Source organism: Lissotriton vulgaris, chromosome 7, assembly GCF_964263255.1.
Source record: "Lissotriton vulgaris chromosome 7, aLisVul1.2, whole genome shotgun sequence".
NCBI classification, from domain to species: Eukaryota; Metazoa; Chordata; class Amphibia; order Caudata; family Salamandridae; genus Lissotriton; species Lissotriton vulgaris.
In genome coordinates this window covers 546,575,733-547,152,448 of record NC_141695.1, presented here as the reverse complement: position 1 = coordinate 547,152,448, position 576,716 = coordinate 546,575,733, and the positions used below count along the sequence as shown (strand labels likewise).

Sequence of the window (576,716 nt, the reverse complement as noted above, 5' to 3'; positions counted from 1 at the left end):
ACTGTTTATTGTTCTCTCGCTTTAGTAGAATGCTTCTACCAGCATTCCCCTACGAGCAGGTTACTTACCTTCAGAACTGATCTTTCTGGTGGATACCCTTACATAATTACAGATTACTCAGCTTGTGAATATTCCCCAGGCATCAGCCTGGATGCGCAAACTTTAAAGCAGTAGTCCTGGGTGCTGGTAGATGGTGTTGTGCAGCCCTGCAAAAACGTCATTCTCCTCTGGGAATGACAAAGGGAATCCCACATATAAGTGTCACCCATTCATGCTGATATTAGTTGCTTTCTTAGACTAGCCGTGCCCTCAGACTCAGAGTCTATCAGCAGATGGGAATGACCAGTGTGCAGACCTCTAGATTGGAACCTTTTCAGAAGAAAAAGAGCCCAACTCACAGAATAGGGAGGTAGGAGGGTCAGCGAGAAATCTGCTGTTAGATAGATTATCCACAAGAAACATTGTTACTGAAGGCAAGCACCTTGTTCTTCTGCTTGATAGTTCCAACTACAGATTCCTCACCATGTGACTAGATAAAATAGCAGTATCTCCACAGGTGTGAATCTGTGTGGATCTGTGAACTGGCTCAACCTGAAATGTCCTGCAGGACCACATGTCAAAATTGCTGATGTTATGGCGATGAGAAACACTACCGAAATGGTGATCAAAGCCGCATCGCTGAAGACAACGGAGCTGCCGCGTGAGTTCGTGTAATGGCGGCCCATGACTAACAGCTGGGACGGCGACACACTGCAGCTGCCTTGAATGGGGATCGGCCCAGACAACTACACCGCCGGATACCCAAGGTGACGAGAAGGCACCCGATCGGACTGCAGACAGAGGGGGCATTTACGGAAGTGATCCAGTAGTGGAGTGATCGCAGCAGGGGTCTTCCGCCGGGCGCGTCCTGTCACACAAGCGCCCGGTGCCAAGGTGAGCTACGGGCCGCAAAGCGCCGCACAACCTACCCGCCATTCAGGACACAGTACCCCCTTGCCTCCCTACGAGTCAAAACCACGCTAATTGCCCACAGTACTGTAGCGGTGCTCACCTCCCTAAAGTGTTGTGGTGCGAACTCGGAAGCCGCGGAGGAGGGAACTGAGCGCGAATTGGCAACGGGCTGCCCGTGCCTATACCGGGGTCATTGCACAATCCTACCACCTGAGAGGCGCCCAGGGGACGTCGTTCAGTGAACAGTGCCGCTTCATAGACTCTGGGGCACATCGCTGGTTGGCGCTTCATCCTTACGATCTCACAGCGCTACACCGGCGGCCAGATCCCCGACCAACCCTTTCCTTTTTACGGGCGAGCTCACGGGACATGCTTGCTGCGTGGCTCCTCCATCCCTATCAACAGCGCCAGGGCTACTGAGATCTATAATGTGTCACCCGTTTTCTCGCCCACCCTGCATACCTCGCCATAGATAGACTGGACTGCGGACTACGTTTCACTGCCGCGATAATTACAATCACAAACGATCACACAACAAAAGCAATACCTACGCAATGCCGGGCAACTGACGAGAAAACCACCAAACACAGGACATCCGAGAAGACAAACACAGATGCTAAGCAATCCAGGAAGCAACCGCACCTCAAGAAAGGCATAGAAGGCAACCATGCTGCATAGGACAAACAAGCAGCGGCGGGACTTCCGGCTTGCTTGCGGCCCGGCCGGACCAGATTCGGGGGCGTTCCCGGCTTTTGGCTGACGTAGCATGACGTAGCCAAAAGCCAAAAATTCTCGGGAACGCCCCCGAATCTGGTCCGGCCATGACGGACGCCTCTCTGTTCCAATGGCTAGCCTCCATTTATGGAGCTAGCCAATCGAACAGAGGGCGGGATTCCCGAGCAACATACTGTAATCATCAGATTTCTCCTGCGCAAAAGCTGCTTGCGCAGCTTTGCAGTCGAAACCTAAAAAGAATGGTTCAAGCACACACCCTTGCCTTACCCCCTTTCCAATGGGAAAACTATAACTAAGCTCACCCGTTCTGCCGTAACGAACCCTAGCCCGGGCCTCTAGATAGGATTGTTTTAAGAAATTAATTAATTGACTTTCCACCCCCATTTCCTCTAAGATTTTCCAAAGCTTTGGGTGATTGACACAATCAAACGCTGAGCTCAAGTCAGCAAAACACATATACAGACTCCCATTTTTTGATTGGACATATTTTCCTATATGATGCTCAGATTCAGGCTTTGTTCGATTGTGCCCGGACCAGTGCGAAATCCGTACTATAAATCTGAAATGATACCTGTATCCTCAGCCCACGTCTTCAATCTATTTAAGACCACATGCCCGGCGACCTTTACAAGGGAGTCCAACGATGAAAAGGGGCGGTAGCAAGCTGGGTCATTGCGATCACCTTTCTTAAAGATGGGAACAAGGGTGGACTCTGTCCAGGTCGAAGTAAAACCTTGAACACAGCATGCCCTTAGGACCAATGTTAAAAGTGGACCCCACAACTTAGGGCATGATTTGAAAAGGTCCATGGGTACACAATCTGAGCCCGGAGCTTTGTTCCCAACACTAGCGGTTATAGCCTCAATCACCTCATCCACCTCAAAATCGAGGCGGATGGGGAGATGGCTACAAGAGCCCAAACCAGGGCCCACATCAATGGGGGAACAGAGCCACTGCCATATAGTCTAGAAAAATGGGACACCTATTGATCCTCCCCAATTGTATTTTCAAAACGAGGGGAGTGTTTGGGGGCCAAGAACGGTGCATTCATGGCCTTCCAAAAGCCTTACATGTCCTTTAGGACGGAGGCTTGCCTAAGTGCCTGCCACAATTCAGTTCGAATGGCCTCTTTACGCACTTTAAGGGATGTTTTATATGCCAGCATTGCCCATTTTATTTCATCCCGATCTCTAGTCGGCTTATGCAAGGCTGATATCAGGGCAGCGTGCAACTTACTACACTGAGTGTCAAACCAACACGACCTGCTATTGGAGGTGCTTTTTGATTTTGTCATTAGGTTTGTTTCAATAGCCTTTGAGATTTTTCTAAAGGAATTACGGATATCTACATCCGCTGCCCTCTCATCTAGGCAGGTCTGAAACTCTAGATCATAATTGGCTAGAAGTGTCTTGGTTAATTGGAAGGTATCCACTCCCGCCCATCTAATGTAGTATCCGTTAGTCCTACTTATAGCAATGTCTCTTAGTGGCTCCATAGGTAAGTGTCCAAGGGATACCACCTTAGTCGGCAAGTCTAACATAAAAATGATCGCAAAATGATCACTAAAAGCTACTGTGTGGGTTTTAAAGTTAGAAATTCTATCTGCATATGTATTTGAAATTAGAAAAAAGTCTATAGTTGAGGACAACCCACAACCATTAAATGTACTACTAAAGAGAATAGGCGGTGAGCAAAAATCATTAACAAAGCCTAAATCCAAAGAATTTTTAACAGTATTTAGCATTTTTCCAATAAGTGAATGTGAGAAATGGGAGATGTCTATATCATTATCATGTGAGAGTCCACAATGTCCACCATACGCTTGACTACAAGGATTCACATTAAACTCACCTCCCCAAATTACACAAAGTTATTTAGATATATTCCTTTAGATCACCGACAAGTCCACCAAAAACTGTCTAATAACTTTGTTCATTTCTGTAACAGGAATATTGTTATAAAAATTAATAAGAATGATACAATACTGTTTATCAATGTACAATTTTAAAATTTGATAGAAAATATTGAATGCCACAATAGCCACCTTTCTGAGGTTCAACCTATGTGATATAAAAATACCCAGACCCTCCTTGCTCCTTCCATGCCTGGAAGGCACAGCCGGAGTTAGAAAGGTTTTAAACCCACTGATATGCAAAGTTTCAGTTATCCAAATTTCCAGAATACATAAAATATAAAAATCATAAATAAAATCCAGCCAATCCAGGTTACTTAGTTTAGTGTTTAAGCCTGCCACATTCCATGAGAGTATAGTCAAGTGGCTATCCCTGAAATCGACCCTAGCAAGATGTTTTGTGTAGCCACAATTTGAGATGTGGTTTGTGGTACAAAAATTGACATCACTCTTTAAATGCAGGTTTTTGTTGTTTCCATCTGGCATAAGTAGTCCCTGGTCACTATTATCAGGTGCAAAATTAATGTCGGTCATTTCCCTATTTGCCCAAGTGGCATCAATTGGCCCAATACATTGATCGATAGGGCGGATGGCTTGATTTTCAGTATGTTTATTAAGATTATAAATAAACTTCTTTGGGGCCACAGGTGCTACCTTTACAGTATTAAAAGTATCACTTTCACGCCCCCTTTGTAGTACAGAACTAGGGTTTAAGGTAAGTCAATCTATTTCTTCCAGGGATGGCAATATATCAAATCTATTTTGGACCGGTATACTAAACGGCTGATAAAAACTTGTAGTAATCGGTCTCTGTGTTAAGAGTTGATGGAAATCATTTCTGGGGGGGTAAAAATATCCTAGAAGCAGAACATTTATCTCATTATGTATCACAAAATCACAACCAAGTCTGCAAAGAATCTCCATACAAAGCTTGGTGATTTAAATGACAGAGCGATGCCTCCACTGTCAAAAAATAATCCCTAAATACGGGAAAGAACAAACCGTCACAAGTTCACGACTCTGTACACAAAAGGATCTGGTCATATTGTTCCTTGGACTTGCGACCGCAAAAGACTTTTTAAAATTAGTGATCTAAACTGCCCAGAAAAGCATAAGGGGCTTATTAAGATGTCAGGTGGACTTGTGTCCGCCCGACACTGTCATGGAAACGGGACCGACCAACATCCGGTCAGCTGTCCCGACCACATTATTGCAATGCATACTCACAGTTCCCTATGGGAGCATGGATTGCAGCCGTAAGCCGGCAGTAGCACAAGCTCCTATAGGGAAATGGGATATTGCGTTCATCCCTGCACTGCGTGGCAGGCACCTCATGGTGCCTACCACGCAGTGCAGGTATGAACAAAGGGGCACCATAGATGCCTCCTCTGCCCACAACCGGAGGCCGCATACAGAAGAGGGCCCTGCAAGGGCCCCCAAACACATTTTCTGAATGGCTTTCCATGTCGCAAAGCCCGGCTTGGAAAGCCTGTCGGAAACCTTGCATCATAATCCAGATTGCGTAAAACACTGTCCATATGAATTACGGACTGGTCTCTGACTGTCCGACGGGCTCAATTCGGCCGGAATGACCGGCCAATTTCACTTCTGACGGTCAGGATGGCCCTAAATGGCATTTCGTTTGACTGAACCTGTGTAGAAAGCCATGTTTCCGAATAACTCGGAAACATTTCCGACCAACCGATAACTATACAAGGTAGTCGGTAGGTCATTCAGAATCGGTTCTGACCAACATTTGGAGAGTGCGAGTCAGTTGGAGCCGGATCGTAGAGCTCTAAGGCCGCGTCTCTGAACGACCGATTACGATGTCGGATTCTGACAGCCGTTCCAACTCAGTCTGTCCGATACGGATCGGCTGTTGGAAAACGACTTTTGGGGGCCCATAGCAAGCCCCCTTCACCCGGAGGCCTCCAGTTGGAGCCCATGCGTTTACCCATGTGACCCATCTTCCAAACAATGCACAGTGTGGCAGGCATCATGGGGTGCCCGCCACAGGGTGCAAGGTTTTCCGCAACCACCACTTTTTTCAATGGGAGCCTGTGTTGTCGGCCGGAACACAGGCTCCCATTGAAGTCAATGGAAGTCCAACCGAACAGTGTTCGGAACCACTGTAATTGGTCGATCGGAAACGATTCCGACGAGGCCCTAAATTGTAATCAGGCAGTCGGAAGTGAAACCAACAATCTCAGTCAGAAAGCCTCTGACCTAAGGTCAGAGGCTTTCTGACCGAAATCGTAATCGACCCTTAAGTCTAATAACCTTGGCAAGCAAAAACTCATTATAGGCATCTAACAAAGCAAGGATTAAATGGTTGCCAAATTTAGGGAGCCCTAATATACTTGTCATCAAAGGTACTAGTGTTTACTTAATTATGTTTATATCTGTATTGGGTAATCTGTTTTACTGTAAAAGTTTTTGCTACTCTGGGTGTAGTTTGTATTTTTGCAGTTATTAACTTTCTTAGTTGCTGCTGCTTAGTGTTTCTGTTTTCATTTTAAATATGAGCATTTGTTGGATTGTTGGATTATTAATATATTTTAAATGGTAATTTTTTTTATTTTAAATATGTGTTGTAATAATTATTGTCTTGTAATGTTTGTTTATATAAACATGTTTATTTTTAATAGTACATTTACTGTAAATATGTATGGATATAAATGTGAATAATGGTATGGTTGTGGTTTTCCTGCATTATTAATTGCGTTGTGCGATTTGTTTATTTATAGTTTTTTAAAAAATTTATTAATTAAAAAAATGAGTTTTTAACTTTAAATGTTATTTTTCTTTATTGTTTGCCATATTATTAATTTGCTATTATGTGTTTCAATATTTCTGATATTGTTTATATGTTTAAGTATTAGACAATATATTGTGTTTTGATATTTGTGAGTTTGATATTGTTAAGTTTAGATAGTTTTACAGCTATATTTTTGTCATTGATATTTGTCCTTTTTTTGGGTTAAGTATACAATGCGATATTTTTGTAATCAATATTATTTTGATGATATTTTGGTAAGTCAATATTGTTTTTCATGACATTCCGCCATGGAACCATTTTAAACAAATCATTGAGATTTTAGCCAACCAATACTTTCAAAGGATCATCAAATGTAAACTTTAGCCAGGGACAATGGCAGCACTTAAATCAACTGAAAAAAACAGCAGCAGTGACATATCAACCAACTACAGAGACCTTCTTCATTGCTACATCATTTTCACTTTCTGAAGGCTCCATTTAATGATTCTATGAAAGTATTGGTTACTTGAAATCTTTTCGATTCGTGCCCACAACAATCTCAAATTTTTTTTTTCAGCATTCATTAAATGGCTTGATGAGGTTTCTATTTGACAGAAAAAGTCCTATTCTCTAATCATTGTCCTGGGGATGGTCTCATGAATTTCTTCCACTGAGGGACCAAAACATAGACAACTCAGCCACATTAGCTTTTTAAAAACGTGTATATAATAACGTATATACTCTTAATTCAGAGTATGTGTGATCTAGCTCAGTAGTACCCTACGGCAGACAAGGTCACTTGTAATTAACATATCAGATGGCTATGTGTCCCTGTTGGTAGATTTCTAATTAGGTGACCATCCAAAGAATTTGTATTCAACTGTAATTATATCATTGATTTTTTTGTTTTGAAAAAATACAGAAATGCCATGCATTATGATTTGCTGTTACTAGTGTTCAAAATAGCTGCTTTCTAGTTTATTAAATATACCAATATTTGTATCTCAATCCAAGCACAGAGTATGTTATTTTTTCAATGAATTCCTTGTCAATTGAATTGATTCCACTAATACGTTCACTTGAAATAACCTTGGATTGGATCAAAGTGACAAATCTAACTAAATTTAATTGTAAAGAATTTATAAATAAGTCCTTCTGGAGTTCTTTGTTGTATGCATCATTTACCAATCTCCCGAGGGAAGACTGTGCTGCCCTAATGTGTTTTAATTGCCAATAAACTCATGTACTTCAGACAGTATAATAAATATTGAAGAGTACCTCATCCACTTCTTTTTAAACAACTTTCTTGCTTTTAAAGCTTCATGACTCAAGAACTATGGGGCATATTATCAAGAACCTGCGTTTAAATTATCGCTGCTTTAGCGGCAGGAATCTGCTGTTAAAGCGGCGATAATGGGCTTGATAATATGCCCTTGTGAATTCCCATAGAAGCCTATGTTCTGGTGTGAACATGGGCTTCTATTGGAATTCTCAAGGGCATATTATCAAGCCCATTATCGCCGCTTTAGCAGCAGTTTCCTGCCGCTAAAGCGGCGATAATTTTAACGCCCTTCTTGATAATATGCCCTTCAGTCTGGTAGCATCCATGCAACTGTTTCAAATAGCTTGACACATTTCTTTTTCAAAACCTCAGATCTCTGGTAGAAATGGAGACCTCAGAATCTGAGCCCTGCTCAGCCTGGACACAACCAGATACAGAAGGAACACCACCCTCAAATGATTCTTTGTAGAAACGTACCAATGACATTGAATGATCTTTGAAATATACCAGACAGGCAACTTCAATCTCCACTTTCAAGACAGACCTCAAACAGCACTTTCCTAAAGACTGGACCCACCACCTGGAATATGTTTCTGTGAATGCTGATTGTAGAGTGACTTCCTCAATCTCAGTCAATACAGACACTGTTTCCTGTTTAGTACTTCATTTGACAGCATAGTGCATTGTGGGTGTTGTAGTCTTGTTCTGCTTCAACTGAACTAATTAGACTATCATATTTAAAAACAATAATTTGCTATTGTAGAGTTCAGGACTGGAGACCTGGAGAGAGGTGGTCACCCTAGCTGAATGTTTCTTTCACCTCTACCCTCCACTCAATATATGCTCAATATGTATATAAAAAGAAAGGCTAACGTGGCATTAACGTTAGGTGTTAAAATAAGATAAAAACTAGTGTTTAATAAACAAAAAACACTGAAATTCAGCTGTTATAACTAACTATCAATTGTGCCCCCGCCAAGCACTGCTAATGGCCTCACACATTACATCATGATATATTAAATTACATCATTGATGGCATCACTGATAACATTATATGCATATACACCATGGGGTTACTGTGCGCATACATGTGGGTACATAGCATGAAAATAGTATAAGCCCTGGAGGCAAGTGTGGTTGTGCAAGCTTCAAGTTTTATTACAAATCCCCAAAGTTTATGGTGCAATTAGTATCCCATGTTAAACTAGATAAAGGCTGAGTACTTTTGATCTGGGTTCCAGATGTGTGTTTCAAGTTAGGTTGTGACTTAAAGCTAAAACCTGTTGCAAGAAATCTATGACAAAGTCCAAAGCTTCTGTTGACAATACATTATCCATCAGTGTATATCTAGGCAGTGCCCATGTTCAATAGTTATAATACAGAGCTATAGACACATTGTATGTAGCAAGGATGTTTATAAGGTGTGGATATTTAGTTCCAAAACTTCGCTGAAGATTTTGAGGCACTGCAGATTTCTGAATAATATAGAATGTAGGGGCATCCTACTTACAGGTGGTTTATCTCACATAGGGGTTGTAAGCATGCCTGTAATGTTGTATGCCATAGTGTTATACAATTGGGATCTGAATAGGGAAGTCCTTTTCAAATCCAGAGGGTTGAGAGGTCCCTTCACCATTGAAATGGGGCATAGGAGGAAACGTCCTCCCTAATGTATTTACATTTCACATGCGAGTATCCCACCTAAAACCACAGGTGTGGTCATTAGAAGAACAGGGAGAGAGAGAGGGGAGAAAGGGGGAAGTAGATGGGGTGGTCATCCGGGGTGGCCATAGTAGCTCTGCTTAAAGAGTGCGGGGAAGGAAAAAAATTCCTTCTTTTATACATAACCCTCACACACTCTTGTAGTCTCATGCTTCTTAATTGTGTTCACGCTGACTCCTAAAGGTCAGGGTGGGCTCGACCGTATTCCAGGGAGCACTTATAAGAAGGGCAACCAGGGGGTTAAACTAAAGATTAAAAATCCCTCAATTCCTCCAAGGTATCCCTTTATTAGTGGAGAAGATGGGGAAAGCTTAAAAACAATATCTTGTGGCTAATGTGGACTTTTATGGTCCTATGACCCTGTATAATACCCAGCGATGAAGCATAACACTACTAGAATGTGTGAGGGTTATATATAAAAAATATTATTTTTTTTTCTTCCCGGCTCTAGTTGCACGGAGCTACTGAGGCCACCCCAAGTGACAACCCCACCTATCTTTCCCTTTTTCCCTCTCTCCCTCTGTTCTTCTAATGACCACACCCATTGTTTTAGGTGGGATACTCGCATTTTAAATGTGGCTGCCATTGTGCCCATCTCAGTAATATGGATAGTGTATTTTACCAAACTAAGGAGGGTTACCTATAGGGCCTGGCAGAAGGTGTCTTTGCAGTGGCAAAACCTTGAGTTAAAATTACGGGTCACGCAGGGCTTTAAGTGGGCCGGTGCTCCAGGGGTCTGAGCACCGGCAGTTTTTAAAAAGGGGCCTCGAAACGGGTCTCTATCAGGCTCTGTTTTGTGCGCTGGCACAGACGGTACGTTTTTTTCCGGACTGCAATGACAGCAGTTTGCTGTCACTCCAGTCCGGAAAAAAGTTCCATGGCGCAAAACAGCCCGATAGAGACCCATTTCGAGAGAGCAGGCACATCGATGTGCGCTGCCCACACTGCTCACTTCTCACTAGCAGAGAAGTTACGGCATGACGTCATGCCAGGTGAGGGTTGTGGGGGAAGGGAAATCCTTTTAAAGTCATTTTCTTTCTGGATTTCCCTTCTCTTTCTGAAACGCAAGAGCAGCAACATTCTGGTAGGTTCGCCAGGGCTTTAATTGGAAGCGTTTTCAATATTATATGTAACAAGCCATAGTTGCAGCTTATTTATCTTATGCAACTAATAACAATTGACAAAGCCAATAGTCCTTACTTGTTGTAGGTACGATGTTACTTGTTGTATCACATACCTGGATGCAATGGCAGAAACAGCAAAATACAAATCGGGCGGCACCCTATGCTAAACACAGATTTTTAGCATAAGTGTTTTACAGCCACGCCCCTAATTACACTGCTACGCCCCTTTGAGAGACCCCCCAGTGTTTTAATCCCACTTAAAGCCCTGGGGTCACGTCAAATCTTTACGAGGCTGATTCTTTTAAGCAGGTGTGGCCGGCACAGGTAACAGTGGTGGAGCAGTGGGGCGGGAGCAAGAGGCGGGACTTAAGTGGACAGACGACAGGCTAGGGAAAGTAAAATAAAAAAATAATAAAAGCATTTAATTTGCGCTCACTGCGTCGCCAACTCGGCTATGAGGCAAACACAAGGTAAGTGGTTTTATTTCCTTTTTTATTTTATATTCCCTATCCCATTGTCAGTACACTATCCCACCCCCACCCACCATGCCACTGCTCCTCCCCCGTTGCTGTTGCCTGTCTGCGTAGCGTCTGCTTTTAAGGTAAATAAAGTGCAAACTATTTTTAGCAGGTGTTCAGGGTTTAAAAAGGGGGTGACTACATTAATGTCCATGCAAACAAAACAGGTGATGGACCGAATGTGGATCAATGTCACACATTCACCCCAGTCCAAAGATCTGGGCCCAAATCCATCGTTTTTTTGCACTCCACACCACCCTAGGTTAGACAATGGCGATATGCAAATCAGCTCTGACCCTGTGCCCCATGGGAACAGTCCAGTCCGAACTACAAAAGCCATGTCCTTCCCAGAACGGAATCAAGCATCCGAGGACCGGACCGGTTTCGAGGTAACACCTCTCATCAGCCCGGCTAGCTTGACTCCAGTGGTGTGGAGTGCCTGGGACCCACGTCTGAGCATCCCCAGCGCACTTATGGCGGAATTTGCAAACAAAACAGGTGATGGACCGAATGTGGATCAATGTCACACATTCACCCCAGTCCAAAGATCTGGGCCCAAATCCATCGTTTTTTTGCACTCCACACCACCCTAGGTTAGACAATGGCGATATGCAAATCAGCTCTGACCCTGTGCCCCATGGGAACAGTCCAGTCCGAACTACAGTGTTTTAATCCCACTTAAAGCCCTGGGGTCACGTCAAATCTTTACGAGGCTGATTCTTTTAAGCAGGTGTGGCCGGCACAGGTAACAGTGGTGGAGCAGTGGGGCGGGAGCAGGAGGCAGGACTTAAGTGGACAGACGACAGGCTAGGGAAAGTAAAATAAAAAAATAATAAAAGCATTTAATTTGCGCTCACTGCGTCGCCAACTCGGCTATGAGGCAAACACAAGGTAAGTGGTTTTATTTCCTTTTTTATTTTATATTCCCTATCCCATTGTCAGTACACTATCCCACCCCCACCCACCATGCCACTGCTCCTCCCCCGTTGCTGTTGCCTGTCTGCGTAGCGTCTGCTTTTAAGGTAAATAAAGTGCTAACTATTTTTAGCAAGTGTTCAGGGTTTAAAAAGGGGGTGACTACATTAATGTCCATGGCAGCATTCTGTTAGTTAGGTGGGCGAATTACAGTAAGAAGAGAGTAACATCCACAAAATGTGGGTTACATGACTGATATGCCGAGTCCAGCATGTCAAATGTTATGTCCATTATCACATAATTGGTGATATAAAATCGGCCACATGCATAGTGTGGTGAACACCTTCAAGACCACAAACCCTATCGGACTCTGTCACAATGACTGGATGATGTCATCGGGGATGTCATCAATGCTGTCAGTTGAGCTGCCATCACTGATTTTGCAATGTTGCAATTTAGCATGTCATGGGTGATGTATTATGTGAGGTCATCAGCAGTGCCTCGCTGGGGCACAAGTTGTAGTTCGCTCAGTAACCTATAATTTGTAAATTGCCTTTTATTTTTAAACATGACTTCTTATCTCATTTGAACCCCTAACTATAGCGTCACTTTAGCCTTTGTCTTTTTCAGTGAATATATACATAGAGTAAACCCCCCTTCCATTGTAAGTTGGCTTCTTCCACGTTTACCATGTATCATTGCATCCTCTTGTATAGCAAGCCCATGAGCCATACCCTTTATGGCGGACTCGGAGGCTCTGTCCCCTGAAGAGCGGCGGCGAGCACCGGCCTCCACAGAGCCCTGCAGCGCGGCCAGCTTGCACATCCGCTCAGTTCCTTTGCCCGAAATAAGCTTGTTTCACCGTTTGTTGGCCACTAATGAAACGTTAAATGCTCCTTTTCTTTTTATTTCATGCACGCTGCTGTCTGAGAGACATCTACAAGCCTTTCCCGCTGGGAACAGTCTCGGCCTATTTCCACCTCTTGCCCGGCTTGAGGCGCAGCAGACCCCCCTCGCCATTCACCCCCAGGCTGCGAGATGCATTCTCCCTTTAGAAAGGCTCTATTTTTGTAACCTCCAAAGCTGCTCGCGCAAGCCCTGCCAGGTATGTTTGTGTGGGAGCCCCCGGCCTATTATGAGCTCTGCCTTGAAAACAAAACGGGCAAACAGTAGCGACTGGTGGAGCACTGTTTCCATTTTGGCTGTGCAAAGGCTTTCCTCATTTGGTCCCTTTGGAGCTCACAGAGGCATGAAATCCTCAGCAGTCTCTCTCCCCGGCGCCCCCCTTCCCCTATTTTAGTCCCCTTCTTAGAGGCAAATTGCTACAGAGAAACAGCGCAAATGTAAGGGGCAGGAACCCCCATCCCGAGCTCTGGAACAAGAAGCCCACAGTCCCAAGTGCATAATGTCACCTCCCGGCTCTGCAGGTACAGGGCGAGAAGTTTGAATGGAGCCTGAAGCCCAGAGCCTGCTGCTGGTTGGCTGCTTGGGGGAGAGCATTTTAAAGGGTAATTATTCCCCCTTCCTCCCACCAGACTCCCCAGCATCACTCCGCCATTGTGAAACCGAAATAGAGGGATAAGCCCAGGCTCCCCCGCGCGCCTGGCCACAGAAAGGTAAGCGCGCCTTGATCGCGATGCAAATATAGATAGATATATGTGTGCAGCCTGCTGCACCCTGAGCATGTGGGGGCTTAGACACTTCACCCCGAGCTTGGAAAGCTTGGGCAGCCGCAGAGGCATTCTGATGCTTTCTCTGGGATGAATTTGCAAAATGTTGTTTTAGGACGTATTCCTGAGTTATTAACGTTGGGGCAGATGATGGTTTAAGAGTGTATGATTTTATTTCATAGAACAAAAGTAGAGATTTTCATGAAATGCCCTCTCGAAATTGGTGATTCTCATCCGAAAATTGTGTCAGTGTCACGAGAATTGCTTTTGTGATCAGCCATTGCGCCTTCTTGTCCAAAGAGTGTTTTACACTATCTTTCACTGAACAACTTTCATCCTGTCTTTGAGGCGTGTGAGGAGAGTGAACATACCACCCTCAACCTCCTTGGAAATATTTTTAATATCTGCATTTGTAAAAGTGCCTTTGGTTCCGCCAAGCTGCTGTGAAGGGAGCTGGGTTTCTGCAACTTGTTTGGAAAGATAGTGTGTATCAGGACATGCAAATAACAAAAAAGGTGGGGCATAGCCAATGTATTACCAGGTTCAGAATATCAAAATAACATGTGGAATTGATATTTTCTCACCTCAAAAATATGTTTCTATCAGTTATTCCAAAAGCGCGTGACGCCCTGACTCAATCCTTAGTAATTAATTTGGCATTTTGAAATAGCAGGCGAGGTGGATAATAGCGGCATTCATCTCCCAGGGACTAATCTGAACCAAATCTGGAAGAAAGGCCTTTTAGGAAGGCAGAAAACCCCATTGGGCCGCCACTTTCAAAAGAGCTGTCACTCCACTGGAATAAATCGCCCCTGATTATTTCCAAACTGGGGGTCTTCCACACAACTTGCCTGAGACCAGGGGAACACAAAAGTAAAACCCATGTTTGCGCGCTCATTTTTTTTTTCTGCGCAAAGGATTGTCAAAAGGTGGGACTATGACAAAAAGCCATTTAGGGCTGATGCTGCTGTGTGAGTTGTTTATTAATGATAAATCTTCAAAACTTTCTTAAACTTAAAAAACAAGTTAATGGAACCCGAAGGCTGGGATACGGGCACATTTCTTGCATTCATATCATTCATGGAGTTGAAACAGATTTTGCTGGTCCTGAAATGATTTATTGCGACGTGTAGTCTTTTATTCTGCAATCCCCTGGTTCTATTGTGCTCCACAGAGAAACAGTTATCCTGCTTGCAAAGACTGCATTAAACTAAAAGCACCAGACAGTGAACGTTCACTAAACCGCAGATCTGCACAGAATCCTGCTAACATTCATGGAATAGTTGAACAATCAGATACAAACTACATTTTGACTCTTCCCTATTCATATATATGAAAATAATGTTTGCATCAAACCACAGCATGTGTGTTCAAATGCAAAACATGCGTTTGTTCTTAAAAGTTATTGTAAACATTTTTTAAACTGTTTTGCATAGACAGAACGGTTTAGAAAAGCACCCTCACTACACAAATTCTATTTTGCATAGAGTGCACCCACTGTGGTGTGGTTTAAAAACACAGAATGTTATAAACCTAGCTTGAACATTGACCCTGTATGTAGACTTGGGAAAACATGATGAAATCGTTTTTGAAAAACAGATATGAAAGAAAATGCAAGCATAAGAAGTTATTTTCCTAACTACATGGCCGTTTCTGCCCAAACAAACAGTTATTTATTAATAAACCTCATTGAAATAAATGATGCCTTTTTATTTAAAAATAAACACACATCTTTGCTTTGTCGTCCTACAAAGGAGGAAATCTGTGTAAAAACATAAAATGTGTTAAATAATTCAGGATTAGACAATAAACGCTGAAACCCCCACAAAAAGCTTCCTGACATGGAAGGATGGATCAATTTCAAACAATTGTCACAATAGAGTTTGCTTTTTTTCTCCTTTTTTGTAGAAAAGTTCAATGACATTCTGACACTGGCTTTTTTACGGTAGGGCATTGCACGTCTAAGCAGATGTTTTCCGAATCTCAGGAAACATCTCATTTCACTTCACAACACCTTTTTATATACCTGTATATTTATTTGCAAGGATGTCCCAGTAGAACAAAGTTTTCTTTATCACTTCTTACATGGTGCAGGAAGGAATCTGAAAAGTTATTTTGCTTTTTTTTCCAAAGTATTTGCTAGTTTTTAGAAGAAAGCAGAAAAGGAATAGAAATGCATGGAACGGAAACACAACAACTTAATTGTGCAATATGATATCTGGGGATCGGAGATTTCACAGACATCCCTACTTTTAGAATAGGCACAATTAATATGGCTCTTGAATGATTTTAATAAATACTTACATAAAACACAATGTCTGACACATCTCTACTAATTTTTTAAAAAACACAATTGAGGAAAACATAATACTATCGAAGTCGGGTAGTTTTCCTGTATTAATAATTTACCAAAACAAATACACAAGGATGCACTTTGGGTGAAAGCATGTCCAGTACAGCTGTACTTGCGATTTATTTTGGGGAAAGCTTGAGCATATGTCCTCTTTAGGAATGCAGAGTGCGGCTGCAGTGCACAGGGCTGGATACGCGTTATGCATTCCGTGTATGTCGTGAGGTGTCAACCTGCAGGGAGGGATCTGTCCTGGCCCCAAGAGCAAACATTTAAAACATGACATTGTTTGCTTTTATTTGGAGCCTCCAGCAAAAGATGCTTTACTTTATGGGTTATAAGAATGTGAGTGGATCGGTGCCCTGGAGGGGAGGTGGGAGGTCCGAAGGGCTCTCCCTGGATAGTCATACTTACTTACAAAGAGATCGGGTACTTAGCAGCCCCCAGGGGAAGGAAAGGAAGTGATGCTGAACGCTGGTACTGGCGGCTCAAGGCACTCTGATGCGGGTTCTGAGGGAGTAATACCTCCAGATTTAATGAGTCACATAGCTGTCAAGCGGGCGGCTCCATGTCATGCGTGACACCTTCACCAATGCAGGCTTTTGCTTTCTAAAAGAGCTCCGGAATTATGAAACACATAGTTTTAATGATAAAAGAAAGAATGCAAAGTGAGGCTTGTTTCACAGGATATCGGGTCACTTGGCCACCATGGTTGATGATCAGCCTGTGAAGCAAGCCTGGAGTATCTGTATGTGTTTACAGCTACTGTCCAGATGAGAGAGAGGGGATCACACTCACACACACGCAGACTTACCCTCACTCCAGCGGCCACTTCTTCCACCACCACCCTCTCCTCTTCTCCGCACAGCAGTCCAGGGTGGGGGGGTCATGAGCTATAATTGATGTAGCTCACCATAACAGGTCAATGTCCAGTTATCTTTTATTTAGTGCCATAACCATCATTTTTCTTCAATTTGTAATTTCCTTCCAACTTTTGCACTGAGTGGTGAACCTTTGCAATCAAATTCTTTAAATACCAACGTTTTGTTGCGCCAATCTTCATGCAGTTCTCTCTGCGGCAAAAGTAAGGAAGGGTGTTAATATTTTACATTTTCAATATTAATTCCTACCGGACAGTTTTCTCTCTAAACTAGCAAAAAACTCATGAATGGAATTAAACCAAATGAATATAATTATACCAAATTTGGAATGAAACTTGAACTTTTCTCAGAGGTTAATTTGGTGTAAATCAGTGCAGTGTTTTTTGAGTAAGTTGCATTACAAACAGGTGCTTGGCAGGCCTTGAAGAGTTAATGGAAAAAAGAGCTGTTTATATCTTTATCAATTCGCAGTCCTGTAGCAGATTAACCCCCAGATGCATCCACAACCCAATTTGCGATTCCTTAATAGCGAAAAATACCGATTCGCTATTAAGGAATTGCAAAATGGAATGCATCAAGAAATCACTTAAAAAATAGCGATTTCTTAAAATTCCTTAATTGCTACTCGAAAATTGCGAGTCGCAATTAAAGAATACCTCCCCATTCATTCCTATGGGCCTAGAGTCCCATAGAAATAAATTGGAAGACAATCTCAATTTGCGAATCGCAATTAGCGATTCGCAAATTGAGATTGCGATTTCAAGGGTTCAGGGGTGTCCAAAGGACACCCTGTTGCACCCCTGAAATTGATATGTGCACATATGTTGCGCACACACATGCCCTTAGGGCATATGTGTGCGTAACATGAATCTTTGAAAAATGCACTTTAGTGCATTTTTCAAAGTTTTTGCAAATTACTGTGAAGTTGTACTTCATGGTAATTTGCGTGCCCTATTAGCGATTTCGCTATTTTAAAAACTTTCATGCATTGCATTTAAGGAATCTCAATTTGAGATTCCTTAAATGCAATCAATCGCAATTTAGCGATTTTTAAAATTGCGATTTTTGCATTTGGGATGATGCATCCCAAATGCAAAAATACAGCTCGTAAAGGGCCAGATTCTCAGAATCTGGCCCTTTTCGAGCGAAATTTATTTTGATGAATCTAGAGCTAAGATCCCTTAACTCCTCAGAGGAAAATGAGTCTCAAATAAACAAAATTAAATTGGAAGAGAGCATCTTCACTGATTATTTGGAAGTTTTGATGATCTGGGTAATCTGAAAAGCTGGTGGCAAATGAAAAATGTTATTACTGAGGCCATTTCAGGATGTCAGACACTGAAACCTGTAGCATGAGAAAAAGGGACACAGAATATCTTATGGGGAAATGGGCTACATTTTCTAACTCCTGGACCTAAAGTAAAAAAAAAGTAAATCCAACAAAATTAAATTTCAGTGCATGGCAAAGACCCTGCACTGTGAGAACTGTGGACACTGGGGCTGAGGGCGTGTGCAGCGGAGGGTGGGTTGGTTGCCCGTGAAGAACTCAGTGCAGCTGTTGGCCTAAACTCAGGCCCTCAGGCAAACCCTTGCGATCAAGGTCAAAGTTCTTGCAAAAAGTTGGTTGCCCACGGATCGCTGGGCTCAGAATTTGGTCTTAAGGTGTTGCACTGCAGCCATCCTATATTGCACTTGGTTAAAAAAAATTGTGCACATGGCTTTGATCACTACCGTTCTCATCAGCAGGTGAAGAAGATACATTTTAGAGATATATGGACTGGTGCAAATCTAGTTAGATAAATAAAAGCCCACCATTCTTCTTGTAGGCTTTTGCCCATGCATCCATTGTAGGATGACACATCCACCTGGTTCTTATTGGAAGCTAATCACAGAACGTTCTGTTGGGTTCACCATTACACAGAATAGTGCACTTGGAAAATAAAAACAAAAAGGACATACCGGATAGGCTTAAAAATCAATATCAAAACAATTATTTTTATCACAAGATTTGCAAATTCTGTGTCAGATTTGTAAACCCAAGAACCTTTCTGGGTCCCACAGACATTCGTATGGTCTAAGGATTTGTAAATCCAGCAAAAAAAAGGTTACAAATCTGATGCAATACAGTTGCACTTGGCCAACACTGCTAGGCACTGCTGATGGCTGTACACAGTTGGGGAGGGCTGCAGTGAACAGTTGGAGATGTTATACAATTACAACACTCCAAAAATCACAGAAAAATCTAGGATTAGAGTGAGGTTATGGCTAATTTTGGTTATAATTCCTCAACCTATCATTAAAAAAACTCAGAAATTCACTGAAAACCCTGGTTGAAGTTCAGTTATGGTTTTGAATCAAATCCTAAAACCCACATAAATTCACGAGTTATGGGTAGGACCACAATCCATAACTCTTATAACAGTCATGCAAACCATAATTTGCACACAAAATGCAATGGTTATGACCTCACAATGTTAATACCAGTAAATAACAACACTTAAAGCAATATGTAATAAAAATAACAACACATACTCAATCCAATAAATAATACTACATTCATAGTCATCTATTTCAGAGTAATATGGTAAATGTGATATGTAAACTCATCTATAAGATTATTTATAGCATTTGTAATTGTAACTATTGCTTTAAGTGTGAGGCTATGAGCACTGCACGAATGTCTGTGTGTGTATATATATATATATATATATATATATATATATATATATATATATATATATATATATATATTGTTTCCAATGGACCGCTTAATTGTAAGAAATCAGAGGCCACTGCGGGGAACTGTTGGAGGAAACTTTAATAACAGGATGCAAAGCGTAATGCATTTCGGCATTTCGAGCCTTCTTCAGACGCTGTAGCAAACAGGAAATGCTACCAAACTCCTCCTTTTGTCCTCCTGTGGTCCTCCCCTAAACAAGGGAAAGTCAGCTGACCACGCGAAATCACTGGCAGCTGTAGTCAGAGTGCTATAGACCACAACTCCCATCATGCACCTGAGTGGTAAGTGCATTGACGAAGTTATTGCTTGGTGCACGCTGTAATACCTGGCAAAAGCGATGGGATAATGTTACTGTTGGTTGCGCTGTATTGAATGTCCAGTTCCTCCTCAGGTCCCCAACACTCTGCCTGAGTACATCAATGTCGGGTAGGGCTAAAAGCGTGGATTTTAGTGATCCCACCTTCTCTCAATGATGAGCTGCTCCTGGCAGTAGCCACTTGCCCACGCTGTTGTAAACGGCTGTTCTGCGGTCATCCGATACCTTGGGGATTTTGTCAAAAGCGTTGCCACTCGTGTCAGCAGATACCGCAGCACACTTGGAGAGTGGGGCCCCTTTGCACTGCCAACAAGCGCATAAAATTGTTTCCAATGGACCGCTTAATTGTAAGAGATCAGAGGCCACTGCGGGGAACTGTTGGCGGAAACTTTAATAACAGGATGCAAAGCGTAATGCATTTCGGCATTTCGAGCCTTCTTCAGACGCTGTAGCAAACAGGAAACGCTACCAAACTCCTCCTTTTGTCCTCCTGCGGTCCTCCCCTAAACAAGGGAATGTCAGCTGACCACACCAAATCACTGGCAGCTGTAGTCAGAGTGCTATAGACCACAACTCCCATCATGCACCTGAGTGGTAAGTGCATTGGCGAAGTTATTGCTTGGTGCACGCTGTAATACCTGGCAAAAGCGATGGGATAATGTTACTGTTGGTTGCGCTGTATTGAATGTCCAGTTCCTCCTCAGGTCCCCAACACTCTGCCTGAGTACACCAATGTCGGGTAGGGCTGAAAGCGTGGATTTTAGTGATCCCACCTTCTCTCAATGATGAGCTGCTCCTGGCAGTAGCCACTTGCCCACGCTGTTGTAAACGGCTGTCCTGCGGTCACCCGATACCTCTGGGATTTATATATATCCCACGAAAATGGCGTACCATTTAAGCACTCGGGTAAAGCAAAACACCAGGTTTACTGCAACGTTTTCAAGTATAAAAGGTTTATTAACTCCATAAACCTTAGGTGACGCGTTTCGCACTCCAAAGAGCGCTTGATCAAGCGCTCTTTGGAGCTCTTTGGAGTGCGAAACGAGTCACCTAAGGTTTATGGAGTTAATAAACCTTTTATACTTGAAAACGTTGCAGTAAACCTGGTGTTTTGCTCTACCCAAGTGCTCGAATGGTACGCCGTTTTCGTGGTATATTGATTACCGGCTGCTCCGCCGGCATCGAGCCACCCCAGATGAAGGCGAGGGATTTCCAGCAGGAGCGCTGTGTGATATATATATATATATATATATATATATTGTTGGACCTGGTGAAACCAGTCCACATAGGGTAGCCTGGCACAGAATGGGTAAGACTAAACTCCAAAGCAATTGTGCTGTGCTTGCATCACACTTCGCATATTAACTCAGCGCCCATCCACAAAAAGATGACACTACACCAGATTAGAAAAATACAGGTACCTTTTATAAAAGTTCTTGGAATTGTCTTCCACCTCTAGCAGTTTTTAAATTTAATACAGTACAATTTTCAATTATTGGATTTCATAAGCTTTTCAGTACATTAATTGATACTTCTTTGTCAACCCCTGTGGAAAGAATCACAGTAATAACATCTGCACCTTATCTCTTCCCCAATATTATCACAGTGTAAACAAGGAACAAGCAATAACCAATTACTTTTAGATTGAAAACAAATAGTACCTTACTCTCGGGGTTACAGGGTCATCCTTAGTTAGAGGAGACTGCTACTCAGCACATATCCCCAAAAGTTCTAAACTGGTAAGTTATTCCACACAGCTGAATGACTAAATAGAAACAGGCATTTTTAGTTATTTGTGACACTTAGCTCTATATCCCGATCTACAGCCCTCTTGAACTGTTAGGTTTCTACAATAACTCCCCAGGGCCTACAAGGATCAGTATAAACATAGGCCCCTCCAACAGTGAGGCTTTGACTCTGAGTAAGCCTTTCTACTCCGTCTCTCCTTAGTTGAGATTTATGACTTGCATACAGGATTCTCACCCTTTCCCAGTTTAGTCTCTACTCGGCAAAGAAACAAACTAGGATGACGAGTTCAGTCAGTGGGTAGCGTTGATCGATGTACAGTTCAGCAGGCTTGAGGAAATAACAGCCGGTGCTTCACTCCATCTAGGCCCTGATAGCTGCCACCATTGCAGGCCGTTTATCGATCTTCCCCGCCCACCAAACTCATTTCCCCAGCTTAATTTATGTGCCAGCCTGACAGGCAGTTCTTACTCGGGTCCATTCCGGTTTCACTGACGGGGAAAGTCTCCGCTCCGATCTGGTTCTGCTTGTCTCTCGCTCGCTGCTTTTCGGCCTTTCGGCCGCAGTGAACTCCCGTCAGCACTTCCGCACTTCTTTCCTCGACGGCTCCCCTCAGGCGAGTCTCCGCCCAGGTCCGGCCTTCACCAGTGAATCTCCGCCCTTTTTCCGACGTCGCAGCGCACTCGCCAGGCAGGGGTCGAGTCGTTCCCTCCGGCTCCCACTTCACTTCCACAGCAGTGGGCTCGCATCCCAGGCACTCGCAAGCCAGAGAGTAAGACGCTGAGTCGCCAGACACCGCACCACGCTCTCGGTGAGTTCAGCCTTCTACTTGGTGAAATTTAACTCTGTTTTTCCCTCACAATGCCCCGCACTGAACTTGACTTTGGGCAGGTCAGGTAAAGCTTCCCAGCTCCACGATGTAGAGCTTCTCACTCCATAACAAGGGTACGTCCGAATTGGCCACAGCTTTTGGACGCCCCTTCTTCTTAGATCCCCATAGCTTATGGGGCAATACAGAGTCATCTGACCAGAGGCACTCCACAGGTTGAAGGAGTTACACAGGAGAAATGTTGTAGGGTTCAGTCAACAGGCCGGGGTTCAGGTCAGTAGATGAGAGCAGCCGGCCCAAGGGGCGATCTAACTCCTACCAATGCGCCTACCTCCCCACACTGTAGCATCACTCCTAACCAGCTCCTACCCAAGCCTCCTGGTCACTTCAAAATGGCCGCTCTAGCTTTTGCCTTTTTATAGGCTGGACCCTGGCTACCAGAATCAGCTGGAAGGTTCCAGAACTTTCCTATGCAGTCCTATGGGTCAGAACCTCTGAGGTAAAAAATTTGGCAGTTACAAGCCACCATTTTGTGTCTCTGTTCTTCACCACTTCTAAGAAGAGCGTCAAGGCCACACAAAAAACTATATATATATATATATATATATATAGGGTCAAGGTAGCACCTACCCCCTAGGACAACAACAAGAATTCCAGTGGACATAAAAATAGAAAACTTTAGGAGGCAAAAAGGGAACAAAATAAATAAATAATAGGAGGGACCACCCAAAGGCCGACAGGTCTAATATATATATATATATATATATATATATATATATATATATATATAATTAAATCCAATGACGTCATCAACCTCCTTTTGGCGATGAAGAGACACACGAACACCGCATCCTGTGATTCAAGGTTATTTTTTTATTGTTTCTCATTTTCGTATGCAGTGCTCCCGCAACCTGCCATTATGCGTTTCGGCCAGCCAAGCTGGCCTTGATCACATGTCTATAGATAGATAGATAGATAGATAGATAGATAGTTATAGTTAACTGAAGTAACTAGAACTTGCAACATTGCAATGCACCGTGGTGTCATCAATTATGTCATATAAAATGTTGCATTGATGTTATTGATGATGTCATACAACATGTCCTGAGTGATGTAATGTATGAGGCCATAGGCAATGCATGGTGATGGTGCAGAATATAGTTATTTAAGTTAACTATAACAAGGGAATTTCAATGGTTTTTAGATTTTAAAATGTAAGATTTTACCTGAAATATTCACCTAACCATAACATCACTTTACTTTCATATTTGTAAGTGAATTTCTGAGGGTTTTCCTAATGTAAATTAGGATATTATTACCAAACCTAACTATGACGTCACTTTAACCTTTGTGTTTTTTACAGGAATTTCTAGGTTTTTTTAAAATGTAGAGTAATATTTTCTTACTAGGCCTACCAAGTGCTGCATTCATTCAGGCACTGCGCCCAACCCCCTGCACATGACCAAGGAACTGTTGCTGTCCCATGGTCTTGCATCACCCAAGGCCTGTATTATTTTTTGCTGTGCAGCGGTACCGCAGTACCACCACAAAATTGCAAGAGGCCATGCTAAGCTAAGCAGTAGTACCGCACTACCACCACATAGCCAAAAAAGAATTATTTTTAATGTGACCCTATCAGGGTTCCCTGTGGCCAGGGATTCAGGGATACTCCTACACTACTCAGTTATTCCCTGCTCCCTTATTCCTTATTTTTGTTTCTTTTTCAGGACACGGGGACCCAGTCCACAAGACCTAAAATGGGGGCCGAAACATTCTCTTCATGTTGAAGACAGACATTAGAGTATGTGTTTTGAGCTAGATATCTATGAATTTTGCACCTTTATTTCTCAAAAAATACTGAACAGATTTTCACCAAATTACAAAAAGCATGCTTTCTTGGTCAGTACTAAGATTTCTGCCAAATTTGGTGAAATTTTGTTCAGCTGTTTTGGCTGTAGCATTGTCTATGGGAAATTGCATGGGTAAATCGTGTTTTCGGGACCCTCCCTTTTTCAAGTCCCTTGCTTGACAGATCCCCTAGTAACTTTCCAGAAAGGTGCTGATGCTGATGAAGCTTTTTTATGGGATGTTTTGTGAAGATTCTTCAAACAGCGCCAAAGTTAATAGCAAACCAAAAAATCTATTTCCCGTAGAAAGCCTGTCCTAACTAGAACTTCATATTAGTAATCACCACTGTGTAATATATATACATCAAAATAGTTTACTAATCAGGTGCATCCCCAGTAATAATGTTAAAAGATAAGCTTTCTGTTCCAATGTTCCTATATTTTTTTTAATTCTCCCTTAAAATATATTAAACCTCAAAGCTCAATGGGTGAAATGGTCTAATAGCAATAACAGCAGAATGCATTAAGAAGCCATAATGGCTGTAATGACAATTAATTGCCCCTTGGTGAAAGACATATGGATGAGCACAGACAATGTCTAGAGGGAGCTATGAGCATAAGTTCCTGCAGCAAGACAATCCTGAATGGGCATTAATGTTGCCAAAAATTAATGAATCTTAAAAGAGCTAAGTAGTAACGAAAGTCAATGGGCCTAGATATTAATGAGTGTTTATGACCTCATGCTGTAGTTGATGATGATATTAATCTTTATTCGATTGTACAGAATAATCATACAAGATAGAAACACGTTAAAAAGAGCACAGCTATACCTAATATAAAGGAACACAAAAAACATGTAAAAACTTTTTTAGATAAATAAAAGAGACAACTCTCTTGGGTGAATTGTAGATTGTGCACAAATCCCTATTTCATAAACTCATACTTTCACATTCAACCACATGGTTCTGATGGCCCCCACACCCTACTAGTCAATCAACACATATATGATAAAAATGGCAAAGAATTACATAAAAAGGTTATTTTATTTGAAATTCGATTTCTAATTTTGCAGATAAAAATACTTCAAATACATGAATGCTAATGTTAAAAACAGTACCTCATAAAAAACAATATCAACAAACAGTATAAAAAAACAAGGAGATGATTATGAAATAGCACTTATAGGGTGGAAACGAATGCTGCAATATTCCATTATAGAATAGAAAGAATATAGTTGGCGCTTGGAGCCAAAGTGATCCCCGCCTACAAAATACGGAGGATATTGACTCATCAGGTCCACCCAGGGAAACATCCAGGTGGGCCTGCTATTGTTATTATGAGCTCGAGTATGACATATGTGAGAAGGATGTGTGTGAATGGGCAGACCCTGGTAGCCAATCACAAGCATTATGCATGAAAATGTTTCCGTGTCCTTTGGAAAAAGGCTTTTATAGTTTTTTAATTGTAATGAAGGATGTTTATTAGGACCAAATTGTGACTCAAAACATAACTACATTTGAGATATGGAAATGTATGCCAATGTTTGTATGCTTTATAACCTTCTTGGAACGTTCTTTTACTAGTTTTGATTTAGGATGTGAATTAGGATCTATCTTGGACTCCAAGGACAAATGACTTTGGGACAGGAATACCCCCAACATCTAGGGGCTATGGGCTGTGGGCACGAGAATACGAGAATAGGGATGGGTTTCACCCTTTAGGTTATAAAAATACATGATATGTAATAGAGTTAGATGAATATTGATGTTTATATGTCATTTTGAATATGTCATATTTATATGCATTTTTTATACTTATAGGGATTTATTCAAGGGAGACTGTATATCACATTTTCGGTCTTGAAGAAGGTGGTCACAATAAAAATAACACCACCGAAACGCGTCGACACAATTGTTTACAATATTGGGTTGTATCCAAGGAATGTGTGGGGACCTAATAGAATATTAAGGGCTGTAGATCCCTACATACTTGAGTAGACAAATTCCAGAGGAAACAACTTTATTATTGATGTGATCATTTGTTCACACAGAATTTTTGCTGTCTCTCCTAGTTTTTTTATACTGTTTGTTGATATTGTTTTTTATGAGGTACTGTTTTTAACATTAGCATTCATGTATTTGAAGTGTTTTTATCTGCAAAATTAGAAATCGAATTTCAAATAAAATAACCTTTTTATGTAATTCTTTGCCATTTTTATCATATATGTGTTGATTGACTGTTAGGGTCTGGGGGCCATCAGAACCATGTGGTTGAATGTGAAAGTATGAGTTTATGAAATAGGGATTTGTGCACAATCTACAATTCACCCAAGACTGTTGTCTGTTTTACTGACCTGTGGTACCCCCTCTCTTGGTTTCGTGGGGTCACTCCATTTGCATTTGGAATAAAACTTTTTTAGACACATACAATTCAATGAATCCTATTTAAAATATACATAGGCTCATAAAATCCAATTAAAATCAGAACCGTGGCCAAACATGTACGTCGTTAATACTACACACACATTTTTTTGTTCCAATGCAAGGTATCTTTTAAGTAGCCGATGACTGCCGTCATCGCCAGCTGATCCTGCAGTAGTTGTAAAAATAAAAAGGCAAGTCGATATTGAGTGAAGCCCATCACTTTTAAAAGTGGTTATAAATATCTTCTGTGAAGAAATTCCTAGTATTTACAAAATAAGACCAGATGTATTAGGGTATGAGGGGAACAGTCATTGCAAGGACAAATTAAAAGGGCATGGGGATCAAACTGCCCCGGAGGGAAGCAAATCATCGTACGGATAGTACCCAAGCGAAATTTGGTGAGTAAGGATCTATCAGTAGGGTGCTTAACTGTTGTGAGATAATTTTCTGAGCCGCTAACAGATTTCAGCATCAAGAAAGATCTGACAGGGTTTTTCGTCAGCACCCAAGCTTCCCTTTCCTCATTGGCCTTCTTTTTTTAAAAATCCATGAAGTCTCTACAATCGCCATTTTTGAGGAGGTGTGGCCTATCAAAGATATCCATGCGATCGAGAGACTAGGCAACCATTTTAATGTAATTAATCCACGTTATCTTAAGACCATACATGCATTCCATGCAGTCCTCTATCACACTCCTATTGAACCACAGGCTCTCATTAGACCAAACCGAGATCCATAATAACAGTGGAGCCAGTTTAACCTGGTCCTCCACATATTTTAAACCCAAATTCTCGCGAGTGACGAATAAGGAACTGTTTGGACCCATCCCCAGGAGCTTCCTACAAAATCAGTCCTCTTCCAGCTGAATTCCTTTACACTTACTGTACCCCCAAAAAGCAGCTCCATAGGTCAGGAATGGGAGGCACTTCATTTTAAATATTTGTAACTGGGGCAGGACAGGCTTGTTGCCCACTGACAAGGAAAATCTGAATAAGGCACAGCTTGGTGAATTTAGTACAAAGGCTAGAAATATCGGAGAGCCAATTGTTCTGGTGGTCAAAAGAAATCCCCATATAGGGAAATGTGGAAACCCTGGTAATGTGCTGCCATTTGATAACATTAGGCCTCGCCTTGCTGTCCTCCTCCCACAGACCATATAGTGCGTCTTAGAGATGTTGGTATCTCTGGGTCCAGGTCATCCATAAACTTCATGAACAGATCCACCAGGAGTTTTAGCCCATTAGCCGTTCAGGCCAACAACACAGCGTCGTCGGCATATAGCAAGGACGGGACTATACTTGTCTTGAAGACAAATCCGCTCCATTTTTGCTCAGACATGTGTTTAAACTGTTAATATATAATAAAAACAGTAGTGGGGCCAACACGCATCCCCGCCTAACCGCTCCTGGTAGGCCAAAAGGTTCAGTTGTTACCCCCTCAGTACCGAATCTAACACAAGCATTTACAACCATATGCAGAGCTCTAAGAAAGTTGACCAGGTCAACAGGCATCCCCAACTCCCCAAAGATGTCCCAGAGATTGGACCTGTTGATCCAGTCAAAGGTGCTGATAAGGTCCATAAATGCAAGGAAGAGAGATCCCTGCTTTGCTATGACATATTTCCCTATAATAAGGTTAAGGTTCAGGCATTGTTCTATAGTGCCCATCCCTTCTCTGAATCCATATTAGACAAGGCAGATGATGTCTTTAGCCCGAGCCCAGGCTTCCACTCGCTGAAGAACAATACTCCCTACAGCCGTTACCTCTGAACATAACAGAGAAATTGGTCTGTAGCAAGTGGGGTCCAGTCGATTCCCCTTCATAAAAACAGGGACTATGGTAGCTGATTTCAAAGTCGGTGGAAGACCAAGTTGTGTTGCAGCGTGAGAACATTAACCAACACGAAGGCCCAAAGATGAGGTAGGGGGATGGGGCAGCAAGGATCATTAGAAAAAGCCAAGCGGAAGAATGTTAATGCAGGCTTCCTTGATGGTCAGTGCAACAGAGATGTTGAGTAATCGCTTGGCCAAGTCGGGTGATCAACATTTAATTACAACGCAGTCCCCTACTAGGATTTTAGGCATAGGCCCAATCTAAACGACCCTCTTAACAAACAGAATATTGTTATAGTCCTTATAATTCAAGTCAACATTGTTTGCTAGCCAGTAGCAGACTTTGTTCTTCAGTTGGCCAAAATTTTCTGTAGCATTACCATTTAAACTCGGAACCCCTGCCAAGATGGCTGTGTAGGGACAACAATCCGGCAGCAGGTTCAAACAAGGGAGCTGTACATCTAATGTATCGCCTCTGCCCGCTGGCTCCCAAGGGACTGATTGGCTTACGCTAGTCCTTTTGAAACTGTCTACTACTCCAGGATTCCTTGCAGCTTGAGTAACTGTGGGAGCCAAAGGCTGGAGGAGCAACTGAGGTGGGTTGAAAGTGGAAATAGCTGCCCCATCTGTAGCTTGACCTCTGGGCAAAGAGTCTCGCAAGGTATCCTGCCCGTGAGTAGTGGGCAGGTCAGCCCAGTAGACCTCTCTCCCGAGGAGTAGATTGAACTCACAACATCCTTGAGTGGATCTAATCCGGCTACTAGTTTTGTGAGAGTTGTCTGTCCAATGAGAATAGTTTTTCAATTATAGGGGCAATGCTTAGCTGGATCACGACTTTGAGCTTGCCAACCAAGTCTGCCCAATCCGTGACTGCAAGGCTCAGTGGGACCGAACAATTAGCGCTGGAATAATTAATGGGCTGAGCAATAGGTAGATTTGAGAGTCCTTTTGCACCCCTTGCCTTGGGTGGTTGTTTGGTTTGCCTCTTCCTTTTAAGCTGGGGTGAACAAAGACTCTTCTTAGGGGTTACCACGGTGGGGTCGGAAGGAGGTAGGAGGTCGAGCCACTGGAGGTGGGCAGGAAGGGCTTTTGTTGGGCTGGGGTACTGAATGATCTTGTTGGGCAGGCTGCAAGACCTGCGTAACCATACCCCCTTAATATGGACCAGGCCCCGCCTCCAGTGATAATCTATGTTCCGTCAAGTCAATTTCTGTAGTGATGACCCCCATTGCGCTTGCCAGGAAGGAGTCCAGGGTGGTACTGTTAGTAAATTTGATGCTTGGCTCATGAGGTCCTGGGGTTTTACGCTTCCCCATTGTGGGCCTGTGAGTGAAGCTAGATTAAGGCTTGTCTTGCCCAAGGGACGAAGTTCTCAATTTAAAAAGAGTAAAAACCGTAGGTAGGAGACTCACTGCTGAGTTACAGGCATCCATATTCCACGAGGGGTGGGCCAGACCAGCCTCCTCCGGGCCATGAGGGGTGAAGACGAGCCCGCCCTTGGCCTGGGCTTTGCACAGGCGAGGCACGGGCACGCCCATGCACGTCCCGCAATGCGGGAAGCCTTGGCTCCTTTTCTGCGCCTCCGGGTGCGGAAGCGATGTCGCGTTGGCGGCGTTGACCCATGATGCTGCTGGGTGTGGTAGTCCTCCCCCGCCTCCTACAGCGATTCACAAGCTGCTTGCCCCATCATTTTGAGCCTTAATGGCCCTAATCAGTAATGAGCATCAATTGCAACATGTAGTAATGTACATAAAACGGTTGCAGTTTTTACTGAACTCTACCCTCACAAGGGTCAGAGTGATGTTTCCTTTCATATTCCCATGGCTTAACCAAGGATAAGGAGCAATTGCCTTTTTAGCATCCCCCTATCCAAGGACAGGAGAGAGTTCACCTTCTTCCCTAAACCTGCCACCTTGCCCCAGGACCTGCCCGTACCCTTTGTCCACATGGGCTTACAATTCCTAGCCCCTACCTTCCAGATGGCCTGGGTTATGACAACAGGCCCAGATAACAATTTGCCTAGTTATCTCGATCTTTCCCAAGGGTGAAGGTATTTGTTGCTCTCTGTGCTCCCTACCTTGCTTGCTCGAGGGGGGTTCCCTTCTTCCACTTACCCTGCCTTTTCCAGGGCAGGTGAATTTTGCGCCAGTTGCCTCCACCAGCATTTCTAATGGCAGGGAGAACATTCTTCACCAAGACCCTCCACCCACGTTTTATCTAACGGGGGGGCCACAAACCAGGCCTGCTAACAGCTGTCCCAGGTTCCTCTTGGAATTTGGTAATATGGAGAACTTGCATGGTCCTACTTCCGCCCTAAAAACAATGAACATGAGGAGACCCATAGCAGCTAGCAGGTACCCTGGTGCCATAATCACAACTGTTTACCACAAAAATGAATGTTGTCATGTGGAAATACACGCCCATATGATATACCATAGTAACCCTATGGGTGCATACTGTTGATTGTAGTGCAAATCAGGCTCATTGCAATGAACCTATGGAAATATGACTACATCCCTATAGTTTGAAATTATTGTTTGAAAAATGACTTCTGGAAAAAGGTGTCTTGTAAACTATTGTAAAACAATTATTATTTTACTACAAAATAACGTGCCATTTGTTCCCTAGAACTTGTAAAGTGTGTACGCTTAGGCAGAGTTGGTGCCCTGTGATAGTAGCACTTCATCTGTGGGGTTGCTTCTTTTGCTGTGGGTTCCGTCTCATCTTCACTTGCTACCCAACCGCTGCAGGCCAGTCAGTTCCATTTTTGGAGCAGCACTGCAAAAAGAAATGGGGAGAGGGGCGAGGGTGGTGGAGGGCGTAATTCAGCATCCTGGGCTAAGCAGACAGATTGTAGGTTAATGAAAATGGTGGCTTGGCCAGAAGGTAAGGTCGAAGGAAAGTAAGGAGAGACTGGCATAGTTGTCCAGGGTGGAAGGCTGCACCAGTAGTTAAGGTGTATGCGTTTAGTAGCATCGCGGGAGCAGAGAAAGGGCATTGGTTTCGTTCCAGAACAGTTGTGGGGGACCACTGGCATTTTCTGGTAACTAAAGTTGGATCCAGGGACAAGGTGTTGCTTGAGAACTACAGTCTTGAGCTTTTCCTTGAAAGTAATTAATATCCACATAGCATAGCATGAGAAGGTCTGGCAACTTGTCTCTAGTCTGGTGATACTGCTGCTGGGTGTTTTGGGCTCCCTTCCTGGCAGCTTTATCCTGGGCTCCAGACATGTGACCCACCCAGCAACCTCTCCCCACGTTCTTGCTAGTGCAAAATGTATAGTACGGTATCTGTATTCTGTTAAGGCATAGCAATAGAGGAAAACCAATGGGGCTTGCTCAGACGTTCAAGGATGATGAAATTAATCCACTTGAATTCACAATATATAAAAAATGCTACATAAGTGTCAAGTGGCTATTCTGTTTCTAACATATGCAATATTAATGGACAATATATCAACAGTATTATTATTATTATTATTATGATTATTATTATTATGATGCCTCAGCTAAAAACTCACTGTAAATTGCTACTTTTCCAGAGGCTTTCCAACCATGAACGTCGGTTTCAATTCCGACCGTCTGATTACAATACCGCCAGTTGGAACTGAAACCAGCCGGTCGTTCCGATTGGATTTTGACAAGCTCAAGGGGCCAGTCGGAAGCCAGGCCTTAATCCCTATGGACAGAGTATTCTGCCATTGGATTTACAATGCACAGTTTTCGACAGGCTTTCCATGCTGGGCTTTCAGACATGGAAAACCTGTCGGAAAGCGTGTTTGGAGTATGCGGCCTCCGTTTGGGGGCTGAAAGGGCATCATACCCTCTTGTTTATCCCTGCACCTTGTGGCAGGCTCCTTATGGTGCCTGTCACGAGGGGCAGGGATTAACACAATCTCCCATTTCTCTATGGGAGCATGTGTTACGGCCGGTTTATTGCTGGAACACAATCTCCCATAGAGAAATGGGTGTATGCGACGGAACCATACGCGGTTGCATCGTAATAGCGGTGTCGGGACCAGACACCGAAATAGTGTCAGGTGGACTCATGTCCACCCTACATCATAATCGAGCCCTTTGTGTCTCGAACTATCTATGCATAAATGGTGACAAAGGCTCTCATTACGAGTGGACCAATAAATTTCAATACATGCTTTAACTGCTGTTATAGCACATGTTGAATTATGCATTTTGTGTTAAAAAGAGCAACATTTGGGCAGGTTGCACCTGCCGATATTTAATGGAAGAAAAATGCTGGGTAAGTACCAGCACTTGCTGATCGGGTGCAGTCAGCACTAAAATATACATGTCATGCGCCAAAAACGTGTGATAGAAAAAAATAATCCCACCCGAACAGCTCAGTTTTTAGGAGGAGTGTGGCTCAATGGTTAGAGCGGCAGACCTTGATGCAGAGTTCTGGCCAGGGACTAGGGTTCGATTCCCGCCTCGGCGGGTCTCTGGCTCATAAATTCCGCTGACTGGATATTCTCGCCTCAGTGCCTATTCTAATCATGGGTCCCACGCTGCAACTCTGGGCAATAGCTTGCTTAGCCTCCACAACGGCCCCCTACAGCGCTGGGGATGCCTGGTTGCACCCCGGGGATGCCCAGGAGTGGACATTTCACGGGGAAAAGCCAGGACGGGTTCCCTAGCGGTATGAGTACAGCGCCAGGACACACTGCTTGCCGGGGTATCAGTGCGCTTTACAAATACGTCTACATTTACATTTACATTTACAATTATATAGCCCGTTAATTATGGTATGGGATAATGGCCATCACATGTGTTTCCCACCCCTCATGAAAGGCAGGTAATGATGGATTCGAACACAGAGCTTAGGGATTATTGCAGTTAAAAGCTAAGCATAAATGTTGGCTGATGTGCGAGCATCTCTTTGTATTGGATGGCAAAGAAACAACAGTTTCTCAAAGAAATGCTCTGACAAACGGCGGGTTTGATCTTGCTGAAGAAAGGGGAGTTGAATGTGAGTCTGATTGTATCATGGAGTTTAATGTGTTCCTGTGGAATGTTTGTGTTGCTGTCTGCTTCTGCAATGAGAGGCAGTCAGGCGTGAGTCAAAACACATACCTTCAAGGACTTTACTCTTGCAATATTGTGGTTCTCTTTCAGAAAGAGAGGCAGGTTGGGTTGGGCGGTCCTGATACTTCCCAAAAGACTGATGCCCTTGAAAAGACTTTGGAACTGAGGCAGTTTTCACAAGGCATGGTATATGCTGACCTCGCCCCAGCCCTCACTGCCTATCATAGGCAACGACCAGTTGTGCCATCCACAGCTTTTCTATGGGCAATTTCTTCCTCTGAGTAATGTTGAGATGGCAGTTGAATTAAATGTGTGTTTGTATTCTCTTTACTTGCACTTTAGAAGTACGTTGAAGCCTAATCAACTAACCACATTATAAAAAAAATTGGAAATCAATTCAGTCATCTTTCATAAATACCACCTCCATTGTATAAATGTCTGAACATTCCAGTGCTAAAATTATCTTAGCAAAACAGCTAGATAAACATGAAACTCTAGAAAGGAACAGTTCCCATAAAATGAATGGCTTCTAGAATTGGGCCACTTTAATAGTTCATGTTAGTTAGGTAATTGAGACCTAAATAGAGAAATGTTAAAGAGGGGCGTTCACTACACCTGAACACACACACACTTTTTCTTCCTAGTTAAAAGGTGTGTCCATGGCTGTCTTTGTATTAAGCACGTAGTTCAAGCTGAAATGATCGAATGTGCTCATGTATTGCTAACTTTTATCTTTCAAGGTGATGTATTGCTTCAAAAAACATAGAAACAACAAAAAAGGAGGGACACCGAAAAAAAACTAGAACACAGATCAATGTAAGTAAACAATGTTCATACTAATATAAATTCCACAAAATGATTATGAAGAAGAAATGCAAATCAATAGGACTTGGAGCCAACTCAGCTATGAAAGGGGCACTCTGCGGAGTAGCCGTGCGCAATATAAGTCAGATTCATCATCATCAAGAGAAGAATGACACACAAGCTGACAGCATACAAGGAGGTAATGTGGGTCTCACTGCGCCAGTGATGATTACTCCAGATAGGAGAGGGTAAGAGTAGTGGTGCAACGTTAGAAGCAAATACGACCTAGTATTGGCCAGTATACAGCTAAATCCTCTGGCAAAGTGCAGGCTTAGCCAATTTACCAGCCCCAGCCAGACAATCTGGCAGCCCCTTGACTCATAAACCTCTTATGCATTACTGGAGGATGGTGCATACAGAGCAACGATCAGTCCCATAAGACTACACGTTTCTTTGTTGTATTAGCAAGTTGAAACATTATTTTCACCATGGATGGAAATGCACAAGATATATACACTATCTAGTTACACTACATATATTCTATATAACAGATTTACTCAGCATTCATAATGGTGCCTAATAAGTAGAACCCAATGTCATTTCATTTAACTTAGAGGGTTATTTGGTCCACAGGTGCGGACAGCCTCAGCAGTTATTTGAGTGTATAATATAGTTTATAGAAGCTCCTGTCCTGTCGCAGGGTTTCCGTTCTCTCACAGAACTGTGCACAGAGACCTAGAACCTGGGTGAGTTAGGGTGACCCACTACTCACCTTTGTTTCAGAAATCCCCTTACCTAGCTAGCTACAGTGTCGCATTGGTAATAAATACTTCCCAATGTCTTAGACAATCCAGAACATGAACTTAGAATACCTCAGGTATCGTGGAACACATGAACACTCTTTCGTTATATTATCATTCCAAACCGAAACTGGGAGGCAATGAAAACACGTGCAAGTTTGAAATGTTTATTTTTCAATGCAGCATTCTCAAACGCAGTATCTTGTATAATATCAACATACATATTATAAAAATCAGAGTCAGCAGCATAGTCACTAATCCATAGTAAGCAAAAGGTGATAACATGTTATGATGCAAAATCTATAGTATTCTGTATCACCTATATTTCGCGCACCCTAATTAGCATATTATATTATATCTATGAAGGTCTCGTCTGGGTTGTTAGCAGGGCGGACCCATACCTCTAATTCTCAGTAGTAGGAGATCACATCAACAGCTACCAGCTCTCAGCGTGTTCAGCATCAAGTGTATTGATTCATTCCCTGTAACTGTATCTTGAACCTACGTAGAGCCATAATTTGGCACAAACATTATTGGTGTTATGACTAACGTGGTGCGAGGATCAGGCCTACAGCAACCTTGTGTTAGGTTATTCTGAGAGTGTGCAGTTCTCAGTGTGCAGACAGTTGTACCAAGTGTAACAAGCACGACTGATATCAGTGCAATAACATATTATTCTCAAATAAACACATCTTTCGTCTAGGTTAAAAGCTGCAATAACAATTAGGTGTCGTGTGCAAAACCGAAGCAGAAAGAAAATATGGCGTTTAAACATTTAATAAGCACATGCTAACTTAACACAATATATAGAAACGTAGTAACCATATGACACCCCCCCAATGATCCGAGGACGGTTAAAAAAGAAAAATATAAGCCAATACTCTATGAGAGGCAAGACATGAAAGCAGAGTTCAATGATATTGAGCCAAGCTAAATGTATGTAAATGTATGTAAAATTTAAAAACACAAAAATTAAGTATGAATGCCTATAAGTGGCCACACAAAACTAAAAAGTCGAACTTGAGGCCTAATTTCAATTAATCAGGTCTAGAACATATGAAAAAATCGAATGTTCATATTAAAAAAGGCACCATTCAGAATTACTAAAAAGTCACGTGCCAGATGGAAGTATTCAGAGTCATTCCTCATTGAATGAATATGCAAAATATGTAGCTACAGCTTCCAACATGAAATCACTGCCATCATCCGAAAACAGTTCAGCCATCCAATTAAGCAATGGGAATGAACATACGTGCTCCTCCAACACTGATTCCTCTAGCATCATCAGAGGACAACTCAGTGGGTTCTCGAGAACGCTCTGTGCCAGAAAGTCATGCGCCGCTGCGGATATGTCCCACTGACCCATTAGTCCATGCATCGCTGCTACAGCCATAACCCTTTCGCCAGAACAGACCAGCTCGTGAGCCACTACGGGGTACATCAGCTGATCAAAGTTGACGTCAGGAGAAGTCGGTGAACAGAGACACAAATCAATGGCCCAGTCGAAATCACAGCTCAGGCAATGAAACACAGGCTGGACACAGGTAAAATAGGAAAATCTGAAGGATAATCCAAAAGCCGTGCTTAAGGTCGCAAGCGGCAGGGATCCATAATAATCAAGCATCCGGTTGCGAAACTGCATCAGTAGTTGCTGTGCGTTTCCTTGCACAGGATGGGCATCCATGTTTTATAAAATAAAATATCACCAGAACGCCTGCCGCCAAAGCCAGCAAAACAGGAAATCCGCCAAACAGACTAGCGAATATAGAATGAAAGAACGCAGGGATAATACCAAATACTTTTTCAAATGTAGTCACGAGACCACTGCTAACCATTTTAAAAAAATGAGCCAGGCTTGTTGTGGAGGAGGCATTGAAGATTTGATGAACCAGCTCGCAAAAATGAAACGGCAAATCAGTACTTAAAAGTGCCTGTACTTCTGTGCGTGTGTTTGCTATGTGAAGGATATAAGTTTCACGGGCAGAGCTCAGGGCCACCTGTTTTTGAGACAAAAGGGCTCTTATACGGCCTAAACCATTGAACTCAGCTCTCAAGGTTGGTATTCTTGGCCAAATTAAAACTTCTGAATTCCCATGCGTGGGTGGATACAAGACATTCTTGCAGCAAACGACTCTTTCTGACACAGTAACCACATAAGCGATACCAGCCTCTAACCCACAACAAAACTCGTTATTCAACAGTAAATAACTACCGTTGGACAACAATGTGAACGTGGGAACAATTGCAGGAACTGGTGTCCCTTTCAAAACACAGGCCAAATTAGGTTTGTCCTGATTACAAGAACCATGCAACTGGATGTGTCTGCATATTAGTGAGCGGTCAGGCGACTGCGTGCATTCTTCACCATTCAGATTCACTTCATTTCCCTCCTTAAGGCATCTGTAAGTGTATGGTAAAGACCATGTCTCATGGAGGAAAGCACTGCCTAATGGTTCATATCGCCCGATGGCTATATATTTCATACAGTTTGTAAATTTATACAAGGCAAAAGGTAATGTTATAAGACCATGAATAAGCCACGTTGCAGCAGTCACTTCAGCCACAGAAAATGGCAAGGATTCTAATTTTTCAATATGTAACATAGAAAATGTTGCATCTCTCATAGACAGCATACGCTGTTTTTCAGTCAAATTAAACGGGGAAAATAATGATGAGATGTTCATAAAAGTCCATGGCACTCGACCAGACTTAAGAGTCTGTAGTGTCCACGCAAATTGCATCACAGAACGCAATTGATTCTGACCATGATATAACACGGATACTTCATCATGTACAATGTCAACAACAGAAGACACAATATTGTTTAACGTGTAAATTCGGGAAGAAAGCGTGTTAATGCTGTTATCAACAACTGCAAGCACCTTTTCTAAATTTGCTTGATCAATAGCTCGCAGGCGTTTAGCAGCCTCAACAGGGTAACTTTCCAAATTTCATTGTAAATCACATACAGCCATCGTTTAGATCTACCTTTAGCTGGGCCTTTTATAAAATCGTTCAAATCCACATTATCATTTAATAGAGACAGATGTATTTTAACTGCAGCTAAAGTGGAATGTTGTAACCAATTCTGACACAGCTTCCCCACAGAATAAGTCGTGACAGTATAGTCTTCTTCAAAACGAGGATCGAGTCTGACTTTTGTGAACCCCTTAGCCAAACCCAGAAAACGGCGTTGGCAAGAATCAGCACTTTTATGCCACATCAGCCAACCCTTCGAATCCAAACTGGATATGTTAAAGGACGAATTGTGTATTAGAGTTTGCAACTCATGAATGGACAAATCAGTAAAATTACCGCAACCTGTATATTCCTCTAAGTCTGGGATGGTCGGTGTATTCAATTTTTTAGAAGTAGCCAATCCAAAGCATGTTGTTTGGAAAACAGATGAATTTAAAAACAACATGTGATTCGGGATGAGACATGCACGGTGCAAAGCCTCAGTGCCTTGTACCTGCCAATCTTTGGTACCCCAAATCGATTTAAGGTCAATTGTTCCTTTCCAAAACTCATAGCCATCTACAGCTAACCTGTCTAGAAAGGACTTCGAATACAGCAATTTTGTATCGGTAAGTCTAACTTTGGACATGGATTTTTGTGTCATTTTAAAATAAAATGACTCGGGATTAGATTGATTAAAGTTTGTAAAATAGGTGTATTTTTTCAGAAATGTATTGGAACTACCCCCAAATGGAGTAGGGCAATGTTCCCATTGTGTATAATTAACAGCAACCCTCCTGGAATTTGTCTTATGTAAAAAATGATTACCATAATGTTGAAAACAAAACAAATCACCATAATTTATAGAATCTGTGTACAGATCCTCAGCATCGAAGGCAGCATAATACTTTAAATCAGAGAACAATGCTTCTACGGCCTGAATATCCCAATCATCAGAGCGTATATTCTGTTTAATTACATCTCCCATGTTTACTCTAAGCACATTTGGAACATTAATCACTTCAGTAGGCCCATGTATCTGAAACTTAACCGCATCCCACACAATCCCATCAAGGACAGGCCAAGCAGTAATGTTAACTGTATTTAAGTTTCGTTTCAGTCTGTGCGCTGAATGTGAAGAGGAAAGAGGGGCCAATGTTCCATTAAGGTACCGAATTCCTGTTCTTTCTTTGACGTAGTGACCATCAATCAGGCGGAAAAAATAAAACACAAAACCAATTGACATAAAAAGATAAAATGAAAATAGGATCAACCAAATGTATGCCCAAGGCGGAATTAAAAAATGTTTTTTGAACAATGTGGCATATCTGGCAATGTTTGTGGGTTTCTTTGAAGTTTCCGAAACAGAGTCAAAAGAGAATCTGGACTGTCCTGCCAAACGGGTCTGTAAATCAGGCATCGATAAATCAGCTGGATAAGTGTAGTTTAGCTCATCAATGTTAGTATCAGGAATAGTATTTAAGAAAGGACTGGATATGGCAGGCATCTCGAGGGACACCTCCTGTTCTGCACCAGATGTAATAGCCAGCACAGAGTGCCTCACCATGGAAGGACAGGATACAGCCAGTGTCATGCTATGAAGAATCGGCCACCCTGTGTGTCTTGACATTGTCAATAGAAATAAATCTGTTTTCCTTACGACCTGGAAGTGGTGGTAAAATGACTGTTCTTGTGCCCTTCACTCCAAGAACTCGAACCGGTGCTCGATATGAGGGACCAAACTCTTTCTTGTTATCGATCTTCTCTCGAACCAGTTCTCCAACTTGGGGTAGCCAGCCAACTACCGGGATCTGCAGCGCATCATCCGATGTGGAGGGCAAATGTTCCTTTGCAAGACTGTCTCTGGTCTTTTGTAGATTCTGTAAAACATTGCAATGTTCATCTACGTCAAAGGACGTGGCCTGGGCCTTGCTGTCCAGCCCATCGAGGTCAGGTACATACATCTTGATACCAAAGAGCATTTCGTATGGGGTCCGCCCACCCAGAGACCTTCTAGGGAGATTATTAAGCGCACGCTGCACGCCTATAAGGTGGGCTAACCAGTTTCTACCAGTGCCTATAACTCGAGCTGTCAAAGATTGCTTTAAGTCGTGGTTCATTCATTCAACTACACTATTACCCTCAGGTCTGTAGGGACTCGAAAATTTGACTTGGACCCCCATCGAAACCATAGCATCCTTATACGCCTTAGAGGCAAATGCCGGACCCTGATCCGAATGGAAGGTACCACAGGCAAAAATTCCCACAAAGACTCGCAAATCCTTAATGACAGTACGTGAATCAGCGCTCCGATGCGGCCATACCCACACAAAGCGTGTGCATGAATCAACTGCTACTAAGATGTACTTATATGCAGTATCAGAAGAAAATGGACCGCAGTGATCCAAATAAACACATCCAAGTGGTTTATTCGAGATATACAACTGTGTCTGAGGCGGACGCGCAGCAGTGGAAGGCTTAATCTGCTGGCAAATGTCACATTGAAGAACATATTCACGCGTCTGTTTGTACAGTCCCCGCCACCAGAATCTCTGTTGTAGCTGAGTTACAGTGGCCGAGACGCCCGCATGCGCAGACGCCACGCCTTCATGAGCCGCTGTAATCAAAGCAGCCCTGCGATCCGAGTTGGGAACTAGACGTTCGCCAACTTCAGGGATTTTCACATAAGGAACCTTATCGGGACTTAAGTGGTATGTGTATTTAGAAGGAAACCCCACAGGATATTTACTTCCCTTCTGTGTTGCAGCAACAGCTGCCAAGATGTCATCATCTATTTTGCTTTTGGACCTCGTAACTGCTGCAACCAAGTATTTTGATACTGCTGACTTCGCTGCTTCATCAGCAAGCGAGTTGCCAACAGCGTGGACCCCCACGCGCTGATGACCAAGAGTATGAATCACAAAGACGAGTGGCAACTTTTCTTTAAGTTCCGCTCCTCGGACCCAGATCGTTTTGTTTTATTGTGCTACCTTTGGAGTCACAAAAATCATTCTGAATCCAAAAGAACAAGTTTTCATTGTAAGACTGTACACAGTAGTAAGAATCACTTACTATTAAAGTCGTCACACTAGGATCTGCGTACTCTAATGCAAGCATCAGCGCACGAAGCTCTGCTAATTGTGCGGTGCAGTCCCCAAGCGTCTGCGTGTGCACGACACTGGACTTGAACTCATCGTTCACCATGGCACCGACCACAATGGCGCAAGCGGAAACGTAGGCATGTTTAGAGCCATGCGCAACCTGCGCCGAACCATCAGTGTAAATGATGCAATGGAAATCCTCCAACGGCCGCATTGCTAATGGAGCAGGATGAACAAATTCATACTGTAAATACTCCTGCGACCGCAAAGTGGCGTCAAAAATAAACGTGACATCCTGGGACGTCAAGGACGCAGCCCATTGAATCCACCGAGGGTGCAAAGCTTTGGAATTAGGTACACTGGCTTTCGTAACCGCCTCTAAGGCAGGACACGGGGTAACAACCAACATGCGTTTTCCTTGTGACAGGGCACGTTCCTTAAGAATCGCCATCTGCACAGCCGTTAAAACTTTTTCTACAGTGGAAAACCGCAGTTCAGCCGAAGTGTACAAGTGTGACTTGTAAGCAATAGGTACTGTATCTCCTTCATTAAAAGTCAGGTACGTGAAACCCACCGCCCCAGGGATAATTCTTATCACCAGGTTGGTCTGGTTATCACGAGTCTGTAAGTATTCAGAAGCGAGCAAATCAGCCTGCAAAGACTGCAGAATGGCCGAATGCTCAGGCAGCCAGCATGATTTGGAAAAAGATGGTTGTATCAAAGCATACAAAGGCTTGATACGCTGGGCATATTCCGGAATGTATGTCCTTCCGAAATTTAGAAAGCCCAGAAGAGATTGTAATTTTTTCAGTGTTGTCGGAGAGCACAATCGTGCACATTTCTCCAGGAAATGGGGTGCTAAACCCTTCCCTTCGTTGTTAAGCTCGTAACCTAGAAACAACACTGTGTACTCTGCAATGTGTGACTTTGCAAAGTTAAACTTGTAACCTACGTCAGCAAAGTTACAAATTATGCTATTTACTCGACACAGATGCTCCCAAAGATCGTCGTCTGTGAGATAAATGTCATCCACATACGAACAAGCAACTGGGTCGAAGCTCTCCAGCAGAGAGACTATGCGTGCGGAAAATACTCCAGGACTGTTCTTGTAGCCCATTGGGAGTCGTTTAAACATTTTTTGGACACCATTGCATGTAAAACTGGTCCATTGGGAACTTAGACGGTCTAATCTATGGGCATAAAAACCATTGGAAATGTCAAGCGTGGTTTTGAACCGTTTACGCTCAAGACTATTCACTAACGCAGAGCCATGCGTATTCTGTACTGCACAGTTACGGCAATGCGAGTTCAAATGCCTATAATCCAAAACCAAACGATATGAGCCGTCCGGCTTGTTCACAGTAAAAAGGGGGTTATTCATCGGTGACACACACGTTTCAATTACACCTTGATATTCCAATTGTTCAAGGATAGCTGCGACCGAAGCTTTCACTTCACGCCATATGGGATATTGAGGTTGAGGCTGTGGCTGTGACCGCAAAGGAATCTCGTGGCTTGGCGACAATTTATCCCAGCCACACTGATTGCGGTACACAGCCGGCGCAAGCGCCAGAGCCCACTCTTCTGCAAAAATGCAGCGCCTCCACCCTCGGCACAGTGTGCGCGAAGCTGGGTAGGATTACCTCCTCCCCTCGCGGAGCTGCGAGAACAAAAGGTGGGGGCCAGTCAGCCTCCGAAAGCAAAATGTCATACGTAGACGAGAGATTTTCCCAAAACACCCCTTTTACAGTTCGCTGCATGTCACCTTCAATTAACAGGACAATTTCAAAAAGTCGTTCAGGGGGAGCAACATGCGTATCAGCAGTTTCAATCACAACATAAGAATCAGTCGCTGTCACCTTCAACAGTGGACGGAGGGCCTCTCTCACTATGGTAATCTCGGCTGCGCTGTCCAGCAAGGTCAGAGCCCACGTCAGATTCCGAAGCCGCGTTCTCACTATCTGGGGCATAACGATGCGCGGTCAGGGCAGCGACTTTCTTCGTGGCAAACTGTGGTCTCTTGGGCGTAGAGCCCTCCTGCTGCTCTCCACCGTTTCGCGGGCGGGGCTGACCACGTCCTTGCTGGCCACCCCGGCCCCTGCCGCCCCCTCCTCCACCGGTTGACGGAGCCGATGAGTCCTGAAAGGAACGAGGAGAGCGTTGGTCAGAAGCCTGAAATCTTTCAGGCGATTTAATCATCGTGCGGTCGCGCAAATCATAAACTCGATCCGACTGCGCAGGCAACGGAGACGCAGGAGCAGAAACCTGTGTTTGTTGTTGTTGTTGCTTACCCTGATTCTGTTTTTTAGGCCAATTTTGCTTTTTGGACTTTTGTTGACCACTAGTTTCCGATGTCTGACCCTGGGGCTGTTTCTTCTCCTTATCCGGAGAAACTTTAACCCCTTTCGCATTGCGGCCAACCATTTTGTAAGCAGTCACAATGATCTTTGCCAACTGTCGGGGTCGGTCGGCCTCTTGAACCAACGCCAACGCATTAGCCACCTGAAAGTTCACTGCATCTCCCTTGACATTCGCAAGGATTAGACCGCAAACTACTTCAAAGGAGCCACACAGGCGCATGCCCAATTCAACAGCCGCCTCTGGTCCGTGTTCGTCTTGAACTCGTTTAAGGACCCCACCTAGATTGGTCACAGACGGGGAGCCATAGCACCTCGAATAGACCGCCGCAAAAGTTTTTCCCCAGGTCTCACAGTCAGCAAGGTCAGGAGCCAGATCTTTCGGCAAACTTAGTGTAAGAATCCGGTGTTTATCACCCGGACTCGTATTGGGAAACACAGCTTCCAGCTGGCCGAATTTCTCAGCAAGCCAGAAAGGAAAATCATCCTTTTCTTGGGGCTTCTTACCCATCACGGAATTGACCATGACCGGATTGATTTTCAGACCAGCATGTTCTGCACGAAGCTGTGCGCCTCTAGGGGCCGCGTCCTGAACATTACGGCTAGTGTAATGAACAAGTGCTCTAATCACTTCCACGGCGACTTCATGAAGCCGCCGCAGATCTGCCACGTTACAAGTGGTACGTCGGGGGTGAGGAGTAAATCCAGCCAAAGCGGGCCACGGAGTGCCCGGAATGGACAATGGACCTAACCTCGAAGCGGTCAAAGCGTGCGGTAGGGCGCCACCAAACCAAACTCCATGCTGCCAAGCGCCTATAGGAACTTCCAGTGCTCTGTACGGAGCGTACGCAGCCGGTACATCTGAAGCAGTGTATGAATGGAACACTCCAGAATTAGCGTCCACCGCCGGAAATGTCACCCACGAATAAAACAGTTCGTACGGGTAAGCATGTTCCGCACTCACCACCAGAACCACAGCCAAGCCTTCAAGAGGAACATCATACATCCGCAAATGGTCACGCACCGCAATGCGACTATGATGCGGGATGTCCACTGGTTGAGCCATGTCAGCACAGGAAAGAGAATATACAAATATTACTTTGTAGCACAACTGGGTAGTAATTCAAAGAAACCGTTTTAGATAGAATCAAGCTTGAAAAAGACCTATTTCAAAAATAGGTAGGTTTTTCCGACACTGCCGTTTTCCGGAAACGGGAATGTAGGCGTTAAGGTTTGAATGATATACTACTCGAGTGTCATGAAATAAGGCCAATCAACGTATGGGCGCCATGTCGCAGGGTTTCCGTTCTCTCACAGAACTGTGCACAGAGACCTAGAACCTGGGTGAGTTAGGGTGACCCACAACTCACCTTTGTTTCAGAAATCCCCTTACCTAGCTAGCTACAGTGTCGCATTGGTAATAAATACTTCCCAATGTCTTAGACAATCCAGAACATGAACTTAGAATACCTCAGGTATCGTGGAACACATGAACACTCTTTCGTTATATTATCATTCCAAACCGAAACTGGGAGGCAATGAAAACACGTGCAAGTTTGAAATGTTTATTTTTCAATGCAGCATTCTCAAACGCAGTATCTTGTATAATATCAACATACATATTATAAAAATCAGAGTCAGCAGCATAGTCACTAATCCATAGTAAGCAAAAGGTGATAACATGTTATGATGCAAAATCTATAGTATTCTGTATCACCTATATTTCGCGCACCCTAATTAGCATATTATATTATATCTATGAAGGTCTCGTCTGGGTTGTTAGCAGGGCGGACCCATACCTCTAATTCTCAGTAGTAGGAGATCACATCAACAGCTACCAGCTCTCAGCGTGTTCAGCATCAAGTGTATTGATTCATTCCCTGTAACTGTATCTTGAACCTACGTAGAGCCATAATTTGGCACAAACATTATTGGTGTTATGACTAACGTGGTGCGAGGATCAGGCCTACAGCAACCTTGTGTTAGGTTATTCTGAGAGTGTGCAGTTCTCAGTGTGCAGACAGTTGTACCAAGTGTACCAAGCACGACTGATATCAGTGCAATAACATATTATTCTCAAATAAACACATCTTTCGTCTAGGTTAAAAGCTGCAATAACAATTAGGTGTCGTGTGCAAAACCGAAGCAGAAAGAAAATATGGCGTTTAAACATTTAATAAGCACATGCTAACTTAACACAATATATAGAAACGTAGTAACCATATGACAGTCCCAAAAGCTTTCCCGTTTACAATGCCACATGGCCAATGTATCCTTAACCAGACAATCATATGCTAGAAAAAATGAAAATTACACATAGTAACGTTAGATGGCAGCTTAAAAAAGGAAAGAAAAAACACAAACTAGCAATTATCAATATGCAAACATATAAGGATAAAGGTTAGCTTTCCACCCAGCAGACAATCAAACAATTTGCGATACAAAACACCATGTCACTTAATCGAAGTTGTCCGGTACTCATGAAATAAATAAAGTGACAGTGTGTACTACCTAAAAACTTATGATCAGCATACAGGGGTAAGTATACAAACTACCAACAATAAAGTAAAATCAGAGTGGCGCAGGTCAAAAGGCAGAGTGCGATTTTCCAGTAACCAGCAGATGGCATCCAGACATTTCAAATAAGTGTGTCTGATGGGATACCATGGAACCAATAATATTGTCTCATAATCATAAAGTGCACACAATATAAGCAATCGTATAAGAACATTTGAGATACAGAATATTTGTCACAGATCGAAGTCTTACAGTACTTATGAAATAAATAAAGTGACATAGTGCACATTACCGAAAAGCAGATGAGCAGCATTCAAGGGCAAGTATACAAACCACCCATAATGAAGTGCCTTAATAATGACACAAGTAAAGTTGTAGAGTGTGTTTTTACTGTCAGAACAGGTGGCATAAAAACATCTCAAATGAGTGTATGTCGCAGACCATTGAACCAGTAATTTCATCTCATAATCATAAAGTGCACAAAACATCAGAATTCAACCATGTGACACATATTTCGACAAAGCAAATATAAAACTTACACTACCACTAAGCTCAAATATTAAAGTGCAATCAGACTCACTTACAGCAACGGCGCATGGAGGGAGTTCCTTGGGGCAGACAGGCGGGAAGGGGGAGGGGCAACGTGGGGGTAGTAAACACCGGAATATGGATGGATGCAGGTAAGTAAACAATTAAATTAATAAAACAATTTCGTAGCGCGCTCTGCATCACATTTTGCGATGCAGGGAATGCAACGAAATTCGTTTATTTAATTTAATTGCTTACTTACCTGCAATCATCCATATTCCGGTGTTTACCACCCCCCACCCTGCCCCTCCCCCGCCCCGCCTGTCTGCCCCACGGAACTCCCTCCAACAGCCGCTGCTGAAACTCAGTGCTTTAAATGGAAAAAAATAAGTGCAGGTACTCATCAAGTTAGGCTGTGCGCTAGGGGGCGGGCTAGGGGGTGAGGCTTGGGGGTGGAGCTAAAGGCAAACATTTGATAGGGTCCAGATTTTCTTGGCGTGCATAATAGAGATATTTTTGTTATCTTTTGAGTATGCGTGTTGCTATTGCAAGTACCAAAGGATACCTTTACTATTTAACATTTGTGCAGATTGTTGCCTCTGCACAAACGATACAAAGAGAATGTAGAATGTTGATACTATATACAGCTATGACTAATGTGGTAAGTTTGATTTTTTTTAATTAATAATTAAAATTGCAAACATTTCAATTCTGAATCTGTGAGACTGAAATAGACATTAGTAAGGTCTGGAAAGGGTAGTAGTCTTTGGAATGTCAAATAATCCCTTCCTGCCCTTTTCACAGGTAGACACTTGCACCCTTATTTCTTTCTGAAATCTTCACAGAATCTCTGTCTTCTCAAAGGTCTTTACTCTGCACTTCTGCATCCTTTCTTTCTTTCTTTCTTTCTTTATTTATATGCTTGTATAGCGGAAGACTCGACCCCCGTAGGGTATCTCCGCGCTTGGCTCGTCAGTATATTTCCAGAGCAGTGCCTTTAGACGTGCGGGAAAGGTTTATGCTGACAGAAACTGATGTGTTTTTAATGTCTTCCTAAAAGTTAAATGATTTGGGTTTTGTCTCAAATTGAGGGGTTTATTCCATAGTGTGGGGCCTATGTACGAGAGTGCTCGACCACCTTGCCTTGCCCTTTTGATAGATGGAATTTTTACCAAGGATTGATTGCTAGAGCGTAAAGAGCGCGCAGGTTTGTAAAACTTAAATTTTTCAGTCAGATATTGTGGCCCTAAGCCGTAGAGACATCTTTGTATAGTACAGCAAATTTTGAACCTCGTCCGTTGACGGATAGGCAGCCAGTGAAGTTTTTCCAGAAGCGGACGGGAGGGTGTTCTAAGTGGAACATTTAGGACCATTCGTGCTGCGGAGTCTGCGCCACTTGTAATCTGCTTAGCCTCCCATTCAATGTGCTCATTCACACCCACAAACGTGATCAATCCCAATCTACTGACCTGTAAACACACCATTATCTTTTGTCAATATTTTATCAGCTGCCTACCTCCTTTGCACACTTACCTTTATAATCATAACTATCAGCTCGCCCTGACGTTGTCCGGGGGCAATCAGGCTTCGCGCAGGCAGTCCGCCAAACTTTACCACTCCACCCCGCGCTCCAAACGGCCCGCTCCAGTCCGCCAAAGTTTCCGATCCTCCCCTTGCTTGACCCTCCGGGAGCAATCAGGCATCGCGCAGGCAGTCCGCCAAACTTTACCGCTCCTCCCCGCTCTCCAAACGGCCCGCTCCAGTCCGCCAAAGTTTATCGCTCCTCTCCTTGCTTGACCCTCCGGGAGCAATCAGGCATCGCGCAGGCAGTTCGCCAAAGTTTACCGCTCCTCCCCGCGCTTCTAAGTTAACCGCTCCTCCCCTTGCTTGACCTACCTCAGCCCGCTCCAGTCCGCCAAAGTTCACCGCTCCTCCGCGCGCTCCTGTCCGCCGCTCCTCAAAGCGCTCCTGATGATGTCAGCACGCACGTCGTTTGCGCACACGGCCGGCGTGACTTCTAAGGGACTACTTTTTTTTGGAATGTATATTTTTTAAGGAACTTATTTTTTTTGTGGTATATAGCCTATGTCACTCTGCAGACCCTGACAATTCCAATGATGTATTGGGTGTTTGGATTGGCGCTGTGGTTCCCGAGTTTACCCGCCTCAAAGGTTCACAGTTCTCGCTTTATAATAGTAGTATAGATTAAAATTGTCAAATATGGAACTATTGCTCTGTGCGCTCTGCTAAGAGGCCAAGGATTGAATGTGCACCTTTGTATCGCACTGGCAGGCACAATGAGAAGCTCACACTGCCTTCATCCTAAAGTCCATGGCTATTAAATGTTACCCTACCGTGAACATTAATGCACACCTTCCACCCACCCAGATCACAAAACCTCATTTGTAAGGCTGGATATATTACACCACCTACTGATGCAGACAGACCCGGGGCCAAGAAGTCATTAGAGGCAACTCCGAGATATCTCAAAAGACTTACAAACGGAAGTGATGGAAATGGGTGGGGACAGTCCTATAGGGAATTCACATAAATATGGCATGTACAACTTAATATACATGTTGGCCTCCTCGACAGTTCTGTTCATTATTCTTCCCTTTGTCCTGGCTAGAATTTGCCAGTCCTCTCTTTTCTGGGAACATGGGCGCAAAGCTAACAGGTTCAGTTGGGAAAGAAGGAAGGGAAAGCCATGGAGTACAACTCTCTTAACAGGAATTCCATTCATTTCTGCCACACTGCAGCGTCGCTGGTGACGCCACACGTCACATTTAAAGCAAAGGCTGCTCAGTGGAAAATTGTCATTAAGGAGTGCGGGTACACACTCATGTGACCGTTCTGCCCAAAGCCGGACAGGCCCAAGTGAGAATCGGTACTCACCTCAGGCCTGGAGTAGTTCCGGTACTCACAAGGCAAAGAATTAAAAGTGCGGTACTCAGTACCTGTGAGTACCGGCCCATTTAAAGCCCTGATCGTACTAAAACACATAATGTGCAGCCATACTCGGACTCAAATAAGTGTCTCAGAGCATTATTGGGGTTAAAACAGGTCAATAACATTTATGGATCGACCTCGTAGGGATGTATAGGAATAAAATTATTACAAATTACATTTAAAGCGGGTCAGGAAAAACCTGATTGATTAGCTCCAAATACTGCCAAATAGCCGTAAACCTCCTAATGCCCCCACCCGTTTTGCATATACCTTTTCAAACTTCTTTATCCTAAGCATTTTTTCCCACCAGGCTTGCAATGGTGGGACTAATAGTGTTATCCAATTTTGAAGAATCAATCATTTTGATTTGTGCTTTTATGGATATATATTTGTATCTGAATAAAGATTTTGATTGATTGATTGGAAGAATTAAAGAGCGAGCTATCAAAAATGCAATAGAAACAAACACCTGACACCATTTGCCAATGCTGGTGCTCTGACTTTGCTTGGAGATCAAAAAAAAGTCCTAAATATGCTTCCGGAACTATCTTAGCCTGGAGACCAAAACTGATCGTAGCAAATAACTTTTCCCAAAAATGCTCCACCTTCTTGCAGGTATACAAAATATGAAGCCTGTCCCCAGTGCCTTCCTGATGGCAGCGTAAACAATGATTCAAAACTTCAGATACATTTTATGAACGGCTTCGGGGAATAATACGCCATCTATCAAGAAAAGTAAGACCTTCTCTTAAAATTTGCCTGTCTTAAAGATTTATACGCGATCTCCGAAATATTCTGCCAATCGCTTTCAGAAACACGGTATTGGATTTTCAACCAGATTTTCTCTAAGAAGCTAGTCACTTGTCCCTAGGCCCCATGAACCTGTAGCAACCTATACCAGTTCCCAACTCCCAAGAGCCTAGATCTTACCAGTGCACGCATGGCAGGGTGGGCACCTTGACCTCCTTCCTATTTATTACAGATTATAAAAAAAATAATCTGCTGACAATTTAGAACAAAAATGAATGCACTGATCACCACACTGTGTGAGGAGTTCATGCCATGTGATGTGATTACCCCTTAAAATAAAATGCCCATACTCTTTAAAACCACAAGAGTTACAATACCTCATCTCAGCTTTAGATATAATCAACCCAAATTGGTAACACTCCTGCAACATAGGTTACATATAACCTGCTCGAATGTAATCCATTATGGACAGAGCTTTTCCTCCGGCTTCCCATCTCCTGAAGCGACTTGCACCTGGTTTTCTTTGGCAATTTTTCTATCTTAATAAAAGCTGGTAGAACAATTTCTGATTCCTGGACCATTATTTCTAAAAAATAAAAGATTAAATACCCCACTGCCTTCCAGCGATCTTGCCAAAATATCAAAAAGCGTATTTCACTCTAGGGGTTTTCCTGTTCCAAATATCTAAAGATCCTTACAATAGCTGTTACTAACTTTAACAGGAACATTTGAAAACAAAAATAAAAGTAAAGGTAAAATCGACATTTTAATAAGAGCATCCCTGCCAAGCACTGTCAGGGGGAGAAGTGACCATCTTTCTTGTAGCCCACGAATCTTCTTCAAGGTAGCCATGTAGTTTAACTGGAATAGCTGTCAATATGTATTTGTTCCATATATACCTAAATAGCATATTGGGCTATGAGGAATAGCTTGCTGCTGCAGGGAGACAGGCAAATCGCCCACAAATGCATTAAATAGCAGCAGCTTTTTTATTTTGATTGATTTTATATCTGCCAATCCTTGTTAATTCCTCAAACTCATCAAGCGCCCTATTTACGTTTGCATGATCAGGTTTCAAATATATAAAATTCTGGAATCTGCGAATAACTTTAGTTTAGACATACCCTTCACTGGTACACAGAGCACCTCATTACTCCGAATCCTAACAGCCAGGGGCTGAATAAAAAATATAAACAAAACTGGGCATAGGGGACACCCCTGAAGGGTGCCTTTATTAATTGCCACTCCTGGTTGGTCCCGGCATACACTAGTGCTAGCGCCATGAAACCTCCCGGTGAACGTGCGCCCTATAAGTAATTATTAACATAACATAACACTGTTCCCGCCAGGCTGAAATTAATGAATATCTTTGCCTGTGCGCCTCGGTATAAATTCTCAAGTATAGAAATAAATTGTACAGGAAAGTAAATCTTCCTTAATCTCTAAAACATCGCCTCCCAATTAACCAGATCGAATGCTTTTTTTGCATCGATCATTATTATTGCTGCACTAACCTAATTGCATGAGAAATAGACCTGTGCCTGTATTAAAAATGTGGTATTGGCTGCCATCAAACGATTAGAAACGAATCCACTCTGATCCGTATAAATTAAGGCTTGACCGGCGGGAATATTCCGAGTACCCATATTTTCATCAGCAGCCTATTGTCATCATTCAGCAGGCTGTGGTTGATAGGAATTCACATTACTGTTTTTTTATCTTATTGTAAGAAGAATGGGACATGAAGCTTTCAGGGAAGATAGAAGTGCGAATATGAGGGAGGAAGATAAAGGAACAGTTTCCAACAGCCTTTCTTGATCAAACATTGTTGTCCATCAGTGGCAGTTATTTGCCCTTTCCCAGAATTAAGGTCCTCCTGCTTCTTGTCTGGTTGTTAATTGTTGGGTTGACAAGGCAATTAACAGCCTTTAGCGGCCAGAGCAGAGGACGGTAATGTTTAATAAAGTCTTTCAATACCTTAGACTGGATCCTTACTGTCAACCAGATCTTCAAATGTTGTCTTTTCAAGATGACATGTTTGCAGGAGCTCTGTTAGTGTGTGTAACTGAGAACTGGAGCCATCTGTAATGGCACTCGATTAAAGGTAAAATGCCTGAACGTGTACTTGCATGGGGTGCATCACAAATGATGTGTACGTTTTTGGAGCCTCAAGAGGCTGGAAGGTTAGGTGGACCCTCTGGATTTCAAACCTGTGAACATAAGGTCAAACATATATTCCTACAGTGGTTGCATTAGTCCACTGAGCAACCAAGCAAGCCAAGAAAGGAGTTATTTTATCCACATCGAGCTATACACCAGAGTTATGATTTTGAAGTCCATTTAGTGTATAGTAGCTGCCAGTGTACCTGGATGGAAGGAGGTCTGCTTCAGATATCGCTAGAGAGCTAGAAGGGCAAACCTTGAAAGGCTCGGTCAGTCTTTCATCGTTGCAGGATCGAATACATGAGTAGACACAATTAGTGAAGGAAAAGAGACAGTGTATCCTGTGCCAAATGATAGCTAACTATTTAGATGGGCAGCCCTGATTTAAAATGGCTGGACTGTGCCTCTCAAAAGCTTGTGAGGCAGGTGGAATAGTTTACCATTATTCATGGGTCAAACATTATTGCTTCTTTTATATTTCATTATAGGTACATGTAATAATATAAATATATAAATAATTGTTCTTACTTTTAATATTACATTATTATTATTTCTATGTAATAAATATTATTGTTCTTAGTCTTTAAAAGTTATTTTGAGCAAATTTAATATTTTATTATCTGTATGTGTTCCTTAATTAATTGTAATGATTATTTTTATGTTTATATTTAGATTTTGCTTGCATTGTTTTATTTTTTATTGCAGTTTTACTGACTTTATATTAATAGTAGTACGTTGTTATTAACATAATGCTATAATTGGTAATTATGACATGTTTTACTTTTTTGGTACACAAACTACATCCCAGAAATTCGCCAATGAACCATAGAAAAATATATAAATGTAGATTACGTTTTGGTTCCAAAGCAGTACACCTACCTTAGAGCATAGACAAAAGGCAACCAGTTGAAAAAACACTGAAAATGACTAATTAAATTCTAATGCTAATCCTGCACCCTAACGCTAACCCCACACTCTAACCCTAAACACAAAACCTAATATATTCCCTACTCCTACAGCTAAACCTAAACCTTTACGATGCAGTACATTATCTATGATTAGCTATATTGGCTGGATTAGATGTTCTGTGCTTTAAATTAGATGCTTACTAAGATTACCACATTTGCACTTTTAAAATTATTCGTCTTAATTAATTCATGGATTTTACCTTATATTACTTAAAGTGCAGGTTTGAAAAGTCTCTATGCAAACAAAAACAAAAACCCCATCTACACCTTCTGGGGCCAAAAAACTCTCTGAATACTACTTCCAAAAATGTACTTATATATTTTTATATTTCTGAGATACAATACTTCCCCTTTACCCAGCAAACTGTGTTATTTGCCTCGGTTACGAATGATTTTCATACCCTTGAACAGGAAAGTTAGCAAACGTGTGTTTGTCCTGAAGTGACTGAGTCCTCGGTTAATCTTTGAGGTTACCTTGATATCATGTTCCAGCGCTGACGCTAACTAGGACTTCTGGCAAGCTGGGTCCATGCATGGGCTTGATCTCAGAGCTCTGGAAGGAACTGATGGAGAGATACAGGACCAGATGTACAAATGTTCCAGTGGGATCACAGATGTTGTATTTGCACAGTGTCTAGGGAGCAGACACAACAGTTTTTTGCACAATGCTAAATATAGAAACTAGGGACCAGATGTATCAAAGGGTTTTGCCCATTCTGTGTCAATGGGGAAATGTGTTGATACATATGGCCCTGGGTCCAGCACAAAAATGCTATTTGCACGGATTCGCAAAAATCCTACCTCAATAATATTCATGAATGGCGTCCAGTGCAGTGATGGAGGCCTGCAAGGGACAGCAGACCTCCGTCTCTGAATTCACATTCATAAAGTGCAGTTACTGAAGCACCAATCCCTTAGATGGACTGGGTCATAACAAAAGGTGTGGCATAATGTGAAGCGATATTGGGGGAGCAGACAGCAGTCAAGAGAGCCACTGTTTGCCTTCTCCAATGCTCTCTTTACCAGCACATTACATGCCCTTTTCCGTGCAGTTTCCAGTTTGCAAATGGATGCTATCTGATTCAGTCAGTAACTTGTCAGTGGTTTGCGACCACATTAACTGTTGAGAACCATTATCCCAATCGGTTAGATTTGCAAGCCATTTGTGATTCACAATCTCAACATATACCTTGCGAATTGGGTTTTTGCCCTAAAGTAGAGCTCCAATTTTCACATTGCAGCAGTGATAATAAAAAAATTAGAACATACATAGAGCAAACCGATCTCATAAGAATTGAATTGAGGCATTGCGTATGCTTATAAACTTTGCCTGTGTAAAATGGAATTGTGCCTTCAGTAACTATGTTAAGAAGCATTCCTTGGAGTAGCATGCACGGCACAGCGAAAGTTACCAAATCTCCATACTTTTTCAAATTATTGATATTGTGAAAAGGGTCAACGATATATATATATATATATATATATATATATATATATATATATATTTATATTTATATATATATATATATATTTTTTTTTTTTTTTGTGAATATTTGTTGTGGTGTGGGCAAAATTGTCCAGTGCACAGGATATATGTCAACTATAATACCATACACATGCTCAAATAATTATAAATGAAAAATCAGTGCACATCACACACTAATTCAGACTGAGAAGAAGTGCACTTCTTATCAGAAGTTGAATATGACATTTTAAAATTCTATTTGCCAGTAAATTGCTTACCCACTTAAGCAAAAGCCCTGCAGAAAGTAGAAATTAGACATTGTGTGTTGACCACAGTACCTGGGGGCATATTACCAAGGCAGGCGAAATAAAATTATTGCCGTTTTTGCGGCCGTTTCTGTCCGCAAAGCGGCGATAATTTCATCGCCCTATTAGCAAGCTGTCGCTAACATCAGTTAGCGACAGCTTTTAGGTAATAGCAAGAGGTTTGGGGCCCGCTTTGCATGTCAGCAATATTTATCGCTAATGACATGCAAAGTGGGCGTACCCAACCTGTTAGCGACTGAAAGCAGTCGCTAACATCGCTATCGCCTATTATCAACGCAGGCGTAGCGATTAAAATATTTGTGCTAAGCGCGAATATCGCCAAATCCCAACATCTGCTGAGACCACTTCTTAGCCTGTATTCCCAATGAGAGGTGGATATTCAGGTTAAGTCCCTATTAGCAGTAATAACTGAATATCGCTGAATTTCCAGCGATATTCACGCATTTCGCTGCTATCGCTGGATATTTTATCTATCGCTTTGAAGATAAACGTTGCTAATAGTACGTTATCTCTGCGATAAAATCCTGTGATGCGCGGCGATAAAAAAATTGTCTCTAAGCCTATTTAGCCATAAATATCGCTCGTTGTTGATAATATGCCCCTTAGTTTGTGGTTCCACAAATAGACACATGGCGCCCGAGGTACAGCTGGTCCCACAAGCAGAAGTCTTGAGGTAAACAATGAACCTCTGCGATCACCCGCAAAGACCCTTGTGACAGTGCAAGGTTTATGCCAAAGGTCTTCGGCAGCCAGAAAGGGCATTGAAATGCGTCAAGCTTCATGACGTAATATGCTTCACTTTGCTGCCAAAAATCGATTGTGAAATTGAACTTGCAAATAAAAACGCCTCTCTGCTCCTTGAGTCCCTTGTGTGAGTTGTATATTTACACTTGTTTGTCATTGAATGACTGACGGTACTTGGACTAACGTGTTTTTAATGGCTTTGATATGTTTGAATCTTTGAGGGCATAGAGTCTTTCCTTCCTGTTGCTTGTCGAGACGGAGCTTGTGTTCACAGTGCATTTCCACGAGAGGTGATGTTATGTCACAGTTAGACAAAGGATTATAGTTTACAGTAGGGTGGGGGATTGCTCTCACTTTCACATGAAAACTCTAAAGGGATTAAATGAGGAATTTGTGCGGCAGTGATGGTCCCCCACTGTCAACGGTGCTCTGTGGCGAGGGGGCAGCAGTGTTTGCTCAGCTGGCAGCCAGGCACCATGCTTTACTTAAGCTGTCACTGTGACTTTGCGTTAGTCTACGAGGGCTGAAAAATTTATAAAAACATGCTCATGGATTTACCTGGGTTAAAAATAAAAACTCAGTGCATTAGCTATCAACCGGCAGCCTGGCATGTTGGCAGATTTCTAATAGAGGGACATCCAAGGTGGTGGGGTACCACACCAGGGCATCAACCAATGGGGATCTGAAGATTTGTGCTTAGCAAATCATCGCCAGTTCAAGGTGAATGATGCATGATGATGTGGCGCCCAAGCAGTCCCCTTCTACGGGTGCCTCCTAGACTAAGGATGCAACCTGTTCCACTCACCAGCACATCATCAGAATAAGATGGCGGTGAAATCCGAGTGCTTGTGGGAGACCATGGCATTTGAAGGAGAGTAAGTCAATAGGTAAACCACAATTTCCAAAGACTCTGAGCCTTTCAGAGCCTCTGAACTCTCTACAACTCTTCGGTTTTCCAACAGGTCCGTCTACTTTTGTTGGAAGCGGTCATCGGTGAGTCAATGCACAAGCCGAAAAGGGTCAATGAAATAAACTGCCAACTTCGGCCCTGTCATCACAGCTCCCTTTGGTTATCTTAAACCTTTGAAGTGCAAACATGTCATCCCCTACACTCAGTCACCCTCTATGAACCTATGTTGGAACATCTCTTTCTATTAGCTATGCTGGCAGAGTACTAAACCCTAACATAGCCTGAAGATCCACAACCAGTAGCTCTTCGCTGGTGCTCAGTTCCATAGTCTCTTTCCCGGCCTTTGTCCCCCCCCCGCTCACCCCATCCCTCATTCCCAACAGGATCTCCATGTCTCACCCACCATTAAATATTCAAACTAAATTAGATGGGAATCCAAGCGGTTTGACCTGTGTCCCGCAGCGAATCCCCGCCTGAAAGGCATTTAATTATTTAAATATCACACACACAAAGCTCACCAGACAACTTTGTCCGGGTGAAACAATGGCCGCTGAATGGCATAGCGCAGAACGTGGGGGGGGTCTGACTGCGTTGGCGCAATTTATTTTGTCCTCGTGCTCTTTATTGGGCCCGATGAAAAGTGGGAGGAGGAGGGGGGCGAGGAGGCTGCTTCTCACATCATCCGGAGACTTTCAGCTCTCTGTGATGGAATGGAGCGGGTTGACCTCTCCAGAGCTTTATTTAGGGGCTGAACAATGTGTGTCTTGTCCAAACACCACTTGTTACCTCCATGCTCCCTGACCAGCCTTACAACGAATGAGTACAAACAACTCCCTCTGGCATTGGGGGAGTGTACAAGGCGAGGACAGACAACACAGCTAGATGTAAGAAGCTATGTTCTGTCTAACGCCCCTCAGATATTGACTACATACTGCCTTCCATGCTCATTTCAAATGCCCATTTCCCTGCAGATAAGGACCCACAGTCCGATTTCGTTTGCACAAACCCTTGAGCTATGCCGTAAATTAAAATTGGTCTCCCATGGTGATGTTTATAGCATTGTTTTGTGTACATATTAAACTGCACGTTTACCCAATGCTCCACAGTAGTACACGGAATACAGTGACGTGTAACAGAGCAGAATAATATGTTCCCGTTTGTCAAAATGTTTGTGTGATTCCTAAAATGACTAACTTCCGCAGACAACAAGAAGTCACGCACACATATTTAACAAAAACCCATTACATTTGAACCAGAGCTTTTTAGATATTCAGTATACTCTGCAAACCTTTAGCCGCATTTTTAGAATGGCGAAAAATGCGCTCAAAATATGTAGTTTAGGTAAAGTTCCTGAATTTTCTGCCGAAATCAAGAGTTTTCAAACGTGGAGAAAAGACTACCAAAACAGATGAAATTCTGCAGTATTGATTAGATTTCTGTAGAATTCTGGTAGATTAAGCGGCAGCAACAATTTAAACTTCCTGAAATGCACAGGGTGTTTGGCTAGGGTGATGGCAAGTGTTTCATTTGTTACCCAATACTGGGTCACTAAATGTCAAGGCATATTAGTACTAACACCAACTCATGTCTTCATCTTCCACCGCTCTACACTCTCTTTTTATTTAACCCTCGAAGATTCTGTTTCATTCCTACTTTCTCCCTTAGTCAATACCTTCTTATCTTTCTCTTTCTTCTTCTTTCCCATATTCTGTCTTTTGCTTTCTTGCTCTCAGGCAAAGTCTAATGATGTCCTATGGTGAAAAAAATTGTTCTGGTCCTCAAAAATAAAAGTGCTGGTGTCCATTCATTGCAGCCACCCGCACAAACTAAGCACTGTGCATCGGTCTCTGCCCCCTGTGGTCTTGCATGCTGGAGAAGTGTCTTCTGCCTTTGACAATGGAGACACAGGACAAGATAGTCTCATGGATGTAGCATTGTAGTAGAGAAAGAAATGGTGGCTAGAGAAACAGGTTATGACTAGCTTAAGAACATATGTGCGATGCAGCAAGGTAGGGATCAAGAAGTGAGCTGTAGGGTGAAGTGAAGTAGGGACAGGGAAGCAAGGAGTAATGCAGTGTTGTAGAAAGGTTTTGTGCCGGAGACGACAACATTCTCCTGCATGGGGTATCATGGGTAACAGTGGCTGCTGAAATTACAAAATGGCATTGAACAGTGATAGCACCAACATTCTGACAGTGGTGAAGTATCAGTACCTCATACATAATTGTTGATTCTGTGCTTTTTAAAACTCACCGGAAACCTCTTAGAACAGCGGGCTCACGCTGCAACGACCACCACTCCCCCTGATCGCCATTTCCCGAGAGCGAGGTGCGTCACCAGACACGCCCCCTCGGTTGGCCACGCCCCCTCGCCATATCTCTATATAGTGCGCGCCCACGCTGAGGCTTGACACTAACAAAGGACTCCTGAGGCGGAAGCCGGGAGAGGGTATTTTAGCATTTGTAAATAATTGTTGATTCTGTGCTTTTTAAAACTCACCGGAAACCTCTTAGAACAGCGGGCTCACGCTGCAACGACCACCACTCCCCCTGATCGCCATTTCCCGAGAGCGAGGTGCGTCACCAGACACGCCCCCTCGGTTGGACACGCCCCCTCGCCATATCTCTATATAGTGCGCGCCCACGCTGAGGCTTGACACTAACAAAGGACTCCTGAGGCGGAAGCCGGGAGAGGGTATTTTAGCATTTGTAAATAATTGTTGATTCTGTGCTTTTTAAAACTCACCGGAAACCTCTTAGAACAGCGGGCTCACGCTGCAACGACCACCACTCCCCCTGATCGCCATTTCCCGAGAGCGAGGTGCGTCACCAGACACGCCCCCTCGGTTGGACACGCCCCTTCCAACGCCCTGATCATTCTGCATAAACTATGTGCCTTGGTAGGAAGCGCAGCGGACGAGCGCAGCGGGCGCGACGATTGCGCGCCGAAGGCGCGCTTAAGGCAAGCTCGTCTGCGCTCGTCCGCAAGCGTCCGGGACCAGGGGCCAAGGACCCTGCGGGCCACTACACTTATACTTCTGCTGAACTACAGGTATTGCGCCCAATCGCCACGACGTGTCTACCTGTCCCCCATAACGCAGCGAAACGCATTTCTCACTTAGGCATAGGCAACCCTGCCACCCTCACGAATGCCCCTGCTCCTGAGTACTCTATGCGCACGACCACACCCTGCTCTACCTACACGTTCAGGTGTATATATCTCAACACCCGCTCCATGATTAAGCACCAATCTGATATATTTCTGCTACTTATGGACAAACAACCTGACATGCTGCTATTGACAGAGACTTGGCTCACTCCGGACTCACTACCGGATATTTTAGCTGCCCTACCTGCAGATTACTACATTCTATCAGCACTCCGCCCAGGCGGAAAAACTGGGGGAGGAGCAGCCATAATCGTCAATAAAAAGTTCCAACTCAGACAGCTCCCCTCTCTGCCTTTACCTAATACCGAAAACATAGTCGCCAAAATAGACACTCCCAATGGCTCACTTGTATTGGTCCTACTATATCGCCCTCCCCAAACCATGGCTACATTCCCTTCCACTCTAGCTCAGCTACTGGCACCATTGGTCACTAACCATCCTAAACTACTCCTGGTTGGGGATCTAAACTTCTGGTTCGACAACTTATCGTTGGACCCCCAGGCTGCAGAGATGAGCGAACTTTTCTGTGATCTCAACCTGACACAACACATCCACACTGAGACCCACCAGAAGGGCCACAGCCTCGACCAAATCTGGTCTCTGAACCTGCCCCTATCTGCATTAGACATAAAACCCTGCTGCTGGTCTGATCACCACAGCATAAGTTTCTCTTTCCAGCTAGATAAGACAACCCACTTCAAGCTACAATCCAGCAAAACCATTAGGAAATGGTCCTCTATGGATATGCCAGCCTTTCTCAACTTCTTGGGTAACTCCCCCCCCCTCGACAGCAACAATGTGGATGAGGCCGATAGCCGGCTCAATGAATGGCTTACTGCAGCGATTAACATCTATGCTCCCCCCACGCATCTCAGCTGTTCAAGGAGTCCGGACGCACACAAATGGTTTACACCCGAACTAAAAACACTGAAATTGGAAGTGAGGCAAAAGGAAAGAATCTGGCGCTCCCAGTACTGTCCACTGGCCAAGGCCACATACTGCTTAGCCAGGAAGACATACCAAAAAACTCTACAAAACCATAAAACAACCTACTATTCATCTAAAATCCTCAACTCCACCAACAAGTCAAAAGAAATTTTTAGGATTGTGAACGACCTTTGCAACGACGATAGAACTTCCCCCCCGGTAGTTCCCTCACTAGCGTTATGCAACTCCCTGAATGACTTTTTCCGTGATAAGATCTTAACGATTAAGCAGAACATCTCCACACTTCCATCATGCGCCCCAGTGGATGACATCTATTTCAATCCCTCAACTTTACACTCCTATCCCCTTATTGATTTGAAAACTTTCTTGACACTTCTGTCCAGAGTCAAATCAGGATCCCCTATGGATGTCTGCCCCCCCCATATCATGAAAGAAATTGGTCGAGCTATGCCCAACAGCATGATATCCCTACTCAACGACTCTCTCACTTCAGGGACAGTACCTAGCAGCTTCAAACAGGCCTTATTGATTCCCCTCACCAAGAAGCCTGGTATTGATCCGCTCGACCTCACGAACTATCGGCCCATATCTTTGCTGCCTTTTCTATCGAAAATGCTGGAGGCGCACGTCACCAACTGCCTCTCTAATTTCGTGGAGGAAACGGAATATCTCCAACCCAACCAAGCAGGCTTCCGGCCTGGTCACTCCACTGAGGCAGTAATATTGGCCGTCCAGAACACCTTGAGGTCCAACGCTGATAACAACCTTCATCAAGCCTTAGTACTTCTTGACTTGTCCGCGGCATTTGACACGGTTGACTATTCCATTCTGGTCAACCGTGTCGAACAGGCGGGTCTCAGAGACTCTGCCCTAGCCTGGTTAAAATCGTTCATCTCCGAACGTACCCAGTCGGTTCGCTTAGGCTCCTTTTCTGCCGCCAAGGTCAAGTCTTTCTGTGGGGTGCCCCAGGGCTCCTCACTATCCCCCTTGTTATTCAATCTGTACATGCGGCCCCTTCTCTTTGCCCTGAGTAAGCACAAAGTCACTGTATACAACTACGCAGATGACTTACAGCTCATCTTTGTTCTCAATTCCCCTAACGCGGTGGAGGACTTCCAAGCCACTATGACCCTAATCCAGAGTTGGATGTCCTCAAATCACCTCAAATTAAACCCAGGGAAAACTGAGTTGATTCTGCCCGGCAAGAGCGAAATCAGTTGGAGCCCTAACTTCTGGCCGTCGGACATGGGCCTTCCCCCTAAGAAATCTTCCACTGTAAAAAGCCTGGGGATAACCATCAACGAGGACCTCTCGCTAAAATCCCAAATTGGAACCGTGGTCTCCTCTGGATTTTTCCAACTGAGGAAAATCAGGAAAATCGCCCATTTCCTCACTCCCTCCGCCTTAATTCAGGTAGTCATGGCCCTAGTCCTCTCCCACATTGACTTTTCCAATAGCCTATACCTAGGCCTACCCGCAGGACAACTCAAAAGACTACAGTACCTGCAGAATCAGGCCGCTAGGCTGATCTGCAAAGTACCCAAATGGGAACCTATCAAACCAGGCCTAGAGAGCTTGCACTGGCTACCCGTGGCTCAAAGAGCCGAATTCAAAGCATTATCTTTAAGGCTCTGCAAGGCAAGGGACCTCTATTTATCAGACAGCTGATCGGTAGATATGTTCCCTCACGGAACCTAAGATCTGCCCACAAAGACCTTTTAGAAGTTCCTCGTTTTAAGAAAAAACGACAAGGCGGCAGCAGCTTCCACTTCCTAGCAGCCACCCTATGGAACTCTTTGCCACTAGCCCTCAGACAGAGTAAAGACCTCCTTGCCTTCAGAAAGGCTTTTAAGACTCACCTCTTCATAAAAGCTTACCCGAAATAACTCTTCCGGCAGACTCACCTCTTGTTATGTTTTTTATCTTACCAGCGCCAAGAAGCCCTCGGGCGTACGTGCGCTTTATAAATTTTTAATAACATAACATAACATAACATATTGAACACAGTGTTCAGTGGCGTAGGTAGGCCTTGTGCGGGGGGGGGGGGCGTTTCCTGTACTTGCTACCCGACAGGCACAGCAAAGGGGGGAGCTCGCTGTCCCCAAACTCATGCCGCCCGGGGCAGATCTCCCATTCCCCCATCCGCCCTTACAGACAGTGATGGTAGTGGGAGCAATACATGATTCAGGCAGTTTGGGGGGTGCCCCTCAATTAGTTTGATTTCCACCTCCTACATTTGCTGAAAAAGTATAGATTCTGAAAGGGGACGAAGAAAAAACGTCCAGTACCTTCACCATGTTCCAACAAGCCTGACGCTCATCAGGGGCTTGAGGAGTTTACCCTCCAGTAGAAAACTTTGAAAAACTGTCGGGCAACTGTGCATTTATACTAACAATTGGGTAAAATGCAAGGAATGTTAAAGACAGTTCAAAAGACCTAGAACTATGAGTTCACATGTCTCTTCATTTTTAAATAGTCTATAGCATTTTCGTTCATTCCACTCCCTTCCATTTTCCATTATGTGTCCTTGTTCTTAGTCATTCAATATAATGGTAATTTATTAAGGCTGAATAATAAGGTGGAATATTTACTACTTGTAAATAACATTACCCCAAGAAGAGGTATTTTCTATGTGTGACAAATTCCTCCTATTACAAGTTTTCACCTTTAGAATAAGGTATTACATGCAAAATCGGTATTTAACATACCAATGTTGCATGTTTGTTGTGCCTTTTACCAAATACATTTCAGCAGGTTTCATCTGATTGAAGTTAGCAGGGGAAAACTGTCAGACTGAGATAATTATCACACAACTCATAATCTGATCCTTTTATAAACTCTTGTTTCCACAACTGCCAACATTTAGCCTTTAACTTGTAATGAGGGCCACAAAAGTGACAGTGTGGAAAATGTAAAATGTACACAGAACTAATAATCTCAAGCTAGAGACAGCAGAGCTAGACAGGATATGTAGAGTCATGTAAAAGATCTACAACCACAATTCATACAGGCTCATAAGTTAAATAGCAGTCAAATACCATCCAAAACCATGCAGGCTCATGAGTCAAATAGCAGTCAAATACCACCACAAATTATACAGGCTCCTAGGTCAAATAGCAGACCATAGTGTAATAAAAAGTTTATTCAAAGCTGATATCTCCAACAGTCCAGAAATAAAAGGGATAGCATGAAGAAAAAAAACTTCTGCAAGAAGTCTGAAGAGCTCATAATGATTTGTAATCATTTTGTTCTGCAATATCAGCTTCTGGAAATATACACACTTTGCGACCAACTGTATGTTTTAATTTTGGATAAATAACCTCGATTTCCCAAGTACAAGTGTGCCACTTTCATTAAACCACACTATCTCGTCCTGAAATTCTGATTCCCAAATATCAGTGTCTCACACATGTTCAGCTTTTGCCCATCAACGGTGCTCACAGCGCCACTGGATTCAAGCTAGCCTGCCTGATGAGAGGTGATGCCTCGTTCTGTCCCAGGATGCTTGTTTATGGTCCAGGGAGGACCTGGCTTGACAGTTCGGACTAGACTGTTCATGAGGAGCAGGGTCAACACTGATTTGCAATTGGCTGGGTCCAAACTGAGGTGGAGTGGTGAGCAAAAGAACAATGGATTAAACCCAGTTCTTTGTGCCTGAGGGTGAATCTTTTCATTGTTTATGATTCGGTCAATCGTTTACCCTTTATGCATATCACCATCATATGAAAGGATTGTCTACTGCATGTCAAATATGTTTATTATCATTATGTTAGGGGTAGCCAAAATGTAGATTTTCCCCAACTTGATGGTCAAAAAATCTGTTATTAAACACTCTGAGGCTAATATTATTGCAGTCTTCTTTAAGTAGCATACCACAGCCACTTTAAAGAACTTAGAACATTGAAACAACAAAAATTCCAACCTAATTAAAGGCCAGAAAACTCATAACTCTTCCTTCTTTTTTCAAACCAATTTAAATTAAATAAGACAAATAAAACACTATTAAAACAAGAACAAGAAGTGTCCCAATCCATTGGATCCTCATCAGAGGAGAAAGAAAAATTGTCAACATTAGAGACCAATAGTAGAAAATCCAATTCAATAATCCTTTCCTTTTATTGTTTAGCACGACCTAAAAGATCAAGAAAAGACAAGTGAGCACAGGGGTGGGATTAGGGAGGGAATATTATTAGCCTCCGAGTCTTTAATAAAATCCATATTTTCTGACCATCAAGGTTGGGGAGAATCTATCGGAGGCTCTTCTAAAGGAGACTAAGCAGTGGAGAGTTGTCAGCTTGAAGGAAAGAGGAAAGTAATTTCAGAGAAAATGAATCATTTGTACCCAGACTATCTACAAGTTTCAAGACTTTAAAACCATCCCATAGGGAGTTGTACCTTGAAATCGGCAGTTTTGAAATCCTAATACTTCTCAACAGTCTCTTAATAAGTACCGTTTGACCTACAGAATAACCTTTAACCAAAACATGACCTGCAACAATAGCAGAGTGATGAACATTGATAGTTCTATAAGCTAGACCTCGTCCAAACATTTCTGATTAGCTATCTCAACTACATCTACCGAAAGGGGATAAAAATTCCTTGCAACACACCAGCAAACCCATTTCTCCCAAGCCAATCAATAGATTTTACGTGTTCCTGGTGCCCAAGATTCTTTAATGAGATTTGATGCCTCTTCTAAAAGTCCCAGCACTTCCCATATATTCCAGAAATTCTCCAAGCTATCATCTCAGTTCCCCTCCTAAAACTAGATTGTGACGCTCTCCTGAAGGACCTAGAAGAATTTCCGGGAATATCGGTAGTAAAACCGGATAATCCACTAGCATTTCTAACAACATAGGTACCACATTTGAGACTTCCAAAGGGGGTCACAAGAACCAGAGAAACTATCCATTTGTGGACCATTGCACCTACTCGAGTAATCATCGAAAAGGGGGGAAAAGCATATCTCTTCAGATTCCTCCAATCTTGCCTGAAAGCTTCCACGCCTGCAGATTCTGGATCCAGATGCAAACTGAAGAAAGTCTCTAGTTGGGTATTGAGTCTGTCTGCAAAGAGATCTACTTGGCAAGGACCCAAAATGTCCATTAGGGCTAGGAAGACTTCCCTGTTCAGACGCCAATTGCTCGAGTCCCTGTGATTCTGAGAAAACCAATCTGCCTCCAAATTGTTCAACCCAGGAATGTGTTCCACCTGAATTACAATATTCTGTTTCAGACAATAATCCCAAATTAATTTGGCCAATCTGCCAGATCCTTCGATTTCGGGCTTCCTAGGTTGTTGTCATATCTGATCGCTAAGACATTGTCCATTCTTAAGAGAATTGAACATCTGACAGAGTCCCCCGCAAAACTTTTTATAGCAAAAGAGCCTGCTAGGAGTCCCAAACAGTTTATACGTAGACTCCTTTCTTCTTCCTTCCAAAGCCCACTAGTAGAAACTGAGCCACAGTTCGCACCCCATCCTGACAAACTTGCAACTGATTCTATCACCAGGTCCAGGAGAGACCCAAAAATTGCTCTCCCATTCCATGCCTCCATATTTTTAGCCACCAATCTATTTCTTCCTTCGCTTTTTGTGTGTGTGTTATTTCCTCTGAATAACTCAAGCCATCTCTTAGGTGTTTGCTCTTCAGATGCTAGAGCACCCGATAATTCAAAGGACCAGGAAAAATGGCTTGGATCGTAGAGGACAGTAAGCTTATTACTCTTGCTAGCATTCAAAGAGATATTTTCCCCAAAGTTAGGACATTCCTTAATTCCTTTTTTATATGTTTTAATTTTTACAGTGGAAGTTTCAGTTGACCTTGGAGAGGGTCAATCATGAAACCTAGAAATTGAGTAACCTGGTTTGGAATTAGACACGACTTCTGTCTGTTTACCATAAAGCCTAGATCCTCTAAAAGGTTTATTGTCAAAGTAGTGTGATCTAACACTCTCGGTTTGACCTGATCAATTATGAGTATATCGTCTAGTTAGGAAATTAGACATACCCCTCGCTCCCTCAAAAAGGCTGCCACTGGCCTGAGGACCTTGGTGAAACACCAAGGACCCAAAGAGAGACTGAAGGGTAGGCATACAAATTCCCACATTTTTCCACCCTATCTGAAACAGAGATTTCTGGTGATCTTTGGAAATAGGTATTGTTAAATAAGCGTCTTGTAGATCTAATCTTGTCAGCCAATCTCCCGGCTGAATAATATCTTTTATTCGGTGAAGAACCTCCATTTTGAAGTGGTGGTACTCTACCCAATCTTTGAGACTTTTTAGATTTATAACTGGTCTCATACCTTTCTCTTTTTTCTGAGGCAGAAAAATATTGCTTATAAACCCTTTGGTGGACTCCAGTGATTCCCTGATGGCACCTTTCTCTAGAAGGTCTTGAACCTCTTTGTCTACTACTTTGGATAATTCTATGTCGAACCTTATGATCTCGAGAATATACTCTTGAATAGGGTCCTCCACAAAATCTATCTGGTATCCTATGAAAGTCTCCAACACCGAAGGGTCTTATGTTATTGCTAACCAATTTTTTGCAAATTGTGCTAACCTCCCGCCTATTTTCATAGGGATAACAGAAGGGTCCTGACTTACCTGAGCCTCTTGAGCGGCGATCGCCTTGTGAGCCTCTTCCTCTAAAGTTTTGTTGAGTAGGATAGAAGCCTGTATATGAATGAATGAATGAAGGAGGACTTTTAAAGCGCGAACTAAGCCCAAGGGCATCAAGACGCTAAATAGGAGTATTGGGGTTGGCATAGGTTGGGTCTAAATCCTCTTTGAAATGAGTTCCTCGAAATGGGCTGGCCTCAGCCGGGTAATCGACCTCTTGATCGCCCAGCCCGCCAAAAACTTGTCTGTCGAAGACCTTCTTGATGTCTCTCTGGGATTTTTATATGGAGCTAAAGGGTCCTCCGTATTTGGATATCTCCCTAATGAAGTCGTACCCAAAGAGTAGTCCATTAGCCTTCACCCCTCCTTCATTGGTGGCAAGTTCCACCAATTTCGGGTTGATTGTTAGGAGGATGCTTTTCCTTCTTTCAACACTTATTGCGGTATTAGCATTGTCTAGGAGGCATATTGCCCTTTGTATCCACTGTCTTAGCTCTTCCACATTTAGGGCTGGATTGCCAATAAAGGCTTCTTCGGTCATATAAAAATCTTTAGTCAAAGGGCCAGACAGGTCTAGTAGTCTGTCTTGGCACATACATAAGCCTTTGTCTAGTCCTTTCCTATTGTCCCTACCACCCTTAGCAATAAAGGCAATTATTTTCGGGTCCAAGTCAGGGGTTTGCATAATTTTATTGGCAAGCGATGGTCTGGGACATTCAGATCTGAGGCGTAGCCTCATGTTCTTTGGTATTTGTTTTCTCAGTCAGAATTGCATATAATTAGCTACATGCGCAACTGGAGACCATTCTTGAGATTAGGGGTGTTCCAGTAAAGATGGGTCACATAGAAGTCCCCGAAAGGGATCACTTAGCTCTTCAAAATCTTGACCCTCCAAAACAACCTTATTGATGTCCTTTTGTGGTAAGGTCTCAGATCCGTCAAAATCAGAGGAACAACTCAATTCAACCATAGCACAACCTTATGTTTCTTATGTTTACGAGCGTTAGTAAACTGTGTTTCTGATTCATTAGATGGACCCTTTCCACGGTCCCCCTGTGTGTCCTCGACACTACCAATATTCACGTGAACAGATAGTGTCTTAGAATCAGAAAGTTTACCCCTTTTATAACTTGGACAGGCTGGTTGTACATTTTTATGCTTTCTGTTAGCCATACCTCCATTCTTAGAAAATGGCATCGATCTCCAGCTCTAGCTTATTGTTGTGTTTTAACTCTCTAGGTGTTCACAATCAATAGGTTGCCAACCTGTTTTGTTTTTTTACCGTTCTGGCCCGTATCTTTAAATTCAGGCCGGTAAAAAAAAATAGAGGGAAAAGCTATGAAATCCAATGCTTTTCCTTTCTGAAAAATAAATCTGAAAGAGCGAACACATAAATAAATCCAATTAAAAAAGATTTTTGAGCTATCTAAATCATTTCAGAATGGTTATTAAAGCAAATCGAGGAATAGCTGCCATGTTACAAAAGTAACGCTGAAACTTTTATACACATTTTTTTCCATTTATCAGCACATGGCTGTTTTGGAGTAGCAAAAATATAGACACATGGCCGGCATGTTTTTGCTAAGAAAGGTGGCATCCCTATGCCTTTGGGTGAGAGCAAGCCCAGCAGGGCACTTGAGCTCTTGTCTTATTCTGCTGGCGATGCCATAGACTTCTAGACACTTGTTTCCCTTTCTGTTTTCATTTTGCTTACCCTTTTCTGTTTTTATTTTTATGATGTTGGTCTGCGGGGTTGTTAAGCCCCTATAATGTTTTGTTTACTCCTGGACTAGAGAGACACCTTCTCCCACCAATTGACGTTGATGTCATCTACCTTATGCCCCATATACAGGAAGCATCCAGTTCATAACGCTGGAAGCTGTCTTCTGCCTCAGTGTCCTGATAGGGAAACAGCCTTGATTCCTTATCAGAAACAGGGCCGGACTGGGAACCACAAACGGCCCTGGCAAAGTGCTCGGCCGACCCCCCCTCCCCACTGGGGGGCGTTGGAGGTGTCGCCGAGCTCTTTGCCGGGGCCGGTTTTCGGCCAATTTTGGCTGACTTGTATCCTTCACTGAGCACACTAGCATAACAACATTTTTCCATAATGCACTAAATGATAGAGCAAGTGAATTCCATCTGTTTCCGTCGTGTGCTATCCCCACCCACAAATACACCCACCTGTGCTGTTAGGTTCCCCACCCCTCCTAGATTTTCTGGAAAAGGACAGCAAATGTGATATTTTTGCTTGGGTATGGCTGAAGAGCAGTCTTTAAGGATTGTTTTTGCTTTATCTCCTGCATTCCATATATTGCATGAAAGCACAAGCTTTGGCACACAAAGGTTTTAACAGCGCTGACGGAAGGGCCATTGGCTGCACTAATTCAGCAGGTGTCTGGGATAGATGGTGTACATAGCATGCCCATAAATCTGCTGCCTGGGCTAGTACCGAAGACCAAATGGCTGTGTGAAAGGACATTAGGCCTTGGCAAGTGTTTCCCTTTACATTTAACATTCCTTATTCTTTTCTAAAATCTGAGTTTCTTGATTGAAAAGTATTTGAAAAATAAGTCATGTCACTTATAAAGATTGAAAACATTGAATTCAATGTACAGTTTTGAAATACTATGAGTCATTTTGAAATATTTCTTCTTGAACTTGTTTTTAAGCAATTCTTCACAAACAAGTATAGGCGAAGCCCAGAACTCTGCACATGCACTACACATCTGCGACCGATTGGCTTTGCCAATATATGTTTAAACCCATGTACTGTCAAAAAATAGAGCTATGGACATGGTGGCCAGGACTGAAAGCATAGTGAGACATACATAAGTTCTATATTTTTTCCACTTTTAAAAGGAATTCAAAAAGGAAGGCAGTTTGATGAGCAGGCCTAATTACAATCCTAGTGTATGGTTTATTCAAAATGTACATTTAAAATCTAAAGAAACAGCTACATTGATGACCTTACACCTAAGAAAATTAGGGGAACATTCATCAAGCTAAGGAATTGCGATTCCTTAATAGCAATTTTTAAAGAATCGCTATTCAGGAATCGTGATTTCTTATGCATGTAGGTTTCTCTAAAATATTAGCGATTCCTACACATTCCCTAATGGTGAATCGTAAAGTGTGATTCGCTATAAGGGAATGCTTACCCATTCATTCCTATGGGCCTGAAGGCCCATAGGAATGGATTTTATTTTAATTTTATTTGAAAGGTTTTATATAGCACTGGCAAGACACGGAGGCATCAGAGCACTTTACATGAGAATCAGACCATAGTTGCAGGTTACATTGTTACAACGGTTACACAGTTTTAGAGCATAGCAACATAGTTACATGTTCGGTCGAGACAAACAATAAGGACATACACGCGAGGGAAAAATCATGTAAGGGGAGATATTCAGGGGAGAGGGGGTAGGAGCAGGAGAAGGAGACAGAGAATGAAGGAGGGAAAGAGGAGGGGGAGGGAGCGAGACACAGCATGAAAGAAGAGGGGGAGGGTGACGGGGGCACAAACCTGTAGACGAGTAATAGCTGCGTCAAAGTCCAGAAAGCTGTGATCTCAGGGGAAGTGGTATCAATCCCCTATCTCCATTGCGAGAGGCTCCCTTTATGCAGTGGACTCTCTCAGAGGGGTCTCTGAGACTCCAAGGCCTACCTACTGGATCCTTCCCCAAAAAGGGGAGAGGGAGTGCTTTGGCAAGGGGCTCCATACCATACCTGAACTGTGAGTGGCTCCCTTGGCGCAGTGGACTCTCTCAGAGGGATCACTGAGACTCCAGAGTATACATATTGCATCTTTCCCCAACAAGGGGAGAAGGAGTGCTTAGTCAAAGCGCACAAGGGACAGGGGCCTAGGCGGCGTCGCAGGCAAGGGAAGAGATTCAGGGGAGCAGGAATAGGAGCAGAGGGAGTAGACAAAAAATGAAAGAAGGAAAGCGGTTGGGGAGGGTGAGAAACAGAGCATGAAAGAAGAGGGGAGGGGGAAGGGGCGGGTGAAGGGGTCACAAACTGGTAGATGAGTAAAAGCCGCGTCCAAGGTCCGGTAAGCTGTGAACCCAGGGGAAGTGGTATCATTCCCACATCTCCGCTGCGTGAGGCTCCCTTTACGCAGTTGACTCTCTCAGAGGGCCACCTACTGGAGCCTTCCCCAACAAGGGGAGAGGGAGGGCTTTGGCTAGGAGCACCATACCATACCTCAACTGTGCATGGCTCCCTAGACGCTGTGGACTCTCTCTGAGGGTTCACTGAGACTCCAGGGTAAGAATATTGGATCTTTCCCCAACGAAGGGAGAAGGAGTGCTTAGTCAAGGGAAACAAGGGATAGGGGGCTAGGAGGCGGGTCGGAACAGGTAGGTCAACAGAGGGGTAACAAACAGCAAAAGAAAAATCACATGGATTTGATGGATGGGAAAGCATTTGCAATTTGCGATTACCAAATAGGTAATCGCAATTTGCAGATGCAATTTCAAGTGTGCTAGGGGGCCATAAGGCCCCCCTGATGCATCCCCAAAAATGGTATGTGTGCACATGTGGCACACACACATGCCCTAAGGTCATGTGTATGCGTTACATGGCACTTCGAAAAATCCAATTTTACGCATTTTTCTAAGGAATTGTAAATTACCATCAATTCGAAGTTGATGGCAATTTGCGATTCCTTAATTCAAAGTCTCATTCTGAAAATGCTTCTTGTATTGCATGTAGGGAATTGCAAATTGTGATTCCCTAACTGCATTTGCAAAATAGGTAATGGCAAAAATTGCAATTACCTATTTTGCGAATGCATTTTGGGTTGATGCACCCCAAAAGGCTTTTTACCATTCACAAATGGGCCAATTCTGTGAATTTGCCTGTTTGCAACCGGTTAAAAGCTTGATTCATGTGCCCCTTGGTTTCCTATCCCAACTTTATGTTATGTTATGTTATCCACCATTTATAGCGTGCACGGATACTCGGAAGTGTCCCGGCGCGAGAACCTGTTCAGAGGGGAGCAGAGATGGAAGTCGCAGCTAGAGGACTAATCAAAAAGCAGGGTTTTTAGCTGCTTTTTGAACAGCCTAAAGTTGTGGATGTTCCTAAGCTCGAAAGGCAGACTGTTCCAGGCCATAGCTGCCCTAACAGAGAGGGATCTACCTCCCATTCTGACGAGGCGGTAGCGTGAGATAGCAGCAAGACATTGTCCCGTGGACCGGAGATGTCTAGATGGCCCGTAGAAATTAAAGCGCCTCCTAAGGTATAGAGGTCCTTATTTGTAGAGGGCACCGTGGGCAATAGTCAGTGCGTTAAACAGAATGCGCTGGTCAACCGGAAGCCAGTGAAAATCACGAAGAAAATGCTTAAAGCTGGAACTACCCAGAATACCCAGAAGCATTCTAGTGACAGCATTCTGAATGATCTGTAACTATTTTAGCTGGTATCGGGGGAGGCCCATGTAGAGAGAATTGGCATAGACTAGCGACGAAAGAATGAGAGCACGGGTCACCATTTCTTTGGCCGCTTTAGGCAATAGCGGCAGAAATTTCTTAAGGAGTTTCAAAGTGCCGAAACACACTCCTGCCAGTTTATTGATCTGTGTTCCCGAATCTGAGGTCCTCACAAAACCATACCCCCAGGTCTTTAACTGGGCTACCCATAGTTTGTGGCATAGGGTATCCCTCGGGCCACAGGTCATCCCTAAAGTTCTCTGGGATGTACCCGTAGAGGAGAACCTCAGACTTATCCTCGTTACATTTAAGTTGGGCCAGCGCTAACCATTTTAAAACTTCCGTCAGGCAGTTTTTAGCTGAGTCCACAGATACCTGCTCTTTTTTCCACTTTTTTAGAACTTGCTCATTGCAAATAAGATAGATCAGAGGTCCAATGCAGATACTGTCATGATTCAAGCTAAAAGCTATAGATTTTAATCTCATCAGATCCAACCATTCGCGCAGTTCTTCTGAGGTCAACAAAATAAGCACCAACAGTTATTGGGACAGGAATACTCCTGTGCATGGTAAAAGATATGTGTCCCTGCCCCGAGTGACCCAACAGCAATTGAATTTGGTATCCTTACTTTATACTGGCCTCCATACACACAAAATCCGGTGTGCACGCTCCTATCCTTGGACTTACCTTGACATTGCGGTACTGAACGTGGCACTGATGTCATGGAGAAGCACTATAAGTGTACCCTCGGCTGGGCACCAGAGTACTGGCTGTGTTCATGGCCATGTGCGGTGTATGGTGGTGACAGGGAGCCACGTTTTCAGTTAATAGTAGATGAAAAGGTTGCTTTACCTTTTCATGGATAAGATATTGATGACTACATTTGCCCCTGAGTAAAGTTCCACTCACGTATAATGGCTAGTCCCTGCCCTGACTTCCCTGTGTAAAAGTCGAATGTGTGTGCATGTATAGTGCATTGAGACGGGATTCAAAATTGTTTGCAAAAGTATTTATGCTGCTGCCAGTGGGATCCCTTTTGTAGATGCCCTGATCTGACATGGTACAAGAGGGGTATTGATAAACAACCACCAGACACTGGAAGTGTACTTCCTGCATTCCTCAGGAGAGGGGTGTAAGTCTAACTCTAGACACACGTGTGGAGAAACAGTGACAGAATTGCCTTGAGAAATTCTATGTGACCTTTGAAGCAAGGGGTTGCTGATTAGTCCTTCATCAGCACTACCCTTTGATTAATGGTGGGGCAATGGGGGTGAGTCAGCAGAGTGGGTGAGTCAGCAGAGGTTGCTGCTAGTGAAAGAGAGGTTTCTTGGTAGAGCATGTGTCCTTTTATTTGCTTTCAGTGGCCCATTCTGGCAGGCTGGTGAGGCACAGAGCTTCACACTAATTATAGTCTTAATCCCCTGGCTGGAACCAGCTACCTGCTGTGAGGAGCCATCACCCTCAGCAAAGAACCTGTCTATGTTGCAGAACAGAGGAAAAATGAACCATGAAAAGAAACCAAGACACATCAGTTTCTAAACCCCAGACAGTGGATCCACTTGTCCTGTCTGAAAATACCATGTGAAATTGAGCCCCAAATATCCCCACTTTGCTCTAGCACGAGCTGGTTTACAGTATGACGAGAAGAGCTGCTATTTCCCAAGACTGGTATCGCTGATTGCTTAGATGCAGGGGTTGCAGGGAGCGCCAAACATCAATGTGAATTGCGAGGTTGTACTAGGATCCTTCGTAGTGGGCCAGACTGTGCATGAAGGAGGGGAGATAGATGGCCGCTTAAAAGCTTAGAAAATATCCTCCTGTCCTTTACTGCCCACTGTTCCCTAGAAGGATTTAGCGACAAGCAGGTAGTTTAAGCGGGAAGCATCAGTTTCCCTTGCACTCTTATTTTGAGTTACTCCAGGATACTTCCTGCTGCACCCCTCCTTCTGCTAACACCTTACAACAAAGACCATGGCAGTGCCAGTCTGGGTGCAATATGCAAGAGCGCAGAAACTGTTCAGAGCTGGTCCCAGAGCAGGCTGTTGGCATACACAGATGCAGTCTGCAACGTTGGTGTAAAGATGGGCACACACTTTCAGCGTGGGACCTTCTATACCAGAATTTCAAGTCTCCACACTAGTAGAGAGGATAAAAACTCTGGACTCCTGGGTTGGGATAACCATTGATAGCATCTCTTGCCAGGTTCCAGAATAGAAACTTAGAAATCTTCGACCAAGACTGCTTTAAGAAATTTACTCTAGCTGGAACAGCTGTAGCCGGGCCCTGTGTCTACTATGCACAGAATATGTTCACTGGTCACATCCTGTGTGCATGATGCATAGTTGCACTGCATACAAGCATCCAGGGCACAGTGAAAGGATATTATTATATAATCCAAGAAAATCAATGAAAAATCTTTTAGACATGATACTCAACCATGCTCACACACGAATCTATTCTATTAAACTCACAAATTCCCTAAAAACTTATTACAGGAAAGGTTATGTTTACGATGTTAAAAAGTAAAACACCTGAAATTAGACATAGCTACAGAGCAACAATTCTCCCAATATGCTGCCCTACCCATAACAAAGGTCACACGCTTGACCAGAATCTTACAAATATACCTTTGGAGGTTGAGGCGCCTCTTCCTCTGGTATGGTCGGACCATTTTCCTATTGAGTTTAAGATACCCCAATTGGGAATGGATTTCCCGATGACAGCTTTGAAGAAAGCTACCAAATTCAGAGCTTTCCTTCAGATCAATTTTGTGTTTTTTAGGGGAATTGCTTGAATCTTCCACCCCCCAGTTGCACAGTAACGCCGAAAGTGATGCGTTGCTGCTTGATTCCTGGTTACTGCATAATGTCCATCAATTAGCCCCCTTGCAGTCACTATCATCTAGAACTTCAAAACGTTCAGCTCCCTGGAACAATCAACTGCTCAAAGATAGCAACATTTTATGCAAGAGATTGGAAAGGAAATGGCGAAAGAATTATGATCTGCATACCAAAAGAGAATATAAACAATAACTTAAAGGCCACTTTAATAAAGTCTATGAGGCCAAAAAAAACTATTTTACAAGCAAAATAGAATTTTATAAATCTAAAAGTAAAGAATTGTTTAAAATTGTAAAATCCTTTACTAACCCAGATTTGGGGACAAAGGCCACTTCTTCCACTGCTGACTGGCTGGTACTATTAGCAACTTTTTTTCATGAAAATATCAGAATGATTCAAGAAACTGAGATGGCTGAGAAGCTGGTGAATAGCCGCCTTTCCAACTTCCTGGAAGCCAATTCCCTCCTGGGCGACTCCCAAACGGGTTTTCGGCCCGGTCAGGGGACCGACACCGCCCTGCTGGCGGTCGTGGAGAATGCGAGGAGCCTGCTGGATTCGGGGGGATCAGTGGCAGTGATCCTCCTGGACCTCAGCGCTGCTTTTGACACCGTGGACCATCAGGTGCTTCTCCAACGGCTGTCGGGGGTGGGGGTCACGGGTTTGGCCCTCAAATGGTTCGCCTCCTTCCTGGAAGGTCGTACATTTGAGGTGAGGGAAGGCCAGGAAAAATCATCCTCTACCCCTCTCCAGTGTGGTGTGCCACAGGGCTCTTCATTGAGCCCTACCTTATTCAACGTTTACATGGCCCCCCTGGAGAGTGTGGTACGGCCGCTGGGTATTAAAATCATCAGTTACGCTGATGATACTCAGCTGGTGGTAGGCCTTTCCCAGTCGGTGTACCATCCCGACCGGCTGCACACGTGTCTTGAAAAGATCTACACGTGGATGTGCAGCTCAGCCCTAAAGTTAAATGGCTCCAAAACGGAACTGATGCTGCTGGGGAACTCCTCTCCATCTTTGTCCCCCAGCAGCTGGCCAGACTGTCTGGGACCGATGCCCCCCCCCCCAAGCAGGAGATCAAGAGCTTGGGGGTATGGCTGGAGCAGGACCTATTGTTTAAAACCCACGCCAAAAAGACTGCTGGCGTGTGCTTTGGCCTGCTCCGTTCAGCCCAGAAGATTCTGCCCTTGCTCCCAGTGGCCACTCGAAGGCTTCTCATCCAGGGACTTATCATCTCGCGGCTGGATTTCAGCAATGCGCTATTCCTGGGCGCACCCGAATCTACCCTGAACAGACTGCAGCAAGTGCAGAACGCGGCTGCCAGGCTTTTGACGGGTCACCCTAGGCGTCAATCTGCCCGCCCGGCGTTGAGGGCACTGCACTGGCTCCCTGTGAGGGACAGGGTGAAATTCAAGTCACTCTGCATCGCCCACAAAGTTCTGCACGGGGTAGGTCCACCCATTCTGGAGGAGATGGTCCAGCCCTACAAGGCCTCTCGTTCTCTTCGCTCTGACCACCAACATCTCCTTCAGGTTGGCAGGGTGAAAAAGGCAAGAACTGGTGGCAGAAGGTTTTCAATAAATGTGGCCTCCTTGTGAAACTCATTGCCCCTACAACTGCGCTCGGAAGCCAGTCTTCTCAGGTTCCATAAACTTCTAAAAACCTTTTTGTTCTCCGTTTAATCCCTGCATACTTTTAGTAGTGTTATGTTCTGATAAGCGCTGGGATGCCTATTGGTAACCAGGCGCTATACAAAACTCAGAATAATAATAATAATAATAATAACTCTGAGGGCAAATCCGCCCATGACGGGAAAAATATTATCTAGGCATGCTTTGGAGTCAGCGGTAGGAGCGCTTCTCTCCCTACAGCAATTTCCCCCGCTATCGCTGGAAACTTCCCTAGCTAGAATCAAAGGCCTGAAGTCCGGCTCCCCTTCCGACCCTCGTCCTGTAAAAGTGCTAGTGTCCATAGCTCAAGTTATTAATCCAGTGGTAAATAACGCCTGCAATGCTTCATTAGACTCTGGCCATAAGCCATCGAGGTGGAAGCAGGAAAAAATTCTGCCACTGATTAAAAAACAGACCTCGGACCCTAAAATGCCTGAAAGTTACAGGCCTATTTCTCTTCTCCCTGCCTTCTCTAAGGTGGTGGAGAAATATGTTAACTCTGTAATTACTGACTATGTGGAGACTAACAACCTTCTCTACAATAGTCAGTCCGGGTTCCGACTCAACTATAGCACTGAGTCTGCCCTCTTAGAAGTATCTGAATACATCAAGGAGACCCTGGATGGGGGTGAGAGGGCCATTCTGATCTTGTTGGAGTTCTTGGCGGCCTTCGATACCCTGCCTCATGCTAAACTATTGAACAGGATCTAGTCTCTTATAACGGAGGCTCTGTATTAAAGTGGCTAGCCTCATATTTGAAAGGTAGGGATCAGGAGGTTTGGTGTCCTCCCTTTGCAGCTAGAATCCCAAACTTGGAGGTGGGAGTCCCTCAGGACTCCATTCTGAGCCCTACATTATTCAATCTCTACATGTCCCCTTTAGTTGTCCTGGCGGAGACTTATGGAGCAAAAATCATCTCATATGCTGATGATACTCAGCTCCTCTTCTACTGTGATAAAGGGAAGAGCTTTGAGGGATCCACGATTAAAACTTTCCTCTCCAAAGTATTTGCATGGCTAAGATCCAGCCAGCTGAAATGCAATCCGGAAAAGTCGGAAATTATCTTCTTCGGCACTCAATCACCAGACGACTGGAGGCTCTGGTGGCCTGAAGATATGTTGCCCCCCCTCCTCGGCGCACAAAAAATTAAGAACTTAGGCATCTTGATTGATGATCGCTTATCGATAAAGGCCCAAGTCCAATCAGTGGTAGGAACGTGCTTTGGTCTCCTCAGGATGATGAGGAAATTCCTTCTTCTCCTGTCTCTTGAACACAGGAGATCCGTGGTTCAAGTACTAATCACTTCAAGACTGGACTATATGAATATACTCTATCTTGGCCTTCTAGAATATCTTCTCAAGCGTCTGCAGGTAGCACAGAATGCCGCAGCTAGAGCCATCCTCAGGCTAAAGGGAAGGATGCATATGTCTCCCTGCCCTAGAGAACTTCACTGGCTCCCGGTAAAGTACAGATTCCGATTTAAGGCAATGGTTCTATTCTTTAAAGCTTGCCATGGAACGGGGGCCAAGTACCTGTGCAGAAGGATATCTCACTATGTTCCTTCTAGAACGATGTGATCCTCTTCAATTAATCTAGCTAGGGTCCCCAGAATCTCTCGCGTTCAATTGGGTTTGTCGTGCCCAGGCCTGGATTCTTTTTTTTTTTTACAGAGTTTTATATAGCGCAAACTTGACCCAATATAAGGTATCAGAGCGCTTTACATAGCACCAGTTGCCTTGCATGAGGACACATTAATTTTTTTGTTAGGCACGTAGAGATAAAGTGATTTGCCCAGAATCACATGATGTTCAGCGTCATTGTCGAGACTCGAACCCGGTTCCCCAGATTCGAGGTCGACCGTCCTAGCCATTAGGCCATTCTGCACACCCCACCTCAGTGAGAGCGGTGACAGATCTTACCATTTTCATAGAGCGTCTCAATACCTTGCTTTTTAACCCCATCGCCGTGGGGCTAATTCCCACGAGGACCGGGGAAGGGGGGCCGCGAGCGGCGCCACGGTGCTGATGACGAGCTCGGCTCGTCATGCAGCACGGTGGCGCTGTGCTGATGACGAGCTGAGCTCGTCATGGCCACGCCCGCTTAATGGAACACCCAGCACAGCAGGGTAATTAACCCCATGTGGGCGTTCCGCAGAGGTCATGAGGAGTTCAGCTCGTCATCAGCACAGAGCCACCGTGTTGCATGACGAGCTGAGCTCGTCATCAGCACGCAAGAGGTTAACCAAAAACTGTGAGGACTCTTCCCGCGCTTTCAGGCCTACTTTTTGCGTCTCTCTTGTGCTTCTGTTACCATTAGGTGGGGTCTATGCCAGGGGGCCTTTTGATGCACCGGGACACTCTTCTGAGTATCTGTGCACTATATAAATGCCTTCAAATAAATTAAATAAATGAGCTTGCACATAGCATGACAAATAATGTTATTGATCATATTTTATGAGATCACATATCAGCTAACGCCCTCTGTGTTCTAGAAAAACAAAAAATGCTTGAATTAATCTTAAAAAGACTAAATTTGGAGGGGGTCAAGGGAATATATCTTAAGCATGAGGTATTACTCTAAGCCACATTCGAGTACATTGTTTTGGTCCCTTTTCCATTATAGACTGGGGCAAACCATGTGCAAATGAGCCTTGGACCTACTTCCATAGGAACAGTCCAGGACAACCGGTAGGCTGTGTCCCCCTAGAAGAGGAACAAACTCGGTCTCTGCACAACCTTTGCAGTAAGCAGGGCAATTGCTGTGGTTGTGTGCGTGCACTCAAAGACAGAGGTCAAATGTCAGGCTCTGTCTTTCGAGGGAGCTTAGTGTTTACTTTTCTTTCTGGGACTTCAAAGTGAGAGAACTAATGTGACAATCTTGCTGTGAAAGTAAAGGCTTTTTTTTCTAACACACAACAAAAAGGAAATGTCTGTAAAGGAACTGTGCTGCTAATATTTTAGAATATCACAGAATTAGGAAAGTACAAATGAAGCAATTTTTTTTCTAATTCTGAAGTGTGCTGGAAACAAATATTTGAATACGACCGAAACACATCAATACACATTTCCACACATTATCATTTGTGCGCAATAAAACTGCATATCTGTACAAATGTAACGATCATTTAAATTTAAAATGTGTTGTCAGTGATGACTGTGCCCTACCACACCATGCACACTCCAAACTATGCCACTCCACTCTACAACACCCCACTCTACAACACGCTACTCCACTCTCTGCCCCTCCAGTCTACACCACCCCATGCTGACACTCCACGTCACTCCACTTTATGTCCCTCCACTCAAAGACACTCTACAGCACTTCACTCTACTGTACGCCACTGCACTCTACTCTATGCCACTCCACTTCATTCTATTGCACTCCACTCAAAGCCCTGCCACTCTGCACCCCACCACCCTACAATCCTCCACTCCATTCCAATCTACCCCAATCCACTCCACTCCACATCTACCCCACTCTACTCCAATTTACCCCAATCAACCTACTCCAATCTTACCCAAGCTGCCTCGCTCCACTCCAATCTACTCCACACCACTACCATCTACCCATCTTTACTCTAATGTACCCCTCTCCACTTCAATCTACCCCATTCAACTACTTTCCAATCTACCCCACGATCTTCAATCTAGCCCACTCCACTCCACTCTACCTCACTCTACTCCACTGCAATCTACCCCACTCCACTCATTCAACTCTAAGCTACTCCACTCCAATCTACCCAATGCACAGCGCTCCAATCTATCCCAATCCATCCCATTCCACCCCAATCTACCCCTCTCTACTCTAATCTATCACAAACTACCCCACTCCAATCTACTTCGGTCTACTCGACTACGCTCCAATCTACCCCACTCTACCCCAAATCACCCCAAACCACACCCCTCCATTCTGCCTCACTCCAATCTACCCCAGTGCACTCTAATCTACCCCACTCAACTCCAGTCTCCCCAACTCCACTCCAACCTACCCCGCTTCACTCCGATATATCCCACTCCAATATACCCCACTACAATCTACCCCAGTCTACTCCACTACACTCCATCTACCCTTCTCCACTCTACTCCAATCAGCCCCAGTCCAATCCACCCAATCTACCCCACTCCACTCCAACCCAACACACTCGATTCCACTCCACACTAATCTACCCCACCTCACCCCACCACTCTACTGCAATCTAACACACTTCACTCTACTCCACTCTAGCCCAATCTACCCCACTCCAATTTACCCATTCTACCCCATGTCAATCCACCCAGCTCCACTCCACCACAATCTACACCACTCATCTCCAGTCCAATCTCCCCCACTCTACTCCACCCCACTTCAATCTGTACACCCCACTCCTGTTTATCGACTCCAGTAGGCTCGAATCTGCCCCTCTCCAAACTACCTAATCTACCCCACTCCAATCTATCCCACTGCACCCCAAACCACCCCACTCCACCCCAATCTAGTCCAATCTACCATAATCTACCCCACTCTACCCAAATCTACCCCACTCCATTTCAATCTACCCCACTTCACTCCAATCTATATCAATCAATCAGGAGTTTGTTATAGCGTGACTACTCACCCGTGAGGGTCTCAGGGCACTGGGCGCGGGGGCTAAAGGTACCAGTCCATCAAGGAGGGGGTCAGTCGATGGGCCAGGTCTTGAGGTTTCTCGCAAAGATGGGAAATGAACTTGTCTGTCTGAGGTGGAGCGGAAGGGTGTTCCAGGCTCTGGCCGCGAGGAAGGAGAAGGAGCAGCCTCCCGATCTGGTCTTTCTGGTGCGGGGTGACCACAGCGTAGGAGAGCTGGGCTGATCTTTGGGTCCTTTGGGGTGCATAGAATTTGAGTCGGCTGTTTAGGTATGCTGATCCGGTGTTGTGGAGTGCCTTGTGTGAGTGGGTGAGAATCTTGAAGGTGATTGTAGCCTCGATGGGGAGCCAGTGGAGTGCGCGCAGGTGCTGGGAGATGTGGCAGTGTCTTGGTAGGTTCAGGACAAGTCTTGCAACGGCATTCTGTGTGCTTTGTAGCTTGCGGTGAGGTTTTTGTTTATTCCGTTGTAGAGTGCGTTGCCATCGTCAAGTCTGCTGGTGACGAGGGCATGAGTGACAGTCTTTATGTGCTTAAGGGAGATCCATTTGAAGGTGTTACGTAGGAGGCGGAGGGTATGGAAGCAGGAGGATGCAACAGAGTTGATCTGGCGGTCCATTTTGAGCTCGGCGTCCAGGAGGATTCCAAGGTTGTGTGCGTGGTCCATGGGGGTGGGTGGGCGTCCGAGGGCGGGGGGCCAGCAGGTTTCGTTCCAGGCGTCGGGGTTTGGGCCCAAGATTAGTACTTCTGTTTTGAGGGTGTTGAGTTGTAGGCAGCTGCATTTCATCCATTGGCGTGGCTTCCATGCCTTCTTGAAAGTTGTGTCTGGCTGTGTTGGATTCGTTGGATAAGGAGAGGATGAGTTGGGAGTATCTGAGCGTGGGGCTGAGGGAGGACCCCTGGGAGACTCCGCGGGTGATAGGTGTAGGGTCCGAGAGGAAGGGGGAAGTCTGACCCGCTGCATTCTGCCAGAGAGGAAGGAGTGGATCCAGTCGAGGGCCTTGTCTCGAATCCCTGCGTTGTGAAGTTGTGAAGTCTGCGTATTAGGGTGCGGTGAGAGACTGTGTCGAACGCCGCTGAGAGGTCAAGGAGGATGAGGGCTACTGTTTCTCCTCTGTCTAGTAGGGAGCAGACTTCTGAAGCCAGGTTGGGAGGAGTCGAGGATGTTGTGCTCTTCGATGAAGGTGGCTAGTTGGCTGTTGATGGCTTTATCAATGACTTTCGCGAGGAATGAGAGCAGGGAGATGGGTCTGTAGTTCTTGAGGTCGGTGGGGTCTGCCGAGGGCTTCTTCAGGAGGGTGTTGATCTGGGTGTGTTACCAGTCATTGTGGAATGAGGCTTTCGTCAGGGAGAGGTTGATGGTGTGGCGGAGCATGGGTGTGATGGTGTCGGAGGCTCTGTTGAGGATGTGGTGGGGGCAGGGGTCCGTGAGGGCCCCAAAGTGGATTGACCTCCTTCAGTGTGTCTTCGGTGGTGAGGGCTGTCCAGTTCACCCCGCTCCACTCTACCCTAATCCACCCCACCCCACTCTACACTAATCTACCCCACTCCACTCCAATCTATTCCACTTCTTTCAAACCTACCCCACTCCACTCTAATCTACCCCACTCGACTTCAATCAACCCACTCTACCCCACTCCACTCCAATATACACCAATCTACCCCACTCCACTCCAAGCTACCCACTCTACCCCAATCCATGCCACTCCACCCCAATTTACTCCAATCTACCCCACTCCAGTTCAGGCTACCCCACTCGAATCCAATCTACCCCACTCCACCCCAATCTACCCCAATCTATTTTTATGTATTAATTTATTTATTGAAAGTGTGCTGTACAGCGCAAACTTGACCTGAAGGCACTTCACATAGTTGACAGAGAAACAGTTACCCGAGTTACATGTGGGTAAGTACAATTAAAGGAAATCACTATCTTAAGCACACGCAAGATAACACGTAATTAATGTAAATAGTAAAAGCACAATAATTCACTTGTTCTATGTCTTTATTTTCATAACTTCATATGCCCAGCCGACACGTGTTCCTTCGTAAGGGGGGTTCCCCACAACTTCTTCAGGGCTAAAAAATATAATAAAACAACTGTGTTGTATAGTACAGATAGAAGACCAAAATTAAACAATCCATATCTTGGTAATGCATGTTTCCAAGTTTAAATTCAAATAAAATTTGGTGTGCAATAGGCGGAAACCCATGCAAAAAACATTATCCATCTTCTCATTAGCATCATGTCTTATGCTTTTTCTCACTAACAATCCTCTAGATGTATATGCATGATAGTCTTATCCAATGTGAGTAACTAATCTCAGCATCAGGGACGTGGTGCAATACTGACAAAAATTTAAATGCAGCCCATCTATCCGATCTGCAAAAATCAAACCAAACTAGTGCCACACTGAGCCCTCTTAAAAATTACACACATACCTGTTTAATTTCAAGTGTCAGTTCTCAAATCCAACATTTAGTTGAAAGATACACGTCAAAATGTGAGTGCTTTACCAATCATTCATAAGCGTGCAGAATATTGTCAATAATATCCCATTATGTAGGAACTTCTCAAATCTCCAAGCCGGTACTAATTCCGTCCCAGCCATTCAATGTGAAGCGAACACTGAACCACCAACACCGGGCTGTGAAGGGTACTCGCTTACAGGCCGGTGTGGGACTTAAACTGGTGGTTCTGATGGAGGACAGTTAATGCTTTATATGTGAGGAAATTACAATGCTTCTTATACATTTTAGGTTTAATATGATGTGGATACATTGCACTGAGAATATATTGATTTAAAGAATTGACCATTCAACTAACACCATATAGTGAATGAGCGACATCAGAAACTGGTGAGAAATTGTCCTTAAGAGGAGTGGGTAGTTGTTGGTGGGAGAAGAGTTGGCTCAACTGGATCAGATGGACTGATTGTACTATGTATGATTTTATTAATGCATGGATTGCAGAGGATACACAGGCACCTATGCAGATATTGAACCACATACCAGTTACTGAGTCAGCTGCAGTCAGTGGGTGACTGGTCGGGTGGTACAGGTCGTGGGGGTGGTCACTGGGTCCTTCTCGCCTTCTCTGTTTTGGCGATGCCAGGGCTTGAGAGAGGTGATGGAAGGGCAATCCATTGGTCAACAGACACCGGGGAAGCCCTCCTCAGGCTCACAACACTCGGGTGACACCGAGGGCCAGTCATTCCATCCGGACCCGGCACACAGGCAGTCTAAATAAGAACATACCACAGTCCCTTGGGTGGACCAGGGTTGGTCCGGCATGCAGGAGGCAGCATTGGGCCTATCGCTTGATCTTCCGCAATTGTTGCTGTCCTCCTGCGCCTCTTGTCCCTTCCCTTTTCCCCTTTTTGCTCCATTTTTTTTCATTGTTTTAGTGATCCGGACGTTTTGGGGGGCTTGATATCCTCCCATTTGCTCTCTCACTGTCTCACTGCCACTGGGTCATCGTGGGTGGTTTACAGCATCAGGGGCTGGTCTAGCACTAAGGGCCGAAGAAGGCTGGTAGCAGAGAGTGGTGGCGGCGGAAACAACATGCCCACCTCGCTCTCTCCATCCCCTCCAGCAAGCTGCAGATGACCAGAGGAGGAGGTGAAGGAGCATCAGTGAGCCCCTGCAGCTAGTCAATGATCACAGCTCAGGCTGCCGTTCCTGCAAGAGCCAACGAGCTGCACTGGGATTGCAGGATGGCTGACATCAGGCACCCCGAGGGGAGAAACTCCGGGGCTTCTCCATCGCTTTCTTCGACATGCTGTGCTCTTTCCTTTGTCCTGTCTACTGTTTGGGCCTTCACTGTGCTGCTGTGTTGCCCTGGACGTTGCTCTTGACTCTGTTTGCAGCTGTTGTCAGCTGTGCAAGATCACAGGATTGTTGTATTTTGGTTCCAGAGGGTGGTGGCTCATGGCTGGAGCTTTTGTACTGCGGGGGTTTATGTTGAGCGGCTATCCCTAGCCCAGGGAGCTCCGATACTCCTTCCCACTCTACCCAATCCACGCCACTTCACCGCAATGCACTCAAATCTGCCCACTCTAATCTAACCCAATATACCCCATTCTACTCCACTCCACTTCAATCTACCCCACACCACTCCAATTTTGCCCACTTCACTTCAATGTACCCCACTCCACCCCAATCTAATCCCCTGCACTCCACTCCAATCTACCCAACTCCACTTCAATCCACCCTACTCCACCCCAATCCATGCCGCTCCCCCACAATCTACTCCAATCTACCCCACTCCACTGCAATCGACCCCACTCTACCCCAATTTACTGCATGCCTTTCTACTCTACCCCACTTCACTTCACCCTAATCTACCCCATTCCACCCCAATCTACCCCTTTACACCCAATCGACTCCATTTTACCCCACACCAATCTATCCCAGTCCCCCATTCCAATCTACCCCACTAAACGCCAATCTACCCCATTCAACTCTAAACTACCCCAATCTATCCCACTCCAACCCATTTCTCTCCAAAATAACCCAATCTCCCCCACTCCACTCCAATCTACCCCACCGTAATAACTTTAAGCCATGCTGAACAGCAGCCACACTGGTGTGCAATATGACTAAAACACATTGCCAAAGGCAACAGTTCTTGCATAGTCGAAACCTAACGCATTTGCCAATGCTTGTTTTATTTTGTTTAAGCATTCCATGATAGCCATGTGTTTTCCACCTTTCTCTCCCATATACTTTTCTGTCCCCTCCATGTTGCTCTCACTCATCCAAGAGCTTCTCTCCCCTCTTGCATTTGTGTTGCTCTCTCTGTTGGGTTCTTCTCACACTCATGCTCTTCGTTGCTCGCTTTCACCCATGTACTCTTCTCTGTGTTGTTTCTCCCACACCCACCATGTTTCTTCACCCCAATCTACTTCCAACCCGCTCCTGCTTCCACAAACCACCCATTCATTTATTTTTATTTTTATTTTTTTACAGTACTTTCACAATAGATTTTAGAAGATCGCTTTTGTCCTACTTATTTTTAATTTCTCGGATCAGTAAATAAAAAAAAGGGGTATTTTGAAGGTGCTGTATGCATGCTGAACACATGCACATTCCTACAGAATGTTGTGGCAGCTACATCATGACGTATTTATTTATTGATTTTGCCATGCTGCTATACATAATGGCTAATAAAGCACTGGCAGAGCCAATACCTCTTACCAGTAGTGGCTCCTGGAGGGAGTGCTGCGGCCGGTGGGTGTGGAGGAGCAGGGTGGGAGTAGTAAACTACGGTAAATGGCCAAACTGAGGTAAATAAGCTCCCGCAGCTGCCTGTTGCAGCTGAGCTCTGGAAAACCCGCCAGCACTGGCGGTGGAGCGCGCCTGCTTGCCTTGGCTCCCCAGACGTCTCCGGTGACAACCTGCGGAGGTACGTGGGACCGCCCTGAGTCAGATACGGAGCTGCGCAAAATGGCAAGCGGATGCAGCGACAGGATTGCGACCGACCAGCTCTGTAGGCCCTGCTTGTGTCAGCCGCTTTGCACATAGATGAAGTCCCCTCCAGTTGCGAGTTACCCTGGCTGCCGACCAGTGCTGAGTCCAGCGAGGCCGGCCCAATATACGCTGAGTGAGTCTGAAACCCTCTTTGGTATTTGGAGGTGGCCCGGGGATATCTTTAGAGGAGTTACATGCCTCTCTCCCTACGAGGCTGAATTATAAGTTGGAACTCCATTGGGGCAAAGAAGCTATAGGAGGGAGACAGGAGACCCGAGCTGAAACTGCACAGAGGAGGGGTGCCTGACCCCAACATGGCTGCCAAGAAGTTGAGACAAACAGATGAGTTATTTTTTAAGTGTTAGACCCACAGTTATTCTGTAGTAGTATATTGCCAAGAAGTCTCCTCTTGCCAGTTTGTGGACCCTACGAAGCGCTTGGAAGTAGGGATACACTTCCAGCTGGTAGAGTCAACAGAGTACACCGAGGCGGACGCTGGGTGGCATCATTTTTGGGCCTGCTGTCTAGCGCGGGCTGTCGGGTGGGGTGCAGAAGGTGGACCTGGCATGGCGCTTGGAAGAAATGAGTAGTGTGGTCCCAGGAGTGGAGGAGCAAGAGAAGGGATTCCTGCTAATGGCTACCAGGGAGGCGCAGATTCCATGCATCGGAGGGGCGGCTGAGCGCTGACCGTGGTGAGGGCCCCTTAGGCCACCCAAGAAGAACCCAAGGCAAGCAACGATACCGGGAGGACTGTGGCAGGACACCAGGGGTATTACAGCACTGACAGTCAAGTAGGATACGGGCGATCAGAGGGTTGCGGAGGAGGCCCTGTGTTGTGTTATGAACTTCCTATATCCTTTACTGGAAAACTTGTTTTCCATTGATGACAATCGGGGCTGCAGACTTTTCTGGCTGAATACATGAAGTGCAGCATACACAAGAGTAAATAATTGCAATGAATATGCGTTTTTGACTTTTCCAAGTGCATGGGGAATATCATGTGCAACTAAATAGCTCTGTGCAGCTGATGTCCTGGACGACCGGTTAAGAATTTGGGGAAGCGAGGAGGGGCTTGAAAATCAGAAGCCCCAGAAAAACCTGCAGAGAGCCAGTACCACACAGATCCTGGCCCAGGTGCCTGTGTAACACCTGCACTCAATTCACAGAACTAAGGGCTCCTCCTTCCTTGAGCATTAGGTACAGCATGCCATGGAATGAGAAATGGGACTGGTCCATCCCCAGCTGGTGGCGGACTTCTTGGAGTGGGTCCTTCCTCATGTATCCCCCACAGTGGCTCTCTTCGTTTGCCCCATCACTGCAGAGTGGGAGATGGCTACTTCCTCTATGGGCTTTCACGGAACAGCCAGCCTGAACTCCTTACCTGCTAAATTTGTAAACTCCAAGATTGTATGAGTACGACAGCTCCCATAGTGGACTCCAACCAGACCAAGCTCATTTCCCCCACCCACCACCCTCATCCGGCTCACCCATCAGGACATGGAAACTGTGAATCTTGCCAATGACCGTAGAGACGTAACTTTTTTGGGCCGATGCCCGGTGGAGCTACTTTGTTAGCTATAGAGGAGATGAGCTGTTGACTCCCCCTTCAGCTGTCACCTACCCAGACAGACATTGGACAAACTCAACATGCTCTACATGCGAAGAGCTTTGACGCTGGTCCGATTTTCCAATCATGGCTGTCCTTCGATACCCGCAACACGGAGCCACCATTTTGCTGTTTCTTGTCCTCTCCCTCGGTCCGTTGGACTTTATCCTGCAGACCTTCAGACATTGCTCCTCGGATGGACTTTTTTTAACCCCCCCCAGGAACCCGTCTCTCCTATCACTTATCTTATCTCCCCCCTCCCTCTCTCTACCCCCTTGGATGTCTTATTTCTCTGTTTACTCTGTAGATAAGTAATATACAATTGTTTTAAGCCTAATCGTTGTGTAAATAGAATCCTGAGTGAATTTACTATTTGCAAAGTTACAACTCTAACCACTAGTATATGTAGTAGTTCTTTGTACTTAATATTACTATTTTGTGATTCCTAGCTTTCCCGTTTGCATCTCTCCCCTGAGTGACTCTACAACGTATACATTTCCTTTCTGCTATCTGTATCTCTTCCTTGTGGGACTCTTCAACTCGCTGACTCTCTCGCTTTGTTCTCCCTAACCCCTGCCTTTCGTGGAACCTGTCTTCTGGATCGCTAATTTACCCTGGTATTAAATGTGTTTTCTTTCTGGGATTAGTGTGATTATTTTTTTTTTTTTGCCGTTTGTTCCCCCTCTGTTGACCTGCCAGTTCCAACCCGCCTCCTAGCCCTGTCCCGCGTTGCCCTTTGACTAAGCACTCCTTCTCCCCTTGTTGGGGAAAGATCCAACATTTATACTCTGGAGTCTCAGTGATCCATCTGAGAGAGCCAACAGTGCCAAGAGAGCCACTCACAGTTGAGGTATGGTATGGAGCCCCTTGCCAAAGCACTCCCTCTCCCCTTTTTGGGGAAGGATTCAGTAGATAGGCCTTGGAGTTTCAGCGACCCCTCTGAGAGAGTCCACTGCATAAAGGGAGCCTATCGCAACGGAGTTGGGGGAATGACACCACTTCCCCTGGGATCACAGCTTACTGGACTTTGGACGCAGCTATTACTTGTCTACCGGTTTGTGCCCCTGTCACCTCCCCCTCCTCTTTCATGCTATGTCTCTCATCCTCCCCCTCCTCTTTCCCTCCTTTGTTCTCAGTCTACTTCCCCTGCTCCTACCCCTCTCCCCTGAATCTCTCCTTTTGCCTGCTTTTTCCCTTACATATATGTCCTTCTTGTTTGTCTTGACCCAACATGTAACTATGTAGCTATGCTCTAAAACTGTGTAAACTTTGTAACAATGTAACCTTCAACTATGGTCTGATACTCATGTAAAGCGCTCTGATACCCTCGGGTCTAGCCAGCACTATATAAACCTTTCAAATAAAATAAATTAATAAAACTAATTTTGTTGTGCATGCTATATCGCATTTGGCAATGCAGCACGCGCAATGAAATTCGTTTTATTTATTTATTTGTTTGTTTACTTACCTCTGTTCGGCTGTATGCCATAGTTTACTACTCCCCCCCCACCCTGCTCCTACCCCGCCCCGCCTAAACGCCCCGCAGCACTCCCTCCAGGAGCCGCTACTGCCTCTTACAGACAAGACTTATCGGCTTTGCCAGTGCTCATTTCCTGGGGTACTGTGAATGAGGTAGACCATGACTGCTCAGCCATGTCACCCGAGACCCTGATGCAGAGGTCTAGCCCGGGACCAGGGTTCAATTCCCCGCCTCGGCGGGTCTTGGGCTCAAAATTCCACGGAACTGATAATTCTCGCCTCGGTGCCTATTCCAATCATGGGTCCCACTCTGCAACTCTGGGCAATAGCTTGCTTAATCTCCACAACGGCCCCCACAATGCTAAGGATGCCTGGCCTCCACCCTGAGGGTGCCCAGGAGTGGACGCCTCACAGGGAAAGCCAGGATGGGTTCTACAGCAGTATTCGTACAAGCGCCTTGAGACCCTTGCGGGTGAGTAGTGCGCTATACAAGTATCAATTTACATTTACATTTACAATCTGCCTCACTCCACTCCACCCCACTCTGCTCAGCCATGTCACATGATAGAGTGGGAGGGGTCAAGGATGCCCCACCTTCCAGCTCGTACCTAGTCACCGTCATCCTGGTCACTAGGAAGCACGTGCAGTCTCAGCTATGACCGAGGCCACTGGAATAATGTGATACTGTGGCTTCTGTGTTTATCACATAATTATGGATTTGTCACATTTGCCCCATAAATCTGAAATGTTGCCACAGACAGTAGTACCATAGGTACAAAAAACAATGAAACTACTGAAGTAAAACTTTTTTGCTGCATTTTGCCAGAGAATTTGCCTTTTCTTGGCGCATAATTTAGTCAACCTTGCCACAAAATGTAATGCTCCCCTGCCGCACAATTCCAGAGGCCCTGGCTAGCATACTGGTGGGTGCTCCCTGCAAATTTCGGGATCTGGACCTAGGTTCGACAACTCTCTGCCACCCAGGGATAGGTGTGTATCTGTGTACTAGGAATGTAGCCTGTTAAAGCTAGTCTATCCTATAGCCACTCCCCCTCCTCCGCCCCCTTCCATACACCTGGCCGCCGGCTCTCTGCCCCTCTCGTCTCGTACAACAAACACTTACCACGGACGTCCAGTGTTCAAACAATAAACACCGCCTGAAGACTCGAAGAAACAGGCCGGCGAGAATGCGCTGTCAGTTTGGCGTGCCTCTTCTGCGCCGCTGCAGGAATTAATCGCTGCTCCGCATTTTATCCAGGCGGACGGCGAGCCATTTAAAATATCAAAAACAAAATGTGGGTGGGTGGGTGGTTGAGGAAAAGGTGGGGGTCTGGTTGATCAGCTTACGGGAACGTAAAGAACCAGCCTTCCCCCTGAGTACCCCCCTTTCCCTCGGCACTCACTCAAGTAAGGGGATGAGGGGGGGTCCCAGCTGCGGTGGGAAAACAGGGTAAAACACCCAGCAGAGGATGTTATCTGGGAGGTGTGGCGTGAGGTGTCGAAAATGTCACATTTCCTTTCACCGGGGCGCGCGGCTCGCCCGGGGTCACTTTCATCCTCGGGGGCAGCAAATGGGCTTTTAATGGCACCAGCATGTGCTGAAGTGGAGCTCTGCCCTTATCTCCGATCAGCCCCCAGAGGACCCTTGAAGCCGACTCCGAGCACGCAGAGCCGCAGATTACAGAGCCCCTCTCGCGCGCTGTCCAAACAGCCGCGACACGGGAGCCCCGGGGGCTTTAACGCTCATTAATGCCCGGCGTGTTTATAGTGGCGGTGATTAACACAGCAACAGTGGCACGTCTGCACGGGAGCCACAATGAACCGCTTCCGCGAGTCCCCGTAAAGCAACCACCAGCGTTTACGGCTGACCAAAACTGCAGCTGTGCGATTAAAAAACAGGGACATTAGATACTATACGGAGAAAGCGAACACAAACCACGAAAAGTTTCTCCCCGAAAAGTTTCAAGTGGCAATTTTTGGTTTAATACAGATATGCGAAAAGACATCGCTGCGAGGCCAAATTGATAGTACAGCGATCTGCAATATTATTTATGACATATCTAGACAATCATATATCTTTTTTTAGATTTCTTATTGAGGCTATAAGTTACTTTGTTAAATATGCCCGCGATTTCGTTGGGTCACAGACTCTGAAGCGGCAGAAAGGAACAATAGTAGGCGCTACATGGAATACATATTGAATAAGTGAAAGATATTTGCACTTAAATTGAAGCAGTCTCGCTTTTTTGGTTGCGAGCAACAGCGAATTAATTTTTTTTCTGTTACATGTTGATGTCGGAATGTTTTATGCCTAGTTTTAAGCAGTTGTATGTGAGTTAAGAAAACGCAACCAAACTCGAACTACAATAAAGTCAACAACAACAAAAACCTCAGATCGTTTCTCGCCCTCGACTCTAAGCATTAAAAATCAATAACTTCTCACTTGAATTGTGACAAGCGCAACACATATTCTGCCAGCAACTTTATTGACTAAATCCCAGCGTTATAACATTGAAACCCTTCCTGGAAGAAAGATTTGACTTAAAAGAAATTTCACAAAATCACTTTTAAAAATTAAACTGATACCTCAACCTTTCCTTGAGTCAGCGCATTGGTAAAAGCTTACCTGCTGAAAGGAAACTAGGAGACATTTGATCCAATTTCCGGTGGAAAGCGTTAAAATGTGATCATACATATACATTTTTTTTATAATATAGTAAACTTTAATATGTTACTAAAAAATTGCCAAGTCTGCAGAACAGAAGATGACTGCCACAAAAATAAAAAAAATATCATGACATCTGTACTGCCCTCTCCCGTCCCTCTTCGTCACCCCTCTGCTTCTGTTTTTCACATAGATAGGCGGTATTCCTAAATTATTCTTAGACAAAATCCTCAGTGGGTGTACGGAGTAAGAGGCAATTGCCCGTAGAGAAGTTGAAAATGACTTTTTCATTCAGATCTTATTTTGTTTGCTGTACTTTCTTGTGGTCACTTAATAAATGGACTGTGTGTATGCAATGAAAGAGTTACCGTGGAAGGCCTGGGCCACGACATGTCATGCCCTATCTCTGATGCCACGTACAGGGTGGCCAGCACCCCTCCTCGCAGGGCGGGGACGGATCCATGGGGCGGGTGGGCGATGCATGGGATCCGCACCCCTACATGGCTGCGGAGGCTGCGCATTAATTCAGGGTCGGGGCGCGGCGTTGCTAATGGGCCGAGCAGGGGAATGAGGCCAGGAGCGCGCGTGCTGTGCTTTAAAGGGTGTAATATTCCGGTTATTGGGAGCGTCTCCTCGGGGCCTGTTTCTTGAGAGTGACCGACAAGAATGGGGATTCTGCGGGTTACCGCGGCGGCGGGCCCAGGTACGGGGTCCCTTTATCCACTGCCTCCGCGCGGGGGCTGGACAGGGGTCCCCAACACAGCTCGGCCGGTCTGGGAGGGGTTGTGTGTCTGCCCCGCTCCTCCCAGGGATGCGTGTGTGTGCGTGTTTGTCAGTGTGATGTCTGTGTATCTGTTCATGAGTCAACGTGATGGCGTATGCATGCCCGTGTGTGCGGTTGTTCGGTAGTATGCCTCATAAACATTACAGAGAGGCATGCGTCTGCCCTTAATATATGGAAGAGACTATATGGTTATAGGTGCCAGTGTGTTCTTCACTGGATAAATAAACATAACGTATATTTGATCTGGTGCATGCCTTTGTCACGCCTCGCTGAGTGTGTCTGTACCCGGTGTGCGTGCGTCTTTAGATCCGGCGAGGTGTGCGCCAAATGTTGTTGTGCGTGTTTCTGTTCGTTTGACTTCGTGATATATATGTGCACCTGTTGTATCTCTGTGTATTTAAGCAGCTGTCAATGTTTGCGGTGTGTTTCTATGAGGGATGTCTGCATGGTTTGGGACGGTATGTATTCGTCCGTGTGTTTGTGTGTGTCTTTGTGGTGTGCCTGCGTGCACCTGTGTTGTGCGTGGCACTTTGTCTATACTTGGGTGTTTTATGTGGTTTGTGCGCGTGCATGTCTGACTTTGTGGTGTCTGTGCTCATTCGTATCCGTGTGTTTTAATGTGACTGTCAATGTTTGGTGCGTGTGTGTTTTTCTGTGGTATGGGGTATTTCTGTGTGCGCGGCTGTGCGGCTTCAGGTTCTGAACTGAAACTGCCGTCTCCAAAACGTGTCTGAATCGCCTGCCCAGCGAGTGACACTGAGTGACGCACACCCTCATGAGTACAGCTCGGGCCCGCCAAACTCCACTTACCCCAATTGCCTACTCGCAGAAACCCACAGCCCGAGGGGGGGGGGGGGGGCTATGGGTGGAAATAAATCCCCAGGTCATTGACCCTGTCCTCCCCTCAAAATAGGCCCGCTCCAGGAAACAGTGAGAGCGCTCTGTCCAGCGCTTTGAAGAAAGTGCTGCTAACTGTTTTCAGAGGCACTACCAAAATGGACCGTTCTGCCCAATCACACAAAAACAAAAGAAGGGGCCCGTACACTGGCCAGACCTTTAAACTTTTGCATGTGTAGAAAACAAACAATTAACGGGAGAAGCCTAAAAACAAGTCCAGGGCAGTAAACAGCTGAAGAATACCTGAAATTAGACTGAAAATTAATTCGAATAATTGCAGGGAAACAGGAAGAGCATCGGCGGGAGGAAACCGCAATTTGTATTAGGTTGCATTTTCAAGCGCTCTAATCTTTCGAATCGATGTTTGCCTTTCCTCTAAAGTAGGAGCCACCTCTCTCACACGACGCCTCCGTGTATTCGCTCCTCTGACTGTACACGCGCCGCATCGCTTTATTTGTAATGGGAAATGCATCTGCTTTTGATGAAAGGCGCACCAATCGGAGATTTTTTTTTATTCGGGGGTTTCTACCTCCCACCTATTTCGTTGCTCCTCAAAATCGCTTCATCTGCACCGCAGGGTGGGCTCTCTGCGGGTTCAGCGCGTTGTATTTGACTTTTCTTTCGCCTCGGAACGAAAGCCAAGTGTCACACAGGTCTCGCCTTCTGCTGACATAAAGCACCCCAGAAAGCAATATACCCTCTCACGTGTAGAGGGGAAGCGGCCTCGGCACAAGGATATCCAGGGAAAGGCTCATAGTAGTAATAATAATGAAGGCAATACCTTGGTTTATAGGCGCCTCAGGGCGCTCTCTCGCCGTTTCTAAGCGCTGAGTGGACCGTGCTTTAATAGCTGAAACCCAGTTTAACTATTTCGCAACTGTAAAACTCTTTAGAGATTCCGAATAACGTAATGTTACAATCAATGCTCGAAGTGCGCTTTATCCGCTGTATGATCAAAGTCCATCGGATTTGTTCCAGGTCTCCTTTGCAGGCAGACGTTGCATGTTCGCCCAGCCTTGGGATACCGCCTAAGCGCATGTATGTGTGCGCGCGTCCCCACAGATATTCGCGAAGTGCACACTCGGATCCGCGGGGGAGAGCAGACTTGTTCGGTTGTGCCGCATTATTCCCTCGGCTTAGATCGTTTCTGGGCATTCAGGAAGCGCTCTAAAGAGGCGGAAGAGCGCTCTATGAGACCGCCGCCCTACAATGGGGGCGGTACAGAAGACGTGCCTTCCAAATAATGGCCGGACCCTGCTGATAACCCCATTCAGGGCCCTGACAATGGGAGAAAGGGGGGGGGGGTCCCCTGCAGAGAAGGGGCTAAGCGAAATTAAGGGGACCCTCCCTCCGCCCACCTGCTTAACGTCGGTTGAAGCAAATGCACCGCGTGTGAACCCCCCTATGAGACCCCCGCTGCGGAGCCAGAATACGGGTTGTTTTAAGGGGACTTGATCTGTGAATCCCAACCGCAAACCTATAAAATAAGGGGGTTCGGCTGCAGGTGCCACAGTGCGCCCTATAGGAATCAACATTAGGCAATTCACTCGTGGGACTTCGCCCCCACATGTTTTGACCGAAATTTCGGATTAGTACGAATTCCGCCAAGTTTAAGTTCTAAAGCTGAATGAAAGTTCCGACATTTATATAAAATGTAGGGTTTCAGAAAATGCGTTTCCTTTGTGAGAACAACGCAATCCTCGATTAACTGGTTATTATTAGTCGCTGTCGATTAATGTGAGGTCTGCTTTCTTCTCTTTGGATCCTTCTAATGCGCTGTAAAGCGCTTCGATACTCCTGTTGTGTCATGGTCCACGCTATATTAACAACTGTTATACATTTATTATATCAAAAAATACTTCTAGTGCCTGCGAGTGAAGATGCATGCACTCAACAACGCAGGACTTTGGGACGAGTTATCCTAATAAACAGACGACGTGCACACGGGCACTGCTGTATTCATCCCCATAGTCCACGATAGATAACTTGAGAACTCACCGCTGACTGCCTCACCGCTTCCATGGTGCAGTCACTCGGTCTCCACACTGTACTGGTCGTGCAGCACAGGGCCTAACCCGAGGCCCGGGGCAAAGACAAACGCGCGCCTCACCCTCACAGTCAGAGCTGACTGCAGCTCAGTGCGCGCGCGCTCCATCACTGAAGCATCAGCACCAGCTGTACCTGCGGGGTCCTGTCACTGAGCAGCAGGGTCGAAAGTACAGCCCCGGGGTAGCGCCATCTTGAGTTGGGATAATACTTGTAAGGGCGCTGTCACTTCCATGTTGCTAGGGATAGACAGTTTTATTGCGCATGTAATATCTCTCTCTCTTTGATTTTGTCTATCAGCCTCACCTGCACAATCTCTCAGCGTGCGTCTCTTATCTCTGCCTCTGTTTTCATGTGTCTCTCTTTTTGTTTGCCTTTCCCTTTCTCTGTTAGCATTCTGCCTATCTTGATCTCTATTGCTGCTTCACTGTTTCTCTCTCTTGCTCTGTCTCCCCTCTTTCCCTCACTTGCTTGTTATGTCTCCACCTGTCTGTCTGTTCATCGCTATGAGTCTGTGTAAGTTTTCCCTCTATTCTTTATTTCTTACTTCCTCTCTGTCGCACTGTCTTTCGCCATATTTCATTGTAATTGTATTTATATAGCGTTTAACACCCTTGACGAGGCATTTAGGCGCTTTCACCGGACAGCACGCAACCCCGGAACCCAGGGTTTGTGGTAAATCCAGTGGTGGTTGTTTATGACTGCGATTAGTTATATGCTCTCAAGGAGACCCCTCCACCCGTCATCGAGGAGCTACACACCTTCCCTCATGACTGCCTACTCTACTCCATCCACCATCCCATTCCGCTCCCTTTCCTGTCCATCTTTGCCTCCAGGTCTGCACTTCTTCTCTTGTCTCCAGCATCCTCCATCACTTCACATTGACTCTCTTCTCGTCTCTTGCGCACACGCCTCTCTTTGTCTTCATTTTCATCACTTCTTTGCTTTTCCTTCCTTTCTCCTCCTCCCTCTCCTTCCTTCCTACATCGCTTCTCCTTCGCTCTCACTTGTAAACTGTCGCTTACCCGTCCTCTCACCGTCCTGTCTGTCTCTCCTTCTTTTCCTACATTCTCTCTTTCCCCTTTTCCTCTTTCTTTTTCCCTCTTCATTACTCTCTTCCCTTTAGAGTCCATCTCTCTCCTTCGCCTCCACCCCTCTGGTTCTCTCCAACTTTATCGCCATCTCCCTCTTCCACCGTTTCTCTTCTCCCCTCCACCATTAATGTAAACACTTCCTTCTCTCATCAGTGCGTTTCCTTCGTCCCATCCCTTACGCCCATCTCCTCTCTATTCTTATTTCTCCCACACCCCTCTTTCACTCCATGCCCCTTCCCTTCTTCATCTCTCATTGCTTCTCTCTCTTTCTTTCTCTGTCCCCTTCCAAGCCTTATCCCTCACTCGTTTTTTCCCACTGGTGCTTCAACCCTCGTTTCCATCTCACCCCCTCACCTGACCTCTCTTCTCTCTCTCTCCACTTTCCTGTGCCTATTTCACTTCACCCTAACCCTCTAATTCCCAACTTCACTTTTTCCTTCCCTGCCTAATCACCCCTCCCTCTTTCTCCCTCTCCACTGCCCTGTTTCTCTCTCTCCTCCCCCACCTTTCCTCCTCGTCCTCTCTGTCTGTCTGGCTGTGCGTGTGCTCATCTCCTCTCTGACTTTCCCTTTTCTTCGCCCCTGCTTGTCTCGTCCTCCCCACCCATCGTCACTCTCCCTCAAGGCCCCCTTCCCTCTCCCTCGCGGCCGCCCACGGTCCGTGCCACTCATGCCCCCTTGCCTGGTCCCAGTGGCTGCGAGCTGCTGCCGTCTGTGCCCATGGCTGTCTGTCTCTCCGTCTCACTGACCTCACCCAGTCAGGGCTGAGCCCGTCACTCACAGGCTAGGCTGAGAGGAGGGCGCACACTTGCACTGGGCTCCCGTCTGCAGAGGACACGCACCCCCACACTCTGGGCTGGGGAGAAGGGGGAGGCAGCACTCTCACACCGGGCTCAGTCACTCCAAGAGACACGCTCCCAGTCAGGGCTGTCAGTCATCTTAGGGCGCGCGCTCAAACGGGGCTCTCTTCGGAGGTCACGCACTCACATGACGCTGCTCTCTGAAGACTCGCACTCATTCCGGGCTCTTTTTTTGCGGAGGCACACTCAAACTGGGCTACCTTCTGAGAACACGCACTCTCACTCACGGCTGACTTCTGAGAACACGCACTCTCGCTCCGGGCTGACTTCGGAGGACAAGCACTCTCTCTCCAGGCTGACGTTTGAGGGACACGCACTCTCGCTCCGGGCTGACTCCTGAGGACACGCACTCTAGCACAGGGCTGACGTTTGAGGTCACGCACTCCCGCTCCGGGCTGATATCTGGGTACACGCACTCTCACTCCCGGCTGACTTCGGAGGACACGCACTCTCACTCCCGGCTGACTTCTGAGGACACGCACTAGGACACGCACTCTCTCCAGGCTGACTTCTGAGGACACGCACTCTCGTTCCGGGCTGACGTTTGAGGTCACGCACTCTCTCCAGGCTGACTTCTGAGGACACGCAGTCTCACTCGGGCTGACATTTGAGCACCCACACTCCAACCCTGCTCCTTTCTGAGTACACTCAACCGGAGTCACTACAGGACACGCTGTCTCACTGAACCCCTTCTGAGGAAGAGCCATACGCGCCGGGGTCCCTTCTGAGGCGGGATGGGACTGCCCTGGGGTCTGTGAGGTTTACCTCTACCTGCAGCTGGGCGGAAGCACCAGAACTGTCCGTTTTGGGGGAATATTTGTGGACACCACCTTTCATCTGAAAGCGCAAATACACACAGGGAAGGTAAGTCGCTTTGTCTGCCGTCCGCTTTTTGTAGACGAGGTGAATGCAGCGTTGGGGTGTGCGTGCCACGTGCAGGGCAGCATCTGGGGCTTTGCGTGTGATGGTGCGTGTGCTTTTTCCCTTCGAATTCGCTCCATATCTTCGTGTGGGCGCGTGAGAAGAACAAACCTTGGAGACCCGCAGTGAGTGAGGGCTCCCAGAGCGCCATGTACCCCCCCCCCCCCCCCTTCCCCCCCCCCCCCCCCCCCCGGGGAGGAAGCATGGCGAGTTGGGATTAATTCGTGTCCCTGGATGAGAGGGGACATGGACGCGACATATTCTGGGTCTCTTGCCCTAATAATATCACATCTTTATAGGGGGTACCCGCAAAACACTAGGTTTTTTACCCAATGAAACATACCCTTTCAGAGGAGTGGTAAGGGTGGCATAGGCACGACAAACATTTCCCCGGAAATTACCCTTACTTGGTGGGGGAGGGGGGCGGGGTCTTGGAGAATGGTGCCACCTGTTGACACGCTTGGGGCATACTCGGGAGTTATTTCACTATAAATGACATTTTATTGGGTGTTGGCGAGTGGGGTCACCTGGTGACAGGAACGTGAGAAACTGAAATGTCCCAGGATTAACACTGTGTTCTCGGGTGGGGGTGGGGGAGAAGGGGTGGAGGGAAGGCGACTCACCTGGCGTACAGGATTACACCGTATCGGTGTTGGAACGAGTGTGCAGTTTTGACACCTGGTAACAGGATGCTGGAATCTCTGGCTTCCGTGTTGGCGGAATTAAACCTTTCATAATTCAATTCCCGGCTCCCACGCTTGAGCACACTGTGTGTGATCCTGGGCACACCCCTTTCTCTCTCTTGCCTTCTCTTTACCTCTCCCTCTCTGCACCTCAGTTCCCTGATTTGCCAGAGTGAGGATCACTTTAAAAGGCCGACCACCACCCATGAGCCAGATATAAAAGTGGGCAGTCACACGTACCCGGCTGGTCTGTGCCAGGAGTACCCACTGAAGCTAAGTGTGCCCACAGTCAGGGGGTCGGGCCGCCTGCGCATCAGGTCTGTTTGTGTAGACAAGTACTTATTTTTCGCTGCTGATAAAACAGCTATTTAAGCTATCCCAGGATTCCAGCCACACCTCGTGTTTTCATCTCGTTTTTGTTTTCATGTTCCATCTTTTGGTGCTAATTGCAAGCATGGTCTGAGTATCTTCCTTTTGGTGGAATGTCATTGAACGTCTCTAAGTTTTGCTTTTTTTTCATTTGGGGGTGAAAACCTTATATACATGCCGGCTGGGGGCGAGGAGAAATACCGGGTGAGGAATGTGTCTTTCATGCTCAGCTGCAGTGCATGCTTACTCGCCAATTGACTTTAGCCCTCATATTACCAAGATTACGGTACTAGGCGCCCCTCGCACCTAGTCCTATACCCTAATGCAAGTGAGCTACGTCACACCGAATATCACTAAACAAGGTGCAACGCGCCCCGGGCTTTTTTGAAAGATGTCTGTCAATGTTACATTAAAACTGACTTCCCCATGGATAGGTGCAGCTTTTGCTTGGAATCTCTGAAGCAAAAAAGTGGGCGTGGCTTCCACTGCTGTCCCACTTCTGCAGCCCGATAAAGGTGCGTGTGGTGTGCACATGAGCCCTCAATTGTAGGTTTTCCAATTACAATGCGTGTTTTCCCACTATTCGCCACAAGAGCGCCGAGATTGTTTTAATAATGTTTTGTTTGAGAAGATTTTAATAAAACTTGCTTTTTGGGGTTTCTCAGCAGCCGGATTCTCCAGTGGGCGCCGCGACGAGAGGACGACGGGCTCGCCATGTTCTGGAAGGTCTGGGAGGTGCTGCTGGTCCTGGGAGCGGTGTCCTGGATGGCGGAAGGGGTGCGAGGGGGTTATGGCATGAGTATGTTCTCGGTCCAGACGGCCCAGCCTGACCCTTGCTACGACGAGAACGGCAACCCCCGCCGCTGCATCCCGGACTTCGTCAACTCGGCCTTCGGCAAGGAAGTGCGCGTGTCCAGCGTCTGTGGCCGCCCCCCGGCCCGCTTCTGCGTGGTGACCGAGAAAGGCGACGAGCGCTCGAGGAACTGCCACCTCTGCAACGCCACAGACCCCCGCAAGGCCCACCCGGCCTCCTTCCTGACCGACCTCAACAACCCCCACAACCTGACCTGCTGGCAGTCGGAGAACTATGTCCAGTACCCGCAGAATGTCACGTTGACGCTATCCCTGGGCAAGAAGTTTGAGGTCACCTACGTCAGCCTGCAGTTCTGCTCGCCTAGGCCAGAATCCATGGCCATCTTCAAGTCAATGGACTATGGCAAGTCCTGGGTGCCCTTCCAGTTCTATTCGACACAATGCCGCAAGATGTTCAACAAACCCAACAAGGCGGCCATTACCAAGCAGAACGAGCAGGAGGCCATCTGTACTGACTCGCACACAGACATGCACCCGCTCTCTGGCGGCCTCATTGCCTTTAGCACGCTCGACGGGCGACCCACTGCCCATGACTTTGACAATTCACCTGTTCTGCAGGACTGGGTGACGGCCACGGACATTAAGGTGGTTTTCAGCCGTCTCCACACCTTTGGAGACGAGAATGAGGATGACTCTTCACTAGCCCGGGACTCATATTTCTACGCAGTCTCAGACCTGCAGGTGGGGGGCCGCTGCAAGTGCAATGGTCATGCCTCGCGATGCGTGAGGGACCGCGACGACAGCCTAGTGTGCGAGTGCAAACACAATACAGCGGGGCCTGAGTGTGACCGCTGTAAGCCCTTCCACTACGACCGGCCTTGGCAGAGGGCCACCGCCAGAGAGGCCAACGAGTGTGTTGGTGAGTACAAACTTGTGGTCATCCTACATAAGAATGGCCTCTTTGAGAGACTGGATAAACACAGATTCAATGATTTTGTATGATGCTGATTTTTGAGAGTATGGCAAGTATAGATTCAATGGGAATGTCATAATGTGCCAGGATGTTGGGTTCATTGAGAGCCTGGATCAGTACATAGTAATTGAAAATGTGATCGTTGTAAGGTAAAGTGAGATGAACCCAGGAGTATGGGTAAGTGGAGACAATGATGCTCTGGTAGTGACGGACACACATCTCTATGGGCGAGCACAGACTCAATGGCAGCACGGGGCAAGCACAGAATCACTGACATTGTGGGTGAATTTAGACTTCAAGTGTGTTTGTTAGGACATACTTCAAGGTTCGGGTTGAATAAACTCATTCAGTGTATCTACTGAGTGCACAGTGCACACTATTAGGGCGTGGGATGGGTGCTGAGACCAAGAGTGAGGGTGAGCACAGACTTACAGGTAGAGTAAGAGTACAGACTCATCAGTGGTAAGGAAGAGTACACACTTTGAGGGCACGAGGCAGCAAGCGCTCATATTCCAGTACTCACAGAGTTATTGAGAACAGACTAAACGTTTAGAGCAAGTGATGATTTACCAGCAGTGGGTGACAACTTAAGGGGCCTCTGAGGAGGGGGGTAAAGACCGATTTAGGGTGTGGGTAAGTAAAAAATCCAGCCCGGGTGTTGGTGACTACAGATTGTGAGGGAGTCGGAGAGTACAGACTCATTGAGGAATTGGTTGCGCACAGCCTCCTCAACAGAGTGGTAATGAGCAGATTCTCTGAAGGTGTGGTAGGGTAAAGCAAATTGCGGGTGTGAGAGGAGCAAACCCCATTGGGGTGTGAATTAGGTAAAGACCCAGGGACGGTTTTAGTGAGTACATACTTTACACATACATAACATTAAGGGTGTAAGTTAGTTCAGGGTTAGTGATGCTGAGCGTTGAGTTGGAGGGTCGGTTTAATGCAGGCTCAATGAGCACAAAGTAAATGCAACAGGACGGGAAGGAGATAAACCTAAACTATCAGGATAATAACTTTCTAATTAAATAGTGTCAGTATAGTCCTAAAAAATGGTGTAGTGTGAGATAGGGACATACCAATCTTTACAATTGTAATGTCAAATATAAGACAATTAGCCCACTGCCATTATGTACCAGTGCCATGGCCACCAATCATCATATCAACAGCATTTTCAAGATGAAACAGTCTTCATTATTTCATTCTTTAATTCAGCACTCAGCTTTTAATCTTTCAAAGAAGGCCCCCCCAGTCTGCCCCTGCCGTCGTAGCATTTATTGTGATATCTTTTCCAAAAACTGTTATAGCAAAAGCACGAAAAGCACTCTGGATCCTTCTTTAGATCAAAACCACAACTCTATCTGTTATACCTATAAAACTGTGGACTAACTTCCAATGCCACAATTTTAAGGTAGATTTTCAAAAGAGCAGTACAATGCAACATCAGTTTACGGGTGTGCTGCAGTTCGGCTTGCAGTAGTTATTTCAGATAAGTGCAGTCAAATTTGGACAACATTAAGATATTTGGATTTAGCCGAATACTTAACAAAAGGGCTTTTTTTGAAATTCAGTCAATTTAGATTGCATTCCTTAAATGTATGTTCAGAAAAATAATTAGTGATAGAAATTAATATTTCAGAACTTGAAAACAAAACACTCCCTACTCATAATTTGTTCTTTTTTGGGTCTGTTCTTTTAACTCAATAAACTGTAGTGAGGGACCATAGACCAGTGCATTGGAATGACAATCTATGAGTATACTTTTCACTGCTTTTATAGCATTTATTAATCAGCATTGGAACTTCATCAATTGAAAAACAACTACTTGTTACTCCACTAAACCCCCCAAAACCAATGCTTGTAAAATATGTTTTTGTGCAGAGCTAATTACAGAAGTCGTGTAATAGATGCATCATGACAAGTGCTGTCTATTTCAAGAATAAAATGGGCCAGTTAGACTTGTTGGCCCACTGATGGCACTCTGTACATATGTATAGCTGTTGTCAGTTACGGATACATCATTCCTAACACATATCTCCCAGATTATCTCTACAGCTTTATGTGCCCATTAAACGTGGGTACCATGTGGCACTTACCAGCATTCCTCTACAGCAGTTTCATGCAGAACCTCTGTAGCCGCCACATCTGCTGGGTGGAAGCATCCATGGCTAAACCATACACATCTTAGGCATTGAAGCTTCTCCTGAGAAGACATTGGTGGCATTTTGAGTTTGGCGGATGCAGGGCACCCCCCGAAAAGGGGGTGGATGATCTCCATCCGCCAAGCTCAAAATGGCCCATTAGCGCATTCTAAACTCCTCAAAGTCTGAGTTAATTTGAATGCGCTCTGCACAAGTATCTTTAAACAAACAATCCCCAAAATACAACAAAATCGTCATCAACATTACAAAAAAATGATCCCAGATAATTTTGTCAAAGCCACCAGTGCCTAGCTGCGCCCTTAAGTATCAATGTAGCACCCGATTAATTAGGTAGTTGCAGGATGCATTCGTTACAACAGGTGTTTTGGGGGGATTAATACCTGCTTGGCGAATAGTAAGTGGAAAGAATAGCAAAGATTGATGTGGAATGAAAAATAGATTATTGAAATTACCTTTATATTGCTTGATTCCAGAATTCATGAAATATACGGCCAAGATAAGGTTGGCACTTATCACCCTCCTGCACCTTACTGCCACACAGTAGAATCTCCATCAATATCCCACTATTAAGGGGCTACATTTTAAGACCCTTAGATTGATTTATCTAACCATATACAAAAGGATCCTTTGGTGGTCACACAATGCGAGTTCATAAATTTGAGACTTCCTCAAGAACGTCCCAGGTTGGGTGCAATGGAGTCCAAGGTCTGGATCGACCTTCCAAAATCACAGAGAGCACGTAGACACCTTCAGTTTTTTGTGTTTAACACATAACATGCATATTTACTTTCCTTGATTTAAGGGGGCAGCAGGGCACAGAACGATCACTTTAGATAGTAGCAATCTGACAATCCGACTCAGTGAAGAGTGAAAAAATACACACAATCTTACCTGAATAAAACAGAAAAATACATTTATGTTACAGAACAGATTTGACTTTCAGATGGTACAATTATGGTTGGTCAGGACAGGAGAGGTCTGACCAGGCCCGATCCATGTGAACGAGTCTATTCAGAGAAATCCCGATGTAAGAGAGGTCTGCTTTTCTCTCCTTCTGACTTTGAGACAGTCCTTCAGTTAGTATGTAGCTTCAGGTTACTTTCATCCTAGGCGTCTGCCTCCTAAACAGTATGAATTAGGATTTTGTGTGTAGTTGAGCATTTGTGTTTTGGTTTGTGGTGTGTAAACCCTTTCAGACACAGTTGTGGCCCTGTTGACAAGCAGCCCTTAGGCTTGATGTTAAATTGTGCAAAAGTTATTTTCCGCTCGTTCTTCTAGTAGTCAGGGGAAGTGGGGTTTACAAAAGTTTTTAAATTCTATGATGAGTCTGTGTAATGGAATGTGATTAACTCGCTTTTTATTTGCTCTTTTGGCACTTCCAAGTAAGCAGTATTATATTAATCCAGATTGATTAGCAATAGAATCAATGTGGTTAGTTTGAGGTGAAGTGTGAAGTGTCGGAGTGTGTTCATCAAGAAAGGGAGTTGGAAATGAATTAATACCATGATCTCGCTGACTTTATTTGGGGCTTGAGAGTCCAGACCTAATTTTTGTGGCTGAGAGAAAACTTAAAATGTGTCAGTGATTGTGTGTAGATGAGCTCATGTCCTAAGAGAAAGGCTTAATGATGATGAGTGAGAACGGGCTACTCTGGTGGGCACAGTGTCTAAAGGTCCAACAGCGGGTCAGGAGTACATATTTATTTATTTATTTTTGAGTTTTATATAGCGCTAGCTAGACCCAAAGGCATCCGAGCACTTTACATGATAATGTTGATAAGTTTACTTGAATTACATGTGAGGATTCATGTGAGTCAAAAAAGTGACAACAAAGGAGTCAAAAAAGTGACAACAAAGGAGTATTAAATAATACAACATAAGATAGTCAAAACAGTCATAAAAGTATATAACATTACAGTATTACAGCATTAGCAATGGGGATAGAGACAGATTAGAGACCGAGTGAGTCACGCGACTACATCAAGGGACACTATCGAAGACAGCGTGTCGAAGTAGCTGTTAAGTAGTTAAGATTTGTGGTCTCGTTTAACGCAAGAGAAGGAGGGGTTACAGCAAAGGTCATTGGGTAGTGAGTTCCAAATCCTAGGAGCATTTCCTGTGAAAGAGTGTGCCTGCAAGGGTTTCTTCTTAATCTTTGGAGGTAAGAGAAGAAGATGTAATGACAGCCTAGGCAAGTTCCTCTAGATGTGTGCTCCATCAGTTTATATGTGAAGAAAAGGTCAATATGAGTGTGGGTCAGACTAAAAATTAATTATTATAAGTGAGAACATTCTTGAGAGCAGATAGTTGATGTTGAATTAAGACTGAAAGAGCGTGTCCACATAGGCACCCTATTTTGATGCATACATAAGGGTTGTACATTTCTAAGAGCTCATCATTTTGGTAGATAAGGGAATTGTAGCACACAGAGATGATTGTGTTTCTGAATTTCGACCCCACCCCCCATAATTTCATGGTACAAGAACATCTAGGGGCAAAATATCAGATTTCCTATTTGTAACTCCAGATCCGGGTACCGAAAGATATATGTGCCAAAAAAGTACATATATGTGGAGTAAGGTATAGAAAATCTAGACTTGCTAACCAGTCAATATGTTTTTATTCAATAAGTTGTTCTTGATATTGTGTCCCCACAATATTTTGGGGTCGATATTCAGGTTGCGCACCGGTGGAGATAAAATGGCTGGTCCAAGATTATGAAGTCGAAATAAGTGAAATCTAGGCAGTCAAATACTACTCCTAGTACCTACATAGATTTCTGCAATTTTCAACATTCTCAAAGTCCTTAAGAGCACTCATAGGAAAACTACAGCTTCAAAGACTAGTATGTGCCTATCAGTCTGAACATGATGCCTGTGGATTAGGCTGGAGGATATGTGACCTTGAGTAGGCCTCTTTCTTCTCCATAATAAAAACTTTTTTTCCATGTGAAGAAATGCCTTCCCTCAATATATGTTGGTCCCAGACCTTTTCTCACCCAAACTGCAGAACTACATATGCCTTTTTACATGTTAATTTTACATGTTAATTTTACATGTTGGGAAATCCATTACAAATATTAAATCTGTGACATCGTTGGTGCGCAATCAACATTGGCGACTGCAGAAGATCCATCATTTCTGCAGTTAGATGTGCCAATTATAATGGCAAATATGTGCAGGTCCCAATCAGATTTCTGATTATGGACCTCTCTCAGTAAACCACATCAGTGTATTTGATTAAATAAGAGACTCAGTGGGGCGTGATTGTGTATGCCGGTCTGTGTGTGTGAGTATAAACTCAGTGAGTTTGCCTGTGGACCAGGACAGACACAATAAGTGTGTAGGATTTCTTTATAGGTAGGAGGAAGCTCTTCGTCATCAGATACCCTAAGACTGTGTTGCTGTGGTTTTCGGTTGCATGGTATGGGGCTGTTTAATGAATGGAGACAAAGGTTTAGGTAAGTTGAGCTACCATGAGGGCAAAGAGGTCATCTGTACTCATTTAGTAATAGGTTTACTGTGCTGAGTGGCATATAATGTACCTACAATCTAGTACTTTCATATTGTACTGAATGTGAATTAGCAAAGAAATCTGTGCAGTGAAATGTTATGTTATAAAATTTTATACAGCGCACAGCTACTCAGAAGAGTGTCTCAGTGCTAAAGACGAACAGCAACAGCTTATGAACCTAAACAGATTGTGTGAAAAGCCAGGTTTTCAATTTCTTTTTAAAAACGGGAGGGTCACAAATTTGGCGCAGATCCCTTGGGATGTCGTGATAAATCCTCTCTCTAAGGTAGCTGGCTCCTGAACCATGCAAGGCTGTATGCATTAAAACCATGACCTTATGGAAATAGTTTAGAGTACTTCAGTAGTGGCAATGAAAGGGGTATACACTTTAGTAACTGGAGAAATGTGTCAAGGGTGTATTGTAATTAAGGCTCCCTGTTTTCCGTTTTTATGGATTTTTACAGATCAATACAGACAGAAAACACTGTGTTTTCTGTCTGCATTTATTTTTAGAAGTGGATAAATACAGGAAAAGTGACTCTCCGAGCTGTCTCATGAATTATAGCCTAACAGTTGAGCAGATGGACAGCATGAGAAATAAAAAAAAAAGACATTTCTATAAATAACAGCATGTGGCAAATACATTTGTGAAATAATGCTAGTATTTACCAGTGGATGTATTGTTATGTAATATTTGGCAGCTTAAATAGCTAAAACACGACAGACATCAAAGTATGAGTGCACGTCTATCAGTTAAATAAATATAGAAATGTGCAGTTTTACAATTTCACTTATACGCAAAACACAAAATAAATGTGGATAAATACAGATAAAATGGCCCAAAAATAAATATGGATAAATACAGACAGAAATGTTTAAAAATAAATGCCACAAAACCAGGAGCCCTAATTGTGATTAATCTACACACCCTGGCCTTTAGCCCTGGGTATAGTGTTTTGAATCATCTGTGGATAGTCACGCTGTGGGCACATACAGAATCTATAAATACTGAATTTAGGTAGTGTGAGTTACTGAATCACTGTATGCTGTACCAAAGCTGCTATGGGTGCATTTTACTGAATAGATAGATAAACAATGTATCTGGCAGCTGGTATTTTCTTTAGTCGTGGGTTGGAGTATGTAGGTTGCGCTGTCTGAGTAGGACTTGTTCACTGGTTGAATAGACTATATTTCAGCAGTGGGCACTCTTTACATATATTCGCACTTTAGCAGTAGGTATACTGTGCTGACCGAGCACTCTGCAGTGAAGCAGAGGGAACATTGTATTGTACAGGTATGTTGCAGGTCAGCAGAGGGTATATTGTACTGAAAAGGGGTATTCTGTGGCTAAGTAGTAAGTGGTGGCTACTAAATGAGCACACTCTACTTTAGCAGTCAGCATACTGTGCCGAGAGGCTTCCTTCACTGGAGCAGTAGGCATGCTGCATTCAGTGGAGGAGTACTGTACATTTAGCAGTGTGGAAAGTGACCTGAGTCCATCCTAGGGCGACATAGTCAACCGTTACCAAAAATTTGAGTTTGTTATATCAACATTCTTTGTGAAGTTTCAGATTTCCATAATTCAGAATGCTTGCAAAGGTTTCGGTTTACTTTTACCTTCACTGGTGCAAAGATTTCCAGTGCATTGGAGGATAATTTTCACCCAAATCAAATCCAGCTAATATCGAAAATATATGCAATTTTTCTGCAGGCTTACCTTTCACAATATACATTGTTGCACGCAAATGTAAAGAAAGCGTAACACTTCACAACTTGCAAAACTCACCATAGAATTTTGTGGCGGTTTTGAGAAAACCCTTTGCGATTTCGCACCTCCCTACATGCTTTACATAAGTCACACTTATGGCAATACATTCGGACAGTACTCAATAAACTAGGTAATAATCGAAAACTAATTGAGAAAACTAGGGAGATTTCGGGGCCAGGGGAAGAGGTTCAGACCTGTGATTTCAAATGCTTCCTAAGAAGTGGGAATTCAGACATTACACTCAGCAGAGAAGTCGTCACTCAACTTCATAGAAAGCCCCTTTTGGTAGGTGTAAATTGAATTAGGCTCACTTTGCCACCCCCTTGAGATAAAACAATTTGTTATTTTCTTGCAAGAAACCAAGTCGAACCAACAAACACATGATTTTGAGAAACCCCAAAAAAGGGTGGATGGGCTGCTTGAATTAATCTCTATTACTGGTAATTACTCAGAGCCAATAATTGGAGCAGGCCAAGTAAGCTTAAAGTTTAATTGAATTAAGGTTATTAAGTCAATAAATTCCCATAATCTTATTTACAAGCCCCTTGCGCTGCCTGTGCTCTACTTTTTTTGACGCACCAGCAGCGCAGTGCGTTGGCCCTTATTTAGAAGGCCATGCAAAGCCTCCCTGCATGGCTTTTCATGGCCTTGTAAGTATGGCCCACTTTCATTACCACTTTGCGTGAAAGGGGCATGCCATGGGTGTTGCTGTGGGTGTACCCACGCAACACCCATGGATTCTGCCGCATTCCCAGATTTACAACATTTCGTAAACCTTGTTTTTTCCTCTTTCTATGCGTGTTAAATTCTGCATTCTTTTAAAATGACGCAGCGCGGTGCAGCAAAATGGCTTGCAGCGCTGCACTGGGTTATTTTGTTGTAAATGAGACCCCCAATTTATTATAACACAGTACTTGAGCATGCTACACAATTAAAATAATGAAATGGTAAAGCACAATGGCCTCAATTACGAGCACCTCGGAGACAGGTGCTGCTTGCACCTTTTAAATGCCAACATCCTGGGTTTTAGAATTGAATAGGTTCGATAATTAACACTTGTTATATGTCCCAAGCGTAATAACATACAGATTTTGGTGCGCTTGGCACCATAATATGCATGTCCCGGCATTCACCTGGCCTTTTCACTCTGTAAATATCGGCAGGCTTGACCTGCTGGTATTTACCTGGGGTGAAACATCAGGGGCCTCGAAAAATACCAACCCACTCGTAATTGTGTCAGCTGCGCAAACGTGGCTTTGCTCGGGTGTCATGATAAAGACCACGAGCACATGTTGACAATGTTGCTCAAAGCGCTAGAATGCTAAAAATAAATGAGGTTTCTCTGAAGCAGAGCAAAATAAAAAAAACACCATGTCAAGCACTCCCATCTCTTAATCTTGGGTTCTGACATGCTGTGTAGAACAGGTAGGATCTGAATGCAATTGGGCTGGGAAAGTTTGACGTATTTATGGCACCTTGTACATATTGATACCGTGGAGTGGTGCTTCTACTGGGTGCGGAGAAAGCCCTAAGGCTCGACTCCAGAATGGAGAACCACTACATTATTGAGGGCGCATTGGTGCTGAGTTGATCAAGTTGGTGGGCCAGCAGGCGATGTCCCTACATTAGACCTGGCACAAAATCTTCTCATACTGTGAGCCTGCACCACGGGAAGATCTTGCGGTAGGTGAAGGTGGTGGTGGGCATGGCTGCAGGGCCTTTAAATCAAAAGGTGTGGCAAGGTAGGGATCAGACTCTTTGTTCCGGCACTCCTCCCATTGCTTAATTTGAGCCGGTGGTTTCCGTTGCTTGGCACCAGCACTAAATTGTCAACACCGGCACTTGTGGCAGTCTACCACAAGGTGGCACCGTCTGGCTAATATAGAGATGACCACAACATCAGTTAATTATTAATTCAATATACTTTAAAAATTAGTATTACCTGCTGCCCAAGCCATTCTTATAGCTTTGGTAGGTCCTGAAATAGTCCAAATTGTCACACTTGTAGGAGTGTGATGGTTGTAGATGTGTTGTTACTATCATTTGTAGCATGGCTGGGGTAATGTGTGGTGTAAGCTACAGTGGCCTCATAGCGAGAGCCCTGGCACTTCTTTTTTTTTTTTTAATTAAGCACTGCCATCATCCCAGCTGCCGTAAGACCCACATCACTTGCAGACGCCGCTGAGTGGCATAGATCCCTTCTTTCCCCAACCACTCCTCCCTGTAATTAGAAGATGTAATCTAAGTTAAGGCAGATTTTATCTGGTGTTTAAGTTGTTTGCATTATTCTATGTCAAGCTCTTAATGTCATGCATGCGAGCTGCAGTTGTCTCTAACTCTCCTTGTCTTTTGTAGGTAGATGCAATGTTGCTTATGTTATGTCTGTTGTATTGGGTCGAGGTGCGTTCATGGTTCATGTGGACAATTCAGATCTCCTTGGCACCTCACATGAAGTTGGGTAGAGAAGCATTTGTGTCACGTGGATCTCAAAAGGGGTGCTTGCACCAATCATTAAGTATTCTGCAACTTTGTGGCGGGTATGGTCAGTCAGCTCTTCTTCCAGTCCTTTGCCCATCTTTCATGTACGTGTTGTCTTTACGGGACAGTAGTCCTTTGGAGATGTTTGAGGGATGTGGTCTGCGCTGGGGAATGGAAACATGGCCCGGTTGCCCAGACTAGCTCTCCGGTGGATGTAGGAGGTGCCCCAGGTAGGGTTGCTCTGGGGGTGAGCAGGCCTCCTGCTCGAGTCTAGAAAGCAAGGATTCGCATAAGAACAATTGTCCTGTTTCTGCTCTGAGGAGGGCCCTTGGAAGCCTAGGAAGCTCAGAGATGCCAGGGGGGTCGGGATGAAGGGCAAGCCAGAATGTTTTTATGCACAGGGAGGTAATAGGGCTGTTGGTAACTCAATGTCTAGCAAACTATGTATTGCAGCGAAAACTCAGTTAGAATCTGTAAATATGGTGCTACGCAGTGATGTTAGTTTTGGATTTATGTTTACATAGTAAATACATCCTGAGATCTTTAGATCTATAACCAAACAGCAAAGTCCCAGGCTGTCATTGGGAATGGTGGGGTAGTGAGGTGGGTGATGGGGATTAAAGGAGGCCATCGACTTGTCCCCTCCATATCAAAATCAAAATCAGGTACATTTGTATAGCGCAAACCTATCACTAAAAAAGTCTCATTGCGCTTGCAGACGGCCTCCTATTCCGAGATCTCCTCTGGAAAGTAAGGATTTACATGTAGAATTGTGTCTTCTCCACAACAAATTCCACGTTTTTGGAATTCACAACAGGTTTTCCTCCAGTTAATTTAGGGGACAATAGTGGGGCGCCTGTGTTTACAAGAAGCACTCCAAATTCCGATTCCCAAGAAAACAAGGGGTTGCTCAGGAATCAGAATTAGCCCTGCACTACTCCCAACTGCAATCAGGGCAGAAAAATGAAAAGCACACTAGTTCCGTGCGTGAGATCCATATTCACTAACGGGCCGGTGCATTAGATAGCCATTCTGTCATCCGATATGATGGAATATTTAGGAGGAGGGATGCCAGTGCAAACATGCCATTGCCCTAACCACATTCTGACCACGGTGGTAAGTACTAAGGGGAGGATATTGGACTTCATCAGTCAGATAAAAAAATATGACGAGATCATGTAACTTCAGCAGTGAGGATTCTGACTGAACTGTGGACATATTGTACTTAATGAGTAGACAGTGGGTATAAAGTACCAAGTTAATATACTATGCTTCTGGAATAGGCATAAAGTAACGAATCTGTATAATATACATAAGCAGTGGACCTCTTATGGCCTTTGAAAAACGATATGCAAATCCCAGAACAAATCAGTTCATTTACCTAATTGTATTGTATTGTATTGCAGCAAAGGTGGGGACTATTGTTAAGCCCAGTATATTATGCTAAAATTATTAAATAGGACTATTATGTGTTTTATCTGTACTTTAGCTGTTGTCTTTTTACGAAATGGGTACAGGCTCTTCTTGAGTCCATGTCATTGCAATGAAAGGCCAATCAGCATCAGTGGGGGACAAAGTGCTCTTCTGGGTATGCTGCACTTTAGCAGCGTATGAGCACAAGGACTCACCTTTACCCCCAATTGGGACCATAGTAGATCAATAAAATATGCAACAAGTGTCTAAAGGCCTACTTCAAAACCCGTCCCTGTAGCCAATGTTCCACCGGTACGTACTAATCCATATATATCAACATATCAGCTTTAAATGTATACACAAGCCCCTTTTTTTTATAGATTAATATATTTTTTTTAAGTCACAGCGTTTAGATATAATTCCTCCTAGTGCAGACGGCACAGTACTCCAAGAGTGTGCACCATGCAACTGAACATAAAGCACTGATACACCAAAGATCGATGCAACATTCCTATTTTTCTGGATGCCACCAACCTATTAACAGAGCTCCATATTGAACCCATCAAGGTGCAACCTAGAGTGTATCATTGACGCTTCGAACCTACTTTAACTTGACGGGTCACGTCAGGACATTTAGCAGTGGATTACTGTACCAAATTGAGTATAATGCACTTTAATAGTAGGACTGTAGTAATGAACGGTTCTACATACTAGATAGGTATTTGTCGCCAGCATTAAAAAGCAACACTGCTTAAGCATTGAGCATATTCCTCTAAATGGCATATCTTGTGCTAACACTGTCAGCTCTGAGAGTAGCGTACTCAATCGGTATATTGTGTGGTGTAGCAGTGGGCATTTTGCACCAAAGGTGTATATGTGTACTGTACTTTGACAGTGTGCATATTGTAATAAATGGGTATACTGAACTTAAATACCATATATACTCCAAGTGAGGGTCAGGAGTGTGAATGTGATTTATATCTACTGCGCAATATTATAAAGAACTATCAATAATTGTAGGAAAAAAGCAAAAAACGTATGTTGACATGCCCAAAATACAAAAGCAAAATATGTGTGAATTGTAAGCAGTGGCCGAAACTTTAAAGAATACAACAGTGTATGTATGTATTTATTTATTTATGTATTGATACTCTAATCTTATATCCCTCCAGGATAAGGCTAAGAAGGAGCCACCTATTCGGTGTGATAGATCACTATATAGGATTTAAAAAAAAGACAATGATGCAGACAACTAGGGCCATACTTCTACAGCCTCATTCTGATTGCTGCTGTAACTTTTATACCAGGCAGAAACGGTGTCTGCACCCAGTTTAAATAAAATGTTGCACCCAGGATGCCTTTGGTCCTAGGTTTTTTCAATTGTAATATCAAAAAAGTAATACCTGGATGCATGTACACAGCTAAAACAACTTGCAAACAGAAATATAATGCACAAAGCGTGCAAAGGTATTTACCAAACATTTCCTTATTGCATTGAACCAGGCTCAAAAATCAACCATTACCATGTGATACCAATGTTTCCCCTGGACTGCTTTTGAGCCCCATTTTTCCCCAGTACTTCAAATGAGACTGGTAATCATATAATACTTTATACCTTTCTAGGTAGGTCATCTTCCATAAAGTGCTTTTTGACCAATCCATAGAAATTAAATGCAAGATTAATTAGATATTTTAGGGTGTGGGAACCCTGTCCTCACACCGTAGTCTACCGAAGGTGGTTATCACATTTCTAACTACAGTAGGACTAGCCTGTAGGAATCAAACCATCTGTTCACCTGAATCTAATTGTATAAGTACTGGCCTGTAGGAATCAAGCAATTTCTTTAACTACATTTATTTGGAGGCTTGGCCTGTAGGAGTTGAATTCTCTTTTTATCTCAATCTAATTGTAGAAGCAAAAGCTTGTAGGCGCCAAGCACTTCGTCCGGAGGAAGACTGGCATGTAGGAGCATGTATGCATGTGGTATTTCTATAGCACTGAGCACTGTATAGGATCAAAGGAAGGCATCAAGTCAACAAGTGAAAGGAGAAGTACCTAGTTTGTGGACTATTAATTTATTGCGAGGTAGCGATTCTTTCAAGAAGTGCGTCTTCAACTCATTCCTAAATTGAAGTAGATTTGAGGCATCCATGATGCTTACAGGGATGTTGTTCCAGATCCTAGGCCTATAGAATTCTTTCTTTACCCAAATCTAAAGAGAGGAGAACTGGCCTGGAAATAGATTGGAGATGGCAGGTGCCCATAAAGCTGGAACAACTCACTCTTTGCCCTTTGAAGAAATGGCCTTTTGGAACTCCTCCAAGTGACCACAGTGGCTGTAGGAAGAGATGGGACCATCAGCTTCTCTGGTACACTGATTGAGTATGTGGGTCAGCATTGCCATCAACACACAGCAGTGCTCTCTCGTAGATGAAGGTAGGAAACCTCACTTCTTCTTCAATTCCAAAGAGGAAGCGTGCAAGGAGGAGGTGGAGAAAGCAGCACAAGAGCCAAAGTACAACCTCATATTCTGGTTTGAAGACTGGCTTAATAACACAGCTGTCTGTAAGAACTGTTTGTACAAATTAAACTAGCTTGGGATCGGGGGAGGGAGGGGGGTGTGGAAGGGTATCCCTACCCGGCCACCTTTATATATTTTTACACTTTTTTTCAGGACAGCGTACTGAGTTCCTGAGTTCTAAAATTGCTGCTATCACATCTTTATTGATGTGGTGGGTTTCAATCAGATTTAATTTCTAGATTTTAGCTGTAGATCTGTTGGCTCCACAGATTATCCATGGCGTAAAACATCCATATTTCTTACCTCTATTTCTTAAAAACTACAGAATAGAATTACACCAAATCACAAAATGAATGCTTTCTGGACAAGATCTTGCTTTATGTCAACTTTTGACTAGTTTGTGTATGGAAAGTTTCTGGATTATCCGTCAAGTCCGTCAAGCAGGGGCCAAGAAAAGAGGAGGTTCCCAAAATGCATTTTCCCCATTCATTTTTCCATAGGAAGTTTAGACACACAACTACAGTTGGTCCGGTTTTTCGGGACTGCAGTGACAGCAGGCAAGTCGATGTGCGCATGCTCACACTGCTCACTTCTCACTAGTGGAGAAGTTACGGCATGACGTCATGCCAGGTGAGCGTTGTAGGGGAAGTAAAATCCTTTAAAGAGAGTAATTTTCTCTCTGGATTTCCCTACTCTTGATGAAACTGAGGAACAGCAACATCGTCGTGGTGTCAGCAGGGCTTTAAGTGGAAACTTTTTCAGTAATATATACAAGCCGCAGTTGCTGCTTATTTATCTTATGCAGCTAACAACCCTCGACAAAGCCAATAGTCCTGACTTTTTGTGGGTATGATGTTACTTGTTGTATCATATATCTGGATGTAATGACCAAAACATCAAAATACAGATTATTAGCTTAGAATTTTTAGGCCAAGCCCTCAATCACATTGGCCACGCCCCTTTAAGAGACCCCGCCCTAGTTTTTTCATCCCACTTAAAGCCCTAGTTGCCGGTACCCATTAAGGGGTTTGAAAAACACCCCAGGACATTAGCAGCAGCCTCTGCAACCTTTAGTTTTCCTTTTTATGGGAAAGTCTGTTGGGGGTAGGGAGCAGGCTGCTTATCAGGTAGCTCTCCCCATGAGGCCCCACCCCCTTCTAGGCCACGCCTCTTCTCACACAGTGAAAAGTTTTGTACGTTGGAAGGTCTGCGGTCACAAACTGACGGATATCCTGTCCACTGTATTACAAGTGCCTTTAGATACGATATACTTGTAATACGGTGGACGGGATATTTGTCACATTAGTGATGGAGTGAGTACCTGTCCACCAAACTCTAAATCAGTGTCATACGAGTCAACACAATTGTAAAAAGCGCACACCTCCCTAGAGTTACTGCTGCCCTTTGCCTGGCAGATTACTAGATTAATTTCTCCCGCCCACCCGTCCCTTAAGGCAGTAGTTAGTGAGGTGGCTTGCGGAAATTAGACATTCGAACACTGATAGATTGACAGAATGGACGGGAGTCCGCCTTGCGCACTCCCTATGCCAGCACTGAGGGGAGAGAAGGTAAGCTCTCCACAGGGGGATGGAGACCACTGGCTGGGGAGGCTAGGGCGTCAGGTACGAGCCTCCTAGGCAGTCTGGTGGACGAGGGGTGGGGCCCTAGAATGGCGGACAAGGACCCGAGGGCTGGGGCCCACCACTCAGTGGCGCAGGTGCGCTGCACCTTGCGTGGGCATCTTACCTGGGGGGATGCGTGCCAGAGGGCCCCTTGGTGCTGGGGGAAGGAAGAAGAAATTATGAGTGAATAGAATTTTAATAAACACACAATACAAACTGCTGAAGATGTTTTGAATAATAATAATTGATAAATGTGCTCATATTTTGAATGTCTGAATTTTAATGTTTAATAATCTTTTGTCATGTTTATGAGATGCTAATAAACATGGCCTTTTTACACCCACCACTTCTCTTAAGGTGTTGATTCTATGGTGGGTGTGCGGGCGTGGGGCACGTGTGGGGGATCCGGGTCCTAATACGAGTCAACACAATTGTAAAAAGGCAAACGGGGTAATCAGCGCAATTGTTCATAAGTGCTGGAATACTCTGCGCTGCAACTCGACTACAAACCCTAACCGCACACCACTAGGGCCCAGAGTTCAGGTAGCAGTTCAAACTTCTTAAATCTGTACCCGGTCTCTTCAGCAACGCCAACTTCCGGGGTCCTACGGAGATAGTGAGGCCAGCACATACGTCACTCTACAAGGGTCGCAAATGAACCAGAGCACCAGCTGTTTCAGTTTCTATCCTCTTCTATTTTCCATTCCCACCACCTTTGGTCACAAACAACCCAAGTTTGCTCTTTCGTATTTTCCATGCCCCCTCCCGCCCCCTTCCACAATACGGATCTGGTTAATGTACAAGATGGAAACATGATTGCCGAGGCTTTTCAAATTAAATTGCGGCACTTCAAAGCAGGGAAGGGGAGCCATCGCGCTGGCAGGCGAGGGGTTGGGAGGCGATATTATTTTTATATTGGAAGCAGGTTGTCGGGGCGCGTTGGCCGATGCGCGGAGCACAGATTGGGCGGGTTCTTTGGGAGACTGCCACCTCATTGTGATTCGGCAGGAATGGGGTGTGAGAATGCTGTCCCCCTTTAAGGGGGAGCTAGGATCACCCAGCGCTTATATATATCCGATTATATTAACCAAAAACATGCCCACGGTCAAAGAAACGTCAGCTGTACAATTTTCTCTAACGTGAGCCAAAACATAATGCACTATATTAATATTTCGAAACCTGTCAGCAGGAAAAGGCAAGTTGTGCTCAGTGCCTCGTTTGTTCAAAATACTAATTAAAAAGAAAGAATTCGGGCCGGGGCCTCTGGTCTCTGCACCACCCACTCCCCCAGTCAGTGCCCTGCACTGCCTTTATTGATAGCTACGGCATGGCAGCTGGTGGTCCGGTGGCAGAGGGACCTTGGCGGCGGTGAGGGGCGAGGCCAGTTCAAAGAGCAACAGGTTACAGCATAATGTACATTATGTGACAAATGTGAATCAAAATTATGCTGCAGCACGAAAGCACGACGTGGGGAAGCGAATAGAGCCGAATCAGATACGGTTACTACGGTTGTTAATAGAGAATGACTGCCCCTCGCCCCCCCCCGCCCCCCAAGTAATTCTCACAAGAAAAAGCAAAACATTGAAACTGAATGCACTGCTCTGACTCAGCTCCCCTACCTAAGTAATACATTTTTGATAATACGGGCAGTTTTGGGTTTGTCCACTGTAATATTGGGGGACCCATCTATCAAACTACTTTTTTTTGTTATTGCAGTTTTATATAGCACGAACCCGACCCGAAGGTATCAGAGCACCTGTTGCATTACTGACGGACACATTCATTTTTAGGCACAGGGACATTAAATAATTTGCCCAGAATCACAGACTTCAACCTGGGTTCTTAGCTTCAAAGTCGGCTGCTCTAGCCGTTTAGCCACGTTTGTTCACTGGACCGTACCAAACATGTCATTCGGGGCAATACTTTCGAAATGTGGTAAGCTTTTATAGCAGCACAGAAAGTGCAGGACACGCCTCCTTTAGCACCTCTTCCCTTCAGCCGTTTGCAGTGCAGGCTAAGCACAGATCAGCAGCCTCCAGCAAGACCCTTTCTCCCCTTCTACCCCCCACGAGGCACGGGGAAGTGCAGGGCCCTACAACAGAAGTGGGCCCACTGATGCCAGCTCATTCTGCGAGGCAAGTTCACAGTCCTGAGCCTAACAAGAAGAATGGCTTTACAAGGTCCTGCATGCCCTGGTTAGTAAAGTCACACATTCCTCACTATGCAGCCACAGTCTACCAATCCAACTTCAAGGCAGCTAGGTGCCATCCCACCCCAGTGATGCACTTGATTTAGTGAGTCACATTCATGTGTTGAAGTCTAGCGCACTGCTAGGTGACAAACCGACTCACTGGTTTGTTAACCTGACCTTGTCTATGTGAATGAAAGACCTGACTGGGCGGTGTGGTGTGCTGTGGTACGTGTAGGTAGGGTCAGTGCTTAATTTGAGCCGGTGGTTTCAGATGCTTAGCACCGGCACTTAATCCTCAACACAGGAGGAACATTTTAGGACACATTCCCATTCATTTATGGTAGGCATGGGGAGATTAAATGATTTGCCCAGAATCACAGGATGCTGAGTCGATGCAGAGACTCAAACCTGGTTCCCCAGCCCCGAAGTAGGCAGATCTGGCTGTTATGCCACATCGTTTCCCTGCACTTTCATGGGTAGTAGGCGACACTAACATGAGAAATGGGCTTGTGTCAGCTGACTCCTAACAAGAGCCCCGGGCACTTTTTTTTTTTACAAATTAACCACTGGGTAGGGTAGCATCCTGGCTTGTCTCTGCAGCATGGGCTCCTGGACCACAGTATCAGGCAGGCATCAGCTGGTCCAGTCGCCTGGCCTGCGTCAGACCAAAGCACAGTATAGTGCAACAGCTCATGATCGGCCGGTAAAGCACTGCGTGCCCCAGATGTTGTGCGACTACTTCTCCACTCTCTACTCTCCTCTGACATGAGAGACACCTCTGCAGATGCCGTCAGTGCGCAGCTGAGCTCCCCCCCCTGCTACTGATACCACAAGCTGCTGGCACGTGCAGTTCCACAGGTGCGCAACATTGCAGAGGTACAGAACGGAGGTGTACGTGAGAAGCAGTGATCTAATCTGGCACTCCATGGCGCATAAGTAGGGGAAGCAGGAAACATGACGAGGGGCCCCAGGTAGTCCGGAAAACAGTGCCAGGGCGCTAAAAAAAGCACCATAAAGATCCATTTCGAGACAGCAGGCACATCGATGTGCGCCTGCTCAATTCTCACCAGTGGAGAACTTACGGCATGACGTCATGCCAGGCGAGGTTGTATGGGGAAGGGAAATCCTTTAAAGAGTAATCTTCTTTCTGGATTTCCCTTCTCTTTTTGAAACGCAAGAGCCGCAACATTCTGGCGGTGTCACCAGGGCTTTAAGTGGAAGCTTTTTCAATAATATATACAAGCCGTAGTTGCTGCTTATTTATATCATGCAACAAACAACCATTGACAAAGCCAATAGTTCTGACTTGTATGTATGATGTTACTTGCGTCACATAGCAGTATGCAGGGCCGGCGCTAGGCATGGGCAGCATGGGCGGCTGCCCAGGGCCCCCTGGTCTGGTCGCAGGAGGGGGGCCTCGCACCTTTAAAGACTTCGGTGTTTCGAGGCCCAGGGGGCCCCCTAAGAGTTTAAAGGTTCTACCCATTTCCCCTGCTGGCCCCTCTCACAGGGCCTAATCGCTGCAGCTGCGTGATGATGGCAGCGATTTGATAGGTACTTAAACTGCCCTTATGTGTGAAGTGCGCCCTGCCCCTGTATGAATGAAAAGCAGGATCTCCTGCAGGGCGCACAACAAATAATAGAATTACTTCCTGTCACGTGAAATCTGATCACCTAGGATGAGGGATCACTGGGAAAGGAAGCATAGAGGTGAGAAAAAGGGGGGGGGGAGCAGATAGGTGTGAGTATGACAGAGACCTGGGGTGCAGGCAAAAAAGCAGACACAACATTAACATGTGGTTGGAGCAAGGCTTTACGTGTCTTACACCCAGCAATTAATTAGAACGGAGATTGAAATGGGCCCCATATCTTTTCCTATATTCATGTACTAACTTGACCTGCAAAAAAACTGGTTTAGTGTCTGCACAATGAGGTATGACACGTTTACAGGGTCGGACTGACCTATAGAGCAATCAAATCCGGCTGTGCCCAACGGTCTAATCTGTCAGGTCAGTATGTAGGCTGTTTTTTTTATGTTTACAGGCCTGCTTTATGGTCATATGAGACTTTTTTTAATTTTGATTTTCATGATATTTTAAAACAAACTTTGCTTCGAGCAAACTCACATATATATGCAGTCTTCCATACCTTACACAATCGTAAACAGCATGTCTTTACAAATTAAAAACTGATATAATTTGCAAATACAGACATTTTTTTAGCTGTCTAATTCACTAATGGGGACCACTTTTATTTCGGTGCTGGGGCCTATTTCCTGTCTCAGTCTGACAATGTATGTTAGGGTAATACATGGCAACAAATTAGTTCCTGTTTGTGGTTCACGTGCTGCACTTAATTTTGCATTCCTTAAAAATCTTAGGTATTTTCAAAATGTGTGTTTCTGTCATTCGTTTCACAGCATATTACTCTTGTATGGTGCACACTTTGTATTGAGTTGCATCCAGGTCTTTATAACTGGCTACAATTGAGAGCTTTGTATTTGAGGCCGAAGGCAGTATAACTTTCTCACTGTGCCTACCTGGGGATCAAAAAAAGGTGTTCAGAATGCATGATCATTCAATACATGGCCTCTCTGCAGAGAACACAGAGCAACAGTACAATATTCAAATTGCAGGTGTGATTCTGTGCAAATGTGTGTGAAGGAGGCCCTCATTGGTCAAAACAGTGACAAGGTAAAAGAAAAATAATTTGTTGTTGTTACTCATTTATCCGAAACAGGTAACAACCATTGACAAAATCAATACTCCTGGTTGTTTTTAGGTGTATGTCAGTTGTGTTATACTTCTGTTTTCAATCACGGAAAGCCCAGAGAGGAAACAAAGTACTGGTCAGATTGTACTCTTTGTGGAATCACAGAAATTTAGATTACCCTGTTTAGGCTACACCCTTAATTATGTAGACCACACCCCTTTTAGAGAACCACTCATTTGTTTTTCAGCCAGCCTAAAGGCGTGGGCTGGCAGAAAGGGAGACAGGGAAGAGGAGAGATGGATGTAATGGGCAAAATCCATGCGGACAGGCTGGTAAAGAGATTAAGAGCTGAGGTGAAGAGCATTACATTCAAGGATGTAAGAGGAGAAGAATCCATGCAAAGTGGTAGGAGGCCGGGAAACTTGGGATCTTTGAAATGCAGAGGTACCTAACGTAACATTTAATAATTTGTTGTGTGCAAGGCATGCCTCACACTTCCGAGTGGTTTGGAGGTTTCACCCTCATCAAGAATACTTTTAAAAATGGCAGAAGATTGTATTATTGGCCCATTTTCTATAAATTCATAATCCCATTCAATAGAACAATAACAATTTTTAAATCATTTAATGTATTTCTATTTAATACAGATGTAAAATATAGGTACGCATTTTCTAAGTATTAATTTTTAACCGTTATACTCACATCCAAACTCAGTAAGTAGCTTCTTGCAAAAAGGCTTCAACAATGCCATATAATCAGTGATCTCTGAATAAACTGCACCTTTTATAAAATACAGCAGGTCATCTCTTAATGAGAATTCCTAAATTCAAATATTTCTCTCATGTATTGTTGGAGCTACACTAGTTTCCCATTAGAAAGGAAGTAGCCTTCAAGGCACTGTATACTGCTCACAACATAGGTCCTGAGTACCTTGGAGAAATGCATACGGTACACACCTAGGGGAGCTCTTCGATAAACCTCCTCGGGAAAAGTGGAAACACCTAAAATAAACAAAGAGACATGGAGTTCCTTGCAAACTCTGAAACAATTTAGAAAAAAATTAAAACCTGGCTTTTTTCAACTATGTTGCCAATTAGCTTACAGCTGCAGATGCCAGTGCTACACTGGCATGCGCTATAAACAATATCAATATAATTAATGGCCAATTGAAAGGAGTTCCTATGATGTCACTTCCTGTTAAGTTAACTCGTATGCAAATTATAGGGGCCTCGCATTTTCCTATTCTGCCCAGGGCCCCATGAACCCTAGGACCGGCCCTGGCTGTATGCAATAACAGAAACAGCAAAATACAAGTCGGGCGGCACACTATGCTAAACACACATTTTTAGCGTATGTTTTTTAAGGCGCGCCCTTAATTACATTGGCCACGCCCCTTTGAGAGACCCCCCCCCCCCCCCAGTTTTTTCATCCCACTTAAAGCCCTGGTTAGAAACAAACATCTCTGCCAATATTTATTCAACAAACATTTTGCAAAGCGAAAAAGAACATTTCACAAACAATAAATAATAATGAAAAGTTTCAAATTTGACATCCTAATTGGCCTCCACCGAAAGTAACTAGAGAGAATTAAACCCAGTGCTTACTTTGAGTCAATAGAAGCACGAGGGGACTCACTGGCACTTTTGGGGGATCAAGACTTATTTTTAATTTTCAGACTTTGATCCAGAAAAAGGGACAGGAAGGCTGCAAAGGGAGAGAGGAAGAGAAAGACAGAAAACAGTGAAAAGGATAAAGGAAGGTATGAAAAAGAATCTGCAAGAGTGAGATAAAGAGGCAGCAAGGGTGTTTCAGAGGAAGAATAAACCATGGGGTGGAATCAAGAATATATAACCACGGTATTTTGCAAACCAGCCATTCGGCCGTGGAGCTGACCGGCTTCTGAGAACAATTTGCGCCTCAACAATTATTCTTTTACAAACTAAGCACTGTTTAAATCCTTAGCATCCCTACCATTCCAATGCACCTTCTTTGTGCACTTATGATCTGAGGGGTACCAGATTTACTCAGATGTGAATTAAAATAATCATGCCAGAGTCATCCCCTGGAGGACTCCCTGGCACCTGATAAAGGGATCAGCTGAGCACCCGGCCCAACACTTGATCCCCTGGTGCAGACTGCATCCCTCACCTCACCAAAGGGCCGAACCAATGGAGCAAACTGCCAAATGGAGGCTAGAAACAGCCGAAGCAGTGCCCATCCGAAGCTCTCTAAGTAATGAAGAATCCATAAGTTCCTCCTTGAGGCCCTGGTGAAAATAGCCAGTCATTACATTATTTTTGATACAAGATGCTAAGGCCTCCGGAAACCTCACTACCAACTGTGAACCAACTCCACCCTAAATATGACAATACAGAACAGCTGCAACAATTGAGGCATACCACAATATTGAGCAAATAATTCAACATACCAATCAATCAATCAGGGAATTGTGAAGCGTGCTACATACCCGTAAGGGTTTCAAGGCAAAGGGTGGGGAGCTGGGGTGATGCAGCTCCGGTCAGTTGAAGAGCTAGGTCTTGAGGGTGTTCCTTAAGATGTGAAGAATGGGGGCGCGTCTGATGTTGATCGGGACCTCGTTCCAGGTCTTGGCCGCGATGTAGGAGAAGGCTCTTCCACCCGTTCTGTCTCTGCGGATGCACGGGGTTTCGGCGAGGTCGGCGAATCGGAGATTTCTCTTGGGTACGTGGAAGGAGATTCTTTTGTTGAGATATTGGGGTCCAGTGTTGAGGAGGCATTTGTAGGCATGGGTGAGTGTTTTGAAGGTTACTCTCTTCTCAACGGGGAGCCAGTGGAGGTCTCACAGGTGGTGGGTCATGTGTTGGTCTTGGGGGATGCCGAGGACGGGTCTGGCTGCAGTGTTCTGTATGGTATGGAGTTTGCAAAGCAGAGATTTGTTGATCCCGGTCTAGAGGGCATTTCTGTAGTACAGTCTGCTGGTTATGAGTGCGTGGGTGATGGTCTTTCTTGATTCGGGGGGATCCAATTGAAGGTCTTGCAAAGGATGAAGAGAGTTTTGCAGCAGGTAGAGGCAACGCCGTTGATCTTTCGGGTCTTGGTGAGGGATGAGTCGAGTATGATGCCGAGGTTCCAGGCCTGGTCTGTTGGGTTGGGGGGCTGCCGAGGGTGGTTGGCCATGCAGAGGGGGAGGGTCCGAGGACGAGCCCTTCTGTCTTCTCCGAGTTAAGCTTCAGGCAGCTGCTGCTCATCCAGGATGCAACGTCCTTCATTCCTTCCTGGAAGCTGCGTCTGGTGGTGAGAGGGTGCTTAGTGAGGGAGAGGATGAGCTGGGTGTTGTCGGCGTAGGATACTATGCTGAGTCCATGCTGTCTGACGATGGTGGCAAGGGGGGCCATGTAGATGTTGAAGAGCGTGGGGCTGAGCGATGATCCTTGGAAGGGTGGAAGTCTGATTCTTTGGATTCTGCGGTTGAGGAAGGAGCAGAGTCTGTCAAGGGCGGTTTCCTGTATGCTGGCATCGTGAAGTCTGGTGGTGAGAGTGCAGTGGGAGACCGGGTCGAAGGCTACCGAGAGGTCGAGTAGGATCAGGGCCGCGGTATGGCCTTGGTAGAGGAGTGTGCGGATGTCATCTGTGGTGATAAGTAGGGCAGTCTCGGTGCTGTGGTTGCTGTAGAATCTGGATTAGGAGGGGTAGAGGATGGAGTTCTCTTCGATTAATTTTATTAGTTGGACGTTGACGATCTCCTCAGTGACTTTAGCCGCCTCTCAATTGAAAGGTCCGAGTGGGTGGGAAAAACTAGAGTTGCCACTGGCAGCCATCATGGAAGAAGGTGGGGGTGGGTCAACGGCTAAAGAGGCTGACCAACCTTTGGACCTCCACTTCATACAGGAGGATGGGCCAGCCATCAGTCCCACACTATACTGTCTTAAGATGTGAGCTTTCAAAGGTAAATTAGATTCAGTGAGAATACACAGCTGTGGTGGGCTCGTGGAATTTACCTAAACAAGACTGCCAAATTGTGGGGTTCTGATATGCACAGCTTGATGATGTTTGATGTCATCAAACACATTAGTATCATACATTACACCAAATAGTACATACCACAGTGTGGCTAAAGATATCCCAAAGTAACATAGTTATTTACCAAGAGACAACCACCCACAAGAAGGGTCACAGCACAGACATATGCCTACCCAAAGGGGCACAACTTCATTCTCAACTTTAATTGAACTGGCACCTACAGAGTCTAATGTCACCATCAGGCCAGTACCTTGAAAGGTCCCGGCCAAAATGTCAAAGTACCCTCCCCAGCAAAGGCAAAACTACATAATAGAGTGGAACATATAAAAAGAGCAGCAGATATTCCCTAGTCAGATGCAGTTTAACAACAGCTCATGGGGCCCATGTATAGTGTTGTACGTCAAAGAAGCAATCCTGTCCTCAGAGACAACAAATATATGATACAAGACAACCAAACCCAATCACCCTTGAAATACTAACGAAACCAGCACACCTCTGACATATTTCTGAGACAGGGAAAACATGAACTTCAATCACCAAATGTTCAGTGGAAGTGACATAAAATGCCCTTGACCATGATGACATCACTTGATCTTTGAAACTAATCACATAACAAGACTTTTAAGCAACGGGTGATATCACTGTAGTATAAAAACCGAACTAGGATGCAACCATGATATTCCTCTACACAACCATTATAGACCAGTGGTGCAGTCATCATATGTCCATTTACAGGCTCAAGCATACAATAACAGCTTTATAAATCTGGGAACAGCTGTAAGTGTCAAGGTGCTGGTGTCACCGGTACAGGCAGCCCCATCATATATTCACGCAGAAGCATCATAGGCACAGGTACACCCACAAATTTCTAGGCAGAGGCTCAAATTCAGAATTACTATCACATATGTCCAATTTACCCGATATCCTTATCTATAGTCCTGTGTTGAGGTATCTCAAAGTGTCTCGTATGCACTACCATAGCCTTATATACTCAGGTATAGCATTCGCTTTAAGTATTGCCCCCAATACACAGTGCATCCAAATTGTTCAGTGCAGTCTCAAATGCCACAAAACCTAAACATGTCCATAGTGGGGGAAACATCGTTTACAACGCACGTTACAATGTGTGTCATTACAACAAATTTTTTACAACGCGAAGTTCATTACAACGCATGTCATTACATCGCATAATCCATTACAATGTATTCTCCAAAGTAACACCCAGCAGAGTTAGAATAGTAATTGCGTTGTAATGTATTATGCGTTGTAATGACATGCGTTGTAACATCTTGTGTTGTAATGGATTTTGCGATGTAAAAATGCGATGTAAAAATGCGATGGTAATGGCACGCTTTGTAAAGTGTCATATTCATATAGTGGGGGCAACAGAAAAGGCTTGGGTCCTGTCACTGGCTGGCCTGGACCACTCTAATACATTAAACAAAAGCAAAAGGCCAGACAGGTTTTTATTTAACCTGTCTGGCCTTTTGCTTTTGTTTAATATATTCATATAGTGGGCACTGAATGTATTGTGACACATTTCATGCAAGATAACTCATATTTATAGTACAAAAAGATCTTCATTTATTCACTGTGAAGCTAATACTCCTCAGAACTGGTTAACCAGCAGCCATTAGCCCAGGAGTAGGCCATAAACTTTAACGAAACCTTCATCTGGTAGCACAATACAAATCCCAAATATCTTCTCCAAAAGCGCTCTCCTTACGCAACATGGCACTAAACAAAAAGTTGACTCTCATTCCAAGAAGACGTCTGCCTTATAGGATACAGATAGGAAAAGCAAAGGCAGAATCAATGCCTCTATGGATTACTTATATGCAGATCGCTATCCACGGTCCTGAACATGCTCCCTAGGGCAGGGCTGGCGCTAGGCATGGGCAGTGTGGGCAGCTGCCCAGGGCCTCGCACTCAGCCTACCAGCATGGGGCCCCGCACTGATGCATGTCCTGTTGTTTCCCTGTCGTAACACTAAAAGAAAGGTGTCTCCTTGCAATTAGGGTCCATGGGAGGCCCCCCTCCCCGGGCCTAGGGGAGGGAGACGCTTCCTCTTGTCCCAATTGCAAGAAGACCATTCACAGGCACTGCGGGAGGCCCATTGTCAAGCATTTTTGCGCCCCCACAGTTTTAACTTTTAGCCCACAAGCAATTCTCACACCTTTTGGACTGAAGGTGTGAGAATTGCGTGTGGGCTAAAAGTTAAAACTGTGGGAGCGCAAAAATGCTCGACAATGGGCCTCCCGCAGTGTCTGTGAATGGGTCTCCTTGCAAGGAGACACTTATCTATATTAGAGGGGCCTCGCACATTCCCTTTTAGCCCAGGGCCTCGCTAGTCCTAGAACTGGCCCTGCCCTAGGGGAACACTGGACCTCTGAATAGTGCCTAATAGTATGTAAACAAACCTCCACCATTTCAACGGTTGATCCAGCTTCTCATGAGGTTCTCAGCATTCTTCAAAAGCTGTCTTGCTCTTATGTGTTCCTGCACAGGAGCCAGACTGTCATGTACAGTGTGTAAGCTGCATCATGCAACTTCTTAACCAACTCCTTGAATCTCCTCTGAACTTTTCTACAACTGTTAATGCCTCAGACCGCAAGAATGCAGTTGGCATTTCGCTGGACCGCATCGCCATACTGAAAAGGCCTACCAGCATTGGATGTGGTACTGTCTCTGGCTAAGTGCAGGTTTTATTCTACATGGACTGCCACGTGTCCTAACTCCATATCTTGTTCCCAGTCCCATGATATGAGAGGAGCTGTGGTTTGAGAAAAAACTGTAGATTATATGAAGTTTGGTCTACGGACCAATGTAACAAGGCAGATACTGTCAACAAAAGCCATGCGTGCAAAACGTTTCTGATGGTGGCTTGGCATGCGTGTTGACCTGCACCATCTCATTAAGGGGTACAGCACCTGTATCATGGCGGACAACTACCTGAAGATCCACACCGTGCCACTCATGTCTATGCAGAAGCCCAGCCTCGCGTGGCAGTGGTTAGTGCAGACGTTGTACATGAGTTTCAACTTTTCCCGAGATTCAGATACTTGCTGTAATGGTAGTTGATCAACACTAGAAAATAATGACATCCCTTTGGCTGGTTATGGAATTCAGCTTTTTATAGAATCTTTGCAAGAAAGTGGTTCCTTCCACTCTCCTGATGAACAATAAATCCGTATTTGTAAAGCGTGAACTACTCCCCCTTACGGGTCTCAAGGCGCTGGGGGCCGTCGGGGAGATTAAGTGAGCTATTGCCCAGAGTCTCATGGTGCTGAGCCGAGGATCGAACCGTGAGCCCTGTGCTCCGAAGTCAGCTGCCCTGGCACTGCACCTTACCTCTCCACCACTACAATGGGGTACAGTTTACAACAAAGATATGTCAGTGGTTTTGTGGCCGCATATTAATAGGGTTAGGAAACCGGGAAAACATTACAAGCTACCCTCATAAAAAGCTTAGTTACAAAATACATACATTGCAATCAGTAATATCTTGTAGGTGTACCATGAAGAGTCATGAAATGCCAGGATGAGGGCAGTGCCCACCTGAACAGAAATGCACAACATGGGAATGCGCCCGTATTTCTGTGGCTGTATGGAAATACAACAAGAAAACATAAGTGTGCAATGAAACTTCGAGTGGTGTTGCAGCGTGACAGCAACTTCTTGGAGGGAGTTCTTAGAGGCCAATTATCAGTTAGGAACTCCCTCAGAACTACCATTCATGCTGGCATCAGGAACTCCGAGGGGAAAGCGGGCATATTATTAAGGATTATAAACTATTGGGTAATAACTTGCAGAGATTGGTGTGTCTGTATCAGATTTTCCATAGTATTCCCCCATTCCGGCTTGAGTTGCACCTGGACCTTTCCCGTCAGTGACCAGTCCAAATGAAAAAACACCAGGGCTGCAATATTCCTGAGGATGTTGCAATCCCGATAGGGGTCACTAACTGCTGTTAGCGGCCCTACCAGGATTACCAGGCACTTGTAATCAGTCTCTAATTGAGACGTCAGGTTCCATCATGAATGTTATGGACCCCATCCGGTTCCTGCAGTGATGTCCTTGGCCAGGCTTAGTCGTAGGCCAGGCTGAGCCTAACACAGAACAAACCTAAAGCGGACACCGCCATTTCTTCAAAGGCAATGGGCGGTCGGTAAAACTCCTGGTTTCCTAAGAAGCTTGCACGCATGTGGGCTGAACCATACCCAGCTGTGAGGTGCAGGTGCCCAGGCCCACCGCCGGGGCCGGCAGCAGAATCCCTATTCACAGCCGCCAATCCAAGCTTCTCTCCCGCCAGTGTTGGTATAAGCGGCCCTCCCGGTGGACCTGTTCTGACCCTGGCCCGGGGAGCCGTCCCTGGCGTTGTGTAGATAAACTCCACATGGCATGAGCGCGCCGGTCATTTATAGGAAGGCGCATACGCTCCCTAAGTGTTTGTATTTAATAAACCCCCATGCCTGCGTTTTATAGGCCTTTCCCAATGCAGTGTTGTTCTTGCACAGTTTTACAGGGTAACTTGTATACTCTCTGCATCTTTATTGCCAAGTCCATGGGTGAGGTCAGCAAAGCCGCTACACTGAGATCTTTGTAGACATTTCTGCAACCTCTGTGTGCAGGGAAGGGTAAGGACAGGTCAAGTTCAATATTTTTTGTAGTTTAATAAATACAGGACAAATCAAAAACATCCATTTGAAAGTGTGAGGACAAGAACAAGATATTGAGAAAAGCACCCAGCAGAAAACTAAGTGATCAGCAAAGTTAGGGAGAGAAGGAAAGCCCAGATCAAGATGTTAGACATGGCTAGAAAGGCGTCTCGCCTGGAGATGGCAGTATGCCATTGGCCACATCTGAAGTATAGATGAGGCACAATTGGCAGCCATTTTGTGAGTGCACATGCCGTGTTTTTCCTAGGATGCCTTTCTGGTACATCAGAAGTTGTGGGCAAGATGACAGACTACCACCCTATGATAAGGATTCACACTAGTTATTAAAGCTATCCGCCAGTGCTGGCTAATTTGATTACAAGTATTGTATTTTATTGTAATTTTTTTTATTTATTTTAGCGATTTCTAAAGCGCCTGGTGACCCAAGGGCATCCCCGCGCTATGTAACTTGAAATCCTATTGAGAGGGAAGGCGGCCGAAGGGTGTTATTTGGGAAACAGATGGGTCTTAAGTTTTTTGCGGAAAGCAAGGTAGTTGGATTCCAGTCTGGAGCCGCTACTGCTCGAACAGCCAGGTCTTCAGCTTCTTCCTGAAGGAGAGGTGGTCTTGGGTCAGGCGCAGGTCGGTCGGGAGGGAGTTCCAGGTCTTGGCGGCCAGGTAGGAGAAGGACCTTCCTCCTGTAGTCGCTCTTCGGATGCGGGGGACGGCGGCGAGGGCGTGGTTGGCTGATCGGAGGTGGCGTTTGGGAGCGTAGAAGTTGACTCGGCTGTTGAGGTAGCTCGGGCCTTGGTCGTGTAGGGCTTTGTGTGCGTGGGTGAGGAGGCGGAAGGTGATTCTTTTGTTGACGGGGAGCCAGTGAAGGTCTCTCAGATGTCCGGAGATGTGGCTGGTTCGTGGGATGTCGAGGATGAGTCTGGCTGAGGCGTTCTGGATCCGCTGGAGTCTCTTCTGGAGCTTGGCGGTGGTACCGGCGTAGAGGGCGTTGCCGTAGTCCAGTCGGCTGGTGACGAGGGCCTGGGTGACGGTCTTCCTGGTCTCGGTGGGGATCCACCAGAAGATCTTCCGTAGCATGCGTAGGATGTTGAAGCATGCCGAGGAGACGTTGTTGACTTGCCTGGTCATGGAGAGGGAGGAGTCCAGGATGAAGCCCAGGTTGCGTGCATGGTCTGTCGGTTTGGGTGCGGTGCCCAGGGCGGGAGGCCACCAGGAGTCGTCCCAGGCGGAGGGAGAGGAGCCCAGGATGAGGACCTCCGTCTTGTCCGAGTTCAGTTTCAGGCGGCTGGTCGTCATCCACTCGGCTACCTCTTTCATCCCTTCGTGCAGGTTGGCTCTGGCGGCGGCGGGGTCGTTGGTCAGGGAGAGGATCAGCTGGGTGTCGTCGGCGTAGGAGATTATGCTGAGGTTGTGTTTGCGTACGATGGCCGCGAGGGGGCTCATGTAGACGTTGAAGAGGGTGGGGCTCAGAGATGATCCTTGGGGGACGCCGCAGATGACTTCGGTGGCCTCTGACTTGTACGGTGGTAGGCGGACTCTCTGTGTTCTCCCGTCGAGGAAGGAGATGATCCATTCCAGCGCCTTGTCCTGGATTCCGACGTTGCTGAGGCGCCGTACTAGGGTGCGGTGGCAGACCGTGTCGAATGCCGCGGAGAGGTCTAGGAGGATGAGGGCCGCTGTTTCTCCGTTGTCCATCAGGGCTCGGATGTCATCGGTGGCGGCGATGAGGGCGGTCTCGGTGCTGTGGTTGGCTCGGAAGCCGGACTGTGAGGGGTCGAGGGATCCGTTCGTCTCGAGGAAAGCGGCCATCTGCTTGTTGACGGTCTTCTCGATGACTTTGGCTGGAAACGGGAGGAGCGAGATGGGGCAGTAATTCTTGAGGTCGGTGGGGTCCGCTGTTGGTTTCTTGAGTAGAGCGCTGAGTTCGGCGTGTTTCCAGCTCTCGGGGAAGATGGTGGTGTCGAAGGATGTGTTGATGATGTCTCGCAGGTGGGGTGCGATGACAGCGTCGGCCTTGTTGAAGACGTGATGAGGGCAGGGGTCGGTCGGTGATCCGGAGTGGATGGAGTTCATCGTGCGGATGGTGTCTTCGGTGCTGATCGGGGTCCAGGCGTGGAGGGTGGTGGTGGGGGGTGGTTGTTCGGTCATGGTGTGCGTTGGTTGGTTGTTGAAGCTGTTGTGTATGTCCGCGATCTTGTTGTGGAAGTATGAAGCCAGGGAGTTGCAGAGGTCTTGCGATGGGGTGATGTCGTTGTTTCCTGCGCTGGGGTTGGAAAGCTCTTTCACGATGTTGAAGAGTTCCTTGCAGTTGTGTGCGTTGTTGTCCAACCGGTCCTTGAATGCTGTTTTCTTGGCGGCGCGGATCAGCTGGTGGTGTTTCCGGGTGGCAAGTTTGAAGGAGGTCCTGTTGTCCGGTGTCGGTTCCCTTCTCCAGACTTTCTCGAGGGCTCGGCAGTTGTGGATATCTATGAGGCAGTTAGTCAGATTTTCAGGATGGTCAATCAGCTGGGACAAGGAGACGACTAGTTGGGTGTCGTCAGCGTAACTCACCATTTTGATGTTAAATGGTGTTACCACGTCCTCGAGGGGGGCCATATAGACATTAAAAAGCGTCGGGCTTAGGGTTACCCCTGACGAGGAGTCAAAGCGCTTTTTCGACGTGGAGCACGCTACACCGGAACCCCTAAAGGATTAGTGTTGAGTTAGTATAGTGGAATATGAAATTAGTTTGAGCGGTGGATAGGTTAGTCAGTTATTTAGATTCAGAAGGATAGGAAAAAAGGTTTGCATTTATATAGCACTTGATACCCCTGATGGGGTGTTGAAGTGCTTTATTCGGCAAGTTGCACGCTACTCCAGAACCCATAAAGGATTAGTGGTGAATTAGTATAGTGATATATGATAGTAGTTTGAGTAGTAAATATTAGTCAGTTATTTCGATTTAGAAAGATAGAGGAGGGATATAAGAGGGAAAAAAGTTGAGCATTTATATAGCATTATATAGCGCTTGTTAACCCTAATGGGGTGTTGAAGCATTTTCTTGGCGAGTAGCAGGCTACTCCGGAGCCCATAAGGATTACTGGTGAATTAGCATAGTAAAAAAGGCAGCGTGTCGTGTGATTAAATATATCCAATTATTTCAGTTTTTTCATCAGTTATAGCATGTTACAGGATACATTCTACATATTTAAGGGACATCACCCTGTGAACGTAAAAAAGGGTTAAAACTTGAAGTCTAAAGCTTGTTATGCAAAACATACGCCAAAATTGTAGCATTATCACAGCCTAACGTCTCACCAAATCTAACTGGGGAGGGAGAGCTTTGCCTCGCCAAGCGTAACCAGAGAAAGCTAAGCCTCACCAAGCTGAACCAGAGATAGAGCATTCCCTCGCCAATCCTAACCAGAGAGAGAGTTTGCCTCGTCACACCTAACCAGAGAGAGAGCTTTGCCTCACCAAGCCTAACCAGAGAGAGAGCTTTGCCTCGCCAAGCCTAACCAGAGAGAGAGCTTTGCCTCGCCAAACCTAACCATAGAGAGCTTTGCCTCACCAAGCCTAACCAGAGAGTGAGCTTTGGCACTTCAAGCTTAACCAGAGAGAGAGCTTTGCCTTAGTAAGCTTAACCAGAGATAGACCTTTGCCTCTCCAAGCTTAACCAGAGAGAGCTTTGCCTCGCCAATCCTAACCAGTGAGAGAGCTTTGCCTCACCAAGCTTAACCAGAGAGAGTGTTTTGCCTCACCAAGCCTAACCAGAGATAGAGCTTTGCCTTAGCAAGCCTAACCAGAGAGAGAGCTTTGACTCGCCAAACCTAACCATAGAGTGAGCTTTGGCACTCCAAGCTTAACCAGAGAGAGAGCTTTGCCTTAGAAAGTTTAACCAGAGATAGACCTTTGCCTCTCAAAGCCTAACCAGAGAGAGCTTTGCCTCGCCAATCCTAACCAGTGAGAGAGCTTTGCCTCACCAAGCTTAACCAGAGAGAGTGCTTTGCCTCACCAAGCCTAACCAGAGATAGAGCTTTGCCTTAGCAAGCCTAACCAGAGAGAGAGCTTTGACTCGCCAAACCTAACCATAGAGTGAGCTTTGGCACTCCAAGCTTAACCAGAGAGAGAGCTTTGCCTTAGCAAGTTTAACCAGAGATAGACCTTTGCCTCTCAAAGCCTAACCAGAGAGAGCTTTGCCTCGCCAATCCTAACCAGTGAGAGAGCTTTGCCTCACCAAGCTTAACCTGAGAGAGTGCTTTGCCTCACCAAGCCTAACCAGAGATAGAGCTTTGCCTTAGCAAGCCTAACCAGAGAGAGAGCTTTGACTCGCCAAACCTAACCATAGAGTGAGCTTTGGCACTCCAAGCTTAACCAGAGAGAGAGCTTTGCCTTAGCAAGCTTAACCAGAGATAGACCTTTGCCTCTCAACGCCTAACCAGAGAGAGCTTTGCCTCGCCAATCCTAACCAGAGAGAGTTTTGCATATCCACGCCTTACCAGAGAGTTTTGCCTTGCCAAGCTTAACCACAGAGAGAGCTTTGCCTCGCCAAACCTAACCAGAGAGAGCTTTGCCTCGCCAAGCCTAACCAGAGAGTGAGCTTTGGCACTCCAAGCTTAACCAGAGAGAGAGCTTTGCCTCGCCAAACCCAACCAGAGAGAGCTTTGCCTCGCCAAGCTTAACCAGAGAGAGAGCTTTGGCACTCCAAGCTTAACCAGAGAGAGAGCTTTGCCTCGCCAAGCCTAACCAGAGAGAGAGATTTGCTGCGCCAAGCCTAACCAGAGAGAGAGCTTTGGCACTCCAAGCTTAACCAGAGAGAGAGCTTTGCCTCGCCAAACCTAACCAGAGAGAGCTTTGCCTCGCCAAGCCTAACTAGAGAGAGAGATTTGCTGCGCCAAGCAATTTAGCATCAAACGCTAGCTCCTCCCACCCCAACTTTTGTACACTCTGTTCATAGACAGTAGAAGCTGTACACACAAGACCACAAAAAAGAAAATGTTGTATAACATTACCAATAAGTACCTGGTGTGAACACTAAAAACGTGCATTGATGAAAGATACGAAAGTGGAGATTTCAAATGCTGAGGTAGCTTAATGGAGAATTCTCACTTTTCAGCACCAGGTGTGGAGATGAGGCTTTGTATGTTGGAGACAAGAGAACTCAAGCACTTTAGAAATACATCAGTAGTCAAAGTGACTGCAAACTACTCAACATGATAGTTTGCAAATATGCTATTAAATCATTATGAAAGTGCAAAATAAGTTCACAACCTTGTGATCATAAATCATCACATTCTAGCTTACATCCCCTTGTGCTAATTGAATAGATAATTGCTTCCATTTCATAAATTACAATTTTCCCATTTCTGAAAGCTATGCTCTGCTACTGGTTAATTAGACAGTTGATACGCTACAGGATAAAACACTAACTATCTGATAAAGGTGAGGTTGTACTGTGAAGGATCCGTTTGGCTTCTTATAGGTATTCCCCTAATCTAATCCAATCAGACAAAAGATGCTAAAAGAATCAGCATTTTTCCCACTTACAGACACTCCCCTTTGCTAGTTCATAATCAAATAAATACTGTACCGACACAGTCAGCCATATTATTACAAATATAATAAGTAGAACTTTATTGTTCAGTTAATTAAAACTTGCAATACAATATATAATCACAACATAAAAAGTAATCCAATAAATAACATAACATCCGTCTTCAATCCATTGGATTACTCAAGATTTACTTCATTAAAACTCAACCCACGTGGTAGGGAGTAGCCGGTTAACCTGAGTCCTATGACACATAATAATGATCCACATCTTTAAGCCACCGACTGTGGAATATAAACCTGCTAAATTTGCCCATTACATTCTGGAACAAGAGTGCAATATTATTCAGTATTACAGAGCATAAACCTTGCAGTTCCAATTTAATGGAATTTCATTTAAAATGTCCCAGCAGGTGATATTGTAACAATAAATGTCAAATTTGTGCAAAACAGTCCAACCAAAGTGCTACCTGCTTTTCATAAATGTCCTACTTCTTGTTAAAACTATTCTTAAATGGCAGAACCACAAATACAAATTTCCTAGTTTAACATGATCAGTCGTGCATAACTGTGAACAGATACAATTGAAGGTAAAACCAATTACATTTGCGTTTGATTAGGCTACCAATTATTGTCATTTTTTAAACACAATAAAAAATGGGCACATAGACTTCTCCTGCGCTCTACATGTACCACCGACAATTAACATTATAACTCAACCTTTGCTAGTTTTGACTCAGCAATAGACACGAACTTCAGGTAATTCCCACAAAATCTCAAATCCTCCCCTTGAAGGCAGACTTTAACACCTTGCCAACATGCATGTATACCATTACTAATAGAAAACTGTCTCAACAGTCCTTTACGCTCCGCCATTAGTGCTGGGCAGGTACAAACATTGTGACAAATGTCTTCCTTAAAATAGCTACAAAGTCAGACTCTTCCGACAATCTCTTCCAGATGGGTGAATTAAAATGAGTTTGCAGATCACCAAGTCAGTAATGCAGCAGCTTTAATTTTGGCTTAAGACCATTCGACCACCCTAAGTATGATTGAAATTTAAGGGGCCATGTGTGCCAATTATTACAGATATTATGGGGCACGTTTACAAGCCCCTATCACCACAGGAATTTCACTTTTAACAACCTTCCTGCGGCGATAGGGGCTTCGCTTTATTTACAAGGCGGCGTTAAGCCACTTAATAAGGCACCCTTTCACGCTATACTTAGCGTGAACGGGGTGGGCAATGGGTGTTGTGGTAGGCGCTCTGCCGCAACACCCATTGATTTTGATGCTGCCCCCTATTTACAAGGGTGGCGTAAATAGGAGGCACTACCAAAATTAAGACCAGGAAAAACCTGGTCTTAACTTGGCGAAACGAGGAGAAATGCTTTATTTCTCCTTGTTTTTGCTGTTTCTATATATGTGCTGCATTGTGCAGCTCGTATAGAAACAGCAAATCGCAATGAATGACTATATATGTGCAGGAAGATGTCCCTTCCAGCACATAAACAATCATTACAAATTGCCAGTTGTGATTATATATGTGCAAGATGGGTTCCCTTCCTGCCCACAAACAATTATTACCTCAATGCAGGCACTCTTGCACTATGGTGCAAAAGTGTCTTCGTTAGCTCTTGGAAGCTAACTTTAACACCAGCGCTAGGGAAAATACATGGATTCTTTGTAAATACGGCGCATTCCTGCGTTTTCAGAACGGCGGAGCGTGGCGTTAGCATTTTTTGCTAAACACCACTCTCCACCATTCCCTTGTACATATGTCCCTTAGTGTTTTCAGATCTGATAACAAGTGCTATAAAAAAAAGCCTGGCATGTTATTAGAGACATACTATTTCTCTATCTAATCAGAAAATATGTCCAAAAGATACTGTCATTTCTTAACCAATGCCACTTTGAGTTTGCTGACAAGATAACAGGAGATGTAAGATGATAACTGTGATGTTATGTTACATCTCGTCTTGCAATAGTAAATCAAATAAACATTGCTATAAGTCACAGTATTCTTTGTGATTGAAGATTTTGTCTACCTCTGGATTGTGTGTATCCTCTCTAATCAGATCAGAGATGTCATATTGAACAGTGTCCCTACCTCTTGATGATGCTCACATAATAATAAAAAAATATGTTATATGCAAAAAAAAGAAAAAATCTTTTCTCATACAAAGGTGTGTTTAAACTACGTACGACCTTTCTTGATATGTATTCTTGGTGGTAAGTATGTCTGTGCGTGAGTGTGTTGTTGTACTTCTGTTATTGTAAAATTCATGTTTTTTTTCATGTAGGTTCGTGTTTTATTTCTCTTCATGGTGGAGCTCGCGCAAAAAAATGCTGTATATAATGTAAATAGAAATATTACTAGCTGATCATGTACACTACTAAAATAATTTTTGTTACTAATGAAGAATACAATACTAAACACATTGATCTGATGTATGGTTTATTAGTTTCGGAAATGTACTGTCCCCTTTTGAAGTTATTGGAGAAGTTGTGTGTTTTCAGTTTGGTGTTACTCACGCTTTACCTGGTTTCTTATCCATAAAAGTTAATGTCAAGGACCCTCTTTTTTGATTGCACACATAATAATCAAAACGTGTGTCTTGGTAGAACGATGGGTATTCATTGTATCACATCTGCCGACAACAGGAAGCTTTGCCCTGGTGGTGAGCCACATTGGGCAGTAATCATTTCTTGATGCATTATGCACTCCCAGTGCACCCGGTATGGGGATATTTTCTCTCCAGACCTCATAAGACCCTTGAGCCAACAATCGGCTAGTAGATCAGTCCAAACCCTACCTCCTTACCCCGGAGTCACCTGGTTGCTGCGAGGTTGAATTCGACTTTATCAGTCTTTAGACTCAGCTTGGACACCCACCCTCTTAAAAACAATTGTGACTGAGGCCAAGTGGCACAGATTCTAGCTTTGGGTTCTGCTCCAAATAATCCTGCAATAATTAGTGGTGATATGGATCAGAAGAGTGTGTCTTGTACAATGTTTTTGGCTTCGAATGATGTCTCTTTGGCTTCAACGGTGCATTGGTAGTTGAACTTTCACGAACACTCTGCGACCGGCTGAGATTCTATTTAAGGCACTCGGATTAATCTGTTTTGTATGACTGTGTTGGAGGGAAGTGCTTCTCTCCCCACAGAAAGCACAAGATAATATCTCTTCCTTAAATGTGAACAACCCTTGAGGCTATATTTACCAGATGACTCAATGTTATCAGTGACACGGTTTGCTAGTCTTGGGCTTTTCTTCAATGGCCCAATGCATTCTAGTAGATGTAGCCTTGGCTCTTTCTTTCTGCACCAACCTGACTAACATACCTTAAAACAGTATTTTATTAATGGAAAGGTTAGTGCTAAAAAATGGTGGCTGCCCCCGCATCCCCCCCAAAAATCATGAGAAGTACAAGTGTCTGTGGTGAGTGAATGGGCGAGTCTTTGAACAACCCGACCTATATGCAATAGGGCAGTGCCATTGCATATACACATAGTACATAGTACCATTCTCGGCTGGAGTGGATTATTCAGTGGATCTGTTGTGGCGCTTCTCAGTTGAGCCTACATACTGTTTTTTGGAGCCTGTATATATCCTACTGTTTGTTGGGGAAGCTTACACTTCTGCTCATGTTTTACCTGCCTTGTATCTCATTGGCATCCAGTAAATACATGTCCGCTGTACACTGTTTTATCAAGGGGTAGTTCAGACTGCAAAGGGTGCGCAAGGTTTAAAGAGAAAACACAGGGTACAATAGGGAGAGTAGAGTGTAAGGCAGTGGCAGGGGGTCTGCAAGGTGACGTGAGGGGGCCCCCTTTCCCCAACTGCCTTGCTGCTTCTGAATGTTTTATTTTTTGCAGATGGCTTTGAGGTGAATGGTGTGGGATTCCCCTGTCCCCCCCCCCTCCCCCCGCACAGAGGGTGCTGCGGGGCCTCCGGTACGATTCTAATGTAAGGGCATGAGTGCAATGAGAAGCACAGCTGCGAGGAAAAGGCCAACAGGGGCGGCTCCTCTGTAATGGCGGTGGAGCATCGCCCCACAGCCCGCGCCAGCGGATGATATATAAAATGACAAAAACAGAGTTATTGTCATTTTATTTATGCTGCCTATCTGAGCCCGCAATAACTATTGGGTGGGCCGGGCCAGCCACAGAGAAGCAGTGAAGTGCACTCATGCATGCTTGGCATGCTTGCTTGGCAGGCTGTCCTACTCCGGCCAAACACACATGCCCACTTATGTTTCTCCAACCCGACTGTGTTACAGAGCAAGGTTGGAGAAAAGGCACAGGCTCCAATGCACCTTCTGAGCCGCAAACGAGGCTGCTCAGACCAATCCTGGCGCTGCTCTCTTGTGAGAGAGAGCAGCGTCTGGATTGGGTGTGCAGCCTGTGTCCTCAGGGCCAATCCCCTTCCAGCCTGACAGCGACGACATGAGCAGCGAGGCGGCCATCAGTGGGAGCGAAGCGACAAGTATGTTTTTAAAAATTTTTTTTTTATTATATCAACCCCTGCCCTTCTCCCACAGCCGTCCTACCACTTAAGATAGGGGCGGCCTCTACTTAAGGCAAAGACTGCACGTTGGAGAGCAGTGTATAAGGGGGATGCAGATGGCAAAAGAAGGAAGCGCAGGGTGAAAGATGGAGCGTGCACAATGTTCAAAGGGAAAACACAGAGAGCAGGGTGGAGGGAGGCTTTAGGGGGAGAAATATGGTTGGGTGAGCACAAAGTGGAAGGGCAAGCAGAGGTGTAAGGAGAGCACAGAGTGCGAGCAGGCTCCAAGGGTGAGCACAAGGGTTAATTTGGAGCATGGTGTGTGAGGGGTGGGTAGGCATGGTGTAGGGTAACGGGTTGTAAGGGGAGGGCAGAATACAGAGGAGAGGGCTGGGTGCAAGGCAAAGGGAAGGTACATTCGGGAGCAGGTGAAATGGAGAAGTGCAAGCTTCTTTACTATGATCAGCTTACACCACTTTGTTATGTTTACCCTCATCACCCAATTTTTACATATTTTATGTTTGCATAGTTCTATCACTGGATTTACCGTACTCTTCTTGCACTTTGGCACTGTATAGCACTGTAATGCCCTTGGGCTATGTTTGCGCTGTATACAACTGCAAAAATACATACACTAAGGGAGGGAAAGGAGAGAACATATTGTTCAAGAGGGAGCAGAGTGCACAAGAGCAAGGGCAGGAAATGCAACAACAGAGACACCAAAAGGACAAACCCCATGACTCCACACACAGAAGACAGTCCACACACCCGCCCCACCCCTCCCCCACCCCAATCACAGGTATCATTGTCCTGGCACATATACAGAGAGGACTTCAGAGGTTCAGTTCTTAAGATGGCATTTCTAGAAAACGCTGTGTAGGATAATATTTATAGACACAAATGGGTTCTTCAATAGTGCTGAATTAAATAGAACCTGGCTTCATTAATAAGCTCAGGTCTTGAATGAGCATTGGGCAGGTTCCCCGGAAGGTTGGAAGGGAGGGGCCGGTTTTGCAGCGGTGCTGCAATATCAGCCCCCAGTAACAAGATCAGCATTAGTTCACACTGACAGCCCCCCCCCCACACCTCCACTGGGGCTGGTCTGACAAAATTGCCAGGGCTGCTTTGTGTTCTCAGTACGGCCCGGTATACAGCTTTAGTGCCAAAGTAAGCAAGAGATGGAAGTCCTTTCGGCGGACTTTCTTCCTCCAGCCCGCTTCTGCACACCGCTAGCTGCTGCAGAGGGAGACGTCTTACCACTGGCAGCCCTCAACATTTTGAACAGGTGTGGCACCTAGGCTGGGATTTCAGAGCACTTGGAGGGCACACATTCAAAACCTTTTGGAAGAGGTTGCCACCTGTGTGCCTTTATAGAGCACAGTTACCTAGGATGTGGCTAGCCTGCGCCAAATAACAGTGACCGTATCAGAACTGACATTTTCACTGCTATACTTTCCTCTCAGTGAGCTAAGTAACTGCTCCAGAGATCAGTCTCTAACCGGCATGTAAGTCTTGGCTTCACTGCACATGTTCTCTGACTGGTGATCGCTTGTCCTACTCAACTCTGCTGCATCTGTACTGGAAGCAATGGGAGATTGCACTTGCTGCCTCCTCTGAGAGTGGGACGTTGGTTTTGCTACTGCCATCCTGTGCCAATGTGTGAGGAAACAACACTTTCCCCACCACTGCCTAATTTGTATGTGACGGGCAAAGCTTACATGGCTGCTGCGCTACCTATATTTCTAATCTGAAGGAGGGAGGTTTATACTATTTCTGCCCAAAATGTAGTGTGTGTCATATGAAGAAGGGGTATTTATACTGCTGATTGAAGGTGTCTCTACTGCTTATGATGTACAAAAGGCTCTATAAAGTGCATTTGCATAGCATGCCCTATGAACAGGAGCTTTTGAGGAATATTTTATGTGAGGAGCCTGTAGCCCTGAGGACTTTCCTGTTCCCAAAGAGGCACTATGTGAGCACAAATACATGTTGATGGCAAAGAGAAGATGAGTTTGCTATTCTACTCACAGTTTTTTTAATCTTGTGGCAAGGAGACCAGTAACACCATTTTAATAGAGGTTTTTGTCAAAACAGTCATATCATCTTCAGCCCCCTTCTCCCGCCTACCCCCCTCCACCCCCCTACCCACATCAATTGGTTCAACATTTCAATGTCTATCTTGCACCTTTGCACTGGCACAACCTGTGGACCATTCTGCCCGTACTCCCCAGTATCCTATGACTCCTCGATAGTTTTGCACAGTTCCTCCTCCCTCTCCCCCACTCATAGTCCCCAATCAAGACCATGGTATGTTCTCCATTTACTCCAAACTCGGGCAAATTTTTTTGGGCAACCCCGTGCCTTGTAGGTCACCCTTTCAGCCGCCATGTACAGATCTAGGCCCCTTCTCCACCCCTCTCTCCCTTGCGGCGTTGCCGACCCCCAGTATTTTGCCACATCTCTCTTTGCTACTACTAGGGCCAAAGTCAGGAAGATCAGCAGTGGACGGGTAAAGTCAATATCATTAGTCATACCAAGCAGGACTAATTTGGGGTCTGCCGGCAGCTAGGCTTCCAGTACCTCCCCCAGTTCTCCAAGGATCCCCCCCAGTATGTCTGTATCCGCGGACAGAGCCACATTGTGTGAAAGAAGTCTCCACCCTCACTACCGCATCGTAAGCAGTTCGTGTCCCCTATCCTCCCCATTTTGAACAGTCGTACCCTGTCATAATAGGTTTTATGGAGGACATTAAATTGGATCAAGCGGAGCCGGGATTTGATCGCCACTTCCCTGGGATGCAAGAGTACTATGTCCCAATCTATCTCATCCATATCACCCACTTCACTCTCCCATTTCCTTCTAAGTGCCCCCAGGTCTTCTGGCATGTTATTCATAAGTGTCCTGTACATAAGCGACACTGATCTCTCTGGCATGCGCTCCTGCAACAATCGACCTTCCAGAGGTGCATACTCAACCAGTGTGTCAACCTGGATGTCTTCTGCCCGCCACGCGTGTCTCAGTTGGGCATACTTAAGGTATTGCGTGGGTCGCAGGCCAAATTCCCCCCTAAGGGCGGGGAACGACTTCAGTGTACCTTTCGCTATTACATCACCTATTGTTGTAATCCCTATATTATCCCATCCTTTGAATCCCTGTAGTTTATTCAATTCCGGTAGCCACTCACAGTGCCACAATGGAGTCTGTCTCGTAGATTTTTTATCCCATCCGATCGTCCTATTCGCTCTGTTCCATAACATCAATGTGAGCCTAGTGGCAGGCAACAATCTTGCTGTCCCTCTACCCCCATATAAATAATAGAAGTAGGAGCGTGAAGCCAGTCATTGATGGCCACTAGGTGCTCTGCCCAGTAGTAGACTTCAGCGTTAGGGAGCGAGATCCTCCGCTGTATTGGTGTCTTTGTAAAGTTGTCATCGCCACTCTGGGCTGTTTCCCTAGCCATAGGTAAGAGCGAACTTCTGCGGTAATTTCACGGAACACCCGACGGGGCAGGGGGTAGTATTCATTCTGAAACGCGTAGAGGAACTTGGGCAAAGTCACCATTTTGATTAAAGCTGTGTGACCCAGGAGAGTTAGGGGTAGCAGCCGCCATCTGGTCGCATCCTCTGCAAAGGTGTGTGGTATTCGTCAAACATTTTTTACGTACGAGACCGACCTATCCAGGGTCATAAATACACCCAAATAGGTGAAACCCTCCGTAGTCGTCTGTAGTCTGTCTGGGAGGTGCGTCCACTGTTCCAACCCCCTGGGATCATAAAGCACCGACTTGTGTCAGTTGATCTTATAGCCAGCATATGTTCCATAACGTTCCAGCTCCGTGAAGAGTATTGGTAACGTCGTTTCCGGGCTCGTAATATAGTGGAGGACGTCGTCTGCATATAAGGATATTGTTTCCTCCGTTACATCCCTTGTCCCCAACTGGAAACCTCTAATACCCGGATGCTGTCGGATCTTTGCTGCTAACACCTCTATCGTGAGCGTGAAGAGCAGGGGTGACAGCGGGCAGCCCTGCCTGGTTACCCGCCTCACTGGAAAGTCCTCCAACAAAATCCCATTTACCTTAACTCTTGCTCTCGGGTCCGTATACAACAGCCTTATCCATTGCCGGAAGTTAGGGCCGAAACCCAGTTTCACTAAGACCCCCTCCAGGAATGGCCAATGTACCGCGTCGAATGCTTTCTCAGCGTCCAGCAAGAGGAACCAATGTGGGTCCCGCCTCTTACCGACCTCCTGCAGCCAGTTATGGGATCTCCTGAGGTTGAAACGTGTAGCCCTGCCTGGGAGGAATCCTGTTTGGTCCAAATTGACCAGATCCGGGATCACCCTTCTCAATCTAAGCGCCAGCACCGTCGCCAGCAGTTTGACCTCTACGTTCAGTAAAGAGATAGGGCGGTATGAGTCGCATTCTTCCGGAGGTTTACCTGCCTTAAATATTGGGATGATAGTGGCCATACGGAGATCGGGAGGGAGAGTCCCCTCCTGCCTCGCCTCTTCAAACAGCCCCAAAAGGTGTCAGGACAGGATGTCTGCCGTTTTTTTAAAGAATTCCGCAGGGAACCCATTCGGGCCCGGTGCCTTTCCTGCACGTAGCCGCGTCAGGGCTTGTTGAACCTCCTTTAGCTTAATGAGAGCTTCCAGATCGGCAACTTCCGGGTCCGCCAATACCGGTAGTTCAATGTGTTCCATATATTGTAGGGCATCTTCCTGGGTGCCCAGATTTCTTGCCTCATAGAACTCCCTATAGTGTGCGGCGAATGCCCCTGCTACCTGGGCGTCCAATCCAGTCATACTCCCCTGCGTGTCCCGCACTCGGTCTATCCATCTAGCGTCTCTCTCTCTCTCCTGCTCAACCATGCCAGGAGCTTGCCTGACTTGTCGCCTACATCATACAGGCGGTGGAGCGTCGCCAGTGCTTGGGTTTTGGCCTCTCCTGTCGCCAGGTCCCTGTACTGACGCTGTGCATCCGTTAGTTGACAGAGCGACCTTACGGCTTTCCCGTCCTGATACTCCCTCTCTAATCATACTATCTGGGCTTCCAGCGTCTCCAGTTGATGTCTAACCTCTTGTTTCGCCACTGCCAGTCTAGTTTGGGCTCTGTCTCTCATGACTGCCTTAAAGGCCTCCCACAGCACTACTTTGGAGGACACCGTGCCCTCATTTTCTGCTATACAGACCTTAACATCCGCCCGAATGCCCTTCATTATGGTCCGGTTCTGCAGATCCCATGCCGAAATTTGCCACACCCTCTGTCTCTGGGTCCTATTCCCCTCCTTGACTATGAGCGGGGAGTGGTCTGAGATCCCCCTTGCTTTGTACTCGGCCAAGTCGCCTCTTGTTATCCCTTGCCTAGCCAGGAAGACATAATCCAATCGTGAAAATACCTTATGTGCACTTGAATAGAAGGAGTAAGCTGTCTCTCCCGGATGCAGCCACCTCCACACATCCGTTAGTCCTATCGCATTAATCACACCAAAGACAGCGGTCTGGGTTCACCTCATCGCCCCTTGCTCCCGTCCTTTCGAGGGTCCGGGCCATCACATCATTAAAATCCCCACCCAGGATTTGTACTGTGTCCGACGTATGGAGTATAATCTCTGCTACACCCTTCCAGGTCGCTGCCTGCAATTTGGGAGGTGCATATACCGACACTATTTTGTATTCCTTTCTCCTCCACGTGCCCCTTACCCCCACATACATGCCCTGTGGATCCACCCACACCTGACCCACCTGAAATGGTTGCGTTTTCCTCATCAATATCGCCACTCCCCTAGAACCTTTGGTAAATCCTGCGTGTGCTAAAACCGTGTACTGTCCTCTCGCTAGGAAACCGAATTTGCTCCCCATAAGGTGTGTCTCTTGTAACAACACGATGTCCGGACCCAGCCGCTTAATGTATGCGTTCACCAGACCTCGCTTGATTCTGTTTCCTAGCCCATTCACATTCCATGTCATTATCGAGAGACCCTCCCTTTCCTGTCTCTCGTAATGTGTGTCTACCCGGCATCCCTCCAGGTCCTTATGTGCGTGGTGCCCTGGGCCCTCTCTAGTGGAGTGTCTGGCAGCGCGGTGAATGTGGCTTTCCTGATATCGACCTGAACCTTCCCCCTCCTTCCCTCCTCCCCTCTCACCTCCCTTCCCCCCCTCCTTCAAACTGGAAACATCCATAACTTCCCCCCAAGCCCCCTCCCCCCCCTTCAGTCTAAACTTCTGCAGAACCAAGACTTCTGGCGGAGAGGGTCTGTCGCCCTCCCTTGGGTCCCCCCCACTTAACCTACAATTGCACTTAACGTTGCGGGTGCATGTCCTGTTCCCGCCCGCTCAACCTGCAATGTTGTAAAACAGAACATATATATAAATAACAAACAATAAGTAAAGGGGTGTTTGTAACTTGCGTGCCCCCTCAACGATGAGCTGCTTTCTCAGGTATCAGTCCTGTCCCTCGTCAAGAGTGTGAGTCCTGTGTCCCATTGCCCAGTTCTTCTGCCAGGCCCGGAGTCCCCTGCTCTAGTTCTTTGATTGCATTCACCAGGGGATGTACGGAGCGACCCTCTTCCTCCTCACCTTCCGATGTTCGACCTCCCGAGTCATCTTCCTCTTCGGAGCGAACTTGTCTTGCCAGGCAACTGAACCTGGATCTAGGTGCTGCACTCCCTACTGAGGATGCCGAGTTTCGTCTTCTCCGTTCCGATGCGTTGGGACCCAGATACGGTGTCGTCTGCGTGCGTCGTCTGGTCCGCGGTTTTTTAGGTCTTTGTGTCTTTGGAGGGCTGCGTCTAAGGCTGGCGGCTGCCATCTCATTCCTTATCCTGTGTCCGTCGTCCGCCGCCCCATGAAGTATAGGACGCTCCTCCAGCAAGTGTCATGCCTCTTCCGGGCGGTTAAAGAAATGTGTTTTGCCTTCAAAGATCACTTTCAGTTTCGCCGGAAAGAGCAACATGTACCTTATGTGTAAGTCCCTCAACTTCGCTTTTACCGTATCATAGGAGAGTCTTTGTTTCTGTACCTCCTGGCTGTAGTCTGGGAAAATCATAATATTCGTATTTTCTAGGCGTATCTCCCCCAACTTCCTGGCCTCTCGGAGTATTAGATCACGGTCCGCAAAGTTTAGGAAACGTGCGATGACCGGTCTCGGCCTCGCTCCCTCCGCCGGCTTTGCCAGTAGCGCCCTGTGCGCCCGTTCTATTACAAAGCAGTTCGAGAATTGTGCCTGCAGGAACGTTTTCTTCAGCCAGGAATGCAGATAGGTCGCCATGTCCGTCCCTTCTATGCCTTCTCTAAAACCCACAAAACGAAGGTTGTTGCGTCTCGCCCTGTTTTCTGCATCATCCACCTTCCAGAGCAGTTGCCGATGTGATGCTTGAAGTTCCGCCATGTCCTTCCGGAGGGTGGTGAGTTAATCTTCTGCCTCGCTGATACGGGTCTCCGCCGTCGACACCCTCTCGGTCAGATTCCGGAAATCTTGACGCAGAAGCAGCACCTCGGATCCCACCTCGCCAATCGTGACCTCCAAGGCTGCCCTCGAGTCTCGAATATCCGACCTAGACACTTGTATTGCCTCCATAAGCAATACCCTGTCCGAACGTGCGTCAGGGGCCGCCGTAGTTGCCTCCTTCTGCGGACGGGCCGCGGCGTAATTATCCAGGGTCTCCTGTCTGGAGGGTTTAGCAACCGGGTCTCTCTTCCCCATCTCGCCCTCCTCTGGACTTTCCCCCCTCCAGACGGGTCACTCACGTACTCCCAACCGTCTGCTTGTCTTCCTGGGAGAGGGGGGGGGGTGGCTTCCCTCGTGCACCCCTGGTATGGCGGCACTACTGTATGTCAGTGATGCACAACACCTCTGCCTTGCCTTCTTAGCTCCTCTGTCTGGACCCCCTCCTTTTCCTACTGCATCGTCCCACCAGCGTCGTAGTTCGTCCTGTAGTCTAGTGACCTGGTGGCCACCTGTGTCGTGTGTGGTCAGGTAAGTTGCGGATGGTCTTCCTCTGCTGCACTCCGCACCTCCCCTGTGTTGCTGGACTCTCCGTACCACCTGGGCCCCCTTCTGTCGCCACCCTCTCTTGTGGCGCAGATGTCTCGCACCCCTCTGCCGCTTCCCTCCTCTGCCCTCTCCTGGTGTCTCTTCTTTGGTTCAGGCGACCGGCGTCGCAGTGAAGGCCCGGTCCTGTTCGCTAGGCCTTTTGCGCTACTCCCTCCGCTTCCAGTCTCTTCCTTCAGGTCAGGTACAGCGTGCGGGGGGCATCAGGTCCTTGCTCGACTGCACCAGGCCTCTCTACTTCAAGTGGCGTCAGATGTCCATGTCTCCCTCTGACTGGCCAGGACCAACTTTTCGGGGCTCGGCCCTCTTCGCGAGCACTCTCTGTACCTGTGCCCTTCCTGTGGGTCCCGGCTCCCGGATCGTCGCTCACCCCGCACCTCCGTACCCGGTGGAATCTGGCGGGTCCCGCCGGCTATCTCTAGCCGCCCGATATCACCCTCACTGGCGTACCCAGACTCACGGCGCTGCTCGACCACGGCCCCAGACGGGACCCAGATGCTCTCCGGGGCCCGCTCCTACGGGCCGGTTCCAACGTCTACGAGACAGCCGCGCCGGGGTCTATACTCGGTGCGGCAGTGCTCTGCGTCTTCTCTCCTGTCTCCCGCCGTCCGGCTCTTTCTTTGGCGGCTCCCGTGATCAGCGCACTATCTTGCTTGGCCCGTTTCAGTTTCGGCCGGCTGTCATCTTGGTGAAGTTGTCCCGCGCTGCTATGCCGGATTTCTCTTTTTATATATGTTGGTTTCTTGGTTTCTCCGTCCCTGCGGGCTCCTATACCTCTACGGACCCACCTCAGACGTTTCAGGGACCCAGGACTGTTTTGGATGTCGGATCGTAGAACAGCTCATCGGGAGCTACTCCGGAGCACGTCCTATCTGGCCATGCTGTTGGCCACTACCCCCAAAAAAGTGGTAACATACTTAGATAACTCCTTGATAAAAGAGTCTCCAAATAACATGCCTTGTGCTTTAACATCCGGGTCCAGGGTGGCAAGACTTGCCAGCTCGGGATCCAATATGAGAAGTAGTCCCTTTCTCAGTTTATGTATAATGGCAGAATTGACATTGCCAAAAAAGCAGAAAGTCCTCTGGATCCATAGGGAAAGTTCCCTAAGGATCCACTGTATCGTTTTCCAATTTAGCGGCTTCTGCCAAATCAAAAATCCAAGCTAACGGACCAACAAGAACAAGTAGTTTATCCTGGCAAATAGAACAGGCCTTGTCAACACCCTTATGCGGGTCCTTGCAAAATTTGGAAAAGAAAGTTAAAAGGGGAGGGTCAATAGAAGGAGTGGAGGTGATACTGGAGGACAGAGAAGGTCTAGGGCATTCGGATTTCAGTTTAGCCCTGGTTTGCTTGTCTAAGTGTAAGCGAAGTCTGGAAAAAATGTAATTGCCTACATGGTCAATAGGAAACCACTCTGTAGAGTTTGGATGATGGATAAGATCAGGGTTAAACATAGGGAGACCCTGATGATTTAGAATAGTTTGTGCCTCAAAGGGGTCATAGAATAATAATTTAGACTTTTGGCAGGAGAGGAGGAAAAGGGATCAAAGGCACCAAAATTGTCTGTGTCATCATGAGTGTCTTGGCGACCTAAGTCGTCATCAGTGTCTAAAGTTTGAGAGATAAAAATCTTTGACAACTTCACTTGTAAGTTTTTGGATTTATCTTTGCACTTGGATGGCGTCTAGACTTCCCCTCCTTGATCGGAGACCAGTGATGAGCTATGTCCTTGCCCAGGAGTGAGGAGACCTCACCTGTCGCAAGTGCACTTTTTGGAGAACTAGAAACAGAGTGCGCCTTCTTAAACATTGAAGATAAAATAGAGTTGGCTCTACTTTTTCTGCTATCCATTGCAGAATGGGCCATCAAAGTCTTTGACGTTATATTTGCCTCAGAATTTTATGACTTAGACATTTTGCTCATAGTAGCTGCCACAGAGGCGTTCATAAACTCATTTAAATCATTTTTAATTGGTCGCAATCCTCCTCAGCGCCCTAAAACAAAGGAGAACCATCTAACTCCATTGCAGATAATAGCACAAAGGTACAGCAGCAAAACCAGAGAATACATTATTAAAGTTGGAAAGAAATGGAAACTCTCCACCACATTCTCCCCTAAAGGCAGGAACAGTTACCGGCACAGCGTGAGGAAAGGGGCAGGAAGATAACATAGGCAGCACCCACAGGTTGTGGTGAGATGGGAGAGGAGCGGACCAAGGCGGGCTCTGGAAAGACTATCAAGAGAAGCGTTCACTTGAGAAAAGGTAACGTCCTGATGCAAAACAAGACTAGGACACAAATGAGGAAAGTGAATTGAAATGTGCAGAGAAAATGGCGGACCGAGTGCATGAAGGAAAAAGAGTGTAACAGCAAGCATGCGAGGCACGCAAGGGGGCAGAAGCAGCCACTATAGCTCAGCCGAAACCTATAGTGATAACAATATTGAAATAAAGTAAGTGAAACACCTAATGCATTAAAAGACGTACAAATAATTAAATAAGGTTCTTATCTTGACTGCAAGCAGCAAGAAAAGTAAAGCTGTTCGAAGTTAAGAGGACTGGTATACTGTTTACTACTCCACTATTGGTTTATCTTTGTTTGGTTGTTTCCCATTGGCCCGTTTCTCTTTTGCCTCATGGGACTTGTGGTTCCTATGTTCTTCTGGACTGCTGCTATTAATAAATGCAAGATAAGAGAAGGCATAATTGGAGCCTCCGGTCTTGCAATAAAATTGTGTTCAGACTACATGCTGTTCTAATTCTTGGCCTCTCTGCAGAGCGAACAGAGCAATGGTCCCATATGTGGCAATTATAATGACTGTTTTATGTGAAGGGGGTATACACAGCTGTTGAAATACTGACAGCGCCAAAGGAAAATAAAATGCTTTGCTTACAGGTGGAGTGAGTATGTGTGTATGAGAGACAGGGCGTGGTGTAGCGAAGGTGATCAAAGGAAATATATGCAGGAGGACAGAAAGAAGATTAATGAAGGGGAAGAAGATTACGCATGAGACATGAGGAAAGATGCTTTGAGAAAAACGGCACAAGTGTCTGACAGAGTGGGATCCCAGAGAAAAGTGGTGTGAAGGGGAAAACAGGAGAGTCTGAAATACTCTGAACACTATGCCTTCCACAGACCTCAGTAGCGTTAAATTCGGTCTCATATTTTCAGAATGGAAACATGTTCAATTAGAATTAGAATTGGAATTTAGATTTGTTACTCCTAACAAGATTTGCAAAGCCAATGTATTTGGCGTGTTATAGGAGTATGTCAATTTTGTGATATGTCTGAACGCAGAAAAGTCACAGAGAGGCAACCCACATTCTGGTTAGAGCCCGCTATGTGAATCCGTGATTTTGCTTACCATGTTTAAAACTGTGACCCTTAATTGAATAAGCCTTACCTCTCGGTAAGAATATACTTTGTTGGCCACGTCTCTTAGACTGACACCCCTCCACCACAAATCTTTTTCATCCCACGCAAAGCATTGGTCGCAGAGATCCCCCAAACAAAGCTCTGTGATGAATGGACCCTTGTGAAAAAGGAAACGATTTTCAACATGGTCGTTTTTGAAAACAGAACTCGGTGTTTTGTGTTTTTAAGTCGCAGCAGCCTCTACAATGAGAGCCCGAGCCTGTAACTTCGTAGTAAGATCAATTACTTTCAGACCTACCTCGTTGTTCCAGTTTCTGTTCCAGCTCTGGTGGCCTTTGCCCCGTCCCCTTTCACCACCCGATGCCTGATACAAAAGGGCATTAGCCACCCATGGATGACTCCATTCTTGGTCACTGGGAGGGTGAAGGGGCATCGTGGTTTCCTCCGCGCGCACACAGCAGTCGGCGGGGCCGGAGGTGCAGGTGAAAGAGGGCTTCTCTTGCTCACAGGAAATAATGGACCATTCTGAACCTGGCGGAAGTCATTCATGGCTGCGCGTTTCCCGGACCCTCATTGGGGTCCACTGGAGTTGGTCCATTCCAGAGCTAATTGCCGTCTTTGTGTCAGGGTGCCTCTGCCTTTCCACCATGTAAAGCCTCTAGGTTTTGTCCAGGCCCTCCACTCGGAGCTTCAAGATTCCCCCTCTTGCTTTCACGAGTCTGACTTCCTGTGCCTTTCAGTGCTCCGTTCTTTCCAGTCCATCTCCCACCAGTAACAGGCGGGAGTCGTTGTTGGTGAATAAGCAGCAGCCAAGGATGGTGGGGGGGGGGGGGGAAGGGGGGGTGGGGGGGGGGGGTTAGGGGGGGTAATAACAGATGAAAACTCCATGCAGACCCTGTAGAATTATCTCGCATGGACAACAACGGTGCCCCCAAAAGACCTGGGAGTGGCGAAAAAAATGAAGGTTTAGCTGTGTATATGAATGACTCTTCCCGAGCTCTGCCAACATCATCAGGGTCCTACTGTGACATGCATGACTTTTGTATCGGATGTTTCAACCTTTGAGAGGCAGGGCCCTTCCATACAGGACACTCCGCCAGTGGCACGGGCCACCGATTTTAATGTCTCTCCATTCACGCAGGTGATCTTTCAGAATGTTATTTCACAGGTGCGCATTTACCAGAAGGTTCTCGACCTCTGAAAGAACCGTCAAGTGCAGTTATCCCCACAGAAAGTGAGGCTGTTCCGATCTTCCACTTTAAAGACTGAAATACTTGGTATTCTCAAAGAACAGGGCAGGGGCATTGAATTTATGTTACCTTTCTCATATTTAAATGGATAGTACTCTTACAATGGGTGCTTATGACTTTGTGGGACCAGCTTTAAAACATTATAAGCAGAGATCTCTTAGGTTCAAGTCTGTTCCTGTCTGGATTTGGGCAATAGAGAGAACCAAAGGCAGCTGTCGATTCACTTGTCTAAGGTCTTCTCTCCCTCTGTGATGACATTTTTACCTGTTGCATTTTTAATTGTTTACATTCAATTTTTTTGCCTCTCATGTCTGTTAGTTGTTAATATAATTTGGTTAGCTTGCATTCCATGTTTGTGGCAGCCATGCAAATTGTTAGCATTCCCTTATCTGTTACTAATATAAGGGTTACAGTAATTGAATTTGCTTATGTCACGTCTTATTTTCGTCACGTCCTCAGAAGGCTGAAGATGGGAGGGAGCCAACGTTTTTGGTGTGATTTCTGGTCTCTTCATTTGCAAGTCAGCTCAGCTGGTTGAGGCCGCCTGCAGAGATCTGTGTGAGGCTTATGTGTCACAGCTTTCATTATTATCAGGGAGACTTTCACCACCATAAGGCTCAAGCTGATGTTGTGAATGCTGTGGGTGAGGCAGCCTGTTAGTAATAGGTGCGCAGAAGAAGTTTTTAGTGGGCATTTATTATCAGAAGTTGAAGTGAGCAGTGATTAACAGGATCTTTGTTCCACTGCTTTTGATTTTACTGTCAAATTTTCAGAGTTCTGGTACTCTCAGTTTTCGAGTTAAAAGCATAATTCTTTGTAACTAACAATTTTACACAAATGCCTCTTTGAAGTAAATTGTATCACTGGTGCCCCTGATGAGCGTGGAGGTATATAAAGTATACAATGTTTTACCTAAACCCTTCCATGCACACACCCAGCCCACCAGTCACACTTCGACCTAAATTTTAGGTGGGTTCTCCAACTGCTAAAGCATTACTGCTGCATTGTACCTTGTTTGATATATAAACTGAAAAGTCTAAAAAGTATTTATTGCAAAAATGAATAGTCTTTAAGTCACACATCAGACCGACAAAGGTATCCCCCAAAACCACAATGGAAACAAGCTTACAGAGGCACGGCAAAATGTACATATAAGCTTATGACAGACTTTTCTGTAACAATCGCATGCCTAAATTCTCACCAAGAATACCACCATGGGTATAGATTAGCTCATGAGAAACTGTGTAGATGGCCTTCATTATTAAAAAACAATGTACCCAGATTCGGCTTAGCCAGCTAGATTTTTGAAAAATCAAATCTTGGATTCCAAGGTGTATTCTTGTCTTGTCTCAGAGGTGGGTACATATGGCGAGCAGTTAGAATGAGCACAAAACATGGATATGCTCCAGCAATATGCATTTTGATCTTACAGTTGGAACATTGTTGGACATCATGCTTGGATCTATCTTGATTTATCATTCAGCTGAGAGTCTCTTAGTTCCTGTTAAAGGTTCAGCATTTGAGTAAGGGTTTTCCACTAATTGTTGGTACTTCATGTTGGTATTCACAGTGTAGTAGTGTATTATGGCCTGTACTCCATGTGTTACTGGATGTTATTATCTGCATTGAATGTGGTCAATCAAAGTCATCCATGAACAATTGTATTCAAGAGTTTCCTGTGTGTAAAATGGATGGACGAGCTCTGCTCTCAGGACTGGCTTCAGAAAGCCCATAATTTGGTGCATAAGAAGGGAGATAACCATTTTGGACTGGTGGAGGCCCAAGAGCTGTTCTGGAGTATAGTACTTAGAAGATGCTTGATTGACTTTCACTTTATCAGTTATTTTATCAATGTGGAAGGACATCAATTGAGCATTTAGAGATACAAAGAATTCTTTGGTCAGAACTAGGCGTTTATGTAATGTTTATTATGTGCATATAGTCTTGTGTAGTTCCAGAGAATTGGGATTCTAGTATTATATGCGGTTGTCATTTTCTTACACCTACCCAAAGCATGTAACTTTCGATCACAAGACTTATTTTGAAACAGAAACATCTGAGAAGAATTCTGAAGATGGATGCGTCCCATATCTTTCCCTCAGCCCAAGAGTCTATTTAGGTAGCTGAGCAGTGCTTGCAGTTGACGGTGGTGGTCTAACAAACCACACATACATTCTGTTGCTTTTGAAAGCACTATTGGTATTTTAAGAGGACACAACTATACCACTTTATGCATCCCTATCCAGAACCACTTGACTACCAAACCCGTGGAAAGCTAGCCCTTTCCCACTTTCCCAATCACAGTGACGAGAAAGCAAAAGGACCCATTGAAATTGACACTGTTTACATTGCAGAACTAATTGCCTGTTGCTTTTATGGAGTTCTGGGTCTCCTGTCCTTCTCTACCTTCTTTGATCCTTTCTATATCTCTTCTATCCATGCATATCAACTCCTTTCATTATACCTCCATTTATATAAGACATTTTGCTCGATGGGTGGGAAAGTGTGATAGCTCCAAAATAGTCAATGGATTGATAAGACCGCCACTTCTCCATGAGTTGTAGTGTAATATCCATGTATGTTTGATGTATTGATACTGTATTGCTGTCATGCTGTGGACTGCCGTTTGCTGTCTCATAAAATCAATAAATAAACTTGGACTTGAAAAAACAAGAAACACCACCTGTGGTTAAATGTGTATCATTGCCGGCTTGAATTAGAACACTTATGGTTGATTTACAAACAGTCACTAAGGATATTTACTTGGGTGTAAAACCCATAAATGGTGTCAATAGTCTTGCCATGGATGAAGATTACAGGCTACCAAAACTACTAAGGAAAGACTTGCTAGTGGTTGTAACCGCCTGCCTAAAACTACAGCAGGGGATTAGGGGCTGATACCTCTGGGCCTGCAATCAACCACTCGTCCGCACACACCTATCTCTCGGAAAATGGTCTTCACAGTTTGGATTTACTCAAGAGGCTTCATAAAATCATTTTAATAAAGCCTTCACTTTTGTTTCAAGTACAAAACTAGACTGTTATTTGAAGAGTTACCCCCTTTCTTTTAGCTTGTTAGTAATCAAGGTAAAATCATACCAGCGTGCATTACTTAGTTCAGGTGCTCATTTTCTTAGGTAGCTAAAGGCAACCACTGGATCACACCCTAACCGTCCAGTTCAAAAACCATAAGATAAAATATCACCTGGAACTTCTTACTTTACATTGTGTCTTACACATTATTAAACATAATTAAGTTAAGCAGAGTAGTAACACAATCAGCAAGGATACAAAGCTGAGGTTACTGATGGATTAAGGAACCTTTTAAGAACCCACTCGGCAGAGATCCTTTAACTCATGGCATGGTGGCACAGCGATGGAAAAGCTCGCTGTTGACATCTGCAATAATCTGGATGTCATAAGTTTGAATACTGGCAAAGCAATTTTTTGGCCTTATTAAGCCTGTGGCAAGCCAGATTACCAAAAGGATGTCTCTGCTTCCCTGGGGGAGGACCGCCCAACACATTGAGAAAGCCCCACTTGTTTGGTGGGGATCTCTCTGCTATGAAGGGAACCAGAGTAGCTCCTATCACAGCATTGAAATTTGCAGCACCAGCTTGGTAAACTTTTTTGTTCAGAAACAATAAAATCCCCAAGCAGCAGTGTATTTTCTCTGAACCAAAAGTAATTGTCCCCAACATGTAAAATGTAAAATCATGTCAAATGTTCCTTGCTTGTTTCCACCATTCTTTGCATGCTGGAAGGAATAATTAGTGATCATCATCTCTCCCTTGACTGATTGGGACAATCATCACTTCACCTAGAACCAGTGATCCCGAGCAGACAGACCACTGAGTCAGGGGCTACCAACTCCAAATAAATTGAGGGAATAGCAGGTTTTCCGAGGCAGAGAATTTCAGCTTTGCAGCATTCCACCCACGCCGCCAAACTCTACATCAGTCCCTTAACCTCAGTCTTTCTGCCGTCTGAGGTTGTTAAAATATTAATCATTACATTAAATAATACTATCATTTGGGCCTATATTTAGGTGTGTAAGGACCGATCACATTATTACATTACCATCCCACATGATCAAACTGAAAACATGCCGAATTTTGACATCCAAATAAAGTGCTGCCTCCCCCACCACCCCCGGAAAACAGGTTTTCAACCTTCTCGCAATAAGAATGGCAGGTGTTACTCTGCCAGTGCCATGCAGCAGCGGGCTCTGGAAATCTTGCCGCCCCCAGAGTTATAGAGAGGACACATGCCTTACACTTTACCTTCCAGCCCAACCCCGCATACTGAGGAGACATGCCTCAAACTTTACCTTCCAGCCCGACCCCATCGAGCACGGTGAACAGTAGAGGCGGTTAGATCCATTGAAGTACTTCTTTGCCCCATACTCAGTGGACAAAGTTAGAGGATATCACAGGCATTCTTTCTTCTTGGGACACTCTACAAGGGCTGCAAGTGGAACCGTGTTGTATTTTGGTCAGCCTTTGCTTATGGGTCAACTGTTTCTAGCGAGTTCATTTTAAGCCTATATGTATACAGGTTAAAGCAAAATTACAAATCCCAGAATGCAAAGCAGATACTTGCAGCAGTTTTCATACATGACACGCTTACATTTTGTATTACATTTTCAGATGCATTTGTATACTGCTTCATGCCCCTAGACGTCTAAGTATAGGAGGTTATGTGTAGCACGCTTCACCGCGGAGCAGTTCTTGTTTGCAGTGGTGTTGAAATTGTAAGGCGACCTATGTGGTAATCGTTTTGGTGTCCCCTTTGAGTGGCCTCAATGGAGTGCTTAACTTGTGCTGAGTCACTGTGCTTAGGCATGCAATGGAGAAGGAGAACTATGAGAAGCTACTGGCATTGTAAATGACAATGCCTTTTATTTATGTGTTTTGAAAACCTGCAAACCTTGCTAACGAGAAGCAAGGCTGGCAGTAAAAGATGTGCAGTTACTGCCAGCCTTGCTTAACGTAGGCAACGACTATAAGTACAAAGTGCATGTTTAACCACCGCTTGCAGGTTTTCAAAACACATAAATAAAAGGCATTGTCATTTACAATGCCAATAGCTCAAACTCTTGCAAATGCAAGACCTATTGCATTGCAAATGCTTGTTGTTCCTGTTCAGAGAGGCTATGGCCTAGCACCTCAGGCTGGACTAATCCTTTTGGGGATGGGCTGTGTCTGACTTGCATATAGTTGGTCCCTATGGTGAGGTACCAAATGTTTTAGTGTTAAATATTGATCTACACGTATATCTACCCAAACTACTTGCGCTTTATTAACAAGTTCAGTTGACGTGAATTTAGAACAGTAAATCTATACTTCCCTATGTTTGCTTTTCGGTATAGTGAAAGTTGATATTTAGCAATGAATGTATGTGTGCAGGTCGCTATTTCCGTGACCAGTAATTTAACATACAACTGTCCCTGTCTGTTACGGCACAGTGAGCTAAAATGATGGCATGGAATTGGCCCCTGAGTGAATAGCAGTAACTGAAATGATTATGAGCGTTCCATCCATCACCGCATAGAAAACCATCCTATGCTGTGAAAAGATGTCCTTTGCTGTTTAACTCTCTCATGCTGTGTTTACTCCACGGTGTCTGCTTCACACCTTGAATTCCACCAGGGATTTTACTAGAGCGGGGTTCCTATCGCTCCTGGCCTGTGGCAATGACCCCGTTGACCTGGATGGAGCCTCCCACAAGAGGTAAGTGTTTCCAGTGAATGTCCTGTTTTTGCCTAGAAGTCACGGCGGTGGGAATGGGACGCTAAGCTCTCTGCTCCTCTGAGCTCACGGATTCCAATCCTGTTAAAGAGAGGCTGCCTGCCTGCTGGCGCGCGCCATTGAAGTGCACCGGCGCAATGAAGCTCCCCGTCACGAGCCTGCGGTAGAAAAACGCCGAGTTGCTGAAACTGGAAGCGAGCGCCTTTCAGGATGCCAGGGCGGGAAGCCTCGCGCTGCAAAGGGGAGGGCGACACCTCTCTTCGAGTTCCACTGTACGAACCGCAGCCTGAGCCGTTTCATGCTCTATAAACTTTATTGAAAAATCAGTTAGTGTTTTTACTCCCCCATAAATCACTGCGAGGCCTTATTAAAGCTGCCCCAGGCTGAGTAATTCTGCTTGGCGAGGAAAGGTGACGCACAACTGCCCAACGGACGGAGACACACAGCCAGCCAACGGGAGGTGGTCCTTGGCTAATCAAATGTGACAAGCATCCACCGAGTGGGTAGCTACAGGCACAGCACAACTGGAGGGGGCACATACCTGGCCGTGTGATACCCAGCCAGGGAAAAGGGATACAAGAAACTAATGGAAGTTGACCCACGTTTAGTCAAAGGAATGTGCACCAAGGAATGTGCACCACATAAGTCAATGAAAAGCAGAAACATCGATGGCTGAAATTAACGCCTAACTAAACCATTTAATGGATGATAAAGACAGCCAGTGGAACATGGCAAGCAGAGAACCAATGGAAGGAGCCACAGATAATTAATGGAAGGAGATGCAGTGATCATGGAAAGTGACACATAGCTAAACAAGCATTGGCAAAGCCAGTAGACCATCACTTTTGGTTTTGTCAATGGGAAAAAACAAGCATTGGCAAAGCCAATAGGTCTCACCTATGCAAGAGCTATTGGCTTTGCCAATGTGTTTTAGCCATGTTGTACACCAGCATGGCTGCTGTTCAGCATGGCTAAAAATTAGAGGTGTAAAGGAAAGCGATGTGGAATGTCCTAGAGTGGAGTGTTATGGAGTGGCGTAAAGTGTTGTGGAGTGTTGCAGAGTAAAGTGTCATGAAGTGGAGTGCCATGAAGTTGCGTAGAGTGTTGTTGGTTGAATATTCTGAAGAGAGTAGAGCGTTGTAGAGTGCAAGGATGTAGAGTGTGTAGAGTTGAGTGGCATTGATGTGCAGTACAGTGTCAGAGTGGAGTAGAGTGTAATGGCATCGAGTTGGGTGGAGTGACGTACAGCAGAGTAGAGTGGTGCAGAGGGGAGTATAGTAACATGGAGTGGCATAGAGGGAGTGGCGTATAGCAGAGTACATTGTTGTAGAGTAGAGTGGAGTACTGGAGTAGAGTGTCTGGAGTGGCATAGAGTGAAGTGCCATAGAAGGGGCTTGAGTAGAGTGACGTAGAGTGGAGCTGTGTGTCGTAGAATAGAGTGGAGTGAAGTAGCATGGAATGCAGCAGAGGGAGTTGCATAGAGCGTCGTAGAGTTTAATGGAGTAGAGTCTCATAGTGGAGTATTGTGTAGAGTGGAGAGCCTAAGGGTGGAGTAGAGGGGCCTAGAATGAAGTGGCATAGAATGTAGTGGTGCAGGTTAGATTGGCGTAAAGTGCCTTGGTTTTGAGTAAAGTGCTGTACAGTGAGTTTTGGTAGATGGCAGTTACACAGAGTGCAGTGCGCGCGTATCAAGAGAGTGAGTGAGGACTAGAAAGCTAGTCCGAGTCCCCGTAGTTTATATGTGTTATCAAAAGAGACTAGCTTAAATATGACAAATATTGTTAGGACTCTGATTAGATTTGTCATGGGCACCTCGTTGGTGAGTTCATGAAGCCCTCACCCACCAACCTGGTTGGTGGCATGCTTCATCATCGGGCCCACCCAGTGATACCTAATGTGTCCCGGGTGTGCTGCGACGCCTGATTACAGCGGAGCTGGTATTTTACTGAGAGTGCAGTGTGAGGTGTAAAGTGAAGTGTGAGTTAAAACGGCTTGGTGAGGGTCCCAGTACCCGAGGGTAAATTACATTTTAATAACTGGGCCCCCGTCAGCTGTTATAAGGCTTGGGGATGTTTAAGGGAGGCGAGTTACTACCTCCCACATCCATCAGTTGGTCGACATGTTTCAGCCAGTGCCTTAAACTAAATCTGGCTTTCCTCAGGACCTTTTTAAAATAGAGTGTAGTGCAGGATAAAAAGGAGTGTATTGGCTGCAAAATCTAAGCGCATATATGAGAAGGGAATCCTCTCTCACACTTGGAGAAACACCTTAGTGAGTGTAACACATAGCCTGGATTACACTCCTTTTTATCCTGCACTACACTCTATTTTAAAAAGGTCCTGAGGAAAGCCAGATTTAGTTTAAGGCACTGGCTGATGGATGTAGGAGGTAGTAACTCGCCTCCCTTAAACATCTCCAAGCCTTATTTTAACCGCTGACGGGGGCCCAGTTATTAAAATGTAATTTACCCTCGGGTACTGGGACCCTCGCCAAGCCGTTTTAACTCACACTTCACTTTACACCTCACACTGCACTCTCAGTAAAATACCAGCTCCGCTGTAATCAGGCATCGCAGCGCACCCGGGACACATTAGGTGTCACTGGGTGGGCCCGATGATGAAGCATGCCACCAACCAGGTTGGTGGGTGAGGGCTTCATGAACTCACCAACGAGGTGCCCATGACAAATCTAATCAGAGTCCTAACAATATTGGTCATATTTAAGCTAGTCTGTTTTGATAACACACACAGAGTGCAGTGACATTGAGTGCAGTGATATAGAGTACAGTGGCATAGAGTGCACTTACATGGAATGCAGTGGCATAGAGTGGAGTGGCACAGGGTGGATTAGAGTGCAGTGGTGCAGAGTATATTGTTTCAGTGAAGTGAGTAGAGTGGTGCACGGTTGAGTGGAGTGGGCAGAGGAGTAGAGCTGAGTGCGGTGGCGTATATTTTAGTGGCACAGTGTGGATTGGGGTATAGTACAGTGGCATAGAGTGGAGTGATGCAGAGAAGAGTGGAATAGAGTGTACTGGCATACAATACATTTGTGTAGAGTGGTGCAGAGAAGAGTTCAGTGGCATAGAGTGCAGTGTTGCAGAGTGCACTGTTGCAGAGTAGAGTTTCATAGAGTAGAGGTGCAGGGTAGAGTACAGTGGTGCAGAGTAGAGAAGAGTGGTGCAGAGTGGAGTGCAGTGGTATGGAGTGCAGTGGAATAGAGTGGAGTGATGCAGATTAGATTGGTATAGAGATATATGGTGCATTTGCATAGAGTACAGTAGAACCACGTAGAGTAGAGTGGTGCAGAGGGCAATGGCATAGAGTGCAATGGTGTATAGTAGAGAGGTGTAGAGTTCAGTGGCAGAGAGTGAAGTGTTTCAGAGTGAAGTGGCATACAGTGAAGTGGTGCAGAGTAGAGTGGGATGATGCAGGGTGAGTGCAGCGGAACAGTAGAATGACCGAGAATGCAGTGTTGCAGAGTAGATTAGAGTATTTAGAGTGGATTGGTGTAAGAGTGCAGTGGCAGACAGTACAGTGGCATAGAGATGAATGATTCAGAGTATAGTAGCATAGGGTGTAGTGGCATATAGTGCGTTGGCGTAAAGTTCAGAAGAGTGTAATATGGTGCAGAGTAGAGTGTAGTGTCGTAGAGTGCACCGTTGCAGAGTGGAGTGTCGTAGAGTGGCGTGGCATAGAGTGGAGTGGTGTAGTGTAGAAAAGAGAGGTGCAGAGTAGACTAGAGTGGTGCAGAGTAGAGTGCAGTGGCATAGAATGGAGTGTTGCAGAGTAGTGTTGTATAGAGTATAGCGGTGAAGGGTGCATTTGCATAGAGTGCAGTAGAGCGGCATAGAGTAGAATGGTGCCGAGTAGAGTGCAGTGATGTACAGTTTAGTGATGTATAGTAGAGTGGCTTAGAGTTCAGTGGCAGAGAGTGAAGTGTTGCAGAGTAGAGTGGAATCGGGTGAAGTGAAGCAGGATAGAGTGAAGTGGCGTAAAATGGAGAGATGCAGAGTCTAGTGCAGCTGAGTGGTGAAGAGTGCAGTGGCATAGAGTGCTTTGGCAAAGAGTACAGCAGCATAGAGTTCAGTGGTGGAGAGCGCAGTGTTGCAGAGTAGAACGGCGTAGAGTGCTGTGCTGTATGGTAGAGTGGCATAGAGTGAATTGACGAGTAGAGGGATGTAGAGTAGAGTGGCGTATAGTGCAGTGACGTAGAGTGCAATTGCCTGGAGTGGCGTAAAGCGCATTGGTTTTGAGTGCAGTGGTGTAGAGTTCAGTGGAGGAGAGTACAGTGTTGCAGAGTAGAGTGTCGTAGAATGCAGTGGTGTATAGTATAGTGGCGTAGAGTTCAGTGGCAGAGATTGCAGTGTTGCAGAGAGAGTGGTGCAGTACAAGTTAGAGTGGAATGGTGTAGTGTAGAGCGCAGAGGTGTAAGGTGGAGTGATGCAGGGTAGAGTAGCGTAGAGTGTGGTGGTGTAAAGTGCATAGGCATAGAGTGTACTAGAGTGGTGCAGAGTAGATTGCAGTGGCATATAGTAAAGTGGCATAGAATTTAGTGGCAGAGAGTGCAGTGTTGCAGAGTGGAATGTTGTAGCGTGCAGTGGTGTTTAGTAGAGAGCATTGGCGTAGAGAGTAGTAGCATTGAGTACGGTGGTGCAGAGTACACTATAGTGGTGTGAAGTGCAATGGTGTAGACAGCAGTGGCATAGAGCACATTGGTTTTGAGCAAAGTGGTGTAGTGTGCAGTAGTGTAGAGTGTAGTTGTGTGGAGTAGATTTGAATGGCGTGGAGTGAAGCGGTGCAGCATAGATTGCAGTCGCGTAGAGTAGAGTGGGGTAGTGGCACAGAGTAGAGGGGCACAAAGTGGAGTAGAGTGGCGTTGAGTACAGTGGCATAGAGTAGATTATTCAGAGTAGAGTGAAGTGGTGTTAAGTGGTGTGGTGCACTATAGAGAGGAGTGGGGCAGGGAAGACTGTAGTGGCAAAGAGTAGAGTGGTGTAGAGTGCAGTGGTAGAGAGTAGATTAGAGTGGCCTAGGGTGGATTGGTGAAGAATGCACTTGTGTAGAGTGGGGTGATATAGGGTAGAGTACATTGGCATAGAATGCAGTGTTGCATAATATAGCGGAGTGGCACAGAGTAAACTGGAGTGGCCTAGACTGGAGTGGTGTTGAGTGCAGTGGCGAAGAGTAGAGTAGAGTGCATTGCTGTAGAGTACAGTGGTGCAGAGGAGAGAGGTATAGAGTGAAGTGGCGTAGAGTAGAGTGCAGTGGCATGGAGTGGTGCAGATTATACAGTAGAGTGACATAAAGTGGAGTATGCATGGTGTAGCAGTGCACTGCCATTACAGACAACACATCTTCAATTGAAATTACCATTACCTTTGCACAGACATACAGTTTTATTGATCAAAAAGTATACAGCGCACAACTAATGATGGGTGTGGAAATGTCATCTTCCAGTGTTTTGATTTGTTTTGATCGTATTAAACTATTTGTGCTTTCCAAATTCTAATATATTGTGAAATATCTGCACAGTTAATTTACAGACATTAAAATGTTGTTGTGTGCTAGAAAAAACATAACATCGTTCAGACTTCCTACAGCACACCCCCAGTAGCCAGCATGATTGTCACATAAATCCTCTCACTTTGGAGTCAGAGAAAAAAAGTAAATACCATGCAACCTTGGGGTGGAGGAAAAAATGCAAATGACACAATAACAGATCAATGGATGAGGATAGCTGGCCGAAAACCCCTCTAAGTAAGTGTATTTTACATATAATTGTAGTAAAATCAAAAGGTCTTGACTTACACAAGACCTAAAAATGGTTATTGCCGATGCTGAGCAGCATCTGCAAAAAAATCATTATGATGCATATGTCTATATTTATATATAAGCATCATAATGACATTGGGGGCATAATGTCACCATGCAGGCTGGCACCTGCATCATGATGCAGTGGCCATTTTCTTTTTGTTTTATTTACTGTTTCAAGGTCACAGACATCTGGATTAGAACCATATTTTTTTTAATGTGCCAAAGTGCATTATTCATAGAAAGTAGCAGCCCAGAAATTGAAGCTGCCTCACCCTCAGATAAACTAAAAAGAAAGATACCGAAAGGAGCGCAGCAGTGGAACAGCAAGGAGGTGGAGTGAGCAACAGGAGCATAGGAGGAGAGCAACAGAGGAGCTAGGTGTGGAAATTAGAAAAACAAAATACAAACCAAAAACCTGAGAATGATGGGAAAGGGTGAGAACAGCAATAGCCAAGCTGGGGAAGGGGAAGCCATAGGGAGATTGCAGGCAAGCTGCAGAAGGAGAAGGGGCTACAGGGAGTGCACAAGGGATGTGCCGACACAGGCTGCGAGGTAGGATTAACAAGCAGAATGCTGGATGGGGAATTTCAGGGAGGAAGCAGCACACAAGGGAGAAAGGAAAAAACACATGAACTCACATGGAGTACTGAAAGAAAAAAAATAACAGTAGTTCTCTGATTGTAATCAGTAAAAGGATGCAATTCACCCAATCAAAAAGACGGTAAAGCAGCTATACACCAAGAGAGGGGCAAAATCAAGAGGAAGGAAGGCCATAGGAAAAGAAGCAAGCAAATTAGATTTCTAAGAAAGCCAGCCAATGGAAAACAATGTGCTGGCCAATAGTCCACTGTAAGCATTGATATTGTCCACAACAGGTCTTTGACAACAGGTAGCTAAAAGCCGTCTGTAGGCCCCACATCAGCACTGAAGGAATGATATAGTCAGTCAGTAGAAGGTGAAGTACCTCAAACAAATCGATGATGAGGCACACATAAACAATGGAAGGAGAAAATAGGTAAATGAAGGCCACACGTAAAAGGGGTGATATAGCCAGTCATTACAAGGTGATTCATAGGTAACTGTGGCTCACACATTACAAACTAATAGAACAGGCTTGATAGCGAATCAATGGGAGGTAATACACAAGAAACCAATGGAAGGTGACCCATAGCATGAAAGGTAGGAGGTACACATAACCAACCAAGTCTCAGTGGACAGTGACTTACAGCAAACCAACGGAAGGTGACACACATAATCAATTTCAATTAATGAAAGTGACCGATAACTAATTAATAGAAATGGTGATTTATCCACTCATTGGGAAGTGACACACTGCAAATCAATCGAAGGTGATACGCATAATCAGTGAAAGAATTCACATAATTAGCCGAAGGCGGTACACAGCTAATCAATAAAGTTGCCACACAGCTACTTAGTGCAATATGGCTTACACTTATCAACGGGTGCAGATGTGCAACTAGGCAAATTAGGAGGACATTCACCCTAATCAGTGTAAGGTAAACCACAATTTTAAATAACTATATTAAATACTGCCAGACACAAAATGAACATAATTTCATTATTGCACACATATACAGAACACATCACAAGTTGCATTATCTCAATGAAATAATACGTTTTATTTTTGCTCAAATCAAAGAGAACCATTTTTTTCTTTTATCGGCAAAGATCTACTGCTTTTGCCATTTATCAAAGAAAAGTATTCCTACCATCCAGGTACACCTATATATTACTGAAATGAAATTCCAAAAGAATCATGGTGTGCTCCTGGGGCTAAAACTAACAAACATGTCAGCAGATTTCCATGAGAGGTATATTACTCTTTCTATGTGTGATGCAGAATGCAGCATACATAGAAAGAGTAGGTCTACCAGTTCTGGTAAATCTAGGAATGCATCAAAAACGAATTGGAGTTGCTTGATTTAATATTTTTTGACAACTGTAATTTTGTACATGGATTCCAGTATACCTGCTAATTGCCTTGTGGGAAAGTTTATGATCATCACAATAGGTCTGTGTGCGGTGACAAGCCAATGATAACAGCTATAGGTCTGACTGGTTCGCTAGGAAAAGATATTTCAGATGCCATAGGTCTGATATGTTCATTTAGTAGGCCTGATATGCAGATTGTGAAATTAATATGTATAAGTCAATAGGCATTTAAAGGTGGATTCATGTTTCTCTGCATTAAGGCCTGCAAATAGGTATTTTGTTACATGAAATCCCACAGGTTACATTTGGGGTGGGCTAAACCTATGGAAGAAGGTTTGTACTGTAATAATTCTTGCTAGAATTTTTCAGAAGGCCTGTCAGGCTTCGATAACTTCCAGGAAATTGCAAGAGACAAATCATTAAGTAATACATATAGCCATGTAAATACATATAGATCCATATAGATAGAAAGAGGACCTTTGGATAAGATCTCTTCTGCCATATGCCTGTCTGAGTGTCATTTACACTCTACTTACATCCACAACAGCATACTTATTGCTCAGGGTAATGGTTCAGTCCACATCAGTCATTGGCTCTCTTGCCTTGTGAATTAAGCCCTTTCCAGATAACATATGCACATCCACTTGAAATTAAGTGTGTGTCAGTGTCGGGACTGATTGGCCAGTCCTTTCGTTTTTCATTTTCTCCTTTCTCAGTTCCTTTTTCATTTCTTTCCTTCTCCTCTTTTTATTTAAATGTTTCTGAAGCGGATACTGTAGCTCCCCAGGCAGTGGTAATGTCTCACTTGTGGTGCTAACAACTTGCTTGCTAGCCTCACATTGCATTTGCAGGGAACCAAATGCCTTTTCGCCACTTCCTACCAAGCAGGTGACCAATATGGAATGCTGTTGTCCATAGTGTATCTTTGTTTTACCATTCCAAGATGGCCAACACATTGATTCTAACTGTGGCTACAATAACGATAGACTGTGTACAATACCTTTGCAAGGCAGACACCTGCTGCTATGTTTAGTTTTGTTATCGCAAGCATATGATCACTGTGTTTAGAATGCAGCATGTTTTCGTTTTTGTAATTGTATTTTTTTATGTATCTTGCATATGTTGTTGGGTTTATGTGTATTTTATTACGGTATAGAGGGTGAATGAAAGAAGGAGCCAGTGAATGGATTAATGGATGCATGAATGCAAAGATGACTGACAGAGTGCCTGTATAGCCTAACAACTGATTGACTTGGCCCACCGCATATAACCACCAGCACAGAGCAAGTACTGCTTTAAATTAAATGTGGAAGCAGTACCCCAACTTGAACATTTGTCCATTAGTGGAAGACGGGTGCTTTGTGAAGCACATCTAGGAAGGGTAGCCCCAAGCTGTGCCTAGCCTGGTAGGTATTGTCAGTTTAAGATCAGTTGCCTTTTCAGGGAATTGGCTGATGCACAAGCATGCATTTTACCTTACATCTACATTAACTGATACATTTGTGTCATGTACGGATTTAGGGCCTACCAGAGTGGTGCCTCCTTATCAAAAAGCTGTTCATTGCCTTATGGAAGATGATGAGAGAATGGAGGCTACCAAGCTCAGGAGGGAGTGAATTATGAGGTGTTGTGGCATGACCAGTGATCCAGTGATTGTTGTCTCTTGAAAAACAAGAACCAACATATTTTATCTGGGGAAAGTATTGGTAAAATTGTTCCTAAATTCTTAATGTGTCCATGAACAAAAAGCAGAGGCTTCTAACATTTTAGCTCTGGACTAGCGACAGCGGTCTCACCAGAATTACATTTTTAAATAAAACCATATTTATGGAAGGAGCTTTTTTGACAGAGGTTTGTTCCTCGGAACAACTCAAAACTCCTTAGAGAGGCTAGGAGCCTCTACAACAAAAAATCAAGAGTGCTAAGTCCGACTACTTCAGACACCAACTAGACCAAGCGACAAACCGCCCCAAGAAACTCTTCGAGTTGGTCAAACAGCAGTCCGTAGTAGGCCCCAACCACTCTGACTCTGGTGGCACCTCTCCCTCTGGCGACGAACTTGCTGCTTTCTTCACGGAGAAAGCAAGACTCATCTCCATTGACCTCGCCTCTAAGAGGGCTCTATTGCCTTCCTCCAGGGACATACCCTCCCATGACCTCCCAGTAAATCACAGATCTACCAGCCTGATCACCAAGAATAATGTGTCATGGTGCACCTTTACTCCATTTAGTGAAAAAGACATCTACAAGATCCTTCTGAATATCAACCCATCCAACCACTTCAGTGACCCGTTACCCCCAGCCATCTTCAAAGAAATCAAGAATGTATCATCCGGACCTGGACAAGGATTGTAAACGCATCGCTTTCACAAGGTACGATCCCGGAGAGCCGTAAAGGAGCTCAGGTATCCCCTATACTGAAAAAACCTAACGTTGACAAAGCAGATCTCAATAACTTCCGGCCTATATCCAACCTCCCCACCAAAGCGAAACTCATAGAAAAATGCGTACAATCCCAACTCTGTGCGCATATAGAGAATTTCCAACTTCCTGACCAACATCAATCAGGCTTTCGGAAGGGTCATAGCACAGAGTCGGCGCTCACTCACTTCATGGATGACCTGTTTAAAATGCTTGACCAAAATGAATCCTGCCTCCTGATCCTCCTTGACCTTTCTTCCGCATTTGACACGGTTAATCATGACAACCTCCTTGCCACTCTGAAAAATAGGATGGGTTTTTCTGGTCAGGTGCTGCAATGGTTCTCATCTTTCCTCCACCACAGATCTCAAAGGATCAAGGCAAACCACTCTCTCTCCCAGCCCTCTCCAGTTCTCATGGGGTCCTCCAAGTATCCCCATTAGCACCAATTCTATACTATCTGTTCCTGGAACCTTTAGCTAACTCTTTAAACTCTTCAAACACTCTCTTCCATATTTATGCAGATGATACGCAGCTCTATTTGAAAATCTCTTCCCCCGAAAACATTATCTCTCTCAACTCGACCCTAACGTCTACTCAAAATTGGTTAACTGAGAACCATCTTCTGCTCAACACCTCCAAAACGGAATTCCTGGTCATCTCCCCTCCGAACCACACCCCAAGCTTGACCTCTGGTTGAATCACCTCACTGCCTTCAACTGCACCCCTCTCATCATAGACTCAGCCAAATCACTTGCAGTCACCTTCGACAAGCACCTGAATATGAATAATCACATCAGTAAGGTATGCAAGGGTGCAAACCACTTGATGAGGAGACTCAGAAATATCAAACCATTCCTTTCACAAGATGAATCAAGCAGGTGGTGCAAGAGCTTGTCCTGCCTAGGCTGGACTACAGCAGTGTGACCCTTTGTGGCCTTTTCAAATACTCCCTGGCTCCACTAAGAGCATCACTGAATACAGCGGCTAGACTGGTTACAGGCACTAAGCGAAACAAGCACATTTCCCCAGTTCTAAAATCTCTCAAATGGTTACCTTATGACGCACGTATTCAGTTAAAAGTTGTTGTTCTGACGCACAAAGCCCTTCACTTCAATACTTCTAAGTACCTGGCGCAAAAACTAAAGCTCTCTTGTTGTGTAAGAGCCTCAAGAAGTGGCAAGACTTTCCTCTTGAAACCACTCATCTTTAGGAAAAAGAGAACTTGTCACATAGCCTTTTCCGGCACTGCCTCAAAGCTCTTCCATCGGAAGTACGCCGAATCTCTTCAACAACGGCATTCAAATTGGAAGTCAAGACATTTTTTATTAATAAATTCTTACCCAAAGTGTGCTTGGCGCACCTGCTCGAAGACAATCGCTCTTACTTCCATTGGACAATCATTTGTAATGGTTCTTTCCTATGTAACTGTCCCTGAATATGCTATCATTCCTGTTTTTTTTTACTCCTACCTGTTGTCGATTTTGCATTTATGCCCTTCCTCCCATCCTATTGTAAAGCGCTCTGATATCACTCTGGATATTGTTGGCGCTATATAAAACTTTATAAATAAATAAAATCATTTATATTTTGCTTCCACCCACCACAGAATACGGCTTAGGTAAAGGGGTCAGCTCTCTCCAGTCATTGGCTCCCTTAATTGTGAGTGATGGCATTTTACCTGTGCCGAAGTGCACATCCACCCAAAAGATAGTTCACCTCTGTGGGAGGCCAATTTGTCTTTGTCAATGTTTTACATTTCACATTTTAATGTTTAGCTTTGACAATATTTTGTAAGGGCTCGGCAGCTCACCAAACACTGCTTGTGGGGCTGTACTTTCCTATGGCCACTGCTTCCATTGGCAGCCATATGTGAGTGGTTTAACAATAATTATTATTGGATTTCATTTCCAAGATGGTCGATGCTTGGCTTCTAACAGTGTCAACAGTAAGCCAGTAATAAAGCACTGGCAAACCATTCTAAGATTACCAGCCAAGCTCACACATGCACAATCTACTTCAGCGGGAAGATGCCAAGCTGTATCGCCCAGCCTTGCGTTCATGAGTTAGGGATCACCAAGCATAGTTCCTCTTTTCTGTTTAGTTCCCAGGAAATTTCTGGGACGGGGCTATTACTAGCCAAGTACATTGGAGAGTAGAGTTACATTTCAAGCATGGCTTTAAGATACACCACATCTCGATCTGAAGAGATTATGTTAAGAATGGGATCAAAGTGACTTAGTTGTAATGGTAGGAGCCTGAGGTTTACAGGGCTACAATATGTTGAATCTTCGAAAGGCCGAGTCATGGTCTGATTAGGGCAGGATCATTGTATGAACAGGGAACCATAGGGAAGATAACATAATTAATGTTTTAATTGGACTACTTTTAAAATGGTCAGGTGCCATCTTCACTAGTGTGAAGAAACATGGGAAGTAAAGTAAACCGGGGAAGGAAATACATAAAATTGACTTACAGTTATGGTGGCCAGTAGGTCTGTCATGTGTTTCCTGCATGGCCCATTGTAGTTTTCCCTATGTTAGCCTAACTATGCACATTATAGGCCTCATTTTCTTTTGCACACGTTACTATATAAACACGCTGGCTTTTGTGTCACATTGTACTTTCACACAGAACATGCATATGTTTTTACGTTCTGTTCTTTTCCAAGGATTTGGTCTGAACATCATAGACAAGGTCAAACAACAATGTCCCTTGTTATTATTTCCGGCCAGGCACTAGCACCGAGACATAACACCGAATTCAGCAGTTGTTTATGTGCATGCATGTCTTGTCATATAGATGAGAAAAGGAGCCAAAACACACACATATAACAAGAGTTCTGAGACAAAATCACTACGTTTGTTGAGATGTAGAGCGTTCATCTGTGTATGCTAAGGTACTAGGTACGTAGAGCTGAGACAGTGATTAATTTGTGCCGGTGTTTACCCGTGCTCACCACCTCTATTTAAACCTAGATATAACACAGAAATCCAGGTGTTGTTTATGTGCACGCATGTCATATCATATAAAAAAGCACAGGAGACAAAAATACACACATGTAAGGAGAGTTCTGAGACAACATCACTGCATTTGCAGAGATGTAGAGCGTCCTTCTGTGTATGCTAAAGTACGAGGTCCACCACTAATCTCAGAGACCTTGTAATATAATCATTCAGCTTCAGTAGCAGGAGAGGGGGGCTTTAGGCTACTCTGTACTAAGTAATGACAGGACGTTTCATGTGTACAGTTTATTAGCCATGCTGACAGTACTGTTAGTATGCATTTGTTTTCTAATTGTGGTATGAATACTCCATTTCAGAGCACAATAGTTTAAATAAATATTCTAAACTTCTTTGTGTTTCCTGGTTATCTTACTGTGGACATACACAAGTGAGAGCGCGAAAGAGTGTGTCCTGTTAGTGGGATTCCTGAAAGGGCCAATTCACTTTTTTCTCTGGTAAGGTTAGGAGGGCAAGTGTGACACTGTGGCTGGGCAGAATCGGGCTCATGGATACTGAGGTGGTAGGGTGACTCAGTCCCCACATACTGATGCTCTATGGTCCCAAACAACATTCTGTTTCAGAGCAGAATCCCTACAACATGGCGCTGCTAACGTTTGGTCTGGTACTTACTTGTGGGAACCCACAGTAGTGCTTGACCACAATACATGTCCATGGTGTTAGGGATTTCTCCCCCACTGTCTTCAGGGAGTACCCAGTGCTGTTGGTATTTCAAGCTTGACAATTAAAAGGTTTACACCCTGATTGTGCTACACTTTGAATCCTTTTTGGTTTAGTTATGGCTCATCCTGTAGCTATTGCTGTTAATTGCCTCCAGGCGTAAACTAAGCATTTAATGCATCACTGAGTTCTTAATGCAGGAGCTGCTGTGATTTTTGTAATTGAAGTAGAAGCAGCATTCCGCTTTGAAATTTTTTATTCTTGGGTCACTTTCCCACCTGTGGATGCTAATGATACTTTCCATAAATAAACCATAGCCCCGGGTTCCTAATGCCTATTGACCATAAGAACTTGTTGAATTTCCTCTTACCATCTGGGAGCACCAGACTTGGTTCAATGGTGCCCTTTCCCACATGCTTGCCACTGTCAGAATGGGCCCCTTAAATAATGAAGGAGTCGCCTGGCCGGCACTATTAAGCTTTACCCCATATTCAGATTTGGCAAATATAAATCTAGTGCATACTTGCTCTTTATACAATGGTCTTCTTGTCTCATATAAACCCATGACCCAATTCATTGCACGTGCCTTGCTGTAGTGGTCCAGCTAGAGTTGCCCTGCAAGGACAACTTAAGGTGCCTGCAGCACATGTTATCAGTTTTATAATTTTTAATAGACCAACTTGAAGCTGTGTTTCTCTTACAGGACCACAATTCAAGCACTGAATCTTAACTAGGTGCTTACCCAATGGCCTGGTTCCCCCTCTAGCCAATTGCAATACCTGGGGGGCTATTTTTGCCATGTTTACACTCTTTGACATGGCACTCTCTCGATGACTGTTCTATCGAACCGTCCTCAAACAAATACAGGTAAGAATGGGACAGGTCCTGCCCCAATTTGGGGATGAAACATGTCGGGAATTTGTTAGCAGAGAAAGTCATCCATGAAGGCAGGGGATGCCCTAGAAAATGAGAACAGAACTGGGGTAAATGAAACACTTATAGGGGTAGTCCGTGCATGGCCCCCTCCACACTACTAGGAGGAGTCGCCCCGAGAACAGCTGCCTTTGATGACCACGCGAATGGGACTGGGTGGGAAAATCGGAGTTGACAGTGGAAAATGTAAATTGCTATGCTGTTTAACCTGTTTTGGCCTTGTCTGCTCTGGTATGCTTGCTGCCGTACAATTTGTTGTATTTTCAATAAAAAAGATTAAAAAAAAAAACAATAACACACATTGAACCCCCCCCCCCCAAAAAAAAACTTGTCAGGAATTTTCCAATTGTTTCAGAAATGATTCTTTCTAATGTCTAATATTAAAGGTGAAGCAGCGTCTTTGTCTATACATTAGTGACTTGCTGTGGTGGCGGTAGCTGACCGCCAACGTGAGGCGCCCGTCATTATTGCTAATGTATATACGTCTTTACGACATATTAGTTTGGGAACCAGATCTTCAGTAGCACAGCTTGGCAAGCCTAGTTCCAACAAGGATGCCAGACACACCTGTGAGTTTCCTAAGGAACCATGGGACACATCTAAACAACAACAGCAGAAAGGCTCTCCGCCCCAAAGTCCTCTGAAAGAAAATATGAATTTTGTGATCGCACTAAAATCAAGATACCTGATAGTTATCAGATTCCTGATCCCCGTTCTCCTCGATCATTTCAGGACTCGCCTGACCATCAGTACGACATAGGAGGGGGACCTGACCACAGACAAGAAGAGTATGTGAAACCAAAAAGGGAGACAGAATGCTCATCTGACGTGAAGATAAAGAAAGAGAATAGACCTCCTTCTTATAAAGCCATTTTTCAGGAAAAAAAAGTTGTGGCCTTAATAGCTAAATTTGCAGCAGATGGTGAGAACCCTCTTCCTGAACAGGAGTTGGGCAGTGACTCTCCTCGACAGTACAGCAGAAGTCACCATAGTACACCGGAATCTCCACCAATTTCTGAGAGCGAAAGCAACTGGATATTTATTACAGTTGAGACCGAGGACAGCTGCGTGGCCCCACTAGATCGACTATATCACTAGGATATTTAAATTGAAGGTGACATTAAACACACCATTAAAGCAAGCTTCTGGGACAACTTAACTACGTCTTATGACATTCTCTTGGCAGAGGTTGACTGGCCCCCACCTTTTGTTCCTGCATTCCCCAGGGTGAGGTTGTCATTCTCCCTTATTTCTTGCATATTGTCCCTGACAAAGTCCAACAAGCTTATACCTCTAAATCAATCTTCGCATTGGCTGTGACACTTTATCGTAACCATACTTGTTGGGATAAGGATTCTCCTTACCATGTTATTCCTATACAGTCCACACCTCAGGTACAGCCACGTTATCCTATTAAACAAGATTCTAAAGCACCCATTCTTTCCCAACTGGAGTACCAGGGAGTGTTTGAACCTGTATTTCTCACATGAATAATCCTCTTTTTCATGTTCTGAAACCAGATCATTTTTATTGTATTCTCTTAGATTACAGATATTTAAATAGCCATACATGCACGTTTGCATTGCAAAATACGAACAGTGCAGCACTTATGTGGTCCGTAAAAAATATAAAACCACTTTGGATATGTACAGCTATACATGACTCCTTATGGGCTATAAGAACACCCCAGGAGTTTTTGCTGCATGAATTGTATCCATTCTCCATGATCTCGACCCTAACATTCTGTCCTACATGGATGACATCTACTTAACAGACGAAAAATTGAGCCCTCAATTAGCAAGCATGGATTGTACAATATTGCGATTTGTGGAACTTGGTTACAAATTTAACTTAAAAAAATCTTACATAGCTTTTCTCAGTGTCCTTTTCTTAGATATGAACTTACAGATGAAGGAAAAAGCTATGCCCCTCACTTTCTGGGTAAGTGTGCACATTGCAACTGTTAGGTATACTTAAGAGGTTACAGTTCCTGCTGGGATTCTTGAAGTTTGGCAGAACATATATACCCGATTATGCACAACATATTAAACGACTTTACGCCTTAATAAGTCCTGATTTTACCACTTCCATTTAGATGTCAGAACACACTGAAACACTCAGATCTTTACAGTCTGATTTGCTTGAAACCCACCATTTCTAGCCTACCCATGTTTCGTCGCATTTGGAATCTTTCCGCGACTTCCTCAGGGTAGGGAAAGAATATAAGGGAAACGAAAAGACTTGTATATATCATGATGTAGAAGAATGTCTGCCCAACAATATAACGTATAACGGATAACGGATCCGTCTGACCCTGCCGCTATTAAACTTTCAGAGGCTATGGCCCCGCTGGGACTGATCCCTTATCTTCAGGGGCCTACGCATAACAAGGGGCACACTCTTGACCAGGTTTTCTCGTCATCCCCCCTTGAGGTGATAGAGATTATCCCAGTACTATGGTCAGACCATTTGCTTGCTAAATTTTCGATCAAAGGCACAGTTAAATCGGCTGTTGCTATGCCACAGCAGCAGGGTCGAATACATAGGGCTTACCATCGAGTGACCCCTGCGATGCTGGCTCAGGCCGCCTTGGATCACCCCTGCCCCCTCTCTGGCAACCTGGAGAAGGATCTGGAGTCCTTGCAAGTATGGCTTTCAGAAAGGCTAAACGATCTGGCCCCGGAATTGGCCCCCCGCCTGACTCCGAAACGGGTCTCCGCTCCTTGGTTCACCGCAGCACTGTCGGCTATGCGGCAGCAGTGTAAGGTGGCCGAAAGAGCCTGGCGGGCAAAATACGACACTGAGGCCAAGCTGACCTACAAGACGGCGGTCAAGGCCTATCACCGGGACATTCGCCTGGGAAAAAAAGCCTACCTGGCAGGGAGGATAGAAGCTGCCTCCAACTCCTGTAAGGAGATTTTCTCCATAGTGAGAGAATTTATATCTCCACGGTCCAATACCTCTGATGAGAGGCCTTCTGACTCCTGGGCTTCGGACCTTGCTAATTTTTTTACTAGCAAGATCAAACTTATACAGGATTCTTTTCCATCGGCTGTACCTGCGGGGCTGATTGACCCTGAGGCTAACTTGTCCCCTCCGGCCTCGCCAGGCTTGACGTTGGGCGTGTTTCCACCTATCTCTGCCCCTGCCTCTTTAGCACTCATGGGCAACCTCAAATCGGGCTCGCCCCTGGACCCGTGCCCCGCTAAATTTCTGGCGAAAGTTGCGGAGGTGATTAATCCGTTGGCGAACCCGCTATTGAATCTCTCGCTGAGCCAGGGAGTGGTTCCGCAGGCTTGGAAGCAGGCAATGGTTATTCCGCTGCTTAAGAAGCCTGGTCTGGACCCAAAGGTCCCAGTCAACTATAGGCCTATCTCTCTGTTGCCGGCTCTCACGAAAATTGTGGAAAAGCACGTTCAGACGGTGCTCTCCAATTTTCTAGAGACAAATGAGATGCTGCACGCCACCCAGTCGGGCTTTCGTCCAAATCTCAGCACAGAGACCGCGCTCCTCGAGGTCTCAGAAACCATTAAAGGGGTTTTGGACACTGGGGGCAAAGCCATGCTGGTGATGCTGGATTTGTCGGCGGCTTTCGACACCGTCCCCCACGATGGCCTTCTCGCAAGACTCTATGAGATAGGACTACGGGGGACGGTGCTCATCTGGTTTTCCTCCTTTCTAGCTGGCCGCCGGCAAACGGTCTGGGCCTCGCCAGATTCCGCCGTGATGCCGCCTCTGGGAGTCGGGGTCCCACAGGGCTCTATTTTGAGCCCGACCCTTTTTAACATCTTCATGACCCCTTTGGCGGCGTTGGCGGAGTCGTTTGGGGCCCAGATCATATCCTACGCAGACGACACCCAGCTCCTCTTCTCGTGCAAGAGAGGAGGAGACTTTGATGGGGAGAGTATCCGGGATTGCCTTGGGGCTGTTTTCCAATGGTTCCAACTGAACAGCCTCAAGTGCAATTCCGATAAGTCCGAGGTACTCTTCTTTGGGTGTGACACGGAGCCAGACTGGCAGGCTTGGTGGCCTATCAATATGTTCCCTCCGTCTTGTTCATCCCAAATTGCTAAGAACTTGGGGGTCAAGATGGACAAGGGGCTAACGTTGAAGTCCCAGATCCTGGGGGTGTCGGGCACCTGCTTCGGCCTCCTTAGGATGCTGCGGAGGTTTCTTCCCCTTTTGTCCGAGGAGCACAGGAAGCTGACTGTGCAGGCCCTGATAGGCTCTAGGCTAGATTATTCGAACGTTCTATACCTGGGCCTGCCAGAGTATCTGCTACAGCGGCTCCAAGTTGTGCAGAATGCTGCGGCGAGAGCTATTTTTGGCTTGAATAGACGCGCCAGTGCAGCGGGCTTGCTGCAGACTTTGCATTGGCTTCCAATCCGCAAACGGATCGCCTTTAAGGCTTTGACCCTGGCCTATAAGGCCCTCCATGGGGTGGGAGCAAAGTACCTCCAAAAGAGACTTGCCTTTTACCATCCGGCTCGTTCTCTGAGGTCGGAATCCCTGTTTTTGGCGGCTGTCCCACGAGTGAAGAGAGCCCGCCTGGGAGGTCGCTCCTTTGGACTACTGGCGCCACAGTTGTGGAACTCTCTGCCGCTCACACTCCGGGGAGCCACCAGCCTACTTGCTTTTAGAAAAGGTCTCAAAACCTGGTTGTTTACCCAGTAGGCCGCCTTGCTGTTGTGTGTCCTTTCTGCCTGTGGTCTTTTTCTTCTTTTAATTGTGTTATGTTATTGTGCTGTAGCCCTCCTTACTCAAAGCGCCGGGACACTCTTTTTGAGTAGCCGCGCGCTATACAAAAGTAAATATAACATAACATAACATAACATAACGTAACCCTCAGCATATTTCATGGGTGGATTAAAAAGTGGGAACCCAAAAAACATGTGTCGGCTGTTTTTTCTCGAAAATTAAAAGACTGAATGAATTCAAACCCACCAAGAGATCTTCTCTATGTTGTTGGCTTACATAATGTACTATATATGTCTACACTAACAAACTGTTATTCCAGATTTATTCATGTGTGCCTAGGTTTGTGTTCTATTTGTATATGGTGGGGTTGTTTCGCACACTGAATTGGGGGGGGGGGGGTTACAGGGCTTATCCTCTCTCCTAGTTGCACCATATAGTGACATCGTCTTCCTTTGAATCATTGCGTCCACTGTAGAAGAGCGCCTAGGAAATCCCGGGTTACTTAAAAACCCTTTCTCTGGACCAGTTTTATTGTTTTTGTTACTCCTGTATCAGCATTAGAAGCTGTCACAAAGCGAACGTTCCTTATGCTAAGGCCCTTCATCCTAGATGGATAGAATGGGCTACGTCTTTCACAGCTGTGGATGTACACTTTGTCTTTGACCCTTCTTTGCAAACACAAGAATTCTTGCAATATGAACATGTTTATCCTTTGCCTTCTTCGATTCTGCCTCTTGACCAATATAAGTCCATCATTTATACTGATTGTTCCGCACATTCTGCTGCATGCGCTATCGTTCTTGGCATTATCTCAGATTGCTTCTTTCACCCTCAAATTACGTGCACACAGTCTCTTGGGACTGCACTGCGCTGTTGGCTGAACTGAAGGCTTTACTACTTGCACTTAAACAAACAGATCCTAAATTCCCCACACTTATTGTGCGTGATCCGTATTATTGTGTACAATATTATAATGATAATTTACATTTTTGGTGACAAAATTACTTCAGAAATTCCAAGGGTAACACAGTCAAGCACAAACTACTTTGGGTTAAAGTGGCAGATCTTAATTATAGGTTGCCACAAACTCATACTATACATACATGAGTCATCAAAGTGTGGGAGCACCCATGGTAGGGAAGTCTCTGGATGATAAAGCAGCAAATCTGCAGTTGCCACAGCTAAAATTGCAGAGATTACAAACTCTAAGATTCGTATCGACAATGATATTTTGGTTGTCGTAAATGCTTTTAAAAGTTACACTCCCTTACCAAAGGGCTTTCCTTCTAAATATTCCTATAATTTAAATGCCTGGAATATTTGTAACTATTCCTGGCATTGCTGATCGCTTGATTTCCAACGCAGACCACCCACGATTTAATTGTAGCTGCACATGAAGGTATAGCTTCTGCGCATGCCAGTGCAGCTGCCACTATTTCACTCTAACAGCAAAGAATTTGGTGGCAAGTTTAATACCAACAAACCTAAAAGTATGTTTTATGTTCTGTGTCAACAGATTAAAAATTCTACTGCGTTTCATCCACTGCTGACACAATTCTTTATCTCTAAGCAGCCTTTCGGCTGCATTTATTTAGATCATTGCGATCCTCCCATTTCGGATACTGCATTCAAATTAATTTTGATTGCAGTTGATTCTTGCCATAGGTTCCTCTGGGTTTGTCCACAGTGCTCGGTTGACACTCAACTGCTATTAAAGACTTGCAAGTCTTCATCTGGACTTATTTATTTATTTATTTTATTTATTCGTGCAATTTGTATAGCGCGCAAATACCCGAAGGTGTCTCGGCACTGCAAAGACAATGGAGCATACTGTTGGAATGATGGTTGCTGGTTGAAAAGCCACATTTTCACTAACTTCCTGAACATAGGAAGGGAGGGGCAGGCCTTAATGTAAGAGGTAGGGTATTCCATAATTTTGCTACTGCAACTGAGAAGCGTCTGTCACCCCATGATGATTTCTGTGTGCGAGGAACAGTTAGGAGGCAAGCTGAGGAGGAGCGCAAGGATCTGTTAGGGATGTACAGGAATAATGATCTTTTCAGAAACTCAGGACCAGAGTTGTTGAGTGCCCTGTATGCAATGCAGAGAGCCTTAAATTTAATTTGGTTCCTGACCGACAACCAATGAATTTGGCGTATAATCGGTGAGATGGATTTAAATCTGGAGGTGCCGGACAGTATTGTGGCTGCTGAATTTTGGACCAATTGTAGCTTGTTCAAAACTTTCTACTGAGCGTTTAGGAGGAGGCGTTGCAATAATCGATCTTAGATAAGAGCAGTGTGCACATAAGGATTTTTCCTGCACTTAGAGGGAGGAAAGGGGGGAGTTTCCTAATCATTTTGAGGGTGAAAAAAGATGAAGACACCAGCGCATTTGCATGGTGTATAAAAGAGAGCTTATCATCAAACATCACTCCCAAATTCCTAACCTTAGTGACTGGTTGCGGAGGGGGGCCCATCTCACCTGGCCACCAAGTTGGGGACCAGCTGGGTGATAAACTACCAAAAGTCATTACCTCCGTTTTATCGGAGTTCAACTTCAGGCAGTTCCGTGACATCCAGGAACTGATGTCTCGCATCCCCTCTTGAAAGTTTGCTGCCACTTCTGGTCCATCATTGTGGACTGTCAACACGATCTGCCTGCTGTGCATTCAACTTAGGACCAAGGTCCGGCTTTCACTTCTAAAGCGTACTGTGATACAATTCGGTCCATTGGTGTGAATGTGCATATTTCTTCTCCATATGAACTGAAGGATAATTCTGTAGTGGAGAGAATGAACCATGAGTTAAAGCAGTTAAGGTATTAGGTTTAGGGCATGGTTGGTTGAGTCAACCATATGGAGTTTAACAAGCTTTAAATAACCTCCCTAAAAGATCTCTGGGATTAGTGGCGGAACCTGTACGAAGTGCTTTTTGGCATCAAGATGTATGTTCCATCTTTGGCATCAAGATGTATGTGCCAGACCCTGACGTTCCAGACGATGAGGCGGCTGCTGCACCCTTTGATGTAGATAACCACTGTGTTGTCTTACAGGACCTTCAAGAGTTCTGTGACGCTCAGTCATGCAAACACACCTGCACCTCATCCTTCACCTACTTACGTTCCTCTTCCAGTTTCAGGCTGGCTTCCGAAAATGGGAGGTCTGGTTCGAGAAAAGGTGCCCATCAAGATGGAATTGTGTCCGGCGTACCTGCTCCTGTTCCGGTCCTTGGTCTTCAAGGTACACAAACTGTGATATTACCACCAACCCCAGGATACATAGACATTGAACATGTCAAACTACATGTTGTGGCCAATACTTATAGTATGCCAGGGAATAGTAGTTATTTCTCGCAAGACTTCTCTTTACAGCCTGTGAGCACCACTGATGCTAATCCTCTCTGGCTGGGGGAGAGGGAGGCTGAGTCCTCCACCAACAACTTTCCTGATAAGATAGCTGTTTCTACATCACGTCTTTTACAACAGATATCTCTGATAATGATCCACCATTGGCAGATCCATCCGAGTTGGATTTTTCAAGTCCTACTGTGGAGTCTCAACCTCCTGTTTTCCAGCTGAGTACCTAGGGTAATATACGGATCAAGATGATTTTTCTTCTGACAGTTCTTCTGTCATACGTCCACTAAAAGCACGGATTTGTGTTTTATTTCATGATTAAAACATACTTATCTAGTCCCTCCTTGGATATATGCTTGGATCATACTTTCTCTGGTTTTCTTGTTCATGTGGATTGGATTTGTGACAGTTTTTTACCTACTAAATAATGGCCATTACCTGCCGACAGGGTGCTGGCCCCCCCATTCGTCATCGCATAAACTGATAGGAGACTTGTCCTTTGTTAATATTTGAGCCATTCCAGTGACTGATGGAATTGTTTGGGATAAAGCTCATTGCGACATATTCTGCCCAACGGAGATCCTGCAGATAACATATGTGTTCATAGTTGCTATGAATGATGTAATAGTACCTTCATTACACTGTCACTTTGACACTGTAAATTCTATGCTTTCTGAATTAGAGTAATATACTGTTTTTGAATTAGAGGATCTATATCTTAATTCTGCTAATTCTGCTGATATCTTCTGTTACCATCATTATGGACACTATTCTTTGAACAGAACAAATGGACAACGTCTTCATTTTAATTATACCTTCGAGAGAGTTCCAAAAAGCAAATGGACAAGTACACATATTTCACGGGATATAACACTTCAAACCCCACGTCATATTATATATATTAACCCCAACACTACCAAAGAATTAAATGCTTACTCAAACTAAGCTTATATATACCACTACGTTTTTCAATCAGTTGGCCTTTAAAGCCTATGATTACTGGAAGCACACTATTGATTTGAAGTCGATTTGGTGTATGAAGTCTTGGCAGGTTTAGGGCACGGAAAACTTTTTTCAAGCCTGTTTACTTCCCACTTAGATGATTTTCCTGAATGAAACAATCCAGCAGACTACTTGTTTGCGATTGGCAAAAATGATAGAAATGAATGCCTCAACTATTCCCTCGGTGGCCCGCTTTGATAGTTGGCAGAGTTAGCAAATTACCCTGGGAAACAATTAAATAACATGGTACATAATGATACATTTAATTATTCATGCTCGAGTCCTGGCGGGTGGTGTTTTGGCCATTGGATACATGGTTGATGGTTGTCATGATCTTTTTTATAATTCTAAGCCTGGGTAGAAATCAAGCAGACCTGGTCCCCGATACTCTCAGTCAACACATTCTGGTATTGTTACCACCTATTCCATTGGAAAGTTATGTCAACAATGGTTGGAACATTCCACACTTTCTGCAGTAATACAACATCTTTCTCTTTTGCCCAAGGACATTAATTTATCAGATTTTCTTTTAGGTCTCAAATCTCCACGTTCTGAAAGATTTAAATATGCTACCTATAAAAAAAATTGGGAATAATCCCAGATGGAAGCTGCTGCTCATTTAATACAAATTGACCAAGATAATGTGGAAAGAGTGCTGGCTTTTATTGATAATAGTATTAACACGTTGCAATCTCGTATTTACAATTCAAACAACATGTGTCTTCTGTTATTGATATTGTGCAGAAGGACATGTCAATGTTGTATCATGAGCAAAGTCAGCTCAGGTCTATTATGCAGTTTAGCTGGATGCTTCAGATGCTCAAAAAGGGCATTACTTCAATTGCAGCAATTTGTTTCTTCCTTTTAATTTAACATGCAAACAACAAATAATGGCCATAAAAGATGCGACCTACACATGGTGCATTTTGAAAAATGTAAGCAACTCCCATTCACTATAGCTGAGACGCCTTTGGTGGTGTGATTAATATATAGAGGTATTTCACAGCCTAACTCGACATTTCAATTCACAGCTTGCATGAAAATTGTTTCTGTACGTAGATATGAACCCCTAGGCAGCAGTTACATACATGAATTATGGTCACTCCCCTTTACTTATCACTGTGAACGTACCAACAAGAAATATTTTATTACTGGTGAAGAATGCAACTCTACTGTCGGACATTCACTTGTTTGTAAACACATTAAAATCCATGGCGCGTGTAATACTTCAGCCCCCAATTTGGCTTGTTATTAAAAAGTAATTCTGGTGCTGAATGCAGGCTGGAGTCCCCTATATTTTGTCAGTTTCCAAGTTAGTCACTTGTTGAAACAATGTCTTGTTTCCGCCTCCGGGTGGTGTTGTGGATAGCTCATTGTGGCCTTCCATTCCAACTTTGAAGGCAGATTTAAACAAACTGAGCAGACTCATAGCATTATTGTTTTAACAAGAAGTAGCTCTTACATCTGCTTGCGAGACCTTCAAATAGCAGGTGGCTAGAACGTCTAGTGAAATACAATCATTATCAAATACAAATCATTCCCTGAATTTGAGAACATTAGTGCATCAAATCTTTAATGCCTCTAATATGGCCGGCCTTGCCCACTTTTTTAAGGTTGTAGGCTCCAGCCTCGTAAGTTCTTTTCAGGCCATCTTTAGAATAATCCCGGCTTTATCCACTCCATTTTCTCTAGTGTGTTCGGAGGATTCCCATTGCTGTTATTCCTCATTTGTGATAGTCTCATCCTGTTCCTGTTTCTCCGTAATTGATGTTCCTTTTGCGAGCGCCCTGGAACTGGCATGGCATCCAACTCTACCATGAGCGTATGTTTCAGATCTTTGGAATGCTTTTACTACAAGAAGTGGATCTTGATTGGTCTTTGACATATTGGCCTACCTGGTTTACTGGTATGCAACCTGTGTTCCATTGTGTCTGATACCCCTTTGAATGGCCACTAGACATATGTCTGGCTTCGAATATTCCCTCTGCCTTGAACTTTGGATTTCTAATGAGTACTTTACCGACCCATTTAAAGAAACTGTCCTTTGGGATTGTGACTTCTTCACAATGCGAGGTTTGAGCCTATGGCATATGAGGAAACGTGTGCAACGGCGCATGGACCACAAGATACAGGTTCTATTAACCCGGATGCAGGTTGTCCGGTAACTGTCTCAGCATCAACTGAGACAGGAGAGCATGTTTGTTCTTTTGAGCTTGTGACTTGGGCTGTTGGCCAATCATCATGTGTGGGGTCGGAGTCCTTCATGGAGTCTTTGGCCTATGAAATGTCGAGTGACACTATGGATTCTTCCAAAACACCTTGATTTGATATTTTTCCAAGTTGACATTTCCTTCTAAATTAAGTTTTCAGTAGATTTCAATTCTGAAACAATGCTTTGAGTGTGTTTACTTTCTGATTACATTTATCTTATCTAGTATCCTCTCTAGTGCTATAAAATCCTGACCACAGGGAGGGTGTAACTGTGTTTTCCACACGGCCAATCGTAATTTTCCCTACGTTAGCCTAACTGTGCACGTTATAGGTCTGATTTTCTTTTGTACACGTTACTATATAAACACACCGACTTTTGTGCCACATTGTACTTTCACATGGAACCTGCATATGTTTTAGCATTCTGTTCTTTTCCCGGGATTTGGATGAACATCATAGTCAAGGTCAAACAACAATGTCCCTTGGTATTCTTTCCGGCCAGGCACTAGCACCGAGACATAACACAGAAATGCAGCTGTTGTTTATGTGCATGCTTGTCTTGTCATATAGATGAGCAGAGGAGCCAAAAACACACACATGTAACAAGAGTTCTGAGACAAGATCACTGCATTTGCTGAGATGTAGAGGGTCCATCTATGTATGCTAAGCTACGGGGTCTTTACGGCTGAGGCAGTGATTAATTTGTTTTGGTGTTTACCAGTGCTCACCACCTCTACTTAAACCTTAACACCAGCACTTATTTATGATAGTTTACCACAAAGTGGCGATATCTGCCCTTTTTTGATCCACGAACATGAGACGAGTGGTTAAAATTGCAAGATACCTTCGAAAAACAATAATACCAGCACATTCCAGGCCATTATTATCTCTTTTAGTGATATGGAATATTACAGGCTGCACATCTTTAGGAGTCTGATGGTTAGTAGGTAGCATTTGTACTACACTGCATGGTGCTGGAAAGGGCAATGGATGGCGCATACTGCAATGGCCACCTGAGAAATATTACAAATTAAGCATGACGATGAGATATTCAGAACTGTAATCTAAAAGAGCTCAGAGCATAACCAGGTTCTGGCCCCTAGACTATTCTGCTGCTAAAAAAGGAACTAAAATAAATAATTGTATTTATTAATTATTGGATCAATAGAAAGTACATTGTACAATATTTCTGTTGGTTAAACCATTGCAGTTGGTCATTATTGTACATTGTACCGAACCCAGGTGTCCATTAATCTTCTTGGGATACTGTAGGTACAGGCAAAAACGTGTTTAACACATCTCAGATCTAGTGGCCTCTCTTCTCAGCTTCACCAGAACAAGTGCCAAATGTATCCTTGTGATCAGAGGGCAATTAATACAATTAGAGGACCATGGGAAGCATTGGGGTCTGGGATTAATTAATGTGTCAGAACGGTCTATGTGTTCACAAAAGATAGATACCTTCCGTATGCCTATACTGGCCCACCCCGGGGATATTTTTAGAAGTTGCTGCGAAGGGCGACGTACTTTGTTCCTTGCAGGGGGCCAAAGGTCAAGATCTTTACAGGGGAATATCTCCAGCCCTGTTGGGCCGATTTCAATAATCTTGGGCTCATTTTTCTCCTGGTGGTGAGCCAGCAGGAACAGTTGCTGTAGGCCCCCTGGCCTCAAAAGGATACATTCTGCAGGGAGCTGGTTTCAGTGCCTCCTTGAGCCAGCCTGTTCTGTGCCTGACTCCAGATGCTCCCATCCTCCTGCTGGGGCATAGAAGTCAAGGACCCAACTGGTCCTCAGTGGGCTTAGGGGGGCCATCTTCACTGGCCCTGGAGAGACCAACCAGTCCAACGGTCAGCTGCAGGCAGAGTCCTCAGTGGCTTATTCTCCCAGATGGCCAGGTCCAAAGCTTTGCTCTCCATGTCATGAAGTGCCACTTTCAAGCCCAGTCTAGCTTGTGGGTGGGGGACACCCCTTTTTCTTCCCCTAAAACTGGTCCCGGTACATTCTTCTCTCTTCCCAGGATCTGGCTCCGGGCTGGCTAGTGTCAGGTCTCTTTGTGTGTACTGTTAAAAGCCCCTTTTAACTGTAACCAGGGCAGAGCTAACTTCTACTTCAGGTGGAGCAATCTCACGCTCCTTATCGGACGCACAGCTATGCTCCTTCGCACAAAAGGTAACTTCATTTATCCATTTTTCTCTTTATATTGCAATCTTAATCCAGTGCTTGATGCAATTCAAATCTATGTTGACAATCATATGTGCAACGGTAAATGTATTCCAAACTTTTCAAATGTTGCAGTTTGCCTTGAAGGCCTTTCTTCCTGCAGCGCGACGGGTACATTTAAAACATCCTTAATCCAATGCATTTCGGGGGTATCATAGCCCTTCCTCAGGGATTTAACTGCAAACATTTAAAAAAACACAACATTACATTGTGAAAGCCAACGCCTCAATTCAACATCCATCCAAATGGTTTCACATGTGTTGGTTCTAGCCCCTGTTTAACGCTCTCCCTCTAATTAGGTGTCGCTACAACAGAAGCAAAGAACTTTTCCCGCCCAGCGGCCCACTCGTCCAGTTAAAATCGCCACTAGATTATTACCATCATTCTACAAACTCTCAGTCAAATGCTTTCTCCATACTTACATTAACCAATCTACACACCACCAGAACGAAAACCTCCTACTCTCTGCCTCGCCCTCTTTTCACTAAGTCAATCTTTTCCCCACCCCCTTCTTCCTTCTATCATTCGACGTCCTGTTTCTTTCGGACTACGCATCCCAGAATGCCTCCCCACACCTTACTAGTGCCTTCGACACTCAATCGTGCTTCTGAGCATGAACATTGATGTGTCTAATACCCCGCCCTCCCTCAGTTGTTAAACTCACGTTAAATGTGACCCTCAACAGAGTGGGATAACATGACTACATCACAAAAAAATACATTACAAAGTTCACAAACGTCTATTACCTTTTAAAAAATATAACGATCTTCAGAACAGATGAGCTTGTGTCACAGATATGATTCTTAAGAAGCTTATAATGTTTCAAGATGGGTGCAACAAGAGCTAACTTCTCCCAGCCATCCAATCAGGAAGACCCAGCCCCCCTACACACAGGCCCTTTTGTGCACTGCCTAGCCCCCATAAGAATTTCCCAGTGAAAGAGCCATCACCAACCCAGGCAGTTGGAAACTTCCAGAAACTTTAGGAAGGCAAATGCCAAAAGTGGTATTTCTAAAATAATAATTTAAAATCCAACCTCACCATTAAAGAGGAATTTAAATTACAATTCAAAAGAGTGCAATAAGTATTTTCCTATCTGCTACCAAATTGAATGTAGTATTTAATAAACGTAACAGTGTAGCCCGATGATCCCTTACTGCAGTAGCCAGCCTTGCTATCACAAAATGTGAGAGATGCCCTTACAAACGTAAGGGATAAGGTCAATAACAAAACAACAAAATGGTATCCCCCACGTGCCTCATGAGATCCCTTACACACTATTCACTATTCCATACACTTTTTGAACCATCCGCACACTAAATTACTGAACCCATTCATATGTGACAATGTTTACTTTATTGCAGTTTTGATATTCATACAAAAACGCTATTAAATTCTTAAAACAGTATAATCTTTAAAAAAATTGTCACAAATTTAAAGTAGGGCCTTATATTTTTTAGTATTAGCCTACAGTTATCAATGTCTGTATAAATACAATTCGTCAATCAATACATGTAAGTTAAAAACACATATTATCAAAAAATAACACCAATAATACAAAAGTTACATATTTGAATCTGGCCTGTGGCCACCGGATTTTAAAAACATGTAGTTGTCGACGTGACGTTTCGGTGGATGATATTCAATAAAGATCACCTTCTTCAGGACATTAACTGTGTGACAACAATCTACTAAAAAATATATAACACATAATTACTCTTTCTTAATAAATCAAATTAGTCACATATAAAGAGTTCAGTTTTCATTAGGATACTCATTCAGTCAACCATTTACGGCCACCTGCTATTCCACATTCACTCTCCATTATAAGTTTAAATTCAATCCTAATGCGAGTGGCCTATTGAGTTATGCTCTTAAAATATCTGCTCCTGCAGTTTTATTTAGGGATTCAATTAGGGGTCTATTTCAATAAGACAACCTCTCAACTGGTCTATTTAGATACCTGTATAATTGTTATCCACAGGAAGGACCCGGGTATCAAAAAACACGTCTGGGATATGTTCCAATTCTAAAATACAAAGACATAATGACTCAGTACACTCAAATGAAGCCTACCATTATAGCTTCATATACATCAATCTAGGGACACCGCCCCTTACCTTTCTATTGACTCTTTCTTAACACCCTTCAGAGTTTTTTCGGAATCCTTCACAATCCCACTGCCACTGTGTTATAGAAGGAAATACTCTGTATGGTAAAATCCAGAATCCCATAGAGGAGGTTTTTATGGTTCAAGAGGCCTAAAGTCCCATCACTAAGTGGACTCTTACTCTTGGGTCCTTTCTCTTACCAATTTGCGTAATCTCACGTTTCCATCGTTTCTCTTTTCTAACCTCAAAAGGAGCTTTGATCCAACTAATTACACCGGTTTCGCTTTTGTGTTAAATCTTAAGTGCTGCAAAATGAGCTTCTGATGGGAGAGAAAGAAATATGTTTCAATTTGGATGTTTACCTGGATACTGAGGTAAACCTTGAATGAGTACTATCATTATGTGCAAATATCCCTGGGTCTTATTGCGGTATTGTCCAAGTACCCATTTCCTCTGGGGACACGAGCCACCACCCCGCTGTTATATTATAAAAAGGTCTGCTTTCTGGGTTGCTCTGAGTCTTGAGGCTCCAGTGCCTGTATATTGATATCGATTTACATTCTACATCATACTAACTTTTGCACTTGCAATACACCTTCAGTTACTATACTATTATAGGCCCTACAGGGTTTTTGAAGTGCTCGCCTCCGGTTCCCTTACGCTTATCTCAGACTCTTTAATATTCCCGTCAGCAAGAGCGGGCATTCTACTTCCTTGTTCATGAGGATCGCGTAGCGTTTGCTGTCCTTTTTTTATTGTAATGGCGGGCGTCACGGACATTGCTCGCGCACACAGATGCTCATTGCTATGCTTTTCTGCTTGTTTTTTATGTTCCTTCAGGACAAATAACTTTATTAAAAGCTGCATAACGTTTTGTTCATTGCACCTAATGCCTCCTCCTAAATTCAATCATTTTAATAAATGATAATTATTAGAAAGGGATGTGTATTTAACTACCCTTCATTTCCCTTTTCACTAATTTGCCTTGGTCAGGATGATTACCATCACAGCACATACACCTTCTTGATTCTACCATTAGTTTAAACTTAACATTACTGCACTTACTGCAGATCAGATTTTAGCAGAGCTAACTTCTCCCAGCCATCCAATCAGGAAGACCCACTCCTCTCTAGACCCAGGCTATTTTATACACTGCATAGCCCCAATACGAATTTTCCAGTGAGAGCGCCATCACAAGCCCAGGCTGCGGGAAACTTCCACAAACTTTAGGAAGGAAAATGCTATTTTAGAAAAGTGGTATTTCTCAAATATAATTTAAAATCCAACATCACTATTAAAGAGGACTTTTACAATTCAAAAGAGCGCATGAAGTATTTTTCTATCTGCTACCAATCTGAATTTAGCATTTAATAAACGTAACAATGTAGCCCAATGACCCCTTATGGCTGTAGCCAGCCTTGCTTCATTGATAAACATTTTTGGGGATATTTCACTTTAAGGACATGTTCAACACTAATTTCTACATGACCTATTTTTAAATATCTGCACCATTCTTTAATGGGCAATTAGGTCTATATGTGGGCAACTTATTAATATTTAAAAGGATGGCTTAGGCAAGTCAAAAGAGGCATTTTGACAGGTCAAACGTGCAGTTTAAAACTGACACAGGCAGGTTATCTGTGTGCAACTACCAGGCTGTGTAAAACGGCAGTCTCTCATGTGCAGCCTGTACCTGTGCGCACACACCTGTGCACGCATGTTCACATGTAACCAGCCCAGTACCGCTTACCCTAACTGTATCACAGTGGGCTTATCCTAAAAGGCAGACACCGATAGTAAAGATGGGCAGTCAAATTTACCATGAAATTACTGCGAGTGAGAGTGAGTTAGCGAGGATCACTCATTTGCAACAATATCTATTCCACTCAGCCTCTGACACAATGCTTGCTGTCACCTACAATACATGATGGGTTAATATTTAGATAATTTGGCATATACTATTATAGAGCACGTCACAGGGGGACGCCTGCCCCATTGTCAGGTGCCAATTTCACGCTAGCTCCATTACACACATATCGTGGGAGACATGCCATTTTTTTCAAATCAGAGTGATATAACTCAGACCTGAGCAGACACACTTTATAAGTAGTCCTTTGACTGTAATAAAACTGTTACAATGATAAATTAAGCACAACAATGATGAACATTTATTTTAGAAAAGTCAATGCTATGTATTTTTGTTCTTGAGATAGCATAGTTTGTTTTCCAAAAGTTTTAAGTTTCATGATTGGCTACAACTAATTATTTTCTAAGGTGATTATATATTTATATATATATATATATATATATATATATATATATATATATATATATATATATATATATATATATATATATATATATATATATATATATATATACACACACATACTAAAAGAAAGGAGGATGGACAACTTCTCACATCCAATTTCAAGCAGAGATATAAATTAGATTAATAAATAAAAACCTCCTGATTCCAGTTCACAGTGTTCTTAAGTAAAATCGCAACTCCCTTTCGCCCCCAATAGCATGGCCCTATTCAGAATGCCCTCATATTGCAAGAGGTTACAAAATAATCATCAAATGTAAAATCGGTGCATGTCCAGGTTTCTTGTAACCATAAAATTAATGGGTTACGAGACTTCAAAAAATTTAAATGTACTTCATCTTGACAAGCCATGTTTCAAGACAGGAGTAACCCTACCTCAGTGGCTCACAATTATTTAACATGGAACGGGAGCTATTCGGGATTTCCACCACCCAACTCCACTTAAGGAGACATCCTTCGACTTAACAGCTTGCGGGTTAACAGCAGGACCCTTCAGAATTGTTATTACTCATCCTCCCTCCCCTAGTGAGACAACTGTATCATTGGGATTCCCCTGTCAGATAACATTATTGAGTCCCACTGCAGCAACCACCGTTGGCTTATTTACTTTTAATAAATTCATTAGTTGTGCTGGCGACTCTGAGCCCGTACACAATGGAGACAACATCAATCTCCCCTTTTAAAAAATAATCACAGTTTTGCAATACGGTTTCCGATAACCAATGAGCCAAAAGTAATTCTAGAATATGGCATCAGCGCAGTCAAGTGTATAAACACATTTTAGATGATGCTACTTTTTACTAACTTTAGTTATTCTTCTATCTCCCAACAAGAATTTAGAATAGAACTTCTATTTACAGGGAAGGACTCATTATCCACTAATAAAAAAAATCTATGGAAGTTCTGCTCTACTTTCACCCCTTGAGAATAACATCCAGCATTGCCCTTCATATGCCCCCTTTATATGCTCCATGGTCCTCGGAACAAAAACTCTTGCTCCTTTGTTAAGCACAAAACAGGGCTTATTATCAGGCGCTATTACAGTACCTTTTTCTTGATCATTTCAGATACACAGTGGTTGATTAGCCAGGCTTTCCAGATTTGCCTTAGCTAGTGGAAAATGACCCCCTTTATGCAACCCAACAAAATTTGTATTGGCAACAGTATTTTTCAACCCCTCAGCATGGAGAGCGTGGAGGTGCTGTGCATTCAGTTAACCCTCCCACACTTATCTGACCCTATGGAGAACTATTTGGAACACATTGGAGCTGTGGAGAAAAAGTGGGAGGAATGTGAGATTCGACTAAATTTACATCAACTCTCTCTTCCATTTAGGGATTGCAATTTTCAAAATGTGTATTAATTGGAGAAAAATACAAAGCACTGCCTCGGGGGTCATTACCATCACCTCACTAGAAACCTTCATATCAAGACCGCTAGAAAATCCAATTTTTTCAGGTTATATTTTGAGATTCTTTTATTCTTTTCATGTTTATGTTTCTTCATAGGACCCATCTGACCCATCAATGAAGGCTTTGCTTTGGGCTCCTTCTTTGTTCAAGGTGTGCCAGGTACTATTCTTTACTGATCTAAAGTGTAAGAAGGGGCATTAGAACCAACGCCAACTCCAGCTTCTGTTTCTGACAATAACGCATTCGTTTTACCAGGTTTCATGACCCCTTTTTTGAACATGGGGAACATCTCAACCGTCTGAGGAAAATTCCTGTCAATGTTCCTCAAACCAAAGGTTTAGCAAAGGTCCTCATCAACATGTGTGCTGCGATTTTTTAGAGCACCTCATACTGCATTGGTTTACCAACTTAGGAAAAAGCGTCCCTGACAGTTCCAGGGGGGCCAGCTGTTGCTGACCTCCACAAAGACTTTATTTTATCACGATCAACGTTTTTATTAGTTTTCGTTAAGCCATACCTATTAACGTTCTGCAACGCCAATAAAATTGACAACAGCATGTCTAATACGTGATCAGAGCTTGACACAGATTTCTCTAATAGAGACGAAATAGAAATTAAAACTTTTTCAATATAAAACACAATTTCTGATGAAATGCCTCCTCCTCCATTATTAGACTGATTCATGTTCAACAATGCACTTAGGAATAGAACATTATTGTGATAGGAGGAGGCACCTAGGGATGAAGAACTACTGTATGATGAAGAATGAGAGAAGGATGAAACGGGCGAATGAACTTATTTATGTTAGATTGTCCCACATCACCCTGGGTATTTACAGGGGAACAGCATCAGAGGTCACAACCCCTGCCCCCGTTCTTCGGAAGTCGAGATTAATGTCTGGCAGGGTAAAATTAAAATCCTCCACAAGAAGAACCTCCACATCATTGACATAATTAGATCTTTTGGGGATTTCTTCAGAATCTAAAAACAAGCCCTTCTTCTGACTTAATGACGGTGACGAAATAAAACAACCTCGGCTTGCCCTTATCAGACATTTGATGCTCAGACAATTGAATATGGGGGTACAGTCTGAGGCAACTCCTCCAGAGACTTGTTAACTAGCCCCTCTGGAACGCCTGCATGCGTTGACAGCACAGGAGTTTTAATATTCTCCTCCAGGCCTGGAAGCTCATTTGCAACTAGAGGAACAGTTACGCTTGCAGTTGTTTATGCTTGATGGAGTCAAAGGCGTGGAAAACACAGTCAGAGATAAACCTGCCGGATAAGAGGAGTAAGAACTTCCTCAACTTCTATAGACATAACTTTATCTATATATATATTTTTTTAAACGGGAATAGATGAAAAGGATTTGTAAGACCGCAGCTGGGAGCATCTGTTTCCACTGGCATATTTTATTGTTTTTTTATTTAGATTTGGGGAAATTACACATTCAGAGCGTAATTTCATCCATGTCACCACCACCGGATGACTCTGAGAGCCTCGCCCTGTGTGTGCCAGGTTCAAAGCACAAACACAGACACAGATGAAGACAACTCTAAACAGACAACTTTCAACACAGAAAATCTAACACACTGAGATGCAAAGATGGCTAAATTGAATGAGTGAAAGAAATCCAGCAAATCTACTGGAGACTGCTGTCCTCACCACAAGAGTGAGAGCCAGAGAGAACTGGGAGCTCGTTAGCAGACCAACACCGTAAGCCGCACCCAGTCCTAGGTGGGCCGCTACCGTAGATGCTAGGGTGCTCTCTCCTGCGCCTGCTTACACAGTGGACCCAACAAGCAGCCTCAGGCAATCTCTCTCCTGGGGGGTGCAGCAAGGAGTAATGGATGGATGGATGGCCAACATGCGGCCCATTGAGGGCCTCTTCGCCGTACTGTACTCTGAGCTGCTCTGCACTAGTGGCCATGGTCTTGTGTCCTTGTCCGCGGCCCATGCAGCCATGCGCCACTCTGCTCAGATTCCCTGTCTGTCTTGGCTCCAGCCTCGTGGTCATGGCTCTAACACTTCTGTTTTGGGCTTGGAGTGAGGCTGGTGGCTTGGGCTTCTTGAACGGCTAAACTCTGGGAGCACGCAGCTCGCCTGACTGTCAACTGCTCCGCAGCGCCGTTCACTTGCGACACGTCACTTCCTGCTCCTCACCAATTAGAAGTAGTCAGAAGCCTTTCACAAGTATTCTTATTCCATTACCTAAATGCAACGTCACTTTAACCATTGTTTTTTCAATTAATTAATGTTTTATTTTAGCATAACTTTAGCTCCAAGCACCTAAGCTAACTATGCCAGCACATGAACATTTGTTTTTTTCAGCGTGTATACACACACACACACACACACACATTCATGCATGCACGCACACACACACCTCACTACCAAAATGGTACTGTCTTACTGCTTGCAGTGTACAAATGTAGTGTTAAATATCATCCAGCCAAATATTGGATCCTGACTATAAACTACCACAATATCATGGATGCAAGTATTTATAGGGAAGCTCTAATTTAGTTCACATTGTTAACTCCACATCTATGATACTTGTATCTTCAGGATATATGGATGTAGAGTTAAAAATCTATATCTGTATATGTACATATACATACCTTCACAATATTGCATTAGTCAATATTCTGGCTATGATATTTTGGCATTAGAGTAGAATCCCCACTCTGAGTTATTGGATCTTCCAGTAAAACAGAGACATATTACATTCCTCTTGAGGGCTCATTAACTCAGTAGATTGCTCCAGCAATATATCACATTCCCACAATATGGCCAGTTGGCTCAGTAGATTGGCTCCAGTGATAGATTATATTCCCTCACTAGGTCTGGTTGGCTCAGTACATTGACAGCTATAAATCATAAGCCCTCACTGGGCTCAATAGTTTCGCTACAGCATACTCTCTTGCTGTGGCTGGTTTGCTCAACAGATTGCACAGCCATACCTCACAGTGCCTCGAGGGCTAGCTAAAATAGTAGACTGACAGCCAAAGATCATGGTTTCTCACTAAGTTGCAGCTAGCTCAGTAGACTGGTTACATCAATAGATCATGTTCCCTCACTAGGGCCGGTTGGGTCAGGAGATCGACAGCTGTAGGTCATTTCCCCTGTGGTCTCGGTAGCCCAATAGATCACACAGCCATAGATCATATTTCCATGCCAGGGTTTGTTGGATCAGTAAATGTACTACATAGCAGTTGATGGTATCCCTTGCATGGATAGTGGATCATTATATTGGCTACAGAGATAAGTAATCTCCCTTTGCCTACAGCAATGGATCATATTCCCTCACTGGGCAGGTTAGCTTACTAGACTGGCTACAGTGATAGATCATAGTTCCCTTCTAGTCAGGTTGGCTCAGTGAATTGGCCTGACATGGACCAAATTCCATCACTTGGGCTGGCTTGCTCAGTAGATTGCCTAGCCAAAGATCATATTCCCTCTAGTGCTAGTTTGCTTAGTAAATTGTACCACTGTCATCATTTTGATTATGCATCCAGTGTGAAGCAGGCAGTGCTGAATGGCAGGGTTGCCTAATGCCAAGGCCAATAAAATTATGTGATTCTACGGCCATGGTGGTTTCCGTATAATGATATTGCTACATTTGCCACAAAATCCATCAGATGTTAACCAAAAAAATTTTACTAACTCAAACAGGTCAAGTTACTAAAAGTGCAGCAACACGTATTCACAAAGGTTGACTGATCACCGGTCAGTTCCCTAGTGCTGTATTTTAGTGTTATACTGGTACTATAATGAAGTGAAGCCTTTGCCAATATAGTGTTAACATGTATAAAATGGCAAAACTATCACAATCTGTGCACATTATACTGAATAGATTGCCTTTTTTAGCTGCATAATTTAGTAAACTAGAAGCATAATTTGGTCCACCCTGGCCGCATAACTCCAGTTGTCCTGCTAATGCCGAGAAACACTTCTCTCTATTTTTCTCAATCGTGCATGATCTTTTTCACCACAGCATCTTTCTTTTGCTACTATTTTTCTGTTTTGTTCTTCCCCCTTCTAATTCCCTTTTCTGCTTTTTTTTCTCTCTTGTGCTCTGAGTCGAAATCGGATGGAAGAAAAAAAAGTTCTAGTTCCACAGGATGTAATACATTAATAGTTGCAGCAGCATGAGGTCGTTGTGAGGAAGGAAGGCATCATTAACACTATGATGTCGCAAACTAAATTGTAAAGATTCCAAAATCAGAAATTTAAAAACAGACTGTGAGTAAAAAACAAAAACATAAAAACAAGCACTGGTAAATCCAGTAGCTCTTACTTACAAGATCAACAGGCTTTGTCCATGTTTTTTAGCCATGTTGTACCGCAGCATGGCCGAATGTAAAAAAATAAAAGGGCTACGATACAATCAACGTTGACCGCCTGGTAGAACTTTTTTTTTGCATTTTAGCCATGCAAGCAACAAAGCGGGAGGGAGTTCAGCAACCAAGAAGAACAAGGTGAGGGGGCTAGCAAGGAAGCATTGTGGGGGCTGCGATGCAAACCAGAAGCAACAATGGTAGAGCAACATCAACTGGGCAGGCAACAACAGAACAACAATGCGGAGATGGAGGGGCGGTGGAGAATCATCCTGCAAACATGCACTCTTATGGAGTGCTACAATTAAAATAAACAAGTACCTCTGCAAGTCTGCCCAGTGGCAGTAAGGTGTGGAAGCCTGCCGGATGTTCAAAAAGGTCACCAGCCCAAGCACAGATTGCCTGTTATTAGCCATGTGGCTCATAGTGCTAGAAATCCATTGGTTCATGATGCAACTCCTAAATCAGAAATGTGCCTGTGGCCCGCTAATTGAACAGTGCCCCTTCTAGCCTGTTGCAACAGAGAGCGATTTAAATTGGGTTTACTACATTTTCGTCTTGACTATTATAACGTTTTGTTTGTTGAGCTAGAAAATGTGCATTCCTGCTATAGGGGGTACAGAATGATGGGGTAAGACTGGGCTTGGTCCCTTGTTGGCTCATACCACGCACAGTATTAGCGGAGGGGGGGGGGGGAGGTCTGTTTGTCGATTGGTGTTTTAATAGTATGTCTCAGCAGGTCAAGCCTCACTCTATTCAGAAGAAAATTATATTAACTACAAGCCTACTAAACCATCACAGTCATCAAACCACTAGCTCTTGTTTGTGCCCAGGTACTAGGAGGAGAGTCATGTTCGAAGATTGCTTATGATACATCTTACTAGGAGTAGAAATTGTTTATGGACGAGTCCGGGCGTATCAGTGATTGCTGCTTTTCAGTGACTGAAAAATGTCTGCTTAAGTCATATGAATCTCATACTTTGGCTAGACTAGATAACTCTACCTAATATATCAATCTGTTGTATACACAGTAGACAGGCATGAGATGCCCTCTTAGTGTGGACATTACTGAATAAAGTGGGATCCCGGCGTGGCATACACATGACATGGTGAGAAGATGGGCGATCTCTTCACAACTATGCTTTATGTTCTCCCACGTATCATGCACATTGTGAGACCCCAGTATGATGCACGCGTTTTAGATAAAAGTAGGATTCCCACATACTGTGCATATTATTGCTACATTCATGGGCACTTGTTATAGACAGATATAGGATCCCAGCATCGTGCAGCGATCGTAGGTGGATGTGTGATACCCGTTCCTGACCTGGGAGCTTGGGTTGTGTACGCACATTGTACACATTGTAGAAGGGTCTGAGTTTACGATGAACACATTGTAGACTGATTTCGGGTAACACACTGTGTACACAATGTACACAGACATGAAATCCATGTATGTTGTACACATTGGGGGACATTGCTGTACGTGCTGTAGAGGGATCTGGGATCACGGTGTACACATTGCAGAGGGGTGTGGGATGCAAGTACAGGGTCCACACTGTGAGCTGACGGCAATTTCTATCACCATAATCTGTTGGAGGTTTATAGGAAAGCAATGGGGGGAGGCAGAATCTTGTGAAATAACTCAATCGGTTAATTTACCCACTGCAGGGTCATGGGTATGAACAAGTATTGGCAAATCCAATAGGTCTTCCATATGTGACAGCGACTGGCTTTGTTGCAGTGTTGTGCTGTGGAGTGGAGTGGAGTGGCATGGAGTAAAGCAGAGTGGTATGGAGTGGAGTAGATTGGGGTGGCACTGAGTAGAGTGGAGTGGCATTGAGTAGAGTGGGGTGGCCTAGAGTGGATCAGAGTGGCATTGAGTGGGGTGGCATTGAGTGGAGTTGCATTGAGTGGAGTTGCATTGAGTGGAGTGGATTGGAGTGGAGTGGAATTGAGTAAAGTGGATAGGCACTGAATGGAGTGGGATGGAGTTGAGTGGAGCAGAGGGGTGTGGAGTAGCATTGAGTGGAGTTGAATTAAGTGGGCTGGCATTGTCTGGAGAGGATTGGCATTGAGTGGATTGGAGTGGAATGGAGTGGAATGGCATTGAGTGGAGTGGTATTGAGTGGAGTAGAGTGGAGAGGAATTCAGTAGAGTGGAATTGAGTGGAGTTGACTGGCATTGAATGGATCGGAGTGGGATGGCATTGAGTGGAGTGGAATGGAGTGGAGTGGTATTGAGAGGAGTGGAGAGGCATTGAGTGGACTGGAGTGGCATTGAGTTTAGTGGAGTAGAGAGGAGTGGCACTGAGTGTAGTGGCTTGGTGTAGAGTGGTGTGGCATTGAGTGGAGTGGAATTGAGTGGAGTGGCATTGAGTAGAGTGGCACTAAGTGAGTGGCATTTTGCTGAGCGAAGTGGAATAGAGTGACATTGAGTGGAGGAGTGGCAGTGAATGGAGTGGATTGGCATTGAGTGGAGTGGAGTGACATAGAAAGTTACCCGATTTGCAACTAAATTGCCTTTTCGTGCTTCAAAGGCTTGTGTTATATAAATGAAATTATAATCCAATAAATTACCAATTATCTTTACCTACAGTCTATGTAAACTTCTGATGGCCTTGATTCGACGTAGGAGCTGGTTGGTATGTGCAACGCTTCTGCGAGAACTGGTTTGCTTACAAATCAATGTGATTTAGATCATAAGGGACTAGTGGGGGAGGGTGTAACATTTTTCAAACCTGATGGAAATAAAGGAGATGGAGTCAGGTGGTAGCAGTATTATGGAGATAGATGTTGTTAGGGGAATCAGCACTATCCTAAGCAGGCTGGAATACTGCAATGCCTTGCTGCTGGAGCCCACAAGATATCGGATTGAGAGACTCCAGCGAATACAGACAATGGTCGCTAATGGTCAGTGAAGCCATGACGTTCATCTGCCTCTCTGACTCTTTCGGAGCTGCACTGGCTTCCAGTATCACAAAGGATACAATGTAAGTCGCTTTGCATAGTGTTCAAAGCTATGCATGGTGCTTGAACCAAACCAATGCAGAACAAATATTATGTTATGTAATGTTATGTTAAAATAAGTTTATATAGCGCACGGCTACTCTAAAAGAGTGTCCCGGCGCTTTCCACGGGCGGCTCAGTGTGTAATAACATAACAAGAAAAACAGATACAAAAAAGAGAGAAAGACCCACCAAAGGAAACTAGAAATTAAAAAGCCAAGTCTTCAGGCTCTTCCTAAACTGAAACAGATTAGGGGTGCTGCGTAGCGCCAGTGGTAGAGAATTCCACAACTGGGTGCCTTGAAGCTGAAAGAACGGCCCCCAGTGCGGGCCTTCCTCACACGCGGAACCACGGCAGTAAAAAGAGATTCGGACCGCAGTGAGCGGGCTGGGCGGTAGAAGGCCAACCTGCGCCGTAAGTACCCGGCCCCTGAGCCAAACAAGGCTTTGTGCATCAACGTAAGGGATTTAAACATGATCCGCTTACGGATAGGCAACCAATGGAGCTTCTGCAACAACCCAGAAGCTCGTGCTCGCCTATGCAGGCCAAAGATGGCACGGGCAGCAGAGCTTTGTGCCACCTGCAGGCGCTGGACCAGGTAGTCAGGGAGGCCAAGAAAGAGGGCGTTGGCGTAATCAAGCCTGGAACCAATAAGCGCCTGCATGGTAATCCGCCTGTGCTCCGCAGAAAGCAGTGGAAGAAACTTGCGGAGCATCTTCAAAATGCCGAAGCAGGTTCCGGCCAGACCAAGGACATGAGCTCTCAGTGACAGCTTATTGTCCAGTTTGACACCGAGATTTTTGGCGACCAATGATGACTGAGCGGGAGGACACATTTCAGACGGCCACCATCGCCACTCAGGGTCGGTGACACAGCCGAAGAATAGAACCTCCGACTTACTAGAGTTGGCCTTCAGGCTGTTGCGCTGGAACCAGTCGAAGACCATGCCCAGACAGCTCCGAATACTCTCTCCGTCAAATGCCTGATCTTTATCGCATGTGAAGAGGAGTTGCGTGTCATCGGCATAGGACACGATCTGGGCCCCGTAAGCCTCCACCGCCGCCGCCAGAGGGGACATAAAGATGTTAAACAACGACGGGCTCAACACAGAACCCTGTGGAACCCCGACTCCCAATGGCGGCATCTCGGCGGAGCTCTGGGAGACCCAGATCGTCTGGCGGCGGCCTTCAAGAAAAGATTTGAACCATTTGAACACCGTCCCCCTAATGCCGATGTCATGGAGCCTGGCGAGGAGCGCCGCATGGGGGACGGTGTCAAAGGCCGCCGACAAGTCCAACATGACTAACATGGCCTTGCCACCAACATCCAAGGTCTCCCTGATGATCTCCGAGACCTCCAGCAACGCCGTTTCCGTGCTAAAGTTGGGACGGAATCCGGATTGGGAAGGATGGAGCAGATGGTTGGTTTCAAGAAAGCTCGACAAGACGCCATGGACATGTTTCTCGGTGATCTTGGCCAGAGCCGGGAGAAGTGAAATTGGCCTGTAATTGGCCAGAACCTCGGCATCAAGACCCGGCTTTTTCAGGAGGGGGATAACCATCGCCCTCTTCCAGGTACGAGGCACCCTCCCCTCCCTCAGGGAGGCATTGAGGATGGGATTAACCAGAGGATTCACCACCGCCGCCATCCCAGCCAAGAATTTGGCAGGGCAGGGGTCAAGTGGCGAACCTGATTTGAGGCTGGCAAGCAGCACCCGCGACGCCTCGCATGGTATGCCCCCACCTGGAGCCTACGTTCTTTTTCCGCCAAACTGGTGAAAGTGCCCAGATTTAGAAGAACAAAATCAGGAGGTAGGGCCTTCAGCACCGCAGAGGCGCAGCTCTGGAACAATCTCCCACCTGAGATCAGACAGGTGGATGATCTTCTCCAGTTCAGTAAAAGGATATAGACATGGCTATATCCTAGAGCCGGCTTCATATCACTTTCCTAACCTTTCCTTCGCAACTTTGATCCAAATCATCGGCGATCTGCTGGGCACACATATTATAGCGCCAGCGTACCAGTAGGGTGATAGTGCACTTTATAAGTGTCGATAATAATAAGAATTGCTAACGGGGCCTCACCAATCTGAAAAGAAACATTGACTGAAAGCAAAAATATTGTTTTGGTCTCAGAGAACACACTACGTAGTAGTCCGTGGCACTTAAGGGAACTACTTTTGTGTGGATGAACTGCTTCTGAAAGGGAAGAATTCCATCATTCGCAGTTACATTAGCAAGTGGCTGAAGTGAATTGATCCACTACTACATGCAGTAACGCCCCAACAAATAATTATAGTACACAAATAATTTTAGTAAAATAAAAAGGTCTAAGCTAAACCCACACCTAAAAACGGTTTGAATTAATTGTGCTACTGCATTCATATTTTTAGGTCTCGCCTACCAGATACAGCAGGCTGCCTGGAGGCGAAAGACCTATTGAGGGCATACCAAGAACTCACAGGGGCTTACAGCCCGTCCACTGCTTACCATTAGTTGGCTTTATTGTCACTCATTTGCTTGCTTCACATTCAGTGGTTTATCTTGTCCCTGCTTGTTCATCTTGTGTTTGTCCCTCCACTTGAAACTAACCTCGTTACCATCTCTCTGATTTGCGAACGGCTGTCCTTTCACTGCTTACTCTTTAAGAACTTTTTTTTTCTTTTTGTCTGAGCACTCTATGAGAGCGCATATGTTTCCTACTATCCTCCCTTATGTGGCTCTCTCTCTTCCTGCGGTGCTCTGAGTTGCTCACAGTCACTTGTTTACTTCACCTCCACCACATGCACTCAGTGTTGTTCACTCTCTTGTGTGCTTCTCCACTTCCCTCAACGTTCTTCTCTACCTCAAGTGCTTCTCCTCCTGCCCTGTGTGTTACTCTCTTCCTCGTTTGCTGCTTTCCACCGCCTCCCCTCCTACCTTAATTTTACATTATAATAATAATAATTATTATTATTATTACTTTAGCCCTGCCACCCACTCCCCCGACTTGTTTCTCCATCACTCACTCCCCCACACTCCCCCCCCCTCCCCCCACACAAACACACCTTGCATCTTGTATTTGTTTTCGGCAGGTCAGGCAGCAAAGGACTACCTGCCCCTGCTCTTTTAAAAAACATTGTTGTCATGCTTTGTTTTTAATGATCAATCCATCTCGAATCCGTAAGTAAAAGAAAACAATGAGGCAACGACATTTTGGCCATGCATGAGCACGTCATGGGCGTGACTAGAAAAGGCCGCAGCCACTGGCATCCACATCAGCACATCAGCACACATTATTTTCCTTTTGTTTTCTTTTAGCAATCCTATAAATGCTTTCTGCCGCTGCTATACAGCATCGCCAAAAGGCATTGACAAAGCCAATAGGTCTCAAAGGCAAGACCTATTGGCTTTGCCAATGCTTGTTACCTATTGCAGGGAGAGCGTTTAAATACACTTTTTCTGCTGTTATTTCCTTTCATTATTGTGAAGCAGCAAATCGTCCGTACAACCTGGCTCAATCTATTATTGCCTTAAGTGGCTGTAGCTCCCGATTCTGCAAAAGACTATCTTTAGACATAATATTGTAATATCGTAATGTGACCTTAATCCCAGTTAGTCAATAATTCAAACTGTGCAGGTAAAGCAAAAAGCCATTGCTCTGCGGAAAGTAAACATGCCGAGGTCAGGTGTATAATTTACCAACTGCTCATTAGGTTTTGCCTAGCCAATGCGTACGAAAGCTAGGAAAAACCTAATGATTTCTTTGTGTGGGGACTGGACCGTCCCCACTCTCCCATTGGCTAGCTCCATAAATGGAGGCTAGCCGTTGGGAGACGGCTCTGTCCGTCAATCCCGGACCAGATTCGGGGGCGTTCCCGAGAATTTTTGGCTTTTGGCTACGTCAACTGAAAGCCTGTTCTCGGGAACGCCCTCCAATCTGTGCCGCATTGACGGCACCCGCCCTCATTGCAGTTGCCTTTGCCGATCGTCCTTTGTCTATTTTTTGGACCACCCCACCTCACTTGCACCGAGGTGTCCAAGTAAAGAAAAAAACATTTGTGCACACAAGACCCAGCATTGTCCCTTTGTTTCCCACCGCGGACCCCGAAGCCGAAGGAAGCAGCCGTCTGCCTCCAGCCAGGGCCGCGCTGGGATTGGCCCAGCCGGCCGAGCCTCCGCCGCGTCATCGGGAGGAGGAGTGGAGAGCAGGAAGCAGCCTGCATCGTCTGTCCCGAGGCTCCCGAGCGAAGGAGGAGCCCCGGGAAAGTCCCGCCGCGGCCCCGGAGAGTCCCGAGGAGCGGGAGCTCTCCTTCTTTTTGCTGAACAGGAACGCAAAGTGCCCCGAAATTCAAACCCGTGCAGCGTGAAGACAGCACAACGAGTTCATTACCTGTCATGTAGGCTATATGTAATTTGTAGTTCATCCTGGCATAGCGGGTTCAGCCTTTCATACCTCTCACTCGCGCCGGAAGTCACATTGCCAGTGCCCGCCCCCTCTCAGTCGACCTGTGGGATCTGCAAACATGGTCGTCAGGAAGCAAGGTAAGCAGAGGACAAGTTTGCCTTCTGGTGTTGTGCATGCTTCGTGTGTATCTCTGATTGCAGCATGTGTGCGCGATTTGCAGCGGCTGGGGCAGACCCTGAGAAGGAGGGATACTTCGACAATGTGTTGAAATCTTGCATACATTCACTTGCACCACAGTAATATTTATTCTGAAGTCTCTTCTTGAGCGTTCCCATGTCCATTGGATTTTTAATTATTTTATGATAATCGGGTAAATTTAATTTCACAGAATCTACAGGTTGATAGAAGGGCCATGCAATGCAAACTGGTGTTTCCACAGAGTCTTCACAACCACATTTTGCATGTACTGCAGCTGGTTTGTCTTCCCACCGGGTTTGTTGGGGTTGGGGACTTCAGGAGGAGGAAGGTTGATGGGGCCAAGCATGAGGCTATCGAGCCGCCTGGGCAGAGTTTTATGACATGTCAATTCCCGGGACCTATTGACGTTAATCTACTTGACTTGCAAATGTACCGAGAGAGAAAGGCGTGCTGTTGTTTTGCCCGAGCGCCTCGTTTTGACACGGCTCTTGTTAGGTCCAGACACTAGAAGTTGTTTAAGTGACAGCACAGCTGCACAACGTGAGGGGGGTGTGTTTGGGTTCAAACGAGGGGCATGCTCAGTCTTCGCCTTTCAGAAAGCTGTGTTTGGATATAAACGGGGAAGTGCAATGTTATATGTAGAAAGCATGCGTTTTGTGTTATATAATATTGTTTTGATTGTAACTGCTCATATTTTGTCAACCTCTGTTTACATGGTCATTGCCGCTCCTGTGGTGCTACTCCCTCGAATAGCCCTGCTGCAAAAAGTGATTTTCCAGAAACTTTCTGGGTAGTTTGAGGAGCCTGATGCATTGACTACCTCTGTGTATATTTATTGAATGTCTGCCACGTAGGCCAGATCGCCCTTAACAGGGTCCAGCTTGTCTCTTTTCATTGATTTTTTTTGGACGATCTAGTTAATTTAACAGCTACTAAATGTGCAGGCAGTCGGACTTTTAGTGTGTGTGTGTGTTTTTTTTTGTTGAAGGGTCGTACCTCATCAGCCGGGATGGGTCGGTGCTAGATGCTACGAATGAGGTGTGTGGAGCTTGCAGTGTTTGGGGCTTGTTGTGTCATTCTTCCCTCGGTCTGCCTGTTTTTTTGTGCCAATCTGCTCTCAGTTATAATTGTTTCCCCTCGTTTTTGTGTCCTTCTGCCCTCTGTTTGCCTGGTGTTTTGTGCCGTTCCTCCACCTGAACTGAGCCCTTCAAAATAAGACCATGCTCCAAAAAGTACCGCAGCCCCCTGCCCTGAACAATAAAAAACTGCCCCTTACCTCCGTGAAGTACTCTGACTCTGCTCCCTACCCTCCCTTGGCGCATAAAACTGTCCCCTGCCATGCACCCTACAAAGCCTCGACTTAGTAAACTGTCCCTTCTCTGTGTGCTTCGAGGCCGTAAAATGTAAGCCTAGGCACAAATGGATGGTTGGATTTGTGGGGTAAAGTTTTATTTAATGTGATTTTATGTAGCGCGAACTTTACCCGAAGGTGTCAGAGCGCTTTACATAAGAACCAGTTGCCAAACCTAAGGACTTTGATTTACATGCGTTAAGTAAAAGATACAAACAGGAAAACAATTGAAATGTACTAGATGTAGTCACACAAAGAAGAGACTGTTGATTCTCGTTATATTTCTATATACATATGGAAGGGATATGAATAGATGTACTGCAAGAGTCACATAAGAATGTTAGAGTAGAAAGGTCTACTGCATATACTAGTGAATACAGTCATCTCTATATACAGAAAAAAATGAGTTATATTTAGAGGGGTCGGAGTGGGACACAGTGGGTGGATGGATGCAAGATGGATGGATGTATGCATGATATATGGATGGATGTATGCATGATGTATGGGTGGATGCATGGATGGGTTGTTGGTTGGATGGGTTGGTGGATTGCATATATTGTTGAGGGATTGGCTGTATATATGCATCTATCCATCCACCCATCCATGCATCTATCCATACACCCATCCATGCATGCACCCATGCATGCATCCACCAACTCATCCATGCAAGCATTACAACAAGAGCCCGCAGCTCTCCTTCGTCTCTCCTCGCCCCCCCTTCCCTGAGCCCGCACCTCTCCTTCCTCTCTCCTCGCCCCCCTTCCCTGTGCCCTGCCCTGCTATTGTAAATGACACTGCCATTTATTTATGTTAAAAAAACATAAATAAAAAAATGTCAAGAGCAATGCCAATAGCTCTAACTTTAACAAGGCAAAACCATTGCATTGTAAATGCTTGTTTTTGGGGCTGTAACAGGCCTTTTTTCAGGAAACCGATTACATTATTGAAGGCATGCCTATTGGAAACAAATAGCAACAATGTATCCCTCTTGTCGAACACATGCAGTTTTGTGTATTTACTACACTTTTTCTGTACCCTATTTCCAGAAATTAAAACGTGTATGAAAAAAATAGGGGGGAAAACGAAACTCCTGAATGGCCAAAAGGGGCAGAGTCGGTGGCATGTCAGGGGGCCAGCTTGCCTGTGTGACTAACCCTACTGGACTGGTGGCACTGTGAGTGATTCCATCCCACCCCTGATAGCTTTTATGAAGCATTGCTTTATGGAGATGACAGAGGGACGTCCTGACACCAAGGAATCCTAGAGAACAATAATAAGCTTAGGTGCTAACAGGTCGGCCAAAAAAAACAATGCATTCCTTTGCAATTCAGCTGTTTTTTTTACCCCCCAAAATGGTATTAACCCATCATATTCACAGACACACGGTGAGCATTAAGATATCAAACACAAACTGACAAGGGTTTAGCATCCGAGGAGTGGCAGTCTTGAAGCCAGACATGGTTTACCACAGTAAAACTATGTGTTTTTAACAGGTCAAAGCTGGGTTACATTGGGAACACCCCAGGACCCGCCAACCTGATGCTCATTATGTAACAAAGATGCGCCCTCATTTGGTCTGTAAAAGTCCAGCTGCACAAATGAATATAGTCCGCATTCTCCAGGGCATTCTCAGCAAAGAAGTGCATGACTGAGTGAGAAGGGTACCTGGAACAGTGAGGAGGGGTGCCAATTTATAGTTACATTAGTGGTGAAAGAAAGTGAGGTGAGCTATTTCATCTTTTAACATTCTTCGCACATTGCTATGGAATCAAAAGCATTTGCACTGCATCGATGTTTATACTTGGGCGCTAAACGTTTCTGCCTTTGCCTATTATGACAATTTTTTGCACTTTATTTGTTTTTTGCAATATATTCCCAATATTCGGAGATGTATCTTTTACATTGATATTGATAGTTGGATATACTGTCTGTAGCACTTGCACAGACACCGAATTATCTCTGACCAATACTACAGTTTTGGGAACATGATTTTAGTCTTGCACTTGCACTTTAATGACTATAAATATGTTCCCTACAATCGGAAAATATAGTGTTTAAAACGACATTTTGAAATGGTTTATTCAGAGCATTTGCACAGGCATCTGATATTTGTAAATAGGATTTTTGTAATTCTGAAATTACTTTCAATGTATATTTATCATTGAAGCAATGCTAAATGATGCTATTATGCATTTATTATGATACAATCCGCAATGTGGGAGTCATTCGTCTAATATTGAATTTGAATCTCTGTTTCAATATTATGTCTAATATGTAATGCCTCTACTCTCCTCTGAAGATCTGTGGGTAGTTCTATAGGTAGTTATTAATGTCTATAGTCTGTTTTTAATTTGTAGCCACATGGTAGTTACTTTTCACAACTATTAGTGTACCTTTTTAGGTCGAGACGACCTATTGCAGTTGAGTCGGCGCTCAACGGAGTCAGGCCTGGGTACGAGCGCCGATTGCACCTCGTGAACGCGCCCCCCCCCCCCCCCCCCCCCCCCCCAGCCGTGCACATCTCTTGCTCCACATTCGGCAGCCACTCACAATCACGCGCGCACCCACAGCCACACTCACGGAAGCACACACACACAAACACACACACACACACACACAACCTCCTCCCCTCCGCTCCGCTCCCCTCCCCTCCCCTCCCCCATACTTACCTGACGATAGTTAGATCTTACCTATTCAGGACTGCAATTGAAGTCCAGAGGGCAATCCCTGAGTGTAGCTTCTCGTTTTCTGTAGCCGCATGCATCCAGAGTAGACTCCCTCTAGTCTCCTAGGGAACTCCGGGGTGAAATCTGGAGCTGCTTACTAGTTTCGGTCGAGCTAGCGCTGGCGATTCCTGTTGGGATAGGGTGTAAAAAAAGGCGTCAGGAGCTGGCCGCGCGCCGACAAGCGCTGTGAGCGTGTACGGCGCCGGCGTCAGCTTCCCTTGCGTTAGCACAGGATCTGTGCACGAGCCAGCCGACAAGCGCAGTGAGCGCGTGCGGCGGCGTGCGCTTGTTATATGCAAGCAATGAACACCCTCCTATCCCATGGTTTGGTATTAAGAGCAGCTATAATTGATGTGTAGCAGGACCCTTGGATCTCGGTGCCGCTGCACCAGCTGCACTTTTTATAGGTGTGTCTCTGGAAAGCGGAAACATGCCGAGGAGGACCTAGAAAAGATGAGCCCCTCTCTAAAACCCAAAACCCTCCATCAGCACTCTGCAAGGCAGAACTTTTGAAGACCCACATGTTAGTAATTATTCAAGCAAGGCTGACTGGTAAATATTATTGTGTGTTGGTGGGGTCAGGGCCGAGGGTTATTACAGCAAGTCACAGTACAACACCTTGGAATTGCTTGGGGAAGGCTACCAGTGGTGCTGATACAATTTTCAGAGATGGTGTGCTGGTCTTCGACGTCACTTGCTCTAAGTGCCTTGAGTGCTCTTCCTGCGCAGATGATATATACATATCAAATATGTGCACTTCCTAAACAACGCCTCTTTATTTACCTGTGTGTTAGACAACTTGTAGAAAGCCGTGACGTTCTCCTTTCACGTGCACCCCAGAAGCGTGGCACTAGTTAAAAGTACCAAATACCCTAAATAAATAAATCCATATTTGTAAAGCACGAACTGCTCACACTTACGGGTCTTAAGGCGCTGAGGGCCATCGTGGAAACTAGGTGAGCTATTGCCCAGAGTCATGCTGAGCTGAGCTTCCGCCAGAGCCAGGGATCGAACCGTGAACCCTGTGCTCCGAAGTCAGCTGCGCCACACCCTAAGCATACTGTGAGAAACGAATAGTAAACATGGCTCTCCTATTACCATGGGCAGCAGCACTTAGGCGAAGTTGCCGACAGTCTGTACTGAAGGTACGCCTTTTCATTGTCACTTTTCTATCTGAACTCCATCAATAATTTATGGGGCTCAGCAGCGACCTATAACCCCCACTTCAGGCGCTATTGGGGTTGTAATGCCCACATAGTTCTTTTGCACTCCTCGATGTCACTGAAGATAGGCACGTCACGTGTGTGTTCTCAAGACTCGTTCGCCAGAAGTGCTAGGTATGTTCAAGGTTTTTGCCTGTCTGTGTTGGGAATATGTCTGTATATGTAGTGTGCGTGCACAAAAGAGTAGCCATCAATAATGCAATAAGTTCCGTGGAATCGGGTTCTAGGGTAAGAGTGGACCACGTGCCCAAATTAGCAGTTGTTTTCTTACTTCCACACCAGGGAGTGTGTTAGCTGGAGAGGACAGTTTTCTGTCTGCGCCACTCTGCATGCTGGTTGCACGCGAGCGGCTGTTTATATATAAATGGGGGTGTTTCCAAGCCCAAGCTTGGATATGAGAAAAGTGAAGTGTGCCCGTTGGTGCGCCCGCACTGGTTAAGTGTGACAGTGCATGGACGTTGTGTGTGCGGTAATATGGATGTATGTTCCCGTACACACTGCTTTCTCAGTTCATTTTCCCAGACAATATGGATTTCGTTCACATGCTCTCGCCACCTCATTATTATTTTCGCGCTCGTTAGGAAGCAGAGGGTCTGTTCGTGGCTCCTGACAGTACTCAGCGAGCATATCTGCACCAGTCACTGTACAGTGACACGTCCCTAGTCCCAAGCAGATAGAAGGCTGGGAATACAAGGGGAAATCTGTGCTTAGCATAGTGTCCCACACACCTGGTAGTTTGCTGCCTCTGTCGGATATATAATACAACAAATGACAATACACCTACAATAGCTTTGTCAATGGTTGTTCGGTGAATGTTGAGTTCCGTGTAGCCCTAGCACCATTTGGTGTCCACCATATCAGATTCTTCTGAATATTTGGGGCACGTGTTGATATTTGTGTTCAGACCCTGAAAGGATGGGGTCAGCCTGTGAGCCCATTCAACCCTAGGCCTCTCTCATTAGGTGGGAACAGACTCCAGGCACATTTTAGAATCTCTTCCTGAACTGTCGCATGCAAGGAAGCTGCATTCTGCTTGCATTCCAGGTACATGGATGCATACATCCCCTCCCCCCACCACCACAGAAAATGCTGTGGGGTATTGTAGGGGACGAGGGCAATTGGGGGTCCTTATTTGGTTTCAATCATGGAATTCACCACATCGCCTGTTTGTATTTCGAAACAGGCAGGCAGGACTCCGGCATTTGTCTGTGGGGACGCGCAATGGATTGAACGTTCCGCCTGCTCTATATGTCCTTTTCTTTTTCTGAGAATGTGCTCTAGGCATGTAGAAACTATACTGACCTCTTTACACAGGACGTAAACAGGGAGTTATAGCCATGCTCCTTGGTTCATTTACATTGCTGTTCTCGAGTAAAACACTGTCTCGAGCTTGGAAATGGGCCAGGTCCCTTGGGTTTGGAATACGACAAAACAAACCGTCGAACACGTGATGGACTTGTGCACTACGTGTCAGTAATTGGGCAGAAATACAGAGCATAGTGTGCCTGGGAAAGTGCATGCGTGTCCCGACATCGTACATATCAACCTGTATGTGTGCGCTTGTGAAAGAGCAAGATAGAAAGGGAGGGAAGGGGAAAGAGGCAAAGGGAGAGTGAGGAAATGAAGAAATGAGACCAGGAAACTAAACAGAAGGAAAGGGGAGAGAAAAGACGGCATTTAAGATGAAAGGAAGAGATAAACAAGCATTGAAAATGCAACAGGTCTTGCCTTTGGTTAAGTCAAAGCCATTTGCTTTGCTAATGGTATTGTATAGCAAAGCAGATGGCTTTAACTTAACAAAAGGCGAGACCTATTGCATTTTCAATGCTTGTTATATTTATATTCGCAAGAGCGGCATGTGTTCATGCTTGAGGTAGCAAGCGAAACGCGCCAGTGGCGGGCACTAAACCGGAGTATTTCTGGATGTATCAGGTTATGCTGAATAATGGTTTGCACTGCACACTGCAATCCTGCTGTGGTTCGTTTCAATCATTGAAGGAGACTGAAAAGAGGTCCTTGCCAGAAAATCCCCGTCAGACCATGTGAGCGGGGCTGGAACCATACACAGCAGGCTGATATAATTATCGCACTTTTTATTTTAAGCTGTAACGTGTTTCGGCAGTATCTCCTTCCTTGCTCACACACCGAGTGCCATTTTTCCTTGTGTTCTGACAGAGGTGGCTGGTCACTTGGTTCACTACAATAGACATAGGAAGCATACTTCTTTGGCATACAAGAAGTGCAAATCAATAAAAGTCTTGTCACAATTTATCTCATTACTTTGTTTTGTAATATATACATATTTAACTATAATTTAAAAAAAATGTATTTAATTTATTTTTCTTTTTATAATTTCACCTTTTTTTAACACTTTTTGTTGCCTATTTTAGTTTAAGTCTGAAAATGTACAATCACATGCCTAATCACACTTGGATCTAGACAAAACATGTCTCGGTGTTTTGCTAATTCAATATTGCACAGTTCAGGTCTTTTGGCCAGTGGAAGTGCAAGTGCATAAATAAGGAGGAGTATCATCCTATATTGCACAGTCCCATTTCTCTTAATGTGCAAGTGCTTAACGATATCATTCAATTGAACCCTCATTAAACAAATCAAAGTACAAGAGCTGAAGGAGAGAAATGTCATTCGTTATTGCACAGTCTCTTTTCTTAAATACATCAAAGTGCAAGTGCTCTAAAAATAGTTCAATATTACACAGATGGTAGCAGTTTGTAATATATATAAAATAAAAAAATACATGTTCTTCTGACATCCTCGAAATCAATATATCCTATTTCATCCAATTTTCCAATAATGCTTTTTACAAACAAATATAAAGTGCAAGTTCTATATTCCTTCAAGGATTTCATTTGATGTAAAATATCTTTAAATCCAGTGTCCCGGTTCACAGGTATATAAAAAGTGCAAATTCTTAAATGTGCAAATATTGCTGTCACAGTAAAGTAATCATACTTCATTACAAATCAACAAACAATCATAAATCCAAACTACTGAACCCATCAAATCCCTCTTTACAAATTCTTATTGAATACTGGGACCAATCATCAATGATATTCTCTCAATGGGCCTATCTAATTCTGTAAAGTGCAAGTGCTTAAATTTGACTTCTCTGACTTTACCTGTGCTACTATCTAATGTAAAGTTACTGCGATATGAATGTAATTTCTTTCAATGTTATCATTGTTCACATTTTCTTTTTGATTTCCTATTGCAAAAGTACTGACTCAAGGAAGGATTCCTCTACATATGGACATACATGTCTTCTTTTGAAATCAGGCCATGCGGAATGTTGGTGTTCAACGTTATGATGTATCTCAACTGTAACTGCCTAAATTCTGCTTTTGAGGACAGAGTTGATGGCACAGTAAAAAAGTTTATTGATGTTTCCAGCATGAACCTCATTAATGTGTCTAGCAACAGGGTACATTTTATCATTGTTATTAACAGCCCATAACTTTTGGAGTATTCTTACATGCACTATCGGAATTGTACCCCCCACGTGTAGTTTTGGACGAGAACATTGCTAGATATAAATAACAAAATCACTTCTGCAGTTAAAGAAACAGCGACTTTCCCATGGCTTTCTGAGGAGGAGTGATTGGATCACTTTCTTATTCATGATATGTCTGCATGTGTGCATGGAGAAGTGTGGCTCACTGGTTAGAGGAGGCAGACCTGGAAGCAGAGGTCAGCCCGGGACCAGGGTTCAATTCCCGGCTCGGCTGGGTCTTGAGTCCAAAATGTCTTTGGACTCGACAATTCTCACTCCGGTGCCTACTCGAACCACGGGTTCACACTCTGCGACTCTGGGCAATAGCTTGCTTAATCTCCACAACGGCCCCTCGTGGCGGGATGCCTGGCTTTCACCTTGCGGATGCCCTGCTGGGTATCTCACAGGGGAATACCAGGACGGGTTCCCTAAGCAAGCGCCGGGACGCCCCGTTGGGGCAGCTGTGCGCTATACAAGATACACTACATTTACATTTACATTTATGGCATTTAACGAAGCCCGGATTCACTTTCAACCATCCCTCCATATCTGAGACCTCCGGGCTGCTTACCATCAATTGCTAACTCGTGGACTTCACCCTTCTAAATGTTAACTAGGTGCCAATGTCTATTCATGCAATCTCTCACCTTGACATGATAGGCATTGTACCCCTTGATCATTCTCACATCGTTCTTGTCTTTTTTATTTTTAGATGTCTTTTCTGGAAAGAGTAATGAATCTCCTGAAATGTCCTCTACCTTGCGTTGGGCTTGTTTCAAAACCTGGATACTGTATCCTCTTTCTGTGAATCTCTGTGACAGTCTAGTCTGGGTGTCTCTTAAAGAAGAAATTTCACAACAGTTTCCCTTCATACGTAAATGCTCCACATAGGGGATGCTGTATTTAAGTTTCTGTGGGTGGAAACTAGATGGGTGCAAAATGGAGTTTCCTGCTGTGGGTTTTCTATAGGCAGGTGTGTATATCTTCTCATTTTTCACGAATATCTCCAGATCTAAAAAGCAAACTTGTGAGTCACTGATTGTGATGGGGAACTGTAAATGTAAGAAATTATCATTCAAAGCACAGACAAACCTATTTGCTGAATCTCTTGAACCTTTTCAGAGAATGAAAAGGTCATTTATAAATCTTATCCAAATGACCACATTCTCCCCTTCGACAGCATGTTTAACCTTAAGCACCTCCTCCTCCCACCAGCCCAAATGGTGGTTAGCATAACTAGGGGTGACGCATGTGCCCATTGCCAATCCCCTGACTCCTTGCCAAACAAGAAAGCATTATTCTCAAGGCACAGCCTAGCCATCTCAAGTATCATTTCTAAATGTTGGTATAAGCCAAAATTACCCTGAAACTTTCCAGACAGGAGCTGAGGTGATTGGTGTACTAGTTTTGAAAAGTTTGCGAAGATTAATCAAATGGCGCCAAAGTTATTAGCTAGAACTGCAGGATGGTGTCCCCGGTGCCAAAATCAGCCGGGGGGGATGGTGGAAGGGGGGGGGGGGGGGGATTTCCTCCTCATACCGTAAATGAAAAAAAAAAATCAGGCCCGGGGAATGGGATCTCCATGGCCAAAATCAGCCTGGTGGGAGGCCAAGCAGCCCTGCTCCCCTATTCCAAAAAGGCCTGCCCCAAGGGATGGAGTCCCCGGGCCTCAATCCGGGCCATGCGCCCCCCCTTAAAAAACAAATGTGAAAAAAAGAGACGGCACGACAAGTCGCCTGAGGCCCCACCCCCTTTCATCACCACTCTGCAAATGCACCTCCTGGCACACTACTAGATGGGGGATGAGATGCCTTGGCTCTTGAGGGTCCTTAGGAGCCAACTACCATTCCTGTTAACTCCAGTAAGTCCCACACAGCGGGACTGCTGAGAGGTCTTTGGAGGCCACACCCCATTTCTCCACCACTCTGCAAATGCACCTCCTAGCACACTACTGGTAGGGAGTCTTAAGTTTCCTTGAATGCTGAGGATCCTTGGGGGCCAAGAACCCCTCCTGTTACCTCCAGTAAGTCCCACACAGTGGGATTGCTGTTAGCTGGTCGAAGGCCCTGCCCCATCTCTCCACCACTCTGCAGAAGCACCTCCTGGCTCACTACTGGTTAGGAATGAAGTCCCTTTAGATGCTGAGTGTCACTGGTGGCCAAGATGCCTACCTATTATCTACAGTAAGTCTCACACAGTGGGGTTCCTGAGAGCTGGTCAGAGGCCCCGTTGCCTTACTCCCCCACTCTGCAAATACAATTACTAGTTAAAAAACCATAGAAATATACTGAAAGAAACTACGGTTATAGTGACGTTATACTTAGGAAATAGGATTTGAAACACCTTAGAAATTCACTTTCAAAACCAAAGCTTATAGGGACATTATAGTTAGGCCCAGATTTCACTCAGCAGTTATAGTTACCTGAGCTAACTATAACTTACGCCCCCACAATGCACTGCTTATGACCTTACATGTTACATCACTCATGAGGGTCAGTGACATCAATGATGACATCTCAAATGACATCACTGATGACATCATCCACAACCCTCTCACACCCCCATACAACCTCTCATACACCCATTCACATACCCACAGAACCACTCACATACCCATTCAGAGACCCACACTAGTACTCACACACTCACTCACTCCTTCATAGAGACACTCACATACCCACTCACTCATGCAGCCTCTCAAACAACCATTCACTCACCTGTACAGCTAGTCATGAAGCCACACACTCACCCATACAGCTACTCACACACCCACCTATTCACCTACACAGTCACTCACTCACATACCCACTCCTTCACCCATACAGCCTCTCAACACAGTCACTCACTCACCCATACAACCACTCATACACCCACACAACCAGTTACATACATATTCACACATCCATACAAGCACTCACACATCCGCTCACTCACCCATACAGCCATTAACACAGACACTCACTCTCTAATACAGCTAGTCACACACTAACTCACTTAACCAAACACCCACTCAAACCATTCACTCATCCATACAGCTACTTACACACCCAATCACTCACTCATACAGTTATTCAAACACACAGTTACTCATAAAGTCACTACAAACACACTTACCACCCATAGAGCCACCATAGAGTCAATCACACCGCCATTCACTCACCCATACAGCCACTGGCACACCCACTCACTCACTCACCAATACAGCCACTCATGCAGCAACTCATTCACCCACACAGCTACTCACACACCCACTTATACACCGATACACCCACACACCCATACACACAAGGATACATACAGTCACAGAGCGACTCACATAAAATATGATAGAAGCATTATCACTCAGTAGTAGTGCACCCATTATACTAATATAACTTTTGTAGTAGATTAGTATAAATGTTTAACAATCATAAACTATTAGAAAATACTTACACTCACTGGATGATGTCATCAGTGATGTCACTGACCATGTCATGAGTAAAGTATTATGTGAGGTCATATGCAGTACATTGTGGGGGTATAAGATATAGTTAGCTCAGGTAACTATAACTGCTGAAATTCTAAGGTTATGAACGAATGAAATTTGAGCCTAACTATAACGTCCCTGTAACCTTTGGTTTCTTAAGTGAATATATATATATATATATATATATATATATATATATATATATATATATATATATATATATATATATATATATATATAGACATGAGTGGATTATTAACTAAAAAATCTGGATAGAGGACCTTAGCCGATCCACGGCTTTATTCTGTTTGTTTACAACATAAACATTTGATTTAGTGTATATACCCACTATTTTGCATGGATCTGCCCATCCATGGGCTTAATTGCACAATCTGTTATCATTTCGAGATTGTTTATGCAACACTCTAAGATGGCGCCTAAAGTGACCTTAGTGGGGTTGTCCTCTGTCTATCTTCATGACAAAAGAAAGAGAAAATGTTTTACTTAATCCACTGTGCAAACATGAATTGTTGTTACCCACACTGACGAAGGCAGCACGCCGAAACGCGTCTGTGTAGAGCGCCTGAAAATAAAAAACTGCATGGTAGAAAGTAACCCTCGAGTGCTGTTGTCTTCTTCGTATCTGAGGAGGAATTGGAGCGTTATATATATATATATATATATATATTCACAGAAAAAACCATAGGTTATAGACCATATATAGTTAGGAATTTGCATTTACAAAACCTTGAAAATTCACTGAAAAACCATAGGTTATAGACCATATATAGTTAGGGATTAGCATTTACAAAACCTTATTTTATTTGCACAAAACCATTGAAATTTCATATATAGTTAGTTGCACTAACTATATATCGCGGACCCGCAATCCACTGCTAATGATGTCACATATTACATCATTCATGACATGGTCAGTGACATCACTGATGACATCACTGATGACATCTCAAATGACATCACTGATGACATCACTGATGACAACACCCAGTGACTGTATGTTTCTGTAAAGTTAAAATATGTCTTACATATTGAAGAATGAGTAGATGTATAAGTGTCTGGATGAAGGATGTAGTAGGTGCATGACTGACTGTATGAGAGAATGATTAAATGTGTCTCACTGAGTGCATGGGTTAGTGATTAAAGTGTCTTAATTTGGCAATCATTATATATGTTGTTCTGTAAAGTGCTGCATGTTTAAATCAGTAGCTATATCAGTAACTATATGGGTTATTGAATGGTTGCCCAAGTATTTGTATGGGAGACTGAGTATGTGTGTGGGTGGCTGGGAGGTGTATAACTCTGTGCATAGATGTGTGAGCAGTTGATTCCCTTGGTGTAGGGGTTCAAAAGTGCATGTAGAAACAGCTGTATGGACAGTTGACTGTGTGCATGAGTGTATTGGTGAGTGAATGGATATCTCAGTGCTACATGTAAAAGTAAGTACATATGTAAAACACAGTCCATGTGAGAGTTGACATATATAAATAACTGAACATAAGAGCCAGTGAATGTGAGAGTGGCTGTATGAATCATTGTGAACTTGTATCACGGATTGTATAAGAGAGTAAATATGTGTTAGTATATGTTTGAATAAGTAAGGTGTGTATAACTGTATAGTTGAGGAAATGGAGATGTGATTGATTCTTTGCATGACTGACTAGGTGTGTGAGTAACTCCATGGATGTGTGACAGTCTGTGAGTGCCTGTTTACACTGAGTGTATCTAAGGTTATATTAGAGTCTGAAGATGTATTATCACATAAATGATATCCTCAGTGATGTAATCAGTAATGTCAAATGAGATGTCAGTGATGTCATCAGTGATGTCATTTGAGATGTCATCAGTGATGTCATCAGTGATGTCATTTGAGATGTCATCAGTGATGTCATCAGTGATGTCACTGACCATGTCATGAATGATGTAATATGTGACATCATTAGCAGTGGATTGCGGGTCCGCGATATATAGTTAGTGCAACTAACTATATATAGAATTTCAATGGTTTTGTGCAAATAAAATAAGGTTTTGTAAATGCTAATCCCTAACTATATATGGTCTATAACCTATGGTTTTTTCAGTGAATTTTCAAGGTTTTGTAAATGCAAATTCCTAACTATATATGGTCTATAACCTATGGTTTTTTCTGTGAATTTCATTGGTTTTTTAAAAGCTAATATCTATAGCTGTAAAATATATTCTTTATTACGTGACGTATCACGTAGCCCGTGAGACGCCTCATGATGCATCGCATAACCGTGACGTATCTTCTCTGCAGCGCAAACCAAACCCAAAATGTAAGCGCGCCAGAGCACGCTTAAAGATATATATATATATTTTTAACCTTAATTAGACAAAATCCACACGTGCACATATCACAAACGTTCAAAAAACACAATATGTCGGACTCCCGTTACGCTGCCGGTTAGCTGCCCGGTTAACGTACCGGGAAGCACCTTTACCGCGAAAAATTGCATTTTTTTTCTTTTGCCCCGCAGGGAACTTTAATAGCCCCCTCATCAATCCTAGGGGTTCAGGAGGGGTCTGCCTTACCCCTTTCATTCATTTACACCTTTTTTTTTTCCACCTCTTGTCTCTCGATCCCACAGAGAGACAAGATGGCGGCCGCTCCAGACTGTTTACAATGTTAACAGCCAATCAGCTTCTCCTCAGACTCCCGTTACACTGCCGGTTAGCTTCCCGGTTAGCTGCCCGGTTCGCGTACCAAGACGCGTCTCTACGGTGAAAAAATCTGAATTTTATTTTTTTTGGGCCCGCGTGGCTCTATAATATCCCCCTCATCAATCCTAGGGGGTCAGAAGGGGTCTACCTCGCCCCCTTTCCTTCATTTCCCCCTTTGTTTTGGCCTCCTCTTGTCTCTCAATCCTACCGAGAGACAAGATGGCGGCCGCTCCTGACTGTTTACAATGTTGACAGCCAATCAGCTACTCCTAAGACTCCCGTTACACTGCCGGTTAGCTTCCTGGTTAGCTGCCCGGTTAGCTGCCTGGTTCGCGTACCAAGACGCGTCTCTACGGCGAAAAAAATCGGATTTTTTTTTTTTTTTTGGGCCCCGCGTGGCTCTATAATATCCCCCTCATCAATCCTAGGGGGTCAGAAGGGGTCTACCTTGACCCCTTTCCTTCATTTCCCCCTTTGTTTTGGCCTCCTCTTGTCTCTCGATCCTACCGAGAGACAAGATGGCGGCCGCTCCGGACTGTTTAGAATGTTGACAGACACCGGAGAGCCAATCAGCTTCGCATCGCAAAGTTCCGTTACGCGAAAAGTACGCGAACCGGAGCGCTGCCCGGAGCGCTGTTACAGATATATATCTTATTTTGAACGTTAATTTCTCAAAATCCGCTGAAGCACATATATTGAGACCTAGCAAAGGCACATCGGGCTAACAGTCCCTACAATTTTGCCAAGTTTCGTGCAAATCCATTCAGCCGTTCGAGCTAAAAGTGAGGCCAACCGCCCTATGGGAAAAACGCGTTTTGGGACCCCCCTTTTTTCTCGGCCCCCCCTTGACGACCCCCCCCCCCCAAATTTTCAGGGGCTGCTCAGAAACAAAATGTGCCATTTTCCTGAAAATTTCAGCCAATTCCGTCCACAAACGCCAAAGTTATTAGACATAGAATTTTCAAAAGTTCCATAGAGAAAAAATCCTAACTATATATACCTACTGGCTATCGCCAGTAGGTAATATATATGTGTGTTGGTAATAATATTGTATTCATCTATTGGTGGATAACCATTTGAGCAACAAGGTGTCTGGTGATATACATAGCAACATGTGTTTTGTGAAATAAGAGTATGCATATTTGAAGAAATTTATTTTACATCTATTTACATCTTCGTTTATGAGGGGAAAGTTAACACCCTGTCGGGCATCGACCGTGCATTTGGGCAAAGTTTTTTAATAATTTTTATTGTTCATTATTATTGCACAGGTTTTTTGCTTTTACAATGAATTTAATCATGTAATTCAGGGGTTTGTTTTGCATACTCAGCGGATTTTAAATTGTTGAATTAGATTTATTTATTTATTTATTTTTTACATTTATAAGGCGCACAGATACCCACAAAGGGTTTCCCGGCGCCGGGGCTTATGGAGACAGAGCTGTACACAGAAGCCAGAGGACAGAAGGCCCCCTACTTATCGAAAAGCCATGTCTTAATGCTTTTCTTAAACGCGGCGAAGTTATCTTCCTTCCGCATGCAGAGGGGGAGGGAGTTCCAAAGGGTCGGGCCCAGATAGGAAAAGGACCTTCCTCCAACTCTAGCCAGTTTAAATCTAGGCACTGTGAATTTTGCTGCATTGAGGGAACGGAGGTTGCATTTAGGGAGGTACGGCCTAACCAACTCCTGTAGGTACTTGGGAGCAGTACCCACTTTAATTCTAAACATATAACTCAGGGCTTTAAACCTAACCCGGTTTTCCACCCTGAGCCAATGCAGATCCCTAAGATGCTTAGAAATCCTCGCTGTTCTGGGGATTTTACACAACAACCTGGCCGCGGAGTTTTGGACCAGTTGAAGACGTCTCACAACAGCTTGGTTGGAACCCAGGTAAAGGATGTTACCGTAGTCAAGACGGGATGTAATTAGTGCATTGACCACGGTCTTCTGGGTCGCAGGAGGCAGCATCCATAGGATCTTACGCAACCACTTGAGGATGACAAAACAAGTGCCCGTTACTCTACTAACCTGTTGCTTCATCGATAGGGAATCATCGATGTAGACCCCCAGGTTTCTAACCTGGGTAGCTGGGGTAGGAACAACACCCAGGGAAGACGGCCAGTGAGAGTCATTCCAGAGATCTCTGTTTTTACCAAGAAGGAGAATCTCTGTTTTCTCCCCATTGAGCTTCAGCTGGTTTTTAGACATCCAGTTGAAGACTTCATGGAGGCCTAGTTTAAGAGCAGATGGAGATAGAGGATCAGATTTAGATAACGAAAAAACAATCTGCGAATCATCAGCATAAGTCATCAATGCTAGGCCAGCTCTCCCTGCTAGGTCAGCCAAGGGCGGAGGTACAAATTGAAAAATAACGGACTCAAGATTGAGCCTTGTGGCACACCGTGAGGCGAGCTGAAGATGTCCGAATGGGCCTGAGATGACGAGATCTGAAAGGTGCGATGGCTCAGATAGGATTCAATCCATTTCAGCGCCATACCTCCAATACCATTCTCCCCCAGCCTAGCAAGTAGTCTGGAGTGAGAGATGGTATCGAAGGCTGCACTTAGATCGAGCAAGACAAGTGTGATCGTTTGGCCGTCGTCAAGAAACTCCCTAATCTTCTCAGTAACTCCAAAAAGGGCAGACTCAGTGGAATGCCCCGCCCTGAAGCCCGACTGAGAGAAATGCAGTAGACCGTTATTTTCAGTAAACATAGTGAGAGCACCATGAATATGCTTCTCCAGAATTTTTGAGAATGCGGGAAGCAGGGAGATGGGCCGATAGTTTGCCAAAACCTCCGGGTCAGCTGTCGGTTTTTTGAGTAGGGGGCTCACCATGGCATGTTGCCATGCCGATGGAACTTTGGCAAGTTGGATAGAGGCATTAAGTGTCTCCGCAATAGTGGCCAAGGAAGAGTCATCCAACTGACTCATAATACTAATAGGAATGGGGTCACAAGGAGAACCTGACTTGATGGAACATGATAGAGATTTCATAATGTCTAGAGTGATAAGGGGCCAAGATTCAAGCCGAAGCCCTCCTGTCAAAACTGGAGAAGTGTCTACTTGCTCGTCCATAATTGTCGAGGTTGTGTTAATGTTTGAGATGATAGTCTCAATTTTCTCCACAAAGAACGTGGCCAAGTCTTGGCATTGCTGGGTATTAAGAGGACCTGCCGCAGCCAAAGAATTTCCTCCGGCTAATTCTTTGACCGTATTGAAAAGAGTACGGGCTCTGTTAGAGGCTGCGTTAATAGTCTCAGTCACATAATAGGCTTTAGCTTTTGTACATGCGGAGTGGTAAATATTCCTAGCTTTACGGTAGATCTCTCTTTTCCTAGGATCATATTGTTTGCGCCATTGCCTTTCGAGCGCCTTACACTTTGATTTTTCTTGTCTAAGACACTCGGTATACCAAGGAGCAGGTGGGCGGTGCATGTTCCCTCCACAACGAGTTAGAGGCAAGCAGGCATCGATCGCATTCTCCAGTCATTTTTGGGTCACAAGTGCATTATTTTCCATATCACTGTCCAAGACAGGGATTTTTTTCTTCAGGGCAGAGTGAAGCTCAACCATGTCTAGCTTTTTCCAGTTTCTCATGAGAGCACGCGGTCGAGCCGGGACCATGCGTGTGGGTACTCTAAGGGAGATGCTAAAGAGTGTTAGGAAATGGTCTGACCAGAGAATAGGGTCGGTTTTTAACCATTTAAGTTCCGGCATATTAGATATGACAGGATCTAACAAGTGGCCAGCTTTGTGGGTAGGGCCCTTATTACGCAGCGTCATGTTAAAAGCGGCAAGATCCTCTAACAGGTTCATACCGACGACATTAGATTCATCCTCTAGATGAAGATTCAAGTCTCCCAATACGGTGAAATTTTGGGCATTGAGATAATATGGCGAGATAAAATTAGCGAAATTAGCAGCCCAATAATTACCATTTCCAGGTGGCCGATAGACTAGGAAGCCAGAGAACATAAAATTAGAGTTCAGAGAAATTTTAAAAAATGCTGCCTCGCAGTCCGGTATGTCAACAGACTCAAGATTATATTTTAGGTCTCTATTGTAGATCACTGCAATTCCCCCCCCAACTTGTCCCACTCGGTCTATTCTAACAATAGCGTATGTTGAAGGCAGGGAGACCGCTACGTCTGGCCCTGCACTATCGTGGAGCCAGGTCTCTGTCAAGAACACAGCACTTGGTTTTTCGTCAGTTAAAAGATGAAATATATCTAATTTGTGCTGGGGTAGTGATCTGCAATTAACAGTATAGAATGTGTAATCACGGTGACTTTTGTCTAGAGGAGGTGCTGTTCTGCTGTGGCTGTTTTTAACCATAGGATATGGCTGGATGTTGGTCAAAGTTAAGGCGCAATGTACACAGGATTGTGGGCCTGATAGTGATGGCTGTAAAGTAGTACATTTCCTATGTCTACTAGGGCGGAGGGCCCTTATTTGATCAGTAGATAGCATACCTGGACCAGAGTATCCTGCCCCGTGTCCCGGCCTGGCCCGGACGGGTACAGACGGGCTAGTCTTTGGCTCGTCTTGGGCGCAGGATGAGGCGCCACCCTGCGCGCCAACGCTGCGCGCTGTACCCGACGAGGGGCTAAATAGCCCTGCAGGAAGCGGAGGTGTAGAGCGCTAACCGCTCGTCACTCCGTGAGGTACCGCCCCTGTCCCGCCCTCCAGCACCGCGATTGGTTGCAGTGCCGGTAGCTTCAGGGGGTAGAGCAGCCCTGTGAATGCGCTAATATCCCTGGTGTGTGCAGGTAAGAAATCGTAAACAGCGTGCGTCTAAAATACACAATTAGTAAACACGAGCAATATTAAAAGATAAGAAGAAGTGCAAATCACGCTACATAAAATGATCAAGTAAAGACTCGGGTGCCTCGAGGGTAATCACGTTAAGCCCAGAGTCACTGCCTTAAGAGTACAGGCTCAGCGCCAAGCGGGGAGTAGCTGCCACCAACTCTAACCGCAAAAAACGCCGTCCTCCTCGCCGCCTAAATAGCCCCGCGTATGACACTGATAGCTTTCAATCACAAACACTATCCCCCTTGTATAGTCTTTTTTCGTTGTCGATCACACCCAGTGACGTCTCAGCCAATTATATGCATTTTACTCAATTGCACTTTCACTTTAAAAGCAGATTGCTCCCTACATGGAGTCATGTGATCAAGGCCTCTGGGCAGGCCGAAACGTCACGCTGGCAGGGCACTCTTTTTAAATAAAGACATTACTGCTCACCTGCATATTGTGGTCATCTCATTTCTGGTCCTCGGCGATTCGGAGATAGATATATATATATATATCCGTCCAGCCATAGCAAAAAAGTCATCATTTATGGACTATATATATATATATATGTGCGTGATCAAGCTTTGTGGAAAGCGAAACGTGTAATGGCGGCGGCTGATTTGCTGGAGAAAATAAAGCACCTCGATTGAGCACTTACAAACGGGTCTGTTCTTTCGTCATTGAAGTTTGGGCTGGGGCGGCTGCCTCAGTTTGTGTGATATATATATATATATATATATATATATATATATATATATATATTCTTTCCAAAAGTTGCCAAGTTGGAAGGTCACTCACGAGGGGGTTAACACACACTTGCCGCCGGCAGCACCACAACAGCCTGCAGCACATCCGTCCATTTACATGCCAAACGCGTTTCGGGCGTCATCCCGCCCTTGATCACTGGCTGTAACAATGAGAAACAGAGGCTGATTGTATGCACATGATTTATTGAGTAACAAGTTCCACCCATGTGGGTGTGGCAAAGTTGCATTCTGGTCTTCGCAGTCCAATGCCCAAACTTTGATCGTGCTAAAACCCCAGTGGGCACCTCTGATTTGTCGTTGTTTCACAATGTCTTACCCCAGTGGGTGGAAGGAAATGTCATGCAGCGCCCTCATGCTGCCAATATATACCAACGGCTCAGGCCCCCCTCGTTCTGTTCACTGCACAAGATGCTGAGCAGTGTAGATCCACTAGTTTCAGCGGCGGGACCTTCCGCGACCGACTAGCCGCATTAAATTCTTTCCAAAAGTTGCCAAGTTGGAAGGTCACTCACGAGGGGGTTAACACACACTTGCCGCCGGCAGCACCACAACAGCCTGCAGCACATCCGTCCATTTACATGCCAAACGCGTTTCGGGCGTCATCCCGCCCTTGATCACTGGCTTATATATATATATATAACGAAAACGCCATTCACCACCAGTTCTTTCCAAAAGGAATAACGAGAGTAAGCCCAAATTTTTCGTGCTAGTTCTTCTGTGATTTATTATTCAATTACACCAGCCATCCGTCATAACGCGTTTCACCTCTCAAACGAGGCTTGATCACATGACGTGCAATGAAATAAAAGAGGGTCTTAAATACTCCCAAATGTAGGCGCGGCATATCATGCTTATTTAAAGTGACCAATGCATATGTCTCTTGTCAATTTAAATCAGAATTGAGGGCAAGTGCCCAATAACTTCAATCCTACATATCCTAACATGTCAAATTTCATACATGTAGATTCCTTCCCACTCTATGTACACAAATAATTACATCCGTAAATGACTTAAAAATTCAATCATCAACAAGCTATCAAAGATTACATATCTATATACACACTATTATCAAAGGACACACATTATATATTCATCGAAAGTATCAGAAATATCAAAAAATATAGATCAAAAAAATATATATAAATATATATAAATATATATATATATATCTCCATATACAAGCCATACCTTTATATACATATATACACATTAAAATTGAAATTGGTCATGTATACATATATATATATATATATATATATATCCTACTGGCGGTCACCACTAGGTAGTTATAGTTAGGATTATTTTCAATGCAAAATCTCAACATTCTATTGTGAATAACTTTGGCGTCGGTTGAGGAATCTGCCTGAAAATTTCCTCAAATTTGCCTCGCGGCGCTCCGGTCGTTCCCTGAAAGTTTGGGGGTGATTCGTCAAGTGGGGGCCGAGATGAAAGGGGGGTCCCAAAACGTGTTTTCCCCATGTTAATTTCCATGGGGCGGTCGACCTCACTTTTAGCCCGAACGGCTGAATGGATTTCCACCAAACTTGGCAAAATTGTAGGGACTGGTAGCGGATGTGCCTTTGCTATGTCTCAAGATATGTGCTCCAGTGGATTTTGAGTAATTTAGGTTCAAAAAAATATATATATCTATAAGCGCGCCCCGGTACGCGCACCGGGGCACGTACCAGTGCGCTACGCGAGTTCGCGAGCGGAAAGCTGATTGGCTCTCGGGTGTCTGTAAACATTCTAAACAGTCCGGAGCGCCCGCCATCTTGTGTCTCGGTAGGATCGAGACACAAGAGTTGGCAAAAAAAAGGGGGAAAAGACCATAAGGGGGTAGAGTAGACCCCCCCTAATCCCCTAGGTTTGATGTGGGGGCCATAAAAGGGCCCCGCGGGGCAAAAAAAAATTCCTTTTTTTTTCGATTTTTGCGGGGGGAGCGCCCGGTACACGCACCGGGGAGCGGACCGGGGAGCGTACCATGAGGAAAAAAGAATGAAAGAGTTTTTCAAAAATTAAGCCTTTTTTTATAAATTTGAGGTAGTTCTAAAAATAACTTTGTTTATTCTTTTTGTTGTTTTATATTTTTTTATTGTTTTTTTGAACATTTTTTTCTTTTTTTGGCTTTTCTGAACAGTTTTATATTTATTTTGTATTATTTATGGGGAGAAACAAAAAAAAAGGGAATTGAAAATGGCTCAACTGGAGCACAAAAAATACAGGAAAAATTATGGTTTCCTCTGGCATTTGTGGTGATTCATAGCAACAGTGATTAGTGTAATGCTTTTTTCACCATAACTAATGGTTTTGTTACAATAAATACAAACAATTTTGTATCCCCCAAACTTTGTTTGTATATTTGGAATCACTTCACTTGCTTCTGGACCCGATGGAGTGGGTTCTTGAGTTGTAGAGGTTCTGGATGATGATTGGGGTAGGTTACTGCAGATTTCCCTCACCTCTACTGCAGAATAGTTATTAGGGTGTAAACGCTGCATGTGTTGTATCATAGTATGATTCCCAAAGGAATATTTTTTAGCAGGGTTCCCCCTGGACAGCACAGCTTTACAGATGAGGCAAGTCACCTTTGCAGCGTTTACTTTTTTAAAACCCCTTGGGATTTTGAAAAACACACATATGAAGTGCTCTCTTGGTTTGTATGGGGGATTGTCTTCATGCAGGAACTGCCTTGTCCCTTCCTCCTCTTCCTCCTCCTCCTCCTCTTCTTCTTGACCACCAATGTGATCTTCTGGTGGTCCTTGTGGTGGTGGTGGTGGTGGTGCAGATGCTTCAGCTGCTGATAGTACTGTAGCCATATCTTTAAGAACAAGCACTGGCGTTGCCAATAGGTTTCGCATTTGGAAAGTTGGAGCTATTGGTTTTGTAAATGACATTTTATATTTATATATTGTTATTAACAATGCCAATAACGATATATAAATATAAAACGTCATTTACAAAACAAATAGCTCCAACTTTCCAAATGCGAAACGTATTGGCAACGCCAGTGCTTGTTAATGCTTGTTTCAGTTGTTTCAGCTCTCTCCAAGAGTGCATGTTGTCTCCCTTCCTCTGCCTAGCGCTATGTTCCTCTCTCCCATATATGCCTTTACCAAGGGCAATGTACGCACGAAGGTCTGTAAATGTACAAAAATGAAACACTATCAGTTTTGAAAATTTCTCCCCTACTGTGATTCGTGTGCCCAGGATGTCTCAGTGTTACATAAACAGCCCCTCTCTGCTAACCCTTCACAGACTGCGGTGCCCCCTGGGCCCACCTCCATGTAATGAAGAAATACCCTCCCCCTCTTTCAAATGAGCCAGGGTGAGGCTGTAAGCCGGTCTCTTTAGGCTGCAGAAGTGGCACTACCAGAAGCCCCCCGCCACACACGAGAGCACCCTGGTATTCTCACAGCGGGATGTTATTTGTCACAGAGAACACGGCTCCATGCTGGCGCCGCTCGGATAACAATCCGCAGTGACAGCACTAAAAGCGTTGTGTGTGTTTGTGCTGGGAGGCGGCGGGTTGGGGGCGGGAGGAGTATTTCACCAGTGGATGGCTGGGGAAGCTTTAGTAAGCACAGTAAATGGGAGGCATCTCCCAGAGAGCGCACACCAGCCATCTCAAAATGAAGACACGACCAGGAGGAAGCAGCTTTAATGAAACTTTAAACTGGCAGCAGCATATGTGTCTCAAAGCACACAAAACACGCTGCATTCTAAACAAACAATTTAAAAAAACATATTGCCAACCGATGAAATAAAGGAAGCAAAAAAAAGATTAAGCACTGTGTCCGGAGGAGTGTTTCACCAGTGGACGGCTGGAGAAGCTTCAGTAAGCGCGAAAGTGAAAGCATTTTGCTCGCGCTTGGAAATGAATGCCAAAGAAAAACAAGCCGAGCCAGAGAAATGAAAGGAGCCTCAGCCATTGTTAAAGATAAACGCGTGGCAGGCGGATTAGGGAGATGCGCGGAGGGAAGCCGGATGGGGGCGGGAGAGCCTGGTGGGGGGGCGGGAATGCGAGCGAGGGGAGGAGAAGTGTGGCAGGCGGATTAGGGAGATGCGCGTGCTTGTGTGGTCACGTGACCCGCTTTTGTGGTCACGTGACTCACATGCACTGTGAAAAAACCGCAGTGGTTTGACGAGTCGATGGAGCACTTGAATTCTCGCCTATTTGATAATAGGCGAAACCTAAAAAGCAGGTCTTCCTCACTCAAAGAACAAAGTGAGAATGAGGAAAAAAGGTGGAGGCTTTCATCATTTAGAAAACAAAACTGTTCTGAACCAATGAAAAGTGTTATTTTCAGGTCACATGAGCCGGGCTTTCATCATTTGGAAACCAAAACTGTTTTGAACCAATGAAAAGTGTTATTTTCAGGGCACATGACCCGACGTGCTTACGCTACGCGCCCCGGGGCGCGCACCGGGGCGAGCCTGGGGGCGCTTACGTAGCCCGTTCGTATGCACGTGGGTGCTTCCAGGTGCGCTTACGCCGTGCGTATCACACGGACGCGGCTACGCAAAATGTCACGATGATGTTTTCGTTCGCGGCATTAGCGCTAACAGGACGCTCCCCGGTACGCGCCCCAGGGCGCGCCGTATCAATGCGCTCACCGGTGAGCGCCTCGGTACGAGCCCCGGGAGCGCTCCGGGGCAAACAAATAAAAGAATAAAAATAAACATAAAAAAAAATAGTATTACATAATTATAAAATATAAAATTCATCATAAAAAATATTACATTTCATACCTATAGAGATTTGCTATTAAAAAACGTATGAAATTCACTGAATTAACCATAGGTTTTACACCAGTTATAGTTAGGAATTAGCATTTTAAAAACCTATGAAATTCAATGAAAAAACCATAGGTTTCACACCAGTTATAGTTAGGAATTAGCATTTTAAAAACCTATTAAATTCACTGAAAAAAACCATAGGTTTCACACCAGTTATAGTTAGCTGGAAATTTTACTCGCATAAAACCATTGAAATTCCAACTTTATAGTTAGTTGGACTCACTATAACTTGCGCACCTGCAATGCACTGCTGATGATGTCACATATTACATCACTCATGACATGGTCAGTGACATCACTCATGACATCACTGATGACACGATCCTTGTGACTGAGTGACAGACCTTCTTTCAGTGTAATGTAACCCTTGAAACACATATTCAAAAATAGAAACTAACATTTTCAAAAAAATGGAGATACACATACCAGTTACAACAACCAATTCAGTAATTCCACCATCTATATACATATCCACTTATTCACCAACAGTTCTATATAGTCACTCATACATTTACTCATTCATCATATTTAGTGATACACCTGTACATCCTGTTACACACCGACAGTCATCCAAAAGTTACTCACACACATACTGACACATGCAAATAAACGATTGAACATCCATTTATTTGCATATACAGCTATAGACACACACTACCACCTTACTTCTAAGGAAACTTACACATACTTACTCTCTTAAACAATCACTTATAGAAACACATACTTATTTAAACAGGAACTCTTACAATCTCTCACTCTCACATATACTCACTTATATACTTCAATACTCACATATACTACATTAAAAAATATGTAGTTACTGATAAAAACACTAGTCAGACAGTCATTCACTCACTAACACACACATATACACACTCATCCACCCATACAGTCCTGCACATGTGCTGTCTTCAAAACACATACAAACAGTGAGTCAGTCATTGATGCATCTATGTGCTAAGTAACACCCCCACCAAACCATGCAGACACTCATACTGATACTAAAAAAAAATCTAATAACCCATATACACACACATGTAGCTACTCACCAACCCATGCAGCCACTTATACACAAAGTGAAACACTGATACATATATTTAAATGTTTAAACATTACTCACTAATATATGTATTCACTAAGATACACTTAATAAGCCAGTTAACCAATCATTTTTTTTTAAAACATCCATTTAGACACTTACTTAAACATTTATTCTTCCATCGACCTTTTTCATATACATATATAAAACATATTTATTTTTCAGAAAGACACACATTCAGGGTGGTGTCATCAGTGATGTCATGAGTGATGTCACTGACCATGTCATGAGTGATGTAATATGTGACGTCATCAGCAGTGCCTTGCAGGCGCGCAAGTTATAGGGAGTCCAACTAACTATAATGTTGGAATTTCAATGGTTTTATGCGAGTAAAATTTCCATCTAACTATAACTGGTGTGAAACCTATGGTTTTTTTCAGTGAATTTAATAGATTTTTAAAATGCTAATTCCTAACTATAACTGGTGTGAAACCTATGGTTTTTTCAGTGAATATATATATATATATATATATATATATATATATATATACGTCCAGCCATAGCAAAAAAGTCATCATTTATGGACACCTAGCATTTAAAATTGAACGTTTGCGTCGCAGAGGGACAAAATAAAAGGATCTTACCTGCCATATGTATCCGGGTCCGTCTCTCTCTGTTCACGAGGGAGGAGGTTCGGAGAGTGTGCTTGGAGGAAACACACACACATATATATATATATATATATATATATATATATATATATATATATAGAGAGAGAGAGAGAGAGAGAGAGAGAGAGAGAGAGAGAGAGAGAGAGAGAGAGGGAGTTTTAAATAGCTCTGGCTAGACCCAAAGGTATCAGAATGCCTTACAGGTTATGCAAAGACCAAAAGAAAAACATACAATACAGCATTGAGGTAGTCAACAGTAAAAAGAGTGAATAACAATAGAGTGTAGAAGCAACCATCTTGCTCTTACAGGAAACTATTTTATGGCGATCTGGAGTGGTGTGATGTGGTGATGTGATCTCATCTTCTGGCATTAATATTGTGTCCTGTCGAAGGTGTGGTGAACTAATTCAAGTACCACTGAAACGCTGTGTGAACAGTTTTTTCTCAATCACAATTCTTTTTATAATGAGTTTTTATGTATGTTTTTTAAATTGTGTGATAACTTGGTTTTAAGCTATTTAGAAATATGAAATGTAATTTCATGTGTGAATCTTAGGATCCAGTAGATTTTTTAATAATGGGAAAATGTGTGAAATTTGTATTTAATATATGTATGATTTTATGGAATGTGTATAACTTGATTGTATAAAATTATACATTGACATTTTTCTGTATACAGCAACATAGTGTTTATGGTTTCTTGAAAGTCATTTTAGCTATGGCTCCTTATTGTATAAGTTAGTGTTTAGTGTATTTTCATTTTCTCTTGATAAGCAGACTTACAGTATACTCAAGACGTGTGCTATAAACAAAATGTTCATCCCGTCTTATAACTGGTTATTGGTGCCTGTTAGTTTCAGACGGTATTTTTACTGATTCGCTGGAAGTATGCTTTTTTAGTAAACTGGGCCTTCATTTTATTGTCCTATGTTTGTTATCCATGTGCAGTCACAAAATCCAGCAGAAACTTAATGTAACTAATCAACTGGAATGTCCACTGGGGATATGGAGGGTCCACTTAATTCTGAGAAATTATTTACATTTAGCTATTATTATTTTGAGTTTTATATAGAGCTGGCTAGACTCGAAGGTACCAAAGCACTTTACAGGTTCTGCAAAGACCAAAAGAAAAACATACAATACAGCATTGAGGTATGCAATTGGTACTGTGTCACCATCATTGAATGCAACATATTTGTAGCCTGTGTTGAATTTTTTGTATTTAATTTTTTTTAATAGGGTAGGACAAAAACATACAATTTGAAGTGTGAAACAAACACCAATAACATTTTCTTAAAAACAAAAAGGGAAAAAATGTGAGAAAAACTGTTAAAAAAACTACTGCTGGGGGGCATTTGTCGTCTTGAACAAGTTTCTCCTAGGCTGACCCGCTTGTCTCTGAATGAAAACATTTCTGCTTACTTAAGCAGCAAAATAGTGCTTTATTCAGGTAAGCAGGGTTATTTTCTGCTACTGCACTTACTACCCACGCAGACACAGTATTCCCCCAGGACAAATGATGTGGAAGCCCCTAAAGAGTTGTCTAGCTCAGCAGCACAAGCACCTCTGCCTGAGCAAGCCTTTGTGGATACGCAGATCTGAGCTGTCTCCACATTCATTTGTTATTCATACTATGCTGTTTATTGCTGCTCCCCTGGCTGAACACCTCCTAGCAAAGTTTACAGATGACGTACTTTGCAGAGACTTTCTTGTCACCTTGCCATATTTAATAAAACTGCCACACCAAGGATTCTTTGGGTTGCTGAGGTGGCTGAATTGGTGCAGCTGCCCTGGCTGCTCCTCAGAATCTGATGAAGACGTCCTTGTGTAGGTAGGGAAACAGGAAAGGAGAGCAAGCCAGATATGTCTACCCTCACCAAAATCCAATAGGGAAATTAAGCCAAAAGATGGAATCTTCTGTTTCCAAATACAGACATCCATATGAACCAATAACAATCCTTGATTTGGGGGAGGTTCCTCTCCCTGAGCTCTTGCAAGGTATCCTTGAGTGTCTTGCAACATCCCAAAAATATTATAGCTTTATATACTTCATGGGAAAATTCATAATCAATTTTTCCAAGCTAATCAACATCTCTAATGTATACATTTGTTCAGAATTACAAGAAAACACTTATTAACCTAATTCCAAATGCATGATCTCGCAGGTAGATTGCAACAGGAAGCACAACCCACTCGGAGTCTACAAAGGGGATTTTGTTCTCGAATCCCGCTAGCATCTCACAAGATCAAAAAATATTATTGCATTATACATTTAGGTGAACACATTTTAATAATTTTTACTAATATAATTAACATCTTTAATCTGCTACTTAGTTCACAATTACAGGAAAACACTGTTCTTAACTTAATCCCAAATGTACGATCTCGTTAGGGTCGTGAGATTCGACCAGGAAGCACATCCCCCTCAGAGCCCATGCAGGAGATTGTGTGTTTTACTCCCACGTGTCTTGCAAGAGTCACCACCTTTTAAAAAAAAAAAACGAATATTCCAACAATGTTTTAATGACTCTCTTATTTCAGACTAACATAACATCATAAATGACACACGAACAAAAACTCTATACTCTAAAACAAAATATAGAATTCTTGTGAGTATTTAACACACTGAAAAAATAGATCTATATAATGAAACTTAATACTAATCAATATTCAAAAAACAGATTATTCTCTTTTTAAATTATAATTACAAATTTAATGTAAAAACACATACGAACGCTATGAAAAGTATGCTATTCCAATATTAATGAACTTGCTCGGAAGATGGCTCAATATGCGAGTTAGAAGAAACGAGGAGAGAGACAATCTCAACACAAATATCATAGACTTTTTCGCACAAGGGTTGAGGCAAAGAACCTGCACCTGTTAACATCTGTGGCTGAACGTATGGTGATGGTGCTCAAGAAACCAAGGAACACAACCCTGTCTGTTCCTTCATGGGCAGAGCCCAAAATTCAAAATACGAGATATGGAATCAGCACCCATCAAAAAGTATCTTCAGTAGTCTATAATGTCTTTCAGTCAATCAAAAAGATGAATATCATAATAAACAGGTCCGGACTTGAATGATGTTTCTTTTTCAAGTCTTTATTGAAGAAGTCTCATTTCTGAGACGAAACGCGTTGTCTAAAAAGAAAAAAATTCACTTGTAAAATTGGATTTTTTAATTTGTTTTGGATCATCATAATAAAGAATTGAAAAAGAAACATCATTCAAGTCCGGACCTGTTTATTATGGGATTCATTTTTTTGATTGACTGAAAGACATTATAGACTACTGAAGATACTTTTTGATGGGTGCTGATTCCATATCTCGTGTTTTCAACACAAATATCCTTGTATTACTCATTTTTTAGAAACGTTTTGCGAAGTGTCGACCCTTTTCTGTTAAGTTACAATACGAAAGCAATTCCCTTTCCGAATAATGTCTGCATACAGGATATATTATTCAGTTATTCTACCAAGCATACACTCAAAAAAAATCTAATTTACTTTAAAAAAAAAATAAAAGCCCTTGAAATTCACTGAAAAAAACAAAAGTGAAAGTAACATTATAGGTATGGGGCAACATGTATCAAATAGCATTTTGGAATTACCTATTTGTGATTTTTACCGACTCACTATTTGGTAATCACAAAATGCTATGTATGTAAGTGTTAGACCTGGCCCTTTTGACAGGTTTATCCCCAAACCATTTGCTTTTTGCCTCCTATTTTTCTGACCCTGTTTTTGTTGGCTATAGGATCCTGGGCACTTGACCCCTGATGATCAGTGCTAAAGTGCATATGCTGGCGGCCTGTGTGCTTTACTGTCACTGAGCGCTGCACGTTTTGGGCTCTGCCAGCACTCTGGGTGCATTCCTTTCTGCTTTTAATGAGGCCTGCAGGTTTTGGGCTCTGCCAGCAATCTGGGGGGATTCTTTTCTGCTATCTCTGAGCGCTGCGTGTCTTAGGGTCTTCCAGCGTTTTGGGAGCAATCTTTTTCTCCAGTCCCAATTGCAAGGGGGGCTTCAAGTCCCCAGCTGTGAGGAAAAGGCAGAGCTATGACCGATATCACTGTGTGGGGCCGTAGGCTAGCAGAGACGCACTCTAGCCAGAGGAGTGGTCCCGCTTCCCTCACTGCACCTGCAAGGAACCTCCGGCCCAGGGATCCGGCCACACCTGCAGTTTCCTCCCTTGGCCCGGTGTTCGTCCCCAACTCCTGTGGTGCCGCCAGAGGTGCAAGAAACAGACTGAGGGAGTTGGCTCAAGAGAGCACGAGCCGGCGCTCCAGGGGCAGACTACAGCGGAAGCCTGCTGCCAGGGCGCTCCTGAGACAGGTTACAGCAACGCCGTCTCAACGGATCCCCAGCATGTAACTTTGTTACTGCCCACGTGGCCTTAGAGGGATCCTTTCACCCGGCACCATTTCTTGGCCGCTGCTCACTACCACAGCACCGCTGCCCCAGCAGCATATGATCAGGAAAATGGTGCGGCGACCCCTGTTGCCCTCAGTTGTCTCATACTCACTGCACCATTTACTTACTGCTGTGGGGAGTCAAGTACCCCGGCTGGCAGCAGCTGCCACACATGTTCACGGGCAGCGGCACTTTGTGCAATTTGCAGACGCGAGAGACCAAGTGAAGTCTTCTCGTCAACAGGGGCATCTTTGGTTGTGGAAATTACCCTGATTGCTCAACAGGAGTGCAGGTGAACCTACTCTCCCCATTTCCTAATTCTTGGGGCCCGTATTCAAGGATTATATTGTGGATACTTCCCTGGTGGCAGTTTGCGGCCCTAATGTCATACCGGGCCTTATGGTAATGTCCTAAATGTGTGTATGACTTGTGCAACCCAGAAGTATACTGTATTGCACCAAATATATGATGTCAAGTGCTTTATGACCTATGTGATGTGGTACCAATGGCCTGGTGGGCACCGTGATCTGTGTAATCGGGGTCTAATATGTTTATGTTACTTACTGCCAAATGACTTTAGCCCTTAGGTGCATCTTTATGACAAGCGCCTAGTGGTGCAGTGTTATATGTGGTTATGGTCCCATGTGGGTTACGTGCATCTTGATGACAAGTGCCTTGTGGCCCAGTGTTTCATGTAAATGCAGTCTTAGGTGGATTGTGTGCACCTTTAGGACAAGCGCCTAGTGGTGCAGAGATTTATGTTATGAGGTCTAATGTGTTTTACATGCTAGGCAGTGATTTATGGTCTAATGTGTCTTTTATTTAGAGAATACAAAGGATTTTTTTGATATACCCTTGTATGTAGTCTCTTTTGTAGTGTGCCTAGTATGTCATTGGTGTGTGTGTGTTGTGCAAATGCTTCACACATTGCCTCTAGGGGCCTGACTGCTCTGAAAGCTACCAAGAGGGTGAGCAGGGGTTATCTTATGTGTGTAACTCCCTTGCCCTGACTAGAGTGGTGGGTTCTGCCTGGTTTAGGTGCCTACCCTAGCCAAATAGAAATCCCATTTCTAACAGAAAGGAATTGCCAAAGATTTCGCGATTCCTTAACATTACCAAATAGCGACTCAGTAAATCGGTAAGTAGTATTAGGTAATACTACTTCATTCGTTCCTATGGCCCAAAGGCCCATAGTTACGAATGGTTTTGCATTAGCTAATATACAATTACCAAATTGGTAATCGCAAATTAGGTAATGCAAAGCCAAGGGTGACTGGGAGCCGAAGGCCCCCCTAAAGCACCCCCCCAAAAATGTGAACTTGTAAAGCACACACATGCCCCCAGGAACTTTGAAAAATTCAATTTTGTGCATTTTTCAAAATTTGCACATGGTTACCATTGGCTTGGTGTCAATGGTAATAGTATTTTCCTAAATGCACAGCTTGCATTTGGAGAATGCTAGGTACATGTGCTAAGGGAATCGCAAATTGTGTTTCCTTATCTGTAGTCGCAATTGTAGGTCATCGCAATTTTTGCAATTACCTAAAATTGCGACTACAAGCTTTTCATACACCTTGAAAGGCTATTTTGCATTCGCAAATTCCAGAGATTACTGATTCACACCATTTCCGAATGCAAAATTGTTTGATACATGTGGCCCCCGTTTTTTTTTTTAAACCTTAGAAATTCACTGAAAATAACAAAGGTGAAAGTAATGTTAAAGTTAGGTGTATTTGTCAGTGACAACATTAACTTTTTGAACAAAACAAACACAGAAATTCTGCAGTTAAAGTTAGCTGTGCTAACTATAACTTGCGTCCCCGCCATGCACTACTTATGGTCTCACATATGACATCATTCATGAAATGTACCATGACATCATTTATGTCATCCCTGATGACATCTAAAATTACATCATTGAAGACATCTAAAATGGCATCATTGATGACATCTAAAATGACATCACTGATGACATCATCCAATGAATGTGCTATTTTGTTTTACATGCTACACAGTGGCAGGTAAGTATCATAATACCACATTTTGTTTAGCCTGGGTCCAGCAAATGAGTGTAAATGTTTACAAAACACATGTACTCATAATGAACCATAGCTATGTTCCTCACAACCTTTTGGTTGTTTTAGTTCTGCAGAAAACGTTAAAACAGGAAAAAGATTCAATGTAGTAGAGTCAGACTTTTCCAAGTAGCCTTGAGTTATTAGAGGGTATCGTGTCAATATGATAATTTATACTTAACATAGAAGATTTTGTGCACCAAGTACTAACCTATGTATGTGTGCTTGTTTTGCTTCAGAAGATGGGCTATCTTTAAAGTTTTCCCCACAGTATGAAGGGTGCAGGTGGTATGATCTTTATCACCTTCATATTTTGGTTATTTTTTAGCATATAGTGTCTTTTTTGACAATTGCTGCATAGAATGTACACTGTTATTAGTAGATTCTTTTGAATACTCTGTGGTGTAGGTCTCATGAGAGTTTCATGTTTTGCAAACTGTAATTCAGTCAGTCAGATTAGCTTTATTCGATTTTTGATTTAAAATCATAAAAGCGACAACAGAGCATAAATAAATACATCAATATTTCATTACATATCAATTGTTAAAACACGATTCATTAATAAAACAGGTCAGCTAATCAGTGTAAAACAGTGTAAGACAATTCCCTGTCGGGTGGAGCGCCTCTAAAAAATAGGGAAGGATCGTACATTCAGTGCTATTTAGTGAAATAGGGATCAAGGAAATATCATCAAGCAGGGCTCTGTCAGCAGGTTTCTAAATAGTTTGGATGATTATAGGTGGGCTCTTGTAAGTAGTGCTCAGGAAGTGCAGTTTTTGAACAGGGGTTCAAATCTGTTAGGAGCTAGGAAGCTAGGGACATTAGGTGCACAGAGTCCCCCACCCCAATCATTATGATTGATTCTTTACTGCTGTTCTTGGTGGCTGAATTGGTGGAGTACTCGGATAGAAGTCGTGTAAGTCCCAGATGCGGATTGGGCCGTCCCCCTCTTTGTGCTTACAGGATCGTAAATAGGGGACTATGTTCCTGTGTTTGAATCTAATTAGCACCAAATCTCCAGGGATGGCTTTTGGCAACGCGCCCAACCACCCCACCCTCCTGACGCTTAAAATTCCACCATCTAAGTCAGGTGGCAGAGGTCTATTGGTCTGTAACCAGAACATAACCTTATTTAACAGGTCTTGACGTGTTTCATATTTTCCCTGATTTGATGGTGAAACCCCAGAGACAACAGTCACATAAGGGGCGGCTTCAGGGGGCTAGTTAATTTGTGGCATTCTGACAGGTTTGGGTTTGGCATCAATATGGTTTATTAACGGATGGTTTACGGGCGGTTTGGAGCTTGTTGCAAAAGGTAAGGTTTGCGAATGGGCATTCTTGCGGGAATTCAGCTTAGTTTTTTCCGAAGTAGTGAGGGGAATAGGAGAGTTGGATAATACTGGTTTGGTACTTGATGGAACGTGTGTTTCGATTATTAGTTCGATACTGGATAGCCTGTCCCCTAGATCGTTAATTTTGGTCACCAATGGTGATATGAGAGATGTTAATAAAAGCTCAAGCTGGGCCAATAAAGTGGGTTGGAGGGGTGATGCAGGGTTTTCTATTTTTCCATGCGCCATATTCCCCAACACTGTGATTGAGTTGGAGGTGGGATGAGAGGGACTGGTGCATAATTTATGAATTTTGGCTTGCTTCTCATTTACAATGTCACCATCATACTTCCTTTTAATGTTGGGACCCCCCGGAGGTGCATTTGCTAGGGATTTGTGTTTATTAGAGTTTAGGGGTGAATCCTGAAGTGTGGCATTTACATCATCTGGATTGGTGGCCATGGTTATAGTGGGTAATATGACCGGGACATATTTAGTTCCACATAAGGCGTTCAGCTCCTCCCAGATGGACATATTATGAAGCGGTACGCCAAAGTTGGTCAATAGAAATGGTAATGGCAAACTCAGAACCTCCTAGAAGGAAATGTCAGGGATATGGCCCGTCCCGTCCTCCTTGGGCCTCTGAGGGCCACAGAGGGCCCGCCCTTTGCCCGGGCTTAGCCCCGGGCGCTGACCCGCCGCGTCCCGCGATGCGGGATGGGTGAACGAGTGAAATAGGCTGGGGGTGGGGGCGCGGCTTACTCCCAGTCCAGGTGTGAGCAGAAAGGATCCTGGGACTTGGAGTCCGCCTTGGTGTTCCGGCGTGACTGCGACAAGCCCAGGTACACAAAATAATGCCCCAAACAATCCTCCTAAGTCCGCTGGTCTCCGTATGTCAGGGTAGGGCTGGGTTCCGGCAGACTGCTTCTGATTTTTCCCCCCGGACCTCCACGCTGCGGCACCCGCGGAGTGGGTGCGGCGAGGTCAATTTGTGTTGGCTGAGGGTGGGGCGCGGCTTACTCCCAGTCCAGGTGTGAGCAGAAAGGATCCTGGGACTTGGAGTCTGCCTTGGTGTTCCGGCGTGACTGCGACAAGCCCAGGTACACAAAATAATGCCCCAAACAATCCTCCTAAGTCCGCTGGTCTCCGTATGTCAGGGTAGGGCTGGGTTCCGGCAGACTGCTTCTGATTTTTTCCCCCCGGACCTCCACGCTGCGGCACCCGCGGAGTGGGTGCGGCGAGGTCAATTTGTGTTGGCTGAGGGTGGGGGCGCGGCTTACTCCCAGTCCAGGTGTGAGCAGAAAGGATCCTGGGACTTGGAGTCCGCCTTGGTGTTCCGGCGTGACTGCGACAAGCCCAGGTACACAAAATAATGCCCCAAACAATCCTCCTAAGTCCGCTGGTCTCCGTATGTCAGGGTAGGGCTGGGTTCCGGCAGACTGCTTCTGATTTTTCCCCCCGGATCTCCACGCTGCGGCACCCGCGGAGTGGGTGCGGCGAGGTCAATTTGTGTTGGCTGAGGGTGGGGGCGCGGCTTACTCCCAGTCCAGGTGTGAGCAGAAAGGATCCTGGGACTTGGAGTCCGCCTTGGTGTTCCGGCGTGACTGCGACAAGCCCAGGTACACAAAATAATGCCCCAAACAATCCTCCTAAGTCCGCTGGTCTCCGTATGTCAGGGTAGGGCTGGGTTTCGGCAGACAGCTTCTGATTTTTCCCCCCGGACCTCCACGCTGCGGCACCCGCGGAGCGGGTGTGGCGAGGTCAATTTGTGTTGGCTGAGGGTGGGGGCGCGGCTTACTCCCAGTCCAGGTGTGAGCAGAAAGGATCCTGAGACTTGGAGTCCGCCTTGGTGTTCCGGCGTGACTGCGACAAGCCCAGGTACACAAAATAATGCCCCAAACAATGCTCCTAAGTCCGCTGGTCTCCGTATGTCAGGGTAGGGCTGGGTTCCGGCAGACAGCTTCTGATTTTTCCCCCCGGACCTCCACGCTGCGGCACCCCTGCAAACAGTGTGCTATGAATGACCTCTCTCCATAGAGTAAAAATTGTTCACAGTACTCAATTATCTACTGTTATCAACTTCATTACTTTATGTAGCTTTGGTGTGTGTCAGCAGTTTGATACAGATAAAAGCTGTCTATTGTAGCGCATTTGTTTTGGAACTAGCATTCACTATTTTGGCTTTCTATGAACAGTTGTGTACAGATTCTACACATTACTCAATCAGAGCTTCCCATATATCTGTGGTTGATTGTTAAAGTGTGCTATGGTGGCTGTAATGTGTATGGTAGAGGATCAACGTTGCATGAATGCATGCTTACTACACCCAAGGGAGTTGTATTTGTGATGGTAGTAATGACGGCTGATATTCTTCTGAGCTATTTTGTACTTTCTGTCAGGCCTCTAACACCTTCTTAATTTATAGACCAATATGCAGGAAAATGTAGTCTGGATGATGTAATCAGTGATGTCATTTGAGATGTCATGAGTGATGTCATATAACATGTCATGAGTGAAGTCATGTTTGAGGTCATAAGCAGTGCATGTCGGGGGCCCAAGTTATAGTTAGCGCTGCTAAATATAATTGGCTTGTTGTATATGAATTTAGGACCCTAGTGTAATTTTCCTGATTCTTGCCCATATATAGGTATAAAACACCCTATCCTTATATAGGCATAGAAATCATAACCATATTTAGTCTTAGCCTATGCAGTCCAAATACAGCATGGCTACTTCCACTAGTTCCGAATATCCACAACGAATTCTTGGAAAAACCCACCTTCAGCAGTCAGGGACTTCCCCTTGCTTGAATATTAATTTATCCAAGAAATCATGGCGTTTTCAAAGAGCTGAGTCTTTGATGACGTTATTATGTCCAACCCTACGTCAAACTCGCCACCTTCGAGGTATAAATATGCCCACACTTGCCCAGGCAAACACACAGTGGTTTGGAGCAGTTCGACTATCTACCTAAACGACACAGCTCGCCGCAGCAAGTGCCGAAGGAAGCCGACCCTCCAGCAGATGCACTGAGAGACGCTGTCTTTTCTCCTGCCGAGAAATCCAGCTCCAGTGTTTCCAGGCTAACCGTGCGGGTTGCTGGGAAATTGAGTCCTGAGAGAAAGATACAAGACCCTTAGAGAATTCTTGGAGAGATTCTTGGCAAAGAATACTAAACTTAATCTACACCTCACTTACTTCTTCCCTTGTACTAGACCTAGGTTAGGTACACCGGGGTAGGCGTATTTTAGAAGCACCAGTTGATTACATTTAGTAATTATTTATTAATGTATGTATTTTATGTTATTTTATATGGCTTGGAAACCATACCATGCTTTTACAGTGTTATTTTATAATACTCTTCGTACTGTACGCATTACACTTTGCAACCAGTATTAAAATTGTAGCAGTTCATTTCCTATGCCTGAGAAAGAAGACTGTTCAATAAATACTTTTTATTGAAAACGCCCGTCTCTCTATTTCTCTGCACCTCTGGTTAAACGAAGCATGCACGATTGACTGAGTGAAATGGCTACCTATTGTTTCCGCGACTCTAGAGCTACTTTTCTTACTCTTGGGAAACAGAGTTGTCATGTTTATGCGGTTGTCAGAAACTAATCTCTTCTTGTGAATTCGAGAAAGTTTCTAGTGACCTCTGAGCTAGCTGGCACTCACAATCAAGTCTAATATATTCGATAGAGACCTAGTCGACCTCAGTCCTACGTCTAAACTATAGTGTCTATTATTCCAATGCGCAGAGCCTATTGGGAATATAGGAACTACATTACAGGCTAATTGCTGTATTTTTTAGATCAAACGTTAATGTTGTCACAGACACATTTATGTAACTATAACATTACCTTAACCTTTGTTTTTTTGTGTGAATTTCTAAGGTTTTTAAAAAAGAAAAACATCTTTTTATCACACCTAATTATAATATTACTAGCAGCCCGCCCCGGCCTTGCCCTGGGCAGAAAGGGGCTGGGGGCAGCATCGCAGCAGGAGAGGCGCAGTAGAGCGGCCGCTTCTGCCCACGCTTTGTTTCCCCCGGCGTCCCAACTTTCACTCTCTGTTCATGGCCCCCGCCCGTCCCTCGCTGCGCACCTGCTCGACTTACCTCATCCGCCGCTCCTCCCCGCGCTGCTGGGTTTACCGCTCCACTGCTCCCCTGCTTCTCGCCGCTCCTGACCGCTTGTCCGTTACCTCATCCGCTGCTCCTCCCCGCGCTGCCACTGCTCCTCCGCTTCTCGCCGCTCCTTTCCGCTTGTCCTCCACAGCTCCTCCCCGTGCTCATGTCCTCCGCTCTTCCTGTTGCTCCTGAACGCCGCTCCTCCCCGCGCTCCCGATGTCATCACGCAGACGTCGCGGCCGGCGCTACTTTTTAGGGACTACTTTATTTTTATTCGTAAATGTTTTAAATAACGTATATTTTTTATTTTTATATCGCCTATGCCCTTCTGCTTGCCCTGAGGTTTTCATAGATGTCTTGGGTGTTTAGATTGGTGGTGTACTTTTCGAGTTTACCTGGCTCAAAGGACAGACTTCTCTCTTTATAATAGTAGTATAGATTTTAACCTTCGGTTTTTCAGTGAATATATATATATGTGTGTGTGTGTATATATATTACACATACAATAAATCCTCGGGTCTATATTGATGAACTAAGAAGAGACACAAGAGATTGCTTCTCAGTGCTCATGTGGGAATCCCTCCTTTAGGACGAAATCCCATCACCCACCAATGGTGGCATGCCTCATCATCTGGGTTTCTCCTCGCCCGAACTGCTGAACGAAATGACACCAAATTTGGCAGAAAGGTAGCTCTTGAAGAAGTGTGGCTCAATGATTAGAGCGGCAGACCCTGATGCAGAGGTCTTGCCCGGGGACCAGGGTTCAATTACCCGCCTCGGCGGGTCTTGGGCTCAAAATTCCACGGACCTGATAATTCTCGCCTCGGTGCCTATTCCAATCATGGAGTCCCACTCTGCAACTCTGGGCAATAGCTTGCTTAATCTCCACAACGGACCCCACAACGCTAAGGATGCCTGGCCTCCACCTTGAGGGTGCCCAGGAGTGGACGACTCACAGTGAAAGCCAGGATGGATTCCACAGCGGTATTCGTACAAGCGCCTTGAGACCCCTGCGTGTGAGTAGTGCGCTATACAAGTATCAATTTACATAACATTTTTTTGGTCCAGAGTGCACTCTTTGCTTTAAATGGTGTAAATCCGTTTGGTGGTTTTTAAATATTAACTGATAAAGAAATTTATATACCTTGGCTGAGCCTAACCTCACATCTCACTGTGCGATCTGGTTGGCTTTAAGCACTTCATCCAAAAAGTGCTGGCAGCCATCTTGGGACCAACATACATGATAGCACCACATTAAAATTGTAGTGAGTGGAAGGTTTTGAGGGTCACCAAAAAGAGAACAAATAAAGGGTAATAACAGACTTTAGATTAAAATCATTTCTTGATGTTACAATACTAATTTTAGGAATTGTGGTGTGTTGTACAGTGATTTTAAGCTTTGAAAAAGCCTTCTGCTGGGATATCATGAATCATGTTTGAGGGAAAACTAATTTCTCATACTCTTCCCATAGAAGTTTGGAAGGTGCTCTAGAAGCTAAAATGAGAGTATATTTTCTGTAAATTCACATTATCTTTCTCAATCATGTGAAATGAAGTCTGACATTCTCAGTAAAACATGTACATCCAACAAGGGCAGAGACTGTCAGTTGATTCCTTTGTGTTCTACTGCAGCTTCCCAGCGTGTTCTAAAGAACAACTAGAGCGCTAACAGTCTTACTTATGACAAAAGTATGGCACACCTGAAGCCATCCTGATTCGAATAAACTGGTAACACTTAAAACATTTGATTTAAAAAATAACACAACGAGGGGGTTCATTATGTCATAGAAATTATGATTAGTACTGCAGAAAGAAAAAGGACATATTTTGAGTGACTTCTCAAATCCTCTTCTATTTCATTAAAAAATTCTCACATGCAGACTGAAACATGCACTTTCAATACCAGCAGCAGACTTCCAGTTAACTCCCTGGTGCACAGTAGCTTTACTACAGTGATCTAATGAGCAACTAGAGTGCTAACATTCTGAATTTATGGCAAATGTGTGACACATCAGAATGCCTTTTTGATGGAAACAAAAAGTATTTCCTACAGAGGAGGCTGCAGTAAATGAGGAAATTAGGAAACTTCATAACAAATAAGTCTCCCAAGAAGGCCACCAGAGGAAAAAAGAGCCCAAATATCACCCAGATGTAGCCCACGTATAGCACAATGACAGAAGTGTGTAAAACACTTCTAATTTTTGTTTTATTTTGCAGTTTTAAATGGAGCAGACTGGTCAGGTATTGGAGCATTGCATCTTACTTGGACCCCTTATTGAGTATTTAGCACGAAGTACTTGAGATTGATCTTGCAAAACATTGAACTTTTTTTATTCTGTTAAACTGAAGTTGCTATGAGCCAGGCTTTGTAACACCCGTTTTTACCTACTGGTTTTAATTAATTCTCATTGTATTTTATTGAGATAGAGGATTTACTGTTTTCATTAACACTTTTATGATCTATGTTTCTAAATCAGATTGAATATAATTTATTGAATTGAATTGAAGTCTCCCAAGATGGCCACCAGAGAAGTAGGAGTCCAAATATAGCACAAATATCACCCAGATGTCGCCCACGTATAGCCCAATGACAGAAGTGTGGAAAACATTTTTTGTTTATTTGCAGTTTTATATAGTGCAGACTGGTCAGGTATTGGAGTACTTTAATTGAGCATTGGTTACATCACACAAGGACAAATTCATCTGGTTGTAGGCATGGGAGATTCAGTGATCTGACCAAAATCACAGAATGTCGAGCTAAAGTAGAAACTCAAACCTGGTTCCCCAGTTGCAAAGTCTGCAGCTCTGGAAGTAACACCACATCTTCTCCCATACGTGCGACATTTAATCAAGTGGTCAACTGGATAAAAAAAACAACGATAACAAATAATTAAAAAGTGCTTTGTTGCTACTTGAGAACTCAGAAAATATGTCCTCATTTTAGTTTTTTATAGCACTAACCATAATTTCAATGCAAATAAGACCCTCTAATTTCTATAATTTCTAAAGGAAATGCTTTAGGTATTACAGTTTTCATTACATCAAGATGATGTCAGGCGTGCCCCACTTTTGTAATAAATATAGTATGTTAGCAATCTTGTTGTTTATTAGGATACCGTTGAGAGGCAGAGATCAGGGGAGCGGACACGGAAAATTGAAGGCAGGTAGGAGGGTGCAGAGGCATCAATTTGACCACACTGGGCAGGTAGGAAGGGCAGTGGTAGCACAATAGACTACGGAGGGCAGAATGGGGTCAAGGTCAACAACCAAACAATGCAGGACAGGCAAGTGAGGCTGTGGCAATATATTAGACCATTGTGGGCAGTAGGAAGAGGCAGTAGTAGTACAACCATACATGCCAACAGACCCGAATCAGCCAGGAAACGTTCAATGTTTTAAGCCCAAATGGGCTTTATTGTATCTGTCTCCTGTCTTTTACCAAGTTCAAAATGTTAACAAGTTTGGTACATTGGATCATGGAAGGCAGGAGGAATTGGGGTAGGGACATGGACTCGGATAACAGAGGTCAGGAGGGACATGGACAGGTGCACCAAACTGACCTTACAGGGCAGGCATCAGGGTTTGAACAGCACAATACACCACACAGGGCATGCGGGACAGCAGTGCAGCACAAAAATCCATGGAAAGCAATAGGGAGGGGGACAAAACCATGCACATGGACAACAGAGAACTGAGGGGAAAGAGGCAATGGCAGCAAGCTGACCATAATGGACGGACAGGAGAGAAAGCTTCAGCATAATGGACCAGAAAGAGCAGGAGGGCGGGATCAGGGGAATTATATTGGAACAGACAAGTCAGGAGGGAGGGAATAGGGTTCTGCACCTGGAAAACAGATGGAAGGGGGCAAACAGGATGAGCACTAGAAGCACAACACACCATGGAGGGCAACACTGAGACTATAATGGCATACACACAGACCATGGAGGGAAGGTGGGAAATTGTCAGGGGCAGCTAGATGACCACACAGGGAATGTGGGAGGTGGTGTGGCAGCACAGAAAACCATGCATGGCAAGTAGGAGGGTTAGTGGCAGCACAATGGCCATGATGGGCAAGAAGGAGGTTGCAGGGGCATGCCCAAAGGACCATGGATGATAGAAAGGAAGGGTAGGAGCTAGGCAAAGACAAGAGAGTTCAGGGGAAGGGGCTTCAGAACAGACCATAAGGGGCAGGCAGGAGGAGCAGTGGCAGCACATCAGACCATCGAGGGCAGAAGGGTATGGCAGTAAAATGGACCATGATGGGCAGGAGGAAGGGGATATGGGCATGGAACATGGACAGGCAGGGGGGAAGAGTAGGGGCAGCAAGCTAAGCACAGAGGCTAAGCAGGAGGTCAATGATGGGGCATAGAATCGGGCAATGGAGGGCAGGATGAGTGACTGGGACATCATGCTAAATGGAGGGCAGTGGCAGCACATCGGACCATGTATAGCAGGAGGGAGGAGGCTTGTGCATGGATTCAGACAACAGAGGATAGGGAGGAAGTGGATGGGGCAGCAAACTAACTGTTCAGAAAAGGCTGGAAGGCCAGTGGCAGAACAACAGCTACACAGGGCTGTAATGAGGGAGCAGGGGCATGGACTTGGACAATGGATCGCAAGGAGGAAGGGAGGCAGGAGCAGAAAGCTTGGGTGGGGACAGCACAATGCGAGGCCAGGCCCTGCTTCCAAACCCCCACCATCCTCTGTGATAGGCATCTTAATTAAAGTTTTTTTTTTACTAGAAATTTGCTGAAAAAAACAAAGATGACAGGGACGTTAGAATTAGACTCAGATTTCACTCAAACAAAATCAGTGAAATTCAGCAGTTTTAGTTACCTGAGCTAACTATAACTTGCGACCCCGCAATGCACTGCTTATGACCTAAGACGTTACATCATTCATGACATGATCAGTGAAATCACTCATGACATCTCAGATGAGCTGTGAATGGAATGGAACTATAATCGCTAGAACTTTATTTAGGGATAGTGTGTGTATATTAACATTTATTTTCTTTTGTGTAAGAACCATCATAATACGCAACATGCCCAGATCAATATGGCCGATAGCCTTTCGCTTTAAAGTAATGTGTAGTCCATTGTTTATGTTGATGTTTGCAATCGTAAGTATGTTTATTATGGACAAGTCACGTTGATGAACATACAGGTACAGCAGTCACGCGGCAAGATAGCCTGAAATTACATTGTATACATATTTACACTTGCTTTCTTTTATTTATTGTATGAATCCTGAATTTTCGCATCATGCCCAGACCAATATGGCCGTCAACTTTTTGGATTCATGTAATATGTAGTCCTTTGTTAATGTTGGCAACTGGAGGCATTTGTACATTTAAATAAGGAAGCTACAATGACGTCTTGTATCGTTATCAAGGCTCCGACTAGGTGAAACGTATGGAGCGCGTCCTTTGCAGATTAAATACTTCCAAACTACAACCTGAATGCTGATTCCTTCCTTGTAAGAGTGAGAGAAGATTGAAAACATATATATAAAATTCACTTAAAAAAACCACAGGTTTCAGGGACGTTTAATTAGTCTGACTTTTCACTCATACAAAACCAGAGAAATTCAGCCGTTATAGTTAGCTGAGCTAACTATAACTTACGCCCGCACAATGCACTGCTGATGATGTCACACAATACATCAGTCATGACATGGTCAGTGACATCACTGATGACATCACTGATGACATCTCAAATTACATCACTGACGACATCATCCAGTGACTGAGTGTTTCTAAAAAGTTTAAGAATGTGATATTTATTTATTTTATTTATTTAGGGGATTTATAGAGCGCAACTATCACCTTACAGGCATCCTAGCGCTGAGGCTCCACAGAAGTGGCAAACAGAGGTAGCAGAAGGTCCCAACAGATTAAACCTTAGGAAACAGACATGTTTTAACACGTTTCCTAAAGAGGAGAAGTTCCTCAGTTTGACGAATCTCTAAGGGCAGACTGTTCCAGAGTTTGGCAGCAGCAACTCTAAAGGATCTACCCCCTGCCCTGGCTTTCTTAAATCTGGGTACTCTCACCAAACGCGCAGTTGCTGAGCGAAGTGCTCTAGTTGGGGTGTACCAGGCAAATTTAGCTTGTAGTGAGCTAAGCCCGAGCCCATGAAGGGCTTTAAAAACAAGGCAGAGGGATTTAAAGAATACTCTCTGCCTAAGCGGGAGCCAATGAAGTTCAGTCAATGCCGCTGAGGCAGAGGATCTTCTAGGCCAACCAAGGGCCAGCTTGGCGGCAGCAGACTGGATTCTTTGAAGTCTATCTAACAGCAGACTCGGCGACTCAAGCAGGAGGGTGTTACAATAATCGAGTCTGCTCAGGATGGTACACCTAGCTACTAAAGCCCGAGCCTGTGAGGGGAAGTAACGTTAGGATCTTTTGAAGGGATCTAATGAGGGCAAAGCAGCAGGACACCGTTTTCGCTACCTGAGCTTCCATGCTCAACTTATTGTCCAGCATAACGCTCAAATTGCGAACAGTGGTGACTGGTTGAACTTTTATGGATGTTTCTGGAGGCCAGAAGTTATCAGGAAACGGGCGAGGAATCAGATTTCCAGCACAAAACAGCACCTCAGTTTTGCTGGCGTTAAACTGCAATGAGTTATTATGTAGCCAGCCAGCAGTGTCCCGCAAACAAACATGAAATGTCTCCAGCGGGATCGACTCCTCACCCTCCCAAGAAAGAATAAGTTGGGTATCATCTGCATAATTGATTGCATTGATACGATAAGACTTTATCAATGCAATCAGGGGTTTCAGGTAAAGGTTAAACAGGATCGGGCTAACTGCCGAACCCTGAGGAACCCCATGAGACACCAGAGAAAAAGCAGATTGAAAAGGGGGGAGAGACACCGCCTGCTTTCTGTTTAGCAAGAAGGAGCGGAACCATCGCAAGGCACCACCACCCACCCCGGCCTCACTCAACCTTCTCAGGAGGATAGCATGATTTACCGTATCGAATGCGGCAGACAGGTCAAGCAGAATCAGAGCTGCTGCTTGACCTCTGTCTGCACGCCTTCGAAGATCATCCATGGCAGTGAGCAGTGCCGTTTCGGTCCCATGGGCCGGGCGAAAGCCAAATTGTATTTCATCCAAAAATTGGTGCTGCTCCAGATGATTAGAAAGGAGTGAGCTTACCCAGCGTTCAACAATTTTTGCAGGGTACAGTAGCAAAGAGATTGGTCTATAATTCTTTAGACATTCCGGGTCCAGGAAGGGTTCTTTCAAAAGCGGGGATACTAAGGCCTGTTTCCAGGATGCAGGAACAATTCCACTAGCCAGCAATTGATTACAAATCCTACGGAGGGTAGGAAATAATTCATCTCCATAGTCTTTCCAGATCTTGTGAGGAATAGGGTCCAAAGGTGATCCCGATGAAATACCCCAAGTCAGCCTGCCGAGGTCCTCCTCCGTAATGGGGTATATATATATATATGATGATTCAGTCAGTGTGTGACTGTATAAGTGAGTGATTATATCTGTCTGGGTGAATGTACGGGTGAGTGACTAATCTATGTGAATGTCTGTATCAGTCTGTCAGTTGGTGTGTAAGTGGCTGTATGAGTTGGTGAATAGCTACATGAGTGTCTATATGGGTTAATGATTGGTTGTCTGAGTACTTGTATGGGCGCATGACTGTCTGGGGGGCGAAGGGGGTGTGACTCCCTGCATGGATGTGTGAGTGGGTGATTCAATGGGTGTATGGGTTCATGAGTGCATCTGCAAGGGGCTGTATGGGTGGGTGAGTGAGTGTGCATATGGCTGTGTTCGTGAGTGAGTAGATATCTCAGTGGTATATGAGTGAGTAACTACATATGTGAAAGGCAGTATATGTAAGTGTTGGAGAAAATAAGTGACTATATGTGAGAGTGGGGATTGTGAGAGTGACTGTATGGAGGAGTGTGCTTGTGTCAGTAAGGTAAAAGAGAGTAAATATGTGTTAGTATCTGTATGGATAAATGAGGTGGTGTGTGTATAACTGTATAGGTGAGTAAATGGCAATGTGATTGATTCTATGCGTGACTTACTAGGTGTGTGAGTAACTCTATGGGTGAGTGGCAGTGTGTGTGTACCTGTATGGGTATATGATTGCATATATCAGTAGCTGTATAGATGAGTGTCTGCATGAATGAGTGACTGTATGGGTGAGTGAGTGGATCAGTGAGCAGGTATGTACTAACTGGTATTGGTGTGTCTATGGTTTCGAGAATGGTAGTCTGTATTTTAGAGTGGATGAATCAAAGGTTATATTAGGGTGCGAAGAGGTGTATCAGATATTAAGTGGATAATGTCATCAGTGCTGTCATTTGAAATGTCATCAGCGATGTCATTGGCCATGTCATGAGTGATGTAATATGTGACTGCATCAGCAGTGCATTGCGGGGCATGAGTTATAGTTAGCTGAGCTAACTATAACGGCTGAATTTCTCTGGTTTTGTACAAGTAAAATGTCAGACTAACTTTAACGTTCTTGAAACGTGTTTTTTTTCAGTCAATATATGTATATAAATATCCTTTTGTCCACTGTAGTTCAGTATTGTGCTTAATTTTTATGTTGAGACCTTGAAGGTACTGGGAAAACCTCCTTTGTGCAAGTAGCAGCCCTCACTAACAACTTGTTCATTGCAAAGTAATATGCAAGTGTCTCTTTGGCAGCACTTTAAGGTTCCTGCATTACACCCTGAAAAACTGTAACATGATTGGGGTGCTGTTAAATTGTAATTGCACTCTTTAAATGCGTGTTGCTATGGAAATACTGGAATGTAAGCACAAATTGCCATCCAGAGTGAAATAAATTATTTTAAAGTGTGTTAAAAAAAAGAGTTTAAATAAGCAATAACTATGACAACGGTTCAATATATGGAGTATTTACAAGACTGGAAATTTACCTCGACATCTTATATTGTTTTTCTTCTGTTCTTTTATTTTCCCAGTTTTGACAGTAAAACCATGCTAAAAATGTAATCAAGGGCATTTGCATGCCAAAATCAATCGTTTCATGTTGTAGACAAAATACATAAATGCTTTCTCTAGCGCCTTGGAAATAGTGTATATTAAGGATATCAACAGCATCTGCAAGTGATTTTAGCCCGGGATAATGATAGACTAAAGCGTTAAAATTACGTGGGAAATTGAGCAAGTTTGCTTGGGCAAAGTGGCTGGAGCTACAGGGCATTTCACAGGCAGCGTTCTTAGTAAACTTTTCTCCATATGAGGTAGAACATTTTATGATTATATAGATGTGGCAATTGCAGCATTCCCATAACTGTACAGATGTTATTCCAGCCACGGAATCTCAAAGTACCTTTGGTCCTTCTCAAGGACAAGTTAGGGATAACTTTGGTGTGAATCCCATACTGGTGAACTGACTTAGGTAATGGATAAGTAAGCACAGGACTAGAGTTCAGAGAGGGGTATGGGCGAAGAGTGTAACCCTCCCACTTGGCACAAGGATCAGTATTGAGGATTATGTGAAGCAACAGATTTGACACTATTATGCACTAGAATTAAAACTCCAAAAGAAGCAAAAACAAGCATTGGAAATGCAATAGGTCTCGCATTAGGAAAGTTTGAGCGATTGTTATTGTAAATGACACTTTTTTATTTATGTGTTGGTTTTGAAAATAGCAAAATTAATAGCTTTGTCAGTTACAATGTCAATAGTTTTAACTTTCGCAAATGTGACACCTATAGCATTTGTAATGCAATGTGTGTTGTATTTACGTGACTTAGATGTATAGATATTACAAATAACAATGGCTTTTATTTTTGTGGATGTGGTGGTGGATGTGGATGTGGTGGTGGATGTGGTGGTGGATGTGGTGGTGATGGTGGATGTGGTGGTGGATGCGGTGGTGGTGGATGCAGTGGTGGTGGTGGTGGATGGGGTGATGGATGTAGTGGTGGTGGGTGTGGTGATGGATGTAGTGGTGGTGGGTGTGGTGGATCTGGTGGCGGTGGATGTGGCGGTGGATGTGGTGGTGATGGTGGATGTGGTGGTGGTGGATGTGGTGGTGGTGGATGTGGTGGATGCGGTGGTGGTGGATGTGGTGGATGCGGTGGTGGTGGTGGTGGATGGGGTGATGGATGTAGTGGTGGTGGGTGTGGTGATGGATGTAGTGGTGGTGGGTGTGGTGGCGGTGGATGTGGCAGTGGATGTGGCGGTGGATGTGGCGGTGGATGTGGCGGTGGATGTGATGGTGGATGTGGTGGTGGATGTGGTGGTGGTGGATGTGGTGGTGGACGTGGTGATGGTAGAAGATAGAAGTGTACCATCATCCCTTACGCAGACTGAAGCAAGTCCGCAGATCCCCAATGGATATTGCACGATTTAAGGGAATGAGTCCCAAACCAGGTTCACTCGCATTTCGAGTCAAGCACCCACAGTGGATGTCACGGCTCACCTACATTAGAAGAGACTTTTGCAGTTATCCGTTATGGCTGCCACTGAAAGATGTATCATCCTTCTGAATTATCTCTGCAGCCAACAAAAACATGTTAGTAAAGCCAGGCTTGTGAGAACTGCACCGAAAAACAGGGTCATGGCCTCCAACTCTGTATGTCCGTAAACTATATATGCTCATAGAAGACTGCCAGGCAGGACATATATGTAAGCCGAGGCTTTCAGAAATCACCCAAAGTACCGGCCTTCAATAATTTTGGAGAGACAATCCTCACTGTGGCAAACACAGCAGATTCAGGTGATAAGTCACGAAAACCAAGCAGATGCACATGTTAAAGTGGACGTGCATCACTGCACATATGCACAAAGGCTGATTTACTCTTGTTTATGTGATGGTTGTGGGCGGGATGATTTTTTCGTTTCATGAACACACTTTTTAAAATAATATTTACAGAAACAAACGTTAAATTAGTACATAGCTATTAAAGCTAACCTTCGTTATTACTGTGTTAAAAAATAACGATTTCTAAAATCAGAGTTTCACTGCTGGAGGAGCAAAGAGGAGAAAAGAATTGCGACACGGCGGGCAGGGGAGGGGGCGGAGCGGGTAAAAAAAAAAAAACCAAGACGGAGGGAAGGCAGATAAGGGGAGGGGGGAGGAGAAATGCGACACAAACAAGACGGAGGGAAGGCAGATAAGGGGAGGGGGGAGGAGAAATGCGACACGGCGGGATCAGAAAATAGAAGTGTACCATCATCCCTTACGCAGACTGAAGCAAGTCCGCAGATCCCCAATAGATATTGCACAATTTAAGGGAATGAGTCCCAAACCAGGTTCACTCGCATTTCGAGTCAAGCACCCACAGTGGATGTCACGCCTCACCTACATTAGAAGAGACTTTTGCAGTTATCAGTTATGGCTGCCACTGAAAGATGTATAATCCTTCTGAATTATCTCTGCAGCCAACAAAAACATGTTAGTAAAGCCAGGCTTGTGAGAACTGCACTGAAAAACAGGGTCATGGCCTCCAACTCTGTATGTCCGTAAACTACATATGCTCAGAGAAGACTGCCAGGCAGGACATATATGTAAGCCGAGGCTTTCAGAAATCACCCAAACTACTGGCCTTCAATAATTTTGGAGAGACAATCCTCACTGTGGCAAACACGGCAGATTCAGGTGATAAGTCACGAAAACTAAGCAGATCCACATGTTAAAGTGGACGTGCACAAATAAGGGACGGAGGGAAGGCAGATAAGGGGAGGGGGGAGGAGAAATGCGACACGGCGGGCAGGGGAGGGGGCGGAGCGGGGAGAGGGTGTGAAAGCAGCAGGGGCCTGGAGTGCGGCTGAGGGAACTGATGTGCACGCGCTTTTAAGCTCAATGCGCATGCGCATTGAGCTTAAAAGTCACGGGCACTGCAAGGAATCGCCACGATTCCTTGCAAGTTAGGTAAAGAGTGGTTAAGCCCCCATAGTCTCGCAAGCTCGATGAGCATGCGCATCGACAGGCGAGACCTAAAAAGGAGCAAATTAAAAAAATACCCCGTCAGGGTTTGCGACTCGCAAATTGTGATTTTAAGCATCTCGCATTTTGCGAGTCGCTAAACCTGATGTACAACAAAATCTGAAACACTGTGATTCCCAAATGGGTCGCAAAGGACCTGCCTCATTAATATTCATGAGGCAGGTTACAATTTGCAATTTACAATGGCCCTCACTCACAGAGATGGTGACCTGCTGGGGTCAGCAGACCACCATGTCTGTGACAGTTTTTTTAAATAAAGCTGTGTTTTTTTTTAATGTAGCCCATTTTCCTTAAAGGAAAACTGGATGTTTTTCAAAAATAAAAATGACAAGTTTTCTCTTCATTTTTTCAGAGTGGGCAGTGGTCGTTGAAACCACTGTCTGCTCTGAAAAAATATTAGCGCCCCCAATCACAAAGGGGAAGTTTCTAGTTGTCAAATGGCTTACCACCAGGTGAAACTGGTGGTAAACTGCGAATGTTACGCAACAGCATTTACGGTCGCAAAACATTCCTACATACCAGTGTAACTCAATTTTAGGAATGGACGCCATTGACACACACGTTCCTAATAGCGACTCTAGCCCTATTTTGCGAGTAGGTAATAGGTTACCAACTCGCAAAATAGGGTTGGTGCATTTAGAAATGCATTTTAATTGTCGCAATTGGCGACCGGTAAAATGTGTTGTACATCTGGCACCTGATGTCTTATCAGAATGTTGGCAAATAAAGTGCTTTATAGTATGGGATAATGGGAGATGATGACATTATTAAGGCGCTATGGACTTCGGAACCTAAAGTTTCCAAACAGTGTGAGAAAGGAGTGGGAAATCAGGAAATGTTGGGGCACTTAAGGGGAGGTATATGTAGCAGGAAAATGAATTTTTATTATACTTATTGAGCCAGAAATGGAGTATTGAACCCTGCCCTGTAGGCTTTACCTGAAGATCATCGTTTGGAGTACTGAAGACCCAATCTTGTCCTTTGTGACCAGCTCTGTAGGCATAGCCTGGAGTACTGTTTGCAGTTCTAAAATTCTAGTGCCTGATTTATTAAGAGATTGCATTGCCCTTCTGTCACGCACGGTGTCAAAAAGGCAACTCAATCCCCAGTTCAGATTAACCAACCAAAGCAGGGCCACTTTGTGTGGCTCTGCTTTGCTTGGTAAATCTTACAGGGTCTTACAGGGTGTCAGGATCAGATGGCGACAAAAAACAGGCCGAAGGGCAAACAAATCGCAGCCAACACACAGGTTACAATTCAAGACTCTGAAGAATACATTGTTTTGATATCACCTGGATGGCACACTTTCAAGAACATTTGATCCTGACGAAAAATTACATTTTAAAGTGGAACAACCTATTGCATAGGCTAAAGTATCATGTCTCACCTTTACCTCACCATGTTAACCCCAGCAATACATTACCCTTGTTTGCCATCACATAAGGCACCATTAAGGCTTCAAAGGATTCATTTAATTTAATGTTAATTAATGTAACGACATGTTTAACTTTGGTAAGCATTAGGTTTAGAATAAGTAATCCTTCTTTTATAAATTAAATGTCATAAATATAATTCAATATTATTAAATATCAGTGGGCTAGCGTTAGCATTAGGGTTAATTGATAGTTATTTTATTAGTTACATACACACAGTTAGTTATTTTTAGGTGGCTTTTAGCTGTCTGTTGTTGAAACACCTATTGTGTACAATACCAATACTTAGATTGGGTTATGGGTCGGCTCATTGTACATGATTGGGCGGCTTTTTGGTCTACCTCATGTGCTTGCTTCTAATTTGATGTTTTTTCTTCATTTTCCTGTTTTTGTCAGTTCTCTTGAGCAAAACTTGTTTACCATCCGTTTGGTTTAATAGGGTGGATGGTATCCTTCGACTCCTTACGTTAATGGAACAACTCTTATTCATTTAGCACAACATGGGAATGCATATGCTTTCTTCCCCTTAACCCCTTAGCACCCCACATCAACTCATCGATTGCATCCCTAACCCCTCTCAGATTTTTCATTGCATTACTTTTCCAAAATCTCTCTTGTTGCCCCCTCATCTCTCCCTGCTCAGTGTTGTTGCTGCCCAGCACTCTGAGACGCTCAGTTGCTCGCTCCGTTGCTCCCACTCCTGAGTTGCTCCGCCACCCTACGCTTTTTGTCACATTTTTAATGGGCCTGCCAGCTTCAATTTGCTACTGTGCCACTCTTTTTTTTTCTTAATGTGTTTTTGTGCTCCTTTTCTTGTATGGATATCTGTCATCTAAGACCAGCATATTAAACAAAGACCAAAACAACCACAGCAACGTCATGATGCGTATACCACCAGGCTGCAACTGACGTTTTAGGTTGTTTTTTTTTAGAGAAGATATACAGCATAGAAAACAAGCATTGACCAAACCAAAAGGTCAGCTAATGCCTATAAAGGCGAGATTGTTGGCTTTACCAATGCTTGTTTAAACTGTTATTAAGTTAGTTTAATTGCTAATGTAAGGTTTAGAGTTGTTTGGGAATGGTAGTCGGCTTAGCGCAAGGGTATTTATGTTTTACTGGCATAATACTATTAAACATGTATCTTAGCCATGTTTATGGTTAGAATTATGATTAGGGTAACTTTTCCCTATCTATATAATTTAATTAGCATTAACATAATTAAATATTTTCATTGGTTAGGATAAAGGTTGGTCACATTAATGAACTTGCCTTGCTCACGGTGGTGTGGTGTGTGGGAGCTTTATATGTGTGTGTGTGCGCGTATATATATATATATATATATATATATATATATATAAATTTCTTTTTTTAAAGATTGTGAGATAGGGACCCACCTCCTTTCTTCTAGCTTGCCTACTTCGTGGCTGCCTGGGCACCACAGCCACGCCGCCGCTACCCTCATCTGCTTCCGCTTTCACAGTATTAACGCATTAGCCATTATTAAGCAATCCGCCTTGGACCCACGGCCAGCCCATATTGGCACAAAACAAGTCTATTTGCCCTCTGTCGTTCTTATTCCAAATCGGGCCGTGAATATCTATCGTGCGGCTCTTTTATCTGCGCTTTCTATTTCTTTCAAAGTTTGTCCCCCCCTCCCCGGCCTACCTCAGACCCCCAGGTTTTCACTGCTGCAGCCACCCCTTCTCCCTCCCAAGGCGTGCCCTCAAGATCATCGCCTCCATTGTTGGGCTGCAAACAAATTGAAAACATGACAGTTTCAAAGCGCAGCGCAGACGATTTCTTTTTTTCACCGTCGGCCAGGTGGAGCCCAGCTTGCCGGGACCCCCCGCAGTATTTCTTTTGGAACAGTCTTCACATTGATAATAATTCCTTTGGACAAGATGTTTTGAATACCTGTCAGGACATTTTGTTATTCAGTGCAAGCGAGGGGGGAATACAGGCTGGGATTTCACAATCCCTTTGATAAGAGCACTTTGTAAGCAGCCAACATGCCTCAGACATTTTCTTGCAGGCGTTTTTCAGGTTCCGATTAGCTTTTACAAACATTTTCAGATACCATTGGCGCTTTGATGATCCGAGTTTCTGGCAGATTCCAGTATTTCTTGATGTTTCTTCCTTTCCGAACTCAATCACTCCCTCTCTGTGCCATTGGTCGCCTCGAGGCAGATGGGCCTGGAGGGTCATTGGGAAGTTTCTGTGGCAGGTTGGAGCGAGATGCTCAGTGGTCAGTACGGTGGCAGCAGCATAGGCCGCACGCTTGGCGCTAGCTTGCCATGTGAATTATATGACCAAACGCAGGCTTCTCCAATGGATAGCTGGGAAGTAGTACTTCTATGTGCAACCCACCGTAATAAATTAGAAATTATTACTCTTTCTCTGCCAACCACCATTACCAGACCCGGCTGCTCCAGATGCACCCGTTGTATGGAACTGCATCAGGGCTGGTAGTCAATTAAGCAAAATCACTCCATGTCCGCGAGGTAGGTGGCAGCAAGGTAATTGATTGGCAGAACTGCATCCCTATATTCAGACTGAGCGTCCCCTACTTAGGGGTGGTCGTTGCCCAGGAGCTCGATTTAACATGGAGCCTAAATCTGACACCGCTGCTGCACCGGACACACCAGGATTGGTCACATGGTCCACCCTCCCACTCAGTGTCCTGGGCTGTGTTGTGTTTCTTGAAAATGATCTCCCTCTCACGCTAGTTTACACCCTGCAGAATTTCCATGTTTTTGTTCCCCAATCCTGGTTTGCCGGTTTTATTAAGGGCAGTGTGTTCCTTCCCCTGGGCGAACAAGTCTCAGAGATTAGACCTCCACAAAGTTGTCATATCGTCCTATGATGGTGGGATGGGGATATCAGACATTCATTTGTACTATTGTGCCCTGCAGCTCCAAATCATTAATGGCCAGATGTTTGGTGGTTTCGTTGACCCCACCTTCTGCTTCATTTATGGGCCAACAACATATTTCTAGTTTTTTATATGGCAACCAATCTCATTCTCTGCCTGAGGTCATGAGGGCCATTGTCTTGTGCTGGAGGCAGGCCCTCCACTGTAATTAGTTGGGACCAAAGGCTTGATTCCCTTGTTGCAGGGTAGCTGGATATCTCAGGTTTCTTATCTGAACGGGTTTTACCGATGGGACCTTCTAGGCATTTCCCGTCATGGGTATTTTAGGGAGGACTTGGAACAGAAGTCCCAATTCTACAGATATCTGCACCTTCGTCATGCATTGACAGTATATCAAATGCAGTTCCTGGACCAGAGAATAGCCAGCTCTGCCTAGGTCTTGACAGCACTGTTTGCCCACTGTGGCATCTCGCGGATACACCAACCTCTGGTCATAAATTCTCTGGAATTTTTGGGAATTTGATTGGCGCCCTAGACAGCACCAACTGCAGAGATTCCAGTAGTGCTCTGCTGGAGTTGATTATTCCCTCTTGTATATGCCTGCTCCAACTGAAATATCTACACGCTTCACACTTTACCCAATAGCAACTATGGAAAATGGCCGCGCTTCCGAGTTGTACATGTGCTGATAGTGACTTCTTTCATATGGCTTGTGCCTGCACCATTATTGCTAAATAATGGTCCTCCATCTTCACTACAGTATCTGATATTCTAGAGAGATGCTTTGACTGTTCCCCTGCATTGGATGTAGGGGACTCAAGTGGGGTGAAGGGCGGAAGTGCACTCTGGATTGCATTGGTACTATGGTGGCCAAACGAGATATTTCTCATAATTGGAAGTCCTCCTCACTGCCTACTATTAAGGAATGGTGCTCTATGATGGACTGCAGTGCTACAGTGGAGGAGCCCATTTATAAAGCTTGTAGTTGTCCCTGAAAACATGGGAAACTTTTGGGGAGGTGGTGGGCATACTACACCCTGATTGGACTGTTGCATTATCGTAGATGTACCATGCTTTGAACTGTGTACTGTTTACTACCCTTGTTGCAAAAACCAATACAAATCTTGATTATAAACAAAACTAATCAGGATTCACAACCCCTTGCAGGGGTGCAACTAGACTTGAACTCCGGTGGAAGGTGACAAGTCAACCAATTGAGGTGGGGCTAACTCTTCAAATAATGAGGCTAAGCTATCCTTAGAGCCAATGCAAGAAAGTAGTGAAACATGTTTTAGTGGATTTGAGAATGTTTATCAATCCATCAATCAGTGCTTGTGAAGGGCAGCTACACATCTGTGAGGGTCTAAAGGTGCTGGGCGAGGGGGGTGATCAGTTCGACTGGGCTCTGTGGTTCATTCGAAGAGCAAGGTCTTGAGATCCTTCCTGAATTGAGTCAGGGACGGGGAGAGCCTGAGGTGAAGAGGCATGGTGTTTCAGGATTTGGTGGAACCCCATGGTCCTCATCTTGCAGCTAGGCCCTGGCCTTGCAGATCCAGGGGAAGGTGGCAAGGGCCAGTTGGGCAGAGCAGAGGTGTATGGTGGGTGTGTGGAATGAGAGGCGGTGGTTCAAGTATGATGGTCCGGCGTCATGGAGGGCTTTTTCGGCATGTGTGAGGAGCTTGAAGGTGACTCTTTTGATGACTGGGGGCCAGTGGATTATCAGTTACTGATCTTTAAAAGGGTAATGAGTGATTTAATCACGAAAAAGCAGCTTTTACAGATTTCAATCCAAAACACGTTAGTACCACTTTTTGAGAAGTAATTTTAACATGATGACCCTTTTTTTGCCAATTTTCCAAAAATTCTTTCGGCAAAATTGACAATGAGCTCACAAAATATTTTTAATCCCTTTTTCAGAAACCTGCTCCTGCCTGACTAATGACTACAGGTATGTTTTCAGTCTGCTCATTTTGAGACCTATGTACAGGTCTCATAATGTTCAGCTTAGTGGGCTAACAAATCAGATTTTGGGGTGTCTGACTGGCAGGTCATGTTTTTGATTCCTAATGCATATTTCATTACTCCTGCGGTTGAATAAGTGACTGCCAATCAGTAGGCAGTATTACTACTTTTTAATTACTTTGCCAGGAATCTGCTTTATCCTAAATTAAAATAAAATAGTTGTTGTTAGCAACCCATACTAAGCAGTTCTTATATGAGATGACTGAGCTACATCTATGTAGGAAGCCGCCAGGCCTAAATGTTTGGAAAAGAAGTTAGCTGCCTTAAAATACCTTGGCAAAAAGTGGTCTCCTAGAATGCAAAGAACACCAGTATTTCTTCAAGCAGCAGAACACATCAGATGTGCAGCTGAGGGGCAATGCCGGTCAAAAAAGCCACTCCAACAGAAATAGAATATGTTACAATAACAAAAACCATGCTTTCAATTATGTTCTGAAGCCCACCCCTTATACAGCGTTAAGTCCACTAACATATCAGTTGTTTTAAAACCTTGCAGGGGCAATCTGCACTAGAAAAAATGCCACGTTTCTTTCTAATCTCCCCATCATTCTTTTGAGAAGAAGGATCATATTCTTTACAATGGTTTTTCCCAATAGTCTATACAAATGACAGTAATTAGAATGGCCTAGGTATAGAAAAGACACCCTTGAATTGAAGGGAGCATACAAGAGACAATAGGTAGACAACATGGTTCTCAGTTTGTCATTGTAACACTGTCACAAATAGAACACAAAGCAGTGTTTTAATTGTGCAATGCTTTTGCATTGCCAATCTGTCACATACAATATCAGAGTGGTGCTGCTTTTGACAAACACAGGCTTAGCCTTGCAGCAGAATACGATTCCTCAAGCATTTTACTGCTAAACTACATTGATTTGAAGAAGAAGGACACAGCAGTGCAAAACCAATACAAGGGGAGTTCTGGTGTATAGACACCATTCTGGAGATAAAACTAAAAAGTCATACTTTAATGTAACTTCTACACGTGTTGTACAATGCACGTTGAGAAACTAGTCATAGAGGTGTTTGTTGTAGGTGAAAGAGGTATGCCTCTGGTTAGAAATAAATTATATTTTCAGGATTTACATAGCCAAATAATCTGTCAGTCTAACCATAGGTCAGGCGCCACACATTTGAGTTATCCCTCAGGTAGCAATATTCCATCACCAAAGGACTAATCCAAATCCATCATTTCTGCTCTAAATCTTCCTAAATTGCAACAAGCCCTGAATTTAGTGCCTGAGAGTATCTACTAGATATATTGAAAACCTGCACTTGCAAGATCTGAGTTTAGTTGGTACCTAAAAAGCGCAACTAATTCCCTAAGGCATCTGGTCGCCGAACCCGTCAACAAGAGAATAACGTTCCGTCTCCTCACCCACGCACACAAGGCCCTCTACAAACTAGGACCCGTTTGCCTCAACACACGACTGTCCTTCTACACACCCACCCGGCAACTAAGATCTTCCAACCAAGCGCTCGCCACAGTTCCGCGCATCCACAGATCCACCATGGGAGGAAGATCTTTCTCCTACCTGGCGGCCAAGACCTGGAATTCTCTCCCCACCCACCTCCGCCTCACACAAAACCACCTTTCTTTCAGAAAGGAACTTAAAACCTGGCTAAATAACGATCCCCCTCCCAAAAGTGCCTTGAGACCCTCAGGGTGAGTAGTGCGCTATACAAATTCCTGAACTTGAACTTGAACTTGAACCATCGTTCCGCCGCTGATCCACAGTTCCAGTCTAGCTTCTCACATGGCCTTCTGTAAGCAACTGAAGACATGGCAATTTTCCTTTCCGTAACTTTCTCTTCTTCCGGCAGCTTCTTTTCTGTTGGCAGCTATTTGACGCGTATGAGCATAACGCGCTTTGTAAATTTAAACACAAATAAATACAAATACAAACTGACTAATTACATAAGGATAGATACAAAGATAATCTATAACTAAGGCTGCCAGTTTTCCATTTTTACTGATTTTTACAGATAAATACAGACAGAAACATTTATTTTCTTGTCTGTATTTATTTTTAGATATGGATAAAAACGGAAATTGGGTTGCTTTTTTAGTAATTCCAAATACTGTCTGCTATGACTGCCAGGCCAATAGCTGTGTGAATTGATAGGTAAGGGGGCTAAAAAAAGAAAGGAATTTTAGTAAAGAGGCTTTAACAGCATTAGATATGCACAAGGTTGATACTGAGATTTGCATAATTTCTTATAAGCGCATTGATGTATCTTCTGTGGATGTTTACTGCACTGAAATCTGATAGGCATTCAAGCATGAGTGCATAATTACAGGTTCAATAAATAGCTTTATTTTTCCATACAACCCAAAATAAATATGGATAAATACAGATAAAATTACCCTAAAATAAATACTGGCGGAAATGTCTAAAAAATAAATACCATAAAACCGGGAGCCCTCCATAACATAGATCAATTTTAAGAGCCTTCCTAAACATTGAATGGTCCTCTATTTTGTGCAGGCCAAGACGGAGTGAATTCCAAACAGGGGCCGAAACAAAAGAGAAGGAAGTGTATCACAAGTCATGCTGCAATATTCTAAATGCCTTGTAGCCTGTACATAGCTGACTTAAGATCAATAAAGAAAGAAATGTCATAATTCAACCTAGAAACGATGATCACATTAACAATACAAACCTTCAAGTGGAACAGAATAAGAATTAGGTTTTTCGTCATGATCCCCATTCTCAAAGTAACAGAATGACACAACTGCATCAACTGGATAAGCCACAGGGAAATACCATGACTTCAATCGTGTCTCACGTCATCCAATACACCCATAGGGGTAGTCTAAGCACCTAAAGCATGACTTAAATTCACCTGTCCAGCATCTTGTATTAGGTGCTCTTCAAGATGCTTAGAAAAACGGTGAGTCAGAACTTCTTATCAATTTTAGTGGCTGTTTGCAAAAGAAAGATGAGTGTGTAGTTAGCTTCTGTCCTGGGGTCCAAGTTTGACTTCTTTAAAAAGGGGTTGACAACAGCTTTCTTCTGTCCTCTTGGAGAGTGACAGATGATAACAGGTTTAAGGATGAAGCTAAAAGCAGGTGTATTGATTTTAGAATCCTGACAGGGCATACATAATTTGGAGAGACTGACTTTATTGGTGTATGCAAGGAGGAAACCTCTTCTTTTTCCTTAATAGTTGGGAGAACTGTTAGAGAAGTTTCAAAAAGGGTGACGGCTTTAATTGTTCTGCATGGGATAGGATGAAACCAGAACCTGAGTAATACAAACATGAATGGCCTTGATCTTCTAATAGAAAAATAGTTCAAACTGTCACAAAAACGCTGTAGAGGGAATAGTGGTTTTGACACAGGGCAGATTTGTGACATTGGAGGCTGCCTACAATAGTATTCTTGGGAAGCTGGTGTTCTGAGAAATAGAATTTGAAATAAAAGATGTCTTAATAGCAGTAAGAGACACTTTGTAATGCCAGAGCTGTTGACATTCAGGTGGTACTTTCAAGGTTTGGTGTAAGTGTGCAGGTTCATACAAGTTTGTGGTTTGCATATTTCTGTATATTTTACTTACAAAGGTGGAGGAGTTTCAGCCCTGTTTCTCTTTCCCTTAACTCAACCTGATATGCCTAAACTATTTCCAGTGTGTCCTATTCTCTAAAGAATGATGGTGTACTGTCTCTCGGATGTTGTTGTTTTATTAGCAGTGTAAACCCAATTCAGCCAGTTTGAAGGCCCCAGGAGCAAAGACAGAGGTAAAAACTAAGGACTTCAGTTCGGGTTACCACTGAGGGGGCACTTTTTGTAAATCAAAGAAGGTAGTGAGAAGCTACATCAAGAGAGAACCCTTAGCTTTCCAAACCGAACTAACTTTATCACAAAAAGAGGAACTCCACTAATCAAGTTTTCTCTGAACGCTCGTTCCAGAAGACATTAGTGGTAGAGTGGAAATTCCAGAAATCTCTATAAAAAGGTGCCTCACCCACTAGTAACACCAGTGGCATGCTTCATTAGCACGTCCGCAGCCCCTACAACTAGTGTGTGTAGGTGGGCTTGGAGCTGTTCGTTTGCAGAGCTCTTAATGCTGAGGGATCTGCAATTAAAATTGTCTGCAGGTTTTCCTAACTATAAATAATTATTATTTGTATTCAGGACACCTTTGGCAAGATCAAAAACATAAGAAAAGATGCTTACAGGGTATACTATGTACCTCAGCATCTCAGGTCAACATGTTTCAGCCAACTTTATTGCCCCGGAGAGTCTTGTGTCTTTCTTCAGGACCGAATTTCCACTAGATCCTTGAATGTTTTGTGATTGTCTATCATTGTTTGTGTGCGTTAACCAGTTCCAACATTCTCACGTGCTCCATCTCATGCATACCAGTACCAAATGCAACCCGGGGATTTCACTATTAATTATCTGAAACAATAGATAAAAAAAACATTGATTATCATTTTATATACGTCATGTATGTGGTCATCCATTGTTACACAAAGTTTGTTTTCATCATATAAGTGTTCATTACTTGCTGGGGAAAGACACCTTGACCAAGTATAAAGCAGTGGGAACACTTAGTAATTCGTAATATCAGTGGTATTTACTTGTGTGTGTATAGTTTAATGCGAGAACATACATCAGGACCTACACTTAACATATGTGTCTATTGCTCCATAGGGTCTCTGTAGTGTGTAACTACTGGGTCCACCCACTTCAAAGGAAAACATTCCATCAATACATTTGTACCAAGTTTGCCACCTGGGGAAAAGTCCCCCTACGAATGCCCCTGAGACTAAATTCTTCAAGGGTTCGTGCCCGCCGTCATACCTACTCGTATCTTCTGAGCCCTGTGTGTTAAGGCACTACCGTGCATCCGGGGCTTTTGAGCATTTCTGTAAGGGGTCGCAAGTGTGCCCTCATCACAAGGCCCAGTAAATCATGGGACATGTAGTCCCTGTATTTCCAGTTTCGGGAGCACAGAATTTTAAAGTGTTCAGTTTCCATTATGGGTTGCTTATGTTTACATTGCGAGGACTCATAAGTCATGGAAGATGGAGTACTTATTTCCAGTGTATGATATTCCTTTAGGTGATATGTCAGGTGTTTTAATGTTGTAATCCTTTCCAGATGATTCCAGGGAAATTGAGTTCTGCCTGAATACATCTCTAGCAATATCGTTTAGAGTGTGCGATCTCGGCAGTCTTATATGGTTGTGAATAGCCTGAATGATGTAAATTACATGTCTGTTGTCTATTTTGTCACCGTTTGTAGATGTATCCTTTTTATGTATGAAGTATTGTTGTTTACTAGTGACATGTCCATGGGATGAAACCTTAACCTTCCCCTCATTAATATTAGAAGTGAGTCGGGCATGACAGATGTTGTTGATCATGTCTAGATTTTACAGCTCATCAATGCAAAATTATTTCTTCGTAGAGTGTACTTTGACCTCCTTAATATAATAATGTATTTAGCTCTGTGTTTTGCTACTCCATGGGACACCATAAGTTAGACCTTGCTTGTGAGTCACAAGTCTACATAACCAGCGTTGCTCTTTTTCAAACAAAGTTCTTTCTGGATTCCTGATGTCACCATCTAACTGTTCGAGAACTACCCATCTTAAATCTTTGATTGTGTGTCCTGTGAATATATAGTGCTTAGCCATCACTGTGGTGGTAAAATGTATGATGCTACAGAGCTCGCAGATTCTAGTTTTACTTTGCGGACCATCATGCCTGTATATTGGAGGCCACAAAGACAAGTAATTATAAAGATTATTTGTTTGGAATTGTAATTTGTGTGTTTCCTAATATATGCCATAATGTGGGTAGACCCAAGTCTATTGTTTTGCTGAGTGATGTGAGATGGCAAATATTACACTGTCCACATGAGTGATGTCTTGTCACTGAAGGAAGACCTAACTGTGTATGGTTTTCATCATTACCACTGGTTTTCTTGGTCTAGTATGAACCAAAGTTTCTCTAAAACTTCTCACTTGTTTTTTGGGAGAACAGAGGATAATCCCATGTCTGGGGCACAGTGTTCACCATGTGCCAATTTTTCTTGATTATTTTCTTGACCATGTTGGATGCTACATTGAATGTGGCTACACAAATTAGGTTTTCTTCTTTTTTACTCCTATGTGTCCCTTCCAAAGAGCTTCCCTATTATGGTTTCTGGCCCTCTTTTTGGGCTTCTGTAATATTTTCTCAGGCTAACCACAGACTCAATTTGTTGGCAAGAAATTCAATATGGAGCTTGAAATCAGAGATTCTGCTACAATCCCCCTCAGGCGTAATGATTGCCTATAAGGGAGATTCTCTTTGGTTTTAACTCTTTTTATTGTTGTTAATGTTAGCCGTTTCATTGTACATACATTCATAGCTCTGTCAATAAATACCCCATAGACAAGTGGGCTTAGGAAGAATTACTGTACATACAGCTCTAACATGACCCGCTTTGTCCATCTACTGATCCAGTAACCTGTGAGTCCATGCATGCATTTAGATAAACGTCAATTTAACTCGAGGAGGTTGAAACTGACCTACATAACACTAACACAATGAACCCCCCTCCTCTTTACCCCCTCATACCCCCTCCCCTACTGGTATGCAGACTTCCTCTGTCTCCTGTGATATTGTGGCTGCGAGGGTGAACGCAAAACTTTTACTGTGTCGTCGAAGCATGATCCGTGGCTGTGAGTCGCAGGAGGCGGAGAGACCTTGGACATGTGATCTAGTTCAAGTTCAAGTTCGGGCATTTGTATAGCGCACTACTCACCCAGAGGGTCTCAAGGCGCTAGAGGAAGGGGTTCATTATTTGTCGAATAGCCAGGTTTTCAGTTCTTTTCTGAAGGAGATGTGGTTCTGAGTAAGGCGGAGGTGGGTGGGGAGTGAGTTCCAGGTCTTGGCCGCCAGGAAGGAGAAGGATCTGCCACCCATGGTGGATTTCCGGATGCGCGGGACTGCGTCGAGGGCTTGATTGGACGATCTTAGTTGGCGGGTGGGTTTGTAGAAGGACAGTCGAGTGTTGAGGCATTCGGGTCCTTGGTTGTAGAGGGCCTTGTGTGCGTGGGTGAGAAGGCGGAAAGTGACTCTCATGTTGACGGGAAGCCAGTGGAGGTCTTTTAGATGTCCGGTGATGTGATATTGGTGCGGGATGTCTAATATGAGTCTCGCTGACGCGTTTTGGATGCGCTGGAGTTTTTTCTGTAATTTTGTTGTGATTCCGGCGTAAAGTGTGTTACCATAATCCAGTCGACTCGTGACCAGTGCGTGGGTGACAGTCTTTCTTGTCTCGAGGGGGATCCAGCGGAAGATATTTTTGAGAATGCGAAGTACGTTGTAGCAGGAGGACGAGACAGCGTTGACTTGTCTGGACATCGAGAGAGAGGAGTCTAGGATGAAGCCGAGGTTACGTGCATGGTCTGTGGGTGTGGGTGCTGTGCCCAGGGCGGAAGGCCACCAAGAGTCGTCCCAGGCAGAGGGGGAAGATCCTAGGATGAGCACCTCCGTTTTGTCTGAGTTGAGTTTTAGGCGGCTCTGTGTTATCCATTCGGCTACTTATTCATGCCTTCTTGGAGATTGGTTTTGGCGGTGTTGGGATCTTTGGTGAGGGAAAGGATTAGCTGGGTGTCGTCGGCGTAAGAAATGATGTTGAGGTTGTGTTGACACGCGATGGAGGCGAGAGGACTCATGTAGACGTTAAAGAGGGTGGGACTGAGTGAGGATCCTTGAGGTACGCCGCAGATGAATGGGGGAAGTCGGACTCTTTGAGTTCTCCCAGCGAGGAATGAGATGATCCAGTCCAAGGCTTTTCCTTGTAGGCCGATGTTGTTGAGGCGATGAATAAGGGTGCTGTGGCAGACTGTGTCGAAAGCGGCGGAAAGGTCGAGTAGGATGAGGGCCACTGTTTCTCCGTTTTCCAGGAGTGCTCGGATGTCGTCGGTCGCTGCAATGAGGGCGGTTTCGGTGCTGTGTTTGGCTCGAAACCCGGATTGAGATGGATCAAGGGAGTTGTTGGATTCAAGGAAGGCGGCGAGCTGGCTGTTGACGGCTTTCTCGATGACTTTGGCTGGAAAAGGGAGGAGGGATATGGGTCGGTAGTTTTTCAGTTCTGAGGGGTTTGCTGTGGGTTTCTTCAGAAGGGCGCTGAGTTCGGCGTGTTTCCAGCTTTCTGGAAAGGTGGCAGAGTTGAAAGAGCAGTTGATGACATCACGGAGTTGGGGTGCGATGATGGAGTCAGCTTTGTTGAAGATGTGGTGGGGACAGGGGTCAGAAGGCGAGCCAGAGTGGATTGAGTTCATGAGGCGAATGGTGTCTTCAGTGGTGATTAGGTTCCGGGCGCTGAGGTTGTTAGTTGGAGGAGTAGGATCTGAAGGGGGTGGGGCGGGTTGATCGCTGGGAGAATTCTCGAAGCTGTTGTGGATGTCGGCAATTTTTTGTAGAAGAAGGAGGATAACGCATCGCAGAGGTCTTGGGAGGGAGTGATGTCGTTAGATGCTGCGGTGGGGTTGGTGAATTCTTTGACGATATTGAAGAGTTCCTTGCTGTTATGAGTGTTGTTGTCGAGACGATTCTTGAATGCTGATTTCTTGGCGGATCGAATCAATTGGTGGTGTTTGCGGGTGGCTGTCTTGAGGGAGGCCATGTTGTCTGAGGTTGGGTTTTTTCTCCAATTTTTCTCCATGGTGCGGCATAGTTTCTTGGATTTTTTAAGTTCATCATTGAACCAGGGAGCCTTTTTGTTGGCTGAATTCATCTGATGTTTTCTCAGGGGTGCTAGTTCGTCTGCACTGTGGGTAATCCATTGCCTGAGGTTGGTGGCCGCTTTATCTGGGTCCATTGAGAGGGTGGGAGGGTTTTGGTTGAGTGATGTGAGGAGTTGGTCGATGTTGATTTTGTTCCAGTTTCTTCGAGGAACAGGTTGTGGACGGATGTGGCTCAGGGTGGTTTTGTAGCTGAAGTGAAGACAGCTTTGATCCGTCCAGTGGAGAGCTGTAGTGCGATCGAAGGAGATGTGCTTGCTGGAGGAGAAGATAGGGTCGAGCGTGTGCCCGGCTCTGTGCGTGGGGGTATCAACAAGTTGTTTGAGTCCGAGGTTGTTAAGGTTGTCCAGAAGGGTGGTGGTGTTGCTGTCGTGTTTGTTTTCAAGGTGGTAATTGAGGTCTCCTAGCAGAATGTAGTTCTCGGAGGCGAGGGCATGAGGGGTGATGAATTCTGTGATGTCATCGCTGAATTGAGTGCGGGTGCCTGAGGCCTGTAGATGAGGGTGCCTCTGAGTGTAGTCCTAGGGTCGGTGTGGATCTGAAAGTGGAGGTATTCGGCGGTTGCAAGATTGTCGTCGGACCTGGTAGTGATTTTGATGGTGTTTCTGTGGACGATGGCGATGCCTCCTCCTGTTTGATTGGTGCGTCTTTTCGAATAATCTTGTAAGCGTCTGGTATGGCTATGGCGATGTCGGGAGCAGATGATGAGTTCATCCAAGTTTCAGTAAGGAAGGTGATGTCAGGTGACGCAGTGTCGATTAGGTCCCAGAGTTCCGTTGCATGTCTGTGGACCGAGCGGGTGTTCAACAGGATGCACTTAAGGCGGTTAGGTGCGGGGCTGTGAGTGGAGGACGAGGATTTGGTGAGGGTTCTGAAGCAGTTGAATTTGCAGGAAAGGCAGGCGAATGGGCCGTGGGTACGTCCTGGAGTAGCTTCGCAACAAAGTGCTGTTCGTCCGGGGTTGAGGGCGAGGAGAGTTGTGGCATCATAAGTGACTCTAGTGGGTTGGGTGTGGCGGGGACCAGGGGGGCTGGCGCTGGGCGCCGTCCAGGCGCGGACGGGCGTGGACGGGCTTACCTTTGGCGCACCTTCGGCGCGCATGGGGCGCGACCGATGCGCGTGAACGCTGCGCGCAAAAGCATCTGTCATGTATGGATAGTGGAGGGGCGAGGGAGGGTCAGCTGGGAAGGCGGGAGCGGGGTGGATACCAGGGCAGGGCGACACAACAACAACAACAGCAAAATGGCCGGCGGGCTTCCACGGAGCCAGCAGATGTCCTTAGGCAGTAAGAATCAATGTCTGAGCACTAACACAGAAGCGCAATACGGAGATTCTAAAACAATGCAGGCAGCAAAATCACTCGTTAGTTTCCCTTTCTGCAAAGCGCTACGATACCAATCAGAGCCAGCAGATGTCCTAAAGAAGTGAAAATCTATGTCTGAGCACTAACACAGAAGCGCAATACGGTGATTCTGAAACAATGCAGGCAGCAAAATCACTCGTTAGTTTCCCTTTCTGCAAAGCGCTACGATACCAATCACAGGTGAGGCAGGTCAGGAAGCAGCGTGGGGGAGCGACCTCGTCTGCAGAGAGCAGGGACGGTCAATTGAATCTAATCTAATAAGGGATCTAATTGAACTCGGTAGCCAGCAGGGTCAGCAGCGGTTTCCAAACCTCCCCAAAAACAAGCTCTGTTCCCGTGAGTGTGGCCTGTATGCGGTCCATCCCTAAGGTGTACCATAATTCATGGAGCCACCCTGTGTGAGTGGGTACTGTTTGTGTGCCCCAATGCGTTAAAATATTTTGGAGCGCCGCCTCTAGTGCCAGGCCGATTTGCTTACCTTTGTGGAACTTCAGTGGAAATGTGAGGGGATTAGGCAACTCCAGTACTACATAAAGTGGGAATCTTGGAATCTGTGTTTCAAAGTGCCCTTCAATCTCGGCCAGAACTGGAGGCCAATATTTAGCAAGAACCGGGCATTCCCGTAGCAGGTGCAATAGTGTCCCCTTCCCCCGTATCCCCGCCAACAAGTAGGGCTACGATCCGGATTCCCTTGGTTGAGGCGCACTGGCGTCAGGTACCAATACGTGGCTATTTTGAAGGCGGTTTCCTTCCCGGCGGTGTTCCTTGCTGTGTGTTTGGCCCAGTAATAGATCTCCCCCCCATTCGTTTTTTTGAAAGGTCTCTCCCTAGTTCCTTCGCCCAACGCCTCTGACTGGGGGTATACTCAATTGGGGCCAGAGTGCGTATCATGCCACAGAGCTCGAAAATCAGCTTTTTGTCCGAAGTCTTCGTGATCAGCCACTTTTCAAACTATGTAATCTGTCTGCTTATGTGTGGGAGTATGTCAGGGTGTAGCAGCCAGTGTCTTATCTGCATGTAGTGATATATTTCTGTCTCAGGTATTGAGTAGTCTTGTCTTACTTGTGTAAAGGGAATGATTCCTTCTAAGTCAAACAGATGCCCCGCAGCCTTGCACGGCGTGCCCTGCCAGACTTTCAACTCTGTAGTCGCCATTCCTGGGGAAAACTCCCTATTTCCCAGCAGTGGCGTCAGCGGAGAGGAGAATGATGTGGGTTTTTTTGTTTTGCCCACCGCCTCCCACACCTCAAGCACCGCCCTTGTAATCGGAGAACCATGCAGTCCCCGTGGTCTATCTGCTTTTTTCAAAAAGAATACCTTCCACAACGATATTTGGCCCAGTTCCCTATCCTGTAATAGCCACCTTTTCTCAGATTCCTCGCGGCTCCATTCCACGAGGTACTGCAGTTCAGTGGCTCTATAATACTCCTCTAAATTTGGTATCCCCAAGCCTCCCTCTTCGGCCCTCAGATACCCCAATTCCTTGCGTATACAAGGCCGCGGCCCTGCCCACACAAAATGCAGCAGCTCTTTCTGGAGTGATGAAAGTGTCCTTTGCAGGGGGTTTAACCGGTATTGTTTGACACAGATATAGTGCCTTTGGGAGGACCGACCTTTTAATTGCAGCCATGCGGCCCATTAGCGACAACTGATGCTTTCAAGCCTGTAAGTCATGAATGATCTGTTTAGTAAGGCTTGCATAATTCAGGGAGACCATTAGTTGAACCGTCGCCGCCAGCTCTGTCCCTAAGTAAGGGATCGTCTTTATTACCTGGATCCCTGCAAATTGGTCCGCCCTCCTCTGTGTGTCTGGTCGCGCCTCTGTCAGGTGTAGAATCTGTGATTTCCCTACATTCATTTTGGAACCCGACACTTCGCCAAATGCCTCTAGTTCTTTTAAAAACTCTGGGACCAACTGTTCTGGATCCTCCAGCGAGGTCAAGACATCGTCTGCATAGAGGCTTATAGCATGACGTTCCCTGCCGAATGGTATGCCCCGTATGGACGGATTATCCCGCACCCTTTGTGCGAGCGGCTCGATGTAGAGAGTGAATAAGAGGGGCGACAGTGGGCACTCCTGCCTCGTGCCCCTCTGAATGTGAAAGGGGAGCGACGATGTCCCATTGACTTTGATGGAGGTGGTGGGGTATTTATAGCAACTCGCTATCCATGTCCTAAAACTTTCTCCCAGCCCCGAAGTGAATCAGCGTGTGATCGAGGAAGTTCCAATCAACCCGGTCAAACGCTTTCTCCGTGTCGACCATCAATAATAGCGAGTTCATTTTTGTGCAATGGGCATTGTCTATGAGGTGGAGGATGCGTTTCGTATTGTCTCCTCCCTGGCGATTTTGAATGAAGCCCAGTAGGCAGTATGATCCCAGGCATCATCGGCCCTAGTCTTGCCACTAAGATGCCTGTAAATAATTTGAGGTCTACGTTTAGTACAGACACCGGCCGGTAGGAGCTGCATTTCTTCTCATCTTTCCCTGGTTTAGGGAGGACTACGGTATACGCTGTCAGCTTCTCAGCGGGAATCGAGCCCGGGCCCTCAAAAGAGTTGAACAAGCGCGTCAGGATCGGTGCTAGTATGGAACAAAAGGTCTTGTAGAAGTGCTCTGAATAGCCATCCGGCCACGAGGATTTCAAAAGTTTTAGGTGGGAGATCGCCCCTATCACCTCCTCAATCCGGATGGGTACATCGAGCTGTTCTGCCTGTTCTTGGATTAAGGCAGACGTATGTATCCCCTGCAAGTAAGATGTCTGTAGTGTACTTGACGTATTCTCTCTGGTGTAAAGAGCCACGTAGAAATCCCTTAACACCTGTATTCTGTCATTGTCTTCCGTATGGTCCTCCCCCCTATCATCCTCTACTGTCTGTACCCTCATCTGTTGGTGTCTGGCTCTTAATTTACTGGCTACCATGCGTCCCGTTTTGTCCCCGCCGCTGTAGTAGGAATGCTTGAGTCTTAGGGCCGCATATTCCTGTCAAGGCCCAACCTCACTAGTTGTGCCCTTGCCGTCTTCAGCTGTTTCCAAATCCTGGGTGCCCCTGTCCGGCTATGTACTCGCTCTAACTCCAGGACCTGTGCTGATAGTTCTGCTCTCTTCTCCTTGCATTCGCTGGCTTCCGCCGCAGGAATCGTGATTAGTTCCCCCCTTACTACTGCTTCGAAGCTCCCCATAAAGAGGTTATGTTTGTGTCTGGTGAATCATTCGTCTCTAGATACCTCTTATGCACTCCTTAAGCTGTGTTTTCACTGTTTCCTTTTGAAGCGTTGTCTCTCATAGCCGCCAGCCCCGGTATGTACCCCTCTGCAGAGCCAAGTGTAGTGTGACCTCTACCGCATTGTGATCAGACAGTGCCGCCGGCACTATGTCTATCTCATCCAACATGGCGCAGATTTCTTCCGTACCCAGCATGTGGTCTAGACAGGCATATGTCTTGTGTGAGTAGTATGAAAATTGCGATGTGTGGGGGTGCGCTGTCCTCCACAGAGCCACAAGGCCCAGGGATTGGAGCCACTGTTTGCCCTCCTGTGACAGTTCACTCATCTTTGAGTGTTGGCTACTCAATCTGTCTTTTACCTCCTCCATGACTAGGTTTAAGCCCCCCCTATGAGCGACTTACGTTCTTGTCTGTTCATGACTTCCATAATAGCTGATTTCAGGAATCGCTCCCGGCCTGTGTTGGGTACATAGGTGGAACCTATTAGTAGTTTGTGCCCCCCAATTTGGAATAAATGAGCCAAGAAGCGCCGTCAGGTAGCGCCGTGTGGTGTGCCTTTGTGTTGTCTCGCGCCTGGTGCCAATTTGACTCCTTTCTTCCTCGCCTTTCCCCCCATGGTCCGCTTCCAAAGTTTCTACTCTCCCCTCCTTACGCCTAGAATCTGCATACCTGTGTCCCACCCTCCCTTCCCAAACCCCAACCATTGGCCCTTTCGAGTCCCATAGTGTCCAGGGTCTGCCAGTTCGGTTTGCGTACCCTTTGTGTGGAGGAAACCCAAAGCTCTCCGTCTCCCCGCTCCCGATAGGTGATGTCGCCACCCTCCCAGCCCTGCATGTATCACTTATCTGTCCTTCATTGGATCTGCTAATCTTCATGTGGGGAAGTCTCTCTTGACAGCGTCTCCAACACCAACTGCCGTTCTTGTGCCATAGCCGTACTTTTGGGGACTTTCAAACAAGTTTTGCACTGGAGAGCAAATAAGGAAAAAGCTGTTTGTGCTGGTTAGCGTCACTTTTGTGATGCAAACCCATGGCAAAAGTTTTGAGAATTCCCTTTAAGTGTTTTGCTCACTTCTGTTACTGGGCTGTACTTGGGTTACATTTGGGTGATATGTGTGCTCTTTTTTTCTGGTGCCATCTTTGGAGAGTTATTTGTCTTGAAGCTCCCTAATTTCTTAATTACTGCAGTATCCTCAGTAGATAATGCTTTCAGGTTTCTACTTTGATATAATCAAGATGGTGTTCAGATGTGCCACACTTTTGGCATAAATTCAGAATGTTAGCACTCTAGGACGGTGATTTACAACCAGTCTGCAATACTGAATGTAAAAGGTTTTTCTTGTCACCTAATTGAATTCCTTTCACCACCCTTTTCACTTGAGCACCCTTCCTTGATGCACGTTCCCCCTGGAGCAACCTCTATTTTTAACTGAAGCTCTTACTTATCAGAATCTTTTGACGTCTGCTCGCCAATTGACATGAAAATAAATGCATGTTGGACGAGGTCATATTGTGTTGCACTTTTTTCCTATACTTTGTGAATAATGTATTGAGTACTGTGAGCCTATTAATCAGTTCTCTAAAAGCTCAAAAATGTATTGATAAGCCAAAAAGAAATTTCTGATTCCAATCCGGTCAGTACCAGGTTTAGGACCATTGTCTTTTGTACCTATATGCAACCAGGTCCACGACCATTATTGGGTAACCCCATTTTTTAAATGCCCACAACCACAGAGCCACTCACACACCCACCTACACATCCATATATCTACTCACACACCCACACAGTCACTCACACAGCTACTCATACACCCACGCACAGGCAGTGATAAACTTATAAAACTTGCAATGGCATATGTTTGTATAAAATGTGTTGTTTTAGTATTGAGTGTGTGCAATATAACTGGCAGACTCCTTATTTGTCTGAGGATTGGCCACAGACTTGGTGAGTTGCCTTTATAGAAAGACTACATAAGTTACCATACCTTAATTTTAAACATTTTTGTTTAAAAATATATAAGAATGAATCTGTGAATAAAATGTATTTATAAACTTGTGAAAATGAGTATTAGTAAATTGACCTTATAGGTCAAATCATGGTAAAACTTATATTAAAAAAACTGTGAAATTAACCAAAGACCTAAATGTTACAGCGACGTTATAGTTAGGAAATAGCATTAAAAAGCATAGAAATTCACACAAAAAAGCAAAGGTCACAGCGACATTATAGCTAGTTGATAGAAGTTAAAAAAACTTAGAAATTCACTCACAAAAATAAAGGTTACAGAGACATTATAGGTAGATTCAGATTTTATACACACAAAACCATAGAAATTCAGCAGTTATAGTGATAATTATCTCAAGTAACTAAAACTCATGCCCTAAGGTAACTATAATTTGCGCACTCACCATGCACTGCTAATTAACCCACATATTACATCAGTCATGACATCTTCTATCGCATCATTGATAATATCACTGCAATATTTGCAATTAAATTTTTGATGAAAAAACTGTGATTGGCGGGGTGGTTTGGAGAAAATTTGTTCAGTAATTTTCAAAAAATAAGACCAAAATGTACAGATATATTGATAGTTCAGCTGAAATTCAAAAATTCAAGCTTTCTGTTCAGATGAGGGGCCTTTTTGGAGCAAGCACTCTGATTAGCTTGTCCCAACATTACAGAAATGTTGCAGCCACCATTATAGGACTTGTGGACTTGAAAAATACTAAAGGGGGCAGTGTAGGGGTATCTGACCCCATAGGGCATGTGAGATTTCCCTCTGCATGGAAAAAAAATGTTGTATGTATTGGTCGCGTGGAAATACAGTGTGTCCACATTTAAAAAGTTTTTTAAAAAGGGATGGGTGCTCTAAAATCCCTCCCACCCCAGAGTGAGCCAATGCCCGTGAGGATGGCAAATCTCTTTTTTATTATACCGAATGGGGTGGTGTGTGCACCCGACCTCCTTCTTAAGTCAATGTTTACATTATATTGGCCCGGGGACCCCCTCAGGGGTCCAATTTAAGTTCAGTGCCCCAGGTACCCCATCCCTTGGGACACTGAATGTCACAGGCCTGTACCCTGTCCCCAAGAGGGCGGATAGAGAAATCTAAATTGCTCCGACAACAGTGGGAGAAGAAAGAACATTTGATTCTGCCAGAAAGATGCACATAGCATTATGGCCTGCTGCCATGACGGCATCCTAGGATGGGTTTTGTCTGGGCAGCTAGTGGGGCCGCAGGGCATTGGGCATCCCCCCAGACCTCAACAGTAGCCTGAGTTCTGGGTGCTCCAGATGGAACTGGGGCACCCACAAAAAAATTTATTTAGAAAAAGAAGTGTGTCAGGCTCCAGCGCCAGCACACAAGGATATTTGTTGGGTGGGAGTTGGCCGAGCCACAGGGGCCTTCCCTCAATTCCACCAAAAATACAATCCATGAGCTGTGGTTGCAACCAGGACATCCACAAAATATAAAAAAAATACCAAAACAAAAATGTGCCATGCAAGGCCAATCTGAAATAGAGGGAAGCAGCTTAGCCACTGATAAAATATCCATAGCTCTGGAAAGGAACGGCCCATAATGCCCTGCGAGAGCTTTGTATGCATTTGTTCTTCCTGGTAGTGCCCAAGGGAGGTGCAGGGGAACTACCAATGATTTGTGGGGCTCCAAGGAACACAACAGCCCTCCCAGGAATGTTTGAAAAAAAACTTGCTGTAGGTCTCCTGGGTCACTGAATACTTGACCCCAGTAGAGCTTTCCATGACTTTAAAGCACTATGAGATGGAGCTGTACACTTTTCAGCTGGAGTGCAGGCATTCCTTATGATGGGTTCTATGAGTGCATTATGTGGCCAAATGAGTATTAAAGAAAGACTCAAAGACATGTTTATGATTGATTTGATAAAGAGTAATGTATTTAAAATAGTTTAGTGACAAATAATATTAATGATCATTGAAATGTGTGTATTAATAATGAATGCATTGCGTTCTGGGTAATAATGGTTTGAATTGTAAATATGACATGTGGCTGATTTATTCATGTAGGGACCTTTTTGACAAATCCAAAAGGTCTGCCTTTTTTAAAACGATACCCCCTAAAAATTGATATGTTGCATCTGATGTAGGTGGAGAGGGTGTTGTGATTATGGGGTTCTTGATAGTTGGGGTGTTGTGATTATGGGGTTCTTGACCTTCTAAGGATAAAATGTGAAAGAGCATCTTCAGTAAACATGTTGTCAATGATGCAATATGTGAGGTCATAAGCAGTGCATGGCAGGGGTGAGTTGTAGGTAGCTCATTGAACTCTAACTGTTTCAGTGTTTTATGCTTTAAAACATAACACTATGACTTACATTGTCACCAAACTATAACATCCCTTTAAACTTTACTTTTTTTCTGTGATTTTTCAACTTTTTTACTGTAAATTTATGCCTTTTTTCTATACCTGAATATAGAATTGTTTTAACCTTTGTTGTTTCAGTGAATTCATAACAGTGGCAGTCAGAGTTTCCATAACTAATAACTTTGGTGCCGTCTGATGAATCTGCATGAAACCTTCCAAAAAAGTTAATCCACCTTGGCTCTGTCAAAGTTTCATGCTAATCCATCAAACAGCGACCAAGAAATAGGGAGGGCGCTCCCAAAAGTGCAATTTCCCATGTTAATTCCCATAGGAAATCCTGCTGTCCGATACAGAAAAAATTACTTCACTGAATTATACTAAATGTGGCAAACATTTAAAACTCTACTCAGAAAGCGTGCTTTTTGTGATTGTATGTAAATTTGTTCAGCCATTTTTGAGAAATTGGCCATTAAAGAGATGCGCCTGTTGGGCATGAATGGGTTAAAAAGTTAGGTATAACTGGACCATTGGTGTCCAGATATACTCTGATTTGCCAGTTTAAAAGGGACTAGTCAACCATGATTGGCTGGCCACAAAATAAACAATATGCTTTGGCATCCATATCAGGACTTTGCCATGGTCCCTGCGTCTTGAGGGTCCCTTCTTGATTGGATTCCCACAACATGTTGTGGCAGCCATTATAAGACTCGGGAACACAGTCTTCCTCGAAAAGCAGAATGCCAGGTTTTTATGGGTGACCAAAATGAGCACATATAAATGGTAACTGCCGATTTTAATGACAATACAATTTAGGTATTCTGGTGAGTTCTCAGGCGATTTTACCCCGAGAAAAATGCTGATACTCTGTTGGAATTTGACGAACCATTTTTGAGAGATAGCTGTTTTTCTCATGATTTTCTCATAAATACTATGGAAGGTGCTCAAGAACCTAAAATGTGAGCACATTTTGTATCTTCCTCGGCCATGTGAGAATAAAGTCTGATATTCTGAGAAAAACATGTATGTCCAACAGCTGCAGCAGTCTGTCAGTTCTAATGAAAAACTAGAAAGCTAACATTCTGCATTTATATATCAAGTGTGGCACACCTGAACACTTTTGATCGAATCAAATCTGTAAAACTAAAACATTTCCTTTAGAATGAACAAAAGTGAGGAGATTCCTTTTTTCAAAGAATTTATGGTCAGTGCTCTAGAAAGGTAAAATGAGGACACGTTTTCAATAAATTCTAAAATATCTTTCTTATCAATCCCAGGAAAAAGGCTGGTATGTTGAGTGAAAAAGGTACAATGAGCAACTAAAGCGCTAACATTCTGCATTGTGATGTTAGTGAATTTTGTTAGCAGATTGCAGGGGGTTTGTGCACCCCCTTCATAGCGGACCAGTGAGTTTTCTGATGCTCATGAATTTAGAAATAATACAGTAGAGTACATTATCTTACTCATCATTTTATTTTATTTCCCTTTGAAAAGTGTTTTTATAGTCTCTTGTATGCACTATATAAAAAAGTAAAATAAATACAACTCTTATTCCAAATATATTTTGATAGCTTTAAAAAAACATTTTTGTCTAAGGGCATCAAATATCAGGCGTTGGTAATATAATCTACTGAGGCATCCTTCCGTCTAAGAAACCCTGGTTATGTATGCATTTGCGCTTTTCAATTCAAACAACATCAGCAGCAAAGAAATAAGAACACATTTAAATATGTTTATAGAATACCTTGACTTAATAGTCGAGAGCAAAATTCACTCTTCTGTAAACGAACTGCCTTTACTTAAAAATACAGGGATATAACCTGTCAGATCGATGGCCAAAATAAGTTAATGCAGACCTATTATTGCCGAAGTGCAAATGTAGGTTTATGTAAATGTAAAGTATTTGTAGAGCGCACGCTACCAAGCGGTTTCGTGGCGCTATTACTCATACCGCTGTGGAACCCTTCCTGGCTTTCCCTGTGAAGTGTCCACTCCTGGGCACCCCCAGGGTGAAGCCAGGCATCCTAGCGCTGTTGGGGCCATTATGGAGATTAAGCAAGCTATTGCCCAGAGTTGCAGCGTGGGACCCATGATTGGAATAGGCACTGAGGCGAGAATATCAGGTCCGAGGAATTTTTGAGCCCAAGACCCGCCGAGGTGGGAATCGAACCCTGGTCCCGGGCCAGAGCTCTGCATCAAGGTCTGCCACTCTAACCATTGAGCCACACTTCTCCACTTTATGCTCTGTGGATTTCAACACTAGATATATTTTACATTGAACAATCAAAGTGGAGAGACGTTGAGATCTTGTAGAGGGTTCCTTTTTTAAATGGACAACAAAATCCTAAATTGTTGGTATTAAGTTATATTACACTTTAGGGTTTCCGTTCCAAAACATTAGTACTTTCAGCAAAAGCAGGACGACATTGCTACTAAGCTGGTAAGAAAGCTTATTGAAACGGTGGACTAATGTATCCCCCGTAGAGATCGGAGGTTACAGGCTTGAACCCTAGCAGGAAAAGTCAGCCTTTAAATTTAGCTAATTTTAGCTAAAATTAGTACCATTGAGTTGTGTGACAACAAAATCTTTTAATCGATCAAAGAGACCTGTTGGGTGAGAGCATGTGTATACAACTATAGAAATGTAAGGGCATATTTGCAAGGGCTTTATCTCCGCTTTTTTGGCTTAAAAGCCAAAAAAGCAAAGATAAAACTATCGCCCTATTTACAAGAGGGTGCTAACAGGCATAATCGCATGTTAGCACCCTTTTCCCCAACGTCTACCTTTGCAAAGTGGGCATCACTGGGCGTACCCCGGATGGACTACCATGCAAATATTGTTGATGTTCACATCGCAATATTTACAAGGCTGCCCCAGCATTTTAGCACACGTTAGTTTTGAGAGAAAACCGCTGTTTTCTCCAAAAAATAACGTCTGCTAAAATGCAGACTTACCTATCCCTAACATTGTGGTGGATTATGCTGCTACGACCCTATGGGTCGTATCAGCAAGGTCATCGCCGTTTTGCAGGGAACATCGCTGGAAAACCAGCGATGTTCCCTGCAAAACGGCGATAACCTCGCTATCTCTGGAATTTTTATTGCCCTGGAGAAACGCGTTATTAATAACGCGCTACCAGGGCGATAAATTCCAGAGATAGCCTGCGATAGCAATAATAATAATAATCTTTATTTGGATATAAAATATCCTTAAAAGAACACCACAATGATTCTGCCAACAATACACATTATCGAGAAAAATACAAACCAATAAAACAACAATAGTTAAATGAAAATCTTCCAAATGGCGTTATGCGGGGTTCTTATTACATATGGATGATTAAAAAGCACCGTCAGCGTAGCTTTAAACAGAACATTAAAACAGGAAGGGTTTGTAATACCGACAGTTGGCCTGCGATAACAAAATTATCGCTAAGCAAGGCCAGCGATAATTATTGCTGGCCGTTGATAATATGGCCCGTAGTTACTTTCTACTTGTTTAGCGCATGCCTACAACTTCTATGTGCTTGTAGCACAATGGACATTTTGGGGATAACTTTCCACTTGAGGCTCCCTCCACCGCTGACCCATGTATATTTACCACAACACTCTGTGTGTGACTTCCACTGCTACCAGGCTTCTTTCAGAGCCTCCGCGTGCTTATGTGTCTCCTGAAACTCAAGTCACAACGCCATTTGTGCACCTAAATTCAACCTACACATGACATGAATAAATTTACCAATAAAAATGTGCACAAGTGAATTAATTTATACATATTTGATACTACACTAGTATAATCAAATTGCACCTTTGAATACATCTGCGGCAGGGCTAGGGAGTGGGCATTCTAGTGCAGATATACTGTGGGAATCCCAGGATAACATACAGATGTGAATTTGTAGGTATTCATAAACGTTTCCATTGTCAAGTCCTACCACAGATAGGATGGGAGGTTTACCGCTGTCATACGCAGGTCTAACTCTATGTATGGAGCAAATGTGGAGGAAACACTCGAAAATGGGTGCAAGTACAGGGGAAGGATATTTTCCAGGCAGAACATGACCAAATGCAACTTTGGTAATCATTTCCACCTGCATGATTATAACCTATGTGAAAATTACTCATGTGTGACTGGTTATGCATATGAGTACTTTGGAAATTCTCATATCGCACCACTTTCCAGGAATGCAACTGCAAACCTTTAAGAATATGAATAATTCATAAATATACGCTCAAACGTAGGCGTAAACATATGGGCATACATAGATTTATAAATTATTTTGTAACTCACTCCCATGGGGTCTGTGTTTCCCAGTGTCCTGTCTCGGCAGTGACCTTCCATGTCTCGCTCTGCTTGTCTGGGTCTCTCAAGGGTCTTCAGTGTCTTCCCAGAATCACTCTCTCCGGTGTCTTTTGGGACCCGTATCTCTCCATTTTCTTTTTTTTTTACGTGCCATCCCCACTCTATGAGAGCATCAGTGAATTGCGGGTCATCAATGCTACAAATAAAAAATACAAAAATCACATTTGCAGGGCAGAAACGAGATATTCACAAACATTAACTGAAAACGACGAGACGGTATTGAACAAATAGGGACTAATTACATACTTTAAAGAAAAGAAAAATTAGGTCATGTTTTGCTGACTATTCAAGAGCAGTCTGCGTTTAATTTAATAATGCTTTTTTATGTTATTGAGTTGAACATCAGAATGTATTAGGTGATTTTTTTGTCAGCTCAATTGTATTGCCTTAGTTTACTGGCAGGATATCAGAGAACTGCGGCGCGTTTTCAAAAAATTGAGTGCAGCTGTAGCACAGCAGGAAAAAAGCAACATAGACGCAATATCATCTTCCCTAAAATGACATGTAGACCCTCCAGTAGGAAACACTGTGACCCACCTGGCCTGCATTGCCACTGTGAGCTGGAGATTCCTGTCAAAGTTCTGCAGCATATTTGAAAGTAAATGCCCCAATGAGGACTGTGTTCTTTACCACATACAGATTATCACAGCTTGTGCAGTATACAATCTATACAGCTGGTGTTGAAGTATTTTGGCTATAGGGTGATTGTAGAGAGCCTTTATCAGGATGGGTGTGGTACAGTTACTGACATTATTCTCACCTGACCCCTGTTAGTGGACATACAAAGCTTTGCATTAATCAGATCTACATAAAGTTTTGTATCTTTAGTGACGACCAGTACACGGATAGGCTGACAAACCTATTTATGGTGACACGATTTATATATTTAAGATGGTTAACAGGGTCCTAGCCAGATGCAACCAGTCATCCAGTTCCTTTGTTGGCTCTACTGCTATAGGGAGCGTTACACTAGCCCACTGGTGACATTGGCATCAGTAGTAGAATTAGACCCCCACTTTCCCCACTAGCATGAGGTCAATCACTCTAATCCCTTCAAGGCCAAAGAGTTGGAAATGACAAGGATGCCTAATCTGTTCGAATTGTAGAACCGGATTCTCCTGAAACAGTATGATCAAGGAGGTGCACAGTAGTCTAAAGGGCTGCTGGGAGCCATTGAAAGTAAGTGCGTAGTGTAGGGTGAATGGCTTTGGGAATCTAGAGGCATCAAAAGCATCAGCCTATAGGCATTACAATCTTAAATCAAAAAGGTCCTTACGCCTCTTCCAGCAACCAAACAGTAATATACTAAACATGCATCAGATTGGCCAACAAATGTGAATCAATCCACCATTAAAATTCTTTACAATATACATTTTCTTCATACATATTCATTAAGGATAATCTATATACACGGTTGGATTTTGATGTTGGGTCAACAATGTCAGCCATAGAAGTTAGTTTGCCTTCTTGAGAGAAAGTTTTCTGTTCAATAATAATAGCAAGAGGAAGTATATCATTTGAGAGTAATGTGTCCAAGGTACAATTGCCAATGTATACTTATACATATCTTGATATAAACATTTTACACTCTTCCCTTATAATGGAGTGGAAAGGAAAAAAATCAAATAGGCACTAAGCCATGTTCTCCCAACCTAAACCTAACAAGATATTCTCTTCACAAATTTTCACATATCGCTTATCTGAGCACAGTGCATGAAATATAGTGCAAAGCACATATTCAGTATTCTTTAAAGTGCCTTTATTAGGGATTTTGTCAATAATGAAAAAAACACCTTTCCGGCCAGCACACCTTCCATCTAAGGCTGTGGGAAACAGGAGACCCTTGCCAAATCCTTGGTACACAAGCCTAATGCAGCAGGAACATCTTATCGCACCATTGCGTATAGAAGAGCAGCAACCAGGGATGTTTGGGAATACCCTGAACATTTCATACCGTTCTCTGCAGATGTTCTCATTCCAGCTGTTCCAACTTCACCATTCAGTATCCAATTGATATCAGGCAAGAAAGCGTGTAGTGATAAATTTGGTCTTCACAGAGCCTTCCTCAGCTCTTCAGTTTTATAAGCCTAGAGATGTTTAGTGTTATTTTGAGATGTTACAGTATGTTATCAGGATTTGCACAACAAATTTGTACAATTTGTATAGTCTCTATGCAATCTCAGAGTCTGGGATTTGAGTGTGTTACATCCCCTGACACAACTCACCTGAGAGCAGCTTTGGGTCAGCATAAGGGGGGACTTGGTCCTCTGTTTCCATATGATTCTTAACTGCTGCAACCAGCACCAGAGGAGCTGCCACAATACACTTGCTCCTGGTGACCGGCTGCTCTGAGCGAGGTTCTTCATCTTCTATAAAGATTATCCCTATTGCCAACAAGTTTTTTTTCTTCCCTTTGTGGCTTTTTCTTCTTAACTGGTGTCTTGCTTCCAAATTCTGTAAAGCTCTTCATCTTCTATCAAGACTATCGATATTGTCAACGAGTTTTTATTTCAGCCCTATGTGGCATTTCCTCTTTACTGGGACAGTCTTAAGGAGACATGTGACACTTTTCACATGTATCTTAAGTGCAGGGTGGCACCATGCCTACTTGAACCCCTTCTTCAGGCAATCAAGAAGGAAACAGGAGAGGTTTTCACAGCACCTCGTCCATGGAAGGTTCGCTGCAGGCAAGGTGGCTTGTAGACATCATGTTTGGTTCTGATCTACCTGGGGGTGTAGACTCGAATAGAACTGAATAAAGACTTGTTTAATAATTGTTTATATTGAACAATAGAAGACAAGCTCTTCTCAAGGGTCTGAGTAGTGAATTATGTGTACAGCATGGTGATCGCCAGATGTTTAAATATAATGCTTTCATCGCCACCAAGAAACCCATGTGCCATGCAAGCCAGAATCCAGCACGTAGGGCCAAGTACACGTTTGAGAGTGTTAATAAACAAAAAATAGACTCTTTTTTTTTTTTTACAAGAGATGAAGGGTAAGAAGTAAATTGAAATGAGGCCCATTAAGTCTTTGTACCCGTAGGCTGAGGGTGTAACTCAGCAGGGTTTTACAACATCTGCACCAATATTTGAGAAATATAATGGGCGACTTGCAGGAAACAAAACTTCAAAAACAGCTCTCGTTGGCAAACACTGCAGAAAATGTTTAGGATCAGAGAGAAAGTAGAAGAATTATATAAATTGGAGGAAAACAATGATAAGCGATTTGGGGAGCTGCCAAAGAAACAGGGTTTGAATCGCCTACAACATATACAAAATGTAGATTGTCACACTTAAACTGTACAAGTTATACATCATTCGGCAATGTCAATTTCGAAACTCTGATCGATATACATAATACCGCACATAAAGACGAATAAAATCCCACGTAGACACCAAGGATCAGATTCACAAATAGCTGCACGCACATATTGTAGCTATATCCCTACAATTCACAAAGATTTCCAACTTGTAAAGGAGTCACAAAAATCCCCGAAGTATGCTCGAGAAGAAAGCAAGTTACTTACCTGTAACTTTGGTTCCCCAGTATTGGTAACTTTCATAGATTCCCATGCTTTTGTATCATTCCCCGTCATCGGAATGGGAGTCTCGGTAACAAAAATAACATAGCAGTAGGTACAAAAGAGAAAGAAAAAGGCCTTGGCCTCATTCCCTTTTGTAGCATATCCACCTCTTTTTGCAAAAGAGACCAAACTAAGCATCAGCCAATCAGAAGAGCCTCACCCCATAGAACCCTCCTGTAGGAACCTCAGAGCCTCAGATTTTCGTAGCCGTTGTGGAACAGTAACCACACCTGCTGAAGGCTGAGCTTTCCTCAGGGAGGAGGGTGGGCGCATGGGAATCTATGAAAGTTACCAATACTGGGGAACCAAAGTTACAGATAAGTAACTTGTTTTCTTGCCCCAGTATTAGAACTTTCATAGATTCCCATGCTTTTGTATCAGAGTAGCTAGCAGTAAGCAATAAAGCACATTTTGTGGCATAAATATATATATAAATATCTCAGTATGCATACTTTCATAAGAGAATAAGTAAATACACATTGCAATTGCCATCATTACTCACATTAGATACAAAATGTGCAGAAAAGGAAGGAGGGATAGTAAAGAAAGCTCACCAATCAGTGGAAGAGGTTCCTCAGGACAGCCTGGCCCAGAGCCGCGTCCTCCTTCGTCAAGGATTCCAAGCAGTAATGCTTCGTAAAGGTGTGCACGCTGCTCCAAGTCCCAGCCCAGCAAATGTCTCTGATGTGCACTTCCGCGAAGAGAGCAGTCGACGAAGCCACTGATCTTGTGGAATGTGATCTAATCCTGCTGGTCAGCGGCTTACCCGCTGTCGAATGGCAATAGAGAATGGCACTGGAAACCCATCTTTCAAATACTTTGTTTCGAAAGTGGGAGGCCCTTGCGAGGACCACCAAAAGCAATGAATAATTGTGAAGATTTACGAAATTCCTTGGTGCGATCCAAATAAAATTTCAAGCACCGTTGTATCTCCAGAGAATGCAGTGACCTCTCCGCTGGTGTGGAAGGGTGAGGAAAGAAAGATTTGAGAATCACTGGTTCATTCAGGTGAAAGTTCAAAGGCACCTTAGGTATGTACCTCGGATTAGTCATTAAGATTACTGTATTCCTCTTGAAATGGAGAAACGGTTCCTGTATAGTGAGAGCCTGCAACTCCCCAATGCATCTCGCCTATGTGAGGGCAAGAAGGAGAGCCAATTTCCATGAAAGAAATTTCATGTCCGTCTGATGTATTGGTTCAAAGGGGTCCTTCATGAGCTGTGTGAGAACCAAATTTAGATCCAAGTAGGAGGCGGAGGCCTCACTGGGGGATAGACTCGGAACAATCCTTTGAGAAACTGTTTAATTAATTCTTGAAGACCAGAGAGAATGTCCAGATGCAGAACGTCTGTATCATAAATCGCTGCCAAGTGAACTTTTATGGATGAATGAGCTAGTCCTGTCTTAGCCTAAGACAAAAGATAAGGAACAAGCTGATGAGGCTGAGAAGAGAAAGGGTCAACACCTTCCTTCCTGCACCAAATGCAAAATCTCTTCCATTTTAAATGGTAAGTCCTTTTCGTGGAAGGAGCTCTAGCCTGGGAGAGAACCTCTCTTATTTCATTTGAGATGGGAAGGTTCATGAATTCTTGCTGCTCAGGAGCCATGCAGTCATCGTGAGAAGATCCAGCATCGTCCGCAAAGGAAGAGGAGGGACGAGCGGCAGAAGATGGAGCTCTGTGAACTAGAACTGTCTCGGCCAAGCAGGGGCTATCAGGTTCATCTTACACGGTTCCACCTTGATCTTCCTGAGGAGCCTCGGGATCATTGGAATGGGAGGAAAGGCGTATACAAATGCTCTTGACCAAGCTATCGAAAGCGCATTCCCTAATGACCCTTGATGGTGAAGCCTTCTTGCTTAAGACCGGGATTTCTTGTTGGCCGGGGTGGCAAATAGATCTATTGAGGGTTTGCCCCACTGTTAGAAAATTTAGTTCAGAACCCTTTAGTTCAGTTCCCATTCGTGACTGACTGAGGATAGCCTGCTTATCTGTCGGCATTTTCATTTAGGACCCCTGGTAGATGTTCCGCCTGCAGCGATATTCCGTGAAGAATAGCCCACTCCCAGATTTCCTGAGCTTCCTGAGACAATGGAAGAGTTCTGGTACCTCCTTCCTTGTTTATGTAATGCATGGCCGTGGTGTTGCCTGTTCGGATGAGAACTTCCGAACCGCGAAGTCGAGGGAGAAATGCTTGAAGAGCCAGCCTGATAGCCCTGAGTTCTAGGAGGTTGATGTGAATAAGACGGTGCTGAGGTGACCAATGCCCACTAACATGAAGATCCTGAAGTACTGCACCCCAGCCGTCCAGTGATGCATCCGTTGTCACCACCTGAGGAGACGGATTGCTTACGAAGGGTAGACCTTGGGAAAGGTTTTCCGGTTTTGTCCACCACAAGGCTGCTCTTTTCATTGCTAAGGTGATTGTCACCTTGTCGTCGAATGAACCGTGAATCTGCTTCCACTGTTTGTCTAGCTGTTCCTGAAGAGGACGCACCCGCAATCTGCAGTGAGGAATCAGAGGGATGCATGAGGAGATCACTCCCAGTAGGGATTTGTAACGGCCTACTGAAAGAAACCTTCTTTTTCTCAAGAGCAGTGCCATGGCTCGCAGTTTTTCCTGCCTTTCTAAGGATGGGAAAGCCTTGTTGAGATTTGAGTCCAAGATGGCCCCCAAGAAGCGCTGTCCTGGACAGAATCAGAGACGATTTCTCCTTGTTGAGAGTAAGACCCAAATTCTGGAATAGGTTTGTACATGCGTTGACTGCTTCCCTCACAGCCTCCCTGGACGGAGCGTTCAGCAACCAGTCGTCCAGTTAAGGGAAGACCTGAAAGTGATTTTTCCGCAGAAAAGCTGCCACTGGTGCCAGCACCTTGGTGAAGATTCCTGGGGCCGAGCGAAGTCCGAAGGGTAAAACCCTGAATTGAAAGTGGCTCTTGGTTACTGTAAACCGTAGAAACCTTCTGTGTGCTGGGTGAATGGGTATGTGAAAATACGCATCCTCGAGATCGAGCGTGGCCATGAAATCCCCTGGATTGATGACACGCAATATGTCTTGAAGCGAGACCATTCGAAAGGATTGGGAAATGAGATAAGTGTTGAGCTCCCTGAGATCTAAAATAGGGTGCCATTTCTCCAGTGTCTTCTTTACCAGGAAGAACCTGGAATAGAAACCCTCCCTTCTTTGTGATAAGGGAACCAGCTCCACAGCTCCCTTTAAGAGCATTTGATGAACCTCAACCTGCAGGAGATGCAGATGTTTTGACGGAATGGCAGCAGGGGGCTTGGATGGGGGGATTTGTGTGAATTCCAAAGTATGGCCCTTTCCAATGATGTTTAGCACCCAACAGTCTGATATTATCTTGGACCAGTTGTGAAGGTATTGAGATACCCTGCCCCCTACAGATGTTCTTGTGGAGGTGGGCACAGCAGGAAGAGCAAGGATGCCGCTATTGCCTCTTGGATGTATCACGTCCCTGGCGATTCTGTTTCCCTCTAGTATTCGATCTTGAGAAAGTCGAGGTTTGACCTTGTTTCTGATGATAGGGCTGTCGGTATTGTTGAGACGCTGACCCATATGACGAGTACCGCTGCTGCTGGTATGAGCCTCTGTAGGTGATACTCTTGCCTCTGGCACCCTTGACGGAGCCTTTCGGTATTGAAGTGTACCAAGAGACCTATCCGTCTCTGTATCCTTCTTAATATCTTGGAGAGTATCATCTATATGCTTTCCAAACAACGCCTCTCCATCGAAAGGGAGATCCAAGAATGTATTTTGGATCTCCGGCCTGAACCAAGTCGCTCTGAGCCATCCCTGGAGAAGAAGAACCACTGACCCACCTAGTGAGCGAAAAGCCGTTGTGGCGATGTCCATGGCACAATCGATTATCTCCATTGATGTTGCTTCCCCCTCCTGTAGAATCTTCTTCGCATCACCTTTCGCCTCCTGGGGTAGTTGATCTAAATAAGGCAAAATGTCACACCATAACTGTCGATCATATCTGCTCAGTATCGCCAAGCATTCGCTGCCCACACCAGTAGACTAGCCATTGAAGAGAATCTTTTCTCAGCGTTATCCAGTTTCCAGCCTTCCTTATCAGGGGGAGTAGTCAAAGGAGCGATGGGTTGCGGGACTTCCTCTGTGCAGCCTGTGAAATCACAGAGTCTGGTTTTGGGTGCCCAGTCTAAGCCACCGGACCATCCTGAGGCGCCTTATATTTCTTTTCCAGGCGCGGTAGGACAGGGACCACCGTAGCCGGGTTCTTCATAACCTTCAGACTTTCTTCCCATGCATGTTGTGCAATCGGGATAGATCTAGTCACCTTCTTATATGGCTCCTTAAAGTCATATAGAAAACACTCAATGGCAACAGACGGCATAGGTAGCTTGAATCTGCTAGATTCACTTTTCATTAATTTATGGAACCCCACCGATATCCACCAGAGGGGATTCCACAGGGTCTGGACATGGGGACGCCGGGTCCGGGATTACATACTCATCCCATTCTAAGCCCTGATTAGGCCTGCCATCCAGATTCTGATCCTCATTCGAGGAATCATCCTGTATGTCCAGTGGCGTTGAAGGTACATGTGGAGCTGGTGTTTGCGGCAGAGAGACCTCCTAAGTCGGCAACTCTGGATAGATCATCACTGGGGTCGTAGGGGCAGGCAAGGCTTGACTAGCCGTAGTAGCAGCAGGTGGAGAGCACCTTGATTTGTAATCCTGCAACATGTTATGGAGATCTTGTAAGACAGAAGTTGGAACAGACACCATCTCTTGGCTTGTGAACCCCTGTGGTAGAGAAGAATGTTGATAAGTACATTAATGAAGATATTCTCCTTCCAAATCAGTCTCCTGACATTACACCAGCAGTTGGGATGGACTGTGTGCATACCCAAACGATTCCTGATCTTCATCATCTGAATCTTCATCATCCTCCTCTAACAACAAAGCGGGAGGCAAGGGGGTAACCCTCCTTGGAGACGTCATGTCGGGAGTAATTCTTTTCAAAGAAATAGTCATTTTCTCCGTCGACGATCCCGTCGACGATGGAGCTGTTAAAGGTAAACCTGCCGTCGTTGACTTCATCGACAAACTGTCGACGACGAGACCGTCGACACTCCTGCCGTCGTCGTCGTTAATGTAGTCGTTGTTGAAGCACTCGTCGATGACACCTTCGTCGTCACCACCATCGACGAAATCTTCGTTGTCGCTGTCGTCGTCCATGTTCCCGTCGACATCCTCGTCGACGTCGCTGTCACCACTTTAATCTTGGACTTCGACACCTTCGTCGACGGAGCCTTCTGCTGCATCGTCGACGACTTGGAACTCCTGTCCGACTTCTCAGAAGACTGAGAAGATGGCTTTTTGTAGGCTAAAGCAGTCTTCATCCCATTGGACAGTGTAGATGGTCCCTCCCTCTCCTTTACACCGTGGTGAGGAGATTCGACTGGACCCTGGCTCTCAGTCTCGCGGGGGGTCTTTTTTGAGGCCTTAAATGGAAGCTCCACAGAAGTGGAAGGGGAAGCCCTACCCCTTTTGACTGACCTCAATGAAGATGAAGCTGAAGAGGACTCCTCACTGTCGCTGGAGACTGTGTCTTTCCTGGACTTCAGTTTCTGGAGCCAGGTGAGGAGTCGACCCTCACGGTCCCTGAGGGCCTTGGTGGAAAAGTGCGGCAGATCTTGCAGTCCGCAGCCTTATGATCTGGGTACAAGCAATATATACAATCTTTATGCCTGTCCTCAACAAATAACCTTTTCTTGCCACAGTTGGAACATGGCTTGAAAAGGGCCTTCTTCTCCTTATCAGACATCCTGGAAGGGACAGCCAACAATTCTGAAGAAAAAACTGAAGAAAATCCTCAAAAGAGTAGAGATTGATCAGAGCTCAAAAGAGACTACCTAAGCACAACGTGCGGTAGAAAATCTGAGGCTCTGAGTTTCCTTCAGGAGGGTTCTATGGGATGAGGCTCTTCTGATTGGCTGATGCTTAGTTTGGTCTCTTTTGCATAAAGAGGCGGATATGTTACAAAAGGGAATGAGGCCTAGGCCTTTTTCTTTCTCTTTTGTACCTACTGCTATGTTATTTTTGTTACCGAGACTCCCATTCCGACGACTGGGAATGATACAAAAGCATGGGAATCTATGAAAGTTCCAATACTGGGGCAATCTGTGCAATTTAGACATTCCCATCTGTACATCTACTGCTCTACAGTTTGTTTGCAATGATTAATCACATGCAAACAATCTGTAGGAGTTAAGTGTGGATAAAATGTGCATCTACACATAACATGTTATTGCATTCCTGCATATGATAAATATTTAATATGGAGGAATGCCTATTGACTACCCCTACTCATGTGGTACTGGGGAATTTTCCCATCCATTTACATTATGATTGCCACCTATTGCCAGGGCAGGTTTATGAGTGGAAATAGGGTATTAAAGTTCAATAGAAATATGTGTGAATACCCACAAAGTTATGACATTGTGGGGGTTCCGAACATTCTTGAAATACCCCATATTTCTCTTTTCTTGGGACAGTTACGTTCTCTCTCATAAGCCTTCACTACAACTTGGAAAATGTGCCACATTTGCAGATTTTCCGAACGGTAATTAACATTTGTGATCAGACATTTACACACATCATTTGTTCCATGAATCAGTGTTTGAATTTCAACTGCAAATTCACCTTTTTATGCACCTAAGTGTCATGGGTGCTCAAAGTGAATACAACTTTAAAATTTTCAATTCATGTATTCATCCTCAATAGTGTGTACTCTATCTTTTTGTAAATTAAAAATGACCAGTTTAAGTTTTTTCAAAGAATAAACCCAGTTGGGAACAGATGCACAAAGCATACTAGCATTTATTGTCACTGAAACTCTGAGGTTTCACTGGAAGTGGGTTATTACTAGCTGAATCATTAATTCTGAATCATATTCATAGTTTCACCCTACAAGACTTGAATATTTCTAACATCTGAAAGCTCGAGGAGAAACAAGACAACTCTGTTGTGTTTCCGCAGAGCTTACGATTCTAACGGGGCCACTAATGTTTATCAACTGGCCCATTGGAATTAATAGGGCACTTATAAGGTGGGCCACGTGATTGGTCACTACACAAATGCTGAATGGATTTTTGCACTACATGGGAGCTTAATTGTATTAAAATAATTGTCCACTCATCCTTCCTGCCCAAGACTGATGCAACATGGTTACTTTATTCTATTGTTCATGCCCAAATGACAAGTGTGTCTGCAAATCGCTATATTGAGTTGTCAAATTCCCTTCTCAGAAGAGCCAGAATTTTACCTATAAGACTCTATTTTCAACTCTTTCAGGGAACAATGATTGTGAGCGACTACGAGCCAAGGTGATGCTTTTGTCCTTATTCTTCTTTTATCTATCTTGCCTTTGGAGTGATCACGTCAATATAGTCTCTGCTTGCAATAAAAAGTTGGTTTCATATTTTTTTTAACTCGGCTTCCACTCATCCTATTTCAGACCAAATTTCCATTGCAGATTCTATGTGGAACGCCTACGGTCTCAGTCAAGGACTTGTTTGGGATTATGATAAAACTGTTTTTCCACTGTGAGTGACCCCTTGCACATGACCCATGGAGTATCCGGACTTCAGTCCTGGCTTCATAAACTTGATCATCTGTGGACCTAGTTGCTCTCCACATCGGTGACAGATTCTTATTGTACCTGGTATATCGTGTTTGAGTATTTTGTTACTACTTCTAGACCTTTCTTTTCTGATTGCCTTTGCTTGTATTTGGTTAAGTGTATTTGCATCTGAGGGTCTTGATGCTGGATTGGAGGGGCTGGGGAATAGCAGAAAGGAAAAACATGAATACAACCAGGTTAAAAAAAGCTTTTGGAATTGAGTGGTAGATTGACGTACACTGAAGGGAAACTGGGAATAAATAAAATAAGGAAAGAACTAGGACAGAAAAAGCCTTCAGCCGAGGCGTAGTTTATGAAAATGAGAAATACAAATAACCATTGAGGGAGCACAACTGAGCCTTCTAATCGGGGTTTATTTGGACTATTTCACTGTGAAGAAACTGGGGGGCTCTGACTATAAGGCATATAATGGATAATACAGAGGACCGTGAAAATAGAGCGCGGCTCAATGGGTAGCTAGCGAAGAGCATATAAGAGGGGCAGAACATAGGAAAAACGGGGAGCCATCGTTTTCAGACATGCAGTTTGACTTTGGGCCATTTACAGAAAAGACAGCACTGATGCTTTTACAGTAGTCCAGCCGTTGCCATCTTAAGGCTGCAGTTTAAAAGGAGCAAGGGTTGCACTAGATGTAGACATCTTAAAAGGAAGACACTGGAAGAGACTACATATGAGACTCGAGTGTCCATCTAAAGAGCTGCAATCTCCCCAATGAATGAGTGAGTGAATGAATGAATGTGTCCGTCTGTAACGCAGCTGGTGCTCATGTAAAGCGCTCGGATACCTTCAGGTCGAGTTCATCAACTACCACCCTCTAATAGTGCCCCTCCTCTCGCCATAGCCTCTCTCTCATGCACATTTCACTTGTTTTAAGGCACTGGTTGGGGCCGGCTTTATAAATAATGATAAAAGAATAGACAATGAAAGACGGGAAAAAACATAACGTCCTAGCCTATTCTATGCAATTTGCATTCAGTTCTTTGATTACAGTTCATAAGTCTGTGCTATGTTAGGATTCTAGCTAATGAACTGCTAGTAACAAAAGGATATCTGTGACAAAAGCAGTTACCCCCTGAGCTATTCATGTAAAATGCAATCTGTGATCTGCAAAATAAAAGTTATGTTGTGATTTTAATGTTGCCTGAAATCTGCTGGACACACAGGAAAATCTACAGCAGGTGCTTGTAAACCCATAAGTTATTTCTAAGCACAGCACCCCCCAAGGTCAGTTCCAAGGACGGCTGCAGCGGGCGCATCGCCCTAAAGTTGGTCCTGGGTGCCAAAGTCATCTGGCCAAAAGGAAGACTGCCAAAGATTGGAACTGCTATCTGTAATTAAAACTTCCATTTTATCTTTATAGAGTTCTAGCCACAATTATTTACTGATAAAAGACAACCTTGAAGAATTCATGAGTCATTTAAATAGTTGCTGAGTCTACAAAGAAACTGTGTGTTGTCCGTGAAGGGGTAGACATTTATCCGATGGAAGTGAATGACAGCAACAAGAGTTTTCTGATAAAGATTGACCAAGTAGAAGGGAATGTAGTGCTCAGGAGATGTCTGCAAGTAGAGAAATCAACAAACTTAGCACCTTATCATTGAAACAAGCAGATCATAGCTGGCTTATGAGGATCTTATGGTCAATGGTGTCCAAATCAGCAGACAAGAAGAGTAAAGGTACTTAATTGGCCTTTATCTTCTGCCTGACAGAGACCATCTACCACCGACTGCATAATAAGTTCAGTGGTACAGTGGGGATGAAAGCCAGCTTTTGCATCATCATTGGTCATCATTACTGACTTCCAAAAAGGAGCAGATCTGGTTCACAACGCAGGATTCAAGAATCTTAGCACCAGCTGAGAACAGTGTAATAGAATGGTAGACTGACGTTAGGCTAAGGGCAAGGTCAGGCTTTTTTAGTTAAAACACTTGAGTGCCTTCTTTAAATATATTTGGAACTTGGTCAGAGTAGCTAGACGATGTAATCTCTCCAGCAAAGCCGTTGTGAAAAGGTCCCGAAAAAGATGCAGGTATTTAACAGGAATGGGGCCAGAGGGAAATCCCAACCTGCATAGTGATATAAGATGTGAAAGAAAGGATAGATCTAAAAGCAGAAGGGATTCCCAAGAGGGCTCGAGCAAAGGAGAAATAGTCATTGAAGACGTTGTATCCCTTGCATGACTTGTAATGCCTGTTCTGGTAAGAGCAGTTTTCTGATCGAAGTAATCTGCCAGCTTGCTGCAGAAAGATTGTGAGCAAAGAGACTCACTTTTTGTCTCAGCTAGACAGCACATGCACTGCTTCTTCGATACATTTCCTTTACTGTCAAAGGGCTTACAGTTTGCCCATTGCTTACCATTGGTTGGCTTCATTATCACTCTCATGTGCCTTCTTCTATACGGTCATCGCATGATGGCTTGATTTTCTCTTTGTCTACTCAAGCCTCCCATTGAGCATGGCCCAAGAACATGTGTCCTTGCACTACTTCTCTAGTGGGAGCTACTTTTTTCTTTAGGTTTAAATAGTTCCTACAATTGCACGTCGCCACGTCATGAGTTTCGGCTTTTTTTGGCATACCAATTTATTTATTTATGCCTGTGTCTTTCTCTATTTTCAGTTTTTTGTGCAACCAAAGGCAGCATATCCCTTCATATTTGTCCTCTTTCTGTTTCATTTTTTCTTAATTAACTTTCTTTTAGGTACATGACAGATTCTTTAAACAGTCATCGTGAGTGCATTCCCGGCCAAAGTCATCGAGAAAGCCGTCAACAACCAGCTCGCCACCTTCCTCGAAGCCAACAAATCACTCGACCCCTCACAATCTGGCTTCCGAGCCAAACACAGCACTGAGACCGCCCTCATCGCAGCAACAGACGACATTCGAACTCTACTGGACAATGGAGACACAGTCGCCCTCATCCTACTCGACCTCTCTGCAGCCTTCGACACAGTCTGCCACAGCACCCTTTTACAACGCCTCAGAAACATCGGAATTCAAGGAAAAGCACTGGAATGGATCACCTCGTTCCTCACCGGAAGAACCCAGAGAGTCCGCCTCCCACCATTCAAGTCCGAGGCCTCTGAAATCATCTGCGGCGTACCTCAAGGATCCTCACTCAGTCCCACCCTCTTCAACGTATACATGAGCCCCCTCGCGGCCATCGCACGCCAACACAACCTCAACATCATCTCTTACGCGGATGACACTCAACTAATCCTTTCTCTCACCAAGGACCCCAGCACCGCCAAAACTAACTTACACGAAGGAATGAAAGAAGTCGCCGAATGGATGAAACAAAGCCGTCTGAAACTGAACTCAGACAAAACAGAAGTGCTCATCTTAGGTTCATCCCCCTCTGCATGGGACGACTCCTGGTGGCCGGAAGCCCTCGGAAAAGCACCCATCCCGACAGACCACGCACGGAACCTTGGCGTCATCCTGGATTCTTCACTCTCAATGAACAGACAAGTCAGCGCCGTATCCTCTTCCTGCTTTAACATTCTTCGCATGCTCAGAAAAACATTTAGCTGGATCCCCTCCGAAACAAGGAAAACAGTCACCCACGCTCTAGTCACGAGCCGACTGGACTACGGAAACACCCTCTACGCAGGTACCACCGCTAAACTCCAGAAGAAACTACAACGAATCCAAAACGCCTCAGCCAGGCTCATATTAGACATCCCACGCAACGAACACATCTCTGGTCACCTTAAAGACCTCCACTGGCTACCCGTCAATAAGAGGATCACTTTCCGACTGCTTACCCACGCACACAAATCACTCTACGACATCGGACCAGATTGCCTCAACTCTCGACTGTCCTTCTACACCCTCTCCCGCCAACTTCGCTCTTCCAGCCAAGCCTTCGCCACTGTACCTCGCATCAACAAGACCACCATGGGAGGCAGATCCTTTTCATACTTGGCTGCCAAAACATGGAACTCACTCCCCGCTTACCTTCGCCTCACCCAGAATCACCTAGCGTTCAGAAAGCAGCTTAAAACGTGGATATTTGACAAATAATCCTCCTCCCCTTCCTAAGCGCCTTGAAACCCTCTGGGTATGTAGTGCGCTATACAAATTTTATGACTTGACTTGACTACATTACCCATTTATTTTGTATTAGTATAACTTCCTTATATGATTCTTACTCTACGCCATTCCACTCTACGTTACTCCACTCTACTCTATGCTACTTCACTTTACGCAACTCTACCCTCTGCCACTCTATTCTACGCCACTTTATTCTACTCTGCGCCACTCCATTCTACCCCACTTCACTCTACTCTACACCACTCTACTATGCCATTCTACTCTACAGCTCTCCAAGGCATTCTACGTCACTCATCTCTACTCCACGCCATGGTACTCACACCACTTTATTTCATGCTGCTCTCCCTAATGCCACACCACTCTATGTCACTCCAATCTACTCTATTCCGCTCTACACCACTTACCTCAATGCTACTCCACTCCACTCTACACCACTCCACAGCACTCTACGCCACTTAACTCCATGCCACCTTACTTCATGACATTCTACAAAACTCCATGCCACTCCTCTTCACAGCAATCCACTCCACTTCATGCCTCTCTCCATGCCACACCACTCTATGCCACGTCATTCCAAAACACACCACTCTACTGTAAGCCAGTCCACGCCACTATGACAGTCCAAACTCCATGTCACTCTATTCTATGTCACTCCATATAATGCCACTCTACGCCACTCTACTCTACTCCACCCTATTCTATGCCACTCCTATTTACGCCACTCCACTCCACTGTACTCGACACCATTCTACTCTGACACTCTATTCTACGCCACTCCACTCTATGCCACTCCAGTTGAAATATACTGGAGGGAGTGGCACGGAGTGGAGTGGCGCTCTGCATCACTGAACTCCACCCTACTCTACTCAGTGTATTTTGGACCAAGTTTGGACATCCAGCTTGGGTATTACACAAATCTTAATTTCCCCATGTCCGTGGTCAGACCACCATATTATCACATTCTCCTTGAATTGTGGCCACCCCATAAAACCCCCACCCATGGGGAATCACCTAGCCAGAAATTGGAATCAGGCTAATATTATCGATTTCTGTACCCTATTAAAAGCCTCCTCCCCTAGTGAACAGGACTCCTAGATAATCAGGCTACCAGTATCAAGCATTGGCTGGATTCAGCCAGCAATATCGTTACTCCTTTTAAAATAATAAATCTAAAACGCCCCCACGATACTCAACGCTGGTTCTCTGATGAGCTAAAAGCTAAGAAGCTAGCACTCAGGCAAGCTGAGCGCATATGGAGACGCGACTATGCTCCGGAAAAAAAGTTATCTACACAACGCTGTTAAAAGACTATAAAAATTCTATTCTTCAGACAAAGACATATTTCTCCTTGAAAATTATTAACTCAGCTTCTAAGGCTAAAGATATCTTTTCCATAGTTGATGAACTCTAACAACCAGACAGAGTGATAGCTAAACCTGTCCCCTCTCAAACACTCTGACTCTTTAAATTCGTATTTCACAGAGAAAATTGCTATCATCAAAAGCAGTATTCCGCCCCCTGCTCTCTCTACTAATTCTCCCATTCCGTTTAAAAATATTTCAGATACTGGATCAAATACCTTCGATCTCTAGAGAGGAGTTCCTGGCCCTGCTAAAAAAAAGTTGGCTCAGGATCCCCTAGAGACTGCTGCCCCCCACATATTCTGCGAGAATCTTTCTCCACCTGTCCAAATCCCCCACTGGCACTCCTTAATAACTCTCTCAGACAAGGCATTGTCCCTGACATTTTCAAACTCGCGGAAATTGTTTCCATTTTGAAGAAACCCAACACCGACCCCCTGATACTGAACAATTTCCGCCCTATTTTGTTGCTCCCCTACCTTAGCAAGATCTTAGAAGCTCACGTGGCTAACTGTCTTAGGTCTTTCATTGAACATTCCCAATTTCTTGACCCCCAGCAAGCAGGATTTAGACCAGCACACTCTACCGAGCTGGTCATCCTAGCAGTCATGGATGAACTTAGGAAGGAAGTCTATCAAAACACCTCCCAGGCTTTGGTACTCCTAGATTTGTCTGCTGCTTTTGACACGGTCGATCACGATCTCTTGATCAACCGTGTCGGGACTGCTGGCATCCAGGAATTGGCCCTGAGGTGGATCTCCTCCTTCTTGGACAATCGCTTTCAGGCAGTTCGTCTTGCTAACTTCTCAGCTGAGAAAATTAGGCGGACATGTGGAGTTCCCCAGGGACTTGATGAATGAAGCTTCTTTTCAATTTATATATGTCACCCCTGATCCGGTCTCTTCGCAACAGTAAAGTTGCTATCTTCAACTATGCTGATGATCTTGAGTTGGTGTTTGATATTGATTCTTCTACCACCTCAGTTTCCAACTTTCAATCCAGCATTGAACCTCATTAAAGTCTGGATGTATGCCAGCCAACTTAAGCTTGACCCCGATAAGACTGCGCTGATCCTGACTGGAGGCACTTCCAATCCATGGAACTTTAACTTTTGGCCTCCTCTCTTAGGCAATCCGCCTCGCCCAGCTGAACCTGTAAAAAGTCTAGGGGTTATAATAAGCAAGGACCTATCCATGAAATCCCAGATTGGCGCGGTTGTATCATCCTGCTTTTTCCACCTACGAAGAATCTGGAAAATTTGTAGATTCCTAACTACTGAAGCTTTAACTCTGGTCCTTCTTGCTCTGGTCATATCCCGGATTGATTATACCTTAAGTTGGCATTCCAGCATATCAGCTCCATCGCTTACAACTGGTTCAAAACCAAGCAGCCAGGCTTATTTTCCACCAACCCAGATACCAACACGTCTTCCCTTTGATGAGGAGCCTTCATTGGCTCCCGGTGGCTAAGCGTTGTGTATATAAACTGGGATGTACTATCTTCAAAGCCCTGGTTGGCTATGGACCGGCATTTATCTCTTCCTTGATACATCGCTATACTCCTGTCTGCGAACTCCGCTCTTCCCACGTGAACCTGCTTATCATTCCCTCTGTTAAACGGAAAAACATGGCGGTCTTAGATTCTCCCTCTTGCCTCTCAATTTTGGAACTCCCTTCCCACCGAACTCAGATCAGTAACCTCCTACACCCAGTTCAGAACTCTTCTTAAAACCCTTTTGTTCACTCAGGCATACGAGTAAGATTCTGGCACCATTCCCTGGCTGCATCCTGCTTACAGTGCCATGAAACCGTTTTGGTGTAAGTGCGCTATACAAATGATTTTAACATAATATAACATAACAGTGTCACACTACTCTATGCCACTCTATGTCATTCCTGTCTCCACCTCTCTATCCCACTCTATGCCACTGAAATCTCCTCTACATCACTCCCCTCTACGACACTCGGTTCTTCACCCCTCTACTCTATGCCACTCACTCCACGCCATGCTTCTGCACTTTACACTACTCCACTCTGCTCCACGACACTACACTCTACTCAATGTCACTTCACTCTAAGACACTCTACTCTATGCCACTCTACTCTACCCCACTCCACTCTCCTCCAGACCACTCTACTCTATGCCACGCCACAAACTTTTGCCCATGCTGAAAATCAGCCATGTTGTTGTTCAGTATAGCTGAAAGACATTGGCCAGGCCAATAGCTCTTGCATAATAAGACTTATTGCCTTTGCCAATGCTTACTTTAAAAAGGGTAACAGGTGAAAGTTAATTAATAATTGTTAAGATATTTTTGTTTGTCCCTTGAGTTTGTTGAAAAATAGCTGGCTTTTGCAGGATTAATGCAGTGTTTTATTAGATAGTGGTTCTGTAGATAGAGCTCAGTTTTTGTGAGTTTCGAACTCATTAACAGAGAGTGTATGTGGGAATTGCTATTTCCATATTGGCAGCAGTTACCCTAAACAGTTAAGAAAGGGATGAATAGCACGTGGCCAGTTAAGTGACTTGATGTTGGTGTAGGGCTCTAGTTCCATCGAATTATCCTGATACCTGACCTCTGGTAACCACATCCTTCTCAGCCATTGCTGTGCACACGAGTACTTAGCCCTTCTGTCTTAAGTAACTTACCAGGACCTGCTTTACTCAGGACAGTCTTGAAAATACCGAGAATTGGATCAGAGCTGGCCATGTCCAGCAGTGTAATGCGACAATTGTATATATGCACAGCCAAGTTAGAGGAGAAAAGAGGAGGGAATAACCCATTTTCTTGGCTGCATCTGAGCAATATTCCCACCAGATAGCTTTGTGAAACAAGGCAATAAAATAATTAAGATATGTATTTGGTGCTCTTAATGAACTAGTTTGCAAATAGGTGCTTTGATTAAGTCCCAGTACACACAAATCTACCTTGAGCACCGCTCTTGCCCCTGGGATCCTACTCAACGTCTAGTTTTACCTTAGGCAAGTATAGCCCCTAGACAGGGTAAAGCTGGAGACATTCGGCCCTGAAGAGCAATAGTCTATTGCTACATTAAAAAGAGTGGTGCATTGAGAGGGCCATGAAAAACAGCGTTGTCCCAGCCTAAGCCCAGAGGATGGTCTTTTCACTCTTGGCATCTTCCTTCAAAGGGATCGGGGATCCAGTCAAAGAACAGCAACTCGCTCCACACAGGTCACCATCAAGTGTCAGACCCCAAGAACTGTTGATTATCACCAATCTGGCTGGGTCTGACTCAGCCTCAGCCAGATGCATCTTCAAATAAAAAAAAGACAACTCTCCGCCAACCCACCCCAGGAGGCCAAACGGGCTTCCAAAGCTCCAAACACAACTGCTTCGGAACAGGCAGGAAAAGAACAAAAAAAATGTTATATTAACGCTTTAAAACTCTCGCTCAGAGTCTACATACACCAACAACAACAAATATAATGTGTTATTTAGGCAAAGGTCTCAATTGTTACTTAAGTTTCGAAGCGCAAAGAATGTGAGAAGTTCGTTCCTTTCCAAGCTCCTAAGTGCCGGTATAATGACACAATGTTTGCAAACATCCAGAGGCCGTCGCCAGTGTGTGACCAACAGGAAACGTATGTCCTCTGGCAACGCCTCTTGTGAAGAAATTCCCAGAAAGATGCGGCAAATTGAAGTAATCCACTGCAGTAAAGCACAATCCTGGTAGAAAGGCAAGGGAAACGAAATAATGCCATACTGCAAGGATCGCACGCTGAACATTTGTAGGGATGGAATGACCGCCATTTCTTTGGTGAGAGCTGCCCGCGAGTGTCCCGAATGTCAGGGTTCCCCAGTTCCTGCAGTTTGCACTTTTGTTCAGAAAGTATGTTCCAACAACCTCTGTCCATGGGTTTTCAGCAAAGAACTGAGGTAGCTGTAAACAGAGGTAGTTCTGGTATGCATAATGGGAGGAGTCATGGGCCGAGCATGGAGGACTATATTGGAACCACCAATCAGTATCTAACTGCAAAGATAGTGAGTGAACCCACCACTGTAGATCTTAAAACCCACGAAGACATCATTAAACTAAGGTACACACAGGAATCCTTATTGTTGGTGATCCAGGATTAGGCACAAAGAACAATATTTTATTTGATATTTGAATTGTCCCTTAAAAATAGCTTCAGGGCTGAAGGACGTGGCAAAACAGGCAGTAGAACAAGTACTATCTTTGTAAGTGCTTGACTTCAAATTGCTGTCCATGCCGTTATAAGCAAAAGAGAGGGGAAAGAACCAACCACTCCCTGTACCACCGAAAATCCTAAATTCACCCACACATGACTCATCACAATACAAGGTGTGATAGAAAATATATACTCTCTGTGATCATATCTGTACACCAGGTCACCTTTCTTGGAGGAATTTCATCGAAGAATACAACGCAGGAAAAGCTGCTGTAATGTATAATTACCCCAGAAAATGCAGAGGTTTTGCATCAGGACACAAGTACCAAATTAGTGACAATTCCCATCTGTTTGAATTAACTAAAGCTAGAAAGTGGGTATAGGCCTGGTGTACAGGTCTGTGTTTATCTTGAATATTGGGTGTCATTATTTGGTAAAGGGCTGCAGATTGTTTTGCCTTTTAGGAGGGGTTTGCTTTCTACTTAACACAACATGTATGTGTTATGTGTATCTATCTAGGCAACCAGAGTATTTTGACAGGAAGAGGTATATATGATCATATCTGGGCAGATGGACTTATTAAGCGGGTGGCTTGTTTGCTGGATTCTACCTGAAGAACATGATATGACAATCAAAAATATGATAGTTGCACATTCAGAGGTTTATAATAATCAGTATGTACAAGAGACAGGGTGTCACATGGGAAGAAGTAGTCTGGGGGTCGCTAACCATTATGGCATTTTAGTACGAGATGGGGGCTTTCAATGTAGTCCAGAACGCATTGAGTTAGGAGGTAGCTTGCAGGTTCAGCATGGGGCTAGTTCAAATGGTGGGGGGTTTGAGGTTGAAGAAATGGAACCACGATACGGTGGTGCAAGGTTTGGCAGCTAGTGCATTTTATTGGTCCATGCTACACTGAGTGTGAACATAGCAGATAAAGGTTGAGAAGAGATAATTAAGAAATGACAGCTTTAAATATTAGGATGAACAATTTGAAGAGAACCATCTTTTTGGGCAAGAGGCAGGTTGCCTGGTGGCAAAAGCGAATGGCAGGCTACTTTTGTAGGGAGGTCATGGACGTCAATTCATCAAAATGCTAGTTGTAGCAGAAGTGACATCATATGCCATGTGGCATCACAGGAAGTGACATCACCTCACCTTTAACACTGATGACATCACTGGAAGTGAAGGAATTTGGCATTTTGTCTGATAAAGCCACCGAAGCTAACATTAAGGCAGTGTCTGTAAAAATATTAATATATTTGGAAATACACAGATACCAATATAATTTGTATCCCAACTTCCAGAAACGTGTCCGACCCACATACTTTTGATCAGGACAGTTGAAGGATAACTGTTTGCGCTCTGTCTAGATTTGCAGTGACTTCTACAGAAATGTAGTAATAATAACCACAATTCAGTCTGTTAATGGATGGCACCTAATTAGTGCCAAACTGCAAATAGACTGACACTATTTTACAAAGCTGCAGTAGCTGTCACCTCACACCACGAAGTTATGCATTTCTACACGAAGCCATCTTTATCTTCAGCAGTATTACGGCTAGAAAACGAAGTGTGAAACCTGGAAGGAGGATTCAGCCAAATAAAGCTCTCTCTCGTGTGTCTTTTCTATAGCAGTTTTCAAGTACATTATTTTGTGAATTGTGGGAACAAATTTTATTTATCATTTCAGAATTAGCCAGTAAAACTTGCTTATACTTTTACAAACTGCTAACTAAAGTGTTTAATCTGTTTCCCTGTTGTATATTTTTCTTATATGAAGAAACGCTGCAACAGTGTGTTTCAGATAACTGCAGAAAAAGACCCTCATTTACATTTTGGCATAAGAGTAGAAAGAAAAGTGCCACTGGTGCAAATAGCAATAAATATTCATACTTTGTGCAACTCCTTAAGGTTTATCATTGAAGACAGTATACTTTCATTTGGTTTGGTTTGAACACGCTGATAGGAATTCGATTCCTGTCTGATTTGAGCCTTGGTTGCTACCGGACGGGGTGGTGGTAGTGGTGAGGGTGTGTTTGGGGGGGGACGTTATTTAAAAAAAAAGGGACTTACCTGAAAGGGACGGCACCGCCTTTCCTCTGTCCTCGTCCTCTTCATTCTGTCTGGGTGGGCAGCAGGAAGCACCTGGGCAAACAGGCTTCGCTAAGCCAATCACAATGCTGCAATGCAGCGTTGTGATTGGTCTGAGCGCCATGGTTCGGCGCTCTGAAGGGAACAGGGAGCCTGTGCATGTTCCTCACCAGGATGTGTAATGCTGCTGCTGCCTGGTGGGAGCATGCAAAGTGCGGCTGAACTGTTTGGTCGGCCCAGGAGGGCCTGCCAAACAGTTCCATGCGCACTTAGGGAGTGCACAGCACTCCTCCCCTGCTCTGGCCAGCCCCGTCCCACCACTGCCTGCAATAGGAAAAAAAGAATGATAAGGATAAGTTACTTACCTGTCATCCTAGTTCTCTTCCAGGGGTATACTCATCAAAGTCATAAGCACTGAATACTCGCCTCCCATGATCGGGAACCCGGAACATATAACATAATACATATATATGTATATCTAGTGTGAGAAGTTGGCCTGGTATATGATGTTCACTATTCTAGTGAGCACCTTGCACCAGTCCAAACCACCCTTATGGTGATGGTTGTAAAGTCAACCTTATAGACCAGCTATCCTAGTGGTAGCATGGACAAAGCAGTCTTAGGCTAAACTCAAGAGGGCATGTGAAGCCAGCTGTTTTACCATATGTAACCCCTTTAATACCAAATGAAAGGACACAACACATGATATATATAAAATATATATGTATTTATTTCTAAACAACCCCTCTGAACTCTTTATGAGGTCAGAGGCACAAGCACATAACAAGATACTTAATTATCATACAATAAGATGCACAAAATTCAGTAGGGCGCTAGGGGCACCCTAAACTATATACTAAAATAGTGGTATAAGAACCACGTCACAAACAAAGGATAGGTCTAGGGCCTAGGGAATCACTGGGGCTACACTGTACTACCAAAGGATAGGAAGTAGGAGGCCCACGGGAGGCGTGTGCAGAGTCTTTACTCACACACAAGTTACCATAGAGTTAGAATGGGAACGAAATAATTAGAAACTAGTTCTTTTAGGGCACTTCGGACTGGACTCGATGAAAGCTACTTGAAACTTAGACACTAGGATAGTCAATACCCACAGGAGCACCGGAGTACTCGCTTTACCTCACCCACAGGAAGCGGGTGCATAGGTGTCAAAGCTTGTCGGGTTTCGTCGCTGAATCCTATGGAGCCTTGAAGAAAGATGCTGCAGGCGACGAGGAGAGAAGTGTCCGTTTGGATCCAAGGGCGGATCAAGGATGAAGAGTACCTGAAAGCAGAGGGGAAAGAGTCCGGGTCACTAGCCAGTGACCAGGAAGGAACCTGGAAGGAACCAGGCGATGTTCCGAAGCAATCAGGTGATGTCGTGAAGCTGGTCTCTGCAGCCACGTGAACCAGGAGGCGTCAACTAAAACCAGGAGTCAGGCACGGACTGTCCGACAAAGGCTCTCGCTGTCGGCAGTGTCGGCTTCCGGATTGGAGTCAACAAGCCTTGGCAAAGGCAACCCACGCAGGATTCGAAGATGGCTTCTCAATCAGACCAGCAAGGTCTGATGAGCTTCTTCTTTTCAGGGAATCAAGGGCCAGTCTGGAGCAACCAGACCAGCGGTGTAGATTCAAAGTTTCGTCGTCAAGATGGCCACTATCCAAGGGGCAAGTGACCGGACAGACGCTTCGAGCAGGAAAATGCAGAAGGGCCCCACGCAGAACTCGTGGAGTGTGGAGGGCTGACCTTCGGTGCAGTTGGTGCTCGGGCTGGGGCTTCTCAATCCCCAATACACAACTTCAAGGGTGCCTTGGAAGTTGCACGGAAAGCAATTCGGTGACTTTCCAAGATAGCTGGTCCCACTTCTCGCGTCGCCTCCACGGGTCTCAGCTTTACTGGGGCTGTGGATCGGGCTGAAGGAAGTCTGGAACTCCGGATCTTGTCAGGCGCTGTGCTCGGGCTCCAGCGGGAGCGTCGACAAAGCAAGCCGTTGATCGCTGGATGGTGCCCTGCTTGTGCAGGGTGGTCACTCCTTGACCACAAGGAACATTCTTCAGTCTTCTATCTTCAGGTAGAATGTTGAAGGTCCAGAGTTTCGTTTCAAGTTTCAGTCAGGATAAATCTAAAGTCTTGGGACTCAGCTCCTACCTATATACCAAATCTAGGGGCTGGATTACCGGCTAGGTCCCTCCTATGGATGGGACCAGGGAAGGGGGTGGTTACACCCCTTTCCATTCGTCCAGTTTAGCACCAGAGCTGGGGCTGGAGTACCCCAGCACCGGTTTGAACTGGACTATGCATGGGACACCTTGTGTGCCCCAGGCAGTGTCTCATTTCTTTCATCCCTCCCTGCCCCAATACACTATAGCCTGTCTGGGGTGGTGCTAGCACCTCCCAAGATAGGAAACCTATTGTCCAAGCCTCCCTCGCTGGAAGGACTCCCAGCAGCAGGAGGTCAGACTTGTGTCTGTGGCAGCAGCATCCATTTTGTGATGCTGAGGCTCTGGTTAACTTTAACCGGATTAGTAGGAACAACATGTCTTCTCCCTCTAGAAGGTTGGAATGCTACCCCCATCGCCAGAACTGGCGAGGGAGTAGTATTCCAAGCGTATGACACCTTACACGACATGTTTTGATAAAGCCAAACCAGAGTTAGCATTTAACCGCAAGGTTCATAATGCACTTAAGAGTATATGGTATGGCTATATCCTAGAACAGCTATAAGGAAATGGTTCCGAAAGCTGCAGACAGGCTCAGCTCATGCTAGAGCACCATCTCACATAAAACCAAGCACTCTGCCTCCAGGATTGTTAAGGCCTGCCATAGGAGTCACTTATAGGTGTATATGTGTCTAGATATAAGGTTAGATATAGGAATACTATATCTAAGCAAGGGGTGATTACACGACTTTGCCCCAGCTGAGTGATCAGCCAGTTGTGTCAATGTGAGTGGCCAGCCAGGGGTGGCATAATACATGCTGCAGCCCCTGGTAGGCCTTGGATGCACCTATGCCCTGGGTACCTATAGTACACTGTACAGGGGCTCATAAGGTGACCCAATTCCCAATTGGAGATGTACCTAAAGTACATGGAGTCCATTTTACAGAGAGAGCAGATAGCCTGGGGCCCTGATTAGCAGGATCCCAGGCCAACTAAGTCGAAAACCAGCTAAATACTAGGCAAACAATCTGGGGTAACCATCTTCAGGTATCCACCTTCCTACATCTAGTAGAAACGGAGTACATAGTACGAGAAAACTATAAACATATACATGTATAAACCAATAATATGCAGCTCGGTACGGTATAAGAAACCTGCAGGAACCTGCACACAAGATACAAGAATAAACAGTAAACTGTTCCTGCTCGTCCGGTGAGGTGGGAGGGTGCTTATGACTTTGATGAGTATACCCCTGGAAGATAACTAGGATTACAGGTAAGTAACTTATCCTAATCTTCCAGGGGAACTCATAAATAGTCATAAACAAGCTCATACCCACTTCCAAGTGAAAACTATCTCGACATATACAGTTTAAACAGTATTAGCAAACAAGTTTCTCAATGAGGCTTGCCCACCCTGAGCATCTGCCTGCGTGTCCGTATCAAGACAGTAATGGCAAGTAAAAGTATGTAGCTTCTTTACAAATGTCTGCCATGGGGACATTCCTTAGGAGAGCAGTGGAAGAAGCTTTTCCCCTATTGGAATGTGTCCTTGGTCTCCCTGGAAGAGATCTGTTGGCCAACTGGTGTGACAGGAGAATACACAAAACAATCCATCTAGAAATGGATCTTTTGGAAGCTGCAGAACCTGTATTAACAGGACCATAGTTAACAAACAAACGGTCTAATTTCCTCAGTGTCTTTGTTCTGTCCAAATAAAACTTAAGAACCCTCTTGAGATCTAGGGAATGTAAAGATCTTTCTGGAGGATTCGCAGGATTTGGAAAGAAAGTAGGTAAAGTTATAGTCTGGTTAATGTGAAAATCCGAAATTACTTCAGGCAAAAAACTAGGATGTGTTCTGAGAACCACCCTGTTAGCATGGAACACAGTAAAAGGTTCCTTACAACAAAGAGCCTGGATCTCGCTCACCCTGCGAGCGGAAGTGATGGCCACTAGCAACGCGACTTTCCATGTTAAATGTAAGGAAGTTTTATGAATCGGCTCGAAAGGAGCCCCCATCAACTTTGTCAACACAATGTTAAGCTCCAATGGAGGAGAGGGAGATCTAACTTGTGGGTACACCCTTCTCAAGCCTTCCAGAAAATCCTTCACCACTGGAATTCTAAAGAAAAGTCTGGTTGGGAGACTTTCTATAGGCCGTGATTGCTGCAATGTGAACTTTAATAGAGCAAACTGAAGCCCAGACTTGGCCAAATGCAGCAAATAAGGTAAAATCACCTGTTCCTGACCACGCATGGGATTGTATCCAATGTTCACACACCAGAGGAAGAATCGTTTCCACTTGAAGGCATATGACTTCCTTGTGGAAGGACGTTTCGCTTCTTTAAGAATATCCATACAGTCTGAATTCAAGTGCAGGTGACCATATTGTATGACTTCAGGAGCCATGCTGTCAACCGGAGGGAGGACAGATTGGGGTGAAACACTCTCCCTGCCTGCTTGGATAGGAGATCTGGGCGACATGGCAACCTCTTGTGTGGCACTTCCGATAGTTGAAGGAGGTCCGGAAACCCCCATTGGCGAGGCCACTCCAGGGCTATCAGGATCATCCTGGAGTTGGCCCTGTACAATTTGTTGATTACTACTGGTATCAATGGGATCGGTGGAAAAGCGTACAGTAAGTTCTGATACCATTCGATCAAAAGGGCATTCCCTTTAGATCCTTTCTGGGGAAATCTGGATGCGAAGACGGGGCATTTTACGTTTTCGCGTCTGCAAACAGGTCCATGTCTGGAGTTCCCCATGTTTGAAAGATACTGCGTGTGACCTCGTCGTTGAGAGCCCAATTGTGTGCTTCGACGAAGTCTCTGCTGAGGAAATCCGCCTGAGAATTGAGGGAGCCCGGCAGATGAACAGCCACTATTGACAAGTCTCTTGCCAGAATCCAGTTCCATATGGCTTGAGCCTCTATGGAGAGTGTTCTGGATCGGGTACCTCCCTGTTTGTTCAAATAATACATCTTCGTTGTATTGTCCGTTTGTACTAGAATTGAACGAGAGTTGAACGACGGAAAGAGGGACTTGAGAGCTAGATGTACAGCCCTTAACTCTAGCAGATTGATGTGGTTACCCCTTTCGGAGTTGGCCCAAAGACCTTGTACTTGCAGAGGGCCCATTTGAGGACCCCAGGCCTGGAGAGAAGCGTCCGTGACTAGAGTCTGAGTTGGAGGGTCCTGGTGGAACGGGACTCCCTTCATCAGGTGCGATCTCTTCCTCCACCACCGCATGGAATCTTTGGCTGTCTGATGGAGAATTATCTGATCCTCCCAGCACCCTGATATTTGCATCCATTGGTCCTCCAAACATTGCTGTAGTGGACGCATGTGTAATTGTGCATTTGGTACTATAAAGATGCACGATGCCATTGACCCCAGTAGAGATGACACCTGACAAACCGTCGGGAATTGCGTGTGAAGAAGGGTCAGGCATTTTCCTCGAATTGATAACCACCTCTCCTCCGAAGAGCACACATTTACTTTTTCTGTGTCCAGGCAGGAACCCAGATAGTGGATCTTTTGCGTCAGATTTAGTATGGAGTTTTTGGAATTGATGTGAAGTCCCAATTTGCGTAGCAGTTGAAGGCAGCTCAAGAGATGGCCTTGCAACAAAGCTGGAGGCAAGCTTTTCAGGAGCCAGTCGTCCAAGTAAGGGTAAATGAATATCTTCTGCTTGCGCAGGAAGGCAGCCACCACAGCCATACACTTGGAGAATGTTTGAGGAGCTGACTTTAGCCCGAAAGGAAGAACTGTATACTGATAATGCTGGATGGACACTCGAAACCGTAGAAATTTGCAATGTGTCTTTGATATCGGTATGTGGAAGTATGTGTTCTGCAGATCAATGGAACACATCCAATCCCCCTGGTGAAGCTGAGGAAAAATTTGAGCGAGTGCTAACATCCGTAATTTCTCTCTGCAAATGAATCTGTTAAACAGCCTCAGATCCAGTATTGGTCTGTATTCTGTGGTGGGACCTCTTTTTTGTACAAGGAAGAAGCGAGAGCAGAGCCCTTAATTTTTCTGCAGAGCTGGAACTTTCTCTATAGGTCTTTTGCTTAATAAGGTGTTCACCTCCTTTTGCAACGATCTTAGGTTGCAGTGAGAGATGCCTTTCGGAGGTATAGATGGAGGCGGGGACGTGAATTTTAGAAGATATCCGTTTTGTACAATGTCGATGACCCGTCTGTCTTTTGTTAGACGCTTCCACTCCTCCAGATGTAATGAAACACTTCCTCCTACTGGAGTGGACAACAGCTTTGGAGGAAGACCCATCTCATGGTTTCTGTGGCTGTTTTGGCGCTATAGACTGTTGTCTGTTACCGCCTCTGCCCCGTCCAGGCCGGCGTTGCTGAAACTGGGACCTTTGTTGTGTGTGGCCCTGGTTCTTTGACGACCAATTAGAAGTTTGCCCTCGCTGCTGAAATGACCGCTTGTCATAGGGACGAAAGCAACAACAAAACTTTCTTCTTTTCAAGGCCTATGGCCTTAAGAGTTTTTAACTCAGTCTTCATTTTATCCATTTCGTCATCTGCATGGGACCTAAACAACAACGATCTATTAAAGGGCACATTAACAATCTTCCTCTGAGCGTCAGGTTTTAGGCCTGTGAGGCGAAGCCACGCTGATCTTCGAGAACAGATGCCGTGAGCATATCCATGAGCTGCTAAATCAGTGGAATCAGCTGCTATACTGATAATCTGATTAGCCACCAGGCCTCCTTCTTGCACAATCTCAAAGAAGTCTTTCTGATCTTCCTTGGGTAATTTCTCTGCAAATCTTGTCAAGGAATCCCATAACGATTGGTCGTATCGACCCAGTAGAGCGGCTGCACTAGCCACTCTCATCACAGACCCTGCCGTATTACACATCCTCCGTCCCAAGGAGTCCATGTTCTTGCTATCCTTCTCTGGAGGAGCAGTTGAGATAGATGTAGCAGAATGTGCTTTCCTGGCAGCAGTGACTATAAGCGAATCTGGTGGAGGGTCAGTACGTAGAAACAAGGGATCCTGGTCCGGAGCCTTATATTTCTTTGAACTCCTTGAGGACCCCGAGCCCACTGTGGCAGGTGTCAAGAAAGTCTTCATTGCAGGCTCCAGTAACCCTGACACCAAAGGCAGTAGAGGTTTCGCCAAAAAATTATGGTGCAAAGTCTCGAAAATAACAGATGAGGTAACTTGAGGTACAGACATGGTTATGTTGAACTTGCTGACACCTCTACATAACATCTCACTGAATGTCCCAAGATCATCAACCGGGGAGACCCTGGAAGGTGGAGTCGATAAAATAGTAGGAGAATAGTCTATGTATGACGACCTTATTGACGTGGTCGATGCAGGAGACCTCTGCCTTCTCCTTGGAGTATGAGGTCGGCGTGATCTGGAGCGCTCTCTTGAGTGTGAACGCCATCTTAATGGTGATCTGGAACGCCTCGGGGACTTATTAGCAGGAGGTCTTGAGCACTCCATGTTAAGAGGCCTCTCTCATTAGGTCTGGGTTGCATCTTCCAGTGTCTAATTTCCTCCATCCATCTAAGAGTATAGTAATAGTAGGTGATGTGTGCACCGGAGAGATGTAAAGATCTTTCTGGAGGATTCGCAGGATTTGGAAAGAAAGTAGGTAAAGTTATAGTCTGGTTAATGTGAAAATCCGAAATTACTTCAGGCAAAAAACTAGGATGTGTTCTGAGAACCACCCTGTTAGCATGGAACACAGTAAAAGGTTCCTTACAACAAAGAGCCTGGATCTCGCTCACCCTGCGAGCGGAAGTGATGGCCACTAGCAACGCGACTTTCCATGTTAAATGTAAGGAAGTTTTATGAATCGGCTCGAAAGGAGCCCCCATCAACTTTGTCAACACAATGTTAAGCTCCAATGGAGGAGAGGGAGATCTAACTTGTGGGTACACCCTTCTCAAGCCTTCCAGAAAATCCTTCACCACTGGAATTCTAAAGAAAAGTCTGGTTGGGAGACTTTCTATAGGCCGTGATTGCTGCAATGTGAACTTTAATAGAGCAAACTGAAGCCCAGACTTGGCCAAATGCAGCAAATAAGGTAAAATCACCTGTTCCTGACCACGCATGGGATTGTATCCAATGTTCACACACCAGAGGAAGAATCGTTTCCACTTGAAGGCATATGACTTCCTTGTGGAAAGACGTTTCGCTTCTTTAAGAATATCCATACAGTCTGAATTCAAGTGCAGGTGACCATATTGTATGACTTCAGGAGCCATGCTGTCAACCGGAGGGAGGACAGATTGGGGTGAAACACTCTCCCTGCCTGCTTGGATAGGAGATCTGGGCGACATGGCAACCTCTTGTGTGGCACTTCCGATAGTTGAAGGAGGTCCGGAAACCCCCATTGGCGAGGCCACTCCAGGGCTATCAGGATCATCCTGGAGTTGGCCCTGTACAATTTGTTGATTACTACTGGTATCAATGGGATCGGTGGAAAAGCGTACAGTAAGTTCTGATACCATTCGATCAAAAGGGCATTCCCTTTAGATCCTTTCTGGGGAAATCTGGATGCGAAGACGGGGCATTTTACGTTTTCGCGTCTGCAAACAGGTCCATGTCTGGAGTTCCCCATGTTTGAAAGATACTGCGTGTGACCTCGTCGTTGAGAGCCCAATTGTGTGCTTCGACGAAGTCTCTGCTGAGGAAATCCGCCTGAGAATTGAGGGAGCCCGGCAGATGAACAGCCACTATTGACAAGTCTCTTGCCAGAATCCAGTTCCATATGGCTTGAGCCTCTATGGAGAGTGTTCTGGATCGGGTACCTCCCTGTTTGTTCAAATAATACATCTTCGTTGTATTGTCCGTTTGTACTAGAATTGAACGAGAGTTGAACGACGGAAAGAGGGACTTGAGAGCTAGATGTACAGCCCTTAACTCTAGCAGATTGATGTGGTTACCCCTTTCGGAGTCGGCCCAAAGACCTTGTACTTGCAGAGGGCCCATTTGAGGACCCCAGGCCTGGAGAGAAGCGTCCGTGACTAGAGTCTGAGTTGGAGGGTCCTGGTGGAACGGGACTCCCTTCATCAGGTGCGATCTCTTCCTCCACCACCGCATGGAATCTTTGGCTGTCTGATGGAGAATTATCTGATCCTCCCAGCACCCTGATATTTGCATCCATTGGTCCTCCAAACATTGCTGTAGTGGACGCATGTGTAATTGTGCATTTGGTACTATAAAGATGCACGATGCCATTGACCCCAGTAGAGATGACACCTGACAAACCGTCGGGAATTGCGTGTGAAGAAGGGTCAGGCATTTTCCTCGAATTGATAACCACCTCTCCTCCGAAGAGCACACATTTACTTTTTCTGTGTCCAGGCAGGAACCCAGATAGTGGATCTTTTGCGTCAGATTTAGTATGGAGTTTTTGGAATTGATATGAAGTCCCAATTTGCGTAGCAGTTGAAGGCAGCTCAAGAGATGGCCTTGCAACAAAGCTGGAGGCGAGCTTTTCAGGAGCCAGTCGTCCAAGTAAGGGTAAATGAATATCTTCTGCTTGCGCAGGAAGGCAGCCACCACAGCCATACACTTGGAGAATGTTTGAGGAGCTGACTTTAGCCCGAAAGGAAGAACTGTATACTGATAATGCTGGATGGACACTCGAAACCGTAGAAATTTGCAATGTGTCTTTGATATCGGTATGTGGAAGTATGTGTTCTGCAGATCAATGGAACACATCCAATCCCCCTGGTGAAGCTGAGGAAAAATTTGAGCGAGTGCTAACATCCGTAATTTCTCTCTGCAAATGAATCTGTTAAACAGCCTCAGATCCAGTATTGGTCTGTATTCTGTGGTGGGACCTCTTTTTTGTACAAGGAAGAAGCGAGAGCAGAGCCCTTAATTTTTCTGCAGAGCTGGAACTTTCTCTATAGGTCTTTTGCTTAATAAGGTGTTCACCTCCTTTTGCAACGATCTTAGGTTGCAGTGAGAGATGCCTTTCGGAGGTATAGATGGAGGCGGGGACGTGAATTTTAGAAGATATCCGTTTTGTACAATGTCGATGACCCGTCTGTCTTTTGTTAGACGCTTCCACTCCTCCAGATGTAATGAAACACTTCCTCCTACTGGAGTGGACAACAGCTTTGGAGGAAGACCCATCTCATGGTTTCTGTGGCTGTTTTGGCGCTATAGACTGTTGTCTGTTACCGCCTCTGCCCCGTCCAGGCCGGCGTTGCTGAAACTGGGACCTTTGTTGTGTGTGGCCCTGGTTCTTTGACGACCAATTAGAAGTTTGCCCTCGCTGCTGAAATGACCGCTTGTCATAGGGACGAAAGCAACAACAAAACTTTCTTCTTTTCAAGGCCTATGGCCTTAAGAGTTTTTAACTCAGTCTTCATTTTATCCATTTCGTCATCTGCATGGGACCTAAACAACAACGATCTATTAAAGGGCACATTAACAATCTTCCTCTGAGCGTCAGGTTTTAGGCCTGTGAGGCGAAGCCACGCTGATCTTCGAGAACAGATGCCGTGAGCATATCCATGAGCTGCTAAATCAGTGGAATCAGCTGCTATACTGATAATCTGATTAGCCACCAGGCCTCCTTCTTGCACAATCTCAAAGAAGTCTTTCTGATCTTCCTTGGGTAATTTCTCTGCAAATCTTGTCAAGGAATCCCATAACGATTGGTCGTATCGACCCAGTAGAGCGGCTGCACTAGCCACTCTCATCACAGACCCTGCCGTATTACACATCCTCCGTCCCAAGGAGTCCATGTTCTTGCTATCCTTCTCTGGAGGAGCAGTTGAGATAGATGTAGCAGAATGTGCTTTCCTGGCAGCAGGGACTATAAGCGAATCTGGTGGAGGGTCAGTACGTAGAAACAAGGGATCCTGGTCCGGAGCCTTATATTTCTTTGAACTCCTTGAGGACCCCGAGCCCACTGTGGCAGGTGTCAAGAAAGTCTTCATTGCAGGCTCCAGTAACCCTGACACCAAAGGCAGTAGAGGTTTCGCCAAAAAATTATGGTGCAAAGTCTCGAAAATAACAGATGAGGTAACTTGAGGTACAGACATGGTTATGTTGAACTTGCTGACACCTCTACATAACATCTCACTGAATGTCCCAAGATCATCAACCGGGGAGACCCTGGAAGGTGGAGTCGATAAAATAGTAGGAGAATAGTCTATGTATGACGACCTTATTGACGTGGTCGATGCAGGAGACCTCTGCCTTCTCCTTGGAGTATGAGGTCGGCGTGATCTGGAGCGCTCTCTTGAGTGTGAACGCCATCTTAATGGTGATCTGGAACGCCTCGGGGACTTATTAGCAGGAGGTCTTGAGCACTCCATGTTAAGAGGCCTCTCTCATTAGGTCTGGGTTGCATCTTCCAGTGTCTAATTTCCTCCATCCATCTAAGAGTATAGTAATAGTAGGTGATGTGTGCACCGGAGAGATGTAAAGATCTTTCTGGAGGATTCGCAGGATTTGGAAAGAAAGTAGGTAAAGTTATAGTCTGGTTAATGTGAAAATCCGAAATTACTTCAGGCAAAAAACTAGGATGTGTTCTGAGAACCACCCTGTTAGCATGGAACACAGTAAAAGGTTCCTTACAACAAAGAGCCTGGATCTCGCTCACCCTGCGAGCGGAAGTGATGGCCACTAGCAACGCGACTTTCCATGTTAAATGTAAGGAAGTTTTATGAATCGGCTCGAAAGGAGCCCCCATCAACTTTGTCAACACAATGTTAAGCTCCAATGGAGGAGAGGGAGATCTAACTTGTGGGTACACCCTTCTCAAGCCTTCCAGAAAATCCTTCACCACTGGAATTCTAAAGAAAAGTCTGGTTGGGAGACTTTCTATAGGCCGTGATTGCTGCAATGTGAACTTTAATAGAGCAAACTGAAGCCCAGACTTGGCCAAATGCAGCAAATAAGGTAAAATCACCTGATCCTGACCACGCATGGGATTGTATCCAATGTTCACACACCAGAGGAAGAATCGTTTCCACTTGAAGGCATATGACTTCCTTGTGGAAGGACGTTTCGCTTCTTTAAGAATATCCATACAGTCTGAATTCAAGTGCAGGTGACCATATTGTATGACTTCAGGAGCCATGCTGTCAACCGGAGGGAGGACAGATTGGGGTGAAACACTCTCCCTGCCTGCTTGGATAGGAGATCTGGGCGACATGGCAACCTCTTGTGTGGCACTTCCGATAGTTGAAGGAGGTCCGGAAACCCCCATTGGCGAGGCCACTCCAGGGCTATCAGGATCATCCTGGAGTTGGCCCTGTACAATTTGTTGATTACTACTGGTATCAATGGGATCGGTGGAAAAGCGTACAGTAAGTTCTGATACCATTCGATCAAAAGGGCATTCCCTTTAGATCCTTTCTGGGGAAATCTGGATGCGAAGACGGGGCATTTTACGTTTTCGCGTCTGCAAACAGGTCCATGTCTGGAGTTCCCCATGTTTGAAAGATACTGCGTGTGACCTCGTCGTTGAGAGCCCAATTGTGTGCTTCGACGAAGTCTCTGCTGAGGAAATCCGCCTGAGAATTGAGGGAGCCCGGCAGATGAACAGCCACTATTGACAAGTCTCTTGCCAGAATCCAGTTCCATATGGCTTGAGCCTCTATGGAGAGTGTTCTGGATCGGGTACCTCCCTGTTTGTTCAAATAATACATCTTCGTTGTATTGTCCGTTTGTACTAGAATTGAACGAGAGTTGAACGACGGAAAGAGGGACTTGAGAGCTAGATGTACAGCCCTTAACTCTAGCAGATTGATGTGGTTACCCCTTTCGGAGTCGGCCCAAAGACCTTGTACTTGCAGAGGGCCCATTTGAGGACCCCAGGCCTGGAGAGAAGCGTCCGTGACTAGAGTCTGAGTTGGAGGGTCCTGGTGGAACGGGACTCCCTTCATCAGGTGCGATCTCTTCCTCCACCACCGCATGGAATCTTTGGCTGTCTGATGGAGAATTATCTGATCCTCCCAGCACCCTGATATTTGCATCCATTGGTCCTCCAAACATTGCTGTAGTGGACGCATGTGTAATTGTGCATTTGGTACTATAAAGATGCACGATGCCATTGACCCCAGTAGAGATGACACCTGACAAACCGTCGGGAATTGCGTGTGAAGAAGGGTCAGGCATTTTCCTCGAATTGATAACCACCTCTCCTCCGAAGAGCACACATTTACTTTTTCTGTGTCCAGGCAGGAACCCAGATAGTGGATCTTTTGCGTCAGATTTAGTATGGAGTTTTTGGAATTGATGTGAAGTCCCAATTTGCGTAGCAGTTGAAGGCAGCTCAAGAGATGGCCTTGCAACAAAGCTGGAGGCGAGCTTTTCAGGAGCCAGTCGTCCAAGTAAGGGTAAATGAATATCTTCTGCTTGCGCAGGAAGGCAGCCACCACAGCCATACACTTGGAGAATGTTTGAGGAGCTGACTTTAGCCCGAAAGGAAGAACTGTATACTGATAATGCTGGATGGACACTCGAAACCGTAGAAATTTGCAATGTGTCTTTGATATCGGTATGTGGAAGTATGTGTTCTGCAGATCAATGGAACACATCCAATCCCCCTGGTGAAGCTGAGGAAAAATTTGAGCGAGTGCTAACATCCGTAATTTCTCTCTGCAAATGAATCTGTTAAACAGCCTCAGATCCAGTATTGGTCTGTATTCTGTGGTCGGACCTCTTTTTTGTACAAGGAAGAAGCGAGAGCAGAGCCCTTAATTTTTCTGCAGAGCTGGAACTTTCTCTATAGGTCTTTTGCTTAATAAGGTGTTCACCTCCTTTTGCAACGATCTTAGGTTGCAGTGAGAGATGCCTTTCGGAGGTATAGATGGAGGCGGGGACGTGAATTTTAGAAGATATCCGTTTTGTACAATGTCGATGACCCGTCTGTCTTTTGTTAGACGCTTCCACTCCTCCAGATGTAATGAAACACTTCCTCCTACTGGAGTGGACAACAGCTTTGGAGGAAGACCCATCTCATGGTTTCTGTGGCTGTTTTGGCGCTATAGACTGTTGTCTGTTACCGCCTCTGCCCCGTCCAGGCCGGCGTTGCTGAAACTGGGACCTTTGTTGTGTGTGGCCCTGGTTCTTTGACGACCAATTAGAAGTTTGCCCTCGCTGCTGAAATGACCGCTTGTCATAGGGACGAAAGCAACAACAAAACTTTCTTCTTTTCAAGGCCTATGGCCTTAAGAGTTTTTAACTCAGTCTTCATTTTATCCATTTCGTCATCTGCATGGGACCTAAACAACAACGATCTATTAAAGGGCACATTAACAATCTTCCTCTGAGCGTCAGGTTTTAGGCCTGTGAGGCGAAGCCACGCTGATCTTCGAGAACAGATGCCGTGAGCATATCCATGAGCTGCTAAATCAGTGGAATCAGCTGCTATACTGATAATCTGATTAGCCACCAGGCCTCCTTCTTGCACAATCTCAAAGAAGTCTTTCTGATCTTCCTTGGGTAATTTCTCTGCAAATCTTGTCAAGGAATCCCATAACGATTGGTCGTATCGACCCAGTAGAGCGGCTGCACTAGCCACTCTCATCACAGACCCTGCCGTATTACACATCCTCCGTCCCAAGGAGTCCATGTTCTTGCTATCCTTCTCTGGAGGAGCAGTTGAGATAGATGTAGCAGAATGTGCTTTCCTGGCAGCAGGGACTATAAGCGAATCTGGTGGAGGGTCAGTACGTAGAAACAAGGGATCCTGGTCCGGAGCCTTATATTTCTTTGAACTCCTTGAGGACCCCGAGCCCACTGTGGCAGGTGTCAAGAAAGTCTTCATTGCAGGCTCCAGTAACCCTGACACCAAAGGCAGTAGAGGTTTCGCCAAAAAATTATGGTGCAAAGTCTCGAAAATAACAGATGAGGTAACTTGAGGTACAGACATGGTTATGTTGAACTTGCTGACACCTCTACATAACATCTCACTGAATGTCCCAAGATCATCAACCGGGGAGACCCTGGAAGGTGGAGTCGATAAAATAGTAGGAGAATAGTCTATGTATGACGACCTTATTGACGTGGTCGATGCAGGAGACCTCTGCCTTCTCCTTGGAGTATGAGGTCGGCGTGATCTGGAGCGCTCTCTTGAGTGTGAACGCCATCTTAATGGTGATCTGGAACGCCTCGGGGACTTATTAGCAGGAGGTCTTGAGCACTCCATGTTAAGAGGCCTCTCTCATTAGGTCTGGGTTGCATCTTCCAGTGTCTAATTTCCTCCATCCATCTAAGAGTATAGTAATAGTAGGTGATGTGTGCACCGGAGAGCCCTCCGGCGTAACTTGGACGATATTTATCCCCAGCGAGGAAGAAGAAGTATCCCTCGACGTCGAACGTTGAGGTCTAGAAGCTGGTCTTTTCACCTCTCCCACAGGGAACCCTTGCCTGTCCCTCGACGTCAAATGCCTCGATGTCAACCCAGAATGAAGGACGAAGCCCTAGAAGTCGGCACCTCGACGTCGACCGCTGCTCACGTGGCATCCTCAACATCGATTCTGACCTTGACAAAGACCTCTGACGGGTCCAAGAGGCTGATCTTGACTGCGTCGACGCTGACCTTGAGACAAGTGACGGAAATCTCGATGTCGACCTTCTGGACTTCGCTGGCCTCTTCGTTGAGTATGATTTCTCATGCTTTGAGCCTGAAGCATGCCTCGACGACAACTTATGCCTCGGTGGCGACCTCGATCTCTTTCGCTTTTCAGGTCTCGACGTCGATCTACTTCTAGCCGGCGACCTGGTCTTCGACGTCGATCTCACTGGCGTTGACGTCGCCGGTCTCGACGTCGACTGACTTTTCGACGGCAATCTTGATCTTGCTGGTCTTGATGTCGCCTTGTTCTTTGACGGCGATCCTGTCTTCGATGTCGACCTTGCTATCTCCACAGTCCTCGACGTCGAATTACTTTTTAGGTCTCGCCTGTCGATGCACATGCGCATCGAGCTTGCGAGACTATGGGGGTTTAACCACTCTTTAACTAACTTGCAAGGAATCGTGGCGATTCCTTGCAGTGCCTGTGACTTTTAAGCTCAATGCGCATGCGCATTGAGCTTAAAAGCGCGTGCACATCAGTTCCCTCAGCCGCACTCCAGTCCCCTGCTGCTTTCACACCCTCTCCCCGCTCCGCCCCCTCCCCTGCCCGCCGTGTCGCATTTCTCCTCCCCCCTCCCCTTATCTGCCTTCCCTCCGTCTGTTCCCTCTCCCCGTTCCGCCCCTCCCCTGCCCGCCGTGTCGCATTTCTCCTCCCCCCTCCCCTTCTCTCTCTTCCCTCCGTCTTGCTTCTCCAGCACACCCGGCCTCACTTCTCCTCCCCCTAATTACACTTCTTTCACTGCCGCCAGGCTGCTGTCACTTAATCTCCCCACTGCCCCACCCCCATTAGTGTCCTAACTACACTTCCAAGTCTCGCTACCTCGCCGCCTCCTCTCTATCCCTCTCTCTCCGTTCTTTTCCCATCTCTCCGTCCTCCCCTCTCCTTTTCTCAATATTCTTGTTTTCATACTTGTTAAACACGGGGTCCGTGCTGTATTTGAGCATGGCGCCGCTTATTTCCATTACACCCTGCCATTGCATGCATGCACACCTTAAAAAGGCTTGCCCGTATTTTCCGCAGAAGACAACAAGGGATCAGTTGCCAGCTTTGCAGGACCGTGCTGTGATGACAATCACCTGCCTTTGTGAGCCGCTGGAAATTCAGAGCATTCTAGTCGGTAAACTTTCTTCTTTTCCAGTCATGCTCATTATTATAGGCTGCCAAGCACTTCCAGCCTGCCATATGCTTCAGAGGGTTGATATTGCCGCACGCATTCATATTTAAAAAACGGACGGCGCTTTATTTTTTATCACAGCAACCACGTTTGGTTGCATGATTCATTCTCTATGTCTGTGTGTTTGATGCATAGCGCTGCCGCTCCAACACACTCCAGTGGGACTAGTACTAGCGCTGCGCTATTAAATAAATACAAAAATAAATTGGTAAGTTACTTTCCAAATCATTAGTGTAATTACGTATACGGTCAGATACAGCTGACATTCTTACAGTGCAGACCCATCTCTTACACAGCGGTTGAACAAACTCCCAAACCTGCCTCCAAATCAGTTTCAGGTAAGCACTCGTGAAGTGATTAAGAGGCGTAGGTGCCACTGCAGAGTCCCTCGGTTTTACTGTCTCGTTGTCCTGTGTGGGGTTGCTGTGCAGAGGGCATATGCGTACAGATGTCCCACTCCCACGACTTCCAATGCCCTCTCCTCTCATGCTGCTTCAGTTGTGCATAGGCTGTGTGTTCTTTAGGTGCACGGTGCTCATGTTCTGTGTGAACCGTCTCTGCATTTGATACATGCTGTTTCGGTTTTGTATGGGCTGTGTTTGTTTTTGGTGCACGCTGCTCTGACTGTGTGCACTGTCCACCACATCCATCATCATCTCCACCATCACCTCCACATCCACCACGACATCCACCGCCACATCCACCACCACCACATCCACCACATCCACCACCACCACACCCACCACCACTTCATCCACCACCACATCCACTACAACCACCACCCCATCCACCGCATCCACCACCGCATCCACCACCGCATCCACTACCACATCCACCACCACATCCACCATCACCACCACATCCACCATCTCAGCCACCATCACATCCACCACCACATCCACCACCACATCCACCACCACATCCACCATGAAATCCACCGCCACATCCACCACCACCACATCCACCACCGCCACATCCACCACCACCACATCCACCACCACCACCACATCCACCACCACTTCCACCGCATCCACCACCACCGCATCCACCACCACCACATCCACCACCACATCCACCACCACATCCACCACCAGGTGCAAATGCAATGTTCTTGGATTTTCGTCACAATAAAATACACTGAACATAATCTTCACAAAATTAAATTACAAACGTTTAAGCTATTGCCATTTATAAATTACAATAAATTTTATTTAAGTATTAATTATTTACAAAATTAAAAGCCATTGTTATTTGCAATATAAATACATCTAAGTCACGTAAAGACAACACACATTGCATTACAAATGCTATAGGTGTCACATTTGCGAAAGTTAAAACTATTGACATTGTAACTGACAAAGCTATTACTTTTGCTAGTTTCAAAACCAACACATAAATAAAAAAGTGTCATTTACAATACCAATTGCTCAAACTTTCCTAATGCGAGACCTATTGCATTTCCAATGCTTGTTTAAGGCGATCTTGTCTTCGACCATGAAGCTTTTTCTTACTTCTAGCTTCCAGAGAAGCAGATCTTCGCCGTTTTCTAGGAGAGGAGGGCCCTCCAGATGGAAAATGCCTCCCTGGGCCCTTTTCCTGATGTTTTCCTCTCTCCATTAAGCCAAGAAGCCTGATCTTCTCTCTCCTTCAAAGTTCTTCTTGAAAGCTGAAGACAGTGGTAGCATGTCTTTGTGTCATGAGAAGAAGGCAAACACACTACACAGACCGAATGAGGATCGGTTTTAGACATCTTCTTCCCACAGGAAGGACAATTGTAAAATAAAGGTGGCATATCTGACTAAAAAAGAATGACCAATTAGTCAGAAAAGATAGAAAAATACCACCAGCAACAAGAAATATCGAAAAAAGTAGGTAGAATACAAATTCTGACTAAAGAAAGTCAAAATCAGTTGAGTTCAAGCTCCAGGTTCCTCTCAGAAAGAGCCGGAAAAAATAACTGACCTAACTGTCACATGTGGTGCATGATAGGAGCAGAGTTCTCCTGGAGGCCTTAAAGGTAAAGTGTTCAGATTCTCTGAGGCCTTAAAGGCGGGGTGCCATTTTCCTTTTCTGTACAGGGATGTTATTTATTTATGCAGCCTTTCTTAGGCTAATGGCCTTTCATTACCTGTTTTCTTTGATGAAAATAAAGTGTTCTTTTGCAGAATGCAATTGCTGTACATGTCCTTCTCTTACAATATATGGTATGGGTTATTTTCATACCAGAGAAATGCATGTAATTTGGGCTTTCTTAGCCTATTAGATATGTTTAGGGCTGCATATTATTGGTTTATACATGTATATGTGTATAGTTTTCTCGTACTATGTACTCCTTTTCTACTAGATACACATACATATGTGTTATGTTATATGTTCCGGGTTCCCGTTCATGGGCGGAGATTATTCAGTGCTTATGACTATTGATGAGTATCCCCTGGAAGAGAACAATACGTTATTATCATTTTATTTTTCCTTGTGAGCAGTGGGGCGATGCTCCTCCACCTTAGGGGAGGAGCCACCACTGCCCTGGCTGCCTGTAATGCTTAAATTGTTTGACAAGCCGGTGCTGCCACTGCGCACCTTTGAAAACAAATGGTGATTTCCCCGTCCGGGAGCTTCCCAGCGACTCAGAGGGGGAGTTGGCTGTTTACTTCCCTTGTTTGTGTGTCACGCTACCCTTGCTCACCCAAAGCCAGGGGTTACAAAGGAAGGGCCTGGGAGGGCAGAGGAGAAGCCAAGGGTCGCAGCTGCGACCCCTGGCAACACCTAAATGAAGTCCATGGGGGAGGTGAAGGTATTTTGTACAAGGTTTTTGCAGCAAACTTAACATTTTCGCAGTAGGTAGAAGAGCCAGCGTGCTGATTCAGTAAGGCTAAGTCACAGCAGTGTGGTGTGACCCCCAGGAATGGAGGCTGCAGAGAGGTCAAGGGGATGTGGATGGATGGGAGGTATTCTGGACACAGGCAGCGGGCAGTTTCTTCTTCAAGCGGTCCTGTGTCCGTTCAAGGACAGCTGATAAGAGACAGTCCATGGCACTGACTTATTCTCTGAGTGAGCTTCTTGATTTCATTTTGAGACCTGAGAACAGCGCTTTGCATGTTCCCGCAGATTTCAAAACACAGTCAGCTTTGATCCGGAAGTACATTCCGTTTTTCAAACAATGCCTCAGCAACATCTCATGCAAAATATTGGTTTATTTTATGTTTAGAGTATTGATAATACTTGCATTCTATATATTTGCAACTGGAACAAATCTTCGCAAAGTGTGATGTGGATACAGGTGTTGAATGGGTTGTGGGAGTAGAGGGACAGGGTGAGGATCTAATATGAATGCAATACCATCTACTGTGTGTTTAAAAGACTGCGCCATTCATCCCTAAACGGGTGCAACGTCTGTCTTTGACTTGAAGCCTTGCAATATCCCGTAGGAGGCTCAATGGGCATTTAATGCCAATTTTGTCACCTCTGGTTTTATTATTATAATTAATAGTATTATTTTAAGTGCTACTAGGAACGGATTTAATAAAAGTAATTCTTGATTGTATTGTTTATTTGATCAATAGTTCAGTAATGATTAGTATTTGTGTATCATTTTTTGTTATAATTATTACTTTTATTATAAGTTGTAGTATTACTAATAAGCCTGAAGTTGATCTCCTCATGGTTGACAGCAATGCAATCTCACATTCAGGCAAGCCTACCTCTACTGCGCATGCTTCCACTAATGTGTCCTGCTTTGCTCCTTACAGCGTGCAACTGTAACCTCCACGCCCGGCGCTGCCGCTTCAACATGGAACTCTTCAAGTTGTCGGGTCGCAAGAGTGGTGGCGTCTGCCTAAACTGCCGGCACAATACGGCGGGCCGGCACTGCCACTACTGCAAGGAGGGCTACTACCGAGACATGACCAAGCCAATCACACACAGGAAGGCGTGCAAAGGTAGGCCACTGAATATTGCACAAGACGATGCTCTCCTTCTGTGGACAGATATTGTAAGATTATGCTGCAGGATATTTTTACATTGTTTGTTACATCACTTATTAGAATAGGTTAAGTTATTTGCCCCTATTGGCCAATGTTCAAATGCACTTTCTTCCACACGCCTCCACCACATTTCTAGAGAAGACATGTCTATAGTGAAACTGGGAATCCGGCGAGAGGTCGATCCTGGGGAACAGTAAGTTACATGTAAGGCAGCTGAAGCTCTGACTTATATGTGAATGAGTTTGTCCCACCAGTCCTTCAGGGGTACTGGCCTACCAACAGTCTTCCCGACCTAGATGGGCCACTCTCTTCAATCAATCAATCATGGGTTTGTTGAGAGCGACTACTCACCCTTAAGGTTCTCAAGGCGCTGGGGTGGACGGGACGGGGGGCAGGGTCCTGTCCATCAAGGAGGAGGTCTATCAAAGAGCCATGTCTTGAGGTCCCTCGTGAAGCTGGGGAGTGATGTCATCTGTCTGAGGTGGAGCGGAAGGGTGTTCCAGGCTCTGGCCGTGAGAAAGGAGAAGGAGCGGCCCCCGATCTGGACTTCCTGGTGCGAGGGACTATGGCGTCGGAGAGCTGGGCTGATCGTAGGGTCCTTTGGGATGCGTGGAATGTGAGTCGGCTATTCAGGTATGCTGGTCCGGTGTTGTGGAGGACTTAGTGTGCGTGGATGAGAATCTTGAAAGTGATTCTTGCCTCGATGGGGAGCAAGTGTAGTCTACGCAGGTGCTGCGTGATGTGGTAGTGTTGTGGCAGGTTGAGGATTAGTCTGGCAGCAGCGTTTTGGATGTTTTCAAGTTTGCGGGTGAGGTTTTTGTTGATTCCGGCTTAGAGTGCGTTGCTGTAGTCAAGTCTGCTGGTGACGAGGGCGTGTATGACAGTCTTTCTGTGTTCGATAAGGATCAATGTGAAGGTCTTGCATAGGAGGCGGAGGGTGTGGAAGCAGGAGGATGCGACGGAGTTGATCTGGCGGTTCATTTTGAGTTCGGAGTCCAGGATGAATCCTAAGTTGCGTGCATGGTCCGTGAGGGTGGGCATTTTTCCGAGGACAGGGGCCATCAGGTGTCGTTCAAGGCGTCGGGGTGTGGGCCCGTGATGAGTACTTCAGTTTTTCAAGTGTTGAGTTGTAACAAAAAAAGAGAGAATCCACCCTTGCAGGCGAGGGAGAAAGGTGTCACCTGCCAAATGATAATCCTGGGACGTAAGCATGTCTCACAAATGATGGCAAAAACCAAGCTAGGTACACATTCAGTGAGAATGCGACAACAATATGGATACAACAAAATATAGGAAACAGAAAAAATAAAATGTATTAGAAGTACAATAAATATAATCAATTTAATTTGTTAAAGGATGTATAAAAAAAATAGAGATACAAAGAACAAATATATTATGTGCTGCAAAACTTTTCAGTAGAACAAAGAGATGTTATAATTCTTTTTAGAGCATTTTAGAGCCAATACCAAGATTATAAACAATGAAAATATTACATCCCCACAAACAGAGGTATCAGTAATAAAAAACAGGCTCCAACCACATACACAAATGCTCTTGTCCATCTAGCTACACACACATTCAAACCTACTCACATAGAACAATGACACCATAAATATGTACAGCCAATATACAAAAAGAGAAAGGAAGAGACCAACAAATAAGTAGTAGAGTGGGCAATATTGCATAAGTATTAACAGGGAATTCTTGCCCAATGATCTCTGTCTTGCACGGTGCCGACGCGCGTTTCGGTACTGGGCTAACTAGTAGCTGTCACCTTCCTCAGGGCACTAAAATTATAGAGCTCTGTTACTCAGCAAAAAAACGTGCGGGAAACAAGGCAAAGCAGCAACAATTTATATATATATAAATATTCAGTTGGTGGCACGGATCCCAAATCAAATATATTTTGAGTATAGCCATTCCATCAAAGTGTAAATCGGAGAAGGCAGACCCCTAAAACGAGCACCGGGAATACCGAGCTGCATGTTAGGCTGATGCAACTATCCAGGCAAGATAGAGGGCCAGTGGCTCAAGTAAAACAGCTTCATCCAGGTGGAAACATAGAGAAACTAGTTCAAATGGCTGAAAAATGTAGAACTCAAGGTCCAACAAAGAAGCGAGCATGGCAGCTTCCTGTTCGGGTCAGGATAAGAGATTCCAGTTCAGAATCAAGCGTGAGGCCTCAGTTAAAAGTATATAAGTTCATAGAATCTCTCGAGATTCGAGTCACGCTCCTATGGTCGCGGTTGGCCGGGCGAAGAGAGTCCACGGGTCCCCGGGGTGACTAGCCGGTAAGAATAGCAGTTAAAAGCAATCATAGTCCCGGGCTCCAGGTACAGGTCACGCTGTCCGTGACGTAAATGATGGACCGAAAGCAGTGTTGAGTTGTAGACAGCTGCCCTTCATCCATTTGACGACTGCTTTCATGCCTTCTTGAAAGTTGTGTTTGGCTGCGTTGGATTTGTTGGATAGGGAGAGGATGAGTTGGGTGTCGTATGCGTATGAAACAATGTTGGGGCCGTGGAATCTGACGATGGGGGGCAAGCGGACCCATGTAGATGTTGAACAACGTGGGGCTGAGGGAGGATCCTTGGGGAACTCCGCAGGTGGTCGGTGTGGGGTCCGAGAGGAAGGGTGGGAGTCTGACTCGCTGCGTTCTGCGGGAGAGGAATGAGCGGATCCAGTTGAGGGCCTTGTCCTGGATCCCTGCATCGTGAAGTCTGCGTGTTAGGGTACGGTATCACGGAGGGAGCGGATGTCGTCTGTTGCAGTGAGGAGGGCGGTTTCTGTGCTGCTGTTCTTTCTGAAGCCGGATTGGGAGAAGTAAAGGATGTTGTGCTCTTCGATGAAGGTGGCGAGTTGGTTGTTGATGGCTTTCTCAATGACTTTTGCTGGGTACGGGAGCAGGGAGATGGGTCCGTACTTCCTGAGTTCGGTGGGGTCCGCCAAGGGTTTCTTCAGGAGGGGGTTGGTCGGTAGGGGAAGGAGGCGTTCGCGAGGGAGCGATTGATTGTGTGGCAAAGCATGGGGGAGATGGTGTTGGCAGCTCTGTTGAAGATGTGGTGGGGGAAGGGGTCCGTGGGGGCTCCGGATTGGATTGACTTCATCCTCTTCAGTGTGTCTTCGGTGGTGAGGGCTGTCCAGCTTTCAATCGTTGGCTTCAAGGTGTCGGGTGGTTATTGAGGGTTCTGTGTGTTGGCTGTCTTCGTCGAAATTGGTATAAATGTTCTTGATTTTGTGGCGGAAGTAACTCAAGAAATAACTCAAATTAAAACTCACCTCCATTGAGGACGAGCACTTATTAAGAGACAGAAAAACTAAAAGGACAGAAATAGAAAAAATCTGAATTTTGAACACTGGTGTAGCTGTTGCTTCTACTGGAGGGACCCTCTCCTAAATCTTTCCAAAGAAACGTGTGCACTGCAGGATCCTTCACCTGGCCTCCAACACACAACGAAAATTGAATAATCAACACCACTGGTGATCATGCCATTGGTGTAAAGGTGGCTTTTAGTAAAACATGATGGACCAATGTTCGGATCTGCTTCAGGTAACCAGGGTTGAAAAATGATCAGACATCAATACATAGTGTAGTGTTTCTTGAACTGGCTGCCAGCTAAGCACAGAGTTCATGCTCCAACGGCTCGGCGTGCAAGTCACTTTGTAAGATGCAGGACTGGGCGTTCCTTGCCACTGAATAGAAAAAAATCTGTCATGTTTTTCAGAACAGTCGGTCAGTGCTTAATTTGTAAAAACATAGGTGCTGAGGTCCTTTGCCGGAGGCATTGAACTTAAACCGCCCATTGCCCCTGCCTATATTGGCAATAACAGTACCAGCTCAATTACTTGCCATCACGCTCCTACAGTCTGACAATTCAGACCATCCCAGGCCCCCACAACTTTAACAATTCCTTGGTCTGAAGGTATTTAGTGTTTTTTATGTATATGGGATTAATATACAACTGTTGTGGCGCTCATCTCTACATCTGACAAAAAACGCCACCATGTGCGGACTGTTATAAGTGCCAGTGTCGAGCACAGGAAACCACCGGCTCAAATTAAGAACTGCAGTCAGGGTACATCAGCTAACATGTAAATAATGTTACTTTTTGGTGGGTCGACCAGAATACATCTAGAAAGAAAACTGGAAGTTAGCTTTTACCCAACACATGCACTGCCTTAAGAAATGGGTATGGGTGGGATCTTGGGAATATACAATGTTTGAGATAAGGTTCTCTCTACCATATACTAAAAGGATTTTAAAAGTCACAGAGTAGTTATGTGTAGAGGAAAAAGGCCCACGGTCTGGTTTCTTCAGAAGTTCACACAACTGCGGATTTCAAATGTTCAGATAAGACGGCATTTTATAATGCATGGTTACCCCACACAACTCTCTTTTACAAGTCATTGGCAGCCACCACAATGAAAATGTGGTGGGGTGGGTTGAGAGGGCGCTGGGTAGTGCAGGAGGAGAGCACATGCGTAGGGAGGTTAATAATAACAAATAAACACTTATCTAGAGCAGCCGCCTGCCTCCTGCATCGCGCCTTGTCCTTCCTGGTTCCAGCAAGCAATGGGGCAGCGTCACAGACTCACTGTGCAATCCCTGCGCTGCTCTCATACTATGAGAGGAGCACAGAGATTGGCCTGAGCCGGCTGGAAAGACGCTCCGCTCAGATCCCGGAGTCTGTGGGGGTTTCTCCAGCCCAGCAGTTCAATACAGCTGGGCTGGAGAAACCTAAGTGAGCATGTGTGTTTTGGTCGGCCTGAGATAGCTGGACAAACACATACGTGCATGTAGGGAGTGCACATAGCACTCCTCCTCCCCAAGCCCCTCCCATCCCTGCACAAGCTGGGTCAAAGCCAGAAAATGAAAAATAAAACGATGCTAGAACAGGGTTTTATTTTTCGTTTGCTGGCTCTCAGCCAGATAGCGGGGGGACGCTTCTCCACCATTGCAGAGTTGCCGCCACTGTTAGTCTTTGGCACTTTTCTTGTTCATATGACAGCAATTAAGCTGGGACATGAAAATAAGCATGCCTATATGTACCTAATGTTAGTTTGCAAAATATATATCTAAGCTCCTTAAGTAACTTTCAAATCCATGTTGTTCAGAATGTGCCATAATACCTACATAGAATTCTACTTTCTTGTACTGAACTGCAGCACTGCTATTATTAATCCGGCTGCCATAAATGTCTCATTATCAGCTAATGAAATTTGAGGGGAAAATAGTTCAGTATAAAGAACTGAAAAGCTAGTTATCCCTTACTTCATTCAAACAGCATTTGGCATTGTGATGTCACAACTCAACTGTAATAAGTTTTTACATTACTGTAGCAATGTAATGTATTTATTACGGGTGACTAGAAATGTCACAACTAGACTGTAATAAGAAAATTAGAGACATGGAATATAAAGATATTACAGGCTGACATGTGTCATATATTTGTTAACCTGTTTGAATCCTTTGTGGAACACCAGCCTGTGTGAGCTGGGAATAGGTGGTCGTTTTGGTGGAGCAGCGGGGTGCTCTCAAACAGGTAAACCTCGCTTCTTCAGCAGAGGGGAGCCTTGTTCCCAGCTCACTGTTCGGAGGGCGAAGGATGTGTGTTACTCTGTCGGCATGAATTGAAATTCTTTGAAACAATCTTTATGGAGATACTTTGAACTGACATAGAGAAGTAGTGTTATATCCCCACTACCCCAGGGGCTCTACCAATGACATAATAAAAATAACAACGAGAAGAAGAAAAAACAATAAAGCAATATTTGTGTAGCACTCAACAACGCAAGCCAGCAGATCATAGATCTTTAAATAACAGGTTTTATTATTACACAAACACAATAGTTATCAATCCATCGTCGTCACAGGATTGAAAGACTGTGTGGAGGTACCATAATTCTACCCTGCAACCTGTCAGTTTCATTTAGATCTCAGCAGAGAGTGCTCGGCCAACTGAGCTATCTGCTGGGTATCAAAATAATTGCTGCTTCAATTTTACATTTACTTCGAGAGTATGGGGTCCGAATTGCATGTTTTTCCCTCCTATTTGCCTATTTTTTTTATCTGATGCTGTCAAGTGAATGTCGAATGACTGGCTTTCCCACATGGCCGAAGTGTCATTTCACTAACCCTCACTGTCGTGACCCTCCAGGGGTGAGGGCACACGTGTCACGGTAGGTACCAAGTGAAAACAAACAAGCACCTGAGGAAAGGCAGTCTAAGCAGAGGAAGAAAGGCCAGGCTGTGAGAAGAATGTTATGTTCCAGCCAGATCATAGACAGGATTGCAGATCAAAAACATGCTAAGCTGCCCCACCCCCTCGCAGGTGTGCATACCTGCAGACACAGGGCTGGGTCTGCCAGCTTTAGCGGGTGGACAACAAAGGTCAGCCCTTTGGAAAACACAAGGGCGCTGATACCTCTGCACTCAGATGGCACGGGCTTTAGGGAACAAAACCAGAGATGAACATGAGAACATTCAATCCGGGCACAAACAGCCTTACACCTTGGGAAAGAAAGGCGAGGGAGGGGGCGGCATTCCAGAGCGCCCAAGCAGGTGTGAGAAGACGGGGCTCACCTACCCGGCGTCTCTCTGCGGGAACTTGACAAGATCTGTGGCCTCGCCATGCTGTGTAAGGCGAGCAGCCTACTGCTTCCAAATGCTGCATAGTTCTAAGCCGGGCTGAGAAAAGGTTGTAATCAGAGCCCATGTAACGTTTGAGGTTGGTGGAGGCTTGCCGCGCAGAGCCGCTCCCTCACAAAGTAGATCCAGTAAGTATGTCTAATTCATGTAGACCGACCGCCCTGGACTAAACACTGTTATACCTGTGGGAGGATTTTGTCCCATTAAAGCACTCTCCTGGAAGGGACTTCAAAGCATATTCCGTAATATAACGAACTGTATGGAAAGAGCTGACTATTGTGGGTCTGGATGGCAAGGTTTAGCATTCACCAACCATTATACGGCTAACATTGAGCTGGACTGTTTGCAGTTGGCCAATCTCAGGATGAATGATTGTCGACCCAGGGCCAGATCGCTATTCTTTGCCAGTGTGAAACAAGTGTGCAGTACGCATCCATTCATTAGCTATTATAAACCTGAAGAGGAGTGGTTGATCATTACGGGAGGAGGGGTCAACCTTTCAGTGCAAGGAGTTAAATCCAAGAAAGATAGATCATTTCACTCACATGCTGCAGCAGCAGGAGCTTCGGAACAACTCACTTGGCTGTGAGTGGGAATCACCCTGGTGGGCCAACGGAATCTCTGTAGGAAGAGAGGCTTTGGTGCCCAGGGCTTTCCAGGACCTTGATAGCTTGGTCTGGATGAAACAGTTTTCGATATACTGTGGATAACCCCGCCCAGGAGTTGTTCACAGCACTTGTGTAGGTCTATCGAGGTTGAACTCCATGAAGTAGGGTGACAACTCCTGAATGGCATGCCTTTGTGCCTCATTGAAAGAAAATGTACTTGATATTGCATTTGGTTTCCACCCCCATACTCTACTTGACTTAGTTTCTAATGACGAACTGTGAAGTCTACTATACTATAAATTTGCCCTCACTCTACATGCACACCAGACATGTCCAAAAAGACCATGTACTGATTCTTTGCCTTTGCCCACTTTTTGGGGGCTTTTTGTCTGTTTGACTCTTTCTGCCCGATTTACATCTGTTTTTTACCTTTTCATTTGTGCTCTTTAGCCACCTCTTTCCACCTTTTTGTGTCCTTTCATCCTTCTGCTGCTTTTCTGTCTTTTTTCTCCACTGTGCACTTAACTGCTTTCCCACTGCTTGCTCCCTACCATAACCTGCCTCCTTCCCAGCAGCCTACTTGCTCATCAGACACGCCATTGAAAAATGGAACCACCTTCATGTCCTCTTGCCGGACCTCTTCTTCCTTACCCAAACCTGGCCCACCCTGACACATGCACATGATACACCGCAGCAACGGCCTGTCACTCCCCGGTCTTCATGATCGTAAGACAGGACAGAACCCGGAGGAGACGTAGTTATTATCTTTAAAGAAAACATCCACAAATACCAACGACCTCCTAGAACACCTGGCCTTCAAACTATCTGTACCCAGTCACACCACCCTGTGAGGAGCCCTCTTCTATTGACCGCCCATACCATGATCCACTTCGATAACACCATCTTGTATTTCATTGCCCACTGATGCTCAACTCCAGCTCTTTTATCCTACTTGGTGACCTCAATTAACATCTAGAAGACCACACAGACCCTAGGACCAACAGCCTTCTGAAGGACTTTAACAAGACACTTGGGCTCATCCAATGAGTGAAGGACTCAGTCCACTGGACATCTCCTCGACCCCCATCTCCGCCAACCTAGCTGAGATCTTGGTGGACAAGACTACCACTCACCTGGATCAACCACTCCCTTATCCACTTTTACCTGATCACCCCGTCAATGCAAAACTACACCCCCCCCCCCAAAACCACCCAACGCAACTTGAACAGGATCCCTGAAGACATATGGACCAGGGAGACATAAATCCACTGCCTGCAGCACCACCACGACCTCTCATGATGGCCTCTTACATTCCATCACCCGCTTCGGAGCCTGGATAGCCTTCTGCACAGATTTCCTAGCTTTGCTCAAGGACATCACCACCCTAAGGACCAGACTGCAAGTGCAATGTCACACAGAAGAACTAAGACTCACCAAACACCACTGCAAGCAACTCAACCTCTGAAGGAGACACAATCACAATGAAAATGACAAAAGCATTTGCAAATTAGCCCTCCAGTTCTACCATCAGCAACTCAGTTCACCTAAATGATCAGAACTGACCGAACAAATCAAAAACATCCCCAACAGTGCCAAAGAAATCTTTGCCATAGTGAAGGAGTTCACCTCCCCGTTGCCAACTCCATGGCACTATCACCCCATCAGAGGACCTCTGCACCCAACTCTCCTGCTACTTCAGTAACAATATCAGCAACATTTACAACAACTTTGCTCCTCAAACTGGCCCATCTACCCTCATGCCCTTCAACCTGACAAGATGAACACCCCAGAAACTGCAATGACCTGCTGACCTGCCATCACTGCAACGGAAACTGCACTGGCAATGTGGTCCATTAACTCTGCATCCCTCCCCTGCTAAAGTCCTGGAAAAACTTGTCAATAAACGACAACAACCACCTCCTCGACCAATCTCAATATGGACTGAGGCCCAACCACGGCACCAAGAGTGCTCTCATTGCCAAAACTGACGCCATCTGCCTGGACATTGATAGAGAACACACCACAGCACTCATCCAGCTCGATCTTTCAGCTGTGTTTAACATCACTGTCTCCCACCACATCCTCAACCAACACCTCCACAAAGCCGGCATACATGGACCCCCCTCTCCCATGGATTAGCTCTTTCCTCAGGGGACACACACAGTTTTTCACCAAGGCACCATAGACCTCTGCTCCTGCCAAAGAAATCTGCTGAGCCCCCCAAGGATCATCGCTCATCCTTATACTGTTCAATGCTAACATAGCACTGCCTGCCAACATCAGCCACAGAACCAGCATCGTCTCCTACACTGACAACATCCTCTCCAATGACACTTCCAACAACCGGACCAAATTCACTAACTGCATGACTGAAGTTACCAGCAGGACGAAAATCATATGTCTGAAGCTCAACTCAAACAAGAAGGAGGTAGTACTCTTTGGAAACAACACCTACCTGTGAAATTCAGCCTGGTAGCTGCCGCACTTGGATCAGCACCAACCCCAGCTTATCAAGCTAGGAACTTAGTGATAGTGGTGGACAGCCAATTAAAGATGACCAGGCAAATCAACACGGTCGCCTCCTGCTGCTTCCACACCCTCAGCATCTTCAGGCAAACGTTCAAACGGCTCCCACTTAACACCCACAGAACCACCACTCAGGTTGTTATTAACAGCAGCCTGGAATGTAGCAACGCACTTTAATGTTGCATCACTGCTCAGTTCACCAAGAGACCGGAGGTCAACCTAAAATAAAGCAGCCTGACGCCCACTCAAACTCCCGCAATGCACACACATCGACCCACATCGCAAAGCCTTTAATTTGCTGCTCATCCACAAACACACACTTTTCAAGCTCCTCACGCACATGTACAACGCCCTACCTAATCCAGGCCCCACATACCTTAACACCTGCATCTGCTTCCAAACCCAGAAAAGAAACCTCCACTTGGCCAGCCTCCTGCTTGCTCACATCCCTCACTTCTGAAGATTCGGAGGACGTTGGAACAAACTCCCCAAGCACATAACTGCCAGATCAGTCCTTCAATTACACAAGAAACTGAGAACCTGGCTCTTCCATTAGGCGCCTGTCAGACCTGGCACAGTCCTTCCTTGCAGTGCCTGGATACCCACACAGGAGAACTGCTCTCTAAGCAGAAGCAGAGATTATGCCACTCAGCTGCCACATTTGGGCAGCAACACAGCATATCTTGCTAAAAACGGGAAATTGCATAAGCTCCTTTATCTGAATGAAACGGAGAGTAAAGAATGCAAGAAAACCACATTTACTGGAGAAAGTGAACTGGGCTTCACTAGGTATATTGCGGACCATGAATGAGGCAAGCTCTGAGCCACACCAATAAGCAGAAGAAAGGTACTTGCAGAGGATGTATACCTGCATGGAGCAAGGATGCACACATGTGTATAATGTACACCCATGTGCATGGTACCGCATGCATAAAGCTATACAAGTAATTCCATTTCTACCACTAGGTGGCATGTTATGCAGAGTTGGGAAATGGAAGGAAGTCAGGATACAGTACTATAACCTCTCACCCATTGGCTTTGAGATACAAGGGAACAACAATAGTTACTTACCTGTAATCTTTGGTTCTCCAGTATTGGTGTCTTTCATAGATTCACATGCCTGAATCATTCCCCGTCGTGGGAGTGGGAGTCTCACGGTACATAAAAAAGCAATAATGTGCATATAAGAAACCAAAACCCTTGGTAATAACCAACCAGGAAGTAAAGTAGCCCTAAGCTACAGTGTAAAAAACTTCCACACTCATGACTATCCTAGTTATTTTGTATAGACCAAACTGCAGCCAATCAGGCGTCAGCACCCACCAGAATATTCTCCCCAGAGGCTCAGGTTATGGAACTCAACCCCCTTACACCTCAGACAGATCACTAACCGGAGGCTGTTTAGGAAGGAAATTAAGACATGGCTTTTCACCCAATGATGCATCGGATAGTACTTGTTTAGTTACTTTACTCAGCGCCAAGACGCCTTGGCATTAGTGCGCTTTAGAAATACCATCAGTCAGTCAGTCAGGCTCTCAGATTTTCTCGCACAGGAGTGAAACCAACGTTATCGCCTGAGAAGCCTCTGAGGGAAGGTGGGCGGGTGCATGTGAATCTATGAAAGACATCAATACTGGAGAACCACAGATTACAGGTAAGTAACTATTGTTCTTCTCCAGTATTGGGGTGTCTTTCATAGAATCACATGCCTGAATCAGAGTAGATAGCAGTACACACCATCCTGCTCATAGACTCTTCTTGTATCATAGTGCATATGCATGCTTAGCAAACAATAATGACATGTAAAATAAGCGTCTAAAAGAGCATAGAGGAGAAGGGAGAACAGAGGCTTGCCTTCTTTAAAAAGATTGCGAAGGACTGCTCGTCCCACTGAAGTATCTGCATCGCTGGCAGCATCTAAGAAGTAGTGCTTGGTGAAGGTATGCTTGCTGGACCAGGTTGCTGCTCTGCAGATGTGATGGAGAGGCACTCCAGCAAAAAGGGCTGTCGAGGAGGAGACCGCTCTTGTAGAATGCGCCCTTGGCAATGATTGCAATGGTCTTCCTGTTTGCTGATGACATAGACTGATAGCTGAGGACACCCAGCGCGCTATGGTCTGTTTAGATACAGCGTATCCTTGATGTATCCTTCCGTATGCTACAAATAACTGCTCAGTCTTACGCAATGTAGCAGTTCGTTGAAGATAAAATTTAAGACATCTTCTGATGTCCAGTGAATGCAAGGCTTTCTCCGCAATCGTTTGCGATTTAGGAAAGAATGTTTTTAGAATGACTGGTTCGTTAAGATGGAAGTCGGATGGAACTTTAGGCATGTAACTTGGATTGGTACGAAGCACCACTGAGTTTGAAGTAAATTGCAAAAACTGAGACTTTATGGTAAATGCTTGGATGTCACTGATTCTACGTGCCGATGTCAGTGCTAGAAGAAGAGAAACCTTCCAGGTAAGGAATTTGAGATCCACCTTATGAATAGGCTCAAAGGGGTGGCGCATGAGCTGAAAGAGCACCACATTCAAGTACCAGGAAGGAGGTGGACGCCGGACAGGAGGGAACATTTGGAATAGACCCTTGAAGAATTGTTGAATTATTCTTGTGGAGTACAGAGAATTAGAGCCATCTTGACGGAACCTGGAAATGGCCGCCAAAAACACCTTCAGTGTGGCATGAGACAAGCCAGATTTAGCCAATTGAAGAAAGAACGGTAGGATCTGTTCTGGTTTAGCATGGAGTGGATGTAGATTGGCTGTGAGACACCAGGCACAAAACCTTTTCCATTTAAGTTTGTATGTCTTAATAGTAGCAGGCGCTCTAGCATTGGCTAAAACCTCTTGACAGTCATGTGGAATGTCTAGATGGGTGAACTCAATGTGTTGAGGAGCCAAGCTTCTAATTTCTAGGATGGTGGGTCCGGATGACAAATTTGACCCCTCTGCATTGTTAGAAGATTCGGTATTGGTTGAAGTTGTATGGGATTGCACTCCGAGAGAAGTAGAAGCTCAGTGAACCAATACTGGTGAGGCAACCGGGGTGCAATGAGGATGAGGCGACACGGTTGCTGTTTCATTTTCCGAATGACCCTGGGAACCAAAGGAATCGGCGGAAAGGCGTATGCATATATCTGAGACCAGTTCATCGAAAGTGCATCCCCGCAAGAGTCCTTGTGGGGAATCCAGCTTGCAAAGTGTAGGCATTTGCGGTTCTGGTTCGTTGCAAATAAATCCAGGTCGGGATGATCCCACTCTCGAAAGACTCTGTCCAGAGTCGGTTGATGGATTTCCCATTCGTGATTGGACGCTGTTCTGCTGAGAGAGTCCGCTAGCATATTGGACATTCCTGGAAGGTGCACTGCCAAAAGATTTATCCTGTGATCTAAAGCCCAACTCCAAATTTCCTGGGCCTGCTGAGAAAGAGAGGCCGATTTTGTGCCCCCTTGTTTGTTTAAGTAGTGCATACTTGTTGTATTGTCTGTTTTGATTAGAACTGTGGATCCTTGTATTACTGTTCGGAAGGACTTCAATGCCAGAAAAATTGCTTTCAATTCTAGCAGATTTATGTGCCATAGTCTTTGATTCATGTTCCACTTTCCATTGATAGTCATTCCCTGTAGGTTTGCCCCCCATCCTTCTAGGGAAGCATCCGTGGTGATGATATACCTTGGAACCTCCGCCAGGAATGAATGCCCTACTTGTAGGTTTTTGATTTGAATCCACCAAAAAAAAGCTTCTCTCATGCCGTAAGTTATGGTGATCTTGTCATCGAACGACCCCAAGACATGCACTCATTGGAGGTTGAGTTCTTCCTGGAAAAGTCTCATTCAAAAACGGCAGTTGGGTATGAGAGGGATGCAGGATGAAAGCATCCCTAGGAAGGACTTGAACATTCTTACTGAAACGTACTCTTTTTGCCGCAAGCTGAGGGCCATGGTGCAAATCTTGAGTTGTCTTTCTTTTGAGACAAAGGCTTGAGCGAGCCGAGTGTCTAACGTGGCTCCTAGAAACAATACCTTCTGTGTTGGAACAAGATGGGATTTTTTGAAATTGATTGAGAGTCCCAGAGACTGAAAAAGCGACAGGCATCTTTGAACATGCACTTTCGCTGCTCCCAAAGAATTGGCCTTGATAAGGCAATCGTCTAAGTACGGGAAAATGTGAATGCCTTCCAAGCGAAGATGCGCCGCCACTAGACCTAACATCTTTGTGAACACTCGAGGCGCTGAGCGAAGCCCAAACGGGAAAACCTTGAATTGAAAATCCCTGCCAGCCACTCTGAACCTTAGAAATTTCCTGGGAAGGATGGGTACATGAAAATAAGCATCCTGAAGGTCAAGGGCGGCCATGTGATCGCCCTTGGAAAGAAGCTGGAGGATTTCATGAAGTGTTAACATCCGGAAGGACAGTTTTTTGAGGTATTTGTTGAGGGCACTCAGGTCTAGGATAGGGCGCCATTCCCCTGATTTCTTTCGTATGAGGAAGAACCTCGAATAGAAACCCCTTCCTTTCTGCAATTCAGGAACATTTTCGATTGCACCTTTCCAAATCATTGTATTTATCTGGGAGAACAGCTCCTTGAGGTGAGCAGGTGGTGGACCCTTTGGAGGTGAATTTGGAGGGGTTTTGACAAATTCTAAAGTGTGACCTCTGGTCACTATGTCCAGGACCCATTTGTCCGTAGTAATCTTGGACCAATTTGAGAAGTAATGGGATATTCTTCCTCCAACTTTTGACCTTGGTAAGGGCAGAGGTGGTGGCAGGTGACAGGTATCATTGCCTCTTGGATGAATCCCGTCCCCGATAAGAGGACTTTCTTTTTCCTTGCGAAATGTTGCTGCCTCGCTGTCCATATGTTTGTTGCTTATATGGCTGGTATCGCTGGGTACTCTGTGAAGACTGGTACGAGCGTTGTTGGGAGCAGCCCCCTCTATTCGAATAGGATCCACGTCCTTTGGCTCCTCGAAAGGACGATTTTCAAAACTGTAGGTTTCCCAGCGACCTTGCAGTTTTAGTATCTTTATTTATGGCCTGCAAAGCCTCATCAATGTGCTGGCCAAAGAGAAATTCCCCATCGTAAGGCATATCTATTATTTTTGCCTGGACCTCTTGGCGGAAGGATGTTGACTTCAGCCAACCTTGTCTCCTCAGCACTGCTGCCCCTGCTAATTGTCGGAAACCTGTAGATGCCACATCTACGGCTGCATCAATCATCTCCGTAAAAGCGCACTCTCCCTCATGCAATATTTTCTTAGCTTCTGATCTTTCAGGTTCCGGAAGCTTTTCAAGATATGGTGAAATATCCGACCCCATCTGTCGATCATACCTCCCCAGTATTGCTAAGGAGTTTGCTGCATGGATTGTAGTTGCAGCTATCGTCGACACCTTTTTACCGATGGAGTCTAGACATCTGCCATCTCTGTCAGGTGGAGCGGTCACTTGAGAGGACGGGTTCCTGGCTCGTTGCTGGGCTGCTTGAGTGACAACCGACTCGTTCTTAGCTTGACCTATAAGGCATGCGGGAGATGTGAGAGGCGCTTTATACTTTTTGTCTACACAAGGTAAGACTTCGGGCAAAGAATTTGGAGGCGACATGATCTTAAGGCCCTCCTTCCAAATAAAGTCTATAATCGGGAACGTTTTAACTTGCCTTTGTGGCTGATCTTTAAAGTCATACAAAAAGCAATCCTCCTGTTTAGTTTCCATAGCTATTTGAAACCTCTTTGTTGCTCTTTCCATAATGAGATGGAATCCCTCTATGTCCACAGGTGGAGATTCCGCAGTATGAGGAGCAGTAGGTGATTGGGTTTGTGCTTGGTAATCGTCCCACTCCGACATCACAGATTTATCATCCACCTCACCTTCCTCTCTGTCATAATCAGTGGTTAAATCTCCCTGCGTATGGTAAGATTGTGCCGGAGAAGCTGGAATTGTGGAACATACGTCAGGTGCTGGCGTTGGAGAAGATTGTCTTGGGATTCTAAGGTTGAAACTGGTGTTTGAGGCATTGGTGTTGCAGGAAGTGACTCCGCCGACTCAGATGGAGGGAACCGGCGGGTAATAGTCGTTTAAAATGTATTGCAGATTATTAAGGAGATCTAGCGGCATCTGTGCTGTTGGCACCACAGGAGGGGCTTGATCTATAGGCTCATGAAGCTGTTCTTCATCCTCATCGTCTTCCTGACACTTTATCAGCAGTTCTGAAGGACTTCTGGCCACTCTGAACCTGTCATCCTCGTCCGATTGTTCATCCTCCTCTTCTTCTGACTCTAGAAGCTGTTCAGGCAATTTCAGCGGTGATAGAGCCATTAGAGAAGAGCCTCTCCTTTGTAATAATGAAACCCCCGTAGACGGAGAGGTAAAGGAGGTAGCAGACGGAGCAGCCAACCAAACTTGCAAATCTGTACATGAAGAAAGAAGAGGTGTCAACGGACAAACCGTCGACGGAATCGTCGACGGAGATATTGCATGACTTGTGGCCAACGATGAAACAACAGTCTTCGTCGACGGGGCTAACAATGTCGACGATGCTTTCGACGATGAGGCAATCTTCGTCGACGAAGTCTTCGACGATGATGTAGTCTTCGTCGACGACGTAGCCGTCGGCGATGATGGAATTTTCATCGAAGATGTAGCTGTAGACGACGGTGTAATTCTCGTCGACGATGAAGCCGTCGATGACGATGGAGCTTTCGTCGAGACGGCAAGGCGATCTCCGTCGACGGGCTAAGCTTCCTCAACGATGCGCTCGTCGACTATTTAGTTTTTGTCTTCGACGACGAAGGAGCGTTGACGCTTGATGGTAGTATCTTACTGAAACTAAGACCATCGTTGACGGTGAGGAAGCCGACGACATAATCATCTTAGGTCTTGGCGATGAGAAAGTTACTGTCGATGTGGAGGAAACATCGTAGACGGAAACCGTCGACGGAGAAGCCGTCGACGATGCTGTCATCGGCGAGGTCTTTTTCTGAGGCAAATTTTTCTGTGACAGTCTTTTAGTTGGTAAAGACTTAGCAGACTTTCTCAGAGGCGTATTAAGTCCGGATTTTAAAGGGGATAAGCCTTTTTTGAGGTAGAGGAGGAAGGCAAGCTTGAATCCTTAGCTTTTCTCAACACCTTAGCGCCAGGAGAAGATACCTCCGCCTCAATCTTCCTCTTTCTGGAAGAAATAGTAGACCCCGAAGCCAAACTTCCTACCTCAGACAGAGGATTATCCTAGTCCTTGATCTTCTGTAACCAGATGAGAAGACGACTGTTATAATCTAGTAAGTGATTGATGCATTCTCTCTGTTAATGCCCTTGCCTTGTTGCTCAGTCTATGTGATTTCATCGGAATGTTGAGAGGGTTGATTGTAAGAAGGAGTCAGTTGGTATGAGGGGCTGAGCAGTGGTTAACTGCTCCTGGTGGGGTCTCTACATTACATCTTAATATAATGGATCTAAACTGAAGAATAAAGCTATGATCCTGGATTACACTTATGGACTACGTATCTTCCATTATTATAACACTGGCGACGATTGTAAAAGAACCTGCGTACTTTTTCTATGGATATGGACTTTCAAAAACTAAAGGAACCTCAAGTAAATATGGATTTGAAGAAACTAAAGGACTACAACCTATGGATTTGAAGAAACCTGGCACTGCAAAGACCCCACCAGTGACCACATCATCGGTCGCCCTTTCCTGTAAGTGCCAGTTTCTTTTTCCCTGACTTAAATTTACCACATGTGTGCTAACGTTTTTCTGCTGTGATCTACTACACACTGTGGAAAGTATGGAGAGCTCACTTTTGGTTTTGTAAAAAAAAAAAAAAATTACACTTTTTACAACACTGGTAACTTAGAAAAACTGGCTGTATTGTTTTGACCAACCGGCACCATTTGCCCTGCGTGGAACCTCACGAGAGTATGGAGAGTTTTCCTGTAGCCCTGCTGAACCTGCTCCCCGTCTTGAAATGTTCAGCAACGTTTTTTCTTCTATGGACACATACAGAGGCTAAAATGTTTGTCTATTTTCTGAGTGATAGTTTATTTTTGTGCCGTTCATCGTGAATCTTTGACATGTCAGCTGTGCCACTTGTGACCTTCGACAATTTGATGTGGTGCAGTGTTGATAACTGCGTTAAACGGCCTGCAGGAACTTTTCCTTACTGCAAGAGGAGCATCTTTGTGAGAGAGTAGGTGTTTTTTTTTTTTTACAATTGGCTGATTGTGACAACCTGCACTTGAGGAGCATAACGCTGCAGTGAGCACTGTGTGGTACTCATCCTAGCCAGTATTCTGTGGAGCCACTGGCAACTGCAGTGAGGTGGACAGGGTTTTCTCACAACAATGTTACGTTACATAACTTTTAACGTTGCATGGGCTTTGCTGTTGTGTATAATTGACTTTTACAGCTTTACTCTTAAACTGTCAAGCAGCCTTTCAAAACGCCATGCAGTGCACGCGCCTCTTACCTCTTTCTAAGCGGTTCCCGTGCGAAACTCTATGACGTTTGTCTTGATTATTGCCTGCTTAGCTGACTTTGGAAGTTTTTGTCGCAAGAGCCTGCCTGGAGCCACTCGGTGTAGGTTATTTAAACGTGCCTCCATCTTAGGATTGTCGTGTCTCTTCATTTTTGCAAGAGGTCAGCCTTTCATGTATAGCACGCATGCCCTGCCAACCACATTGTTGTTTCGATAAAGTTGGAGATTTTGAACAGCTTTCCTGTCAGCATCGGAGCCTTCAGTTTATTTCGGAGTGGATTCTAAGGCCATCACTTTGATCTTCTCTCGCCACAACTTGTCTTTCTCTTGGAACTGATGGACTGAAGGTCTCGGGTGAGGGATCGCTCACCGGAGCTCAAGTCTTTTATTTATTTATTTTTTCTAAAGTGCTTAACATCTCAATGCATGTTTGGTGTGCGCGCTTGTGTGGGCATTGTCTTTTGCAAGGGTATTCTTGGTTGTGGGTGGCATATGTCTGTCACCCCATAAGTATGGTCTGGCGTGCAGTAGGGGGAATGTGTTGTGTCCCTAGTCCTGCCGCTGTTCTTGGTTGTGGGTGACATAAGTCTGTCACCCCATTAGTATTTTCTGGTTGCAGTAGGGGGAATATGTTGTGTCCCCAGTCCTGCTGTTTTCTTGGTTGTTGGGTGACTTAAGTTTGTCACCCCATAGGTAATCTTCCTGGTCACTGTGTATGTTTTTTGGATTGTTTTTTACCTCCTATGAGGTGTTGGACTGTGCGTGATGGGTACGCACATGAGAAGTCTGCCTTTTGAGTAGCTTCTCTGCTTTGTCTCTTTGGATTTACCCTTTGGAATTGGTTTTTACCTCCTATGAGGTGTTGGACTGTGCATGACTGGTACGCACATGAGAAGTCTGCTTTTTGAGTAGCTTCTCTGATTTACCTTTGGAAATTGTTTTGTACCTTCTATGATGTGTTGGACTGTGTTCTCTGGATTTACCCTTGTTTGGGGAAGAGGAGGATGGTTTGATGGTTTTTAGTTTCTCTGGACGTACTCTTGTTTTTGTAGTTTGAAGTATTTATATTGACCTGTTTTTGTAGGTTGAAGTATTTATATCAACCTGTGTTGGTAGGTTGAGGTATTTATATCAACCTGTGTTAGCCGTTGCAAATTTAACCTTTAGTGGTACACCTTTAAGCTTTGTGTTATTCTTGAAGCTTGTTGACGAAAAAGGGGGTTGCAAAATTATCCTTTAGTGTTGCGTCTTTAAGCTTTGTGTTATTCTTGAAGCTTGTTGACTCTTTGTATGTGTGCATGTCCATCACCACACATTTTATTTAACTCTGTCAATTTGCATGTATTTACATTGATCTTGCATGCATCTATTTTTACAATTCTGATGAAGGGGGGATGTGTTATAATCTAGTAAGTGATTGATGCATCCTCTTATGCTACACTTATGGACTACGGATCTTTCATTATCATAACAACGACCTTCCCTGTCTCTGAGGGTCTTCTGAGGAAAGGTTCTGCAGATCTTACAATCCTTTACCTCATGGTCTGGATACAGGCAATAAATGCATTTTTTGTGGGGTTCTTCTTTAAAGAGCCTAAGCTTCCCACAAGACTCACATGGTCTGAAGAGAGATTTTGAAGAAGACATTCCAAAATAGTTAGAAAACCAGTCAGGTTGAGAAGTACTGAGCAGAGCTCAGGGGGACTCCCTTCACACGACGTGTGGTAGAAAATCTGAGAGCCTGAGCCTCTGGGGAGAATATTCTGGTGGGTGCTGGCGCCCGATTGGCCGCAGTTTGTCTATACAAAATGACTAGGATAGCCATGAGGGCGGACGTTTTTTACACTGTAGCTTAGGGCTACTTTACTTCCTGGTTGGTTATTACCAAGGGTTTTGGTTTCTTATATGCACATTATTGCTTTTTTAAGTACCGTGGGACTCCCACTCCGACAACGGGGAATGATTCAGGCATGTGAATCTATGAAAGACACCCCAATACTGGAGAAATATCGTGCTGTTGTCTCCAAAACTTTTAATAATAAGAGCTACTGATGTTCAATGTAAATTATCCCAAGCAACTGACTTTATTTGAGTTCTAATAGTAACCACATGAGAAAAGTCTGGATTAGTGGCCCCCATTTTCAAAATTACCAGCGCTGATTTCCTCAGTGAATCAGGCACGGTTGCCAGCAGTAATGTAAAAAATGCTTTGCCAATGTGGAATGCCGAAACTTGGGTATTATATAAAAGCCTTAGCTGCAATGCCCCTGGCACCAAGTAAATAATATTGTTAACAAGTCTACCCAACACTGCCTGATATGCTAATCAAATATTAGCTTTAAATAGATTTTGGAAAGTCAATCATTTTTCTCCCACCATCAGGTTGTGAGTTCTAAAAATACACACATTTCCGTCTTGTATTCACACACTTTTTAATTTTGGTATAAATATATCAATTCACCAAGCAATAACTTCTAATTTAGTATGTTGGGCTGCACACAGAAGAGCTATGTTCAGGTAACTGGAGAGCTACCAGTTGGGTTGGAAAAGCCTGTAGAGGCCACCATGTCCAAATAGCAACTGGAAAGAGACCCTTTTTGCTTAACTCCATTGAAAGAAAATTAGATGTTGCTACCACCAATAGGATAAATGAAAGCATTTTTTGCAAACTACTATTTTTACCCTGTTGACTATAAGTTAGGTATTGTCACTCTGCAGCTACGTGCAGTCAAAATCAAATATCTGTTGTGACTTAATGTAAGCAGTTTCAGCGGAATTACCCAGGCTGCAATGGTGAGGAGCCCTCACCATCCGAGAAGAAATTAGCATTCCTTGTAAATATCGGAGTACCATTCTGATGCTTGCGAGAATCTCTTTACATCTCAACCCTATATTCTTTTGTCTGTAGGCTGCTGATTGCTTCACGACCTTTCGAAATATCCCTTGGGGAACAAAAGTACCACTCAGGTGCAGCTTCAGATTCTTGATAGAAGAACTTGTCCTTCTCGGACACAGAGCAGTGCTGGCAAAGCTTCCTCAGTGGCATCTTGCAATACCCTCTGCCACTCCTGGAACCATGGAAAACACTTCTAAGGTTACAAATATGCAACTCCAGGAATAGCTCTATCATGCTTCATACTGTCTCGAAGAAAAGGTGGGCACTAATAGTCTTTCCTTTGGCCAGATCAGGCAGTCATATTCTACTTTGGCCAATGTTGTCTGGCTTTGGGTACATGCTCATTTTTGAGATGAAAGAAAAGGACTAGGTACACCCTGGAGAAGAGAAATGTGGAAGCATGTAAGAAGGAAGGTGGCAATCTAGGCTAGTTCGTACCACATATAGAGTGGCACATAGAAACAAAGGTACATAATGTGGCATCAGATAAGGATTCATCTTGTATGCCTCACGAATGTCAGCATGGCACATTGACCCCACATTGTCTTCAGCTTTACATACGATGAATACGCAATAGCGGTGTGGGCTATTCAATGTTGCATTAGTGTAATATTTCTCTATTACATATATGCACTCTGCTCAACTTTTTTGTGACCAAACTGCTAAGGAGTCACGGTCAATCTTTAAACAAACAACACAAATGAAAAGTAGCGTGAACTATATCCTAGATATTACACAATTCGAGCTTCACGCAAACGTTCCGTATCTTGTAATGTTCACGTGTATCCAAAAAGATGGTTCAAATTAATTCAGTTCCTCTGAAGTCTTGTTCGTCCAACTTTTTATTGAATTTTTTTGTATCAAAAACACATTGAAATCAGCCCAGCCAACACATTTCGTCCCTTAAAACTTCATCAGGGTTGGAAGAGCAAAAGAATCACTTGTCACACGTAAAATATATAAATGTAAATGTCATGGTACTTATAGAGCGCACTGTCACCAGACGGTCACCTTGCGGTGTCGCCTATTCGGCTTCCTGGCACTGATACTCATACCGCTGTGGAACCCCTCCTGGCTTTCCCTGTGAAGTGTCCACTCCTGGGCACCCCCAGGGTGAAGCCATGCATCCTTAGCGCTGTTGGGGCCGATGTGGAGGCTAAGCAAGCTATTGCCCAGAGTTGCAGCGTGGGGCCCGTGATTAGAATAGGCACCGAGGCGAGAATTAACAGGTCCGAGGAAATTGAGCCCGAGACCCCGCCTAGGCGGGAAACGAACCCTGGTCCCTGGCCAGAACTCTGCATCAGGGTCTGCCGCTCTAACCATTGAGCCACACTCCTCCACAATATGGTGTTGTCACATGCCAAGTATCATCATACAGTCCCATCAATAATGTTGGGTGGTATATTACCCCCTATTTCTTCTCCTTCGTCAGTGTTCTTGCCCCCACTCTACGGTTTGTTGGCCTAAGGATTTGAATTTATTCAAACCATCGTTTTGGATATACGTGGACATTACAACATAAGGAACTTTTGCATAATGCTCTACTTGAGTATTATCTAGGGTATATTTCATATTCCATTTCAATTGTTTTGTTTGTCTTCAGTTTTACCCTTGTGCCATTATTTCTAGCCAGGCCTCTCAGAAATTAATTTACTCTTATTTCTCCAGAGCACTGTTCCATAAATTACCTTTCAGTGAAAATATATTTTCAAACTTTACTCTTAAACACCCTCCCCAGCACCTCATCCAAGATAGTAACTTTGGGATTTAGAAGTATTTTCCTCTGGGTAAATGGAGATCTGGTTCTGTGTTTGGTCTATTTAGGAATGAGAAGATCATCATATCCACCTACCCCCTCTCCATTGAGTGTTTTTCGTTTAACATCTTGAGCTTCTCGTCAGAGGATGTGTAGTTAAAGCAACTCATCAGATGAAGGTTTGAGATCCATTATTAATGTTTTGGATATGTGTCCTCCAGATCAGGACTTGCTTCTCAACATGTGACCTCCAAACCTTGAGTAACTTTCCATAAGTAAATTTCCAATCTTTGGACATTATAATTCATACTTGACTTCAAGACTTGAATACAATACTCCAGTTTATCCTCCAGATCTAGACACAATAATCCAGAAATAAACTTGAGTGGACACTGTGCTCCATGTTAGATTGCTGAAAATTGACCTAATATTCCAGATATGGCCTTTAGAACAGACTATGATTAAAAATCTATATATTATTACCAAAGACTATTTGATCTGTTAGTGCATCCTGTGTCCATCCTACAAATACAGTTTACTGTCTTAACCACTTGTGAGCGCCAGCCGGCCCCCGGCCGTCCGACGTGATGGTAGGCGTGTGCAGTGGACGGCCGGGGGCTGTCCGAACCCCTCCCACTCATTATTTCGTCCGCACCGCGGGGGAATGTGCGCAACGCGCAAGGGGTTAAACCATTCTGCCACAACTGGTGATGCCATACAATGTGACAGGAGACACTCCCAGCCAATATATGAAGTCCGATGATTACACCTTATAAACAGCTGTGTAGCCCGGAAATGTGCTCTGTCAGAAGCATCTGCAAAAATTAAAAAAGAAGAACAAGGACCAGATGGGGCAGCGTCAGTACATCTCTGATGGGGACATGAGGAATAACAAAACTGTATGTAGTACTCCAGAAGAGGCCTAAATAAGTAGTAATTATATTACATTGTACCATTCATATAGCACTTCGCACCCTCATGTGGGACGCCGAAGTGCACATTCCGTTAGGTATCAAAAGAATGCATGGCTGGCAGAGTGTTGTATTTGTTGTGATCCTATGTGGGAAGCGTTTTGGTGTCATACGTGAGTGACCAGAGAGGTGCTTTTACTTTGTCTTGGGGTACTGCTGCTAGCACTGTGGAGGACGAGGTGTGAGAGATAGGCGTGCGGAATATAGTTATAATTAGCGGACAGTTATAAGTTGCTATGCAGGTCCCATGCTATGCCTCTTGGTTTCCATTATGCTGCAGGCAAGGTAAAGAGGCAGGGGTTTACCTGGATACTCTGTATTATAGCCGGTAATCCAGCTGTTGGGGATGGGGAGAGGATTTATGTACGCTGCCTCAGCCCTACCAGTCATTTAGAGGCACCCATTTTGTTCCAGGCCTGTCCCCCTCCATGCATAAGCACTGCACGGAGGACACTTTTCCACTTTCTTCCCAATACACGAAAAAGGAGTAGAAAGCGTGCAACCATCTGCAGCGCATTTATGGCACTCACTATTCGTTCTCTCTGGAGATCCCAGCAAATATGTTCAGCGTTACATACATCTTATAACTTCACATTTCACAGAGGCCTGGCGCACCCCCAGGAAAGAAACCACCACAACAAAAGGGATCTGAAGAAACAAAGCAATGAAACATTTCCCCTGTCAAACCTTCTTATAGGTTTCCGATAGGAAATGAAGCCATAAATTCTCAAAACCTAGTAAAAAATTGTAAAGAAAAATAATCCCACATAACTGGCAGAAGGTCTGAAAGTACGCACGGCTGTACGACGTCAAACGTGAATCCATCTGACAGCCACATGAAGCAGGTTCTGACTGACATGAAAGAGGGTGGGTTTAGTGACAGACCCAGCACCAATGGAGGGACGCGCCTCTCCAGAAATCTGCATACCTCCTTATTGCGTTTGCCTTGATTCATTTAGTGTAACTGTGCTTTATAAATGGCTGTGCACAGAAACGCTTTAATTAGAGGGTATCTTCAACATTTCACATATCCGTGCATGTGTTTTATCGTATTTATTGTGCTCACTATAACATTGAGATTGTTTAGAATCAGCCACACTAAGCCTCTGTGCTCTGAACCTACGTCTGCTGCTTCAGACTCTGGAGTTCTAGACAGCCAAAATCAGGTCTGTGGTTTATCAACTTAATTGGGAAAATATTATTGTCTCAACTGTAGTTGCTGGCAGTGTTTAGGTGTTTAGCTTGTTATTACTCAGGTGAAAAGTGGGTGATCAGTGGAGAAACATATTCTCTGCCCAGTCAGCGATTAGTAGTTATTTCTGTTAATCATATCCGGTGACAGCAAACGCAGGCTTTAGAAATATATTGTACATTGATGTTTGCCATTTTAGTACTTAATTCTGGATGGGCTTACTTTACACCCTACCTGTTGTCATCTGCTTCCATGTATAAGGCTGTAAGAAGGGTGTGCACCATTGCATTTGGCGCGGCTGCCTGAGACACCGTAGATGCCAATGCTACAACCATAGTTGTTGTTATTGCCTTTCTACTGTAAGTAGAGGGAAGAAAACTTCTTGAAAGAGAACAGGCTGAACTATGGCAACACTCTCTAAACTGGAATATCCAAACAACTACTACACAGACTACCATCCAGAACACCTCGGTAAGACTCATACTCAACATTCCAAGCCGTACCCACATCACTCCCCACCTCAGAAAGCTTCACTGGCTCCCCATTCACAAGTGCAGCCAATTCAAACTTCTCAAGCACACATACAAAGCCCTACAACACAGGACCAGAATTTCTGAACAGCTGCTTACACTTTCACCAACCCACTGGACACCTGCTCTGCCTCACTCTTACTCACAAACATTCCCCTCATTTGCAAATGCAAAACTGGAGGTCGCTCATTCTACGTCACAACCAGGACATGAAACGACCTGCCTCAACACATCACTTCTTGAGTTCCACAAGAAGCTGAAGACATGGCTCATCACATAAGAACTTTGGGGCCCTCAAGCCTACATACCTGCACAAGTGCCAGGATACCCTCTCGGGTGATTATTGTGCTCTACAAATCAATATAACATAACAGCAAAAGTGTTTGTTACACTGATGCCTCAAGCACTTTTTTCTATGTAGGAATATGCTTGTATAGGGAAATGTACCTGTAAAGCAAAAGAGAGCTATACAGGGTGGGGATGAGATAGATGGAGGGGATGCTAGTGCAGACTGCGTATAGGAATATCTTCTGGTACCGTCCAAGGCTTGGGTGCAGTAAACCTCTTTAGTTACAGATGAACTCCTTGAGGAAAACAAGGCTTAGTTACTACCTGAATGTGCTGAATATTCTAAATTATAATTATCTGAGACCGGATAATTTGCTATTCCTTCAAAGTCGTAGAATAGTTAGTTGAAAGTGCAGGTCACAAAGGCTGTGGAAAGTTATCTGCTAAATGATAAACGTGCCTGCACACTGTCTCGGTGGAAAATGCTTAAATCCACAAAATTGCAGAACACCAGTGCTGTAATGCACCTGCAAACGCATGTCCACTTCATACGACTTCTCTTAAGAAAGCCAATGGTAGGCCAGCTGCCTCAGCAATGAAAAAACTGGGGACAGCTTCAGAGCTCGCCATTGGTAGAGCACCCACCTCACCAAGAAGAAATGGGAAAGTCACATTAAAGAACACCAAACCTCCCTTAAAGTCTCTGTAGATAGAGAATCCTCAGTGTGACGTCATAATAATATGCCAAGTTTTGCCTAGAGGGCAGAGATGAATAGGCCTAATAGGAAATAAACTGGCGGATCTCTCTCACAGGCCAACATGTCATGAGCATTCAATCATGTGGCATGTGACCGACTGCCACTGGCCCGGCCCCACTAGTGAAGTCTTGAATGTGATTGGCTGACAAAGCCCTACTGTTTTTTCTACCACACTGGCCTGTTGGGAAGTCTTGCCACCTGCGCCTGGAAGTGTAAGAGAGAAATGTTATGGACCACAGGCCCCAGAGGGTTGCAGGGAAAAACAATTTCGGGTTGCCAAGGAACTTGACACCCTGGGTAGTGCTGACGAAAACAGGTAATGTATGTTTTGACCGAACAGAATGGAGATGCTGTGTTGTGCCGCCAAACCAGGCAGTTTTGAAAGTGCAAGTTTCCATTAGTTTTGAACAGGTTATATATAATGTGGCGTGTTGGGAGATGGGCATTATTCTAGTTAGTTATGTACCAGTGGCAATCTAAAAATAATTTGAGCCATATGGTTATAAGTAAGTGCAATGGAAATCAGAAAGTGAGGTGATCAGTTGCAAGAGTCAAGTAGGATGAGGTGGGCACCCAACTTCATGTCGTCTTCAGTCAAGGGCTAATGAGATAATTTTTCAGACAACTAACTCTTTCATACTTTAGTTTTAAGCAGTTTGCTGAACCAGAGGTAGTTTGACTCAGTCTGAGTTGGGGGTCAAGGATGTGTAGAGCTTTTGTGGATTGCAGAGGAGGTTTAGGTAGGGTTGGGCATTTTTGTATTCTGTCATAAGAGAATTTCAACGTATACCCTTTAATTTCGCAGATGCACCTACCATGGGTGAAAAAAAGCAGAAGACAGATGGTATCTCTAAACAAACTGCTGCAAGATTAACACCCAATTAGTCTCATCACTCACAGAATAATCTATGATGATATGTGTGGGTAGGGAAGTGTCTATTTCAGAATATGCTGCCGAATGGACTTCCATCAGTCAATCAGAATGGATCTCTGTGGTTAGACCATTCTGATTGACCAATGGAACTCATTCACAGCAACAACGGGCAGCCTGTACAACTCGTACTGCTTCAGAGCCCGAGGAGGTAAGGACCACTTTCTAATGCTTTCCCGAGTTAGTGGAAAGAATCCACCCATCTTGCAAATAGGAATTGGGTTTGTCCACAGGAGAACCAAAAAAGGGCAGATTCTTCCAATTTCACAATTTCCCGAAACATGTTTTAGGCAGTGCCTCTTCTGCCCTTTTGTATGAACACAAAGTGAGGTTCCATTCGGCATAAAAAGAGTTCCGGACTATTTTCCTATCCTTAAGTATCCATGATGCCAAAATGAATAACAGTGCCAGATTCTGGCAAACGGTCAAGAGCATCGAAAATCCATCGGCACCCAGGATCAACTCCTACATAACGGAGGACGTTTGGACAACCTATCTGCAACACTACTTTAATGTAGGCCCCCAAAGCAACTTGCAAAAATCAGCTGAGTTCTATGCTGATCTATCTCGGCCCACCTTTTATAGGAACAATCTACCACCTAGTTCCTCCCTAAAAACGATTGAGGACAGAATACAGCACAGCCACCAAGAGGGTGCCCCCGGGCCAAACGGCTTGCCCCCATTGTTATACAAACAAGATCAAAAGTATTGGTCTGGCTCATTACTAAAGCTCTTTGGCAACATTACTACAACAGGAACAATCCCAGAATCCTGGAAAGGCTCAATCCTCTCGCCTATCTATAAAAAAGGCTGTAAAAGTGAACCAAAAAACTACAGGCTCATCGCCCTCATTGACATCGAGGCCAAGTACTACGCGGGACTTATTCTAGCCGACCTCCGGGAATGGGCAAGGGAAAAGGCCTTAATTCCAATTAACCAAACAGGCTTCCAGGAAAACCTGGGGACCACCACAAACATCCTGGCTTTTTCCCTTTTAGCCGATTCGACAAAAGCAGCAAGAAAACCATTATTTGTCTGTTTCATCGATTACAAAGCTGCCTTTGACAGCATAGATCGAGGAAAGCTATGGTCAAAGCTAGTACGATGGGAAATTCCTCCCGCACTTCTGAATCAACTCATCCTACTACATTCAGATACATGGGTCCAAATAAAACTGGGGAGTGGTACAATCGTATCCAGGCGGATCCCAACCTCCAGAGGCTTAAAGCAGGGGTGCGTTTTGGCCCCTACTCTATTTAACCTCTTCGTGGCTGATCTTTCAACTGACCTAGATAATTGTAACCATCATGCACCAAACCTGGGAGGCCTCCCTCTCTCAAATTTACTGTACGCCGACGACCTGATTTTAATCAGCCAAACCCCAGTCGGCTTACAACACCTGCTCCATACTACGAACAACCACGCCTCAAAAAACGGGTTAGAAATCAACTTAGAAAAGTAAAAAATAATGGTGCTAAACCAGCGCAACCCAAAAAAGTGACTGAAATGGCAGCTGGGTGAGAGAGAACTTGAAGTTGTCCACGACTATAAATATCTAGGAATTATCTTTGATAAGAATGGGACATATGACCAACAAAAAGAGGTGATTCAGAGACGAGGAACCATCTTACCAATCACCCTGAAAAATCTTAAAAGCAAAATAGCAGGACCAAACCTGCTCCCGCTGCTTGAAGTGCTTCGCGCAAAGCTGCTGCCCACGCTCACATACGGCAGCGAGGCCTTGCGAGGGTCGGACGAAGAAACCCTCAATAAAACGGTTGCTAAAGCTTTAAGAATAATCTTCAAGCTTCCTAAATACACCTCCCCAGCCCAACTACGCCTCGAATTTGGAATAGTAAACCAGAGAATAAGCAGGAAGGCCGCGTATGTAAAGAACTGGTATAAAATAAAGAGTGCAGAGGCGGGCTCGCTGAACTCATTCCTATGGAAGGAAATCTCAAGGAAACATGCCTCACCGGCCAAAGACTACCTCCAATCAGGGATCAGCTTGTTAGCCCTGGAGAATATATGGGAGTCAGGACTCCCATTCAAGACCGTAAAAGACCTGGTGAATAAGTCAACAAAGCTCGTCTCCACCGCAAATGATAAAGAATGTCTAAATAAGAGGGCCCATAGCTGGTTCGTGATACAAAGCTATCCAAAATGCTCACCACAACCGTACTTCGGTACCAGCTTTTCCGGGCCTTTAAAAGAAGGCTTCTTGGCCCTGAGGATGGGCATCCTTCCTGTCAAACCACATTTGCCCCCCTGGAAACGAATATTCACATCTACACAATGCAGACTATGTGGCGAAACTAAAGAAGATATGCTGCATCTCCTATGCATATGTAAGTTCCTAGACCGGGAGAGGAGAGAACTGCTAAAACCGCATCTAAATGAAATGCATATCCGGACGTGCAGACAGGCAGTGAAGGCGTGCTTCAGCGGGGCCAACGTTAAACTAACCTGCAGCTTCGTCCGCTACATGAAAACTGCCCAAATAAAGCTTCTCGCCGCAGCCTGAGCACAGTTGCGCTCACCCAAGCTCTTTTATCCGGCAATTCTCTTTGACTTCCACTACGTTCCGACCCTGAGGCAGTCGTCCACAACCACACAATAGACTATTAGAACTACGGACACTGGCGTCACCCCCAGACGGGGACTCACCCTTACTTCTTCCTTAAATTTTATACCTTCATCACAAACAAACTGTATGTCATTTTAACCCGAAAATTGGTCGATTTTAATGCATATCCATCACGTTGTTTTTTTTTTTTAAGACAATATGAAATGATGTCACATATATGTATCCTTTTATAAATTTTTTACTGATGTGTGTACTGCTAAGATTTTAATTAATCAAGCAATAAACTTACTTACTTACTTAGACTCTATCCTTAAGTATCTCAGCTGAGGTGGGGTAGATAGTGGTACCAGGATGTATGATGTTTACATGGAAACAGAGTAATGGGAGACCTCCATACTATGTCACTAGCCTCCCACCAAGAAAAGGAGTGCCTGGGCCCAATTAGCTCAACAGGATCACAACCCTACTGGAGTGGAGCCTATGTAAAGTTAAAGTCTTGACCTGACATTTGAACCTGAGAAGTGGCTGCTCTTGCCTACTACTTCAAGTGCATTCAATGCAGTCTCCACTTACCTGGACATAAGAACTTCGGAACGTTTTACGTATAGATGAAGATACTTTTGGAAGAAGGCCACTGATTAATTGAGCGTAACTTCCTAAGTGGAGAGTATTCCATTTCTCTTCTGAGAGTGATTTGATTTACAGACAAATCTCCACAGCTGATTGAAAATGTTTCCCATCCTAAAGATCGCTCACTTTTCATGACGTTCTCCTCATTTTTTTGCTCTGGTCCAAATGGCCCCCAGTCCAGGGAATCGCCCAGTCATCAATGCCTATGTTCTACTGCAGGACCCTAACTGTGCTGAAAAAAAGAGGACGCCCAAAAGGACTCCTCTGCAATGTAGTCTTAAGGGGGTACCTTAGTATACCCATTTGTTGAGAGGCTAATGGCAGTGATTCATAGTTGAGGGGCTACAGTGTGGTTGGATCCCATGGGGAGGTCTATTGACCCACCCAACTTAAGCATATAGAACCCTGTAACAAGGATCTTTTCACCTCACCCTGAGTGTGGGGAAAGTCTGGTGAATGCGATTCAAACGTGCCACTCAAAAAAAGGCTGTGTGAAACAAAATAGGGCATGAGAGCTGCCCAGCAAAACCAAAGGGTCAACTCCATTCCCAACTCATACTTCCTGCTTGCCCGGCTCGAGAGATCCAAAGATCTTCCTAACCTGGTGACCTCCTTTAAAAGGAGCCCTTGAAATGTATGCATATTTACAACAAGGGGTGGTGAGGGACAGAGTCTCTGAATTAAGCAGAAAGCTCTCACCCAGTCAAGAGATCAGGGCTAGATCCAACACCGTTTTTTAGCTCACTGCACCATCCCAGTTTCAGAACCTGGCTGTATGCAAATTAGTCTGTTCCTGTCCCAGTGCATGATGGGAACAGGACAAACCAAACTACAAAAGCCAATTCTTACACTGGGAAGGAAACAAGCTCCCGGGGACCGGTTTCTGGCATTACAGCCGTCTTCGGCCCGGTTTGCTTGAATCCTGATGGTGCAATGAGCAAGGGTCTCACATCTGAGAATACCCTTCCACGCTTAGGGTGGACAAAAATATTTACAACAAGGGGTGGTGAGGGACAGAGTCTCTGAATTAAGCAGAAAGCTCTCACCCAGTCAAGAGATCAGGGCTAGATCCAACACCGTTTTTTAGCTCACTGCACCATCCCAGTTTCAGAACCTGGCTGTATGCAAATTAGTCTGTTCCTGTCCCAGTGCATGATGGGAACAGGACAAACCAAACTACAAAAGCCAATTCTTACACTGGGATGGAAACAAGCTCCCGGGGACCGGTTTCTGGCATTACAGCCGTCTTCGGCCCGGTTTGCTTGAATCCTGATGGTGCAATGAGCAAGGGTCTCACATCTGAGAATACCCTTCCACGCTTAGGGTGGACAAAAATATTTACAACAAGGGGTGGTGAGGGACAGAGTCTCTGAATTAAGCAGAAAGCTCTCACCCAGTCAAGAGATCAGGGCTAGATCCAACACCGTTTTTTAGCTCACTGCACCATCCCAGTTTCAGAACCTGGCTGTATGCAAATTAGTCTGTTCCTGTCCCAGTGCATGATGGGAACAGGACAAACCAAACTACAAAAGCCAATTCTTACACTGGGAAGGAAACAAGCTCCCGGGGACCGGTTTCTGGCATTACAGCCGTCTTCGGCCCGGTTTGCTTGAATCCTGATGGTGCAATGAGCAAGGGTCTCACATCTGAGAATACCCTTCCACGCTTAGGGTGGTCCCCGGTAGCTTGTCTCCTTTCTGGTGAAGAATTGGCTTGGTAGTTTAGTCTGCCCTGTTCCCATGATGCACTGGGCCAGGGACAGACTGATTTGCATATAGCCAGGTTCTGAGCTGGGATGGTGCAGTGAGATAAATAACGGTGATGGATCAAGCCCTGATCTTTGGACTTGGTAAGAGTGGTCTGCTTAATTCAGACACTCTGTTCATCACCACCCCCTTTTCTGAATCGTTTTTGGCCACTATAGGTGTGGCAGGGTATACTCAGACATGAGTCCCTTTCTCACTGCACCATCAGGATTCAAGCAAGCCGGGCCGAAGAAGGCTGAAATGCCAGAAACCGGTCCCCGGTAGCTTGTCTCCTTTCTGGTGAAGAATTGGCTTGGTAGTTTAGTCTGCCCTGTTCCCATGATGCACTGGGCCAGGGACAGACTGATTTGCATATAGCCAGGTTCTGAGCTGGGATGGTGCAGTGAGATAAATAACGGTGATGGATCAAGCCCTGATCTTTGGACTGGGTAAGAGTGGTCTGCTTAATTCAGACACTCTGTTCATCACCACCCCCTTTTCTGAATCGTTTTTGGCCACTATAGGTGTGGCAGGGTATACTCAGACATGAGTCCCTTTCTCACTGCACCATCAGGATTCAAGCAAGCCGGGCCGAAGAAGGCTGAAATGCCAAAAACCGGTCCCCGGTAGCTTGTCTCCTTTCTGGTGAAGAATTGGCTTGGTAGTTTAGTCTGCCCTGTTCCCATGATGCACTGGGCCAGGGACAGACTGATTTGCATATAGCCAGGTTCTGAGCTGGGATGGTGCAGTGAGATAAATAACGGTGATGGATCAAGCCCTGATCTTTGGACTGGGTAAGAGTGGTCTGCTTAATTCAGACACTCTGTTCATCACCACCCCCTTTTCTGAATCGTTTTTGGCCACTATAGGTGTGGCAGGGTATACTCAGACATGAGTCCCTTTCTCACTGCACCATCAGGATTCAAGCAAGCCGGGCCGAAGAAGGCTGAAATGCCAGAAACCGTTCCCCGGTAGCTTGTCTCCTTTCTGGTGAAGAATTGGCTTGGTAGTTTAGTCTGCCCTGTTCCCATGATGCACTGGGCCAGGGACAGACTGATTTGCATATAGCCAGGTTCTGAGCTGGGACGGTGCAGTGAGATAAATAACGGTGATGGATCAAGCCCTGATCTTTGGACTGGGTAAGAGTGGTCTGCTTAATTTAGACACTCTGTTCATCACCACCCCCTTTTCTGAATCTTGAAATGTATGCAGCAGAGATACAGTGGCTGCATGCTGGAACAGAGAGAGCATACCTTTTCCGGCATCAGGAAAAGAATACACCTGCTCAGCATGTCGGTCTCGTGGCTACAGTACCTATATGACACTTCAATGACTTGAGGATGCTGCGATGATGTTGCTTAGCTCCACACATTTGGACCATCATAGTCTCCCTGATTATCTTAACTCTCCCTAACTACAAATTTATATTCACCCCAGTATTCAGTCGGCTGGGGGACTCGACCGACGATGGAATAGGGAAAATAAAATAAATAAATCCTATTCCGTCATCTGTTGATTCCCTCCTCCTCCCCACCCCCAGCCCCCGGCCCGCCCCACCACGCTTACCTACAGGAGCTGAGGCTGCAGCTACTGCAGAGCCAGAGTGAAATGTGCATGCCATGCTGTTGATGCTCTTGGTCTGACCTGACTGATGCCTGTCTCCGAATACAGAGATCAAGCCTGAAGCTCTGTGTGAGATCCTGATGCATCTGTCCACCTGCTGGCTCGAAGTGCTGACCATGAAGAGAACCCATGTAGCCCAAGAAGACTTGAAGAGTCACTCCAGAGAGCCTTAAAGCCTCTCGAGATGGTGCAGCGCTAGCACAGCAAAACCAAAAGTGTAAATAAATTGCCTCCCGGATGGATGATTCTGCCTGGTGAGCATACTCTCCTGCATCACTGAGAGACCCTTTCTTAGGTCACAACACCCTTCCTGGTATCACACTGCCACTGTCTGACCTGAGCATGGGCCTCCTCCTGCGCAGGCTACAAGAGTATTACCGAGCACACACTTGGCTCCACCTGACCACGTGTAGCTGTACAGAGGTCCAGCAAATGGTTCACCTCCGTATCCCAAAGTCCTGTGTGACTGGCAATGATTCAAAGGTCCATTTATTTAAATTTGAGGTGGGCAAGTTAACACAATTATAAGGTGAGCCAAGCCACAGCCAAGCCAATGGTCTGGCTCGGATCTTACAGCCCATGCACGAGCCAAGCCCTAAAAATGATTGCTATGTAAATTACACAACAGACGTCATGTAAAATATGATAAAGTTGCTTCAAAGTTCAAAAAACTATTTCTTGAACATGTGAAGCTTTGACATTAATACATTACATTATAGTACTGCACTGAGAAGTACTTATTAAAAATTAAAGTTTTTAAACATAAACCATTAGTACACTAAGAGGCAACACAACTGTCATGTAAACCCTGTACGTGGCCTAGATTATTATGGAGCAACATTATACTCTATTAAATCAAGTACAGTAGGCTTTTGTACAACTGGTATTCTGAACTTGCATACTTGAAAGTGTTTTCATTGTGATAATCAAGAAAAAAAGGGTTTTAATGAAATAAAATATTTGCTTATGATCATACAGTTCACATGAGGAAGCCAGGATATATCCAGGTTTTCTAGTTTCACTCGTTACAAATCAGCCAGGAAATGCATATCTGTCTTTCCTTATGTTAAGACTTTGTTTTTACTTCTTTGTGCAATTTCTGCAATTTTTAATAGTGTGAATGCGACCCAAACACATTGGAGTGTTTTACATGAGCACCAGTTACATTTCACAAGGTCACACACATTGTTTATAGGCACAGGGAGATCAAGTAATTTGCCCAGAATCACAGAATGTTGATCCGATGAAGAGACTCGAACCTGGTTTCCCAGTTCCAACGACAGCAGCTCTGGCCCTAATGCCACATCCTGGTTAGAAGAAGGGTAGCAGACAGAAGCCACTTGAACTCTCGGTATGGGTTCAAGGTTCTCACAGGCTCTCGAGCTGAGCAATAGCCAGGATTCAGACTCGAGACTGGCTGGAGCTTTCAGTGGCTCACTTCCTCTATTACAAACTTGTGTGGGATTTGTGCCACTCATAATTCCTACTATCATGAAGTGAGATGCTTTTTGATCTTGGAATTATTGAACCTATATGTATAGTGCAAACAACAAAGAAATATGGGCTTTCAATTTTCAAAGACCCTCCAATCCTACAGGCAGACATTCTGATATTTTTTTAACCTTGACATCAGTTAAATGTATAGCCATTATTGGATTTTGGGCTCATCTAATTGTATCCAGGCTGCTATACCACTTGACCTTGAGAACTGGCCTTTTTAACAACGAATGTTCCCAAGACATTGGCCCTAGTACCCTACGATGGCCCCTGATCGAACCACAGGATATTAGGAAACTCTAATGCCCTGCAAGAACCATAACACTGAATGAATGAATGGCTCTTCTATAGTGATCGGCTACTCAAGTGTCCTGGCGCGAGGCATTTGGAACGGGATAGCAGAATTCAAAGTTATCCCGAATCTTTAAGGTTTGAAAAGATACGTTTTCAGTGGTTTTTTATAAGGTTGCTTCATCAGTGATTGATCTCAGATGGCCAGGCATCTGATTTCACATGCTCGCTGCCATAACCGTAACTCTCCGTTGTTTTTTAAAATGGCGAACTGTTAAGCCAGTGTTACTAGATAGCAGTGACTTCTCTGGCCTGTACTCCTTAATGCTCTTATTCAAGTATGAGGGACCATTGTTGAGGAAGGCTTGATGGGTGAGTGTCAGTTTTAAACAGTATGTGCTTGTGCATCAGTAGACAATGTAGTTTCTCTCGGAACTGAAAACTGAAGAGTGTTTGGGTAGCTCGTAGAGCAGGAGGAACACCAAGTTCTGTACCACCTGTAGATGCTGAACTAGGTAATCTGATAGACCCAGGGACAGAAGATTGAGGTAGCCCAGTCTAGAAGATCAGCGCCCGGACCACTATGATCTGAGATATATGCGGGTGAAAGTTCAAGAATTTCCTGAGCATGGGAAGAATCCAGAAGCATGATTTTACTACCGCTGAAACCTTGTCACTGAAAGAGAGTTTTGAATCAAACATAAAAGCCAGATTTCTAGCCACTGCTGTAGAGTGGGAGGTATAGGGAGTACATTGTTGGTCAGACTCCTGTCCATTCTGGGAGAGGGTTCAACCCAAACAGTAAAATTTCGGTTTTGTTTGGGTTGCATTGTAATTTGTTTGTTCTGAGCCAGTCAAATAGCGCCTTCATGCAGAGTGCAAATGTTTCTTTTGCGCTACTGAGTCCCCCTCGTAAGTGCGCAGGAGCTGCATATAGTCTGCATATGATGTGACCTTAATGCTTAAAGATTCAACGAGATATGTCAATGGGGTCACAGATATATGAAAAAGAGTAGAAGTCAGGGCAGAGCCCTAAGGGACCCCCTCCCTGCCATTTCAAAGGTTTAGATCTGGAGGAGCAGGGCTTCATCCGGACTATCTGCTCTCGCTTCTCCAAAAAGGAGCCCAGTCCCCCTAAGGCTAATTCAGTCACACCCAGGTGTTCCGTCTTTGCAGCTTCGGTGCTGTGTCGAGCTCTGAAGCCAGATTGGGGTGGGTGTAATAGCTTGTTATCCATCAGTAAAGCAGTAAGCTGCCCTTTCACTGCCTTTTCCAGAATCTTGGCAGCTGCTCGTAATAGTGAGACCGGCCTGAAGTTTTCTAGAACGTGCGGGTCTGCATTTGTCTTTATAAGAAGGGAGGGAATGTTTGCCCTCTTCTAGGAGTCTTGTACGATACACCTAATGGAGCAAAACAGAGAATAGCTCCTTGTAGGTGTGGGCAATATTGTCTGTCATAGTCTTCAGGACATGTGGTGGAAAAGGGCCGTCAGGTGATCCTGATCTGCAATTTGCAAACTGCGCCTTCAGCTCCTCTGTCGTGGACTAGTAGGAAAAGCATCAGATTTGATTCTTCTGTAGGACCTGCTATGTCTCCCTGTCCTGGATTTTGATTGAGATTGTTAAGACCCACAGGTTTGCCTTGATTTTGGAGATCTCCTCTTCAAAGAAGTCACTAAGTTCAGAGCATAGGACTTGATTGGCCTCAGGAGGCAGGGTCATAGTTTTTAGGTGTATGAAGCTAGCGACAATATTAAAAATCTCCGCAGTCTTCATGCAGTCCCTGGACAGTTCCAACCAGTATCAATGCAATAAAACGCCCATTAGATATTGAGAAAGCACTTTTGCAAAAAGAAGCGTATCTAATTCTAAAAAAAGATACTTGGTGATCGAAATAAACATTTGTTTCATCTCTGATGTTTAGCCAAAAATAGGGCAGGTAATTCATTAGCAGCACGTGCATCTTCTGTTGTTTATTATTAGCTTGTGGCAAGCTGTGCTGTTGGGAGCCCAAACCCAGGAGTTTTGTTCAACCTTGCAGGAAGCAGGCATTCTCCCTCTCCTTCCCTAAGACAGTCACAACGCTGCCATTACAGCGTTATGATTGGCTGGGACGCCGACTCGACAGACATCTATGGGTAGGCCGTATTCTCCATGCAGGTTGCATGTGGCTTACATGTAGAAAACGGGAGAATGTCTATTACTGGTTTGGTCGGCCCTGGGGCAGACCAAACAGTCAGCGCCCACAACAGTGGGCAAGCAACTCCTCCCCTGCCTGGAGCAGGACTGTCCACCTGCCCGCCTTCTGCTTTCTCGCAGTGCGAGAAGCAGAAACATAAAATGGTACTTAAAATACAATTTTATTTTTTTGCTTCTCGCACTGCAAGAAAGCAGTGGGGCAATGCTCCTACGCATACGTGGAGAAGCCCCCCTGATCAATGGCATGGCCTGCTCTATGTGTGGGGCCCTTATCAGCTTGTGTTAGGTTGAGGAGGCTAGGGATCCCAGAAAGCGGATGGACAGTAATTCATCTGCCTTGTCCAGATGTATGTTGAAGTTGCCTAAAATAGTAAAGTTTGCATAGTTGATACATTTAGGGGCTATGGCATGTTCAAGGGATGCAATGACATCTCCTGCGTAACCTGGGGGAGTTAGAACAAAGCACCTGAAAAGGAGTGTTTAGTGCTGGGAGAAATGCTTCTGCTCCCCTCAGCATAAACGTCTGGCACTTGAAAGCCTTCCTGTAAAAAATGGCAACTCCCACCCTCCGCCCCTTTTCTCTATCTGCATGCACACGAGAGTAGATATCGCGAATGGCTAAATGCAGATCAGGGCAAGAGTCCTCGCTCCTCCAAGTTTCTGTCAGGAAGAGGGCATCCAGTCTACTCTCTTCTAGCAGTTTGTATATGTCTGGAGCATGTTTGTGTAATGAGCGAGTGTTTATCAGGCGGCCTTAAATCCAACCGGGTTTGGGGTTGGGCCTGACATGCTTTCGGTCTTCCTGTTGAGAGGGTGTAGCCTACATATACAATGAACACTGGAAAATGGGCCAACACAGTCTAAAAGGAGAGGGGTGCAAACTTTACAGCCCCCCCCCCCACCTCTTAATTCGGACGCTGTATAATCAGGTATGGGATAGCCATCTATGGCCAAACTGCCATAGTGGCTGGCACTGGCCACAACGGGTCGCGAATGGGCGCTGACGGGTGGAGACAGGCTTGCCCTAGGCACGCATTCAGATTGTGGCTGCATCCAGTTGAAAATGCGTTAAAAAGGACTTTTAGTCAATTTCACTAGTTTTGTTTTGACTAGATTCAGACTTCACAAAATAACACCATGCAGGATTAAAACGTTGTTGAGGTGCTAAGTATTAAGTACCCCTGTGATTACACTTGCCTGCGGGCCACCGTCTTAGACATCAAAGATTTTCAGCACTCTGGACACACCCAGAGCTGTCCTTGGTGCGGAACTCTCATTGGATATCATTCGCTTATTGTTTCCTTTGAGAACTGTGAGTTAGTCTAGTTAGAACAAAGGACTCAAACCAAGACTACAACACCCAGACTTCACCAGGTTATCACTAAAAAAGCACAGAATTGAAAACAGGGCCTCTAATGGTAATGAACTCCAGTGATCAACTTAATTTTACCGTATCTCTCGGGCGTGGGTATGGCTGTCGAAGCAGGGTCTCCCTTCGAGCTACGACATAAATTAATGTGTTGGGAAGGACGAACACTTTAACAATCTATTCTTTCTTTAAAAGAAATTAAAAGCAGGTTACTTGGTGCTCTGCAGCTTGATTTTTTAATCGAGTACACGTACATTTCTTTGCGTGCCTTAACAAAGGCACCACCAGCAGCTGTCACTGTCTTTTCAACCATTTTTTGGGAGGAAAAGCAGAAATGAAACCCCAGAGCGCGTGGAGGGCTGATTTAATCAAGCACTAACATTCTTGCGAGTTAGGAGGAGGGGAAAAATCGAAACACGCGCTGTTGTTTTGACAGTTCTGACTTTTCTGAGAGGCGGGTGGGTGAGCCGGGTGCCAGCTCATCATTTAAGAAAAATAACAAATCTAGGCACGCCATCCGCAAGTGCCTGTCACGGGCAGAATGGTGGCGCATCCAGAGGCAGTGGTTGCAAGAGGGGAGGAGGGTGCTCTGCCCTCTACTTGGGCCTTTGGAGCGTTTTAAGTGGACCTCTTGTTTGTAACATTGTCTCTTTGTATGGGAGTGGTAGAACATGCACTACAAATAGTGTTGCCTTCAGAAAGTAATACTTATCCGCGGGCTCCTAAGGTAAGATAGCTCAGCTGGCTAATACACCATTATAGTGGTCTATGTGTGTAACACGGAGGCCATACCCTAACATCCTGGCTGATTCACTCAGCCTCCGCCCTTCCCAGATGAGTTATACTGAGTTGAGATGCTGCTACAGATTCTCTTAACCAGTTGTAAGGGAACTTCTAGAATGTATTAAACACACTGGGGCGCCTGTTATGCATGCTCTTTTCTTACTGTTTATTTACATAGCAATTTAAATAACTACTGTTCCCATAATCTTGTTCTCATAAACAGAAAACAAATTAATTCAACAATTAAGCCGACGTAAATAAGGCCATGAACATCATATCTTTTCGTGATGCGCCCATACTTTTCAAAACCCGTGTATAAACGTAAACATCATGAACAGAAAAATCCCACAATGACTATATCAGGTCTTCCTGTCTTTGTCCAGTCTCCATTTGATATGTCCATCCAAGGTGCTTGACTATTTGAGACTGGCACTCGAAAGAATCAAAACATGTATCAACGTCATTTCCAGGGTGGGATATTTACAGTATTGGGTTAATACTCCCCTCTTTATCTTTAACTAAATCAAAACTCTTCTTCACAGCTGTTTAGTAGAATCTACAATTTTATTACAAGCCAGAGGCTTATATTAGGCATGTTCTAAGCATATTAACTACTGTCAGTGCTGCATGCTCTACAGACGTACAGTAAAATGTCATAAAAAGTCATACTTCAGGCCAGGCTGCAGACTTAAGAATATCTATCTCCAGCTCAAAATGCTTTAGAGGCCAGAGCTCTCGCAACTGAACGACCCCCAAAATGAGTAGTGTCTACCCCTTTCAATGCCATTAGTTCTTTAACTCATCTACTCAAAGTAGTTGATTCTACTGGAGTAAAAGGTCTTTGCAGAGATATAAACAACTGTGGGGCTGTGGTCCTCACATCTTATGTGACATTCACATATTGCTTCAGGCATCTTGCCAAACATAACTTTGAATGTGATTGGATACCTGGGAACTCCACATAAATAGAAACCTTCTGTTATGCCTTATAATGTGAAAATGAACACCTAATTGAGAAAATCTAATCTCAGAAAAGTTCAAAGGCCTAACGCCCTCTTAAAGAACACCAAAGATAACAGTGTCACCAGTTTAGCAGAGAGATGAATTTAGAGTATAAAGCCTCATTATCACTCCATGAATAAAAACATTCAGTACTTGATTCACATACCACATAGTGGAATATGTGGGTTTAGGAGGATTCACATACCTCACTCCTTTCCTCAATCTACATCTCAAAAGATGCTCCACTACTGGTTTACCACCCATCTTTTCATGCCCTGCCAATATTATTGACCTACACCCCATTAATGTGTATGTAAGATTCTGCCCAACCACCAACAATGCCAGGAAATTCAAAATGTTTGTGACATCTGCTGACATGAGATCTTACCCTGTGCCACACAGGTTGAATTATATGCCTTGAGAGTGCCCTTAACCCAAAAGGCCATGGTATATCCTGAAGCCGGCTCCAAAAGCCTTGGCACATCTGTGAATTCTTGGAAGATTCCAAGCCGCAAGACCTGATCTGCCTTGCCTGACCAGACTGTGATTCTTCCTATGAGAGTTTCTCAAACTTTGTGGGAATACTGAAACTCGAAGCAGAATTGGGCAAGCCACCGATTATTCCAACAGAGGTGGGAACCAAGGCTGACCCCTCAACAGCAGTGCAACCACCTCTACCTTCATTGACTGTCTGGAAGGAAAAGCATAATGAATCCCCCCAACCAATTTAAGGGGATAACATCCGCAGCCAAAGCTTTCGCATCTGATCTCCAGTTGAAAAATCTATTTAACTGCATTGTTAACCAGGAGGCAAAGAAATCTATCTCAAATGGATCCCAAACTTTGCGTAAGTCCCTGAAAACTCACACATCTAAACTCTATTCGTTGCTGTTATGAAGACTCAGTGAACATCAACCTGCCACCATGATGGGCTGCCCTGGAATATAAGATATTCCAGCTTTAGGGAAATTCCCTATTGGAAACAAACTCACACAAAGCTTTGACTAACTCTGCCAATGGTTGTGACCTTGCCCCTCAAATTCGTTGATGTATAGGGCCGTTTGCTATTTTGAAGGTATATTTTTGTGCTTCGTAGGCATGCATTTGTTAGTGCTGAGTAACTGATGAGATCATTGAAAACAATGGGGTAAACCCAATAAATCAATAGGACCTGGGTAATTATATATATATAGAAAAAGTGGTCCTAGACACAATTTTTTGAACAATGCAAATGATATGAGTATTAATTATTCACAATCAACACAAAGTCAGACTTAATCTGAACAAACAAACACATGGAGATGTATTAATAGCTAATTCAGCTATAAATGCAATGAACCCAACACAACAGTATCAAGACAAATTATACTGCAGTTTATTTACATATTCATAAAATTTGAACGAGAGGAAAAAAGGAAAGTTGGTGCTCAGGTGATGAGAAGAAAAAAGCTGTAGGCAAAGATTTAGAATAATTCAGTGCAACAAAGAAAATATTTTTACATTGCACATATAAAGCCTACCCATACACAGTATATATACACTATTATACAGGGGGACAGGGAGGGACTGGTATAGGCTTTAAGAAATTAAAAATGGGGGATCGTCGACGTTTCGACCCTGGCGCAATACGGGAAAATCACGACCTCTGCTGCGGGTCTTCTTCAGGACAGTTGGGGGACGGGGGACGGGGAAGCACCTGTAAGGGTAAGTATAAATATATTTTACAATTTATTATGAAGGGATTCCAGTATTTAAGGAGTTAAAAGGGGTGTTGGGTACATTACCACAAAAAACTGTGAAGGTGTAGCAAGGCCAGATCAGTTGGGCGGTACACCTATGAGGGGTAAGAACAAACGGGGAGACTGTTAGCCCATCTCCAAAGGCACAGTCATCCCACAACCGATGTGCCAACCAAGAAGTGTGCAGCCCAATTAAGACTCACCTCTGGCTCAGAAGTTCAGTTGAGAAACGGTTGGTACAAAACGAGCAGTGGATATCAATCGTGCTACATAAGGGAAAGAGGATCCAATCAGTCCCATGGCACAGTGTAGTGACCAGCAAATAACTCTCATAAGTAAAAGACACTCACCCTAGTCCGGTAAGGCAGAAAACATTTAACCGGTTGCTGAAGGCGAGAAAGAAGTGGGTCTGATTCAGGAGGACCTGTGTTGGAGCAAACAACCAGGTTTGAGTCCAATGATTCAAACTACCGCTATTAATGTAGCATAGTTACAAACACTAGCGGTGCCATTATAATCGGTTTTAAGAAAAGGGCATCCACATTTGGTCACTGACAAAGCGATGTCAGGTTTAAGGTTAAAAAATTACCTTAAATTAGGACCTGCGTTGGAGCAAACAACCAGGTTTGAGTCCAATGATTCAACATACCGCCACTAATGAAGCATAGTTACAAACACTAGCGGTAGTTGATGCCATTATAATCGGTTTTAAGAAAAGGGCATCCACACTTGGTCACTGACAAAGCGATGTCAGGTTAAGGTTAAAAAATTACCTTAAATTAGTTTGAAAGTCCCTGTATTTCGTAGTGGAAAGCTGTAAGTTTTAGGATTGGTAGCTGTGGGCTCAGTCCGGCACATCCCGACTCTCACATCCGGGAGAAACCACGTGATCGGGCACCGCCAATCACATCTATTAGTGTCTGAAGGCGCGTAAAGCTCAACAAGGGACTGATGAGTAATGAAGGTATACAAGGGACTAAGTTCATCCGGACCATGAGTAAGATTAAACAAAGGACTAAGTTCAATAGAAACGTGAATGAGGATACATTCCGAGCAGGGTATCGAACCCTATCTCCCTTTGCTTAAAATTTAAGACCCAAAAATTCAACAGAACATATTATAATTCGTCAAATATCAGGGGTAGATGCTGATACATTTTAACAACAATTCATTTTTTAAATGTGCCATAAATTGCAAAGACGAAAATAACAGTTATAATAAATGCATGACGGAAATACAATAATTACATAACAAAACAATACAGACAATAACAAGTGACAGCATGTATCAGGAGCAGTTACATGGGGAAAGTGCTATAGCTGCTGTAAAGAAACCCATTGACAGTAAATTGCATATGAAAACGGGATGAGGGTCTAATCAGATACAGCGTATCGCAGAGTCCCCCTCAGAGTGAAATGAAAAAACCCAAAGTAACCAGAGGTCAGCCAATAGGCAATAGTGCCATTTGCCTCATTACTTCCTCTTGTTCATTCAGACCCCTATTCACAGTATCGAAGAAGTGCATCCATCTGCACTCAAGGATGCTGATGGACTGTGCCAAATTGCCTCCCTTAGGGTTGGAGTTAACTTTCTCAATTACACACCATCTAAGACTTTCAGGGGTGTGGTTAAATTTGACAAAATGATCAACAAGGGGGGCTCCCTGCACTTTGCAACGGACCCTACTGCAGTGTTGCAGGATGCGGGTTTTCACCTTCTGCCCCTGTGGCTTTATGTACATAGGGCAAACTATCCAGAAGGTGAAAACCCGCATCCTGCAACACTGCAGTAGGGTCCGTTGCAAAGTGCAATGGGTTTCTTTACAGCAGCTATAGCACTTTCCCCATGTAACTGCTCCTGATACATGCTGTCACTTGTTATTGTCTGTATTGTTTTGTTATGTAATTATTGTATTTCCGTCATGCATTTATTATAACTGTTATTTTCGTCTTTGCAATTTATGGCACATTTAAAAAATGAATTGTTGTTAAAATGTATCAGCATCTACCCCTGATATTTGACGAATTATAATATGTTCTGTTGAATTTTTGGGTCTTAAATTTTAAGCAAAGGGAGATAGGGTTCGATACCCTGCTCGGAATCTATCCCCGTGTATCCTCATTCACGTTTCTATTGAACTTAGTCCTTTGTTTAATCTTACTCATGGTCCGGATGAACTTAGTCCCTTGTTTACCTTCATTACTCATCAGTCCCTTGTTGAGCTTTACGCGCCTTCAGACACTAATAGATGTGATTGGCGGTGCCCGATCACGTGGTTTCTCCCGGATGTGAGAGTCGGGATGTGCCGAACTGAGCCCACAGCTACCAATCCTAAAACTTACAGCTTTCCACTACGAAATACAGGGACTTTCGAACTAATTTAAGTTAATTTTTTAACCTTAACCTGACATCGCTTTGTCAGTGACCAAGTGTGGATGCCCTTTTCTTAAAACCGATTATAATGGCATCAACTACCGCTAGTGTTTGTAACTATGCTTCATTAGTGGCGGTATGTTGAATCATTGGACTCAAACCTGGTTGTTTGCTCCAACGCAGGTCCTAATTTAAGGTAATTTTTTAACCTTAAACCTGACATCGCTTTGTCAGTGACCAAATGTGGATGCCCTTTTCTTAAAACCGATTAGAATGGCACCGCTAGTGTTTGTAACTATGCTACATTAATAGCGGTAGTTTGAATCATTGGACTCAAACCTGGTTGTTTGCTCCAACACAGGTCCTCCTGAATCAGACCCACTTCTTTCTCGCCTTCAGCAACCGGTTAAATGTTTTCTGCCTTACCGGACTAGGGTGAGTGTCTTTTACTTATGAGAGTTATTTGCTGGTCACTACACTGTGCCATGGGACTGATTGGATCCTCTTTCCCTTATGTAGCACGATTGATATCCACTGCTCGTTTTGTACCAACCGTTTCTCAACTGAACTTCTGAGTCAGAGGTGAGTCTTAATTGGGCTGCACACTTCTTGGTTGGCACATTGGTTGTGGGATGACTGTGCCTTTGGAGATGGGCTAACAGTCTCCCCGTTTGTTCTTACCCCTCATAGGTGTACCGCCCAACTGATCTGGCCTTGCTACACCTTCACAGTTTTTTGTGGTAATGTACCCAACACCCCTTTTAACTCCTTAAATACTGGAATCCCTTCATAATAAATTGTAAAATATATTTATACTTACCCTTACAGGTGCTTCCCCGTCCCCCGTCCCCCAACTGTCCTGAAGAAGACCCGCAGCAGAGGTCGTGATTTTCCCGTATTGCGCCAGGGTCGAAACGTCGACGATCCCCCATTTTTAATTTCTTAAAGCCTATACCAGTCCCTCCCTGTCCCCCTGTATAATAGTGTATATATACTGTGTATGGGTAGGCTTTATATGTGCAATGTAAAAATATTTTCTTTGTTGCACTGAATTATTCTAAATCTTTGCCTACAGCTTTTTTCTTCTCATCACCTGAGCACCAACTTTCCTTTTTTCCTCTCGTTCAAATTTTATGAATATGTAAATAAACTGCAGTATAATTTGTCTTGATACTGTTGTGTTGGGTTCATTGCATTTATAGCTGAATTAGCTATTAATACATCTCCATGTGTTTGTTTGTTCAGATTAAGTCTGACTTTGTGTTGATTGTGAATAATTAATACTCATATCATTTGCATTGTTCAAAAAATTGTGTCTAGGACTACTTTTTCTATATATGAGTAACTGATGAGTGCACAGATTTTTCTGCTTTCAAGGTGTCATTAATGGTAGGTGTCTTCTAGGGGGAATATTTCTTGTTTATATACCGACAGAGATATGAATGGTATGTCTTTACTAATAAGCTTCATATTTTTCAGCTGATGATGTTTTTGTAAAGCAAAGAGCTGTGTGGCATGGGTATTTTAGATGCTTAAAACTATTTTGGGAATGCTGCTACCATATTCGTCAAGAAGCCATGCCATGACGATCTGCCAACCCCACCATTTGCCCCTATGTAACAAATCACAGCTGAAACTTTTGTTTTAACTTACCTGATGAAAGAAATGAGTGTGAGAAAACACTGAAAATATCTTGACAGGTAGTAGGTGATCCAGAAGCAGTCAGAGAAGGGACACCATCTCAAATATTTCTCTGCTCTCCTCATGCCTCAAGTTCCTCCTAGCATAATTCATTTCAACCTTTACCTCCTATAGGATAAAACCTTGAAAAAAAGCTTGTGAAGATTTGGGTCCTGATGTTAAAACGTCTGTGAAATATGGCAGAAGTTAAATGTTCAGTATTACACTTACTGGCAACAATTTACACAATATTTTAGACTATATTTATTATCATTAATATTATAGTCACTACCCTGATCTGCTCTGTGTGGAGCCTTTAATTGGGTGAGGTGGGCACAGATGGATCAGTACGCCTAACCACAATGAATACACAGTTCCCGATGCAGGCATAAACTCCCATACCCCCCCCCCTCCCCCTCCCAAGAGGTGCCATGGGGGTGGCACACAGAGATCACACCTTTGTGTGTTGCTAGGAGAAGTGGTTAGAGGAGGCAGACCTGGAAGCAGAGGTCAGCCCGGGACCAGGGTTCAATTCCCGGCTCGGCGGGGTCTTGAGTCCTAAAATGTCCATGGACTCGACAGTTCTCGCTCCGGTGCCTACTCGATTCACGGGTTCACACTCTGCGACTCTGGGCAATAGCTTGCTTAATCTCCACAACGGCCCCCTCGCGGCGGGATGCCTGGCTTTCACCTTGCGGATACCCTGCCGGGGTTATCTCACAGGGGAATACCAGGACGGGTTCCCTAAGCAAGCGCTTAGAAACCGCTCGGTGATTTGCGCTATATAAATTCCTGTACATTTACATTTACATTTGCTATTGGATCACACTGGCATACATTTAGTGGTAGGTTCATTTGTATTATAGAAGCATCTGTGGCTCCTACTGTAATACTAAAGTGATGGGGGAGGAGAAACGTACAAACAAGAGGCATACATGCCCATTGTGCCCCACTGCACTTTCGATAATACGGCCACAGATTGCTACACATCTGGCAAATCCAAACAACAATAAAACTTCGGATAAAACAAAACAAACAATTAAGTAGATCCCTGGTCTGGGTCCCAAAGATCAGAAGAGTCAGAATAGTAGAAGGAGCCTTCCAAGTCAAAGAAGCTCAACTTTGGAATTCTCTCCCTGCTCCCCTTAGAACTAGTCAAAATTTCACTGGGTTCAGAAAGAATACGAAGACCTGACTATTTCCACAATAATTGTAAGTTCCTTCAAGATTCCATTGACATTTATTCAATTTTTTTAGAATTTATCTAACTTTGCAGGACTCCTACTGGAAACGTTTCATAGCTTAAAGATACCTGTCAGGTGAACGTTCCCGCTCTAACTTACTTACTTGACAACACATCACATGGCAAATGCAACAGAAAAGAAGGATTCTAATCAATGAGTTAAGAAAACCTAAGCCCATGGCTAGAGGGTCATGTTTCCTGTGATTTGTTTTCAAATAAGGAAAATTCAACAAAAACCTGCAGAAAAGGGGGTGAATTCCAGCTGTCAAGTGCAGTTCTGGAGGAGGAGCATTCAGAGGTCATAGTTTTCCTCAACCTGAGACCCAAGGAGGAGGAGGAGCATTCAGAGGTCATAGTTTTCCTCAACCTGAGACCCAAGGAGGAGGAGGAGCATTTACAGGTCATAGTTTTCCTCAACCTGAGACCCAAGCAGCCTCCAACAGCTGGATGTGGTCCTTCCACTGCTGCTTACTCCCTATTGATGGCTTCCTCTTCAGTACTCCCCAGCGAACGCAAGCAGGGAAAGTTAAACACATGCATAGGAGTGAAGAGCATTCAGAGGCCATTCGCTCTACCCTAAGTTATCGAAAACTGAAATCTGAGGCAAAGGTTAGCAACCTCAGTTAAACAAGAAAAAACTTAAGTAATGCTAGAGGCCTTACTGGTATACCACAATTAAAAAAGGTTGACAACATGAAAAGCAAAAATAAGGAAAAGAGAGAATGGCTGCAACATGGACGCCAGTCATAGACTCATTTTTAAGTTGAAGATTAAGTCCATGTCTGGGTTGTGTGCTGTTTTTCCCGTAACAAGGTAAGAGTTCTGGGAGGAGGGTGGCATGGGTTTAAAAACGGATACAAGGGTATAAGAGAATAGTTTGAAGACAAAGCCCACTGATGGGAATTACACTGAAGGGAACTCCCTTACAAACTCTATTCGTTGGTGAGATCCTCGTAGTGAAAAGTCCCAAATTCTTACAACTCAGTCCTGCACAGTCCCTGACTTTTGGAAACAGGCTTTCAATATCCCTCTTTGAAAAAAGCCTTTGGACAATTTCAATATTTTCAGTAAATACTATCATATTCCCATTTCCATAGAAAAACATTGAAAAAAGCAGTGAACAAATAACTGGGAGCATACCTTCATTCTAACAATTTACTGAATGAATTCAAATCAGTGTTCCCCCGTCCACAGCACTGAAACAGTTCTCCTATTAGTCACTGACAATCTTAGAATACTCCTAGACCAGGGCAGCCAAACTGCTTTGATTCTGGTTGACCTATCCGCAACATTCAACATGGAGTCCCTCACCGTTTTAATTGCGAGCATTCTCAAACTCGTTGTTAGCAAAGATGTATTCAATTCAATCTAGTTAACTCTTTTTCTTTTCACTCTAAACCTACACCTTTCTTCTGCAGCATCCCGCAAGGCTACTCACATAGCCCATCCGTCTTTAAAATCACTGCATCTCTTGTCTGCGTGTTGTCAGAATACAGCATGACGTGGCTTTGAAAGTCACCAATATTAAGTGCTGTGTAAAACGGTTGACCCAGGTTGGTTGCGTAGTTTATATTTTGTTAGTGACAGCAGTAGAGCTCTTAGTTATCCAATAGTAAGGCCTCAGATAGTGTATACGTTCTAGTTAGTGCTCCTTCATTGCACACTTCTTGCTTTCGACAATCTTAGAGTGGTGTGCGCTGGGTAAAACTTTGAGGACAGCTCTCTGTCAATAATTTTGGTAATGTATATAGTACTCTAACACTGGAAAACATGGATACAGCTAGTTTGAAGGATGCAGACTTATGCCTTCAGAAGAAGTGTAGGAGCCATCTGAACAAGCTGTTGTTGAAGGTTCATTTCAACCACTTGCCTTTTTAAGTCTGGCTTACAGATAGCTTTTTTAGTTGTGGCCCTAGTCTCATGTTTTTAAGATAAAAATCATGATAAAATTACCTAAGGAATAAAACATGGGTAACTTGGTAATAGTACAATATTGCCGTTAAGAGGATCTAGTGACAAAATAAACTGAAGGCTGAAGGGAGAGTGGTTAGTACATTTCCTTTCATAAGTAAATTGTTGATAAAAAATGGACAATAATGAGAATCAATGGGTTTGTCTTCTGCGCCTGCTAAGTTTACTACATAGCTGTCACTATCTCATATTCACCACATCATTTTCAGAGTTCACAAAACATGTTGTTTCTAGCTCAAATTAAAGAAAATATTAACAGAGAATGTGCTCCATAATTTGATTTGATTTTTTTTTTACATTTTATTTATGCACTTTCAAAAGCAAAAGAAAAACAACATACATTTATTCAGATTAGAGCATTGGGACAGCGGGGCAGGACAGAATAATAAAATAAAAAAATCAATTTTACAGATCTTGGTATTACAAATATGATAGTGCCGATATACACAGACATGGTAGTTATTTAAAATACCTTTTGTAGCCGTAGCAGGTAGAGAAATCTTACAGTTCGTAGCAGGCATCAAATGTCAGTTATTGATTAACAGATAAGACGTAAGCGGCCCCCAAATATCTTCTGGCTTAGACATTGTAGGCAATTCCTCAGCATAACAAGGTAGCTGATCGCGAAAGTAAGTCAGGTCCTGTAGCCACAGTTTGGTGGTAGAGGCCGGCCTGCCTCCCCAGCATATGGAGACTCTGCGTGTCGCTAGTAACAGTGCTACAGACACAAGCTTCCTATTAAATGCCTTAATCTTAGAGACATTACCCAGCAGCCATACTTGTGGGCTACATTCAATGGGTTCCTCTACCATACTTTTTTTCATACTATGTAGGTTTTCAAAACAAATGAAAGAACTTGCTTGCAGAGACCAGCCTGGTTGAACTTGCCAGTGCTTGTTGAATAAGCCTATTAGTCTACATTTAAATCATCTTCTTTCACTCCTTCAAATATCTTCAGGTTTTGAAGAACTATTGCTATGTTGCACCTCAAGGAAGGTTGGTCTGAGCCACTTGTTCTAAATATACAATCAAACTGTGGCTACTTATAGATTAAAAGTACTGGAAGGGAACCACAATATGCCTTAGAAGGTTAACAGGGGAGCAGCCTAGACAATGGCACAAGACAATGGGAGAGCAGGACAGTCACCTCCAGGAGAGTAACTAAAGTGTACAGACATACCAGTGGCCAGGGGCGTGGCTTCAGGGAGGTGGGGTGTATTTGGAGTGTTACACCAACCCCCAAATAAATGTATTTTCTGATAAGTAGCTGCGTACAGGTGCTTTCAGCTGGGTATTGCGAGTCAGATTTCAGCTGGAATGTTTACGTATAAACAGACAAAAACACACACACACACACACTAAAAATATTGTGTTTTTTCTCTTAGTCCTCCTACTAATCAGCATTCCTCCCCCTTTACACTGCCCCAGAGGACCCTCTCGTGCACCCTGCTTGCCTATAATGTATTTAAACATTATATGCCAGACTTATTGTTGAAGCTTAAGCCCTCCCCACCAGCCCCCCCCCCCCCCACCCCGACTACCCCCTCACCACCCCTCCCCCCTCCCCATCTTACTGACTAAGCTATACCCCAGCCAGTGGCTCGGAAAGGCTGGGATTTGACTGGTGAGTCCCGTGCTAACCAGCCAAATTAAACTGCATAACTCAACATTCTGGCGCAAATTTTCAACAGCCAATGTTTCCGGTACGCTAGTACATGCAGGAGGAAAGTAATTCAGTTACCTTTACAAAGTAAGCGTTGCTGATTCACAAATGAATGCTGGCAATCTGCTGCACCGCATGTGCACTATACATCGGGCAACACAGGCTATTGTAAGCAGACTGGGCACGCATCAGCTACTTCCTGTATGCTCATGAGGGGGCTGCTGCACCACAACAGATGCACAGGTGGGGATCTCTTAATGTACAAGAGTCTTCTTACTCTGGCTTCTACGCACCATATCCACTGGGTCCCACTCCTCTCTCCTTTACTTAGCAGCATTCTCACACTGATACATGCCACTCTGCATATACTTAATGTATTATGCAGGATAACGCAAAACCTGTTTATTTCTATTAACTGTGTTATGGATTGCTATGAGCTATTTGTTAGACAATAGCAACCATACCACTTTCTGAGCTAAGATATATAGAATTATAGAGGAGAAATAGTGAACTACAGGATTTTTTTTTACATAGGGGTTCTGAGTGATATCAAAAAGACAACAAGAGTTAAGCTCGAGTTATCTATGACGTCACTCACAACCCGAGGTGAAAAACATGCCTGTAATTCACTTTTTACGCATCTATAAATGAATGCCATGTATTGCCCCCAAAATCATCTGCCCCTGCCTTCAACTGATACGTAGTGGAAGAGGAGTAATGGAGGAGACAAACATAACACGGCCTCTGTTATGTTTCCCTGTCCCAAAGGTTTAAAAAAACGTACCGGCCATCCTTAATCAACCCCCAGCACCTTCCATGAGTTCCTTCCCCTTCCTGCAGTTTTGCTTTCTGACTTTAGTCAAAGCAGACAAGCAACGCTGCACTAACAGGCTCTCCAGGAGGCCTGGCAACATGGCCTGGAAGGCCTGTATGACATCACAACGGTGGGTATCCACTTTAGTTATCAACTGCTGCTATGTCATAGCAGTGGATTATGAGATTCACAAATGTAAATAAAATATAGAAGTTCTCTATGACAGCCATACATGACAAAAGCTATAAACTGCATATGAAACATGCAATTGTTGCCTCCTCATCATGCTTTAGTACCTCTAGCTGGATGCCCTTACAAGCAACAGCAGTAGGAAACTGTCCAACACTCCACATACTTCCCAACAAGTGCCCTAGCGGGAAATACATATACTTCTATTTGACACCTATGGATTTTTATGAACCACAAATATGACGCCTATGATTTATAGCTCTACTCGTTTGTGTTTTGTCAAGCGTTCTTCTGTTGTTGACACTCATTCTCACCTAGTTAACCTGCAGATACAGCCCCTTCTATTGCAAGAACATTTTGGTGAAAGCAGTCCTTCTCAATTAAGCTCCACTTCAACGCTAGTCACTACATACTTAGAAGCTGTAATTACCACACACATAAAAGCACTGAGGACCGCACACATAAGAGCTGATGACCACACACTTCAGATCTCTGGTGACCACACACTTTGGAGCTTTAGTGACCACAAACTTTGGAGCTGCAGTGCCCACACACATTGGAGCTGCAGTGACCACACGCATAGGTGCTCTGATGACCACGCACATAAGAGTTCTGATAACCACACACTTAGACGTGTTTACACACTTCAGAGCTCTGATGACCACTCACATATGAGGTCTGATGACCACACAGAAACGATGATGACCATTCGCTTAAGAGTTCTAGTGAACACACAAGTAGGAGCTCTGATGATGACAAGTAAAGGATATAGGAGGTCTGGTGACTACACACTTAGGAGTGAACACACACTCAGGAGCTCTGGTGATCAAACACCTAAAAGCTCTCGTGAACACACATTTATGAGCTTTGGTGACCACGCACCTAGGAGTTCTAATGAGCACCACAGAGGAGGTCTGAAGATCACACACATAGGAACTCGAATGACTACACACTTAGGGGCTCTGGTGACCACCTACTTCGAAGCATTGTCTCGTCCAGAGGCAGGCTGATCTGGACAAAAACCAACAAGTAGGTGGGGGGACTGGGCAAGCCTCCTGGATATATGGACAAATGCAGTGGTATATTGGGAGGTCAAAAGTAGATTGCTCTAGCTGAGCTGCCATTGACCTGGCAACATTTGATTTACCTGCTGGAAGTCTGACTGTTAGTAGGTCATCAAGGGCCACAAAACCATTGTAATCTAAGTCCCATTTGAGACAGTACCTTTAATCCAAATGACCTGGGTGACTGTCTGCTATCAAATCAGAGCAAGCATAGGCAGAGCAAATGTCTAGCCTTAGCAAGCCGTTATTTTTAAATTTTATTACAAGCATATGCTACATATATGTATATGTATGTATATATATATGTATGTATATATATATATATATATATATATATATATATTATATACACACACACACACACATATACCTATATATATATATATATATATACCTATATATATATATATATATATATATATATATATATGGAGGGAGAGCGAGAGAGAGAGAGAACTACCACCACGTGGCAGCCATATGCTTACAATAAAGGTTTTACATTTAAAAATAACTTTACCATGGTTTATAAATGTAATAGAACAATGTGAGTGCCTCCGAGCAAAAGGTAGTACTTGGGATTGGTATTGAAGACCTTTTGAGTTTTAATGCAGATTTCAGGGAAATATGATTCTTATTGTCATAATAAAGGTAATAGTGGCATTCAATTACCTGAAGACGTAGTTTAGACACACATGGATGACTAAAATGTTGAAATAGGATACAAAATGGAAACAAAAGAAGCATTGACAAAGTTAAGTATTTGCCCACCATACTTCACACTGATGTGCATGTCTTCTTAGAATGTGCACATAGGATTAGGGCAAATGTTGTCTCTCACGTTGCACGAGAGCCAGAGTCAATGCTCTTTATGTGCTTTTGTAAGAGGCAGCAAACTGTGATTGACAGTTGAACAGACCAACTGTTCAAGAGGCTGACCAGAAGCGTGTGCACGTGTGCGTATAATATGTTGTATTCAATCAGTAATGTATTTGTTTCTAACCCATAAACATGTCTCCAGTTATTTTATTTTTCATTACAGACAGCTACTTGTGACTGACGAGACAGTTAAATCTGTCTCTAGGCAATGTATGTATTTTGTTTTTATTTTTACTACACGAAGCTATTAAGAAAGCTAGAGCTGTCTCTCTATCAATGAACTAAAACTGTCCCTCCAATCGTTGTATTCCTGTTCTCGTTGATGTGAATCTCTCGTTAAACACGTTGAGAACACATGTTCTTGGCGGCAGAATCTGTTAACAGCTTTCACACCCCTACAGGGTCCGGAAAATGGCAACATAATCAATCCTGAGAGGTTCCTGTTCTAAGTCACATGACACACACGTACAGCCCAAAACTACCTTCGGTCCTCCCAGCGGAAGCGGGGCCTGGCCAAAAAATCACTTTAGCCACAGATGTCTGAAGGGTGGCCGGCGGCTGTGCTGCAGCCAGCCCCCGAGAATGTTAACATGTAGGAAAGAACAAGCATTATCCATGCAGCTTTTATTGCAAGCTGCCCCCGCCCATAGACAGTAGCAGGATCTGACTGAGCTCAAGGGCAATCTGCCAGAGCCAAAAGGGCTATTTTGACAGGTGAGAAGATGGGTCAGTTTGTTGGCCTATTTTGGGGTCAGGTGGTGGTGGTGGTGGTGGTGGTGTGGGGGCGGGGGTGGGGGGGTGGGGGGGGGGGGGGTGAGTGGGGTTCTTTTAATTTCCATGATATTAATACAAACATGTCCTGTAGTAAGCCCAAACGCATGCCTTTTCCCATACCTTCAGCAACGTCTATACAGAGTATCTGTACAAGTTCAAAACTGACCCGATTTGCAAATGTGGGCCACTTTTGTAGATATCTGATTTGCTAATGGAGTTCATTTTTATTTTGGTGTTGTGGCCTATTTTCTGTCTCAGGCGGACCAGACGTGGCCCGTGCAGGTAAGAGCGGTGGGGCCGGGTGGAGGAGGTCTGAGGGGGGTGGAGGGAGGGGAGGGGGTAACGGTTATCGACAGATGACAACAAGGGAAAATGTATTATTTATTTAAATTTCCCTCGTTGTCGTCCGTCAAATCCCCCTCCCAAGTCGACGCCACCGCTTTTTCCTGTACGGCCCGCGACTGAGGCGGACCCTGGACAGAATTTGCGAGTGTGGGCCTATGGCACTCCCATATTCTATTCGACTTTGATGATTTCTTGCAAAATATCCGAATAATATATAATGAAGAGGGTGGTTCACTTTGAGTCTGTGCTTTAATATGTCATAAACAACTTTGGCACTTTATATGGGGTTGAAGTGCAAGTACAAAACAATTAGTGCAGGAAATAAGGGGGATCAAGTCGGATACTGGATCTGGCAGCTGTTGTTGAGTCAGATCCAGGACCTGTACTGGCTCCACTGAATTATGCAGATTTTGTCATTGTGTTATTTGCCAACACTGGGGCACATTCAGCAGTGCCTGCACGTTGCATACTTTTCATTCGAAACAGCAATCTGCAGACGGTGAAGGGCTTTCTTGTTTTCATGTCCTTCTAGCTGGATCCAAAACCAAGGCCTCATTTGAAGGGCTATCAGCCCTTCTTTTGTTCAAGTATCATCCTGGCTGGGAGCTATCTGGAGCCTAAAAACCTCATGCCAGTGCAATGGAGGGAAACAAAGGCCCACAGCGTGTTGCCTCCCCACAAAGACTTACGAGAAAGTATGATTTAGATTCTGGTTTTTAGGTCTTGCCTACGCAGCACACATGCGCTGCTAAGGCAAAAAGACCTTTAGCTATTGCTTTGGCTTTTCAGCCAAAAACGTGCACACGTTCCATTGCCTTCAATGGCAACGCGTGCATGTCTGGCGATTCACTGCGGGAGCGAGTGCCGCCATATGGTAGCAATTATCGCCCTTGCAAGTGATTCGCGCAGCCCCTCCCCTCCCCCTGCTGCCGCGCGAGGTGCGCGCACGCCTCCCCCTGCTGTCAGCAGCCTGCCGCGCTTGTTTAGAAGGTTTGTGTTTGCTTTTAAATATTAATACAGAAATGGCCTTGAAATCGACGGTTGCACTATCAGTAAAGTTTCTACATAACGTGCTCACTGACATAGTAAACAATAGTCGGTTTTTCGCGAGCAATGAATAAGTATTAAATGGAGCTTCCTAATTTTTGCGGTCAGATCGATTAATTTCCCATGTGAAATCATTATTTTGTAGTGGATTCTTATCCAGTGGCATATTCTGGTTTCTTTGTTGGATGGTGCATTATACGGTTTCCGGTGCTGACCGCGTTTTTTTATGTCAATCAAAACATGGCCGTCAGCAGCCATGCAGTAGCAGGTCACGGGGTTCTTTCAGGGCACTGATATTGTGTCTGGATATGGATGGGGAGTCTGGCTGACTGACATTGTTGGAAGCCTGGGGCTTCCTATCTTGATTCAGATGGTGTTGGCTACAAGACGAGGTGTTGTGTTCTTGGAATTAGGTAGCAGGTTTTTGTTTCCGAGTGACATCTGTGCATGCGTCGACACTTCCATGGTGGCTCCTGAAATGCGCTGTGGTAAGTCACTGGGGCAGGTGGGCTGTGCAGCAGAGCCCTGCGCTACTATATCTGCAGGTACACGTGCACTGTACAATTCCCACATATCATGACGTATGTTATGTCGCAAATGGGCAATGTTTTGAATTGGCCCAAAGGGGTAAGCAACTGTTGAGCGAGAGGGGTCCTTAACTGGGGTCTATGTGTTATTTATTGCTGTTTTAGAACGACAGTCTGACTGGAACAAATCAACAAGCCTAATAACAGAGTGATAGTGAAATCAACAGCGAACAAGCATTGGCATAGCCAATAGGTCTCGCCTTTGGGACCTTATACGTTTTTAGTTATCCAGTACATTATACTTGGTGCAACAACATCAACTGTTGCATGGCTAAACACGTATAAGGTCCCAAAGGCGAGACCTATTGGCTATGCCAATGCTTGTTTACTTTGTTCAACTCCTGTATGAAAGAGCGATGCATGTACTGTGAGAGTTTCAGATGTTTCTGTCTGTATGAGTAATTATACAAATAATGATTTAAATAGCACTTATATTTTTTAGAAATATTTCATAGTGCTACTCATCCTGATGTAGGGTTTCAGAGCATTTTACATCACACACATTATACAGAGACAATAAATCCTACAAGTGTGTACATCAACATGTAAGACATGTTAGCTAACACAATGAGGGTTACAAGGTTTAAGAGTCACATAGAATTCATACTGGTGGCACCTTGTAATGTTCTGTAGCCACTATCAGGAGCCGAGGAAAAAATACCTGCTGCCTATCCTGAGAGAACTGGGGTTTACTCAGGTGCGCCCGGCGCTGCTTTATTTACAGCTTGTACTAAATCCACGGATAACATTTTGCATTGCTAATTTTTTAGTGGCCGCAGTAAGGGTGAATGCTGCGGGTCAAATTTCGCCTTCTTAAATCACTGTATGTAGTACTTTTTTTTTTTTTTTAACACTTATCTGCTTATATGTATTTTATGCTATGTTTTATCTGTTTTATGTCCTCTTTGTATGACTTGGAAAAAGTCGAATAAAGATATCTTGACTGACTGACTGACTGACATACTGGTGGGCATTATATGTTAAGATGCATGATATGGATAAACACAAAGTCAGGATTTGAAAAGTAACAAGGTGGTTGGTGGTTCTTTGTACTAACAAGACCTTATTAATACCTGAAATAACACTTTTCAGCAGCCTTAGAATAACAACCGATTGAGAAAAAAAACAATGAAGGGCTAAACCCAAGCCTTGCAGTTCACGTGCTGCTCCTTGATGCCTGTTCTTATTGCAGTGTGCTGCATTAGAAAGATTGCAATTTATGAACTGTGAGTAACAAAAGGATTTCTGTTAAATGCAGTAACCCATTCTACATAAAGTAAAACAAGTATTGGCATAGCCAATAGGTCTCGCTTTTGGAACTTTATAAGTATTTAGTTAAGCAGTACAATATCCTTGGTGCAACAACATCAACTGTTGCATGTCTTAACACTTATAAGGTCCCAAAGGCGAGACCTATTGGCTATGGCAATACTTGTTCATTTCTTGTAAGCACTCCACGAAAGTTCATCTGTACTCCCTAGTGTGCTTCTCATCAATTGGTTTGCTTTGCTTAAGTGCTTGAGAAGGAATTATGGAACTTTTGAAAAAAATACAAATGTTAGGTTTTTAGATCAAAGGATGAGCAAGACCTTTTTGGTGGCCAGGATGGGTAATGCTGAGCTTTGTATTTGCAAGGACAGCATTTCCAATAATCAATAGGTTCAGAATAAAAACGTAATTTGTATAATTAACTGGGGCAAGAAAGTAGGGGTGGAATTTAGGCAGGGGTCCACTGTGCTTCTTGGAAGAGGGTCTGCAATATTTCTTCAACTTAGCTTAAAGCACGGAGGATTCCATTTGAAAACTTTGGTGGTAATGGTTCAAGAGATTTGCTTCATTTTCCCACATCCTCTGGAGATATTCTGAACCAATCTCCCAATATTAATTTAGAGCAATCCTCCTTTCAAGCATCTGTAACTTGTGCTGCAGCTTCTAGTGAGTGCGGTGTATTGAAGTGCTCCAGATAAGGTATCTTGCTTCACAGAATTGGTCTCCATTTACAAGCTGATACAACATTGGTGAATTTTGTGAATTCGGATCACTACTTCAGAAAAGACTTGGGTGGCTAGGCAAAAGGGAAAAATAGCAGGCTTGTAGGGTGCCCATCAAACATGAGGGGCCCGATTCACAGAACTAACTTAAGACAAAATCCTAAACTTACTACCATTTTCGTATTCACAGAAGGCACTTACTCATTTTGTTATTCACAGAAGACACTTACTCATTTCGGTATTCACAGAAGTTAGGAGTCCTAACTTTAGGACTCCTAAATGCCTTCTGTGAATACCGAAGTCTTAAAATAGCTCCATAAAAGTGAGCAGTGAAAGGAGACAGGTACTTGGCGATGCTCTAGGCAAGGGCCAAACACAAGAAATGCATTACATGCCCACCCAAGCTTAAACCGTAAATCAGAGCGCTCAGCTCTTATGCCATATAATGATACAGCATGCATTGTGGAACAAGCTTGGTGGGATGTGTCAACTTATTTATTTACTGGCAGCTCTATCCTTCAATTCCAGCTTTTCCCCATAACAAGTATCTGATCTTGAGCTAATAATTAAATATCATTTAAAGGATGATGCACTTTGAGCTCTTTAGCAAGACTCTCCGGGGTAGTCCCGCCCAACATACAAGAAGGAGCACATTAAACACAATGTTCAAACTGGTACAACGACACCTAGGTTCAGAAAGCCGAGATATAACCAAATGCTTATTTGCTTATACTAAAGTCTTTTAGGAAGTACTCAATACAAACACGAGTACACAAAATGAGTAAGGTTGCCGCATCTGTACATATCGAAAACGTCACCAGCAAATGAGCTAGATCCACGGATTAGTGTGCCGTTGCAAATATCTCTGTGTATCATGAAGTCAATATGTTGTAAAAGAAATGCAGCAAGACATATCAGTGAATTAAGGTAGTTGCTACCGCAATCTATGGCGCGTCCACGGGTGAGATGTACCCAACCGTTCATTTTGTAAGGTAATTATTTTTGCCCATTATATCGGTCATCTGGTTAATAACACTAAAATGAAAGAAAGAAGAAAATTCTTCCCAGACAACATTCATAAGGCAAAATATGTAATAATGTATGGGAAGACAAGAGTCAAACAGGAGAGAGGAAGAGCATAGATCCAACCACCATGAATGAGAAACAATTCGAGCGAATAAGAACACACAATGCCTCAAAACATGCCTATTCATGTGAGTTTCAGTACGTCCTAACCCATTAAGTTCCAAGATTGAAAACGCACTAAAAGCGTAATGAAACACGAAGACAAATGCACCTAACAGAAGGCTGTGGTGCATAGGTAAATAACAGACTGAAACAACTTACTGAAATAAGACTAGTCACGGCACAAAGCTTTTAGCTGTCAGGTCACCAGAATACGGATGCACTTTAAAAAATGTTCAGAGGGGTAAATCACTGGGGAGTAAGTGAAACAGTGGAGAGAGGTGATTACACTCTCCAAAAGTTTGGTGAGTGCTAAACATTGCACGCAGACGTCTCCTTACATTGAATCCTACAACGGCTAAGATATGGTAAATACCCTCTCAGGGTAATCAAAGACGGAAAAAATTAAACCAAGGTTGCGAACAACTTGATATCAAAGTCTGTTAAGTGCCTCAATGCTGCGCAAACCTCCAAATTTCTATGACCAACAGAACGGTGAGATGCCCAGTAACTATACACTGCTGGAAAATTGTACCAAAGCCAAATCCTTAAGCAGGATGTGCCTTTAGTAATGAGAAAATTACAGAAAAAAATGACAATAAAATTCCAGATGCGACACTGGTAGACTAGAACCTATAACTATGCCAGGCATGTTACTAAAACTGTTACTAAACGCATTATGTCCCAGTTAGAAACATAGTGCCCAACCACTTACCTATGTGCATTCTACATTCGAAAGCTCCACACCAACAGACGTGTGTATGACGAGAAAAAAGTAGGTGGGTTTAGACTGCCATTTGTAGTACTCATGATTGGTTGACCCAGAGAGATCCCACCTGTGATTTTAAGAAGCAGGCTCAGACCTTGAGAAACAGGATCAGCCATTTTTTAATGGTCATAAGGCCAATCAAAAAAGGCAAAAACTGTTGCTTCGGAAATTGGGTGCCCTGAAACCTAGAACACTATTTCGAAAACAGTTGTTATCAAAAGTAAATTCCATGAAAATTATACTGCATAAGTCTACGAAGTTAATTAAAAACATAGTATAATAGAGTATAAATGGATTCCCATATTTAACATGATCCGAACGACAGCCATTACAAAGCAATATCACACTCCTATTTAATTTGACGAAACGGTTCAGGGCATCTTGTAACATAGTTAAAGATAGTCAAACGAATCCACACCATGCAGCTCTACACAGTGTGAGAGTAAATGTCCAAGCCTAAGAAAATAAAGGCGGCCATTTCAAAACGTCAGAATATCACGATTGAGTACAGAGAAACGTTAAGAAAACTGCTCAACTTGACCACGCAAGTGACTTACCAAAAAACACACTCCTCAAGCACTGATGTTGTCCAACACATCATTTTAATGGTTAATCGTGACAATTAGTTGCTTGAGACAGGTCTGCCATGTCCCCGGTAATTCATTTACATGCTGTAATGGGCCAAAATAAATTAGAGACCAAACTGGAGTGTAATAACAAAAATAAAACACACTTCGAAATGTGCGTTAGTTGTACCTTAGCAACATTATTCCATCTGAATGATATGCCTGCTTTACTCTGAAAAATATGGATCCTATTGAATCTAGCATCAATGTCGTGGCACATGCTCTAACTCCTTGAAAAATTAAAAACAAAATATGAACCATGAAGCGGGCATGGCGCTGAACAAACAAAAGCAGCGTGTTCTGATCAAACAAAGGTCGCCTGGGGTCAAAAAGCATATCATTATAAAAAGTGTTTTTGCACACGCTACCTTACATCTGCAAGCATGCGATTAAATAAAAAAATCTAAATCTGCTGAGTTCAGCGAAGCCCAAGCGAAGAAGTGGTGCTGCGGGTTGCGTGTTTGCGCTGCTTGTCGTACACGACTACAAGCCCGTGAAAGACAGATGGCGGCTGCCCGCGTGAACGCAAGCACTAGGCCAGCCAAAGTGTGGGGTAGCTCTTTGAAAACTCACTTACTAAATGTTTCAAAGCAGCGTCTGCGCTGGCTCAGCGAGACCTAAAAATGTGATCTGCATGTTGCACGATGTGCTTTGCAGCAGCCCATTAACCCTCTATCTTACTTTATCAGTCAAAACTTTCACAAGATAAAACACAGATCTCTCCAGCAAGTGCGTTAACCACCAAAGTTATCTTATCATTATTATTTGCTGATAATTGCAGTACAAACTAAGATCTTTGCAGCATGTGCCTTAACTACATAAAATATGTTAAAATGCAATCTGTTTGTGACCAATTAAGTGAGCTGAAACGGATTTACTGTCACATTTGTCCTAATAAATTAACTAACATGCTGTTTTTTATGATTCCTCCCCTTGGGTCTCCTCCTCCTTTCCGCTGCCACACCCTGACCCCAATTTATGGGTTCACGGAGTAAATGCTTTTCTATTTCCAGCACTCCAAGTAATACAACTGTGTTCCAATGAAAATGTGCACATCCGCCACTTCCGTGTTTGCGTTGCCTATGGTGCAAAATCCCCAAATGAAGGTCTGGAAAATATTTGTGTTGGCTGCGTTTTACAAGAGGATGTTTTTTCCACGTTTTACTTGCAGCGTCAGTGAGGTATGAGCCGGCCTTTCCTTGCAGACAGAATATGACAAGTACTCTCTGTGACTGCTTAATAACTCGATCTCTCACTTACAGAATGCCACATTTAACATGGCCATGGTTACACCATCATTCTCAGCTGTTGGATGAAATCACTGAAGCTGACAAGCAGACATCACCATACAGGCATTTATTAGTATTAATTGATTTACCTTCTTCAGCACACGGTAGCAGTTTGTCTGGCCTCTAGGCGCTGATAAACAGTGGTAATTATTGTGATTCGGCTCATCAAGGAAAAGGTACTGTTTTTCAAATAATGGCATACTCACCTAGAGGACTTTTGGTGTTTGTGTGTGTTTTAAGAATCTGCAACGAAGTAAAGACAATGGTTTGAAAATCAACCCCATTTTCACAAGCCAGCACTTCCAGCAACATGTACCCCTCTGAATTGGGTAAAAAAAAACAGAAAGATGTGGTGTGTGTGTGAACAATGTGTATATTGAATCTCCTTCTGGCTCTGTCTTTTGCTCAGAAACTAAACTGGCTGCCTAGAAATGTAAATGAGTATTATTGATGCTGACCATTTATATGGCTCACAAAGTCAATTGACTCCACAGGCTTAAATAGGAGGTACCATGTTCTCTCGATCTAATGTATTAATTTCATCAACCCGGCTAGGATGAAAAGCGAAGTCAACCAAGCTAGGGTGGAATCCTTTGCCTTTCTGGCTGCACACAGCTTTGCGCCAGGGATGAGCCGACACTGCTCCCGCAGCTTTACTCAAATGCCAAGCAAGAGCTCTTCAGCTGTAAGAGATGTGAGAAAAGCTCTCAAGGATGCGAAAACCAGTCTCAGTGAGTCCTCATTTCCCACTCCCCTTTTCCAGGTTACATTGCTCAAGATCCAGGACAGGAGCTCACACATAAGGTCTTAGAAAGACCTTTTTGAGGGGGAGTGGGGGGCGGTGCTCAATTCAAGAACCGAGCAACACCCGCTGCTGGGCTGGCCAACAGTTGTGTGCATGGATGACAATTCACCAAAATGCCTGGGGTAGCGGAAGTGACATCGCACGCCATTTGACCTTTACTTTAACTCACTTACACATGCCTACACATACTAAAACATTCACATACTCTCGCGCACATAAACACACTCTCTTTCGCAGGCATGCATACAACATATAGCTTCCAGAGAGGGCCACATTCCAGCTAAATTACTCTATTTTTTATTACACCAATAGCGAATAGTATTCACTATTTGTATAATAATTTTTTTTACAGAAATCAGGCAAGTGGACCTCCAACCAGCATACATTAGGAAGAGCTGTCCCTGTGTTCCAGATCTTGATTTTTCTACCTCTGAGGCCAGAGGTCGCAAAAGCAGTGCCAGGGTAGCAAGGGGCAAGCCAGGGGTCGAGGCTGTGACCCCTGGCGACCCCTAAATGACCCCCATGAAGTTGTGTTTTTGAGGGCTCGCCATCGCATGTTAAACTGCAGTTACTGATAATTTCACTGACTGACCAGTCATATATTTTTTTTACCATGTACCACAAAAGGAGTCGTCTCTTGGTACAGATTCATGAACGTTTTTCTCCACTAAAGCAGTGGCCTAGCAAGGGTTCCATTGTCCCTAAGACAAGCGAGAAAGAAATGTGCGCCTTGCCCTGGCTTCGTAGTAAAAAATACAACTGGGTGCATTGGGACCCCGAGACCACTGGGCCCTGGCGCCATTGCACCTTCTGCACTATTGATAGGTACACCACTGCATTCAAGTGTAACTTAGGCGCACAAAAATGAATTTGCAATTCAAAATTAAATTTTAAATTTGGGAATTACACAGCACACAGTTCTCATGTATGACTGATTTTCCATGGCTGTAACGAGTACTGCAGTGTTGGGCTGGAAAAATGTAAGGAAACCCTGCAGGCTTTTTTTTCGTGCTCAAATATTTTATTGTATTTAGAAGAAAAGGTATACAATCGAGATGTACTGCAATACATACATGGAAGCAGTGAAACATACATGCAAGAAGTGAAACATAATGAACATGCCAGCATAATGAAAATCATATAACAGTAATCTTGGCTGAAGAAATAGCAAAGAGAGTACTCGCTACGGTGTGAAAGAGGTGGGACAGAACTGTCATATGAGTGCGACAGGGTAAAATACGACAGCATGTAATTTACTTTTTAAGCCATTCAGGTGATTGCTGCCGCATAAAAGACCTAAAAGGCATTGTGACAAATGTAGCCCGAAGTCAACTGTGCATTACAATACTAACTATGTGCGGCAAAATATGCATGGCCTAATAATTAGGGTATGCCGATAAGGGACACTAAAACGAGTGGGGAAGGGAAGGATGGGAAGGGAAGGATGGAGAGGGAGGGGTGTATTGGCATGATGGGACATTTGCTTTCTTGGGTTTTGAAGGAAGAAACCCAAAAGGAGTTTGAGCCACTAGATCCTGGGGGCACAGTTCCATATAACTATCCAAGGAATGCCACACTGTACTAGCGATTGGAGGTGTGGACTGCTTGCCTCCAATTAGTGTTCAAGTTCAAAAATTTGTATAGCGCACTACTCACCCAGAGGGCCTCAAGGCGCTTGGGGGAGGGGGGTACTTTACTTATCGAATATCCAAGCTTTTAGTTGCTTTCTGAAGGAGAGGTGGTTCTGTACAAGGCGGAGGTGGGTGGGGAGAGAATTCCAGGTTTTGACCGCTAAGTAGGAGAAGGTTCTTCCCCCCATGGTGGATCTATGGATGCGCGGAATTGCGGCGAGGGCTTGATTGGACGATCGTAGTTGGCGGGTGGGGGTGTAGAAGGACAGTCGCGTGTTGAGGCATTCGGGTCCTAGGTCGTAGAGGGCTTTGTGTGCGTGGGTGAGGATACGGAACGTTATTCTCTTGTTGATGGGGAGCCAGTGGAGGTCTTTCAGGTGATCGGAAATGTGAGCTTGACGGGGGATGTCCAGTATGAGTCTAGCTGAGGCGTTTTGGATGCGTTGGAGTTTTTTCTGTAGTTTGGCTGTGGTTCTGGCGTAAAGGGTGTTTCCGTTATCCAGTCGGCTTGTGACCAGTGCGTGGGTGACCGTCTTTCTTGTTTCGTTGGGGATCCAGCGGAAGATTTTTTTGAGCATGCGTAGGATGTTGAAGCATGAGGATGAGACGGCGTTGACTTGTCTGGTCATCGAGAGGGAGGAGTCCAGGATGAAGCCCAGGTTACGTGCGTGGTCCGTAGGTATGGGTGCGGTTCCCAGGGCCGGTGGCCACCATGAGTCGTCCCAGGCGGAGGGGGATGATCCTAAGATGAGGACTTCCGTTTTGTCCGAGTTCAGTTTTAAACGGCTGTTCTTCATCCACTCGGCTACTTCTTTCATTCCTTCGTGTAAGTTGGTTTTGGCGGTGTTTGGGTCTTTGGTGAGGGAGAGGATCAGCTGGGTGTCGTCTGCGTAGGAGATGATGTTGAGGTTGTGTTGGCGTGCGAAGGATGCGAGGGGACTCATGTATATGTTGAAGAGGGTGGGACTGAGTGATGATCCTTGTGGTACGCCGCAGATTACTTCGGTGGCCTCTGATCTAAAAGGGGGGAGGCGGACTCTCTGGGTTCTTCCGGCGAGGAACGAGATGATCCAGTCCAATGCCTTTCCTTGTATTCCGACGTTGCTGAGGCGTTGTATGAGGGTGCTATGACAGACTGTGTTGAAGGCTGCGGAGAGGTCAAGTAGGATGAGGGTAGCTGTTTCTCCGTTGTCCAGTAGAGTTCGTATGTCGTCTGTTGCTGCGATGAGGGCAGTTTCAGTGCTGTGTTTGGCTCGGAAGCCGGACTGTGAGGGGTCGAGGGATTTGTTGTATTCGAGGAAGGCGGCGAGCTGACTGTTGACGGCTTTCTCAATAACTTTGGCAGGGAATGGGAGGAGCGATATGGGGCGGTAGTTCTTAAGTTCGGTGGGGTCTGCTGTGGGTTTTTTCAGAAGGGTGCTGAGTTCAGCATGTTTCCAGCTTTCCGGGAAGGTAGCGGAGTTGAGGGAGCAGTTGATGATGTCTCGGAGATGGGGTGCGATGATGGAGTCTGCTTTGTTGAAAATGTGGTGGGGACATGGGTCGGTTGGCGATCCTGAGTGGATGGAGTTCATCAGGCGGATGGTGTCTTCAGTGGTGATTGGGTTACAGGCGTAAAGGTTGTTAGCGAGGGGTTTTGGTTTGGAGGTGGGTGGAGTGGACTGGTCTCCGGACTGGTTTTCAAAGCTGTTATGTATGTCGGCGATTTTGTTGTAGAAGAAAGAGGCTAGGGAGTCGCAGAGGTCTTGGGAGGGAGTGATGTCGTTGGTGCCGGCGGTGGGGTTGGTAAATTCTTTGACGATGTTGAATAGTTCCTTGCTGTTGTGGGCGTTGTTGTCAAGTCGATCCTTGAATGCGGATTTCTTGGTGGATCGGATCAGTTGGTGGTGTTTGCGGGTGGCGTTCTTGAAGGTGGTCAGGTTGTCAGTGGTTGGGTTTTTTCTCCAGGCTTTCTCGAAGGTGCGACATAACTTCTTGGATTTCTTAAGGTCATCGTTGAACCAGGGGGCTTTTTTGTTACCTTGCTTGATTTGATGGTTTTTAAAGGGTGCTAGTTCGTCGGCGCTGTGGGTGATCCATTGTGTGAGGTTGGTGGCTGCTTGGTTTGGGTCTGATGATTTGGCAGGAGGGTTTTGGTGAAGCGATGTGAAGAGCTGGTCGGTAGTAATTTTGTTCCAGTTTCTTCGGGGAATAAGTTGGTAGGGGGTTGTGGGTCGTGGTCTTTTTGTAGTTGAAGTGAACACAGCTGTGGTCAGTCCAGTGGAGAGCTGTGGTGTGATTGAAGGAGATGTGCTTGCTGGAGGTGAAGATTGGGTCGAGCGTGTGTCCGGCATAGTGGGTGGGGGTATTGACAAGTTGTTAGAGTCCGAGGTTGGCCAGGTTGGCCAGAAGGGTGGTGGTGTTGCAGTTGTTTTTCTTTTCCAGGTGGTAGTTGAGGTCTCCCAGTAGAATGTAGTCCTCGGAGGGGAGGGCGTGTGGGCTTATGAAGTCAGTGATGTCATTGCTGAATTGTCTGCGGGGTCCTGGTGGTCTGTAGATGAGGGTGCCTCTGAGTGTGGTCTTGGGGTCGGTGTGGATCTGGAAGTGAAGGTGTTCGGCGGTAGCGAGGTAGTCGTCGGAACTGGTCGTGATGCGGATGGTGTTCTTATGGACGATGGCAATGCCACCTCCTGTTTGGTTGGTGCAGTCCTTTCGGATGATCTTGTAGCCGTCCGGGATGGCTATGGCGATGTCGGGTGCTGATGAGGCGTTCATCCAGGTTTCTGTAAGGAAGGCGACATCCGGCGATGTAGTGTCGAGTAGGTTCCAGAGTTCAATGGCGTGTCTGTGGACCGAGCGGGTGTTGAGCAGGATGCACTTTAGGTGGTTAGTGTCGGGGCTCTGATTGGAGTCTGTGGATTTGGTGTGGGTCCTGATGCAGTCGAACTTGCAGGAGTGGCAGGTGAAGGGTCCATGGGTGTGTCCTGGGGCGGCTTGGTAGCAGTTTGGTGGGTGGCCAGGGTTAAGGGCTGAGAGGGTTGCGGCGTCGTATGTTATGCGGGCGGAGTGGATTTTGCGGGGGTCAGGGGGTCTGGCGCTGGGCGCGGTCCAGGCGCGGACGGGCGTAGACGGGCTTACCTTTGGCGCACCTTCGGCGCGCATGGGGCGCGCCCGCTGCGCGTATGTTGCTCTGACATAAGTGGATGGTGGAGGGGTGGAGCGAGGGAGGAGCAGCTGGGAGGCGGGAGCGGGGTGGAGGGATGGGCTAGGAGGCACAACAACAAGATGGCAGCACAAACAAAAGCGAAAGTGGACGAGATTGGGGCACAGTCTCTAATATCGCTATGCTATGTCCAATGGCACCGGCACAATCAGGCACATATATTTTAAATAGGCAAAGCGAGCAATGCAAATAGCTATAATGCAGCCAATGAGAGTGAAGCACAAATGATAAAGGCGGCAGTCAGCAGTATGGCGCTACTATATCGTCAATGCGAGCAATGCACAGAAATTCAAAGCGGCAGTGATAGATGTTGAAAAGATTTCCATTCTGTAAGTATGACTTTATCTGCAATAGTTAAGCGCAAATCCATCAGCAACAGATCTATAGTATCAAGAGGCAGGGGTGATGGTGCAGCCCAGGGACCCAGTATAATCATAGTAAACAAGAGATTAATGGGTATATTAAAGATTATTGATAAATGCTTTTGTAAAGAAACCCAAAAAGAGTCTAATAACGTGCACTTAAAGAACATGGGTTGATGAGTGCTCAGCTCTAAGTTTCAATTCCAGTACATATCATGATCTCTGACTTTAATTTGTGTAAATGAGCAGGAGTCCAATGTAGGAGATTTATTGTGAAGAATTTTGATTGAATTAGCGACTGAGCAATCTTATTACCCAAGGATGATATCCCAATCAACTGCCAGGTATCAGGGGAAATATATTGATAGACGTCCTCATCAAAATGTTTTGACAATTTGACACAAGTAATTGTGAGCTGCGGGGAATGGAGGACAGAGAAAAATGTGTATATCTTGGATGCTATTTGACCCAAACGTTGCCAAAGGTCAAGAAGTGAGACTACTACAGAGTCCATAAAAAGGACGAGTTTAGAAAGTTTGACTTTGGGTTTTAAAAAAGTATAGAAGTCCATGTTACTAAGAATATGTTTCCTAGCTAGGGATAAAAAAAGGAAAGAGGCTCACGATTAGTATCGTAAAGGTCTCGGACTAATCTGATGCCTTTGGAGGCCCACTGAGATGCCGTGCTAGGATCGATGTCAGTAACGTAAACCCTGCAGGCTTTTGAGTTTGGTGTTATTCAAAAACATTTTGCAGAGCCACTCCTTGTAAGTACTTGTAAAGTGGTTGCTAAAATAATTCGGATAATAAATGTGTCTAGGGACAGATTGGGTAGGAAACACCCACAAATTTCATCGGTTGTGGGGTAAGGATGTTATCATCAGAAAAAAACATAAACATTGTCAAAGTCAGTAGGTCTCACTTCTTCAACTTATCAGCTTTGCCAAAGTTTTTGCCGATGTTGTGCAGCATCAATAAAAAAAGGAAAACAGTTAGGCATGTGAGACATGATGCTATAGAGGCCTAGCGTGATGAGTATGCATGTGAATATATCACCATGCATGCACGTGTATACAGCATGATGCAAGCACCATTTTTTAATGTTTTATTTGCTGTTCCAAGGTGGTGAATGCCCATTTGAGCAGTATATAAAAAAATACTTAAACGTGCACAATTTAGAATTTCGAAAACAGAGCTGAAAGTCTGTAAGTGGCAGCTGCCATCACCTTAAAAAATTGTAATTGGGAAAAAAAAGTTTCTTTAAGGGCATTGATGAGAGGTTTGGGTAGACTGGATGGGAAATGATCATGAGAAAAGGGGTGGGGGCAACGGGAAGTGGCTAGGGGAGTAAGGCAGGAGTCTCAGGTTGGGAAGAATGAACAAAAAGACAAAATAAACAAAACAGGGCAGGGGAAGCAGTGAATGAGCTGCCAGCTGTGAAAGGAGGAATCCACACAGAGCACACAAGTGATCGAATTCAAGAGGGAGGGCAAGATAAAGCGCCCCATTATGGTGTATGCGCTGCGCATTCATGTGAAAACACGAAGCAGCTGCTCCGCGATTTCACACTGCAGGCGGCAGCCGCCTGCACTTTCAAAGGGGTTTAGAGATCCCTTAGCAGGCGGGTGCAGTCAGTAACTGCACCCACCTGCAATGGTATGCTTGGGGGGTCCATGGGACCCACTTTCTTCCCTGCAGAGAGCTGCTGTCAGGAGGCGCACTGACAGTGAGCCACCTTTTAAAAGACGCACAGTCAGTGCGCCTCCTGTGGGCTTTGTGCCCGCATCTGTAATATGAGTAAAGACAACAGCGGTCCTATGCAAGGAGGGATATAGTCAATAGATAAATATAGACACAATAGAAACTATATTGTAAATTGACTTGCCCAGCCGGGCAGAGGTCTAATATTTAATTTAGAACCACAATATTAGGAGATACCTTCAACAATTTCTTGGAGATGGGCACAAGCCTGTGCCCAGATGTTTACAAATTGTCATGGTTAGCGGAGTGGACAGAACGTAGAGAAAGGTTTTTAGGCAAAAGCTATTGTTTTCTGTGCATATAGCAATAACAGAATTCACATTTACACCATTACTTGAAATATAGTAACAGATACACAACAGAGTATATGGTGTAGAAGTTGTCGACGGCGTTTTGATCCCATTACATAGTTACAGGGATCATCATCAGGACTGAGTAAAGCCTAATCATTCCTAGCCATGATAGCCTAAAGGAAAGGGGAGAGAAAAATAAGGACGTTTGTCCAAGAGAGGACACATTTTAGTTATTGCTACACACTTATATTTGTAATTTAAACATAAGTGACATTCAGTGTTTGTAATATGGCGTGGGTGCAGAGCCAAAGGAATTCTCTCATTTGCATAGGGCACGCCCATATGCAAATGAGGGAACACCCACTGTTGATAGCGGTGGTTCTTTAAGTGCACCATCGCTATTGGTATTATAGAAGGGGACGCACAAGCATCTGCGCCCCGTCTATAATACCGAAGTGCCCAGCGGGCACGTAAAGCGAGAGCAAATGCCTGTTACGCCCCAGCGGCACCATCTGTAATACGGCCCCAGAAATGTTGGGAGACCTGGAAACTGACAACACTTTCGGGGACATGACACAATGGATCCTGAGAGGTGCCCATGCTTTCCAAGTAGTAAATTATCCTCGAAAATATGTACTAAGGATAACACAAGTCATCTTGGAACTAGTTCTGTGATGTAATAGAGGCACACGGCATTCAATGGTAATGCACAACATTTTCACAGGTTACTGTTTATTGAAGATAGCAAAGGAAAAGAAGAATACCGTGTACATGTCCTGGGCCTTATGCCATAGGCCTCTCCATCACTCCCGAAATGGCAGCTGTACAATTAATGTCACTTTCAGCGGAGACTAAATAGCCATTGCAGCTGGGCTATAGCCAGAATCAGCGACCTGTACATTAAATGCCAGATCTACATTTGGTGCCCCAATGCAGAATATGAGCCGTACTCTAAGCCAGCCTACTCATGTTGCTCCCTCGCAGATGAGAATGCTTCTACTTAGTACTTCTATTAGGACTGCAATGTCTGTGTTGCATGGAGTTGCGGTAGTTAATTCTAACGTAACAAAATCAGTCATTGGGGCATGCACTAAATTGATGCATAGGCATCAGTGTCAATGTAGATTTTCCACTGGCTGGTGGGCAGAAAAACTGGATTTTATTGAAGACACGGAGGCTAATATTATGCAAAATCCTTTATTGCCACCACTATATACATCCGATGATCCTAGTACTGCCTTGACCTCCCTCTCTCTGAGATCTGTCCTGCTTTTACCTGTGTTGATCTTGTGATTTCTGTCCTATGATGTTTCCTCTCCCAAAGTCTCCTTAAAGATGGTTGTTGATGTACTTTTTTATTCTTGTTTACTGTTTTTCTCTTACCCTTCTGTTGTCTGTTCCCCCCGCAGCATGTGATTGTCACCCCGTGGGCGCGGCTGGCAAAACCTGTAATCAGACCACGGGCCAATGCCCCTGTAAAGATGGCGTGACTGGCATCACTTGCAATCGATGTGCCAAGGGCTACCAGCAAAGCCGATCGCCCATTGCCCCCTGCATAAGTATGTGGACCAATCTTTTTGAAATCTGTTGCATGGTTCAAAATAACCCAAAATTATCACCCACTAATTTCCTAACACATTCAGCACTTACTAATACAAGATTATGCATGTCTTACATCTAACTTGTGTGCTTGTATAGAATACTAACAGAAACTAGTTTTTGTAAAACCGAAGGCTCATCCACACATCAAATAAACCAGAAATCACAAATGTCTTTAAGGTATCCACCTTCAATGAGGCAGAGCTTCAGGGCGCTTTTATAAAGGATTGTATTTAGAGCTGCATTACAGTCAATGCGATTATTATAATTTCATTTTTTACTTCATTATTCTTTATCAGTTTGATAACTCTCGACACGTGTTTCACTCTTATTATAGCTCTTATTGCAAATGGTGGAATTCAGTTGAATACACTTGCCCATTCAGGGTTATATTAACAAAGTACCTGTTGGTTTAACACCTATTTCTAACAAAGGACGTCAACCCTTGGTGAACTGCTGTCGGGTCAATGGAATCCACAGAATAAATTCATATACACCGGGCAGCAACCACAAATGCCTTTCATGTGTGTGCCACAAGTAAGGCAGAGCAGGAAATGCAATTTTTCCTTTGAATCTTCTGCTGCATTATAGCCAATGTAGTAGGCTTATTTCTCAATAGAAAACATATTAACATTGGCAGAGTAGGCTCATAATTTCTACAATTAATGCCAGTGTCTTTTACATTTATGCTCAGAAATGATTTATTCACTGACAAGACCACAATAGCGCACAACTAAAATATGAAATTTGGAATGTATGCCTCCCAATGAATTCCGAGTTGGAGAACTAGTGAGGACCAGCATTTTGACAAAAGAATGATTATTTTGGTATGATGGTTTTAGAATACCATAAGATAAGATGTCAAAAAGGGAGAGGATATGGCTGACGGCTAGCCAACCTCGAAACTGGGGACCGGGGTTTGAGTCTCGGCTACGATCATCCTGGGATTCTGGGCAAATCTCTTAATCTCCCCGTGCCCAACAAAAATGAATGTGTCCTTTTGTAATGCAACTGGTGCTCTGATACCCGATACCTTTGGGTCAAGTTCGTGCTATACAAAACTCCGGGGGGAAAAGAACACCAGCATTGCAGTCATTTGACATTAGAAACGTAATATTTAAAAAAATGAAATGCATGTTTATCAATCAGCTCTGTGACTGGATCTTTCTTAAACGGCATGCTCGTGGCAGGGACAATCTTAGGGAGATTCTTTGGAGCTCTGAGTGTAGATGAGAGGGATACCTTTCGCAATCCACGATGCTTACTGCCTGTGTGAGTAGTAGCGGGAGTAGGAGTTGCCTTTGGAGCTGGTAGAGGACCTCCTGCCAGCTTGCACAAGCAGACATAGGCTTTGGGGCAGGGAGCCATATACAAGGGGATGGGAGACATGGGAAACGGTGTTAGAGTGTAAGACACAGATATCAGGGCAGGGAGATTCGGATGATGAGAGATGGATATTTGGACACTGGGAAAGGCCAACGTGAATGCTAGGGCAGGAAGACTTAGATGCAGGGACAGGGAGACTAAGAAGCAGGGAGACTGAGAAGCAGGGGCAGGGAGACTGAGAAGCAGGGGCAGGGAGACTGAGAAGAAGGGGCAGGGAGACTGAGATGCATGGACAGGGAGACTAAGATGCAGGGACAGGGAGACTAAGAAGCAGGGACAGGGAGACTAAGAAGCAGGGACAGGGAGACTAAGAAGCAGGGACAGGGAGACTAAGAAGCAGGGGCAGGGAGACTGAGATGGAGGGACAGAGAGACCCAGTTGCTGGAGCAGGGAGACTTAGATTCTGGGACAGGGAGATTTAGCTGCAGGGACAGGGAGACTGAGATACAGGGGCAGAAAGACAGAGATGCAGGGGCAGGGAGACAGAGATGCAGGGGCAGGGAGACTGAGATGCAGGGGCAGGGAGACTGAGATGCAGGGGCAGGGAGACTGAGATGCAGGGGCAGGGAGACTGAGATGCAGGGACAGGGAGACTAAGATGCAGGGACAGGGAGACTGAGATGCAGGGACAGGGAGACAGAGATGCAGGGACAGGGAGACAGAGATGCAGGGGTAGGGAGACAGAGATGCAGGGGCAGGGAGACAGAGATGCATGGGCAGGGAGACAGATGCAGGGATAGGGAGACCGATGCAGGGGCAGGGAGACAGATGCTGGAGCAGGGAGACTTAGATTCTGGGACAGGGAGATTTAGCTGCAGGGACAGGGAGACTGAGATGCAGGGGCAGAAAGACAGAGATGCAGGGGCAAAAAGACAGAGATGCAGGGAGACAGAGATGCAGGGGCAAGGAGACTGCGATGCAGGGGCAGGGAGACTGATGCAGGGGCAGGGAGACTGATGCAGGGGCAGGGAGACTGATGCAGGGGCAGGGAGACTGATGCAGGGGCAGGGAGACTGATGCAGGGGCAGGGAGACTGATGCAGGGGCAGGGAGACTGATGCAGGGGCAGGGAGACTGATGCAGGAGCAGGGAGACGGATGCAGGGGCAGGGAGACAGATGCAGGGCAGGGAGACAGAGATGCAGGGGCAGAGAGACAGAGATGCAGGGGCAGGAAGACAGATGCAGGGTCAGGGAGACAGATGCAGGGGCAGGGAGACAGATGCAGGGGCAGGAAGACAGATGCAGGGGCAGGAAGACTTAGATGCAGGAGCAGGGAGACTTAGATGCAGGAGCAGGGAAACTTAGATGCAGGGAGACTGAGATGCAGGGACAGGAAGACTGAGAAGCAGGGAGACTGAGATGCAGGGGCAGGAAGACTTAGATGCAGGGGCAGGGAGACTAAGATGCAGGGACAGGGGATCTTAGATGCAGGGGCAGGGAGACTTAGATGCCGGGGCAGGAGGACATTAAGTAAGAATGGCATGGCTTGAGATGCAGGGGCAGGGAGACTGAGATGCAGTGGCAGGGATAGTTAGATGCAGGGGCAGGGAGACTAAGATGCAGGGACATAGAAACTTAAATGCAGAGACAGAGAGACCCAGATGCTGGAGCAGGGAGACTTAGGTGCTGGAGCAGGGAGATTTAGATGCAGGGACAGGGAGATTAAGATGCAGGGACAGGGAGATTAAGATCTTGGGGCAGGGAGACAGATGCAGGGGCAGGGAGACAGATGCAGGGGCAGGGAGATGCAGGGGCAGGGAGGTGCAGGGGCAGGGAGACAGATGCGGGGGCAGGGAGACAGATGCAGGGGCAGGGAGACAGATGCAGGGGCAGGGAGATGCAGGGGCAGGGAGACAGGTGCAAGGGCAGGGAGACAGATGCAGGGGCAGGGAGACTTAGATGCTGGGGCAGTGAAAGTGAGATGCAGGGAGACGTAGATACTGGGACAGGAAGACTCAGATGCTGGAGCAGGGAGACTTAGATTCTGGGGAAGAATGACTCAGATGCTGGAGCAGGGAGACTTAGATTCTGGGGCAGGAAGACTCAGATGCTGAAGCAGGAAGATTTAGATGCATGGACAGGGAGATTAAGATCCTGGAGCAGGGAGACTGAGATGCTGGGGCAGGGAGACTGAGATAAAGGGACAGAGAGACTCAGATGCTGGAGCAGGGAGACTCAGATGCTGGAGCAGGGAGACTTAGATGCTGGAGCAGGGAGACTTAGAATCTGGGACAGGGAGATTTGGATGCAGAGAGATTAAGATCCCGGAGCAGGGAGACGCTGGGATAGGGAGACTGAGATGCAGGGGCAGGGAGACTGCGATGCTGGGGCAGGGAAACAGATGCAGGGGTAGGGAAACAGATGCAGGGGCAGGGAGACTTAGATGCTGGGTCAGGGAGACTGAAATGCAGGGACAGGGAGACTGAAATGCAGGGACAGGGAGACTGAAATGCAGGGGCAGGGAGACTTAGATGCAGGGACAAGGAGACCCATATGCTGGAGCAGGGAGACTTAGATGCAGGGACAGGGAGAATGAAATGCAGGGACAGGGAGAATGAAATGCAGGGGCAGGGAGAATGAGATGCAGGGGCAGGGAGAATGAGATGCAGGGACAGGGAGAACCAGTTTCTGGATCATAGATGCTGGAGCAGGATGACTCAGATGCTGGAGCTGGAAGACTCAGAGACTTCGATTCTGGGGCAGGAAGACTCAGATGCTGGAGCAGAGAGACTTAGATTCTGGGGCAGGAAGACTCGGATCCTGGAGCAGGGAGATTTAGATGCAGGGACAGGGAGATTAAGATCCTGGAGCAGGGAGATTGAGAGGCTGGAGCAGGGAGACTGAGATGCTGGGGCAGGGAGACTTAGATGCTGGGGCAGGGAGACAAATGCAGGGGCAGGGAGACTTAGATGCTGGGGCAGGGAGAGTGAGATGCTGGGGAAGGGAGACTGAGATGCAGGGACAGGGAGACTGAGATGCAGGGACAGGGAGACTGAGATGCAGGGACAGAGAGACTGAGATGCAGGGACAGAGAGACTGAGATACAGGGACAGGGAGATTTGGATGCAGAGAGATTAAGATCCTGGAGCAGGGAGAAGTAGATACTGGGATAGGGAGACTGAGATGCAGGGACAGGGAGACTGAGTTGCAGGGACAGGGAAACATATGCTGGGGCAGTGAGACTTAGATGCAGGGACAGGGAGAGTGAGATGCAGGGTCAGGGAAACGTAGATACTGGGACAGGAAGACTCAGATGCTAGAGCAGGGAGACTCAGATGCTAGGGCAGGGAGACTAAGATGCAGGGGCAGGGAGACTAAGATGCATGGGCAGGGAGACTGAGATGCATGGGCAGGGAGACTGAGATGCAGGGGCAGGTAGACTGAGATGCAAGGGCAGGGAGACTGAGATGCAGGGGCAGGGAGACTGAGATGCAGGGGCAGGGAGACTGAGATGCAGGGGCAGGGAGACTTAGATGCAGGGACAGGGTGACCCAGATGTTTGAGCAGGGAGACTTAGATGCAGGGGCAAAGAGACAGAGATGCTGGGGCAAGGAGACGGAGATGCAGGGACAGGGAGACTGAGATGCAGGGGCACGGAGACGTAGATGCAGGGGCACGGAGACGTAGATGCAGGGGCAGGGAGACGTAGATGCAGGGGCAGGGAGATGTAGATGCTGGGGCAGGGAGATGTAGATGCTGGGTCAGAGAGACTGAAATGAGGGGACAGGGAGACTGAGATGCAGGGGCAGGGAGACTTAGATGCAGGGACAGGGAGACCAATATGCTGGAGCAGGAAGACTTAGATGCTGAGTCAGGGAGACTTAGATGCTGAGGCAGGGAGACTCAGATGATGGGGCAGGGAGACTGAGATGCGGGGGCAGGAAGACAAATGCAGGGAGACTTAGATGCTGGGGCAGGGAGAATGAGATGCAGGGAGACAGATGCTGGGGCAGAGAGACTGAGATGCAGGGACAGGGAGACTGGGATGCAGGGACAAGGAGACGTAGATGCAGGGGCAGGGAGATTTAGATGCTGGGGCAGGGATATTTAGATGCTGGGGCAGGGAGACGGAGGTGCAGGGGCAGGGAGACTGAGATGCAGGGGCAGGGAGACTGAGATGCAGGGGCAGGGAGACAGATGCAGGGGCAGGGAAACGTAGATGCAGGGGCAGGGAGACGTAAATGCTGGGGCAGGGAGACTGAAATGCAGGGACAGGGAGACTGAGATGCAGGGAGACTTAGATGCAGAGACAGTGTGACTCAGATGCTGGAGCAGGGAGATTTAGATGCTGGGGCAGGGAGTGTAGATACTAGGACAGGAAGACCCAGATGCTGGGGCAGGGAGACCCAGATGCTGGGGCAGGGAGACCCAGATGCTGGGGCAGGGAGACCCAGATGCTGGGGCAGGGAGACCCAGATGCTGGGGCAGGGAGACTGTGATGCAGGGGCAGGGAGACTGTGATGCAGGGGCAGGGAGACTGTGATGCAGGGGCAGGGAGACTGATGCAGGGACAGGGAGATTGAGAAGAAGGGACAGGGAGAAGTAGATACAGGGGCAGGGAGACTTAGATGCTGGGGCAGGGAGAGTGAGATGCTACGGCAGGGAGAGTAGGTACTGGGACAGGAAGACTCAGATGCTAGGGCAGGGAGACTGAGATGCAGGGGTACTCAGAAGCAGGGACAGGGGGAGTGAGATGTTGGGGCAGGGAGTGTGAGATACTGAGGCAGGGAGAGTGAGATACTGGGGCAGGGAGACTCAGACCCTGGAGCAGGGAGAGTAGATACTGGGACAGGCAAACTTGGAACCTGTGGAAGAGGGGCATGGGCTCTAGGGCAATAGAATATCTTTTTAATGTCACAGAGGCTGAATTTTTAATGTGTTAGTAGCACGGCTACTCGGGTGTAATTGGCACTTTTAAAAAAAACAATACCTGATTGGGGGGTTATTTCACGCCGACCCGAGGCTTGTGCTCTATTTTCCTCCTTCCCGCCCCGGTCCGATACGGTGATCAGCACCGTTGCACGGAGAACGAGGAAGGTTAGAGCCAGGCACTTCCGGTGGGCTGGGGGGGCGGTTAGCGGTCTAGTAGAGATTCCCTGGTGATTCTTTCAGGGATAAAAGTCGCCTGGATAACGGCCGCTTTGTGGTGAGCGGGCGGTGGCAGAGCCCTCGAACCGCTGTGCATTGCGCCTTATCTTTTTAATGTCACAGAGGCTGATTTTTTAATGTGTTAGGAGTGCGGCTACTCGGGTGTAATTGGCACTTTTTAAAAAACCAATACCTGATTGGGGACTTGCTTCACGCCGACCCTAGGCTTGTGCTCGATTTTCTTCCTTCCCGCCCCGGTCCGACGCGATGATCAGCACTGTTGCGCGGAGGGCGAGGAAGGGTAGAGCCAGGCACTTCCGGTGGGCTGGGGGGCCGGTTAGCGGTCTAGTGGTGATTACCTGGTGATTCTTTCAGGGATAAAAGTCACATGCTCAAGCGGACGCGCCAACGGCAAGCCCGTCTGCGCCCATCCGCGGCCGTGCGAGGACCGGGGCCAGAATCCCTGGTCGGACAGCGGTAAGAATACAGTGTAACTCGGCAGAGCTGCAGGCCATGTGCCCCGTATAGCTAGCGGTTGTAGGCACAGTATGATGGTCAATCAAGATGGAGCCTGTAGCAACTGCTCTTTTAAGTGGAATATTGATTGTAGAAAGCAGACAGGGAGCTTTGAACTGAACTGTGGCCTATTGAATTGTAGATCCTTAAATAAGCATAAAATAGAAATCTTTGACTTGCTCTCAGAGGGAAAGCTTGATCTTCTGTTTCTTACGGAGACGTGGCTAGACCCTGATTCTGAGCCAGATATTCTAGAGGCACTACCCCCTGGCTACACTGTAGCTAGAATTGATAGGGCGACAGGAAGAGGAGGAGGGATAGCTGTCATTTTCAAACTCCCCCTCCAATGTTTCCTTGAACCATTCACGATTAGTGATAGTGAAGTGGGCTCCTTCACAATCAAAATTAGCCCTAACCTTACGGTGAAGGGGCTACTGGTCTATAGACCACCTGGTCCCCTTACACGCTTTTTGCCCAGTCTGGTCGAGGGTATTACCCATTTGGCCATAAGACATGATAAGCTTCTCCTATTGGGCGATTTGAATCTCCATCTGGAGGACTCTCCGAAAAAGGGGGCCACTGACTTACGCCAGGACCTACTGTCGCTCCTTTTGAGCTTGAAATCCTGTGCTCCTACACATCAGCACGGGCACTTATTGGATCCCGTGTTTGCCAACTGGGAGGATGTAGAAGTATACTAGTAGTGGGGAGCTCGCACAGCTAGGTTGAACCAAATAACGGGGTTGTGATGAATTATGGTGTGCTGCTGGGGGAAACACTGTCTGGCCAGGCAGTGTGAAGTGAACGAACTGGAAAGTAGCTCTCCCGCCTAGGGAGAGGACGCCCCTGCGCACAACTTGAAAGGGACCATGTGGTCTAGTTCAATAAACAAATATTCTGTAGTTTATGTTCATAGCGGAAATATCCAGCTTTCCGAATTTATTTAAACGTCTTAAAGGTGCATCACTGTTTGTGATATGTGTCAACAGTTGTAATCCAAACAGGGTACATGAATTAAGGAGTGTTCATTATCACACAACCCAATGCATTTCGGGCGAAGCCCATCGTCAGGGGATTACTCTACAACAAAAAACAAAAGGTTCAGGCTGTAATCGCATATATATGCAGAAAAATAACACACACGATGAATATGCAGTGTTCCAGAAACGAGGGTCGAAAAATAGGTTAGAGGGATGTGCCATTAAGAAACCGAAACCAGGGAGATTAAAGTTGTCATGTGCTCCTATGGAAAAAAGTTGCTGAACGTGGTTCCCAGGGTGGAAAGAATAAGAATAGAAGAAAATCCGTGCCGATTATAAAAAGGTACTATTCGTGCAACATGCGTATGCAGTAGCGGTGATGTAAGACACGCAGTGTCTGCCAGAGAATGAAAATCGGTAACACCCGTTAGTGAGAAAGATAGGAAGGTCCCGGGAAGGGTACTTACTAGTGTGATAACTACGCGAGGACTCCCCAGAGTTCTGTGGTGATTAGCAAACGGAGGGTGGGGAATCAGAATAGAAATACGTAGTGCTGAACATAGAAAGAGGACTAAACGGCCCGAAAGGTCGATCAAAAATGTGTAAGCGCCATGTTGTAAGGTGTAAACAAACGATAGATGCGTGAATCAAAGGTAGAGGGGTGAGGTGACAGAATGAAATAAACCAAAACTTCAGAGTGTATAACAGAGAATGAGGAGGTCAGGTTATAAATAACAGAAATTCAATGCGATCATTAAGCCCCAAGGGGACCATCGTAGACAAATAACGGATCCAAAAGTTCTCCCGTTTAAGTAGATAGTTCTTATTGTTCAACGTAATGGGGACTTGTTCCAATATTTGATATTTAAGTTGCGCCACTGAGTGTCTGTTTTCCAAGAAGTGGGTAGCCACAGTAGATTTCAAGTTCTCAGTGCGAATATTGCTCTTATGCTCTAAGATCCTGGTGCGGATCTTCCTTTCCGTATGGCCGACGTAACATTTACCACATGGGCATTTTAAGACATATATAACGTTCTTACTGTTACATGTGGCATTCACTTTCAACTTTATAGGATTGCCTTTCATGGGATGGTTGATCACGTTGCCAAGGATACAGTTATTGCAATTACTGCAATTATGACAGGGTTTGAGGCCCGTGTAGGTGACGTTGGTCTTGGGTCCACTGGTTTGATTAAGGATCTCCTTGAGGTTCTTTCCTCTGGTAAATGCGAAGATGGGAGGCTGGTTGAACAATCCTTTAAAATCAGGTTCCAATCTCAGGATAGACCAATGTTTGCGAATGATTTTCTGAAAGTGAGTGGACGCTTTAGAGAATTTGGAGACCACCACCATGCGGTCAGAAGGTGTCTTCTGTTTAGGTTGTAACAACGAGGCTCTAGTGCATTTTTCACTCCTCTGGATTGCCATGTCAAGTATGGGGGTGGGGTATCCACGTGCTCGGAGGCGTTCCAAGACTGTTTTGATTTGGGTTTTGCTCTCATCAGGTTTTGAGACTATTCTTTTTACTCGTAGTATCTGAGCATACGGTAAGTTGTTCTTGAGTCCCATGCGGTGGAAGCTCTGGTAATGTAAAGTCGAATTTCTGTCAGTAGGTTTTCGAAAAATGGTAGTGGACCAATCACCTAGTTCTCTCAGTGTTTTTACGTCCAGATAATGGACGCAGGTGGCACTGTAATCCCATGTAAATTGTATCCATTGTGTGATGTTATTCCAGGTGTCAAGGAAGGTAACAAGAGTTTCAGTGGTGCCTGCCCATAGGAGAAAGATATTGTCAATGTAACGGAGGTATAACCGGCCATGTTCTCGCCAGTTTTCTTGGCTAAGGATGTGAGTTTCTTTGAAGATTCGCATGAATGTATTGGCGTAGCAAGGAGCCGCCGAATTTCCCATGGCCGTGCCGTTGAGTTGTAAAAACCATTGGTCAAAGACGGTAAAATAGCTGTGATATAGTGTAAATATGGTAAGCTCCATCAAAAACACTTTGAAGTCATGATCAAGATCAGATTGGGCCAAGGTTCTTTCAATGGCTTCTATCCCTCCGTCATGGGGGATCGAGGTGTATAAGGAACAAACATCCACTGTACACATGATTAAATTAGAATCTTTGAGTTGGTTCATGACTGGTTCCAATTTCAGCAAGAAATCGGTAGTGTCCTTTACAAAGGAATCTGATGTAATCACAAATGGTTGGAGATATTTGTCCAAGAATTTTCCCACGTTTTCGTGGATGCTACTTCTCGTCGACACAATGGGCCGGAAGGGAGGATTAGTCGGGTGTTTGTGTAATTTCGGTAGCATATACAGTACCGGTGGTTTTGGGTTGTTAGGTGTTAGATATCTCTTCGTTCTGTCATTAAAACGCCTCAGAGCACGTGGATACCCCACCCCCATACTTGACATGGCAATCCAGAGGAGTGAAAAATGCACTAGAGCCTCGTTGTTACAACCTAAACAGAAGACACCTTCTGACCGCATGGTGGTGGTCTCCAAATTCTCTAAAGCATCCACTCACTTTCAGAAAATCATTCGCAAACATTGGTCTATCCTGAGATTGGAACCTGATTTTAAAGGATTGTTCAACCAGCCTCCCATCTTCGCATTTACCAGAGGAAAGAACCTCAAGGAGATCCTTAATCAAACCAGTGGACCCAAGACCAACGTCACCTACACGGGCCTCAAACCCTGTCATAATTGCAGTAATTGCAATAACTGTATCCTTGGCAACGTGATCAACCATCCCATGAAAGGCAATCCTATAAAGTTGAAAGTGAATGCCACATGTAACAGTAAGAACGTTATATATGTCTTAAAATGCCCATGTGGTAAATGTTACGTCGGCCATACGGAAAGGAAGATCCGCACCAGGATCTTAGAGCATAAGAGCAATATTCGCACTGAGAACTTGAAATCTACTGTGGCTACCCACTTCTTGGAAAACAGACACTCAGTGGCGCAACTTAAATATCAAATATTGGAACAAGTCCCCATTACGTTGAACAATAAGAACTATCTACTTAAACGGGAGAACTTTTGGATCCGTTATTTGTCTACGATGGTCCCCTTGGGGCTTAATGATCGCATTGAATTTCTCTGTTATTTATAACCTGACCTCCTCATTCTCTGTTATACACTCTGAAGTTTTGATTTATTTCATTCTGTCACCTCACCCCTCTACCTTTGATTCACGCATCTATCGTTTGTTTACGCCTTACACATTTTTGATCGACCTTTCGGGCCGTTTAGTCCTCTTTCTATGTTCAGCACTACGTATTTCTATTCTGATTCCCCACCCTCCGTTTGCTAATCACCACGGAACTCCGGGGAGTCCTCGCGTAGTTATCACACTAGTAAGTACCCTTCCCGGGACCTTCCTATCTTTCTCACTAACGGGTGTTACCGATTTTCATTCTCTGGCAGACACTGCGTGTCTTACATCACCGCTACTGCATACGCATGTTGCACGAATAGTACCTTTTTATAATCGGCACGGATTTTCTTCTATTCTTATTCTTTCCACCCTGGGAACCACGTTCAGCGACTTTTTTCCATAGGAGCACATGACAACTTTAATCTCCCTGGTTTCGGTTTCTTAATGGCACATCTCTCTAACCTATTTTTCGACCCTCGTTTCTGGAACACTGCATATTCATCGTGTGTGTTATTTTTCTGCATATATATGCGATTACAGCCTGAACCTTTTGTTTTTTGTTGTAGAGTAATCCCCTGACGATGGGCTTAGCCCGAAATGCATTGGGTTGTGTGATAATGAACACTCCTTAATTCATGTACCCTGTTTGGATTACAACTGTTGACACATATCACAAACAGTGATGCACCTTTAAGACGTTTAAATAAATTCGGAAAGCTGGATATTTCCGCTATGAACATAAACTACTGAATATTTGTTTATTGAACTAGACCACATGGTCCCTTTCAAGTTGTGCGCAGGGGCGTCCTCTCCCTAGGCGGGAGAGCTACTTTCCAGTTTGTTCACTTCACACTGCCTGGCCAGACAGTGTTTCCCCCAGCAGCACACCATAATTCATCACAACTCCGTTATTTGGTTCAACCTAGCTGTGCGAGCTCCCCACTACTAGTATATTTCTCCATTTTCTGTCCACAGACCTCAGCACGCTTTCACCATGAATTTCGAATCGGTCTCAGGCATGACCGATCAAAAAGCCAGTACTTTTGCCTACACCACTGATGATGCTGACAAGATCTACGGCATGATACAGGACGACATCACCTCCACGGGCAACACCCACAGTGCAGAGAGCAATCTTCGGCAATTACTCTACCTACTCAAAAAACAATCGAACCAAAAACTACACGCTAGTACCCTGATCCGGTACCATCGTGTCCAACGGATCCCTTGCGGCCTACGGGTCCCCTTAAAACCACTCCTATGTAAAAACAACACCAAATTTGTAGAACGCTGGTACTCTATTCTGAATAAATGTTCCCTCGATCTGATCTTATTGATCGTGGAAGAATTATCCAAAACTCTAGATGAACTCACACAAGAAATCACTAGCGTTAGGAAGGAACTAGACGATGCCCTGACCGATGAAGAACTCAAGAAAATGCTAGAGGATATTAACACACAACTAGACAAGCATATACGTGAAACACAAGAGAGAAAACTGAGAAAATTCAAAAGAGACACCATAGACTATAAACTCGGCGAGGTGTACACCTGGGCAGAGGTGTACGCCCGCCGACGTCCCAATAAACCTTACAATCCTTTCTCTGCAAATGAAACCTCATCCTCTGAAGATGATCAAAGAGCACGACCTACCCGGGCAAGATCGGATACTGATGCCCAGACTCCGAGTACTTCAACTGATCCTGCGGTTCATTTTTTAGAGTCAGGTCCCAACCAACAACAAGATCCCGGAGGGGAAAAACCCGCTGAGGAACCAGAAAAAACTCCGCCGATCACAAAAAGCAAAAAACCGAAAGGAAGACGCTGACCACCGACGACAATCTTGTCATTAACATTTCTTCCACCACACTGTCGGATGAAGAAATTAACATTCTACAGAAAGGACAATCCTTTGTCCCTACCACCAGTACCAACACATTGGAACTCGAAGTGAGCACATTCAAATTGATACGTAACATACGTCTGAAACATTACTTCCAAAACATCAGCCCTATCACCACTCAGGAGGAAGACATGCTTAGAGGACTACGACCCCACAGCACTTTTTTGGCTCCTCAAAGCCACAAAATAATTGACGCCTTCGAGAACTTGGTCAAACAAGAAATATTGAACCTTCCTTTCTTACAACCAGCTACACATGGGAACCTAACTCGCAAGGAGAGAAACATTCTTCAAAAAATCGCAGACAATCCTAACATCATTTGTCAAAATGCCGATAAAGGCGGTGCCCTTGTGATCATGGACACCACCTTCTACGAACAACAGGTCACAGCTCACATTGGGGATTCCAATACCTATGATGTCCTTCCGGGGGATCCAACCCGGGAATACACCAAAGACTTGATCACCATCATCAATCGGGCCTTTGAAAATGGCACCATTAATGACAGAACGAAGAGATATCTAACACCTAACAACCCAAAACCACCGGTACTGTATATGCTACCGAAATTACACAAACACCCGACTAATCCTCCCTTCCGGCCCATTGTGTCGACGAGAAGTAGCATCCACGAAAACGTGGGAAAATTCTTGGACAAATATCTCCAACCATTTGTGATTACATCAGATTCCTTTGTAAAGGACACTACCGATTTCTTGCTGAAATTGGAACCAGTCATGAACCAACTCAAAGATTCTAATTTAATCATGTGTACAGTGGATGTTTGTTCCTTATACACCCCGATCCCCCATGACGGAGGGATAGAAGCCATTGAAAGAGCCTTGGCCCAATCTGATCTTGATCATGACTTCAAAGTGTTTTTGATGGAGCTTACCATATTTACACTATATCACAGCTATTTTACCGTCTTTGACCAATGGTTTTTACAACTCAACGGCACGGCCATGGGAAATTCGGCGGCTCCTTGCTACGCCAATACATTCATGCGAATCTTCGAAGAAACTCACATCCTTAGCCAAGAAAACTGGCGAGAACATGGCCGGTTATACCTCCGTTACATTGACGATATCTTTCTCCTATGGGCAGGCACCACTGAAACTCTTGTTACCTTCCTTGACACCTGGAATAACATCACACAACGGATACAATTTACATGGGATTACAGTGCCACCTGCGTCCATTATCTGGACGTAAAAATACTGAGAGAACTAGGTGATTGGTCCACTACCATTTTTCGAAAACCTACTGACAGAAATTCGACTTTACATTACCAGAGCTTCCACCGCATGGGACTCAAGAACAACTTACCGTATGCTCAGATACTACGAGTAAAAAGAATAGTCTCAAAACCTGATGAGAGCAAAACCCAAATCAAAACAGTCTTGGAACGCCTCCGAGCACGTGGATACCCCACCCCCATACTTGACATGGCAATCCAGAGGAGTGAAAAATGCACTAGAGCCTCGTTGTTACAACCTAAACAGAAGACACCTTCTGACCTCATGGTGGTGGTCTCCAAATTCTCTAAAGCATCCACTCACTTTCAGAAAATCATTCGCAAACATTGGTCTATCCTGAGATTGGAACCTGATTTTAAAGGATTGTTCAACCAGCCTCCCATCTTCGCATTTACCAGAGGAAAGAACCTCAAGGAGATCCTTAATCAAACCAGTGGACCCAAGACCAACGTCACCTACACGGGCCTCAAACCCTGTCATAATTGCAGTAATTGCAATAACTGTATCCTTGGCAACGTGATCAACCATCCCATGAAAGGCAATCCTATAAAGTTGAAAGTGAATGCCACATGTAACAGTAAGAACGTTATATATGTCTTAAAATGCCCATGTGGTAAATGTTACGTCGGCCATACGGAAAGGAAGATCCGCACCAGGATCTTAGAGCATAAGAGCAATATTCGCACTGAGAACTTGAAATCTACTGTGGCTACCCACTTCTTGGAAAACAGACACTCAGTGGCGCAACTTAAATATCAAATATTGGAACAAGTCCCCATTACGTTGAACAATAAGAACTATCTACTTAAACGGGAGAACTTTTGGATCCGTTATTTGTCTACGATGGTCCCCTTGGGGCTTAATGATCGCATTGAATTTCTCTGTTATTTATAACCTGACCTCCTCATTCTCTGTTATACACTCTGAAGTTTTGGTTTATTTCATTCTGTCACCTCACCCCTCTACCTTTGATTCACGCATCTATCGTTTGTTTACACCTTACAACATGGCGCTTACACATTTTTGATCGACCTTTCGGGCCGTTTAGTCCTCTTTCTATGTTCAGCACTACGTATTTCTATTCTGATTCCCCACCCTCCGTTTGCTAATCACCACGGAACTCTGGGGAGTCCTCGCGTAGTTATCACACTAGTAAGTACCCTTCCCGGGACCTTCCTATCTTTCTCACTAACGGGTGTTACCGATTTTTATTCTCTGGCAGACACTGCGTGTCTTACATCACCGCTACTGCATACGCATGTTGCACGAATAGTACCTTTTTATAATCGGCACGGATTTTCTTCTATTCTTATTCTTTCCACCCTGGGAACCACGTTCAGCGACTTTTTTCCATAGGAGCACATGACAACTTTAATCTCCCTGGTTTCGGTTTCTTAATGGCACATCCCTCTAACCTATTTTTCGACCCTCGTTTCTGGAACACTGCATATTCATCGTGTGTGTTATTTTTCTGCATATATATGCGATTACAGCCTGAACCTTTTGTTTTTTGTTGTAGAGTAATCCCCTGACGATGGGCTTCGCCCGAAATGCATTGGGTTGTGTGATAATGAACACTCCTTAATTCATGTACCCTGTTTGGATTACAACTGTTGACACATATCACAAACAGTGATGCACCTTTAAGACGTTTAAATAAATTTGGAAAGCTGGATATTTCCGCTATGAACATAAACTACTGAATATTTGTTTATTGAACTAGACCACATGGTCCCTTTCAAGTTGTGCGCAGGGGCGTCCTCTCCCTAGGCGGGAGAGCTACTTTCCAGGATGTAGAAGTAACCACCCCCCTCCCTGTCCCCTGGTCGGACCATTTCCTGGTCCCCTTCGTGGTGAGGGTTCCAGAGATCGGAGTCCAGGAAAAACCCACATGCAGCCACCCTCGCAGGAAATGGAAAGATTTCTTGCGGGTTGATTTTAATAGAGCGCTAACCTTGGGTGGGCCCCCGGGGGGCACAGATAGTGAAACTGCCTGCCAAAATCTGGAGAGGCGCATAGATGATGCACTTAATAGTGCAGCCATGCTGCTTCCTAATAAGACTGTGGGCAGGGCACATAAATCAGCGCCTTGGTTCAACACAGCTTTGCACCGGGCAAAAGCTGAATGTAAACTCCTGGAAAGGCAATGGAGAAAGGGATTTTTGAGCAAGGATAGACTGGAATATATTGTAAAACGTAAAATATATTATGTACTCATTAGACGGGCAAAAGCCACTCACTACCAGGCCAGAATTGGGGCTGCGGAAAATTCTACTAAAGAACTCTTTAAATTCTATAAGGAGATCTCGTCCCTTGCAGCTACCGCCGCGCCTATTGCGGGCTCGGCGGAGTCATGCAACTGGATTGCAAACTATTTCTCGGAGAAAGTGGAGAAAATGTATTCCTCCTTCCCTGGGACCGTAAGGATGGGTAAGGAATTCGTGGAACAGATCGGAGGAGCGGGGGCAGGTCGGAGACTGGATAACTTTACTATTCCCTCCCATGAGCTACTCAGTAAAATCTGTCTAAGCATTAAGTCTGGCTCACCCAGAGACCCCGCCTCACCCAAGTTGTTGGGCGAGAGTCTGGTCATTCTTGAGCCCTATATAAGGCATGTTCTGGAGGTCTCGTTTAGATCACACACGGTGCCAGGGAGATGGAAAAAAGCTGTTGTTCTCCCACTCCAGAAGAAGCCAAACATCAGTCCGGACAAACTTGAAAATTTGCGACCTATCTCGCTTCTGCCTTACCTGGCTAAGGTGGCAGAGAAGGTAGTAAACCAACAGCTTATGACTCATGTTGAGGAATCCGGCCTTCTGCACCCGTCTCAATCGGGCTTCTGGGCGTTACATTCTACGGAGTCCGCATTACTCCTTGCCACGAAAGTCATCAGACAGGGGGCAGATGCTGGGCATTCTATGGCCTTGATTCTGCTGGACCTGAGCGCTGCCTTTGACACTGTGGCCCATTACATCTTGCTGCAGTGTCTAACAAGGGCGGTGTCTCAGGTCAAGCCCTAAAATGGGTGCAATCCTTTTTGACAGAGCGGAGCTTTCAGGTTAGACAGGGGGCGCACTACTCCAAGGACATCACATTGGAACTGGGTGTGCCACAGGGATCAGCCCTGAGTCCAACCCTGTTTAACCTATACGTAACCCCTCTGGCGGAGATAGCGGAAGGTTTCAGAATTAGGGTCGTCGCATATGCCGACGACACCCAGCTGGTTATCTCCCTATCACAGGCACCGGACTTGGAAGCCTCTAATTTCAGGGCATGCATGCAGGAGCTTGCCTCCTGGATGGCCAAGAACTGCCTGAAAATTAATGGTGACAAGACCGAGGTGCTTGTGGTAGGAGGGACTCCGTCAGGCTGGGCGTCGGCTTGGTGGCCTCCGAGCCTTGGCCCCACTCCTACACTATGCACCCAGGTGAAAAACCTTGGCGTATGGTTGGACTCCAATCTATCATATGAAATTTATACCAGATGTGTAGTGGGGACGTGTTTTGGAGTCCTTAAAAGCCTGCGGAAAACAATGGATCTCCTTCCTATAGAGGCTAGGAAGACGCTGGTACATGCCATCATAACATCTCGCCTAGACTATGGCAACATACTATATCTTGGCGCCACAGCCAAATGCTTTGGAAGATTGCAGGTTGTGCAGAATACAGCCGCACGGCTGGTGCTTATGCAACTTAGGAGGGCTGCCTCCAAAAGAGCCTTGGGCGCACTACACTGGCTCCCAGTTAGGAAAAGAGTGATGTTTAAGACGCATTGCATATGCCATGGCATCATCCAGGATACGGGTCCTTCTTATCTGAGGGATCTTGTTACCTGCTATATGCCCGGAAGGTCCCTTAGATCGAGTGGAACTGGCCTGTTGCTAGTACCGAAGGTTAAGAAGGCCAGAATGGGAGGCAAGTCCTTTCGGCTCCTGGCGGCTCAGAGCTGGAATAAGCTCCCTCCGTGCCTCTGGATGGAAACTTCTGAATTAAAGTTTAAGAAGGCTCTGAAAACCCATCTGTTCTCATGTTGATTAGGTGGGCTGTTTTTGGACGTGGTTTGAGGCTTTACCTTTTCTCTCACCCTAGCGAGGGGACACGCAGGTATGGTGTAACCATGCGCTTTATAAACTCCTTTATTATTTATTATAGAATAGGGAAACTCGGGTACTGGAACAGTGAGACATGGATACCCAGGTCCACATGCAGATAGTTGGAGAAAACGCAGACGTGGCGACAAGGTAACAGATATGGAGACCCGAAAAGTACAGTCACAGATAGAGAAGCACAGACACTGGCACAGGGAAAGCTACACTGGGACAGAGTTAGACGAACACAGGGCTGTGAGATGATGATAAAGGAGACCGAAGACATCATACTAAAGATTAGACAGTGAGGCTCTGATGCTTGGACAGTGAGATTCAGGTTCGGACTCAGGGAGACTTTGGAGGATGGAAAAGAGAAAATCAGACACTAGAATAAGAAGGCGGGAACACTGGAGACAGGAAAGCATGTGGACTGGGACAGGAAAACTGCACTGGGGGGGCAGTGATGCTCAAATATTTAGAAAGAGAAACAAGAACAACTGGACTGGAGACAAAAAACTTAGGGCTGAGAATCACTGAAAACACAGAACATCCTTGGTCTTGTTGTCTTTCTTTCTACTTCTCTCCCCTATATCAGCTTGCAGCTCTTTCAAAAATATATCCATTCTCCTTTGTGCTCTGGGGACTTTTTAGGTGCTTTTTTGGGAATGGCCAAACCCAGAAGTTTATAGGGGACCAGTGTGTTAAGTACCCCTCTCCCAAGCTCAGATTGAGACCCAAAGTCCATCCAACTCTCCTCACTTCCGGCACACAGAACGCTGTGATTGGAGATCGCTCGGTTTGCTTCCCTGAGTGATATGAAGCGGGAATGAACTGAGGAGGCTGTGAGGAAAAGGTGTTCAAATTCTGAAATCCAAAAAACTATGAACATGCACACTGGAAAAGGTTTAGTGACAGCTGCAGCTTTACCCTGCTTGGAATGACACACCCTCATTAATTAAGCAGCATAGTAGAGCAGCGTACAAAGTGGTGCCTAGACTCTGTGTGTCTTCAGAAGACGGGTTGCCTTTTTTCTGTCGGCTCAAACTCTTTAAGAGGGTAACCCTTATGAACCCTAGAGGCAACAAACAACAAGCATTTGCAATGCAATAGGTCTAGCATTTAAGCGAGTTTAAGCTATTGGCATTGTAAATAATAATGCCTTTTATTTAGTTTTTAAAAACGGAAACAAAAGTAAAAGGCATTGTCATTTACAATGTCAATAGCTCAAACTCACGTAAATGCGAGACCTGTTGCATTGCAAATGCTTGTTTTAGGACTTGTGCCCTGATGAGATGCCTAAATTAGCTGCCGCTGTGAGGGCCTGCGGAGAAGCTCAGCGCTATGTTTGAGTCCCAGCTACAACACTCCTGAATCACCACAGTGTGTTCAGTGGTCGGAAGCGAGTAGTCGTCCGGGCCACATTGTTGGCGTGGTAAAAATAAACTTCAGCAAACACTTGCACAAACAGAGCTTCCGCTTCCTTTAATGTGCAAAACGAGGCGCAGCCTTAATAAGTAACAACAGGAAAACCTTTCAAATGTTTCAGAGCGAAAATGCAGCTCTTGACACCTGGAGTGTGGTGGGGTGAGCTAACCGCATCTCGCACTCGAAGCCTGATGCAAGGTTTAGCAACATGAATGTCCGCTTCCTCTCACCTTGGAGATGCAGTTAAATCTAAATATAACTTACGACATTCGATGGGGGTAGTGCATTAAAGTCTTTAAAAGCGCACAGCATGAAAACAGAGGGAGGGCATTTGTTGGGAAGTTTCGTAGCGTGTGGTGATCACGCCCACATCTAAAACTGCCCGACCCCTCTTTGTTCTGCAAAAGCTAAAAAGTCAAACTCTCTAAACATCCGGAGGCTGTGCAGTGTCCCTGGTGGTATGGAAATAAATGTCCTCCTTATTCATTTGTTCGTGTGATGTTTCAGATACAAATGTTTCCGCAGTAAAAAAGATGTTGCAAACCTAATTAACAAGCTTCGACGCTTATCAGCGCCGCGCAAGTCTCTGCAGACTCCCCCTGCATTCCAGAGAGGCGCGCGATGCGATCCGGTCTATGCTGTGAAGAGAAGACCTGGCCGCGCGCACAACGTTATCCTATGGGGAAACACTGAGCGCGGCCAGGTCTTGTCTCCCTTCATCGTTCTCAGACTGCTGAGACGCCGACAATAGTTTTCGCTGCGAGACCTAAAAATGGACAGGAAAACGTCCTTTTTCCTCCTGGATAGGAAACTTTCAGTAATATTCTATGGACTGACCGCCATCTTTGGAATAGTAGATAATGAAGGTCATTCACGTCCCATTCTGGAAATCATAGCATCTCCTTCGCAAATGATGAAGCCCAAGTTTGATATATTTGTCCCAGCAGCGTACTCCCGGATCCATACACTGCCATTCCCAATCCACCCCACTAACAGCTGGTGCATTATCCCTATGGGCGCAGAACATCCCTATGGGTGCAGAACATCCCTATGGGTGCGGAACATACCTCCAAGCACAGACACCTCAGAATGGGCCAGAAGACACAGATGCCGAGCAGTGTTCTCAATGCGGCATCTCAGAAGATTCCCCTTGCAAATACACAGGCACTCCGGTAAGCTCCTGGCCCTCCGATTGGCACAGATGTAACATAGATCCTCCATTTTCAAGGCAGAGTACCATTCTTTCAGGGACTATTCCTGATCCAGACGTTCACTGAATGTGTTTGATTCATATCTGGACCAGCTGTGGTGGTATCCAGGGCTTCTGTATGAAACCATCTGATTTGAGCATCATTTTACAGGTCAGGAACTGATGTTGCCCAGTTCTTCATACCAGACTACTACCTTCGTTCCTATTTTAAATAACAGTCTGAATCCCTAGGTGGTCAAAGTGGAGTGGCTCTGGCCTCATCATGGTGTGTGATTGCGAGTTTGTCACAATCTGGGCCATAGTCACACTCAACACCTTGTTCCAGGTGCCTCTTCTTTAAGCTTCTTTGCTGGTGCAGAATTCACCAACTCTAGGGAGATTGGGGATGTCCTTGCCTCCTTCATGAATCTGGTTTCACAAGGTAATGGCCATGTCGTTTGCAGAGCACACAAATGTGTCATTGTACAGCCTGGTGACTGGAGAATGTTTTGGCCCTCTGGAGTTCTTTAAATATATAGGCACCTTAGTTGGCAGAAAGCAGGAGATCATCCCAGGATGAGATATTCCGTGTAGGAGGAGAGGCGTGGAAGCCTTGGCAATCACTAATGCAAAGGAATAACTTTGGCAGGAAGGGCATACCTGGGAGGTCTCTAGGCCTGCAGAGTGAGCACCGCCCCAGCATTCTGCAGTCAAGTTGTGGGTGACACCTGGGCCTTAACCACTTGGACTATTAGGCTATATAATGAGATTTCCATTGAAATGAATGGGCAGTGCATGACAAGTTACCCTTGTCATTAGCATCCAAGTGGTTAAAGTGAAAATCAATTCCACTGTGACACGAAAACATGGAGAGCTATTTCGTAACACGATATCTCGGATTATACGAAAAGGTGGCAGCGAGGCAGGGTTTCTATTCGACCCAGGTTTGCTTTGATGATTTGACTAAGCACTGTATATACTGACAGTAAACCACAAACACCCCAAAGAGGGGCACATATCTCCGTTTGCACAATGACCAAAAAAGCAGGGGTTGTCCAGGGTGCACAACCCCCGTTGCCCAGTAAGGGATAAATTTTTCCTCTGCGTAACAATCTAGTAAGGCAATACACGCTACCCAGAGTCCACAAGACCCCAGTAAAGCACAAGTGTGCAGATAGCACTAAGCCCCCATGAAGCACACATGATCCGTTCACAACCAACCTCTGTAAACTACACACTTCCGGGTTTGTACAATGACACGTCACAGCTAGCAAAATACACCGGTATAACTCACATTGCCCTAATCGAAGGGTGACTCACTAAAGCACACGCAGTTGTTTTTTTGAGCTCACTTTAGCACCAAACATAGTGCTTGCCAACCACGTCGGATCACATTGTTTACAATCCTGGATATTGACGATGGACACCATTAGGGGTGATAATATGGCATGATTTGGGAGTAAATGAGGTTTCAGAACATGTTTTTACCGAACAAGTTAAGCTTCTGGTTTAAGAAGAGGTTGTGCCAGACTCGTAGGTGAGGTTATCCTAGGAGGATTCTCTAGTAGTGGCAGATGGAGATGTCAGAGCCTTCTTTGTACTGCTCCAGGTTAAACATTTGGGGCCAGATGTATGACTGTTTGTGCGGTCGCAAATGGAAAATCGGCCCATTTGCAAATGCAAAAAAACTGTGGTGGTATGTACAAATGCTATTTTGCCAGTCGGTGAGTCGCAAAATAGTGTTTGCCAGTCGCTATTAGGTGGGGGCGTGCCAAAGGCATCCCTTCCTAAAACCGAGTCTGAATGGTATGTACCATTATTTTGCAACCGCATTTGCGGTCTCAAAACAATTGCAGTTTACCACCTACTTCAAATAGGTGGTAAGCCACTTGCAAACAGGAAGTGGTCCCCTAGCCCCTTCCACGCTCATGACGAGCTGGGCTCGTCATGGCGTAGCCTCCTCGCACGCTGATGACGAGCCCAGCTCGTCATGTAAAGTGCGTTTTCGCAAATCTCAGCGTGCGAGCAGAATAACGCTAGCGCGCATGGTGCTAGGGACCCCTTCTTCTTTGTGAATGGATGCAAAAATATTTTTTAAAAGCAAGTTGGGGTCCCATAGACCACTGCCTACTCCTAAAAAATGAAACAGAAACGTTAAATGTTTCTTTTTGAAATGAATTTTGTTTTCCTTTAAGGAAAATGGACTGCATTTTTTAAAAAAAACCTGCTTTATTGAAAAAGCAGTCAGAGACACGGTGACCTGCTGACCCCAGCAGGCCACCATCCCTGCGAATGTTGGCCATTCCCTATGGCTGGCAAATTGTGACCTATCTCATGAATATTGATGAGGCTGGTCATTTGCGACCCCATTAGGAACCGCAACCAGTGTCTGAGACACTGTTGGACATTCCATTTTGAGAGTTGCAAATTGAAAGTGGCAGAACATCGCAATTTGCGACTCAAAAAATGAGATGGTCGTACATCTGGCCCCAATTGCATGGTTTGTACCATGCACCGGTTTTGTATTTGCACATCACATCATATAAGCACGATTGTACAATGCTACATTAAGATTCACATTGCTCAATTTGAGAAATGCCTCACAAACTTTGCGCCCCACTTTCACTTCAGTAAAGTGTAGGGCACAGTGACCTAGGAAAACATATATTGCCTAGAATGCACAATGTCCTGCATATACTGGCTTACCACCCTCTCGTCCCTTCCCATACCCTGGCAGAGCAGCACCTACCTGCTATGGACAAAGAACAGGAGAAAATAATCCACCTGACCACACTTCTCAGTTGTGTTGCATGGAGAGCCTGCTGGTGCTGTACAAGAGGTACCTCCAGCCTCCTCTCATGCAAGGGAAGCAATGGTGGTGCCCGGTTACTGAGGCGACCTCTCAGCAGTTGACATCAGTTTTCCCGCTTCTACAACACATGACCAGACCAAGCACCTTACAGTCATTCAGGTACCGAGCACATACTCCTGCTCTCCAATGAGCAGAATTTGAAAACTTGTATATAGGCACCCCCAACCTCTGTACCAGTGCTTAATTTGAGCAAGTGGTTTCTGGTGCTCGGCCCCAGCATTAAATTTCAACACCAGCACTTATGACAGTTTGCCACATGGTGGAGCTGTCTGATTTACAGATGAGCCCATAAACAGTGGTTTATTGATTCAATATGGATTAAAAATAACTCATACCTTGCCGAGCAAGCCATTCTTATAGCTTTGGGGGCCTGGAATAGTTTGAATCATCACACTTGTAGGTATGAGATGGTTAGTTGTTGGGTTGGTACTGTCACAGGCAATGCTGGTAAGGGCAATGGGTGGTGCAAGCTGCAGTGGCCTCCTCAGGACCCCACTGGCACCTATACATATATATTTTTTTAATTAAGCGCAGTTCGGTACCAAATATTTGTGGGGAAAACATGGCTTTATAACCGGACGAGACAATTATTACTTTTCTGTAAAATTACAGGACCAATTTGCTCTGGTATTTGAAAAACAACATTTCACAAAGAAACCACAGTCTCTCTTTAATTTGGTGTACATTCATTTAGACTTTTCTCAGAAACCACTGCCAAGGTAGTCTAACAATGGAATCATTTGTTTGAGAAGAATTCCTAATAAAATGTGATTGATGGCACAGGTTCCACATTTTTGCTGTTTTTCTCAAATTCAGAGAAGCTTTTTAAAAGGTGCCTGTACTGATTAATTTCCGATTTTCTATCAAATTTAGTGAAATAATTAAATATTCTATGAGAGTTAAAACTGAATTGGGCACATTTCCATCTCTCTAGTCCTAAAATGCTAATCCACATGAAATTTGGCAATCAGCCAAGTAGTTAGATACATTTTATGTTTGGAAAATGTTGTACTGGTAAATTGTATTAAATATTAACTCGGTATGAAAGAGGAGTTTCTGTGCTACCAATAACAAATGACCATATATTATCTCTCCATTATTTGGCAATGGGGGTGAGTTTGGCATGTTTTTGGGGAGGCTATATTGCCCATATTCAGGCTTAGGACGTACATCTCGGGCTAAATACATCAGTAGAACTGGCATCTTCATCTAGATCACATGTTCAGAAGCTCCTAACCCATCCATTATCAAAATTGTATAACTAAAGAATAAACTGCCCCATCAAAAAACTGCAGGTTTGACCATCTGATTTGGCATGAGAACACCTGAATAGTGATTCACAGATCTGAATTGTTTTAATGGTCAGTTCAACAAATAAAAGCTGAGGCAAGAGCAGACAGATGTTGTTAATCTGTTTCAAAATGATGGATTTAGACTCTTAGATTTAATTCTTGGCAGAAAGTGTTAAGACAAATAATATATTTTGGAATCTGTTGCTCACAGTAGCCTGCTCCTGCTCTGGAAATGTTCACGTGTCCTGGCACCCAAATTAGCTGCCCTTGTCCTTATATTAGCATCAGGTTTGACAAAGCCGGCGGAAGGGATGCTGTTGCAGTTTGCACAAACAATTTTTCTTAGAGGAGCAGAGACTAATCCCCCAGATCGGACTAAAGCTTCTGCCCACTTATTTCAGTGCAAATGTAACGAAAGACACGTTTGGTTTTTAGCAGATAAAAGACGTCTGAAATGTGACATGTAAACAGTACGCGGTTTTCCTGTTTTTAATTGATAACTCAAAACAATTTGTCAACCTACTGAATTATAAAATGTCTTTCAATGGTGTTTTGGTGAGCGGCTGCCACTTTTTTGTACAGGTACCCGATTCGCACCCTCTTTCGTAACTCATTAATTTATTGCATTTTTAGGCCATTGTTGTCTGAGGTGGTGGTAGAAGTGATAGAAAAGATGGCAGTGTTAATAGCTTACACTAGTTAGGACAAGCACTATAGAACGCCTACTGCAATATAGAACAATTACAAAACAGATTGCTTTTTGGACACAATGCAAGTATGAAATAAATAATTGGGTGAGTGATGATTGAGTATATTTTTGAGATGTAAAAGAGTGATTCATGCAGTACACTACAAGCAGTCCATATGAGATGGAATGATATATCAGACTGTCAAAAGCAGACGGTGCATGAGTAACATTCCTCCAGATGAGCCAAAGCTCACAGCGTGTATTATCTAAAGAATTAGTATCAACATATCAAGCAGGCTGCTGCGTTATTGTGGCAGACCTAAACAAGCATTGGCAGTGCCCATACATCTTCTTGTACATGAAAGTGTCTCTTCAGTCAGTGCTAAGTTTAGGCATTAATAAGACATCATACATGAGTAAAAAGGAATGCGCTCCCTTCAGATTATTCAAGTTGAATTAAACTGCAATTGATTTGACACTTATTTTATTATCTTAGTACAAAAATGATCTTTCAAAACCGCATCTGAACATCGGGTATCTTTCTACAATCAAATCAAATCTCAAAGTGGAAACTTTGTACCCCGAGGTTTATTTACATGGTTATTCAACACCAAACCCATTGCCTACATGGGTATTCTGTGAGGTTCCCTGTAACAAAAAAATGGTCTACAACCTTTGACACAGTGTATGGACAATCCACCCTATAAAGCCTATTGGCTTTAAATATAGTCTATTCACAATGAATCTGTCTACTTCCTTTGTCAAAACGTTTCATACTAAACAGATTAGACCTATAGCCTTGATAAATGGTTTGTTACAATAACCAACTCAGAGCTGTGTATTGAGCAAAAGCTTTATCACAAGGCAAAAAGAGAAATAAAAGCACTTGTTTTCTATGCAAGTAAATATCTATCCACTCAAAAACTTTACAAAAGAAACTCAACATTTTGACAGAGCCAAACTCCTCTCCTTTTAAGTTTTAGAAAGACGTTATTGATCATAGTTATTTGAAATATAAGATATTAAACATTCTGCAATGAACTACAGAATAATGCTTTCACATAGAAGATATTGTGAAATAGAACACCATATACAGAATAACACATCTAGACCTTTGAATGATTCAAAACAGTAATGACAGCAACATTTACAGACATCCCTGTATGATCAATAAGGAATTTAGAAAGAGAAAGTAAAAAGTTAAGAAAAGAAGAGAAGAAAAAAAGCCGGACACTTGATGATGAAATTTGATTCAAAATGGTGGGGTTTAAGATAACTAAAGAGCTAACAGTGGGACACGATGCTTTACAAAACAATATCAAGGACAACACCAGGAATAAGCCTATCTTTGACAATGGTTTGGCCAGTGATAAGAGCAACAAATCATTTTGCTTTTTTTGATCATTACAACTACTTTGTATGCTTTTCTTCAAGTCCATTAACATAACTCACACATTAAAGAAAAAAAACATTTTAAAAAGAGAAAACAAAGAAAGGGAAAAGGGACTGAATAGTGGGGAATTAATTGAAAGAAATGTAAAGACAAACAAGAAGTGAAGAATATGTAATAATAAACATAGAGGATTCTATAGAAAACAACAATCATTGAGAATACTAACATTATAAAGTATGTCTATAAATATATACATAGGATTTATAGATAAATGTGGTAATGAATTATAAATTGTACGTAACATAGAATTAATAAATATTTTCAAGGGGGTTTAGGCACCTCATCAATCAAAGGTTGTTGTAAAGCATACGAAATAGCAGTCGTATTTAGATGAATTGTAACAAGAGACCGTAGAGCTTCCATAGCTTTTCATAGCAAGTGAGAGAAGTGCAATATAAGCTATATCAAGTCTATGGTTATAACATATTCCATACCACCAAGCTTGCAACACAATGTTTTTGAGTTCTTCAAGGTTTTCTTTAATTTGCTGTAATGCAACTGCTAACAAAAGGTCAATTATTTTAACATTTCACATATAATCACTCTAGTCTTCTGATAAGCTGCTTAGGAACAGATTGGGATAGGAAAAAGGAACATTTGACTAAAATACAGACTTTATCTGTTCCCAAACCTTAATCCAAAACTGGTGAATGCAATGACAACTAAATATTAAGGGGCCTATTTCCAAGCTCCTTGCGCCATTGGTGCATAATTTTTTGTGATGCACTGGTGGTGGAACCTACTGCCCCATATTTACAAGGACACATGATACCAACCTTTGTGGCTTTCCGTGGCTATGTAAATATGTCCCCTTTACATGCAACACTGCGTGTGAAAGGAGCATGCCATTGGTGTTGCTGTGGGTGTTCCCACGCAAAACACATGGCTTCTGCCACATCTCCAGATTTACGAGAAATCATAAACCTAGAAATGCGATAAAAATTATATGACTCTCCAAGGGAGGTGTAGGGAGGCGCAACAAAGAGAAATGCTGTCATTTCTCCTTGTATTTTTCCTCTTTTTATGCGTGCTGCATTCTGCAGCACACATAGAACAAGGAAATCCCCTCTTGTGATTGTTTATATGCAGGAAGGTGTCCCTTCCTGCACATAAACAATCCTTAAAAATTGTGTTCTTCAACTTTTATGTGTACTGCATTAAACACCACACATAGAAGTTGAAAAACATAATTAATTCTTATTGTTTATGTGCAGGAAGGCAGGAAGAATAATTTCCCTCAATGGAGGCACCCTTGCACCATAGTGAAAGGAGACCTGCGTTGGCGCATGGCAGCAAATTGTGCGCCAGCACAGAGGAAAGCAAAGGGTTCCGTCATGGTGTAGATGTGACGCATTGTAGAAATGAGCATGGTGGCTTGCAGCACCATGCAGCATTAATTCCTTGTAAATGAGGCCCCCAGTGTTTGTAGTCTGTGTTACATTCATCACATGACCAACATGTGGTAGGGATGTTGAGGGTTATCTTAGACAAAATATGAGGAGTTATAAGAAGCCTCTCTTGAAGATTTTCGAATCTTGAGTCAAATTTGATTCCACAGATTAACAGAACAGTTAACATTGAGATCTTCTCCCACATCAGTTCCACCTGTGATTGTTGCCCCTCAGTATCAGAAGGGCTAATCATTTTATACAGTGTTGGTACTGATGGTCTTGAGACAAGAGAACCAAAGAGGTGAGTATCTGATATCCTTAGACAAGCCCTCTCTTAATTGTGTTTTCTAAAGCTCTTTTTCTATTGATCACATAAGGTAAAGCAGCAGTTTAGCTGTTAAGCCAGACCTAAAACTGGGAGAAGGATGAGGAGTAGACAAGAACTGCTTGCTGGTGGATGATTTTTGCATGGCTGGAATGAGGATAAAGAAAAAGAAAGTGGAGAAAAGCTTTTACAAGCTCCAGTAGGAGCAAATACGTAGGAAGAGAGGCAAGATCTCAATAGCATATCCTCTACAGGGCAAGATTTTGCAGTCATACACTGCTTGGCGTGAATGGAGTACAGGATTGTGGGGGCTTCAGGCACAGATGTTTTTTTGTCGTCCTTGAAAAATGCTTTTTTTGAGTTTACAAAAGGTATTGCCGATAGTTCTCCTTGCGATACAAATTTATGTCTGCTTTCTGTATTTCAAGTGAGCCTAAAGTTAACATTGAACTAGTTTTGACAGAGGTAACATTGTGTGTTGGCTTCTCCTGAAACACGATGCCTCATCAAAGCAGCGGGACTGAGAAAGATGTGATAATCTATGATGGTAATGGGATCTGAAGCATCTTCTCCACCAAAAGGGAAAGGTGTAAATGTCAGCATGTGTTTAAATTATCAACACCTGTCAGAACTGGCTAGGATTTGAAGAGAAGCAGGGAGCCAACCCTGGAAATTCTAGGTAACAGCTTTGAAATGGTTTGTGCTGGCATCAGAGGCACCATGTGGAATTGTTGACATTTACAGACGACCATCTAGATAAATAAGGGAAATTCTGATTCTTAGAAAGATCATCTGAGACCAATTGCTACAATTAGTCATCAAGAAAAAAACCAACAACATTAGACATCAGTTCCAGGATGACTCAGTGATTTAATGCTTGCTCTGAAATATGCAATTTCAGCAAAGCCAACTCAGCCTTCCATCCATCCAAGGTCAGTAAACTGAGCACCATTAAATTGAGTGATAGTGACTATTATTATTTCTAAATGGAAACCGAGTCAATTGAAATTTCCTTAAATAAAAACCTGTTGTACAAAGGTGAGACACAGATTTCGAGAAAAAAAAATTGGAACGATATCCCTTTTGCTATTCCTTGAAAAACCATTACAGTAAGAAATTAGGGACGAATTCCGGAAGAAAGTAGGGGCTCAACCTTCACAGTAGACCAGTAGACTAGTGAGCCAATTCACATAAGGTAATGCAGGAATGCACAACTGTGTTCCTACCATAAAAAACATGCATATTGTGTTTAGCCCTTATTCACAAAAGACACCTACAACATTTGGGGGTGCTGGGAGCACAGTGAACATCTACTGGCCTGCTCATGAATATTCAAGAGTTGTTTAGGTCCACTGAATGGAACTTGATAGCCCACTCTGCTACACACACAATACAGAGGAGGAACAATGGACAATTGTAACTATACTTACCGGGGCATACCTTCAACTTTCACATGTATTTGAAAATGTTTTGTTAGACGTTTGAAAGCCTTCATATTTTAATTTGGTGCAATAGTACATATGTTACTTAAGACGTTTGTATGCGTTGTATATGTATGCCGGGCATCTTTAGATGTATGCAGTGTGTAGAACTGCACAGTGGCAGAAGTGACTGAGGGGGGATATGACACTTATCCCGCTATCTTTCCGTAAATATTCACAAAACTGCACCTTGCACAGGTTTGCTTGTGTATCTGGAAGTGCATAAACACCTGATATTGTTCAGTCACTCTGTTACCATGGTTTTTCTTATGTCGTGTTATCGCATCCGTTATCACTTTGTGAACCTGCTCCAAGATGGGCAGCTTAGATGGCATGATTTTTTGTTCATGAAGGCCATTGTGAGTTCAATAATGGACGCAACGTGAACATAATGACTGTGGGTCATTATGTTAACGACCCACAGTCAATGCCATGTGTTTGGGTCCACTGTTCACTGGACTGGAGCAACAAGAATGTCCAGAAGAGCAAAGACAAAACTGTTTTGAAAAATGTGCCGATCCTGATCGCTCATGCCTCTGAAAATAACAAATGTCTTGATTTTTCTTTTCTCTTGCCCTGTTACCCTTTGCAGAGATTCCAGTTGCTCCGCCCACTACGGCAGCCAGCAGTGCTGAGGAACCAGCAGGTAGGCATCTTCCTCAATAAGTGAAATAGAACTTGTTCTTAGTGACGACACTGTGTAGCTGGGACAGCCCAATGCCCTTCATGGGCCAGCATGCCAACTTGATGGATTTCTAAATTCAAATCGAAACATGATTGGGAGCCTGTATAAAAGAGATATCCCGTGTATACAAGGTGTTCAAAAAACCTCCCCAAAAATACTTTATCCGTTTTTTTTCCATAAATATTCTTTATCAGGTACAGCGAGGATTCCATTTAAAAATAATACAGCAACAAAAATAAACAAATAAAACATAAAAGTGACACTTAGAGTGGACAGCAACAATCTATTGTTTCAAGCTTAAAGGTGACCATGATGGGACTTCTGCATTTTTTAGTTAAGATGTGTACTAATTGATATATCTTATGTTACAAGACAAAATACTGATTATTGATAGAGCACATGTGGCTAGCAGATACTAGAGCGTGCTGAAAAGCCTTCACTGGTTCCAGTGGTGGCTACCTTCAACTTTAAGGGGTCTATTATAATGTCGGGCAGATCGCCACCGCCCGCATGGCGGTGGCGATCCACCCGACATTATCTCCCATCCGCCTTCCATTTCCTCCCTCCATATTATGATGGGAGGGAAGACCGTCTGCCACTTTTCCGCCCGGTGGACGAGTCGACCAGGCAAAAAAAGGGTTGAATATAGTGGCGGTGTCTGCTAGACACCGTCATCCATATTATAATGCATGCGGGAGGCAGCCTTTCCGTGGCGGCGGCATACGGTTTTAGCAGTTGGGGGCCCGTTGCGGGCCCCCAGGATGTTGGAGGTCTGGGGGGAAACACATGGAGGGGGCACATGGGGGTTACTTATGGTACCCCCCTGCATTTGCATGCACAACGTGACCGGCATGGCGTGGTGTCTGCCACGTTGTGCATGCAAATGTACAAATGCCTTTTATGCATTGCGCCGGGTGCTGCTGACTGCCCACCGCAATGTAAAAAATGTGGGATCCTAATTGTGTATGCGGGACCGCCGCACACATGGCGGGCGGTCCCATTTCACGATGCGAAGTCCGCCCGCCATCGTAATAGACCCCTAAGTATCAGAAAATACACAAGCCACACAAGATCTTCCCACACACCCTCAAGTACCAAAATATCAATGTACATGAGCATCTGACTTCTAAACCGATCTGCCCTACACTCCTGTATCCAGATGCATGGATTGTGGAGGGGGAGTCATTTTAGGGTCAAAGCCCCTACACTCATGCACCACCCACCAAAGCATATCCCGTAGCCCTCTGTTCTCCTCATGAAAGTCCAGCACACAGTCCTCTGACTTCTGTGGCCAGCAACTCATGAACCTGCTGGCCTGTGAGCCAAGCCTAGAGATGATTGAGATTACAGTGTTCCCATGACAAGCCACAGTGCCTTAAATGGAACTATGGTTCTTTGTTACCAAGAAATGGCAGAACTCTCACATTAAAAGAGCTGCACCAGTGCTAAAAAAGTGCTGATAGTTTATAGAAGTCCAGATATAAAGCACCTGGTAGTACCTGCCCTCTTAAATCACTAATAACCCACATAAATTAAATTGTCCATACATGTAATAAATAAACTCAACGTACTTCTGCAATTCATCCATGACTGCTTCTGAAATGTTCTCCATTGAAAGAGTTAACTTGTACTGAACCATCATAACTCTAGTGACGTAGGGTCGTTGTTTCACGTTTGCCGACTCGATATTCTAATACCTGCCACAGAAAAGTGTAGTAATTACATTTCAGCCATCATGGTCAATCAGTGAAACTAGTAATATGTTCAATGGGTCCTCTGGATTTGTCAGCTTATTGATTACTATATTACTTGTTGATTCATTTAATGTATATATAAAACATTTCTAGATATGTGTATTAACAAGCACAGATAGATTTACATAACATCCAGCCAGCATATATGGAATCATGAGGGAGTTGTATGACTTCATAGATTTAGCATGATATGCCACCTATGGCATCAACAATCACCTTTTCATTAAATTGTATGCACCAAAAAGACTTATATTTAAAAAATGTTAATAACCTATTTTAGTATTCCCCCGTTAGGTTCCTTTTCCCAGGCAACTATATTTGAGATGTTTTAGTCATATTATTTTTCTAACGGCTTGTTAGATACACAGGATCACATATTACAAACCTGTTTCCCACCATCCTCGATCAACTTTTATCAGATTTAAAGGGCTTATTTAGAGTTTGGAGAACAAGGTACTCCATGAACAAACATAAGATGGGTGTCCTCTCTGCCATATCACAGGTGCATTATAGTTTAGGGCACTGTAAATAAGGCTGAATTATGATAGAGTACTCTGCCTGCTAAACTCTTAATAAGGCCTAAAGTCTTTTTTGCTACATTAGTTTTTGTGTTTCTCTAAAGCAGGACTTAATTTGAAAAAAGAAGTGCCAGGTTCCTTGTCAAGGGGCCACCCTGGCTTGCAACACCCATTGTCACTGCCAGCACTGCCAATGGTGATACCTACATAACTACTAACCATCACACTTCTATACGTGTGACAATTCGGACTGTTTGAGGCCCCCAGAGCTATAAGAATGGTGTGGGTGACATGTATTAGTTCTTTTTTTAACTCTAAATTACATAAACAGTGTAACCATGTGGCAGCTGTCATAAGTGCCTGTGTTGACAATTAAGTGCTGATGCTGAGCACCGGAGAACACTGGCTCAAATTAAGCACTGCGCCAAAGGAGACTGAGAAGCTTATAAACTTTCCAAAAGTACACGGACTGGTGAAGTTTTAAAGCAGCGTAAAATGACTAGAGCAAGAACATTTTAAGACAGTTTATTCTTTAAATCTATCATATATTAAAGCGAGGTCTGTTTACATTTTGGTTGAATTTATGTGTGATATATAACTTTGTATATGTTAACACATAAATATAATACAGGTGGGTCCTCCCATCATGCTTTCAGCAAACCCACTTACTCATCTAAATCATGAATATACAAAGCCTAGGTTTAGTGGTTTATTTTGAAACCTTATACCATAAGTAATAGTTCAGCGTTTTATGTTTTTACTGATTAATTTTAGATACAGATACATACAGAAAAGGCCTTTTTTTCTGCCTGCGTTTATTTAAAGAAAAATTAATTTGCTGTTAATTTGAGTATCTCTCCATGTTCTTAATCATGACCGCAAGACTAACAGCTCAGCATACTGACAGCATGGGAAATTAAACAAGCATTGGCAAAGCCAACAGGGACCGCCTTGGCAAGCTGGACAAAAAAGAAAACCTACCGCTACCTAAAGGTACCAGCTTTATTCTTGCAATAAAAAAATGTATTTAACAAAAATCATCATGCATAATTTTCATAGAACACTATGAGTGTATGCAGTCAGGCAAGTATATTTAAGATCAGTTATAGAAACAGCCGTTAGTTTAAATGATTCTTAAACTTCCAAAATTCCACCCATCACGCAGGGACTTCGCAAGCTTCATTGGCTTCCCATGCACGGTTGGTCTAAATTTAAAACCCTCTGCTTAGCCCACGAAGGAATGCATAATTTAGGACCAGATTTTCTTAGCTCAGCTTTTATGAGACATAAACCCAACTGAGAACTCAGATCGGCCAACCTATTAGTTGTCCCTAAATTTAAGAAGATGCAATGGGGTGGTAGAGGTATAGTCCTCAATAAAATCAAACTTTGGAACAGTCTCTCACCTCAGCAATTCCTTCACTAATATCATTCAGGAAGGAGGTAAAGACCTGGCTATTTAAACTCAAATAATCAGTCACCAGGGCCGGACTGGGAACAAAAACCGGCCCTGGCAAAGTGCTCGGCCGGCCCAACCTCCCCCCCCCCCTCCCGGGGGGAGGAGGATGGGGGGGGGGGGGGGGGGGGGGGCGGCCGCGCTCTTTGCCAAGGCCGTTTTTGCAGCTATGCTGCAAAAACGGCCCTGTAACAAAAACGGCCCCCGGGGGCCCAAAACCGGCCCCCACCCGTGCGGCCCACCGGGGGATTGCCCGGTGCCCGCAACGGCCAGTCCGGGCCTGTCAGTCACTGGCCCTTTCAGTCAGCACCAGGACACCTTGTGGTAATCGCACGCTTTAAAAATCTATTAACATAACAAATGCACACAAGAGAAATGCATGATTCTTTCTAGTCCTAAAAAGGTACAGTTGGTTTTGATTTACTGGAACACAAAGGCGTAGTTTAAACATACAAGGATGATGAAAAAAAATAGAAAGAAATCTATTCTTTATCCATTTTTTTCCATCCTTGTAGTAAGTAGCTCATGAGCTATTATTGGTAGCTCTCCAGCTACCTGTAAGTAGCTCTCCAGTTTGCAATTCAGCCTACTCAATTAGAAGCTTTTGCTTAGAATAATAACATATATGCTAATTCTCAAAGACATGTATTCAAGAGAAAAATGTGTGTATTTTCAAAACTCATAAAATTATATTTGGGGACAAGGTGGTTGAATTTCTAAAATATATGTAAAGCGGATATATGAGTGATAAATCATGCAGTATTGGGAAGATTATTATTACTTATTACTAACAATATTACCTTGGTGCAAGGGGCATTGGAGCTATGGCTGTTGTGCATTACACATGGTGAGACATTCCACATTGACAAAACATTTTTAGGTTTTGCCTAGCGGAAGCTGCGCTCTGCGCAGCTTTTCCGCGCAGGCGAAATCCTGTTGAGAACTGTAGTGTGGCTTTTGTTCGGCCCTCGTCCTTGATTGGCTGGCTCCGTAAACGGAGCCTTGCCATTGGACGAGGGGCCTGTCCGTCAATGCCGGACCAGACACGGGGGCGTTCCCGACATTCTTTGGCTTTTGCCGACGTCACGCGACGCCGGGAACGCCCCCGTGTCTGGTCCGGCATTGCCGGCACTTCTACGTCTCTCCTGCCCCGTGTCGCATCTGTCCCCGGAGAAAAGCCGCCACCGAGACTATCATCGGGCTCGGGGCCCGCAACGTTTGTTTCCCCCCTTGGTTTTGGGGTTGCCAGCCTGCCTGCAAGTGCCAAGGTATTGTTGATATCCCCCGCGGTGCGAGCCGCCCCTTCCCGCTGACTCGCACCGCTCTGTGTCTCTCTGCCGCCTGCAGCTCCGCGCTGCGAGAGCGCTCCAGCCCCTCCCGCTGGAATCCTTTAGCGGTCGGGTCCAGCAGGCTGCAAACGAAGCCCCCGCCCGCGTGACTGAGGCGGCGCTGGGTCCTTGGGCCTTCCCTCCCCCTGGATAGCCCTGAGGTCGGTGGTTCCCCCCCGAGTGGGTCCTGTAGACCAGGGGGGCCATCCGCTCTACAAGACCCGACCGGGCCGTATTAAACGTGCTATTTGCGTGCTCTCGGGGTTTGATGTGGTGTCGACGTGGCTTTGAGTCAGAAACCAGGTATTGTTGATATCCCCCGCGGTGCGAGCCGCCCCTTCCCGCTGACTCGCACCGCTCTGTGTCTCTCTGCCGCCTGCAGCTCCGCGCTGCGAGAGCGCTCCAGCCCCTCCCGCTGGAATCCTTTAGCGGTCGGGTCCAGCAGGCTGCAAACGAAGCCCCCGCCCGCGTGACTGAGGCGGCGCTGGGTCCTTGGGCCTTCCCTCCCCCTGGATAGCCCTGAGGTCGGTGGTTCCCCCCCGAGTGGGTCCTGTAGACCAGGGGGGCCATCCGCTCTACAAGACCCGACCGGGCCGTATTAAACGTGCTATTTGCGTGCTCTCGGGGTTTGATGTGGTGTCGACGTGGCTTTGAGTCAGAAACCAGCAAAGCTCCTGGAAGGAGCTGGGCCCTGATACTGTAGACAGCAGGAAGGCAGACGGCCTCCGTTAAGCACGTGCTGCTCCACGCACAGTGGCCCACCGTACCCTGAGGTCCCGCATCCTGGCAGCAACCCCAGCCTACACCACACGCAAGAAGCCAACAGTCCCTGAGATCTGACAGGACAGAAGCACACAAATCCCGCGTCTATGAACTCATGGACCACTCAGCCACATCTGAAGACTGCGCATCCATTACGTGCTCCACGCAAACCATGCATCGACCCTCCACGAGCAGGAGGGAGCATTTATGTTGGTTGTAAAGTGTTGTGGTGCATTACCAAGTGTGTAAAGTTACCTACAATATTAATATGCAAGTAATACCGGTGTAAAATGCTGAAAGAGCTTGTTTAAAGTGCTGTACGATATTCAAATGCGCGTAAAGTGCTGCTGGGTATTAATCATGGTTTAGTGAACAATAGTCTGCCGCGGGATATTGATCTGAGTTTGTGATCCGGGGGTCCACATTGGATGTACATTGCCAGCTGTGAAGGAGTCGGGGAGTGAGGTCGGTACTCGCACGAGCAGGGCAGAAGCTGACCGAGCAGGCCGCGCCCCCATCCGCGGCTCCAGACAGTCAGTCGGCAGGTGGCGCGGTGGCCGGAGCTCCCGCTCAGCCGCAGCCTGCCATTACCGCCTGCCCTCGGGGCCTCTCGCTCGCAGTTTCAGGCTCATTAGCAGCCGCATCGCGTGCAGAGACGGCTCGCGGGTTGGAATCCCGCACATGCAGCGGCCTGGGGCTGCAGAGACGCAGCGGCCCCATCGGAGTCCCCAGGGGTGGGCATTGGTGAAAGTTCAGTGACCCGGCCTGCCATTGTCCTCGGAGGCACCCTTGACCCGGTTGGCGGGCGATCACGGGATGCGGACCTCGCCTGAAGAGCTCTTTGCTGGTCATTGTTGGCCACAGCTCAGCCACGTGCTAAAGAAGGAGGCGCCCGCATTAGGGTCACCCACGCTCTGCTACCACAGCGTTACGGGTGCCCAGGTAGCCCATGCCAACATGGAAACAATGGGGTGTCAGTAATGTACCCAGGGCCTATAAAACTGAAATATAAAAACGGGGGAGGGGAGGGGGGGTCTCTGAAAGGGGCGTGGCCAGTGTAATTAGGGGCGTGCTAAAAATCTGTGCTTACTTGGCATAATGTGCCGCCCGACTTGTATTTGGCTGTTTCTGTCATTGCATTCTGGTGTTTGATACAACAAGTAACATCATACCTACAACAAGTCAGGACTTTTGGCTTTGTCAATTGTTATTAGTTGCATAAAATAAATGAGCTGCAACTATGGCTTGTTATATATAATATTAAAAAAGCTTTCAATTAAAGCCCTGGCGACCCTACCACAATGCTGCTGCTCTTGCTTTTCAGAAAGAGAAGGGGAATCCAGAAAGAAAATGGCTCTTTAAAGGATTTCCCTTCCCCCACAACCCTCAGCTGGCATGACGTCATGCCGTCACTTCTCCACTAGTGAGAAGTGCGCAGCCTATGGGTGACTAGCTGTGGGTTACAGCGGCCCGCACCCCATTCGGCAGAGGGCCACCACCGTTTTGTGTTACTGCATTGTTACCGTGTGTGTCTCCCCCCTCCGAGGTCTCGGTGTTCGTTCTCTCTCACAGGCCTCTGCCCCCACCTCTTCTCCTCACGTTCTCGCCCAAACCTCTGTTGTCCATCAGAGAGTAAGTAACCTCTGCCCCTCAGATGCCTGCGTGCTCGATCTCTCCCACCACACTCTGCGTTCGTTTCTCCCGTCGGAGATTTCCTCTTCTAAACCCAGCCGCGGCCCAACAAGCCCGGTCTGTGCCCGTCCCTTTGTATTCCCCCCCCCCCGTCCCTGAGTTGTGCCCAAGGGGGACCTCGTGTCTCTGGCTATGCAACTGCTGCAGTCAAGAGGAGTTGGCCACGAAGTGACCCGATTGACGTGGACAGTGTTGAAAAGCGTGGCCTGTGTTTAAATACACGTTCCAGCACGGCTGCTACAGAGAGAAGACCGTCAACCCGGAGGATGTGTATCACCTGTAAAGGGGATGCTTCTGGAATCGTGCTGCAGAGGGCTGTTGCGCGGGTGGGTGGGCGTAATTCAGTCTATTGCCTATGGGTGACTAGCTGTGGGTTACAGCGGCCCGCACCCCATTCGGCAGAGGGCCACCACCGTTTTGTGTTACTGCATTGTTACCGTGTGTGTCTCCCCCCTCCGAGGTCTCGGTGTTCGTTCTCTCTCACAGGCCTCTGCCCCCACCTCTTCTCCTCACGTTCTCGCCCAAACCTCTGTTGTCCATCAGAGAGTAAGTAACCTCTGCCCCTCAGATGCCTGCGTGCTCGATCTCTCCCACCACACTCTGCGTTCGTTTCTCCCGTCGGAGATTTCCTCTTCTAAACCCAGCCGCGGCCCAACAAGCCCGGTCTGTGCCCGTCCCTTTGTATTCCCCCCCCCCCCCCCCCCCGTCCCTGAGTTGTGCCCCAGGGGGACCTCGTGTCTCTGGCTATGCAACTGCTGCAGTCAAGAGGAGTTGGCCACGAAGTGACCCGATTGACGTGGACAGTGTTGAAAAGCGTGGCCTGTGTTTAAATACACGTTCCAGCACGGCTGCTACAGAGAGAAGACCGTCAACCCGGAGGATGTGTATCACCTGTAAAGGGGATGCCATTAGAGGGGCCGAGAAGTGGAAGGGCAAATAGGCCATGGTTTGCGTTTGCTTGAATATTTGTGTACCGCTACGTAAGAGCCCAGTGGCGTAGTGCCCCCCACCTTGCCCTCGTAAGGAGTTTAAACCAGGGAAGCTAGTGGGCTTTAAGGATTATATAACTGGACCCTACTAAACCTTAATTAGTTATTTATGGGCCTCTTATGTCTACTGACAAAATGCTCATGAATAACACCGTTGAGGAACACCATAACAGAGGGCGTGGGTGCTGTCATGCACAGAAAAGAAAACCGACTAAGAGAATGAATGAAAATAGTGAAAATACTAGAGGGATGCAGAAAAGTGAGCATGAGATGGAAAGGTAAGAAAAAACAAAGGTAAGAGGCAAGATGGGGGAGATATTAAGCGAAAGAATGGGGGGGGGGTAAGGAAGGATAGAGAGAAAGAAGAACATTTGAAAGGAAATGAAGAAGAACATGTGAAAGGTAGGGTAGAAGGGTGGAAGAGTAATGGGATTGGGTGGGTAGAAGGATGACGAATGGACAGATGGGGAGAAGTGAAAGGACGCATAGATGGATGCATGGGTAAACTGATGGGTGGGTGACTGGAGGGGTGGATGTATAAGTGAAAGGGTGAACGGATGCATAGGTGGATGATGTGAAGGGATGGACGGATGAACAGATAGAAGGGCGAAAGATAGTTGTAAGTAGGGTGAACGGGTGCACAGAACTGTCCGAAGACTTGAGTCGGGCTTTCTCCTGGTCGTAGGTATGGTTGAAGTGGGGGATAGTTTAATAGCCTGGTTACTTCCTCGTGTGAGACCGTAATCTATCTGAGTGCTTTGATTACGTGACTGTTATGTGCTCCAAAATGAATGTCATGTAGAGTATGGATACCAAGTGACTACATGCATTAGGACACTAAGTATTGTATAGTAGTTGTATTTCTACAATACTTCATACCACTGACACACCTGACGTGACCGACCACTTGAGATCTGTCATCAGGCGTTGCCTGCGTTTTTCACTGTTATTCTGGAAATGCTCCACTTTGAGTCACCGTGTTTATTAGTACATTTATCTGAATTTTGAAATGGATAAAAGGACACATTCAGCGTGGAGGGGCCACCGCCCCCCCCCCCCCCGAAAATTACTTCACTGAATGGGAAACGTTATTTTAAGCAGAATAGGGAATAATTTTACCCGGGGCGTGGTAGTCGCGCTAGAAATGCAGCTTTTTTGGCAGGCACACAAATAAAAATAAACAAATCCGGCTTAAACAGTAATGTTGTTGTTGCCAGCTTTTTATTAAAGTGCGTTTTGCTTTGTGTCCTCGGCCAAGTGGTGTTCTTATCTCTGTTGGTGGCGTGGTATCTCCTGTTCACATCCTGGAGGACGTCCCAATCTGTGACAGTCTTCCTGTGGTTTGCAGTCCAGTTTTGCCCACTGTGTATTGTTGTGCATTCACCTACTACGACAGTTTACTTTGTATGTTCAGTGCTTCAATTCTTTAGCTTCTATTGCTGGGTTTAAAAAAAAAATATTTTCATATTCTCGGTTATTGTACTTGTGTTTACCGCGGATATATCAGTGTGCCTCACTTAAGTGCCATTTCTTAGCTAAACTGCTCTTTAAAATTGGAGGCTAGCGCAGCGTACGAAGGGGGTGTTGAACGGCTCCTGTTTATTTTTCCGGGTATCTCGCGCTCTCCAGTGACGCCGAGATTGATGGATCGAATACAGACTGCGCAGAATGATAACTAATGCACACCAGAAGGGTCTGGTATCCTCTGTGGATGAGATCTAAAGCCCTGTGACTCGCATTAAATGTAGCATACTTCTGCTCTGTGTGGGGGGGGCTCTGTGTGGGTGTATGTGTGGAGGGCGCTGTGTGGTTGTGTGGGGGGGCGCTGTGTGTGTGTGTGGGGGGCTCTCTGTGGGTGTTTGTGTGTGGCATTTGCGAGAGATTAAGCTATTGGCATTGTAAATGACAATGCCATTTATTTATGTTAAAAAAAACATAAATAAAAATAATGTCAAGAGCAATGCCAATAGCTCTAACTTTAACAAAGGCAAAACCATTGCATTGTAAATGCTTGTTTTACATTACTGCTTGCAACTGTGCATGATGCACTGAGCTGACCACTGCTGGTAATCTTCCATATAGTGACCACTCATACAATATTGTCTGATGTGGTCACTATTACAACACTAACATTAGTAGCTTCGGATGATTTTCATTGCACGTACATAGCTCTTAGTAAAGAAAAAGTTGGGAACCCCAGGAAAAGTTACATTATTTGCCCACCAGCTGTGGCACCTAATGCGCATGTGCACAATATCAGACACAATTCTGACACTTTCAGTGCAAGACAGCTGAAGGCAGAAGTGAGCAGACACATTATTCCATACTGTATGCTATGGTGATCGGTAGGAAAATGTGATTGATCGTGGACCAAACCAATGGATGAAGCGGCGTGACCCAAAGGCAAATTTGAGAGTGTGTATTGCAGTAAAAGAAATTGTATTTTCAGAACCAACATATGTTGATGTTTGGAAGAAAAAAAAATCCAAAATCTATGTGTAGCTATCATTTGAGGGAAAATTGTGAGGCAATTGGCAGACGTATTACTAATGTCATTCCCTTGGTGTCAAGGGGACTGCATGATTGTTACTTAGCCCCTTTAGCCCGTCGAACATTCCGCCCCAGTGCGGACGTTCGATCGCGCTAACGGGATTCGGACGTCCAACGGTCGTGAGCAGCACCAGCGAGGTAGCGCGCGCGACGACCGTTGGACGTTCGAAGCACGGAAGGGGTTAATAGCCACGTAGAGGGCATTCGATAATGGACTAAGCCTTTTTCATATTACTGGTGGCAACCAAGCCTGATGCAATGAGGTGATCACTCCTGGTAATCTTGCATGGAGTGTCCACAAATGTAACCTAGCCTGTAGTGGCCACTATAACAACACTAATAATAGTAGCTCAGGATAATTTTCATTTAACGTAAGTATCTCGTAATGCACAAAATACCGGATACCCCCTGAGTTAGATAAAGTAACAGTAAATACAAGGGTGCACATTTTTTTTCAAATATGTACAATACTGGAAAAGAAGGTGCAAAATATTATAGTAAGAGCAATAGTGCATTTATTCAAGTACAAAATGATAATAAAAAAATATTTGAATGAGGATACCTTCCTTCCATTTGGTTGTCATGGTGCTTCTCACATTCTAGTAGCTACTGTTCATTGTATGCGGTCAGGAGCAAAGGACTGCGATCACCATGGCAGATATACATTACAGGAGAAAGTAAGAGTTTGGAAACTAATGCTTGTGTGCTTCTAGCCCACAAAAATCAACCCACTGGGAATCTTTCCTGTTTCCCCAAACCGTATCTTATCCCAGAGTTACCTCATGTCAAAGAAAAGCACCTTCCGTTCATTACCACGCGGTGCGTCCCATAATATGATTACCACACCTCGGTGGTCATCATACATGACATGGAAACACTTCCCACAGAGATCAAAACAAAAATAACATCCTTCCAAACACACACCCTACATGACGTAGTGTGCTACTCATGTAGGCCAGCGCTGTAGCACCCCACATAGGAGTAAGCACTATATAAATTCTGCAATACAATACAATCATTCTCTTATAGGGCTGTATGAAATGTTCCATTATGCTTGTTTTGGGTGTGTAATTCGCACAATTTTACGTTATGGATTGTAAGACATTAGGTCAGTATGAACTTTCGCGAGTTTTTTTGCAGAAGAGGACTGGCTATAGCATAATATGTGTTGCAAGATACTCTTTCCCCATAAACCAGTCCCCCTTCCAACATATTGAGTGACTTCTTAAGGCAAGGTATGCATTCACGTCAGAATTGTAATTGCATTTACATTGAACATTCACTCGAGATACCCTAAAGTGCATTTCATGTAATTTACACATACATTTGAGCAACTTTACTGGCATTTCACATCCTTTTGGGGCAAAACATCAACTTGCCACATCCTTATTCTGAAAATCTAGTGCATTACACAACACTGTTCTAAAGTGGGAAGAAAGGGCTCCAGGTACACCTGCATGGAAAGTCACTTGAACTGGCTTCTCTGCACTTCCTTTCTGAGGACTGTGACGTTAGGGATGCTGATCCACAAGAATGGTTGTTTCAATAGAATAGGTGATATCTCGTACATAACATGTCTACAAGCAGGATCTTTCGGTCTTCGTAGGAAAGGCCTCTGTTTCAACAGGTTTGTTTTTTTTGCTTTCCCTGTCTCCATTTTGACCACAAACAAAGGTTCTGGCCTAGGACAAAGGTGGTCAGTACTTTTTATAGTAAAGAACCAGCAAGGATAGACTGCACCAAGCCAATTTCTGAAAGAGGTACGAAGAGACAACCATTTTGTTCAGGGAGTCAGCTTGTGCCAGTATGCTGCCTCTTCACCAGCACAGGTTTTATCAATAGGCTTACTTGCTAAATGTAAAACACGTCGCAACATAAATTTGAGTTTTGGAAGATAAGGAGGGAGCTAAGAAGCAGTGTCCCTTCACTGCGCATTAGGTGTGTGGCCACCCATCTCAGGCCGGCCAAATCCCTCATTCGCAGTGAAGCTCTCTCCAGCCTCAGCTGCATTGCTGGGGCAGGAGAGAGCAGGCACAGGCTCCCAGTCTCCCTGGAAATGCAGTTTGCTGGTGCTCCGGCCAATCCTGAAGCTGCTCTCATTTGAGAGCTGCTTCAGGATTGGCAGCAGGGCAGTTTGTGAGCCTGTGTCCAGGGCCAGAAGAAGGATGAGGCGTTGCGCGGGAGAGGGTGGCAACAAGGTAAGTTTATTTTCTTTTTTTGCCCGCAAACCCTTCCCACCTCTCTCCTCTGGCCCAGCCCGCCCCTACCCCCCACTTTGGCAGGAGACGGGCCGCTACTGTCTATACCAAAGGTCAACCATATTAGTGGAGAAATGGTAGAGTACAGTTTAAGCACAGGAGAGGAGGTTGGAGATGTATGATATGCATGCCTAATAATAAGGGGTTTTACAGAGCTTAATACCGCATTTTTGCAAGTACTATATATTGCAGCTGTTAGTGCTACCCATTTTAATAGTTCTCAATTTATCATTACGAAAGGCTCAGGACAAAAGGCTGAGGTAGCGCCAACAGGATTCTCCATCAACCTGCAGGTCACAATCGATGTCAGTATCGAGCACTTTGTTCTCTGAGCAGGCCTGCTGTTATGCTAGTTGGCAAAGTGAGAGCAAGAACTAAATAAGCATTAGGAAAGCCAATAGGTCTGACGTTGGCAGGCAGCCTTTTGGCTTTGAGAGTTTCTTCTTTTGTTTAGTCATGGTTTTTGCAAAGTTTTATTATTTGGGAAGCTGCCGGGCCCTCATCAATCTGGCAAAAAAAACATTAGCTAAAAGCAAAACTAAGTTTATTGGCCTAAAAAAAGCACTCGTTGCCATAGTAGTTATTAGCACTTAAAGAAGTTACTTTCTGTGTGGATATGCTCTTGTGAATGGACAGAATGCCATCACTCACAGTGAAATTAGTCAATAACTAAAGTGGGCTGAACCACTCCCTGCTTCATGAAGTCTGTTGTAATGGGCGGATGAAAAATGTCAATGACATAATACCAGACCAATGGTGAAAGACTCTATAACCAAATGTATTTTATGTATATTTTTAGTAAAATTAAAACATCTTGCCTTACAACAGATCAAAAAAAACTTTTACTACTGAAATTAATGGTCCATCTATCACAGTCTTGTCCTAAAGCAAGATGGTCTCACAAAATGTAATGATTTTAAATACTGTGCAAAGTAAACCTTCTAATGCTTTAACTGAAGCAGCGGAGCACACACCCTCTGCCTCACTGCTCTGCTTGGTGCAGTAAGACAAGCCACATCTCAGACGCTTTTGAGACCCTGTTTACAGCGGCAACCAGGAGAGACATGGATTGACTTCTTCAAAAAAAAGTAAATATAGGATGGAGGTTTTATTTTCTAGGACGACATGGCTTACTCTGCATAAGGAATTGGCAATGGACTTTCACCTTGAGGCTTGTGTTGAAAAGGAGTACTGTCAGGTTGTAGCAATGCGGTCTTCATAGGTCGCCACTAAATTGGGAAACAGAAAATGTGAGTTTTTAGTAAAAAAGGATTTTCCTGATTGCGTCCTCTGAAACTTGATTGGAAGACAGCAAATGAATATTGCATTGCACATTCTGCCCTGGGTTATAGAGGGCTTCAAAGGTTTGGAAGATTAAAAAAAGCACAAAAATCCACGTATTAACCCAGAATGCATTACACTCCCTCCATGCAGTATGGCATCCTTTTTTATGCATCAGGACACACTATGGCTCTCAGAATTTATTATTAATTGTAACAGGAATGAGGTTTGCAAGTAATTTGTTTTTAAAAAATTGAAAAATGAAACATTTTGCCAACTCCATTTCTTTAGTAAGTAGGAATAATTTAAAAAGAAACCAGGCAGGAATTAGAAGCGGGCAGATGGCCATCTTTTCACTTCTGTGTCTTCAGAGAAGTCTCAATAGGCCTGGCTGCTTGAATTACTCCGGCAAAGAAGTCAGAAAAGAGACTGGAAGTGAAATTAGGTGGGAAGGGATTGGTTCCCAAGGATATCCCTGCTGACCTACTCTTATGAGGTGTTCTTCAGACATGCAGCCTGCTAATGATCTAGGAAGACATGGAGAGGCTCAGGCGGAGATCTTGGGGAGCAGGCAGAAGAGTTAGCAGGAGAGGTTAGTCCAAGCAGTCCGCAGTGCAGCTACTTGGCAGATTTCCAACACTAACAATAAAAAAATGTAAAAACAATCTGATACGTCAGCATATTTCCGGACATACCAACTAGACAGAGGAGGAACAGAAAACTGGAAAATCTCTAGATTTGTCACCAATAAACTATATTTGACTGAGGCTATTTAAACAGCAACGCCCAGACCAGAGACCAGCAGTTCACTTTGTACTGTACCAGATATGAACCAATTGGGTGAGGTTACAGGGTGCACATAATGATTTTTATAAATCAATCAATCAGGATTCATAAAGCATGGCTAGTCACCCGATAGGGCGTCCAGGCTCTTGCAGACCCCGGAAGCTTATTCGAACAGCCAGGTCTTGAGGGCCTTTCGAAATTTCGGAAGTGAGGTGATGGTCCGGAGGTGCGTGGGACGGCTGTTCCAGGTCTTTGCTGCGATGTGGGAGAAGGAGCGTCATCCACTTCTGCTTTGGTAGATGCAGGGAGTATGGGCAAGTGAAAGGGAGGTGGACCATAGTTTTCTCAGCGTTTGGTGGAAGTTCAGGTGGTGGTTAATGTAGGCAGGTTATTCATTGTGTAGAGCCTTGTGCGAGAGGGTCAGCAGCTTGAATTGGGATCTCTTCTTTACAGGGAGCCAGTGGAGTTTTCTGAGGTGGGGTCTGATGTGAGCTGGTCAGGGCCCAGGGGTTTTGAATATCATCATTTTGCAATCCTACTAAGGGATATGTTGGGATTCAGGGGCAAGTTATGAGTTAACAGTACTGTGTATGTTATTGTTTATAGTCTTGCAGGGATATTGTCTCCGATTCAGGGTTGCTGATTAAATGTCTTTGGGTTGTAGGCGATGAAAGTTTGTTTTTGAGTTCTTTCGTTTCGGCTCCCTGGGATCCCTACCCTTGAACCAACAAGCTGCAAGGAGTGCAAAGTTCTCATAGGACAGGGATTTTCTCTGGTAGGTGGTCTTTTGTTTTAAACACAGAAGCTTACAGTTATAGAGGATGATTTAAATTTGTTGTGGTCTGGGTGAGGGCACCAAAATAGTACTTTTATCAGGAGATGATGTGATAGGTTACAGGATTGTTTGCAGCAGGGCCCATGATGGTGTCTGCTAAGCAGGTGAGCAGGATGTTGCCACCATCTAAGTGGCACAGGACAAAGCTCTAGATGGTGAAGCAGAAGCTGTTGTAGACAGGAAGGACTTGAACGCAAGCAGGAGAGTTAGTTAGAACCACTCTTTCTGTTCTTCTTCTGCATGTAGCATGGAAGGATGCCTTGGCGCCTTTGTGAAAGCTAAATCATTTGAATCAGGTAATGATGAAGAGTGACAGGTGACAGCCATAGATGAATATGTAAGGCAGTAATGATTATATTTGCTGCTTATGGATCCTGTCAACACTTTGAGGGAAAGATGCTTAACATGAATGGACTGGCAAATAGAGATATATTTATGGAATACGTCTACATGGAACCGTCACAGGGTTCCATATATGGGATGAATAGCATGGGGGAAAGCACAGAGCCCAAGGGACACCATGTGACTTGAGGTGATTGATCTTGATGATCCCATTTGCATAAACTGAAGTCTGATTGAGAGAAAGGAGTGCCATCCCAGGATAATCCTGGTGATGCCCTTGAATATCAAGAAGGCTGCAAGGAATGCGCAGTAGTCCATTGTGTGGTAGGGTGTGGACAGGTTTAGGAGAACAAGGCCGCAGGGATCTCTATTGTCCCTGGTTTGTAAACTGTCTGCCCTGATAGTTGTTGTTTTAGTGCAGTGTCAGGGGAGTAACCCAGCTGGTCCTAGCAGATCTGGCTTTCAATAAGCTCTTGAGGTAAGATGTTAATTGTCAATTTTCATAATTCTTTTGATAAAGATTTTTTAATCGAACAGTTAGTTAGACTACATGATTTTTCGGAATCATATACTAAAAAATACAAATTGCTATTTGGTTTTTGTGCTGGGCGATATTAATGTTTATTGTTGTAAAGGAAATTGTTATGTCTGGGATATTCTAGGACCGATTGACCAAGAGAACATACATTTTGAGCACTCGCCACAAAGATCTTATTTGGAGGAACTGGTGGCAGAAAATGACCTGACGTACCCAAAGCTAACTGAAGGGGAAGAGATAGTTCCAACTTGTAAGGGTAAGGGCCTTGGGTCAACCGTTGATTATATTTTTGTAAGCACAGCTGTGGCCAATAGGGTAAGTGGGTACAGTGCTTCCTGGTCTACCTTTAGTGACCACAACCCTGTCACATTGACCCTGGTGGATGATCTAAAGAAAAAGGAAAAACCCAAGAGAACAGTGGGCAATTTAGATATACGGCCTACAGACCAAGCGCGTCGACTAAAATGGTGCCGGGTGGTGCCCCATGAGTTTCATGACAACTTATTAGCCAAGGTTAGTCACGAAATGTCTATCTGTTTGACAGAGGGCAAGGTGGACGAGGAGGTCTTGGTGGCATATTCTAAAATCTGTGCCCAGATCGACAGGGACCTCAAATCGCTATGTAAAGGCCTATGAAAGGGTTGGGGAGAGATGGTTTGACCACAATTGCTCCGTAGCCCACCGGAAGTTGTTGGCAGCACTGAAATCCACCCCACCAGATAAACTAGCCATAGCTGGCCTAAGGCAAACATACAAAATGGCCTTAAGGAACCGGAAGAAGGAAATTAGGGAGGAGGCCTGGAATGAGCTTTTATCTATTGATGTTGTTAACAATAGCGCAAAATTCTGGGCAGTGGTCAATGGGCCCTTTTTTCACGATACAAGTAATAGTGAGCTTGACTGCGGTATTCAGGAACAGGTTTGGCACAATCATTTCAAACAAGTTTACGATGGGAAAGACACCTGTGTTAACCTGGACCTCAATATTGAAGAATATACCTTATCTTTTACTGAGTTAGAGGTATCTGAGGCAATAATGCAAATGACGAGCAATAAGGCCCCTGGACCGGCCGGCGTGCCGGCAGACCTCTTTAAGTCCGACAATAAGACGTGGTCAAAGATATTGTATACTGTTTTTGTCAATGCCTGTCAATTGGGCTTGCCTAATACATGGGCAAAATCCGTAATAGTCCCCATTTTCAAGAAAGGCAATAGAGGGGATCCTAGCTGCTACCGCCCAATATCTCTTATTGATTCCTCAGTTAAGGTACTAGGAAGGGTGGTGTTAAACCAACTAACGGGCTGGCTGGAGGAAACTGAAACACTTTCAGTCTTGCAGTATGGTTTTAGAAAGGGTATGGGCATGATAGATCAATTTCTAAACCTGCAATTATTGATCAGGAAATATACAGTTGCAAAAAGGGCTCACTTTTCCTGGCCTTTATGGACCTGTCATCGGCCTTCGACCGAGTGAACGGGTCCAAATTGTGGACTATGCTCCTGACTTTAGCCCCTGTACTGCAGGCGTGACCCCTCCCTTCCACCAGTGGCCCCTGGGTTACAGCAGTCAGTATCCTCAGCCAGAGTGCCCCTAGGCTGCAGCAGTGACACCCCCGGCCAGTGGCCTCCAGGATGCAGCAGTTACTCTTCCCATCCAGCACAGGGACCCTAGGATGCTAATGCCTAGATACATGTGTTCCTCGGCTGTTTGTCCGAAAGCACTTGCTCCTGTTCTGCCAGTGGGAGTGGTGCAGCAAAGCTTCCACCCCCCTTTTGAATGCAGCCATGTCCTCGCCTTGGGTGGTCCTACCCTGCAACAGATACTTCCCCGGGCAGTGTCCCCTTCATTGCAGTAGTCCGTGTTCACAATCCAGCACCAATCCCCTAGGCTGCTGTATCACCGCAAGCGCTATCCCATGTGCTGCCGGAGCCTGTGTGGCAGCTCTGCCTCACCGAAGCTTCAAAAGCCCTCTTATCAACAGTGGCCACCCCTTGGCTACAAAACCGTGCTCGCAGGGCGAGATCTCCCATACCACAAGAACCCGGGACGTTATAGACAGTTACTGCCCGGCCAGATTCTGTGCTGGCACTTACCAGATAGAGCATGGGCTGTAGCAGGAACACGGCATACCAGTACACAGTCTGCTTCCTCCCGGCTCAAAGTTCCTGCGATGTGCCTGCCATTGCGTCTTCAGGCGCAGGCAGTATTTATTCCAATGAGCGCAGGCTGAGCTATCCCTGGAGGGACAGTAGTTGAAAACTGGGGCCCAGTGTGGTATACTACCCCTTCGTCCTTCCGCACTTCCACATATGAAAACCTGCCAGTGCTTACCTCCTTTGTACCCGATTCCCTCTACACTAAGATACCGGCTGTGGAGGCAAGAGTATGTCCAGTACCATATCGTATGAACTCGCGTCATTGCGTTTCTTACTGGTGACCAGTTTACAGCTAATCTTCCAAGCCGCGGCCCTCCCCTGTGGGGCTGGGCTCATCTTTTGGTCAGGCTACCACCCCACGACGTGCGGGCGGCCGTACCTCCACGGTATTGCACCCAGCCCGCCGGTACACTCTGGGGCCAAGCCATTAGTGCCCCCCCTTTCCTAGATGGATCGAGGCCTCACATTACCCCCGTTCGAGCGATTGCGCTCAGAGGGTGCTGGGGGGTGAATAACCGGCCCCCAAGGCACAAAACACCGAACGATCCCAACACTAAAGCACGGACCGATAAACACTGCAATCTCACGATGCAAGTTTATCCTCTTAAGGCTGCAAGGAAAGGGAGGGGGGCAGCCGAGTATTGTAGCTGTCTTATTATTGCGGCATTCCATCTTTAATCACTCGATAGTTGGGTCACGTGGGTTTTCCCAGACAATCCCTCACAAGAGAAATGCACACCTCTTGAATGACTTGTGAAATTATAACTACTCATTATTTGACAACCTAAGAGGCCGGTGCACTCTCCGCCCTCATCAGCAATATTTATTCCACGTGCTCCGCGGGATTACAGTAAAGGATAACCGCATCACGTCTGCAGCTACAGCAACCCTTGGCCAGGTCTTTGGCTCGGGCTGCTGATTTGTTTCACTGCAGGAAAGAACGGGGTAAAGGGGGCAGCTCCCATTCAATAGTGTGTTTAAAGGGACCCATTCTAAGGAAGCCGCTCATTAGAATTTCCCTTTCCAGATGAACCACAGTCTCGGCAGCAGGCTGCTGGCTGTGGTAATAGTCAAAAGACTTTTTTTTTTAGCTCATTGTCAGGCTCTACACTGATGACTAAAATACTAGGCGCCCGCAGCTCGCTGAGTAATTAAGCTGCGGGAGCAACAGAATCATGAAGTCTTGTCATACGTGTCCGCTGGCAGGGGCACACGGACCCCCAGCACAGTCTTCGAGCCCCTCCGGAGGAGCAGCTCTTCTCAGTCCCCAGTGGGCCGAGATTACCTTTATTGCCTTGTGGAGCCGGACCTTCAGCTCCCAGGGCAACTGGGTACCGGGGACAGGAGGCGGACCGCGAGAGACTGCTTGTGCGGAGCAGCCATAGCAGGCCACCGTTGCTGGCTGCGCCTAGGAGAAGTGAGGATCACACCTTCCGAGAGCCTTACCCCTCGCTATGTGGGGCCTGCCGACTGCCGCCTAATTCGTGCCAGAGGCCCAACCAGAACGATGCTAGCGGGGGCAGGAGGATGTCACACGCAGTGCTGAGGTCTCCCATCCTCCGCCATACCAGTACGGCCGCGTCAATTATCGGTACCTTATTAGCCCCCGGCTCCCGCTAGCGGACGCCCCCCATGCGTTAGACCCAGGGCTTTCTGATCGCACCGACTGCTAGCGCTACTTGCGGCTTGTGGACTGACCAATGTGGGAGCAGAAAGAGAGGGGGGAGGTCCCTACTGGCAAGCTACCACAGGCGGGGGAGGCACAGCGCCTGTTGTGCTCATATTGCCCTGCAATACAAAGCATCCCACCCCTAAATACAGACACCACCCTCGTAAGGCAATACCTTCAATTATGATTAAGGGCTGAAAATGACAGCTTACTCTTCCTTTTCGGTTCATGAAAAAGTCTACGGTCTCAGTTGGGAAACGTCTGAGGTAATACCTTAATGTTAGTCTGATGAAGAGGGATATTCTGAGCTCCTTTAACCGTCATATCACGCCCCTCACTGACCGCTCCGAGGTAGCCGTCATTTTCTGGCCTGCCCACCACAATGGCTTCCTGGTATTACGGCTAACGGCTTCTGCGGGCTCTCTCCGTACTACTTCCAAGGGCTGCCCTGAGCATTTCTATTGCTGCGGGTGAAGACTCTCAGGGCTGCGGGTTCGTCTCTCCTTTGCTATATACGGCTAACGGTTTCTGCGGGCTCTCTCTGTACTACTTCCAAGGGCTGCCCTGAGCAGTTCTATTGCTGCGGGTGAAGACTCTCAGGGCTGCGGGTTCGTCTCTCCTTTGCTGTGGCGCATGCACGAGCCCAACTCAGAAGGGCGCTGGAGCTCCCAGTAGCAGTCTTCCAATGACTTGGGTCCATAGCAAGGTTCTTCTTAATACAAGATACCCCGTCCTCGACCTAAAAAAAAATGGCGGCCGCGAACACTCGAAAATTTCGTGTTTTGGCATTTTGAGTGACGGATGACGTCACAGGTGGAAAGAACGCCAAAAACACGCCCCTGAATCCGAAAGAGACGGGGCTTTATTGGAGTGATGCCTGTCTCCTCCAATGGCAGGCCTCCGTTTAGGAAGCCAGCCAATGGGGGAGAGAGGAGGAGAGAGGCGGGTTCAAGCCCCCATACTCCAAGTCATTAAATCTCCGACCGGAGACTGCGCAAGCGCAGACTTTAGGTCCTCGACCTAAAAAAGGGTTTGGCTGATAAACTCGCCTGGGAGAGGCATAACCTTATCACTGCCAGAGACTCGCCCCTTTATTAGGCAAAGTGTGGCAAACTCCTCAAAGAGATCGCTCACTTTCTGTATGTGCAGTGGAAACTGCTCATAGGAAAACAAGTTGTCTTTTACAAAAGAAAAGCATGTTCGAGATGGCCACAAGAAGCCTGTGTTCTTACCCGCCTCAACTCTGAATAATGGGTGATTTCTTTAGTGACTGGCTAATTTCCTGTCTTATTCTAGCAAGCTTGCATTCTCAGCCTGACACCCAGCTCCCACTCAGGCACACAACTTTAGCCAGTCATGCAAAATGAGCTAATATGCTTCGCAGCAAAGAGTGCTCTCCCAACGTCCAACTGGCAGGGCAGAAAACACCTGTTGCAAGCTTCCTTGCATTCTAGTGAATTACCCGTGTAAGCAGCCCATTCCCCACTCCCAAGAGCTTTGTGGGAGTCAGGTCCAACCACACACCCACTCCTCCAAACCTAAACTAAGGAAATCATTCTACATCTGCATTTTGATAATGTAGTTTACTATACTCCATTCTTATAGGAGCTCACTTCTTGAGTTGCAAGGTCAACCAGCACCTTCCTTTCAGACATGACCTGAGTTCAGGGCTGCCTTCTCTGTTCTTGCTTTAGTTGGGGGCAGGAAGGTCCTGATTTTTTATCTATAAACTGAGACACCTATCATGTGCACAATGTTGGCCGGCATTAAGCCAACAGAGAATGTCCTTGTTGGCTGTGTGATGCCAGTTCACCTATTAGTGTAAACATTCAGCCTTACTTTTGGCAAATGCTGGCGGATAGCTCGCCCCATTAAATTCATTCTCCGTGTTAAAGTTTTTATGCATACATTGCTCCTCTTACACCATATTGCTTATTTTAAGTGCGTAAATAATCTGCATCATCCAAACTCTCGTCCGGGGACTTCATCAATAAAGTCAGACTGTACAATACAATACTTTTACCTCCAACGAATAATAGTAGCATCTTAACGCCTTCAGCTAACAAGACTTTCTTTCATAAAGAGAATTGTAACAAACAATCTAAATACACACTTTTGGTAGGGTTGTACAGGCCGTGCATAAAACGTGAAGATAAGATTGGAAAATGGGCCAGAGATTACATATTGTAATACATATTGTGTGACATGGCAGCCATGTTGAGATTTGACAATGGGAATGACTAAAGTAAATAGGTGGAATGGCAACATCAATGACTGGAAATATGATGCGAATGGAAAGAGTAGGGCATAAATTTTGAGCTGATTAAACAGAAGACTTGTCTGCAGTTTTCTTGACCCTTCATTTGCTATACATAACCCAAACGCTCGCAGTCGGTGTGTAGCAAATAGCCTTATGGAGGGTAGGTAGCATATGGGACCTAGGTCATCAGGTTACACACAGACTCAAGGGTAGACAAGAAGCACGCAGTCTCAGAAGTGGGCAAGTAGTACATAGACTCAGGGTAGGGCAAGTGCACACAGGCTCAGGGTTGGGCAAGTCGCACTGGGTTCGCAGCACATAGGCTCAGGGTTGGCAAGTAGCACATGGGCTCAAGTGAGGGGGAAATAGCGCAAAAACTCAGAGGTGGGCAAGTAGAATACACACTAAGTGACAGGGAATTTCTGTGCTCACTCAGGATGGGGGGCAGCTTACAGGCTCAGGGATAAGCATGTAACACACAGGATCTGGGATAGAGAGGTAAACCAACGCTCTGGGATGAGAAGTAGGGCAAAGGTTCAATGCTGATGTCCACAAGCTCAAAAGTGGGTAGGTAACAGTTTGACTCACGGTGAGGAGGTAGTGCATAGGGTAAGTGGTGGGCAAAGGCATGTAGGCTGAGTGGTGAAGACATAGTGAATGAATGCAAGAAATACAATCCAGTGACTGAAATGTGCATGGCATAACCTAGAGGCGACACAGCATGAGCTGAAATAAGTCAATGGGGAAACAATGAAAGCATACTTTATAATAGATTTGTAATTCAAAATGAGACAAAAGCATTGAAAAAAGCTCAAAAGAACAAGAATTGGTTTGTCTTATGAGATAATGGGCTGTGTGCAGCCAATTCTTTTCTTTGACCACGGGCCTTGGTCATAATAGGTCCCTGATTCTGAGTTTGGTCAGGGGTCAGAATTCTGAGTTGTTTGGTATTTACTGCATTCGGTAACTACCGAGTGTGTTAAATCCCTCACCATTAAATTTTGGCAGGCCAAATCTGGCAGAAATAAACGGGGAAAAACTGAATGGTATTTACAGTCACATGCAGATTTTCTTGCTTTGTGCACGACAAATCTACATGTTGTTCCCCCAAAACTCAAAAAAGGTACAACTTACAATGCCTGACAAATTCCAAGGTCTACGGTGTCGGACTTTCTCAGTTGCAATAAAAAGCATCTACTCCTCTGGTCTTCGTGTCGTTTGGTTTGCTTTATGATCCTAACGAGCATAAGCTCTCTTTGTACCCTGGACTGGCCTTGATCAACAGTCCTCAGATCAGTGGGGATATCGTTGACCCTTAACCTGTTTCTGAAGGCTAGGCCTATGCTTGAGACCAGCCATTTTGTTTTTCTGCAGGTTAGGCCTATGCTTGAGACCAGCCATTTTTTCAAGTTTAGGGGCCACCCACATGCCTTCATCATGCCACAAGGTTGCTGCACGTGATGCAAACGGAGAGGGGTGAGGATTCAAACAGTGAGTAAAGCTCATCCTGTGGATTCCTGCCCAGTCATGATGGGTGCTGTCAAGAGAGGAGGAAGACAATGGGGAAGAGCAGGGGGAAGCTTCCCCTACAACCTCCATTAACAACAGTAACAGGACCAGTTCTTCATTTGGCTTGCCGTAGAGCCATGAATGCTCTCCCTCGTCCTCATTATACACAGCTCAGGGAAGAACAGAGTACATTATCAGATGGCTCTGCGACTGGTGAAACAGCTGCAGCAAACAAGTCATTCCCAGCAGTCTTTTCTCCATCTGTTCTGTTGCATATGTCCCTCTACAAGGATCCAGTCTGTGCTCCGCTGAAGGGCAACACAGAGCTAAGGAGATTGGAGACAGATGGCATGGTGCTGCATGTTGTGCAATGAGCTGTGTGCAGGTAATGCATATATTGGACCTCGGTGGCACGAGACAGTTAGACCACCAACAGATAAAACAGCCGCCAGGCCTTCGTCCATAGAGACTCATGGCATCACTGAGGCACCGCCCAGTCAATGCTGGTGAAGAGCATGGTATCACACAACACACAATAAACCACATAAGCCATCCACCAGCTTCCCAGGCGATATACCATCACCTAGCTGGGATGTGACACCAGCTTTGGATCTCAGACGTTTCTCCAACACCCTGCAGGCTGTTGTCTAGCTCCGGTCAGGGAGAAGTCCTGGAACAATGACTTGGGGTTTCAGATCCCTTCTTATGCCCTATTTCCAGAAAACATTTGTGGATTCTCAAGCACAATTTGTGTCTTCTCGTGTCAGCAGGAAGAAGGTGGAGGGCTGGGAATTTCCTACTCACACACCCAAAACAAAGACACAAAAGGGAGGGAAAACTTTACACTTTTGTCAGCCTTGTAGAAGAAGCAACTCTAGGGGAACAAAAACACAAGTGAAGGCAATAGGCTAGCCTCGCTCTTATAAAAAAAAGACGTGTTTCCATTCATCTCACATCATCTACCAAACGGATTGAGGTGAGAACTGAAAGGGACAAAATAGCAGCACATGGCAAAAAGGATATCCCTGCGCTTCTAAGGAGCCCACTGTCTACAGTCCTTTCACACCCAAATAGCTCTTTTTTGTACATAATAATAATAATAGTGAAACTTGTAAAGCGCACAGCTACTTCGAAACAAAGTGTCCCAGCGCTGTGGTCCAAGATCCCATCTGCTACACACTCGCAGAAAATAGCAGATCAATTCAATCTGAACAGCCATGTTTTTAATTATTTTCAGAAGAGGTGTTCCGAGGGGGCCTGCCAGACAGAAAAGGGCAGTTATTTCATAGCTTCGAAAACAGAAAACGAAAAGAGCTGCCACTAGGCGCACTCTTCTCACTTTCTGGATACAAACCCTACTAGCACCGAGGATCTGAGATTCCTCAGAGGAGTATAGGGTTGGATGAAGGGCTGTATATACCGAGGGCCGCTGTTTGTCACGGCTTTGTGCTACTGTTACAAAGCCTTTACAAACAGTGTCCCTCGGTACATGCAGCCTTTCATCACCTCTGTATCGATGATATCAAAATACATCCTGTTGTGCCCACCGTCATCCATTTAGAAAAGGGGGTGGTGATGAACAGAGTGTCTGAGTTAAACAGACCACTCTTACCCAGTCCAAAGATCAGGGCTTGATCCATCACCGTTATTTATCTCACTGCCCCATCCCAGCTCAGAACCTGGCTATATGCAAATCAGTCGGTCCCTGGCCCAGTGCATCATGGGAACAGGGCAGACTAAACTACCAAGCCAATTCTTCACCAGAAAGGAGACAAGCTACCGGGGACCGGTTTCTGGCATTTCAGCCTTCTTCGGCCCGGCTTGCTTGAATCCTGATGGAGCAGTGAGAAAGGGACTCATGTCTGAGTATACCCTGCCACACCTATAGTGGCCAAAAACGATTTAGAAAAGGGGGTGGTGATGAACAGAGTGTCTGAGTTAAACAGACCACTCTTACCCAGTCCAAAGATCAGGGCTTGATCCATCACCGTTATTTATCTCACTGCCCCATCCCAGCTCAGAACCTGGCTATATGCAAATCAGTCTGTCCCTGGCCCAGTGCATCATGGGAACAGGGCAGACTAAACTACCAAGCCAATTCTTCACCAGAAAGGAGACAAGCTACCGGGGACCGGTTTCTGGCATTTCCACCCCTTGTTGTAAATATTTTTGTCCACCCTAAGCGTGGAAGGGTATTCTCAGATGTGAGACCCTTGCTCATTTCACCATCAGGATTCAAGCAAACCGGGCCGAAGACGGCTGTAATGCCAGAAACCGGTCCCCGGGAGCTTGTTTCCTTCCCAGTGTAAGAATTGGCTTTTGTAGTTTGGTTTGCCCTGTTCCCATCATGCACTGGGACAGGAACAGACTAATTTGCATACAGCCAGGTTCTGAAACTGGGATGGTGCAGTGAGCTAAAAAACGGTGTTGGATCTAGCCCTGATCTCTTGACTGGGTGAGAGCTTTCTGCTTAATTCAGAGACTCTGTCCCTCACCACCCCTTGTTGTAAATACACCGTCATCCATGACATCAATGCTCCTGATAGATCTGCTTTGCATATACACCACCACACAATGTGTAGTATCCATGGACATGCAATGTTATGAATAATCTGGTTGCCAAAGACGGGACAAACAATTTACACAGGCTAGGCAAGTCAACCGCTCCCCCTCCCCCCCACCAGTAACAGGAAAAAGGCGTGTCCTGCTGCTTAGAAAAGAATGCCTATAATGTAATGAATAGGGTATGCAGTTCCTATACCGAAAATTAATAGAGTATGGTGACCAGGCCAGTGAAGTCCCAAAGAGTCAGTGGGAAGCATGACTCTTTAGGGGCAAGTACCCTCACACAACCAGAACCGGAAGGGCGTCATGCTTCATCAGTAAAATTCCCTATTGAAAGGTTATTTTATCCTCAGGAGGCACAGTGCTCGCCTCTCACTGGAGTATTGCTGAATTCATGAGGACCTATCCTGTAAAGATACTTACCTCTGCTAGGCATGCAGGAGAGTAACTCAAAGGGTCTCCCACAGTGACTGATCCTAGGTGGAGGCAATGTTGTAAACAGCCACCTTGAAGTGAAGGGCTTTTCCTCAGCTGCTAGAGGCTGTTAGCTGGGCTCTGGCTTTTGTTAGGCCAAAAAAGTGCTCCTCCAAATCAAACTGGGTTCACGACATGACAGGGCCAGCTCAGCCTTTTATTGTACACACACTTCATGTTTATTAAACATAACAGTAAAAACAGAAACAATATTCGTCATCAGGCATCTTGCAAGATTTTCAGTTATTCAAATTACATTTTTTTTTAAAACAACTCAAAATCATTTTAAACATTCACGATTTTCTTATTCTAAACAATCATCACCCTGTACAATTTACACCTGCTGCTTGCATGTTAGTCCAAATCATTCATGAAACTAAGCAGGGGAAAGAACCTACATCCCAAGGGGTTGTCCATGACCTCTGTACAGCCTGTCATTTATTTATTTATTTATTTATTTGTAAATGGTCCCGCTGTTTCCAACCATCAAGTTATTGGGAGTCTATCGCCTGGCAAGACACCAAGCAATAAGGCCCCATGTCCTGCACTTCTGTCTGAATGGTTAGCCTTCACCCCCAACCCGGTGTTAAAGTCCTAACAAAATGAAAAACTGCGGTCTACCAACCACAGTGCTATCTTACGGTGAATATGGAGTGGACAAATTCCACTTAACTGATGCTATGTGCCACTGTCCTGCCAAAAAAGCCTGCAATCCCTAAACCACGATTAAACAGCTCACTCTTATGCCCAGTGAATGGGAGGGTGGGATTTTCTTCTACCCCGTCCTGCTGGTCTGGAATCACAGGAAGGAAAAGACCAAGGCAAAGATGCCTCGGCCTAAATGACCTTTTCCTTCACACAATTCCAAACAGCCCAAGAAGCAAAGGTCTTGCCATTCACTTTCTGTCTCGTGTGCACGGTGAATTCAAACGTGAGGCAGGAGGAGATGAAGCACACCACCATATCATCCCAAAATCCTCCACAAATTCGAGACAGCAGGGCAGAGTTAGGGATTCCCAGGGGTCCCCAGCCTGACATCGCTCAGAGTCATCCCTAAGTGGAGTGTCCTTGCTGTGGTTGGTACCAAGTAACGTGCTCTATGCAGAGGCCATGACAGCAGTTCTCCAGTGAAGAAGAGCACCAGCTTCGAAGAAGCAGCAGAGATAAGGGTTGTCACCTGGCCAGCGTTGTACCGGCCTGGCCAGAACTTGTAAGTCAAAGCCAGTAAAAAAATAAATGCTAAAATCAATCAGAGAAAAAAGGTACATTTTCCTCCTTCATATGTCAACTTAAAAAATGAAGAAATAAATTAGAAAGTGTTTGAACTCTACCTACATTATGATGGAATTGAGGTTTCCAAATTAAGCAGCTGTTGGCTGAAGTTTTAGGTATCCTGTGCTTCTGCAGCCTACGCGCTGCTATGGGGTTTTCTAAAAATAAAAAAATAAAAAGCCTGGGCTTCCAACCACTTCACATCACACACATTTCCTCCTTTCATTCAAAAACCTTCATTCCCGTCCTTCCCTGTGCAGGCAGCCTGTGCCACTTTGCAGAAAGGTCACTGGTACAGAGAGGACTCTCTGCAGTCCTCAGAGGACATCGCCAGAGGTGGGCACACTGAACACTGTCCACAACGCTGCGTCTGGATGAGAGGTAACGCTTGGATGTTTTTTTTTATATAAAATCATATAAAAATATTCAAGTTACTTTTCGAAGGACCTTCTGGGGAGGCTTTTGAGCACCCTCATCCAAGGAGAAACATTGGGGGCACACAGCGTGTATACATTTAGCAAAATGAAGGTTTAAAACGACACAGACAATAATAATAACTTGTCTCTTATGTATCACTTGCTACTGCAGTTTGCCCTTTTGTAGTGCTGTACATAACTGGTGTGACAACTACACAGTCCAATGGTACCAAATATATCGGCTGTGTAGGCGATGTTGTGAATCACAAAGGATATGCAAGGGGCACATGGTCAGGACCTCTAGAGTAAGTGGTTAACTCACTCAGCTAAACTGTATTGCAAAATATTATAAGAGGTGATGTTGACAAATGTTTAATCCATACATTTCTGATGGATTAACGCTTAAAATGGCTCCGTCTGGATGTGAACTTCTGGCCCACAGCCTATACACCAATGCCATTGACCTATTTCACTCGGCCTTCCGCCTGTGGAGCTATGGTTACTCATTGCCCTTTGTAGGACGTGCATTAACCTAATAATCTATCTCGTGGTAGAATCCCGCCCTGGCCATTTTCTTAAGCTTTGCATCATATTTCCTGCAACGAGAGACAATAAATGTTTTGAGCAGTGAAGAGTAACAATCCAGGCAACAGGAGCAAGGTGGAATTTCTTTGTATTTCATCACAAGAGACTGGTAAAAGTTTCAACTGGCCCACGAACTTTTCTATGGGGTAATAGGGAACCGAAGAGATTTGCCCAAGATCACAAAGCATGTGAAGCCAGAAACCGGCACAGGAGACACATTGAGTTTCCCCAAAACGTCCCACCAAAGGACCCCTTGTTAGGAAGGTCTAGAAAAAAGCAGAGTAAACGTACAATTTAAACAATAGTAAAATGTGTGGACAGCGCTTGCTACTCCAGTCTTTCGTTGTTTTAAATGGGTGTTACCAACAACTTAAGTTAGAATACAACACATCTCTGATACCTCTTGTGCTTAATTGCCGAATGCATACTAAAGCATAATAAATATGTAATTCACCTCTGTAACTCGTTCTCGTTGTTCTGTAACAACTAGCAAAAAGTCACGTAATGCCAGGCCGCAGCCTGCTGCCTGGGCACACCCCAGGCCGCTGCAGGCAGAGGGCCCCCCAGCATTCAAACTAATCTAATTACATGCTTTATTTACGCCAATTTGTTTCTCAATCAATCTTGCTCAAGCAGAATAAAGCGCAGCCCCTGCGGTCTCGCTCGCACCTCCTTGTTGCAGAGCCCGAGGGTTAATGGTCGACATCCCCGCGCGTGCGTACCGCCAGAACGCCGGCTCCCGCCCCCTGGGGTGCCGGCCTCGCGCAGAGCCCGGGCACCGTGCCAACCCGTTCCGATCTGGCACTAGGCTGGTGAAATATAATAATTCCGTTGAAGGCGGGTAAGACGCAAACATTGGACTCGTTACACAGATGATGAACGCTCCTCTAGGCCCGGTCTGCTCCATGTGTGCTCTCAAGCAGCATTATGGAAATGAAGGTACGGAATAGAGAATTAAGCGCGTGTCGCCCTACCCATGGGCATTTAAGCAAGTGGAATTTACATACATATGAACTTTTGATACCCGTTTCAATGAGGGATTTTTTAAATTGAATTTTTAGTCATTCCCTTCTCCCCAGTCCACGCAATGGACCGGACTAAATGTTTTCGGATAATCACCAGAAAAATACTATTATTTGTACTTAAAATGTATGGGAAGGGACAGGGCTTTAAGTGGGCCGGGTCATGGGCAGTGCTGGGCACCGTCAGTTCTAAAAAGTAGGTGCTGAAACGGGTCTCTATCAGGCTCTCCATCTTTGCCCTCGCCCTCACCCTCTGAAAAAAAAATCTCAGCTCTGCAGCAGTACCACCCGTCACTTGCTTGTGATGTAACTTCAAGGAGACTGGGTATAGTTCTTGCACAGTCTCATCATTTCAGCTCTGAAGTGTTTTTCAATATTATATACAACGAAGTCGTAGTTGTTGCTTTTTTTATCTTATGCAAATAACAGCCACTGACAAAGCCAATAGTCCTGGCTTGTTGTAGGTGTAATGTTACTTGTTGTATTATATGTCTGGATGCAATGGCAGAAGCAGCAAAATAGCCGTCGGGAGGCACAGCATGCTAAACACAGATTTTTAGCTTGTTTTTAAGCCACGCTCTTAATTGCGTCGGCCACGCCCCTTTGAGAGACCCCTCCAGTTTTTTCATCCCACTCAAAGCCCTGGGAAGGGAGGCATGCATCACCCAGGCTAAAGTCAATTAACATAACCAAGGGGCTCTAATAGGTTTCATAGCGAAGAGCTGAGAGTTGAAATCTCAACCACGTGATACTATGAACTCATGGTAAAAAACTAGCCATTACCCTTTCTTCCTCCTTAGCACCCTGCCGGTGGCCCATGGACCCCCTGCATCTTCTATTGCCTTCTATGGACAGGCCTGGAGTGTCCACAAATTATTGATGTACTACTACCCTATCTATTGTCAGCAAGCAACTCACCCTAGGTTCTCACTAAGACAGACAGATGTGTGAGGCTTGAAACAGATGAGCACATTCGTACTGTTTGTGCATTTAAATGCTGGTCCCCTCTTTATTTTTTGTAAAGGTTTATTAAGTAATTCAAGGTACAACCATATAACAAAGGTACAATGATGAAACAATTTGTGCATCTCATAAGCAAAGCCAGTAATGCAAAAAGTTGGTGCACTACAGGACAAGCTTGCCGACAGTCGCAAGACAATACAACAGATGAATGGTTCGACGAATGAAATGTGCGAGGGGGCGCCGGGAATAAGGCAGCATACATCTTATGTCAGATAGGGTTTGAAGCTATTGTGGAATTGCCCAGCAAGTAGGCAAGTGCTCAAATGAGTGGAGATAATGATCGTCATGAGGTCCCACTCGGGCTGGGAATTAGAGGTATCTTGAGTGCCCATCAAGACTGTATATGACGCCAGGTGGGGGACAAAGGTGGGCCTGATATCGACAAGACGAAATCCCTGGGGCATGAAGTCCCATTATGCAGAAAGTTGTTCCAGGCAGTACGTTACATCCTGCAACCAACTGCCTATTTAGGGGGCAAGGCAACGCCCCCAGTGAATCGCGATTCTGCACTTCACTAGGAGTAATACTGAAACTGAACTCTGACAAGACAGAGGTCCTCATCCTCGGATCCACCCCTTCTGCCTGGGACGACTCCTGGTGGCTGACTGCACTAGTAACACCCATTGACCACGCACGAACCTGGGGGTCATCATTGACTCTATCCTCTCCACGACGAAGCAGGTCAACGCTGTCTCCTCCTGCTTCAACACCCTCCACATGCTTCGCAGGATCTTCAAATGGATCCCCACCGAAACGAGAAGAACGGTCACCCAGGCCCTCGTCAGCAGCAGACTGGACTAAGGAAACGCACTCTACGCCGGAGCCCTGGCCAAACTCCTGAAACGGCTCCAATGCATCCAGAACACCTCCGCTCGTCTGGTCCTCTACATCCCCCGCCGCAGCCACATCACACCCCACCTAAGAGACCTGCACTGGCTCCCTGTCAAAAAGAGGATACCTTCAAACTCCTCACCCACGCACACAAGGCACTCCACAACACCGGACCAGCGTACCTCAACAGCCAACGGCAGATCATTCTCCCACATCGCCGCCAAGACATGGAACACCCTCCCCACCCACTTACGGCAGACCTTCTAACCTTCAGAAGACTTCTCAAGACCTGGCTCTTCGAACAGTAGCTGCTCATCCCCTAGCGCCTTGAGACCCTCACGGGTATGTAGTGCGCTTTACAAATACTATGATTGATTGATTGATTGATTGCTCTCGGGCATCGGACTCCCTTTGGAATATCCTTTACATATCCCAGGATAGCTACCAGTGGGGACTTTGGGGACAATAGACAGTGATTGAAGTGATAGCCTCATATACAGAAGACCAAAATTGGGCCACCGGTGAGCATTCCCTGCCAGGTGGAGAAATGTTGCATTGTCTTGCCCACATCTACAACAGCGTACCAAGCCAATGCATTGCATCTGTACAAGAGTGCAATACATTATGTGGAGAAATTTAATGTGGACAAAGCAGTCGGCAATTGTGAGAGAGTGCTTTAGACAGTTAACAGCAGTATTTCCATTGTGCCGCAGTCAGGGGGCAATCTAAATCAACTTCCCAACCAAGGCCCCAGGAGTGCATACAGGTGACTTGTCCTGCATAGTAGCGTATAGTTGTGTAATCAGTTTCAAGAAGATGTACTGCTAATGAAAAAGTGTATATATAGTTACCCCCTATTTGGCAATCACGGTCTGTGTTTATTTAAAATGCTTAGCTATTGCCTCATGGTTCCTCCGAGGTAAAGTGAAGCCTGTAGGCACACTCACATCAAAGCTTCGCCTCTGCCCTTCTACCTATTTGGTTTAACCACCGGGTAACGCATTGTGGTCCCCCGGCGGAACCATGAGGCAATAGCTAAGCATTTTAAAAAAACACAAACAGTGATTGCCAGATAGGCGGTAAATGTATATACACCTTTTCATTAGCATGCAATAAGTGTGCGTCCAGTGTGATATAGCAGGAGTGGTACCAAAAAGTAATTTTTTCCCTAGGTCTTGAGGACAAGTCGATAGGGGTACAGCTTGAAACATGTTGCCTTTTATGAAATCAGGCACATGACACTCTTCTTTGCTAAATCCCCTTCTTTTAATCATTCAGACCAGAGGCCAGAATAAATAGGATACACCTACTAGCCAGGTATTTTTAAGAAATACTTTAAAAGAAAATCTCCCCACCTCTAATTTTTTAACACCATCTCCTTTATCTTTGTATAGTCAGCTAAGTGCGCCCATTTAGTCCGTAGGTCGCAGCACGCCCCGCTCCATAGTGGAATGGGATTGAACAGATGATGAAGCATGCCACCAAAGTGTAACCCTGGTGTGTGAGGGTTTCACAAGAAAATTATTTTCTCCAGTGGAGGGTTAGTCTCCTTGGCATAGCTGGGTTCCCTTTTTGTGTTATAAATCTGTTTTGTAGGATGAACCCAGTATATCTCTCACTCCCCCTTTGTTTTGTTACACATTCTAGACAGCACCTGTTCTGCTCTGTCCCCTCTCCGTATCATTGCATTGCACATCCTGGCTTAGATAGTGTGTTTCACGGGCTTCCTCCTCGTGGTATTCACTTAGCTTCTGCCCAATGGAGGCCAGAATGCCAGCATCATCACATGCATACCAGGCCAGCTCGAGAGTATGGATTTCAGACTCGAGTTTAGCTAATTGAGTTCGTATTGCTCTCAGCATGCCAACCTGTTTGGCTATACATATGCCCCAAATAACCATCTTGAATGCCTTTCATAGTGCAGAAGCAGAGGTCCTGAGTTGGCCTCAGCATGAAATATAGGGTCACAGAGGGCAGTGGGGGTCAGGCGCCAGGTCTGTGCCTCAGCTTGCATGCTAGGGAGAGCCAACTCAAGAAGGACTGGTGCATGGTCCAAGACTGTCCTGCGGAGGGGGTTAATAGATGTCTATCAGGGGACCACATCTTTTGTGACAAACCAATAGTCTATTCTGGACCACTCGTTGTGTGGTTCCTCTGAGGTTCCCTCTCTGTCTTGGGGTGCTGGTGTCTCCACAGATCAACAAGCCTGTTGTCATTCATTGTGAGGTGTAATTGAGCCTCAGTGTACAGTTGTGGTCTTCTGGTATCACTAAATCTATCAAGGGTATGGTCAAGGACTACATTAAAATCACTGCCCCACAAGACAATCTTCGGCCTGATATTTCAGATCTGTTGACACAGTTCTGTGTAAAGATCAAGGTAATCTACAATGGACCCCATACAGAGGCTAGGGCAAAGGAGCAACCCATGAGCGTACTGTGGAGAACCACGTACCTGCGCTCTTTGACGCATATGGATGTGTCTGTTCCCCACTGCGTAGAAGTACGAGTGCTCCGTGCCTAATTAGAATAGACTGTTGTGTGTGTTCAGTGAGCCACCTGGCATGCAACCTAGGATGTGAGGCACTGGTCAAGTGAAGTTCCAGCAAGTAGTACAAACGCTGGTGCTCTCTTTACTAAGAATTGCACTGTCCTAAAGCTACTGGTTTTACTCCATCTCACTTCTGGAGCTAAAGGAAGCAGCAGGACCATGAGGTGTCTTGTCAACAACCCAACAGCAGGATGAAGAGTTCATCAAAGTCTGTCAGCCACCTTCAACGAACCTGAACACATGGTCCTTCTACTGCCTGGAGCTGTCTTCACAATGGCATGGCACCTGCAACTTGGAAGTAAGCAATAGTCAGGTAGGCTGATGGGCCTGCCTTTCAACCTTTGAATGGAGCCAAGCACCAAGAAGAGCAGTGCGATACATGGCTCAGGAGACGAGAGCTTGGAACTGGGTTTCCAGGGCAGTACATGCCTGTACTAATCTAAGTCCTCAGGAGTGCACTTTGCCTGGATAAGCACACGTTCTTCCGAGGACAGTGTTCTGATCTTCAAAGACACGTCTTGAAATCCAGGCTAAACTTTAGGTATGGCCGCCCCTTCTTCAGTAGTGATCTCCAGAAGACACAATACTGCTTTTAGATTGCAAGGTTTGGAATGCTTTCCAAGGCTTTGTTCAGCACTTGTGGCCGAACTGTAAGGTACTGTTCAACTAGATAAACCCACAGACTACATCCAAGCACCCTGGAGAGAACTGCAAAGTTCTGAGTTTTAAAACTCTTGCTTTGTGGCTCCCTCATTGCCACATTGACACCCAGCTCTATTAAACAACAGTTTGAGATTTACTCTAAACAACTACGAGTGATATTTGGGCTCGACATTTTTTTATTTATTCACTGTTGGATTTTCACATTGTGTCGCACTCTTCCGAAACCACTTCACTCAGAGCTTTAGCTCCATTGTTCAAACATTATTATCACGTTGATGCAAGAAGGCTGAGGAGGGTGCTTGTGCCGCGACACAGACAGAGCAGCTGGGCTGGTAGGTGAGAAAGGATCTTGGTTGGTGTCATTTTTCAGCTGTAAATTGCATCCTTAATGTTAACACCAGTGACAGCCACAGTAGTTGAACATTGCACCAGAAACCAGTGGTGGTTGGTGGATGCTTGCAGTAGGTGTAACACAGGAGATCCTTGGACCAGAGTCCGTCTGCAGAAGGGTTCCTTCAGACAGAGCTCCTTTAACACTCATATATGCTGCTCTACCTTTCAAACTGAGCTCCGCTGCTCTCTAGCTAGGTTTGTGCTCTACAAATACCTAATGTGATGAAAAAGGGGACAAGACAAGGTTCTTACACCAACAACGAAGACGCTCCTCTTAACTCCAGCTGCATTCTACCAAATAATTATAGTATGCACTGTCAATGCATAACAAGTTACCACATGACTACATTTTATAAAAATAAAAAGTATTGTTGTTTTTCATTATTAAAACTTTATAAAATTCCTCATTTAAAATTATTTTTTACATTAAAAAATAGACGTGTGTAAAGTGGTGAACATTCATTATCCCCCCACCAAACAACATAACTTCAGAAGAGTAGCCACATCGATTCTTGAGACTCAACGCAACATTTCTGATAAAAAATAGTTCTTCAAATAAATTTACATGCACAGTGTAATCAGAAATCCCCTGCTAACCAGTTAAAATAGGTTATTTTTATCCACATTCCTCAGGACATACACATTCCAAATATTTGCACAGAAATCAGCTTTTATAAACTCCCACCAGAGTTATTTTGAATATTCCCCCCGAAATACAATATATCTTATTTACTGTTTACATCTGTTTGCAAACCACGAGTAAAGGACCCATATTTCTTAATGTTAATCTTTCTATCCTATGTAATAGCATGATACGATGCCGGCTCGAAGTATCACCAATACTGCTACCGAATTTCAAAATTGGGCATCAGATACTTTTATATACATGCTGTACATGTGGTAAGAAGCCGTAGATGGACTTTGTAATCGGTATGAAACACTATTTTTCTTACTGATTTTACACATAAATACAGACTGAAAACTATCCCTTCCCCTTTCTGTATTTTTTTTTATATATAGATAAAACTGAAATAAAGTCTTTTTAGAGAGACTACCACTTGGCAGTCTTGTGAATGGGTGTGCAGATTAACCTCATTGGAAGCTAAACAGCATTGGCTAAGACAATTGATAGTACCTTTTGCCTTTGCCAATGTGGACCTACTGACTTTGCAAATGCTTTTTGCTGATGCTGCGCAACATTTTCAAAAAGAAGAAAATGGCTTGGCCAATGCTGCATATAAAAAACAGAGGACATTATTATGCAACCTATACATCCTCCCACAAAAGTGTATACCAATACAATACAATGAAAGGACCAATATGGCTTTATTAGGCCAGCTACATATTACTGAAAGAGGTTTTCTGTTGAAGGACATGGAGCCCTCATCCAACAATAGAATTATGCTTCATCATAGGTTTCCCTCCTTCACCCCAGATAGCATCATGTCCTAGGATGGACTTAACTGTATTGAGAGTATCAATCAATCAGTGCTTGTTGAGTGTGGCTACTCACCCGTGAGGGTCTCAAGGCGCTTGGGGGGCAGGGGTGGGCGGGTTTGTAGGGTAGAGTATGATTTTGTGGAGATGTTATATTGTGTGTTGGGATCCCTTGCACTAAAAAGCAATTACAATTATTTAAAAATAATTACTCAGATGAATTTATTTCCTGAAGGTAATTTTTCCAAAATGAAAAACCTATCATAATGCAAAGAATCCCAATTATTCCCGCATCAATCAAGATGTGCCAATATGTTTCGGCCATAGACAAAGCACATCATGGAATAATGGGCTTCTTCAGTATATATATACATACATACATACATGTTAACCTTAACAAGTCATAGCAATTACAATACTTATTTGGTTTGTGTACAATGTATTTTCTATGTTTAGGTCTCACCAAATTAGCTTCCTTAATAAGCACAAATATATTTATTTTGACTAACAATGTATTTTACCCTACTTATATGTATAGATCAGTTCCAAAGTAGGGTAAAATAAATTGTTGTGCTACACTTTAGGATACACAGTTGAACCTTTATTCCTTTTTTGACCCACAGACATTTCTTTGTTATGAATACGTATTATTAGGGCACGTGTCTGCGTGGGTCGTTAATCTAGCCATTGGACCCTCACCAATTTGTTTGTTTCTTGTTTATAATCAAGATACTGTCATACCTTATTCCAAATAGCTCCTTGAGGAGGATGGGAAATATCTCAGTGTAGTCACACACTCTTACATATAGGGAGACAGTGATAACAAAAGGTTACAGGTTATTGTTGCAACCGAAGGATAAAAGGTTTAAAGAAAAATGTGGGAGATTCCACACACTTCGTCAAGGTAGGTATTGTGATCTGATCCTAGCGTCTGACCCTCCTCGCTATGTTTGTAGTCGAATGTCTACCGTCTACTATAAATTTTTCAGGGTGGACGCCAGAGTCTCAGAAGTTCAAGACATAAATTATGTCATATGTATACGTGTTGTGCCATGCACAGATTTTTTTGCTTCACATGATGCATTATATATGCGATAATGTTGTGAGCCAAGGGAGAGGCTCTATTCACAGAAACTAAATGACGATATAAATAGATCATAAATATAAGTTGTAATTTCCGTATGCATGATGGTATATGGTACATCAGAATGTAAGGTGCTATTTGAACCATAATACAAGCTTAGTTAGAAAGATAACACAACACTTAGCTTCAAATTTGAAAGAAAACAGTAGTTAATGCACGAGAAAAATATTTGTGCAATTATATGTTTAAACTTGTTTTTATTGCACTTTTTCAAGAACTCATACAACAAAGTCATTGTACATACAATGCGGAGCATATGAACCAATTGTTGACAGAGAGAAAGAAAGGTCTTGCATAGCAGCATTAGCTCCATAATCATCAACAATAAAACAACACCACAGGCTCAAGTATCAAAGATAATTTAGCAATCCTGATCAACAGGATCGATTGGCTAATCCAGCAATCATGTCTACATGAAATAAATTTCAGTCAGTGAGTTCAGGGTGAAGTAACAAATAGGAACGGAGTGGTTGCCAGATATTTTGGGGCGGAAGTGAGAGGCAACAAAGACGCATATACATCACTAGTAGCATCACAGTACATAAAATCCCTCAGCCACAGTCCCACCAGCGGCGGTACGGCTCCACCCCAATTTAGGGAAACCTATCGCTTAACTAGCAACAATGCAATTGTAGTGAAGCGCCTAATCCTTGGACTCAAAGGGAGTACATACCCGAGCGAAGCCAGCAAGGGTGTGAGGAGGAGCTCTGTCTCAACCATTTGTTTTAGATGCCCAAACACTGCCTCCCAGAATGCCAGAACAGCAGGGCAGTTCCATTCCAAGTGAATAAAGTCAGCATGTGCCTTCGCACATCTCTGGCAGTTATCTTGCCTGGTACGATCCATCTTTGCAAGCAACACAGGTGTGACATACATTCTATGTATGTACTTAAAGTGCAGAAGTTTATGTTTATAGTTATTTGATACTAAGCGTTTCTGTTCATAACAATAGGTCCACATCTTATCTGTCATCGCCTGCACTAGGTCTCCCTCCCAGGCCGCGTGAGTGCCACCACCCCTCAATGGTCGGAGTGCCTGTGCCTAACGATATAGTATGGAGACTAAGTGCACACCATCAGGTGCTGTAATAATGATTATGAGCGGGGGAGCTCAGTAGGTTCCTCTGTCTCAGGTCGCAGTGCGCTGATCAGTGCCATTCGCGTTCTGGGCACGAGAAAACGGTCTAGTGCAGTTAAGTCCCGAGAACCGGTCAGATCCGCCACTGTGCGCAAGTTACTATCTCCGAACATACCCCCCATGTTTTGTATCTGACAGCAAGTAAGTGCGCTTTGCGTCAGTGTTTCAGTCGTGGGAGGTATCCATGTATTATTCAGAACTGGCAAATGCAGGGAATACAGGCGGTCAGCCCCAAGGTATTTGCGCAATCGTCTCAATGCCCAATTTGTGGTTTGTAGTGCATGGATCTCAGCCGGTGTTCTCCTAAGCCTCAGAGGAAGGATAGTTGAGAGCGGATAGAGATGGGCCCGTGTGTGCTCCAGCTTCAGGAATTGTAGGCGTGCGTCCGGGTGATACCAAAAGTAAGGATACTGCGACTGAGCCACGAAATAATACAAGTGAAATTCGGGTAAACTGAATCCTCCTCTCTAGCAGGGTTGAATGAGTGCCTGCCAACCCACCCACAGTGCCTGCCCCCGCTCAGATCAGTTGCGTCAGCATCCCCATAAAAGTGCAAAAGAAAGAAACTGTGAGTGGAATAGGGATATTCAAAAACAAGTACAACACGCACTGGCCTAGACAATAGGTCTCGCCTTTGGGACCTTATAAGTGTTTAGCCATGCAACACTTGCTGTTGTTGCACCAATGATATTGTACAGGATAACTAAACACTTATAAGGTCCCAAAGGGGAGGCCTATTGGCAATGCCAATGCTTGTTTTTTTTTTAAAAGACAAGCAGTGCTATCAGGCTCCAGCTGCCACTTGGTCGACCGCATCCCACATAGACACTGCAGCCATCTTTGAATGGTTTTGAAGCCAATTCAAAAGCGGTCGCCAGTGTATGTGAATCCCTATCTCAACTGTGAGACTGTTTTCCTGCTTCCCAATTCTATTAAATACAAATTATGTTAAAAGAACATCCCTTTCTGACCTTCACGTCTCATCCTACACACATTTCACGCGCAGATTTGAAATACTGATGGTTTGGGCTTCCCGGAATTCAACTGCTTGAGAGGTAGAGAGGTGTAGAGAGGTAGAGAGGTGTAGAGAGGGGTAGAGAGAAGGGTAGAGAGAGGTGTAGAGAGGTACAGGTAGAGGTAGAGAGAGAGGTAGAGAGGTAAAGAGAAAGGTAGAGGTAGAGAGGGTGGTAGAGAGGTAGAGGTACAGGTAGAGGTAGAGAGAGAGGTAGAGCGAGGGAGAGAGAGGTAGAGGTAGAGGTCGAGAGAGGTAGAGAGGGTGGTAGAGAGGTAGGGAGGGTGGTAGAGCGGTAGAGAGAGAGAGAGAGAGAGAGAGAGAGAGAGAGAGAGAGGTAGAGAAAGAGGTACAGAGGTAGAGGTAGAGGTAGAGAGATAGAGAGAGCGGTAGAGAGAGGTAGAGCGAGAGGTAGGCAGAGGTGTGTAGAGGTAGAAAGGTAGAGAGAGAGAAGTAGAGAGAATAGTATAGAGAGAGGGAGAGAGGTAAAGAAGGTAGAGAGAGGTAGAGAGGTCGAGGGAGCGGTAGAGAGAGAGGTACAGAGGTAGAGAGAGAGAGGTAGAGAGCGAGAGGAAGAGAGATAAAGAGGTGCGGAGGTAGAAAGGTAGAAAGAGGTAGAGAGAGAGGTAGAGAGAGAGAGGTAGAGAGTGGTAGAGAGGTAGAGAGGGGTAGAGAGGGAAGAAAAGCTTGCCCATATTGTTTTACCCTGCAGTGAGGTACTTAGGTAGAGTGGGGTAGAGAGAGGGAGGTAGAGAGAGAGAGGGAGAGAGGTAGAGAGAGAGAGGTAGGTAGAGAGCGAGAGGTAGCTAGAGAGGTAGAGAGAGAGGTAGAGAGTGTAGAAAAGCTTGCCCATATTGTTGTTCCCTGCAGTGATCCCTATGCTTGCCCTCTCCCTTTAGCACCGCCCAAAGAACCAGCATGCACATATTTTGTGTAAAGTAACACATTTTGTTGACATGCACATAACCAAAATGAAAGTTAGCCGCGTCAGCGTAAAATAATAAAAAGTAATCTTTACCCTTAAACCCAGCCCTTTCCTGTTGAGCAGGGCACTCAATCTCGACAAAACCAAAGATTATGTGCACACCTCTCCTCTGGAAGGGCATGTCCAGAGAACAACACTGTACAGACTCCGATTCATCAGTCTCGTCATTACACCATTCTCCTTAAAAAGATTTGCTCAAAACAAAATCACTTAAATTAATAACAAGAGTGCTTTAATTATTCTGTCACTTGACAGCTTGGGATCTCAAGAAATGATGTAGACCAAAACAAAAAAAAGCATCTTACATTTGATTGGGTGCTTTAAATAGACTCAACGCCGAGAAGAAGGGCATAAAAACATGTACAATAATTTATTCTTGAGATCTGGAATTACAAAACAATGACCACTTCTGGAATATTCGGGTGTGTAAATCAACTCTCCCGTCAGTGCGTGTTAATCAGTTGGCATAACCTTCAGGCGAACAAAGAAATACAATCACTTTAATAAAAAAAAAAACATTGCTGCACTCCGGTTCCCTGCGTTCGAGAAACTTAAAATAATATATGTAAATAGATTTATAATAAATTTTGAAAGAACATGAATTTATCCTCCGAGGTTAATACACTACAAGAAAATGAGCCAAAATAAACAGTATGTGAAAAGAAAGATTAGTTCCTATGCAAAGGTGATGAAAAAAACAAAAGTGCACGCGCTGTAACGGTGCCTGGGATGAAAGTTCGCTGCGACAACGTAAAATTAAAAAAAAAAAAGTAATCTTTACCCTTAAACCTAGCCCTTTCCTGTTGAGCAGGGCACCCGATCTCGACACGACCAAAGATTATGTGCCTGCCTTTCCTCTGGAAGGGCATGCCCAGGGAACAACACTGTACGGACTCCGATTCATCAGTCTCGCCATTACACCATTCACCTTAAAAAGTTTTGCTCAAAACAAAATCACTTAAATTAATAACGAGAGCGCTTTAATTATTTTGTCACTTGACAGCTCGGGATCTCAAAAAATGTTGTAAACCAAAACAAAACAAAGCATCTTACGTTTCACTGGGTGCTTTAAATAGACTAAACGTCGAGGAGAAGGGCATAAAAGCATGTACAATAATTTATTCTTGGAATCTGGAATTACAAAACAATGACCACTTCCTGAATATTCGGGTGTGCAAATCAACTCTCTCGTCACTGCATGTTAATCAGTTGGCATAACCTTCAGGTGAACAAAGAAATACAATCAGTTTGATTAAAAAAAACACATTGCTGCACTCCTGTTCCCTGCTTTATAGAAACTTAAAATAATGTTGGCGCCTGATGACGAGCTGTAAGGTGCCGCGAGGAAAGCCAGATGGCGGCTGTGAGCTTCCCGCACGCGTAACCGCAAGCTTTAGGCCACAAGCAAAAGCTTGTAGTCGGATTTCTAAAGCCCACTCACTGTCTCGCCAGACCAGCGCATGCGCTGAGTCAGGCGAGACCTAAAAACCTGGGTAACACAACCATCTTAATAATCGCAATACGACCTGCCATCGATAAAGGCAGTGTGATCTAGCGGCCTATTTTCCCAGAGAGACTATCAATGGCTGGTCCGTAATTAAGCCGGACAACCTCCGAGGCTGTGTGGTGTATAGTTACCCCGAGATATCTGGGAGGATCGTCGCACCAGCACAGTGAGAAATCCAGTGTGAATGGTGTGGTGTCATCCGTTAGGGGGAATATTTCAGACTTATTCTAATTGATGACCAGCCCAAAGAAAACGTCAAACCGCACCACTTCCCTCATAATTGGTGGAAGATTCATAGCCGGCTCTCAATCGAACAAAAGGATATCGTCTGCATATAAGGACCCCAGGAGAGGTCCTTGATGGAACCCTTTCCCACGCTGGAGGTGCCGTTTTTGCAGATGCCACATCAGGGGGCTCATCGCAATAATAAAAAGCAGAGGAGAAAGTGAGCAGCCTTGTCGGGTGCCCCGCAACAATGCAAACTTATTGGACAGCACTCCGTTTATGCGAAGGTGGGCAACCGGATTAGTATATAGAAGGCGAACTAAGGAGCGAACATTTTGTAGGAAGCCAAGTTTACTAAGCGCTGCTTGCAAGAAATCCCACTCTAAGGAATCAAATGCTTTTTCCGCATTTAATAATATCACCGCAGCAGGAAACGGAGGGTTGATTTGATTGATGACTGCAAACAGTGTGCGTAAGTTTACCGAGGTTGACCGATTCGGCATGAATCCCAACTGAAAAGGCATATGATCTGACTTATTATAAGCAATATCCTCATGGCCAGTATTTTAGCTAAGATATTGTAGTCCTGATTTAAAAGTGCAAATGGCCGAAAAGAGGCACAGTTGTCAGATGGCTTGCCTAGCTTAAGGAGCAGTGTTACAATCGCCTCGTGCATAGTGAGAAGCAGCTCGCCAGATTCAAACGCTTCTGAAACATCCTCCAATAATTGTGGGACAAGTTGCACTTTATAAGCTTTGTAAATCGTATCAGTTGCCAGTGAAGCCGCCCGTACGGGGGGCTTGCAAACCATGCAGGCTATCTATGGCCTCTAAAATCTAGGCCGCACCAATAGGCGAGGTGAGAAACTGTTGTTGTGACTTCTCAATCCACACCCTCGCTGAATGAATGAATGAATGAATGAATGAATGAATGAAAAATATTTGTAGAGCGCGCGATGGCCGAACGGCTTCCTGGCGCTGGGAGCTCTAAAGAACCGAACAGACAGGGCCAGGAGGTTTAGCAGGGGTAGGCCAGGGCAAACAGAAAAGTTTTCAGCGCTTTACGGAAATGAGAAAAAATAGGGATCGAACGCATAGAAAGAGGAAGAGAGTTCCAGAACCGGGGAGCAAGAACAGAAAAACGGGTTCCACCAGTGCGAGATTTGTGAAAGCGGGGAACAGTGAGGAGGGCAGAAGATGATGAACGGAGAGTGCGGGCAGGGGTGTGACGGAAAATCAAAGAATTGATGAAAGCCGGTGCAGAGTGATCAAGAGCCCGATAAACAAGGCACCCTAGTTTAAACAAAGATCTCTGCAAAATGGGCAACCAGTGAAGGGATTTGAGGACGGGAGTGATGTGATGGGTTTTGGGCAAGTGAAAGATAAGACGGGCGGCCTGATTCTGGATAGCTTGTAAGCGGCGGGTTTCATAGGCAGGGATGCCAGCGAACAAGCTATTGCCATAATCAAGGCGGGAAGTGATAAGGGCGGAAATAATTATTTTAAGGGAGTCAAGAGAAAAGAAACGAGAAATTTTCCGAATCATTCGGAGGGAAAGAAAACAGGAGGACACCACGGCACTGACCTGGCCATGCATGGACAGGTCCTGTCTGACCTTGATGCCCAAAGTTTTAAGAGGGAACGGGGGTGGGAGGGGGGCCAAGAATGGGAGGCCAGAAGGCAGGGGACCAGGGGCTGGATGAGCCGCCAATCAGGACAAGCTCAGTCTTATCTGGGTTGAGCTTGAGGTGATTGGCGCTCATCCACCCAGAGATAAAGACCATGGTGGAGTGAAAAAAGGATAGAGAGTGAAAGGAAGAGGAAAGATCAAAGACGAGCTGGAGGTCATCAGCGTAGTTATACACAGAGACCCCCAGCTCAAGAAGGGAAGAGATAAGAGGGTGAATATAGAGATTGAAAAGAAGGGGAGAGAGAGAGGAACCTTGGGGGACCCCACAGGGCACCGGGAGGGGAGAAGCAGAGAAGCCGGGAAGGTGAACAGCTTGAGAGCGCCCTGTCAGGAAGGAGGTGATCCAGGAGAAGGCAGAACCTCGTATGCCCGCTGCGCTGACACGGTCCAGAAGAATCTTATGGTCGACCGTGTCAAACGCAGCGGACAAGTCGAGGAGGATCAGAGCTTGGGGGGAGTTGACGTCGGCCTTGGCCTTAAGCTCGTCGAGGACGGCTAACACCACGGTTTCGGTCGAATGACCCGAACGGAAACCAGCTTGGTGAGAAGCCAGAAGCTGGTTCTGTTCAACATAAACAGAGAGACAGGAAGTAACGTAGGATTCAAGAATTTTAGCAAGATAAGGGAGAAGAGAGATAGGTCTGAAGTTAGAGGGAAGAGAAGAGTCGAGACCAGGCTTTTTAAGAATGGGGGAGACAATAGCAGATTTGAATGAAGAAGGGACCAAACCGGTGGAAAGAGAGGCATTAAGAAAGGAGAGAGGGGTATCAGGACAGGAAGAAAAAAGGGTTTTAAGAATACGGGCAGGGGCACAGTCAGTGGGGGAACCAGACTTGATTTTGGTGAGCAGAGCTAGGAAGGAGTCCAAGGGGAGGGGGGGAAAAGAAGAGAAGGAGGATTTAGGCGCAGGGGGAACAGAGTGAGGAGGAGTAAAAGGAGTGACCAAGATGTTAGATTTGATTTTTACAATCTTCTCGATAAAGAAGTTGTTAAGAGAAGAGCAGAGGGCCTGGGAGGGAGTGAAGTGAGGGCAAGCACGATCAGAGGTGGCCAAGTTGTTTACCAAAGAGAAAATTTCTTTAGCTTTGTTGGCCGAGAGCGCCACTTGTTCAGAGAAGTACTTGGTCTTAGTGGCCAAAATGGCCTGCTTGTACTCCTTAAGAAGGGTTTTGTATTTGGCCTTATGGTCAGGGCAGTAGCTACGGCGCCACAGGCGCTCTGAGCGTCTAAGCTCCAGTTTAAGAGTCTTGAGCTCCGGGCTAAACCAACGGTGAGCCTCGTGAGGGCGGATGGATTTAACTAGCTTGAGGGGGGCTACTAAATCACATGCAGAAGAGAGCCAGTTACCAACTGCAGCGGCCTGTGAGTCAAGGGGAATACCAGTGAGGTCTGGGGAAGAAGAAGCAAGGGAGTGAGAGAGGGAAGCCAGGTCAGCACGATTCCAGCTACGGGAGAAAACATTCTTGGGGCGGAGGGGCTTGTGAGGGGAGCCAGTAGTGATAGAGAAAGAGATGAGGGAATGGTCAGACCAGGTACATGGGAGGATACTGGGGGGGGAAACTATGTCCTGGGATGACCAGACTTGGTCCAGGATGTGTCCGAATTTGTGGGTGGGAACCAGGACGTGGGACTTAAGGTTGAGACAGAGGAGAGTGGCCGTGAAGTCCTTAGATGCTGAGTCCTCCCTGGGATCGCCAGGCCAGTAGTTAAAATCCCCAAGCAAAAGGACAGAGGAGTTATTAACCACCAGCGTGGCGAGAAGTTCCTGCAGGGAAGCCACGAACAGGGGCATGTTCAGGGGAGGGCGGTAGACAAGGACAACGGTGAGAGGTGCCGGCAGATTGGAAGAGCGAGCGACCAGGAAGTCCACTCCAGCGATGGGTGCTTGGGGGAGAAGCTGGAATTGAATAGTGGATCGGACAATCATGGCAACACCCCCCCCCCCCCGACCTTGTCCGCGGGGCGGTCAGCCCGAAGGACATAGTAGGAATGGGGAAGGATGGCAAGAATGTCGGGGAGGGAAGCCTCCGAAAACCATGTTTCTGTTAGGAACAGAAAATCAGGGGAGTCTGTAGTAAGAAGATTAAACAGGTCAAGTTGGTGTTTGCCTGCCGAGCGAGTGTTGAGGAGATAAGCAGAAGCAGTGTGAGGGGGAGGCGAGGGTCCAGTGGGGAGGGGGTCGATGTCTGGCGTAGGGAGGGGAAGAATTGGGTGAGGAGACACAACACGGTCTGAGCGGGGAACATAGATGTCTAGAGCAACAAGATGCTGCATGAGGGTGTGGGGGAGAGGCACATCAATGGTGTGGGAGAGAAGCTGAGCAGGCGTGTATGACAACAAGGGAACAGGGGGTGTGGCCCCTGGTCCCGGCCCGTCGCGGACGGGCGCAGACGGGCTTAACTTAGGCGCAACTTCGGCGCGCCTTCGTCGCGCCCGCTGCGCTCGTCCGCTGCGCGGCCGGGATAATTGTGCCATAAGTAGGAGACCGGAAGTAGCAGGGCGTGGCAGGGGGTGGAGGGACAGAGGAGCTGCCCCGCCAACCAGAGAGCAGCCCAAGATGTAGCACACGCCCGTCCCCGCCCTCGTGACCTGCCCGTCAGAGGGGGAGGGAACGCTCAGCGTGGGGCGCTCTGGAGGCGGCTAACAGGAAGTCCCAAGAAGATAGGGGGTGCGCGGTGTCCTCAGCGCAGCCCCTGAAGCAGAAGCAGGGTAAGTAAAAAGTGTCCAAGCACTTAATTAAAAAGATCGTTGCGCCGCGCCACGGCAGCGTTGTTGCTCCCGGCGAAGCCTCGGGAGGTCTGGTTTTTCATTTAAGTAATCTATCAGTGCCTCGCCCGTCGGCTGCGAACATGTGGTATAGAGATGAGTGTAATAGGACAAGAAGGTCGACTGGATATCAGCACCATCTGTGACAGGAGTGCCATCTGTAGCCCGGAACTGTGTAATATGTACAAGTTGGTGCCTCGGAGTAAGTAAACGCGCCAGACTGCGTCCTGGTCGCTATCCCTCCCCATACACCTGGGCGCGCGCGTATTATCCCATATATGCTGTCTCCCGATGTGCCAATTCCTGAAATCCTCCCAATAATTTAGCACGTTCATGCAGCAGAGAGGGGGCCACACCCGTCAACAACAGGGCGTCCAGATTACGTTGCTCCGGCTCAGTGGCATCAAGATCGCAGCGGATTGTACGGAGCACCCCAGCCTGCTTGGCCATGTAGATGCCCCTGATATACACCTTGAAGGCCTCTCACAGGGTAACATAGCAGGGTACCGAGCCAGTGATAATCTGAAAGTACTCAATAATCGCATCCTGCACCTCACTCTTGAAAACGGTATCCAGTTACTCTTCAGGTGGGAAGCGTCAATACATGGATGGACGCACAACGGTGGGTAGAGCTAACATCAGCAGCATTGGCGAGTGATACGATGGAGTGCGCAGTAGGTGATCCACTTCCTGCAGGTTGAGGAGTATCCATCTATCAGGGGTAACATACCATCGATCAATACGGGACCAGCTGCCATGCGGTGCCTAGTAAAATGAATATCCCGGAGCCAATGGATTCTGATGTCGCCAGTCGTCCGTCAAAAGGTGTGTATGTAGCATTGCCTCAAGTTTCCTCGAGGAGCAAGGCTTAGTGCTGTGCCCAGTGCCTGTGGTGTCGGACCCGGGTTGTAATGTGAGATCGAAGTCTCCCAAATATAATAGACTCAATTGGAATACCAGTGATGTGTGTCAATATGTTAGCGAAAAAGCCCCGGGCATCCACATTAGGAGCTTAAACATTAATAAAAAGTAGTTGCTGCACACCTATGGCCCCCGCCACCAGTAAGTATCGGCCTTCTTGATCCTTAATCACAGTCTGGGTCGTGAAGGGGATTGACTTACGAATCAAGACACAAACTCCAAGGGAATAAGTGCTGTTACTGGCAAAGAATCGATTACCGCCCCAGGCAGTAGCAAATCTGTCTAATTTCGGGGCGTAATGGGTCTCCTGCAATAATGCCATATGTATCTTGTGTCAAGTTAGGTAGGCAAGCACCTGCCGTCCCTTACGTGGGTTCGACAGTCATCAAATATTCCATATTACACATCGCAGCTCAAGTCCACCGGCCCCACTACAGTAGGTGCAATAGTATTCCATCTGGTTTGCGATTATGATCACATTTGGATAGCCAATGATCCTTTATAGTCTGCAAACAAAAACAAAAACCAAACGTACTTAACCTTAACCCCCACCACCCGCACCACCCCCTTCTCACATCGGAAATCCATCCAACCTATATCCGGTGAATCCCTGCACATTTTAGCTAACAGAAAGAATAAGGAAACAAAACAGCCCCAGACTAAATGGGAATAGTAGGGGTCTCCTGGGGGGGTAGCAACGCCCCGAGCGAGCCACAAAATATGATGACATTGAGACATGATATACATGCGTCTGCCCTCGTGAAGTGACATTATGAAACATGTGTCTCCGATAAGGGAGAGAGAGAGAGGAGAGCATCATAACACATCACCTTTTAGGTGTTCCTGATTCCATACCCAAGCTAGTTTTCCTCTAGATGCCCGGTGAGCGGCTCGTTAACAGTTACTTATCTGCAAACCATGCAGCATTACTTTCCAGGGGAGGCCGCTCTGCCTGATTTGTGGTATTTCCAAAAGTCCGCTGCCTCCGCCGGTGTTTTAAAGACAGCAGTTTTACTGTTAACCTGAACCCGAAGGCGTGCCGGATACAACATGCCATAGCGGACATTCTCATTTCTCAGGGTCCGCTTGATGTCTTGAAACTTGCGCTGGGCCTCCTGTACCATTGGTGTGAACTCTGGGTGGAGTGCAACTGTCATTCCCTGATACTGCAGGTTTTCCACCTCCCCGGATTTGCGCAGAGCAACACCTCTGTTGTGATAGTTAAGTAATTGCGCGATGATGAGACTCGGGGGTCCGCCAGGAGCCAATCTGGGGGCCAAGGATGTGTGAGCCTGCTCCACTGGAAAAGTGGTACAAATATGCACTCTCTGCCAAAGAGATCCGACAATAAACGTTCCACATATGCCTCCATGAGGCCTGTATCGGTGGTCTCAACAACCCCAGCGATCCACAGGTTATTACGGCGGAACCGCGCCTCCAGATCCTCCACCTTTGTCAGAGTCATTTTCAGAGGGCGCTCCGTTCGATCTAGGCGCTTGGCCATGGTGGTCTGCAAATCCTCAGTGTCCGAGATGCGCTTCTCAGCAGCTTCTATGCAGGACTCGTGCTGCTCCAACCAGCCATGCATGCCATCCATCTGCGCGCCCAGTTCGTCGAATCAGGCGTCTATGGCCTTGAAGCCGGCCTGCAGCTCCGCCTTTATGGCCTCAGTGCCCTCCATTGTTGAACCGCCAGCCTCCGGGGGATCAGCACGCTCAGGAGGGTCATCATGCGGCGCATCTTCTCCGCACCCCTTTCTGGGGTTCCTGGTGGTCTCAAAGGTGAGCTACCGTTGTTTGGGATCCCCTTGACCCATATTGAGTAGCTGTGTGCCAAAACATAGTAGAATGCAAGGTTTTCCAGACGGTCTATAGTATGAAGAGCAATAGACGGGGGAGAACACCAACTCCACCGCCCCACTGATTGAGAGCCTTGGTATGGGCAGCAAATATATCTGCTAAACCATTGTACCACTTGCGCCATGAGTAAGTGAGGCCACCTTTCTCCTACCTCGATCATGCCTCCAAATATCATGGGTCTCACTCCTCCCCTACATCCTAGGGGCAATAAAAGTAAGCATGCGAGTAACCCACTCCCTTGGGCGCCTCACTCACAACGAAGCAATCCCAGGAGACTAGAGCAAGCAATTAGTGCGGGCCGCAGCCCGTAAGCCGCGCCAGTGTCAGTGTCATCAGACGTGCCGAACGGTCTTTGAGGAAGGGAGCAGGCCCACACCTTGTCGCTAGACTCACCGCCGCCTCACAGTGCTGGACCGGAGGAGAGATTGCACCTCGCAACCTCGGTCCTGGTAGCCACAGCTCCCCTTGGCTCGATTCATCCCCGCGGCCGCTCTCGGTGGCGGCGGCCTCGCCCTAAGGCTCGCCCACGACCCCATACGTCGCTGGCCTCTGAAGACCTCATCAGGCTGCAGCTGCAATGCAACAGCGTCGGGTGTTTCAGGGCGTGTTCACCGGTTCCACCGCTCTCCTCGCATGCCAGAGAGATTTAAACAGCCAAGGCGGCCCTCGGAGGCACGGATCGCCGCACTGACGTGTCTCAGGTCAGCTCTTTCAGCGCGGCTGCTCGGGAGCTACACATTCAAGCCACCATCTTGGTGCTCGACCAGGCCATGGCCTGGGTAATTATATGTTTATTGATTATCAGTCGCTGCTTTCAAAACTCCAACCCTGACATAGGGATGTACTATATGGGATGACAGTTATTACCTTACTGTATGTGTAGAAACGATGAGGAGTATCCGTAGTGGAAATTCACTCAAAACTACCTATTATCCGTAGATACATTCATGTGTTGTTGTTCATCTGTGCCCATGGCTGGATTGCATTTGCAAAAACAAATCTCAATGATGTTTATGCATACATGAGCCATCATGCATACTCACATATGCGTCATGACAGCATGGTGGCCCCACAAGATGATGTATAGGGGCACATACTTTATGAAGCAGCTACCATTTTTGTATTTCTTTTTTGTTACCTTACTGTTACATGATAGTGGACACCCATTTTGGAATGGTAATTTAAAAAAATAAAAAGGGTGCGAAAGTGAATTTTTGCAAAGTAACCACTTTGAAAGAAATTGGAGCTACTGCCAGGTACACCCAAAAATCTCAAAAATCGGCAACAATGGAACAACAGAGGAGAAGGATTGATGGAAGTTATCAAGTAAAGGAAGCTGATATGTGGTGGGAGCAGGAAGGGATGAAGCCAACAGAGCAGTGGCAGAGCTATGAAAATAAAAGCCGAGCAGGATTAGGAGAGGTGGGGAAGTAACAGCCACACTAAGGGCTGGTAGGGCAACATGGAGAGCGCTCGAGTTGCAAGGGTGTGAAGGGGAAAGTAGCAAACAGTGGAGAGAGTAAGAAAACACATGCACTCCGATGGAGTGCTAAAATCAAAAGTAAAAAATAGTTTCCTGAATGTAAGCAGTCGTAGGATAGAAGTCAGGGTGACAAAGAAGCTAAGCGCCAGGGGAGCAACAACCCCGTGAAGTCGGATGGAAAGTTATTAAATAAGATGCAAGCAAGTCAGATTAACAAGAAAGTCACTCAATGATAAGCACTATGGGTCAACCCAAAGCCCACACTAAGGGCCTCATTATGATGGAGGATTTTCCGCCTCCTCCGGGCCAGGGGAAGCCACCTCCGGCCTGGAGGAGGCGGAAAATCCTCTGCGGACTCACCAAAGACCCACCGCCGCATTACGATGGCTGGTGGGTCTTGGTTACTGTCCGCTGCTTTTCCGCCGCGGTCAGATTACAACCGCGGCGGAAAAGCTCTCATTTGGATGGCAGTGTCTATCAGACACCGCCAGCCAAATTAGGAAGCATTTGTAAACATGCTTTTCCGCTGTGGTTTTTCCTCCGTGGAAAAGCATGCGTACTTTTGATTTTGGGGGCCCGTTGCGGGCCCCCAGGGTGTTGGCGGGTGGGGGGTGCACATGGGGGGTACCTATGGTACCCCTTCAGCAATTACTTGCACAAAGCGGCAGGCACCGCGCGGTGCCTGCCGCTTTGTGCATGTAAATGTTAAACATGCACTTTTAACATTGCGGCGGGTGCTGCTTGAAGCAGCACCCGCCGCAATGTGAAATATCCTGGATGTGACCGCCAGGGTGGCGGTCACATCCTAATCGCACATGAGGGAACGCCGCAGCCCATGCGGACGATCCCTCATCCTCTGGGGTCGCGGACGGACGCAAGTCTGTCCGCGATCCTAATGAGGCCCTAAGTATTGATATTGCCCACCTTAGGTATTTTGACGTAAATCCTAAAATGGATTAGATTTCCTAACAAATCGTAACAGCTACAGATATGCATGGGTTTGTACTATAGTGCTGATGTTTTAAAATTTGTGTATTTTGTATTTTATTTATAGGTCTCTTTGTCGCACTAAAAGTAAACAGGCATCAAAGGATGTGTGTGCTGTGTGTTTTCACTTATCTGTTAAATAAATGTGGAAATATACTGGTAGCAACTTAATTTTTCAAATAATCAGTAAGTATAAATAAATACTGATAAGATCAACAAAAGAAAATATTGGTAAATAGAGATGGAAGTTTGAAACAGATAAATATAATAAAACCGGGAGCCACAATTAAATTATGTTAAATCCCAAAGGAGGATTACATTTGTCACCTAGAAGTCTCTGAAGTGTTTTTCAGACACTGGAAGTTAACCAACAGATAAATGGAAAGATATGTCAATGCCTACATTTGGATAGCACACTACACAAATTCATCAACAGGAAACGTGGATTTTAGGAACATGTTCGTGCAAGCAGGGCAATTTGTTGACCATGACAAAACGGAGAGGCTATACTGAGGCCAGGACTCCTTATGTGCATGAAATGGGTTTGGAAATTAAATGAATGCAACTTACCCATTATACAGTACTTAATTTGTACATGAGTGCCGGTGCCAAAAGCACTGTTCAGAAGCATGCGGCGGTGCTGTTAAACGTCAGCACACCGAATACCAAAGCTGCGCAGACTGCAGTCCACTTGATGCCAGAAAATCCCTGTCCCTTTATCTCACTATTGAAGGTTCCTGCTTTCTCCCTTTGTGACAGTGCTTCATATTGGTCTACATCTAATTGGCACATTTCATCTATTTGTAAGTGCCTATTATATATATTACATATACCCAGGGCCTTGAAATTAAATGCTAGAGTTTGAACTGTACAATTTGAGCACACATTCAGTACTTGTTTTCCAGAGCTGTGCCAACACCTGATAGATAGCAATCTCAATGATCCAAGAGAGCTTGCAAAGGAGACAAACCGCTGGCAAAGCAATAGGGTCCAAAAGAAGGTACCTGTGTGTGATCCCAAGAAGGGTGGTTCAAGTCCTCTCCAGCAGAGTGAGAGGAAGGTGCAAGGTGACACTGATAGGCCCCAGAGTAATGTGTGAGGAAGGGTTCCTTGCCCCTAGTGAGAAACAGGGGGAAGGTTCTGGTGGATCTTGGTGCTTTAATTGTTCCCAGTTAGGACATGGGCAGGAGACTCTGTCTGTACTAAGACACTACCCACTGGTGGAAACTCTATGGGCGGGGCAAAGTGGTCTAAATCATGTATGCAGTGCCATATTAAAGGCGCCAGAATTTCAGCTGCGTGTATGTTGTGTCTAAGCGTGAGTCGATCAGCCCGAATATCAGCTAACATTGTAAGTCTAGAGATGTCGAAAACAAGAAATTCTCATGTGAAGATATTTACACAGTCAAACTTACAACAACAGCTACCTGCAGTGTCATGTGTAAAAGCAGCAAAAAGTCAAATAGCGTTTAAACTTCTAATAAGCTTATGCTAACATAGCAATGCGCGCAAGCAGAGATCTGCCCTCACTACACCCTCCCTTGATTGGAGAACACACAAGAAGGGGGGCAACTTTAGAACGCAGAGTTCAAGTGCGAATGAGACAGAACCAAGTTCAACATTTTGCCAAACTGGATACTTGGCAGTATAATTCCGAAATAGTAACCACAAAAAAACGTCATAACCCAACAAGGGTATATAGTGTCTAAACCATCAAATGCGTAGAAAGATAAAATGAAGAAAAAAATTCAAGAGTCCAGTACGTGTCTATGAAGTAAAAAAAATATAGTCACTTCAATCCAACAGCATATAGGCATAGTACTTTGCAACCGCCTCCAATAGGAAGTCGTCGTTTTCATCAGAGAACATTTCAGCCATCCAATTCAGTAATGGAAAAGAACATACATGTTCTTCAACAGCCGGAGCCTCTAGCACCATCAGAGGACAACTGGGGTGTTCTTCGAGGTAACTGCGTTCCAGAAAGTCATGGGCAGCAGTCCATATATTCCAATTGACTAGGACTCCATGAGCCGCTGCGCAGGCCATAATCCCGACACCAGAACAGTCTAGTTCATGAGCAACTAAGGGACTCATTAGTAGATCATAATCTGGGTTAGGAGACACCGTATTGCAGAGACACAAATCCAGAGCCCATTCAAAACTGCAATCCAGGCATATGAAAGGCAGGCTGTACGCACGTAAAGTAGGAAAACCGGAAAGATAATCCATACGCCACACTCAATGTAGCCAGAGTTAGCGAGCCATAATATTTAAGCATTCAGTCGCGAAGCTGGAGCAGCCGGGGCAGATTGTCGTGTGGCACACAATGTGCAACCATTTTTGTGCAAGCAAATTTACAGCAGTACACCGGCAGCCAAGGCGAGAATTAACGGTAAACCGCTGAAGAGGCAGGAAAAAATAAAATGAAAAAATGCCGGTATCACACCAAAAATAGTTTGGAATGAGTTCACAAGGCCAGAACTTACTACTTTAAAAAAGTGCGTCAAGCCTGTGGTCGACGAGGCATTGAATATAGTGTGAATCAAAGTACCAAAATGCAGTGCAAGATCAGTATTCAAAAGGGCATGCACCTCCGTGCGAGTGTTTGCTACGTGAAGGACAAATCTTTCACACGTAGATGTAAGGGCGACTTCTTTATGAGACAAAAGAGCCCTTATTCGACTCATCTTGTTGAACTCTGCTTTCAAGGTCGGAATGGAAGGCCAGATGGATACATTGAGCCTCCCATGCAGAGGAGAAAACAGCACGTTTCACAACAGACTACACGTTGGGAGACAGTCACTATGTAGGGAATCCCCTCCAGCATACCACAGTAATCTTCATTATTAAAAAGTAAATAACTACCGTTTGCTAACAACGTGAAAGTCGGTGTTATAGCCGGAACTGCTGTACCTTTTAAAATGCAGGCCAAATTCGGTGTGTCTGAATTACAAGAGCTGTGCAATTGTATATTCCTACAGACCAATGAATGGTCCGGTGTTGAAGTGCAATCTTCACCTTTTAAATAAACTTCTTTACCTTCTCTCAGGCACCTATAGGTAAATGGTTGGGACCAAACTTCATGGAGATAAGCGCTGCCCAAGGGTTCATATCTGCCTATGGCATAGTGTTTCATACAGGCTTCGAATTTAACCACATCCGTGCGGCAGGAATTTCAGCACTGTGCTGAACATTCCTTAACTGGGTGTGGTTGTGACGGAACCATTCCGTCATCAGCACAGCTCAACCGTGACTGATGACGGAATGGTTCCGTCACCCGCATCGAAAGAGTTAAACAATGGAAAAGGTAGAGTTATTAACCCATGAATAAGCCAAACAGCTGAATTAATTTCGGCCACAGAAAATGGTAATGGTTCTAATTTTTGAATATGCAAAAGCGAATATGTAGCATCGTTCATGGACATAAATTGCTGTTTTACAGTCAGATTAAAGGGTAAAAATAGAGAAGAAGTGTTCATGTAGTCCCAAGGCACCCTACCAGCCTTCAACGTTTGTAATGTCCAAGCAAACTGCATAATAGAACATAATTGATTTTGACCATGGTACAAAACAGAGACATCATGTTGCACAATATCAACAACAGAAGAAACAATATTGTCTAAAGTGTAAATTTGGGAAGAAAGTGTGTTAATGCTTTTATCTACAACTGCAAGCACTTTTTCTAAATTAGCTTGATCAATAGCCCTTAACCTAGAAGCAGCTTCAATTTGGGACAGTTTCCAAACCTTGTTGTAAATAGCATAAATCCATCTTTTGGATCTGCCTGTGGAAGGACCTTTCACACAGTCATTCAAATCAACATTGTCAGTCAATTTAGATAAATGAAGCTTAACAGACACTAAAGTGGAATGTTTAAGCCAGTTCTGACATAGCTGGCCTACTGAATAGGTAGTGAAGGAATGGCCACTTTCAAAACGGGATCCACCCTAACCTGTGTGTATCCCGGGGCCAGACCCAGAAAACGATGTTGACATGAATCTGAACTTTTTTGCCATAATAACCAACCTTGGGAATCCACACTGGAAATATTAAAGGACAAATTTAGTAACAGAGACTGTAAATCACTAAGGGACTTACTTGTGTGATTGTACCAGGTGGGGTATTCTCCCAAATCAGGAAAAGAAGGAGCATTTAATTTTTTAGACAAAGCCGACAAAGCCAATCCAAAGCAGTTGGTTTGTGAAATAGTCGAATTCAAAAACAACATATGGTTTCGGGTTGAGATATGCATGATGCAAAGCCTCAGTGCCTTGCACTTGCCAACTTTTAGAACCCCAAACAGATTTAAGATCAATAGTATCTTTCCACAGCTCATAGCCCCCTATTGCCAATTGGTCGATAAAGGACTTCAAATACAATAATTTTGTGTGGGTGAGTCGAACTTTGGAAGAGGACTTAGCAGTCATCTTAAAATAAAATGCATGAGGATTGGACTGATTAAAGGCAGTAAAATAAGTAAACTTTTTCAAAAGAGTTTTGGAGCTGCCTTCAACAAGGGCGGACAATGTTCCCATTGTGTATAATTAACCACATTTCTAAATGTGTTTGCTTTGTGCAGAAAATTATTGCCATAGTGTTGGTAGCAAAATAAGTCAGCGTAATTTGCGGAATCTAAGTACAAATCTTCAGCATCAAAGGCAGCATAATATTTCAAATCAGAAAATAGAGCCTCTACGGCTTGTACAGCCCAATCATCAGAGCGAATGTTTTGTTTCACCACATCCCCCATAGAAACACGAAGTACATTAGGGACATAAATGACCTCTGTTGGTCCGTGGATTTGAAATTTCACAGCATCCCATACAATCCCATCTAAGACAGGCCAAGCAGTGATATTCACAAAAGTCTGGTCCCTCCTTATCCTGTGTGATGAGGAGTGGGGTGCCAAAGTTCCACCAATAAGTCTAATTGTAGATCTTTCTTTAACTTAATGACCATTCACAAAGCGGAAAAACATACCACAAATCCAATGGACATGAACAAAAAAATTGAGAATAGCACCAGCCAAATGTAAATCCAAGAGGGTATCGAAAAGTGTTTTTTAAACCAAACAGCAAAAATAGAAAATTTTGAAGGGGACTTCGATGAGACCGAGTCTGTGTCAAATGAAAAATGCGACTGATTAGCCACACGTTTGCAAATCGGGCATGGACAAATCTGTGGGGTAAGTATACTCAGTATCATCAAGGGGATCACCAGCCGGTGGATTCAGTAAAGCATTTTGTAACTGTAGGCATCTCAATTTCAACATCAGGTCCAGTGTTACTCGCCGGAGCCAAAACAGAATTTCTCAGCTTCGCTGGACAAGAGACCGTGGGTGTCATACTAAGAAGAATCGGCCACTCAATGTAATTTGACATTGTCAATGGAGATGTACCTGTTCACCTTGCGACCAGGTAGTGGAGGTAAAATGACTGTTCTTGTGCCCTGCACGCCAAGTACAGGAACTGGTGCTCGAAATGAGGGGCCGAACTCCTTCTTGTTCTCCACCTTCTCACGGACCAGATCACCAACTCAGGGTACCCAGCCAACAACCGGGAATCTGAAGAGTAGCATCAGATGTGGAGGGCAAATGTTACTTCGCAAGACTGTCTCTAATCTTTTGTAGATTCCGTAAAACATCACAATGTTCATCTACGTCAAAGGATACAGCAGACACCGCCATGTCTAGACCCTCACGGTCCGGAACAAACATTCTGATGCCAAAGAGCATTTCGTATGGAGTCCGCCCACCAGGTCCTTCTAGGAGATTATTAAGTGCACGCTGAATGCTATTGAGGTGGGCTAGCCAGTTCTAGCCTGTACCTAAAACCATAGCAGTAAAGGATTGCTTTAAGTCACGGTTCATCTGCTCCACAACACTATTGCCAGCAGGCCTGTATGGAGACGAAAATTTTACTTGGACCCCCAATGAAGCCATGGCATCCTTGTACGCCTTAGAGGCGAACGCTGGACCCTGGTCCGAGTGAAAGGTACCACATGCAAAAATTCCCACAAAGACACGCAGATCCCTGATAACAGTGCGGGCATCAGTACTCCTTTGTGGCCACACTCAAACAAAGCGTGTACACGAATCTACTGCAACTAAAATGTACTTATATGTAGTATCTGAGGAGAAAGGACTGCAGTGATCTAAGTTAACACATCCAAGTGGTTTATTAGATATATACAACTGCATCTGGGGCAGGCGCACAGTGGTTGAAGGTTTAATCTGCTGGCATATGTCACAATGAAGGACATAATCACGTGCCAGTTTGTACAATCCGTGCCACCAGTAACGCTGTTGTAGGAGAGATACAGTAGCTGACCCGCCGGTATGAGCTGAGGCCATACCCTCGTGAGCCGCTGTTATCAAAGCCTGCCTGCGGTCCGCGTTGGGAATCAACCTGGCACCAACGTCATTAATTCTCACATAGGGAACTTTATCAGGACGTAAATGATAAGAGTATTTAGAAGGGAAACCTTTCAGGTAATTACCTCTCTTCTCTGTTGCGGCAATAGCTGCCAAGATGTCCTCATCAATCTTACTTTTGGATTGTGTAACTGCCGCTACCAAGTATGTCGCAACTGCTGTCTTCGCTGCTTCATCAGCAAGACCGTTACCAACAGAGTGTACCCCCACGCGTTGGTGACCAAGAGTATGAATTACAAACACAAGTGGGAGCCGTTCTTTGAGCTCAGCCACTCACCCCAAAGCATTTTGTGCTTAATCGTGCTACCTTTGGAATCACGATAGTCATTCTCAGTCCAAAAGAATACGTTTTTGTTGTAAGACTGTACACAGTAGTAAGCGTTGCTCACAACAAGAGTAGTCACACTAGGAGCTGCGTACTCCAGTGCAAGCACCAGAGCACGTAGCTCTGCCAATTGGGCGGTACAGTCCCCTAACGTCTGTGCATGTACGACATCAGACTTGAACTCACCATTCACAATGGTACCAACCACTATTGCGCAGGCAGCAGAATAAGCATGCTTAGACCCCGTCGCCGTTATCGCCGAACCGTCTGTGTAAATGATACAATGGAAATCCTCCAGCGGGCGCATGGTCAGAGCAGCAGGATGAACAAATTCATACTGCAAGTACTCTTGAGTCTGCAAAGAGGAATCACAAATGAAGGTGACATCTGGAGATGTCAAAGATGTGGCCCATTGTATCCACCAAGGGTGCAAAGCTTTTTAATTCGTTACACTGGCTTTCGTCACTACCTCCAAGACAGGATACTGTGTAACAACCAACAAGCGTTTCACCTGCGAAAGTGCCCGTTCCTTCAGAATCGCCATCTGCACTGCTGTCAAAACTTTTTCCACTGTGGAAAAACGCCTTTCAGCTGAAGTGTACAAGTATGACTTGTAAGCGATAGGGTCTGTGTCACCCTCATTAAAAGTCAGGTATGTGAAATCCACCGCCCCAGGTACAATTCTTATTACCAGGTTGGTGTGGTTGTCATGAGCCAGTAAGAATTTAGATTCAAGAACATCAGACTGCAAAGATCTCAAAATTGTGGAATGTTCAGGCAGCCAGCAAGATTTGGAAAAAGTATGTTGTACCAAAGCATAAAGTGGCTGAAATCCTGGGCATAATCGGGAATGTATGTATGCCCGAAATTCAAAAAACCCAGCAAAGATTGTATTTTTTCAGAGTTCTCGGAGCGAGCAGCTGTGCGCATTTCTCCGGGAAGTGAGGTGCCAAACCTTGACCTTCATTGTTGAGCTCATAGCCCAAGAACAACACTGTATACTCTGCAATGTGTGCTTTTGCAAAGTTAAATTTGTAACCGTAATCCGCAAACATACAAATGATGCGGTCAATGCGACACAGATGTAGCCCTAATTCGTCGTCTGTGAGATAAATGCCAACCACATACGAGCATGCATCAGGGTCGAGTCTCTCCAAAAGAGAGACTATGCGGGCGGAAAAGAAGCCAGGACTGTTCTTGTAGTCCATAGCCAATCTTCTGAACTGTTTTTGTTTACCGCCATAAGTGAATGCTGTCCATTGACTACTAATTTTATTTTATTTTTAAAATTTATAAGGCGCAAACAGCTACCCAAAAAGGGTTTCTCGGCGCCGAGACACAGCACAGAAAGGTGGCACGGGTTCACGGGGTCGTTTAAGATTATTGATCGAACAACCAGGTTTTAATTTCTTTCCTGAACCTAGAATAACTGACCTCCTTGCGGATATGGGGCGGAAGTGAATTCCAAATGGACGGACCCTGATGGGCAAAAGATCTACCTCCCATTCTAGAGAGTTTAAACCTAGGCACACAAATGTTTGCTGCTGATTGTTACCGTAGGTTTCTTTTGGGAATGTAGGGATGAACTAATGCCTGTAGGTATTTATCTGTCCGCCTTCAGGCGTGCTATTAAAACTTTCCTGTTTCCTGTACTTGGGTAGTCGTCTCTCCTTTTTTCCTCTTCCTGCGTATTATGTTTTAGTATCTGTCTAAGCGCCAGGACGCCCCTTTGCTGGGGCAGCTGTGCGCTGTATAAATAATGTTAACATAACATAACATAACATAACATTTAGGTGCGGTGCCTGCTTTTATCTTGAACATATAGTTCAGGGTTTTAAATCTGATCCGGTTTTCCACCCTGAGCCAGTGCAAATCACGCAAGTGGGAGGAAACACTGGTGGTTTTTGGAATTTTACATAAACGTCAGGCAGCTGAGTTTTGGACAAGCTGTAACCTCCGTATGACTGCTTTATTTGCACCTAGGTATAAGATGTTCCCGTAGTGAAGCCGAGATGTAACAAGGGCATTGACTACGGTTTTCTGGGTGGAGATGGGCAGCATCCACAAGATCTTTCTAAGCCACTTCAGGATGGTAAAACAAAGGCCTACAACTTTACTGGCCTGTTGTTTCATGGAGAGAGAGCTATCCACAATTACCCCCAAGTTCCTTGCATAAGTGTCTGGTGTTGGGAGATTTCCCATCTGGGAAGGCCAATGTGAGGCATTCCAGAGGTCTTGTTTACCCAGAAGGAGGATCTCTGTCTTGTCTCCATTTAATTTAAGCTGGTTGTTAGTCATCCAGCTGAAGATGTTCTGGAGACCTTGCTTGAGGAGAGACGGGGATAGTGGACTGGATTCTGACAGAGAGAAAATGATCTGTGAGTCATCCGCATATGTCATGAGGGTAAGTCCAGATCTCTCCACTAAATCTGCCAGAGGTCTAAGGTAAAGGTTAAAAAACAATGGGCTAAGGATAGAGCCCTGTGGTACTCCGTGGGGGGAGTTGAAAAGTCCAGAGCACGCTGTGGACGAGGTAATTTGGAACGTCCGTTGCTCCAAAAGGACCTGATCAACTCAAGAGCATCGCCACAGATCCCATTTTTTTTTAGCGTGGTTAGTAACCTTTTGTGCGACCCGGTGTCGAAAGCCGCGCTCAGGTCAAGAAGAATGAGGGCAACCGTTTGACCGTCGTCAAGGAGTTTCCGAATGGTTTCGGTGACAACCCAGCAGAGCAGTTTCCGTGGAGAAGCCTGCTCGGAATCCGGACTGAGATGGATGAAGGAGAGAGTTTTCTTCAGTAAAAAGAGTAAGGGCGGAGTGCACGTGTCTTTCCAGAAGTTTAGAAAAAGCAGGGAGAAGTGAGATGGGTCTGTAGTTCGACCGTTTTTCAGGGTCTGCTGTAGTTTTTTTTAGTAGTGGACTCACCATGGCATGTTTCCAAAGTGTGGGGACTATAGAGAGTTCCAAGGAAGAGTTTAGTGTGTCCACAATGATTCCAAGGGAGGGAGTATCCAGTTTCTTTTATTATATTAATAGGAATAGGATCGCAAGGGGAGCCAGATTTGATGGTCTTAAAAATGGACTTTAAAGTGTCGATCGTAATAGGCGGCCAGTGTTCTAAGGTCTGATTGACACTGGGGGCATACTCCAAGTCAACCTGAGAGGGAGTGTTATTTTTGTTACTGTTGATTTCTACGAATAATTTATCTATTTTTTCGGTGAAGAAGTGAGCGAGATCCTGACATTGTCCCTCATTTAGTTGGCGGGCAGTAGCTGTAGTTTGCGCACCTGCTAATTCTTTAATCGTGTTAAACAGTGTTTTTTGCTCTATTTGCGGCTTCCATGATGGTATTAGAGACATACAGGGCGTGGGCTTTCGTGCATGCTGTATGGTATAGGTTTCTTGCGTTTTGATATCTCCTTTTTTGTATGTATGTATGTATGTATGTATGTATTGTACACTTATATAGCGCAAAACTGCCACCCAGAGGGTATCCTGGCGCTTTTGACTCTACTGAACCAGTTACACAGTCACGTTATTATGCTGTTCTAGGGAAAAGATAGGTTTTTAGACTTTTCTTGAAGGATGGAAGGTCCTTCAAGCTCCTCAAGGACAGAGGGAGGGAGTTCCAAAGCTTGGCAGCCGCGTGTCCAAAGGACCGGCCCCCATCCGTAGCCTATGGATCCTCGGAACCACCACAAGATATGCTGAAGAGGAGCGCAAAGGTCTCGCTGCGTGGTACCAAGAAAAGAGGTTGTGTAGCATGGCTGGACCTTGGTCATGTAGAGCTTTAAAGACCAGGCAGGATGATTTAAAGAGGATTCGCTGCTGGACTGGCAGCCAATGGAGGTCTTTAAGCGCGAGAGAAGAGGAGGAAGCGCACGGCCTAGAGAGAGCCAACTTCGCAGCCATATTTTGAATGCGCTGCAGCTTTTGATCAGAGTGCCAGGAGCCCCTAGAAGCAGTGCATTACAATAATCTATCCTGCTAAGGATAATGCCACGCACCACCTCTCGCCTTGCCTGGGTCGGGAGCAGGGGAAGCATTAAGCGCAAAGTACGGTGTAGCAACATACATGTGGAGATGGTTTTGTTAACAAAGCCGCCCAACTGAAGGTTAGAGTCAAACATGACTCCGAGGTTGCGGGCAGAGTCCGCCGCCACCACATTGCCCAAGGAGGAAGAAGGCCAAAGGTCAGTCGGTAAAGGACGCGGGACGCGGTCCGATGAGCAGTGGAGTACCTCGGTTTTAGAGCTATTGAACTGGAGAGAGTTGTTTTTCAACCAGTCGGCAGTGGCAGTCATACAGCGGTGGAAGGTCTCTGTAGACACAGCATCTTCTCCTTCAAGGGAGAAAATGAGCTGGGTGTCGTCGGCATAGTTAATCACTGAGATGTCGAAGGATTTGATCAGACTGATCAGGGGGCAGAGGTACAAGTTGAACAGGATGGGGCTGTCAGGCGCGTAGTCTTTTCGCCATTGTCTTTCTAGTACCTTACATTTGGATTTCTCATCTTTAAGTGAGTCGTTAAACCAAGGGGCTGGGAGACGATGGCTATTGCCCTTATTGTGAAGGGTTGGTAGGCAAATCTCAGCAGCATTGCTGAGCCACTGTTGGGTTGCTATTGCTATACTTTCCATGCTTTGACCTTTATTGTTTTTTTTGTTGCTGAGTACAGTGTTGAGTTTTGAAATGTCGAAAGTTTTCCAGTTTTTTCTTGCTGTGGCAGCGAAAACAGTCTGTGCAGAAGAAACGGCTGGTAGTTTAAGACTAAATGTAATTAAATATTGGTCAGACCAGCATACGGGAGTAGTGTCCTGCCAAGACAGTTCAGTGAGATTAGTGAATAACGGGTCGAGCAGATGCCCGGCCTTGTGAGTAGATCCGGAGTTTAGAAGTCTGATGTTAACGCTGTCAAATCTTTTAGCAAATTTGTGCAAGTCGTGTTCATTTGGTCATGCAAGTGTAGATTGAGGTCTCCCATAAGTGAAAAATTTTTTGAGGCCAAATGAAAGGGTGTAATATAGTTAGATAAATTGGAAGCCCATTGAGTGCAATTCCCGGGAGGCCGGTACATCAAAATGCCGGATAGCGTGAAGTTAGGGTTCATAGTAATTTTAAAAAACGCGGCTTCACAGTCTGGGATATCTACAGGCTCAAGGGTACATTTAAGTGTTTTGTTATAGATGATAGCGATTCCACCACCAGTTTTTAGAGCTCTGTCTTTCCTAACAATCGCATAATTGGAAGGGAGAGCAGTGGCCACATTGGGGCCAGCGCCATCATGTAACCAGGTTTCAGTCAGAAATAATACACTGGGTTGGTCATCTAGTATCAGGTTAAAAATGTCTAACTTACGTTTAGGTAAGGAACAACAGTTGATACTGTAGAACAGAAAGTCTTTGTCATTAGGACAGACTTGTTTATGGCGCTTTCTGTATATAATTCTGCGATCGGGGTGAGGTTGAAAGTTAGATAGTGTAAGACTACAGTTGGGGCAGGTCGCATTTCCTGTATGATGTACCTCGAGTATTGTGCAGTCGCCATGCTTAATGGAGCGCCACGCTTTAAGCTGGTCAGACGTCATTACCTGCCTAGTCCGTGTCGGGGAGACATAGCCCTCTGCCCCGTGCCCCGTCCTGGCCCGGACGGGCACAGACGGGCTAGTCTTTGGCATGTCTTCGGCGGGGGGACCGCGCGGTTGCTGCGCTCCACCGCTGTGCGTGTTTGGGGGCATCTAGGTTTTGTATAGGCCGTGCTAGCGCTCAGCACCGCCTCCCCACACTCTCAGCCAATCAATGCCCGGCACTGGGAGGGAACCCGGAAGAAGGTACCACCCTGCACCCTCCACTGCAATCAAGCCTAGCGCTTGCGGTGGACCGGGGTAGCAGGGGCGACAGAGATCGCCACAAGATTCTCGTGAGCAGAGTGCAATACAATTTTTAAAAAGTAAAGTACATCCGTGCGATTTTAAAAACAAAATTCACACACAGCTTTTGAAATATTCAGGGTCGCGCTCTCAGTGCAATTCTTAAATCAATTTACACAAAAGCTTTTAGTTAGTTCTAGGTCGCGCTGCGAACATAAAATGCGCGTGTCATCAGGGAGAATACAACTTTCAATGAGGTTTTGTAGAGGCCGTGCTAGCGTTCAGCACCGCCTCCCCACACTCTCAGCCAATCAATGCCGGGAGGGAACCCGGAAGAAGGTACCGCCATGCACCCTCCACTGCAATCAAGCCTAGCGCTTGCGGTGGACTGGGGTAGCAGGGGCGACAAAGATCGCCAAAAGATTCTCGTGAGCAGAGTGCAATACAATTTTTAAAAAGTAAAGTGCATCCGTGCGATTTTAAAAACAAAATTCACACACAGCTTTTGAAATATTCAGGGTCGCGCTCTCAGTGCAATTCTTAAATCAATTTACACAAAAGCTTTTAGTTAGTTCTAGGTCGCGCTGCGAACATAAAATGCGCGTGTCATCAGGGAGAATACAACTTTCAATGAGGTTTTGTAGAGGCCGTGCTAGCGTTCAGCACCGCCTCCCCACACTCTCAGCCAATCAATGCCCGGCACCGGGAGGGAACCCGGAAGAAGGTACCGCCCTGCACCCTCCACTGCAATCAAGCCTAGTGCTTGCCGTGGACCGGGGTTGCAGGGGCGACAAAGATCGCCACAAGATTCTCGTGAGCAGAGTGCAATACAATTTTTAAAAAGTAAAGTGCATCCGTGCGATTTTAAAAACAAAATTCACATACAGCTTTTAAAATATTCAGGGTCGCGCTCTCAGTGCAATTCTTAAATCAATTTACACAAAAGCTTTTAGTTAGTTCTAGGTCGCGCTGCGAACATAAAATGCGCGTGTCATCAGGAATATCTAACTAATCGAGGACAGGTTATGGCTAAAAAAGCCATTGAATATGTCATGCGTGGTCTAAAACCTTTTACGCACAAGACTATTCACAAGGGCTGAACTGTGAGTATTTTGTACCGCTCAGGTCTGACTGTAAGAGTTTAAGTGCCGGTAATCAAATACCAAACGGTAAAAGCCATCAGGCTTGGTCACAGTAAAAAGAGAGTTATTCATCAGAGACACATACGTTTCAATCACACCTTGATATTCCAATTGTTCAAGGATTTCTGCCACAGGAGCTTACGCTTCACTTCGCATGGGGGATTGGGGTTGAGGCTGTGGCATAGACTGTAAAGGAATCGCATGGCTGGGAGAAAATGTATCCCACCCACATTGAGTAAGGTACACTGCTGGTGCAAGCACCTTAGCCCACACTTCAGCAAAATGCAGGGTCTGCTTCTTTGGCACAATATGTGCTAAAGGAGGGAGGAGCACCTCTTCCTCTTGTGGAGAAGACAGTACGAAAGGAGGGGGCCAATCTACCTCCGCTAACAAAATGTCATAGGTGGTCGTCAGATTTTCCCAAAGAACAAGTTACTTACCTTCGGTAACGCTTTTTCTAGTGGATACAGTATCTGCCTGTGAATTCCTCACCTTGTGAAAATCCCCCTGCGTCAGCAAATTTCGGAAATTCTTTCGTAGCTCTTCACGCTGTCTTGGACGACGTCACAGAACGCACAGATTCACACGCGCGGCTCCGCTGACGTCACTGACTCCATAACAGGGCTCCGTCAGCGTGATGACATCAGTTCCGCCCTTTTTTCCGTGCCTTCGAGGCACACGGACGGACCGACAACAGTAGATATACACACAATGTACACAGTACCAAATAATCAAAATAACACGCACAGTGTGGACAACAGGGAGGCGGGTGGGTCATGAGGGATCCACAGGCAGATACTGTATCCACCAGAAAAAGCGTTACCGAAGGTAAGTAACTTGTTCTTCTGATGGATACATCTGCCAGTGGCTAATGAAAATAAAAAAAATGTAAACAGATGGAATGGTGTGAGAATTGTGCGAAAGACAGCCTGCAGCCAAGCTCTGCACTTTACGTGTGTCATGCGAACATCAGTAACTTTGTGGAATCTACATTAGCTTTGCTTGTTAATGCATGCACCTGCCTATAGAGAAAGTGTTCAGCCTCTCTTGAAACCAGTTTCTTTCTTTAGTCAGGAGAAGCTGGTGATAGCAACATTAAAGTAGAGTACCTTGCCTACCCATGCCTTAGGTTTAGCATTTATCTAGAAAGGCTTCATGTTTCAAGTTGACATATTGTGCAACATGTGGGGTTATTTAAACTAGTGTACTTGGGATAAATCCCACCATTCATGCTTGACTAAATTGTGTGCTTCTAGGCAATTACATTATTTCACATTGTTGCTTTTTGGTTTTATCATCACATTTGAGAGTATCTTCATATAAATCAGTGCAAGGTGTGGACTGTACAAAAACCTCTCTTGTACATGATTTACCAGACAATAGTGTTCACCGATAACATGGTTACTAGCAAAATCCCAGAGGTCATAAAGTATGGTATGCGGTGTGAAAGAAGGCTGCATTGATACCAGCAGGATGGGGGCACAGAGGAGGAGGTCTAACATTGGCAAGGGGGAAGTGAACCATGAACATGGTATGGATAGTGAATCAGAGTTATTTTGAGGGTTTCATTTCAAAGACCCTCCAACAAAGTGTGCAATTCACTGAGGTGGGCAGACAATATGTAACCTCTGCCCCTACACATGGGACAGTAGTAACATTTTAGCCATAGTACCAGGAAACTTGGCAATTAATCCTGGCTTTGCCCAAATGTGTGGCTGTAAACTATGTATTTAAAGTCTGGGCAGGTTTCACATCACAGAGGCATTTCTTTGGTGAACATTGTCCATTCTAGGAGTCCTGCACTGTGTTATTGGCACAACTGCTCCATCAAACTGTTTGATGATAGTCGAATCATACCCATCCTTTGGGTTTGATACCTTAATTGTCTTTATGTGATAGAGGTGGACATACCACTGAAACCTTGACCAAGCTCCAGCTAGATGTCCGCCTTTGGCTTAGCTTGAGGTTCTCTTGGATTCCTAAACCCAAAACAAACCAAGCCTTCACGTGGCTTCTGTCTCTCACCCTCAGTTTAACCGCATGTACCAGAAATTAAAGACAAAGCATTAACTTATGATATCCAACAAGAGAGAAAAGAAATAGCCATATGTTTGCTGAATTGCACAAAGAAAAACCAGAAAACCTGGGATCTTTTTTAGCATCCCCCTTGACCAAAACTTGTGATCCTAGGCAATTGTTTTATTTCATGTATCCTCCTTTTTTTTAAAATATCACGAGAGCAACTTGAAAAATATGATCTCAGAATGTGCGCTGTGCAAAACCTTCTCATGTTTGGTTAAATAAACGATAACGTTGTTTCATGTATGACAACCACCTAGCCCACCCAGACAGGGCAAATGGCAACTGACTTGCCTCTTAGTTCACTAATAGCATTGTTGTCGGGGGTGAGCATGAATGGTTCTAAGTTCATGTTTGAAAACTACCACTTTTAATAAATGACCTCAACGCATTGATATCATCTTATGTACCAAGGTAAAAAGCTTATGCATGTTAAGGAAATACACTTTTTTGAGTTTTGAAGAGATGTTATCATATTTTTTCATGTTTGTTGCTTGATGGTTTTAAAAATGAAGGTATTCCTAAAGAAACCTTATTTGATTCTTTCTCTTCACTTCCGTTAACTGCTCAGTCAAATGAAGAGCTGCTCATCAAGGGGGTCGCATAAAAAGGTCAGGAGGGCTGATTGCCCTCCTCTTGGTAGGAGCCTGAGAATCAACAACGTGCCCAGTGGACAGAGACAATATAGGCACCCGGGGATTCGCGTTGGGCATGTCAGGCTGTGCCATATTAGAAAACGCAATGTTCTTAGCGGGGGACCTTCTATTTGCACACTCTGTCGGAGTGGTCACCGAAAGCGACTGTGCTAATGCTTCATGGATTGCTAATTTCCTCCATGACCCTTTTGTGTGGAGCTGACCCCTGCCCGAATCCCCCTGCAATGAATGCCAAGGCCTGGGTTGGGGGCTGACAATGAGGCCTCTATCAGCTTTTCAAGACAGGCTTCCCTCCTCATTGTAAAAAAACAGAGGGTGGGGGCAAGGCACCGGCCTCTGAGAAGACTTGGGTGGCACAATGCGCGGGGGCCACTTGAGGAAAAGGCGAGGGTGGCCCACAGATAGCGACAGGATTCATGGGGTCTTTGTGGGCGGTGGGGGGAGGGCGGCTTTGTGATACAGGCTTCTTTAGAAAGGAGGCACTTTTCAGAAGGCCCAAACAGACACTAGGTCAGGGCGGGACACAATTGGGCCCGGGCAGATGGATATCACAGGCGGCACGCCGCTCAGTCGGAACGAGCCTTCGGTTCAGTCCTGCGCTCGTCCCTGTAAAAAGAAAGCAGAAATAAAATGTAAACAGCAGGAGAGAATGCTAATGTGTTTCTGTTCTCATTTCTCTCCTCCACTTCCCCACGACCCCCCTCGTAGACTGTGACTCGTACTGCAAGGCGTCCAAGGGCAAGCTGAAGATCAACATGAAGAAATACTGCAGGAAGGATTATGGTGAGTGCTGCTGGCCCCGCCTCCTTCAGAGCCACCAGGCTGGGCTACCGGGGCAATTTTAAGACGACCAAAAGCAGAGCCTTTTAAAGCGTGGGCATGGAGGGCAATACCCAAAGGTGGCCACTGGTAAAGTGAACGGGAAAGTCAGAAACCTATCTCTCCCCTCTGTGCCGTTCTCTAGCTCAACCTCTCGCCATCTCTCGTCTGCACGCACCTTGCTTTGTTCATCCACCAATACCTACTTCACCACTACCTACCCCTGCTTCGCCACTGCGAACCTACACTCTACCATCTCTCTCTCCATTTCGTGCTCTCCCCTATTTACCTCTCTCTCTAACTTACTCTAACGTCCTTCTGTCTACCTTAATAAACAACCACTCTGCTGTCTTCTCCTTTACCTTTCTTTACTACATCTCTGCTTCTTTATCTTATTGTATTTCATCTGTCTGTCTCTAACCCAGCAATCACTAAATCTCTGCCCTCCTCTCCATCTCATGCATCTATACCCTTCTCTTTGCCTACTTCTATCTCACCTTCTGACTCTTTCTACTACTGTACCTCTTTCTGTCTCATATTTCTCTCCTTACATCATCTCTTCTCTCTCACCTCTACCCCTTTCTATCCTTCAATACCTAGCTCTACATCTTTTTGTATATACCCTTTATCTCTCGATCAATACTCTTTTAACCATACCTCTGTATACCTCTCCTCCAATACTCCGCTCTTTTCCTCACTCATTTCTGACATCTCACAAACTCCCCTCTCGCTACTTACCTCTACATTTCTACCACTCTCTATAGCTTTGCTCTCTGTATTTCACCTCTTGCGGTACCTCACTGCTCTGTTTCCATAGCTCTCCCTGTAGCTGTCCTTCATCTTTTTCTCATCCTCGTCTCTTTACCTCACCTCTTGCTCGCTTTCAGTACCCCACCTCTCTCTGTTCACCCATCTCACCACACCACTTCCTAACTTACATCTCTCAAACTCCTTTCTCTCTGTAACTCACATCTCTATCACTACCTTATCTCTCTTTACCCTCCCTTTCTGAATTTTTCTCTGCCTCTCACTACCTATCCTCTCAAATTACCGCTCCATCAATTCCCCTTCATTCATGTCCTCGCTTCTTCACATCCCTTGTTTCTACTTGTTTCCTCCAACTCACTAACTACATTATTTTCTTGATACCTGTTTCTCTGCACTTACCTGTCATTATCTACCCCACTCATCTCTCTATTTCAACTTGGTTGTCTATTACACTCTCTCTCTAAATCTGCCTCCCCTCTATTTCTACCTCACCATTCTCTCTAACTCTCTTTATCTGATCTGTCTTCCCATAACCAACTTTTAATTGTACCATCTTGCACTACCTCATCTGTCTGCTTTGCATCTCTCTCCATTTTTCGCACTACCTCAAATATCTACCGGTTTGCATCTACCTCTCTCCTATTTCTATCTTTCTTCTCCCTCTAGTTCACCCTTTTGCCCTACCTTGCCCCTTTCCAATTCTCCTCCACATCAGAGCCAGAGGTCATTGTCTAGCCTTAAAAGTGTACACATAAAGCGATGTTGGGGACCTAGAGGAGGAAGATTGGCGAGAAGCTCTCGAGGCCCCTAGGGGAGCGGCTATAGCCATGCGCCTGCGTTTTATCCAGTTTAGGTACCTACATAGGGCGTACTACACCAGGGAGAGACTGTGGCGAGCGGGTCTGATTGAATCCCCTGCATGTCTAAGATGTGGTCATGAGGTGGGCACTTTCCTCCATACAGTATGGAGCTGTGGTGGTTTGGCTGGATTTTGGACCGGGGTGTGGGACTGCTTGCCTGAGGTGCTGGGCTGGGACCTGCCTTATTCCCCTAAACTTGGGCTCCTTCACGTCCTGGAAGGCGTGGGTGGCAATGTATATAAGAAGCACCTACTCTTACTGGGTCTTACAGTTGCAAAGAGGGATGTGGCCCAGGCTTGGAAGGACCCCCGTGCTCCCATGGTAGTAGTATGGAAGAAGGGCCTTGATTTTTGTATGGGGTTAGAGAGGCCGATTTTCGAAGCCAGGGGCTGCACCTAGGAAACACTACAAAATATGGAAAAGATGGGCAGACTACAGGGGAATATGGCTGGAACCGCCAGCACAGATAAGAGATACAGAGGGACTGGGATGAGGGGGGTGAGGGGGCAATATCGTATACACGGTGATATGCATGCAAACCTTTCTACTGGAATACAGAGACATTGTGCGGGGGGGGGTCTGGGTTGAGGGGGGGGCACAAGGGGGGGTTGGTGAGTGGGGGGTCCGGGGTTTTGTCATAAAATGTTATTTTGATAGCTGACTATGCTATGTTATATCTACTGTAGTTCCTCCGGGGTACGGAGTGCTGCGTTTGTGTGCGGTCAACCAATAAAAAGACGTTTTAAAAAAAAAAAAGTGTACACATAAAAAGAGGAGAGGAGGGTTAAGGCACAGGAAGAGAACATGCTCAGTGCAGTGCTTTGATTTTCCAAGCTGCAGCAAAAATGCCAATTGTGGAAGAGGATATATTTGCTATTTGGGATGTATGGCAATGAAACCTACAATTTCAAGTATCATATGCGTAGGTCTCATTTTAACATTATCCGCCGATCTACTAGGGATCCACCAAGCCACTCTTATGATGTTTTTCCTACAATTGAAGGAACAGGTTGGTTAGACACTGAATTCAACATACAATGTTGCAAGACAAAAAAAGTCAGATCCAAAGGCATACAATAGCTTTATCAGTAGTTACTCGAGTTTTCTTATTGGTAATATTTGGCTGGAGGATGCTTGGCAGCTTGAATTTTCAGCTGTGTTTGTGTCCCCGATTTCGAAAGTTTAGTATATAAATCAATACTGATTTGCATCACGAGGGCCTGAATTTTTTAAAAATGGGCAGTAAATTAAAAGCTGTTTCAATTAGGGGGTCTCTAAGGTGGCACCTGTCAAAAGTGCTGAGCTGAGAGAGGAATGTCTTCCAGTCATTCGGATACAAACCAGTCTGATGTGGGTGTGAATCCGGCTTCAACCTATGATGAACTTAAGTGTGTCTGAGAAATATTCCATCTCTGACAGCAAGCAGATCATGAAACTATTCTTTGTAATTTAATGAGGATGTCACTGCACCTTGGTTCAGTTTTCTGCAGCGCTATCTGACCATGGGGTGGTTTTGAACGTCTGACGTGTTTTGGCGCATGCAAAACTGGAGTAGCATGTTATATGACATTGAAATTCATTAAGGTCAGACCAAAAATGATACAAAAGATGTTGCATGCATTTAGTGGCTCTAAATGCATGAAATTATAATTCCACCTAATTTGTTGATAAAGCTTCCTCTGTAAACACCGAATACGATGCTATCTCAGGAATACACAGAACAAGTACAGCAAGGCAAGAACGGCGCGGTATTAGCACCAACAGAAGTACATACGCAAGCAGTGCAAGCTTCAAATCAATTACACCACAGTTGGGGCTCGGGAAGCACATGCACAAGAGTCCTCATACTCATGAACCAGGCAGAGCATGCTTCCTTTACCCAACTCAAACGGTGCAGTGTGAGAAACAGCAGTGGCAACTTCCAGAACAGGGAAAGCAGGAGCAGTGTGAGCTCCAATCAAATAGCAGGGTGTGCCATGTGTCGCCCTTGCACATGAACTACTAGGTACCTAACTGCAAGGCAGAGCAAATGTGGCTTAGAAATACAACATGCAAAGTTACGCAAACAGCATTGCAAGCTTCCAGCTCTCAAAGAAGAGTTAAAGCAAAGACAGAAACAGTGCAAGCTTCTCTGCAATGCACAAGAGATGCAGCTAGGGAAGCAACGGTGCACATATCCCTCATCCTGATTGACAACTAGGTATAGCAGGGCATGGAAGTACAAGATTCCCTTACACGCACACATAAAATACACTATAAGAAACGGCAGTGCAAGCTTCCGGCTCTCACAGAAGAGCTAAAGCACAGGCAAAAACAATGCAAGCTATTCTCTTAAATACGTAACAAATGTGGCTGGGGAAGCAACAATGAACATGTGTCTCCTATTCATTGATGAGGTATTTCAGTGCAAGATTCCCTTACATGCACGCATAAAATTCACTATAAGAAACAGGAATACAAGCTTCCAGCTCTCAAATAAGAGTTAAAGCACAGGCAAAAACAGTGCAAACTCCTCTGAAATACACAACAAATGCAGCTGGGGGGGCAAAAGTGCACATATACCTCACCCTCATTGACAAGGGCATGGAAGTCCCAGATTCCCTTACACTGACACATACAATACACTACAAGAATCAGCAGTGCAAGCTTCCAGCTCATAAAGAAGAATAAAGCTCATCTGAAACACACAAAAGATGCATCTGGGAAGCAACAGTGCATAGAGCCCTCATACTCATTGACGAGGTATAGCAGGGCACGGCAGTCCAAGCTTCCCTTACACGAACACATAAAATACACTATAAGAAACAGCATAACAAGGATCCAGCTCACAAACAAGAGCCAAAGCACAAGGAAAACAGTACTAGTGTATGTGAAATACACAGCAGATGCAGCTGGGGAAGCCATTAAGCCTTTCATTTCCTTTCTTTACTCATTTTACAGAATCACGCTAAGCGGTGTAGTGTTGTTAGTATAGTGTGACTTGTAATTATGGGGGTGCTTTATGTTTTACAGGATCACACCACAATAGCATTACGGCAGCCGGGCGTGGAAGAGATGGAAGCAAACACACCCAAAAAAAGGGGCAGGTAAAAAAGGAAGGAAAAAAATGAGGAGGAAACAGAAAGTGAGCTATAGAATGCATTAGGAAGAAAAGCAAAGTACACTTGAAGAGTTCTATAAAAGAAAAAAGACACTCCAAGATAAAGAAACCCCAAGGGATGGGAAGGGAAATGAAAGGCACCCAATGGAAGGAGAAGATAAGAAGACACCCAGGAGAAGGAAAGGAGACCATGAGATACCAGAGAGGAGAAGGCGTCAACAAATACAAGGAAAGCAGAAGGAAGGAAAGGCACATTGGAAAATGAATGGGGAACATATCCAAAATAAGTGTAAGGCATGAGGGCCAAATAAAAGGAAAGAAAGAGAGAGTCAATACACACAGGGAAATATAGGGAAAAAGCACCTTCAAAAGAAGGGGCTGGAAGGAGACAGTACCATTGAAAGAAGAAAGGGAGATGAAAAGGAAGGATGAAATATAAGGCACCTGCAGGAACGGATGCAAGGAGCTCCTTCTGACCAGGGCACAAGTCCTGAAAAAATAAGTGGCGGGGAGCTGTCACCGGAAGTGACGTCACAACAGGAAGTGACGTCACGAAAGGTGCTGAGCTCCTCTTCCCAGAGAGGCCAAAGAGTTAAATGCAGCTGTTTGACAGGGGGGGATGGTCTCCCCCCGGTAAAATAAGTGGGGGGACGCCGTCCACCCGCGTGGTACAACGACTCGAGCCCTGCTTCTGACGATATGTGAGTAGTACAGAATACAGTGAATGCAATAAGGAAATAACATTCAAGGCCAATAAAATTCCATTAAAAAAAACAGAATAGTTAAAGACTTCACCCAAACCCTTAAAATAGATGTAAATCCAACCTGGTGCAAGATTTGAAAGTCAGGTTCAAGTCCACGAACTAAAGAAACTAAAGAACAAGTTACTTACCTTCAGTAACGCTTTTTCTGGTAGATACAGTATCTGCCTGTGGATTCCTCACCTTGTGAATATCCCCTTGCGTCAGCAACATTCGGAAATTCTTTTTGTAGCTTCGGGCCGATGTGGACTTGGACGTCATAGAAACACGGCATTGCTCGCGACTCCGCTGACGTCACCGACGCCTACAATAGGCCCACGCCGGCGTGATGACATCAGTTCCGTCCTTTTTTCCGTGCATTCGAGGCACACCGACGGACCAATGACAGTAGATATATACACAGTATACACAGTACACAATAGTCAAGGTAACACACACAGTGTGATGCAAATGCAGAAAACATTTGAAATAACACATTTTCTTGACCATGAAGTAAAAACATTACAGTAATTCTGGTATAGAAGAGTGGACAATGGGGAGGCGGGTGGGTCAGTGAGGAATCCACAGGCAGATACTGTATCTACCAGAAAAAGCGTTACCGAAGGTAAGTAACTTGTTCTTCTGATAGATACATCTGCCAGTGGATTCCTCACCTTGTGAATAGAGTCCCATGCAGTCCCCACTCCCGGAGGAGGGTGTCCACTCTTCTAAACCAGGAAGTCCTGGAGAACAGAGCGCGCAAAGTGACCCTCCCTCCTCAATTCAGTATCTAAGCAGTAATGCTTCTCGAAAGTGTGGAGGGAGGTCCAAGTCGCGGCTCTGCAAATATCCTCTACAGGCACACCTCTAGTCAATGCTGAGGTTGACGACTTCGCCCTTGTAGAATGAGACCGTATACCGTCTGGTGGTTCCTTACCGGCCAAAGAGTGCAGAGGACGATACATCTTGACAATATTCTTTTATGGACCGCTCTTCCTTTTTTATAACCAGCAAAACCAATGAAGAGCTGGTCATCCGTACAACAGTCTTTCGTTCTGTCCATGTAAAAGCTTACAGCCCTCTTAGGGTCTAGACGATGCAGTCTCTCCTCCTCCTTGGAAGGGTGAGGGGGAGGATAAAAGGTAGGAAGGGTAATGGATTGTCCAAGGTGGAAAGGAGTCACCACCTTAGGGAGAAAAGCAGCCCTGGTCCTAAGAACCATTCGATCAGCATGAATGGTCAAGAATGCGGGCTTGGAACTAAGAGCTTGAAGCTCACTTACCCTCCTTGCTGAGGTTATTTCAACGAGGAAGACTGTCTTTAGAGTCAAGAGCCTCATAGGACATTTGTGAAGGGGCTCAAAGGGAGCACCCATTAAAAAGGTCAAGACAAGATTTAAGTCCCACCGAGGCACAATAAAAGGATTAGGAGGGAACTTATTTCTGAGGCCCTTCAAAAACCTTAAAACTACAGGAGACTTAAAAAGAGATGGCTGGTCTGGCAAGCAGAGAAATGCCGACAGCGTTGAAAGATAGCCCTTAACTGTGGCAACAGCAAGCCCTTGCTGCGCCAGAGAGAGAGCAAACTGGAGAACATCAGATAAATAGGCTTTCAAAGGGTCAATTGTTTTCTCTCCACACCATGCGACAAATTTTGACCATCTGTATGAATAGATGGACTTAGTGGAGTCACGCCTGGCTGATAAGATGACATCCACCACATCAGGCGGGAGAGAAAAGGAATTCAGGTTGCCCCGTTCAATCTCCAGGTATGAAGGTATAATGTCTGGAGGTGGGGGTGTAGAACCTGCCCCTCCATCTGAGAGGGGAGGTCTGCCCTGAGAGGGAGACGGAGCGGCAGGTGAGATGAGAGGTGGAGAAGATCTGTATACCACACCCATCTCGACCAATCCGGGGCGACCAATATAACTTTGGCCCGTTCTTGGCGAATCTTCCTCAGAACCCAAGGAATCAAGGGTATGGGAGGAAACGTGTAAAGGAGTTGACTTCCCCAACTCAACTGAAACGCGTCCCCCAAGGCTCCTTGCATCTGATACTGGAGACTGCAGAATGACGGGCAGTGAGCATTCTCATGAGTGGCAAACAGGTCCACCCGAGGAGTTCCCCACATCTGAAAGATGTCGCGAACTACCTCTGGATGGAGCCTCCACTCGTGGTCGGCCGAGAACTGCCGACTGAGATTGTCTGCACGAACGTTCAGAACCCCGGCCAGATGATTTGCCATCAGACAAATCTGATGGTCCTGAACCCAGGACCAGAGCCGCAGTGCCTCCCTGCTGAGACACTGCGACCCCCTCCTCCCTGTTTGTTGATGTACCACATCGCGGTCGTGTTGTCCGTCAGGACTTGAACCGACCGACCGTGAAGGGAAGGAAGGAAGGCCTTGAGCGCCAAACGTATCGCCCGCAATTCCAGAAGGTTGATGTGAAGCAACCTTTCCTCTGTAGACCAAATACCCTTGAACTCCAGATCTCCCAGATGAGCACCCCACCCTAGAGTGGATGCATCCGTTATAACTGTGGTACAAAAGGTGGTGGTGATGGACGGAGCATCTGAATCAATCAAACACTCACACCGAGTCAAAAGATTTGGGTTTAATCCATCACCGTTCTTTAGCCCACTCTGCCACCCCAGTTCAGACATTGCTATATGCAAATCAGTCTGACCCTGTGCCTCATGGGAACAGTCCAGCCCGAACTGCCAAGCCATGTCTTCCCTGGACCGGAAACAAGCTTCCGAGGACCGGTTTCTGGCATTCCAGCTGTCTTCAGGCCGGCTTGCTTGAATCCAGTGGCAAAGTGAGCAAGGGACTCACGTCTGAGCATACCCTGCCACACTTATGGCGGCCAAAAGCGGTACAAAAGAGGGTGGGGATGGACGGAGCATCTGAATCAATCAAACACTCACACCCAGTCAAAAGATCTGGGTTTAATCCATCACCGTTCTTTAGCCCACTCTGCCACCCCAGTTCAGACATGGCAATATGCAAATCAGTTATAACTGTGGCCACCGGATGAGGCAGATGAAAAGGCTTCCCTTGAGACAGCTTGCCTTCCACGCCCCACCAAGACACATCCGCTGCAGCTTCTCTGGAGATCCTCACTGACTCCCTGAGATCCTCGCTATGTTGATACCACTGCCTGCGGAGACACCACTGGAGCGCCCTCATGTGCCAGCGTGCATGGTTGACCAACAGAATGCATGAAGCCATCAGACCGAGCAGGCGAAGGACCTTCAGGACTGGAACAACCGCTCCACTGTAAAATAAAGGAATCATTTCCTGTATGTCGCGAATCCTTTGAGGAGGAGGGAATGCACGACACACAGTTGTGTCCAGTACCGCACCTATGAACAGGTTGCGCTGGGAGGGCACCAGGTGAGACTTGGGTACATTTATTTAAAAACCCAACCTGTACAACAACTGGGTTGTCTCTTGCAGATGTTGGAACACTTTCTCTGACGACTCTGCTTTGATCAGCCAGTCGTCCAAATAAGGGAATACCGGGATCCCTGACCTTCTGAGATGTGCTGCCACCACCGCCATCACCTTGGTGAAGACTCGAGGCGCAGTAGTAATCCCAAAAGGAAGGACCACAAACTGGTAGTGTTGCGACCCCACCGTAAAACAGAGATACTTCCTGTGAGACTTCAGGATTGGTATGTGAAAATACGCATCCTGCAAGTCGAGCGACACCATCCAGTCTTCTTCCAGCAGCGCTTGAAGAACCTGTGCAAGGGTGAGCATCTTGAATATCTCCTGTTTCAGATAGAGATTCAAGATCCTGAGATCCAGGATTGGACGAAGTCTGCCATCCTTCTTGGAGATCAGGAAATACCGGGAGTAGAATCCCTGACCCCTTTCCTGCTCTGGGACCACCTCTATCGCACCATTTTTTAACAGAGTCTGTACTTCCTCCTGTAGAAGTAACAGATGTTCCTCTGTGCAATAACCTTGGCAATGAGGGTAATTGGGAGGGAATTCCCGAAAGGGAAGGGCATACCCATTTCCTACGAGATTGAGAACCCAAAGATCTGATGTAACCGATTCCCAATCCCGTAGAAAGTAGGTAAGCCGACCCCCCACCGGACCCACATGATCCTGAATGGCAGATCTAGGGCTGCTTTTCTATGGCTGGGGGGTTGGAGGAGAGGGAGGAGGAAGAGGCTTGACGTCCTCAAGGACGAGCCTTTTGCTTTCCCCTGTATGACCTATACAAGGTATTTTGCTGCTGCTGCTGCTTTTGTTGCTGCTGCTGACCTTGTCTATAGGTCCGAAATAAAGAGCGTCCAAATCCTCTGAACTTCCTGGTCGTTGAACCTCTTACTTGTAGTCCCAGAGATTTAGCAGTTGCTCTGCTGTCTTTAAACCTCTCTAAAGCTGTATCTGCCTTCTTGCCAAAGAGTCCAACTCCATCAAATGGCAGATCCAACAGTCTGTTGGATCGTCTGCTGAAAAATCAGAGGATTTTGGCCAAGCTGATCTTCTTGTGGCTACCGCAGTGCCCATGATCCGTGCCACAGAATCAGCAGTATCTAGACTGCTTTGGATAACTTGTCGTGCTGCTGCTTGAGCATCAGACAACACCTCCTCGAAGTCACCCCTGCTGTCATCCGGAATCTTAGGAATTAACATGCGCATTGAGTCCATAAGTGCGTGCACATACCTCACCATGAGACAAGTGGCATTTGTTGACTTTAACGCCATACTTGCGGAGGGGAATGTATTCTTGGCCACTTGATCTTGCTTCTTGGCCTCCTTGTCACCAGGCACTTGGGGAAAAGCACCAACTGACTTCTTAGAGCACGCAGCCTGAATTACCAGGCATTCAGGAGATGGGTGAGATGTTAAAAAGGCAGGGTCTTCCGGTACCCCCTATATCTCCTCGCCACACTTTTTGAAATAGCAGGTGCAGAAAGCGGCTTTTTCCACACCTCCATAATGGGTTCAGTTAAAGCCTCATTAAATGGGAGTAACGGCTCCACTGCTGAGCTTGGTGAATGGAGTACTTCCGTAAGCAGATTTGACTTAAATTCAACAGTTGGTTATGTCAAATCTAAAAGACCTGCTGCCTTCCTCATCACCACATGATATGGCTGGACATCCTTCGAAGGCGCATCTGGACCGGATGGTAATTCCCACTCTGGGGAAAAATATAGGCCACTAGCATCAGCCAGCTCTTCGAAGCAATCCTCATCCAGCTCACCTTCCTCCAAGTCTGGATGAAACTCGATGTACCTTCGTTCCTCCATGAGCCGTTGTGCTTCCCTCCTGGACCTCTTCTTTACACGCCTCGCAGCCGGATCCACCATGGACTCCGACGGAGCGGGAGCCGACGTCGGTACCGAATCCGATGGGCCAGTTGGAAGCTCCAGAGGTCTGCTTGGAGTGGGAGACGCCGGTATCGGAGTCGTCGACTTCGGCCGTGCCGGTGACAACCTCGGTGGAGCCGGGTACTGCTGCGGCGGGGCTGGCATAAACGGCATGTACGGAGACGGGGCATAAGAATGTGGAACACCCAAATTGAATGCCAGTGGACCCATGGGACCCTAAGGTGCATCAGAGGGGTACCATGCCCTTGAGAATACGCCATACATACCGTTCAGGAACGCTGATGGGTCTTGGCTTGGTGAAGGAAAAGGTAGATGAACACCCTCAGGCCGTTCTCGAGGTGGGATCGAAACCGGCTCTTCTACAGGCGCCGATTCTTCTTCCTCCTCAGGGACTTCCTCCTCCTCTCGAACCGGAGACGGCGTCGGAGTTGGATTAGAATCCGGAGCCGGAGATTGAACTTGTGACTCCGAAGGCGAGGCCTCACCTTCCCGATCCGAAGTCTCCTGCGGCGGGATCACCTTCGATCGAACCTTTTTGGGCGACCTCGACTTCGAGCCCGACTTCTCACCCGAATGACGTCAAGACTCATACCTCCATCTCTTGTGCTTCTTATGCGACCTCGAAGCATGTTCCGACTAGGACTTCGAAACCGATGCCTCTCGAGATCTTGATCTTGACTCCGACCTCGACTTCGTCCTCCTCGAGCGGGATCTTGAAGTCTTCCTACTCTTGTCGGCCTTCAGCTTTGCTACAAGAAGTTTGGTTTCCCTCTCTCGCAGGGCCTTTGGGTTCATTTTTCGGCACGATGAACATCCATCCACATCGTGGAGGGAGCTAAAACACCAAATCCAGTCTTGGTACGGATCCGTAATGGACATCATCTTCCCGTACTCCCTGCAGGGCTTGAATCCGGTCTTCTTTGTCGACATTTTAGGGAGACAAAGAAGCAAGAAAACAAGAAAACAAGGAAAATAGTAACAGAGTTACCAAAAGCTACTGAGTATCCCGAAACCGTTACCGTCGACGACGCGGAAAAAAGGGAACGGATGTCATCACGCCGGCGTGGGCCTATTGTAGGCGTCGGTGACGTCAGCGGAGTCGCGAGCGATGCCGTGTCTCTATGACGTCCAAGTCCACGTCGGCGCGAAGCTACAAAAAGAATTTCTGAATGTTGCGGACGCAAGGGGATATTCACAAGGTGAGGAATCCACTGGCAGATGTATCTATCAGAAAAGAATATTTGGACATTTATGGGTTCATAAATGTCCAGTATCTCAGTTCTTGATGGAGGCTATTAGAACGTACATGTGCCTCTAGGGTGCCTGGAGACCTCGCACCTCTTTGTTATTACACATTGAAAGTAAACAGGCTCCTTCCTATCTTAGTTCTGATGCGGGCATTAACTTGTATCGAGCACTGGGGCTCGAGGCCCAGAAATATTCAAGTTGAGGGCCATGTTAAAGCAGACCAAATTGTGGTCTCTGCTCAGGAACAGAGGCACCTGCAGTGGGACTTTCTTTTTATCTTCTCAGTTCAGACTAGCTCAGCCGCTGCAACTGTTACACAGCACCACGGGAGGGGTGAGGTTTGCAGGTTGGCCTCTGACAATAGGGCTGCTGTAGCAGTAAAGATTTTTGAACATTGCATTGTTATAGAGGAGTGTACATTTTTGCCTATTAGCACTGGAATACTAACATCTGAACATGAATAGCAATCTCGGTCCTCACTACCCAACTGAATAACCCTACAAGCTGAATTCAGCTTTTTAGGGCTTGCCTGCAACAGTACATTCATGCGTTCTTGCTTGCAATGGGCATTGTTTACAATAAAGAGCCTGTTGCATACCATTCGTTGGTTTCATTGCCACTTTTTAATGCTGCCTCTTAATTGGACTGCGCATGCCAGGGCGTGACTTCCTTTTCTTTCAGTGGAGACGCACCAAGCACAGATTGCTTCCTTTTGATCTCTGTCTGTCCATTGATCATGCTGACTGAGTTACTATTTGTTTCAGTGCTCTACTTTTATATACATATTATTAAATACTTGTATATAGCTTATTACCTAACACAAATACGTATTTTAGGACACTTCCTCTGTTTCCAGTCCTTATGCTCCTTTCTCCATTCCCCTTTGTGTCGCATACCTTTGCGTTGATTTTAACTTTGTGTCCTTATTTAATTTATTTCTCATCCATAAATGTACTATTCTATGCCACACTACGCGACTACACCCCACCCTACATTACTCCACCACACCCTACTCTACTCTACTGTACCCACTTTACTTTACACCACTCAATTCCACTCAATGCCAATCTACTCTATGCCACTCCATTTCACTCCCTTCCAGTCTACACCACTCTACTCCACCTACCCTATGCCACTCAACTCCACGCCACACTAATCTACTCTGATCTATGCCACTCTACTCTACACCACTCAACTTAACTCTATTCCATTCCAATCTAATCTACACCACTCTGTTCGACTCCACTGCACGCCACTCTATTCTACGCCACTTCACTCAATGCCACTCCACTCAACTCTATGCCCCTCCATAGTAAGCCACTCCACCCACTCTACTGTACATGACGCCATGATGTTCTAAGCCACTCCACTCTATTCTACGCCACGCCACTCCATGCCATTCAGCATCAACCCACTGTACTCCAATCGACTCTATGCCACTCCACGCTGCACCACTCAGTCACTTCACGTCAATACGCACTATGCCCCTCTACGCCAGTCTACGTCACTCCATGCCCTTCCATTCCACTCTAAGCTACTCTACTTTTTGCCACTATACTCTATGCCACTCTACTCTTGGTTACTCTACACCACTGCACTCTTCTCTATTCCACTCTCCATTATGCCAATCTCCTCCACGCCATGCCACTAACTTTTAGCCATTCTGAACAGCAGCCCTGCTTCCATACAACATGGCTAAAATACATTGGCAAAGTCCATAGCTCTTTCACAGGAAGTATCTATTGGCTTTGCCAATAGTTGTTTACACTTTTGGGCAGTGGCAAGTGGACCATTGTCTTGTTTGACACTGTCTGCCAGTCCTGGCTTTTCTGCACCACAGTATTTAATTCTGGGACTTGTTGTTTTGATTTAACATTATAAGTAGGGCTGATAATCCCAACATTCACAGTATTCCGAGTTTAAAAGCCAGGGAGGCCTGAAGGAGTCACATGATATAAAATCACAAGTATTCTATAATTAAAAAAATAAGAATTGGTCTACTCCATTTTCAATGCAGTTACTGGTTGAACTGTATGTAATATCAAATATAAACCCTTTTCACCTATTAGATGGAATTGATCAATTTAATTTAAATAATGCATGAAGGCAAGCACTGAAAAATGCATAAAAAAAATAATTTTGAATAGTTCATTAGAAAATGCGTTTACAAAGTTTCACTGTCAAGCAAGATAGGTGTTGAAGTAGTGCAAGAGTTTGAGTGACAGAAAATGAGTACGAGAGGGGGATTGAGAAAGTTAGATTGTATAATGCGGTGGTGAGTGTGCGAGAGAACCAGTACACATGCAAGAGAGTGTAAGAATCGATGTATGTGTGAAAGAGTGAGTGTATATGTTAAAGCATGGGTGTGTGTGTGAGAGAGCAAGCGTGACAGTCAATCGGTGTGATTGTGCGTCTATATGTAAAAATGAGTGTGGGTGTGAAAGCGAGTGTATGTAGGTTATGCTTGTGAGTGTGCTGCTGGTTTTAGCATGCTGAATTTAATCCTTGACAAACTTCGGTAGAGCGGCATGCTTCATTGGTACACCTTGAAAGTACTAAATTATCTTAAGAGCGCCTTATGGCTCACTCACTTCACTAACTCACTGGAATTCAGGGGAAGTATTATGCCCACCACATTCAAAGATCACGAGCTACCATTGATGAATAGAAGTGGCAGGGAAGGGAGAGGGCAGTGTGTGAACTGTGGGGGCAGTGAATGCCCAGAGGGGGAATTGGCAATTAAATCAAGGGCTTTGTGCAATCTTAAAATAGTTGAAATTGCTTATATTTCACAAGTTGGTTAGCCCGCTCAACTCCCGCATCTGAAATTATTCTCAAATTAATATTTAAAATTAGTTTATGTAACCAAGGCTTTACCTATAATTTTGTAAACCAAGCTCCCATGGTTTCCGATGATCACAGCTGGCATTTATTTACCCCCCGCCCACCCCCCCTCCAGGCGTGCTCTAAGTAACTACTATCCTGTGGTTTGGGATACCGAGAGGCTGCTCCTTTGTTCTGAAGGGTGAAATGTGTAGGCAGCTTCTACTCAGTATTGGGCTGGCCTTTGGGTCCGGTCAGTGTGTGGGCCGGTTGCTTTAGCAGTTTATGTGCCTGTTTCATGGCCAGGAGAGCCGGATTTCACCACAAATATTGCCTACACCAAGCGCAAACACATGCAGATATCCATACCTTGCCTAATGCTAATACAGGCTGTCTTTACACGTTTAAAACTACCCTGATTTGAAAACGAGAGCCACCTTTTTAGCTGTCTTTTGCTATTTTGGTGCCCGGGTCTAGTTTTTATCTAAGTCTGATTCTGCTTCTACTGGTCGAATCTCATTGAAGAGACTGCAGTTGCTTAGATGGAGTTATTGGCAAAGGGTCTGGAGGCAAAAAAGCCTAGATGCTGTGACCTGGGCAGGTAAAATGCTGAAAAAGCGAAATATTAGTGCAACATACATTGCTTCTGGGCCTTGAAAGTAAGGTCAGGGATATGTTTACAATAGGCAGAAGTAGGGTTTGATGGTCACTGTCCCTTGCAAAGCTCAAAAGGTCATAAAACACAAACGCCCTCATTATGAATGACTCATACTAATCCCGTTATTTACTTCCTCCGGAATTATTAGTTACCACGTGGTCGCTGTAATTCCGTGAAAGGGGGAATTTCAGGAATTACAAGTTTTTGGTGAAAAAAATGTGGGAATTGGATTTATCACTCCAATTTCTGCATGTTTTTCCAGGGTATTTCACCCAAAGGCTTGGCCTCCTTGCAGCATGGGAAATCTTTGGGGGAAGCACCACAGAATTCAAAATGTAGAATTCCTATGGAGCCAGTGGCATCTGTTACTGGTCCCATCAGATTACTCGTAATGAAGACCAAGGTATGTATGTCTGGCAGCTCTTGTTCAGTGCGCATTGGTATCAAATCAAATCATACAAATTTGTAAAGCACGCTACCCACCCGCTAGGGTCTCAAGGCGCTTGGAGGGGGGATTTGGGGGGGGGGGAAATGCTACTGCTCTAACAGCCAGGTCTTGAGTTGTTTCCTGAAGGAGAGGTGGTCCTGGGTCTGCCGTAGTTGGATTTGGAGGGAGTTCCATTACTTAGCCGCCAGGTAGGAGAAGGATCTTCCTCCGGCGGTGGCTCTGCGAATTCGTGGGACGGAGGTGAGGGCGTGGCTGGCGGATCGGAGCTGGCGGGTGTGTAGAAAGTGAGGCGGCTGTTGAGGTATTTGGGGCCCATGACGTGGAGAGCCTTCTGTGCGTGGGTGAGGAGTCTGAAAGTGATCCTCTTGCTGACGGGGAGCCAGTGCAGGTCTTTTAGATGGGCAGAGATGTGGCTGTGATGGGGGGTGTCCAGGATGAGTTGTGCCGAGGCGTTCTGTATGCGCTGGAGTCTTTTCTGGAGTTTGGCTGTGGTTTTAGCGTAGAGGGTGTTGCCGTAGTCCAGACGGCTGGTGAAGAGGGCCTGGGTGATCGTCTTCCTGGTTTCGGTGGGGATCCACAGGAAGATCTTTCGGAGCATGCGCAGGTTGTTGAAGCAGGATGATGAGACAGCATTGACTTGCTTGGTCATCGTCAGGGAGGAGGCCAGGTGAAGCCTAGGTTGCGTGCGTGGTCCGTTGGCTTGGGGGCGGTGCCATGGGCCGGGGGCCACCAGGAGTTGTCCCAGGCGGAGGGGGATGGTCCCAGGATGAGGACTTCCATCTTGTCTGAGTTCAGTTTCAGACGGCTGAGCTTCATCCATTCCGCGACGTCTTTCATTCCTTCCTGGAGGCTGGTTCTGGCGGTGGCGCGGTCGTTGGTGAGGGAGAGGATCAGCTGGGTGTCGTCAGCGTAGGAGATGATGTTGAGGTTGTGTTGGCGTGCGATGGCTGCGAGGGGGCTCATGTAGACGTTGAAGAGGGTGGGGCTGAGCGAGGTCCCTTGCGGAACGCCGCAGGGGACTTCGGTGGCCATGGAGTGGAACGGGGGGAGTCGGACTCTCTGGGTTCTTCCGGCGAGGAACGAGATGATCCATTCCAAGGCCGATCCTTGGATACCGGTGTTGCTGGGGCGCTGTATCAGGGTGTGGTGGCATACGGTGTTGAAGGCTGCTGAGAGGTCCAGGAGGATGAGGGCAGCTGTTTCCCCTTTGTCGAGCAGGGATGTGATGTCGTCGGTAGCTGTGATGAGTGCGGTCTCGGTGCTGTGGTTTGCTCGGAAACCGGACTGCGAGGGGTCGAGGGATCCGTTTGTCTCGAGGAAGGCGGAGAGTTGTTTGTTGACGGTCTTCTCGATGACCTTGGCAGGAAAAGGGAGGAGCGAGATGGGGCGGAAGTTCTTGAGGTCCGTGGGGTCCGCGGTGGGTTTATTCAGGAGGGCCCTCAGCTCGGCATGTTTCCAGCTCTGCGGGAAGGTGGCGGATGCGAAGGAGCTGTTAATGATGTCCCGGAGTTGGGGTGCGATGATGGAGTCGGTTTTGTTAAAGATGTGGTGTGGGCAGGGGTCGGTTGGGGAGCCGGACTGGATGGTGTTCATCGTGCGGGTGGTGTCTTCGGTGCTGACCACGGTCCAGGTGCAGAGGGTGGTGGTGGGTGGCGTTGGTTCGGTGGTTGGGTGTGTGGTCTGTGCGCCGAAGCTGTTGTGTATGTGGGCGATCTTGCGGTGAAAGAATGAGGCGAGTGAGTGGCAGAGGTCTTGCGAGGGTGTGATGTCGTTGTTGCAGGCGCTGGGGTTGGAGAGCTCTTTAACGATGCTGAAGAGTTCTTTGCTGTTGTCGGTGTTGTTGTCCAGTCGTTCTCTGAATGATGTCCTTTTGGTGGTGCGGATCAGCTGGTGGTGTTTGCGGGTGGCGTTCTTGAGGGCTGCCATGTTTTCTGTTGTCTGGTCGTGGCGCCAGGCTTTCTCGAGGGTGCGGCAGTTTTTCTTGGAGTTTTTGAGGTCGTTGGTGAACCACAATGCTTTCTTGCTGCCGGGTCTGCTGGGAGGGTTCTTCAGTGGTGCGAGGTCGTCGGCGCAGTTGGTGAGCCATTGTGTGAGGTTGCGGGCTGCTTCGCTGGGGTCCGTCGTGTTGGCGGGGGGGTTGGGGGTTCTGGCTGAGGGAGGTGGTGAGCTGGTAGACGGTGATCTTGCTCCAGCTTCTGCGGGTAACCTGTTTCGGGTGGTGGTGGGTAGCGGACCTCCTGAAGTTTCATGTGGACGCAGCTGTGATCTGTCCAGTGTAGTGCGGTGGAGTGGCTGAAGGAGATGTGCTTGCTGGAGGAGAAGACGGGGTGACGGGGTCAAGCGTGTGGCCGGCGTAGTGGGTGGGGGTGTCCAGCAGGGTGGCGGTGTTGCTGTCATTGTTGTTCTCCAGGTGGAAGTTGAGGTCTCCAAGGAGGATGTAGTCTGAGGAGGTTAGGGCGTGCGGGCTGACGAAGTCTGCGATGGCTTCTCTGAATTGTGTGTGTGGTCCAGGGGGTCTGTAGATGAGAGTGCCTCTGAGGGTGGTCTTGGGATTGGTGTGTATCTGGAAGTGAAGGTGCTCGGCGGCGGTGAGGGTGTCGTCGCAGTTGGTCGTGATTTGGATGGTGTTTCTGTGGACGATGACGATGCCTCCTCCCGTTTGGTTGATGCGGTCCCTCCGGGTGATCTTGTAGCCCTCCAGGATGGCTATGGCAATGGCGGGGGCCGAGGAGGCGTTCGTCCAGGTTTCCGTGAGGAAGGCGACGTCTGGTGATGTTGTGTCGAGGAGGTTCCAGAGTTCGACGGCGTGCCTGTGGATGGAGCGGGTGTTGAGCAGGATGCACTTGAGGTGGTTGTTGCTGGTGCTTGGCTTGGCGGGTGCGGTGCATTTGCCGAGGCAGGTGAATTTGAAGGCTTGGCAGGTGGAGGGTCCATGGGTGAGTTTCGGGGTTGCTTGGTAGCAGGCGGGGTTCCGGCCGGCGTTGAGTGTGTGGAGGGTGGCGGCGTCGTAAGTCCGTCGGGTGGGTTGGCATCGGCGAGGGCCAGGGGTCCTGGGAATGGGGGCGGTCCAGGCGCGGACGGGCTTGCCTTAGGCACGCCTTCGGCGCGCCCGCTGCGCGGCTGCGGTGCGGCCTCCATATGAGGCGAAGTGGGAGGGAGGAGCAGCTGGGAGGCGGGAGCGGGTTGTCCAATGGGCGGGGGTACAGAAAAAAGGGGGCGTGCCGCGAGGGAGCAGCGGCGGGAAGCAGGGGTCAGGGGGGGCACACCAGAGGGCAGGGGTACAAAAAAATAAACGAGGGAAACAGTAAAACGCCTAAAAATACAAAAGACCAAATCAAGTCCCAAGTGGGAAAAAGCGGGAAAAAGGACAAGGTAGCGGCAGGGGAACACCGAGGCCAGGGGTGAACCTGCGGCGCTGAGGGTAGAGACGCACTCGCAGCTGTGGAGCCGTGGGGGGTGTCCTGGGTTAGGACACACTCACCTGCGCCGTGCGGCCTCCATAGGAGGCCAAGTGGGAGGAAGGAGCAGCTGGGAGGCGGGAGCGGGTCGTCCAATGGGCGGGGGTACAGAAAAAAAGGGGGCGGGCCGCGAGGGAGCAGCTGCGGGAAGCGGGGGTCAGTGGGGGGACACACTAGAGGGCAGGAGTACAAAAAAATAAACGAGGGAAACAGTAAAACGCCTAAAAATACAAACGACAAAATCACAAATCAAGTCCCAAGTGGGAAACAGCGGGAAAAAGGACAAGGTAGCGGCAGGGGGACACCGAGGCCAGGGGCGAACCTGCGGCGCTGAGGGCAGAGACGCGCTCGCAGCTGTGGAGCCGTGCGGTGTGGGGGGTGTCCTGGGTATGGGTGCCACTTTTGGTGTTTCTGTGGTTCCTCAACTGAAACTCTACCAGAAAGGCTCTGTGAACTGCCCAGACAGAAATTTCCCTTCAAATGTTCAGTGTCAATGTTCCGACACACAGGAGTAGAAGGTCGCACCACATTATGACTGGAGCATTCCACAAGAACAAATACATTGGGTGGAAGGACTCAGCTCAAAGATGTTGGAGCCCTGATACTTTCTAGAATTGTACTCCTGAGACAAAGTACAAGCCGTATTAACTTTGCTCAATCAATTCTGTTAAGGTACAGTTCAAACATAGTTGTACTTGTTTATGAGGTTAATGCTGTATCTCTAAATATCTTACATAGGTCTTCGGATTTGCTTCAGTAATCACAAGCTGAAGAAGAACCCAAAGCATTTCTGCTGAACAAAGGTACCTTTAGTTCGCTCTGCAAAAAAAAGAAACTTATCTTAATCCAGAAGCTTCCACCAGGAGTTGGGGAATGTCCATCCAGATCCCACAAAAGGTGGTCTAGTTTCAATTGCGAACGCTTATGACGTGGCCTACTCTGTTTATACCGGATCTAAAAGTGGTAAAGACCCTGAACATAACTCTGCCTTGTATTCCTTCTGCTTATGTCCAGTGCTGCTGTGCATGTCCTCAGTCTAATTCTGCAATGATCTTAGGACTGCGGAGCAAACTTAAATCTTTCCTTACACAACAAGTGGCGGGTAGATGGGTCCTGTGGAAGTGGCAGCTAATCTTCCCTGTCTGCCCCACTTGTGGCAAACTTCCTTCACACCTCTGCAGCCAGTCTGATTCCAGTCTGTGCAGAAAACATGAAAAAAAGCCAAAACATAGCCAGCATTCAAGAAAACTCTTTTGAAGGTGGTGGAACGATAGTGCTTGGGAGGAAGCTCTTCAATATCAAAAAGGGGTATCAGGGCTGGGCTCAGGATAGTCCAAGTGAAGAGTCTGTCTAGCATACATTAAACAAGTACTACATTTTTGTTATTAGGTAGCACACAATGTGATCTGGGCCTTTGGAGGGTGTGGATAAGTGGGAACCTTCTTCCATGTTATGCGATTGTGTATATGATTAATGGATTCAATGTGGCCTATTCCTTTTAGGCTATGAGGAGAAACTCATGCTATTGGGGATTTGGAGTGCTAGTCTGCCCGCTAAATATACAGGACATTTGTGTGATCTAGGCCTGATGGTTGCGAGGTGTTATACCGCCCATCAATAGAGGGCTGTTGAATGGCTGTTGATCACCCTAATATAGACATATGGTAGTCTGGCATGGATTTGTGTTCCTCTGCTAAAATAGGGTATGGCTGGCAAAGAAATATGATAGGGTTTGGGGACTTGGAGTGACTACTGGGGTCTTAATTGATTCTTGATTGCAGCAGAAGAGTGCCCTCGGCCTTTTACTGAGGTATGGGTCGATTTCAATGCTTAATTTGTAAAGCAAGTGCCAAGGCCCTTGTCAGGAGGCCACTTCAGCCTGCATTACCCATCGCCCATGCCAGCACAGCCAGTGACAATAACTTGAAAACTGTGAACCATCACAATCTTACAAGTGTGACAATTCGGACTGTTCCAGTCCCTCCAAGTCATAAGAATGGCTTGGGTGGCAGATATATATATATTTTTTAAACGTATATTCAGTTAATAAACAACTGTTCTTGTGCTCATTTGTAAATTAGACAAGCAGCACCACCATGTGGCAGACTGCCAATATTGCCGGTGTTGACAATTAGGTGCCAGCGCTGAGCACAGAAACCACTGGTTCAAATTAAGCACTATATCCTTGTCTGCTATTTAGTTACCATGTTCGAAAGGGTGATTAGGAAGGCTATATTAAGTGCTATGCCTATCTTCTTATAATTTACTTTTGGCTAACGTTGTGTGCACTCTGACAATAAGCTGTGTACAATGTTTTGGAATCATCAAAATATTTTTATATAAGAAAACTCTTTGGCTATGAGGATTTACTGTGAGTCATAAAATGATGTCTTCAGAGGGAACTTGTTGACGATTTTTCTTTAGCTGATTTGACAGGCCACACTTTTGTGCTTTTTCTGCCCATTAATTAGTGTAGTGCTGTCCACATACTGTGGAATGGCTCCTGTAAGCATAAATGGTCATTTGACACTTACATCGGTAATTTCCGGCTTTCACCATCGAATTTGGCACATGGGATTCATAGAGTCTGTAGGTCCCCACCCTGGTCTTTCAGTTCTTGAGGTTTGGAAAAATTCAATCTAGAACGGGGGGCCCGGATATCGACAGATGTCGACTGAATGAGCCAGTCCTTACCCATTGACAATTTGGCCCCGTCTCTAACAACGGACATCCTGTTTTATAGGCGACCTGTAATTAAATGATCAGCAGGGTAGATGTTCTAGCTTTGTGGATTCTGCATCTCATTAAGCCTTAGAGGCCTGTCACTTCGCCAGATCTCCTTGAAATGCAAATGATCTCTCAGCTTGGACTTTTGAAAGCACACAACAAGCAATACTGGGGCCTATTTCTTTTCTTTGACTCTTTCCTCTCCATGCTCCTTCCCCAAACCCCTCCCATAAGACTCTTCAAGAAGAGGCAATGCTATGCTTCAAAGTCACTCAACTTTTTCCACCACTTCTTTGGCAGCTGTAATGTGTAAGTTATCTCCAAAAATGGATAATTCAAGTGAGGTCTGATCTTTTCATAACTAAGCATGGATACAGGGGGTCTTTATCCCATTGCATCATCTACTGATGCATTCTCACAGTTATAGGTGGAAATTAATTCAACACACATAGAAAAGGAAATGGAAAACAGTCCCCCATGTGAAGAGGAGAACAGACCATCATGGAAAGGAGCAGATGGAGTTACATCAGGCTATAGTAACAAAGGTGAGACGTCCAAGGAAATCGAGTGGAAGCAGAGGGTCTAAACGAAAGTGAAGAAGAATGATCAAAGACAAGGGAAGTAAGAAGAGACATCCAAGGCAAGGAAGAAGAGACACCCACAAGAAGAGCAAGAATGTAAGCCAGACACCCAAGGAAAGGGAATGAATGAAGGGACAACCAAGTAAAGAGGATGAGCACCCACAGAAATAGAAGGGCTAGGTTGCACCCGAAGGATGAGAATGAAGGCCTATATTGAGAAAAAACACTCGTGCTGTTACATCCAAACATTGTCTCCAGAACTAAATACAATACTCTAAACTTGAGGTACGCGATATGAGTACGACCAGCTTTCTCCTAGTTCCTAATCTCCCTCGGATCCCCAGAATGAGCCTTGCTCTTCTTAAGGCTTGTCATTCATTCTTTGGATATTTTATAAAGTGCAGCATGCGTTGGTACAGGCCTTCGTCTGTTCAGTGTGCTAGTCGCAGTTGGAACAGAATGGAAGTGTCGGGGAGTCCATTTGTACCCACAGCACAGTGGATGATGGTGGCTGTTAGGTAGAATATGGTAATAGAGTGAGGGGCCTCCCGCCTTGGGTGAAAGCAATTCATGTCATATCTGCCAGAGGTCAGTGACTGCCTACTATTTATTGGATCGCTACCAGTTTGATAGCCACATTTCCCTCTTCTTTCTGGAGACCTTCCAGACCTCACCTCCTGTAGTGCACCATGTGATTTTTGTGCCCACCAGTAGGGCTTTGCATATCACCACAGTTCCCACCGCTCTTAGAAGGCTCTAGCACTTGTTATGAATTGCACTCCCTCGAATGTATTTGACCATCTCTAAGTAAGCATGCTGCCAGCTACTAAGCTAAGTCACTTAAGAATGCATTGAAGAGCTGGGGGTCTTCTGCTGGTACTCTTCCTGGTTGTAAAACCACCTTATCAAAAGCCAGGATGAAAGTATAGCACAGAGGGGCATGAAGAGAATGAAATAAATATAATTATGTTTTTGGCACCATTAATTTTTAAATATTTCACTTCACAGAAATGTTCTTCACAGTAAAGACTAAAGGACCTGATTTTGATGTTGACTGACGGGTTACTCTGTCATAACGGTGACGGATATCCCGTCCGCCGAAATATAAATACCATTATTATGGGATTTATATTTCAGTGGGCACAATATCCATCACCGTTGTGACAGAGTAACACGTCTGCCAAGATTTAAATCAGGCCCTGACTCTAAGCTAGTTTTTACTTAGAAGATGCTGTCTCTTTTTTTACTTTATTATTATTCTCAATGATGTATTATTATTTCTTTGTTTCTGTACATCTTGCAGTTCTGTCTGAATTTTTGTTAACCAAAAAAAGTGATGCTGCTTGCATATGAATGCAGAGGAAAAGGTTCTTCTGAGGGGCTGCCGAGAGCTGTTACAGTTAGTGATGTTATGGATTACTTGTGCCCATCCCGCCATAGAAACAGATTTCAGTCAATGTACATAAAAGGTCGAGTTTTATATAGCATCTAATACAAGTCTTTAGCACTCACAACTATATGATTTACCAGAACACAGGCACACAGACAGATACGCCGACCGGGACCGCCCGCCAGATTTATAAATGACAGCCGAGCAGGCGGTCATTTAAAAGGCATTGGCAGGAGCTGCAGTCATGGCGGTTCCTACCAATGTTTATCACTGTTTGGCACAGGGCTGAGCCAGCATGAAGCAGCCCTGCACCAAACAGTTTTCTTTTTTTTCATTTTCAGAAAAAACATCCCAAAACTGGATTTAAAAAAAAAAAAAAAAAGTAATGCTTTCCCAGGGTGGAGGGAGCATTATCTACATTTTACTGTCCCTCACCGCCAGGGTTTGCCTGGTGGTGACAGACGGTTAAAAATAATGGCTACACGTCCGCCCATCTTGATTGGGTGGGCGGACATATAGCCATTTATCAGATGTCCCTTACTCTGTCGGATCATTGGAGAGGTTTGCTTATGGTGGAGATACAGTAGTTACCACCGTATCCAAACATAAAGTGCGCCAGCAGATACATTTGTCAGGAGGACTATTATGTTGGCAGAATGTCACTGTTGCAACAGAGTATACATACCGCCAACATATAAATTATGCCCTTAGTGAGTACTATCCACGACAAGTAGATGCAGCATGCACAAACAGAAAAGCTGCTGAGATTTCTAAACTGTAGTTACAAAGAGGTGTAAAAAATGGCACGGCCTATATCACCTCTCTGCAACGCAGCACAGTGGCGCTTACTGGAAGCACCTGGTGGACTAGTTGGCCCCCAGGGTCCCTCAGGATTGAAGGGGAAGTATTTCCCCAACTTAAAACGCGCCACAGGGCGTGTTTGCACACGTCACCTCAGGCCCCGACACCTCGCTTCACCGCTGTGTAAACGCGCCCTGTAGCCGTTCTAAGTTGAGAGGTTAAGTCCCCTTAAATCCTAAGGGTCCCTAGGCTCAAACTAGCCCACTAGGTACCTCCAGTAAGCGCCACTGAGCTGCGTTGCAGAGAGATGTAAAAAGAGGCACGGCCCAGACCACCTCTCTGCAACGCAGCGCAGTGGCGCTTACTGGAAGCACCTGGTGGGCTAGTTGGCCCCCAGGGTCCCTCAGGATTGAAGGGGAATTATTTCCCCAACTTAAAACGCGCCACAGGGCGTGTTTGCACACATCACCTCAGGACCCATCCCCTCCCTTCAACACTGTGTGAAAGCGCCATGTGGCTGTTTTAGGTTGGAAGATTAAGTCCCCTTGAATCCTGAGGGCCCCTAGGGTCCAACTAGCCCACTAGGTACCTCCAGCAAGCGCCACGTAGCTGCGTTGCAGAGAGGTGTAAAAAGGGGCATGGCCTAGACCACCTCTTTGCAACGTAGTGGTGCTTATTGGAAGCACCTGGTGGGATAGTTGGCCCCCCGGAGCCCTCAGGATTGAGGGGGGATTATTTCCCCAACTTAAAACGCACCAAAGGGCGTGTTTGCAAATGTCACCTCAGGCCCGGTCCCCTCCCTTCACCACTGTGTAAACACATCCTGTGGCCCTTTTAAGTTGGGAGATTAAGTTAATTTGAATCCTGAGGGTCCCTAGGGTCCAACTAGCCCACTAGGTACCTCCAGTAAGCCCATAAGAGCTGCGTTGCAGAGAGATGTAAAAAGTGGCACGGCTTCGACCACCTCTATGCAAGGCAGCGCAATGGTGCTTACTGGAAGCACCTGGTGGGCTAGTTAGCTCCAGGGGCCCTCCGGATTGAAGGGGAATTATTTCCCCAACTTAAAACGCACCATAGGGCGTTTGCACATGTTAACTCAGGCCCCGTCCCCTGCCTTCCCCACTGTGTAAACATGCCCTGTGGCCGGTTTAAATTGGAAGATTAAGTCCCCTTAAATCCTGATGGTGCCTAGGGGCAAATTAGCCCACTAGGTACCTCCAGTAAGCGCCATAGCAGAGAGGTGTAAAAAGGGGCACGGCCTGCACCACCTCTCTACAACGCAGCGCAGTGGCGCTTACTGAAAGCACCTGGTGGACTAGTTGGCCCCCAGGTTCCCTTAGGATTGAAGGGGAATTATTTCCCCAACTTAAAACGTGCCACAGGGTGTGTTTGCACACATCATCTCAGGCCCCGTCCCCTCCCTTCACCACGGTGTAAACACGCCCTCTGGCCGGTTTAAGTTGAGAGATTAAGTCCCCTTGAATCCTAAGGGTCCCTAGGCTCAAACTAGCCCACTAGGTACCTCCAGTAAGCGCCACAGATCTGCGTTGCAGAGAGTTGTAAAAAGGGGCGTGGCCTCTGAACACCTGTATGCAACGCAGCTCCTTGGCGCATACTGGAGATACCTGTTGGACTAGTTGGCCTCCAGAATTGAAAGAGAATTAATTCCCCAACTTACAACTCGCCACGGGCGCGTTTGCACAATGGTGAAGGAAGGGGGCGTGGCCTGAGCTGACATGTCTGCAAACACGACCTGTGGCGCGTGTTAAGTTGGAGAATTAATTCCTCCTCAATATTGAGGGTCCCTGGGGGCCAACTAGCCCACTAACTATCTCCAGTATGCGCCAGAGAGCTATGTTGCAGAGAGGTGTACAGAGGCCACGCCCCCTTTTACAACACTCTGCAACGCAGCTCCGTGGCGCTTACTGGAGGTACCTGGTGGACTAGTTGGCCCCAAGGGATCCTCAGGATTGAAGAGGTATTAATTCCTCAACTTAAAACATGCCACAGGCCGTGTTTGCACACATGTCTCCTCAGGCTCCGCCCCCTCCTTTCACCACAGTGCAAACATGCCCGTAGCTCGTTTTAAGTTGGGGGATTAATTACCCTTGAATCCTGAGGGTCCCTGGGGCGCAACTAGCCCACCAGCTACCTCCATTAAGCGCCACGGAGCTGCGTTGCAGAGAGGTGTAAAAGGGGGCGTGGCCTCAGAACACCTCTCTGCAATGCAGCCCCCTGGTGCATACTGGAGGTTCCTGGTGGGCTAGTTGGCCCCCAGGGATCCTCAGGATTGAAGAGGTATTAATTCCACAGCTTAAAATGCACCACAGGGCTTGTTTGCACACATACCACCTCAGGCCCGCCCCTCCCTTCACCACTGTGCAAACACGCCAGTGGAGCGTTTTAAGTTGGGGGATTAGCTCCCCTTGAATCCTGAGGGTCCCTGGGGCTCAACTAGCCCACCAGCTACCTCCATTAAGCGCCACAGAGCTGCGTTGCGGAGAGGTGTAAAAAGGAGCAAGGCCTCAGAACACCTCTCTGCAATGCAGCCCCCTGGCGCATACTGGAGGTTCCTGGTTGGCTAGTTGGCCCCCGGGGACCCCCAGTATTCAAGGGGAATTCGTTCCCCATCTACAAACGTGCCAGAGGGCGAGTTTGCAGAGTGCTGCAAGTAGGGGGTGTGGCCTCCGGCGCGATGCCGGTCTTTTATTTTATTTATTTTTTAAGAAGGGGTGCTGTGTGGCCTCCCTTCTTTATCTAATTTATTGGCCCTGGGGACCCCATCCCCCAGGGCCTGCCCCTTAATTTAAAAAAATATATATTAATTTGGAAGGAGGCCATATGGCCCCCCTCCCGAGGCCTTAATCTGCCCCGGGGACCCCATCCCCCGGGCATGGTAATTTTTTATCTTTCATTGTTTTGGAGGGGGCTGTGTTGCCCCCCTCCTCAGGCTACTTATGGACCCGGGGACCTCATTCACCAGGGGCAGCCTTTTTTTAAAATGTATTAATTTTTTTGTGAAAATTTTGGGGAGAGCGGCCCCCTCCCAGGCAACTTGTAGCCCTGGGGACCACAAGCCCCGGGGACCCCATCCCCGGGGCTGACCCTCTCCGCTGGGGGCCCTGGGGGGGTCCCTTATTCCCCCACGGTCTTGCCGGGTCCCCGTGTCCCTTAGGAGCTGGCATTGCTTTTCCACACAGGGAGCTGCTAAGATGCAGCTCCCTGTGTGGAAAAGCAATTTGGTTTGCATTTTGAAAGAGAGAGCAGGTTTCCCTGCTCTCTCTTTCAAAATCCAAACCATGTAGCAATGTAGCATGTAGCAAACTACAGTGTCCCGGGGGTGGGCACCCCGGGACACTGCAGGAGCCGGCCCTGGGGGGTGGCGTTTCCCAGGGCCATCAGGGATCCAGGAGGGGGGCCGCGCAGCCCCCCTCCCAACATTTTCAAAGCCCCAAGGGGTGGTGGTCCCCGGGGTTTGGGGGGCCCTTTGAGCCCCCCCACCCATTTCTTTTCGAAGCCCCGGGGTGTGGCGGTCCCCGGGGCTGGGGGCGCTGAGAGCCCCCCCCACATATTTGTGAAAACCCCGGGGTGTGGCAGTCCCCGGGGCTGGGGGGCCCCTCTGGGCCCCATTATATAAAACATATTGCCCCTGGGACTTGGCCCCCCCGGGGGCTAAATACTAACGATGCGCGGAAGTCCGTGCATCGTTTTTTTTTTCACGGCCGGATCCGTGGATCCTCCGCGGATTTTCCTGTTTTTTTAAACTGTATGACTGATTTCTTGTGCCTCGGTGGCTGTCAACACTTCCTGGTTTGGAGTGTTGACAGCCAATTAGCATACAGCTCATGATCATCAGGGTACGCGGATCCTCCACAGCCATAGATATATATGTGATTTTACTTTTGATTTTCTCAGCAACTACTGAACGGATTTACACCATTTAACAAAAAGGGATCTTTCTGAACCAATAAACACCTCCTTGCCAAATTTGGTGTAATTCCGTTCAGCAGTTCGGGCTGTAGCCGTGTCTAAAGTTTCCTATGGAAAATTGCATGGGGAAATCACGTTTTGGGACGCCCCCTTTTTTCTCTGGCCCCGCTTGACGAATCACCGTGAAACTTTCAGGATCGGACCGGAGCGGGCCATAAGTTTAGAAAATTTCACGAAGATTCGTCAATCGACGCCAAAGTTATTGGGAATAGAATGTTGCTGATCTCCTATGGAAAATAGGTCCTAACTATAAGAACCTACTGGCGACTGCCAGTAGGTAATATATATATATATATACACACACACACATATTGCTTGCGCTTTACGAAAATTACCATCAAGGCAAATAATGTCTGAGGACTTCCAGTTATTTCACCAACTGGCACAATGCACTGTGGGACTTGAAGTTAAGTGAATACAGTCACATGACCTAACCCTATTAAAAGCTCGCCTAAGCGCACCTGAGTGTTTGATACTTCCATCCGTGATTAAGCTAGTATGCCGAAACGTCGGAATATGGAAGCAGGCGCTGCCAAACTTTGAAAATAAAACCTCTGATGCAGTATTGGGCCTCACTACTTGTGTGCTTACAGTGGTGTAATGATGGGCTCCTCCGTGCCCATTGCGTGAGGCCGCCTTGAAGGGTCCTGGTCTCCGAAACAGGGACTTGTTGTTTGGATGGAGATATATATATATATAAAGATATATATACACGTACATACATACATATGACAAGTTGAACAAAGAATAAAGACCTGCTTTCTCCACAAGAATCTGGTGTCCGTATCCCTCTCTTCTTGCATTTGCCAGCCGGGAAGTGTAGAGAGCCAGGAGCAAGATATATATATATATATATATATATATATATATATATATATATATATATATATATATACACACACACACATACATATATATATATATGTATGTTGACCCCATTGACATCCACTTTTGGCTCATAATCCTTGTTGGGTTGTTTATTGTAAATGCACAAAAGGAAATTCTATACTTTAATGCAGAGAGGAAGTACGTTTCCCACTGTTATGCTTTTCCCAAAGATTCACAAAGTCCTTTGTGTATTGAAAATTGGATATGTATTTCAGTAGTTCCACCTGGTTGCTCTAGTACAAATGTGTGACATAAAACTACCACTCATTGAACACCATGAAAAACATCACCCACCCAAAACACCTTCACTTTCCATGGGATTGAAAAATAAAGAATACCCCCAGGGGTGGAGACTTGAAACTATCACTCTGTAAATGGGAAAGTGACATGATACTGACATTCAATACTGTCAAGCAAGGACTAAACAAGAATGCCAAATTACACAGTTGGTTACTTTCATTGAACGAACTAAAGAAAACTATTGTTTCATAGCACAAAAAAAAGTAATATTCGACATTGTTCAGACTGATCCGCCACCTCAGCAACGGAGGAACCATTTTCTGAAACGGATCATTCTTTGACCATCGTCTCCAAACAATTTACTATCCGATTATATGATTTCCTAAAACAGATATCCCGTGACTATCCGCTCCCAAAAATGTATCTGATTATGTGATTTTCTGATCACTATTGTGAATCTTCACATGTGAAGAAAAAAGAATCCATGTACACCACTTGATGATGAATCAAGGACCTATGGCTATTGCTCACCAACGAAGCAATACCTATAAAGAAAACTATGAATGATTGTGTTCTATATAATATAGTGTGTGATTATATGTTTATTTAAATAGTATCAAAAAACAAAAAGAGTCAATCAGGTTGTTATGAAGTAACCCTCCACAAAGTGAAGAGAACAATAGGTTTTCGAATATAACCCTCCACCACCAGTGTTGCCCCCATTCCGCTGCAGGAAGCAGACAGTCAGTCCTCCCTCCGTGCCAGACGCGAGGACTTTTCATTGAGAGTAAAGAAGAGGTAGTGCTGCCTTCCAGTCAGCTAATGCGTGGCCAGGTGACCACACCAGTGCCTCTCTGAAACCAGAGCCGCACCGTGGGGCGTTCAGTCTGCGTGTGTAAATATCACATGAACCCACTAATTTTTCTGTAATGTGTAGTATCACCACATACAGAATATTAATATCTAATACTAATACAGTTCTTCAGAAATCACAAAACTTTCAAAGTTGTAATTTGTACCAATTTGGAGAGGTCCAGTCAAGAAAGCTGCTTAGGTCTCTTGTACCTCACTATCATGGTCTGCAGACCTTTATCCATCATAAAAAGGAAATCCATGCTGTGGCCACTGTGAGTTGGGCTTCTGCGAAATCCCTGACCTCTTGAAAATGCATATGGATCGGATATTGACCAAGCTGTGAACAATAGTAGGTGCTACACTAGTGCCTTCTGCGCCACAGACGGTTGATGGGTCCTCTTATGTTGGACACCAGAGAATAGTGCACAAATCCTGTTTGACAGCAGCTCGATCAGAAGCAACTACGCAGTCTTCGAGTGCCTTTTATGGCTATCATTTAACAGGAAACTAATCATCTAAAGATGTAACGAGTGGCTAAATTCAAGGAAATGGTAGACAAACAAGAAGTGCGAGTGAAATAGACCATCCCTCTAACTGCATTATTAAAATGATGACAACATGCGCCGGTAAACTCATAATGTGTATCAGATCCTTCTGTGGGATATTGCCTGTAACTAGAAGTAAAATCTCTGCATTAACAGTTGATACAATAAGCATCTAGGAGTGGCAGGGTTTTTAGTTAATCCTACTTAAAATTTATTTTGGGAAGTTGGTATTCTCCATGGCGCATGGATGTACTGGCTGGGATGTCGTGAGGTTGTTCTGAATTTGCTTCCCTCATCCCCAAGCAAGCAACCACAATTTGGAAAATAGAAGTCTTCAGTTTGCCCACCCGCCCATTGTCTAGTGAAGAGTAGCCCAGGGTTCTAGTATAATGATCTGTAAAATGCACATGGTGCTGCTGCCCCCTTCGTGGTTTAATTGCTGTACTTGACGGTCTTATTTTATGACTGCGGTTTGGAACAGAAAGCACACACTAGAAGGTTTAATTTTCCGTCGTTAGCTGAAACTAAATATTTTGAAGACCAAATTTCTCTTTATGCATCCTGGACCAACAGCTACCCCACTCATAATAGATTGTCTCTACTCTAGTAAGGCCCTAGTATTACACTTACTATTGTCATTTGCCGTTAAGTTCCTTGGATTTCTACTGGATGCCCACGTAAAAATACAACCTCTAAGCCTCCATTGAGCAGCACAATGGTTACTTGAATTGTTTGATAATTGGATTCATTCGAAAAGCACTGAGTGTGATCACCTTTCACATGGCACTGAAGCCTACACCTTTATATCCCACTTCCATTGCTACCCTATTTTCATTCTAGGAGTACACCTTTAGGTCTAGCTAGTTCGTGGCCGCTATCACCCCTTATTGGTTACATTATGATGTATCCCATTACTCATACCTGTAAAGCACTGCACTATGCCTGTGGTAAGGATCAAACTATACAATCTCTGGAATAAATAATAAAACAGTATAGGAAGGTGCGTGACAAAAATATGTGGATTCACCTAAATCAAAATGCAGAAAGCGTGGAGATATCCCAAAAGGTCGCCTGACCTTGTGACTATGCTTCAACTTCACTGGCCTGTGCGGACTTGTGGCAAACTTTGGCTAAGTCACATAGGCCTTTCAAAGAACAAGCCTATCATGAAATGCCATCATTTCCCTAAAGACTGACACACTGCCCCCCACCCACCCAGGCCTCCACTCTGTAATGCTGGAGAAAGAAACAAAAATCTTTGGAGGCATGTAGTTATGCAAGGTGACATCATTTTCTGGCTTCACTCTTTTTGGAAAAAAAGTTCCTTCATTTTTTTCCTGTGGCCCTTTTGTTGATAGATAGCTTGGCAAGGAAGGGCAGAATGTCAAAATATGTTTTTATAAGCAGATGTGTTGAAGCATTCCACGTGGAAACCCGAACTGACTGTTTTGAAAGGAATGGAATAAAAAAAGCTCAACCCTCCCCTTTCCAAAAAAAACCCGAGGTCTGCTTTTTCCAACACTTAAGAGAGGGCGATTTGGATTGTTGAAAGTCTTTGAGAGATGTGTGTTTCAGGACGATTAAACTATGTTTAAATAAACACCATCTGTAGATTGACATTATTCTCAGCTTTTGGTTGGAGATACTGAAGATAAAATATGAGTACCTGTGTACTTACTCGTTTTGCTGATTCTGGGGTTGCTGCTGGCTTTGACCTCTAAGTATTTCCTTAAATATGCTTCCGGCCATTACTTTGTGCATCTAGCCCTGAAGCTGGTCAGCTGTTCTTGTGTGTGTGTGTGTGTGTGTGTGTGTGTGTGTGTATGTGTGTGTGTGTAGTGGGGGGAGGGGTTTGCTGTCGCCTTTCGGGGGACAGACTGTTCGGCTGATTAAAGCGCCTATTAGGGACACCTGGTGACAAAGGCGACAGCAAACCCCTCCCCCCACTACACACACACACACACACACACACACACACACACACACACAAGAACAGCCGACAAGCTCCATGGCTAGATGCACAAAGTAATGGCCGAAAGCATATTTAAGGAAATACTTAGAGGTCAAAGCCAGCAGCAACCCCAAAATCAGCAAAACGAGTAAGTACATAGGTACTCATATTTTATCTTCAGTATCTCCAACCAAAAGCTGAGAATAATGTCAATCCACAGATGGTGTTTATTTAAACATAGTTGAATCGTCCTGAAACACACATCTCTCAAAGACTTTCAACAATACAAATCACCCTCTCTTAAGTGTTGGAAAAAGCAGACCTCGGGGTTGTTTTTTTAAAGGGGAGGGTTGAGCTTTTTTTATTAACAATAACCACTGAAATGGAAAAAAACACTAACCATGGGTTCCGTAGCAGCGTGCTGCTTGCCATACAGTACTTCAATGCCTCACCATGCTTAGTAAGTGCTACACACATGCAGTTGCAATACAATAAATATTCCTCCAACACTATTTGTAATACCGTAACACCCCGCGGCATCAATTGTTGCTCATACAGGCTGTATAATAATCAGTCTACAGTAATTAAACCATCTATCACTAACTGAGCAGCCATGGAATAATTTGAATAATTTGAAGAATTCTACCACAGGCCGCTTACCAATGGAGGGCTTTAATTTAGCTTGCCACTGCAGGTCCCAACAACCTTCCGGACTTCACAGTATGACAACCAGATATGGGATGATATTAACCACGCAGATCTTTCAACAATTTCTCCCTCCAATCAAAACCTGCTCAGGACCATAAACTTTAAACAAAATATTTCACCCCAGTACAGCTAAGTGGACAGTGATCATATGAACATACCATATAGAGAACTGCAGAGCTGCTAAAAGCTTTTTGAAAATCATAGTCTGCAAGTCTGTCTAATTTCTTCATCCACTCCTAAGTGCTGTGTCCCAAAACATGATAAGCACACTACGGTGGTCATCATGCATGATATGGAAACACTTCCCACACAGGATCAAAACAAAGTCAACACGCTTCCAACCACTCACACTACATGGTGCAGCATGCTACCCATCCAGGTAAGCCCTTCAGTGCCCCACATAGGGGTAATGAGTGCTCAATAAATGTTAAAGTACAATACATAAACAAAATGCTAGCACACATAGTTTTGGTGCTGAGCTGCCACTGAGGCACAATCCCTCGAAAAAGACTGAATAGGGATGGGCTGTGGTGTAGATTATCGTACAAACTGCATTTTGTTTATGCAGTTTCTTTCTCTAGCCTCAAATCTTGCTCCTTTAAACAATACTGGAGAGTTTTTGGTGGATGAAGGGAGAATTTATCGCATGGACAACACAGCTTCACTGTAGATACCTGCAGCACAGCAGTCTGGAGATGCTGGCTTGGAAGTCTGGTCATCATGCATTCTGACTGCGGAGAGATCCAGCAAGATGGCTAGGTGAGTTGAACGCTTGCATCGGACACATGCAGTTACCGTTTAATGTCTGCAAGGTCTTCAATCCTTTCTACTAAAGTCCTCTTATTTACAGTATTTAAAAACTGCATTAGTGTGGTATGAAGTGCTATATAGAAAAGGCTGTTACAATATTGAACGTTGTCACTATGCCGCTAGTGCAATTGCCATATTGAAATGGGCTGAGAAAGAGATCAAACCTAGGTAAGTGAAAACTGAGTGGGAGTAAAACCAGGACGGAGGCAGGTGGGTCATTTAAATGTTCAGTGCCTGCATAAAAAGATGATTCAGAAAAGGGGGTGGTGATGAACAGAGTGTCTGAATTAAGCAGACCACTATTACCCAGTCCAAAGATCAGGGCTTCTGTAATGCCAGAAACCGGTCCCCGGAAGCTTGTTTCCTTCCCAGCATAAGAATTGGCTTGGTAGTTTGGTCTGCCCTGTTCCCATGATGCACTGGGCCAGGGACAGACTAATTTGCATGTAGCCAGGTTCTGAGCTGGGATGGTGCAGTGAGCTAAAAAACAGTGATGGATCAAGCCCTGACCTGTTGACTGGGTATGAGTGTTCTGTTTAATTCAGATACTCTGTCCATCACCACCCCCTTTTCTGAATCGTTTTGTCCACCATAAGCGTGGAAGGGTGTACTCAGATGTGAGTCCCTTGCTCATTGCACCATCAGGATTCAAGCAAGCCGGGCCGAAGACGGCTGTAATGCCAGAAACCGGTCCCCAGAAGCTTGTTTCCTTCCCAGTATAAGAATTGGCTTGGTAGTTTGGTCTGCCCTGTTCCCATGATGCACTGGGCCAGGGACAGACTAATTTGCATGTAGCCAGGTTCTGAGCTGGGATGGTGCAGTGAGCTAAAAAACGGTGATGGATCAAGCCCTGATCTGTTGAATGGGTATGAGTGTTCTGTTTAATTCAGATACTCTGTCCATCACCACCCCCTTTTCTGAATTGCATAAAAAGATGTCCAACATTTCCAAGGATGTGAAACATTAACCTACATTGGATGATAAGAGACAGCCTCAAGATTGACTTGGGTAGTTTGGGCGAGTAGAACAAAAGAAAATACTCCAACAGCAAATGGGGAAGCAAACTTTGGTCGCAGGGTTTTCTGAGAACAGGGGCAACAAAGATCTCCAGGGGGGTTGTGCAGGTGTATCTTCATGACGGGCAAAGGCTAACTGGCCTGTAAGGACACTGGGAGGCTTAGAACTGACAGGGGCTTATGGCCATTTGTTTGCAGGTTGGTTAGGTGAGTCACCCACCCTATCAAAGACAAGATGCACAGAATCTCCATAAGCAGTGTATAGGCTTAGGCCTCACCTAGGAGATTGTGTCCAGATCTGGAGGTCACATCCTTAGTGCAGTCTCAAACTCTACACTGGAAGCTCTTTCAAACTCAGTTAAAGGAATCAGATTGTACTCGTAGACCATATCTCTCTCTTTCCTCATAAAATAACTGCAGTGATCAGTGTCAGCATTTACCATCTAAGGAAGCTTGTGAAATTACGTCCGATCTCTTACATACTGCCTGTGCATTCTTACCCCTTAGTGCCCTTGTTTGAATGAGGTCGATTACTGCCCAAAACAAATTGGCCCTTATTTCAAGAGGGACAAAACAGGGAGGGGTATTTCCCACACTCTGTAAATGTCATTACCCCAAGTGGAGGTACATACTGCATATGGTAAATACTTCCTATTACAAGTTTTCAACATGAAAAGGAAGCATAACATGCAGTACTGGTTTTTACCACATCATATTCTACATGCTTCCCCTTTTTTCTGGACCTTTCTCCCACGATAACCTTCAGCAGGTTTGAACTGCTGGAATATATTAGGGGGAAACTGCGGGAGACTGGTAATTATAACACAGCTTTGAATTCCAATCACTGAGCAACTCATGTTGGCACAGAGATCGGAATTTAGTCCTAAACTTGTAATGAAGGGCATTGTCTCCCTCAGTTTCTTTTGGCATAGCTCCAGGGGCTGTAGAATGCTTTGGCTTGGTTACCGTCTACTTTGTAAGAACCTTGTATCCAGGGTGCTCAGGGTTGATTTCATGTCCTCAATCTTACTAACCAAGCCATTTGTTGTAGGGTTCTATTTTCCATCAGATAGAACCCTGCTCTTTAGGATACAGGGAGATCAATGCCATTTCTGAGTACTCTTCTGAATGTTCAAGTTGCAGCTTTTTTCAAATTCTGGAAAAAAAGGTTACATTCTTTGGAACACAAACTAGGGGGTTTTATCTCTTTTTTAAATGGCATAATTCTGGAATTATGAGCCCTTTGAAGTTCAAGGACCTAACCTCTGAAATGTTTTTCTCCTTTTTGGTCTGGGACTCAAATTCTGACGTTCTCTACCTTTTTGAATTCCAGATACCAACACTCTAAAGTTATCTCTCTCTCTTACTTTGCCCCATAAGTTCAAACCTTAATCAAACCTCCCCCTAAGGGAGAAATTCTAAATCTGTCTTTTCCAAATACCTGCGATACTCTGAAAACTTTAAGGCCCACCATGTTAGAGCAGTTTAGGCAACAGTGTGATTTAAGCACAATCTAGAAGCTTCACTAACATAACACACATAGGCAGAGCAGTTCTGCAGACCTCATCTAGCGTACTGTGCATCTGGAGTAAAGTGGCGACAAAGGCAGACACCTCACTGACGAGAACTGGTTTCATATCTTTGGCAAAGAAACCCCAAAGAGAGGGAGGTGTGTAAACCTTTCCTAAATGGCAAAGGTCACCCACTTCTCGCATCACATCCCAGTGACGCATTGCGTTCGAAAGGAGGCCTAATGATGTATATCTAAGGCTTTACATTTCCATTGGACATTAATTGTCAATTGATTAAACAAATTTGGAGTCCTATAAGGACACTGCTGTCATTCAAGTACGGGGAGGGGAGTCCTCAAACAAACAGGGGCTATGGAACAATGCTCTTTGATTGAAATTGGCTTTGTAGCTTGACTGGCAGCGGATGAAGAGCATTCTGAACCAGCGCCATATGCAGGTGCATGCTATGCGGACAAATTATGCCTGCAGCTGCGTCCTGATGCATCTGAGGCTTGTTAAGGGGAGAGCCACTTATTCTCTCCAACACAAATTGTAGTAGTCAGTTTGGCTGACGGTTGAACCTGGACTACCAGCTGGAAATATTGGCTTGCAAGGAATTGCTCTACGTTGAGAGGAAAGCGCCCCCTGGTTTGTCACTGGCGAAACTTCTAGGAGGCCCCAGTAGAAGCGGCTTTCAGAAGACAAATTGCATAGCGTGAACAGAGGGTTAGAGATGCATCCTTGGGAGCACTTTAATGCAGCTTACTGAAATTTTTTAGTTTGGGGTGTGACAGAGAGGTTTGCTCATGTGCTGGGCATTGGTCCTTGTGTTTCTCAACCAGCCAATGAATAGCTGAGTAAAAGTTAAACCCAGCACAAGGCTCTATGTTTTTTAGTTTTTAACAGAAGTGGTGACAGTGTTGAGCCTCACCAACTGCCACACAGTGTTGGACCTGGACGAGCTCTTTTTTTATTGAAGAAGAACCAAAAGGCATGTTTAGAAAAAAGGAAGTAAATCATGGCTGGTGCCACACCTTTGCAATCAACTTCCGACTTCACACAACAGCATGGGGTCCAGTGTATCCTCTACAAACAGTAGGTTTATTAATAAGACTTAAACAGAGCCACGATGCAGTTGGAATGATGTTAAGAAGTCATAAGGGATCATCCAAGAGAGTGGTCCTCCCCATGTATGAAGCAGCCGCGCACTTGTGGGGTTAGAATCTCCAAGCTTTGCTCAGTCTTTCATTCTCCAATGTAAAGTAAAGAGCAGTTTCCCCCTCCTGCAAGAAAGTCTGCTCACAGGTCAGCGACAGTACCCCTGTGATGTGCACCTCCTTCCCCAGAGAGACAGGCACCAGGGGGTTGGCTCCTTCAGCAGGGAAGGTACCTAAAACTTGGAAGAAGGACCACTGTGTTCAATTCAGAGGCACTCTGAAGAGCCAGGGAGGCACCAGCCTGCCTCTGCCCTATACAGATACCAGCAGATTGTGTAGGGCAGGTGAGGTGAAGAGGTGTTAACACTGTGCAGAAGGGTGGGAAGTTAGAGACACCAGGTACCCGTTGTGTCCTCTTATAACCCCTGAGGTGAGCCTTCAACATCCCTTTGTGTCCCACCAATGACCAGGAAAAAAACCTTAGAGGTGCTGCAATACTTAAGATTGGAAAATAGGGCATGTCTATAAATAATTTATAATTCAGGGTGTTTTAATCACCCAGATTTATGGAAACCCTACTTTCCACACTGCTATTCTTTGTTGCTTCAGTTCCCAGCCGAAGTACTAGACCTTGAAAAAACCTTTAGCGAGAACCTAAAACTCATTCACAAACAGGTGTATTGTGTTTCTTATTGCCTTAACAGCATCCTTTTCCCCCTGACCGTAGAAATATCCCAACATTTCCAGGTGACTGCCCGCATCGCAACCCCCACACAAGGTTGTGGCAGAGGGGTACGCAGGTGGAATAAGATGTGTAAGGCAGCTTCCCTTACTGGTCTCCAAAAACACCTTTCATACCCGGCATCCATTTTAAATTGGAGTGCTTTTTAGCCTGACCACAATCCTTCACTAAGCACTCTGGACAACTTGTGGCTAACACCAGAAGCGCTATTGGGATTGACTCAAACTGCATATGCTACTGTGCTTTTAACAAGTAGATACCGCAACAGAGGTCACATTGGACCCCTAATTTGCTGTCTGATCATGATTTTTTATTTTCTAAAGCAATGCAAGTCCACAGAAAGAAGTAAAGAGGTTTCCAGTTGCTTTTGAGAAAGACGTATATAGTGGTATATGTATTTACGGTGTTCTATTCTTGCTTACATCAAGTTTGCTTCTCGCTTAATCGTATATATACCAGCAGTTCAGGAAGAAAGCACAAAGATGCACTTAAGGTCCTTGTGATCACTCTGTATTTACCCAATTCTTTTCAAAACAGTTACAAGAAGTTTGCTCCAAAAATCATACTGATTCATCGTATAGTCACATGCATCATATCAATTTCCGCATTTCATAATTTGCTGTCTAGTGCGTCAAGCATATTATTTTGTATACAGTCCGAGTCCTCAAGACAGTATCCAGGCCCCATGGCTGTTAGTTTAGCGAGACACAAAAATAGGATGTCAATATGCACTGCTCTCACTCTTGCGCCATGTGCAGGAACCCAGGTTGATCGCTGGAACCAGAGACTCACAGACCCATAGCCAAATCCAGCACATCTGGAGGCCACGTCATGACCAGAACACGCCATTCTGGGGGTCGCAGCTGTCAGGTTGCCAAAAGGAGGAAGGAACATGACAACAGCAATGTTTGAAGTTATGAGGATGAACCTCAGTAACATCCAACAGGTTGTGAGAGCCAGAGCATTTCTTGGCAGAGACATCATAGCCAACTATACGTCCGGAGATATCTCAATGGGCCACATACTCTAAAGGATTATTAGCACTGCGTCAGTGGCAGTCACATGTTCAGAAAGATACAGAAAAGAACTTCTGCCTTGCTCAGCAAAGATCTCCCAGCACTTGTCTACTCTATCACTATCCACTTCTAACTACAAATGTCCGCCTCCTGATTGCAACTCCTACTTCCATCTCTCGACTTTTATAACCCTCCTTTGCTGGGGTGGTCTAAGTTATCCCCACCAGGACTCAAATTCACATACACACCACCAGGAGTGCACGTTCCATCCAAGCTGATGTAAATGCAGTTCTCTTTATATGTGATTAACTTTACCCCAGCCCAGCTGGTCTTCCAGTGTCACCAGCCTGCAGGATTAATCTCTTGAATCTTCTACCAGCTTTCAGCGTTTGTCTCTTCCCTGTAGCACAGATGCATTATTTGTGTCCTTCCACTTCTTGCTTTTCAGGCATTACTTTATTTTCCATCAAGCACTCTATGAGATTGCACCAGTTTTCCAGCTGTCTCCCTCATGTGGTTGACTCCCCAATCTGTGCTCTACGTTGATCTCTCTCGTCAGTGTGCTGCTCTCCCCCAACCACGCTCCTCATTGAGCTCTTTCGCTGTGGCCTTCTTTCCCCTGCCCGCCCTCAAAGTTTATATCTCTCACCCTTGTGCTACTCTCAAGCTTGACCCCGACAACCTTCCCTTCCCATTGCTTTTTCTCCCCATCTGCCCTCCCTTCCCATTGCTTTCCCCATGCCCACCCTCCCATCATGTTGATTACCTCCCCCACTTCCAAATTTGTTTTAGATGCGTTTGCGCAGTTGGGCTTGGCAATAAATCTCATAACAAGATCTGATGGCAAGACTATTGACAAAATACCTCGGAATTCTGAGGAAAGGGGGGAGTAGAGGTTCAGAGGCCTCTGCTATAAAGATTAGGAGCATTCAGGGACAGCATCTTGTTTGGAAAATTAGAGGTTAACAGCACTGAGACTGTCTCATCCATCGGGCTTCAAACAATGCTATGGAGACCACAAACATAATTGTGAGGGCAAGAGGCGACAGAGTATGTTCTATGTGCAGCATATTCAGTCACCAAGCCCACTTTGCCCATGCCTCTGACCTTCCAGGCTGCTTTGAGGATTCAGTTGCCAGAAACCTTTGCTGCAGAGCTGAACACTATGTTCCACCGTGGAGGTTTGCTGCTTTGACAGCTTCTTCAGGAGTGAAGTTCAATCCAGTCAGCCCTGCCAGAGGTAATGAATAGGGCCACTGGAATTATACAATTGTGCTGCTGCAGCGTTTTTCTCATAACTATGATTTTGCTGAATTTGCCACATAATCCATCATCTGCTGCATTATCTGCAGATTTTAACAAAAAAAATTGTTTCTAACGAACATGGTACAAAAGTTACTAAAAGCACAGCGACACATGTTGCAGCACAGGGGAAAGCCCTCTACAAACCTTAACTGGTCACCTTTCTGTTGCTTATTGCTATAGTTGGGTGTTAAAGTGGTACTAATGAGGTGCACCCAATGCCCAGACAACGTTAGAAAATTTAAAAATGACAGAAGTAATACTATAGAAAAATGTGCCCCATTATGCCACATTTTTTCCTTTTTCTTGCTGCATAATTTACTCAACCCTGCCGCATAATTTGGCCCTCCACTACCGCATAATTCCAGTGGCCCATGTTAAGCGAGTGCTAGCTACACGAGTGACTTGCTGTCCACTGCACACTGACAGCAGTTAAGAACTCTAGATCGTTCCGCCAAAAATTGACAGGAGAGAGTGGCTTGCCATGCACAAGTACTGTGCGGTAATAAGACTGTTTTTGCCAGCTCCCTCACTGGTTCAGAGCACTGTAGCTCGCTCTTTGATTGCTCCTTGTAGGTCTGTGAGTTGAGCATGATGTATGTTTTGAAATAAGCTAGGCCTCGCAGACAAATATGGCTTGGGGATTCGGTATGCCCTCTGCTGCACAGAATAAGGTAGTGGGCACTAGGGTCTCCGAAAGAGTGTTCCAAAGTTCCTTTAGAATGATGCATAGCTTAAACTTTTTTTTGTATTACATTTTTTGAGCGAGAAAAGGAGAGGCAATGACATTCTTCTTCGAATACATAAATAGCTGCAAGCACTACACTACGGACATCATATGTATACAGTCTTACCCATCCCAGCTTTACATTCCTCTGCACTAGTTCAACATTTTTTAACTTGGTTAGGTTTCCTTCATTCCCCTCCTCAACGTTCCCCTATAACACTACATAGACATGCAATTAAAAATGCTGTGTCTTTGTGTACAGGTGTTCAGCTCCAACATGAGGTGGCCCGGGGGCTGCTCCTCCACCATGTTTTTAAGCAGTGAGAAAGATAAAATGCTAATAACTTAGAAATATTACCATTTTACGCTTTGTGTCCTGCTGCTTTGCGGGAGAGGGCGGGGCTGCTCTGCTCTTGGAGCAGGGCAGGAGTGGTTTGCCCACTCCTAAGTGCGCAATGACTGTTTGGTTGGCCCTCTCCGCCTGCCCAAACCAGTCATGCGCACTTTCCCCGTTCTCCATGCAGAGAACATGCCCACCTCTCCAGCCCCTGGCTGAGCGCTGTGTCAGGGTACTCAGACTAATCACAACGTTGCATTGCAGCGTTGTGATTGGGTTAGGGGAGGGAGCCTGGCTGCCTGCTTCCTGTTCCTGTCAGAGTCAGAGGTAGGAGAGCAGGAGCAGAGACACAGGAGCCGGCCTCAGGGTACGTTTATTTAAATTTCGACCAATCCTCCCCCCCCCACAACGTCCTCACCCCCGTGCCCGCCTCGATACCCGCGAGGCATGCCCACTGCCACTTGGTGGGCCTGCAAATATCTTCTGCGGCTTCACCGATGCTTAACTGTACCCTTCTGTCTAGTCTTAAAAATGTCTTCCCCAGCAGTCTTAAACATAACACTTGATAAACGCCAAGTTGTGATCATTCTCCTCTCCCATCCAAAATACATAGTGCTGTGGTGAAAGTGCTTCTTTATGATAGACCATATCGGACCTGGTTGCCTCTCCTCCATGTCAATGCTCTTCCTGTCCCCTCAAGGAGGCCTAGCCCCTGGCAGGTCGGTAAGCGCTTGCATCACTGCAGCCCATGTTATTAAATCATTCGAAGCCTTAACATTCCGCCTAACCCCATGTGTGCTTAACGGTTATAGGTATTAATTGCTTACAGGAAAGGCTGTTTATATTTGTACAACAACGGTGTTCACATAGACAGCCATAGTGGGATGCAAGCCCCCTTAAACTATACATCTCCTAGAAGCTCTCAACCCTTACAGCCAACGGCAGCTTGTTCACAGCACAGAGCAGTGCTTCTGGGCAACTACAACATAAAACTTGTGTGTGAGACCGGCCTCTCTTTAACACAGTCATAGACTAAACTCTCCCCGAGGCCGTTGGCACAGCAGATCATACCAGGCGCCTGATAGCTAGCTCCTAGAGTGAGAGAATGGCCAGCATTCTTCCAAAAGCTACATAGTATCTTGGCATACAATTCTCACTGCAGCTACGGAGCTTATTGACGGAGGGTACGTCATTGAGATATTTCACCTAATACGGCATTGCTATGTTTCATAGGTGAATTTAAGTTGAAAATTGCTTTAAGTTCGCCAAAAAGAGCAATAGTTACTCATTTGTGTCTCATGAATCTTCTGGTTTTAGTTCCACAATAAACTCCTCTGATGTCAGTGTAATTTCATGTGATATGATTGTGTGGGATGAGGGGGCCTGAAGGCACTTGATGTAATTTCTGATGATATCAGCATCCTGCTAACTAATTACTATGGAACCTGAAAAATGTAAATAAAAAGTGTTTTTCCCTCTTCTTTTAACAAGCTTATATATAATATTTACCATACAGTGAACATGAAACTCTAGAATTTAAGACACAAAAAGCAATTTTTGCGATTTGCTTACTAATATGCGCATGTGCGGTCTGTTGTGAGACATATTGCCAGCTCACAGTGGTCTTAGAACCCGCCCATTGCTTACCATTGGTTGGCTTTGTTATTGTCAATTGGTTGCTTCTAATTTGTTAGCTTGTGTGGGCTTTAATTCCTCTTTTCCTGTTTGTTCCTCCCCTGGAGCATGGACGTATTACTTGTATCCATCCACTGCTTGCTTTTCAAGCACTACTTTTTTCTTTCTGTTTAAGCTTCCCAAGGGAGTGCATGTTTTTCCAGCTCTCTACTTTGTGTACTTCTCTTCCCACATCCATGCTCTGTGTTGCTCTGTCGTCCGTGTGCTTCTCTTCTGCTTCCCTCCTTGATGTGCTCATACCTGGTGTCCTTCTCCCCAGCTCCACGCTGTCCATGCCAGTTTACTTCGCCCACACGGTGCCCTCCATGTTGCTTCCCCCCAACTACGCCTTCAGTGTTGCTTCCTCACCCTATGTGCCGCTTTTGGTCCCCGCGTTGCTCTTGCCCTGTGTTACTCCCTATGTTGCTTCCCACAACCCCTTTTTTTTTTCAACGCTTTCCCAACGATTTTTCCATTTATTTGCTGATCAACTTGGATCAGCAAAAAAAAGGAAAAACAAAAAGCACCCATATCTTGGTGACATGACAGAAATTTTTTTCTTTATTTAGCTATGCTGAATAGCATCGGGGATGCTGAATGGCATGGCTAAAATATATTGACAACCCAAGTGCGTCCTAAAGGTGAGACCTCTTGGCTTTGCCAATGCTTGTTACCACATCTGACTGTGCAACTTCAAGAATGGGGTTTGGATTTCCCTAATTAACTCTTAACAATACCATTGGCGCAATCACTTGGCTATCTTTCACAAGGCAAAGCGTAACAAAGCAATTAAAAACAAGCAATGGCAAATTCAAAGCAATAGGTTTCGCATATACAAGCAATATTGGCTTTGGCAATGTGTTTTTGGCAAGTAGTAAACCAGTGTGGCTGCTGTTCAGCATGGCTAAAAGTTTGTGGCATTGAGTGTCCTAGAGTGGAGTGTTGTAAACTGGATGTAAACTGGATGTGTTGGAGTAGAGTAGAGTAGGGAGGAGTAGAGTGTCATAGAGTTGAGTAAAGGGTAGTAGATTTCAGTGGCAAAGAGTGTTAGACAGTGCAGTGTCAGAGTGGAGGGAGTGGAGTGGATTGATGTATGAGTGGATTGGATTGGTGTAGATTGGGGTGGATCGGACTAGGGAAGAGTGGGTTGGATGGAGTGGAGTGCAGAGTGGATTGAAATCGGATGAGCTGGAGTGGGGTGGATTGGATTGGAGTGGGGTGGATTATATTGTTTCTGGTGTATGGATTAGAGTGATAGGACTGGGGCAGATTGGATTAGAGTAGAGTGGCTTGGAATGGGGTGAAATGGAGTGGAGTAGGGTGAATTAAACTGAACTGGAAAGGGGCGGATTAGACTGAATTGCAGCGGAACAGATTAGACTGGACGAGCTGGACTGGAGTGGGGTGGATTGGAGTTTGGTGGATTGGGGAGGATTGGTGTGGGGTGGGCTGGATGGATTGAGGGGGTGGGCTGAATTGGAAATATTGGATTGAGAGGGGTGGGCTGAACTGGGTTGGTGGATGGGGTAGAGAAGGGTAAATTGGAGTAGAGAGGGGTGGTTTGGACTGCAGTGGATTGGGGTGGATTGGATTGGGGTGGATTGGATTGGGGTGGATTGGATTGGGGAAGATTGGATTGAGGTAGATTGGATTGAGGTGGACCGGATTGGGGTGGACCGGATTGGGGTGAGGTGGATTGGAGTTTGCTAGATTTCATTTGGCTGGATTGGATTGCTGTTGGATGGTCTGAAGTGGGGTGGATTAGATTGGACTGGGGTCGATTGAAGTGGGTGAATTGTTTTGTATTTTAGTGGGGCAGCTTGTTTTGGATTGGAGTGGGACAGGCTGTTTTGGATTGGAGTGAGACAGACTGTTTTAGATTGGAGTGGGACAGATTGTTTTAGATTGGAGTGGGACAGATTGTTTTAGATTGGAGTGGGGCAGATTGTTTTGGATTGGAGTGGGGCGGATAGTTTTATATTAGAGTGGGCAGATTGTTTTGGATTGGAGTGGGACAGATTGTTTTGGATTGGAGTGGTGCAGATTGATATGGGGCAGATTCTTTTGAATTAGAGTGGGGCAGGTTGTTTCGGATTGGAGTGGTGAAAATTGGAATAGGGCAGATTGTTTTGGATTGGCGTGAGGCAGTTTGGAGTGGGGCAGATTGTTTTGGTGTGGGCAGATTGGAGTGGGCTGGGTTGGGAGGATTGTAGTATGGTGGATTAGAGTAGAATTAGATTGGTGTGAGTGCTTTGAATTGAAGAGGGTGGATTTTGAGTGGGGTGGATTAGTGTGAGGTGGGCTGGATTGGGGCAGATTGGAGTTGGGTGGGTTTGCGTGTACTGCATGATTGTTTGTTAAAGCATCATTTCAGAAATTACACATAAGAAAGAAACAATGTTGCTTTGCAATATTTTGAACAAGTTAATCCTCATCTTTTGAGAACAGCGCCCATGAACAAAAAATAAATGAAATGAGTGCAAATTCAGAAAAGAAGACTTGGCAAAATAAAAGAAAGTGAACTATAGAAAATAAACCTATGCAACTTTGTTTGTCCTGCTGGGCACGTTTTTGCCAGTCGCAAGCCTTCTTTTTGCAGGGAACTAAAAGTTAAACAGCAAAAAAATAGTAGCTCGATCACCAGGAACAGCGGAATGGCACTGATTAAGTTGGATCAATCAGTACCTGGTCCCTGCTCCACAGAGAGGAACATAAACGATTTTAGGCTTGAAGTGACATTGCAAGGCTGTGAGAAGAGTGCCAAGGAAGCCAACAAATGGTAAGCAACGGGCGGGTTCAAGCCCTTTTTTTGTTCACAACAGTGTTTCGCAGGATCGACCCTAAAAACGAGGAACACAAAGCTCACTCTCCATGCACAAGCTTACAGGCGAATTGTTTGCTAAAGTCTTGAATCCTCACTCACTCCATTAATAAAAAAAACAAAATGATGGGTGCTGCACTGCACTCACCCGATTTGAGACATCTCCCGGATTCGCCATTTTCACTTTTTGGTCAGGGATACAAGGCAGGTCATTAGATTAAAAGAGTTTGTCTCCAAGAAAGTCTTTGACACCTGCGTCTACTGGGTGGTGGACGAAGAGGGAAAATGCAGTCAGAGCTCAGATTCTTGCTTTAAATTGAAGCATCTGTGACATACTTTTCACATATGGATACAAAGACTGATATTTGATATACCGCATGGCTTTTCACCAGATGATGCATGGGTCGAAATGTTTCACTGGGTACCTTTAAAACACAGCAAAAAAACACCTTTTCCCAATTCCTTCTCTTTCCCTGGTAAAATGATGTCCTGAAACAGACAGAGGTGCATACATGCTTGTCGAGAAATACAGCTTTTCCCTCAGAAAGACCTGTCTGCTGGGGCACTGTAAGCTGCCTCGGTGTCTTACTGACTCTGCCCCGGACAGATGGGACTTTCAGGGTTCTGGTGACATCGCTGTATTCCTCCAGTCCAATGCACACTGATTGCGAGCATTTTGAAGTGCCTCTGGACTCCCCACGGCCCCCAGCCTCAAGAGCCGTCCCCCTGAGGTGCTATTAAGGGCCCGGGCAATGCTGCCAGCTCTTCAGGCCGCCTAGGCTGTCGTGCCAAGTCTTGGCACCTGATACCCTGACGGCTGTCAAGGCCCGGCAGGCTTGGGTTGCCTTATAATTGCCGGCAATTTTTGCACGAGGAGAGCGGATAATCGTTCCGTACACTTCTGGCACCGGATTGCGCCACAGATTTCAGGGCCATTTCGCTTGTGTCCAAATAAGCTACTTGTGGGTCACGTGACCGCGGAAACGGCAGTTATGCTAATTACTGCATGGCGTCATGACTGCCGCAGGCCTGCGCGCGAGAGCTTGTCTTCTACTTGCTACCTGGATCGGTGTCCAACTTCTGGCCCCGGACAAACGCCTTCAAGCACGTAAAGCCAGGCAGAATAATAAGTTTCATTTTTATTAGGTAGGGAAACCAGCTGTCCGTTATTTTCACGGAGATTCCGTGAAATGAGCTTGTATGCCATTGTCCGTTTTTGTTTCCGTTAGGGCGCCTAGTGAAGTCACCGGTGTTTGCGTAGTTAATAACCCCTATAGTTTCCGGTTCCTGCACCGTGGCAGCCCGCGCTACAAAGGAAATAAAATTAATTTGGAGCAGGAGTGGGCCTGAAAACACGATTAGGAACCTACCATACAGGTCTTCCTTTGGCCTCTGCTTCGCGCCAGAAGAATGACATTAACTGCTCCCTCCAGAGGCAGCACGACTGCCCGCCACGGTTGTCTCGTCATATAGCGACAGTCCGGGAGGTGGGCTTATGCGGCTTCGTAGATGGCTAAGGTTGGTGGAGGAAACCACACATTCTGAAGGATTCAATTCAGGCATTTCCCAGTATTCACACAGCTGTTTAAGAGTGGCTGAGGTGGGAAGAGTAATGGCACTATTAGTACCCAACCACATGAGGCCATTTGGCATCCCTGAGTGAGATTCACCGATCGTCTGATAGCCGGGTCGGACTGGAATAGAAAATAAGCCCAGGCACCAAAATAAAAGTGGACACATTAGTGAATTAGCTGTATAAAAATAAAATATAGCCCAGGTTTTCAAACTGGGGCAGTTTTGAAATTGCAAAGACAGTGTTTAATTGTGCTGCAAGCTATTGAAGATTCCATGGATTTCAGCTTGTGGGAGGCAATGTTTGTATCAACTGATCTAGCTAATGAAGCCTTTATAGTTTTGATAGGCTCATTCACAGCTATTTAATCCTGTCACAGGGGAGCCTAATAATGTCCATCGCTCTTCCTGTAGGCAGTTTTAGATTCACTCACTCAGCACTGCGCTATTTCTACTCACACCCCACACTCACATAGGGTTTTTTGGGACAACGCTTGTGCCACAAAATAAATCATCCCTGAGCTCCCTCCTCGTAGAGAGGAGGCTGTAGTCCATGCCGTGACTAGGTCCCGACACGAGGAGGCACACCTATGATGAAGCATGACACCTCCGGGTGTGTGAGGGGAGTCATCCTTTAAAAGGGAAACTCCCATTTGATTTTTATTAGTTGGTACTGTGGTTCACAATTTTTCTTGTCTGCCTCTTTTGGACCCGTGGGTTCTTTGTGTTTTCATAATTAATTGGGGAGTTCACCCACGCTGGTCCTTAAACCTCCTCTTGCCATCTAACGTGTGTGAATGTTTGTTTAAATACCAGAGAAAGCAACAGTAAACACCGGGTCAGCAGACCATAAAACAGGCCCAAAACGGCCTAAATACTGACCTACTAGACCAGCCCATCAAGCATTGCCTGATTGGCCGATAGGCTAGTCCAATCCTGCTGATAGTTTAGCTTAGGGCATGGTAGACCTCACTAGAGCATTAATTTTTTTCCATAACAAGTTAACAAAAGTCTCAGAAAAAGAATGGGTGCAGACATTAGGGTGAACTAGAAAGAGGATAAGAATGTAGGGGCACAAGAAAACCACAAATGTCAAAACGCGTTTCATGCTTAACGTATTTTAGAAGGGCATTGGTTCCTTTATGATTTATTTTAAAGGAAATTATTGAATGTGGGACTGTCAATGCAATATGTATAACAGCATGGCGAGATGGCATGTACCCAGTATTTGTCTCAAAGTACAGGCAAACTTAATCATACCTAGTAAAAAGATTTAAACCAGCACCACACTGCATGAGGCCATGACTATAATGGGGCAATGTTGTCACAGTTGGGTTACCGCAGCCCATTTGAAACTGAAAGCAGTCCCGTTGTCTGCAGGTCATAGGAGGAATACCAGAGAGGAACAGTACTGCCAACTATTATACAAACCAAAGAACTTAAACCTATTTTGTCATGTACTTGTGCTGGCCACTAGTTTACTTACTTTATATTACTGCCTGTCCTCCTCAGATGTGTCAAATAAAATTGACCTCTTGTCCTGAATTTTGACTCTACGATCTGAATTTTTACAGCACTGCCCAGAATCTGCCTCCATGCCACGTGGTCATCTATTATTAATCCTTTCGGCCAGAGTCTTACAGCTTCATAGAACTTTGAGTAACGGGTGAGACTGCTAAGCAACATGAAAGTGCTTATATCGACCTCTGTGGGTGGGTCTGCTAGGATTGGACCCATGACCTGCTGGTTACCTTGCATCTCTGCAGCAGGTGCTCAAACACTAACTGTACTATAAGTACTAAACTGCTGTATATTATGGACTGTGCGCAGAGACCCAGCAATCAGAAGCATAACATAAATTCTTTCCCTGAGTAAGCATGAGCTGTCATACAATTTGGCATAGCCACTCTGATCACTCATTTAAGTAAATCCACATGATTTGTTTGTTTATAGAAGATTGGTGTTGACATGAGTGCCACCCAGTAGCAGTATGTTGACACGTTTGAACCCACCAGGTAGCTTGCTGCTGGGGTCTTCCTCAGACATTGCTCTTGGGGGTAAATGTATATTGGGATGTTTATCAACACTGGCAGAAGGGATGCATTACTCCATACTTAAATTCATTAGAAGCTTGTAGCTGCTCTACAAGCATGTATGCAGGGGTTCCTTAAATTCTCAATACTCACTGCTGCAACATCCACTTCATCATTAAAACATACCACATGTGTGCACCAGCTGGTTGAAACAGGGTTTCTATATGGAACTCCTGCATATATAAATGTCATAATTCCCTGGATTCCAGTCAATTTTTTTGCCCAGCAAAGAGGCGTATTACTAATGTGCTGGAAAACAGCCCGGAAAGTCTCCTTGCTAGAGGAAGTTTCAATTTAGAGGGTTTGGTAACTCTGGGATGGAAGATGGGGAGTTGAATTAATCCCCATTGTTAATTCACGGAGAATAATATGAAGGAATAAGTGTTTCCTTAAAGATTCCCCTGTCTCCCACCCCCTGTGGGTAGATTGCCATGACTCTAGCCCTGTTTTGAGCAGTCGAACTGTGCAGGTCAAAAATTCTGCACTATGAAGTTACTGTCTCTGTTGTAATTTCGAAGGGGGCGGAAACTCCAGTTACTGGTCACATCTGGATTACCATAGCACTCATAATTATGCCAATATAGTAGTTATTGGAGTAACTGTAAAGTAACATGGAGCTAATGCAAACATTGTCCTGGAGTTGTTAAAGTAATCATAGAAAAATGGTAACAGGAGGGCTTTCATGGTGTCATAAAATCGCATAATTCACATACCTATGAATATTTAAAAACAAATTTCACAAAAAAAGTTTTTGGCTCAGAACATTATTTTGTAACCGGGGTACATATATAAGCCTGTATTTGATGTTATCTCACTCCTTTGGCATTTTCTCTTTCAGGAACAGCCAGGTATGTTACTGTTAGACCTTTTTAGATTCATTTTGGATTTCTGCAGTTGGCATTGCCCAGAAGGTAGAGGTTCCTTTGCCTTTCACTGTGACATTAGCTCAGTAACCCCCCTCAGTGAGACTGGACTGTACAATTTTTTTTCTTTGGCTGCATGAAGTAGCAGCAAGCACCAGATTTTGCTGACGGCAGAAGCATGAGACTGGGGATAGTATGTACTGGTATGAGTGCAGAGTTCAGATAGGGGTAAAAAGGCGCATTAATGCCATTGACCCCTAAGCTTGCATTGAAAGAAATGAACTGCATTTTGATTAGTATCTGTATAAAACTTCTAGCCACAAAGAGCCATTGTTTTCTGGGGGGAGACGCTATGTTTGATCGCTCCAGGAGGATCGTGGTTCACTCACTGTGCTCTCTGCACCCAATGGTGTTTTCCAGTACACTGCCCATGGACTACAAAAAAATTGTCAGAGGATACTCTCCACCCATAGTGTTTCCAGTACAATTCCCAAGGACTTCACAACAGTCAGATTGATACCCTCCACCCATAGTGTTTCCAGTACACTGCCCATGGACTTCACAACAGTCAGAGGATACCCATAGTGTTTTCCAGTACAATTCCCATAGACTTGACAAAAGTCAGAGGATATCATGCAAAATCATAAAACAAGGCTGAAAATGTTCAGCTCTGAATAGACAGTCCTATTTCACGCCCAATCACAAGCTTATGATTATCCCCTTGAAACCTGATTGATACTTTTACAATTTAGAAACTCCTAAATAGTATTGAACATATTTACACCAAATTTGGAAACACTGGAAACTCTGGTCTGCATCATACCAAATTTTGTGTCATTCATTCCAGCAGTTTTTAGGTTTCACTACCAGACAGTATAAGCTGTCTGCTTCCAAAGGTCTATTGTGGGCTTACCAAGAACGTATAGGGGGCTTACGGCTCGACCACTGCTTACCATTAGTTGGTGTTCTCATTTGTTGGCTTCTTATTCAATGGTTTTCTTTGTACCAGATTTTCTATCTTGTGACTTTTCCTTCCATGGGACGTAGCCTCTTTGACATCTCTTGGATTGGCTGACTCATATCCTTCATCTGCTCACTTTTAAAAACTTTTTTCCTTTTTGGTTAGGCACTATGTGACATTGCATGTGTTTTCCAACTCTATCCCTCATGTTCTTCCCAACAAAATGACTGGGGCCCACGCTGGCCTCTCCATAGTGTGTCCCTTCTTCCTCTTTGTCCTCATACTTTTTTGTTTCTACCCTCGGGTTGCTTTCACTCACTCATGGGTGTGCCTTTATCCCCAACCGAGGGTTCTCTTCTCATCATGTGCTTCTCTACCCGCTCCCAATGTTGCTGTCTCCCTCGTGTGTTTATTTTCCCTTCCTTTCCCCAACCGCTGCTCCATTGCCACTCCACTGCTGCTGTCTTTTTTTTTCTGTTTTGTGCTAAATAATTTTCTTCTATTCTGTTTTAATTAACCAATCCAAGCAGAGCCCATCTTGAATCGGTAAACAACAGTGCTTGATTTGTAAAATATTAAGTGAGGGCCCTGACCAGGAAGCCACTGTAGCTTGCACCAATGCCAATGAAGGTACCAAAACAACTACTAACCATCACTCTCGCCTAAAAGTGCGACAGTTCAGATTATTCCAGGTCCCCAAAGCTAAAGAAATGGCTGGGGAGGCAGGAATTAGTATTTTGTAATGTATATTGTGTCATAAACAACCGTTGTTCCGCTCATCTCTAAATTAGATGAACAGCGCCACCATGTGGCAGAGTGGCAATGACAATTAAGTGCTGGTGCCAAACACCAGAAACCACTGTCTCAAATTAAGCACTTGTAAACAAAAAGCAAATGGTGCTGACTTGACACCTCTGGTACGCATGCATTGTGATAGACTCATGCGAACAAGTCATCACACATGCAGTACAATGATGTAGCTGTAGCGTCGTGATTTTTTTTTCTTTCCTTGTTTTATCCGATGCTGCACAGGATCACGGAAAATTATCTTGCTTTTTTCCTGACACTGTAGAGGAGAGTTAAAAGTCGCTGGCAAAGGCAATAGGTCCCAAAATGGGACCTATTGGATTTGCCAGTGCTTGTTTTCTATAGCTCATCTATAACTTCCAATAGAAATAAAATGAAGAAATCATGTTTTGGAATCACCCTCTTACCTTATACTGTTACTTACCCGCCATTCAAGAATACAAGCTCTCAAGTATAGAACACGAGTGAAATCTGACTTTTTTGTAATTGTTTTGTGAATTTTTGTCAAGTGACACCAACATGACATACGGATTAACAAATCCAGTCACAGCTATTGTTACCTCTTGTGCTATGATATGAAATATCCCTTCTAGGCATGCTTTTATAGCAATAAAGGTAATCAAGATATCAACAGTAAGTCCCTCTCAGACATACTCATTTGCATGTACAGGTAAGCCAGTGCCTAACAGCCGGTTTCTACTAGGCAAGCACCTATACGCTTACAGTAAATGCATGTCCCAACAGCATGTTCCTTCTAGACATGTGCCACTAAACGACCAGATAATCTATGTCCCAAAAGACTGCACCTCTCAGGCATGCCGCTATACAGGCAATCATTCACGGTAATACAAACAATATTCCTTGCATTTGGGTGTGCCTTTTCCAAATTTGTGTTACTCCCATATTTGTAAGCTTGATATGTATCTTATGTTGGGGCGATAACTGGAGCATCCTTAATTGTGAAGCGCTCTGATATCCTTCGGGATCATGTTCGGGCTATATAAAACTTTATAGATAAAATAAATATGCTAGTAAAGTCCCACATGTACATTTCATTTTCATGCTTCTAGACTTATTTTAGGCATTGAGGAACAAACAACCAATTAATCACTAGCAAGGTGAAATACAGGCAGTCCTAATACCAACAGCATGCCCGTCTCAACGGCCGTTCAGTAAAGAAAAATTGCATGCCTCCTGCTTAGGGAAAATCATTGTTTTAATGACAAAGGGATGCCGCCTACCAGTGTCTGTAACCATCAGCTTTAAAGAATAAGCAATAGTGTGCTGCTGGTGTCTGGAGCACTGAGGAGTAAGTGAAATCATGCATCCTGCGGAAGAGGCTTCTCTTTCCACGCTCACTACAGCCTTTTTAAAAACTTTATTCACCTGCATCTCAGACATGCTGCACTACATATGCAAGCCTCAGCAGCTTGTTCCTATTCTATTAGGTATGCTGTTGTACATAAACAGGAAATACAGGTCTCAACATGTATCATGCTTACCACTACATATACATAAAATCCAGATACGAAGAGCCTGTCCCTCTCAGCATGCTACTTCAAACAGCTGCAAAGAGCCTGACAATCTCAGGGATGTTACTGCATAGAATCCAGATTGGAAGAGTCTGTTCCACTCAGTATGATACTACTTATATAGAGAATTCAGATGTGACTACCCTGTCCCTTTAAGGCATGCTGTATATATACACAGGGAATCCAGCTCCCAATAATCTGTTGCTCTGAAACATACAACTGTACAGACACAAGGAATCTACGGTCCTCTCAGGCACGTTAATAAATATATTCATTGAAAAACCACAAAGGTTACAGGGACATTATAGTTAGGCTCTGATGTCACTAGCACAAAACCATAGGAATTCACCAGTTAAAGTTGCCTGAGCTAACTATAACTTACGCCCCCGCAATCCACTGCTTATGACCTCACATATGACATCACTCATGACATGGTCATTAAAATCACTGATGACATCTCAAATGACATCACTGATGGCATCATCCTGTGACTGTTTCGCAGACATGTCTGAGACCTCAAGATATATGCTAAGCTATAGCATAAGATACATTACTATTCTTTCTGTAGAAGTAATTTGTCATACTGTTTCTAACATATCTCACCTGAGTGGCTCTCTGACTGCATGAGTCTGTGAGTGAATGCCTGAGTGGCTATATGGGTGGGTGAGTGTCTGTATGGACGGATTAGTCGGTATGCGAGTACCAGTATGGGTGGGTGAGTGAGTGGTTGTATGGGTGAGTAAGTGACTGTATTGGAGAGTGAGTGGGTGTGCTAGTGGCTGTATGGATAAGTGAGTGGCTGTTTGAGTGGGTGTTTGGTTAATTTAGTGGGCACGTGAGTGGCTGTATTGGAGAGTGAGTGGCTGTATGGGTGAGTGAGTGGCTGTATGGGTGAGTGAGTGGTCATTTGAGTTCTTGTAGGAATGAGTGAATGGGTATGTAAGTGTTTGTGAGTGTGTGAATGGGTGTGTGAGTAGTGTGAATGGGTGTGTGAGTAGTATGAGTAGGTCAATAAGTCTTTTCAGATGTATGAGTGAGTGACTGGCTGTATGGGTGACTGTATACGTTGTTATATGGGTGGTAAGTAAGTGGTTGTATGATACCTTTATGAGTGAGTGGTTGTAGGAGTGGCTGTATGGGTGAGTGAGTGGGTATGTGAGTGTTTGCATGGTAGGTGAGTGGGTGTGTGAAACAGTTATATGTGAATAGGTATGTGAATGGTTCTGTGGGCGAGTGAGTGTATGAGAGACTGGGGTGTGAGTGGGTCCATGAGTGGTTCTGTGAATGATATCAGTGATGTCACTGACCATGTCATGAGTGATGTAATATGTGAGGTCATAAGCAGTGTATTACGGGGTCATAAGTTATAGTTAGCTCAGGTAACTAAACCTGGTGAATTTCTATGGTTTTGTATGAGCGAAATCTGAGCCTAACAATAATGTCCCTGTAACCTTTGTTTTTTTCAGTGAATTTCAAAAGTTTTTAATGTTAATTCCTAACTAACGTCCTTGTAACCTTTGTTTTTTCAATGAATTACTAAGCTCTCAGCAATCCCGTTGTGTGTTACTGGAGCTAACAGGAGGGGTTCTTGGCCCCCAAGGGCCCTCAGCCTCTAAGGGGACTTCATTCTCCAACCAGTAGTGCACTAGGAGGCGGGTTTGCAAAGTGGTGAAGAAAGGGGGCAGGCCTCAGATGACCTCTCAGCAATCCCACTGTGTGGGACTTACTGGAGGTACCAGGAGGGGTTGTGTGCCCCCAAGGACCCTCAGCAGCCATGGGGACTTCATCCCCTAACCAGTAGTATGCCAGAAGGGGCGTTTGCAGAGTAGTGGAGAAAAAGGGTGGGCCTCGGATGACCTCTCAGAAATCCAACTGTGTGGCATTTACTGGTGATAAGAGGAGTTGCTGGCCTCCAAGCAGCATCAGCAGCCAAGGGGACTTCATCCCTCAACATTTTTGTGCGCCACGAGGCCCGTTTGCAGAGTGGTTGAAAATGGGGGCGGGACCTCTGATGACTTCCCCCGGACCCAGCATTTTCTTTTAATTATATTTAAAAGGGGTAGGGTGCTGCGGGCAACCCTCCCCAGGACCATTTCGTCCCGAAGACCCCATCCCCAGGGCCTGGCCTTTTTCTATTGGAGGAGGGGAGTCATGCAGACCCCCTCCCCAGGCCCTTTTCGACCCAAACCCCCAGGGCCAAGCATGTCTCCTGGGTGCCCCAGGGGCACCCAGTTTGCTGCGGGACCATGGCTGGAGCTTGAAGTCCCCTGCGGTCCTTGCCGGCTCCCCACCCCCTGCGGGAGAACATTGCTTTCAGACACATGAAACAGACGGATGCTCCGCTTCCAGCTAGCAAGAGCATTTTCAGTGCTCCTGCTTGCAGAATGCAGAGTGTTTGCTGTGGCTTGGCGGGAGCAGTTAAGGCTCCCGCCAAGCCACAGCAAACAGCTATCTCCCGGGGGTCAGGCGCTGTCCCTGGCGGGGTGGCAGTCCCCAGGGCCATTATGGGCTCCAGGAATTTGAAGTAGACAGGCCAGCCCCAGAGAGGTGGTGGTCCCTGGGGCCATTTATGGCTCCGTAGGGGGTTCGCATAGCTGCCCTCCCACTTTAAATGTTAATTTGGTCCCAGAGAGTTGGTGGTACTGGGGCCCTGGCGGGATGGCGCATTCCCCCATTAACTTTAATTTAGCCCCCTAAGAGGTGGTGATCCCTGGGGCGGGGGAGCGGTCTGCGCAGCCCATCCCAATTTATTTTCTCAAAGTGGCCACAGGGAGGTGGTCGTCCCTAGGGCATTTACAAGCCATAGGAGGGAGGGGCTTGTGCACCACCCTCCTTTAAGTCCCACATGCTCCCTGGGACCTGGCCCGCCCGAGGGCCTAATAGTAAAGAAGCGGGGATCCCGCACTTCTTTTATTTTTTTCAGCGAGAGGTACGGCTCCTTCCAAAATCTTTATTTATAAAAGTGACTAGGTGTATGAGTAGCTGTATGGGTGAGTGAGTGGATGTGTGTGTAGACCTATGAATTAGCGTGTGGGTATGTACGTACTGGTATTGGTGTGTCTATGGTTTCAAGAATGGTAGTCTGAAATTTGGAGTGGGTGTAAAAAAGGTTATATTGGGGTGTGAGTAGGTGCATCAGAGATCAAGTGGATGATGTCATCAGTGATGTCACTGACCATGTCATGAGTAATGTAATATGTGACGTCATCAGCAGTGCCTTGCGGGGGCGCGAGTTATAGTTAACTCAGCTAACTATAACGGCTGAATTTCTCTGATTTTCTATGAGTGAAATGACAAACTAACTATAACGTCCCTCTAACCTTTGTTTTTTGGGTGAATTTCTAAGATTTTTAAAATGCTAATTCCTAACTATAACATCCCAGAAACCTTTGGTTTAACAGTGAAAAAAAAAACAAACAAAAAAAAATTATATACATATATTATACACGCAGACGTGCAGACTGTAATTTGATACTTCTTACCATTGTTGAGTGTGTGGTCGGACCATGACTTAACGAGACGCCGAGCCTAGAATGAGTCAAGATGCCCCTCTCCTCCCTCAACTATTGTAATAAAAAGCATACTATACTTTGCACATCAACATATATGGTTTACGTCATGGTGGTTATGTGTATGTCTTTTAACAAATGTAGTTAACCGAAACCAGAATGCAAGGGGTTAATTTCTGCAGCAAGGTCAAATCACTCTCAAGCGATACCATAACTAAATCATGTATTGTTTCTATGAGTAAAGATTATTTGTTATATGCAATCTATTAGGCAATATAAATTGTTCTTCTCACGTCACCTTTGCTGTACTGTGGTAATAAATTGGAAGCTGACCTCTGTACTACAGTAATATATGTGTAAATGTGTGTTTATTAGTACAACTTTTCTAAAAAACATATTATATATTTATTCTCATTGCCATCACATAAATATTTACAGACTGGTTCAAACAGTCTATTCCTCATATAGATAGAGAATATACTGTCAGCACACATGGGCGTGTAACACATTGGTTGTAGCCATGGTTAGGTCAGAGTTTCCATAGGAAGAGCATTTTTTTGTTTTGCCTGGTCACAGGTATTTGAAAGGTCATCAGTGATATCATCAATGATGTCATTCAACATGTCAGAGGAAACACAATACTATTACACAGCACACTGAGGCAGAGCACCGCTCCTATTAGAGTTACTGAGAAAAGCCTTCAGAGGCTACCAAGCCTCCAACCAAGCACACAGGGAGGCAGTCCACATCTTTCCACATCTTTCTCGATGATTGGCTGATCAAGAGCAGTAGAAGGCTGCAGTGTCTCATACGCACAAGTAGCTGGCTATGAACATATGCTTACAAGGTTAGGACCATTATATATATATATATATATGTGTATATATATATATATATATATGTGTGTATATATATATATATATATATATATATATATATATATATTATTCACTGATCAAAAAACAAAGATTTAAGTGACATAGTCAGGACTTTTGATAATATAGAAACTAAAGTTTGAAAAACAAAACAACCTGTTTTTCAAATGTATGGAAAACATTTGTTTTGCAATTCCCCCCTCACCTCTCCCCCTTTTTCTCGACCCCCCCCCCACCCCCACTTGATGGATCACCCCAAAACTTTCTAGGAAGGGGAAGAGTTGGATATACTTTTAAATTAAGTTTTATTAAGATTTGACAAAGTGCTATATCGATTAACAAATCAAAACATACTCTTCCTATGAAAACTCTGACCTAACTATAATCACATCCTATGTCCTCAATTCTTTATAAGCCTGCTATACAAATATGTATGAAATTGAAGGCCCAAACGAGTCATACCTCTCTTTCGTGCTATTGCATAGAAACAAAGGGTCTAGAACCCCATATTTCTCTCAAGTATTTTACTATACTAATACCAAAACAGAAATCCATTTGTGCCAAGCATGCTACAGTATAATTGTAGAGTCCCAGAGCTCAGCCCACTTGTTCCTGGCTGGAGGGTAAATTGGATACGAAAAGAGAGCTTTACGCAGGCATGCAAATACAGAATATAGGAATTCGGCCAGAGCATTCTTATTCTTAAGTATGCCACCAGCTACAAAGAACCTATTATCACAATGTGGTTCCCATTAATCCATTCTGTGATGCAAACATGGAGTATCCTGGTTTTCCTCCCAGGCATTCAAATAAGAAAGTATGTACTTTTTTGCATGAAAGCAACCTAATCTTGTTCACTAACCCTCTTTGTTTCTCATTCAACTTTTCCAGCTGTGCAGATCCACATACTAAAAGCTGACAAAGCTGGAGAATGGTGGAAGTTTACTGTCAATATCATCTCAGTCTACAAGCAAGGCACAAACCGGATCCGGCGTGGTGACCAGATTCTGTGGATCCGATCCAAAGACATCGCTTGCAAGTGTCCCAAGGTGAAACCTATGAAGAAGTACTTGCTTTTGGGCAATGATGAGGACTCACCTGACCAGAACGGGATTGTTGCAGACAAGACCAGCCTGGTGATACAGTGGCGGGATACGTGGGCTCGGCGGCTGAGGAAATTCCAGCAGCGGGAAAAGAAAGGGAAGTGCAAGAAGGCCTAAAAGGAAGCCATTCAGAAAGAGAGCGCAAGAACCAGACTGTGCATGCTGCTTTGTGTAGAATCTGGAGCAGATAGGATTCGATTTAGGAACTTTGTGAAGGAAGATGGACCTCACTTTGCAGTTCGTTTGTTTCTGGGGGAGGGAGGGGTGGTGGGAGAGATGGGATTGGGTGAGGGAGGGCACTTTTATGGGACTGCCAAGTTTGCACCTAATATTAGAAAAATCTCACACAAGCGTTATACATGGCGAGACGTATGATGGACTCTGATGGAAAGACATGACAATGGACCTTCTGAAGCCAGCCATGTCCCCGGCTACTGTTCACCGGCTGGTTCTTTCATCAAGAGCTATCGACAGCTGTGAAAGAGATCCCCGAACTGTCAGGTGGTAGTGCTGTACGTCAAATGACTGCTAGGTGGGAAGCCTAGAGACAGAATAAGCTTAATCTGTACAAAAAAACGCTAATATGTTAAGTGTGGCAAATATAAACTAACCTTTTTTTCCCCAATTACCTGTTTTTTACTCCGTAATTCATAGTATTGAACTTACTGGACTCCACTGACAGTATATTTAGGGCTGCATCTGATTTGTGTTCATCTGTTTGCTTCTGTCACATGCTCTCTGAAACAATTACTGTACGGTAACAAAAGAGAACTACTTGGTCCCCTAACTTCATATCCATCCAATTTAAATGCCACCTTGTTCACCAACGACAGTCATTTGGAATCAGAAGGCTCCAGAGCATCTCTCAGCTTCCTTTGCTTTTATGTATTTTTAGGATGTAACAAGTCCAAAACTGGGATTTGCATTGTTTGTCTTAAGTCGCGTTGAATGTTGCATGAGCTGGGAGATGGAAGGCTGGGTTCAGTTAATTTTTCTATTGGTCTCTTTGTTTATTCAAAAGCTCCATGTGATCCCATATTGTTCTTGGAGTCATAATTGGATTTAAAATATTTCTTTGTGATAGAGGCACACGGATCTGCCTGAGACTTTCTCCCAGTGACCTTCAACCCCTTCTGTGCTCCCGTCGGCTAATGGCCGGCGGGAGCACTCCCTCCCTGGTGCTGCACACGACCGTTGGCCGTCACAGCCCCGCCTACCCATTAGAACCCCCTGTACCGCGGCGGCAATTCCAACGCAGTTAAGGCGTTAATGATGCCTGTGGCTTCGTAGATATTGCCACAAGTGAAGATACCTCCTTATCCTCCCTGTCAGGGGGACTTGCATGATAGTACTGGTTGGGACTCTCATACTGGGACATGAGTGATGTTACTGTTTGTTATTTCCTATCTAGGGCCATTCTTGACAGCATTGTCTTGTCCCTTTTGCCTGGACTATGAGATACAGCACTGCCTATCAGTACCCGTCGAGGGTCTCAATCGACTGCATATTGTCTTATACCCTGCATGGGCAGCTCATGGACCATCATTTCCTAATGATCCCTGCTTGGGCCACCCCAAGGCCATGACTGATAATTCAGTTCTTGGGGCTCTTGTTCGTACCGTATGCAATGTCTCAGCCAGGTACTGCCTGCTTGGATTCAGAGCGACAACACTAGTGGAAGCCATGAGTGATAACACTGTCTGGAACACACTCCAGAGACTTCTGGCTTTGTACCATGAAGTGTATCTCCACCTGAACTTGGCTGCATGGAAGCAATGATCCTCCCTGGAACCGTATGTGACGCTAGGGATGCTGTTTTTGGGATGCCATTCCAGGGATTATGATTGGCAACCCTGCCTTGGCTGTGAGGCGAAGTCCTGCTTGGCACTTAGTGCCGGGGCCATCAGTCACAAACATGCCTGGCACATCATAGGATTGGGAGCCCTACCTGGACATTATTGTCATTAGCCATTATAGCCCAACACTGACTGGGACGTCATGCCCAGTTCGCTTTCTGGGACTGGGACTGAAGACACTGTGCAGTACTTAGCCACTCACATTTGAGGAAGGCCTTCAGCCACCACTAAATTGACCTCTGTCCCTACTCAAACGTATCTTTATAATATATAGTGTTTTCAGCAGGACAGACATAATGCCACAATAACTCCGGGATGTGGTAGGATCTGCAATACCAGGCTCCTTCTACAAGTGACAATTGATCCTTTCCATTGTCCTATTTTCTTAACAAAGTCACAATTCCCCACAAGTTTTGAATAGATACTGCTTTAAAGATGAGACTTTATAATCCTTCTGTGTATAGGGATGCTTCTGGTATTGAAAAAAATACTTGGGTAGTGACAGCCACAATATATCAGGACTCGCTGCTTAACACAAGAACCCATTTAGGATGTGTACAGATAAACTGGTTCATGCAATGCTTTATTGTCAAGTTTTGTTTATCGTGTGCACATTTTTTTATTGGCAAACTCTGGAAAAGAACAATGAACGTGCTTGTGGTGTGCATGCCCTCCTTTTTCTCGGATGAAATCACATATTTGATAGAACAAAAAAATAATAATTTCCCAGCCAGTCTGTCCTTTTTCATCTTCTGGCACCAGCAGGAATGCTGAAGTTGGACAGCCCACTTGCACACACATGCAATGGGAAATAGGACATAAGGTCAGAGCCTTCATGACGTTTTGATTTCTTCAGCACGAGCAGACTCATCTCAGATCTCAAGCTGTGTCACAGTTGCCCATCTACAGGTGCCCTCCTCAGAGATAGACAGCGCCCCACCTCAGAAATGAACTGTGCTACAGGGAAATTAGGAGACCTTCCAACAACCAAAACACTGCAGAGGTTTATGCCCCATCAATGTCCGCCTTTAAGGACCTTCGAAATGTACAAATTCAACATTTCCCTGGAGGCTTTCAGTCTTTTAACTGAGAACATTGGCACTTTCTTGTTTATTAATATGATGCCCCCAACAGTAAGGGGTGGAATGGTTGTTTTCTCAAGGCAACATCTCACCCTTATTCTGGTTACCCGATATGGCTTCTCTTTGGATATCCTCTGTCAGGCAGCTAGCACACTCATAGGCACTGCGTCCAAATACGAGGAATATGGTTGGTTGCTGCTATTTTTGAGAGTAGATGGAAGTGAATAGTGGAAATACTGAAATACAACATCTGAACCTGGTTTGAACACTCATGATCCGCACTGCAAATCATTTCCGACAATTGCTCTATAAGGAAATTTGGGAACACGTTATTTCTAATGACATTTTACAACGTTTGGCAACATGTGCACCTATTTACAGTATTTACAGAATGACATCAGCCGTCATAAAAATGAGAGTCACGGTACATGGTTGTAAAAGAGGAGGTGGCTACATGGCAGGAGGAAGTCCAGATCAGGCTGTCGGATGTGCAGGTCATGATTTGGAATGTGCGGCTTATAATTAACCTTTTTTTTACATCGGTTTTGCTGAAACTTTAAAACAGAGCATTTCAAATAGCAAGAAACGCCCTTTAAAATCCTGTGATTCTTGAAGGACTGGCATGAATGTGCTCTAGCTTTGTGAAAGAAGGACAGCAGATACTGAAGTAGAGGGGAACTCTCTTTTAGAAATGCAGGCTGCACCTCTGTTGATGTTTTCATCCTACTCAAAAGGTCACAAACAATATTAATGACCTGCCTGGTCCAGAGACAACATGTTAATGTTATGAATTTCCAAGGGCACGAAATCGTCATTCTCTTAAGATGTAAACCTATAAATACATTCTTTTACAACAGGAGGTTGTAGAGACATCACCACATGGCATCGAGACTTGGTTTGATGTCAGGGAGCTGGATAAGTTAAGACACCAAAACCAGCCAGCCTGCTTTTTCTGACAGATGTATCTTTTAGGGCTTCCAGGATGCAATTTGGTAACTTTTATGCGACAACCAAAGCGGCTTCAGTTTACTTTTCAGAAACAGATGATTTATTTTGTTATCCAACGAACTATCAATATCATGAGTCACATGCTGCAAGTTTTATGTTCCTGCTTACCCACTGTATTCATATTCCATGCAAATGCTCTCCTTTCAGATGTTCTCACCCTACTCCCTTGCAACCCAGTTGTTTTTTAACCAACCTGTGCTTTCAGCTTCCTTAGATGCGGAGCTCCAGCCCTTAGTAGAGTTAGGTTGTAACGTTGCAGGAGTTCTAGGAAGACAGTGCATGTTGAGAAGACACCCTACCATCCATATCAGCAAAAAGGCTTCAAAAAGCTGAGCTGGCATGTCCTAGTGTGATGCTGGTGCGTATGCAATGTGTGGAGAGACTCGGACACTCTGTCTTCTTTATGCTTCCCGTCGTCTGTACACTCCTATCAGTGCCCCTGTATTCCTTGGTACACTACTTTTACACTGGTGCCCGAAGACTAGGTTTTCTTTTCCCAATTAAACTTTCCGTCAGAGGTATAGGCTTTTGTTGTGTATAAAGCATTCCATTGTAAAAGAATGTATTTATAGGTTTACATCTTAAGAGAATGACGATTTCGTGCCCTTGGAAATTCATAACATTAACATGTTGTCTCTGGACCAGGCAGGTCATTAATATTGTTTGTGACCTTTTGAGTAGGATGAAAACATCAACAGAGGTGCAGCCTGCATTTCTAAAAGAGAGTTCCCCTCTACTTCAGTATCTGCTGTCCTTCTTTCACAAAGCTAGAGCACATTCATTCCAGAATGAGTCCTAGAAATCATATAGAAGTGTCAAGATCAATAGTCATGCAACAAATGCCGATTGCCTTCTTCTCCAGTACTTCAAAAATCATGGTTGGTCAATAAAAATAGAAATAATTGTGCCTCCAATCCAGAGGGTGATCAAGAGGCACTTTGTTTATTTCCAATTCTAAGTTGAAACTGTTGCATACCAACATTTATAATACTTTTCTTTCCTACAGTTAAAAATATGTGTCAAGTGAATCACTGCTTGAAGTGCTTTACCAAAGCAAGTTATAGTTGAATAGCCCGGTGCCCGTCTTGGAGCTTGAAACTCAGCCGTACTCAAGATAATCAAGAATATACAACCCATCCTAACAGAAAGACTTTGAGATTTAACAAGATATTCATCATGGGTAAATTATAGATCCAGACTTACACAGCATACAAGTCCATCTTTTAGATCATACCATATCGATACGGGTCGCCCTTAACTGCTTATCCCTTGCCCACAACTTCAATTATGTTGCTTTTCAAAATACAGTCAATATAAATCATACCACGATGTTATAAATGGTTACAGAAACCTGAGCTCTGACTCAGACATTTGAAGGCTTACATATATATAGCCAATCACAATTCATCCAGATGCATTAATTCTGCCTAAAATATCAGTGGCTTCAAGCACCAGTTGTGACCAAAATTTCAGTAGAGTTTCAGGCATTAGCAGTTTTGTCCTCACAACTTCAACAGCATCTTACTTCCAGTCTTTATGATAACTTCTTTAATGGCCTCCAATTTCCATAAGATCCCACTCAAAAAGGCTTACTTGTAGTCAGGCTCAATGGCCTCACATGGTTTCACTTCAGGCCAGCCTCGAAGGCCGAGTGAGACTGATAACCTAACATTCGAAAAGATTAATGAAGTCATGTTCAGCATTAATGGTTACAGATTTTAATTGCGTAGAATTTTTTGAAGCAGTTTCATCAATACTTGGCCTCATGGCTCCCTCATGACTAGCCATCCTCAACCTTATAGACATTATTCGTGTCCCAACAGAGACCAGCTGCCTTACAGTGAAAAGAGAAAGATTTTTTCAATGGACTGGTGCCTCTGAAAGACCAGTCTGCCTCAGAGTTCCATTCCTTTAACCTGAATTTGTTTTCTGTGAAAAACATCACCTTCTGATTTCAATCCTTCAATTGTATTCATTTGGCCAATCTAATCTTGGCTTTTACCCTTAAGTAGACCTGGAGAGATACGTTTCACCTTTCAGGACTTCCCTCCAAATTGGTCTGCCAAAACCTGTGACTTAGGGTAATATACTGACCTCTAAACATGTAGTTTTGCCCAATGCATACTTTTGTTTTGTTATTGTTTTTTTTGCAACGTTTCTTTACAATGCATACTAATATATTATGGTTATTATAAATGAATATATTTAATGACATGTGAAAAGTTGTGGATTTTCTTATTTTTGTTTCGTTTTCCAGTTGAAGAGGCTGTATAATTAGAAGCGTGTAATTAAACCAGAAGGAATGTGTTAACTGTTGAGCACCAGGTAGACTTAAATTCACAGACCACTTGAATAAACTCTTGTAAACATTACATTGTTTTTTGACTCTTATTTACAAAATGTATGTTTAGGAGATAAATGATTACAACCAACCTGTGTATCTATTAAGTCGCAGCAAAACACCAGGCTGGACTGCCATCAAAGGCTGAGTTGAAGTTTATTCAGAAGGAAAGAAGATAGGTGAATGCAGGAGATAGATCAGTGCCCACCACCATCCACTACGGCTCCTAAGGATCTCCATGAGCCCAGCCCTCCTGCATTCTATGTTCTACAGCCAGGGCTTTAAGTGGGCCGGGTCTCAAGGGGTCTGAGCATCGGGAGTTTTTTAAAAGAGGCCTCGAAACGGGTCTCTATCGGGCTCTGTTTTGAGCCCTGGCACGGGCGGTCCGTTTTTTTCCAGACTGCAGAGACAGCAGTTTACTGTCACTGCAGTCCGGAAAAAAAGTGCCAGGTCTCAAAACAGCCAGATAGAGACCCGTTTCGAGACAAGCACATGGATGTGCGCTGCCCACACTGCTCACTTCTCATTAATGGAGAAGTTACGGCATGACGTCATGCCAGGTGAGCTTTGTGGGAGAAGGGAAATCCTTTAGAGAGAGTCATTTTCTCTTTCTGAAACGCAAGAGCAACAACATTGTGGTAGGGTCACCCAGGCTTTAATTGGAAGCTTTTTCAATATTATATGTAACAAGATATAGTTGCAGCTTATTTATCTTATGTAACTAATAACCGTTGACAAAGCCAATAGTTCTTACTTGTTGTAGGTATGATGTTACTTATTGTATCACATATCTGGATGCAATGACAGAAACCGTAAAATACAAGTTGGGCGGCACACTATATTAAACAAAGATTTTTAGCGCAAGTGTGTAAAAGCCACGCCCCTAATTGGTGGCCACGCCCCTTTGAGAGACCCCCCAGTTTTTTCATCCCACTTAAAGCCCTGTCTACAGCACAGATGGATCAGGGGAAGAGCATTAGCTCAGAATATAACATAACGCGCCACCTTGTTTCCAAAAACACAAAGCAGAAACTCATAAACAACAAATAGCAGCGGTCATTACACAGAAAGAAGAGAAGAACAGTGGAATACAAAGAAAGACTGCACAAAGATAAAGTAAAACGTGATATATATTATTAGATGTAAAAACGTCTTGCTCACTCTGAAAACCAAATGAGGTGCAAACATGAGAGAACAAGGGAGAAGGCACTGCTGGTAATCCAGCACAAAACCTTCAAACATTTTCAGCTTCCCACGGAAACACTTGACGTGCCACACGATGTTTATCACCCAACTTTCATTTCAACCCTGGCCGCAAGTTTTCAGTTCCACCACAGGCCACTGAAAACCTTTACAGCACTGGAACACTTGACCTCGTCCACTTCGAAAAAGGACCAAACTCTGCCAGCCCTTTTCGTACCTCAGACTTTCATAGCTTAATCCTATCCAAGTTCCTCTTTTCAAGCCTACAAAACCTCGACATCTTGACACAGTCATATTTTCTTTTGACTGCTCTCAATTTTAGCCCTCATAGTCTAAGAAATCTCTTTTGGCAAGGGACCACCAGGCTCATGCACATTTTCTAGCTCCTTCTCAAAACCAAGCGGCACACAGCAAATTCTGTGGAGACATATCTCTAAAAGTCTCAAAAAGCGTCCGAACAGTAACATAATAAGGAGTATTAAGGTATGCACACAGAATAGCAAGAACAGCATTTCTACATTTTCTCCAGAAAGCACAGCCCTTCTAAAAGATTCCCCCACAAATCTATTAATTCTTTAGTAACCCCATTCCCTTAAGGATTGTACATGCTGCACTTACCTTGCTTGAAAACAGCTCCATGGAAAAATTCCCTCATCTCTACAGAAATGAAATGTGTACCCGTTGTCGGATACCAGCTCTTTAGCAAATATGTCAGTCATAAAAACCATAACAGTCTTGATATCTCACACACGCACATATCTAATTTCAGCCCACATGGACATGCAACCCAACAAAACAATTGCAAACCTTTGATTAGTGGGTAGACCATTAAAAAGAACCACAAAATCAAAGCAGAGTTTCTCCCATACCCTCTCAGGAGATGCCACGACTTTCACAGGCGGTGTTCTGCACTTAAGGGCTTTGCTATCTCAACATACTCCATAATCTTAATCAAGACTCAATCTTCAAGTATTTCCTTTCTCTACTTCGCACCAGCAATACACATGCAAGTTTGGCAGTTTACGCTCATCTCCAAATATTCAACATCCTACCGTTCATTAACCTTAACATCTCCCTACTCCTCAACTCCAGGTAGACAATCAGCCTTCTTTTAATTATTGCCTGAGCTTTGCTCAACCTAAAAGTGGTGCTCCACCAATTTAGAACTTAGCCTTAATAATCAAGCAATGACGGCTCAAATTGGCAAGTCTCCCCTTCATAAACACAACAGGAGCTGTAGAGGGAACTACAGGGCAGCCTGCCCTCCACTCAATTCATTCTAAATCAACCAGAGGGCTGTCCCTGAGTCAAAACACCAAGGCATATAGTTTCAACATACGAGGGGTATCGCAACTTTGTCCTCAAACTCCCCCTAATACCATCTGGTCCTAATGTTGTGGTGTATCCTTGTTAAAATATAGTCTAATACACTACTATCAAAGACCCATCCAGCAACTAAAAAAAGGGTGTAGGAAGGAAAGAAAGCACCTCACGGTTGCAACACCAAGGGGGCTGCTGACTGGTACTCGCCAGCAAGCTCACTTATCACCATTGGTTGCTGTCTTTCCAAGAAGAAGAAAATTAAATGTGTGTGTTTTTGAAAAAAGAAAGACCTAAACCCAATGAAATTAAACTAAGATAGAGTAAACTCAGCGCAAATGTACTATCTATGCCTGCTGCAATCATGCAGGTCCCTTTGACCCCTTGAGAATATAGACAATCCTCAACATTAAAAGTGGATACAGCTTACTGGCTTCCAATGACTTTATTCAATGCTGTAAGTTCTTCCAAATTAAAAAATGGCCCTTATAGAGCCATAATCAATCATTAGCCAACATGTTTCGTTGCCATACCAAATTTTTGAGCAACTTCTTCAGGGCTAGTGGGGTTCCAAATTTGAAACTTCTCAGTAGGTTCACATCAAACCATTTGGTTGCATGTAACCTGCATATCTGCAACCATAAAAAGGAGCAGAGCGCGTCCAATGATCGCGTGCTTGATTAATGACCGCCAGAAGGTCCCGTCACCGCTACTGTGTCTCTTCAGCTCTAAAGATCACCAGCCAAAAGATCACCAGCCAAAATGTCAAATGAGAAATTTAGCCCCCCAAACATAAGGATCACATTTTTCTACTTTGCTGGAATTCAGCTAAGGTTAGATTAGAGGTTTATTTAGTTAATTCCAGAGGAAAGAAGACGGCTAAATGTAGGAGAAACAGTAGTCCCAACTACCAACCACCAAAGCTTCAAACAATCGCCACAAGCCCATTCCTCCCCACATTCTATGTTCTAGAAAACACACATCAGGAGAACAGCATTAGAGCAGAACATAAAGTAGAATATATTTATATCCTATTGTTGTGTCTTTGCAAGGGTCTTTATAAGTCTCAATGTCAAAAAGAACATCAATGCTGGGGCATCCCTTTATCAATCATGAGCTCTTAATCAGTCGGTTGCTTACTCTCACTTTAAGATCGAAGGTATACAACTCCCCTGGGATACCTTAATGGAACTGGCTTACAAAGCTAGGTCTTACAAACACATAGCTTATGCTTCCCATTTAGGTTCCGCACCTGCCCCAATTCAATTCTGCTGGCGCAGAAAGCAATGGCAGTTCACTTGCCTGCCTTTTAGCCATTCCTCAGTTTGCTGCTGTTTAACCAAGTTAATGCTTTGCTCAATGGCTTGGCCTTGAGCTTGCATGGTTCACCTGGACATCTATTTAGAGAACATTATCATAGAGGCTTGATCCCACCAGGATTTTGTTCACCCTACCAATTTAGGGTTTGTAATCCCCTTCAAGAAATCACCCATTGTTCCCTCTCAGGAATTTTAGTTATTAGACTGCGCCCCCCTCATCCCCACCCCCCTCAACCGGATAGGATCCACAATGCTCCCCGGTGATCCCTCAAAACTGCTGTAATTTCTGTCAGACAACTAATTATCTTTATGGGTCCCCTTCCACATTCATTATTGGTTGGAAGTCGATTTCTCAAGAGTGATTCTTTAATCAATACTTTGTAATTCATTGCTAGCAGCTACACCACCACGAGTCTTGACCTGGGTAGAGACAGTTACATCAAACTGGCTTCAAAGTTCTCACATATGTTGTGAAAGATTGACATTACTGTCTGGAGAGGTAAATCTCATTCCAGGAAGAACATATTCCCTATCTCAAGAACCCTGTTGCAGAATGGCACTCTTTAACCCCTTCACTGCGGCGGCTATTCCGCCGCAGTGTTAAGGGGGTGGGGGGGCCACGGTGACTGAACGGTTCAGTCACGGCCCCGCCCGCACTAGAGAACGTTAGCGCAGGCTTCGCACCGCACAGGTGCGGCGACAGGGCCGTGACGGAACCGTTCCGTCACCAGCACAGCCCACCCGAGGCTCGTGACGGAATGGTTCAGTCACGAGCATGGGAGGGGTTAAAGAAAACAACTGGTTGCCTTTCAGGTCTTTGTCATACATTTGCCCCCATCAGAGTAGACCTAATGAGCTCTAGGTTGGACCATCAAGTTTCCATCTTCTTAAGGAGGTGCACCAACCAAGATGCAAACTACCAAGGAATCCTTACTTCTGAACTGGACAGGTCTCCAACCTTATGTTTTGCCCCCTCATCCCAATTCCATCATATAGCATTCCAGGTGATAATTCAACAATGCCCAAAAGGAGAAATTGATTACAAAAGAA

General features: G+C 45.0%; 1 protein-coding gene across 2 annotated transcripts; it reads left to right on the top strand.

The window, feature by feature from the left end:
- Positions 1 to 100,925: 100,925 nt before the first annotated feature.
- Positions 100,926 to 565,783, top strand: NTN1 (netrin 1). Of its 2 annotated transcripts, XM_086930627.1 has the most exons (7): positions 100,926 to 101,038; positions 101,756 to 102,822; positions 329,421 to 329,609; positions 402,647 to 402,796; positions 433,933 to 433,986; positions 504,869 to 504,943; positions 565,326 to 565,783. In XM_086930627.1, exons 2-7 carry the CDS (start codon positions 101,805 to 101,807, stop codon positions 565,652 to 565,654), a joined length of 1,815 nt encoding a protein of 604 aa, XP_086786753.1. In that variant the 5' UTR covers positions 100,926 to 101,038; positions 101,756 to 101,804; the 3' UTR covers positions 565,655 to 565,783. The 2 variants fall into 2 exon arrangements, with proteins under 2 accessions (XP_086786753.1, XP_086786754.1); XM_086930628.1 differs by lacking the exon at positions 402,647 to 402,796.
- The last annotated feature ends 10,933 nt before the right edge of the window (positions 565,784 to 576,716 follow it).

Coding starts and splice junctions, on each gene's coding strand:
- NTN1 (XM_086930627.1), top strand. CDS start 101,805: ATGTTCTGGAAGGTCTGGGAGGTGCTGCTGGTCCTGGGAGCGGTGTCC. Junction 402,797..433,932: donor GCCCATTGCCCCCTGCATAA/GTATGTGGACCA, acceptor TACCCTTTGCAG/AGATTCCAGTTGCTCCGCCC. Junction 504,944..565,325: donor ATACTGCAGGAAGGATTATG/GTGAGTGCTGCT, acceptor CAACTTTTCCAG/CTGTGCAGATCCACATACTA.